Here is a 547,440-nt window from a genome sequence, read left to right on the forward strand (position 1 = left end):
ACAGCAGGATTCGGCCACACGTGACCTCGCTCTGTGGCTCGTCGTGGCTCCCACTGACCTAGACAGTCACACCAGTGCTACCAGGAGCTCTCCCGGCGCCGCCACGGCTGCTGACCGTGCCGGTGATCCCGACTCCGACTCTGCGCCCGCATCGTGCTGGGGGCTTCACAGACGGTGGCCCCTCCCCACCACGTGGACAGCTCTGCGTGCTGAAATACAAGCGCCTGGGAGAACGGCACAAGCCGTGCGTGCACGGGGCTGGGGGGCTCCCCTGGTGTACCCCGAGGTCCTTCCCGGGCCTGCCCTGGCCCTGTGCACACGGCAGCAGGTGCCGAGCGCGTGCAGGCTGAGTGAGGGTTCCCGGTGCACCAGGCCGTGCCCACGGCTCCACCCGCCTCTGTGGAGGAGCGCCGTGGGGGCCCCCACTTGCCAATCGCTTTGACGGCTGAGCCAGGTTTGGGGGGCTATGGCCCCTCCCTCTCACCTCCCTGACTTGGCTCCTGCCTGGAGCCGGCGTTCCAAGCAGCAGGGCCGCCTTGCCTCGGCTCCTGGAGGAAACTCTGGCTGCTGCAGCCTCAGGGCCCCGCCTGTACCCCCGGTGGGCGCCTCGGGTTTGCCGCGTGGGTCACCGCGCGCGTTCTCTGCAGCGCGCCCGTGCATGGGTGCTCGGTAGGGGCACCGTCACGGCTCTTTCTCGCCGTCTCGCCGTCGGGGCGCAGACGGGTCCCCGTGGACTCGGGCTGCAGCTCACAACAACGCGGGCCCTGCTGTGTGTGCCCACGTGGCCCCCGGCCTGCTCTGGCTCTCTCCCCGCCCCCAGCATCTGTCAGTGTCGTGAACACGCGAGGGGAGGGAGGGAGAGGCTTCGCCCAACCCGACGTCAGCACAGACGGCCCTGACTGGCGCTGGAGCCCGCCGTGCGGACCAAGGCAGCTGGGCGGCAGAGAGGGGGCGGTGTTTCTCCTGCAGGTTCTGGTCCTCCCCTGGAATTCGGCTCCAGCGCCCGGCCCGGGGCCCGTGCTCCGCGCTCCGCGCGCTGAAATCTCACTTCTCGCTCTCCGAGGGGATGAATGTTGAATTATTCCCGGGCTGGGGGGCTGGGGGCGAGAGGGATCAGGAGCTCTCGTTCTGCAGGCCCAGGCCGGGCCCAGCTCACACACACACATACACACACACCCTGGGCGCCTCTGCGGGGGGGCAGGCGCCCCTGGGGGGGCTGGGGAGCTGCCTGCCTGTCTTCCGGGCTCCCTGGCATATTGTGTTTTGCTGGCAACCAGCACAGGAGGAGGGAGGGGAGGGGGGAGAAGAGGAGGGGAGAAGAGGAGGGGAGGAGAGGGGAGGGGAGGGGAGGGGAGGGGAGGGGAGGCCAGGCCCAAGCGAGCCTCTGGCTGAGGAGTGGCCAGCCCAGAGGGCAGGGCCTGGGGCGAGGAGGCCAGAACATTCTGCAAAGACGTGGAAGCCAAGACCTTCCAAAACAAACCCTCTGCAGCTTCCAGCGCTAAGAGGGGACGAGGATTTCCTCTTCGGGGGCTCCAGGGAGGGCCCCCACCCCCTAGCGGCAGCCCCTCGGCGGGCAGGATGGGGGGGTGGGGGCAGGAAGCTGGGGCGAGACTCGGCAGCACCAAATTTGGAGATGCTCAGGGCCAAGGGCTGCGACTCCCGGGAGGACAGGGCCCTGCCTGGCGCTGGTCCTGGAATGGGGGTGGGGCGCTAGGACTGCCCTCCGGGGGGGATGGGGGCGCTAGGACTGCCCTCCAGGGGGGGTGGGGGCGCTAGGACTGCCCCCCGGGGGGTGGGGGGCACTAGGACTGCCCCTGGAGGGTGGGGGCACTTGGACTGCCCTCCAGAGGGGTAGGGGCACTAGGATTGCCCCCCAGGGGGTGGGGGCACTAGGACTGCCCTCGGGAGGGTGGGGGCGCTAGAACTTCCCTCCAGGGGGGTGGGGCACTAGGACTGCCCCCGGAGGGTGGGGGCACTTGGACTGCCCTCCAGAGGGGTGGGGGCACTAGGATTGCCCTCCGGGGGGTGGGGGCGCTAGGACTGCCCCCAGGAGAGCCATGCGCAGAGGGCACGCGGATCTCAGCTGCGTGTTTCTGCTGCCCAGGGCCTCACGGGCGGCCCCAGCCAGAGCCGGGCACCGTCAGAGGCCACCTGCTGCCTAACCTGTGCCATTCGTGTCCCCACGGCGGCACCGAGACACACGGTCACTGTCAGCTAAGCACAGAGTGACGGAACCCGAGGTTCCCAGCAGCCGTCGGGGATCGCTGAGACAGTCGCATCCCTTGGCTGCCGGCGGACGGAAACCCGACCTCCCCAACGGCCGACTTCCAAGTCAGCAAAGCTGTAAAAATACAAAACGTCTTCCAGAGAAAGCAGCTGTCCACGGTGTGGGCAGCGTCCCCTTGTGCAGTGTGCGACCTGCACCCTGCACACAGTAACCCTGAGGAGTAGCTGGGTGCCACCTGTGCCATCCGTGGCCGGGCCGGCCCCTGACAGGCCTCACCCAGCCTCTAACCGCTGCTGACCTGACGAAGAGCGTGGAGGGGGAGGGGCTGCGGCTCCCACTTGGTGAACTTGCCAGGAGCCCCAGATCGGGGTTTTCCACAACACACCGCGGGGTGGGGGAGAGACGGCAGAGGTCGCGTTTCTGTGCATGCCTGCAGATGGAGGGGTGGGGCCGGCTTTGGGTGGAGACCCCCAGCACGGGAGTTGGGGGCCCTCGTGGGGCTGCTGCTTGTCAGAGGGCACTGGGCACTGCCCGGAGCACCTGCGAGTGTTGGTTGTGTCCCTGCTGTGTGTTCTGGGCACCTGGTGCCTCGCCCACGGTCTCACCTGGTTCTCGACAGGAGGGGGCACAGGTCGGGCGCCCAGATTCCGGGCTGTATGCCCCTCCCTTTCCCACTCCCCCGAGCACAGACTCCCCGGGCTTGTCCTGGGTCCCCCGTGTGGAGCGGAGGCAGGAGGGGGCGTGGCCTGGAGACCCAGCCCGCTGTGGCCATGCTCACCCCTTCTCTTTGGACTCACAGGAGCCCACAGTTCACCCGCACAGCCCAGACTCGTGCCCTCCTGCGCCTTGTGCTGCCAGGCCCAGCAGTGACCCTCTTGTCCAGAACCTGTGGCTTCACCCAGGTCTCCCACGTGGGTGCTGGGTCCCAAACACCTGGTCCATTTCCGCTGCTTTCCCAGGCCGTCAGTAGAGAGCTGGCGGGGAAGTGGAGCAGCCTGGACTTGAACCCTGCCCCCTGCTGCACCACGGCGCCAGCCCATTGGACTTCTGACCCCACGGCTGTCCGCCGAGTGGCCCAGGTGGTTCCTCAGCCCCTGCCCCTGCCTTGCAGCTGAGCGGCCCCCGCCTGCCTCCTGCTCTCCTGCTCCCAGGCCTCCGGGTGCCCGAGCTCAGGGCCTCTGCTCGGCGGCTCCCGCGGCCAGGACTGCCATGGCTCTGCCACCGCAGCCTGGCGACGCCTGCTGCCTGGCTTCCCCTCTCACCCCCTCGGGGAGGCTTCCCGGCTCTGCCCTGCTCCCACGGGAGCCTGGGTTTATTTCGGGCCCCAGCCTGCTCACTCAGCCTGTGACTGCCCGCTGGCCCATCCCCACGGAGCTCCCGGGGTGGAGGTCGTGTGCGGTTGGGGTCAGCGTCTCCCTGGGGTGGGGGGGGGCTGGGCTCTCGGGGCACCCATGAGCGTGAGCGCAGTGTGCGCAGGGTGAGGCCGCCCCCTCCCCTCGCCAGCACTGAGCCTGCTGGTGTAGGGCCCCGGGGGAGCGGCCAGCGGTTCCCACAGGCCCCGCACACAATGAGCCCCGTGGGAGCCGCCGCCGGGCCTCCTGTGGTGGGGACAATGCTTGGCGCTCTGTCCGAAGGACATCCCAGGGTCTCCGAGCGCCCTGGCCCCCTGCCCGCCGGCCCCGCCTGGCAGGGCGGGCCCCACCTGGCGACTCCTTCCTCCCAGCTGCTGGCTCCGGGGTTCCGGCCACACCTTTCCTGTGGCCGCCCCCCTCTTTCCGGCCCCCACCCTGCTGGCCTGGCTGCTCCGTCTTCTGCCATTCTCCCTCTCCGCCTGCCAGGGCTGCTGCCCTGGGGACACTGGCAGCCAGCGGGCGGGGCCTCCGCCATTGCTCCCCACTCCCCCAGCCTCCGCTCAGCCGGCCTGCTGGCCACGGCCATTATCCCCACTTCACAGATGGGAAAACCGAGGATCCCAGACGTTCAGTGGGCTGGCAAGGTCACATGACTACGTGCCCCCCAGGGAGAGGCAAGGCTGCAGCAAGGGTGTGCCTGCCTCCAAACAGGGTCTCTAACCATTGCACCACACTGCCTTGCTGGAGAAGCTGCAAACTCCCAGGCCTCGGGGGGAGGGGGCTGCGGTCACTCTGCACTGCCACTTGGGAGCCCCTGGCGCACGTGGAGGTGTGGGCGCCGGGCTGGGCTCAGAGAGGACGGCCCTTCCCCACGACTCCCGGCTGCAGAACCATCCAGTGAGGCGCCCGATGGGCCAGACAGCCGGGGCAGACTTTGCCTGGGCAGCGGCTCTTGGTGGAGGCTGGAGTGGTTGGGTCCTTCCTGGGGCGTCCAGGGCAGACCCGGGCGCACCTCACCCCTGTGCCTTCAGGGCCGGGGTCTGCTCTGGGCTCGGCTGTCGGAGAAGGTGGGAGGAACCCGGGTGCAGCCTCAGGCCGCATGGCGTTTGTCAGCAAACTCAAGACAGTAGAGAGGGCAGCTCCTTGGGGTCCCTGGGGCCAGGGGGTGCCTGTCCCCCAGCAGTGGCGCGGTGAGGGAGCCATAGGGCCGTCACCAGGGCCCCTGAGCTCCCGGACGCAGTGGAAGTGCTTCTTGGTGCTCACAGGCACAAGGAGACAAGGGAGAGGATCCAGGCCACCCCAAGAGGTCAGGGGGAGGGGGAGGGAAGGAATCCTCCATTTCCTGCAGGGCCTGGCCTGGGCGTGGCCCCGCTTCCTGTCCCAGGCTGGCCAGCCGGGCGTGCCCTTGTGTAACCCCTGCCCATGGCCTCTTGGCCACGGCGTCCTCAGCTGCTTTGCCAGCCTGACCTGCCCTGGTTGGTCTCACTGGCCTCTCCCCACAGGCCCCACAGGGCAGCCCTCCCCACACTGCTGCTCCCCGCCCAGCTGCTCCGATTTCACGGTGCTCAAATGCTCAAGGTCATGAGGTCGCCCAGCGCGGCTCCTCTGCGCCCCTCTTGGCTCAGGAGGCGGGGTTGCTCGGAGCCCCTCGGCCCTGGCCACCGAGAGCTCGCCAGGTCAGCCCCGCGCTGCGCCCTGACTCCCGGTCTGTCCAGCAGTCTCAGGGAGCCTGCGCGACCTTTCAGGCTTGTCCTGCACAAGCTCAGAAACGCAGGTGGAAAAGAATCTCAGGGAAGGGCTTCGATTGGCCTGGGATGGTCACACGCCCACTTCTGCACCAATCGCAGCGGCTGGAGATGGGAGGCTGTGATTGGCTGGAAGTAGGTCACGTGTTTCCCTTCCTGCCAAGGGGCAAGAGCAGGGTAGTGATTGGCACCTGCCCCCAGAACCCCAGGGGCAGTCTGGGAGGCCCCAGGTCCGGGGTGCAGTTCCAGAGGCAGGGAGCGGGGTGGGGGCCTCGGCCATGGCACTTAGGGCAAATCCTCCGTGTGGGAGCCGCCTGGGCTGGGCTGGGGCCTCCTGTGGCACCGGGACCCCCACCCCTTCTGCCACGCCTGCAGGAGAAGCGGGTGCGGTGACCCCTGTGCTGTGGCTCCCGGCTGGCGGCGCACACGTTGCCGACATCTGCCTCGCAGGCCGCTGGGGTCCCCCCCGCCACGAGTTCCCGCGGCCGCCAGGAGCCTGGGCGCCATTCCTGACCCGGCGCGCACATCTGGGAACGCTCGGCTGAGCCCGCGGGCCCAGAGCTGACTCCGCGCCAGGCCGGTGGGGGCCGCCTGGGAAGCGCCAGCCCCCACGTGACAGCCGCTCTGGCCGGCGGCCACCGGGCCCTCCTGTGAGCAGCCTTGTCCGGGAGGGAGGCGGGGCCTGGGCGTGGGTGGGGCCCCCAGGGAGCCCGTGCCAGGTCCGCCGCCCTGGGGGTGGGGGCGTCCCTGAGGAGGGGCCCAGGAGCGCCTCATTCTCCCCTCCCTTCCTTCCTCACACCCTCCCTCCCCTCCCCCTCCCTCTGTGTCTCTCCCTCTCCTGTTCCCTTTCAGTCTCCCTGCTCTCTCCATCCCTCCTTCCTCTGACCCCCACGTCCCTCCCCCAGGACCTGCCTGGGCACTGGGTGGGGGAGGGGAAGTGCCCACTGCCCCCCACACCCCTCCCCCAGGACCTGCCTGGACCACTGGGTGGGGGAGTGCCCACTGTCCCCCACACCCCTCCCCCAGGACCTGCCTGGGCACTGGGTGGGGAATGCCACTGTCCCCCACACCCCTCCCCCAGGACCTGCTTGGACCACTGGGTGGGGGAGTGCCCACTGTCCCCCCCCACCCCTCCCCCAGGACCTGCCTGGACCACTGGGTGGGGGGGTGCCCACTGTCCCCCACACCCCTCCCCCAGGACCTGCCTGGACCACTGGGTGGGGAATGCCACTGTCCCCCACACCCCTCCCCCAGGACCTGCTTGGACCACTGGGTGGGGGAGTGCCCACTGTCCCCCCCCACCCCTCCCCCAGGACCTGCCTGGACCACTGGGTGGGGGGGTGCCCACTGTCCCCCACACCCCTCCCCCAGGACCTGCCTGGGCACTGGGTGGGGAATGCCACTGTCCCCCACACCCCTCCCCCAGGACCTGCTTGGACCACTGGGTGGGGGAGTGCCCACTGTCCCCCCCCACCCCTCCCCCAGGACCTGCCTGGACCACTGGGTGGGGGGGTGCCCACTGTCCCCCACACCCCTCCCTCAGGACCTGCCTGGACCACTGGGTGGGGGGGTGCCCACTGTCCCCCACACCCCTCCCTCAGGACCTGCCTGGACCACTGGGTGGGTGGGGGTGCCCACTGTCCCCCACACCCCTCCCCCAGGACCTGCCTGGACCACTGGGTGGGGGAGTGCCCACTGCCCCCCACACCCCTCCCCCAGGACCTGCCTGGGCACTGGGTGGGGGAGTGCCCACTGTCCCCCCCCACCCCTCCCTCAGGACCTGCCTGGACCACTGGGTGGGTGGGGGGTGCCCCTTTTGCACACAAGCCCCCTGTCTGCTTCAGAAGAGGAGCCGGTGGAGGGGGCCTGGGGCTGCTGTGCCCCGCCCCTCCCCTCCCCCACCAGCCCCACCCCACAGCCTCCGACTGCTGCTCGGGGTCCCAGCCGCTTGCTCCTGGCCCCGGGAGAGCAGGGAGCCAGGCTGGTGGTCTCAGCCGCGTTCCTGGCCCAGCCGGCTGGGGGGGCGGCCCCTTGCTTGCTGGGCCCTCCATCGGTCGGGCTCCCTCCAAGAGCCACCTGCTCCAGCCCCTCCCCTGCAGCGGGCTGGTCTCAGAGCCCCGGGCAGCCGCCCCGTGTCCCCGCTTCAAGGAGTCATTTTCCTCCTAAGTACCAGAGTCCTGCTGAGGCCCGCGGCCCGAGCCAGGTGTCTGGGCGCTTCACTTACTGGGGCGTTGGGAACATACGCTAGCCGGTTGGTAAAGACCAGCTGGTGCGGGGCTCGGGAGTCCAAGGTCGGCCTGCTTCTGGGAGGGGCCCCTTGACCGGGCAGGAAGAGGGGATTTGGTTCTGTGAGGAGCAGGAAGAATGTTCCGGGCAGCCGGAGAGGCACATGCAAATGTCCTGAGGCAGGGAGTGCTTGGTTGTTCTGGGACATGAAGAGAAGCCCTCAGAGCAGGACAGAGGGGGGGGGGCGGAGGGAGCGCTGGTGGGAGGGCCCGGGCCCCGTGGGCTGTGGCGAGGATCTCAGCTTTTTCTAACCGTGATGGGGAAGTGGCTCAGTGACCTGAGCGAGGGCGCGCTGTAGCCTGACGGGGTCCCGGCAGGGTCGCTGGGCCAGGCGGCAGAGCCTGTGGGAGGCAGAGGTAGAGGCGGTGGCTCCGGGGTGCAGAAGGAGGGCTCGGGGGCCGCGTTGTGGCGCAGTTGGTTAAGCCCCTGCCTGAGACGCTTGTGTCCCATACAAACACCGATTCGGCTGCTCCAGGGCTGGTCCAGGCAGGTCCTGGGGTAGGGGCGTGGGGGACAGTGGGCACTCCCCCACCCAGTGGTCCAGCTCCCTGCTGTGGCCTGGGAAAGCGGCAGAGGACAGCCCAGGCGCCTGGGCCCTGCCCCCACGTGGGAGACAGGGATGAAGCTCCTGGCTCCTGGCTTCAGCCTGGCCTAGCCAGATGTCGCAGCCCTCTGGGGAGTGAACCGGCGGAGGGAAGATTCTCTCTGTCTCTCCCTCTCTGTCACTCTGCCTTTCAGATAAATTAGATAAAGCTTTAAAAAGGATAAGGGCTGGAGACCCCTCCCCTACACGGAGCAGAACACGAGAAATACAGACCCAGCTCCAGCCCGATTCAGTCCTGAGCAGCCGGGAGGGCTTCCTGGATGAGGAGACCTGAAAGCTGGAAACACGGATGAGTAAGAGGCGGGGGGGGGGGGCAGCAGGGTTCCTGCAGCGGGAGTGTCCTGTGCAGAGGGGCAGAGGCCAGGGACAGACGCACCGGGTGCAGGTGAGGGGGCGAGGCCGGGCGCGGGGTTGAGCCTCAGGTCGGGAGACGGTGGCTGTGGGTGAGGTGGCACTGATGGCGGGGTTCTAGGTGGGCAGCTCCCTTCCAGGGCAACCCGCAGAGCCGCCCGAGCCCCGCCCTGGAGGGTGGTGCGGTGTGGCAGACGCTGGGGTGGCAGCGACGTGTGTCCCAGTCCCAGGTCTCTTCCTGCTGTCCGGCTGGAAACCTTGTGGCCGGCTGCCTGGCTTTGGGCCGGCCGAGGTGGCCTCTTGGTCACACAGGCCGGGGCTGGGCAGAGGACACGCCAGGAGGGGAGGCGCAGGTTCCGGGACGAGACGCTGGGCGGCCGTGGGAGGCTCACAGCATCCCGGAGCGCTGGGCTCCTCCCGGGAGAGCCTTGGCTACGGCTGCTGCCCATGGCTGCGGAGGTGTACCCCGAGGGCTGCCGGCCCCGGCGCCCCTCCTGCTGGGGTGTTCATGGGATCCAGGTCATCCCATGGCCTGAAGGCTCCGTGTCCTGCGCGTGTTTAACACGCAGACCCTCGCAGGCTTCCTCTGCGCCTCTCCCCCCGTCTCCCCCTCCTGCTCCTCTCCACCTCCCTCCTCGTCCCGTCTCCTTTCGCTGCTCCTCGCTTGTTGGTCTTGGAGAGCCCGCGGCCCTGGCAGTCTTCGCTTTCGCATGGTTCCCAGGTCATCCATGGGTGACCTGAAGCTTGCAAACCCAGCTAGGGGCCAGCGCTGTGGCACAGCGGGTAAAACCCCTGCCTGCCTGCAGTGCCAGCATCCCTTATGGGCGCCGGTTCGAGTTCCGGCTGTTTCACTTCCAATCCAGCTCCCTGCTGATGGCTGGGAAAGTGGTGGAAGATGGCCCAAGTGCTTGGGCCCCTGCACACTTGTGGGAGACCTGGAGGAAGCCCCTTCCTCCTGGCCCAGCCCTGGCCGCTGCAGCCATCTGGAGAATGAACCAGCAGGTGCAAGATCTCTCTCTCCCTCTCTGTTTCTCTCCCTGTATCTCTCTAACTCTGACTTTCAAAACAAATAATAAATCTTAAAAAAAAAAATCGTGGCTTCCGAAGTTCAGCAGTGGACATCTGGGGCTGGCGCCCTCCTGGTGGGCAGTGTCCCCGGCCCCACGTCTGACACCCACAGGGTCCTGAACGGAGGCCTCAGCACAGGACACACACTGGTGCTAAAGCCGCGAGGACGGCGGTGCTTCGACTTCGGGTCCGTGCCCCGCCCCCCCTGCACCGTGCAGGCGTCCAGGGTGGGCCGTGCAGTGCGGGGCAGACAAAGCAGGGGCAGTCCCGGCCCCCTCGCCTCCCACAGCCTCCGTGCTAATGCCACATTGCCCGCGGCTCTCCCTCCTGGACCGGGAGCCCCTGCAGGCCCTTGTCTGCTCCGGGGTCACAGGGGCCCAGCCCTGGGCATGAGCGGTGCTTGTTGATGGCGACAGTGGCACCTGGACGTTTCTCAGCCGTGTCTTACTGCGGGGAGGGTCAGGCCCAGGGACTCCGTGACCACCCGCTAGGAGCCGTGGAACTCGGGTGGCCCTCACGGCTGTGCCCAGTTGCGCCTTCAGGCCCCAGCCAGGGTGACGAGCCCTTAGCCTGGGCCGTTGCCGGGGGCGTGACTTGGGTCAGGCTGATCCTGGTGGGGCGACAGCTGTGCACGGCCTGCTACCAGCACGTCTCTGTGCAGGCTCGGGGGCCCTGTGGTGCCACCGATGAATGAAACGTGTGCTGGCGGGGGTGGGGGGGTGGGGTGGCAGCGGCGCGGGACCGCGGCCGGCGACAAAGCCTGCTGCTGCCGCGTGCCCGAGGCCTGGAGTCGCCCCGGACAGCGTGTGTGATGCCTTCCCGGCGGGGTGGAGCCCACTGCACCCCGAAACAAGCCCTGCTCGCCACGCCCCACGTCGCACTCCGCTCCCACCCCCACTCCCCATCTCTGTGGACCAGCCTGCCCGGGACATTTTGGGTTTTTTGTTTGTTGGTTTGTGTAGAGTTATTTATCTGAAAGGCAGAGTTACAGAGAGAGAGAAAGAACGAGACCTTCCATCTGCTGGTTCACTCCCCAGATGGCGGCAGTGCCGGTGCTGGGCCGGGCTGGAGCCAGGAGCCCGGAGCGTCTCCCAGCACCCAAGCCGCCTTCTGCTGCTTTCCCAGGACGTGGAGCAGCTGGGCACAAACGCGCATCGGCACTGGATGCCGGCAGTGTAGACGGCGGCTTAACCTGTTATGCTTCGGCACCGGCCCCTGCCAGGGACGATTTGTGTGAGTGTGGTCAGCTCCTGGCGCCTGCGGCAGGGTGGTCGCCGCTCCGTTCTGCCCATGCTGAGTGGCGTGCAGGGTGTGGGCACAGCTGGCGTTGCCTGCCCGTCCCCCGGCAGTGGCCGGCGCTGCTCTCTGAACGCCGTGTGGCCACTGGGGGCGCTGCTGCTCGAGTGAGCCTGGCTGCAGGTGCACGGCCTCGGGGCGCTGCTGGCTTGACACCCCGACCCCTCCCAGCAGTGCGGGAGGCTCCTCCTCCGCGCCCCCACCCCCTAGCAGGTGCGAAGCAGCGTTGCTGTGCGGGTTCGCTTTGCGTGTCCCTAACGGCTTATTCCCTAAAGCGTGGAGTGGCTTTTCACGCGTGAGCGGCCGTTTTTCTAGGTAGTTTTGTTTGTTCCGTTTTTATTTTTTTCCATTTATTTGGGCAGCAGAAACAGACAGACAGACAGACAGAGCTGCCAGCGGCTGGCTCACGTCCGAACGCCCAGAGTGGCCAGGGCTGGGCTGGGGCTGGAGCCAGGAGCTGGGAACTCAACCCAGGTCTCCCACGCATGTGGCAGGAACCCCACCATCCGAGCCGTCACCACTGCCCCCAGGGCCGGGGTCCGGAACCGGAGCCGGGGTCTGATCGCAGGTGCTTGGCGGTGGGATGCCGGCATCCTCGCCCGTGTCAGCCGCTAGGCCAGACCCCGGCCCTGGCGTTGGTCAGGCTGCGAAGGCCCTGTTGCCGCGTGAGGCCCCGTCCACGGGTTCCGGGCACTGCAGCGTGGGCGCCCTGGGGGCCATTACTCCGCCCAGGGCAACGTCATATCCTCAGCTTCTGGGGGCAGGGAGGGGGTCTCTGACTTTGCTGAGGGGGCCCCGAGGCCCGGGGCCAGGAACTGTGGAGCAGAGCCCAGGCCCAGGCGTGTGCCTTGAGCACAAGCCATGCAGGGCTGCCCTGGGCCGGCGCCTGCGAGTGCTGGCGACCCACGGGAGTCCCAGGAGCTGTCCACGTCTCCGCTGGAGAGGCCGGAACGAGCCCCAGACAGCGCCCGACAGAGAGACGGGGTCTTCCGGGCCCGCGGCCGGCGTCAGGGCTGGAGGGGAGAGCCCCCACGGTGGGGGGCTGGCGAGGCCGGGGCCTTGAATGCCACATCCAGACCCGATCCCTTAGACCTCGGGGGCCGCAGGCGGTGTGTGAGCAGGGTGGAGTTGGGGGAGCGTCATCCCGCCCCAGGGCGGCCGTTCTCTGCCCCGCTCCAGACTCACAGCACCCCTGGGGTCACCCCGCCAAGTCGCTCTGGGAGCGCCAGGGCCACCGGCACCTCTTTCCTGTGCTGGTACCGCCGGCGGCCGGAAGCCGTGCATTGTAGCTCTGGCCTCCAAGGTTTCCTGCAGCGGCCCTGGCCACGGCACTTCAGGAAGACTGTCCCCACGGAGCCCCTGCCGCCGACCACGCCAGGCCCGGGAGACCACAGCGGGGCCCTGGGGCGGGGTCCTGGCGGGGTCCTGGAGGGGCCGCGGGGCCGCAGAGCCCCGTCCCTGGCCTCTGGTGTGAGTTGTCCCCAGCGTCCTCTGCGGTGGCTGTTGCTAAGCTGGGCGCTTCCTGAGCCGTGGGCACCACCCCACCCCCACCCTGCACCCGCAGCCTCCCGCCCCTGCGCCCCCCTTGCTGTTCACAGCCAGCCTCCTCCTACCCGGGCTGCCTGTGTCCCCTCCCCATCAGGAGCCCCCTCTGGCCCCCAGGCTGGGGCATGACCCCTGGCCGCGAGAATCGGCCAGGGCTGGCGGCCAGCTGGGAGAGGGCCCCGCCACCCGCTGTCCCCACCCTCTCCCGAGCCGGCCAGATCTTGTCACTCCCGGCCACAACCCGGGGTTTGGCTGAGGCAGGGACGTGTGCAGGCCAGAACGGAATTTTATTTACACGAACAGTGTCCACCCAGTGCCTAGCACAGGGGCTCAGGCAAGGCTGTCGGGGCCAGGGAGCCACTGGGGAGAGGCGAGGAGCGGGGCCCCGGCCCCCACCCGGCCCCCACCCCGCACCTCCTGGAGAGAGGCCCTGGCCCCTTGTTCTGGGGCACGGCCTGCCCCGCCCAAGGCGGCGACCTCCAGACCCCGCCAAGGCCGCGTAGAACTTCCCATCCCCACACTTGTGACCAGGACCACGAGTGGACCCCGACGTTCCCCGTGGGCCTCGTCTGAGGGGCGGATTTCTCCCTGGGGTGGGGGGCAGGAGGAGGAATCCTCCAAGTCTTCTTGCTGCTCTGTGCGTCGAGCGGCCAGCCCGGGGCTCCATCGGGGCAGCAGCCACGGGGTCTCACGGCCACAGGTGCTCTGAGCCCTGCTGGCCTCTCCGCGCCCCCAGTGGCACCGCCCCCGGAGACCTCTGCGGTGAGGAGCCCCCAGCTATGGCGCCAGCTCACGGCTGTGGGCTCCTCTCGCCTGGAGGCAGGAGACGGACGCTGTGGGCTCTGCTTTCTGTCACCTGGGAAGCTGTTAACACAGCGCCCGCAGCCGTGGCCGTGGATCGAGGGGTGGCCAAGGGGAAGGGACGTGCTGTGGGCAGTGCGGGCCACACGCCGGCTTCTCCCTGCTCCCTGGGCAGCCTTGCCGTGGCACTGTTATGGTTTGGCCGTGTCACCACTGGCAGGTGGCAGGGCTGGGCTGGGAGCTGGGACACCGTCATGTGACAGCTGCCTTTGCCTGTCTGGGGTGACTCTCATCTGGGGCGGCTCTCATCTGGGTCTCCCCTCCCACCCTGGGGCGGCTCTCATCGGGGGGCTCCCCTCCCACCCTGGGAACGGTGCAGGCACAGGGCTGCTCTCCAGAAATTCTAGGGGAAAAAGGGGCAATAATGAAATGGTTTCCATTTGTGAGAGTGCTGCGGGAGACCTCCGGTGAGCAATCTGGGAGGGCCTCTCCGAGGAGGCGGCGGTACAGTCTACACCGCTCCAGGCCCAGCAGACAGGACACAGCCAGGCTTGCCGGAGCAGGGGGGTCCCAGGCAGCCCCAGCGCTGCAGGTTGTGGGAAAGCCTGGAACGGAGGGGTCAGTGGGGGTGGCCGGGAGCGTGGGGCTGAGTGTCCACAGCAGGAAGGCCGAGTGCTGCTCTGAGCCCCGCACGGGGCTGGGGGCCGGCTGCCTGCCCTGCGGCAGTGTCCAGCGGGTTCGAGGTGAGGCGTGCAGGGGTGCCGGGGGCTCCCGCAGCCCCAGGGAAGGGATGGGAGAGAGCACTGGGAGCCAGGTCTCCTTCAGGCCTCGGAGTCGGGGCTCGGGGGCGCAGGCCAGGCCGCCCGGGGGGTTTTGCGGCAGGGGGGCCTGGGCTGAGGGGGCGCGGGCAGGGCAGCCGGGGCGCTGTGCAGCAGGAGGGCCGGGGTTGGGGCGGCGCGGGCCGGGCAGCCCGGGCGCTGTGCGGCAGGAGGAGTCAGGGCGCTGTCTGCGTTCACAGCGAGCCCGGGGTCGGGGCACAAAGCCTCGGTTCTCTCACGGCTCTGCTGTCAGAAGCCGGGCTCGTGTCCTGCTAGCTGCATCAGGTGTGGGCAGGGCCGGCTCCTGCGGGGGCTCCAGGGCCAGTGTCCTTGCTTATTCTGCTCGCAGAGGCCACCTGTGTGCCTCGGCCCGGGCCCCTTCCCCTCCTCCAGGCCCAGCCTCCTAGCATCTCCCAAGCCCCCTCTCCCTGGCTCCGACCCCACCCCCACCTGCCCTTCCAAAGACCCGGCACGACCTCCCTTCTCCTGGCTTGTGGGGGGGCGTTGTGGCCCGGCCGGGCAGGCCATGGCTTGTGACTCTGGCACCGTATTGGAGCGCCGCTTCTGCTCCAGCTCCCTGCTAATGCGCCTGGGAAGGCAGTGGAGGACGATCCTAGCGCTGGGGCCCCTGCACCCACAGGGGAGACCTGGGCGATGCTCCTGCCTCCTGGCTCCAGCCTGGCCCAGCCGTCTGGGGCGTGGACCGGCGGGTGGAAGACCTCTCTCTCTGTCTGCCTCTCCTTCACAGAAATCAGTCGGTCTTTGGGGAGAAGACTCCCGCGGGGCCCCTGTGCTGAGCTGACTGCTCCTCCACGGACTCCGGGGTCAGCACCGGGCACCTTGGGGCTGACCGCAGGGCCGGTGTCAAGGTCAGCATTTCTGGGCTGGGAGGTCAGGGCTCTAAGGTCAGCGAGAGTGGAGGACCGAGCTGCTGCTGCCTATGGGGTCTGGAGGGAGCTGACAAGCGACATGTGGTCGTCCCCAGGGAGCGGACCCAGGGCAGCTGCTTGGCCTCAGGGCTGCTGGGTGCCTGGGGAGGGTCTCTCTGCCTCTCTGGGCTCCCTGCTGTGGGGAGCAATCCGGACTGCACTAAGTTACTGGAATTAAGACTTATTCTATGCATCTGCTCTCCCACAATATGGCGCTGGGAGAGAAGTAAACAGCTTCCGCGCAGCTGCCTCCAGTTCAGCTAATAAACTGTAGGACTTGCTCCTGATTGGAGGAGAGCAGCGTACTCGGCGTGTGGGCAGCCGAGTTAGGATTGGCGGAGGAGGACTATAAAGGAGGAGAGAGACGGCATGCACCAGGAACATCTATGGGGAACATCTAAGGGAACCCGTGCAGCCCCCGAGAAAGCCGGCCGGCGGTGTGCCGCTCCCCTGCGGAAGTGGGGAATGTGGCCAGGGGGAACTGCCCTTCCACGGAGGTGGAAGGGATAGTAGCCAACCCGGGAAGAACCAGCAGCAAACCCGGGGAGGGCCGAGCAGACAGAACAGCGCAGGGTCCTGTGTCGTTCCTCCACGAAGAGGGGGAGCGACATAATGGTGCCGTGACTCGGATATAAAGCCTAGGCAGGGCTTAGTGTCGTTCCTCCACGAAGAGGGGGAGCGACATAATGGTGCCGTGACTCGGATAGGAAACCTAGGACGGATAGCAAACTTAGGAGGGAAGAAACGGGAAGAATTGGGAAAATATCGGAGAGAGAGACTAGCAAACAGCCTAGGGAAAAGCCAGACGAAAGAGGTGCCGGAGGAAGCTGTTGAAAGCCTAGGCATAGACTCAGATACGGACTACGGGGGGAAGCTGGGAGAAATCTCTAAGGGCGAAAGTGAAAGCTAGAACAAACAGACTCGGACGCGGACTGTGGGGAGAGGCCAGGAGAAATGAGGGAGGAATATTGTTGGAAGAAAACTTAGGGAAACATACCGGGTAGAGAAAAGTGTTAGGGAAATTGAAGCCGCGGGGGGCAGGCCGAGGCGGATACGAAAGCCACTTTGGGATTCTCAAGTTAGCCCGGGAATGGGGGGCGAAAAGTTGAAACCAGAAGCTGAAACGTAAGCCAGATTGGGATCCGTCTGATTAGCCCGGGGAGCAAAGGACGGGAAGCCAAACCGTGGGGCGGAGACGTACGCTGGGTTGAATTCGCCAGGCTAGCCCGGGGAACTTAGATTGAATGCTAGTGGCGGACACGTAAGCTACGCTGTGTTACTCGCGGAAGCCGCCGCGTGCAGAGAGAGCACGGGGCGTGAATAGATAGGGAACGGGGCTGGCGCGAGGCTGTGGTTCAGACGCGAAAGGGTTAAGCGTGGAGACCGCGGAGCGCGCGAAGCCAAGCCGCGCAAAGCCGGGAAGCTGCGCAGATGAGAGAGGTGCGCGGGCTGAAGCGGCGCAGAGCCGGGAACCCGCCGGCGGGGCGAGGTGCCGGAAAGCTGCGGGGATAAGAGAAACAGAAGATAGAAGTAAAATGGGAGAAATAGGAATGCCCAGAGATAGAGAAATAGAGAAATAGAAAGGCCTCCCTACAACACTGCACTGTGAGAGCTTGGATTCGGTCTGCCTGATTAAGTGAGGCGATGAGCACCTGCGGCGGCTAGCAGCTTATGCGCCGCAGGTCACCAAAGACAGGCACGAATTAACATCAGTAAGGCCTCCCCACAAAAAGGCAATGAGAAGGCTTGGATTCGGTCTGCCTAATTAAGGCGGTAAGCGCCAGCAGGCGGCTCGACCAGAGTGTGAGCCGCAGGTCACCGAACACAGGCACGCATCAGCGCCTAAAAACCTCCTCACAACATGGCGAAGAGAGGACCCGGATTCGGTTTGCCTGATTGATAGGACTTGTAAGAGCCTGTGGCAACTCTAGCAAGTAGAGCAGAGTGTGTGCCGCGGGACACCGAAGACAGGCGCGTATCAACGCCAAAAAATAAAAAGAAAGGGGGATCTGTGGGGAGCAATCCGGACTGGACTAAGTTACTGGAATTAAGACTTATTCTATGCATCTGCTCTCCCACAATATGGCGCTGGGAGAGAAGTAAACAGCTTCCGCGCAGCTGCCTCCAGTTCAGCTAATAAACTGTAGGACTTGCTCCTGATTGGAGGAGAGCAGCGTACTCGGCGTGTGGGCAGCCGAGTTAGGATTGGCGGAGGAGGACTATAAAGGAGGAGAGAGACGGCATGCACCAGGAACATCTATGGGGAACATCTAAGGGAACCCGTGCAGCCCCCGAGAAAGCCGGCCGGCGGTGTGCCGCTCCCCTGCGGAAGTGGGGAATGTGGCCAGGGGGAACTGCCCTTCCACGGAGGTGGAAGGGATAGTAGCCAACCCGGGAAGAACCAGCAGCAAACCCGGGGAGGGCCGAGCAGACAGAACAGCGCAGGGTCCTGTGTCGTTCCTCCACGAAGAGGGGGAGCGACATAATGGTGCCGTGACTCGGATATAAAGCCTAGGCAGGGCTTAGTGTCGTTCCTCCACGAAGAGGGGGAGCGACACCTGCCCCACAGCTAAGAGGAGGGGGCACCAGAGGCCGTGACTTGGGAGGGCCTGGGGGCATCCGTGGGGTGACCTTCGGAGATGCACAGTGCCATGCCCGGGACAGAGCGTGCTAAGTCTGTGGGGACACTTGACCTCAGCGTCCCCAACTGGGCCAGGGGACATGGGTAAAATGACCCCTCCCAAGGCCACCTGGCCCAGAGAGAGCAGAGCCCTGCACCCAGCACACAGTAGGTGCTCAATGAACGAGCACCTGGGGCCGCCGCAGCGTCAGACGGGAGTGGGGGTGGAACCGCTGGCCAGAGCGGGCGGGCAGAGGAGTGCCGAGGCCCTGTTGTCTAGACAGAGGGCCCTTCCTCTGGGGCGTGGCCTCCGCGGGCCAGCACCCGCCTGCAGCCTGCTCCCGGGAGAGGCCCCTGCCTGGAGGGAGACTGGCGCCAGCCTGGGGGCACCGGCTGCTGCCGTGTGAGAGGGCCGGGCTGGGGGGCGCTGCTGGCGTGCGGAGCCTGCTCTACTGTACTTGGGGTGCTGTGGAGGAGCGGGCGGCTGGGTGGTGACGCCGTGGTGGTGGAAGACTGGGCCAGAGAGTGAACCCGGGATGCGGCGCCATGGGACACGAGACCTGGGCTACGCTGGCTCCTTAGTCGTTCTCATGCTCACCAAGACCAGCGGGCCCTGGGCTGGACACCTCTCACCTTCCATCCATCTTCTGTGCCAGAATCGGATGCGAAAGTGCCAGGGCTGCCCATTTCACAGACGGAGCAGTCGAGGCCCAGCCACTTGTAAGTGGCAGAGCCGGGCACCCTGGCTCCAGGTCCCTGGCTCTCTGGGTCTCTGGGAGCAGTGGGGAGCCACAGGAGGGCTGAGCGGGGAGTGACGTCAGTGACGCAGGGGTGCAGAAGGTGGCCGTGGCCGTGCTGTGCTGAGTTTTCTGGGAGAGCATTTTGGGGGTGGGTTGGGAGTTGGGAAAGGGGGACGTCCTGGATGCAGGCAGGAAGTGGCATGAGGTCTGGGGAGGGGTCGCGAGGCTGCATGGCCACCGAGGACAAGGGCTCGGGGCTTGGTCTGGGCGTCAGGAGAGGCACCGCGGCCAGCCCGGGAGTTTCCTTGCTGTGTGCTCCTTCCCTCCCGTTGCCCTGTGACTCAAAGCCCCTGGGAGTCCCTGCTGGCCTGGTCCCCGTGGGCCGGCTTCCGGCCTCCGTGAAGGACCCCGGGCAGGCCACATCCTGTCTCCGGTCTGGAGCCCAGGCTGTCGTCCAGGGCAGGCGCAGAGGGACACAGCTCACACTCTGCCCTCGGAGCCGCTCGAATCTGGCCTGGGAGGGGGGCGGAGGTCCTGGGCCAGGCACTGCACCAAGGAGGCAGGGACCCAGTGCCTGCTCACCTGGCCCTGCGGCTCAGGGGCCCTGGGGTCGCCAGCCTGGGCTGCTGGCTGGCCCTGGGCGGGTCCTCTTTCGGGAACAGGCAGAGGCCAACGGGAGTGCCTTCTGAGGGCTCCCATCTGGGGGGCGTTTGCAGATTCTGGGAGGTCATGGGCATGAAGATGGCTGTGCTCCAAGTGCACTCGCTGCCCCGAGGGAGGACGCGGTGGGCACCAAGCCGAGCGCTCAGGGTTAGCGGCCGTCCTGGAGCCACGCGCCGGGAATGAGCTGGGCTGGGGTGTGTGGCACCGCCATCAGCACTCCCGAGCGTCTCTCGTTCACCTGTCACAGCGCCTGTGCAGTGCTGTCCGGGCACCCTAAGACGCCATTGCATGGGACCACCCTCCTTTTCCACAAAACCGAGCACTGTAACCACGGAAAAGACACAGTTCAGGCCCATCTTGTTCATTCACAAGGTTGTAGGAGCACCGGCTCTGTGTGAGGCCAGTTATTCATCTGAAAGGCAGAGGGAGAGAGAGAGAGAGAGAGAGAGGAGAGGGGAGGGGGAGAGGGGAGAAAGAGAGAGAGAGAGGAGAGAGAGAGAGAAGAGAGGAGAGGGGGGGAGAGAGAGGGGAGAGAGAGAGGAGAGAGAGAGGGGGGAAGAGAGAGGGGAGAGAGAGAGGAGAGAGAGAGGGGGGAAGAGAGAGGGGAGAGAGAGAGGGGAGAGAAGAGAGAGAGGAGAGAGACGGTAGAGAGAGAGAGGAGAGAGACGGTAGAGAGAGAGAGGAGAGAGAAGGGAGAGAGAGAGGAGAGAGAGAGAAGAGAGAGGGGAGAGAGAGGGGAGAGAGAGAGAGAGGAGGAGAGAGAGGAGGGAGGGAGGAGGGGGGGAGAGAGGAGAGAGAGGGGAGAGAGAGGGGAGAGAGAGAGAGGAGGAGAGAGAGGAGGGAGGGAGGAGGGGGGAGAGAGGAGAGAGAGGGGAGAGAGAGAGGGGAGAGAGAGAGGAGAGAGAGAGGAGAGAGAGGGGAGAGAGAGAGGGGAGAGAGAGAGGGGAGAGAGAGAGGAGAGAGAGAGAGAGGAGAGAGAGAGAGGGGAGAGAGAGAGAGGAGAGAGAGGGAAGAGCCCATCTCCTGGCTCCCTCCCCCACATGGCTGCAACAGCTGGGGCTGAGGTCAGGAGCCTGGGACGGCGGGGAACCAGCCCTTCACCCTCACCTGCCGCCTCCCAGGGTGAGCCCTGCAGGAGCCTGGCGGCGGGAGCCAGAGGCCGAGTCGGCTACCCAAGCCAGCTTCTCCCAGGGCCGAAACCCCTGGGCTGCACCCCCTCTGCCCCTTGGATCTCGGGATGTCTTCGGGGGCCCTGCACCCCGGCAGTGGCACCCCGTCTCCCCTCTGCCAGCTATTAGCAAGCGCCGCCCTGCGTCCTGTCCTGGTCGGCCGCCTGTTCTGGGGTTCTGATGGAACCGGACGACGCGTGCCCTCTGTCTGGCTGCTGTCCCTTGCCAGACTGCGTCTGAGGGACAGCATCTTCGGCCCGGCCATCCGCCCCGCCGTTCCCCGAGCGCGTTTTGCTCTCCGGCCTCTGTGGACGGACGTCCGGGTTCTCTTGTCCTGTCTTCTCTGGACGTCCAGGCTGCTCGCGCTCCCTCGTCTCTGCCTTAGACAGGGGACCTGAGGCTCAGCCAGGCTGCAGGTCGCAGGGTCGGCACCTGCCCTGGGGCCCAGCCGTCGCCGCCTTCGGCGTGCACGCAGCACCAGGACTGCACGCACGCTCCTGGCAGCTCGGTCGCACTGACCCCTCCCCAGCAGCGAGGCGAATACACAGAGGGGTCCCCCGTGATGGGGGGAGCGGCCGCGGTGCTGTCTCCCGACATGGTGCTCAGGGGCCTTCCGGGCCCCAGGCACCGGCTCACCATCGGCCTGCAGGATGAACGCCATCTTCCGGGTCCCTGGGCTGAGAAGGGGAGAAGGCTCCAGCCTCCCACCCCCTCCCAGTGGTCCCGGCCCTGGCTAAGACCTGGCAGTCCCCCCATGGCTGTCATCAAGGCCACAGCACCCCCACCTCCCCTCCCTGGCTGCAGTCGGGCAAGTGGCCCGGGACCCCCACAGCGCTGGAGGTGGGGCCACTGCAGGACCCGGAGTCAGAGCCCAGGACGGCCGGTCCACCGGGAGCCCAGCGTCGGCCAGCTGGGGCTGCAGCCTGCTCCCCTGGTCTCCAAGTTCAAGGCCACCCTCTCCACATGGAAGCTAGGGCCCCATCCGTGCTGGGCAGCCCAGGAGGACGAGACCCAGGAAGCCTTGGTGGCCCAGATGCACTGGGCCACATGAGCAGGGAACGTGGCTGCCTGATGGGAGCGCCAGAGGGGCCCCAGGTTTCTCGGTAGTTCTCCATAGAACGTTCCAGTTCTTCCGCCGAGCCTTGGACAATTCTGCATGAGCTGCCGAGCTGCCGTGTGTCCCCGCTTGTGTGACGACTCCAGTGGCGGGAGGTTGCGGGCCCGGACCCTCCACGTGGGAACATGGTAGGTGTGGGGGAGGAGGCCCAGTTCTGTGGGCAGACAGCAGGCAGGGCTGGCTGCCTGGAGGAGAGGGCCTGCTAGGGTACGGGACAGAACGTGCTGGAACCAGGGCTCTGCCCAGCCCACGGCTGCCCTTGGCATGTGACCCCCCGATCTCGGCCAGGCCAGCACCAGGTGTCCCATACCAGGGTCCTGGCAGCTGGCAGGGTGACAGCTGGGCCCTGCCACAAGAGACAGGCCCCGACATGTTCCCCTCAGCAGGAAGGGGGCGATGGGTGTGGGGGCGGCCAGCTGGGGATCAGGCTGACCTGGGTCCGAGCCCAGGCTTGCCCTGGGCATACCGGTCGCCTAGATGGACAGCACAGGACAGCTGTGGGGCCAGAACAAAAGACAGCGCGGTGTCCAGCTGGGCGCCCAGGGAGGGGCACTGTTGTCATTACACTCACAAGCCACGAATCAGAGAGCTCCAGACAGCCCCGGGGGGCGGGCGGGGGGCCGGGCTGGGCATCCGGGGAGCCAGGGGAGAGCAGCGGGGGTCCGTGAGCACCACGCTGCCCGGGCTTGGGCCAGCCCCTTCTCCCCTCTGGTCAAGCGCAGGCGCATCCGGCTCCCAAGAGCTGCGCACACCACGCCCCAGGCCCCGGGTCAGGGCCTGAGCAGAGGGACTCTCCAAGGTCCCCTGTCACTCTAGCCTCCTTCCCCGGGGACAAGTGCCCTGCACTCTGTCCTCCGCCCACTCGCTCTCTGCAAGTTCTTTTTCTGGCTGCATGAACTCAGGCCGCGCAGAGGGTGGGCCACGTGGCTCGGGCGGGGAGCGGAGCAGATGGCCGGCCACCTGTTGCAGGCGGCTGAGAAGCCACAGCCCTCGCTCCTCGGCCTCCCTGCCTGCCTCCTCCCCAACTCCCCCTGCTCCCTGCGGGGACCCCCAAGTCATCCACAGGGAGCCCCCGCCCGACGCGGGGCAGAGCCAAGGCCTGCCGGGGGCAGCCTCTTCTGTGTGTGTGTGTGTGGGGGGAATGCAGAGAGGCAGAAGCCCCGGGCTGGCACTGGGGAGGGGGCTCTGAGAGGCCTCGCAGCCCAGTGCCGCCTCCGCCCCCCAGGAGGTGCTCACCTGGTCCCCGCGCCGCTAAAGGTTTTTAAACTTGCATTGTAAAAAATCAGATGAGCAGTATATCGAGGATGCGCCACGACGTTTGTGAAAAACGGGAACTGAAAGATAAGCTTGGAGCGGTGCGTGTGAGCGGCCGTCAGGAAGAGTCACAGGCAAATGGAGCCACGGGAAAGGGGCGTGGCTTCCACTGCTCCTGAGTGGACTGTTTCCTCCCTTGCCGTGAACTTCCCAAAGCGCCTCGCGCTCGTGGTTCGCGGTAGAAAGCCCCGGAAGGAAGGCACCGCCGTCAGCTGGACCCATGGTCGGTCCTCCAGCCGCGTCTCCGTGTGCGGAGTTTGTTTAACCCTCATTCCACTGAGCGGTGCAGGGCTAGCTTCCTTCTGCGATGGCCACCTGGCTGTCGCTTTTATTTTTAAAGGTGTATTTGTTAGAAAGGCACAGTGGCAGAGGGAGAGCCTCCGTCTGCCCGTCACTCCCCACTGCCTGCAGTTGGCAGAGCTGGGCCGGGCTGAAGTCGGGGGCCAGGAGCTCCCCCTGGGTCTCCCCGAGCGCAGGGCCGAGCCCTTCAGCTGCCATTTGCTGCCTCCCGGGCGCATGAGCAGGGAGCTGGGTGGGCAGCGTGGAGGAGCCGGGACGCACCTGGCACTCTGGTATGGGGTGCCGGGCCCCAGGTGTGGCTTACCCCGCTGTACCACATGCTGGCCCTGACTTTTTTTATAGCACCGTTTGGATGCTCGTACCGGTACGCAGGGCCCAGCCCCTTCCCAGCAATGCCCAGATCCCCAAAGCTCAGCAAACCCACATTGTTGTGTAGCTGGTCTGGCCGCAGAAGCCTGCCCTGCACGTGCAGAGCCACCACAGCCCCCTCTCCCGCTGGCCCGAGCGCTCCTGGGTTTGGCCTCGGAAATCCGTGCCTGCGCCCGTGCTCGCGGCCCCCGAGCTCAGGGGCCGGGGTGGGGGGAGTGGGTGTCGTGGCTGGGGCCGGGGGGGGGGAGCGGGAGTCATGGCTGGGGCCGGGGGGGGGGAGTGGGAATCGTGGCTGGGGCTGGGGTGGGGGGAGTGGGAGTCACGGCTGGGGCTGGGGGCAGTGGGTGTCGTGGCTGGGGCCGGGGTGGGAGTGGGAGTCGTGGCTGGGGCTGGGGTGGGGGCAGTGGGTGTTGTGGCTGGGGCCGGAGGGGGAGTGGGAGTCGTGGCTGGGGCTGGGGTGGGGGCAGTGGGTGTCGTGGCTGGGGCCGGGGGGGGAGTGGGAGTCGTGGCTGGGGCCGGGGGGGGAGTGGGTGTCGTGGCTGGGGCTGGGGTGGGAGTGGGTGTCGTGGCTGGGGCCGGAGGGGGAGTGGGAGTCGTGGCTGGGGCCGGAGGGGGGAGTGGGTGTTGTGGCTGGGGCCGGGGGGGGGAGTGGGAGTTGTGGCTGGGGCTGGGGTGGGGGGAGTGGGAGTCACTGCTGGGGCCGGGGGGGAGTGGGAGTCGTGGCTGGGGCTGGGGGGGGAGTGGGAGTCACGGCTGGGGCCGGGGGGGAGTGGGAGTCGTGGCTGGGGCTGGGGGGGGAGTGGGAGTCATGGCTGGGGCCGGGGGGTGGGGGGAGTGGGTGTCGTGGCTGGGGCCAGGGTGGTGGGAGTGGGTGTCGTGGCTGGGGTGGGGGGAGTGGGTGTTGTGGCTGGGGCCAGGGTGGTGGGAGTGGGTGTCATGGCTGGGGTGGGGGGGTGGGTGTCGTGGCTGGGCTGACACTTGTAGGCCCCTCCAGTGGTGTTTCCTGGCCCCCGCAGGGTTGGTCACCGCACAGGGTTCCCCCACCCCCACTCCCCGCGGAGGCCTCCGGGCTCAGGGAGTGACAGGTGAGCTCTCTGGCCCTTCCGGCTCTCGCCTGGGGGAGTCGCAGGTGTCCAGGGTCGACGCCTTTCAGAGCCCCTGGGTGCCATTCTGGGCCCCCCCCCGAGACCCCCGGGGGGCTGCAGGCGTGGGCTTCTGCGATTCTGGGGCCCCATGCGCCGGAGCTCCTCCGCCTCAGCCCCAGGCCCCCCTCCCGCTGGACACGGGCTTGGCGGCTCCAGGGCGGGCGGCTGCCGTGAGTGCGGGAAGCGCAGGCAGAAGCAGGGAGCACTCAGGTGCTGGCCAGGGGAAGGCGTGGACCAGTCGGGTCCAGCGTGGCTGCGGACAGGAGCGCCGGCTGCAGCCGTGGTGCTGACGCTGCGAGCGAGGCCGTGGCTGGTGGAGCAGACCGGGTGCACAGAGCTGCGGGAGGCTGCCCCAGCGCCCCGGGGACGCAGGGAGAAGACAGAGTTCCCGGAGCCGCCGCTGGACCATGGAGGGGCCACCTGCAGAGATACCTCCCGAGCAGAAAGCAGCACCCTGGCTTCTTCCTCCTCGTGCCCTCTGCCTCCACTGCCTCCCCTCCACCCACCCCTCCCCCTTGCCGCCCCCCGGCTGCCCCAAGGGCTGCTGGGAGAGGCGGCATACAGGGTCGTCCTGCAGAGCCGCAGGCTGAGGAATGCCTGACCCTGGCATGAGTGAACTAGACAGAGAGGGGAGGGAAGCAGTGTCCCGGCGATGCCAACGGCACGTGCAAAGGCCCTGTGGTGCCCTTGGGGAGGCACTGGGAGGGGCCAGTGGTCAGGCAGCCTGACCTCAAACCTGAGAGCACTGAGACCCATGGAGGGTTTTGAGTAAGAGGAGACCAAGGCCAGGTTTGTGCTTCCGGGAAGACCGTGCTGGCTCTGGGCAGGCAGCAGCTGGACAGGCCCCTGGGGCAGCAGCTGGGCGGCCAAGGCAGCCAAGTGCAGCCCAGCCCCAGCCTCCGCTGCCCCCACCCTTCGGCCTGGAGTGCTTCTTACGAGCAGACGCCGCTCCCGTGACCCTGTTCCCCTTGTGTGCTGGCTGCCTGGCGTGTCCACAGGCGAGGCCCCCCTCAGCCCACCTGGCACCCTGTGCCCACTGCCCGGGTGGGTGTGGCAGCCCCTGGGGCACCTGTCGCAGCTCAGCTTCAGGTCTGATGAACAGTGATGTCTCTGCAGGGGCCGGGGCCACCCAGTAGCAGTGTTTCTGGAAGACACGTCGGTCTAGCCAGCCGGGACGCCCCACCCCCCCGCCCCACCCCTGATTCTGTGCTAGGGTGAGCCGGGGACCCGCACGCCATGCTCGGTCCTCACGGGAGTTAACTCAGGGTCCCCAGGAAGATGAACGACAAATCGGCATTCCCCGGAGGGGGAAAGGCGCTTGGGGCTGGAATTCAGAAAAACCGAATTCTACTGGAGGCCCGGGGCACTGGGCACCCCTGGTCGGTTAGGGAGACTGAGCAGGTGCAGAGCCCCTCCCCCCACCAGCACCTCCCTGCACAGGGGGTCTTCGGGAGGTGAGCGCCCGACACACTGATGCAGGCAGGAGCTGGCTCGGCCACAGCCTCGTGCGGCCCCCTCCCTCGCCTGGTAGCTGCCTGTGGTCCACCTGCCCCACACCGGCCAGGATGCGGGAGCCCCCGCACAGCCACGGAGACCAGCGGCAGGCCTGACTTTCTGCCTGGGTTTCGCTGTCTGCAGGCAGAGTAGCCCAATCGTCAGTGCATGGGTTCTGGGGTCTCAGGGCCAGGCTGGACTCTGGAAAGCTGTGTGACCCTGGCTCAGGACCTCAGCCCCGTCCCCCGGAAAGCAGCCATGACCCCTGGGTACCGCCACCTCGCTGGGCGCTGCGGGATTAGACGACACGGCCAGTGTGTGCAGAACAGGAGCACTTTGGCCAGCCAGGGGGCTGGCATCGCTGTAGCCAGGAGGCCTTGCACCGGCTGCCCGCTTGGCCCCTGCCCGGCATGTAAGCCAGGCCCCCGAGGGGTGGAGCCGGGCCCTCAGCGGGGTGGGAGCAGGGACCGTAAGTCACGGTTTCTGAGGCCTGCTGTCTTCCGACAGCTGGAATGTTCTAAATCATTCTCAGGCCCGGGCAGATTGGAATTTAAAAATGTGTTTCCCCTTTTAGAGTGAGCCATGCCCAAGTATTTCTGGCCTGTGAAAGGAACACAGTTTCAGAACCAGGGCAGAGAGACCACATGTGCGTGCCCAGCCCGGCGACAGTGCCGGCCACCAAGGCCTTCGCCCCTGCAGGCCCTTGGCTGCCCCCTTAGGAGAGCGGCAGGGGCGTGGGGGGAGCAGGGGGGGTTCTGGGGCTTGGTGGTAGGCTGGAGCTCAGCGAGGCAGAGGAGGGCTGGGCCTGGGAACTCGGGAACCCTGGGAACCGTCCCAGGCGCCACGGGCGGACACGGGTGCTCAGTGTCACTGAGTCTGGGTCCCTGCCCGCGGCTGGCGGCGCTCCTCCTGGGGACACATCCCGCGGATACGCGCGGACCCCATGGGCACATGTCCCACACCCACCCGCGATGCAGGGGCTCAAACGCCAGGACACCTGTGTCCACGGACTACAGGAACCCCACAGACTCACAGCAAGAAGGAGGCCCGGGGCGGGGGTGCGGCTACGCTTCCGGCTCCAGAGAGCACAGAGCTGGCCCCCGGAGCACGGCTCAGCCTCGGAAAAGTGACGGCGGCGCGTGCGAGGGGCCAGACACGCGTGGGGCCACCTCATTCCTGTGGGCCGTTCGGGGTGGGCAAATGCAGACGCACACAAAGCGGATGAGTGGTCGCGGGCTGGGGAGGGGCGGCGGGAGAGGGCAAAGGGCACGGGCTCTCTTGGTGGGGCGATGGCCGCACCCTGACGGTTGCAATCCCGCGGCCATGGCCCTGCCTGGGTAAAGCGGCTGAGAAGTTCCCAGCGCAGGGGAATCAGAGTGCGGAGGGCACGGCTGTGGGGCGGAGGCGGGGGTGCAGGGGGCTTCTGGGTGCTCCGTGCGCGGCAGTGCCGCTGGCTGTAGCCCAGGCCGAGGCCCGGGCTTCTGCGTGGAAGTGACCCTGGATTACAAGGCTTCCCAGAACAGCACGCCCGGTTAGCATCAGACACGTGCTTCGGGGCCACCCAGCGTCCCCTCCCACGACCCGGCAGACATGTACATAAAAGGCCGGGGACTGACCTCAGCGGCCCAGCGGATCCGGCGCTGCTGATCTCCCCGCCAGCCTGTGAGCCACAGCCCGTGTCGCCACAGCTCCAGGGCCCGAGAGCCCGGGGAGGCTGGGCTGATGGCGGCAGGCACTGACAGAGCCCCAGGCCGGCCTCTAGGGTGTCCAGCTAGCCCTGGCCATCGGCCTCCCTGGAAGGCCCCAGCGAGAGACAAGGACAGCTTTATTGTGAAGGCCCCGGGAAGGTTGGCCCTGGAGCCCGGCCGGGCGCTCAGCACACAGCAAGGCGCGGCCCAGTTGCATTTCGGCTCTGATTTTCCCAGCCCTGTGGTCTCCGTGTCCCCATCGGTGAAACTGCGACCACGGTGCTTATCGTCCAGGTCCCACACGGTCGCCGTCACCGCTCGGGGGTGCCCACCAGCCGGTGTTGTCCCTGCTGGATGCCAGGCCCCCGGAGGCAGCAGGAGGCTGGTCTTGGTCCCCTCTCCCCCACACCGCACCCTCCCTGCCGGGGAGACACCCCTGGCCGGCAGCCGGGCAGCCTTCAGAGGGTCATGAGGCCCTGCAGTCCACGCGAGATTTGGACAGGGCGTGGGGAGGCCAGGCTTGCTCCTCCCTAGCGCCTTTTCCAGGCTGGGAGGAGCGAGGCGCTCCGAGAACCTGCAGCACGCGGACCCTGCGCCGTGCCTGCAAGCCGTGGATTCCTTCCTGAGCTGCGGCAGCCCACAAAATGTCTGCTGAGGAGACCCCCCCCACCCCGAGGTGGAAAGTGGTTGCCCCGCCCCCTCTCTGACGCCCCTGCACGTGCGGGATGCTTGTGTTTAGCAGGTCACCGCCATGCCATGCAGGCGTGCGCGACGCAGGGAGCTGCCAGCCTCCCCCAGTTCCTGCTTTTGGGGGTCTCCGTTTGCCCACCTTTAAAATGGAGCTGGAGCGTCCCACCCCGTGCCGCCCCACACCCTGTGTCACCAAGCTAAGGGGTGAAATGGTTCCGCCTTCTCACTGCCAACTTTTATTTTTTTCTTTTGTGAATGGCTACATTCCTTCCCTCTGAGCCAGGATACATTGTGGCCAGTGGCCTGCCATGTTTGAAGCTCTCCGGTTCATTCTTTGGCTGAAAGAGAGAGAAAGGAAAAATAGGGCAGTTGATGATGCATTTTGTTTTTCTGGGCCCCCGTGAGCCAGAGGCCAAACACTTAGCCCCGGCTGCCTGCCTCTGGGAGGCACCGGGGTCCTGGGAGGGGCGCCAAGGGCGCACGCGCGCTCAGGGGGCGGAGGCAGCCGCAGGAGGGGAAGTTTGTCACAGGGCGGGAAGAAGGGCTGGCTCCTGTCGGGCCTGGGGGGAATGAAGGCTGGAGCTGGGAAGGCACGGGGTGGAGCCGGCGTCCCTGGTTCCAGCACTGATGGCGCCCTGACCCCATCCTGGGCCTGGGGAAGCTGGGGCCGCGCGGGGCTCAGGCTCTGCCCACGGGGAGGGGCAGACACACAGGACTCGCGGTCAGATGACTGGACAGGCAGCTGCACATGCCAGATGTGCCCAGATGGGCCACGCTGCTGGCCTCCTGGGGCACGGGGCTGGCCTCTCGATCCCCAGGAATCTGTGGATGATTTTCAAGCCCTGGGACTCTGTGACAGAGGAGCCTGGAAGAAGGGCCAGTTGTAGCCAGAGTGTGGCTGGGCTGGGGACAGCGAGGCCGTGCGCCGGTCGCTCCTGGCACAGGTCTGCGCCTCCAGCCACCCTCATGTTCCCCATCAGAGACAGGTGCGTCCAGCCTGCTGGGCCTACGAAGCCGAGATGAACAGCTCTGGGTCTCCTCTCAGCTGGCGCAAACCTGCCTGTTTCGTGTCCAGACGGGGGCTCCCGATGTAGGGGGACGGTGAGGAGTCTCCAGGCTGCTCTTTGCCTGCAAGCTGGCGTCTCAGGACTCGGGGCGAAGTGAAGCTGAGCAAAGGCTGGGCGGCACACAGGCACTGCTGCTCTGTGCCTCAGTCTTCCCACCTGCACACTGGGCACAAAGCAGAGCCCACCCGACCGGTCTGCTGTAAAGTCGCCACCTGGCAGGCACAGGGCCCGGCGTGGGGCTGGCTTCCCAGGGCGTGCATGATGCCACCATGACCTCTGCGTCCACGCGGTGGCCTTGGCCTGGAGTGTCCATCCGTCCTCACCCAGCGCCGCAGGCCATGCTGTCTCGTTGCCCTTCTGCTACAGTGGGGAAACAGCCTCAGGTGAAGATGCAGGCCCGGGCCACACAGGCAATAAAGGGCCCATCGCCTCCACCCACGGATGACGGCCATCATCACCCACCTGCCTCCTCTCAGCCCTGCCCGGAACGTTCCTGAGCGTTAGTCTCTGAGAGAAAGCAAAACATCCAGCCGGACACTGCCCACTCCCTCTGCCTCTATGCACACACACATGCATGTGCACACACATGTGCACCCACGAAAACATGCACACACAGATGCATGCACACCTGTGCAAACATGCACGCACACACAGGCAACTGTGCACACACGCAGACATGCGTGCACACCCATGGAACACACGCATGCACGCACGCAGGAATGCATATATAACAAAGTTTGGACCCATGCAGTTTTTACAGAATACAAAGGAATTTTTAATGAAAAAAGATAAGCATGGATTTCAGTTTTTCCCACTGAACTAAACCTAGTTTTTTTTTAAATATTTTATTTGTTTATTTTGAGAGGTAGAGTCAGAGAGGTCTTCCGTCTGCTGGTTTATTCCCCATATGGCTGCAGCAGCCAGATCTGAACCAGAGCTGCGCCGATCTGAAGCCAGGAGCCAGGAGATTCTTCTGAGTCTCCCACGCGGGTGCAGGGGCCCACGCACTTGGGTCATCTTCCCCTGCTTTCCCAGGCCACAGCAGAGCTGGATTGGAACGGAAGCAGCCAGGACTAGAACCGGCGCCCACATGGAACGCCAGCACCGCGGGCGGAGGCTTCAGCCCATTGTGCCACAGTGCCAGCGCCACCAGAACTACTTTTTAACTGTGTTTCCTTCCACAGACATTTTTCAAAAAAGGCTTATTATTAGGCTTATTATCTATTCGGGAGATGAAGTGACAGAGAGGGAGAGACAAAGAGCAAGACATCTTCCTCCTGCTGTTTCACTCCCCAGATGCCCGAGTCGGCCAGGGCTGGGCTGCAACCAGGAGCCCAGAACTCGTGCTTGGCCTGCCACGTGGGTGGCAGGGACCCAAACGCTTGAGCCATCTTCTGCTGCCTGCTCAGGTGTGCGTTAGCAGGGAGCTGGACCAGAAGTAGGGGCAGGAGTCGCTGCCAGGTGCTCTGGTGCAGGACACAGGTGTCCCAAACAGTGGCTTGGCCCACTGCACCACAGCGCCTGCCCGGCACAAACTTTTTTTTTTGACAGGCAGAGTTAGACAGTGAGAGAGAGAGAGAGAGACAGAGAGAAAGGTCTTCCTTCCCCAGATGACCACCACGGCCAGTGCTGCGCTGATCCAAAGCCAGGAGCCAGGTGCTTCTTCCCGGTCTCCGATGCGGGTCAGGGACCCAAGCACCTGGGCCATCCTCCACTGCCCTCCTGGGCCACAGCAGAGAGCTGGACTGGAGGAGGAGCAACCGGGACAGAACCGGCGCCCCGACCGGGACTAGAACCCGGGGTGCCAGCGCCGCAGGTGGAGGATTAGCCTAGTGAGTCACGGCGCCAGCCCGCCACAAACTTTTCTAAGATTTATGTATTTGAAAGGCAGAGTTACAGAGAGGCAGAGGCAGAGAGAGAAAGGGAGGGAGAGAGGGAGAGAGGGAGAGGTCTTCCATCTGCTGGCTCACTTCCCAAATGGCAGCAATGGCCAGGGCTGGGCCAGGTCGAAGCCAGGAGCCAGGAGCTTCTTCCGGTTCTCCCATGCGGGTGCAGGCGCATTAGCAAGGAGAGGATAGGAAGTGGAGCAACCGGGACTTGAACTGGTGTCCACATGGGACGCTGGCACTGCAGACGGCAGCTTTACCTGCTACGCCACAGCGCTGGCCCCTAAGAAACCTCCAGGCGCCTCACATGCAGTGACCCACCACGCACCAGACCCCGGGCCCAGGCACTGCTCTCTCTGCCTCGCTCCATTCCCTCGCACAGAGCCCGTTGTCCAGAGCAGGAGAGCGAGGCTTGCTGGGTCCAGGGCTAGCCAGGGACAGATCTGCAGTGAGCAGGTGTGGGAGGGGCGGCCAGGGGACAGGAGACGCAGGAGCACCCATCGGTCGGGCTCTTGAGCTGAGACACTGGCCGGCAGGGAGGTGCTCCAGGGGGCCAGGCCAGAAGCGTGAGCCTAGTGGGCTTCGCCGAGAGCCGGGAGAGACGTCCCCCACGGAGCCCCCCCCCCCCCCCCCCCGGGCTTGCCAGCAGCCTCTCGGCCTGTGTGGGCAGGCCTCTGCCTGGGGAAGCTCCTCTAGGCAGACCCTTGCCCCTCACCGGGTGTGACGGAGCCCCACCCCCCCACCTCCTGGGCGGTTTTGCTGACACAGCGTTTCTGGGGCTGGGCGGGCCCCAAGTCCCCCACCTCCAGCCGGGATGCTTTTCCTGGCGGCCCCTGGACTGGGAGCCCTGGCCACGGGGCGGCCCTTCCTCCCCTCCCACTTATTTATAAGGCTCGGCCCTCCCGCGCGCCAAGAGGAAACCCAGTTTTATTTACACGTCAGCACCCAGCGCGTGGAGGGGCCCGCCCAGCACCTCTGTCCCCAGGCCGCCGCGGGCGGCAGCTGGCCGAGGGTCAGGGCAGCTGTGAGCTCTCGGAGCTGAGGTCCGGGGAGGCCCGACGTGGAGGCCGAGGGGTGCTGGCCGTGTCCCCGCGTGGACAGTCCCCGGCAGCCGTAGATGCTGCCCTAGGCCGGGGCCTGCAAGTGACGAAACCCACTGAGTACACAGAGCCTCTGCCTCCTCTTTGCCCTCTGCGAAATGGGACTGCGTTAGCGCCGCGCGCCCGAGGAGGTCACTGTATGTATAAAAGGTGCCCAGGACAGGGCTCTGCCCTGCCCCCCGAGTCTGCGAACAGGGAGTTTCACACGCAGGAGCCCTCAGCCAGTGCCTGGCCGCCCTCGGCGCCTCCGCGGCCAGCGCCGGGGGAGTGGCGGGCGGCCGAGGCCTCTGTCACCAGGGCGCTGCGGTCACTCCCGGGCGCGCGGAGGCGGCTCCCCTCTCTTCGCCGCGAATGGGGCAGCGCGGGCAGCTAGGCGGGGGCCGGACCACCCCGAGCGAAGGCGCGCGGCCTCCTTACCTCCTCCTGCCTGACCCTTAGAAAGCTCAGCCCCAGCCGCTCCTGGGCTTCGGGGTCCCCGAGGAGGGCGAGCGAGCGAGCGAAAGAGTGCGAGAGAGGAGGGGGCCCTCCTCGGGGCCGGACGCAGAGGAGAGCGGCCAGAGCCATTGTGCACAGCCCGGGCCGCGGCGGGGCGGGCGGGCGCGCGAGGGGGATCCCCGCCCCTGCGCCTCCGCCCCCGCCCCCGCCGCCGCCCCCGCCGCCGCCGCGCGCCGCCCGCGCCCCGCCCCCTCCTCCCCAATTAAATGACCCAGCGCTTGGCAGGCGCCGTAGCTCGCACATGCGGCCGCCGCTCCAGCCGCCCGGGGCCCGCGCCGCCGCCGCCGCCGCCGCCGCCGCCAACGCCGCGTCCCGGCCGCGCTCGCCGCGGCGCCGCCTCGGCCCGCGCCGCCGCCAACGCCGCCAAGGCCAAGGCCAAGGCCAGCGCCGAGGGCTCGGCAGGCCCGGGGGGCGCCCGCGCCCGCGCCGCCCGCCCGCCCGCCGCCAAACTTTGCGGCGCGCGCCCGGCGCCCACATGGTCCGGCTCGGGCGCGGCGGCGGCGGCGGCGGCGGCGCGGGCGGGCGCTGAGGGCGGCCCGGGGCGCGCGCGGCCATGAGCGGGCGGCCGGCGCCGGTCTCCCGCAAGCAGCGGCTCATGGCAGCCGTGGGCGAGCGGGCGGCGGGCGGCGGCGCGCCGCTGTCCTGCTTCATCTGCGGCGGCGGCATCGGACGCGGCAAGGAGCTGAAGCTGCAGGTGAAGCAGCCGGCGGCGGGCGCGGGGGCCCCGGCGCAGCCCTTTTTCCCGTTCCTGCAGCAGCAGGAGCCGGCGCCCGGCGCGCGCGAGCTGTGCCCGGCCGACGGCTGCGTGCTGGTGTGCGCCGTGTGCCGCTGCTTCTTGGGCGAGCAGTGGGCGGCCTTCGAGCGCGCCCGCACGCCCGTGGACAAGCGCATGTACTGGCTCAAGCGGCCCCACCAGTGCGACGCGGGCGCGGGCGGGCGCCGCGGGGGCGCCGGGGCCCCGCGCGAGTGGAATGTCGCCTACGCGCTGGGGAGCGCCGCGGGCGACGACGACGAGGACGGCGCGGGCCCCGGGCAGCGCGCGCCCGCCGAGGACGCCCGGGACTCGGAGCTGTCGGAGCTGTCGGACGCGGAGCCCCTGTCCGAGCCGGACCCGGCTGCGCGCGACGCCGCCAGCCCGCCCCCGGATGGGGCGCCGGGGCCTCGCGTGGGCCGCTGCCAGGAGTGGAGGCCGGCGCCGGGACACCCGCCGGGACAGGGCGCGGAGGCCCTGGCGCCGGGGGACACGGAGGAGGAGGAGGAGGAGGAGGACGAAGGGGTCCCCTCGAGGCTCCACGCGGACAGGGAGCCCAAGACCGGCGCGAGGCGCGGGCGGAAGGGGCTCGGGCGGCCCTGGGTCCCTGAGCCCCGGGCCAGCGTCCTGCGGGGCATTCACGAGCCCTGGAAGGCCCTTCCTGGCGGGGTGGCAGCCCCTGCAGAGGGCGTGAAAAGCGCACCCTTGGCCCGGGCCGCCAAGCCCCGGGGCTGCAGGCCGCTGGGAGACCCCCTCGGGGGCTACTGCACCTCCGAGGACAGCGAGGTCAACATCACCAGCGAGGAAGAGGACCACAAGGAGCCGGCTCTGCGGGGCCCCTGCAGCCCCGGAGAGAAGGAGATGGGAGGTGGCGCTGCGCCCCGGGCCCCGGCGGAGAGCCAGGCGGCGGCGCCGGAGGGCCCGTGCTGCTACATCTGCGGGGCGGCGCTGTCCCCGGCCTCCCAGCACCGGATCCACGTGCAGAAGCAGGAGAAGCTGGCGCAGGCCCCCTTCTTCCCCTCCCTGTGGCTGCACAGCCCGCCCCCCGGGGCCCAGCCCATCAGCCCCGGCGGCAGCACCCTCGTGTGCCTCTGCTGCTTCTCCTCGCTCATGCAGCAGTGGCACAGCTTCGAGCTGGCCAACGTGCCCGTCCTGCAGCGGCTCTACGTGGTGCCCCTCAACAGCCACGGCCCGGCCATGGCCTCCAAGGGCCGGAGGTTGCCCAGGGAAGAGGCCCTGCCTGCTGCCGCCGCTGCCGCCGCCACGGGGGCTCTGGGCGAGGCCTGCTACCTGTGTGGGGAGGACTGCACCCAGGACGCCCGGGCCGTGCCCTGCCGGACGGTCAACGGCAGCGCCAGGAGCACCATGCACTTCCCCTTCCTCAGCCTGCTGCCGTGCCCGCCCAACGCGCGGGCCCCCAACAAGCGCTGCGAGGTGCGGAGCTGCCCCAAGTGCTTCAGCGTCCTGGAGGACGTGTGGGCCCTGTACCGGGCCTCGCAGGACGAGGAGCTCATCACCTCGGTGCAGGGCTTCCTGGGCAGGTACCACCAGGCCTTCTCGGCCTCCGACGCCGCCCTCCCGGAGCTGCCCGCCGCCACCGCCGGCCCGGCGGCCGTCTGCTACATATGCGGGGCAGAGCTGGGCCCCGGCAAGGAGTTCCAGCTGAACGTGAACCCTGCCAGCCGCCTGGGCGAGAGGGAGCCCTTCTTCCCCTTCCTCACCGTCTACCCGCCCGCCCCGCGCGCCCGGCCCGCGGACTCCACCGGCCTGGTGACCACCTGCGTGCTGTGCCACCACGACCTGCTGGGCCAGTGGCTGCAGCATGAGGCCCGCGGCCCGCACCACGCCGCCAGTGCCTGGTCCCGGCAGTACCAGGTGAGGACGTTCGTCTGCTTCTTCTGCCAGCGAGAGAAGAAGCGGTGCCTGGGGCTCAAGTCCGTGCGCGTGGCCCGGCTGCCCCTGTTCCTCTACGCCCTGCGCGCCAGCCGCAGCCTCCTGGTGGACGACGGGCGGCAGCTGACCATCGGCGCCTGCGTGGAGTGCGGGACCCTGGTGTGTGCTGGCCAGGGCCTTGCCCGCCAGGCCTCCGTGGGCTGGAGCTCCCCGGCGGAACCCGTGAAGAAGGTAAGCGCTCGTGGCGTCCAGAAACCGGCGCGGGGCAAGCAGCGCCCTTGTTCTCTGTTCCCCAGAGGGCGAAGGCGAAGTCGCTAGTTCTGGGCGGCCCGCTCCAGGCGCCGGCTGCTTGGGGGCACGTGAGCCTGGCTGACCTTGAAGGCTTGGGGCAGGAGGTCAGAGCAGCGCTCTTAGGGCAGGACAGGGTGCCGTGGAAGGCCTGGGCCTGGGCGTGTTTGCAGGGGAACCCATCAAACGGAGGAAGCCCGGGGCCCGTCCGTCCTCCGCTTGGTGACGCCGGCAGGTCGCCGGAGGTGGAGGAGACTCCGGGCCGCGGCTCCCGCGGCCGAGCTGTTCCGAGTTCCAGCCGAGTTCGCGCTTTTCCTCTGAGACTCTCCCTTGCTGAACAGCAGATGGGAACAGACTGCAGATGCAGGGGTGTGGGGTGTGGGGCGGGGAGGGGAGCCCGCGGCCTGGGCTCCCCGTGGATAAGGCCTCTGGCCTTGCGGCTGCCCGCCCAGCAGAGCCAGCTGGGGCCCAGGTCATCTGGGGTCTGTCTGGCTTTGCAGACTCTGCCTTTGGGGGGCCTGGGGCAGTGGGGTGCCACTGGGGCCTGAGACCCCCGTTTTCTCCAGAGACAGTTAGGGGGGCTTTTAATCAAAGGCCCCGAGAGGAGCCGCTGGCTGAGGGGCGTGGGGGGGTGGGGACGTCGCTCTTCCGGCCGTAGCAAGCTTCCTTGCACGCGTGTGCGCCCTCCCGGTGGCTGTCATGTGTGTGCCCCGGCCACAAGGCTCCTGGCAGGCGGCGGTGGCCTTGGCTGTGAAGTGCAGATGTTTACCGCCTCCAGGCACGGCTCGGCGAGCTGGGACGTTTAAACGCTCCCAGGTGGGCCCCTCGTGGGCGTGCATGGAGGCAGATTCTTCCCTCTAGGAGGCTTCTGGTCTGCAGCCTGGGTGCCTCTGGGGTGGTCAGGCCCCGTGTTGGAGGCCAGCCTGGAGGCGGTGTGGCGTGCAGACCGGGGTGGCCCCTGTCCCGTTGGCTTGCCGCAGCTCCAGCAGTTGATGAGGTGCTGGCCGCCGGCCTCGACCGGTGGGAACTGGAGGAAGCGAGACAGGTGGCCGTGGAGCAGGCCCATGCCTGCCCTGAAGGGGCCGGCTCGGGATTGGGGAGGGTGGTGTCACCCCAGCTTCGCCGCTGTTTCTAAAGAGGTCACTGCGTCCGCCCTGTGGACCCGTGACCCTCCACAGCCCCGTCTGTTGGAGGAGGACGCTGAGACCAGCGCTGTGGGCGAGCTTGGTGAGCACCGCGTAGCTGCTCGGTGGCCCTGGCGGGATTTGAACTCGAAGCCCGAGCCCTGCTCCCTGGGATTTGCCTGGAGGAGGCGGGGCTGGAGCAAGGAAGGGGGCGGGGCGGCAAGGCGCTGGGACCAGGGTGCTCTGGGCACTCAGGGCAGCAGGTGCCTGTTGCGGGGGGGGGGGGGGCTGAGATCCTTGGATTGACAGCTGGCGGGACTTCAGAAACGTAGACCCTGCCCCTGCCCGTTCGTCCACCGCGCGGCTGTGGAGCCCCTGAGCGAGCCGTGGCAGAGCGCCGTCTGCAGTGGCCTGGGGGATGGGGGCAGGAGGACCCTTCCCAGCAGCACTGGGTCAGCTTGGGACCAGTGCGGGGGGCGTGGGGAGCTGGCCGTGAAGGGGAGGGGTCCACACGGGGAGCGTGCTCCGGACGCCACGGTCAGGGGCAGGGGTCTGTGCAGTTTCCTGTCACTTTTGCTGGTGGGGCACGGGCAGGGGTCGCCGGAAGCCGCGTGGCTGGGGACTCGGCACGGGCCTGTGCTCCCACCTGCAGCAGGCACACAGCCGCCCGGGAGCTGCCTCTCGCCCGTCCTGGCGGTGAGAAATGTCCAGAGAGGTTGAGGAACTTGCCCGGGGCCACTCAGCCTCTCTCCGTCCCCTCTGGGGCTCTAGCTGGGAAGGGGCAGTGCCTCGGGCGGGGGCGTGGCTCTTCATGTCCGTGTGTGCACCCCCCACAGAGAGAAGCAGAGCGCGGCGGGGGGGCAGAGGCCCAGAGCCCCCCACTGGTCTCCATGCCCCACTGCAGGTTCTCAGCCCTGCTGCTGGGTGGAGCCCCCTGCCCTGCTCCCCCAGCACTGCCCCGGGGCTGGGGCTTCAGCCGGGCCCTCTGCCTCCTTGCCTGCCAGTGGCCTGCCCCAGCCTCCTCTCTCGCAGGCTCTGTCCAGGGAGGGTTCTGGTTAACGGGGCAGGCAGCCGTTTACCTAAATGCACCCCGCCTCGCTGTGGGGGCGCCCTGGCCGACCCCCGGCCCGGCCCGGCCTCCCGGTGAGGAGCAGGTGTTGCAGCCTCTTGGGGCCGTGGAGTGCATCTGTCGTCGCTCCCTGTCGCGGCCCACGTGCGCGTCTGCTCCCCGGCTTTCTGTGCCCTGCCGGCTCCCTGCTCTTCAGGGAGGCCCCGGCTGCCCCTCCCCGGGCCCAGGCTCTCGGGTCACCTGGTCAGGACCAGTTGGATGAGGTGGGGGGGGAGAAGCTTCTGGAAGGTGCTGGAGGAGGCTGCCGGTCTGCTGTCCCTGGCGGCAGTTGGGCAGTGATGGGATGAGCGCCTCCCCCAGGGGTGGGGGAGGCCTGGACTTTCCCTGCTCGCGGGGGCGGGGGACTGCCCAGGAGGTCACCCTGGCCTCAACCTGGAGGCCCCGGAGATGGTGGAAGCCAGGAGGGGAGGGGGAGGCGGTCAGCAACGCTCCCCGGCCCCTCCTCTGCCTAGACCCGGGGCCCTCACCCTGGGAGGTTCGCTCTCCCTTGGTGCCTTTGAACGGTTTCCAGCTGCGTTTCCTCGGCTGGGGGTGGGGAGCCCGCGTCCCGAGCTCTGGTCCCCGTGCACCGCAGGTCGCATCTTCGTGGGAGCGGCAGAGGGGGAGACGCACCTGGCCTTTCGTTTTCTGTGTGGCTGGGGGTGGCTGTGGAGGCAGCCCCACGCACTGTGGGACCCTGGCTCCGTGTCCCCGTTTGGCAAAACGAGAGGCCTGGGGGTCCCAGGTGGCTCCAGGTGACGTCTGGCCGGCGGGGGGCGCTGTGTTGAGGAAGCTGCTGGGGTTGTGTCTGACCTGGGGGAAGGCACCGTGGTTTCCTTTTAAACGCAGTGTTTGGTGCTGGGGCCCCGTGAGATTCTGCCCGCAGAGGTGACCAGTCTCGGGGGACCCGACGGGGGCGGCGTGTGTGGACTTCGCTCCCCTCCTGCCGGGGCCTTTGCGGTGACCCGAGCTGATACACGCGTGTACGTTCTGAGACGAATCGGCCGGCTCTGCCCCCCGTCCCAGGCCGTGCTGTGGGAGCTCGCCGGCCTGGTGGGGGGCAGTCAGGAAGTGCGGGGGCCATGGGAGGGTTGAGGGGCTGGGATGGGAAGGGGGTACTGGGCGTGTTCAGGGAGGGCTCCCTGGGGGAGGTGGCCCTGCAGAGGAGGTAGCCACGTGCTCCTGGTGGGGCTGGCTTCCCAGGGGGTGTTGCAGCCCCAGGAGGCACATTTGGCTTTTTCTGAGACATTTTCGTTTATTTGAAAGGGAGAGAGAGAGAGCGAGACAGAGACAGAGACATCTTCCACCCCCTGGCTCACGCCTTGGGTGCCCTCCAACAAGCAGGGCTGGGTCAGGCGGAGCCAGGAGCCTTAAACGCCACCTGGGTCTCCCGTGTGGGCGGCAGGGACCCTGGCACTCAGGCCGTCACCTGCTGCCCACTCCAGCAGTGTGGACATGGCCGCTGCCTCCACTGTCAGATCGGAACCTCAGAGGCTTCTGGGGGCTGGGACTTTAAAGCTTCCGGAATATTCAGGCAGGGGTGGGAGGTGTGGACGGAGGACATGGTGGGCACAGCCTGGGAGTCTGGGGCTTGTCCTGGAGGCCGGTTTTTGGTGTCCTTACTGAGGGTCCTGTGTGCCGGCCACTGCTGTGGCCCCGGGACCAGCAGAGAACAGATCAGACAGGTGCGGGTGACGGGCTGAGGCAGACGTGGGGTGGGGAGGACTCCGGGCCTGTGGGCGGAGCGGCCACCCCGTGGTTTTGGTCCGCCTGTAGGCGTGTGCAACCATCGCCACTGTCTGGTTCTAGAACCTTCCCATCGCCCCCCAGAGCACGGTGGGTCCCATGAGCAGTCACTCCCCGTGCTGATCCCCGCGGCCCCAGATCTGCTCGCTGTGCTGGACACGCGTGTCTGTGGTCACACGTGAGTGTGCGGCGTCTCGTGTCTGCTTCTTGCACGCGGCCTTGAGTTCTGGAGGTTCTTGCCTGTGCTGGGGGGGTGGCCCCTGCTGCCGCCTTTCCTGTGGCTGTGCAGGGTCCCCCGGGAGCGCAGCCGCCCCCTGCACTGGTGGGGGGGGGTCCGAAGCTAGAGCCCCAGCAGGCGCGTGAAAGCCGCGACAGCTCCGCTCCGTACAGATGACATCTGCTCTGAACACGTGCCGCGGGTAAGGCGGAGCGAGGGATTCTCCAAGTACCCGGTGACAGAATCGCGGTTACAGCAGCCTGGCGGAACCTGCAGCCGACTCCGCAGGGAGCGAGGCCACGGCCCGCAGCTGTGTCCGCCCTTCCCCGCCCGCCGTGTGGCCTGAGGGTTCCTTTCGCTGGCGTAGACACCAGGAAATAGCACCGCTGTGCGGCGGCCCCTCCGCGTTCCCCGCCCTGCCCCAGCAGGTGCCCGGGCACAACCTGGCCGCGGTGTGCTGGCGGCAGCAGTGCCCGCACCCTGGGATGAGGGACGGATGCTCTGCAGGGGACCTGGGGGCTCAAAGACGCAGTTATTTTGTTGCCAAAAAAGAACTGAAATCCATCCGTGATTTTCCATGATGAGTATTTCCCGGGAGCTTTTTGCCCGTTGTTATTTGTTTCTTCACTTACGTGAGAGGCGCCGAGCTCTCCCGTCAGCTGGTTCTCTCCCCCCACGCCCGCACCGGCCGGGCCTGGTCAGGCTGTAGCCGGGTCTCCCTCCTGGCCCTCTGTGTGGGTGGCAGGGGCCAAGTGCCTGAGCAGTGACATGGCTGCTGCCCTCCCAGGGTCTACACTGGCAGGAAGTGGAGCCAGAGCCGCGGTGCAGGCCGGGTGCTCCCATGGGGGTTGCCGGCGTCTGGTCCGGTGTTTCAGCCTCCGGGCCGAACACCTGCCCTCCGTGGATTTTTTTAAAGACCCCTCGCGTGGAGAACTGCGCGGGGCGGCCGTGGTGCTGGGTTCTGACTCGCTCCAGCTGCAGCCCTGGGCTCCCCGAGCCCCGATCCTGGCCCCAGCACCCCCGGGGGCCTCGGGGAGACGCCGCACCTGTCTGGGCCGTCGTTTCCCGCGTTGTGAAGTGGGAGCAGGTGCGGGGCCTGGCTGAACCCTTGGCTCCTGCACAGCTGTCGGGCGCTCAGCGTCGCGCCGTCTTGCACCTGTTGGCGGGGGTGGGGGGGCTCGGTGCCCCGGGATTGCCCCCGCCCCCCGCTTGCCTTTGTTCTCTGTGCGGGGCGGGGCCCTGTTTGGAGCTCGTTGCCCGGCCGGCTGTCCTTCGGGGTTGGCACAGCCTCCTTCCTTATTGCCAGGTGCACCTGGGGGCCGCGTCCACCTGAGCAGCCACGGACCGTGAACAGGGGAGGCTGCGATGTGCTGCCCCTCACTGGGGTCGTTGGTCAGGCACAGCCGGTGACGGGGACGGGGTTCCGTCACCCCTCACCAGCCCCCTGGGTTCCGGTGACGACACAGCGAGGTGTCGGTGACAGCAGCAGATGGCGTGTGTGGTGCTCACTGGGCAGGTGCTGCCCCATCACCGCGTGGGCGCCTCCAGCAGTGCAGCGAGACAGCTTTCCTTATTTGACGGAAGAGATGACCAGGCTCAGAGAGGGGACGCCACCTGCCTGACGTCACACAGCTCAAGCCACTGTTTATGACGCTCCTTCCGGGGTTGCTGTGTGGGGAGGGCAGCCCAGTGGACGGTTAGAACGTGGTGCGTGTGGTTTGGTGGGGAGAGGGCTTCAGCCTGAAGGCAGGTGCGGAGGGCTCCCTGGAGGAGGAGCCCGATGGGTGTAAGAAGTGGTGACTGCGGGAAAGGTGTCCCTTCCAGAACGGACGTGTGGGGATGCGCGTGCGAAGCTGCCTGGTTTATTCTCGCGCGCACAGCGGGGATGTGGCGTCCAGTTTATTCCCCCTGACCGTGTTCTCCGGGTATCTTGGGAGTGTAGGAATCTCTCAGGTGCTCTGTGGTGTCGGCCTTGGAAAGCTTGGAGCATGTGTGGGGGATGGGCCACGTGTGGGGCGCGGGCCCCTGGCCCTTTCTGCGCCGTCTTCATGCTGCCACGCGTTGTCCTTGAGCCCCTGGGTCCCGTCTGGGCCCCACTCTGCCACCAGCCTCCCCCGGGCCGTCCCCTCCTCCTGCAGCCGGGGCGGGGCGGCGAGCATGGCCCTGTGGGCAGGTGGAATCCCGTCCACTTTCCGCACAGGCTCGCCCGGCCTCGAAGCCTGCGGGGGGCCCTCCTGGTAGAGGGCAGGGCCGGGAGTGGTGCCCGCCCGGGGTTAAGTGGCACTCACGGGAGCCGGGGTGCAGGTGGGCTCACAGCAGCTTCCAGGCCGGCGCTGGGCCGGCGAGGGCGGCCGGGCCCGGCGCCCCTGAGCCCGGTGTTTTACGAGCCTTGCCAGACCCATAAACCTCGGCTGCAGCTTCCAGTGCAGATCTCTGCAGACGGGGATTAAGAGGCTTGGGAGGGGTCCTGGCGGCAGCAGGTGGAGGCCGGCGGGGGCTCCCGGGGTCCACGCTGGCAGCCGTGGGAGGCCACAGGAGGCCGTGGGGCTCGGACCACCCGAGCACATCCCTGGCGCGCTGCTGTGGGCTCTGGCATCACCGCTCTGAACTCTGCGGTCCTTGGCAGCAGTCGGACCCTCACAGCAGCCTCTCCCGGCCCGCGCTCTTCCTTCTGTTGTGCGATTGTGCGTCCCAGGGTCGCCGTGAACGGGGGCGCGCACCGCGGCGGCACGGGCCCTGGGCACCCCATCAGTCTGACTGTGTGTCTGGGCTCCGGCTGCAGGGGGCGCCGCTCTGAGAAAGGAGCCAGCCTTGCCTGTTGCTCCCGGGAGCCGGGAATGTCTTCCCAGGTCTCCGACGTGTGTGCAGAGTGACCGCCCGACTTACCGCCTCCATCTGCCTCGCTGGGAGCTGCCCGGCCTCCCGGCAGAGGGCGCCGCTGCTGCCCTGCCCCCCCCCCCCCCGTGTCCCTCCCAGAACCCCATGCTCCTTCCGTTTCGTGGGTGTGTCCGGGGTGGACACAGGCTCTGGTGTTGCCGCCTCCCTCTGGGTGTCGTTTCTGGATTCCACTTGCTGGGGAGCTTCCTGCTAACCCGAGAAGCCAGGCCCGCGCTGGCTGCTTACCTGTCACTCGGGGGAACGGGGACCCCAGCACGCCTTTCTTCAGGGGTGCAGCCGGCTCAGTGCAGGTCTTGAGGAAGGCGGGCCAGGGTGGCCGGCGTGCAGGGGCTGCTGGGGGCGGCATCCTCCTTGGGTGGGGCTGGTTACTCCCACACCCCACGTCCCCTCACGCACCCCGGCACCCTCACACATAGGCATGTTTGCATGCACACAGCTGCTTTGGGGCCAAGGGTCTCAGAGAAGCCCCCTTCCTAGGCTTTGCAGTGCTGTGATTGCTGGACAGCCAGAGCTGTGTCCCCACCTGCTCTGGGCAAAGGACCCCGGCCCCCGGGGGCCCCAGACACCTGCAGGCGCTCGCTCGTTGGGCCTGTGTCAGCCCCTGACTCCAGCTCCGAGCTTTTCGGGCGAATCCTTCCTGGCCTCTCACATCAGGAGCCCCCGCCCCTCCCCCCGCGGCAGGAACGGAGTCTTCCCCTCGCTGGGTCCCCTGGTCTGGGAGTGCTTCTGGGAGCTCATGCTCACCGCCGGGGGTCCTCAGGGCTCCCGGAGCTCTGACGGGGGATGCGGCGTCACAGTACCGGGCCACACGTGCTCCTCCGCCCGTCCTGCCCCAGCTCGTGTCCATGCACCCCCCACACTGTCCCGAGCACTCGTCTGCGTGCAGCTGCTTCCCGTGGGACAGCCAGCAGCACTTGCTTTTCCGCTTCGTCCCCTGACGTCGTCGTGTTGAGTCTCTGCAGCGAGGGAGACGAAGGAGCTACGCTGGGGTTTTGTCCCCTGGCCTTTCTTCTGTGCACCGTGCGCACGGGAGTGGCTGTTTTCAAAGAGTGTCACCACGGGCAGATCCACAGTTGCAAGATCAGAGCCTCGGAGAAGACGGGGACTGGGGGAAAGCAGTGCAAAGGGCGAGCAGTCTGCGTGGTTCTGGGAGCCGTTGCTGCCAGAGCAAACCGGCTTTGTCCACAGTTGCCACCTGCCCTGCCCGGTGGCCCTTGCTGCATTGCTTCCTTGAGCGGAAGGGAAGCTTGGCCGCTGTCCTGGTGCACTGAGGGCGCATTCTCCTGGGAGGTCTGTTTCTTCTGTGGTCAGTTTCACGCTGTTTTGTCCGTGTCAGTCACTTTGTATGACTTGTTCAAGGTATCCCGTGTTACCCTTCCAGCGTCTGTAGGTTCTGTGCTGATGTCCCTGCTTCGTTGTGATAGTCTTTGCTTTTTTAAAAAAAGATTTATAGATTTATTTATTTAAAGGCAGAGTGACAGGGTGAGCCAGCTGCTGGTTCACTCCCCAGATGAGTACAACAGCTGGAGCTGGCCAGGTGGAAGCCAGGAGCTTCTTCCAGGTCTCCCATGTGGGTGTCAGGGACCCAAGCGCTTGGGCCATCCTCCACTGCCTTAGCAGGGAACTGATTCGGAAGCAGAGCAACCAGGACTTGAACCGGCGCTCCGATACGGGAGCACAGGCAGTGACAACCCACTGCACCACAATGCCAGCCTTCTGCCTTCTTGGTCAGTCTAACTGGAGGTTTACCAACTTTACTGATTCTTCAAAAGGCTTAAATGGTAGAGGTTACACCTCCTTAAAGTTCTCAGACCAGCCCTGCTGAAATTCATGTAATTCCCTGTGCACCTGTAACTTTCCTTGCTGTATCTTTGCAAGTCTAGAAGAATTGTGTGTAGGGGCTGGCGCTGTGGTGAGCGGGTAAAGCCGCTGGCTGCAGTGCCAGTATCCCATGTGGGTGCCGGTTTGAGTTTGAGCTGTAGCACTTCCAGTCCAGCTCTCTGCTGTGGCCTGGAAAAGCAGTGGAGGATGGCCCAAGTACTTGGCCCTGCAGCTGCGTGGGAGGCCTGGAAGAAGCCCCTGACTCCTGGCTTGGCTTTTGCAACCATGTGGGGAGTGAACCAGCAGATGGAAGACCTCTCTCTCTCTCTCTCTCTCTGTCTCTCCCTCTCTTTCTGTAATGTTGCCTTTCAAATAAATACAATACCTCTTTAAAGAAAAAAAGGAAATGTCTGTAGAACACCAGGCCTCATCTGAGTTTCCAGAGCTTAAGGACACTCTGTGAAGCTGAGAGTCTGAGTCGAGCTGCTGAGTGAGTGATTTCTCTCCTGCCCTTGTCTTGCGCCCTGGGGAGGGCAGGGTGGTGCATCCTTTGGCCTGAAGGGGCTTTTTTTTGCTAGGTGTGAAAGATGCTAATAGATATTCTAACGCAGAGAAGAAAGCTGTTGTTTTAGAACTGAAGACTGTCATGGGTTGTTGGCTGAGTTACTTGGAACCTGCATACTTAGTAATGCTACATTGTCTTTGTTTCTCAGTGTATCTGCTATTTAGAGTATTTGTGGCTTTCAGTGCGCCTGCTACAAGGTATACTTCTGTCCATAACCTTGGCTGACAGTCCCAGGACCCTCCTCAGTGCCTTCCTTTGGCCGAGGTGAGGGGATGCTGTGCCCCGTGCCCTGTGGGGCCATTGTGAGCGTGGCTTTGCCGTGTGGATGGTGGACATACAAGCCGGGCTGGGCGGGGGGCACAGAGCTGTTTCTGACAACAGCTGGTGTCTCCCAGGCTGTCCGTGCACGCCTCGTGGCTCTGATGTCATGGCAGCTGGCCTCGGGGGGCGGGGCCGGCGGGCAGCCTGGAGGGACCTCGGCTCTGAGTGAAGCTCCCGGTGTGGGGGACCTGGCAGGAGGTGGAGGGGGCACTGCTGTGTGGCTTCCTGAGGTCGGCTCCGTGACGCGGGGAAGGCTGGCACAGCAGGGATGCAGGCGGCCCTGAAAAGTCTCCGTCCTCGCACCCCCAGAGCCTGCAGTCCTTCTGGAGCCCCCGGCACTCCCGTGCACGCGCACACATGCTGCCTGTGCCGTGTGCTGCTGTCTTGTCGCCGAGAACATCAGGGGGCTGCGGCTGGGGGCTATGGGCAGGGTCCTTGGTGCGAATCCCACCCTTGCTGGCTGTGTGTTCTTGGGCTGTGGGTGCACCTCTGTGCTGTGACCCCCTCCCCCCATGCGGGCAGCACGTGCCGCGGGAGTCGTGCTAGAGCGAGTCCGAGCCGAGTGCCGGCTCCCCTGCCGCCCGCATCCTCTGTAGCAGCCGGTTACCTGGTAGCCCTGCGTGGTGACAGCCGGCGGCTTCCGGTTTGTAGATAGGGTGGCTCGGCAGTGCCGCCTTTGACTCTGACCCTCACCTGCGCCTCTGCTGTCTCCCCCTGGTGACTCAGCTCATCAGATGGGGGGCCCGGCTGCCTCGCTGGCCTGCAGCAAGGGGCCAGAGAGGTGACACAGCGTCACGGCCAGGGTCGCTGTGACCAGGTGTTGAGTTGACATCATCCAGTTGTAAGTGCTCACGTGTCTGTGTGTGTGTGTGTGCGCATGCGCACTTCTCTGCGTTGCCTACTGCATTCTACAAAGAGGAAGAGGCGGTCAGGGAGCCTGGGGCTCAGCCAGGACCACACAGCCAGCAGGCAGCAGAGCTGGGCTCCGGCCGCACGCCAGTGACCGCTGCAGGAGAAGCCCCGTTACTCTGAGTCCCTTCCCCGAGCCTCTGGCTGCATGCCCTGGTGGTCTCTACTGCAGCTGCGAGCCCAGACCCTGGACAGCTGGAGTCTGGCAGCGCTAGTCCCGGGGCTGGTGCCGTGCGTGGGAGGTCGAGCCTCTGCCTGCAGTGCCAGCATCCCATGTGAGTGCTCATTCCAGTCCCACCTGCTGCTCTTCCGATCCAGCGCCCTGCTAATGCACCTGGGAGAGCAGTGGACTTGGGCCCCTGCACCCACGTGGGAGACCCAGAGGAAGCTCCTGGCTTTGGATCGGCCTACGTCCAGCCATTGTGGCCATTGTGGGAGTGAACCAGCGGGTGGAGGCCCCCTCCCCCACCCCGTCTAATTCTGCCGCTCAAATAAATGAATCCTCACAAAAAGGCCAGTCCTGGGACGCTGGGTGCTCCATTCCACAGACGAGAAAACCAAGGCTCAGAGCAGTTACTTGTTTTGCCACGTGGCCCCCGGTAGTCAGAGCCGGTTTGGGCCTGTTTGCTGTGGCTCGGAATGTGGCAGGGGCCTCGGTGAGCCTCTTTATGGGGGTCACGTGGACAGAGGACGCTGTTGACTGCAAAGTCTCAGGAAGGAGAGCGGGGCGCAGGGAGATGGAACGTTCTGGAAGGGTCTGAGCCGGAGGTGACCTTGCATGCTTGGCCTGCCCCCGAGGGGGTGCCAGGAAGCACAGCGACTCAGGGCCAGGCTGATTTCTCTGCACGTGCCAGTGTGTTTGGGAAACTGCATTAAAGAGTGATCGCAGGATCTTCTGCACCGCGACTTATCAGTGCCTTAAGTGACCCGGTGCTGGGCAGTGCAGGAAACACACAGGCTCCTGGGAAGGGGAAGCCGCGCCCCTGCCGCCGCCGCCGCCTCACGGCCCACGTGTCTCTGCACGCGTGAGGATGGCGAGGGAGCAACACGCACGGGCGAGGCGAGCCTCAGGCTGCGGGATCTTGGGTGATTTATGACTTTTAATATAAGACTAAGAAATCAAGGAGCTGAACTCTGTGCACACAGAAGCCCTTGTGTGTTTGGAGCAGGGCTGGGGCCCGGGTGACAGCAGCGGACGAAGCAGGACTGGGAGAGGGTGGGCACTGCGTGGCCGTCCCGGGCAGGGTTGGCGGCCAGCTCGGGGGCCGGGGCAGCCTCTCAGCCTCCTGCTCCCCCGAGGCCCAGCCACCGCCCTGGGTGGCACAGCAGCCATGCTGTGCTGGCTTGGGGCGTTGCACTGTGTGCACCTCGCGTTGGTTGCTGTCCATGGCGTTGTCAGCAGCACCTGGGCGGCTGTGTTGGCCCTGCCTGCACAGGGGAAGGCCGACTCCAGTGTGTGTGTCTTTCCCTGTGAGGGGTAGAGCCGTGCCAGGTCCAGCGCGCCGTGGACCTGCTGCCCTTCCCGCGGCTCAGGGGGGTGCAGAGCTCCTCCCAGGCAGCCCTGCTTCCCCCGAGCCACGCCCTGCCTCGTGGCTCCCCCGTGGCACGTGCACGACCTCGTGTTCACACCCGGGATGCCTGCGGGATTCACAGTGCCTCGGTGGGCAGCTCCGTGGGTCCTGGATTGAGATCAGCGAAACTCATCTGCAGGTCATCCTGGCACTGGTTCCCCCGAGGTCACGGAGCGGGGGTGGCTGTGTCCAGCTGCCTGGGGGGCGGGCGCTATATGGGCGGCTGAGGCCCCAGGACAGGATGCGGCAGCCACTTGGTGACCTTGGGCCGGGCACTCGTGTGTTTCCTGCTGAGAACTGGGCACGGGTCACTCACCGATCGCCGGTTCTTGAGCACTTTCAATGCGCCAGGCACGGGGAGAACTGACCGCACCCCGTGGACCCAGGGCCTGGCGGGGAGGCTGGGCAGATGGACCGGTGGTGTGGGGCCTTAGGCACGAGAGCTGTGTGGGGGTCGACGTGGGATGGGGAGGGCTGTGACTCCCCAGCCCTTCCAGCGTCCAGATTCCAAACCTTCATCATGCTCTATGGAGTAAGACCCACAGCTGGCCAGCTCCTGAGTGCCCTTGTGAGCAGGCCACCGGGAGCTGTGGCCGTGGGCCGTCAGGGCCCCCCGGGAACCCTTGAGCCCGCGGCAGCTGGCCGCCTTCTCCCCAGGATCCAGGCACTGGTCCCAGTATCCCCATCAGGTCACCTTGGAGCCAGCCACGGATCCACTGGCCTGGGGAAGATTCTAAGGCTCTGGGGGTGGCCCCCACCCTCCCATGACAGCTGGACACCCGGGGCCCGGAAGGGAGGGGCGGCCCTGGGCCTCGCAGTTGGCGTGGTGGCAGGGCGGTGCGGCTGGGGGGCTGTGTGGTGTGCCTCCCCTTGGCCTTGGGAGTGGCTTGCCCCATGCCGCCCCCTCGTCTCCTCCCCACTTCCTGCCCTGGGCACCTCCGACGGGCGCATCCTTCCCTCAGGGCCCCTGAGCTGGTGGCTGCGGCCCAGCCCTCAGGGACACGTGCCTCTGGGTGTGCAGAGGGGGGAGGTGGGTGAGCGGGGGCCGCGTGCCCTCCACAAGCGTTTTCTCGCCAGCAGCGGCGCCCAGGCTGGGGCTGTGGAGCCGGGAACTGAGCCAGGAAGAAGTGAGCGGGCAGCTTGCAGGTGACGGGGGCCGGGCGGGAAGGAGGTGGCCTGGGTCTGTGCTGGCCGGAGGCTGCAGTGAGGCCTGCACGGGGCTGGGCGCTCCCGCAGGGGTGCCCCGATGCCTTCAGGGTGCTGTATCTTCCTGGGAGAGCCCCACCCGGCTCTGGGTGCCCCCGATTTTCCTGCAGAGGACCCTGCCCCGGCCCCTCCCTCGCCTCCCCTTCTTGGCAGACCTCCCCTGGCTCGGCAGAACGCGGGCTGGGAGTGGGGTCCCTCCTGTCCGCCAGCAGCGCTCCGAGGGCATGGGCACTCGGGGCCTTAGGCCAGCGGGCTCGAGGGAGGGACAGGATTTAGCTGGGGATGAAAACGCGGCTGCATCTGGCCCGAGTGGTGCAGAGTGACGTTCGCCCCTCCGCCCGGCTCCCTGCGTGTGTGCGTTCCCTCCTGTCCGCGGCCGCGCTCCTGCGGACTCCCAGCCTGCGCCTCTGCCCCTCACCCGCTCTAGCATCGGAGTTTGGGAGCTGAGGATCCGGGTCTCCCACGTCGGTGCAGGGGCCCAAGCACTTGGGGCGTCTTCTGCTGCTTCCCCAGGCGCATCAGCGGGGAGCTGGATTGGAGGTGGAGCAGCCAGGACTGGACCCGGCGCTGGGGAGGATGCCAGCGCCTGAAGTGGTGACTCCACCCCCGGGCCACAGCGCGAGCCGCCCCCTTCTCCTTCTGACCTGAATAAAAGCAGCCAAGGGCGGCCGCCTGCCTTTCACCTTGTCTGTGTTGTCAGGACGGCCCTGCCCCCGCCTCACCTGCTGCCTCGCTCCTTGTCTGTCTCCCCCCACCCCAGCTTCGGGTACACGTGGGTCTCACTTTTCTCCTGCGCAGCGCTTGTCCTTGTGGGCCGATTTGGTCTTTCTGGAGGGCCCTGAGTTCCGTGGGGCAGCCACCTCTGCAAATAGGAGCCCTCGGTGTCCCCACACCCCTGCGGCCAGTGCGTCTTCCTCCAGGGGGCACAGCCGGGATCAGCCCGGCCCCTCCGCCCCCTCTGCCCTGGGTGGCTATCTGCAGGTGCGCCTGGGTGATGTGCCGGGAGGGGCCTGCAGGCCAGGCGTTGAGTGACAGTGTCGCTCCCGAAGCCCGAGCCGCAGGGCTCCGATCCTCTCGGTCTTGCCCGGAGACACCTCGGGCTGGCGCGTCGCTCACAGCTTGCCTGCTTAATGGAGAGTCTGGTCCTCATGAAAGCTATTTTTTAAAAAGATTGATTTATTTATTTGAAAGGCAGAGCTACAGAGAGGCAGAGAGGCAGAGAGAGAGAGGGAGGTAGAGAGAGGTCTTCCATCTGCTAGTTCATTCCCCAGATGCTCAGCCGGAGCTGAGCCCATCCAAAGCCAGGAGCCAGGAGCTTCTTCCGGTCTCCCACATCGGTGCAGGGGCCCAAGGACCTGGGCCATCTTCTACTGCTTTCTCAGGCCATAGCAGAGAGATGGTCAGAAATGTAGCAGCTGGGACTCGAACTGGTGCCCATGTGGGATTCTGGCACTGCAGGAGGTGGCTTTATCCTCTATGCCACAGCGCCGGCCCCAAAGTTTGTATCTTTTTACTCAAGAGGTAGACCAAGGGCTCCCATCCCCAAATGCCTGCAACGGCTGGGACTAGATGGGGCCGAAGCCAGGAGCTGGGGACTCCATCCAGGTCTCCCACGGGGGTGGCAGGGACCCACATACCTGAGCAGGGAGCTGGAGGCAGGAGCTGAAAGCAGGAACAGCCGGGGAGCTCCAGCGTGGGACCGACACGGCCGCCTGCAGGCTAACACCCACTCCGCGGCCATTTGAAAGGGGTGCTGTTCTGTCTGTGAACCTGGCCTGTGGGTGCCGCTCAGGCCAAGCCCTGGGCAGGTGCGTGTCTCAGTGGAGCTGGGTGAGGCCAGTTTGGTTTTTGTTGTGTGGACCCACAGTCCCCTCTCTGGCATCAGGGAGTGAACCTGGGCCTGGGGCCCGTGGGCAGCACCCCGGGGTCTCACCTGCGGTTTTCCTGCATCTGAGATCAACGTTGGTCTTGGGGGCTGGCGCTGTGGGGTAGTGGGAGAAACTCCACTTCCACTAGCGCTCCCGCTATTGCACCTGGGAAAGCAGTGGAGGGCGGCCCAGGTGCCTGGGGCCCTGCACTCACGTGGGAGACCCGGATGGAGCTCCTGGCTCCTGGCTTCAGCCTGGCTTAGCATAGGCTGTTGGGACCATTTGGGGAGTGAACCAGGGGCTAGAAGACCTCTCTCTCTGGCCGTTCCTCTCTGTATAACTCTGACTTTCAAATATATAAATCTTAAAAAAAAAAAAAAAAAAAAAGGTGGTCTTGTGGCCGCGGGCAGTTGGGTGGCCGGATGATTTGTCGTGTCAGGTTGCTTTTCGGTTGTCTGAGCCTTTGAGGATTCCCAGCGGGACCGGAGGAAGGGAGAGCTGCGGGGGGGGGGGGGGGCCCGGCTGTGCCAGGGCTGCAGGAGTCGTGGACAGATGGAGTGACAGCTGTGCCCGTTCGCCGTGAGCTTTCCGAAGGACTTCGGTTCCCGTCGGCGGGCAGGATAGTGGGTTTTTAGTGTTCTGTGAGTGGGTCGATGAACAGGAAAACCCTGCTCACTGCAGCCCCGGTGGGCGGTGTGGGGTGCCACCGGCCGTGCGCTCAGGGGTCGTCCGAGCTCAGGAGGCCCCATCTGGGCCCCCGGCCGGGCCACAGGCTCTTGTCAGCTCCGAGATCTGGGTGTGCAGGAGCTGGAACTGGGCCGCCAGGGCCGTCCCTGCCCCAGGACCCCTCCTGCTCAGACCCCAGTGCCTTTTGGGAGGAAGGGCCCCAGTGTTCAGGGCTTGCCGGGGGCTTCCTGGCCAGCTCCTCTGAGCCCAGGCACGGGCACCTGTGGCCCTGTGCTGGCGCTTCTCTGTCTGCCTGTGGCATTGGCACCGGGGGCCCGGCTTCCAGAGCCCTGGACAGCTGCTGCCTGGCTGTCGGAGTGGGGTGGGGGCCATTGGCCAGCGCCTCCCAGCCGGCCCCGGGGAGCATGGGGGCTCCGGAGCAGGACCCTGTCATGGGCTTGGGGCCACCAGCAGTCACGGGTGCCCTTTGGCCCTCTCGACAGATCCACAGGTGGCCTCCTGTCCCTGGAGGGCTGGGAGAGCCCCACAGAGGAGGGAGGTCCTGAGGGTGAGAGGCCGGGGCCGGCGGGGTGGGGGGACGATTGACCTTGTCCGTGACAGCACCGGGCAGCTGCCATCGGGGCTGACGGAAGTCACATCAGTTGCCCTGTGTGCCTGCTGGGCACCCCCTGCGGAGTCCAGTCACTGTGTCCCTGGCCCGGGAGGTGGGCGCAGGGGTCAGGTCCCTCCACTGCGTGGCGACGGTTCCCAGGCCTCCTGGCCCTGGCCCAGCTCAGGGGAAGGCCAGCCAGCCCTGTCCTCCCGGCACAGTGTCTGTGCGTCCCTGGGCGGGCTGTGCCCGGCTGGTGCTGGCTGCAGCTTCTTCCCGAGATGCCCACTGCCCTGGCTCTGAGCTCTGGCCAGGCCCGGGCTGCACCCAGCCCCCACCCCTTGGTGTCTGCTTGGGACGCCCCGCCCCCGGCCCTGCTGGGCCCGGCCTTCTCCTGCCATGTCCTGCGTGCGGCGGCTGGGCCGGGGCGGGGTCGGCAGCCGCAGGTGTGTCCAGGAGCAAACACCGCCCGTGGTGAGGAGTATTCTTGGTAAATGGTGTGCATGGGGCAGGCGCTGGGGATGGGCGGAGGTGCCAGGAGCCCACGCGGGAGCCAGGGCCACCTGTGTGCTCCCGTGGCACAGGTCACGTGGCTCTGCCTCGAGGGACTCTGAGCAGGGAGGAGGGAGAGTGGCGGCTCTGAGGGCGCCACCACCATTTCACAGATGACACAAGTGAGGCCGCAGCGAGATTGCTGGACCACGTGCTTCATCCGTCCCACGTGCCCGACGTGTAGCTCCAGCGTACCCAGGGCGGCCACCCCCCTCACCCTGGTGGGGAGCCTGCCCGGGGACAGCTGCTCCTCCAGCCCTGCCTCCCCCACCCCGGACACCCCCCGAGTGCATTGAGGCAGCAGGCGGCCTCCGTGTCCCCTGGGCCTGTGTGTCGGCCACCTGGGCAGGGCGTCCCTGTGCCTCAGTCCTCACCATGGCGGGGGTGGCCACACAGCGTCGGATGGACCACGTGGTGTCTGCCCACGTGCCCATGTGCTGGGCACGGCTGTGAGCATCGTGTGTCCGATGTGTTTCCAGCTCTCACAGGGGTTTGGTTCCCAAGGGATGGAACTGCTGGGTGCTGGGCCAGTCCTATGTGAAGCTGTTTGAGAGAGAAAGAGAGAGAGAGAGAGAGAGACAGACAGACAAAGCTCCCATGCACTGGTTCGCTCCCCGAATGCCTGCAGCCGCTGGACCTGGACTAGACTGAAGCCGGCAGCCGGGCGCTCATTCCAGGTGTCCCAGGTGGGAGGCAGGGACCCGAGCACGTCACCCATCACCGGCCGCCTCCCGGGGTGTGCACAGAAGCTGGGATCGGGAGCTGGCGCCCCCACAGGGGATGGGGTCCTGGGACTTGGCTGTGCACCCCCAGGCCCAGTGCCCGCCCCGGGAGCCGGCGGTTGCAGGCGAGTTCGGTCCTCCGTGGCGTTGCCAGCTTTTCTCGTCTTCTGGCGCTGGCTGCGGCCGTCCTGGTGGCCTGAGCCAGCCTCTCATCGCTCTTCCGAGTTCGAACGGTGGCCTTTCATCCCCAGAGCTGAGGCTGAGCTGCAGGAGTGGACCCGAGTCGCCCCGCAGCACTGCCCTGCCGGCTGCTGCCTGCTCCCCACGCGCAGGCAGCCAGAGGCGCGGTGTGCCGGGGTCCTGGGACAGCTCCCGCTGGGGCCTGCAGCCCCGGTGTCGGGAGTGGAAGCCCTGGCCAGGGCACTTTGGTGGGCAGCCCTTAACCCCCCGAGAATGTTCTGGAAGGGCTCGCCTGAAACACGCCCACTCTCGTTCCTTTGGGCAGGTGCGTGTGTGTCAGCTCGTCCATCCTCAGGCAAGGGCCGTCACCACGTCTCTGTTTCACGGTCGGGGAAGCCAAAGCCCAGAGAGTGTAGCCCACCAGCCCGAGACTGCACAGCTGAGGCAGGTGTGGCCGTCACGGCCCCCCCAGTACTCGTCGCGGCTGTCCCTTCCCCAGCCAGGGGTCTCGGGTGTTCTGTGGTGGGCGGCAGAGGTGGCAGGGCCCCCTCATTGGTGGACACATGTCCATTTGGACCCTCAGTTGTGCGGCACGGGGCCGGCCGTGATGGCCTCGCCGACGCAGGGGGAGGCAGTTAGATGGACCACCGAGTGACCTTCCCCGGTCTTCCACATCATTCATTCATCCGTGGGTTCCTTCATTCATGGGTCCTCACTGAGGGCGATCGTGGGCCTGAGCACATGGACACATGAGCAACACCAGAGGTCGCCGTGCCTCGCGGGGCCGCCGGTCTGGCTGGGGGGACAACGATGTCGGTGACAAGCCTGCCTAGGGCTTCCTGCAGGAGGCGGCCGCAGACCGGCCAGGGGGAGTGAACCAGGAAGTAGAGGGAGCTTCTAGCATCCAGGTGCTGGGGATGGTGCGTGCAAAGGGCCTGGGGCAGGGCTGTGTGTGGAAGGAGCAGGCTGTGATTTCGCGGGGGCTTCCGCTGGGGCAGCTCTGGCTCCCGTTGCCTCTTCTGAGTTTCTGGAGGAGGCGGCAGGTGCAGCGGCACATCCCTAGCCTGACCTGAGCCGGCAGGGGCTGGCCAGAGGCGGGGGCAGCGTTGACTCCTGGCCGGGGTTGGCACGGGAAGCTTCTTGGGTGGCCTTGCACTTCCTGCTGGAGGCGCCAGGAGGGGCTGCGGTGCCATGAAAGGCCTGGGCGGGGCCACAGAAAATGGGTGCCTGCCCCTGCCCCGCCCCTGCCCCTGCCCCGCCCCTGCCCTCCCCCTGCCCCTGCCTGGGGCCTGCCCCGCCCCTGCCTTCTCCCTGCCTCTGCCTCTGCCCCTGCCCCTGCCCCACCCCGCCCTGCCCCTTCCTGGGGCCTGCCCTGCTCCTGCCCTGCCCCTGCCCTCCCCCTGCCCCTGCCCCACCCCGCCCTGCCCCTGCCTGGGGCCTGCCCTGCTCCTGCCCTGCCCCTGCCCTGCCGTCGCCCTGACCCAGCCCTGCCGTCGCCCTGACCCAGCCCCGCCCCTGCCCTCCCCCTGCCTCTGCCCCTGCCCCACCCCACCCTGCCCTGCCCCTGCCCCGCCCCTGCCCGCTTGGCATCCCAGCTCCTCCCCGGCCGCAGCCGCTCCATCTGCAGTGCCTCCTTGACAAAGAGGCAGCTTCCAGGCCCCCAGAATGGAGGCACTGGCCCCCGCCACCCCAGGTTCTTGCCCTCGCCCCTGTCCACAGGCCCCCGCCCAGCCCGCCCATTGTTATCCCAGGAAAAGTGCAAATCCCCAGCCAGAGTGGGCGAGAGGCTCGGCAGTGCAGGGAGATGCTGCGGGTCTCTGCTGCCCTCAGCATGGACCACAGGCTGAGCCGTGTGCCGTGTGCAGGCTGAGCCGTGTGCCCTGTGCAGGCTGAGCCGTGTGCCGTGTGCAGGCTGAGCCGTGTGCCGTGTGCAGGCTGACCTGTGTGCCGTGCACAGGCTGACCGGTGGTGACACGCAGGCTGTATGGGCTGAGCCCGTGTGCAGGCTGAGCCATGTGCCGTGTGCAGGCTGAGCCGTGTGCCATGTGCAGGCTGACCCGTGTGCCGAGTGCAGGCTGACCCCTGGTGACATGTTACGGGCTGTACGGGCTGACCTGTGTGACATGTTAGCTCTGAGGGCCCCACCTCCGGCTCCTGGCAGGCTGCACTGGGCTCCGCGCCGAGGGTGTGTGTCCGTGTCTGCCGCCTCCCCTTTCTCTGTGAGAGTGAGCTGCAGCCGGTGCCCCCTGCCCTCCCGAGGACACTGCCCCCTGCCCTGTAGGCCAGGCTTCCAGAGGCCAGGCGGGGACCCCGTCTGCTCGGCCACTCAGCCATGCTGCCGGCCCGGTGGCGGTGGCACAAACAGGACAGGTGCCGTTGGAGCCGGCAGTGCGGCGGGGAGGGAGGCGCCGGCAGTGGGGCGCGGAACCGATGCAGAGCCCCTCCCCACTCACGGAGGCCTTGGGGCCACCACGCGCCCTGCCCCGACCCCTGCTTTGGGGTCTGCCCGGTGGGGGGAGGCGCGGCCCCCACCTCTGACCGCGTGAGGCCAGCGCTGTGTTAGGGAGCCCGCCCGGAGCCGCCGCGGGCCAGGCTGCGTGGGGCTGCTCTCAGGGTGGGGCCGCCCGGTGTCTGTCCCTGCAGCGCCACGCAGGCTGGGTGGCCTCACAGGAGGGCTTCCCGCTGGGCCCCCTTGGGCCGAGGAAGTTGAGGGGCAGCAGGTGCCCAGGCCACAGTCCCTGTGCCACGTGGAGCGGCCTGGGCTGGGAGTCAGGGCGCCACCTCCACCTGGAGCAGCGCAGCCTGCCCAGAGGGGCCTCGGCGGCACCTGCTGCTCCGTGCCTGGCCCATCAGCCGCTTGGCCCGTGTCCTGCTGCCCTGTGTCTGAGGCCCTCGGGCTGGACCACACCACGGGATCGGTAGCGCTGCGCCGGCCCTGGTGGCCGAGGCAGCAGAGGCTGAGGGGACCTGCCCCTCCCCCTGAGCAGGTGCCAGGCCCAGAGGTGGCCCCGTGGCGTCTAAGCTGACGCTGTCTGGGGCTGGTGCTGTGTGGGTTTGGACAGGTGATCCCGGGAGAGGACACCGCAGTAGATGCGTGAAGAGAGATTGACATGAAAACTGCGAAAATCCCCCAAAATGACGGTGCTGGAGAAGTTGCAGGAATTGTGCCCCTCCGTGTCACGGGGGGCGGCCGAGATCTGTCTCCTCCGTGCACCCGTGCCGAGGGCTTGGGAGCGCCGCACCCTTGACCCCGTGACCCCACTTCTGGAAACGAACCCCAAGGAGGTGTTTGTGGGAGTGAAGGCACTGCCGTTAGTAAGAGCGGGGGGACTGCACGTGTCCCGCGGTCAGGGTGCTGGAGCCCAGCCGTGTGTCCCCGGGGCGGGTGTCGCATAGCCCATGTTGGCATGTGCTGAGCCCACGTCCCTGCGGGGGGAGGTGCAGGGGCCGGGGACTTGGGAAGTGGACGTGGCTGGGTTTTGGACGGAGTGGGTGCCCCCTGTTGAAACCCCCTTGAATGTTGGCGCCATGTTGTCTTAGCGTTCGTGGGAGGGAGACACTTGTCACTGGAGCTTGTCATCTGCCCCTGGTCTGGCTGTGCTGCCTCAGGGCAGGGGGCGGGAGTTGTCTCTGGGCCTCGCTGCCTTCACTGTGAAGGGGCTCCTCTGCCCGGGGAGGGGCTGTGCCCCCTGGCCCTGGTAGGGGCGGGACTGAGGCAGGGTTTGCTGGCTCAGGCTGCAGGGGGCATTGATTGAGCACTTCCTGTATGCAGATGGTGTGGCCGAATCTCCCGCCCGGTGTTGGGTGAGGGCTCCGCCTCCTCCCCGGGGCGGGGGGGGGGGGGGAGCCTGGCCCTGCCCTTCCCACCCCAGACAGCCCAGGAGGACCCTGGCGTCCCTGTGCCGCTGTCGCTCTCAGGGAGATCCCTGCCAAGCGAGGGTTACTGACAGGCGGGGGTCCCCGTCCCTCGCCGTGGCCTGGGGCCGTGAGGAGCTGCGCTGCCGCCCTGTCCCTGTCCCTGTGCGTCGCGGGGCCTCTGGGCTGTCAGGTCTGGGCAGCCCCTCCTGGGAGCCCTGGTCACTCGGGGAGCCGGCTCGCTCTGGCCTGGAGCAACCAGCGGTGGAGGGACGGTGTGAGGATGGAGGGGGTGGCCGGGGAGCCTGCTCGGCTCCGGGTACCTGCGAGGTGGGTGTCGGGCATTGAAGCCACCCGGCTCCTGAGACCCAGAGCAGGAGCTGCCCCGGGCTGCTGGGCGCCGCCCTGGACCAAGGAAGCAGGTGGCTGTCCGGTGCACGCCGTGGCCGTGGCAGTGTGCCCCAGTGTCCCACAGATGTCTCTGAGGATGTCCCCTGCTTGCCGGGTGACCAGAGGAGGCGCGGCTGCAGGCGGCGGCCTCTGGGCAGCCCTCCCATGGGGGGCTTCCTGCTATTCTGAGCCCTCTGAACCCCCTCCTCCCCTCCCCTGCAGGGGCACTTCCGGAAGTGGCGGGGCTGGGTTCCCGGGAGCCCGTGTGACCGTGAAGTCGCCTCCTGGGCTCCAGCCCGGCAGTGGGTGCAGGGCTGCGGCTCGGGGCGGCAGGCAGAGAAGCCAGGCCGTCGGCAGCTGGGCCGGCTCTGTCCTGTGGGAACCACGGCCCCGTCCACCGCACCCAGGTCCTCTCTGGCTGCTGGTGAGGGAGGGACGCTCGGAAGGGCCATCTTGGGCAGCTCTCGCCGGGCTGGGAGCTGGCACGGGCGCCGCCCTCTGGGTACGTGATATCCCATAATAGGCTCTGCTGTTTGAGCGCTTGGTGACAGGAGAGATTGACTTCATGCAGGGATTGGGTTGCGTCTCTGCGTGGCGGCTTCTGTTGGCCCGGGGAAAGTCCCCCCGAAGCCAGGTCGCGTGGGTGTCGTCAGGTTACCACGGGGTCACCCTGGGTTAGGGTGCGGGTCGTGTCCTGAGGAGACGGAGGGTTTGAGGACACAGATGCACTGCCAGGAGGACGTGTGGGGACCCGGCAGCGTGCAGCCAGCGACACGGGCACCCCCGGGGCCTAGAGAGGAGCAGGACCCCAAGCCCAGGACCTCCAAGCCCCAGGAACGTGGAATCCTTGCAACCCTCAGGCAGTGGGGGGGACTCTGACTGTCCCCAGCCGCCGGAGGTGGGGTCACCTTCCCCGGGCCCTGGGACGCTCAAGTGCACACGCCTTGGAGGCCCCCCGTGGCTCCACAGCCCACGGCCGCTCACACTCCCACACGCGTGTCTCGGCAGAGCTTCGTCCCTGCGGGCCCCGCATGTGTGGGGTCTCGGGGTGCAGGGGGCCTGCGGGAGGCCAGGTGGGCAGGGCGACTGGAAGCAGGGCTGGCTCCGTCCCTCCCACGCCCCCCCAGCCCCAGGTGTGAGCTCTGAGGGCTCACGGTGAGGGCCCCACGGTGAGGGAGCTGGGTGTTCAGAGCCTGGGTGGTCACTCGGGCCGGCAGTCACTCGGAGCCCTCAGGGCAGCACAGGTCGGGGGCGCTGTGGCCGCAGTCCCGTGGCTTCAGCTTGGACTTTGGGTCTGGACCAGACCCCTGCCCCCTGCCCTGCCTGGCCAGCCCCTGGACGCCGGCACTGGGAGATCTTGCCGGGCCCCTGGGCCGTGGGACAGTGTCCCTGCCTGTGCAGGTGTGGCCGGGAGCCGTGCTGGTGGGCAGCCAGCGTCAGCTGGTCCCGCAGGTGGTCGGGAAGCGTGGAGCGCGTCCGGCTGAGCACAGCCGGGGCCCCGGATTAACTCGTGTGACCCTCCCTGCGGCCGCGGAGGAGGCGCCGGGCCGAGCGGCTCGGCTGGGCTGTCTTCCCGCCGTGCGCAGCTGTGCAGACATGGCGTCTGAGCGCAGCTGTTGACCTGCTCGGCGCGGTGTGCTGGGCCCCCGCTGTCTCCGGTGGGCCCATCCCCAGGAGAGACCCCTTCCCAGCGCTCTGCCTCCATTCCCCCCACCTCCCTGGGGCGTGTCGGGGCGCCGGGCTGGGCGGCCCATGGCAGGTGTGGGCCTGGGGGCTGTCAGGGTCGGGAGAGGTGTGAGGATTGACAAGGTGGCCTGGAGGGGCGGGTCCCGGATGGCCACTGAACCCTGGGATAGCCTTGGTAGCTGCTGCAGCCCCCCCCCCGCCTCAGTTTCCCTGTATGGAGATGGCATGGCGAAGTGGCCCGGTGACCTGGCACCTCTCACAGGCTGCACCCGGGGTGACAGCTGGGAGGGTGGGTGGCAAGGCAGGACCTAGCAGAGCGCTCAGCCGCACTGCACCCTGGGAGCCAGCTGGGGTCCACTCCAGCGGCTGCTGCAGAAGCGTGGTCCAGCTGACCCAGACGCCTCGGGGCCTGAGAGCGCCGTCCAGGCTGGCAGTCCTGCGAGACGGCCCCAGCCCCGGGGCACCCGAAGGCCGAGGTGGGCGGCCTCGGCTGCTCCTCTGTCAGCTGCTCCGTTCTCCCAGTTTCATGGGGGGGGGGTCCCCAGGCAAACAGTGAATGTGACGTGTGCAGCCACACAGCCCACATGTGGGGGGAGGCGTCGGGGCTGGACCCGTGAGCTTGGCTGGGGCTGCCCGTGTGTGCATACGGTGTGTGGTGTGTGCGTGGTGTGTGTGTCGTGGGTTTGCGTGTTGTGCATGTTCGTGTGTGTCGTGGGTTTGCATGATGTGTGTCGTGTTTGCGTGTTGTGTGTGTTTGCATGTCGTGTGTGTTGCGTGTGGTGGTGTCCCTTTGGTGCCGTGGCAGCCTCTGGGTGCTGTTTGCTCACAGGGAAGGTGGGCGTGGTAAGGAGCCTTGTCTAAGGTGGGAGCTGCCGAGGGGCGTCCATGCACCCAGCCCCGAGAGGAGGCCGTGGGGACGAGCCGCTGTGTGAGTGGGTGGGCCCTGGAGCCAGCGGCGGTGCCCAGGTCCCAGTGCTGGGGCCGCTGTGTGGCATGGGCAGGTGGCTTAACCTCTGGGGTCCGATTCTCGCCTGTGAGATGAGGGCGGGTGCCCAGGGGAGCTGGCAGCAGGCGCACCTGTTCCTGCCTCGGGCTCCAGCCGGCCGCCCTCTGCCTGCCGCCCGCTGCCCGCTGCCCGCTGTCCTGGGCCCCCCGCCCTCTGCCTGCCGCCCGCTGCCTGCTGCCCTGGGCCCCCCGACCTCTGCCTGCTGCCCTGGGCCCCCTGACCTCTGCCTGCTGCCCTGGGCCCCCCGACCTCTGCCTGCTGCCCTGGGCCCCCCGACCTCTGCCTGCTGCCCTGCGCCCTCTGCCCTGCGCCTTCTGCCCACTGCCTGCCGCCCGCTGCCTGCTGCCCTGGGCCCCCCGACCTCTGCCTGCTGCCCTGCGCCCCCCGACCTCTGCCTGCTGCCCTGCGCCCTCTGCCCTGCGCCCTCTGCCCACTGCCTGCTGCCCTCTGCCTGCCGCCCTGTGCCCTGTGCCCTCTGCCCTCCACCCACTGCCCTCCGTCCGCCGTCCTGTGCCCTCCACCCTCTGCCTGCCGCCTTGCGCCCTCTGCCTTCTGCCCTGTGCCTGTGGCCCTCTGCCCTCTGCCCTCTACCCTCCCCCCTCTGCCCTCTGCCCTCCACCCGCCACGGGGCACGAGCAGCGTCTGCCCAAGGCATCCTCCCCTGTCTGTCTCACCTGCCACCTCCTCCCAGAAGCCCTCCGTGAGCACTGTGGTTCTCTGTGTTCTCATTGTGCGGGGGTCGTTTCCTGCGGGGTCTCTGCTGTCGGGATCCTGTACGTCTGGAACCCTGGCTCCATGTGGCGCCATGTGGCTCCGTGTGGCTCCCTGTGACGTCATCTGTAACTCACAGAGCACACCCGCACCTCCCGAGACTGAGCTGGAATCCAGTGTACGCTGAGCCGGGCGTGGTCCTGGGGTGCAGGTCAACGCGTGTGCCCAGCTTGCGGGTGAGACTCGGCCTGGGCGTGGGGGACCTCCCCTGGGTGTGCACTCAGCTCCGCCCTTGCTGCGGGGGCGGCCCCGTCAGTCACGGTCCACCTCTCGGCCTCCTTTTCTTCTTCTGTTTTGTTAAACACTTTATTATTTTATTTTTGGAAGAGAGAGGGAGAAACCATCTGTTGGTTCGCTCCCCGATGACTACAGTGGCCAGCACTGGGCCAGGCAGAAGCTTCCTCCCAGTCTCCCATGTGGTTGCAGGGCCCAAGCACCTGGGCCATCCTCCACTGCCTTCCCAGGCCACAGCAGGGAGCTGGACCGGAAGTAGAGCAACCGGTGCCCATGTGGGATGCCCGTGTCGCAGGTGGCAGCCGCCTCGGCCTCACTTTTCAAACTGAGTGGAGGACAAGGATAAGTGCAGGTGCACGGAGGTCGGGTGAGGGAGCTCAGCCCCGCTCTGGCCCCCCTGGGGTGGGGCGGGGCAGGTGGGGGTGGGGCAGGGCAGGGTGGCTCCACCCCCCGGGGCCGGCCCCTGCCCCGCATGACCCTCTGTGTCGTCTTTATTTCTCCTGCAACCTCAGTGCCTGGTGTCTGTGTCTTGCCCCAAACGAATGGCCGCGCGCAGGTCAGGGCCCGCCCTGTGTGTGCTGCGCGTCCGTGTGGGTACTGTGTCCTGTTGGGAGTCTTCGGTCTGTCCAGGGTGATCCTTGGGGGTGCTGGAAAGTAGATTTGGGGTCTGGGGTCAGAACCCCTGCGTGGGATGACCGGGCCCAGGAGCGCTGGCCCCTCGTGTGGCCGTCCTGGAGTCTGTGCCGCCGGCAGGGCTGCCCTGTGTCCCCCAGCAACCCCCGCTCGTAGCTCCGCGTGCCCGTCACACCCCCATCCATGCACCTGACCTGTCCCCCAGGGCCCTTTCTTTGCCTCCTGAATTTTCCCGATTGCATCTGGGGCGGCCCCTCCTGGGTCTCTGTCCTGCCTGCCTCTGCCCATTTCACAGACACGTTCACCAAAGGCCCAGAACCGTGCTACTCTGTTTGTGCGCTGGCGGCGGGGGGGGGGGGGGGGGGGCAGGCTGTGCCGGCCTCCTGGCCCTCGAGGGGATGGCGGTCTCTTTGGGACAGGTGGGCGGCACTTCCCAGGGTTCCCACAGCCCGGGGGGAGGGGGCCAGCTGCCACTTCCAGCTACTGCAGGGGGGCCCTGGTGGCCGCCCTGTGCCCGGGTCAGCCTCAGCTGCCCAGGCTGGGGGCCCGTGGGTACTTGCATCATGTCAGAGGCTCGTCCTGGCCGGGGCACCAAGTCCCCAGCCTCAGCCCCTCCCCCGGCCCCCTCTCTCAGGACGCAGGGGATGGGGAATCCCAGCCTGCACCCGCAGCCCTCCATGCCGGGGGCTGTCAGACCCCCCCCCCGCCTCCGCCCGCCGTGGGTGGCTGTAAAAATAGCGCTGGGTTTCAGCGAGCGCTGGGGGGCGGGCCCGGCCTCCCCGCTCCTGGAGGAATTACCAAGCCCACGTTGCCAGCAGCCTTGGCTGGGAGAGGCCAGCGTGGCTCCAGGCCGGCGAGCGGCGCGGCGCAGATGGAAACACCATCGCCCCCGGCTCGCAGACTGTTTGATTTATTTTAAACCCAAGCAGATGGCTGCGACAGGGGTTTGTTTAAGTTCAGCTCAGAGCCGGGCCCGCGGCCAGGAGCCCGGGGCTGCCGCGCCAGAAAATTTTCAATGACTTTGGTCATCAAACCACCTCTTCCCTCCCGTCTGGCTTCACCCCGCCACACACGGGGCCTCCCGCGGCCCTCGCCGGCTCCCTGCCCTCGGGCTCGGGGACTCGGTCACGCCGCCCTGGGCTCCGGCCTCACCTTCCAGCCCCCCACCCCACCCGCCTTTCTCACTGCTGCCCTGGCTCTGTCTGTCTCAGTCTCTGTCCGCCGTGTGCGTGGGGGTCTCTCCCTCTGCGGCTCTGTTTCTGTGTCTTTCTCACTCTGGCACTGCCCGGTTCTCTCTCTCCCCCTCTGTGTGTCTCTGTCTCTTTCTGGGTCTCTCTCTCATTCTGTCTTGCTGCCTCGTTCTCTCTCTCTCTCTCTCTGGCTCACTGCTGTCCTCTCCCACCACTTCCTCCCCGTCTTGCACCGTCTCAGGAGCCCTCCCCACACTGTGCCCCTGCCCCCTGCTTCCGCTACCTCCGCCCGCGCCCGCCCCAGCCCGGCAGGCACACGGGAGAACAGCCAAGGCTTTGTGGCCGTGCAGCGTCCCTGGCCGTCCCCTCTCAGAGACACCGTGGCTGGGAAAACCAGGCCCCAGCTGTAAAACCCTGGAGCTGGCCGGACCTCCAGGTCAGGGGCTTGGCCCCCGGAGGCAGGGAGACCGGGCCAGTGGCCTCTGGGTCACAAGGTCGCCGTCTGCAGCTGTCCCCGTGCTGGCCCGGGGGCCTGGGCTCTGCCGAGCAGCCCCACTGCACCCCACGCCCTGCTGGGGAGCCAGCTGAGGGCTGTGGGCACTGTCCACACGCTGACGTGCTCACGCTCACACATGGATGTGCACGCTTGTCCACGCACACACCACATGTATGCACACAGGCACACACTTGTCCACATACACGTCACACGCACGCAGATGCACATGCTTGTCCATGCACACATCACATGTCCACACACTTGTCCACATATGTGTCACACACACCAGCGCACATGCATGTCCACATACATCATCTGTGTAAACATAAGCACACATCCTTATCCACACACGTGTGCACACGCTTGTCCATGCACGCGCCATGTGTCTCACTCCCCCTTGCACACATGCTCACGTGCACTACTCTTACACACATACAGGGCTTGTGCACAGGCAAGCCCATCCCCACCCCACCCCCAGAGGGAAGAGTGGTCCCGTTAGTGGTGCAGGCACCCCCCACGCTGCCCGGGAGGACCAGCATGAAAACAGGAGGAGCGTGTGAGACAGCAGCTGCTGTGCAAGTCACGCCCGGTCTGGGGGCGGGGGAGCCCGGGGGGGCGTGGCCTGGCCACCCTGGCACCGTGGCGAGGGTGGGGGAGGCACACAGGCCCTGCCTGGGCTGCAGGCCAGACCCCGTGTCAGGCGCTTGGAGCCTGGCTGGACAGGCCGGCTCTGGCTGAGCTGGGAGCTGACTCAGCCGCCCCTGCCGGCTCCCGTCCCGTGGGGTCACCCACGACCAGCTGGCCGGCCTCAGGCGGGCAGCAGAGGTCTCCACAGCCTGGCTCTCGGCAGCCAGGACCCCGCGGGCCCAGCGCCTGGGGCGCCGGTCTCACCCTCTCCCTGCAGCCTTGTCTGAGCTGGCAGGGACAGGCCGTGGCCCCGAGTGGGGGCCGATCCGTGCAGGACACCAGTGCGCCAGCCACTCTGGGGGCCCAGCGCCGGCCCCGGCCCTCCGGGTGGGAGGTCTCAGGATGCTGCCGATAGTCCACGCAGGCCGCCCTGGAGCGCACTGTGGGCCCCGGAACAGGAATCGCGCCGGCCTGTGCCTGTCGTAACTCCGCGAGCAGAGGGGACAGCCAGCCAGGAGCCCAGGCGTGTCTGCGGCTTCCTCACCGCGCCCTCTGCCCGCGCTCTTACCGAGTGGCTTTTCTTGGTTTCTGGTTTCGTCTCGGGCGAGGTGTGTTCCCTGGGAAGCTGTTCCCACAGTAGTGGGTGCACAGCACATGAGCTCTGACCTCTGACCTCATGGAGAGGCAGAAGACCCCCACCCACCCACCCTCCGCACCCCTCCCGCCTCTGGGCCTGTGAATCCGATGCTGCCCTGTGGCGGGCGCCACGTCCCTCATGGCCAAGTGGCCAAGAACACGGGACACAAGTGACCGCTTGGGGGTGGACCCTTGAGTGGCGTCCCCATCACCCCTGTTCCAGAACGTTCTCCCTGCCCAGGCAGGAAGCTCTGTGCCCATTCCCAGCACCTGCCTTGGCCCCTTCCTCCCCGAGCGGTCCCGGCAGCGCTGCCCGCTCGCCCGCGGAGGGGCCGGGCCGGGCGCCTGTGGACGAGCAGAGGCCGAGGGCCGGGAGGGGGCGCAGGGCCGGGAGGTGAAGGACGCAGCGCGGACTCCTGGAGCCAAGCTCATTACAGCAAATCCCGGTCTGGTTGGCAGCTGAAGAAGCCTTTTTATTCTCGGTTTAGCTCGCGGCTCTACAAATTAATGTGGTCTGCTGCAGTCGGGCTCATGGCGGAGCCCCGGCGGGCGGAGCCCGGCTCCCCGGCTTCCTGGACGCTGGGCCCTGGCGCTGCCCAGGTCGCTCGGTTGTTCGTTCATTCCGCGCGGGTGTTTGATGGCGATGCGGCTGTGGAGGGGCCGCCCCTCCCAGGACGCTCTGCGTGGCTCGGGGGCCTCGCAGACGCCGTGGTCAGGCCCCTGCTCAGGGCTCCCGGGGGGCTTTCCCCAGAGAACAGAGGCCCTGAGGAGGGAGGGCGGGGGGGTGCCCGGGGCTGGAGACGGGGCGCACGGAGCAGACTGTGGGGGGCCGGAGGACCCCGTGGGGGCCCCCAGGGAGACGTGGCCTGGTTGACATAACCTCAGCCCCTGCTGCCGGCTGCCAGTGGGGCACAGGGCATGCGTGCCGTGCAGTCCCCCCATAGGTGCACACGTGTGTCCCCTGCACACGTGACCGGGACCCCTCTGATGGCCTGGCGGAGTCGCTGCCCCCGGTGCTTCTGGACACCCCCTTCGCCACCGCAAACAGCCGGTGTTTCTCATCCCTGAGGTTTGGTGGGGAGCGGCTCAGCCGGCCTGGGAGGCCCTGGCGTGGGGTCTGTGGCCAGGCTGCGGTCTGCCCTGCGGGCTGGGCGGGCGCTGGACATCCCTGCCCAGGCAGCTCCCTGCCGGCTGTGCACACAGCCTGTGTGGCCGCGCCTCCTCGCCTGCTGGTCGGGGAGGGCGCGGCGGGCTCCCTGCCTGCCCACCAGGCTGAGCTCCCCACCCCTCCTTCCTGCCTTGCACCTGTTCCCATGCCTTCCTCGGCTCTTTCTGTACGTCCGTCTGCCCACACCCCCACCCCTGGGTGCCATCCCCGTCCAGCGCCGCCAGCAGAGGACTTTGCACTGAGGGCCCCACAGTGACCCCCACAGGCCCTGCCCTGCGAACGCTCGGGTCTGGCTGGGGAGGGGTGCGCGTCACCGCCGGCCACAGCTTGGCGAGCGCCCGCCGTGTGCAGCCCTGTGCTCACGGAGGGCCAGTGCATAGCCCCTCCTGGTGGACCTCGCAGAGCGACCGTGGGGTGGAGGTGCCAGGAGGGGTGTGCTCAGCTCCGCTCACAGGGCACAGTGGGCATGGGGCCCAGGCTCTTGAGGGATGCACAGGAGTTGGCCGGGGGGGGAGGTGCGGTGGCAAACCTGATCCAGGCAGCGGGCAGTGCCCAGGCGGGGCTGAAGGGCGTGCGCAGCGCGGCTGGCTGGGGCAGTCGGGGCGTTGAGGTGGGGGCTGGGGTGGTGAGGGGAGGGCTCGGAGGTCGGGGCCGGCGTCGGGTGTAGCTGGGTCGGCCCACAGGGGCCTTGGGGGGTGACGCAGGTGGAGGAAGGGGCTGGCTTCTGGCTCGGCGCTGAGCCCTGGGAGGCAGAGGCTGACAGATTCACTGTTCACCCATTCACTTGGCACTTCCTGCACGCTGGCCTCTGCTGACCTGTGCTGGTCTCTGCTGGCCTGTGCCAGTCTGTGCTGGCGTGTGCTGGTCTCTGCTGTTCTGTGCCGGCCTGTGCTGGCCTGTGCTGGTCTGTGGTGGCCTGTGCTGGTCTGTGGTGGTCTGTGCTGGCCTGTGCTGGCCTGTGCTGGCCTATGCTGGTCTGTGCTGGCCTGTGCTGGCCTATGCTGGTCTGTGCTAGTCTGTGCCGGCCAGTGTCGGCCTGTGCTGGTCTGTGCTAGTCTGTGCTGGCCAGTGTTGGCCTGTGCCAGTCTGGGCTGTTCTGTGCCGGCCCGTGCCGGTCTGCGTCAGCCTGTGCCGGCCTGTGCCGGTCTGTGCTGGCACGGGGGTGCAGCAGTGAATCAGGCCATGGGCTCTCACCCTGAGGTCCGGGCATCGGGCGTCCCCAGCCCAGTCAGGCTGTGGGCGAGGAGCTTGAGAGGACGCAAGCAGCGCATTGGCCGGGCGGCCTCGTCAGGGCCTGTGCCCTGCGGACTGCAAGGAGCCGGGGCGGGTGGAGCGCCAGGGCTGACCCCAGGCCTCCAGGCCAGCCACGCCCCTGCACGGGCAGTGTGACCTGGCCGCGGTGGGCGTCCCAGCAGCGGTCTCCCAGGCATGTGAGGCCGTGTGCGCGGGGCTGGGGGCAGCGGGCGGGCAGAGGCGTCCTGCGCCCTGAGCTCTGGGGAGGATACAGCCTGCTGACTTGGGCCCGGGGGACCAGTTAGCCGGAAGAGTCCTCCCGGAGAAGAGCAGGGTGCATCAGGTTACCCCTTTGCAAGGACGCTCGGCTCCCTTGGCCCCCCTCCCCCGCGGAGGAGAGCCCCCACAGGAGTTAAGCGGCCCCCAGCCCGGCAGCCGTGCAGCCCAGCAACTGTTTTCCACTCAGTGCTGAGCTCCTGGGCTCCGGGGGCCGGGGTGGGGAGGCCCAGGGTGGAACCGACTTGGCCGGGAGTTGGGAGTGCGGCCTGTGGAGCCGGGGTCTCCCCCGCCCCCCTGGTGCGCGGCCAGGCTGGCTGCCGGCGGGGGGCGGGGCGGCTGCGTCATGGGACGGCTGTCACTGCAGTCCGCGGCAGGCTGGAGCCAGCGGCCCCGGGCTTGGCAGGGCGCGCGCAGAGCGAGTCAGCGCAGCCGCGCGGTGCCAAGGCTGGGAGCAGGCTCCCGGCTCCGGTGCAGCTCCTGCGGCCTTGCCCGGCCCCGCCTGCCCTGCCTCCTCCCTCACACCCCTGTGCTCTCCGTCTGTGAGCCAGGCCCTGTGCTCCGTGTTTTCCTGTGTGCCAGTGAGTTACCACTCCTAAGCCTTCCCCCAGGCTGTTGACACAGAGAGGTGAAGGAACTTGCCTGGCGCCACACAGCCAGCTAGTGGTGGAGCGGAGGTTAGAACCGCGCCGAGATGGCTCCCGCGCTCCCAGCTGCTCCGTGAGCCTGCGTCCTGGCTGCAGGGGTCTGAGAGTGAGAGGCGCGGTCTGCAGCCCAGGCGTGCAGAGAACCAACTTACCCTTAGGTCAGAGCAAGCCCCAGCGTGAGTGTGTTCTTGGTCCTTGTTCTTGCTCCCAGTTGCAAGGTAGCTGCCGCCAGTCCCGCCATCATCCTGCCACCGCGGCACCCAGAAGCAGGCTGGGAAGGGATGAGGGCTCTCTTGGCCGTCTCCCTGTGGTGCAGGAACTGTCTCCTGGACAGTTAGTTGTCACCAACAGAGGCCCAGCTGTCCATTGCTGGGGCACACGCCCACCTGTAACCTCAGGGACTCCGGGGACGTGAGGGTGTGGCCAGCTCAGACTGCCCGGGGCAGGCTAGGTAGGAACGGCTGCTGGGTGGGCAGTTCTGAGGGCCTGCTGGTCACTGACCCTCGTGGCAGCCCTGCACAGTGGCTGGTGCCACCTCCCTTGTAGACAGTAAAACAGCCTTAGCGACTGGGGCTCGCCTGGCCTAGCTCAGCCCCCGACGGCACCGAGAACCGGGCTGCCTGGCTTTTATCCTCTCTGTCAGTGTTTCAGAGGTGCCAGCCCCTGCAAGGCGAGCCCAAGCCTTGTTTATCTGTTGTGTGTCCCTGCCTAGCTCAGGTCTAGAAGGTTCCGGAACCTTCTAGAAGGTTCTGAAGCAGCTTGTCCCTTTCTGTTTATGAGTGGCACAAACCAGCTGAGACTTGCTCCAGCGGAAGGGGAGTTTGCATTTCCACAGCAGGAGGTCACGGGGCCGTTGCGGCCGTCGCAGATGCAGGCTGTGCCTCCCTCCTTCCTCAGCCCTGCCTTCTCCGGGGCGGGGGGGGGGGACACGCGTCCTCCGGCAGGTCCTCCTCGTCTGCTGGCCAAGGTGGCCACCAGCAGTTGTAGGCTGACACTCAGCGATCGCAAGGATTGGAGAGAGGGCCCCAGCAGATGTCTCAGGGCAGATTCTGATTGGCCTAGCCTGGGGCACCGCCCCCGCCTACAGTGGGGAAGAGACCCAGGTTGATTGACAGCCATCTCCACGGGGCCAGGGAGGGACAGGTAGCAGGTAGATTCCTTTCCAGAAGAATTCTTTACTACAGTAGAGTGTGGAGAGGAGTGGAGAGTTTGGGACGTGATGGACGGATGGATGGATGGACAGATGCACGGACGGATGGACGGACGGACGGATAGGTGGAGAGATGACAGATGAGTGATGGGTGGGCGGGAGGCTGTCTGGCTGGGAGAATCAGTGGGCAGGTATTGCGTGCGTGGGTGGATGGATGGTTGGGTGGATGGAGGGAGGGACAGGCGAGTAGATGGGTGATTGGTGGGTGATGAGGGTGAACAGGTAAGGAGAGAGTGCCGACGGGTGAAATGGTGGCTGGGTGGTTTGGTGGACGGTTGAGTGGGGGTGGAAGAGGTGGTCAGCTGAAGCAGACGGGTGGAAGTGTCAGCGGGTGCTCGATGTAGACTAGCAGTTGGGTGCTGGGCGGGACGAGGGGCGGCTGGTTGGATGCAGCCCCTCTCCACCTTCCTGAGGGGCTCTGCAGGCCAGCCTGCACACACGAGCGCCGGGTGCAGTGCCTCCTGCGTGAGCGGTGCAGTGCCTCCCGAAACGGGCCTGCGCCCGGAGCCTGGTGCCACCGCCACTGCTCCTGCTGCTTCCGCCGGCACAGACACTGATGCCTGCTCCCCTGGGAAGCCTGGGCGATGCGGACAACCTCCCGGAAGCAAGCGGACAGGCATCGCGGCTCGGCCCCGGGTGACTGGTGTTGGCAGCTGGCGGCCGTCTCTGACCGCGGTGAACGTCAGCGCTTGCCCTGCCCCCTCTCCGGAGTGAGGGCCTCCAGGCCTCAGGGAATCACTTCCCCGCAGCCGGGCAGACCACCACCGCAGCCTTGGCCTTCGGCCACCCTGTCGGGGCCTTGTCAGGCGACCAGGGACCAAGCGTTTTCATGCCGTCTTCCTTGGGTGCTGCGACCTGGACCTCAGGGGACACCGAGAAGTGTGGCGTGTTCTGGAAAGACCACTGGTTCCAGCAGAGTGACGGACGCCCGTGGGTCCCCAGAGTGATGGCTGTCCGTGGGTCCACAGAGTGACGGGCATCTGTGGGTCCACAGAGTGATGGGCGCCCGTGGGTCCCCAGAGTGATGGATGCTCGTGGGTCCCCAGAGTGATGGCCGTCTGTGGGTCCCCACAGTGATGGGCGCCCGTGGGTCACCTGCTGTCCCTGGAACGCCACCTTCCCATGCAAGACGAACACTCGGCTTAGGCCAGGTGTGCCCAGGCTCTCATGACCTCGGGTTAAGGTTGGTAGACAGCGGCTCCTGGCCGTGGGCCCTGGGTGTCCAGAGAGACAGAGGAGCAGCAGCAGTGGGGGCGGTGTCCTGTCTGGGAGCAGTGTGGGCAGACGCTGCTGGCCAGGTCGCCCAGCTCCTGTGTGAGCCGTGGTGGAGGAGGCAGCCCCTGCCCAGAGTTGTCCCTTCCCAGGCTCTGGCCTGCGGCTCTGTCCTCGGATGGTTGGGTGGATGGAGGCCCCGAGGCCCCGAGGCCGGGGCGGTCTCGGCTCAGGCGCCCCTCCCCCTAGGGCTGCGGACGACTCAGCGCAGAACAGCTTCCTTCCACCCGTCTGGGTTCTCTGAGACTGAGGGGGGGCCCAGGGAGTGTGCGCAGTGTACGCCGGGACCACCGGGGCCCCCGTGCGTGGCCAGGCTCACCGACGGCAGTGGCAGGGATCCCCAGCGGGCCTCGTTCCCATCGGTTGCACGCACGGCCCCCACGGTTCTGGCTCCTCTGCCCCCGGCACCCCCTGTGCCTGCAGAGACCAGGTGTATCTGTCAGTCATTGCTTTAGTCCCTCCTTCCTTATTAATCAAATCACTCCACGCATCGGCCAGAGCTTCCCATGGGCAGGCCCCGGATGCAGCAGGGGTGGGGAGCTGGGGGCCTCAGGCGGGGGCTGCACAGGTGGTCCCCCCCCGGGACGTGCGCGGGGACTGCTCTGACAGCTGCGTGTGCACACCTGCGTTTGCGTCGTGCTCCCGTGTGCGATGTGTGTGTGCATGCGTGTGCACGCGTGCTGTGAGTGTGCAGGATGCTGGGCAGACAAGCTTACATGTGTGCTCATGCGTGTGTGCACATGTGCAGGCATGTGGTGGGGTGCGCACCCTTTGTGCACACACGTGTGTGTGTGTGGGTGCGTGCACGTGATGTGTGAAGCAGTGGGAGCAGCCAGACGGGGCCTCTGGGAAGATTGATGGTGTCGGGCAGGCTCCTCTGGCAGGTTCTGAGCTTGGCTGCCTGCCCACCTCAGGTGAGGCTGCGTTCCCGGCCGTTCCCGGCCCGGGTGGCCCTGGGCTGGGGCGGGGCTTGGCTGGGCCCAGGGAGGGGAGGGCCTTTGGGTCCAGCCCGCCCTGCGTGTCCCCTGCCTCTCCTGCCCTTGCCTCCCACCCCCACCTGCCCCCATGGGCAGCAGTGTGCGAGGCGGCTCTCAGCCCAGAGTGGCCGGAGGCAGCTCCGGCGGCTGGTGATAAATGCGATTCCAGGGCTCTTCCTCAGCGCGCTGGTGCTGTGGGGCCAGCCCAGGGCTTGGGCTCTGCATTGTAACAAGCGTCGTGGGCCTGGGGTTCTGGTGGCCGTTGGCCACTCTTCAAGGACCCCTCCGGCGCCACGAGGGAGCCCTGGCAGAGGCCTGGGGGTGTGGCCTTTCCCCCCTGTGTCCCCCGCGGGCCTGCGCCCCTGCCTCGCTCACCTCGCGGGGCTGCCTGCCCGGGTTGGGCCGGTAAGCCTGTCTCTTCTCAGCCACAGCGTCTCCGCGTCTCCGTCCGCAGGGGATAACTCTATCCTCGGCCCCCTTGGGGTCTCGGGTTCTGAGGAGGGGTGAGGGAGCCAGCCTGTGATCATCCCCAGCAGGGGTGAGGGAGCCAGCCTGCGGTCGTCCCCAGCAGGGGTGAGGGAGCCAGCCTGCAGGTCATCCCCAGCAGGGGTGAGGGAGCCAGGCTGCGGGTCGTCCCCAGCAGGGGTGAGGGAGCCAGCCTGCGGTCGTCCCCAGCAGGGGTGAGGGAGCCAGCCTGTGATCATCCCCAGCAGGGGTGAGGGAGCCAGCCTGCAGGTCGTCCCCAGCAGGGGTGAGGGAGCCAGCCTGTGATCATCCCCAGCAGGGGTGAGGGAGCCAGCCTGTGGGTCGTCCCCAGCAGGGGTGAGGGAGCCAGCCTGGGGGTCGTCCCCAGCAGGGGTGAGGGAGCCAGCCTGTGATCATCCCCAGCAGGGGTGAGGGAGCCAGCCTGCGGGTCGTCCCCAGCAGGGGTGAGGGAGCCAGCCTGCGGGTCGTCCCCAGCGGGGGTGAGGGAGCCAGCCTGCGGTCGTCCCCAGCGGGGGTGAGGGAGCCAGCCTGCGGTCGTCCCCAGCGGGGGTGAGGGAGCCAGCCTGCGGTCGTCCCCAGCGGGGGTGAGGGAGCCAGCCTGCGGTCGTCCCCAGCGGGGGTGAGGGAGCCAGCCTGCGGTCGTCCCCAGCGGGGGTGAGGGAGCCAGCCTGCAGGTTGTCCCCAGCAGGGGTGAGGGAGCCAGCCTGCGGTCGTCCCCAGCAGGGGTGAGGGAGCCAGCCTGTGGTCGTCCCCAGCGGGCTGCCGAGTGTCCGTCACAGCTCTCCTGCGCCCTGCAGGGGGACTGCGTGGTCTCATGGGCCTTGTGGTTCTGTGTGCCACGTAGTTCCCGTGGGATGAGGTCCCTGAGTGCCACGTGGTCCCGTGGGCTGTGTGGTTCTGTGTGCTGTGAGGCTGTGTGGGCCGTGTGATTTCTGTGTGCCACGTGTTTCCGTGGCTGCGTGGTCCCGTGGGCTTTTTGTTTCCGTGTGCCCTGTGGTTCCCTGGGCCGCCTGTGGGCTGCGCGGTGAGCCCTGCTGCAGATCTGGTGCCGCGTCCTGGGAGCCGTGTCCGCACACTCCCACGCCACAGACGGGAACACCAAGGCTCTGCTGCCTGGCCCCCAGCCCCCTGGCCCTGGACTGCTGCCCGCACGTCGGGCCCGGCTGGGGCTGCACTGGGCCACACTGCATCTGGCTCCGCAAACGTGGCAGAAACAAAGGCACTGCCGCGGCCACCTTACCCCAGGGGAGGGGGGGCGGTGCACGGCCCCACGGGGGACCTGCATGAAGGGCGGGGAAGTGGAATCCGAGCCACGACCCCCCAGCGGGCTCCTCGCACCCCCACAGCCCCCACAGAGGTGGCCGCCCGTCTCTGCATGGCTCCGGGGGTTCCTGGGCAGGGGCAAGTGGGGGCCCCCTCCCCGCATCTTGGCCTGAGCCAGAGCCTGCCTGGCAGTCGCCGGAGGGAAACATCCAATAAAACGGCAGCTCGGCCCCAGCCCCACACCCGCCCCTCCCCGCCTGGCGGGGTTCTGGCCCCTCCCCCTCAGCAGAGGGGCCCCCCTCGCCCCAGGAAGCGCGTGGGTGCCAGGCAGGCGGAGGCGCCGGCCGGTGTGCGCGGCTGGCTGGAGCCAGGAGCTGACCTTATTAGAGCCGGGGCAGCTGCGGGGACGCACATCTGGCAGTGGGCTGGGCCCCGCCCGTGTGGCCTGGCGTTACCTTCCAGGAATGCTGGCAGTGCCGGCGCATCTGGAGCGCGTTTCTGGGGGCAGCCGGCGCCCCCTCCGGCGCCTGGCCTGAGGCTGGGGCGCCGCCCCCCCTCCGCTCACTTCCTGGCTCCTCCCTCCTCTGGCTGTGGGTGTCGCTGCTGGGCAGGCCCTGGGCTGGGCCACCTCCTGGAGGCTGGGACCAGCTGCTCAGGCCCTGCCATGCAGCGGGGCAGACAGAGGCCTGCAGGGGGCGCGCGCTGGCCCTGGGCCCTGGGCAGCTGTGCGGCAGTCGCTGGCTTCGAGCCCTGCGTCTGGGAGCCCGCGGGGCTCCAGCACCACGGCCGCTGTGCTCGGAGCCGCTGGCGGTGGGCCGTGGACGGCGAGCCCCGTGCTGTTGTCCCCACTGTGCTGGGCGCCCCTGAGCCCCACGATTCCTGGCCGTGTGGCCTTGGCGCGACCTCCCCCCCGCCTCCTGTGCTCCTCTGTAAAGGGGTCGGAGGAGGCGTCCGTACATCCTGTTCCCGTTATGAGTGAGGGCTGATGAGATGCGACAAGTGGCTGAGGGCTTGCAGCCAGGGAGGGGTCCTCGTCTGCCCAAGATGGAAGCAAAGACCCCCGGGGCAGACAGGAAGGGCTGCCCACGGGGAGGCCGCACCCAGGAAAAGGCAGCGGAGAGCCGTGTGCGCAGGCCTGGGGTGGGCGCGGGAGAGGGTGTGGGTGCAGGCCTGGGGTGGGCGCAGGCCTGGGGTGGGCGCGGGAGAGGGCGTGGGCGCAGGCCTGGGGTGGGCGCGGGAGAGGGCGTGGGCGCAGGCCTGGGGTGGGTGCGGGAGAGGGCGTGGGCTCAGGCCTGGGGTGGGTGCGGGAGAGGGCGTGGGCGCAGGCCTGGGGTGGGTGCGGGAGAGGGCGTGGGCGCAGGCCTGGGGTGGGTGCGGGAGAGGGCGTGTGCACAGGTCTGGGGTGGGCGCGGGAGAGGGCGTGTGCACAGGCCTGGGGTGGGTGCGGGAGAGGGCCGTGGGCAGCTCACAGAAGGCGACCGAGAGGCCTTAGGGAGGAGTGTGGGTCCTGGGCAGAGGCAGTCAGCTGTGTGGCTGGCAGGGAGGGGGTGGGGCAGCTGTGCAGCTTGGAGGGAGCGTGGTACCCGCTGGGGGGCTGCTATCGGGCCTGGAGGCCAGTTTGGGGGTGGGATCCTGGGGGGGTGCTTCGCTAGGGGTTAAGGCTTCAGAGGCTGGCTGGGGGCGGGGCCTTGCCCCCTGCTCCAGCCCCTGCCCTGCGTCCGGGACCCACCCACCCAGGGGCTCCGTAAACACTAGCCGAGTGACTGACTGAGTGATGAACGCAGGGTTCTGTGGGAACCGTGGCAGAGGTTGGTCCCGCGGCAGCAGAGCAGAGGGTGGACGGGAGGGGCTGAGGCCGGAGTCCTGGCCGGGCCACCTGGTCACCCAAGATGAGCGGGGTGGGTCTGTGCAGGAGGACCCCCGGGAGGTGGCGTCCTGCCCGGGACACTTTCTCTGGCCAGGCTTCCTGCCAGGCCTGGCCGGAAGAGCTCTGGCCCGACCTGGCCTGGTGCCGCGGGGCGCGGGGGGCGGGGGCGCCCGCCAGCCTGCTCTGACCTCCCCCAGACACCGTCTCCCGCCGGCATCTGCTCCCGCTTCCTCCCACCCTGGAGTGTTTGTTTTCCTCCCACCGAGGCAGCCATCCAAGGGGTGGTGTTCCGGAGACATCGCTGCGCCCTTGCACGGCTCACGGCCCGCGGGGGATGGCCGGGGATGGACGCGAGGAGGCCGCGTGTCGTCAGCCCCTGGCTCCCGCCCTGGGGGTGGAATCCAGAGCATGCGTGAGAGCCTCCCCCTTGCCTTGGCCCGCCCAGCCCCCCCCCCCAGGGGCTGCTGGCTCTGCTCCCTCTCCCTCCCCCTCACAGGAGCCAGGCAGGATTTGGGTCAGAGCCGGGGCAGGGGAAGGCTCCAGGCCGCCGGCTGCGGGCTCTCCCTGGTGGCCCAGGCCTGGGCGGGGTGGGGGGTAGGGGCTGAGCTCCCCCACCCCGTCCTCTGGGGCCACCCCCTTCTCGTGTTTTGCTTTCACTCTCATTCCTCCAGGAAGCTCAGTGGGCACCTACTGTGTGCAGTGCTCCGCCCTTCCAGGCAGTGGGTAGCTACTCTGCGCAGTACTACCCAGAGGAGGCTGTGAGCACCTACTATGTGCAGTACTCTGCTCCCCCCAAAGGCAGTAGGCACCTACTATGTGCAGTGCTACCCCCAGCTGCACGGAGCACCTACTATGTGCAGTGCTCCCCGCCCAGAGGATGCAGTGTGTACCTACTACGCGCAGTGCTCTGCCTCCCCCTCTCCTGGAGAAGGCAGTGGCCTTAGCGGGGAGGGTGCCAGGGCTGGGTTGGGCTCATGCAGGCACCGTGGCTTCGGGGCAGTGGGCACTGCGCCCCACTCTGGGAGGCGGGGTGGGCAGGGTGCCCAGCCCCTGCCTGGGAAGCTTTGGAGGTGAGGCTGGAGCGGCTGGCGAGGGGTGCTGCGTCCCCACACAGGCCGCCCCCGACTGCCCTTCCTCCGGCTGGGGTCTGCAGGGGCAGCCACGCCTCCAGGGCCGAGCACCTGCCTGGTCGCCCTGGCTGAGGTGTGGGAAGCGCAGGCCCCACCACCCCGCCTCGGGCGCCGCGGGCGTACAGACAGGACTCGGGCTGTTGGTTGTGGTTCAGCCTCCTGCACCCGTCCTGGATCCCAAAACCCCACCACGTGCTCCTGAACGTCACAGATCCTGGAGCCAGGGCTTTGGGCCGGCAGGGGCGTGGTCAGGGGTCCGAGCCCACCTTGCTCATCGCTGAAGCGGGGACGTGGGCATGGGCGCCGCCTTCTCTCGCGAGGCTGCCGGAAGCAGATCCAGGTGCAGGGCTGGCCGGGGCACCCTGGCTGGGGGGTGTTGTCCCAGCACGGGTCATGGAACTCAGGGAGGCACACACACGGCATTTGCATGTCTCACCAAGCTGCCCCAACCCCCAGCTCCCTTCACAAATGCCCCCCCCCCACGCGCGCGCAGGAGCTGCCCCTGCCGCGAGCTGCCCCCCGGACGCCAAGGTCCTGGTGCCCTTCAGTGTGCCCACCAGGGACGCCCGGCTCCTGCACTTCTACGTAGGATTTGTGTTATTCACTCAAGCGGTGGGGGTGGGGGTGAGGGTGGGGGCAGGGCTGATGAGAGCGCCCCCTGCTGTTCACTCCCCAAAGCCTGCAGCAGCTGGGGCTGGGCCAGGTGCAGCCGGGAGCTGAGAACTCCATCCGCGTCTCCCACGTGGGCGGCGGGGCGGACGCTCGAGCCGCCCCCAGCTGCCTCCCAGCGTGCGAGTCAGCAGGGAGCTGGAGTTCACTGGACCCCCAGCCGGGTGCAGGTCCCCTGCAGGAGCTTGACCTGCGGGGGGGGGGGGGGGCTGCACCTGTCACAGGCTTCGAGGCACGGCCCCTGCTGGAGGCTTAGCCGGGCTTGAACCTGCCCTGCTGCCCCGCAGCTGCGTGCCCTGGGCCCGTGGCCTCCCCTCTGAGCCTCTGCCTCTGTGAGACAGCACGGATGGCTTCCGCCCTCCAGGTGGGGTTGTGGGGGCACCCGGCATGGTGTCTGGCACTGGGCAGGCGCCCCTGACGCGACCCCACCTGTGCCTCCGGGCGGGAGCTTTGGACTCTGAGCAGTGTGCAGAGGTGGGAGCCTCCCGGGCCGTGGCCGTGCCGGCAGCCTGAACCCAGCTCTGTGAGCAGGGCTTTGTCCAGGCACACGGGTGGGTGCCGTGAGTCAGAGGCATCTGCGCCTCCCGTGGACGGCCCCCGCCTGGGCTGAGCCTGCTACGGTGCATCCCCGCCGCCTGGATTCAGGAGTACGCCCCACACCCCCCTGGGATGGCCGGGGGGCTTCCTGGAGGTGGCAGGCTCCCAGCTCTGTTGCCGTGCGTTACACTAGGACCAGGAGGGGCCGGAGCCCCGAGGCTCACAGAGGGCGGGGGGCTGCCGGGCGGGAGCAGTGGGACGTGCCCGCCCCTGGGACTGACGGGGGTCAGGCGGGCTGGGCCTGAGCGAGCTTGTCCAGTGTCCCGGGCGCCCGTGGTGCTCAGCCAACCGGGACCCCCACGGCGACCACAGACTTGGGCTGGGATGGCACGGGTCGATCCCCTTGCAGCCCCCGACCCCGAGCCCAGAACCAGGTTCCCCGGTGAAGCCCAGGTGTGGGCCGAGCCAGCTGCTTCTGCAGGGACCGTGGTCTCGTGCTGGGCCCGTGTGCCCCGCATCCTGAGTTGGGGACGGTGGGAGCACACGGGTGCTGACTGCAGCTGGGGCACACGGCAGGGGGAGGAGCCGTGTGTGCCCCCGCAGGAAGCAGCTCTGCAAGTGAACCACGGGCACCGGGCCCCGCCCTCCACGTGGCAGCCACAGCCGGCGTGGAACAGGCTCGCAGGGTGGTCACGCGGCAAAGCCGAGAACAGGCGTGTGTGTCCGGTTAAGATTTTACTTATTTGAAAGGTGGAGTGACAGAGAGGGAGAGATCGGGAGAGCGTCCACCTGCTGGGTCACTCCCCAGATGGCCGCAACAGCCGGGGCTGGGCCGAGGCGGAGCCAGGAGCTGCATCCGGGTCTCCCCCGTGGCTGCAGGGGCCCAGGAACCCGGGCCATCTTCTGCTGCCTTCCCAGACACATCAGCAGGGAGCTGGGCTGAAAGTGGAGCTGATGTGGGACCCCGGTGTCTCGGGCAGCCCCGTAACCCATGGTGCCATGACGCCGGCCCCTCTGCTTCGTGCTGAGACAGCGAGTGTGCGGCCACGTGCACGGGGGACGTGGAAGACGCAGGCCAGCACGGTGCGTGGAGAGGCCTCCGTGGGCGAGGGCCTGCGTTCTGTGTCGCGTTTTCTCTTGCTGGCTGTGTGAGAGGCAGGCGTGTGGCTGCTGATTCCAGCAGCTTCTGGTCTGGAGACGGACGCCGGGGGCATCCTGGCATGGAGGCCGGCGGCCAGGGCTCTCCCTGGTCAGGTTCTGCCTCGGGGTGGCACTGGGCCGTCACCAGCCCGCAGACCCTGGGCGGCTGCTGCGCCCTGAAGCAGTGCAGGCCTGAGGGGCCGTCCACCATGCTGGGCCCTGAGGCTGTGCGGCCTGGAGAGAGCAAACAGCAGCAGCGGGGACGAAAGGGTAAACTGAGTCACGAGGCCACCGGGTAGGCAGCCCTGGGAGAAGTGGTCTCACCTCCCCAGATCCTGCTGTCCCGCCGGGAAGCCAGCCTGGGGAAACGAGAGAGCGGGGACAGTGTCCCAGCGAGGAGCCCACATGGAGGCCGCCTCTGTGGGTTCAGTGTCCGGCAGTGCCGGTGAGCCGACTCCCAAAGGACAGGCACGGAAGGCAGCTGTGGCTGCGAGGTCTTTGCTGAGCCCACGCTCACCCGGCCCCCCGCCCCCCTCCTTCGTGAACACCCCCTTAAGTAAGTGCACTTTCCATGGACCATTGTCTCGCAGCCCGGGGGGTGTGGGTAAGGAGAGCAGAGGCCGCTGCTCCCGTGACAGGTGCCTGAGCTCCGTGTCCTCGGGCACGCGTGTGCATCACCGGTTGTGGCAGCCACAGGAAGCCAACGCGACCTGGGGAGCTGCCCCATCCTGGGTGCTCCGGCACTTCCAGGACGGGGCCTCTAGGTGGCGCCAGAACCCAAACTTGCACTTTGTCCCTGGGGGTCCTGCGTGCCTGGGTGCCACGGTGTCAGGGCTGTGTAGGGATTTGGGGGCGGTGTTTAGGGGTCTGCGGGGTGTGTCTGTGGGAGTGAGAGTCAGTGTGGGCCTGGGACCATGCACACCAGCACCCGTGCTGTCCCCAGGAACCTGGTGGATGGGGTGCCGTGCAGAGCCCCGCTGGGGATGCCCCGGCAGCAGGGCCCCGCACACATGCATGCACCCCACCCGTCCGCCGATGTGATTAGCAGACGCACAGGAGCACGCCATGATTTATGTCCCTGGTCACCTAATTATTCCCAGCCGCGGAGGAGGAGACACGGAACGCAGCGCAGAGCCGGGGGCCTGGAGTCCTGGAATCCTGGCAGGGGCTCCCGGCCAGCTCCATCCCACAGCCACCCTACGAGGTCCTGGGGAGGGGCTGGCGGCAGCCAGGGGCCTGCACCGGAAGTGCTGAGCTCGGGGCATCCTCTGGGGAGCAGAGCTGGGTGCCAGCTTCCCCTGGGGCTCCCGAGGGCGCAGGGCTTCATGGGAGTTCGCAGGTCGGCAGCGCTCTGAGTCACGGCTGGTTCCTCCCCGACCCCGCGGCCCAAGGGAGGGGCGGATTTGGCCGCCCCCGCTGATGTCTGCAAGGCAGCTTCCCCAAGCTCATAGAATAAAATTCCAAATCCGAGTCCCAGGGGTTGAGGGGGTGCCCCGGATGTGAACTGCCCCCTCCCTGCTTTCTGACCTCATCTGGAAGCCCCCTGCACCCACGTGTGCTGGCTGGCTTTCCTCTTCCCGGGTGGGCAGAGCTGGTTCCCGGCTCTGGGCTTTCGCACACTCTGTTCCCAGTCCTCGCAGGGCTGCGTGCTGCTGCTCCCCCACGCCGTCCCCAGGGCGCTGCGTGACCGCCCCATCAAGTGGCCCCAGCCCTGCACGCTGTCCGCCGCTCACTCCCCGCGGGCAGGGAGTAGACAGGCAGAGGGATGGAGGGTGAAGCCACCCCTGGGCACGGGGCCAGGGTCGCTGTAGCTGGGGAGCAGGGTGGTCCTGGAGAGCCCGGGAGGGGCTGGCTGGGGCGAGGGGCGGGGGGAGGGCCTTCTCTCCGCCCCTCTGTTCCCACCCCCTCCGCTCCTGCGCCCCGGCTGTGCCGCACCCCTGAGCCGCCAGCGCAGTCTCCTGGACGTGCCCTGGACTTGGGCATGACCTTGTAAGTCACGAGCCTTGAGCCCAGCTGGTGGCTCAGGCAGCAGGTCCTTGTCTGTACACAGGGCCGTCACCCTTGTCCCTGGCGCCCTTCCAGGAGTCAGGGGACACCAGGACCCCAGGGAGCCGGTGCCTAACCCATCCCCTCCCCGCCTCCCGAGCAGTGCTGCGGCCGCTGTGCACCCGGCGGCCTGCCAGGCTCGCCCCGGGTGCGGTGTGTGCCCGTAGGCCGCCTCCACAGTCCGCGGCCCTCGCTTTGCTGTGGGAAGCCCTGGTCCCCGGGGCCCCAGCACCCAGTGCTGCTGGGGGTGACCGGCTTCAGGAGGGCTGCCTGCCGTGGCTCCTCCCCGCCCACCCGTCTCTGTCACCCTGGCTGTCTCTGCTGCTCTCGTCTCCCTCTCCCCCTGGCTCCGTTCTGCTGTCATCCCCCGCCTCCCGCTCCGAGCAGCTGGTACCTAATAGGCTGTTAATGATGGTGCGGTAAGTGGAAGGCAGGTCCTGGGGGAGCCGCCATGATCTGTGTAATTGGTCTCGAAGGAGACGGAGCGTCTAATATTTACACACCAGCATTAGTCCTTGGGGAGCCTTCTCCTGGCTGGGACCAGGCAGGGAGCCCCGGCGCTGGCTGGCGCCGCCCCGCTCCAAAGGGCTTTAGTTACCGCAAGCCGCCGCCTCCATTTGGGGCTGGCAGCACCCCCCGGGCCGAGCGGGTACAGGGAGTGGCTTGCCGGGGCCCTGGGGAGGCCCCTTCCCATGAGTGCTCAACTCAGGCCGACGCCTGGGGCCCAGGGCGCACTGTGTGGCAGGAGCCCCCTGCTCTGCCCCAGGAGTGAGGTCAAGAAGTAGGCAGGGCAGGGGAGAGACGGGCGCAGACGGGAGGCAGCTCCCAGCTGACGCGGTGCAGCGTCTGGATCCAGCCGTGCCTGAATTCCTTCTGCCACAGACCCTTTACGAGCTGAGTGCAGAGGCCCCCTGTGGCTCAGCCGGCTGGGAACCTGCCAGAGCAGGCCCGCCCGTCCTGGCACGAGGGATCTTTAACCCAGAGCAGCAGCCGGCCCTGTGCCAGCGCCACCGTGCCCAGTGGCCGGGCAGCAGGACCTGCTGTGGTGACCCAGCGCCCAGCCCCTGGGGGGCACTGGGGAAGCCTCTCCAGAACGGGGGTCGCACGGGGATCACACCAGCCCCGTGCACCGAGCGCTGCCTGACCCGGGCTGGGGCCTTGTGCAGGCGGCCTCCCCACCGTGAGCGCGTGTCGTCTCAGACTGGGACACGGAGGCAGGGGGCTGCCTCTGCCCTCACTCGCGCCTCAGCGAGAGGGCGGCCGTCCCGAGTGGTGTTGGGGGCGCCAGGCTGGGGACCCTCTCCGGGGTGCCCTCGGCCCAGCTCTCCACCAGCGCGCATGGGGGAAGGGGCCTGCCCCTTGCAGCTCTCTGCCACCCGGGGCTGGGGGCCGAGCCGTGCCTCGGGGCCTGGTGGGTAGCCGGTGTCCCATGGCAGCAGCCGCGCACCCAGCAGCCTTGGCTCCCTCACGTGTGCAGCCGGAATGGGCCCTGAGGGCTCGCTGAGGCCCGCCCCCACCCCTTGCTCCGTCCCCCCCCTCCCGCCTGGAGCCAGTTCTCTTTTCTGGGTGCACCTGCAGGAGTCCCTTCAGCCCCCACCCATGGCAGGGACACCCAGTGGCCGGGCCCTGGATTTCACAAGGGGCTCTCCCCTCCCCTGGGGGTCCCTTTCTGGGGAGGCGGGGTGGCCACCCACGTGGCACCTGGTTCGTGTTGGCGCCCCCTGGTGGGTGCTCCCGGCTTCCCAAAGGCTGGGTCAGAGGGGAACAGCGGGGTGGGGCGTCCCTCCCTGGCCCCGCCTCTCCATCTGCAGGCAGAGCCCCTGTGAGCACTTTTACGATGCCTCTGACCATAAAACAGTGTGTGCTCACTCCTGTTGATTGTTACAATTCGAACAGAGCCCAGCCTTTGAGAAACGGGGTTTCGTAAGTGCTGTTTCCAGTGCAGGTCTGAGTCAGCGTGGTTGTGAAATAACACACGTCATGCAAAGCCACCCATTTGGAGTGTAGAGTTCAGTGGCTTCCAGAATGTTCCACGCTGTGCAGCCACCACTAATTCTAGAACATTCCTGACACCCCCGTCTCCCGACGCCCCCAGCCCCGGGCAGCCAGATCTGCTTCCTGTCTGCCTGCCTGGGCCGGCCTCTCCCATAGGCAGAGTCGTGCACCGTGTGGCTTTCACGGTGGCCCCGGCCCCTCAGAACCGGGAGCTCAGGCTCACCGCGCTGAGCCGTGTGTCGGCTCCGTGCCTCCTCCAGGGTGGCGCCGTCCGCGCTCGTCCGTTCCTCCGCTGCTGGGCGCTGGCCATGTCCTCCGGCTGTGAGCACGCGTGTGCAGGTTTTGTGTCTCCGCCCTTGGGCGCCCCCCGGTGGACTCGCGGGGCCGGCGGTGGCGCCGGGCTGCCGAGCGCGTGTGCGGCAATGTCTCGCGCTGCCCCAGGGCCGAGCGAGCTTCCCCGGGGACCTGGCCCCCGGCAGCTGCGTCAGCAGGAGGCAGACCTGCTTCTCAGCAGGCCACAAGACCCAAGGTCATCGCTGGGGGGATGGGTGCAGCCGGCACTGGAAGCCAGCTGGGGCCGGGGAAGAGCAGCAATGACCCTGGGAAGGTCACGGGCACCCGCCTGCCCACGGAGGTGCCCGTCAGGCCATGCGGGGCCCCCTTGGCTCCGGGGGATGTGAGCCCAGAGCCGTCAGCCCTGCTGTCAGAGCCCCCTGGGCTGGCCGCTCGTGCGCAGGCAGAGGCTGATCTTAGAGACGGGAACACAGGCACAGCGGGGTGGGGTGGGGTCTGGCCAGGCTGAGTGGCAGCAGCAGGGTTCGAAGCCGGGGCTCTGACTTCTCAGGCGTTACCCCTGCGCTGGGGTTCAGCGCCACACGTGCATGGCGCCGGGGCCTGGCGGACGCCGTGCCGGCCGTGGCCTGGAGTCTCCGTGCAGCTGCCCCGGCCCGGGTCTTTGGGAGAACCTGGTGGCACTGCGGGCGGGGCCTGTCCCCCACATGGGGTTCCCTGCTCCAGAATCTCACCCCGGGTGTCCACGTGCTCAGTGGACGTCGGCTCTGACACTCGCTGGCTCCCGGGGCTAACCCAGGCCCCCCTCGCCTGCCCTCGGCTCCCGGGGCCGCCGACCCCCAGCCAGTCCGCAGACACCGGGGCTCCGGGAGCCCACTTTGGGAAACGGGAGCACTTGCTGGTTTCAGGACCACACAGCCGGGATGCGCAGGCCTCGCACATGACAGCACGCGCGGGGCGCCACTCCTCCCTTCCCCCGTCACAGACGCCCGGGGGCTGCGGGGGGCACACGCCCCCCCCCCCGCCCCAGGCCTCCGTGTGGTCACTGCGGTGTGGCCTCCAGGGCCACCTGGCCGTCACTGCAGGAGGTGGGAGCCGTTGGGGCGGGCTCCAGGCGGCAGCCCCCGCCCCCACAGCTGGCTGCTTGCGGGCTGCCTTGGGTGCCTGTCGCCGCAGCATATGGCGGGCATATGCTGGGAACAAGCTGCCCACAGGAGCGGGAGGCGCCTGGAGGAGCTGCCTCACCCCTCAGCCCCGCCCTCCCCTGGGGGCCTCCTGGGGTGCCCGCGAGGTGTCCCTGTCCCCTGCTGAATCCCAGGAGCTATGGGGGGCCTGCGGCGTCAGGGCTGCCCGGGCTGTGTCTTCGGTGGTCTCTGCCTGGAGTCCCTTCACCCCCGCCCCCCTGCGTGGGGTCCCCAGGCTTGGGTGATGCCAGTCCCGCTGGTCCTCGGGCCGTGGGAGCCAAGTGGGACGTGCACTGCGGCCTCCACCCCACGAGATTGGAGGGGAGTGGAGCCAGGCCGGTGGGGAAGGTGGCTGGGCTTGGGGGCTCCCGGTGGAGGGGCCAGCGTGTGCAGAGGCCAGGAGGTGGGGCCAGGCTGGGTGCCGAGGCTGGGAGGCTGAGAGGCGGGATCCGGCCGGTGGGCACGGCACGGGAGGGGCCCACTGGCGGGGGTACAGAGCCTGCCACGCACAGGTTACACAGGAGGCGCCCAGGTCCTGCGCAGTGGCCGTGCCCTCTGCCCGCACTGCCCGCCACACCACACCGTGGACTCTGCCCTGTGTCCCCTGGTGACCCCAGGCCTGGGAGAAGGGGCGGGGGCACGGCCCCTCCCCGTGGCGGCGGCGGCCTCGGCAGGGCCTGCAGACTGCGGCAGATGGGCCGGCAGGGGAGGCGGTGGCGACGGCGGCTGCTGCCAGCTTCCGGCTCCCCCGTGGCGGGGCTGTGAGAGCAGGGAAGGGAGCGAGTGGCAGGAGCCCGGCCTGCTGTCAGCCCCTCCCCACTGCCTTCTCGGCCCGCCAAGGCTTCTCCCCGGCCCACACGGCCTGGGGGGCCAGGAGCCCAGAGGCCCAGCTCAGCCACGTGGCTACTGCCTCAGTTTCCCCATTGTGACACAGTGTCCACTTCTTAGTCCTCCCGGCGTGACCTTGGGCGAGTCCCGTGACCTCTGTGCCTCAGCTTCCGCATCTGTGAGATGGGAGCCTCACACGGCCCTCCTGCTCGTGTCCTGGGCCCGGAAGGACTTCCTTCTGGGGCAGGGACACGGGACAGAGGAGGTGTCCAGGGGGCAGAGTGGCGGGCTCTTCCCTTACCAGACACTCAGCACTGGGGGTGAAGGGTGGGGGCTTTAGAAGGAAAAGACCCCCCGAAACACGTGGCCGTCGCGGAATGGCCAGCATGGCGGGTGCCCTCTGTGAGCCAGGCACGCCCTGGTCCCTCGCCTGCCCTAGGTCATTCAGTGGGACAGCGGTCACTGCCTGTGTGCGGATCGGGAATGACGGGTGCTGCCACGTGTGCTTCTTCCTGATGCTCCCCCTGCCTGTCTGACCCGGCGCCCGCCCGGCCCCTGGGTCTCGCCCCGCTCTGCTCCCGCCTGGGGCCCTGCCCCCGCCCCCAGCTTGGATCCGCTGGCTGTCCCCAACACAGCGCTGGGGTCTCGCTTCCCGCTTGCCTGCCCTGCAGCCTCAGCACTGACCGCCGAGACCCAGGCCTCCGTCTGTGCCGCAGAGCCGGGCAGCGGCCCAGCCGCCCGCACGCACGGAGGCCTGGGTGGAGCCCGGGTGTTGTGGGCATCTGGGGAGTGAAGCAGCTGGAAGGTGCCGTTTTCTCTCCTTTCTTAAACAGGTTAAAAATGAGCATTTCAAAGCCTATGCGAAGTGGGATAAGTTCAGTTCCTCATTTGCCCCGCCACGTCTCGAGGGCTCGGCCCTCACGGGGGGCTGCTGCGTCGGATGCCCCGGTCTAGAATATCCCAGCACGCCTTGCGCTCCGGTGGGGGGCACGGAGCGGGGTGGGGGGGGCTGGAGGGACGCACGCGGGTTGTGTTGCCCGCGACCTCCCTGCCACCTCACACGGACCTTCCCCGGAGCTGGTGGCCCGGGGAAGGGTATTTGTGGATTGCTTTGTAGCAGTCTTAGGGCAGCACCCCACAGGCAGGCTGGGCGGCCCACAGCACCCCACAGGCAGGCTGGGACAGGGAGGAGCCCCGCAGGGGTGTGGCCGGGCCTGGGCGCCGCCTCTCTGGTCCCAGTGCTGGCCTGGGAGCCACACAGCCCTGAGTCCGCCCCGGGCAGCCCTCGTGGACCGCAGGAGCCAGAGCGCCTGCTGGGCCCTGCAGCCTGGCCAGAGCCCACACACGGGGGTCGGGGGGGGGGGAGGCACCCTGGCCTCGGGTCCAGGCTCCTAGAGGAGCCCCTGCCGCCTCCCGCCATGGCGTCTGTGCCAGCTTGGCCCTTGGCCGGCTTCCCAGTCGTCCGGCCTACCCGGCCCACCCCAGCAGGGTCACCACCCATCCTCTGAGAGGGACATGTCCGGTCTCCGAGGGGGGCGCTGCCGGGCCGTGCAGCCCACCCGGCCTCTCGGCCCTCCTTCCGCTGCCCGCCTTGCTTGGTTGCCATGGCAACCTTTCAGCCTCCAGGGGCTCCGTTCCCCTCCTCTGTGGGGCCAGAGCCACTTCCCGGAGGCCCCGGGGGCGGATGAGGTTCCCACGGGCCTCTTGGGGTCCCGGAGCCTAAACAGGCCTAGATTGTGCTCAAGGGAGGGCGGGGCTCGGAGCCAGGAGCATGCCCCACCCCCGCCGCCCGCCCCACCCCCACTGCCCGCCCCACCCCTGCCATGTGCCCCACCCCCGCTGCCCGCCCCACCCCCGCCTTGTACCCCACCCCCGCCCTGTGCCCCACCTCCGCCGTGTGCCCCACCCCCGCTGCCCGCCCCATATCCGCCGTGTGCCCCCTCCAGCTCTGCCCCACCCCCGCCGTGTGTCCCACCCCCACCGTGTGCCCCCTCCAGCTCTGCCCCACCCCTGCCGTGTGTCCCACCCCCACCGTGTGCCCCCTCCAGCTCTGCCCCGCCCTCGCCGTGTGCCCCCTCCACTCTTTCCTGCTGTGTGTTGGAGGAGGAGCACCTGGAGCAGCCACAGCCCGGCGGGGAGGGCTCCGCAGGGGCCCCTGGGCAGCCTGGGGGCCATGCGACCCCTCCCTCCCCAGGGTTGGAACTCATCCTGGTCAGCGCTGAGGGGGAAAGGACCTGGAGGGGGCGCTGGCGTCCGGCCGCGGGTGGGCGGGGCCCCTCAGAGGAGCACTTCCCTGGCTGGACGCGATGGGGGGCAGCCCTTGCGCTGCCTGTCCTGCTGTCCCCTGGTCTCGGCCGCGCTGTGACCTTGACGCCTGTGAGGTCCTCCCCGAGTGGTTACCACGGCAACGGCTGACCCGCGCGCCCTCCAGGGGGCGCCTGTGCCCCTGCTGGCCCCCTCCCCCCCCCAGGCGTGCACTGTGTGTGGTGCGGAGGCGGCGCGCGGCGTGCGGCCCCAGTGCCAGCTTCGAGCCTGCGCTTGGGTTCTGGAAACATCTGTGGCCCCCCCCGGCCCCGCGGCAGTGGGTGTGGGGGGACACGGTCGGGGGGTGAGGCCGGCTGTGCCCTGACGGGTCCCTGGGAGGTGCTCTGAGCTCCCCCGGGAGGGCGGGGCGGCCCTGGGGCCAGGCGCCCTTCCCTGGGAGACCCCTCTCAGCCCCTCCTGGAGGAGCTCGGCCGCCCCTGCGGCTGGGCCACCACTCGGGGCTCACGGGCTGGGGGGGGCGTTAATTCTCGAGCGGGAGCCAGTCCTGCAGCGCCTCTCCTGTGTGGGACCGGGGGCCTCAGTGTTCCTGTCTGTGCAGTGGGCAGTGGGCAGTGGGCGGAGCGCAGTCCAGGCCTGGTTCCAGCACGGGTGGCTTCTCCCTGCCCTTTGGAGTAGGGGTCGCAGAGGGCACGCCCCTCCGCGGAGCGGCCCCGCTGGTCTGACCCCTGGGCAGCTCCCATGGGAGTGCCAGGGGAGGGACCCGCTGTCTGGGGGAGGGGTCCCAGCGCCAGCAGGGCGGGGCTTTGCCTGGGCCACACACTCCCATCCGGGCTGTCGGGTTCCTGGACTGGGCTCCCAGGTCACCGGGAGGAGCCGCTGTCCCCTGTGGCCCCCGGGACCTTGGGACTCTGCCCAGTGCCCGAGCTCCGATGTGCAGACGTCTGCGCTGTTCTCCGTGAGCTGGGAGCTTGTCTGGATGGACGCCCCCGTGTCGTACCCACTCCACAGAGGGGCAGACTGAGGCCCGGCAGGCGGAGCCGCTTGTCCAGGGCCACGCAGGCCGCGAGGGGCCCGGCGCAGCCCCTTCCGCACTTGGCGGGCGTCTCCCCACCCGCTCTGGGGAAGCGCTCCCTTCTGAAACCTGACGCTGACAAATTATTTTTTTAATGGTTTTAATTTATCCCCCTTCCCTGGGCGAGTGTCAGGCAGCCTGCTTCTGCCTCTCCAAGCCTCCCTGTCTCTTGTTAGTGGCTCCGCTTTGAACATATTTCCTTTTATCATGTGGTGACACGCGGTGGCAGAGGGCGATCCGGCGCGATTGGCAGGGAGGGGGCCGGGCGCGCGGTGCCTGGCTCCTGACAGCTAATTAGCGGTGTGTCTGCACAGGGGGCTCGCGCAGCCGCGGCGGCAGGCCCTGGGGCCGCGTGCCGAGACTTCGGAGCCAGCCCGGCCCGGCTGCTGCCTCCCTCGTCCCAGGGCCATGCCTGGGGCTGCGTCCCCTGGGGCCGGCGCGCTGGCGGGCAGAGGGTCCAGACCGTAGCGTCTGATCCCTGGAGTCGGAATTAGCCAACAAGCGGTGGGCTCTGGGTTTTCCCTGGTGACCCTGGGCCAGGCTCATTCTCCCAGCCTCAGTTTGTTCATCTGCGCATTGGGTGTGAGAGTAGCGAGCTCCGTCGGGCGCGCCCTGCATTGCAAGGGGAGCTGAGAGGACCCAGGCAGGGGTCCGGGCGCCTGCACTCATCACTCCAGCACCAGCTGAGCAGGGCAGGCGCCTTAAGTGGGGCAGATTCCCGGGGCAGCTGGGAGAGCGGAGGCAACGGGCCTGGGAGGGAGGGGGTGCTGTTCCAAATAGCCCACCAGAAAAGGCGTCCCCGGGGCCGCCGTCACCGTCGTCCTGGCACTGGCAGGCTTGTGGCGAGACTGATACCGGGGCCGGCGTCGGTCACAGCCGGGTGAGCCCCGGCGGCGCCCGCCCCCACGTGAGCGCAGCACCCAGCGGCGCCCTGCTGTCGCGGCTGGGAGAGCAGCGGTGGCGGCCCGCGTGCACCCACATGGGGGACCTGCACAGAGTTCCTGGCTCCTGGCTGGGGCCTGACCCGGCTGCAGCCGTTGTGGCCACCTGGGGAGTGAACCAGCGGGAGGGGGATTCTCTCCCCGCCCCCCCCCCCCAGCCCCGGTCACTCTGCCTTTCCAGTAACCCTGCGTCCTCCTTCAGCCGGGAGAGTGAGCAGAGGCCGTCCCTTTCTCGGCCCGTCACAGGCACGGCACGCTGACTTCACACCTGCCGGCAGAGCCCAGGAGGCCCGGGGCCACGTCCCAGCGGGTCCTGTGCCCGGCCTGGCTTCACCGCGATCCCCCTGGCCAGGCCCGAGCGGGCTCAACGGGGTGCAGAGTTGGATTTCTTCTGCCCGCTGTGGGTGCTCCGTGAGAACCTCCCACTCACCAGGTGCCCAGGAGGCTGCTCGGCGGTCAGCGGCGCCAGGCGGCTGCGCGTCCGCCAGCCTCCCAGAGCTCCCCTCCCCCGACACGGGGCGCTGAGCTGGCTCCCCCCTCCGCCCCGGGAGCTCGCGAGGTCTCCGGGGTCCTCTTTGGTTCACTTGGCCTCCCCTCCCTCTTCTTTCTGACCGCGTGGAACTCAGAGCAATGCCTCCTCCCCCCCCCCCAGCTCCCCGAGGACCCGCAGGCGCAGGGAGCAGGCGCAGGGATGCCAGGGTCGGCGGGGGGGGGGGCTGCAGCTTTGAGGCCCACGTGCTGGTGGGGGGGGCAGGGGCGCGGGTCTCTGGTGCTTTCCCGGGGCTCCGGTCTCTCCTGCTGTTGGCGGGACAGCGCTGTGCACAGTGCAGTCAGAGTGGCCCCACGTCCCAGGTGCCCGTGTGTGTGTGTGCGTGTGTGTGCGTGTGCAGCACCCTGGAGGGGACGTGGGGGAGGCAGAGCCCCCGCTCACACACCCGGGGCCTTACTCAGGCTCCTGCATGGCTGTGTCGTGGGACGTGCAGCCGCTGGCTTGGCCTCCTGGTGCCTCAGCTCTCTCCTCCGAAAAATGGGTCAGCAGCACCTGGTGACCCGTGTGAGCGTGTGTGCACACGTGTGTGCACACGTGTGTGCATGTGTGCCCATGTGTGTGCCTGTATTGTGGTACATGTGTGTACATGTGTGTGGTACATGTGTGTACGGGTGTGTGGTGTGTGTGCGCACCTGTATGTGGGTGTGGTGCATGTGTGTACCTGTGTGTGGGTGTGTGTGGTCATGTGTGTGTGTACCTGTGTGTGGGTGTGTGGTGCACGTGTGTACCTGTATGTGGGTTGTGGTGCACGTGTGTACATGTGTGTGGTGCACGTGTGTGCCTGTATGTGGGTGTGTGGTGCATGTGTGTACCTGTGTGTGGGTGTGTGTGGTGGGTGTGTGTACCTGTATGTGGGTGTGTGGTGCACGTGTGTACCTGTATGTGGGTGTGTGGTGCACGTGTGTACATGTGTGTGTGGTGCACGTGTGTACCTGTATGTGGGTGTGTGGTGCACGTGTGTACATGTGTGTGTGGTGCACGTGTGTACCTGTGTGTGGGTGTGTGGTGCACGTGTGTACATGTGGGTGTGTGGTGCACGTGTGTACCTGTGTGTGGGTGTGTGGTGCACGTGTGTGTAGCTGTGTGTGGTGGGTGTGTGTACATGTATGTGGGTGTGTGGTGCACGTGTGTACCTGTGTGTGTGGTGCATGTGTGTACCTGTATGTGTGTGGTACATGTGTGTGGGTGTGTGTGGTACATGTGTGTACCTGTGTGTGTGTGTGTGTGTGGTGCTGATGGCTGTAGGACTGTCCTGGCCAGGCCGCTGTGCCAAATGCCCAGGAAGCCGAGTGTCCCGGCAGCACCCCGCTCCCTCGTGCCAAGCAGCCAGGTTCACGCAGGGAGCGCCCAGCGCCTGCTCCCCAGCCCCGGCGTGTCCTGGGGGCGGGCGACCGACTGGCAGGAGTGGCGATGCCAGCCCCCGGGAGGAGGGGCCTGAAGCACCCTGGGCCTTGCAGCAGCCTGGGTGACGCGTGCCTGGGTGGGTCCAGGCACCCGTCCGTCACCCGCTGTGGCCAGGAGCGAGGGGAAGGTGGGGCGGCCCTGCTCACGGCTCAGTGGAGAAACCGAGGCCCAGGGAGTGAGTCTGCTCTCGCCAGGGCCCCTGTGCGAGGCCTCGGCCCACTGCTCCCTGCTTGGCTCAGCAGCCATTCCGGAACCCTCCATGGCCTCCCACTGAGTGGAAGGGTGGCTGTGTCCAGCCCAGGGGCACCTGCGGGACGAGGGCGCCCTCGGCCGTTAGCACCAGCTGCGTCTCCGCCTCCCCGCCGTCCAGGCGCCTCCCTGGCCTCGCCCACCCCCCAGGTGGCCAGATGGAGGCTGGTGGGTCCAGTCGCCGACGGTCACATGGTGAGCGGTGCAGCTGGCGCGCAGCTGGGCGGGGCGGTGTGGGGCCTCCCGGAGGGGCCAGGAGGCAGGAGGCAGCTAGGCAGAGGCCGGGACGCTCGCGGGCGCTGGCCGCCTCTGATCCCAGCTGTGACCCTGTGTTCCGCAGGCCCAGGAGGCCGGTGGGGAGCCTGCCCCCCCCCCCGGCTGTGTCCCCCTCCCCCAGGCCCAGAAAGGAGCCGCGGGTGGGGGGGGCTCTGCCCTTGGGCTCCTGAGCAGCTGGCTGCAGCCGGCCCGTCTCCCGCTCGGCTAATTATGTGGAAAATTGGAAGAAATTGCGAGGCCTCCGTGGGAAATGAGGTCAGGGCTGAAGGTGACGGGCGCAGCAGCGGTGCTGCCCGGGCCTCCCCCGGGACGCCCGCGCGCCCCTCCCAGACAGCCAGGTTTCCCAGGAAGCAGGGGTGCGGGGAGGGGTGGCAGCCCGCAGGCCACCTTCCCTTCCCAGCGTAAAATTCAGAAGCAGAGCAGCCGGCGGCCCCACCCCCATCCGCTTCTCTTCCCAGCATCCCCTGGGCTGCCTCCGAGGGTACCTGGTGGTGAGGGGGCCTGCCCCTCCCCCGGAGTGGGAGCCGGGGGTGGTGGGAGGGGCTTTGTGCACACGCGTGTGTGTGCGTGTGAGGTCGACAAAAGCAGAGTCTACCTGCCCCTCCCCCTCGCATCTCCCTGTCCCCCCCCCCCCTTCACCCAGCACTTGCTGAGCGCCTGCTGTGTGCCAGGCATTCCCTGCCCTTCTTCCGGCCACGCCCGCCCTTCCCGCCCTCCAGCGCCTCCATGCCGGCTCTGACCCCTGAGTTGCGTCCTTCGCTGCACAAACTCCTGTCCATGCTCCAGAGCCCCTGCAGGCGGCCCCCGCTGTCCTCACCCGTGCACTCCGCGCCGCAGAGCGCGGCCGCTCACCCTGGGTCAGACGGCAGCGCTGCCGCGGGCTCTCTGGGCCTCGGCTTCTTGTCTGCGACGTGGGGCTCACAGAAGTGCCCTCGGAGCTTAGACCAGGAGCCCGTGCCAAGCTCGGGTCACGCCTCGGGCTCCCTGGCTCTCAGGCTGGTCGTGGCCGGTCAGCAGGGGGCTCGCTCAGCACCCCCGCCCCGCACTGCCGCCCCTGCGGCCTGGGGGCTTCCCAGGACGGGGCCGTGGGGCATCTTCGTGACCCTCTGGTGCCCAGCACAGAGCAGCCAGGCAGGAGCCCCCAAGGCCTTAGCTGTGGCCCTGGCCCTGGGCGCTGCTGCTGCCCCCTCCCAACAGTGACAGGGAGGAGGAACACTGGCCAAGGCTCCCGTGTGCCCCGAGCGTCCTGTGACCTCCTGCACTTGGCCCACAGGCCACCTCCTTGCCTCCCCTCCCCTCCCCTCACCCCCCCCGTCCCGCCCTGCCCCCTGCCCCCCGTGGTTCACTGTGGCTATTCCGGGGGAGGGCGTGGTAAGTCTGGGCGCCTATTCTGGGCTGTCCACTGCATAGGGCCCTCCACGTCTGCCCATGGAGGTGGGAGCACAGCCCCCAAGGCTGGCCAGGCCCTGCCGCTGTGCAGACTGGGGCGGCTTTCCCAGGAGCCCCCTGGGCCTAGGCGGCGGTCCCGTGGGCACAGACAGCCCGGCTCCGGGCAGTGGGTGAGTCCTCATCCCGAGGAGCGTGCCTCTTGGGTGAGCACCCCACAGCTACCCGGCTCCGGGCGGACACTGGGGTCCCCAGACCCCACAGCTACCCGGCTCCGGGCGGACACTGGGGTCCCCAGGCTCCCTTTGCGCTCAGCGCTGCCAGGGCACTGGGGTGGGGCTTTCTGCACTTGCTGATTTCGGTGCCCAGGAGGGCAGGAGGGGCGGGCGGTCAGCAGCTTGCCTGAGGCCGCACGGCTCCACACATCCTCATCCTTTTCTCACCGTGCTGTTTAATGTGGACGGATAAAAATAAACGAGCCCCCCCAACCGTGCGCCTCCAATTTACTCCTTTGATTGACGGCTGGCAGTCCCCGGGGGCTGCGGGCCCTTCCCTGGGGAGCCCCCGTGTCCCTCCTCCTCCTCCGAGCTGGCGAGATGACCTCCCCCGCAGCACCGAGGTGGGCTCGCAGGCGGCGTAATTGACTTGTAACATGCAGACCGTGGCAGGCTGTCAGCTGCTCCCGTTAGCGTGTGCGGGAGCGTGTGTGCGGGAGCGTGCATGAGGGGACACGTGTGCAGGGGCAGGGGTGAGGGAGCCTGTGTGCGAGCAGGCATGCGGGAGCGTGCGTGAGATTGTGCGTGTCAGAGCGTGTGGGTATGTGGGAGCACACGGGAGTGTGCATGTGTCTGCGTGTGTGGGGAGCATGAGCGCGTGCTTGTGGGAACCTGCGTGAGTGTGCACATGTGTGTAGGAGCGTGTGGGAGCATGTGAGGGGCGTGTGTGTGTTCACGTGGGATCGTGAGTGCGTGCCTGCGCGAGTGTGGGTGAGTGTGTGTGTGTGGAGTGTGAGCGCATGTGTGCAGGCATGTGAGTGTGTGCGCATGTCCTGTGGCTCCTGGAGGGAGCGCGGGCCCTGTTGGGAGTCTCCCACCCCCTCAGGTGGCGTCTTTGCCCGGGATGCTGGGCAGGACCGACACTCTGACTCCCTGGAGCCCCCCTGGGCCCCGTGCAGACTCCGCCGTGTGTGTGTGGGGGGGGGTCCCAGTGTCCTAGAAGGGAGGTGCACCGGCACGTCCTCGCACCCTGGTGCTGGACAGCAGGTCCGCGTGGTCTCGGGCCCGTGGGGAGCTGCACTGTGGAGGCAGAACCCCTGCCTTACCCGCGCACCCGGGTCGTCAGCCGGCCGGCGCTGCAGGCAGCTGCGTTCCCTGGGCCCTTGAATTCTTGTTTCACTTGAGAGTAGAGAGACAGACGGGCTCCCGTCCAGGTTCAGGTTCACTCCCCCAAATGCCCGCAGCAGCCGCTCTGCGTCAGGGCTGGAGCGGGGGGCCAGGGGCTGCACCGTCTCCCACATGGACGGCAGGGACCCAGCTGCTTGAGCCGTGCCCACTGCCTCCCAGGTCTGCTCGGTGGGGGCTCAGGAGCGGGCCTGGAATTCAAACCCAAGCACGCCAGGGGGGAGGCCGGCGTCTTCTTTTAGTTATAATTGTCTGAAAGGCAGAGATACAGAGAGGAGAGAGAGATCTTCCGTCTGCTGGTTCACTCCCACAACGGCTGGGGCTGTGCCAGGCCGGGAGCCTGGAGCCTCTTGGTCTCCCGCGTGGGCGCAGGGGCCCCAGCACTAGGACCATCTTCCGCTGCTTTCCCAGGCCACAGCTGGGAGCTGGATCGGAAGTGGAGCAGTGGGATACGAGCCGGTGCCCGTATGGGATGCCGGCCGGCACTGCAGGCTGTGGCGTCACCCACTACACCGCAGCGCCGGCCCCACGATGCCAGTGTCTTAGCCACGGAACCACACGCGTGTGGACCCCTCTGAGGGCATTTGGAATTTGCATTACCGACCCCTTCTGCAGGCTGGAAGACTGAGGCTTGGGGAAACTTGTCGGCAGCCACACAGCCGCTGGCGCTGGGACGCGAACCCAAGTCTCTGCCGACCGCCTGCACGGTCTTTCACTGCACCCAGGGCCTGGGCGGGGGGCCTGGGCGGGGGCCCTGAGCCGCCATCTCTGAGCAGGTCCTGGGCTGCTGCCTGCAGGCCTGCGTGGTTCCCGGGCGCGGGGCACCGCCGAGGTGGAGAGCATCCTCTCTCCGGCCGCCTGACGTCCAGCGGTTGCTCCCCGTGCCTAAGGGCGCGGCCGCCCTGGCCACTCGCCCCAGCCAGCTAGCGGGCCCCACGGTAGCCAGAGGTGAATTTCTCCATCTGCATCTTCTTTTGAGATCAGAATCTGGAAACAATTAAGACAGCCCAGTGGGGGCCGAGTTTATGAAATCAAAGCTCCCCGGCTGGCTGCTTTGTTCCGGCTCCATCCAGCGTGGTGGGGGAGGGGGAGGGGCCTGGCTCCCGCCGAGGGAGAGCGTGGCGCCCTGCGTGTTTCCGGGGTGGGAGCTGTCTCTCTGAGGTCTTGCCATCCGCTCTGCAAGGAGCAGTTTGTAAATGTGCTTGTCTGGCCGCCGTGACAGCCCATCCATCCCGGAGCAGGCAGAGGCGAGGAGAGCGGGGAGGGCAGGCCTGGCGGCACCGGGCGGCACGGAGCTGCCCGGGCCTGTGTTAGCGCCGCCGGCCGGCGTGGTACCGGCCCCTCTGCTGGAAGCCTCCAGACCCTGCCCCATGACGGAGCTCTGCTCCTAGGGGCCCCTGGGGCCTGGGAGTGCCCCCTGCTCTCTGGGTGGAGGAGCCGGCGTGAGCTCGCCCCTCGGGAGGGCCCTGGAGCTCCCCCAGACCGCCAGGGGGACTTCCTGTCCCTGTAGCCCCCTTCCCGTGCTCCCGCTGTTGCTGCCCGAGCCGCGGCGTGCACAGGGCCCCTGGTCCCCATCTGCCGCTGCAGCTGGGCGGGGTGTGCGGGGCGGTGAGGCCCTGGCAGCGGCTGTGGGAGGAGCAGCTGGGCTCCTGGGGCCTCGGGGGAGGCGATCCAGGCCCTGCGTGGCGAGGGTGTCTCCGCACCCGGCAGGCGGCTTCCCACCCGGGGGCTCCGGAGCGGGAGCTGATGCTGCGGAGGGAGCCTGGGCTCCAAGCGGTCACAGGGCCTGCCGGGGTGACCGGTCCCATGCATGTCCTGCCCACTGGCACGCTGTGCTGGGCGCACAGGGCGGAGTCCCGGGCCAGGACGACAGCGCTGCCCGCAGGGGCGAGGTGCTGGGGCTGTGCTGGGGCTGCGCTGGCTTCTCCGTCGCCAGGAACGGGGCGCAGGGGGCCGAGATGACCTGATTCTAGGGGAAGCTGTCAGAGGCCCCGGGCTGGAGGACAGGGGCAGTGGGGAGCTGGGCCCTGGGCCAGTCACCACCTGTGGGAGCCCTCCCAGCCCACGGCCCACCTCTTCCCTCTCGTGAGGCTGCGTCCCGTCCCTGCCCCTCAGGAGCGTGGCCCGCAGGGCGTCCTCCCTGCAGCCCAGGCACAGGTGCGCAGTGGTCAGGGCTTGTCCTGACCCCCCTCCACGTGCTCAGTCCCCCAACGTGGCCACCGCCAGCCCCAGGGAGCCGGGACTTCCCCTGTGCCCCCAGGCTGTGCGTGCACACCGGGCGCTTGGGCCCGGCCCCGGGTGGGAGCCGTCCCTCCAGCCCGCAGCCGTGTGGGCCCCGCCGCCCGCCGCCCGCCGCCCGCAGCCCTGGGAGTCGGTCCTCGGCTCTCTCCCTCTTCCCCGGCTCAGCTTCTCCGCCTGCCTCCTCCGTGGGTGAAGCTGCCAGTTGGTGTTTTCCTGGAAAGCTGTGCGGTTCTGGCGACATCTTCCTGTGTCACCACTCAGAGGCACGGGGCGCGCCCCCGCCCCTCCCGGTGTTGCCGGTGGGCACAGGCAGCGCAGCCCGTGTGGAGGTCTCGGGCGGGCCTCCCCGGGGGCTGGGCCAGGCACAGGTGGCACTGCTGGCAGCGCCAGTGCTCGGCTTAGGGCCAGGAGGAGGAGGGGAGGAGTGGCAGGCCCATCCTGGCCCAGGTGTCCCTGCGTTTGCTCAGGCGCAGGGTGGGGGTGGTGCTGGCCGCAGGGTCGCGGTGTCTCCGAGGTGTGGGTAGCTGTCACGTGTGACAGGAGGCGGGAAGGCCCCATCGGACGGGCGTCTACCGTGCTGACGGCAAGAACTTGCCCCGGGGACATGGGTGACATCATGGCTCCTGGCGGCCGAAAGGGTAGGAAGGGCTCAGGCGCCTGCCTGTGGCCGGCGACGGGCGCACAAAACGTGGCCGTCGTGCGGTGGGAGACTGCCGTCCCGCCACTCAGAGCAGCGAGCCCCGACCCACGCCACAGCGTGGGGGACCCGGAAGGCACCGTGTCGGGCAAAGACATGGATTCGGTTTACAGGAAGTGCCCTGGGTAGAGAAGTCACAGAGACAGGAAGCGGATAGTGGCCGCCCGGCCCCGGGGGCAGAGAGGAACAGGAAGCGACCGCCGGTGGTGTGGGCTGCTGGAAGGTTCTGGAACTACACGGGGAGATACGAAATGTTGCAAGTGCACCGGTCACTGCAGGACCGGGCAGTTAAAGTGGCCGAATGGTTCAGGTTCTCATGTGCGTTTTGGTTAGAGTTTTAAAGGAGTGGGTGGAAGGGAAAAGGAGTTTTTAGCTAGGACCAGTGAGGGTGGCCCTCCGGACGCCCTTCTCACGTGGCCGTGGGACCGCCTGCCTGTGTGCGCTGTCTCAGCAGCGCGACCAGGTCGTGCAGGTGCCCCGAGCCCTCTGCGGCGGGCCCCAGCAGCCGAGCTGGCGTCCAGCCTCTCCCACACAAGGTGGGCAGCTCGGTCTCGGTGCTCCCATCAGGCCTGTGTCTAGTTGCTGGGGTCTGGCCCTCCCCCACCCCGGCCTCCTGCTCCTTCCGCGGCTTCTCCTCGGGCAGCCGTGGGAGTGCCCCTGGCATTGCTTGCCGGTCTCCCAGGCTGTGGAGCCTGACATGGGTGGGTGGCCAGGCGGTGGAGGCTGACCTGGCCTGGGGGGCCCCCGCCTGCCCGGGGCAAGAGTCCAGTCCTGTCCTCAGTACACTCAGCCCCACGGTGCGGGGGAGGCCAGGCGGCTGCGTGCCAGGCCAGCCAGCCAGGGCCATCCATCAGTGAAGGAGAGGTGGCCAGGGGCAGCAGGCACCCAGCGCGTGTGCCCCCGCAGCCTCTCAGGGCTGTGGGGTCAAGATCCTGGAGGTCTGCCCTGGGAGTGGGGAGCCCGTCAAGCTGCAGGGACCCAGGGCCTGCACGGAGGCATGGAGGCTGCTCCCACCTTGGCCTCCCATCCAGGGAAGTGGAGCAGGCCAAGCCCCACACGCCCAGCAGGTGGCGCCCTCAGCCTGGGAAGGGAAGGGGCCTGGCTGGGAGGGGCAGGTGGCCCAGCAGCCCCGGCTGCAGCTCGCCAGGCGCTCTGCCCCGGTTATTGTGCAGGTGGGAGGCGTGGCCTCAGGCAGCGTGGCTGTGGGCCAAGGCATGGGGGGGCGCCTCCCAGGCCGTGGGTTCGGGATGCCCGGGCTGGCAGGAGGGGAGCAGGGAGCCGACAGGTGTGTGCCGGCCTCGTGCTGGTGCACAGCCAAGCCGAGAAGCGGGCCTCACCGTCCTGGGTCCTCTGTGGGCCCTCACCCCACTCTGCCGACGGGGAAGCTGACGCCTGGGAGGTCGTGGGCGTGTGAGGTCACACAGGCCGCTGGGGGCCCTCCTGGGGGCTGATGCACTGTGGAGCGTCTCCTGTGAACTTCCTCGCTTAATCCCTGGGGCAGGGACTGGCACCACTCAAGGGGGAAACTGAGGCAGAAGGCTCAGAACGGCATCCGGGGTTTCAGAGCCAGCGCACAGTGGGTCAGGATGGGGTCTGGGGCTCAGAGCCAGTGCGCAGTGGGTCAGGACGGGGTCTGGGGCTCAGAGCCGGCACGCAGTGGGTCAGGACGGGGCCCGGGGCTCAGAGCTGGCGCACAGTGAGTCAGGACGGGGTCCCAGGCTGAGAGCTGGTGCACAGTGAGTGAGGATGGCATCTGGGGGCTCAGAGCCGGCACGCAATAGGTCAGGATGGGGTCCAGGGCTCAGAGTCGGCGCGCAGTGGGTCAGGATGGGGTCCAGGGCTCAGAGCCGGCGCGCAGTGGGTCGGGATGGGGTCCTGGCTGGGCTCTGAGGACCTGCTGTGTGGCAGCTCCTGGGAGGCTGGTGAGAGCAGACCGCTCCCCAGCCTCGGCCTCGCCCCAGAGCTGTGTCCCCACGGGTGAGGGGTGGACGCCCCTTCCAAGTCTGTCCCTGCACTGCCCCCACCTGCTGCTCAGGTGTGCACTGGGGCCTGGGGCTCTGGGGTCACCCGGCCAGCCAGGGGCTCATTCCCAAGCCCCTCCTGCCCACGGCAGGCGCCTCCTCTGGCCGCACCTGGAGAATCCCCAGGATGCGGCCCCGCCCACCTGGGTGGGGGGTGGGTGGGCTCTGGCCTCTGACCCCGCTCTTCGCAGGGCCGGGCACGAGACCCTTGCTCCCTGCCGCTGAGCCCGGGGCCCTTGCTGGCAGGGACCTCGGCCGTCCCCCAGCCCTGCACCCACACCCAGGGCGGGGCGCTGCCAGCCGTGCGTACCAGGTGATGTGTGCGTGTGCGTGTGTCTGTGTGTGTATCTGTGTGCGTGTGTGTGTCTCTCTGTGTGTATCTGTGTCTGTGTCTGTGTGTGTGTTTGTGTCTATGTATGTGTGTCTGTGTATGTGTGTGTGTGTCTGTGTCTGTGTGTATCTGTATGTGTCTATGTATCTGTGTGTCTGTGTTTGTATGTATGTGTATCTCTGTGTGTATGTGTTTGTATGTCTGTATGTATGTGTGTGTGCGCTTGTTTTCCACGAGGATTTCTGAAAAAGAAGAGTTTGTGCTTAATACTGCAGACCTCTTAAGAAATTATCACTCGGGCCGGCGCTGTGGCGTAGCGGGTTAAGCTGCCGCCTGCAGTGCCGGCATCCCATATGGGCACTGGTTCAAGTCCCGGCTGCTCCACTTCCCATCCAGCTCCCTGCTGTGGCCTGGGAAAGCAGTGGAAGATGGCCCAAGTCCTTGGGCCCCTGCACCCATGTGGGAGACCCGGAAGAAGCTCCTGGCTTCGGCCTGACCCAGCCCCAGCCGTTGTGGCCATCTGGGGAGTGAACCAATGGGCGGAAGACCCCTCCTCTCTCTCTCTCTCTAACTCTCTGAGATAAATAAACGCTGGGGGGAGGGAGGGAGGGAGGGAAGGAGGACCCTGCCTTGCTTCTGAGCACGAATTCCTAGGGCTGCTTCTTTCTGTTTCTTTTTTTCATGATTTATTTATGTATTTGAAAGTCAGAATTACAGAGAGAGAGAAGTCTTACATCCGCCGGTTCACTCCCCAGATGGCTGCAATGGCTGGAGCTGGGCTGATCTGAAGCCAAGAGCTTCTTCCCGGTCTCCTACACGGGTGCAGGGACCCAAGCACTCGGGCCATAGCAGAGAGCTGGATCGGAAGAGGAGCAGCCGGGACTTGAACCAGCGCCCATATGGGATGGCGGCACTGCAGGCGGTGGCTTTACCTGCTACACCACAGCGCCGGCCCTGGTTCTGTTTTCTTGAGCCCAACTTTTCTGTGGTGTGGTTTTACCCTCTGTTTTTTAATAACTGCCAATGATAGAGAACGTGACGTCTCCTGGTTGTACCTGCGGCTGCCCGGCAGGCAGAGGGCAGAGGGTGGTAGATGGTGGGGGGCGGGGGTCTGTGTCCCCCAGGGTTCTCAGTCCTGAAGCACCCTCCGGGCCACTGCGATACTTTCAGGCGCTCCCCGTGTTATCTTCTGATGGGTTCACGGAGTGGGGACTCCGGGGGGCCCGGCGGGGGCTGTCCCTGGATGTCGCCGCAGACTGAGCGGGCTGTGGTCACATCCGCAGGCTGACTGGGGCAGAGCGCCCATCCCAGGTGTTTCCCTGAGTGACCTCTGCCGGCATTCAAGGGAGGGGGGTGGATGATGTGATACTGTGGCTGCCCGGCTTGGGCAATCCTGAACCACGCCTTCTGCCATATCGGATCGGCCACTCCCACCTGGCCCCCAGCGCCTGCCTCCGCTCCAACCAGTGAGCATGGCCAGGGCCCCGCGGGGTGCGGGTGCCAGCCCTGTTGTGCCCTGAACTCCGCGTGGCCCCCGCGGCCCCCACTTCGGGGCTGATAAAGGTGAGGTTGGCCTGCTGCAGTACACGAGGCACCTGATGGGTGGAGCGGGCGCCAGGGCGCGGCCCCTGCTGCCGCCATGAGCGGGACTGGGCCCGCGTGGGGCCTCAGCCGTCTCCCTGGCCTTGTGCAGCCTCCCCGGGCCTGAGTGTGGAGGGAGAGTGGGCTTAGCCCCCAGGTGTGGACATCCGGGTCCTGTTCTCAGTCTTCATGAACGCATTAGGTCATTGCGTCCTCGGACAGGCCCTAGGGGTTAGAGGTCATTGTTGTCCCCATTTCATAGATGCGGAAACTGAGACCAAGGGAGGTTAGGTCGCTTTGCTAAGCCCTCGCAGCCAGGACATGGTGGGTGTGGGATTCAAGCCCAGATGATCTGGCCTCAGAGCCCACGCTCTTTGTATTGATTTGAAAGGCAGAGAGAGAGAGAGAGAAAGAGAGAGGGAAGGAGGGAGGGATCATCCAGGCCAGGCCACAGCCGGGACCTGGGAACTCTACTCTGGTCTCCTACGACGGTGGCAGGGGCGCAGGCACTTGGGCCTCACCTGCTGCCTCCCCGTGCCTGAGCAGGGAGCTGGATTGGGAGCAAAGTAGCTGTGGGCGCGAACCGGTGCCCCGGTGTGGGATGCCCGTGTCACAAGTCACAGCTTAACCCCCCCCCCCAGCGCACCGGCCCACACTCTTGCCTGCCCTGCCATGGGGCCTGCTGCGGGTGCCTGTGGGCCCCTGTGGGTGCTGGGCTCCCCCCACCACTTGAGTGCCCGCCCAGGCCGGGGCTCCGGCTACCGCCAGCCGCGGGGCTGGCACTCAGCTCTCCGGATGCCCTAGCCCCGGGGAAGACCCCGCGGGTCGGGAGGCCGGGAACCCGGCGTCTGCCCTGTGGTCAGATCGCGCTTCAGTTGTCACTGCTGGCTGGCTCCCGGCGTGTAATCGCAGCGTGCGGCGCGGGGACAAAGGACACAGCAGCCGGGATCAGACAGCGCGGAGGCGGCAGAGGGCAGAGCAGGCCGAGGGCAGCGAGGGGTCTCCCGGCGGGGGCTGGCGCGGGAGCGGAGCTCGCATCTGCTGGGCGGGCCTCACGCAGGGCTGCTGAGCCGCACTGCCCGCCCCGGCCACCTGAGCTCTGGGCGGCGCCCCCTCCCCGGCCCCGGGACTCTGTTCTCACAGCACAAAGCCCTGGGTTTTCGTGTCTGCCAATTAAGGGATTTGCTGGGATGATGGTTCTCGGGCACGCCGTGCAGGTGCCGTGTCCGGCGGCGTGGGGGCGGCTGGGCCCTGCTCACTGCGTGCTGATCGCCTGCCGCCGGTGAGGGGTGGCCGGCTGTGCCGTGATCATTCCGGCTGGAGCGCTGGGCTGGGTGGCGCGGGGCGAGGGCCCGTGGTGTCCAAGCTCCGTTTTGGTCTCAGCTGGCCCCAGGTGGGAGGGGATTTGGCCCAGGCCCCTGCTCTGCAGGTGTGGTCCATGCACCGCCCAGCTTGGACGAAATGCAGAGTCTTAGGCCTCACCCCGGACCCAGCGGCAGAGGGTACACCTCGCCATGCCTCCCTGGGGCGTGCCTGGGACTCCCTGTGCCTGTGTCTTTGGCCCAGCAGCCTGAGTGTCCCGTGGCTCCACCCATTAGGAGGGGACTGGGCTCTAAGGCTGTGCAGGTTCTAGGCTGTCAGGGCGCGGCTGGGTGGGTCCTGGACCGTGACAGGCTGCTGTCCACATCATGGAAAGCCGGGGTGCTGTGCTCCCAGCCCCTGGCCTCCCGTGCTGGGAGGGCGTCAGCAGAGCTCGCCGTGAGCAGCAAGTGCCCGCGAGGGGCTGGCCAGCTCCAAGCCGGCTCGGAGCAAGACATGGCCGCTCTGGTCGGCCTCGTGTTGGCGTGGGTGCCTGGTAGCTGTGCCAAGTGACTCATTGGGGCCAGGGACATATACCGGAGGGCGTGTGCGGCAGCTGGGCTCCAGGAAGTCCTCGGGGGTGTCCTGGCTGTGCGCCCGGCAGGTGCACCCTGTCCCCTAAACTCCCTGCTGCCGTGCACCTGTCTGTCTGAAAGGTGGGGGCTGTGTGCGCCCCCATCAGGAGACCCCCGGCCCAGCAGTGCATTCTGGTCCTGCGCCCGGCCCCTAAGGTTGGGGCTGCTGTAATGTACGGAGGCCGGCACGTCGGAGCCATAGTCGTTGTCACAAGGTGTCTCGGGCTTGCCAGCAATTATTTGGCACCATGGTTTACATGTCTATTAGCCCGATTGCCCAGCAGCACCAACTGGGTTGGGATTTCTTTTATTTTTTGTGGGAAGATGCGAGGGGCGGAGGCCATTGGAACATCTGTTCTGCTGTCACTCGGGGAGTCAGGCCAGCCCGGGCTAGCGCCGGAGGGGCGGGGTTTTCTCCCTCTCTGTGGGTTAAGGGAAGAAAGTGAACACGCTCCATGGGTTTTTCCCGACCCTGTGGCCTGGGGCTTGCGGGGAGGGGGGTCGGGGAACAGCGGAGGCCGCTTCCGTGCGGGAGGAGCCCGCCCCCGGCCCACGCTCTCGCTCCCCGCCGCCTCTGGGCTCCGCGTGTGTCGGTGGCGCTGAGCGTTGCGTGGCGTCACTGAGAACCCTGGCTCGTGCGAGGGACCAGCTGGAGCCGGGCGCGGGCTCTGGTGGAGACAGATGGCTCTGTCAGATTTGGCTCCCGGAAATTGTGCAAGACGGGTGACACTTGGCGGGACCCAGAGGCCCGGCCTCCCACGGTGGCCTCACAGCTGCCTTGGGGGGCCCGAGCAAACGGGGGGGGGGGCTCGCTGCCTGCCCCTCCCGCACCTCCCACTCCTGGCTGGGGGGGCCCAGCAGCTGCAGGGCGCCGGGGCCTGCTGTCCCCACTCCTGACCCCCACTCTTCACTCGTTCCACCCCCGCTGGTCTGGCTGCCCGGTCACTGCCCCAGGGCCTTCACACCTGCTGTCCCCTGGACGGTGCCTGCTCCCTCCTTTCCCTACATCTTCCTCCCAGCCCCCAGGGGGCCGTCTGCTCTGCCGCCCGGAGGCCACTCCTGTGCTGTCCAGCACCCGGACAGCATCCACCCCACCCAGCCCCGCGGAACCCAGGCGAGCCTCGGGTTGGTCCGTGCCAGTGCCTACAAGGATGTCCGCATACAGTTGGTACTTAATAAGTGTCCACACAAGGAAGGAATGGAGATCATTGGAAAATGAGCACTTCTAAGCCCTCTCTTGTGACGTCTGAAAAGTAGCTCAGGGCCTGGGCCTCCAGCAGCCAGGCTGGGAGGAGCTCAGGGGAGGGCACAGCCGGCGGGGGCGCTGGGCAGAGACCCAGGGCCCGGGGCCCCTGCCGAGGGGCGCGGCACGACAGAGCTGATGACTGGTACAGAGCCTGTGCAGCTGCCGCCAGCCTCCCAGCCAGAGTTGCCTGGCAAGGAGGTGGGGGAGCCGGCAGCCCCTGTGCGTGGCCTGGCGTGCGGGCCGAGTGGTCTCCCAGGACCCAGGGCTGCTCTGAGATGGGGGAGCAAAGCTGATGTGCTGGCTTCCTGGGGGAGGTGGCGTTGGAGCTGGGTCCTGCTGCGTGCTTGGGGCAGTGGGCGCTGGGGGTGGGAGGACTCGGCTCTCAGCACCTGCAGGCCGCAATCCTGCCTCCCTCTGCAGCCCAGCCCCTCCCCCGCCCCGGCAGCTGCATTGGCTGTGAGTGCAGCCGGGGCCTCTGGGAGGAGGAAGTTGGGGAGAACGTGGTCCGCCCCCCCCCCAACCTCAAGGTTGATTAGTGCTTTCTGACCAAGCTGAGCCTACATGGCCAGCCGTCCCGCCCTCGCTGTGTGAGTGGCACAGCTCACGTGGGCGGAGCCAGCCCCTGCCCAGGGACCCAGCCCCTCCACGCGGCCCCAGAGGTTCTCAGGAGCCCCTCCCCGCCCCTGCAGTGCCCGCCCTGGTCAGCTCTGCATTTCCGACCTGCTCCAGGGAAGCCTTGCCCCGTTGGGCTCTGTGCGGAGCGCCCCGGAGCCGCTGGTCTGGACCGGGACTGCCGGTCCTGCTGCCCGCCTCCCCCGTGCGCTGGCGGCCGAGTTCCGTGGGCTCCCCATGTGTTTTCTGCACACAGAGGCACCACGTGGACCCCCTGTAACCATCGGGCAGGGAGCTGAACATGAAGTGAAGAGGCCGAACGGAGGCGGGAAGTGTTTAGGGGAGGGACGGGGGCAGGGACCCCACCCCGGCCGGTGAAGGGTCAGCCAAGGGCCTGGGGAGGTGGCCCTGGCCCCATCTTCCTGGCTGGTGGGGGTGGGGGCTTCCAGTCTGGTCCCCTGGCTCAGAAAGAAAGTTCTGGAAGGCTTTGAGCATGGCCCCTGCCCCCACCCACTTCCAGCCACACTCGGATTCCTGGAACCCAGGACCCTGCGTTTTTAAGGAGAAGCTGGGGCTGGGGGCTGTGCGTGCGTGAGCGGTGGTCCAGCCTTAGAAGGTTCTGGAAGGCAGCATTGCGTCCCAGCCAGCCCCCCAGGTGGGCTATGGCGGGCGACTGTCGGCTCTGACTTTCACTGGTGGCCTTCCCGGGGCTCCCAGAGTCTGGATGGCCAGGGCAGCTGTGTGGGAGCCAGCCCAAGAAGGCTTCTGGGAAGAGGTGGCCTTTGACAGAGCCCCTGACTGATGAAAGAGGACAGAAGGGACTCCCGGGCGATCGTATGGTGCCGTTACCCTGTGTTACAGATGGGGAAACTGAGGTACGGGTGGAGATGTCAATCTCCCAGGGTCCCCCAGCAGAGCAGGGTCCCCAGCAGGCCTCCTGGCCAAGCGAGCAGGCGACGGCCGAGGCCCCTGGGAGCCGTCCAGCCCGGCCCAACGCTCGGAGAGTGAGGTCAGGGGGCCCCTGCCCCTCCTCCTCGGCCGTCGGGCCGTGCTTTGCCGTCCGAGCTAATCCAGCAGTGCTCTGTCCGTTCCTCGCTGCCAGGAGACCGACTGCCCCCCTTGGAGAGGGCTCGGCCCCCGCCTGCGTCCGGCCGCCCCGGGCTGCCCTGGTGTCGGGGCTCGGGGTCAGGGGCCGAGCACCGTGTGTGGCCCCAGCCAGCCCTTCCCCCGCCCCACAGCCCCAGCTGCTGACCGAGCCCAGCTGGGCCCCTGACCCCTTCCCTGTGCTGCGTCCACCCTGCGGAGGGTGGGGGCAGAGGTCGGGCTGCAGGAGGCTCCCTCGCAGGCCTCTCTGTGGGGCCGGTTGGCTCCCGGTCAGCCCTGCCCGGCCGCTGACCACAAAAGGCCCTTTCTTTCCCTCCTGCCTCCCTCGGAGCCGGCTGGGGCTGCTGGCTTAGGCCATGGGATCAGCCGGAAAGAATCGGCCCTGCCCTTGACCCTCCGGGCCCAGAAACAGCGCCGTCGGCCACGGCCCGCTGCATCCTCGGGGCACCGTGCTGCTCTGGGCCGATCTCGCCCTCTCTGGGTTCCGCGTTCTCTGAAAACCTGGGGTCACTCGAGGTGGCCCTCCCCTCTGAAGGGCTGGGCTCTGTCGGTTGTGCTCGGGCGGGTGTTGCTGGCGGGTACGGCGCCGTCAGTCCTGCCCGTGTCGAGTGTCCTGCTCAGGGAGTTTCAGCGCGCGCAGCCGGGACTCAGAACTGCCAGTCACCCCAGGAGGCCCCCAGGCTCCCTCAAGCCCGCCCCCCAGCGAGCACCGGGCCACTTCCTGTGTCTGCAGCTTGGGTGCCGCGGAGGCGTGTGAGCCTGCCCCCGGCGTGTGGCTTCCTCCAGGCAGCCGCAGGCTCTGGGGGTTCGTGCTTGCGGCTTCATGCCTGGGCTTCCCCTCCCCCCTCTGACCGTGTCCTAGCAGGTGGACAGACGGCGCTCGGCTCCCCCACCAGCTTCCGTGATGGCCTGGCGGTCACTGCTGCCCTGTCCTGTGGTGGGGTGAGTCCCCGGGGTCCTCTCGGGCAGTGCGGAGGGCAGGCTCCCCACGTGCCGGCCCCGGCTGCCTTCTCAGCCCCCGGCCTCCTGTATGCATTTGTCCCGCAGCCTGGACCAGGCCACAGGGACAGCAGGGCGCTCTCTGTGCGTGGCTGGGGCCTCTCGGAGCCACAAGGCCGCCCCAAGCACGTGGGCCGTCTTCTGCTTTCCCAGGCGCATGAGCAGGGAGCTGGATCGGAAGTGGAGCAGCCGGGGCTGGAAGCAGCCATTTGTCATCACAAGGGGTGGCTTCTCCGGCTGCACCACAGCCGCGGCCCTGTTCTGCACGTTCTACGTCCGTGCAGTTATGAAATACTCGTCCTCTGGGTGATGACGTGTCCACGACGTGCCGTGTGAAGGCCCTTTTAGCCGAGTTGTACCCGTACGCCGCGCAGGCAGCCTGCACGCTGTTTATCCGGTCACCTGTAGTGGCCATGCATTGTCAGCCGTGCACCTCTCCCTCCCTCTCCCAGCAGCCCTGTGGTTGAGAGTCCAGCCCCACTCATGCCGTGGACGAGCCTGAGGGTTCCAGCACTGAGCCCCATGGCCCAGACCCGCCACATGGTATGCGCTCACACCTGTGCCTTGAACCCCCTGGCCCGGCTGCGTCCCAGTCTTTTGGGGTCCAGTGGGGCTGAGGAGGAGGCCACTCAGGTCCAGGTCCAGGTCCATCCAGGCAGCTCACTCCAAGTCAGGCGGCCGCGCGTGGCCTCTGGACGGTGGGCTGGGTCCTCGTGTTCTGCTTGCAGGGCCACGGCCCTCCCGTGAGGTCCCAGCAAAGCCTCGGTGCCGGCACAGCCTCACCGCAGGGACAGCCACGGCCAGCCCCCGGCTCTGTGCCCTGCTCCCTCCCCGAGCTGCTGGGCCCAGCAGAGCGCGGATGGATCGGAGCCAGTGCCTCTGAAAACCCTGGCGCTGCAGTCTCCAGGGTTATCCGTGCCCGAGGCGGCGGGGCCCTGGCTGCCCGGGCGCATGGCCGGGCCCTCGGCAGCAGGACACAGGGGCCTGCGTGGATTCCAGAGGGCCCTTCTCCTGAAGTGCACCGGGAACACAGCCCCTCCGCCCACGGCCGGGGCGCAGTGCTGTTCCTGCAGCCGTGCCCTTGACGCTGGGCCCTGGCAGGACAGGGCAGCCGCCCCGGTGTGGGATCTCCCTCCTGCCAGGCCTCCAAATCGCCCGCTTCCAATTTCCCGTCCGCGAATGTGACCTGGGGGAGGAGACACAGCCCAGGAAGGAAGAGAGGAAATAAAGGAGAGAGAGGGAGCTCGAGCGCACGCTCCAATCTGCTGGCGCTCGGCTTTCGGGAGCCCCAATTAATCATCATTAATTGAGTCGGGGATGACTCAGCCGTGCTGAGATCGGCCGCGGTCGCTCCACCTGCCGAGGGCCACCTTGGAATCTGGCACATTCGGCCTCCTGCTGAGCAGGGACCCTGGGGAGGCTCCGGTCCCCCCGCCCGCCCCCGGGTTACTGAGTGAGCGTCAGTGGGCGGGACCAGCAGGTGCACCCCTCCCCGTGTCCACTGAGGGTCGTGTTCTGCTCCACTGGGGGTCACAGCCCCGGGCCCAGGGCTCTGCATCCTCACGGGCAGCCCTGGTGACTGTGTGGATGGGGGCTCCTCCCCTCGGCCTAAGAACCAGGGGCTCCTCCCCTCGGCCTAAGAACCAGGGGCTCCTGGCCTCGGCCTTGGCAGGTTTGGGGTTGCAGGTGGGGTGGCCGTGCCGGCTGCTGTGGCAGTTCCCACGTGGTGCAGGGCCGACGGCCGAGTGACGGGAGGTTTGCCACGGGGCCCTTGCCCTGCCCCTGGCGGTCACTCTGGGGTCCATCTTTGGGTTTGGATGCAGCCTTCAGTCCCCCCCCCCACCCCACCCCGACGTCGCTGCCCACCTGGGTCACCAGATGGTGGCTGCTGTCATTCATCTTCTGCCTGTCCCTCAGGGGAATGAGGGGCCATGCGTGCCTCCTGCAGGAAGCCCTGCCTGCCACCAGGGGGCGCTGAGGGTCCCGTCCTCTGAACCAGCTGGCGCGGCCTCAGCTGGGAGCGGATGCTTGCCTGGTGCCAGGCCTTCCCCCTGGACTCAGTCCTTGGACCCCCACCCCGACCCTGGGTGGGTTGTCCCGCTGTCCTCCCATTCTACAGATGGGGAAACTGAGTCACAGCTTCTGCCCTAGGCCACAGGCTCGCAAGCCGAGGACCAAGTCACAGAATAGGCCTCGGAGCAGGCCTGGGAGGCTGGGGAAGACTGGTGCCGGCCTGGCCCCCCGTTTCCCCATGCTCAGAATGTGGGTGGCAGCGGGACTCGTGGGGTGGGGGAGGGGAGGGCAGAGAAGCGTGGTGTGGAGCGCGGGCGGCAGTGGGTGCCGCACCAGCACACTCGTGGTTGCTCTTCCCGCGTGGGGCCCTCGGGGCCACGGCTGCCTCCCGGATCCAGGCAGAGAAGGGACCCAGAGGAGGGCAGGGGCAGAGTGGTCCCGGGGCAGGAGAAGCTTCCGGGCGTGGAGACGGCGCCAGGGCTCCGGGGCTCCTGGGGTGGCCCTGCCTGGCCGAGGAGCTGGGGAGCTCGGGTGCTGTGGGCGTCGGGCAGAGGGGTCCCGGGAGGAGACGGGGTCATCACTCCGCCTCTTGGTGCCACCCAGCGCCCTCTAGACCGGGCTCTTGTCTTCCTGGCCCTGTGCTGTTGGACTGTGCACACGGGGTGGGCTGGGGACACTGCAGGTGACCGGGCACCTGTGGGCCAGGTGAGGCCGGGGAGCCCCGGGAGCAGAACCACCCGGCCCCCCTCTGTCCCGCAGGCACCGGGCCTAGTGTCCACCCGCTGGGCTGTGACGTCCCAGCGTGCTCCGGAGAAGGTGGGGTCACAGCGGCCGCCAGGCGCTGTACACCTGAGAGAGACGCCCGTGCCCTGGCTCCGTATGGGCCCCTGCTGCATGGCTGTCTCCAACCCGGGGTGGGGGGACCCACTTCTTCTGTTCCCCCTTGGGACCAGCCTGGCCTGTGGGGAGGCGCGTGCCAAGTCCGCCTTCTCCCATGGCCGGGGAACCTGGAGCGAGCTGAGGCCGCTGTGTGATCTGTGAGGACCTGCCACTGGAGAGACAGACACCCCCACCCCGACTCAGAGGCCTCCAGGTCCTGAAGAGGCCTCCCGCGCTCGCTCCCGGTCCCCCCAGCTCCGGGCCACAGGGAGCTGGCAGCCGCTCGCCATGGGAGGGCTGCAGGGGCTGTTGGTGCCCGGCCCTGGTAACCTCCCCGCTGTGCACGGGCTGTGCACGGGCTGTGCACGGGCTGTGCACGGGCTGTGCACGGGCTGGGTCCCAGCCAGTGCGTCTGTTCCCGTGGAAGCTGCGGGGGCATCCTCCCCGCCGGCCCTGGGAAGCCACGTGGAGGCCCAGCAGAAGGAGCCGTGGAGCTGGGGGCGACGGCTGGCTGGGCGCTGTCCCCTTTGGCGACCCAGGTGGCCGGGGCCAGTTCCTGCGGGGAGGGGCGGCCCAGGCCCTCGGGTTAGACGCTGGCACCCAGGCCCTGGCTTGGGGACATCCAGCTCCGTGTCCACGCTCAGCCCAAACTCCCAGTGTGGCGGGGAGCAGCCCTGGGCACGGGAACAGCAGGTGCAGGCAGGGAGGAGAGGGGGGCGGCACCAGCAGAGGGGGCTGGGTGGAGGCTCAGCTGTCACTCACCTCCTGGCCTGCGGCCTTCTGCGGTTTCCAGACAGAGGCAGGTGACTCCAGAGGGTCAAGAAGCCGCAGGCCGTGGCCGTGGCCGTGGCCGTGGGTCTCCCTGGGTTGTCAGCTGTGACCTCTCTGGTTTAAACATCTGGTGGTTCTGGGAGCAGCTCCCTAGCCCACCCCGAGTGCAGTAGCGTGTTGGAGGGAACCGCAGGTCTGGACTGGGCTGTCACTTCCAGTTTGTCACCGGCAGAATCAGCCCGGGAGGCAGACGGGTGCTCCGAGGCCCGGGCGGGGCGTGGGGTTCCTGCGGAAGGAAGGGAAGCCTGGCTTCGGGCTTGGAAGTTTCCAGAAGGGATAGCGAGCATTGGTGGTTTGATTTTTAAAGATTTATTTTATTTATTTGAAAGGCAGAGGTGCAACGGCCGGGACTGGGCCAGGCCGAAGCCAGGAGCTTCTTCCAGGTCTCCCACGCAGGCGCAGGGCACTTGGGCCGTCTTCTGCTGCCTTCCCAGGCGCATTAGCAGGGAGCCGGATTGGAAGTGGAGCGGCCGGGGCTTGAACTGGCGTCCGCGTGGGATGCCTGAGCTGCAGAAGCTGGCTTAACCCGCTGCTCGCAGTGCCTGCCCCTACGCGTGCTGTCACAAACACTTCTCCCGGCGTCTGAAGCAGAGCGGTAGGGGCAGAGGCCGTCGCGGTGGTCGTCTGCCGGCTGCCTGGGGGCCACCTGGGACTCCTCGGCTCAGGGCGTGTGGCCGTGCGGGCTGAGCCATGGCTGTTTAAGAAGGTGTCTCGTTGAAGTCGGGTCGGGGAAACGCCTGAGGTTAGCGGGCCGGGCAGACGCTGCGCCCCCCACCCCCGCGGCCCTCCTGGGGTCTGGCCGGGAGCGGTGAGCTCGGTGCCAGGCCCTGCCCCCTGCAGATGCTGTGGGGCTAATGGTCCGTGTTCAGCGGCTGTCACGCGCTGGCACCGGGAGCATCGCTGGGCCGTGGCGCGAGCCGTGGCTGCCGGCTGCCGGCCTGGGCCTGGGGACCCAGGGCGAGGGGCGTCCATTGTGCCCGCGGCAGCTGATGTGGTTACAGCTGGCGGCGAGACGGGCACCCCTCCCCCACCCGGCGCAGGCACCGGCATCTCTTCTTACAGGAAAATAAAGAAGGAGAAGTGACAGGGGTCGCGGCCGCGCTTTCCACACGACCTGCCCGGGAACAGAGCGCGTCTTTGCTAATGCAGCCGCCTGTCACTCGGCCTCCGCGCCGGCATAAGCCACTTAGCGCCGCCTCACCCCTGACCCGCCTGCTGGGCCGGGCACCGCGGGGCCTGGCCTCCTGCCAGCTGCCCCGGCAGCTGCTCCTGCCCCACCCCCGCGCCCCACCTGGCACCGCCTTGTCCCGCCCCCGAGCAGCAGCCTCGGCCGGGGCCTCGCTCCCCACATCTGGGGCGCGGTGGTCTTGAAGCTCGGTGCCGAGGTGCAGAAGCCGGGGGCACAGCCGAGGCAGCCACTTCTGGCCGTGTCACTCACGTCCTGCCTTCCTCCCGGCCCTGGTCCTGCTCCCCTGCCCGCTGTCCCTGTGCAGGGCCCTCTGCCCTGCCAGGCCCGGCCGGGCCCCCTGGAGGGGCAGGTGTGCTCAGGACCGCTGTTCCCTCCCCTCCTGCCCAGGCCACCTGGCCCGGCTGCCTCCCCTCCCCCGTCCCCGCACCTTGGCGCTGCTGCCCGCAGCCAGGCAGGAGCAATCTGAGGCTAAATATAGCCCGCCGCCTCCCTTGTGCGGGCGCAGCGGGCGCGGCTCTGTCAGGGCCGATTATTGCGGGCGGGCGGGCGGTGCACCTGACAGCCCTGGGGACCGCGCGGGCAGGGCCCAGGCTCTCCCACTGTGTTCCCTCTGTGGCTGCCCCACCCCCGGCTCGGAGCTGAGACCCGAATCCCTCCAGCTGAGCACAGACGGGGCAGGGGCAGGGGAGGGTGTGTCCTCCGGCGACCCGGCCCCACCCTGCGGCTCTGCGGTAGTGCTGCCTGCGGGATCCGTCCTCACCGACCCCTCGGCCTCTGGCAGCTCCTCGTGCCCCCGCCCATGCACTGGGGGGTCTTCTGCCCCAGTACTGGGTCTTGTGGCACGGGGGCCTCCTGCTCCCTGTTTCCCAGGGGTCCTGGCTCCGGGAGCCCTATCCCACCTGCCCAGCGTCCGCAGTGCCGCCACCTCCCACGCCAGGTGCCGAGGACCTGCCACCCACGCCTACACCGCCACACCAGACCCGTTCGCTGTGTGGAAAGTGAGCGTGGAGATCGCCCGCCTCCCCGGGTTCCTGCGGCAGAGTAGAGGCTGCGGCCAGGGCCCTGCACCACCCCCAGCTCCCGAGGACACCAGAGGCCCCAGTGCTTGCGGTGGGACAGGCTCACGTGGAGCGGCCGGGCTGGGATGGCCGGGCGAGCTCGGCGTGCCCGGGCTGGGCCCCAGGCCCCCGATCAGATCAGACTGTCCGCTGGCCCGGCCTCCTTGGACCTGTGTCTGCGTGGCTCAGGCTCTGTGTAGTCCGGGGCCCTGCTCCTGCCTGCCCCCCGTGAGTTGGTGACTGCAGACGAAGTGGCACAGCTTCCCAGAGGGTGCGCATGGGCGGGGAGCGCTGTGCCCCAGAACAGCAGGGAACAGGAGGGAGGGCCTGGCCCCCGGTGACAGCGGCCACGGACGAGGGGCGGCCGAGGCCCCCTCCCGCGCGTCCGCGTTAGCCCAGGCTGCGGGTTTGCCGTGAAGGTCTCTGGGGGACATTGGGGCCTGCAGAGGAGAGGAGCCCTGTAAGGCGCCCAGAGGCGCTGAGGGTGGCACCGGGTGTGTGGTCAGCCCCTCGTCCCCGGCTGCGCCAGGCTGAGCCGCTCCCTCCGTCTCCAGCCCGCAGGGGCCTCCCGGGGGGCTGTCTCAGGAGGGGACAGCAGCTCCTGGGACCTGGGGGTCAGCTGTTCCCAAGGCCACGCCGGGGCTTCACGAAGCCGTGTGCGGGCTCTGGGTTCCGGCCCCAGCTGTGCCCTTCCTGGCCGAGCCCGTCTTCCCGTGGGCCCTGGCCCGAGGGGCCTGCTCTGCCGACCGGGCTCCGGCACTCACGGCCTGGGGGCGCGTGGGGCACCCGTGCGCTCAGCTCAGAGCGTGGTCCCCGTGCGCTTGTCCCGCCCCACTGCAGGGGACGCCGTGTGTGTCTCCGCGTCAGGGCTACAAGACGCCGGCTTGCCCCTCACCCCGTGTGGTTCCGGGTTTGCCCCAGCCCAGGGACCACCCTGGTGGCAGCCCCAGGATGGCCTGGGCCCAGGCCAGGCCAGTGCGGCCTTCCTGCCTGGGGACAACGGGCCCCTTTCACGGCCGTGTGAGGAAGCCGGGCCGAGCAGGTCCCTCCTTGCCCTTTGCCAAGACGTTTTCCCGCCCTGCGGGCGCCCGGGGACAGCCAGAGAGCCCGCGGGCTGTGGGGGGGGGGGGGCGCGAGGATTCCAGGTCGGAGACTCAGGACGGCTGCAGGGAGGACGCTCAGGGCAGCTGAGGCCTGGCCGCTGCCCCCCTGCCCCTGGGCTGACCTGGCAGGGCCCACCCGGGCCTTGGACTCACTGCGCCCTTGTGGGGTCGGAGAGGTGTGTGAGCAGGAGGCCCGGGTGTGATGGGATACTGCACTGGTCCCAGCCGTGTGTGTGAGACACGTGTGTATGCGCGCATATACACAACACACACACGCTCACACGTCACACATACGCCAGGTGTGTGTCCTCATGTGTTCACATGCAGTATGCACGCATGTTCACGTACACATGTGTGGCTGTGAACATACACGGGCCCCTCAGTCCCCTTTCTGAAACACTGCCTTCCGGAGCGCTCCGTGTGCGCCCCCGCCTGGCGCCGGCCGCAGAACCACGTCCAAGCCCTTGGCCGCCGGCTTCCCTGCCGTGCGGGTCTCCCCGTGCGTCTCCTCCTGTCCGCCCAGACTGGGTCCCCTGAGGGCAGGACCACGGGCGGCCTCTGCTCCCCGCGTGTCTCCCAGGGCGTCTGTTGGGAGCCAGAGCCGTGCCTGGGGCCCGGCCGCCTCTGTGTGCCCGGCCGCCTCCGCGTGCCCAGCTCAGGTTGCAGAGCGGCGCGGTCCCTGTGTTTGCTGATGCAGCAGAGCCTCTGGGGCGGCCGCAGGGCCCGGGGACACCGGCGCTGGGCTTCGCGTCAGGGCCAGTGCAGGAATCTCGCGGCACCGGCCCCAGGACGCAGCAGAGCCACGCAGGGAAGGGGCGCGCGCGGGCAAGGCCTGTGGGGAGGGCGGCGGGCGGTGCCTGGTGGTCCCTGGGGGCTGCTGTCTGGCAGAAGCAGGTGCAGCGGCCCCGGCAGGCGCAGGCCAAAGAGGCAGCCTCCGCCGTGGCCTGGTGCCCGTGCCCGCCCCCACCCAGGGCTGCTGAGAGCCACCAAATGGCCCAGCCCACTGGACGGCAGAGGCCCCGCGGCCGGCCTCTGAGTTTTCGGGGGGCGAAGGGGCATTCCAGACCAGTTTGCATCCTGAGCTGCATGGCCAGGCAGAGTCCTGGGCCGGCCACCCAGGAAATGGACAACGTCCCGGTAGCCACAGTGGAAGCCACGTGGCGCTCACGCAGGTGCGCCTCGCTCAGCGTGGTCCTTCCCACGCGGGACACTTCTGGGGGCCGTCAGCCTGCGGGGCTGGGAGCCAGGGAGCCGCCCCGTGGTGGGCTTACATGGGCCGGGAGGCTGCTTGTGGCCCGATGGCCAGCAGGGGGCAGCGGGCGGGCGGTGCCCAGGCCAGCCTGGGCCAGGCCATCCTCAGGGACAAGAGCGTCCTCAGCAGACGTCTCGGCGCCCACCGTGTCACAGATGCAACAGTGAACTTGGCTGGGCACCGTCCGCCGCGGCGTGGCCAGCTCCTGGTGTCTCAGGCGCAGCCCCGCGGAGGGAGCTGTTGGAGCCGCACGCGGGCTCAGGTAACCCTGTCCGCCCTGGCTGCAGCCCAGCGGGCCGTGAGGCGGGGCTCGGGGTCTGAATATTGGATGAGCTGCCGCTTGGCTCAACGGTAATCAAGACGGCTCTCCTGCCGGGGCGCTCGGGGATGGAGCTGGGGGCCCCGGCCACGGGCAGCAGGTGTCTACTGCTGGCGGGAGGCCGAGCCCCCGCAGCCTGGCCCCTTGGCTCTGTGGGCCGTAGTGACTCACCCCCCACGCCCCCACTGAGACACAGGCCATTGTCCCGGTGAAGGATTCCGAGTGCCCTTCCCGGGCAGGGGCTCCTGGGCAATGCTGGGCCTGAGCCGGCCTGGGTGTGGGGGGAGGGGCTGGCGAGCCAGGTGGGGGAGCTCCTGCCGGGGTCTGATGCCCCTGCCCCGGATCGGCCTCTGGGCAGGCAGGGCTGACGGAGCCGAGGCCAGGAGGCCCGAGACGGGCGCCCACGCCAGGCCCCACGGCACGCCCTGCCCTGGCACGGGGACCATGGGGTTGGCAAAGGCCAGGGCCCCTCCTGGCAGGGCCTGTGCTCTGGGGTCTGGCGGCGGCTGCCTTGTGGGTCCCTCAGTTCTCTGTGTAAAATGGGGGTGACGGGGTCCCCACCCGTGGGAATTGGGCGAGCGCCGTGAAGAGTACAGCAGCGGCGGCGTGGGCGAGGGGCGTCCCTCGGGGCACGGCAGGGCCAAGCCCCCCACAGCCCTGCGCTGCTCACCCCCAGGCTCCCCGGAGGACCCCAAAGCCGTGCCAGGACACGGGGCGCGGGGGCCACTGCAATTCTTGGGCTGCCCAGCCGTTGGCTCTGCCCCTGCTGGTGGCCGACCCTGGCTGTTCCCTGCTGGGGGCCAGAGAACTCCCGACCTCACGCACCCACAGCACCCTGACGGGTGGGGCATCCTGGATGGGGCAGTGGGGCGGGGAGAGCTGGCTCCAGGCCTCGGCTGCTGTGGGCCCGCGGCTGAGCCCCCCGGCCGTCAGCCTGCTGTGCAGCTGTGGTCGCCAGGGACGCTCATGCCCATGGCGTCGGAGCCTCTCCGGCATGGTGTGGGCTCCTGGGCAGACGCTAGTGCGACCATTTCACAGATGCGCAAGCTGAGGCTCCACGCGGGGCCCAGAGTTCCCAGGGCCTCAGCGCACCTGCCGTCCCGGTCATCGTCTGGGGCCCTCGTGGCTCTCACCGCGAGCCTCACGCCCCCCGCAGGGCGGAATCAAGGGGCTGTGTGTGGCAAAGCCTGGCAAACAGAAGGTGCTGTATAAATGCTTTCTGAGCAGCAGGGGCCTCCCCCAGGCACCACGTGGCGAGTGAAGCTGACGCCGCCCCCGGCTCACTTCCGTGCGTTCCTTTAAGAGCCGCCGGCTCTTGGCCAGGTGATGGCTGAGTGTTGGGGGCATCCGGCTGGGGCTTCAAGGTGGGAACTTGGGGCCCGGCGCCTCCGGGGGCAGGGGCAGGGGCGGGGACAGGCGCTGAGGGGCAGGAAGGGCCCCGGGGGAGATACTGCCACCCAGAGTCCCAGATCCCGGGCGGCAGGGCCCTGCTGGCCGCCCTTGGCTGGCGGCCGTGTGGCTCCATCTCGGTGCCCGGCTCCGCCCGGCCTCTCCCCGTCTCTGGGCCTTGTCTCCTCCCGGAGGCCTCCGCCATCGGATTTGCGGCCCGCTCTCCTCAGAACGCCTCATCTCCGCCAGTTCCGCCCAGAAAGACGGAGGTTCTGGGAGCGCTCAGCCCGCCGACCTGTGACTTGGCCCCTGGCCGGCTTCGCCCTCGCCCTTCCCCCCACCCACGGGCTGCCCCGACGGAGCCGAGCACGCCTTGTTTCCTGGGACGTGTGCCACGAGACACTGAGCCGGGCTCGTGTTGGGAGCCCACACTCTGCTCCGGGAGGCTCCCAGGTCTACCCACCCAGCCCTGTGACCTGCAGGTCGCCGTGTGCAGAGCCCGGGGCTCCTTCCCCCATGCGCCCAACACCAGCCCGGGCAGCGGTCACTCGGCACGGCCCCCCAGGAGGGGCCTCACGGGCGGACACGGGCCTGGCGGCCAGAGCCGGCTTCTGGGTCTGCCTCCACCTTGGCAGTCTCTCTGTTCCTCCACAGCACCAAGCACGCTTCTGCCCCAGGACCTCTGCACACGCAGCTTTACCACCTGGGACATCCTCAGGCCTCCCTGTGCACTTCCTGTAGGAGTCTTCCTCCTGCCCCTCTTAGAACAGCCCCGTCACTCTTTTTTTGGTTTTTAAAGATTCATTTTACGTATTTGAAAGAGTTAAAGGGAGAGGCAGGGAGAGAGGTCTTCCGTCCACTGGTTCACTCCCCAGATGGCCCCAACAGCCCGGGCCGGGGCAAGCCAGAGCCAGGATCTTACTCCGGGTCTCCCACATGAGTGCAGGGGCCCAAACACTTGGGTCGTCCTCCGCTGCTGTCCCAGGCACATTAGTAGGGCGGTGGATCAGAAGTGGAGCAGCTGGGACTCGAACCGGCGCCCGTATGGGATGCCGGGGTAACAAGCAGTGCCTTTACCCGCCCCCCCATCACTCTTGGCGCCTTTACCTGTCCCGAGCTTCCTCTGCCGCTGACCCTCCATGGCTCAGCCCCGCCCCTGTGGCAGCTGGGAGGGTGGAGACCTGGACTCTAGCATGTCCCCAGCTTTCAGGTCAGCTCCTGGCCGCGGTCGTGCTCAGCTCCGTCCGTGGCCTGAGTCGGCGCCCGTGTGGCCCAAGCGTGCAGGCCGAAGTGCCCAGGGTCCCTGAGGTGATTCCTGTGTCCAGCAGAGGGGCCCCGGAGGGCGCGGGGAGGAAGGGGCTGGGAAGCCACGGAGTCAGCGCTGCGCTGTCCTCCGTCCTCTGCGTGCTCGTTTAGTTTCGGGGCGCAGCCAGCTGGGCCTCCTCTGGTCGCGACTGATGGCTCCATCTCCCAGACGGGGCAGGCACGCGCCCGAGGCCCCTGAGCCGGCCGAGGTGCAGCCAGACCCAGAAGCCGGCTCTGGCCGCCAGGCCCGTGTCCGCCCGTGAGGCCCCTCCTGGGGGGGCCGTGCAGAGTGACCGCTGCCCGGGCTGGCATTGGGCGCACGGGGGAAGGAGCCCCGGGCTCTGCACATGGCGACCTGCAGGTCACAGGGCTGGCTGGGGGGACCTGGGGGCCTCCCGGAGCAGAGTGTGGGCTCCCAAGTCCAACCTCACCCTGTGCCAGAGGCCAGCTCAGTGTCACGTGGCACACGCTCCAGGAAACAAGGCGTCCTCGGCAGTCCTGGCGGCCCCGTCTGGGTCTGGTCGCGCCTGGCGGGCTGGGGAGGGGGAGCGGCCCACCCAGAGTGGCCGGGGAGCACCTGAGACTTCTGGGAAGGCTGCAACCAGCCGCACTGTTTGCACTTCCAAACCGCGTTGCAAAGAAAAATAAATCGGAATCCTCACCGGCGGGGACCGGGCTCCGTGTGCTGCGGGGTGGGGGCTGCCGGCTTCGGTGCGGCTTGGGGCGCCCTGGGGTGCGTTCGCAGCACCCTCGGTCGCTGGCCGACCCCTCCATTCCGCTGGAGGAAACCGAGGCTGGGGGGCCTCGGGGTCACGGTGGAGGGATCCCGCGGGACACCGGTCAATGCTCGTTCCTCCTTGGTCGCCACCGAGAGGGCCGGCCGAGCCATGCCGGGCGGCACTGTTAGTTGCTTCTGAGCGTTTGTGGCTCGCGGCAGAGACAGGCCTGGGGAAGGCCGGGCCTGGGGCCCGACAAGGCGGCTTTTGTGCGAGGAGGATGCGGTCCGGGAGACGGTGCTCAGTGCGAGGCTCCGCGTTTCCAGAACCTTCTCGTGGCTGGTGCGGGGCCCTGGGATGGTGGCGTGGGAGCCCCTGTCCGCTTCGGAAAGGCCAAGGGTGAGAGGTCGTGAGTGAGCCCGTGGAGGCCTCCGAGGGGAGCCCAGTTCTGGAATAAGGAGCGGCATTTCTGGAGGGGCAGAGGATTCTGGGAGGCAGGTGATGACCCCGGGGAAGCCTGTGTCGCAAGGTGCACAGCAAGGTGGGGGCCCTGGGCTAGGGGAGCCCTGGCCCGGGACCGGCTCACACCCTGCGGCTGCCAGGCTGAGCTGGGGCTAGCGGGGTCCGGTGTGGCTGGCTCTGGGAGGCCGGCGTCTGGCGAGGGCCACACAGCTTCTGCGTCCAGGGAGGCTGTGACCCCACGTCTGTCCTGAGTCCAGGAGCGCTTGCCCTGGCCGCTTCTGTCCCCCGTCCAGGCCCATCACACGCGGGAGCCTGAGCATGCGAGGTGCGGCTGCGGCCCCCAGGCAGTGAGGCCCAAAGTCAGCGGTGTGTGTGGACACGGGTGAGCGTGGACGCGGGTGAGTGTGGACGTGGCGAGTGTGGATGCAGCCGAGTGTGGATACCGGCGTGTGGGAGCCGGAGCCCTGAGGCGCTGCTGCAGCTGCCGTGGGAAGGTCGTGGCCAGAGTGACCTCGTGCCCTGCGTGCCGTCCTGGCTGTGTGCCCGGGAGCACAGGTGTTCAGAGAGGCGTGATTCAGAACAGAGCCCGAGTGGAGACCGCCCGGGGTCCCTGGGCTGGGGGCGGGGAGCGACTCCCCAGGGGGCAGGGGCTCGTGGTCCCGGGGTGCTGGCGGCCTCGTGGGAAACCGCTCTGTCTTGTTCTTCACGACGGTGCGTTTGGCAACACCTAAGTTACGCCTCGGCTTCCGGCGGGGGGCGTGGCCTGGGCTGGACTGCTCCGGATTTCCGTTCCTGTCGCAGCGTCACGGTCATGGTTTCCCAGCCTAAAGCCAAGCCTTGTGATAGGAGAAAGGATTTTTTTTTTCTTTTTTGAGAAGCAGAGAGACAGAGCTCCCGAGCCCGGGTCCACTCTCCGGGTGCCTGCAGCAGTGGCGGCCGGGCCCGGCTGGAGCAGGTTTGAGTCCTGGCTGCTCCACTTCCAATCCAGCTCCCTGCTCACGCGCTTGGGAAGGCAGCAGAGGATGGCCCAAGAACCTGGGCCCTGCAGCCACGTGGGAGACCTGGCTTGTTCAGGACTCAGCCCTGTGGGCCCTGGGGATGGGCAGTGGGGCCGGGGTTGAGCCACCAGCCTGGTTTGCACCCCACTTCTTCCACCTCCACTCTGGTGCTGTGTGACGGAAGCAGGTCTTTCACGTCCCTGTGCCTCAGTGGTCTCATCTGCAGAATGGGCGTGATTGGCGTTAGGAAGCATTGGGTTTGCTGCTTCTAACAGCACTGGGCACGCAGGTCCTTGCTCCCTGTTTTGGCTCACTTCTGGGCTGGAGCCGCTGTCGGCAGTCCCTGTGGGGTCTGAGGTTTGCTGGGTGCTCGGGACCCGGCCCCTGCCTGTCACTTATCACCGTGTGACAAACCCAGACTTCGCGGCATAAAGCAACAGCCGCACACCCGCCGTTTGGGGAGGGGAGGGTGCCAGCAGCCCCCCTGCGGCTGGAGCACCCACAGCCCCGGTGCACGCTGCTCCCCCCACGCTGGGCCTGGGCCTGGGCTCTCTCTGTGGGCAAGGTGGAGCCAGGCTTCCCCCCACAGCGTGGCGCTGGGTCCCAGGGCCAGCGTCGCAGGAGGAGCCGAGCCGAAGCTGTATCCCATGCATGACCTGGCTCCAGAGTCGCACGGTGCCCGCCGCGCGCTTCCAGCAGACTGCGGTAGCCGAGGCAGACTTAGAGCCCTGCTGCTGGCCAGGTTCTGGAAGCTTCTAGAAGGATCTGGAAGACTGTGGACTGGGCTCTCCATGAACCGTGTGGACACTTTCAGAAAACATATGTGGCACGTGTTTTGTCCGTGTTGGTCCCGCGGCCTCGAGTCAGCCTGGACAGGTGCCTGTAGGGCGCAGACGCAGCTGGACGCACAGAGCTGTTTGGATACAGATTCCGGGGGGAGGGGCTGCGTTGTCTCAGCAGGGTGGCCCCACCCCCAGTTGCCTGGCACAGATCCCAGGCCACACGTGAATCCAGTGGGTGTGGTCACGCCCAGCCCAGGCCGGGCCCAAGACCTCCAGCCTCCTCGTCACTTGGACCACGTAGCACTGCATACAGTCGGCGCTCGACCACTGCTTCGCTGTGCGCGCCCCCTGAGCCAGTGACTGGGGTCCTGCCAGGCCAGGGCAGGACGTGGGGCAGCACAGTCCTGGGCGCTGTTTCCTGTCCTCCAGACGGGACTCCCAGCCCCGGAGGGAGGGCCCGGTGTGCCCGCCTGGAGGGGCGGGAGCCTGCGGGCTGCTGGAGGAGCCCGCGGCCCCGGAGAAAGGCCCAGCGGGGCGGAGAGAGGCCCTTTCTCTCCGCCCAAACCCTTCTGGGCCTCCGAGCGCCCGCCGATCCCGCCACTCAGCGGCTGCACAAATGGGGTGGGAGGGGCCTCTGCGAGCCGTTTATTTCAAAGCAGAAAAGCATGTTCTAGAATGTTCCTCCCCAGCATGCATGGCTTTGTGGGCTCTGCGGGGTCTGGCGGGGTAGGGTGGGGGAGGGGATTGCAGAGGCCGTGGCCCGGGCCCTCCTGCAGGCTCTGCCTCTGAGCCCCTTGAGGCTGATGTCCGTCCTGGGGGGCCAGCGCCGCCCCAGGCTTCCTGCAGTCAACGTGGGGGGGGGTAGGGATGGAGGAGGCCACCCCCTCCCGCCGGATCCTGCCTCCTCTGCCAGGCCGTGGAGGCCGATGCCTCCCCAGACGGGAGGCCCCACCCCTCTGGCCAGCTTGCGGGGGTGACAAGGGCGGGGCCTGCAGCCCCGAGGGCTCCTGGGCCCAGAGCCTCAGGCCACCCCACCCCTGCTGGGCTCCGGGTGGGTGCCGGTGCCCGTGTTCAGGATCCGGCCGCGTCCTGGGCTTCCCTGCCCCGCAGTTTCCCCACCTGCGACTCGGGGCTGCCCCCTCCCCCCGCCCCAAGGGCTGTGCCCGGAATCCTCCGGCCGCGGTGCCCTTGCACTTGTAGCCTGGGGCTGCGTGGGGGTGGCCCACACCCAGGGGCCCCCGGCCGGGCTGCCAGGGAGTGCTGGCAGGGCGGAGGCGGCTGGGTAACGAGTTCTGGGTGCCTGGAGAGGGCAGGGGCAGGTTGGCAGCGGCCCAGGCGCTCTCCGAGGCGGGGATTAGGCGGGAGCCAGCGCGCCGACTCCGTGGGTTCGGTTATTAAAGGCTGCGCGCAAGGTAAACACCAGGCGCTTCCTTTCAAAGCCGCACCTGCTAATTAGAGGGCAAGGAACTCATTAAAACAGCAACCCGGGGACTGCTGTGGAGGAGGGGGCTGGCCTGGGGGAGCCGGGGCTGGAGCAGCCTTCTCGCCGGCGCTGGCAGCGTGGGCACAGCCAGGGGCTCCCGGAGGCGGGAGAGACCCCTCCCCCAGCTGCTTCACCCAGAGCCCCGGGCGCTCTGCGGCATCCGTGCCCCTTCTGGCGACATAATGGGGCTTGCTCGGCCACGCCGCTGGAGGGCCTGCTGGGCCAGCCGAGCCAGAGGCTGGGCATGGCCCTCCCACGGCCATGGGCACTGTGCAGGGCTCGGGGTGGGGGGGAGGGCTCCCGGGAGGCCACCCCTGGAGACTGGCTCTGAAGTCAGATGTGGATCCGAGGCTGGAGTGGGCGGGGAAGGGGCCGGGGTCTCCTCGCCCAGTGAGACCACGCGTTGCCACTGTTTGCGGCGGTCCCGGGCGGTAGCAGGCGCTGGCACGGGTCACATGAGGGCGGCCTGCCAGTCCTGGCCTCTCTGCCACTGCAGGTGGGCTGGAGGCGGGCAGCTGGGTGCTTGCTGCAGTATTTTCTGTCTGTTTAAAATATTTCATCCGTCAGTTTTTAAATAGCATCTGCCTGGGCCCCGGGTTCCGCAGCTCCCCTCGGAGCGCTGCTGCTGTCCTTGGCAGGTGTCGGCGGCCATGTTCAAGCCTGGGGCCTGGGACCAGCCTCCCCCCCCCACCCCGCCAACCCAGGACTCTGTGTTTCCTGCAGCTGCAGCTGTGGGCGGCGGGACCTCGGGCGGGGCCCCGTGACCTCGGGCGGGGCCCCGTGACCTCTGTGAGCTGCGGCTGTCATCTGGAAGCCAGGGCGATGTTCCCCTTTGCAGCTCCCCTGGCCCTGGGACCCCTGCATGAAAGGGGTGTGGTCTCTGGTCCCGGGGCGCTTCCTGCCTCACAGCGGAGCCTGGAGGAGGCACAGGACCCCTGTGGCTGCTTCTGAGGTCTCAGCTGCCCTGCTGGGCCCCGGGCCTCACGGGGACGCCTTGTTGGGCTCCCACCCCGGGGAGCCGAGGACGGCGCAGGGCCCCACGCCTGGGCCACGTCGGCCAGGCACCGAACGGGACTCAGGCAGGCAGGTGGGAGGCACAGCAGCCCCGCTCTGCCTCTGCTGGGGCCCTGCCCGTGCTGCCCCCGGGGTGGGGGGCCGTGCACCCCGACGTGCGACGCCGCCCCCTCCCCGCCTGAGGGTCCCGCAGTGCTTGCTCACGCCTGAGCACCCGTGCAGAAGAAAGCCGAACGGCCTCGCTCTTAACCACGACGCAGCAGAGGCCCGGAGAGGGGACGCCGCTCACCCAGGGTCACACAGCAGGCCCCCGGCCGGCTCTCGGTCACCAGGGTGACTTAGCCTACGGCCTCCTCCCCTCTGGATGCCGGTAGCGCCCCCAGTGGTGACAGCCAGAGGCCCCCTCTGGCAGCGCCGTCTCTGCAGGCCCCCCCACTTGCTCTTGGGCCTCTGGGGACCCTGACCCAGCCGCGTCTCCATCACCAGGTGCCCCCGTATCCCTCAGCCCCTGCTCTGCTCCCCGTCTCTGCCTCTGAGTCCTGCCTGGCTTTGAAGGCACAGAGCTCATCCCGAGGGTGGACTGGGAGGTGCGGGCACAGCCCTTGGTGTGTGTGTGGGGGGGGGCAGTACCCTGTCCTGACAGCCTAAACCTCCACCAGACAGAGGAGGGGCGCGGCGAGAGGGCAGCCGTGTCTGTTTTAGGGTTGGGAATGCTGAGGTCCAACACAGCAGGCACCGCGCCCGAGGCCCCCTGCAGCCGGGCAGCCCTGGAGCCCAGCCTGGATGTCCTGAGACCTCGCGTCCAGGGGTCTCACGAGCCCCAGCGTGCTGGCTGGTAGGCTGGGGCCGCTCGCGGACAGATCCGGGTGAGACTCCCGTGTCCTGGTCGAGGGGCTGCCCGGGCCTCGCTGTGGGCCCAGGGGTCGAATGTGGCGTGGGGGCTGCCCCTGCCCTGGCCACAGGCCGGGGGCTCTCCTGCAAGCCCCTGGGCTGGGCGCGCAGGCCTTGGTGAGTTCTAGGGCACCGGGGTCCCCGGGGCGGGTCTGGCAGCGGCCGCCGGGTGGCCCCTGCGACCTGCGCCGCCCTCACGGTATCTGCGGCCGGGCCGTGGTGCCTTTGAGTCTTTGTCCCTCCCTTTGCTTGTTCATTCAGCAAACATTTGTGAAGCCTGGCTCCGGGCCAGGAGGTTGGCGAGGAGCCCGCGGCGTGAGCCTGAGACGTTGAAGACGGGGCTGGGAGACGCAGGCGGGCACCCAGAGCTCGGGGTGGGGGGTGGGTAGGGTGCAGGGTGCCCCAGGCCTCAGCAAAGGGCATGGCAGAGCCCCACACGCAAGCACACGGAGTGGGCAGGTGCACACGCACACAGGCGTAGGCACCCTCAGGACACACGCGTGCCGCAGGGCACACATGGACACACGTGCACGTGCTCATCCAGACACGCACATGTATGCAGGCGTGTGCGCACAGCACGTGTGCCTGCACGCACGGTCACGCCGCTTGTGTAGACACGCGGATGTGTGTGGGGTGTGTCCCCAGCATCGGGGGGACAGAGCGCAGAAGGGGCTCACGTCTGTGCTGCCCCTTGGGAGGCCGGACCTGCAGCAGGGCCAGGCTGAGGGGTCGCGGGTGGCCCCTCAGTCTCCGCGTACAGGGGTCCCTTAGCTCAGGGCTGGGGCGGGGCTTCCCCAGCGGGGCTCCTGCTGCACACGGGGCGGGCCGTGTTCCCGCTCTGTTCCCTCTGTTCATAGAGGACCAGCTGCATGCCGGACACGTCGTGGGCTGGGTGACACTCAGGTCCCCCCACCACTGAGATCTGGGGGTCCCCAGCGTCCCCGAGCCCCCGAGCGCTGCCTCGCCTGCGGACGCCAGAATGCGCAGACCCGCGGCTGCTGGCACAGGCCCAGCCCTGCCCGCACCTCCCCGGGCTTCCTTCTCCACAGCCATGGATGCTAATGAGGACTGGGGTCTGGACGCGGGGCGTGCAGGGGGACAGGCCCTGTCCCCGCCTGTGCCGCTGCCCCCAGCCCCATCTGTGCCCCTTCCTTCCCCCAGACCACGGGGACACCCTGAGCTCCCTCCTCGTTTAAGACTGATTTATTTGAAAGGCAGAGTTACAGAGCGAGAGAGAAAGAGACAGAGAGATCGTCTACCTGCCGGTTCACTCTCCAGAGTGCCGCGATGGCCGGAACCCAGCTGCAGAGCCTGGAGCTCCTTCCAGGTCTCCCATGTGGGTGCAGGGGCCCAAGGACCTGAGCCATCTTCTACTGCTTTCCCAGGCACATTAGCAGGGGCTGGACAGGAAGTGGAGCAGCCGGGACTTGAACCGGCACCCATATGGGACGCCGGGGTTAACAGGCAGCTGTTTAACCCGCTGCACCACAGCACGGCCCCGTGTCTGGGCTGTTCTGAGGGTTTTGCCTGGAGCTTAGCAGTGCAGGCCGAGCACGGCGGTTCTGGGTGCGGAGCAGGCGCTGGGTAACTTGGGGCAGCTGCCTCACCCTCTCTGAGCCCCAGCTGCCGCCTCTGTGAGTGGGTGAGTGACAGCACACACCTGGCAGTCCAGTTAAGGATGGTGAGTGGTCGTCTCCAGGGCTCCCTCTCAGGAGCGCCGCCAGCAGCCCGGTCGAGCAGGGGGCCCTGAGCGCCGGGCCCCTGTGAGGCCCTACTCTCACCGAGGCCGTTTGCAGGTGGGCAGGCTGGGCCCCGGCAGCTGTAGCCGTGTCACGGGGTGGAGGAGCTGGCGTGACGCCGGGTGAGCTTGGGCCGTGGGAGCCGCAGTCCTCCCTTCGGTGACGCCTGCCGTAGGAAGCGCAGCTCCGCGTAGCCCAGCCCATGGGAGCGGTCATGGTCACGGGGCCGCCCACCCCGGGGCTTGGCTCTCAGCTGGGGGAGAGGGGGCGTCCCTGAGACAGGAAGCAGCAGCCGCCCCAGCGACGGCCCGGCAGCGCCCCCAGGCTGCGAGCTGCAGCCTTCTGGAAGCTTCCGCCCTCTCGCTGCTCCCCGGCCCTCTCGCTGCTCCCCGGCCCTCTCCTCCCCCCTGGCCCTCTCCTCCCCACTGGCCCTCTCCTCCCAGCCCCGCCTCGCCCCAGCCAGAGACTCCCCACAGATCTCAGGAGGGAGGGAAAGTTGCTGTGGGTCCAGGGTTCCGTCCGTTATTAGATTCTGTCCCTGGGTGAGAGAGCGAGCGACTGATTCTGCAGGATCTTCCCTTTGTCTTCTTTGCCTTCAGCCCTTCGCTTCCTGAATGGCGCCTTTGTGCCGTGAGACACACAAGATGATTTATTTTACTTGAAATGTAGAGTCACAGAGAGAGAGAGAGAGAGAGAGAGAGAGAGAGAGAGAAATCTTTGATCTGCTGGGTCACTCCCCAGATGACCACAAAGGCTGGGGCCGGGCTGAAGCCAGGAGCCTGGAGCTCCAGCCGGGTGCCTCGAGCCATCCTCTGCTGCCTTCCCGGGCGCGGTGGCAGGGAGCCGGATCGGAAGTGGAGCCGCCGGGACCCGACCCCGTGCTCATGTGGGATGCCGGCATCTCGGGGCTTCACGGCTGCCCCACGACACCGGCCCCAAGGCCTCCGTCCTTTGCCCCTGGGCTGCTGTCCATCACACTGCAGCCCACGGCCTGGTCACCGCCGCGTCCTAGGGGCGAGCTGGCTCTCGGCCACAACTTGCCAGTTCATTCGCAGCTTTGCCTGTGCCCTGCCCAGCCCGGTGCAGCTTTGAGCTCTGACCGAGGCCCTGGGACGCGCCGGCCGGGCTCTCAGCGGCAGTGGTTAGAGCTGCACCAGGACGGGGGCGACCGCGGGCCTCGTGCAGGTGCCGAGGCCTCCCCTGACGCTGTCCCACGTGGCCCTGGTCCCAGGACACGGACGGACACGGGCAGCTTCTCTGGGTGCTGGCCGGCGAGGCAGTGGGCAGGGTGGCCCAGAGCGGCCCCGATCCCATTTGCCCCGCCCCTGGCTCTCCCGGGGCCACACCAGGGGTGGTGTCAGCCTCACGGGCCGCTGCCAGCAGGGAGTTAACTGCGCGGGCAGTACGTTTGTAGATAGCAGGACAGAGACGGAGAGGTGCCGTCCCGTGTCGGTGAGCGCCTCCTTGCCGTCATCTGGTTCTGCACGGACAAGCGGCTGCGAACGAGAACGAGCGGGCGATTCCTGGGGCTGCTGTCAATCGTGCTTTTAAAATATAATTTACATTGATTTAAATATAATTTACATTGATGTATTTGCAAGGCAGAGCGAGGGAGAGAGCGCACACCCCCACTTTACGGGTTCACTCCCCAAATGGCCCCAACGGGCCGAAGCCAGGAGCTCCATCCGGGTCTCCCACGTGGGTGGCAGAGACCCAGGCACTTGGGCCGTCGCTGGCTGCCTCCCCAGGCACGTCAGCAGTGTCATTCATGTTTTTAATGTGTGAATTTCAAGTGGTCATCACGCCGCAGGAAGCCGGCCCTCAGGGGGCAGCTGGCAGTTGGGTCCCCAACAAGGCCTGGAGCTCCCCGCCCGCCTTGGCCAGTGGGCCTGCTCAGTGCCCAGGACAGGTGGCCGCGTCCTGCAGGCGTGGGCAGGCGGGCAGGGGGCTGCGACGTGCAGGGCCCAGCCGGCCCCAGGCCCGTCAGCTGCCGCCTCCCCCGACCGGAGCCGCGGCTGCGCCAGGAGGCTGTGCGGAGGCCCTGCCCGGCGTTGCCCGCGCATCTCGGCTCGCGTGCGTCTCTAAGGCTGCGAGTGTTCTTTGGTCACCCTGAGGGATTCCCCTGCGGTGAGGCCCTGCTACGGACTGCGGGCGCCTTCCTTGGCCGGGACCACTGAGCAGTAAACTCAGCGCCCCCAGGAGCCGAGCTGCTGCCACGGCCCCCGCGCCGACCCCCGCACACCCCGCAGCAGGGCGGGCCCCATCCTCGGCCACGGCCCCTCTCCGCTCCCTCCCCCGGGGCGGTGCGCTCAGAGCTGTGTCTCCCCGAAATTCAGGGCGCATCTCCCCGTCTGCTGTGCGGCGCTCACCAGGTCGCTAAGCAGGGGACCAAAGGAGGAGGTGGTGGTAGAGGGGGTGCGGGCGTGAGGGGGTGCGGGCGTGAGGGGGCAGGGCTGGGGGCTCCTGTCAATCCTGTGAACCCCAGATCAGTGGTTCAGCCTCCAGACTGGCGAGTTCTACCCCAGTACCGCTCTGCAGGCAGGAAGTGAGCCGGTGGGGGGGGGATGCTTGACGCGAGAGATCCCAGCAAGGGGACAGCCGGGGGGGGGGGGGTCCTGCAGAGGGTCTGGGGGGGCTGCACACGCCTGCACAGCTGGGAGCCCCCAGGCAAGTCAGGACACACCCCCTTGCCCCCCGGAGCGCGAGGCCGGCCATCAGCGCTGTCCCCCGTGACGGGGCTGGGGTCTGAGAGCTGTCAGCTGTGGGGCCGCAGCGTGGATCCGTGTTGTGCCACACCACACGTGAGTGCACGAACAGGTGCAGGTGTGCGGCCTGGCGTGAGGCTGCTGGCTCCGCCCCCCACTGTCTCCCACGCCAGCTTCTCGGGAGGCAGCGGGGACGGCTGACACCTGGGTCCCTGCACCCACGAGGGAGGCCTGGATGGAGCTCCTGGCGCCTGGCTGTGGCCTGGCCCACGCTTGGTTTCTTGTGCGTCTGGGTAGTGAGTCAGTGCATGGCAGGTCTCTCTCCCCCTCCCTGGGAATAAACAAGCACAAGTTAAGTTTTTCACAAGGGCAAAAGCCAAGGTCAGGGCCTTCTTTGTCCCAGTGGCACCAGGGCCCTGTCTCTGACAGAGGGCAGCTTCCTTCTGGCCCCTCCCCCCAGGAGGGCTCCTTGCCCCTCCCAGATGGGGCCAGGCCCCCCCATCCGCCTGCCTCAGGGCCTCTGCACCGCCGCTCCGTGCCAAGACGCAGGTCCCGGGCCTGTACGCGCTGCTCCGTAAGTCAGGTGTGGCCCCTGCATCCGCGGCGTCGGGGACGTGAGTCGGGCTTGCAGGCGGGCGCGCACGTGTGGGAGGCAGGCCGGGACCCCTGAACCTGTGTCACACGACTGGGGCCGCGCTGGGACCGTGTGCAGCTCGCTTGGGCAGGGCAGCTGGGGCAGGGGCGGGGGAAGGAGGGTCCCTGGCTGGGGAGGGGCAGAGGGCATTTGAGGGTGGGCCTGGGGCTCGCAGGCAGCTCCCCTCGGGCCACTTGGCACCCAGAATCCAGGACTGAGCCCGAGTCCCTCCGGGGGCCGCTGCTGCCCGCCGGCTGAGCTCCCAGGGCGGCCAGGGGCCTTACTTCCGGGGCACAGAGCTGTCCCTTCAGAGCCGTGACCAGCACAGGTGTCCAGGAGGCAGGTGGTGCCGGAGCCTGGCACCTGGCGGGGAGGGCCGCAGGGCGCGTCCAGGGGACAGACGGGTGTCGAGGGCCGTGCCGCCTTGGAGGGGGCACCGGCCCCCCGCGGCCCCTCGGGGTGTGCCGGGCAGCTCTGGGTGAAGTGTTCTTGGAGGTGTGAGGCCCCCTGCAGCCGCGGCACCAGGCGAGGGAGCAGCTGTCGGGGCCCTGCCCCCGGACCGCCAGCACCCAGGCCTCCGGGCGCTCCTGGAACGGGGGTCAGCAGGCCACAGCCTGGCGCCCAGCCCGGCCCTGGTTTGCTCTGTGTCGTCCAGGAGCTAAGAATGGCTTCCCCAGTTCTGGGTGGTTGCAAAAGCAAACAGAGGAGGCAGCGGAGGTGGAAGTTCTGTGAGATCCGCGGTGGGAGGAGGGGACCCAGGCGGGAGCTTTGCAGGTGCGGGCCTGCCGCGGGCCCTGCTCGCCGCCCCCTCTGCGGGCAGCCGCCTGCCCCCGCTGGCCCTGTGCTGGCGCCCTCCGCGGGGGCCCGCCCCCGTCCTCGCGCTGTGGGTCTGGGTGGTGCCCCCCGGTCCCCTGAGCCCCTGCATGCGGGTCCATCCCCTCGGCCGCGTCTTTAGGGCAGGGATTGTTTGCTTGATTTTGGTGTTAAAGATATTCATTTGAGTATTCGAAAAGCAGGGTTACCGAGAGAGGGGCAGAGAGAGAGAGAGACCTCTGTCGGCTGGTTCATCCCCAGATGGCGGCCACGGCCGGGGCTGGGCCAGGCTGGGACCAGAAGTCTGCGGTCCACTCCCGGTCTCCCGCTTGAGTGGCACTTGGGCCACGTGCTGCTCTCCCAGGCCGTTAGCAGGGAGCTGGATTGGAAGTGGAGCAGCCGGGCCTGGAACCAGCACCCCTAAGGGAGGCCGGCATCGCAGCTCAGCCTGCTGGGCCACAGCGCCAGCCCCTGGGCAGGGAGTCTTAACCATTCTGTTTGCTGCGGTACCCCAGACACAGTGCCCGGCACATAGTAGGTACTCAATAAGCATTGGACGGGGCATGGACGGATGAAGGGGTGCATGGACAGGTGGCTGGGCGGGTGGGGGGCAGATGGATGGATGGAGGGGCGGGTGGGGGGCAGATGGATGGATGGAGGGGCGGGTGGGGGGCAGATGGATGGATGGAGGGGCGGGTGGGGGGCAGATGGATGGATGGAGGGGCGTATTGGGGGGTGATGGAAGGCTGCTGATGTTGGGTTCGTGGCGGGGGGGCCGCTGTTGGTGAATGGTGGGCCAGTGGTGTGGGAGCGGGAGGGCTGTGCAGAGACCCCAGGCTGGCGGCCCCCGCCCCCGGCCCGGTGTTCCGTGGCTGTCACGGAGGTCTGGCAGGAGGACCGTGGTGTTGCCGGGAGATTGCTGGGCCTGGGCGTGGCCTGAGGCTGCAGCTGGCGGGCTTTGTGCCTGGAGGTGGGCAGGAGACCTTTCCCAGGGCAGGGGGGGTGAGCGCAGGGCTGCAGCCCCATGCGGGATCCGTCCAGCACGCTCTGGGCTGCTGCCCCGGTCTGTGGCTCCGCGTCTCCAGGCCTCTGCCCCTCACCCTGGGCCTGGGCTGGAACCCCCAGTAACATGAGGAACTGGGCAAAGCCCCTACCCCACCCCAGCCTTGTAGGCCAGCGTGAGCTGCCTCAGAGGCTTCCCCCAGGGAAGGGGCCAAGGTCAAGCCTTCTAGAACATTCCCTCCAGCCGCAGGAGGGCAGAAGCGGCCCTGCCTGCCCCAGCCGGCTCCCGCGGCCCCCCCGCCCGCCTCCCTTTGACTGCGCCGCCCAGGTGCGTCTCCTGAGTCTCCTCACAAGACCTCCCTGCCCCACCTGCCCTCCGACGCCGTGCGGCCCGACGCGGCGAGCGAGTCCGGCGTTCTGTGCCTTTGTCACCGTCCTCGTGCTGCCTCCCGGGGCAGCTGAGGGCTCGCACAGGCTGATGCCCTCAAAGGTGAGCCCGGGGCACCTCTCCGAGGTGCTGCAGCCGCTGTAGGCCCAGGGCCAGCACCTGCTGGTTCTCGAAGGCTCCGTCTTCTCTGCCTCCCGGGGGGGGGGGGGGCTGCCTGTGGGCGCTGGAAGGGAAGTCAGGCTGGGTGACCTCTGCCCAGGTTCCCATCCGTGAAATGGGCTGGTCGTGCTGCACGCCAGGCCTGCCTGGCACAGCCCTCGCCCAGCTCCGGTGGGAGGCCTCACGCGGGGGCCGCGGCTCGCATCACCTGGCCGCCCTGGTAGCCGGCGACGAACCCGTCTTTGGAGACCTGGGCCCTGTGTCCCCCGGGGCCGCGGGAGCCTGCAGGAGCCTCCCAGGTGCAGCTCCCGGCCCGAGCCCGGGCCCCCGCCCCCACCAGGAGGGCAGCAGCCGGAGGGCCCCTAATTGCCGCGCAGATGTGGCAGCCGCAGCCTCTGTGCGGTGCCGTGAGCCGATGCCTAATTACTCCCTGATTACTCATTTGCTGGGTGCTGTGTGTGTTCCATATCTAATAACTTTCCAATTACGCGCGGTAGCCCCGTGCATTTAATAACCCTTTAGTTCTCTGCCGACGGGGGGGGGGGGCTCTGCCGCAGGCCGCCCCTCCCCCACCCCGCCTCCGCCTGGTCACCGCCCCCGCACTGCAGTGGTCCCGGGCCTGAGAGCCACTGGTCAGCGGGCACGGTGTCCTTGAGGGTGGGCTCTGGGGCAGCCTCCGTGGACCAGGTCCCAGGGCAGGGCTGGCCTCTGCGTGTCCCTCCGCTCTGCCCTCCTCCCCAGCAGTCGGCTCGGGCCCTGGGCCCTGTGTGTCCCCAGCCTGCCCGCCACCCTCGCTGGCTGGCCGGGGAGCTTTGCTGCGTCTGCTGGGCCTGGCTTGTCCGGGGGGCGGGTGGTGCTGTGGTCAGTGCCTGCTGGCCGCTGGCTCTCTCCCACCAGTGGGCTCCTGGTCTCTCTTCCCCGGCCCTGCAGCTGAGCTAACTCTGGAGCCCTCGCCAGCCCGGGCGCGAGGACACGGCCGGTCCCCGTGCGGCTGCGGCACCTGAGCGCGAGTCGGGCCCTGGCAGCGTTGAGTGAGTGCCTGCCGTGTGCCAGGCGCTGGCCTGGATTCTCAGCTCTGGGGGCGCTGGCTGGCCCTGGGCGGCCGACTTGGCTCTGCCGTGCCAGGTGGGGTGGTTGGGGCGATGAACCCGGCTGCGGATGTCAGGTGCCTGGCTCAGTAAACCTCGGGTGGGCGTCACTAGCCCATTTCCCAGGACCACAAACTGAGGGTCAGAGCGGCTGGACGGGCCTGGCCACTCGTGCTTCTGTCTGCCCGTGCGGGGCTCAAGCCCACGTGTGCTGTGCTCGGGGTGAGCCTGGCCCACAGCCGGGAGGCGCCTCGGGCTGACTGGGGGTCGGGAACACCGGACGCGGGAGCACGGCAGTTGTCGTGTCCAGCCACAGCTGGTCGGTGTGACTTCAGGGACCCTGGGTGGCCCTGGGCCGGCACTGGCAGGGGCCCAGGAGGAGGCCTTGCCCGGAGTCCCCCACCTGGTACCAGCCGTGGGCGAGGCCGGGATGCCTTCCGCGGCACACAGCCCTCCAGTTGGTGGCACCCAGGCCGCCAGCTGAGCCGCTGGTTTTGAGCACATGCTGAGCGGGTGGGATCCTCCCACCCTGCAGACGGGAGTGGGGGGGTGCCGGGGGTGGGGTAGGGGGTGCTGAGGGGCCAAGGCCACTCTGCTGAGACCGCCCAGCGACTCAGAGCGGCCAGGCCCCCGTGTCCCCGCCAGGGACCGTGCCCGCCGCAGGTGCTCCGGCTGCGGCGTCCTTGTGCTCAGAGACACCGAGGGCCTGGTGAAGATGATGCCCTGGGCGGAAGCCGCCAGAGACCGCGTGGTGCGGCCGTGCCACGCCCCGGGCAGGCAGATCCGCGGAGGGGCGGGAGTGACGCCGAGGGCACGGGTCGCCGGGATTTGGGGAGATGAGGATGTCGGTTACACAGCTGTGCAAGCGGCGTGCGTTACGTGGCGGAGCTGTGACACGGTAGTACTGGAGCGACCCCTGCCCCGGGGTCCCTGCACCCAGGGAGCGCAGGGAGTAACCGAATGAGCGGGAGGAGACTGCACACAGAGCATGCGCGGGAGACCGTGTGTCTGCGCCTGGGCGGGGACAGCGTCTGCCCCACCCCACCCCGCCTTGGTTTTCTGCAGGAATCTGGAGCTTGCTGGAGCCAGACCTCAAGGCCTCCTGGGGAGGAGCTGGGGCGCCCCCTTGGCCCCTAGGGGCTCTGGGAAGTGGGGCCGCCCTGGCCGCTCCCCCTCTCGGGGCCCGGTGTGCGCCCACCCCTTGCTGTCAGACGCGGTGGTTTCCAGAGGCCCGGGTGCGGCGTCTCTTGCGTACGGGCAGCCGTGGCTGGCAGAGGAAGGCGCCATGAACCCGCTGGCTCCCGGCCCTGCTGTCAGCCCCAGAGTCGCCGTGGATTCGAGGGGGCAGGGCTGGGCTACGCCCACGTGGCCACCAGCACAGGCAGCCGCGCCTGCCCTGGGCGTGGCCCAGGCTCCCCAGCAGCTGGACAGCCGCTGACGTGAGCAGGGTTGAGACCCGGGCCCTCCCGACAAAGAAGGGGAGAGGCTGGACTGCAGGGGCGCCTGCACCTGCCCCCGGCCGCTCCCGGTGCCATGCCCGGGAGTGCTTTCGGCCTGGGTTGGCTGCCGGCAGCACCCTCGCTGTCCCAGGGCTGTGCTGGGTGGCCCCCATCCCCCATCCCCCATCCCCCGGTCCTAGGATATCAAGGTGCCGGCTGTGCCACATCCTCACCCAGGAGCTCTCCCAGGCAAGAGCCTGCCGGGCCCCGAGGGCTGGAGGCTGCGGTGGCCAGCTGCAGGGGAGGTGTCCCGGACGTGGGCTTGCGGCTCTGGGGACTGCGCGCACGCGAGGGCACGCGAGGGCCTGGGCGAACTGTGCGTCCCACTGCAGGGATGGGCCGCCGCACGGCTCCTTGCTGTCCCCGTCCGTGGCACCCGGGCTGCTGTGGGCTGTCCCTAACGCTGTGGTCAGAGGCCGCTGGCGAGAGACCCCGCCCCATGGGCTCCAGTCCTCCAGCGCGACACCTGCTGGCCCTGGCAGGCTGCCGCCTCCCATGCTCTGCCCCGCGCCGTGTCCTTGTCACGGTTTCCCTCCTGGTCCCGTGGGCACACACGTGGCAGTGTCTCGTCCTGGCTTGAGGAGGGCGGCCTGCTGGGCAGGCCTGGTGCACCGTGGCGGCGCCCAGCCTGTGTGCGTCCTGCCTCTGCCGCGGCTCCCAGACTGCCTCCCTGCCCCCACCAGGAATGTTGTGCTTCCTGTCTCCGCCCCCTAAGTCCTTCTCCTCTTAGTAGCCCAGTTCAAATTCTGCCTCCTCCTGGAAGCCTGCCTGGATTTCTGCAGCCCTTGCACATTCTCCTGTCTGACCCCCTGTGGCACTCCCCCCGTGGCACTGTCCCCCCGTGGCACTGTCCCCCATGGCACTGTCCCCCATGGCGCTCTTGCTGGCACTGATCGGCACGTCGGAGCTCTGTCCCCGGTTGCCTGGCAGCAGAGCGCAGATCTCTGAGCGGCGGATTCCCGTGCACGCTCACGCCGTCCCTGGCCTGGTGCCCTGCGACCTTCTCAGCCGGCCGGCTGTCGGGGGTTAACCGTGCTGGTTCTTGTAAGGCGTGAGACCATGCCTGGATGCTGCCAAGTTGACGCTGGCATCCCATATCAGAGTGCATTTTCCGGCCCGGCTGCTCCGCTTCCGATCCAGCTCCCTGCTGTGGCCTGAGAAAGCAGCGGAAGGTGGCACCCGCCACCCACATGGGAGACCAGGGCGGAGCTCCGGCTCCTGGCCTCAGCCTGGCCCAGCCCAGGCTCTTGTGGCCACGTCTCTGCCTCTCCCTGTATCACTCTGCCTTTCAAATAGGTCTAAACAACAACAACAACACAGGCTCCTTCCTGCCCTGCTCCCTGCTGGGCCCGCCACGCCTGCGGGACCCCCGTGCCCTTCCCCCATGGCTGTGGGCCCCTCCCCTAGCAGGACCCTGAGCCTGGAGGAGCAGTGGGAGGGGTCGGGGTCAAGGCTGGGGCCGCCTTGCGCATGGACACTGCCGGTCTCACCCTGTCAGCCTCCATGGCAGCCTGACCCCACCCCCACCCCGGGCTGGCCGGACAAGCCCTGGCCCGGCAGCCTGCCCCGGCACTCCTTGGCATCCTGGCAGACGGAGCGTGAGGCTGCCAAGTTGCCGAGTCCCCGCAGGGCGGGAGCCACGTCTGTGTGGGGCTGGGGGCGGTTCCAGCCAGCGGAGCAGCCCACCCTGGGCCGCCGGCCGCAGCCTAAGCTGCCCGCAGGACCTACGGGGCTGTGGTCTGGGCCGTGGCACCACATGCATCGCATAAATTAAAGTGTTCCTGGGATACACGGGGAATTGTACACCCCCCCCCCCCGAGGCCGGCGAGCGTCCGAGGCCTCCTGCGCCGTCCGCGTCACCGGGGCTCGGGTTTCCCGGCGCCGAGCCCGCGGCACAAGGGCTCAGCCTGGCGCTGCTTTGCACCAGCCGATCGGCAAGAGCAGGGTGCCCGGCCCTGGGGACTGGGCCCTGCTCGCCCCTCAGATGTTCAGGCGCCCCTCCTGCTGCCGTGGCCAGCGGCGGGCCCTGGCCTCCTGTCCAGGTCTCTGCGGAAGCCCCCGCCCCCTGCTGGAGGCTGAGCCTGCGTTGTAACCCCCGGCTCCCGCCGCGCCGCTCTTGGCCTCAGTTCCCCAGGTTGAGCGAGCTGAGGGCACACACGTGCCCGGGGCCGCAGCGCCGAGGCCTCCAGGCTCCCCGTCTGCCCCAGGGCAGGGCTGGGGAACGGCCTGCCGGGGGCAGTATAAAGCCTGCGACGGTGTTCGGTGTGGCCCTGCCAAGGCCCTCACAGGCCCGGCTGCTCCGCTTCCCATCCAGCTCCCTGCTGTGGCCTGGGAAAGCAGCGGGGATGGCCCAGGTGCTTGGGCCCCTGCAGCCGCTCCTGGCTCCTGGCTCCTGGCTTCGGATCGGCCCAGCTCCGGCCATTGCAGCTGTTCGGGAGTGAACCAGCGGATGGAAGACCTCTCGCTCGCTCTCTCTCTCTCTCTCTCTCTCTCTCCAACTCTGCCTTTCAAGTAACTAAATCAATCTTTTACAAAAGACTCGGTGACTGTAGCTGGCTGATTTTTGAGCTGATGGTTTTGTGCGCCCAGGTGTGACGTGACGAGTCCCGCGTGACCCTTGGCAGAACGGAGCGCCCCAGCCCGGCTCCGGGGCCCCAGAGCTCGTGACGTGTAGCCGAGATGCCGGGGCGCCAGGCCCAGGGCTCTCTGGCGAGGAGCATGGGATCAGCTTTGCCACGGCGCCCCAGGGGACGGGGCTTGGCCAGACCTGCAGGCTCAGCCCCGCGCTCCCTCTTAAATCCCCTGGGTATCGTCCAGGGCTGGCCCGCCGCCAGGAGGGCCCGGGGAGCGCGGCCTGCAGTGGGGCCGGGGGCCGGCGCCAGCTTCCGGGGCCTGCTGTGCCGCGAGCCCACCGTGTCCCTGAGCGCGGAGGCCAGGCGTGGAGGGGGAGGGAGGCGCCGCGTGGCTGCGGGCCCGAGCTCACCGTGTCCACCTCCTGTCTTCGCAGGTCGCCTCTACATCTCTGGAAGCGTCCACGGCCGCCCACCCCCCTGCCCGGGAGCCCGAGCCTCGGCCGGGCGGGCCCGCCGAGAACCTGTCCAAAGGCCCCCGGACCGCACAGGAGCAGAGGCCAGCCCGGGGCCAGCAGAGCGGCCAGCACGGGGACGGAGGGGACCCCCCGGGCACAGGTACGGAGACGCCTGCTCTTTGTGTCTCTGGGTGCTGGGCAGGGGCCACGCGGCTCCACCCCGAGTTCTCGCTGCGCCGGCCGAGCCTGCGGCCGGGACGCCCGCCTGGGTGTGGGATGTGGCTCCCGTGGTTTCCCGCGGCTGGTTTTGCTGCCTGGGCGTCGTGGTGCGCGTGCCAGCCTCTGCCGGGTTTCTTTGATGTTCGCCACGCGTTTGTTGGTTTCTGGAGCCGACGTCTTGGCTGGCTGGGTCCAGGGTGGGTGGTTTCCGGCGTGCGTGGACGTGGGCGAGCTGCGGCCAGGGCTCACGTGCGGGTTTCTCTCAGGCTGGGCAGGGGGCGGTGCTGTCTGGTACCTTGTTGTCTCACACCCACTCCCACCACCCCAGGAGACATGGTGGACCCCCCTGGGGGCTCCCGAGGCCTTGCGGCTGGGCCTGTGGGACCCGGGCCAGGAGCTGTGAGCAGGGCCGGCTCGCACTCCTGGGCTGCATGTCTGTGTCACATGGCCGCCGGGGACCCCAGCCCCTTCCTGCCTCAGACAGGCCCTGGGGCTGTCAGCGGGACCTTGCAGACGGAGCTCTGGCCAGGGCGGCCCTTGGAGCCTCTGGGGGTGTCCTGCCTCCCCCTGCTGTCTCGTAAGAGGACCCGAGACCCCCAGCCCCGCCCCCACGCCCTGCTGGCCACCATGAAGGAAGCTCAGAAAACAAGCATTTGGGACAGGACGGCTGGTAGGGCACGAGGTGGCCTGGCCGGGTTCCCTGAGTCCCAGGTCGCTTTGGCCTGGACCTGAGGCCGAGGGCTGTGGTCAGGGCAGGGCTCCCGGGAGGTGGCGGCCCGCCTGGCTGCCTCGCCCGCTTCCTCAGAGCCTGGCTGAGCGGTCCAGCACCGAGCAAGGCGTGGTCTGGCCGGGACTCTGACCTGGGGGCCCTTGCTCCACCGAGCGGCCGCGTGGACGCCTTTGCCGGGGCTGCCAGGGCTGTAAGGGAACTGGCGCCGGGTCGGGACGGAGTTTGGTTCTGGTCGCAGCTGTGGTCTGAGAGCGTGGTGCCGGCGTCCTGGCAAGGCCGTCAGGGAGGGAGGCCGAGGCATGAGCTGACCCCGCTTGAGGGACCATCCCCCTCCCCAGGGTGGCGCCCCAGGCCCACTGCCCTCCACAGTGCACGCAGGAACGCACGGGCCTGATGTCGCCGGCTGTGGTGAGGGAGCAGGTGAGCTGATGCCGGCGGGCGCCTGGAGGGCCGCGGGCCCCAGTGTGTGCCGTGCACCAGCCGGCTCGGAGAGGCGCAGCACCCGCTTCCGGCCGCACGGCCCTGGGCTCTGGACGCCGTTGCAGCCACACTCACCGAGTTGCTGCTCTGACCTCTGACCTTGAAAGCAGAGTGACCTCCCGGGGAGGGGCCCTGTCTGGAGGCACTCCAAGCCCCTGCCCGTGCCCCCCATGGCTGTGGAGGACCCGTCTCCTCCGTGGTCCAGGCACCAGCCCCTCCTTCCGAAGGTCCCGGTGTCGGTGTGTATGGGGCGTCTCCCTGAGGCTCCGGGGCGCCACGGGGTGCAGCAGCTCCGGGGACGTGCCCTGTTGAGGCGGGGCGGAGCCGGGCTCGGGCTGGGCTGGCGGCGTGCAGGGGCCGGGTGGGGCAGGCAGGGGCACGAGGCCCACGCCTGCCAGCTGCTCCCCTCCGCCTGGGGGCAGCTTCCCAGCCGGAGACGCCAGGAGCGCGTCCCGCAGAGGGCCCCGCCCGGTGGCCGCTGCTGCTCGGAGTGTGGCAGTGACTAATGGCTTCTGATACACCTGCTGCCTCTCATCCGCCGGCCGCCGCGGGCCCAGCTGTGCCCTGCCAGCCGGGAGGCGGGGCGGGCGCCGGCGGACAGGTCGGCACGGAGACGGAGACGGGGTGCACACACAGCACACGCAGGTGCAGGTCTCCCGCACGGAGCACACACAGCACAGACCCCGTAGGCACACCCTCACGCGGGGTCACAGAGGGACGCACACGCAGTTCACACGGCTGTGCACATGGGCACACGTGGGCGCAGAAACAGGCACGAGTCCTATACACAGACACCCCCAGATGCACACGGGCACTGGGCCCTTCTCTCATGCCAGACACGTGCACACGCACACGCCGCCTGTCTCTCCCTCCTCCGGGCGCACCCCAGGGGGCTGAGCTGTTTGCCCCCGCAGTGCTGCTCCCCCTCCCCATGGCACCCTGCAGGGCTCTGCTCGTCCCCAGTGTCCTGCACGTGTGTGGCCCCCTGCACAGGGGGAGGAGGCAGCACGGTGGGCCGTGGGACGCGTGTGGCTGGGATCCGAGTTTCCGGCCCCAGGCTCTGCTACTTCCCAGCCTCAGAGGCTCTCAAGGCTCAGAACCTGCCCAGGGCTCAGCCGCTGCCCGCAGCCTGGTGACGGTGACACGGGACGACCGCTTGGAAGGTTGCACAGGTTGCATACTGCACAACTCCAGGCAATGTTACGCGCTTGTGGGCTCTGCCGGTGAGCTTCCTGCCGGCTGCCGGGGTCACACGGGTGTCCTTACTGAGCCAAGAAACAGCTTGCGCTGTGGTTACGGGTGTCATCTCCGTGGGGCGGCGGCCCCTCTGACGGGAGCGGGTGGCGTCAAACCAGGCCCAGGGGCCCGCGGCGTGAGGGAGCGGTTGTGCCGCTGCCCGGGACCCCGGCGTCCATGTGGGTGTGGGTTCGAGTCCTGGCTGCTCCGCCTCTCACCCAGCTCCATGTGAATGCACTTGGGAGAGCAGTGGAGGATGGCCCACGTCCTGGGGCCCCTGCACCCGCGTGGGAGGCCCGGAAGAAGCTCCCGGCTCCTGGCTTTGGCCTGGCCCAGCCCTCCCGTTGCAGCCAGTGGGTGGGAGCCAGTGGGTGGGAGCTTGCTCTCTCTCTGATGCTCTTCAAGTAAGCAACCTGTAGAAGACGGGGAAGCAGGCCCAGGGCAGCTGCCTGGCCCCGGGGGGTGGGCTGCCCGCCCCCTCCCCCACCCTTCCGGCCAGCGTCTGGCCCCAGCTGACCGTGTCAGAGGCTTTGGGAGGGCCGTGTCCGGTCTCTGCCCCCTGCTGGTCCTGCCCACGGGGTCTCTTGTCCGTGTGCCCTGGGCAGCGCCAGCACCAGTCTGAGTGCACACCAGGGAGCGCGGGTGGCTGTGTCCAGATGGGCATTTGGCCGCGCGCCCCGGGGTCCGAGCCTGCGCCCCGTCCCACCCCACCCCCACAGCCATGAGCTGTTTCCTGGCTCGGGGGCCTGGGGCTCCTCAGAGGCCCGTCCCGCGCCTGGAGCCGCCGCACGGGTTGGGCCAGGAGCCCTGGCAGCCGTGGGGTGGAGCCCTGGCGCTTACCCTCCAGAGCCCCCAGGGCGTGGCAGATGCTGCCCCAGCACGGGGCCGGGGGAGCCGCGAGGGCAGCTGGTGACCGGCGGTCCTGGCCCGGCGGCCTTCATGTCTCCTTTGTTGGGCCGGAGACTCCCAGCAGCCGGGACTCGGCCTCCGGCGCCGGGACGGTGGGGCCTGCCCCGGGGTCCCTGGCTCAGGAGCCTTGGCAAGCGTGGCCGTGCGGCTGGGGTGCTGGGCAGTGCCCAGCGGCAGCTGCTTCGGAGGCCGCGGGGCGGGGGTGGAGGGCACGGGGGGGCGGGGTGGAGGCGGCGTGGGCTGCAGCCGCTCTGGCCCCCGGCCCTGCCACTTCTGCTCCTGTGCGGGGCTCCTGCCGCAGCCTTGGTCCCCGCCGCACGTCCCCAGCTTCCCTGGGGCCCGGCTGTCCGGCTCTCTGCGCTCAGTGCTGTCCGTGGGGGAGCTTCTTATAGGCCGGGTGCGGGCTGGCGGGTGGGGCAGGGCAGGCGGCCGAGAGCGGTGCCCCAGCCGGGCGGGGCGCAGACACCCCCTGGACCGCTGCTCTGATCCCGCGCCGCTCAGCCGGGGTAGGAAAGGGCATTCCACGGGGCAGCTGGGACGACGCTCCAGGGCCTGGCTCAGCCGCAGCACACAAAGGGCCCGGGGCGGGGGTGGGCGTTGTCCGGGCGCAGTTGCTGGAAGGGGGCCTGGGGCTTTGCGTGGCAGCGGGGGTCGGTGGGGGACCCCAGGACTGCAGCCCCGGGACAGGGCGCAGACCCCTCTCTGCGGCCCACCTGCCCGTCCCCTGGGGTCCTCGTCGGGCCTCGGCAGTCACGGTCACTCACGCAGTCTGTGTCTGCAGGGCGGGGAGGGGGCCGCTCTGCCCTGGTAGCCCCAGGCCGTGGGAGGAGCCTGTGCCAAGGCCCTGGGGCGCACTTCTCTCCGTGAAGGCAGGCCCCGGCCTCCTGGCTGCCTCCTCCCCTGCACCTGGCACGCCCAGGTGGCAGGTGTCAGCAGACTTCTGTTGAACAAATGGAAGCGCTTATGTCGCGGCTGGGGTGGGCGGGTGAGACGGGCGGGGACGCGGTCTGGCAAGCGCGGGCCGTGTGCGTCTCCCCCGGTTTCCTGGGATGTTCCTCCCTTCCAGAACCTTCTCTCTCTCTGGGGCCCGGGATGGGGTTGATGTCTGGCTCAGCTGGGCAGCCCTCTCTGTGCCGGGAGAATTCCCAGGGATTCCACGAGGGGCGCAGACACCTGTTTCCAGCCGGGTCCGCTGAGCCCGGCCCCGGAGCCCGTGAGGCTGCCCTGCTTGTCCCCGGGGGCTCTTGGAGGTCACATCAGGGTCAAGGGCACTTCAAGGTCACCCTGAGTGATTGAGCTCTGTTCGTGTGCAGGTGCCCACGTGTGCGGGGGTGGGGGGGGTGTCTGGCCAAGCGCGCCCGTGGCTGCCGTGACCGATCACGGGCACTGAGTGGCTGAGGACGGAGGGTGCCCTGGGCTGGGAGCCCCACGTGGGTCTCAGCCCCACACGGCAGCAGGCTGGCTCCTTCTGGGGGTCCCTGGGGAGAATCGGTTTCCTGCTCTCCCAGTTTCGGGGGCGTCCACGGCTCGCGGCCTCTGCTCACCTCCCTCCCGCACCTGCCTCCCCTTCCAGCCGTCGCCCCAGCTGGTCCCAGGGGTGCTCTCCCGTCTCACACCTGCGGGGTGGGAATCAGGTGGCGTCTTCCCGGGTTGGGGCGGGGGGCACTTTTGGCATCTGGGCAGAGCTGCGGTGCCGTGAGCTGCAGGGCTGGGGGCAGGGCTCCTGACTGAGGAGCAGGCCAGCTGGGAGGGGCCCTGGGCGGGGCCCTGGGAGGAGTGGCTTAATGAGTCAGCCCTTTGCTGGCCACACCCCCGAGGGCCTGAGACGAGTGTGCAGGGTCAGCCCTAATGGTGGTGCCCTCTGGGCCATCACCGGGCGAGGATGGCGCCCACTGGAACCCCCGAAGAGCTGACCTGCAGCCCCTGCCCGGGGCGGCCCTGGGTGTGGAGCTTGTTGAGTGCAGTTTCCTGTTTGCTCAGAAGGTGGCGCAGTGGAGCACCAGGCACCTGGCACCTGGGCTGCCCCAGCCGCTGTCCCTGCTGCCCACCCTGGGCCTGGGAGAGGGGCTGCACTGCACAGCAGACACTGTGACCGGTGTGCTCCAAGAAGCAGGATGGGGGCCCACCCTGGGGTGCCTGTGCCGTCGTGCAGCTAAGCTGTGGTCCGCACCTCCAGCTGCAGCTCGGCTGCTCCCTGGTATGGCCGGAGGGGCTGTAGCAAGGGGCAGATCGGTGGAGAGCACAACTCAGGAGGGCTTCAGGGAGGAGGCAGCCCTTGGTCTCGGAGGCGAGGAGACGCAGGTGCTGGCAGGTCCTCCCCCTGGAGCGGCGTGCCCTGGGAGGGTTCCGTCGTCTGCCTACCTCGGCAGTGCCCCTGTGGGATAGCAGAGAGCCAAACCCCGTTCTGGGCACCCTCCAGCTGCCCGCTCCCCTCTGCCGCCCCCAGGACCCCACCCTGGCTCTGTGCCGTCCTCCGCCCTGCAGCTTTCCCTGTCCCCAGGGGCACCCGGCAGGGCCCTCTCTTTGCGCCCGAGCGCCTTGCCCTGCCTGTGTCACCCTGGGCCGACGTGGAACGGGCACTGAGCACAGGATCCCTTCTCCCTCCACCCAGAGGAAAACAGCTAGTAAGCGCCTACTGCATGCCAGGAAGCTGAGTCCTAGTGGAAAGTGTGGGCCCTTTGGGGGCCGGGACCAGCCTGGCAGTCCTGAGGATGGAACTCCCCCGGGAGTCTCCCCCAGCCCCTGGACCTCTCCTTGGGTCGGGGCACCTCCTCCTGGACGCCCAGGGTGCCCTCCCTCAGGAGCGGAGCGTGGGAGCGGTCCCCAGCACAGGCCAGCCCTGCGGCTCTGGTCTGCTGGGCAGGCCACCCTGTCGCTTAGAACCCTGCGCCCCCGCCCCCATCCTTGGGCCGCCCCCGCTGCCAGGGCTGGACGGCGGCCGAGGTTGGCGGTTGGGCTGGCAGGGCTGCCCGCCTCACGGCACCCTGATGGCAGCTGGGCACAGCCAGGGCCTGCGGCTGGCTGGGGGCTGTGCTGCTCCCTGCCCGCCGCCCACCGGGCGTGTGGTCCCGTCCAGGACCCAGGAACAGAGCCCTGGCTCTGATCTGGGAACCGTGGGAGGCGGGCTGTCACCACGGCGGCAGGAGCTGGAGGCCAGCCCAGACGGGAGAGGAGGGGGCCGTGTCTGCGCCTTCCCCGGCAGCGCCGGGCCCTGCCAAGCCGCAGGGCCACCCCCAGCCTGGGAGTGGGGGTCCTGCCAGGCAGAGGGCAGGAGGCCAGGGCCAGCTGGGGACGTGTGGGGGCTGCGAGGGGGGAGATGGGACAGCAAGGGGATAAGGTGTCTGCTGGGGGGGGGGGTCCCAGGGCTGCGGGGGTCTGGCTGCTCCTGTGTGCACAGCCTTGGGCTGTCCCACCCCCACCTCTCTCTCGTCTGTGCTGCCAGCCGCAGCTGGAATCCTGGTCCCCCAGGCCCACGGGCCTGGGATGTCGGTGTTGTCCTGGTGTGGGTGACAGGGCGTCCCCAGCCAGTGAGCTGGGCAGACGGCGCGCGTCTCTGGGTGACCTGTAGGGGGTGCTGGTGCCAGACCTGGGGCTGCCTCGTCCCTGCCCCTTCTCACCCCGAAATCCTGGCTTCCTTGGAGCCCCGGGACAGAGAGGCCGGCCCTGTGCCCTTGGGGGGCTGCCGCACCGCCGTGAGCCTCTCTGTCCTCTGAAAAGCAGAAGTAGCGTCCTGTGCGGCCTGGGGGGAGGAGGTGACGGACAGCGGCCGCTCCCGCCCACGCCCGCCAGGCTGCTGCCAGCTCCCCTCTCCACGGTAGCGGGGGCCCGGCAGGCAGGGGGCTGGGGTCACCTTTCTTGTCCTGGAGGGGCGGCCGGCGCCTGGCTTGGCCTGGGTGGGCCCTGGGTTCATGGATGGTGGCCGGGTGTGGGATCGCCTTGCAGCCGGCCCGAGTGCCCACACGTGGAGCGGCAGGCGGGGGCCAAGGGCCCCTTGCCCGTCCCGGCCTCCGCTTCCTTGGCACAGGGAAGCCACAGCCCCCGGCGGCTGTTCCATGGGCGGCGGCTGGCCTTATCTCAGCCCCCTGCACCAGCCCTGGCTCAGGAAGGGGCTTATCGGCCCGGCCATCTGCACCCCAGCGGGTGGGAGACGTGTGCAGTCGGTGGCTTGCCCTGGGGACGGCAGCTCACTCCTCGTGACCGACCCCGGGCCAGGGCCAGGGCCAGGGAGCTGGGAGGGCGGCCGAGGCCCGTGGGGCGAGCGTGTCCGCCCTGCTCGGACGAGGCTTGCTCAGGCACAGCGGTGGGCTAGGGAGGCCCCGGCTTCAGACCGCGTGTCCGGCCCTGCCCGGTGCAGAGCTGTGCCCTCCCCGCGGCCCCTGCCAGCCCAGGGCAGGGGCCGTGGCTTCTCCGCCAGCCAGGGATGGTGTTCCAGGGCCCGGCGTGCGGGCAGACTGGTGACCGCCCCTCAGAGCAGGCTCCCCGGCGGTCAGCAGCACAGCCGTGCCGCCCGCGTTCTGCACCGGCAGCCGGCCGCACGCGCTTCGTCCGGACTCCTCCCCGGCGCAGCTGCTGGCCCGTCTTAGCGACCCAGAGGCTGAGGCCCAGGTGAACCTGACGGCCTGCAGCCTCCGGCGCGCCCTGGGATCCCCGATTGTCCCAGGCAGGCAGTGGGGATGGCAGGCGGCCACACCCCCTGCAGCCCTCGCCCCTGCCCCCCCCCCCCTTAGTGCTGCTCCGGGACTCCCAGACCCCCACTGCCTGGGGAGAAGTTCCAGTCACCCACGGAGCAGGTGGTAGGCCCTGTCCCCTCTGGGGTCCGTGCTGGCGGCAGTCCAGCAGTTGGTGTCTCCACCTGTGCGGGCCGGTGCACGCTGGGTGCCCAGAGCTGTGGCAGGGCGCCGTGGCCTGAGGTCAGGGCCTGTTTGCTTCTCTCCTCGGACTGCCGTCACCCCTGCCCCCTCGCTCCCAAGATGTGAGCAGGCTCTACAGGCCCACGGCCGGAGAAACGCTGGTTCCCGCCCCATCACCGTGGGAGCCTGCTCGGGCCTCCAGGAGCGGCCCAAGGCCCGGGGGCGGACGTCCTGCTGCCCTGGCCCTCCAGGGCCCTCCCTGCCGGCTGGTGCCCTGAGCAGGACCAGGGGCCCGGAGTCCCATCCCCTGGCACGTGTTCCCTTGGCTGGCTGACCCCTAGACTGCCCGGGAGGTGCGGGATGGGTCGCCGTGGCCCCCCTGCTGCGGTGGCCCAGGGCCCCTAACAGGTCCTGTGCAGCATCTGGGGCCCGGCCGTGCTGGGCGTCCCCCGGGGCCCCGGTGCTGCCATGCATGGCGGAAAGGGGGCTTGTTCGCCAAATCGGAGGCCAAGGCAGGTGCAGGACCGGGGACTGGGCAGGAGGTTCCCTCTGCGGCGTCACCATGGGCCTGAGTGGCAGCTGGAGGCCACACAGGGGAGGGGTCCTGCTGGGCACACGGGCCCCTTCGCCCCCAGGGTTGGACGCACAGCAGGGGCCGGGGTCTCGCTGGCGCGATGCGGTGGGAACGCTGAAGCCCCCTCCTGCTCTAACCTTTGTTCAAGTGAGGGAGAGGTGGGGGGAGTGGCAGGACCCCCTCCGGGCCACCGCACTCCGGGACTGACCCCGTGGCCACGGCCTCCGCCATGGTCGACACTCGGGGCTCTGAGCTCCGTGTCAGGGGCGGCGGCGACACCCTGACCTCAGCAGGGGAGTGAGCTGTGTTTGGCGTGGCCCCCAGACCCCGTCAGCCCCAGTGGATCCACGCTGCGGGTGGGGCTGCCGCTCTCTGTGGCGCCGTCCAGCCTCGAGGGGCAGACAGACACCTCCCCCTGCTTCCTCCCGCTCCTGCCGGCTGGGGGCGGGGCTCCCGGTTGCCTGGGAACGTCCCGCAATGGAGGTGAGACAGGAGCTGGCGATTAACCGCAGGGAGCAGGCAGCTGCGTCTCCAGGCGTCTGTCCACGCGGGAGGACACCCGCACCTGCTGGCGGCCCCACCTGCTTCCTGTCCGTCCGTGGAGGCACGTGTGGGGGACAGCGCGTGGGGAGGGGCCGCGGGGGCCGTGCTCTTTGGCCTCTAGCACTCGAGACCTGGTGTTGGGGGCTCCTCCGCGGTGGCGCCGAATAACGTAGCCGTGGCTCCTGGGTTCCTCCCCCGGCCCTCGGTACCGCGGTGCGGCGGCGGCAGCGGGCGGCAGGCCGTCTGTGAACACCCGCTTTCGGGTCTGGCCGGGCGCCAGTGCAGTCTGCCGGCTCACAGGATGCCCCGGGAGGCAGATCCGGGTAGCCCCACGTCACAGATGAGGAAGCCAGGGCTGGCAGCTCAAGCCGGCCTTTGGGGAGGTGACCGCCTCTGTGAGTCTGGGGCCCAGAACGCCCACTGGGCCTGGGGGCCTCCCCGTGCCCGCTCCCGCTCACTCAGCAGGCTGTGGGTTAGCCCGAGGCGCGCCTGTCTGGTCAGAGTGAGCTGGAGGGGCTCCTGTCCGTGTCAGGGTCCCTCTGCCTGGCCCCGGCCTGGGACACCTCGCTGGGCTGGGCCAGGCCGTGGGCACGGCCGCCTGGCTTCGCCAAGGCCTGCTCCCGAGGCCCGAGGGAGGCCGGTCCAAAGCCGGGAGTGAACACAAGAGGCACGGGCACACAGCCAGCCCGGCGTCCCATCCGTCTGCTCGCTCACGGTTGGCCGGCCGGCGCACAGTGCGTCCATGCAGCCAGGGCCCGGCCGGGTGGCTGCCCCGGGAGATGTGGTTATCTGCCAGCCACATGCGGCCCAGGCTGCCTGCGGCGTCTTATCTGCCCTGCCTGCGAGGGTCCCGCCACCCCCGGGGACAGGATCTTGCTCGCTGGGCCCTGAACCTGCTGTGAGTCGTCCGTGCCGGCGGACGGGGGTGAGGCAGAGCCGGGGACGCTCCGTCCAGCCGCAGGGCCCAGGACTCAGGCTGCGGGGAGGCGGCCAGGCCTCTTCCTTTCTGTTGAGCAGGGAGAGAGGCCTGGAAAGCTGGGGGTGCCCTGCAGCCCGGGGACCCCCACGCCCGGACGCAGGGTGCGAGGGGACAGCAGAGCCGGGAGTGGCTGCAGATTGCAAGCAAGCCAGGCTTCTCACGGTGCTCGTATGTGCACACACATGAAGTATATGAGTACACACACGTGATCACACCCCGTGCTTCTGCACACACGTGCAGGGCTCCGCGGGTACACACCTGCTCACACACAGAACTCATGTACACACACATGCAGGGCTCCGCGGGTACACACCTGCTCACACATGGTGCTCATGTACACACCTGTGCGGGGCTCCGCGGGTACACACACCTGCTCACACACGCGCTCATGTACACACACGTGCGGGGCTCCGCGGGTACACACCTGCTCACACACGGCGCTCATGTACACACACGTGCGGGGCTCCGTGGGTACACACACCTGCTCACACACGCGCTCATGTACACACACGTGCGGGGCTCCGCGGGTACACACCTGCTCACACACGCGCTCATGTACACACACGTGCGGGGCTCCGCGGGTACACACACCTGCTCACACACGGCGCTCATGTACACACACGTGCGGGGCTCCGTGGGTACACACACCTGCTCACACACGGCGCTCATGTACACACACGTGCGGGGCTCCGCGGGTACACACACCTGCTCACACACGCGCTCATGTACACACACATGCGGGGCTCCGCGGGTACACACACCTGGTCACACATGCGCTCATGTACACACACGTGCAGGGCTCCGCGGGTACACACACCTGCTCACACACAGAACTCATGTACACACACGTGCAGGGCTCCGCGGGTACACACCTGCTCACACATGGCGCTCATGTACACACCTGTGCGGGGCTCCGCGGGTACACACACCTGCTCACACACGCGCTCATGTACACACACGTGCGGGGCTCCGTGGGTACACACACCTGCTCACACACGGCGCTCATGTACACACACGTGCGGGGCTCTGCGGGTACACACACCTGCTCACACACGCGCTCATGTACACACATGTGCGGGGCTCTGCGGGTACACACACCTGCTCACACACGGCGCTCATGTACACACACGTGCGGGGCTCTGCGGGTACACACACCTGCTCACACACGCGCTCATGTACACACACGTGCAAGGGTGAGAGGTGCGGCTGGGTGCCCCACGGAGCTCCTGAAGGGTCTGGGGATGCAGGTGGCCTTGTCCTGAGGGCTGGGCTGTGTCCTGCTTGGAGAGCAGCCCCCTCCTCACTCTGCGACACACTGGGCTCTGTGCTGTGTGACCTCACCCCGTTCTCTGTGTCTCTGAGCGTCCGTTTGCACCCAGAGAATAGAGCCAGCACTGCCGCTGTCACAGGGGGCCCCTGGCGGCTCCTGTGCGCCCAGTTCCTCTCCCTCCCTGTACTGTCCCCACCCCCTGGGCTGCACTTTCCCCTCTTGGTCAAGGCGAGCCCTGTGTGGCTGGCAGCCCAGGCCATCCTGAAGGAGGGCACAAGCAGGCTCTTGGGTGGGCCTTGCTCGGCCGAGTCCTGCAGGCCAGGGCGGGTGGAGACCTGGCCACCGGGGGTGCCGCGCGCACCTGCCCTGCGCTCCTCGGCCCCCGAGCCTCCGGGCGCTGCAGATCCATGCCCCACCCCAGGCCAGCAGCACGGCACAGACTGTTGCCTGGGCAGGCGCGATGCCCACAGTCGGAGGCGCTGTCCAGCGCGGGCAGATGCCTGGGCACACGCACGGCCGCGCAGCGTCAGGGCCGGCCCCGGCAGAGGGCTCCTTCCGGGGTCCCTGGGGAGCGCGGCACAGGCCAGGCTGCGAGCCCGCGCCGGAGGAGGGGCCGTCCCCCGGGGTCGCCGGGCCGCTGACGGATGGTAATGGGGGCCGGGGAGTCTGATGAAGTTCATTTTTCACCTGCACGTGTTTGCGCCTCCCGCGCTGGCGAGGCAGCCGGCAATCCATCCTGGAGCGGCGCGGCGGCCTCGCGGTAATGGGGTCATAGATCACTCGCCGTGGAGGGAGACAAGGCCGGCCGGGCAGCAGGGCCGTTACGAGTGACCGCTGGTGACCCAGGCCAGGATGGCTCCGGCTCACATGGGGCCTGCCGCGGCCCTGAACTTGGGTGAGGGGTGGAGCGGGCTGCGGGATGCTTTGGGGGCTGGCTCGGCCCCGTGGGGGAGAAACCCCACTTCCAGGGGTCCCTGTGGATCCTGGCTGGGGCGTGGTGGAGTGCTCAGGGCCTCTGTGTGACAGGTTAGGGTTGACCCCTCCCTGCTCGGCCTTGCTCTGTGCGGGCCCCGCCGTGTGGCCCGGCAGAGCTGAGCCAGGCCCCCAGCATCCCCCACGCAGCCCTCCTGCCCCCAGATCAGCAGCCGGCTCTGCAGAGGAAACAGCCAGGTCCCACCTGCGTCAGCTTCCAGCCCCGCCGTCCGGCTCGCTGTGCAGACGGGTGAGGCCCTGGCCCCCTCGTGCCTCAGTTTCCCCGTATGTGAACTGAGAGAGCAGCAGTACAAGGCCTTGATGCCCGGAGCCCCGTGATGACGAGTTGCACAGTGACGGGCTCGGGACGGGGCTCCCTGCGCCGTGCAGGTGGGGCCAGAGTCAGTGCCGTCCTCCTTGTCCCCAGGGCTCTGGGCATGGTTCTTGCCCCAGCGTGTCGGCTGCCCTCTCTCTCCGTGCCTCAGTTTCCTGACCTGCGAGGTGGTAACTGAGCACTCGGCATGGAATTTACGAAACCCTGGGTGGGGGGGGGGGGCGGCCAGAAAGGGCTCACCCTGCACCCCGGGTGCTGGACACAGCTCTTCCACCTCGTGCCGCCGTCCAGGGCCCTGCTTCTAGAATGTTCTCCCGGGGCTCTCGTGGACAGATTCCCCCTGGAATGGGGTGGGGAGGAGGGGCCAGAGCGAGGTTTCCTGGAGTCTCTTTGTGCAGCTCTGCCTCCCGGCCTGGGCAGGAGGCCTGGGGGTGGTGGTGGCTGTAGCATGGCTCCTTCCCCCAGGATCCAGGGCCCCCCGGGCTCCCAGCGTCCATGTGCACTGCCCGAGGCCTTGGCCATTGGAGCGTGACTCACGCCTGGGCTGTCCCTGGGCACCACGGCCCCTCTCGGCGGCCCTGCTGGTGTGCACAGGAGAACTGGGCCTGAGGTGGGTGCTCCCCACACCTGGATACAGCCCCAGGACCTGCTGAACTTCTCAGAATCCCCTTCGTTCGTCCGTCACGGCCTGCGGGGTGCCCCAAGGCGGGGTCTGAGCCCAGCCTGCCCTCACCCCTCACCCAGGTGGCTCCCTGTCTCCTGGAGCCCTGCTGGGGGGCCTGGCACCTGCTGTCACTCCCCATCAGAGCTTGGTCAGGGAAGATGGCTGAACTACAGTGTGGGGGTCCCCCGGGACAGGTCACGGGCGTGTTGTGGCCCCTGCGCCGTGGAGATGACCAAAACCGGTCACGGCCTCACCTGGTGTCCTGGGAGGCTTCCTGGCTGCTTAGGAGGTGCTGGGTCGGGGGCGGCCCTGGCTCTTGGGGCTGCTTCGCGTGTAGTCGTGGGGGTCCCGGGACCCCATAGCTCCCCGGGCGCAGCTCTGCTTGTCTCCCTCATCCACCAGCACCTCACGGCCCTGAGTGGGGAAAGCACATCCTTGCTGGGCCGACCCTGCAGCCCTCAGGGCCCCCAGGAGCTGCTGGTGCCACCCCTGGTGACTGAGGCCCGCGCGGCGCCCCGGTGCGGGCTCGGCGTGGCTGGGGCGTCTGGCCCTGTGCTGTGTCTTACGGGGGAGCTGCCGAGGCGCCCGGACGCTGGAGGAAGGACAGAGAGGAGGAGGCCGGGCCGCGTGCTCGGGGCCTGCGCTCAGGGCACTGTGCGGCCCCGCGCCGGGCTGCGTCCGTAGGACCCGGCCGACAGCGGGCGCTCCTGGGACCCAGGGGAGGCGCCTGGCAGGAGACAGGGCAGGGTCCCCTCTGAGCCCCGACTCCGAGAGCCAGGTGGGGTCACGCTGTGACCCCGAGGCCTGCGGGGGAGACACTTCCGGGTATGAAGGCGTCTGGCTTTATTTCTGCTCGTGTTTTACCCCTGGGTTTACTGTGCCGGCGCTGTCCAGGCTGGGTGAGTTTGACGGCAGCGGCCTCTGAGCCGCGCCTGCCCCGCCTCCGCCTGTACCGCATCTGCCCGGCCGCTCCTCTGACAGCCGGGCCATCTGCTGGAGCAAAGGTCGTGGGACCACGAGTGTCTGTGTCTGCGCTCGGGAGGGGCGGGCTGCTGGCAGGGTGACAAGCCCAGGGGCCGGCCAGGCGCGGGGCCGGGCACCGCGGGGATTGATGGCGGCTGCGCTGGCGCCCGGGCTTGATGGGACAAGGCGCCAGCCGCCTGGCTCGGCCGCCTCCGGGGCGGGATGCCGTGGGCCCGCAGCCCGCCGTGTCCCCTACATCCGCCGAGAAGGCTGAGGCACGGAGAGGCGAAGGGATGTGCCGTCCTGGTTCCTGGGGCGGCCGTCAGATGACCATCACAGAATCCCCGTCTCTCCGCTTGCAGGCCAGGAGTCGGGCATCCAGGGCTCAGCAGGGCTGTGCGTCCAGCAAGTGCACCCGGCGGTCCCCCCTCCCCGGCCTCTCGCAGCTTCTGGGGGCTCCAGGCACTCCCTGGCTGGCCCGCACGCTCCAGCCCCCGCCTCCGTCGTGTCCGTCATCCCTGTGGTCGGTGCATCCCGCTCCCCTGCCATGCTGTTCCAGGGTCAGCTCACCGTAACCCGGTCACGTCTATGAAACCGCTTTGCGGATAGGGTGGGGCCCCCAGCCTCCAGGTGGACAGCAGTGGGGGCAGGGGCGCTGGCCACACATCACACCTGTCCGCCGTCACTGTGGCCATTGCTGCTGGCCCCGCCAGCGTCGACTCCGTTGCCCGGCTGTGCCCCTCGGGCTGCCGCTGGGTACGGGAGGTCGGCATCGCCCAGAGCAGCTCCCACCCCTGAGAGAGGCCCCGGCAGTCGCACGCCCCAGTCCCCCTGGGGATGCTTCTGTTGCGTCCCCATCAAGTGGCTCCTGGGGGTTCCCTTCCTCGTCTCATTCCCGCCCCCCTCACGTCCCAGGGTCCCCTCACACCCGGTCCTCGTCTCCGGAGGGGCCCGACGGAAGGCAGCCCGTGGCCAGGCACCGCGCCCAGCCCAGAGCGGCACCGGTGAACCCGCGCGTGCTCAGGGTGCGTGTGCCCCGTGCGGTGCGGGGCGTCGCCTGCCGCATCTCACGAGCTGGGCTGGGGCAGCAGACGCTGCGGAGGGGACAGGCGTGGTTTTGGAAGGACGAGTGCGTCTTCATGTTGAGCGTGGTGAGCACGCGGGAGCCTCTGGACTGTGTCTTTTAAACGGTGAATCGTGCGGCCCTGAGTTACCGGCTTCTGTCCCGACGTGCGTCTCACATGGCCGCCTCGCTGGGCACCCTGTGTCCCTGTCACAGGCAGGATCTGAGGCCAGCAGATCATGGAAGGGGTTGGAATCCAGGCGGTCAGCTGGCTGGGCTGGGGACACTAGACGACCCTGCTCACCTATGCCTGCCTCTTTGGGCTCAGCCGCTTCCCTCTGACAAGCACCAGGGGCCAATCAGAGGGAGGAGGTCAGAGAGGGTCTGCCCCGGGCTGGTCAGTGTTCCTAGCCCAGCTGAACGCTGCAGCTCCCTCTGGACATTGTAAGGGGAACGCGTGGCTCCAAGCTGAGCCAGGAGGAGGGAAAGCCAGCGGCACCCACTTCTGGGCCCAGCCCTGAGCAGCTGACATCTCTGCTTCCCGGTTACCCCGCCTGACGCCATCACCGCGCTGCCCGGGCCGGTTCTGGCACACGGTACATGCGCGGCCAGTGCCGCCTCCGTCCATGCCGTCTCGGAGCCGGAGGGCCGCCGAGGCAGCCAGCAGGTGTTTCGTTAACCTCATCTCCAGGAGCGGCTCCTGAGGCCCCGAGAGCCACCTGTCCCCGAGTGCGGCAGGTCTAGGAGCTCCCAGAGCAGTCTGCGGGCCTCTGTGCCGTCTGCAAAGGGGGCGGGGAAGCTGCACCCGCGAGGCGGCAGCCCGTTCCCGGCTGTGATCTTTTGGGGGTTCTGGACCCCTCCTCCTACAGCCTGGAGCCTGGCGGCTGTGGCTCCCCCTGCCGTAGGTGCACCTGCTCGCCACCAGGGGGCAGCAGGGGCCTGGCTGCCACCAGGGCTTGGGACCCCACAGGGGCCACTCCTGGGCGGGCAGGGGTGAGTGCTATCCCCCCAGGGGCCTGGGGTCTGTTTGGAAAAGCAGGGTTGAGGTGGCGCCCGCACTGTCCTCGTGGGCTGCTGGCTCCAGGGCTGTCTGCCCCCAGAGGGTGGCTATTTAGGCTGCCAGGGGAGGGGTGGGAGGGTGGGCGGCAGCCAGGGCCGCAGGAGCGGGCTGGGGGAGGTCACGGCCCGAGAAATTAAATGTTCATAAATGCGGGCCGGGCGCTCGCAAAGTAGGGCAGAGCCATTAGCGCTCATTAAAGTTTAATACCTGCCTGCCTCGGCGGCCGCTCTGGTCTGCTGGGCGTGCAGGCAGAGTCCCGGTCCTGGGCCGGCGGCCTGCCCCTGCCGCCCCCACAGCTGGGCTGGGAGCTCCACTTCGGGAGCGGAGGCGTGGGTGGGCCCCGGCGGAGGCAGGGTCTGCTGGGGGATCTGCCCCTCCCCGCCTCTCCCCTCCCCGTGGCCATTGCAGAGTGATCGGCTGAGTCCTCGCTCTCCTCTGCCTGCCGAGTCACCTTGAGCCTCCAGGCCTCACTGGGAGCCAGGTGCAGTCCTGGACCCCCCTCCCCCAGGGCATCTGTTTCTAGGCTCGGAGATGCCCAGGCCAACGCCGGGTGGACGGTCCCCCACAAAGTGCCTTTGAGGCCGCATGGGGGCCGGCTGGAGGCATCCTGGGAAGGCTCCCAGGAGGAGGTGGTACCTGAGGTCATCCTGGAGGAAGCCAGGTGGGAATTAGCCCAGCAGAGGGAAGACTCTGGCGTTCTGAGCACAGCAGGGTCAAAGGTGAGGTGGCAGAGGCTCGGCACCCTGGAAGGGGGCAGGTGGGAGAGGAGGAGTGAGGATCTGTCGCCAGGCTGAGGGTTGGCACACGGCCCCGAGCCCGGTCTGCGCTGGGGTGGGATGGACGTTGAGGTCTGCACCAGGCCCTGAAAGTTCCCAGCCTCAGCCTCCAGGGTGCGGGGCCGTGGCGACGGCAGTGCCCGGTGGTCACAGCCCGCGTGGGCCAGCCCCAGGCCAGGCTCTTGCAGGGGGGAGGGACCCAGAGTTCGCCCACTTCTCGGACAGGCAGACTGAGGGTGGAGTGGGCCAGGCAGCCCTCGGTGGAGCAGGAATGCATGGGCCTGCTCGGAGCCTCCGGCCTGGCCTGGCCCGAGGCTCGGCCCCATGGCGCGCGCCCAGCTTCGCGGCTCTGGCTTTGGCCGGGCGCTGTGCCCAGCCCTCACCACGGCCGCCGGGTCTCCCCTCTCACCAGGACTCCCGAGAAAAAAGCCCTTTGCAGTGTTGACTCACCCTCGGTGCGCCCCGGCCCCCGCTCCCCGGGGCCTGCCCAGAGCAGCCCCCAGCTCGCCCTGGGCCTGCTTCCTCCTGGCCGCCCGCCCGCCCGCCCCAGGCCTCGGCCCCGTTCCCAGCCGGCCTGGAACAGAGCGTGCCCAGAATAGATCTGGAGTGAGAGCTGCAGAGGCCAGACCTGCACGAGGCGCATCAGGAGAGCCCTGCTGCGGGTCACACCCAGCCTGGACCTGAGACCTCGGCCCCGCCCGGAGGGCTTGCCCCAGGCCTCCACCCCTTCACCCTGGACCCTCTTGGGGCTGGCGAGGTTCCCCTGCCGGCTCACGGCTCACGTTGGAAACCCACTGGGCTGCAAGCGGGGTGGGGGTGGTGCAGGCCCCGCCCCCGGCTCTGCCCCCAGCCCAAGTCTGCGGTGTCGGGGAGAGCTCCAGGCCTCCCCGTGCCAGCCCCGCAGGGGGGAGCTCGGGCGTGGGCGGCCCGGCCTGTTTTAGGAGACAGGAAGTGTGCGGCCACAGGCCCGGCATAGGCAGGCCCCGGCCTGAGTGCCACAGCAGAGCGGACGTGCCCGGCCCGGGCACAAAACACCTCGCGCTGACTCTTCCCGGCCCCCAGCACCCGCTTCCGGCTGGATGCGGGATGGGGGGCCTCCCCACCCCGCCTTCCGTACCCGGCTGCTGGCAGCGGCCGGCGGAGGAAGACCTTGGCCCAGGCCCAGCGGCCCTCCTCCCTCCGACTGGGCAGGGGCTGGGCTCCATGTGGCCGTGCGGGCCTCCCCCAAGCCCTCCCAGCAGGGCGGGGTCAGGTGGTGGACGGGGGCCCCCCCAGGCGGAAGGGGCCCCAGCAGGAGCCTGAACCAGCATCAGGGAGGCCACATCTGGACCGCGGGCTCGGGCTGGGAGCGTCCCCAATTCCTGGCGGTGTGGGGGATGGGGGTGCCCTCTCCAGGGAGCCTGTCCCTCCACAAGGCCTGGGGAGGTGAGAGACAGAGCAGGGGAGGCAGACGCCGGGTGGCTGTTGCCCTGGGTGAGGGGACGAGGGTGGCCCCAGGCCACGCCCTCACCCTACTCCTTTTCCCCAGTGGTCTGCGGCGGGGGACGACAGGGCTCCCAGACGCCGGCCGAGGGTTCAGGTGCCTCCTCCGAGCTCCGTGCGCAGCTCCCCGTGCCCTTCGCCATTGGAACAGGGGCTCGGAGAGGCAGAGCACGGGCCCCGGGCCGCACAGCCGGGGCTGGCGCCGGCGTCCCCTTCCCTCGTCCCTGGCCCCTGGCGCATGAGTCTCCTGGGGCTGGGGGGGCTGGGACGCGTAGCTTCCAGAAGAGTCCTGTCTGGACTCACGAGGTTCCAAAGTCACCTTCCGGGCAGGGAGCCCCGGGCGTCTGAGTCAGCCTGGGCCTCCCGGAGCGCGTGGCAGCCACCTGGCGAGAGCGGCCATCTGCTCCGTCAAGGACACACCTGGCCCCCGCTCCGGCGTCCGGGGCCTGGGCTGAGCTGGCGAGGGTTGCCCTCTTCCCTCTGCCCTCCAGGGCTGCCTTGGGTCAGGCACCCCCCAGGCTCCTCCCCTGGCTCCGCCCCCTCGAGCCCCATGGGAGGAGCTAGTGCTTTCTGGAAGCAAAGGGCTGCCCCAGGCCCCTCCACGGGAACAAGTCAGAGTCTCGGAGGGGGCGGGGCTGCCCCAGGCCTCGGGTGGTCTCAGCTTGCACTGGGTCCCTGCCCTGCCCCGGTGAGTCCACGGGCAGGTGCACCTTGGCATTCCAGAGTGCGCTGGAGCCCGGTCTGCAAGGTTCGGCCCAGGAGGTGGCGTGGGCCCTCTGCACCCCACACAGCAGTGCCGATCCAGGCAGGGTCTCGGGGCAGAGGGGACGCATGCGACTCCCGGGAGCCCTGGGCAGCGCCAGCCTGCCTGTGTCTGTAGGGGGAGGAGCCGGGCTGGAGGAGAATGAGGGGGTCGCTGACACTCCACAGCAGTGAGAGGCCGGCGCCTTCCCAGGCGGGCAGAGGGGGTGGCCCTGCAGGCTCCGAGTCAGCCGGGCTGTGTCGGGTCCCCGGCTGTAGAAGAAGAGTCTGTGGGCTGCCCCACTGCCGCGGTGAGGGTCCGCCAGGGGACGCCGTGAGAGCCAACCGGAGGCTGCCGCAGCGGCCAGCGCCACGAGTGCAGGTTCGCGTGCACCCGGGCCGTCACCACCCAGCCCAGACCCATCTCCCCTATCCGGGCCGTCGCCACCCAGCCGGACCCGTCTGCCCCGCCCGGGACGTCACCACCCAGCCCAGACCGTCTCCCCCACTGTAAAGTGGGGGATGGGCTCGCCCCCCGGGGCCGATTCCAGCCCCTGCCCCTGGGCTGTGGGGGCAGACGCACCCTCACAGCCCGACTCCTGGTTCTGTCTGCTCGTGGGCCCGGCTCAGAGAATGTGTGTGCATGCCTGTGTGGACACGTGTGCCGTACAGTGTACAGACGTGTGGTGGATGTGGACACGTGTGTGGTATGTGTGTGCATGCCTGTGTGGACATGTGTTGATTGTACAGTGCGCACGCGTGTGGTATGCGCATGTGCATATAGACACGCGTGGTGTGGCAAGTAACTGCACCGTGTGAGGGTACATGTGTATGGTGCTGTACATCACGTACACGAGAGCTTGCGTGTAGGTGCGTGTGTGTGAATGTGTGTGTGCACCCACGTGTGATATGCGTAGCACCTGTGTTGTGTGCATGTGTGGGCGTGCACGTGGGACGCGTGTGGCGCTATTGGGAGCGCCCCCCAGGGTCTCACTGCTGTCAGCCCCTGCCGCTCGGGGAGCCGCCGCCCGTGACAACGCACGCGTGAGCTGGGACGAGTGAAGGAAAAGCCACGCCCACTGCCGGAGCAGCCTGCAGGGGTCAGTGCTGTGGGCGCCGCCCTCCTCCCGTCCCCGGTGGCCTGCACCCACTCACCCCACCCGGGCAGGTGCAGGTGGCGCCCGCAGGCGGTGTCGCGGCCACCCCGAGCCGCACGCCCACAGCTTAAGCTCCTTGAGCATTGAGAGCCCGTGGAGTTCCCCGCCCAGGCCCTGCAGTTTTGAGATCAAAGCTGGGGAGAGCAGGGTGTGTGTGGTTGCGCGTGGCTGTGTCTCCGTGTGCCTCTGTGTGTGTGTGTGGTTGCGTGTGGCTGTCTCTGTGTGCCTCTGTGTGTGTGTGTGGTTGTGTGGCTGCGTCTCCGTGTGCCTCTGTGTTGTGTATGTGGTTGTGCGTGGCTGTGACTCCGAGTGTCTGTGTTGTGTGTGTGGTTGTGCATGGCTGTGTCTCCGTGTGTCTGTGTGTGTGTGTGGTTGTGCATCTATGTGCGTCTATGTGCCTCTGTGTTGTGTGTGGTTGCGCATGGCTGTGTGCCTCTGTGTTGTGTGTGGTTGTGCGTCTCTGTGTCTCTGTGTGCATCTGCGTTGTGAGTGTGGTTGTGCATGGCTGTGTCTCCGTGTGTCTTTCTATGTGTGTGTGGTTGTGCATCTGTGTGTTTCCGTGTGCCTCTGTGTTTTGAGTGTGTGGTTGCACGTGGCTGTGTGTCTGCATTGTGTGTGTGGTTGTGCATCTGTGTGTGTGCGTGTGGTTGTGCGTGGCTGTGTCTCTGCATTGTGAGTGTGGTTGTGCATGGCTGTGTCTCCGTGTGTGTGTGTGTGTGTGGTTGTGCATCTGTGTCTCTGTGTGCATCTGTGTTGTGAGTGTGTGGTTGCACGTGGCTGTGTGTCTGCGTTGTGTGTGTGGTTGTGCGTCTGTGTGTGTACGTGTGGTTGTGCGTGGCTGTGTCTCTGCGTTGTGAGTGTGTGCTTGTGCGTCTGTGTGTGCATGGGTGGGCGCACGCCTGGGAGGGGCCCGGCAGAGACCTGGCTCTGACCAGGCGGCCACCTTCTGCAGGAGGGGCAGCTGGGCGGGGGCCCGGTTTGATCCAAGTGAGGGGGACAGAGCCAGGCCTGCACCCTTGTGGCGGTAGAGATCCCCAAGCTCCCCCAACAGCCCGTGTCCCAACCCGAATCCAGAGCCGGGGGTGCCGGGGGTGCCGGGGGTGTGGCTGCCAGCGAGATGGCCGCTGTGCCTTGGTGGGCACCCCGACCTCACGGTGTTCCGCCTGATACCCTCCCAACCCGCCGGTAAATAACAAGGCTCGCCGTTATTCAATGAAATGGAGCCGAGGTGGCCGGGAGGGCTCAGCACCACTGTTGCCTGGGGCTGCTCCGGATGGACCCGATGGGGGTGGGGCAGGGGGCGCAGGGAGCTGGAGACGTGGCTGCCCCCGCCGGGGCCGGGAGCTTGGGGGCCTTTGTCAGGTTTGCTCACCCTGGGGAGAGCCACAGGTGCTTCTCGGGGGCGCTCCCCCAAGGCCAGGCTCCGGGGATGGGGGCCATCCACCTGCTGACTGAACGGGGCTTCTGGTTCAGAGACCGTGGCCGTGCCGGCAGGGGCCGGGGGCAGGGAGCCAGAGGGCACGTGAGCATGTTGAACGCTGGTGAGCGCTCATTGAGCACCCACTGTTTACACGTGGCGCTGCTCCCCTGGGCTCTGCCCGTGTCCTGTGGAGTCTTTACTCTTGGAGTGTTTCCTGTCCTCGCCACGTGCTGTGGTTTGGGGGCCTCGGGGCCTGAATGGTGGCCCCACTGGGGGCTGCTTTGGACCAGCGGGGCGGGCGTCCTGCACCCGTCGGTAAGCCCAGCTCCGGGCGCGTCCTTGTGCTCTGCAGGGCTCAGCGTTGAGCAGATCGGAGCGGTCCTCGCCGCCGGGTAGAAGCTGCCTGCCTGGTGGCGGTGGACACAGTGCAGCCAGGGCAGCCAGGGCACGGGGCACGGCTTCCCCAGACGGAAGCCAGAGCTGCCGGAGGCTCAGGAGAGGAGCCAGGGCCAGGATGGGGCCGAGGGAGAGCCTGGGGGGGCTGCTGAGGCCCCAGGCCCCCTGACGCATGCGAGGGCAGGGAGGGCCGTGGTTGGAGCAAGCGAGGGCCGGCTGAGCCGCACAGGTGGAGGGTGGGGCGGGAGTGCAGGTGAGGCGGTGGCGCCGCAGCCTCGCCAAGCGTGGGCATCCGCGGGCGCCCGGTGCCGTGTGGCTCCACGCTCTTCTCGTCTCCCTCTCTGCTCGTGGACGGGCTGGGGCTTGCCCGGGAGGCCATCACCTGGGTGTAAGCAGGTCATCTGAAGGCTCGGGGGGCGGGAGCCGCTTCCACACACACGTGGCTGTTGGAAGGATTCTGTGGCTCGTGGGCTGTGAGCTGGGTTCCTCGCCGGATGTCAGCTGGAGGCCACGTGGCTCCCTTGCCACGTGGCCCCGTTCCGTGGCAACTCTCGGCATGGCAGCGTGGGTTGAAAAGCAGGCCCGGAAGCAGGAGGTGTCAGCGCCGGTTGACCAGCACAGCGGGACCCCGTCCCGTCTGTGGGAGTTACCCGCAGGGCAGGCCCCTGGTGGGGGAGGGGGGACCCAGGGCCCGAGCACCGTGGCCGAGCTGCGTGTCCCGGAGCAGAGGGGCAGAGAAGTTCGTGGTGTGGGTGACGGTGCTGTGAGTCCAGCCCGGTCGCCGCAGGAAGAGCCGGGGCTGTCCTCGCAGGGACCCATCTGTCCTCACAGCCGCGCCCCAGGGACTCGGGCTGGCTGCTGACCTGGGGCAGGGTGGCAGCAGGCGCCAGGAGCGAGGGGAGGGGGCACAACCTGGGGGCCCAGAAGCAGGGAGAACCCGTGGCAGGGGCGGAGGGACCCCCAGTGAGCTGGGCTGCAGATCCTGTGTGCACCGACCGTCCCATCACAGTCCCCTCAGGACACAGAAGTCAGTTGGCAAAGCGGCGACCACAGACACCCGGCTTCTGGGCGCGGAGCCCGTGGGAACTTCTGCTTTCTGGGGCTGCTATGCCAGGAACCACGGACCCGTGGCAGTCCTGGCACAGTAGACGTGGGCTGTCCCCGGCCACGGGGCAGTGGCTCCACGTTCCCTCTGTGCGCCGTGTCCCATTCGTGTGCCAAGGAGTAGCATGGGGCCATCACGCAGCCACCCCAGGCCCCGAGTGGCTGTGCCGACCGCATGTCTGCACAGCTGGCCCGGCGCAGGGTACAGAGCTGGGCCTTCGGGCCGTATTTAGGAAGTCAGGATTCTGTGCGTGGATGCCCTGGCTTCTGGAAGGTTCCGTGGTGCTGGGGATCCCCTGCGCTGGCTCTGGGCTCGTGCTTCCGCACCCTGAAGCCTGTGTGTCTGCACCTGCCCTGGGGTGAAGCCAGAGGCTGGGGGACCCCGTGCTCCCCAGGGGCACCCGGTGGGGGCTGGGGTCTGGGAAGGAGGCGTTTGTGGAGGGGAGGTGGGAGATGACTGACTTCAGGAGCTGATTCAGGAGCAGGGCGGGGCGTCCCTGGGCCTTGGAGGGAGGGGCTGCCTGGAGAGGGAGGCGGACGCGGCCAGTGCTCCCGGGGTGGTGGGCGTGGCCGTCGTTCCAGGGGTGGTGGGCGTGGCCGTCGTTCCGGGGGTGGTGGGCGTGGCCGTCGTTCCGGGGGTGGTGGGCGTGGCCGGCGTTCCCAGGGGTGGTGGGCGTGGCCGTCGTTCCCAGGGGTGGTGGGCGTGGCCGGCGTTCCCGGGGGTGGTGGGCGTGGCCGGCGTTCCCGGGGGTGGTGGGCGTGGCCGGCGTTCCTGGGGTGGTGGGCGTGGCCAGCGCTCCCGGGGTGGTGGCCGTGGCCAGCGCTCCCGGGGTGGTGGACGTGGCCGTCGTTCCCAGGGGTGGTGGGCGTGGCCGTCGTTCCCGGGGGTGGTGGGCGTGGCCGGCGCTCCCGGGGTGGTGGCCCTGCTCCGTGTCCAGGCGTGAACATTGCTCACGCCTTTCACACAGCTGATGGGCACCCAGAACACGCGTGTTCACTTTGATGCCTGTTACGCACGCAGCCCACTGCTCCACCGGGCTGCCATGGGCCTGGTTACACAGAGCCCACCGAGCACTCCAGGGAGGCTGTGACGGCCTGTGTGGGAGGCGGGGTCACGGGGGCACATCCGTGGCAGGTGACTGGGGCAGTTGGGTCCCCAACAGGGCCGCACACACCACCCACCCCCGGCCTGTCCTGCTGTATCCGGCTCGGGCCTGGGAGAACGACCTGGGCCCGGGCACAGAACCATTCACCGCCCCTCCCGGCTGCAGCGCCCAGGAGCGAGGGCTCCCAGAGGGGAACGGGGACCCGAGTGGCCGACGGCCACTAAGCCTCCGCGGGGCCTGGAGCGGAGGAGGCGCCTGGTGCAGCCCAGGCAATGAATGAACGAATGATTGACCCTATGGCCGCCCGGCCCCGGGGCTCTCTGGGTGCTGGGGGCGGGGGCGGCCTCTGCCGACCCCGTAATTGGCAGGTGCCCCGCCGGCCCGCAGGTCCACACGGAGCCGGGAGGGGGCGGGGGAGGCGCGGCCTGGGCGGCCGCCCGGACTCAGAGGCTTGTCCCCCTGTCCTGGAGGTGCGCCGCGAGGCTGGCCGCGACAGTTTTATTGGCAGGCGGGCCCGCTGGAGGGATTGCAGGCTATTTGCAGTGCTGAGGCCACGGCTTCGCGGGGAGACAGTTAACATAAATTCACATGATAGATCCGTTATCACTTCATTGAGCTTGCGGCGGCCCATCGAAGGCCGAGCAGTAGCACACTGTTTCCTGGGTTTGCACAGCCCTGGGATACATTAAATACGCTTTATTTATGGCTGCCATCGCGGCCCTGTGGGCAGGAGAATGCAGCTTTTGCAACTATCGTCTAATTTTATGATGAGCATTAAAGCCAGGCCCGTAATTTGCACCTTTTTATTCATCAGACGGCGGTGCAGCCATAAGTCAGGGGGGCCCAGGGACTTGGATGCAGATCCGGAAGATAAACTATTGACAAGCCAGATGTATTTTTACATTAGAGCGCCTTTACAATAGTTTATGTTGAGAGTGGAATATAAATTGCGTTATTAAATATGAACCGCTCGGAGCCGGGGCTGGGAGGGGCGCCCCGTCCCTCAAGGTTGAATCTGTAATTCTGCGCCGGCGGCAGCCGGGGTTCCAGGGGGGTCGCACCCCCCGCCCGCGGCTCGCGCGGAGGGTGCCGGCGGGGCGGCCGGCAGGGTGCGCCGGGCTCTTCCTGCAGCTCCGCCACTTCCGGGTTCCCGGGAATCCCGGAGACCTCGCACAGACGCCCGGGGAGGAGGCTGTGCGCCGGGCAGCCTTCCGGGGCCCCGCACGGGCGCTGGGTCACCCTCTCGCCATTTGCGACCCCTGTGACCCCGACGCCTTGGCCTCTGTGTCCTGGCTCCTGCGTGGATGGAGGAGCCTGGGGTTTCGCGTGGCGTGGAGGGGCCGCCACGTGGGTGTCTGCTCGCAGCCGCGGGGCCTGCTTTGCCGAGGCCTCCGGGCCCCGGTGATGCGCTGAGTGTCAGCCGGGCTCCCTCGTGGGCACCCCAGGCTGCTCCAGCGGCCGCACCTCTGGGGGACGCTCCCTGGTGTGGAGCGGACGGGGCTCTGGGTCCCAGCCACCCCCGGGGCCTCGGTTGTGGCCCTGAGGGCCAGGCTGTGCCGATTCTGCCGGACATTGTGCGTTCCTGGTGGGCTCCCTGCTGCGCCGCTGGTCCAGGGGCTGCCATGAGTCATGGGGCCAGCGGGGGCCCAGACGGGAAGCTGGACAAGAGCAGGTGATGTAGAGTCACAGGGCGGGGCTGTCCCAAGCCTGGCCCCAGGGCCCTCCTCCCCCTGCCCCCAGCCAACCACGCCGCCATTGCTCCAGCGCTCTGTTCTTTGCCATCTCCTTCCTGTTTGCGCATCCAGAAAGGCACTTAGCACAAAGTCCCACCTCCTCCAGGAAGACCTCTTTGACTGCTCCAGCCCAGGCTGCTCGGGAACAGGGTGACGAGGGCCGGCCTCAGCCTCCCAGCACAGAGACGAACGTCACTGCTGACCGGGGGATGCTGGGGACAGACACCACCCAGGACCACTAGGATAGGAGCCCCCCCTCTGCCGTCATCCCCTCCAGGCTCCTGGGCCCAGACCCCCACTGCTGTGTGTTGAGGGAGCACCGGGGAGGGGCACGCCGGGAGGAGGCCTGCGCCGCCATCAGGCAGAGTGTGATGGCTTCTTGGCCCGGGCGGCGGCCGGCAGGGAGGGTGGGACCGGGAGCCGGCACGGAGCTGTCAGGATCTGCTGGCGGGCGGAGTGGGAGCTGAGCGGCTCCAAGTTTTTGACTTGAGCAACTGGGAGGTTGGCGTTGCCAGGAGGAGCAGGTTTGGGGGCGGGAGGAGGGAGCGCGCGCCCCATCCTGGCCGCGCCGAGAGCCGCGGAGGCACCGAGCGCCGCTCCAGTTGGCAGGGGCGGGTTTGCGTCTGGGGCGCTGAGCGTGGGTGTCCTCCGGCACAGATGGCAGTGAGGCTGGGAGACTGGGGAGGCACCTGGGCGCGCGTGACGGCCCCAGGCCCGGGCCCCAGGCACCCTGACGGGCTGCGGGGACCCCTGAGAGTGAGGGTCTGGGTCTGAGAAGTGGGAGCCACCAGCCTGTGCGTTGCCTTTGGCCCCGGGGCGTGGCTGAGTCCGCTGGAGTCCGGGAGGGCTTCCTGGGGGTGGTGGGGTGCAGGTGCAGGTGCAGCCTCCTGGTGCAGAGCCCGGGGCCCGGGCCAGTGCTGGCGATGGAGGTGTGCCGGTGGACGCTTGTCCCAGAATGCATGTCCCTGCAGACCCCGGAGCACAGAGGGCCGGGAGCCGAGGACCGGGCTCCCTCTAGGACGAGGAGGCGCCGCAGGGGCGCGCGGAAGGCCTGGTGAATAGGAGCGGGGGCCAAGGCCGTCATGGGGCCCTGGCAATGCCAGGAGCTGGCAGAGGCAGGACGGACCCTCCCCGGCCCCCCCACCCCGAGCACAGCCCCGCCCCCCCCTCGATGTCGCAGCCCTGGCCCCCAGCTGTGGCTTGTGACGGCGGCAGGCGCAGGACGCAATCAGCCGTCAGGGAGGTCAAGATTTTGCACCTCATCTTTCCCAGAGGGCACGGGTGGGGATGTCACCCTGAGCGCACCCGCGGCCCACACGACCACTCCCAGCAGCTCCCACGGGAGTGCGTGCCTGCGCCCATGTGCACTGGGTGGGCGTGACAGCCAGCAGCTGCCCCCACGGGGAGCACAGGAACAGTGCAGGGCTCAGTCCCCGTACTGGGACCCCCAGAGGGGCCAGACGGGTGTGGCAGTGTCACAGGCCTCCACAAGAGGGCGCCACTGTGTGTGCGTGTGTGTGTGTGTGTGTGTGTGTGAGCTGTGCACCCACTGTGTGTTCTCCACTGTGCAGTCCTACTGTGGTGTGGCGCTGTGTGGCCCCCGGGCCTCTCCCAGCTGGGAGTGATGATGTCACCTCCCGTGACCATCGGGGGTCGCAGGACGCCGTGTGTTGCCACCGGCAGCTCAAGGGCTCCCCACACACAGCCCACCTGCGGACAGCTTGGTACACGCCAGGCGGCAGGGGCAGGGCGGGTATAGCACCAGCGAGGCCCAGTTCTGCCCGGGGCAGCCGCTCCTGCAGTCAGGCCCAGGCCGAGGGCCAGGCCGGGGGAGCCCCCGGCCCCAGGAGGTGCCCCCCAGCCCCACTGCCTTCAGCTGCACGGCCAGGTCCCACGCCGCAGCTCCAGGCCAGCTCATCGCTTAGTCATTCAACAAACAGCCGCCTGGCTGCTGCCTGAGCCGCCCGGGGGGGAGGGCGGGGTTCCTGGACTCAGGCTCTCCGAAGTGGCTTCCGTCTGGGGCTGGGGCCTGGCCCACTGGGGTGTGTCAGCACAATGTATGGTGCTAAACTTTTATACATGGCCTTCTGTCCTGGCTTGTTTGCCATCTCAGTCCCCAGACGCCCTCAGCGTCCAGGACTGGGACGGGGTGGGGGAGCCAGGAACTCCGGCCCGGATCCCGTTGGTACCCGAGCCATCACTGCGCCCCAGGGGCTGCGTCCGCAGGAGCTGGAGCGAGGAGCTGGCGTGGGCCGCAGGCGCCCGTCCCGGCTTCCTCCGGGCTCAGAGTGGCCCTGTTGTGTCACTGTCACCTCTGTGCGTCACCCAGGCACGGGGCGGGTCCTCAGGCTCAGCCTTTTGTCTGAGAATGGCCTCCGGGGGCCATCCCAAGGCCTAAAAGAGCCAAAGGTTCCCGTCTTGGAAGGCTTCCTGGGCCGGCCCTGTGCTGGGAGCGCCGCCCGCTCCCGTCCAGCGCCACAGCGCCCCCACGAGGCTTCCCGGGCACGGGCAGGGGCCTTCCCCGGGTGGTCCCTGAGTGCTGGGACCCGGGCAGCGTCCCCGCCCGCCCTGGCTGTGGCAGCAGCAGCCCCTTCTAATGGGTTAAGTGACTTTGCCGCAGACGCGATCCGCCAACATTGCAGACATGAATAAAAGATGACTCCCGCCCGGAGCGCTGTCAGGATGTGCGGCGGGCGAGGGCCCCACGAGACCGACAGTAAGAGGCTCTGCGGGGAGGGCCGGGCGGGCGCCCCCCTGGAGCCACTCCTGGGGGATGCTGGTTCCTCCCTGGGAGGCTGGTGGGTGGGAGAGGCTGGGGGCATTGCCGGAGGCGGGGCGGAGGTGCCCGGGGCTACAGGAGATGAGAGGTGGAGGGAGAGGGTTCCAGGCAGCTGGTGGCAGGTACAAAGGCCCTGGGGCCGGGTAGACTTGGGTGCTTTGGGGCCTGCATTCCGGGATCGGGAGGGGGATGAGGTTGCCTGGAGGGGTGGGTCGTGGGGTAGGGGGAGTTCGCACTCAGGACTCGGGGTGTGTGCAGTCGACGGGCAGGGGCCTGGTGGTTAGCACGCCGCCCCCAGGGTTGCGCTTGGTAGCTCCGGAAGGCCCGGCTGGGGGCGGGGCTGCAGGGCCCTCTGGCGGCCTGGGCTCCAGAGGGCGGGGCGGGCTCCCACTGGCTCACCTGCCTGGCTACTTTGTCTTGGCAGCAGATTGTACAAGCCCCAGAGCTAATATTGAACTTGCTGGCTTTTAGACAGCAGCCGTAAGCACCGCGGCTCCCAGCTCTGGCCCACAGAGGGGGCGTTCAGGTGCAGCTTGCCCCAGGTGCCACCTGGCAGATCCTGCGGAGGGGAGGAGCGGAGGGGTCCTCTCCGGGCAGCGAGTCCGCTTTGCCCCCCACCCTGGGCTAAAGTCTCCAGAAGCTCCTTCCTCGCATGGCGGGGGCTGAGCCGTCCCCGAACCTGCACGCGGAGGCTCCCGGAGTGGCAAGGCCAGGCCCCTTCGTCCCACAGGCCAGGCCCCAGCTGGGTGGCCCAGGGCCTTGACTGTCCTGCCCCAGGCACTGCCCCGGCTGCCCGCACAGCCCTGTGGGCTGGTTGTGCTGTGCCAGATCCCACGGCACTTCCGGAGGCGCCCGGCCAGGGCCCCGCCTGCGCCGTTGGCCTGCATCGGTCTGGGGCAGCTGCCCAGCGGGTGGTTCCAGGAGGCGGCCACGGGCTCAGCTCTGGGAGCGCTGCTGGACACTGACACTGCGCCCTGGCCCGGAGTGTGCAGGGGCTGGGGACAGGGAGCGGAGAGCAGGCTGTGGTGGGCAGGCGCAGGGCACCGTCCTCAGCCAAGCACACTGACCTGTGGCCGGTCCGGCCCTCCGCTGGGGGCTGTCCCCCGGGCACCTGTCTCCTGCCCAACCCTGGAGGCAGGGCCCACAGCCCAGGCCAGGAGTCAGCCTTGACCCCTGGGCACCACGGTGTGCGGCTGCGCCGGGGTCACTCCCTCCCTGTCTAGGCGGAGCCCCTGCCTGGGGCACTGGTGATGCGGGCCCAGCTCTGCGCCCAGCAGGTGCCCGTGGGGCTGCCGGGTCCTGCGGGTGCTCTGGGGCCCCTCCGAGGAGCCAGGACGGCAGCTCCTGTGCCCCAGATGAGGACAAGCGAGTTCTTTAATTCATTTGTTCTCTGGGGCCTCAGCCAGCCGCTGCGTCGTCAGCCCTGGCACAGGACACTGGGCGGACACAGGCCGCCTCCTCCACGCAGCACTGGCTTGCTGGGGCCTGGCCCACAGGACAGCGGTATGTTGGGGGGGTAGGGCAGGCAGTCCGGACTGGCCAGAGGGTCCGAGCAGCGCGTGAGCTTCCTCCCCAAGCCGTGCGGTGCAGCCCCCGGCGCCCCCGGCCTGCGCCGCTTCCCGACCTCAGCCTCCAGGCTGCTGTTCCGATACTTGAAAACGATCTGAAAGTAATTATTACAAACAGGCTGCGTGGGAACACCTGCTCCAGCCGGCCCCGGAATCGCTAATGTGTCTGCACCCAGCCCTGACAGGCGTGCGGGCTCCTCGCGCCCCGAGTCACCAGATGCTCGGCGCGCACGCCCCCCCGTCACCCCCGCCACGTGGCACGGCGAGGCCACGAGCCCGTGTTTGCAGCGCGGCCCGCGCAGCTGTCACTCAGCGGAGGCATCGGGCCCCCACGAAGCCATGCATATGGAGCACGCGTTTGCAGGCGCGGCGCGGTAACATGTGTCAGGCCTCCTCGGGTGCCGGCGTGCCAGGCAGCTGGAGCGGGCAGGCCCTGCAGAGGGGGCACCGGCCCGGAGGCTGCGCTGGCTGGGGACCCGCCCCCACCCCGGGCTGCTTGCCTGGGCTCCGGCGGCCCTGCCTCGGTGGGCTTCTGGGCCGGGGGGTGGGGGGGGCAGCCTCCCGCGTCCCTGGCTGCTCCCACGTTGTCACGGCTGTCGAACAGCTGCCTGCTGTGTCCTGCCAGCCAGAAGCAAGAGCGCACACAGGTATCAGCAGAGAAGGCCATGCAGGGCACTGGCTGAGCAGGGGCGGGAGGGGCCGGCACGGCCACGGGGGGCCCCAGCAGGCGGCAGCAGGCGGCTCCTCCCTGGCACCACCGCACCCGCCGGAACTTGGCAGAGGGGGACCCCGTGCCCCTGGGACCTGGGCCTGGAGGGCCGGTGTTGCTGGGCTGGGGCGCCAGCATGGGGTGACCAGGACTCAGCACACAGGGCTCATGGGACGAAGCGTAGGGAGCCGCGTCCCCCGTGCGGACAGGGATGGGGTGGGCTGGGCTGCCTGCTGCAGGCCCCCGCAGAGGCTGTGCAGGGGCCGCCGCCGGGCCCCAGAGCAGGCCGGACGCTCCCGCGCTGACCGCTTCGTTAGCACGGAGATGCGGCCGATTCGTTCCAGTTTACAGACGAGGAGACCGAGGCTGCCGCGAGCCGCCCTTAGGAGGTCATGGGAAATGCGCAGCCTGGGCAGACTGTCCCTGGATCCCAGGATTTCTCCTCCGAGTTGTCTTTGCATTTCTCTGTGATTTTCTCTGGCCGGGAACCCCCAGCAAGGGATGGGCGAGCAGGGGTGTGGGCGTCCTCGCGCCAGGGCGAGAAGCGGCAAGTAGAGGTGCGGGCTCCTGGCCACGGCAGGGCCGGGATTCAGAGTTCAGACGGTCCTGCCCCAGCGTCCACTCAACCACAGCTCCCGAGGAACAGGAAGTGGATAAAGGGGTGGGTGCATGATGGGTGGTGATGGATGGGTGGGGGGATGATGGATGATGGGTGATGGATGATCCATGGAGAGGTGAGTGGATGATGGGTGGATGATGGGTGGGTGATGGATGATGGATGGGTGGATGTTGGGTGATGGATGGATGGTGGATGAGTGAATGGATGGATGGTGGATGATGGGTGGATGGGTGAATGTGTGGATGATGGGTGGTTGCTGGACGATGGACAGGTGGATGATGGGTGGATGATGGGTGGATGATGGGTGGGTGGGTGGGTGGACGGGTGGATGATGGGGTGGATCCATGGGTGGGTGGATGATGGGTGATGGATGGGTGGATGATGGGTGGTTGCTGTACGATGGATGGGTGGATGATGGGTGATGGACGGGTGGGTGGATGGGTGGGTGGATGGATGGGTGGATGGACGGGTGGATGGGTGGATGATGGGTGGATGTGTGGATGATGGGTGGATGTGTGGATGATGGGTGGATGATGGGTGGGTGATGGGTGGGTGGGTGGATGATGGACGATGGACAGGTGGATGATGGGTGGATGATGGGTGGATGGGTGGATGATGGGTGGTTGCTGTACGATGGATGTGTGGATGATGGGTAGATGATGGGTGGGTGATGGGTGGATGGGTGGGTGATGGGTGGGTGGGTCCATGGGTGGGTGGATGATGGGTGGGTGATGGGTGGGTGATGGGTGGGTGGGTCCATGGGTCGGTGGATGGACTGAGGGATGAACGAATGCAGAGCAGAGCGGCCCCTGGCCCCGAGAGTCTGTGGTCACGGGCGTTTGCTGGAAGCGTCCCGGCTTTAGCCCGCGTCTGGCGGTCCAGGCCCCTCGTGCCTCCTTTTCCAGGACCACGAGCTAATGACAGCCTGGGGAGGGTAGAATGGAGCCCGCACCGCGCGGTGCCCCCTAGACCTCGGTTTGAGTCCCGGCTACTACTTTTACCGTCGAGTGCCCTGGAAACCTCAGTTTGCTTGTCTGGGAGGTGGAGCCAGGAGACCCCACCCCCCATCTCCTCCCTGCCTGTGTGCCAGCACCCCGCAGGGGGAGTCTCTCACACCTCGGCCACGCCAGCGAGCAGAGGCGAACCCTTGGGAAGCGGAGCTCGCCATCCCTCTTGGGGAACTGACAAGGGGTGGGGGTGGGTCCCACGCTGCGAGGGCCCCCAGGGGACTCAGGGCCTCTGTGCCCCTAGGCTGGAGCCTGGATTCTTTGCTCACTGCGCAGGTGAGTCCTGGGGCCCGGGAGAGGGCGTGCCGCGGTGCTGGTGGGCGCCTTCAGGCGTGGAGCGGAGTTCCTGGGCGCTGCAGGTGGCACTGGCGAAAGTCACCGCGGTTTCACTCTCCGCAGTCACACGACCGCCTGAGAAGGTGGGGGCGGATTGTAGCCGTGTGCTCTCGGACCCGGCGCACCCTCACTGCCGTCATTCATCGTGGACCTCTCCGTGAGACGTCCTCTCCCCACCCCAAGTCTGATGGGCGGTGTGAGCTTCCGCTCAGACAGGTGCAGCAGGTGTGGCCGGCTGCTGCCCGTCCCCCGGCAGGGGCTGGCCCCGGAACGAGTGTGTCGGGGGCTCGGCCGTGGGGCTCTTGCCCGGCCCAGCTCCGTGCCCCACCACCTTCCGGGCTGCAGGGAGGGCAAGGGACGGACCCCCGTTAGTGCACCAGGCGGGGGCTTTGCGGGCGAGCACACCTGCCCAGGGCGGCCGTGGAGGAAGGCAGAGCGTCGGGCGTCCTGTGGCACAGACCGGAGTTCAAGTCTCACCTCTGCCGTTTTCTGGCTCTGTGACTCGGGCTCACTGGTTGGACTTCGCCGTGCCTCTCTTTGCTCATCCATGAGATGGGGGTAAGAGCAGCCCCAGCCTCATCTTACCTCCCAGGGTGCCGAGGCGTCGGTGGGTGCCCCGTGCAGTGCTTGGAGCCAGCGCTGCGAGGGCCTTACGCTCCTGCAAGGCATCCTGGGCCCTCTGTGGTCTCTGCAGGGGACGGGGAGGCGGGCTGCGGGCCAGCCCGAGGGCCGATCCCCAGCGAGCGCCTGCCCCAGGAGGGCCACCCAGCCCCCACAGGTGCCTGCTGCTGTTGGCCCTGCTCAAATTCGCTCCCCGCTCCTGGTTCTGTAGCAGGAGTCCCGCGGGAGGGCCGAGCGCTCTCGGGCAAATGAACTCTGCTCCCGGTACACAAAGGCGTCGGCGCCCGGGGCTGACAGAGTGAGGAAGCTGACCTCGTCACCTCGCCACCTCCTCACGGCCGGGGAGCTGTGCCACCGTTCTGTCACTGGAGTGCGTAGTCATGTTTTAGGAGATTCCTTCTGCCCAGCAACCCGCGAACGGCTCAGCTTCCAACACTTGCACGTACACACGCAGGCACAGCAGGTGCACACGCGCGGTGCAGCCGCGGCTCTGAGCCCCCGCCCGCACGCCCCACATGCTGCGTAGACACCGAGTAGCAGGCACCCGTGGGCACCTGAGCAGGTGCCTGCTCGTCACAGGCACAGCAGGGTTCGTGCAGAACCACACTGGGGGAGACACACACCTGTCTGGGACATCCCACGGTGCCAGACGCTCGTGTGTGGCCTGCACATGGCACAGCACACGTGTGTCGGTGCATGACCAAGGCATGCCGCACACCCGGAGCACAGGGAGCCCTTCCAAGGCTCCGGGGGCAGCGTTTCCCTTGGAAGGCCTGAGTGCTGCCTGGCCGCCTCCCTCCTGTGCTGAGCACACGGGGACCAGGGGCCCCTTGGTTGCCCCCCTGGGATTCCGACAGCAGCAGAGCCCGGTGCGGATCTGCCCCTGAGGTGCCGCCACGCCCCTCCGTGCTCAGAGCCCGCCCGCGGCTCCTGCTTCTCTGGGTCCCGAGGCCGGGGCCCTCTTGTCTCCCGTCCTTGTGTCCTCCCGAGACCTGCCTGCTTGCTCCGCTCCAGCCACACGGGCCCCTCCCTGCTCCTCAGACCTGCCCCAGGACGCTTGCACCTGCTGCTGGCCGAGCCTGCAGTCCTTCCCACCCGCACCCACCCTCGCCTCCCGGCACGGCCTCTGTGAGGCCTCCCTCCCTCCCAGCCCTCTCCGCTTCCCGGGCTCTGTCTCCAGAGCGCTAGATGGCAGGTGGGAGCCCACGGGGGTGTGTGCTTGCTGTCTGCCTGCCTGCCAGACCGACAGCTCCGGGGGCCGGTTCTACCAGAGCCTGCTCCCGGGCTGCCGCAGGGCCCGGCACACAGCACTTCGGCAGCAACAACCAAGAGAGCACGACCGGGCCTCATCCGTTCATTCATTCCTGGGTGTCATTCATTCGCCTGCCACTTCCTGTCCCTGTCCCGGGGCCTGGCCGGGGGCTCAGCGTGCGCGGCTCTGCGCTGAGCAGGATCGTCACGGAATGCGGCGCCCCGGCGCCAGCTCTGCCGTCGCCTCCACCCCGTGGAGCACGGAGCCGGTCTGAGAGACGCAGGAACCGGCGTGGGGAGAAAGCACGGGCCCCGGCCCCAGCAGCGTGGAGCTGTCAGATGCCCGCAGGAGGGGGAGCCGGGGCGGCCGGCGTCGCTGCGCGGTGCCTCCGGCGTCACGGGCGAGGGAAGGAGCCGGGCGCGCTGCCCCAGGCCCCCCGCTCGGCGGCTGAGGCCCTGGAGCTCAGTGTGCGGTGGGACAGACGTTCCCGCAGGTGCACAGTGGGCGCCTGCACCCCACCCAGGGCCTGAGGCAGCGCCCCCGGGGCCCCCCTGGGGTCTGACTCAGCAGGGCTGGGGCTCAGCCTGAGAACCTGCATTCACAGCTACCTGTGGGGGGCACCGCTGCCGCCTGGAGCCCCCACCCCACCCCCAGTCCCTGCCGCAGACGGCCCTGGGCCTGGGGACTGTCAGAGGCTCCCAAGGGTTCCAGGCCCCCATGAACGACGCCCCTGACTGGGTGGCTCCATGAGGAGGGCGGGTGCCAGCGTCCTCCGAGGGTGGGCGTCCAGTGGCCAGGCCCTGCATGGGGGCTGTCCCCTCCCAGGGCGCTGCGTGACGCGTGGGGGACAGCTTTGCATTTGCAAGGGGAGCCAGAAGTCCGGGCCTTTCTGTCACATGTGATTTTTAACCGTCGGCGGCTAACGCGGAAATCTGATTGTGAGCCGACCGCGGGGCGGGGGCGCGCAGCCCCGAGCCTGCCAGCCGCCCTGGCCCTGATCCCGACGCGAGCCGACCCCGGAGTCCGACCCGGAGGCCTCTGCCCTCCCTGCCCTCGCGCACGTGACCCTGGGACCTCCCTCCTCCCGCCGTGGCCCACCTGGGCAGGAGCGGGACAGCCTGGCGCCCTCTGCCCCGCCCCCGGCCCCCCGCCGCCCGCGCCCCCTCCTCCTGACAGCTCGAGCAAGCCCCAGCCGGCCGGCCCCACTGTTGCTGACATCTGCTCCGGTGAGTGATTAATTGCAATTAGTGAGCAGCCGAGAGCCCCGGAGGAATGCCCATCAGGATGAGTGAGCGGCGGGGCTGTGGGAGGGGGCGGCGCGTGCGTGCGGCCGGGTGGGTGAGGCCTGGACAGGTGCTCCGCTCCACGCTCCCCTCGCCCCTCCCCCGTAAGCCACCAGCTGATTTCTCATCAGAATACGGGGGTCGCCACCCGGTAGGCTGTCAGCAAAGCCTGGCAGTGTCCGACATTTAGGGTCGAAGCGTGCAGAATGGACCGCAGCACTTCCGGAACACTCCGCCCTGGCCGGCACGGCGGGCCCGGCTGCAGGGCGCCGAGGGCCTGGACACAGCCGTGCCCGCCACTGGGTGACTCCGAGAGGCCCAAGGTCACACTTGACACCAGAAGTCAAGTCCTTTGAAGCGAACCCTGCGCTGGGCAGGGCGTCCGGCAGCGTGGCGGCAGGTGGAGGCTGTTCAGCCCCGGCTCCGGCACCTGCCCGCGTGCTGGGCTGCGTCACACACGCCCAGCCCAGAGCCGCACACAGCGCTCTCCAGCCCCGCGCACCCCTGCTACCGGGGTTGCCCGGGGCCCGTGTCGGGGCAGGTGCCACTCGCAGCCATTCCCCACACAATGTCGCCCGTGTCCCTCTGTGTCCACAGTCCCCAGCTGCTCTCCTCTTTCCCCATTCCTAACGCTAGCAGGCACTGCCGGGGGACATCTGGGTGTCACGTATGTCATAGGCATGCACTGTATTTGCTGGGGACAGCTGGGCGTCGTCACGTGTGTCATAGACGTGCCCTATACCTGCAAGGGGACAGCTGGGCGTCACGTGTGTCATAGGCGTGCACTGTATTTGCTGGAGGATAGCTGGGCATCATGTGTGTCATAGGCGTGTCTGGTACTTGCTGGGGGGCAGCTGGGCATCACATGTGTTATAGGTGTGTCTTGCACTTGCCAGGGGAAGCCAGGCATCACGTGTGTCATAGACATGCCCTGTGCTAGCTGGGGGACAGCTGGGTGTCACATGTGTTACAGGCATGCCCTGCAATTTGTCCAACAGCCCTGAAATGCCCCCAGGTCCTGGATGAGGACCCCCGGGTGGGGACCAGCCAGGCTGCAGGGAGCTGGGGGGGGGAGAAGTTGGCGAGGGAGCTGGGATTTGAACCTGGGCCTGTCCAGGCTTCAGCAAGGCGGCTGACCCAGTCTGAGCCTGGTGCCCAGGCACCTCCGGCTGTCACACTGGGGAGGGAGGTCCCCATTTTTGTGCTTTCTCAGACCTGCTCAGGGACCCAGGTGGTGATAAACCCCCCAGGGGTTGAAGAAATGAGAGAATGACGTGGGAGGGGTCGGTTGCATCGGTGGATAAACAAGTGACTGGGGGGGTGACGGAGGACGCACGGGTGGACGGGTGGCGGGGGGGGTGACGGAGGACGCACGGGTGGACGGGTGGCGGGGGGGTGACGGAGGACGCACGGGTGGACGGGTGGCGGGGGGGGGTGACGGAGGACGCACGGGTGGACGGGTGGTGGTGGGGTGACGGAGGACGCACGGGTGGACGGGTGGTGGTGGGGTGACGGAGGATGCACGGGTGGACAGGTGGCGGGGGGTGACGGAGGACGCACGGGTGGACGGGTGGCGGGGGGTGACGGAGGACGCACGGGTGGACGGGTGGTGGTGGGGTGACGGAGGATGCACGGGTGGACGGGTGGCGGGGGGTGACGGAGGACGCACGGGTGGACGGGTGGCGGGGGGGTGACGGAGGACGCACGGGTGGACGGGTGGCGGGGGGTGACGGAGGACGCACGGGTGGACGGGTGGCGGGGGGGTGACGGAGGATGCACGGGTGGACGGGTGGCGGGGCAGACTAAAGGAAGCGCTGGGGGTGATGGGTGTTGGGTGATGGTACCGGTTGAAGGGACACAGCAGCTGGCTGGGTGGAAGGACCGTGCTGGGGCCCGGCACCGGGAGAGACGGCCGCAGGGTGGATGCTGGTGAGGGGAGGACCCCCGGCTCTGTGTGGGGAGGACCGGTCGCTTCCACCTTCCCCCGTGAGCAGGGAGTGCGTCTCGGCGGGATCCCACCCCCCGGGGTCGAAGGCCCGTGGCCCCTCCCTCGCCGAGACTCCCAGCGGGGACCTGCTGCTGCCTGGAGCTCGGGCTCACCCCGTGAAGTGCCACAGCGCCCCAAGAGCACTCGGCGCTGGTCCCAGCGGCCGCAGCCCAGCACCTAGGGGGTGACCGTGTCGCCGCCCTGGTGGGGACGAGGGCCCGTGACCTCCGCCTGGTGCGCCGTGGGCAGGTGCTCGGCCTGGAGGGGAGCACCTCTCCTTCCCTCCACGGTGCGCTGACAAAGTGGCGGGCCTGCCCCGTGCACCAGGGCTCCGGTTAGCACGTGTCCTGGGCAGCACGAAAGGTCTGGCCCATCCCGGCCGGCTGCCTGCCCTGGGCGCGGCCTCCCTCCCCTGCCCCACAGCACCTGCCACGTGGCCGTCTCGTAGGGCGCGAGGGGCTGAGCTTGGCTCAGTGCCCTGCGGGGGCCACCTTGCTGCTCTCACAGCGCTGAGTAAGGGGCTATGTAGCCTCGCTTGCCCGGGGGTCCCACTGTGTGTGACCAGCTCCCCGCCCAGCCCCTGTCCAGCTCCAGCACGGCCCCCCAGCAGGCCCACAGACTCCCAGAGGAGCTGCCACAGGGGACCGCCCCTGCAGAACAGCCTCTGAGGGTCTCCCCTCCCCTCCCCTGCCCGGCTCAGATCCCCACAGGCCAGCCCCTCCCCCACCCCCGCTGTGTGGCACCGCCTGGAACCTGTGTACTGGGCACGACCGGGCGCAGGGCCCCTCACCCCTTCTTGGCTGGGATTCAGGGGGCTTAGGGGCAAATCTGGGCGAGCTGGCGGATCTGAGAGGGCAGGGGGGACGGAGGGGCCGCCCAGTACGGGGGCCACGCTGAGGGTTCTGCCCACACAGTCCCACCCAGCCCTGTGACGGGGAGGCCAGGCTGGGAGTGGACAGGGGCTCTGCACCCGTGGGCCCTCCTCGCCGTGGGGTGGCCACTCCGGGTCCTGTTCCCCCGAGCCACTGAGCTGGCCGTGTGTGCCCGGCCCCCAGCGGCTGCACCGGGGAGCCTGCATGGTCTGGGGCTCGGGGTCCTCACCGTGGCCGGCGGCCTGCGCTTCCAGGATCAGAACAGTGCTGGACAACTTCTGGAAGCTTCTTTAAGCTTTCGGCGCCCCTCCCCCCACCCCCAGCCCCAAGCTCTGCAGCCTTCTGGGATGGTTGGGAGTCAGGTTGCTGGGTGCCTTCCGCTGGCCCTGGGAGGAGGCTGAACCGGTCCCCACCTCGGGAGGCCGCACAGCCCACGCTGGCTGAGCCCTCGCCCAGTCCGGCTCCCGCCCGAGGCCTCTCTGCCTTTGCCCTCCCCTGGGAGCAGGTACGCCCCCCCCCCCCGCCTGGGGCAGCTGAGGTCACAGGGAGGAGGGTTAAGCTGGAGACCTGGGCCAGGAAGTGGCCTCCCTGGTGCCCCCGCCCCACCCCAAACCCTGGAGGGCCCATGGGTGCCAACTCCACCGAGGGGGCGGCACAGCTGCCTGGCCCGGGCCCTGCTGGGCCCCCCGGCTGCGGCCAGAGTGCGGACCCGGCCTGGTCCCCCGTCCCTCCGCGGCAGACCAGCCCCGAGCTCACAGGAGACATCTGCTTACACAGTGGAGACGGGGGGGGGGGGGGGGTTAACGGCCGGGCAGCCCCCGCCCCCACCCCCTCCCCTGGCGACTTTTGGCCTCGGAGCAGATGGCAGGGGCAGGCGGGGGCGGGGGGTGCAGAGGCTGCTCGCACGTGGTCATCTCACCCAGGAAATTTCCCACTGCGGGGCGGGGGGAGGCGGCGGCCGCCTGTCCTGGCCCCCCCCCCCCCCCGCTCTACGCCATCTGATTTTCCCTGGCTCCTGGAGCAGGCTGGGGCGGTGGGTGGTGGGAGGCAGGAGGCCCCTTCGCGGGGAGGAAATGGGGCACCGCCGACCACCGCCTCGCCTCCTGTGAGCCTTGCTCCCCTCTCGTTTTATTTCTGGGAAGCCTGTGTTGTCCAGTGCCGGGGCCTCCTGCCGGGCCGGGAGGCAGCCGCATGGTGCTTGGGAGGGGAGATCGGGGATGGGGAGCCCTGGGGAGCCACACCTGCAGCCGCGGAGGAGGGAGCGCACATTGGCACAGCCTGGGGTGGGCAGCCGAGGCCTGCTGGGTGCACCGCCTGTCACTCCAGCCCTGCCCTCGCCCGTCGGGCCTCGGCGTCCCTGCTTGTACTTCCAGGTCCTGTGGGCGGGAGCCAGGCTGGACACCCCTGCCCGGGGTCCTGCGGCTGTGTTCAGCCCCCCTCCTCCCTTCAGCTGTGTGGTCTCGGGCAAGCGGCTGAACCTCTCTGAGCTGTGCCCTGGTCATGGTGCTGCCTCACATCCCAGGGCCGTGCATGAATGAGCCAGTGAGACGTGTGCACAGAGCATGGCTACTTACACGTGTGTCCACAGAGCACGCCCAGTTACACGTGTGCACGGAGCGTGCCGGCACCCCGTACGTTACCACTGCTCTTACCGCCGGTCCCGCCTGCCCCACACGGGCCAGGGCAGGGTGTCAGGGCTCCTGTGGCTTTTCCTCTGCCTCCCCCGTCAGACTGGGAGGACCCATGGGGCTCCTAGCAGGGAGCAGTAAAGTCTGTGGAATGAGAGGATGAGGAGGGAGCGCACAGATTCCTGCACTTGACACTGGGGATCTCAGGCCAACGTGGGGGTCCGTGCTCCCCGTCATGGGTGCACAGTGGGCGTGGCCCCTGTGGTGGGAGGGCCGTGCCTCTGCTGTCTCCCCGTGGGGACCCCCGGCTGCTATTCCTCTGTTACGGGTGGGGAAACTGAGGCCAGAGTCACGTGCTCTGGGAAATGGGCCTCCCGCCCCCACCGTGGCCGCCGTGGCCTCTGCCGTGCGATGCCGGGAGCTCCCCGCGTTCCCAAGCAGCCGTGACGGCGTGGGTTTCCCCGGTGAGAGAACGCAGGGCCGGGGCTCCTCTGGCAGCGTCCACGCAGCTCCCGCACGGCGCACTGCGTCGGCGATGAGCCCCGGGGCTCAGCCCGCGCCCCAGCCTGCTGTGCCTGCGCCACCCGGGCGCCCTGGCCCCGGCCCCAGGCTCCGCCCAGGGGAGCGCGGGCGCCTCTCCACACCCCCTCTCGCCCCCAGAGGCCCCGGGCCAGGCTGTCAGGGGTCACTCAGCAGCCACTCTGTCTGCGGACCCCGGGGGACGCCCGGCTGGCCCCCTCCCCCGGAGCTGACCTGAGGTTGATTTATGCGGCTGAGGTGAAAGGCCGCCGGAGGTGGGGCCCCGGGGCAGGGGTCAGCGCAGCCGGGAATGGGGCGGGGGCTGCCCTGTGACCCAGGTAGCTGGGGAGGCTGGGGGCGGGGCGGGCAGCCCAGGGGCCTCCGTGCGGTAAGGTGTGGCCTGGGTTCCTGCCATCTGGCCCGCTCCCCCGAGGGGGAGGGGCGAGACAGATGGCGGGGGGCGCAGAGAGCGAGCCGTGGACTTTGTTCAGACACGCTCGCTGGCTGGGGCACACGGCCGCTCTCCCTGGCTCTCACCCCCCACCCCGAGACGCTTGTAATTCCCGGCCTCTGTCGGTGGGGGGCGGGCTTCTCCCAAGCCCTCCAGTCCAGGCTTGGCGGTGCACACACACACACATGCACACACGCACACGCATGAATGCACAGATTCACACGTATGCACAGAAACAGGGATAGCACACATGTGTGCAGAGAACTCTGCAACACATGCAAACACGTGTGTGCATTTGCACACGGTTGGACACAGGTGTGCGGACTCCCACAGTGCACACACACACACGCACTCACAGGGGCACCTCCGAGGGCCAGCCTCCCCTCCTCCCTGCCCAGCGCCCACTGCCCGCTGGCGGTGAGATCCACAGGGCGCCGGCCCTGCTCCGGCTCCTGCTCTCCCGCTCTCCGTCCCAGCTGGGCTGACGTGACCGGCACCTGTGTCTGTCTCGCTCTGCCCAGTGTCAGCCCTGAGCGAGGGCTTCCCTGATGGCCGCCCCGGGGCCACGCCCTAGACCACTGGGTCCGAGGTGGGGGCCAGGGCAGGTCCCTCTCCGCTCTGCTGGGGTCTGGGAGTCTCCTGTGAAATCAGCGCAGGCCCAGCTTCGCTCACGCTGACCGCAGCCGGGGCGTGAGACCTCAGGGCTCCTGTACAGCGCTCTTTCCGCCCGCCCCGCGAGATGCGCTGTTCCCGGCACTCGCGGCCTGGGAGAAGCCCTCGTGGGCCCCACGTGCTGCACGTGTGTCGGATGTGCGTGCTGGGGCCGGAGGCGGGCAGCAGCCCAGACCCCGACGTCCCTCTCACGCCACAGCCAGCAGGAGGCCAAGGTCAGCGGCAGTGTGGCCAGGGGCCAGCCTGCTCTCCCTGCCTGGGGTCGCAGGTCCCTGCTGTGGCCTCCCAGTGTGGGCAGCCCGGGGACCGGCCACGGGGCGCAGCGAGGGCCTGCAGTGGACACACTCAGGGCGAGATGTCCCCAGCTTTCAAGGAGGTCCCGAAACCGCGGGCCACAGGGAAGCCGGGCAGGCCGGTTCCGCGCCAGGGGAGCAGGTGAGTCAGCCCGCCCCACCTCACCCGCCTGCTCGGGAGCTGGCCCGGCCCGCGTGGGCTCTTAGCCAGAACGCAGGTGAGCCACGCTGAGGAGCCAGGCAGCGATGCGGGGGCCTGGCTGACGCCGGGGCCGGGGGCAGCCGGCCGCTCCTTGTGGTGGGGCTGCCCTGTGCGCCCGGCGTGCCGCTGTCACCCCTCCTGCCCTCGTTATGACAACTGAAGCCGTCTGCTGACGTGGCCCGTGGGTCCCGGGCAGGGTCACCCCCGGGTGGGAGTTGCCGGGGAAGGGCTGTTGTCACACACGGTGTCTGGGCTGGGCCCTGAGGCACGTGGAGGAGTTTTCTAGTTGTGACAGAAGAGGGCCCGCCCCCATTCCCACTGCCGCGGCCCTGCCCCCATTCCCACTGCCGCGCGCTCTCCTCGCGGCAGCCAGAGGAGCCCTGGAAAGCCCATTCCACTCCCCTACTGAGCTCACAGCACCCGGATCACAGCAGCTCCCCGGTGCTGGGAGTAACTTCCCCGCTCTTCCCGCGGACAGAAGGGCCGTGTGCTCGGCCCCAGGCGCCCCCTCGGGGTTCAGCTCCCTGCTTCCCTCGTGGGTCAGGGGATACAGCCACGCTGCCTGCCTGGCGGATTCCCAAACACACAGGCTTTGTTCCTGCCTCAGGGCCTTTGCACGGGCTGTTGGGGGCAGCCAGGTTCTCGCCCACCGGTGTCTGCAGCATTCACTCTGTCCCTGTTGGGGCCTTGGCTCAGCTCCCACAGACAGCGCCACAGGCCACCCCGAGGGCAGCTGCTCCGCGGCCTCCTCCCATGCCGCCGCCGCCGCCGCCGCCGCCGGCTCTGGGGCTGCCCCGTGCCGCCGCACTCCTGTCTCGGCCTCCGCACCTGCAGGAGCTTTGGCGCCTGCCTGCGGCCTTCCAGCACCTCTGAGGGTGCTGGGTGCTTGGTTGGCGGTTGACACACCCTTCCGAGTGAACGAAGGGGGTGTGATGGGGGCTCAGGCGGCTTGGGGTGCTCCTATGTTGGGAAACAGGAGATCGGGCCCAGCCGCACAGGTGAACTGAGGCTGGGGTGCCAGGCCCCGGCTCGGTCACAGGGCCCTCTGGGATTCTCTGGCCAGGACAGGCGTGATGTGACGCTCTGAGAGTCCAGTGTGCCAGGGGCCCCGAGGGACCCTCACAGCTCTGGGTCCCCTGCGGCGGCAGTGGCTGCCCTGCAGGCTCCCTCCCACGTGGACATCCCACGGCTGCCGTGGCACAGTGCCACGCACGGGCGGCCTCCCACGGGCTCGTGACCTGACACAGAAGGCCAAAGTCAGTGACGCCTTCGGGGGATCCCTGGGTCTCGTGATTGTGGGTGGTGCTGCGTCCCCGTGGCCGTCTCCCTGCATCTCGGTGGCTTCTCTTCTTGCCGGGATGTCAGCTGGTGATCCGACTTGCTCTCCTCTGGGGATCCTTCCCTAACCGTGTCTGCCAGAGGCACAGGTGGACACGCAGGGGGCAGGGCTGCCAGCCAGCCGGCCGTGGCCCCTCCCTGTCCTGCGCCACTGCCCGCTGGGTGGGACTCCACACCCCGTGTCGCTGCCCCCGGTCCCACCTGCACCCCTCTCTGCTCCCGCACGCCAGCCGACGGGCCACCCTCGTCCTGCCTCCCACAGCTGATGCGCAGGTGTGCTGGAAGCTCCGGGCCCCTTCCTGGCGTGCAGGCCCCTCCTCGTCATCCCGCAGGCCACTCTCTCCTCCTCCGCATCTCTCGATGCACCCACCCCTCTCCCCCGGGAAGGACCCAGCCCCGAATGGCAGCAGCGCCCAGACCGAGCGGGCCAGCTCCGGACTGGACTCCACAGGGGCAGGGCCTTGTCACTTTCAGGGCGGTATCCGATACACTGCCCATGTCCATCGTGCCACTGAGGGGCACATGAACTGAGGAGGGCCAGGAGCAGCCCTGTGCCGACTCCCGGGCCTGTCGGGGCGTCCCAGGGGCCACCGTGCCCACTCGGAATCCTGACGGCACCTCACCTGCCTCCCCGTTGAGGTCCTTCTGTGTCCAGGGCCAGCCGCAGGTATCCCGGTGCGAGCGTGGTCCCCAGCAGGTTGGCCACCGAGCACTCCCAGGTGACGAATGGCCTGACGGGCCCCTGCCACGCCGCCAGCACAGAGCAGAAGCTGCCTAGCGGCCCAGACTCCGGTCCGGCAGGGCGTGCGCCAGGGAGGCGGGTGGAGTCCTGGCTGCAGCTGTGTGACCTCAGGCAGGTTCTTGGCCTCTCTGTGCTGGTAACCACCTTCCTCCTGGTCACTGAGGGCACGCAGGGAGGCACGGGGGGAGTGCGTAGGTCCAGCGCTGCCCCCACGACATTTGTAAAGCGTTAGCTGATGCTGTTATGAGCGAGAACACGAGTATTGTTACAAGAAGTAAGACCTGCAGGGAAACGCGGGCCACAGCTGCTGGCTGCGTTCTGCAGACGTGGCACCGTGGCACCTCCGGGGAGCCTGGTGAGTCACGGGCGCCCTGAGAGGAACCGGCTTGGGCACACGGAGCGCGGTGGGCTTGGCCGGGACGGGGGCAGGAGGGACGCTCGCCTGGTCCCCAGCTCCCCCTCGGGGCAAAGCGCAGTCAGCGGCTGTCCAGGTGGCGCCAGTGGTGAAGGGGCTCTCGGTGGCAGGGGTGGGGCCGTGAGGGGCTCCGCCCAGGGTGACCCGCAGCGCCCGCCGAGCGCCCGCCGGCTGGGGCAGAACAGAGGCTGCGGGTCTCCCAGCTGCTGAGCCTGAGCCGGGGCCCAGAGCCGCCGGGGCACAGGGGAGGGGGCACTTTCTGCAGTTCCGTTTCCTGGGCTGCAGGCCAGAGGGCAGAGGTCACGGCCTGCCACTTGGCAGTGCCTGGTCTCTGGTGTCCCAGATGTCTGCAGGCGGGGTGGGGGGCGAATCCTCGGCTCCTCCGCACATGCGCACACGCGGGTACACACATACACACACATGTGCGCACGCACACGCTACAGCTGGGGCTCTGGGCGGGCAGGAAAGCCACCTCCAGTGGCCGGTGGGGAGGGCCTGGAGCCAGCACCTGGCCAGCTGCCTCTAACCCCCCAGCCTGGCCGTGGGTGTTCCAGGTGTGGGAGCCGAGGCTGGGGCTCGGGGATCCCCTGGGGCCCGTCTGTGCCCGCCTCCCTGCTGGCGAGGTTGCCACGGCGCTTGCACCTGCTCGCGCACGCAGCTTTAATTCCCCGGGATCCCCCCGCCGCACGCACTCACAGGCGGGGAGCCGCGGCTGCGTGAGGAGCACGCCTCCCACTCCATCTCCCCAGCCTCACTTCCAGCGGCGCCACAGAGGCCCCCTTGTTCCCAGCCGCGTGGCCCAGGGCCTTCCCAGGGGCAGCAGCCACGTGAGGCCCTTGAAGGCTGGACGCTGCCACCAGCGCGGGCGAGGGGAGGGGCAGGCACGGAGCTGCCCGCCCCGCTGTTCCCCCAAGACTCCCGAGCCCTGGGCGGAGGGGGCGCGTGCGGGAGGCTGATGGCCGCCTCTCCCGGCGAGGGGCAGCCGGTCCCCAGGCTCCGCGCAGGTGCAGGCCCAGATTCTGTTGAGCTCAGCTCGGCGTGGCGGGCGGCTGGCAGCGGGCTGCCGGGCCTGCGGAAGGGAGCAGCCATCTGCACTGTGATGAAAAGCCCCGAGGATGATAAATAGACAAGTCGCACTTTTATTGGATTGCAATTCGGGGAGCAGCCACTTTGGGTTTGGCTCCGTGTTAACGACAGATTTCTGCTTCCCTTGCAAGGCCTGGCCTCGCGGGGCGCGCGCCAGCAGCTCGGCCTCTGCCGGGGGAGGGGCGGCCCCATCCCCCGCCGGAGCAGCCCGCTCCTGCCAGCCCCTCACCCCGCTGCCTCCGGGGGCGTCTGCTGCGGGCTCCCTCGGGTCAGGACCCTGGGTTCGAATCCCAGTGTTGACACGTGCTCTGCTGACCTCCTGGCCCGTTGCTGACATGGGCAAACAGCGGCGTTTCCCTAAGAGGCTCGGAGGGCCCGTGGGCAGCGACCGTGTGTGGCACTTGGAAAGGGGCCCGGCGCGCACGGCGTGAGCACCCCATCCCCACCTGCTGGGTGCTGCCAGTGCTTCCGGCCCTGGCATCCCGGGTGGGGGGGCTGGTTGGGGTCCAGGCTGGGAGGGGCTGGACTTGATTCCTCTGCTCGCTGGGTAGGACTGGCAGTTCTGGGCGCTGGCTGGGAGGCCTTGGGCCGTGTCTGAGATGCACCGTGCCTCAGTCTCCCCATCTGTGGGGCACCGCAGCTCTGTTGAGAAGGTCGTGAGTTCTGGGCGCAGCCCTGGCATCGCCGCCCCTCCCCCCTTGGCAGGAGTCACCGAGGGCTGGGGTTACAGGGGGTGACAGGGCGGCGACCGGATACAGCGAAGGGAAGGAGGCGGAAGGTGGCTCCTTGGGTGGCCCCGTGGACAGCCCTGTGCAGAGGTCAGGCCTCCCGTGCGCCCAGCCTGAGGGCCTGGAGCTCAGCCCAGAAACTGGACGGGGCCGCGTGGCCGTCGGGGTTCCGCGTGGCATGGCTGACCCTCCTGGAGTCTGTGCTCTCCAGGCCCCGCCCCGTGCCAGCCCCTCCTGCTTCCAGCTGTGCCCGTCGGAGCGTCTCTCCCCCTGCCCAGGCAGGAGCTTCCACCCCGCCCCGCCTCCCTGTGCCCCCTCCCGCAGCCTTCTTCTGGGTGCTCTTCCCACACTGGCAGGTGGCCGTGTGCCCAGAACTGGCCTCTCATGGCTGGGCCCGAGCCACAGCCCCTCTCAGAGCCCAGGAACCACACGGGGAGTGGCTTGGCACGGCACGTGGCTGTGCTGTGGGGCGGAGGACTCGGCCGTGCCCGTCTGCCCGTGGCTCCTCCCGTGGCCCCTCCCGTGGTCCTGCCGCCCATTTCCCAGGTGAGGTAGCCGGGGATTCACAAGGCTCAGAGTTGGTTGTTTTTTTTAGATGTGTTTGTTAATTTGGACGTCAGAGTTACAGAGGAGAGACAGATCTTCTATCTGCTGGTTCACTCCCCAAATGGCCACACTGGCCAGGGCTGAGCCAGGCCAAAGCCAGGGGCTTCATCCAGGTCTCAGACTGCATGGCTGCAGGGGCCCAAGCACTTGGGCCACGTTCTGCTGCTCTCCCAGGCCATCAGCAGGGAGCGGGATCCGAAGTGGAGCAGCCGGGACTCGAACCAGCGTCCGTGTGGGATGCGGCCTCGCAGGCGGCGGCTTTACCTGCTCCGCCACAGCGCAGAATGCAGGGCGGGGCCTGAGCGGCAGCAGGTTTCTCCAGAACCAGACGGAGAACTGAGGCGGCCTCGGGGCTGGGTCCTGGGTGCCTCCCCAGGTCCAGCTTTGGGGCCGTGTGGTCCGCTGCCCAGCCCATGCCCAGAGGGCGCCAGGGACCTGCTTGGGGTCGCACAGCTTCCTGACGCCCACGCAACGTGCACTCCCATGCCCACCGTGTCCTCCGGCAGCGGCTGGGCAGACACCAGGGACCGGCCGGCCTCGCCGCGCCTTCCGACCGCCTGGTGAGCCTTGGAAGGTGCTGGGGTGCAGCCTGGCTCCAGACGCTCGGGTGGTTGTGCTCCGAGGCTGTGGCAGGGGCCCCGTGAGTGGGACTGGGAGCTCTCCAGAAGCCGTCGACACTGCACGGCCGAGTCTCAGAAGCAGGGCTGGGGGCGAGCCCTTGTGAGCACTTGCCGTGCGCCCCGAGCCGCCCCGGGCCGCCCTGAGCCGCCCCGAGCACCTGACCCATGCCCGCGTTAGCCCCGGGCAGCACACGGGAGACCCAGAGAGACGGGGGAGGGGGACGATGTGCCCCTCGCTTCCGGTCCCTTCTGAAGAGAGCGAGACCTGTGGCTGCCCGCCCTCCCTCCGCTGAGTTACGGAGGGGGGCTCGGGAGCGAGGCTGGCAGCCCGCCCTGTGCCCCCCCGTCCCCTGCCCCCTGCCCGCAGCCCCGGGCAGGAAACCACCAACGTGCTCGGGCGAGCGGCAGCTGCCGCTAACAGGTGAGCCCTCCCCGCGCACAGCCTCTCCCAGGGCCGCCCGGAGAAGTCTGTAATGAAGTGCAGCTGTGAACTCCGGTTTTGGGTCAGAAAGGCAATTTCTCATCTCTCCACGCAGCAATTGAGTCGAAAATCCGGGAGCTGTTTGCCTCGTTCGGTGCCCGTCGCCCCCCCCCCGCCCCTCCCCCAGCCCTCACGCTCCGAAGCGGGAGGCTCGGGCAGGCGTCAATATTGACTCTGTGGAAGGCAGGTGGCCGGTGCGGGCGGGGCGGCCCCGGGCCGGCGCGGTGGGAGCCGGGAGCAGCTGGCCAGGGTGCCCCGGGAGAGCGGCAGCCTGTTTTTCCTCTCGTTTTAATTGCTCTCCGTGACTCTCGGCGCGGCCTCATTCACCTCGCCCGGCGTGTTGGCTCGGGGCTCCCACCGCGCACCACATCTGAGGCATTCAGGAGGCGCCAGGCAGCTGTTCCCAGCCTAACCGACTTTCCCGGTGGCTCCCGGCCTGGAAGGGTCGAGAAAAACAAAGCCAGAGGCTGGCTGGGAAAACCTCTGGGCGTCCCCAGGCCGGTGGCCTGCAGCTGGCCCGAGCAGGCGCAGGGGCGGGCGAGGAGGAGCCGCCTGGCCCCCCAAGGGGTTGTGGTCATGGCCCTGCTGTGCCGCCTCTGCCACAGGTCACCCCAGGAGCCCAGATGGACCTGGGGGGGCGGGGCGGGGGCTGCTTGCCAAGTGAGGTTGACGGCAGGCGGGCAGGCGGTGGCTCCGCCCCCTCTGGGAGCAGTCCTCACCTTTGAGCTAAGAGCATTCTGTGAGCGTGGACGGCGCTGGAGGCGGGGCTGGGTGGCTTCTGTGCTCCCGCGCCCTGGAGGACGCGAGGGCTGGACGTGAGGACCCACCAGGAGGCGCCCGCCGTGCTGATGGCAGTGGTACCGTGTCCTCTGGGGGAGGGGGAGTGAAATACAGAAAGGAGCAGCCCCAGCCCCTTCTTGGCCACCAAGGGAGGGCCTGGGTCGCAGCCCCAGTGACCTCTGGCCTCCAGCTCGTTGCTGGAACCTGCCAGCTCCGTCGTGGGCCCTGGCGCCGTCGCTGGCAGAGCTGGCTGGCCTGGATGCACCTGCAGGGCCGCCTCGCTGAGCTCCCACCTCCACCACCTGACCCCCGAAAACGGCGGCCTCTGCCATTATGGATGTCTTCTGTCCCCACGGCTTGCAACCTTTATTTAAGAGGCAGAGTGACAGAAATGGAAGATACAGGGGGAGGGAGAGACAGAGATCCTCCGTCTGCTGGTTCACTCCCCAAATGGCTGCAACAGCCAAGGCTGAGCCGGGTTGAAGCCTGGATCCTGGTCTCGTGGGCAGTGCAGGGACCCAGGCACGGGCCGTCTCCCGCGGCTTGCCCAGGTGCGTTAGCAGGGAGCTGGATTGGAAGTGGGGCAGCCAGGACCGGAAGCCACGCTCCAACATGGGGTGCAGCATCCCAAGCCCCATGTACCTGGCTGTGCCACGACGCCTCCCCCCTCCCATAGCTTTGCCTTCGCTGGGATGGTGGACAGGTGCACACGCCCACTGTGAAGCCCCTGGCCCCTCCGGCAGCAGCGGCCGGACAGCCCCGCCCTGCCTGTCCTGTCCCTTCTTATCCCTGGAGAGCCCCCGCCCGTGTGTGGTAAGCAAGGAGCGGCCCCGCTGAGACCCCGCGTGGTGTCAGTTTAGACGGAGGCTGGAGACGCATCCTTGTCCCTGCCAGAGAGACCCGTGGCCAGTGCGAGTAATTGGATTTTAATAAAACGAATGGCAGTGCGGGAGCCGTGTGCTGCCCTGGCCCGCGCCGCGGCCCTGCAATTAAGCCGATTATGTGTTGAGAGTCGCGCTGCCCCGGCTCTGCGCGTCTCTGATTTGATGGCGCTGCCAGCAGGGTTGGTTATTTATTTGCCCGACTTTCCCGAGCGGGGACATGGAGGGGGATAATTAACACCAGGTGCCGAGCCCGGATCCAGCCTGTGTGTCCCCCAGGAACCACCTGGGGCAGACTCTGAAGCGTGCTGCCTCCGGGCCTCTGCACCCCGGGGTCCTGACTGCGGACTGGGCCCCTGGTGTACAGCGTGCGGATTCTTCTGGAAGTCCGGGCTGACCGGGCAGAGCCCCCTTCCTCCACCTCCGGGCCGGGCCGGGGGAGATCCAGGACGTGTGGAATCTCGGAGGGAGGGGCCCAGCCAGAGAGGGACATCTGGTGGGCGGGGCTGCGGGCTGGCGTCTGCGCTCCCCGTGGGTTCTGTGAACAAACACTTGTCTTCCTGCCAGGCACTCCGTTAGGTTCGTGCTGGGTGGGTCGGGACCCCTGCCTCGGGGCCTCCCTCTCCCCCCTGCAGTGTCCCAGGTCTTGTCCAGAAACCTTCTCTGCATGTGTGTTTTGGTGAGCCATACCACTCCCTCACCTCTGGGTTTTGTTTTGTTTTTTAATTTATTGGAGAGAGAGGTGTCTTCCATCCGCTGGTTCCCAGTTGGCCACAGTGGCCGGAGCTGTGCCAGTCCAAAGCCAGGAGCCAGGAGCTTCTCCCAGGTCTCCCACGCGGGTGCAGGGGCCCAAGCACTTGGGCCATCTTCTGCTGCCTTCCCAGGCCACAGCAGGGAGCTGGATCAGAAGTGGAGCAGCCGGGACATGAACTGGCGCCCATATGGGATGGCGACGCTGCAGGCAGTGGCTTTACCCACTATGCCACAGCGCCAGCCCCTTGCCTCTGTGTTTTGACTTCATGACCCCTAGGGGTGCCCAGCGCTGGGCACGGTCCCCGACTTGGCATGTGGATTCTGGGTGACCTTGGACGGAGGAGTCACAGGACACTCGGGGCCCCCATCTGCACGGGGGCAGGGGTGAGCACTGTGAAGCAGTGCCTCCCAGCAGGAAGCAAACAAGGAAGGTTCTGGGGTTTGGCAGGGGCAGAGCTGATGGGTGCAGAGGAGGGGAAACCATCCTGGGGGCTCTCGGTGGTCGTCGGGGGCTGGGGGCTCCAGGCAGCTGTCAGTGCCTCCCCGCTGTGTCACCTTCCTGGGACAGGCACGCGGGGGCCTGGTGCTGAGTGCTCAGCTTGTGTGGGGCGCCTGGGAATCCTGCCAGTGGGGCAGGGCAGGAGGCAGGAAGGGAGGTGGCCACCGGCGGTCGGGGGTGCCGGGCTCCCCACTCTCTCCAGGATGCAGCCCCTGGGAAGAGCTGCAAGACTGTCGGGGCCGGGGAGGGGGTGCTGGACAGGCCCAGGGACCCCTGAGCCTTGGAGGAGGGAGTTGGCAGGTACCTCCCACTCCTGTCCCCCCCCCCCCGCTTCTTACTGATCCCAACAGAAAAGCCCAGGCTTGCCCCAGAGGCTGCTGGGACCGTGGGACACGGCCAGAGGAAGGTGGGCGAAGAGGGCGTGCAGAGCCCCTGCCGGGCTTGTCTGGGAAAGGTCAGGACCACAGGGTCAGGAAGACGGGGGAGGGGCAGGGAGGCAGGGCCCCGGAGGCCTCGCCCGGGGCCTGGGCCGCAGCCGGGGCCTGGCCATGAATCCCAGGAAGTTGGCAGCCACAGGCTGGAGCTGGGGGATCGGAGGGGGGCTGCCTGACCTGGGAGTGGACATGGACCTGCTGTCCTTGGGTGGCTGAGGACGAGGGCCCGCAGTGCCCCCACCCCCTGGGCTGCAGGCCGGCCCCGCCCCGGCACTCCCAGCGTGAGACCCAGGGGTGATGCTGCCCCACCACTCAGGAGGGCGTCTGGCCTCGGCCTGGCTGGGCGGGGGCAGCTCGGGGCCCCCCTGAGCCCGCAGCCGGCTTCCCCACCACAGCAGTGACGGGCACAGCGGGGCGGCCGTTTGCTCGGAGCAGACCCTGCCGGCTCACTGCCCGCCTCAGCCTCGGCCTTGGGGACAACTCAAGGAAGCCGGGCCCCGGGCGGCGGCCCAGCCCGCCACCCTCTGGCCGCGACTCAGGAGCGAGGCAGTGTCCACACTCTGCCGCGCAGCACCAGCCCACGCTGGACCAGCTGTAGAGACCCCTGCTGAGCGCGCAGGGGGCCGGTGTAGAGCTGGACCCGGCGGAGCCCTGCCCAGTGGGAGCAGTGGCTCGGGCCGGGAGGGGGCCGGGGGGGGCCGGGAGGCTGGCGCTGTGTGGCAGGCCCCAGGGAAGCCCGCGCTGATGCAGCCCTGGCAAGGAGGTGGCCAAGCTGCACACTGCCCAGGGGACAGGCCCCGGGGCAGGGCCCCTCACCTGCAAACAGCCCTCTCCCAAGTGGGGTCCCCAACAGGCCCCTGGGGACGCGCTGGTCATCCCTGCCCGACCCAAGTGCCAGCGGCTTGGCACGAAGGCACTTCCTGGTCTGTAGGCGTGCGAGGGCCCAGGCTCGGGGGTTCTGCTCACGGCCCTCAGCCTGGGCGTGCTCAGCCTGCCCCCCCCCCCGCACACCCGCCCTCGGGTGTTGGAGGGAGGAGCAGGGGCCTCTCCCACCCTCAGGAGAGCCTCTGTGCCAGTGGAAAGGAGGCGTCCCCCTCCGGGCCGATGCGCCTGCACCCAGGGGCTGACTGGGGGTAGAACGAGGCTCGCGATGCCGTTGCCTAAAGGTGCTTGTGCAGTGAACGCTTTGAACAACTGTGCTTGGCGGCCCTGCTCCCGGGGCTCCTGTTGGCTCCCGTCACCACCACCTGGTGGGCTCGCCGGGGCCTTAGAGCACAGACCACCCAGCTGCCCTCTGAGCCCAGGGTCCTCCTGTCACCGCCCTGCCCCTGCTGCCCACGTGCTCAGTGGGACGTGTGTCAGGGTGCCTTAACCATTGTGCAGCTGAGAATACCGACGCACGTTGACGGCGCTTGGGGCAAGTCCTTGTTAAGACCTAATCCCCCTCCCCGGCGGGCTTCTCTCTGTGGTCCTGGGCACCTCTGTGTGCAGAGCCGCGCAGCCTCCACGCCCGCTCTTGCAGACGGAGCTGCGGCCGCCCGCCCGGGGTGCAGAGCGAGGTGGTGGCCTGGCTGGATCTGCGGCCGCGCTCCGGGCTGCTCGTAGGCTCAGCGTTCTGTGAGGTCCGGGCAGGCAGCCGACCCCACGCCCCCGCGAGATCCTGCCCTGCGTGGTGCCTTTACCCAAGGTCACTCTGTGACCTTGGACACACCGACCTGGGGGACAGGCCAGCTGCACTCGGCGGCCCTCCTGGCCCGTGCCCCTCGGCCTGAGAGGATCCTCTGTAGCCACTGAGGCTGCCCTGGGCGACACCTTGTGTCCCCCCAACACACCCCACCCTCCGCGTTCTCAGCCCTGGGTGCCCAGGGGAGCCACTCAGAGCCTGTTAGATTCTGATGCCACCGGTGGGGGTGGGGTCCGCCTGATACTGCCGGGTCCAGCACAGGCGGCAGCCACGCCTTGCCCCTGTGGGAGGGACGCTGGCGCGTTAGGAGTTGGACACCCGGGCGCTTCACGGACGTGCAGCGTGCAGGTCCAGCTCCGGGCCTCAGAGGCAGAGAGGAGCAGGAGCTTGGATGACCGAGGCCTGGGGGCTGCCCCAGAGAGACGCCTGGTGAGAAGCCAAGGCCGGGCAGCCACGGGCGGTCTCGGTCCGCACTTACAAAGGCTGCGGCTGGGCACAGGTGTTAGGAGCCGAGCAGAGTCGGGGGACGTGTAGGGGGCTGCCTGGCGGCACGTGGCTCTGACGACCTGCAGCCAGGGGCTTGGCCCGGTGGGGTGCGCGTCCTGTATCTCCAGCCTCGGGGAGAAGACCCCGGGCCCCTGCCACCCCACACCCTTAGTGGCCGCCTGCTTGGGACGGAGCTGAGCGCAGCGGGAGGATGTCTCTGAACGGCCTTGCCCCGGGCGCGCCCCCAGCTGTCCTCGGGGAGGTCGGCAGTGCCCGTGCACCGTGCACCGCTGCCCAGAGGTCACAGCCAGCAGCTGCCAGATACGCCCCAGGGGACAGAACCACCCCCTTCCGATCAAGCAGCCTGGTTTGAATCATGGCCCCCACCCTGGCTGCACGTTGGGGCCAGCCCCACCCCTGGTTGGGGCTGCCAGCCACGCCCAGGGCCTCCGGATGTCCCTGGTCTGGGTGCAGCCCAGCAGGGCGTGCAGGTTTCTCCGCCCCAGCTGGTTCCAGTGCGCTGTGAGGTCTGAGACCCCCGTCCGGCTGTTTCTCCAGTGACTCCCCCTAGGGATCGCAGGCTAAAGCCCCCCGCCCAGTAACCAGAATCACCTGGGGGTCTCTGGCCTGGGCACACGAAGTCCCCTTGCAGCCTGAAGCTCCACTGTTCTGAGCTGGGGCTCCCGGCGCCTCCCCCTTCCATCCAAAGATGGGCCCCTTGCTCTCCCCACCCCCGCCACCCCCTTGGACCCCTTGCTCCCCCCTCCTGCCCCTGCAGCCCCCTTGGACCCCTTGCTCTCCCCCCACCGCCGCCCCTTTTGCTCCCCCAGCCCCGCAGCCCCCTTAGGCCCCTTGCTCTCCCCCCACCCCCTTGGGCCCCTTGCTTCCCCCTCCCACCCCTGCAGCCCCCTTGGGCCCCTTGCTCTCCCCCCCTGCCCCCTTGGACCCCTTTCTCTCATCCCCCCACCGCCCCTTTTGCTCCCCCAACCCCGCAGCCTCCTTGGGCCCCTTGCTCTTCCCCCACCGCCCCCTTTGCTCCCCTCCCCCCTGCAGCCCCCTTGCCCCCCCCCCGCAGCCCCCTTGGGCCCCTTGCTCCCTCTGCCCCTGCAGCCCCCTTGCTCTCCCCCCCACCGCCCCCTTTGCTCCCCTCCCCCCCGCAGCCCCCTTGGGCCCCTTGCTGCCCCCCCCCGGCCCCCTTGCTGCCCCCCCGCCGCCCCTGGGCCTGTATCCCAGCCGTCATCCTGCGGCAGCGCCAGCAGCCCTGCCCCTCCCTCCGTCTTCCCAGCCGGTGGCTCTCAGCGCAGCGTGATTTAGTAGGCGGCGAGAGGCTGGCCGGCACTTATCTGGAAAGGAGAGGCCCGCAGCCCCCCTCCTGGGAGCTGGGGCGGAAGGCTGAGCACACCTCTCCCGCGCTGGAGCGGGCGGAGAGCCCGCTGCGCCCCCGCCCCCAGGGCCCGGCCCAGCTCCAGGAGAGGGGGCGCGGGGACCCCCGCCGTCGCCCGCCGCAGGCTGCTCAGCTCCTTCCCGGCCCTAAAGCGGGGCGCCCAGACACCCCAGAGAGATGTCAGGTGGGCTGGCTCCGCCAGGGCAGGGGAAGCCCCCGGCCCAAGCCTTTCCCTCCCCCCCTTCCTGGGGAGGAATAACAAAAGCCAAGCGCGGAGCCGGCGCGGGGAGCCGCAGCCCGCGGGACGGAGAAATGAAAGGCGGCCCAATTAGAGGCTTTGGTTCTGCAAACTTGATGCTCCGCACTTGAACTGTCACGGCGCAGCCTTAATTAGCAGCGGTGGGGGAGAGGTCACGAACAGCGCCGCAGTCCTGACAGGCCTGCCATCCAGTGCGGGGGCGGGGCGTGCGGGGGCGGGGAGCCCGCGGGAGGCGCCCTGGCTGCTGCTGCGTGACCCAGAGGGCCCCCCCCCCGCCGGCTCCGGGGACGTCGACTCCCGGGAGCCCCCGCTGGCGCCCCCGGGAGCCCCCGCGCCGCGCTGTATGCTCAGCGCCAAGACCGGGTCGTCCCTGCTGCAGACCCTCAGTAAGTGCCCGCCCCGCCGCCGCGGGGAGCAGGGGGCGGCCCAGACCTGCAGTCCCGGCGGGCCGTGCTCAGTGGAAAAGTCCCTTGTGAGGGGAGGTGGCCTCGCCCCGGCCCCGCAGCTCCTGTGCAACCTGGGGAGGGGGCGTGAGCCCCGGCAGGACCCCCTGGCACTGGGCAGACCAGGGGACTCAGCTGTGGGGCAGGAGGCAAAGAACGGGGGAGGGGCATGTCTGTGCCCCTTACTTGCGGGGGGCGGGGGAGGCTGGCAGGACCTGGCGGGGACGTGCCCTCCCCCACTCCACAACTTACCCCTCCCAGCTTCCTCAGCACCTGCCTGGGCCTCCTGGCAGCCGTGGCTGGTGTCCTGGCCCCCGGGGTGCTCTGTGCCTCTGCGGGGGTGGGTGCAGGGCGGGGGTGGGGGGGATGAGGGTGAGGGTGTGGACGTGGCCTGAGCAGAGCAGGGCGAGAGGCCAGCTCAGATACCAGGTCCCAGGGGGCAGTTGCAGCGGCAGAGGGTGGTGGAGCCGATGGCCCCAAGACAGAGCCCTGCCCCGGCCCCACGGGAGGCTGGACCCCTGGGCTGTAGGTGATTCACCTGCTGACCTCCAGGTGGGCGGGGAGAGGGGCGTGCGTGGCCCCGCCCCCTCCCTGGTGGCCTCCGGTGTGGCTCTCTGCCTGTGATCAGCCTCCCAAGCTTTTTGCCTTTTGAAAACGCTGGGGGTGGGGGAGGAGGGCCGTTGTTCCTGGAGGGAGGTGAACAGTTGATGGTTACAGTTCAACCGCAGAAAGAGCTTAAGACAAATCCCCATCCGGCGGCTGCTGGCTTGGGCGGTTACGGCGCCCCCGGGGCCGGCTGGGGCAGCAGCTCGGAGCTGGGGAGGCCTGGGCGCCCCCGGGGCCGCCTGGGGCAGCGGCTCGGAGCTGGGGAGGCCTGGGCGCCCCCGGGGCCGGCTGGGGCAGCGGCTCGGAGCTGGGGAGGCCTGGGCGCCCCCGGGGCCGGCTGGGGCAGTGGCTCGGAGCTGGGGAGGCCTGGGCGCCCCCGGGGCCGGCTGGGGCAGCTTGGAGCTGGGGAGGCCTGGGGCGCCCCCGGTGGAGCTGAGCGCGCCGGCAGGAGTCTGACCGTGGCCGCCCTCCTCCAGCGGGGGGCCGAGCCTCCGTTTCCCCAGGGTGGACGGGGATGGAGGGGCTCCTGTAGGTTGCCCGGGGTGTTGGCAGAGCCCCCGCTTTGTGCCGCCGTCCGTCGGGCACCCCAGCTATGCTGTCGGGATGCGGGCTGACCCTGTGGAGCAGGAGGGCCCCACTTTGTCTCCAGCACTCAGCTGGGGGCCGGGGGAGGGGGCCGGCTCAGGCTGGGGACTGCGTGGGACCCCTCTGGGTATGGCTGGGGTGGGGGTTCCCTCCATGCCAGCGCCACCCTGACCCGTGCTTGGGCCCCATCGGGGGAGGCGGGGGCTCCGTGCCCCTGAGGACCCCCCTACTCCCCCCCACTCAGGGTCACACAGCTGGAGGTAAGAAGGGAGGGGAAAGGCCCACCCTGGAGACGATTCCCCACGCAGCCAGCTGTCACCCCGCACACCCCCTCTCCAGAACGACGGTCACCCTGCCACCGTCTGTAGCAGCCCCTCGTGTGGGGGACAAGTCCATTCTCCGTGGCCTGCTCCGCCCTGCCCCTCCCCCAGCTGTGCGGCTGGCCTCAGTGGGGGTGGGGTTGGAGACGCCGAGCTGCTGGCCTGGTTCTGCCGCCTCGGTGCTGTGTGACGTGGGGCGAGTGTGTGCCGCCTCTGTGGAGTGAGCGCTGGATGATAAGGGCTGGACGCGGTCAGATCAGTAAGCGCCGGCTGCTGCTGGTTTTCTTCGACCGCGATGCCCTTCCTGCTTCTCTCTCTGATCTCCCCATAACTCAGGCATGCCGCCTCCTCCGAGAAGCCTTCCAGGTTCCGCCTAGCCATGAGTCATCTCCCCTGCCTCTGCCTGTCCTTGTGGCCGTGTCCTCCTTGCCCTCCGTGCCTTTGCACCTGTTTTCTCTGCCGTCCGACTGCAGTTTCTAGAGGGAGGAAGCCTGTGGGTCTCCTCAGAGCCCCCCGGGAGCCCGGAGACGTTGCTGGGTGAGCAGCGCCCAGGCATCGTTCTGGGCAGACCAAGGAGCGTTTTGTTCCGTTCGCTACCCAGTCAGTGAGCGCTGGAGCAGCTGCCAAGGGAGGCCCGGGATGCCTGCCGTGGCCCGCACGTGCCCCCCGGGGGGGGGGGGGACCAGCACCAGGAGGCCGCAGCAGCCCCTGTGGGGATGTGCGCAGGGGCTCTGTGGGCGAGGCCGCGGTAACCCGGCTGCGCGCGGCCAGGCTGGGGGAGGGGCCCCTTGGCTGTGTGCCCATTCCCAGAGCAGGGTGCTCCCAGGCACCCCTGCAGCCTGCCGGCCATGCCGTGGCTGCCAGGGCAGGGGGCCTGCCGGGCTGCGTCCCCTGGGGTCCCATGGCTGCCACGGGGCCTCAGGGCTCACGCTGCTGTCCCAGGGGTGGGTGGGCCTGGGCTGGGGCTTGGCGAGGGTGGGCGTGGGCCACACCTCCCGCTGCTGGTTGGCGCTGACCGTGGCATCGTTTGAGCTTCTGTCTGCCGATAAATAAAGCAGGTCGCTTCAGGTTTGCCAGTAGAACCGAGAGTCGTGGGCAAGCCGTCCCACAGGAAGGACCGGCCTGCAGACGTGGGCCTGCGGGGTGGTGGAGTGGCCAGGCTCCTGGGCTGCGGGCCGCGGCTGCGGGAGAGCGCGGGGCCCGTGCCGGTGCCGAGTGTCTGCGCTCACCCCGCCCGGCCACGCGGAGCCCTGGCCTGGAGTCGGGCAGCCTGGCTGTGCCCGCCGCGGCACCTGACCGCTCTGTCCCTCCACTTCCGCCCCTGTGAGGGGAAGGCCCGGGCGGCACCTGTCTCGTTGCCCGGGACGGGAGCCTGGGCGGGGGCGTATTCCTCTCTGTCTCTGCCTTCCAGGTAGAAGGGAAGTGAGTTCATAAACAAAGCGCTGGCGTTTCGCTTGCCTCGGCATCTGGGGGGCAGCCGGCAGCTCCCGCCTGGGGTCTCGTGCGGTTGGGGCTGGGTTGTCCAGAGGACTCCCCGCTCCCACGGCCAGGGCGGCCCTGCTGGACAGCCAGGGACGCACAGCCGGTGTCTCCCCCAGCGAGAGGGTCTGGCCTTCGCTGACCTAGCTTCGGTGGTCACTTGCTGTCACTTCTGCTCTGGGCCCCAGGGGAGGGGGAGGTATCGGCGCCCCCGCCGGCCTCCTCCAGGTGAGGTCGCGTGGTTAATTCTCCCGAGCGGTGCTGGGCACGCGCAGCGGCTGGGAGCCCAGAGTCGCTTTCCCGCTGATGCTCACGGGGCAGAGGGGATGCGGGGACCCGGCATGGGGGAGGCTCTGGGGCTGGGGTCCTGCCGTCGGCTGTGCCGCGACTCCGTCTCTGCCCATCACCTGCCTCTGCGCTCACCCGTGGGGTCACCGATGTGTCGGTGTTCCGGGATCCTTGGGCCACGGGGTGGGGGAGGGGCAGGAGGCAGAATCTGGAACCCTGGGCCAGCTTGTCCGTCCTGGGGCCTGCACGTCCCCGGCCACACGTGGGGCTGGTCCCCCCCTTGGAGAGCCTGGAGAGCGGCAGCCGGCCAAGGGACTGGCCTCCCGCGCACAGGTGCCCCGCAGCGCCCTCTCTGGACAGAAAACGGCGTAGCACGGCCCACGTGGGCCATCTGTGCTGCCCCACACGCGTGCCCCCCGGGAGCCGCAGAGGGTGACCTCGCTGGAAATGGGATCTGTGTGGCTCCAGTCCGTTAAGGGTCTCGAGATAAAATCATCCTGGATTAACTGGGTCGGCCCCCATCCAGCGACAGATTGCCTTGTAGGAGACAGAAGGGCTGATGCCCCGGGAGTCCCACGTGGAGGGCCTGGGTTCACCTCCCAGCTCCGGCTCCTGGGTCCGACTTCCTGCGGGTGTGGAGGGACCCAGGTCCCTGCTACCCTTCCGGGAGACCCGGGCGGAACTCCTGGCTCTGGGCTCTGGCCTGGCCCAGCCCTGGCTGTTGCGGGCATCTGGGAGGTGAGCCAGCAGACGGGAGGGCTCGGTCTCTACTGTTCAAAGGAATGAAGTGAACTTCTAGAGTGTTCCTCGTGGACCCCAGAGCCCCCACTTTGAGCACACCCAAGCTGCCGTCGGGGGAACCCTGCGGACCGCTGGCCGGGCGGGACCTGAGTGGGGGTCCAGGGCTCTCTCCCCGGCCGCTGTGGCCCACGTGGCCCACGGTCGCCCGGTGCTGCCGTCCCCTGCTTGCCTCTGGACTTCCTTGGAGCCCCTGGTGGGTGCCCGGCTCGCCCCACAGCTGGCACAGCCCATGCCGTGTCTTAGGGGAGCTGGGAGGGTCGTGTGCACACCCGGGGTGGGGGCTGGCAGAGCCCAGGGAGCAGAGTGAGGACGCCTGGTGACCCCTGGGGGCTGCTCTCTGGGGACGGTGCAGGCAGTGTCCCCGTGGCCGTTGGTGGCTTCTCTAGGAGGAAGCCGAGCGCCCAAAGGGAACTAAAAAAATAAGACGATAAAATCAGAGCGAGGGAATTTTTAATGGTGATTATCTCCTGACACGCAGCGCGCTGCCATCTGGCAGACACGGCCCGCGGCAGCTCGGTGCCGGCAGGGAGGCGGCGGCTGCGGGAGCCCAGCTAGGCATTCCCTCGTGGGTGATCCTGGGGCCCTCCGGGGTGGGGGGCTGGCCACAGTGGCCCACGGCTCAGCCCTCCCCTGCCCGCCCCGGCTCTCCCGCCAGGCCCCCTGGGCTCATAGACCCCTGCTGGGCAGCGCCCCGGCCCCAGCCGTCCTGAGCGGAGAGACTGGGCTCTCGGCGTTTCTGGGGGAGCGGTGTCCGGCCTGCTGCTGCTGGCTGCAGGGTTCTGCTGGTGCCCAGGGCCACGTTTGGGCAGTGGCCGTGGGAAGCTATGCAAGCACCAGGCTCGGGCAGCCTCCGTGTGCACAGCTGTGACTTCCTGGGTGCCAGACCCTAAGTCACCCACGGCACATGCGCTCCGGGGGGTGTGCCGGGGCGAGGCACAGGCTGGGGGTGAGGGGAGACGTCTTCCAGTGGGCGACAACGCAGCAGGGCCCTGCCACTCTGCTGGGGTCACAGCTGGAGTCTGCCTCCCCTGGGCTGGGCAGCTCCCCTGGCCTCCGCCCACCCAGTGCCAGTGCCTCGGCTCATCCTGGGGCTGCGGAGTCCCTGGCTGCGGTCTCGGCGCTGGAGCGCAGGGCTGCTCTCGGTGCCCTGTCTTTGCAGGCATGCAATTCTCTCTCTCAAATTCCCTTAAAAAAAAAAAACATTAATTTTATTTATTTAAAAGAGCAACAGAGAGACAGAGAGATCTTCCAGCCACGCAAGCTGGGGCGGGGCCAAGCTGTGGCCAGGAGCCTGGAACCCTGTCCAGGTCTCCCACGTGGCTGCAGGAGCCCGAGCACTTGGACCGTCGTCCACTGCCTCCCTGGGTGCATTCGCAGGGAGCCGGACCGGAAGTGGAGCAGCCAGAACCTCAGCTGGTGCTCCAAGTGGATGCCGGTGTCACACGCGGCGGCTCAACCCGCTGCACCACAGCCCCGGCCCCCAGCCCCCCTTCCTAGGACCACGGCGGCCCAGGGTTGGGAGCCGCCCTGTACCAGTCCCCTGACACCTGTGCTGAGACTCTGTCTCCACTCAGGGTCCCCCGAGGTTCTGGGAAAACTCAGGGCAGCACCGAGAGTGACCGCATGGGGCCGGGGGGGCAGGTGGCTGTGGGCTAAGTGGGTGCCGGCAGAGCCCCTCTGTCGCCCACTCCCCAAACCCATTTCACAGCCCTGAGCCCTGAGCCCTGAGCCCTGAGCCCTGAGCCCTGAGCCCATACTTTGCGCTTCTGCGAGTGAGGGGGACACTTGTGTGGGTGCTCCCTCCACCTAGCGTGGGCCCGGCTGCACCTTTGGCACCGGGACTGGGGTTCCCCGAGAGCTGAGGTGCTCAGGGGACCAACTCTGCATGCCAGCCTCCGGCGCCTGTGAGTGGGCAGAGGTCTGCAGACACCATCGGTCAGCATGAGGTCGTGCCGGGTGAGCATGGCCAGGCATGGGAGTGATGCAGCCGTCAGTAGAAGGGGGCGCGCTGGGTGATGCAGCCGTCGGTAGAAGGGGCCGTGCTGGGTGATGCAGCCATCAGTAGAAGGGGTCACATTGGGTGATGCAGCCATCAGTAGAAGGGGTCATGTTGGGTGATGCAGCCATCAGTAGAAGGGGCTGCGCTGGGCGATGCAGCCATCAGTAGAAGGGTCTCTGGAGAGGCAGGAGGGCTGGTCCAGAGGGAGCATGGCCCTGCCACACTGTGGTTTCGGTCTGTAGGCCTCCAGGTCTGCTGTCTGAAGCCCACTGTTGGTGGCCATTGGTTTTGTCAGCTGTAGGACACACAGGCACCACCCTCTGCACGGCCCCGAAAGAGTCTTAATTGTGCTCAGGACAAGGCAGGGGGCCCTGGGAGGGGGTGCCCTGAGGTCGCCAGGACTGGGCCTTCTGGGGAGGGAGGTGGGGGTGCCTGGGGGCGCTGAGCAGTGGGGACGGGGCCCTCGGCCGCCCTGTGGAGGACGGAGCAGGGAGACTGGGCTCGGGGGAGACTAGCGCCGGCGCCTGCCCGCCCGGGTGGGGTGGGTGCGGGTTCAGACTCTGGGCTGGGGGATCGTCCTGCCTGCTCCCCCGGCTTCTTCCCCTGCCTGGCAGCTGCTGTCCTGGGAGCAGGCAGCGTCATGTGTCTCCTCTCTCTGTCTCTCTCTCTCTGCAGCACTTCCCACAGTTGAACCCGAGCGCAGTGCCAGGGGGAGCGTCCCGGGCTGTGCCGGCTGCCATAGCGCGTGCTGCCCGTCACGCCCATCCCGGGGCGCTGAGCTGCCCGTCACGCCCATCCCGGGCGCTGAGCTGCCCAGTGTGCCGGCAGCGTGGCGCTGCCGGGTGTATGGCCGGGGCTCTGTTCTCCGGAGGCTCCCACCTGTCCCTCAGGGTGCCCCCGTGTGCCCCACGCTGCCCCTGATGTGGCCGGGGGATAAATCGTGGCTTGCAGCCACGTCCCGAGGAGTGGTCGGCCCCACTCCAGCCGCTGACCCCTCTGCTTCACGGCCCCTGACAGAGTCCCGACGTCTCTGTCTCCTCCTCCTTGTCTCTGCTCCCACTTCCCCCTCCCCAGGGTCCCCATCACGCCTCCCCAACACCCAGATCTCCCGGCAGCTGCGGCGGGCAGGCAAGCCTGGTGCTCGAGCGTGGGCTCTCCAGGGAGCGGGAGCAGGAGCGGGGGGCCCAGGGCTTGCTGACAGAGCTGCTCATCGCCCGGCCATGGCGACCTGCAGGCTGGGGTGGGCCGAGGCCGGGAACCGTGGCCACGTCCAGTCTCCTTTGCAGGCCAGCAGGTGCCCTGGACCAGCCGGCGGGGGTGGGGCAGAGCGGTTCTGTCCGTCCAGGTTGGCCAGTCCCAGTGGGGTCAGCCCTCTGCCTGGGAGCACACTGTTGCCCAGGAGTGACTGCGCTTAGCAAGACCGGCCCAGGCCGAGTGCGTCCGTAGCCTGCTCTGTTCTGTCCGCGGGGCCCCTGTAGGGCCTGTGTAGGTGCGGGGAGGGGAAGGAGCCGGCGGGCGCCCGGGCAGCATTTGTCCCTGAGACCTGGGCTGGGCTGGGTGCGGCTGGGCGGAGAGGAGTTTGGGGTTAGCTTGGGGGTGGGGGTGGCTGACACTGCGTGCTCTTCGAGGCCTTGTTGGACCGTTGAAGGGTGGGGATGGCAAGATCTCTGTGTGCCCCACCCCTGCCGTGCGCCTGGTGGGCCTGGGACAGCCTGGGACGGCATGGGACAGCCTGGGACGGCCTGGGACGGCCAGACCAAGCTGGCTCTCTGTGCTCCAAACCCTGTGTGACGTGGGCTGGTGCCACCCTTGCCTCGTGTCCCCTGGGGCCAGCCACCCCTGACCGCCCCACAGCCCTTGCACACGCTGCTCCCACGGCCTGGCCTGCTGTTGCTGGCTGGCCCAGCTGTAGTGTGGTTCTTGCTGTCCGTGCGGCTCCCCTGTGGGTCGAGGCCTGGGTGGGCTCTGCTGGCTCTGCTGCCGGCCCCCAGCACCCAGAAACGGGGACAGGAAGTGGCCAGGAAGGACCCCTGAGAGCTTCCTGGTTCCCCAGCCCAGACTGAGACCCGGAGGGACCCTCGCCGGGCGCTGCCTGCCTGGGACCTGCCCCCGCCCCACGCCTTCCTATGGCCACGGCAGGTGCAGGAGAGGGGCCGAGGGCTCTGGCCAAGACTCGCGTCCCTGGCGTTTAGCCAGCACTAGGCGCTCCCCTGCCCTCGCTGCCGTGGCTCCTGCAGTCACGTGGCGCCGACTGCTGCGTCTCTGGGTCTCCTGGTGCCCGCAGCCTCCCACGGTGAGGTCCTCGCGTCGGCTTCCTCCAGCCTGGCACGCCGAGGCGCGGGTCGGGCCTCGCTGCTTCTCGGGCACGCGTGTTCGCGTGTATGCGTGTCTTCAGTTCTCTGAGTGTGAGCTTTCGCACTCGCTCGGTCGGCTCCGTGTCGGCACTGGGGGCTGCTGCGCGTGGTGGACGTCGCCCCCTTGTCTCCGCGTGTCAGGTGCCGGCCTGGGCCTTTTCACGGAAGCCTCAGCTGCCCCGGGCTGGGTGGGCTGCCCTGGCTCCCCGTGTAGCCCACCCTCAACCCTGGGTAGCATGCCCTTGCTCCCTGTGTAGCATGCCCTCACTCCCCGTGTATCATGCCCTGGCTCCCCGTGTAGCCCGCCCTGGCTCCCGTGTAGCATGCCCTGGCTCCCCGTGTAGCCCGCCCTCACTCCCCGTGTAGCCCGCCCTCACTCCCCATGCAGCCCGCCCTCACTCCCTGTGTATCATGCCCTGGCTCCCCGTGTAGCCTGCCCTCGCTCCCCATGCAGCCCTCCCTCGCTCCCCGTGTAGCCCGCCCTAGCTCTGTGTAGCCCACCCTCGCTCTGTGTAGCCTACCCTCACTCTGTGTAGCCCACCCTCGCTCTGTGTAGCCCGTCCTCGCTCCGTGCAGGCTGGGAGGCTGAGGCCCAGGGCCGAGCCTGTGCTTTCGCGGCACGGGAATCGCCTTCCTCCCCGGCTCCGCAGGTCTGGTTTGCAGGGCAGAGGCCCTGCCGCCCAGGGAGGCCATGGGCTCCCAGGTTGCAGCGAGGGGCTGCCTGCGCTGCCATCTGGGCATTTGGTTCAGACTAGGGAACTCTCACCTCCTCCTGTTCGGGTGCGGGCTGGTGCTGGTCCCATTTTACAGGTGAGCAAGCTGAGGCTCGGGCAGGCCAAGCCTGCCGGGGTCGAGCCGAGGTGGTCGTACCGGCACTTGCCTAAGCCACAGGTGTTTGTGTGGGGCAGGAGGGGCATCCGTTCTCCTCCCCAGGGCGAGGCCAGACTCCCTCTCACCGGGAGACCCTTAGTCCCTCGGGGGCCTGTGTCTGAGCAAGAGCCCGGCACAGGTCACCGCCACCCGTGCCCGACCCCTCGTCGTGTTCCACGGCTCCCTGTGGTGGCAGCTGCTGCCGGGGCAGCTGTCCTCCGTCCTGGGAGGCCCGCGGGGCCCCGCTCGCCGTCCCTGGGCCCCGGCGCAGGCCAGGCGGCCCGGCGCACCCGTGCCTCTGCCTGGTGTCTGGTTGCCTCCCGGGGGACAGCAGGGACGGTCCACCGAGGGTGTCGTTTTCCCACAGGGGCGGTGGGGGCAGGCAAGGATGAGGGCCAGGGAGTGGCTGGCAGTGTCGGGGGGCCCGAGCCCCCCACTCTGGAAGCAGCGGGGTGCCGTGCTCAGCGGCTGGCGGGACCCCAGGGAGCGCTGTGTGCCGGCGCCCCGAGACGGCGTGTGCTGCCTGCGCGCGGGTCTCCGCTTGCGTTTGAACCCGCCCTGCCCCGCTTCTGGGCCCTGTGGCCTCCTGCCTCTGCTCGGCGTTGCCGCTCGCCGCCCACCAGTGTAGTGGCTGCTGCCGGCTCTGCCTGTGGCAGCCAAAGCCTCCCGTCTGCCCCGTGTGTCCCATCGCGGAGCCAGGCTTCCCCAGGTTCTGACCCAGCAGGCTCCGTCACCCGCCGGTCCTGCGGCCTTGTGTGCTGCCCCGCGACGCTGGGCCTTGGTTTTTTGGGGGATTTTTCCCCAGTCTGTAAGGAGATAAATGACACCTCCCTTTCTGAAGGTGAACTTGGCCCGCCGGGGGCTTTGTGATGGGAAAGGCTCAGGAACTCTGGCTGGGGGTGTGCGAGATGCTTGTGAAGGGTTCTGAGGGATGTGTAGGAGTTTTCCAGAAGTGTCAGGAGGGGAGTCCTTTGTGGATGGGTTACTGGCGCCTTCTCTCCCAGGCACATGCCGGGGTTTGCTCCAGAGACCCCTGGGTGCCGGCAGTGCTCCGTGTGCGAGTTCTCAGAGCTGGGGTCGGGGACTCCTGCCCCGGATGCCACTCACGCTGCAAGCCGCACACCGTGGGGGGCACTTGGAGAGACGCGGCGCAGCGAGATGGCCCTGGGGAGTGCGTTTCAGGACAAAACCCAGGCCCAGGGAGCTTCCTGGTGGGCCGGCGTCACGCCGCCAGGAGCTGGGCTGCGGCCACACCCTCAGCCAGCCCGCCTTCTCCCGAGGCTGCTGCTGGAGTTGGGGGACCAGGCCCCCGCTGTGCCCCTTGCAGCCCTGGGGCGCCCGATCCGTTCAGCCATCTTCCCATCCCCCGCCCCCTTGTCAGGCGCGGGCAGCAGAGGTGAAGCCACGGTGTGTCCGCGGGTGGGACGCGTGCTCACGCCAGGCTCTGTGGGGGTGTTTGGGGCGGGTCCCTCACCCCGCCTCGGTCTCCGGCTCCTCACCTGTACATGGGCTGGTAAGGAGCTGGACGTGAGAGTCCCAGGCGCCCGTCCAGCCTCCCGGGGCCCCTCTGGGCACTGGACAGGGGCCCGCTCTCCCCCAGGCCCCCGCGCCGCCCCCACCCCGCCGGGCAGGCCCTGGGAGATCAGGTGTCGGCGAGGAGCCGGTGGGCTGAGACCGGCCGGCCGCACACCTGAGAGCCTGCTGGCAGAAGTGTTTGCTTAATTAATTGGCTTTGCAGAGGGAGCCGTCCCCGCGTAACTGGACCAGCAGGCTCCGTGCTGCCGGGCGGCCGCGAGTGCACGGCTAGACTTTAAATAAGGGTGTGATTATTGGCTGAATAATTGAAGAGGCCTGGAGAGACAGCAGCCGTCGGCGACACGGCGTCACGTCCGCAGCCTCCCGGCCCCTCTGCGCCCGTGGGCGCGGCTCCGTGCGGTCGACTCCCCCGTCACAGCTCGTGGGGGGCATGCGGCCCCCTCGGCAGACCCCGGGGGCAGGACCGTGGTTCTCCGCTTTCTAGATGGGGAAACTGAGGCAGGGAGTTGGAGGGCGGAGCTGCGGGGGCCTCTGTGGCCGGGTGTCTCTCACTCGGATTTTTTTTTTCTAAGATTTATTTATCTAAAAGAGCTATAAACAGAGGCAGGTCTTCCATCCGCTTGTTCATTCCCAAGATGGCCACAACAGCCAGGGCTGGGCCAGGCAAAAACCAGGAGCCAGGAGCTCCGTCGGGATCTCCCACGCGGGTGCAGGGGCCCAAGCGCTTGGTCGGTCTTCCGCTGCTTTTCTGGGCGCATTAGCAGGGAGCGGGATCGGAAGTGGAGCAGCCGGGACTTGAACCGGCGACGCTAGGAGAAGCTGGCATTGCAGGCAGCGGCCCAACCCGCCACGCCACAGCGCCGGTCCCATGGCTGATTTGACGTTCCCTGCGGCAGAGCCCAGGTCCTGCCCCCCCCCCCACTGTCTCCCTGCCCACTGACTGGAGAGGCCCTGCCCTGGGGCCAGGACCCTGGAGGACCCGACAGCTGCTCCAGACCGAAGCCCCGCCCCTGCAGGAAAGCAGGCAGGCGACTCTGCCAGGCCCTGGGAGGCCATGTTCCCTGGGGAGGGGCTGCTGCCTCCCTCGTGCTCACAGACGGGGATCAGGCGTGGGGAGTCCAGACAGCGTCCCCGCATCACACCGCGAGCTGGCTCCCCTGCTGGGGAGGGTGGAGCCAGCTCGCCCCTCCCTGTTGTCTCTGGCCACTGCTCCCTCCCTGCGGGGGGGGGGGGGGGGAGGCACCTCGCCTGTGCCCCAGGTCCAGGCGCCCGCCGCTGCCCGCGCCTCGCGTCTCCTGCCCCGGCCACATCTTTGACCTCCCCTCGCTGAGCCCCCTGGCCAGATGGCGTGGCAAGGCCACTTCTGCCACCGCAGACAAAGCGAGGCAGGATTTATGGTTCTCAGGAACCATCTGGAAGGTTCCGGGCAGCATTCACGGCCGTCACAGCCCCCCAGACAAGCGGAGCAGCGGCCAGAGCCCAGAGACGGCCCTCAGGGCCTCGGCCGTGCCCCCGGGGGCATCTGTGCGCCGTCCAGAGAGGGGCTGCAGCCGGCCCACAGCCACACAGCGGGCCCAGCGGCCAGCCCCGCTGCAGGGGGCGGGAGAGTCTGTCCCCGCCCCGCCCCGCCCCCTGCCCCCAGCCTTCACTCACCCCGTCTCTCCCCCAGCGTGGAGGGAGAGGAGGCGGCTGCGTGTCCCCGGGAGGGCCTCCCTCAGCCTGCAGGCCGCATTAAGGACAGATGGATCCCGGCTAATGAGCCTGCTCGCGCCATTAACGCCCCAGCCTCCCGGCATCACGGCCGCGCACAGCCCGCCGGGCCGGCTCGGCACTCGCGGGGAGGGCACCCAGGCGGCTGCCGTGCGTGGGTGCCCCTAACCGTTCCTGTAAGTGGGCCACCCCCGCCCCACCCCCCTCGGCCTGCGACCCTCCCCACTACACCCCCCTCCCCAGGAGCCCAGCAGGGCCTGGGCGGGCACAGCCTCACCCCAGCACAGCGCCTGCTCCCAGGCCCGTCCCATTTCACAGATGGGTACGTGAGGGCAGCTCAGAGCAGTCGGGCCAGCCCCCCAGCTGCACCCCACATGCTGGGGTCACCCCATACCCGGTGCCCCCACATCACAGCCCTGGTGCTCCCGCCCTCCCTGTCCTCCGTCTCTCACACGCATGCACCATACTCGGCTGGTCCTGCTTTCTCTCGTCCGCACACATCCACCTGCACACGCGTTCCTCGCGCGCTCTGGCGAGGGCCTGGGGGGCCCCGTTCGCCTCTGCGTGGTGCACCGTCAGGCTCGCCTTGGAGCGCGGCCCACCCGCTGTGGGCTTTGAAAGCAGGTTGCACCTGCTGCCCCGGCAGGAAGCCGCGCCAGCGGCTCAGTTCGGAAGGATGGCATGTCTCCCGTCTGGAATTTCAGTTCCAAGCGGGTGTGGCCTTGCCCCTGAGAGCGCCTCCTGTGGCTCCCCGTGGCTGCCCCTCCTGTCCCTGCGTGGACCCCTCTGTGGGGCCCTGGCGGCGCCCTGCCTGCCTGTCTGTACCCTGCTCTGCACCCCCCCGCCCCAGCAGCCTGGCTCCCCCAGCCACTCCCTGCAGCAGGTCGGGTGGGCACCTGTCCTGGTCCAGGAGCCGTCCTTGGCTGTGTGGCCTCGCTCCCTGGCCCACCAAAGGCCCCCTGCTCCCTACGCCCTGGGGTCCTGGCCGAGCCAGGCACTCAGTGCGTGATCAGGCTAAGTCCGAATTGTCCAGCGCGTTCTCGCGTGTTGGCTTTGGGCCTGGCCTGGGCCCACCTGGACATGGCGACAGCAGACTCGGGTTTGTCTCCACGGCGAGTGGCCTGAGGACCTGGGGTCCACCCAGCGGCCACTGAGCTGCCGGTGGATTCTGCCGTGCCTGCGGCCGCTCTGGAAACACTCGTTCCGGGGCTGCCCCAGCCCTGTGGGGGTCCCTGTGCACCTAGAAGGGGAGAAAAGGCAGGCAGAGCAGCACATCCCCCCCCCCCAGGTGCTCCTGCACTGGACGCCCGTGGCTGCAGCAGGGCCTTGGCGGCCGCCTCCTGCTCACCCGGGGGAGGGACGCTGCACCCCCGGGGCTTTCCTGTCTGTCTCCGTGGGCAGCTCGGTCACGCGGACATGGAGAGGGACGTGTTCTCGGCACCCAGCGTCCCCGCGCGGCAGAGGGTTGGCCAGCACGGAGTGGCCCTGAGGCGTCAGAGTGCCCACGTGCAGTGTTTGTGCCCAGGTGGGCTGACTGGGTGACCGCTGGCCCGGGCCACAGTATCAGGCAGGAGATGGGAACCCGCGCACGTCTCCCGGCGACCCCAATGTTCCTGGCAGTCTCACTTCTGTGTTGCGGATGGGAAACGAGGCAGAGAGAGCCTTGCCAGCTCGCCCAGGCCACGCACTGGCCGCGGCAGAGCTGGCTATCCAGCCCAGGCCCCCAGGGAGCCTGGCGCATGGGGCCATGGTTGTGCCCCTGCCAGGGAGAGGGAGTGGAAGGCGGGCCTTCAGGGCCATGGTGACCTCAGCAGAAACTGCTCAGGCGCGGGCAGGGCGGGCGGGAGCACAGGCAGGGGCCGTGTGGCCGCGGGGCCGTGTGACCATGGGCAGGGTGGGCAGGTGCGCAGGCAGGGGCCGTATGACCACGGACAGAGCGAGCAGGAGCCCAGGCAGGGGCCGTGTGACCACGGGCAGAGCGAGCAGGAGCCCAGGCAGGGGCTGTGTGACCACGGGCAGAGTGAGCAGGAGCCCAGGCAGGGGCCGTGTGACCATGGGCAGGACAGGCAGGGCGGGCAGGAGCCCAGGCAGGGGTCATGTGACCACGGGCAGAGTGAGCAGGTGCGCAGGCGGGGGCCGTGTGGCCGCGGGCAGCTGAGTCGCCCTCTGAACCTCTGTTGGCTCCGTCCCCCAAGGCCTCAGGAAGGGCTTTAAGGCGGGGTGACCCGGCACCGCCACCACTTGGCAGCTTCAGGGCCTGTCCCCGTCACCTGTCACTCCGTGGCTCTCTGCACATCAGTGGCGCAGCAGTGGGGGGCGGGTGGCAGCTGCACTGCCAGCCGTGCCCTGGAGACCCCTCCCCGGCCCCCGCAGCCAGAGGAGGTGCAGGCTGCCGAGCCTGGGCCCCGCCTCCTCCCCACCTGCCTCGTGTCTGAGAGTGAGACAGACGAACAGACAGCGTGTTCCGGTCCATCGCTTCACTCCCCTGAGCCCGGGGCAGGGACTGGGCTGGGGCAGCGGGGAGCTCAACCCAGGCCTCGCACGCGGGTGGCAGGAACCCGAGGTCTGGAGCCGTCACTGCTGCCCGCTGGGGCCTGCGTTGGCGGGGAGCTCTCAGCTTCCAGTTCAAGCCTCCGCCTGCCGCGAGCGGCCAGTGCACCTGCGCACAGCTCTGGCGTGAAAGCCGAGCTGCGTGTCCTGCCCCCGCCGGCCCCTGCTTGGAGGTCCTGGCGCTGCCCCCACTCCTCGGGGGGCCTCGCAGGCCTGCGGGAACCAGGTGACCCATGGCTCTGGCACTGTCCAGCTCCGCAGCCCTGGGACGGGCTGCAGAAGCGGGAGGTGACACGAGCCGTGGCCCAGGGTGCAGGGAGGCCAGGCGCGTTGCTGCACTGCGGAGCGACCTCGGGCCCCCCTGGGAGAGGACAGATCCTTCCCCGCCCCGGGGGTGTGGCTCTGAGCCCGCACGTGCACGCGGCATTGCTTGTCAGTGGGGTCTGTGTTAGGGCGCGCTGGCTCGGGCAGGCCCTCGGTTCCATGCAGCTGTCTCCGCACAGGGAGAGCCGTGGGGGCGGGGCAGAGAGGGGCGCAAGGCCACGGCAAGCCAGGACCCCCTGCCGCCACCAGGAGCCGGAAGCGTCGGGCAGGCCGCTCCCCCGGGGTCCTCACCTCCGAGTCTGGCCCCCAGGACTGGGCGGGAAGAAGCTTCCGTTGTAGCAGAGAGAAGGGTGCGTGGCTGAGGCCTGTCCCCGCTGTGCTGGCTGCCCCGCGGGCCCCCGTCATGGCGCCCCAGCCCTGTCCCGAGCCCTCCCGGGGTCGAGGGTTCCAGGAGCACCTGTGTTTTCCCAGAAGACGGCGCTGCGCAGCCGCCGGGCATCCGCATGGGGCAGGTCAGGCTGCAGCCGAAGCAGAGATGCCACCCGGCTCTGCCCCGGCCTCAGTTTCCACATCTGTGAAAGGGGCAGAACCGCTGCTCCCTGGAGGCCTGGGTCAGGAATGTGGCCTGGGCAGCTGGGCCTCCAGGGCAGGAGGTCATCGCCAAGGCGACAGCAGCCTGGCTGCCGCCCCGCCCCTCACCCAGCAGCCCCCCCCCCAGTCTTCCCGACAGCGCCCTGAGGGAGGCGGGCGCCCAGGACCCCGGTGGGGGCAGGCGAGCGCTGCGCCTGGGAGGGAGTGGCGAATCCATCAATCGGAGAGGAGGTTGGGCGCAGTAATAGCGCGGGGCCTGGCGGGCATTGATTTAAATCATTTTATAGAGAACCTATGTAAAATAAAAAGCCTTTAATCACATTTGTATCCATTTCCAGGCTCAGTAAATCAATTTGGATTGAGCTGGGTGCCACGGTCACAGCTGATTAGTGTGTATGTATGGTCAAATTAATGCCGGCCAAGTCGGTGGGGAGGGGGCACAGCCAGGGGCTGCCGCGGGCGCCTCCCTCCCCCTGTGGCCGCCGGGGCACCCCAAGGCCCTCTGCCCCGGGGCAGCCTGTGCACCGCCGTCTCTGCCACAGCCCGTGCTGCCCACACCAGCCTGGGCTCCCCCTGCTGCAGCCCGGGAGTTGCCAGGGGACACATTCACACCAGCGGTGGCCATCACCAGAGGCCGCCCGGCACACGCCTGGGGCCACACGGGGCGGTGTGGGATCCGTCTGTCCTTGTCCCTCATGTTGGCCGAGCACCCGCCAGCCCGGGAGCAGAGCCAGGGCCGTGGCCGCCCTCAGAGGCGGGAGTGACCCCTGTGTGTAACAGGAGCACGGGGGTGGGGGTGGCGCGGGTGCTGCTCGGTGCGGGGCCGGGAGAGGGCTCAGCGATGCGGCAGCCACCGAGGAGCCCGGAGCAGGCCGGAGCGAGCCCAGAGCCGGCGGGCAGGGCAGGTGCCTGGGCAGAGGCCCTGCAGGAGACGTCCCCTGTGGGTGGCCACGGCAAGGAGGCCCAGCGAGCAAGGGCACGGGCCAGGTCAGGGCCCGCAGAGGGCAGGACCTGAAGCGGCCGACGGCCGAGTCCTGGCTCCTCCCTCCAGGAGGGGCGGCGCCCTGCGCGGGGCCACAGCGGCGGCCTGACACGGTCCTGTCCTTGGACAATGACCGCCAGCCTGGTAGATGGCGCGTGGTTGGCTCGCGGGGACAGAGCCTGCTGCTCCCACCCTGCCCTCGTCCCTCCCAGGGGGCCTGGGGCTGCTCTGGGCACCCTGGCACCGCCGGCGAATGTGGGCGTGGGCAGCCGGGCCTGCAGAGCTAGCTCTGCTGCCCCCGGGGTGGCCACACCCGCCGGGGGAGGCGGTGGTGCCAGACAGGCTGGCCCGCAGCCTCGGCTGGACTGGCTTTTCTTGCTGTCGGAACCGGCTTTCTGGCTGGGTGTGGGGACTCCAGGGCAGGTGTGTTTGATCTATAAATAAACCTCAGCCTGACGCCAAGGCCTGCTGCTGGCCGGGAGCCACCAGGTCAGCCCGGGCGGCTCTCGGGATCCCGCGCTCAGGGGCTACGGCTGACCCCCACCAGTCTCCCCTCCCGCCAGGGTTGCAAGCCCCTTGTGTTCATGGGAAATTCCTCAGCGGTGACATCAGCAAGCGCCTCCCGGGCCAGCTCACGGCGTAGGCACACAGCGCTGCGAAGCAGGGACGTGTGGGGTTGTTTGTTTAGATTTAGTGTATTTCTTTGAAAGGCAGAGTTAGAGGGAGGGAGAGACAGACACCTTCCATCTGCTGGGTCACTCCCCAAATGGCCATGACCGCTGGGGCTGGGGCTGGGCCAGGCCGAAGCCAGGAGCCGGGAGCTTCATTCCAGTCTCTCCCGTGGGTGTGGGGGCCTGAGTGCTTGGGCCGTCCTCCTCTGCTTTCCCAGGCACGTAAGCAGGGAGCTGGGTCAGAAGTGGAGTGGCCGGGACTTGAACCAGCGCCCATAGGGGATGCCAGGGCCCCAGGCAATGCTTAACCCGTGATGCCACAGCGCCGGCCCCAAGGCAGGATTTTTTTTTAAAGTTTTATTTTATTTATTTGAAAGACAGAGTTACAGAGAGAGGTAGAGACAGAGAGAGAGGTCGTCCATCTGCTGGTTCACTCCCCAGTTGGCCGCAACAGCCAGAGCTGCGCCAGTGAGGAGCCAGGAGCTTCTTCCGGGTCTCCCATGCAGGTGCAGGGGCCCAAGGACTTGGGCCATCTCCTACTGCTTTCCCAGGCTATAGCAGAGAGCTGGATTGGAAGAGGAGCAGCTGGGACTCGAACCAGCGCCCACATGGGATGCCGGCGCTGCAGGCCAGGGCGTTAACCCACTGCGCCACAGCGCTGGCCCCAAGGCAGGGATTTTTGTACCCATTTGATAGATGAGGAGCTGAGGTCTGGAGACAGACGTGGCCGCCTGGCTGAGACTGTCCAGGTAGTTCCTTGCACCGAACTTCCGGAAGTTGCACACTCGGGTCCTCGCTCCCGGAGAAGCCGGCTGCCTGGGGTCACGACGCTCGGACTCCCAGGGGTTGCCTGCCCGGTGCTGGCTCACATTGCGTGTGCGTCCTGTGGGCATTCGCTGGGTGCCTGCGAACTGTGGCGCCAACATCCCATATAGAGCACTGGTTCGAGTCCCGGCTGCTCCACTTCCCATCCAGCTCCCTGCTCATGCACCTGAGAGGGCAACAGAAGATGGCCAAGTGCTTGGGCCCTGCCACCCACCTGGGAGACCCGGATGGAGCTCCTGGCTCCTGGTTTCGGTCTGGCCCAGCCCCGGCTGTTGGAACCGTTTGGGGAGTGAACCAGCGGGTGGAAGATCTCTTTCTCCCTGTGTCTCTCTGTCACTCTGCCTTGCAAACAAATGAAATAAATCTTTTTTCTTAAGTGAGCCTTATTTCCTTGGAAGGCGGAGAGACTGAGAGACAGAGGGGGGTCCTCCTGCCGACCGCCGCTTCATTCCCTCAGTGTCCACAACAGCCAGAGCTCGGCCAGGCTGAAGCCAGGAGCCACAATTCAAGCTGAGTCTCCCCTCTGGTGGAAGGGACCACATGCTTGGGCGCTGCTCCCAGGGTGCCCGTCGGCCGGAGGCTGGACTTGGACTTGGAGGGGAGATAGGACTTGAACCAGGCACTGCCATGCAGAATGCGGGTCCCCAGTGCAGTGTTCCCGTGCCCTCGTGGGGGGCCAGCCCACTTGGCCTCAGGGCCCACCTCACTCCCGTGTCCTGAGCTCATCCCACCTGCAAAGAGCCCGCTTCCAGGCAAGGCCACACGGTGAGGTGGACGTGGCCGTGAGCTCCGGGAGCACCATTCCGCTCACCCAGGCACAGCTGCCGACTGTGGCTGCAGGCTCAGCGGCGCCCCCCCGCCCCCCCACAATGCAGTGATGGGGGAACCGAGCCCGGGAGTGTGCATTTCCTCCCACCCAGCCAGGGGAGGGCCCGGGCCTGCCCCACCCTGTGCTGAGCGAGGGGCCAGAGCCCTGCTCGGGCTGACCAGGAAGTGTCCGGGCCAGGCTGGCCCCTTCCAGCTGCTGTGACCTGCTGGGCTCTCCCTGGCCCTTGGTGGTGTGGACTTTGGGGGAGATTGAGGGAGGGAGAAGCCTCCTGCCCGGAGGCTGGGGGGGTCGCTGCACCTGCTGAGCCACTGGGGGACCCTGCACACCGTGATTCCTAAGTTGGGGTGCTGCGGGGAGAAGAGCACTGGGGAGGGGGTCCAGGCCCCGTGGGTCCGTCCCGGCCGCGGGAGCCTCAGCGTGCGGCTCAGACTCGGGGCTTCTGGGTGCTTCTCTCTGAAGCAGCTGATAAGCGGCTGGCGCTGGCTCACGGAGGCTGACGAGGGGAAGCCGTGGGCGGGGCGGGGGGCTGGAATCCCTGTGCTCCAGGTTCGGCCAAGTCCAGGCGGCTTGGAGGCCGGAGGAGGGGAGGGCCGGCCGTCTGGCAGAAAGGCCCCGGAGCCGGAGTCCCCGGTGACTCATGGGCCGGCGCGGGGCTCAGGCTTCTCATTTGTCAAAAGCCACGGTCGGCCGGCACCTGCTGGCGGGCTCACCGGGGCCCAGAGCTGGGTCCCTGCCAAGGATGCGGCCAGAGGCCTGTGGCGGGAGATGGGGGCGCGGCCTGGAATAGGGGTCTCCCGCTTCATTTCCCTGGGGCCAGCCGCCAGCGCCAGCGACTTGACCCCGCCCCCCGGGGTGGAAGGTCCGCACTTGCAGCCAGCGGTGATTCCCCGAACCATCCATCTCCTGCCACCCGGGGCCTCCGCCAGCCCGCGGATGAGTGATGGGCCACCGGCGCGGGCTGGCTGCGGACGGTTACAACAGGTTTATGCCGCCTGAGTGATGGTGTCTGCGCCAGCGTGAGGACAAGGATAGGCTGCGCACAGAGCAGAGCGCTGAGGGCGGCGTGGAAGCTTCCACAGAACTGGCAGTGGGAGGAGGGCATGGCGGGGCGGGGGAGGTGGCAGGTGCAGCAGGTGGCCGGGCAGCGCTGGTTCCGTGATAGTGGGGGCGGGGAGCCCGCTGCCGGGGCAGAGAGCAGCTCCGCGTGCGGGGAGGGCGGCAGCGGGTGTGTGGCTGTGAGCGGAGGGGGAGGCGCAGCCCCGGCTGTCACCGGTCAGCCCTCGGCTGTCACTCTGCTGGCACAAGCCTGTCCCTTTTGTGTGGACCCTTCCAGCTGCAGCAAAGCTGACACCACGCGCGGGGGCTGTGGCCAGCGGGAGATAAAGGCTCCCCTCGCCCCCTGGCGTGTTCCCCCCAGAGAGGCGGAACCCCCCGGAGCGTGACCCCAAGTGAGAGGCCTGGGCCTGGCCTCGCCGCCGTCACCCGCGCGGCGGCTGCCCCTGTCCAGCAGGATGCTTGGAATAAACGAGTCGCAGGCGTGAGTTCTGCGGCCCCAGCCCTGGCGCGGGCCCTGGTTCCCTGAGTCCTGGTGCGGGTCCTGGTTCCCTGAGTCCTGGCGCGGGCCCTGGTTCCCTGAGTCCTGGTGCGGGTCCTGGTTCCCTGAGTCCTGGCGCGGGTCCTGGTTCCCTGAGCCCCTGCGCGGGTCCTGGTTCCCTGAGTCCTGGCGCGGGTCCTGGTTCCCTGAGCCCCTGGCGCGGGTCCTGGTTCCCTGAGTCCTGGCGCGGGTCCTGGTTCCCTGAGCCCCTGGAGCGGGGTCCTGGTTCCCTGAGTGGTGCCGCGGTTTCCTCCCGACCGCACCCTCGTGGGCACCTGCACTCCCTGGCCGCGCCTCCCAGCGCGGTCCCATTCAGTCCCGGGGACAGCTGCTGGGGGCACAGCCACTGGGCAGCACAAGGCTCAGCCTTGGGGAGCAGGGACCCCTGGGGGAGCACCCGCCCCCGCTTTCCAGCCCTGGCCTGGAGCCGGCTTCCTCGGCCCGTGGTGTGTGTGAGTGCGTGACAGCAGTGCCGGTCTCGGGACCCCCCTGTGAGGGTGGTACTCTCGCCATCCCCCTTTAACAGACGGGCAAACTGAGGCCTAGGGAGCCAGGTCACTCTTGCCCGAAGTCTCGCAGCTGGGGACGCGCAGCCAGGTGACCAGGCTCTGGAACTCCGTGCCTTGGTGCTGTGGCTGTGCGTGGCTGAGGAGTGAACGCGCTGCGGTGTGGGGGCCAGAGGAAGTGGCTGCATTGGCTGGTGAAGGTCGGAAGAGCTGCCGGGCGGGTACAGTGCCCCCAGCCTGCACCCCGTTAGCTCCACAGGCAGCAGGCGCTCCCCACCCCCAACACGCGCACAGATGTGCACACTTGCACACACACGCAGGCATGCAGTGCACAGGTGCCTACATGCACAGGTGTACACCCACCTACACGCTCAGATGCACGAGTGCAGGTGCCTGTGCGCACACGAATGGGCGCCCATAGCACAGGTGCACACACACAGGTGCACACATGGATGCCCACACACGCAGGTGCTCACATGGACACCCATGCACAGGTGCACACACAGGTGCACACGTGGACATCCATGCACAGGTGCACATGTGGACGCCCGTGCATAGATGCACACACACAGGTGCTCATGTGGACGCCCGTGCATAGATGCACACACACAGGTGCACACATGGACATCCATGTACAGATGCACACACAGGTGCACACGTGGACACCCGAGCACAGGCTCCCAGTTGTGCACACACACACCCATAGATACATACACACATGCACTCACCTGGATACGTGTGCTCCCACCCATGTAGATGCATGTGTGCACATGGGCGCACACAGGTGCCTGGATCCATGTGGACACGTGGCTTGCAGCCCTCACGGGACACACAGTTGCACACGTGTGCGTGTGCACACACCGAGCCATGTGTGCACACTGCTGTGCCTCCGTGCGTGCCTGGGTGGGAGGAGGCGAGCCGAGGAGCGGCGGCGCCTCTGTGGGGAAGGTGTTTCCTAGCAGGATTGAGGCCAGCGTCAGAGCCTGGAGGACGCCGAGCAGGGCAGGACGCTGCTGTGTGTGGGCAGGATGGGCGCGTGCCGTGTGTGACCCCGGCAGCGAGGCCCGGGCAGGCAGGGTGGGCACGCGAGGGCGGGACGCGTGAACTCACAGCCAACCGGGGCTGTCGGTGCGGTGGACAGCCATCACAGCCAAGCGGGGCTGTCGGTGTGGTGGACAGCCATCACAGCCAACCAGAGCTGTCGGCGGTGCGGTGGACAGCCATCACAACCAAGCGGGGCTGTCGGCGGTGCGGTGGACAGCCATCACAGCCAAGCGGGGCTGTCGGTGTGGTGGACAGCCATCACAGCCAAGCGGGGCTGTCGGCGGTGCGGTGGACAGCCGTCACAGCCAACCGGGGCTGTCGGTGCGGTGGACAGCCGTCACAGCCAAGCGGGGCTGTCGGCGGTGCGGTGGACAGCCGTCACAGCCAAGCGGGGCTGTCGGCGGTGCGGTGGACAGCCGTCACAGCCAAGCGGGGCTGTCGGCGGTGCGGTGGACAGCCATCACAGCCAACCGGGGCTGTCGGTGCAGTGGACAGCCCTCTTTGAAGATGAATCCAGTACCAGTGCTGTGGTGCCGCAGGATAAGCCGCCTCCTGCAACGCTGGCGTCCTGTACGCGTGCCCATTCGAGACCCGGCTGCTCCACTTCCCATCGCGTCCCTGCTCCAGGCCTGGGAAGGCGGTGGAGGATGGCCCAGGTGCTTGGGCCCTGCACACCGGGAGTACTGGGAAGAAGCTCCTGGCTCCTGGCCCAGCCCTGGCTGTTGTGGCCATCTGGGGAGTGAACCAGCAGATGGAAGTCAGTCTGTCTCTCTCTGTCTCTCATCTCTACATAACGCTGCTTTTCAAATAAATAAATCTTGAAAAAATAAATAAAAATGCAATTCAACACGATGGCCTCGGTACCGTGGAACCGGACAGAGTTACTACATGGTAGATTTTGTTTGTATTTTACTGTAATGGAAAATATTTTTTTAAGTACAATTTAGAGGCGCCCTGTGGTGCCGTTTTACACCCGCTCGGCCAGCCCCGAGTGTCGGTGACAGCGTCTATGCGGGCACAGCTCTGGTTAGACAGACAGACTCCTGCGCCCTGGAAGACGCTTTGGGAAAAGCAACCGGGCAGGAAGCCGCGGGAGCTGTGGGGCCGTTCCCACGCCCGCGCCCCAGAATGCCCACGCCGGGGAATGTGTCCCACGGAAGTCGTGACGGACGGACAGTAGGAAGGTTCTTGCTTCTGAAGCGAAGCACGGGCGCCGGCGCTGGCACGGGGTGCACGGGGGTGGCTCAGGATGGAAACGCCAGACGCCGCAGGAGCCCGAGGCTCGGGGCGCCAGGTGCACGGGGGACCTGCTCCGTCTGGCGACGCTTTGTGCTTTTTTCTCCTCCTGTTCTGGGAAGGAAACGCAAGCGGGAATGTGTTCCGAGTTCACGTGGATTCCCTGCAAACCTCCAGAGAAGTGATAAACAGATCTTTGCATCCTGGTGCTGGTTAATTTGTTTTCAATAGGTTTCAATCAATTATGTGTGGTCCCGGGGAAGGGGAAGTGCACCAGTAATTGGCTGAAATAAATCACTCCACGCTTCCAAAGCAGCCCTCCGCTGGGATGCACACAGCCCAGCCTTCCACACCTAATAAACAGGCGCTCTCGTCCCCCACCCCAGTCCCCAAGCGCCATGGGAACCGCACACCGAGGGTCCTGGCGTGGCGGCGCTGCATTGGGCCGCACTGGGCAGTGCACCCCGGTCGGCGGGCCCACCCCCACCGGGGCTCCGCCGGCCCCGCCTCTCCTCCTCCACAGCCCCTGTGCGTGTCCTGTGGCCGAGAACCAGGTGCCCAACTGGAGGACTTGGCACAAATCTGTTGACTCCGGGTTCTGGGAGCTGAAGTCCTGGTCACCCCCGGAAGCTCCAGGGTGGCTCCTTCCTGCCTCTGCCGGCTCCTGATGTGGCCGCCAGCCCTCGTGTCCGGTGACGTGCCGGTGCCGCCCCGGTCTCGGCCACCTCCTTCTGTGCGCCCGAGTCGCGTCTGTTCTTGTTGCAAAGGACTCGCTCCTCGTGTGGGCTCCAGGGTGCCGTCCACACAGCCCCCGTGTGCAAATTAGGGCTCCGCCCGAGGACCACGAGGAGCCGGCTGCCCTGCACCCCCCTCCCCTGCCCCTCCACAAAGCCTTGGAGGTTGCATGCCCTTCAGACAGGGATTTTACTGTTGCTGAATTTCCGTCAGGTCCTGGAAGCGCCTCACCCGAGGCCGCTGGACCTGGGGAGGCAGTGGGGGTGGGGATGGGGGGCGGAGTCCAGCCTGCAGGGTGACCCGAGCGGACCTTCACAGCCGGCATCCAATCATCCTTGAGCCAGGAGGGACGTGCTGGCCGCTCAGCGGGAGGTGGCGCCCACGGGGCTCCTCTGGCAGGAAAGTCCGGAGGGGAAGCCCCACGGGGACTGTGGGCGGGGGCGTGCTGGCTTGGCAGGAGCCCGGGGAAAGGCAGCCTGTGCCAGTGGGCCAAGCTCAGGGCACTGAGGGCAGGTGCGGGCGAGCGCCGAGGCCCAGCCTCTGGTTCTGAGGCCCTGCTGGCAGCTGCCCAGGGAGGTCAGCCCGTCCCCTCCCGACTCCCCCTCCCCTGTTCACCCCGCACCCGGTGCCCGTGGAGGGGCGTCTGGTGAAAGCTGACCTCTCCGGGCCATGAGCAGAGGTGGGGAGGGTGATGCCAGGGGGTCAGCAGTGAGGCCAACCTCGCCCCGCGGAGCGGGCCTAGTGCACGGAACCGGGCTGTCCTTAGCTCTCAGCCTTCACAGAGCCGGGTGGGGGTAGGGGTGTGTCCAGCCCGACTTGTGCACGAGGCCTGAGGCAGGTCAGCCTGGGACGGAGACAGGCAGTGGCCCCGGTGCCCAGGAGCAGGCTTGGGGCAGTGGAGGGCACCTGCTCTGAGACAGCAGACCTGCGCCCTCACGGGAGACGGGGAGGCTGTCCCAGCCACCAGCCTGTGCAGCCGGCACTGGCACACAGGGCCAGGACAGGACTGGCACTGGGGCAGGGGATGGCCAGCACGGGGGCCTGGCAGAGCTCGCCGGAGAGAGGAGGAGGCCCTGACCCAGCAGCCCTGAGGTGTCGGGAGCCAGGGTTCCCCGTGGGTCCCCATGTTTGCGTCGGTCCCTGCGAGGAGGACCCCAGGAGGAGGCAGCGCCCGGCTCGCGAGAGCACGGCCAGCCGAGGCCCCTCCTGCACCTGCCGCCATGCAGGGGCCGGCTCATCCCCCTCCTCACACGCCACAGCCGCCTAATGAAGCGCCTTGTAGCCGGGAGGACCCGGGCCCCTTGCTCTGCGCCAGGTCAGAGCCTCCGCGGAATTACAGCTGTAAAACACGGCGCGGGGGCGCGGGGCCTCTCGCCCTGCCTGTAATTACGGCCCGCCGAGTGCTGATTGCCGCGGCCCAATTAATTAAACACGGCAGCGACCCAAATTATGATCCCTCGCCTCGCACCGAGCGGTATTTTTAACCTTAACTGTCGGGGCTGAGCTGAAATTTCCTATCTGGACAGAAGTGTCACCCGCGGGAGAAGGAGGTGGCGTGGAGCCGAGCCCCGCCGATGACAGACCCTGTAATTAGAAACCCTGGTGTCCCCGAGACCGGTCTTTAAAACTGTCAGAAGCCAGACGGCCGTCACTTGATACAAGACTATCATTACCTGGGAACCTGTTAGCTACAGGTAAACAGCACGTTCTGCCAGAGCGAGAAAGCAGCCAGGTGGGGACTCACTGGGCTTAATTAGGGCCGGCGGCGGCGTGGAAGATGGACGGTGCACGGCCGACTGCCCGCCTGCCGCGGGGTGGGGGGCGGGGGCGGGGGCCCTGGGCGGGGGTCGCCGGCACACGCCCCCCAGGCTGGCCTCTCACACTGGCCGGGAGCCAGAGGACCTGGGTGCGCCCTGCGTGAGCACCCAGGGGTTGAAGGTCGGTGGGCGTGCGTCGTGGGCCTGTCCTGGGGGGCCGCGGGAGCGAGCACGTGAGGACGGGCAGGCGGCGGTGTGCACAGCTGCTCCCAGCACGTGGACGGCAGCAGCCCCTTAACCCGCGGCTTCCATTTCTGGTAGTGAACGATAGAAGATTCCGGAAGCAATGGATTCGTGTGCTTCAGATAACTTCTATAGCAGTGTACTCGGCTTCTTCCAAGAATTTATCTGGGAGCCGAAGAGACAGGGACCAAGTGGGCACCCACCTGCTTGTTCACCCCCGATGCCTGGGCGGGGCTGACGCTGGAGCTGGGAATGCCGTCCAGGTCTCCCGGGAGGGTGGCAGGGACCCAACCTCTGGAGCCGCCGCGCCGCCGCCTCCCAGGGTCTGCACGGGTGGGAAGCTGGGGTCGGCAGCCGGAGTGAGGCCTCGCACCCGGGCAGTCCTGCGGGCGACTCAGACATCCTAAGCCGGAGGCCAGAGGCCCCCTCCCCGCTCCGTGTGTGTGTGTGTGTGTGTGTGTGCACTGTTGTACTTTGTGACAGGTGTGTGAGTGGGGGGAGGATGCAGCGGATCCAGGGTGTTAGCACGGGGGGAACGGCCCCGCCCTCACCCATTAGGGGGGGGTGTCCCTCCTGCCCCCCCCCAGAATCGCGCAGCCCGGATCTGGAAAGGGCTGGTGACTCCCGGGGCCACCGCTCAGCACGGGCGGTGCGGGTGCTGCCCTGGGTCACCCGCCGGCTGCAGGCATTTCCGGAGAAGGTGCGGTTAGCGTGTGAAGCTGGCGGGGCCGGGCTTCCTCGGGCGCCTGGGCTTGCGTTGGCCGGGAGGCAGCGAGAGTCGTTTAGACGAGCGTTGGGTGAATTTGTCCGTTGGGGTACCCGGGGCTGGGCGGTCACAGGAAGCTTTGCCTCGGATTGGCCCAAACAGCCAGGGGATCGCTCGTGTCCTGGACCAGGAGGCGTGGAGGGAGCGTGGCCCACACCTCTGTGAGGGCCGGGTCCGTGGACCTGTGGCCAGGTCGAGGAAGAGCCCACGGAAGACACAGGTTAGAGGGAGACACGGCCCCCGTGTGGCTGCGCAGAAAATTCCTCGGTCGCCAGCTGCCGGGCTCGCTAGCAGCGTGTGTGTGTGCACAGACACATACGTGTGCACACGTGTCTGCACACACACACATGCACACGCGTGGGCCTGGCACCGCCGACTCTCACGCGGGCCAGGGCGCTCCCTCGTTGCCCGAGCCGTGTCCTGGCTCGTCAGGTGTCTGCTTGGGCTCCACTCTCTGGGCCGCCCAGGTCCACCTGGACAGACGCCCAGGGGCAGCGGTGCTGCGGGCCTGGGCGCCCAGAGCAGGCGTGGTGGACGGGGGTGGACATTTGTGCCGCTCGGAGTCTTTCTGTCGCCCCCTGGGGTTGCCGGGGCTACTTTCAGCCCTGACCACGCGGGAAGCTGGGAATCCCACCCACATCTGGCCTTCCCCGGAGCCCCCGCCCTCCGCCAAGACACCTGCGTCCCGTGACAGCTCTCCGTGGCCCAGGTGTGCCTGGGGTGCTGGGTGGGTCCTTGCCGCGGCTCCTCCAGCCAGGGTCCAGGGGCCATGACCCCAGGGGACCCAAGGGACCCCAGGCACAGCTGTCATGAGTGGGTCCGCCGCATGTTGTAGGCCAGCGCTGTCCACAGGCCTAACTGCCAGGCAGGGACGTGTCCAGTGTCCGTGCCATCCTGCGGCTGCCCCCTGCCCCCTGCATTTGCCAGGAGGCCAGCATGAGCCAGGAGCTGAATTTTTTGTTTTATTTCTATAGTGTTTTCAATTTAACTTGAAAGGTGGAGTTAAAGAGGTCTTCCATCACTGGTTCACTCCCCGGAGGGCTGCAACAGCCGGGACTGGGCCGGGCTGAAGCCTGGAGCCAGGAGCTTCATCCAGGTCTCCCACGTGGGTGCAGGGGCCCCAGCACTTCCTCTGCTTTCCCAGGTGCGTCAGCAAGGAGCCAGACTGGAAGTGGAGCAGCCGGGACTCCATCTGGTGCCCATATGGGATGCCGGCATTTCAAGCAGCGGCTTAACCCGCGGCACCACACAAGCCCATGTGGCTAAGTCCTGGAAGAAAGCTAACGTGTCTTAGCTGGGTGCCAGCGCCGTCCTGGATCCGTTTAGTCATTCAGTCCTCACCGCCTGGGGAGGTGACCCCCCAGGGAGGAAGCCCCTGCTCCCCAGAACCTCAGAGCCTGGTGAGGGAGAGGGTGACGCCACGCCCGGCCCCACCCCGCTCGTCCACAGGCGCTGCCGCCGTCATGGGGGTCTGGCTTCTCACAGGGCCGGGGTCCCTGGGCCTTCTCTGCACTGTCCCCCTGTGGGTGTCTGTCCTGCTCCCTCCCCCCAGGGACCCCTGTCTGATTGGACGGAGGCCCACCCAGTCTCCAGGTAAATGCGTTCATGCGCTCCGGTCGGGGGGGCTGGGACGTCAGATGGGAGCCGGCTGAACAGGTGCCCTCTCTCCCGTCTTCAGCCGTCATTGAGGTGTGGGCGTCACCAGGAGCAGCCTGCGGCCACCACCTCCTGTGTTCATAGCTGGACTCGCCGCCTAACCGGTCCCTGTGTGCCAAGCCCACTGGAGCCCTGGTCCCTGGCGGTCGCCCCCCCCCCCCCAGGAGGAGCAGCCGGGGCTCATCCGTGATTCTCCAGGGGAGCCGAGGCCCCAGGCGAGCTGCCCAGGAGGACCTCGTGCCCCACGGCCGCGCCGCGTGCAGGAGGCGAGCGGGGCCGGGCTGGGGAGAGGCCACCGGCCCCTGCAGGGGTCAGGCGGGGTTGGGCCCCGGCCTGGGTGTCCAGCTGTCCCCTTGACCTGCCGCGGGCAGGCATGAGGATAGGGCCAGCGACTGCTGCAGGGACGCCCAGTAACACTTACCCGGAAACACGGCCCCACGGAGCAGGTCCCGGGGGCGGGAGGTGTTGGTGTCCGGCTGCTCCCGGTCGTCGGTGGAGTGGACTTGGCAGAGCCCAGCGGTGCTCTCTATCACTGCCCTTGCACCCGAAGTTCAGGTCCACGGTCCGTTGGTCTCTGTGCCCTGCCCGTGTCAGCTGCTCTGGGACGTGCCGCCGTGCATGGCAGGGTCTTGGTCCGCAAGGCCCACGTGTGGGCCCGGCAGGCTCCTGGGCGGCTGGGCTGGCAGCACCGTGGCTGACTGCGGGCTGGTTCCGTGGGAGCTGACCGCCGACTCCTGTGTGAGCACTGCCCCTGGCTGCCGTGGGGACGGCTGGGACACTCCGTTGTGGCCAGGAAGGACTGGAGTCGCTGGACACGAGCACAGCGGGAGTGGCAGGACCTGCCGGGGTGGAGGGCGTGAGCTGGGCTCACTAGGGAAGAGCTGGAGACGGCTTGCCTGGGGAGGGCCTGGTACAAAGGCTGCGGTGTGCACCGTGCAGGCCGTCCGCGTGCTGGGCCCCGTGGCCCGCCCACGGGACGGAGCCACGGTTTGGGTGGCACACGTGGCAGCTAGGGTGGCTGGAGTCGTTTCACCCGTGCCGTGCACAACGCCGAGAGCCAGACGTGGGGAGAGAGGACCAGGTGAGAGCCCTGGTCGTGGGGAGGCCTTGCCGGGGAGGCAGCCCTGAGGCTTTGCCCGGGGCCCCCAGAGCGGCAGGGAGGGGCTGGCACCCACACCACGGCTGGAGCTGTGCGGCGGGCGTGCCTCACGCACTGCAGGCCAGCCCCTGAGCTGGAAGGGGCCGCGCGGCCACGCAGCCCGGGACCCCTCCCCGCCCGGCTGCTCCTCGCAGGGCTGAGTCCTGCAGCCCGGCCCGCCCTGCCTGCCCGCCCTCAGCTTCCCTGGTATGCAGTGGGTGTCTAATGGTTGTACAACCACACTGAACTTTAGTGAGGGAAGGCTGCATCCCAGGGAGAGAGTCCTGGCCGTGCGAGTCAGTGTGGGGCCTGCTGGCCCGTGTGGGAGGCGGCACTCAGCTGACACTGGGCGGGGAGGGGGCACTCAGCTGACACTGGACGGGGAGGGGGCACTCAGCTCCAGCCTGTCCCCTACCAGCAGCGTGCTTTCGAGGATAAATGTGCGTGTGCATGTATGTATGTATGTGTGTGTACAGGCATGTGTGTTCATGTGTGTGCTCGTGTGTCCGTGTGTGCACATGCGTGTGTGTGCATGTGTGTGCCTGCATGTGTGTGCTCATGTGTCTGCACGTGTGTGCTCGTGTGTCTGTGTATGCACGTGTGTGCATGTGTGTGCACGTGTGTGTGCCTATGTGTCCGTGTGTGCACATGCATGTGTGTGCATGTGTGTGAGCGTGCATGTGTGTGTCTGAGACCGCTCCACACTCCCACTGCAGGCTGCCCGCGGCCTTGGAGGTGTTGGAAGGAGAGCCCCGCCCCCTCCCCCAGCAGCCCCCCTGCGCGACTGCCCCCCTGATCCCGGTCCCCTGCAGGCGGCTCCTCTGACAGAAGCTGACAAGAACCATTTCCAAGATGGATTGATTCAATTTAGCACAAATTTTTGCTGGATTTGGTGACGTATGGCTCCCTGTTGGGACCGCATCGAATGTGACTCTGAAGAGAGAGGGTTTATTAGGCCGGGCAGCGCGGAGCAGGTGGGGCCCAGGGGGCGGGCGAGCCCCCGGCCGCCGCCATCTTCAGCGCCTCCCCAGCGGCCCCGCCCTCCCCTCATGAGGGGGCGCGCGGCGCTCTGCCCCACACGCCGAATTTCCATTTTATTCCCAGAAGCAAAGTTTTGCTGCTGCGAGGACCCCACTGTGGGAGGCCCAGAGCTAAAGACGCCCCCCCCCCCCCGGCTGATAAATTCTTAATGGAGCTGTGGCTCCAGCAGCCGCCACAGCTCCCGCAGGCCAGACCAGAGCCCCGCGCGGGCGGGCGTGGGCGTGTGCACACGCCTGTTGTGTGCGGCCAGCGCTGGGACACACACGCCACGGCTGCTTTGTGCCCTCAGCTGGCACCCGAGCTGGACCCTCGGTCTCTGCAGGGCCCCGGGGGCTGCTTCCGGGCCCCTGCTGGGAGAGAGGAGGGCAGCCAGGCGTGGCTGGGGGGCGGAACCCAGGCGTGGGCACGCGTGGCTGTGGCCTCGGTTCCCACCCTGTGGACGGGAGAGTCACTGCTGGAAGTGCAAAGCCCCACACCCCTGCAGGCCTCCCGTGCCCCCTTGCTCTGTTCCAGCTGCCTGGGCCTCCTTGCTGTCCCCGCCTGCACCGGACACAGCCCAGCCTCGGGGCCTTTGCACCGGCCCTCCGGGCTCCCGGGACGCTCCGCCCCAGTCTGTGCACACGCACGCACGCTCTTGGCTCCTACAGGCCTGCGTTCGGGAGTTAGGTGCCCCGGGAAGCTCGGGACGAACCTCAGCTTCCCCCCCGGCCTGGTGCTGTCCCTTAGCTTGCTTTCTGCGCGTGAGGGCTGGCCCTGCTGCTTTGCTCTGCTGAGCCCCTGGTGCCCAGAACAGTGGCCCGCAGCCCGTGAATACTGGACGCAGAACTGAAGAGGCGGGTCTGGCTCTCTGAGGCCCCGTGTGCTCGGCCGCACATGCCCCCCCGCACACACACACACCCTGAGTGATGCCCACCGCCCAGTTCTTGGAACCTGTGCTGTGATCCTGTTTGGAAAAGGGGTTTTAGTGGACGCAATGAGAGATTTCGAGGTGAGATTATCCAGCTGGGCCAGCGGTCTAGTCAGATGCCCTGAGAAGGGAGACGCCGAGAGGGGAGTGAGACCACCGAAGGCAGAGGCTGGAGGATGTCGGGGCCCCCCGGGGGCCGGGAGAGGCAGGAAGGACCCCCCGCCCGGAACTGTGCGGGGATGTCAGCCCGTGATGCCGTGTCGCTGCGGCCTGCAGAGCCGTGGACGCTGTCGTGTCCGTCGTTTGAGCTTCTGGGACTGGAGGCTGAGAGGTGGGACGGGGTCCTCCCAGGCCGCGGGGTGCACGGCCCTGTGCTGGGTGGAGAGGGAGAGGGCTGCACCAGAGCGTGGGGGTCGAGCCCCATCCGGGGAACCGCGGCCTGGCCCTGGAGACCCCGCAGGTGCTGGGCTGCAGGCGTGCTCAGCACCGAGGCCTGGACTCTCCAGCCGGGACCCCGATTCAGCACCGCTGGCTTCCGCGGCCGAGGCCGGCCCGGCGGACGCCAGCCTCCGTCTGCGGGGTGGACCCCAGGACGGTGTGCGGGCAGGCCCCCCACCCCGTTTGATGTGTGTGGTGTTCTCTTCCCTCTCTTTTGAGGCGAACGGGTGATTGATTGCTTTTCATCTCTGCCTTTGAGTAGCTGTAAGAGCTACTTTATATAAACATCAATTACAGGCACGTAATAAATTAAGGGGCCCTCGCACCGCACGCATTAGCGTCCACTCCGATATCAAAGCGCTGCCGTCACCGGGGCGGGAGGGGCGGCTGGCGAGCACCCCATTGGCCGAGGCGGACGCCAATCAAGCTGCGGAGCTGCGTGGGGGTCGAGGCTGGGGACCCCAGCGCCCCGCTCGCTGGTCCCCAGCCGGCAGGTGTGGGGCAGGCCACGCCACGTTCTCCACCCGGCGCTGGCCTCCACGGGCCCCAGCGCCCCCAGCACTCCTTCCCACGGCCCGGGCCTGGCCCAGTGTGGACTCCGCACCTCGCCCTGACTCCCGGGCCCTGTGTGTCCCGCCTCTTCCGTTCTGTGTCGCGGGGGTGGCCGCCCAGAGCGTGCACGCTGCCGCCCGCCTCCCTCGCCCCCTGCCCTCCCAGCTCAGCCGCTTGGCCACTGAGGCCCCTGGGCCACTGCCTTACCCCCCTGTGCCCCGACCGCCCTGTGCGTGTGAGCAGAGCCTGGTCCCGAAGTTGCCGAGCCAGCCTCTGGCACCTGGGCCACCCGCAGCTGCTGCGGTCCCAGCACCGTCCTCGTCACGGGCCCCGCCCAGAGCGGCCGCTCAGTTCCCCCTGCGGCTCCTCTCCGCCGCCCTCCCAGGCTTCCTGGGTGTCTGCTCCCCGGCTGCCAGGACGGGGCGCACCTACTCCCCGAGGCCACCCCTCCCCCGTGACTCACTCCTCCTGCCCTGGACAGCTGCTGGGGGAGCCTGGGGGCCACACCCGCCTGCCGCTGCTGCAGCACGGAAACCTGGCCGAGCCGGGTCGGCTGGATCCGGCCAGCAAATCTGCATTTCTGCTCCCGGCTGCTGCTACTGCTGCACGGGACCCCCGTGTTGAGGACCCCTGTGTGTGGACACCCCTGGGCGTGTCCCCCAAGTTCCCCAGGTGCTTCCAGAGTGTGGCCAGCGCTGCCCAGAGCCCTGGATGGCCGTGGTTGGAGAAGGGGGGATTGCCGCTAGGTGCACGGGTCAGGGGTCATCAGTTCCCCACAGCCCCTCCTGGGAGACCCCACTGCCCTCTAGGTCCCCCTTCTCTGTCCCCCCCCCGCCCTCCTGGAGCATGCTGGGAGCTGTGGCGGGGAAGCCGGCCAGGCCTGGGGGTGGCAGGCTCGAGTTGGCAGCCCCTGGCCGGGCCCTGCCGGGAGCAGCAGTCGCCAAAGGCTTGGCAGGGCCCTGGGAGGCGGCTGGGCCGTTTCTCGCACACCACCCACGCTCCGTGCACAGCACCCGCCCTGGTTCCCGGGAAGGGCCCTGCTGCCAGCAGTAGTCTGTTAGCACCCCGGGAGGGAGCCCGCCCAGAGCACCCCGGGCTGCCCGGGGCTCAGTGCAAGGCCCAGAGCCCCCCCGCCCCCACCCTCCGCGGCTCCTCTCCCTGCCTCCCGCCCCTTGGCCTGGGAAGGTGGACGCCTCCTGCCTGGGTCTGCTGGGCCCTGCGGGGATCCTGGCAGTGGGAGGCCGGGGCTCTTGCGTCAGAGGCTTAGCAGGGGCCGGGGGTGGGAGGGCGGGCGTGGCTCTGCCTGCGTGTGCGCGTGCGTGCGTGTGTGTGCGCGCACACGTTTCTGCCTGGGTTGATGTGTGTGGAGGAGTGTGAGTGTACTTGTGTACATGTGTATCTGTGTGTGAGCGTGGAGAGGCGTACATGGGAGCGGTGCTGGTGCGGGCACATGTGTGCGTCTGTGTGGGCTCAGAGGAGCTGCAGGGACAGCCTCCCGCTCAGGGCAGGCAGGGGACAGGTGCAGGGACGAGAGGGGGAGGCAGAGGTGGCAGAGGAGGCCTGGGGCCAGGGGCCAGGGGCACAGCCCTGTGGGCATCGCCCCTCCTCCCACCCGGATGTCTGCTGGCCGTCCACAGGGCTAGGTTTGTGTCCCTGCCTGGGGACAGGTCATCCCGTTCCACACGGGCCTCGGCGCTGACCCCTGAGGAAGGGGCCTGCGGCTGGGCTCTGTTCTGGCTCCAGCGCCTGCGACCGTGGGCAGGGCCGGCCGCTGTCCCGCCTGAGGCTGGATGACAATGCCCGTGGTCCCAGGAGCTCGGCGGGGCGATGGCGGAACGGGGGAGCATGGTGCCTGGGTGACAGATGCTTTGGCGGCTTTTCCATGTTCTCTGGGACCCGGTTCGCCCCGCTCTGTAATGAGGGGCGCGAACAGCTGCTCTCCAGGCCCCGCCCCCAGTTTCCCCACCTGGGTGTGAGGAGCCGGCGTGGGATCCACGGCCCTGCCCCTAGCAGTGCGGGGCGGGGGTGTCTGTCCTGCCTTCCGGGTGGGCAGTGGGTCCCTCCCTGGCTGGGGAGATGAGGGCTGTGACCTGGGATCCGTCGGCACAGGGGACCCCGGCTCTGTCTGCCCTCGGGGAGCCTCGGGGACACTTCCCGGGGCTGGCCGCCCCCACGTGCCGTTGCTGGGCTGGCGTCTACCTCTGAGAAATGGGACCAGGTGAACGCAGGCTCTGGCAAGGCTGTTGGAGATGGCCCGGTGCAGCCACACCCGCTGCTCGCCTGCACACTTAGTTTTTGTCTGGGGACCCCCGGGGAAGACAGCCTGGAACCTTGCACCTGCCCGGACCTCGCGCCAGGGCCGCTCGCCTGCTCGCGGACCCCCCTCCACCTCGCGCCCTCTCCCGCACCGCCCCGCGGCTCCAGCCTGCAGCCCTTTCTTGTCCCGGCTTTATCGCGGCACCACGCGCTCGGTCGTCCCATTTCATTTCTGGCCTTCGGAGAGTGACATTTACATATTAATGTCTTGTGCGGGCGGAGCGAGTGTCTGCTCCTGGCCTCACATAATGGGAGCAGATAAGGCCGGGCTCCCGGGTGAACGGGGACAGCCCTGAAAGGCCCCCCGCTGCCCTCAGCTCTGATCCTGCCCCCCGGGTTTATCTGTGCTCACAGGGGCCGCGCTGTCCGCTCCTGAGCCGCGCTCTGCCATCCCGAGCGGGCGGCGGGGTGGGCTCCTGGCCTGACAGGCGCCGGCTGGCGCCGGGTTATCTCAGCTCCGCAGAGCTGGCTGTCCCCGGCCACCTGGGCACCTGTGTCTCCGGCCGCCCCCTCCCCCACGGTGCCCCACAGCTGGGGGCCCCTGGGTGTGGCCGATGGGCGGTTTTCTCGGGGTGCGAGGGTCCCGGAGTCTGTGTGATGGGGATGCTCGCCGGGGACAAGTCGGGGGGCGGGGGAGCCGCAGGCGGTGACGACACAGCCACGTGGCTGGGACTGTGCCCGTGGCCGTGGTACTGCCACCGCCCCCAGTCTAGTCCAGGTCACGGAGAGGGGAAGTGACTGGGCCGAGGTCACACGGCGGGGTCATGGTCAGCTCCCTGCCCTGCTCTGCCCCGTCCAGCCTGCCGGAAGCAGGCGTGGTGCAGCTGGCCTTGCTGTGACTCGCGGGGACGCGGCTGCTCTGGGGCAGGGCTGGGGCCGGGTGGCTTCCGGGCGCCCTGGGGACCGCGTCCGCATCGTAGTCACTGTGGCTGTGAAGGGGCAGGCAGGGGCCTCTGTCCGCTCGGGGCGGGGTCCCTGGGTTCCCCTCGTGATGTGCAGTTATCGGGGGCCCACGGACCCCTGTGGACCCAGGTAGCTTCCGACAAACCCCGCAGCTTCATCCCCGAGGCGTCCATCGCGAATCCGCACACCAGGGCTCCCAGCATGCAGTGGGTGTTGCGGAACGTGTCGGGCAGCTGATGGTGGGAGCTGGCCCAGGGTGGGGGGCGAGGCCGCTTCCTGGCCCTTCCCTGTGGGTGGGGCGGGTGCCCCATGTGCTCTGAGGGGCCCCAGGAGCCCCCAGGCCCCAGGCTCACAGCGGCCAGCGGAGGTGGCTAGGTGAAGGGGGCGTTGCCTGGGTCTGTGCCCCACCCCGCAGCCCGGAGGCCTCAGGCCTGGCCTCCCTCGGCTCCGCTCGTGCCTGGCAGGTGCGGCTCCGGGAGCAGCACCCGCCCCTGCTGCAGAGGTGAGAGGAGACCCCCTGCCCTCCGCAGAGGGCCAGAGCCGCCATGTGGAGCCAGAGGCAGGCGCGGACCCCCGGAGGCTGCCCTGCATCCTGAGAGGGGGCGGGGCCCACGTGGTGTGTGCGTGTCCGTGTGTGTGACTGTGTTGTGATTGTGTGTGTGGCTGTGTATGAGTGTGTTGTGTGGCTGTGAGTGTTGTAACTGCGTTCCATGTCTGTGTGTGAGTACATTGTGTGGCTGTTGCAATCGCGTGTGAGACTTTGTTGTGTCCCTGTTGTGTGGCTGTGTGGCTGTGTTGTGTGGCTGTGAGTGTTGTAACTGTGCGTCCCGTGTCTGTGTGTGAGTGCGTTGTGTGACTGGTGCTTGTGTGTGAGGCTGCGTGTTGTGACTGTGGCTCCTGCTGTTGTGTGACTGTGGTGATCACGTGGCTGTTGTGACTGCGTGTTGGGGTTGTATATCAGACTGTGGCTGCGTGCGGCTGTTGTGTATGGCTGTGAGTTGCTTAGGTATGTGGCTGTGACTGTGTTGTATGTGACTGTGTGTGTTGTTGTGTCTGGACTGTGTGACTGCTGTGTGTGGCTTGTCTGTGTGGCTGTGACTGTGTGTTATGTGCTGTGTGTTGCGTGTACGTGTCCCAGCCCTCCGGCCGAGCTTGCCCCACTGTGCTGTTGTTAAACCCCGTCCCCGCCCTCCACACGCCTGGGCAGTGCTGGGCCAGTAGCTGTGGACGGATGAAACAGCTCAGGTGGGAGGGGTCGGCGCCGGCGCAGCGGGAGTCTGGGGACTGGCTGAGAAGCCAGGGCGGGGCCTGGGAGGAGGCAGGGTTGGGGGACCCTGGAGCGCCCAGGGGCCGTAGCTGATGCATCTCCGGGGGAGTCCTGGGCCCCTCATCCAGGCCGCCTGAGCTGTGTCCAGTGTCACCCCAGGCGGGCTCCCCAGGGGGTGGGGGAGGCGCCTGCCCCAGTGTGCCCAGCTGTGGCTCCACAGCCTCAGGGGTAGCTGCTGGGGCCCGGGGCTGTGGAGGGGGCGGAAGCGCCACCAGCCTGGGGTCAGGGAGCGTGGCAGACTCCCAGGCTGAGGGCCCAGGCCCACTGCTTCCAGCCAGAACCCCCACCGTCCCCCAGTGCGCCCTGGTTCAGTTCTTAGGGGGTGAGGGTTCCAAACCCGGCCCCCAGCTCTCTGACCCCATGCTGGCCACAGCCTACAAGGAGGTGGGTGGGTGGGCAGGGTCCTGCCCTCTGGTCATCAGCAGAGGAGATGGGGGAGGGGCATGGCTCGAGTCCCCCCTGGGGACCAGACACAGCCAGGTTCCTGTCGCGGCTTAGCCTCGTGCTGGCTGTGTGGCTTCAGGAGAGAAATTCGCCCTTTCTGGGCCTCTGTTGGCTCGTCCAGAAATGGGGCTCCTTGCAAAGCACGGCCAGGAAGATGCGTGGTGCTCCCGTGGCCGCGGTGGTGTGGTGGCTGCCACGGCGCCCTGCTGCCCGCCTGCAGCCTCGTGTGCCCCGGGAGGGAGGAGAGGCGGGGCTGAGGCGGGCCGAGGGCTGCAGAGGCTGCCGGGCACCTGCTCTTGAGACCCGGCTGTTCCCTGGCCAGCAGGCCTGGAGGCCTCGGCCGGGAGCCCAAGCTGCTCGCACGCCCAGGCCGGGGGGCCGGGGCCAGGCCTGCACTCGGACCTGGTGGGCTTCCAGCATCCTGTGTGTGCCGGGTGCACACCCTGGGCTGCTCCGCATGGCTCCTGCTGCATCCCTGTGTTTCTGGGCTCCCCTGGGTGAACCCCGCAGCAGGATTCAGAGCCCCCAGGCCCACACCTGCGGCCCCTTTGCTGAGCAAACAGCTGCCTCCCGGGGGGACCTGGCGCAACCAGCCTCGGGGTTTCATCACCAGCCCCACGGCCGCCAGCGCCTGCCTGAGCCGGGCTGGGCTCTGGGCAGCTGGGTGGCTCCAGTGAGCCATGGAGGACCCGTGACCGCAGCAGCTCCTGTGTCCCCGCCTCCCCCGCCCGGCCAGGACAGTGGGCGGCTGCCCAGGGAGCACAGATGGCTCTTGGCTGGGATCAGCTTCCTCTCCAGCCCTGGCCCTCACTGGCAGAGGCCGCGGAGGCTGGGCAGGGACAGTGGGGACCGGCTTGGCTGCGGGGCAGGGTGGCCTTGCAGGAGAGCAGCCCACAGATCCCAGGGCCTGGGGAGGGGGAGGGTGTGGGCCACCAGGCTTCCCTGTGGTGAAGGGGGCCGGGGGCACTGCTCGTGTGCCTGGCATCGGCCGGTGACCCCGACGAGCCCAGACTGCAGAGCCACACACCTGGGGTGTCTTCCTGGGGGCGGGCCTCGCACTCTGCCCTATGTCTGGGTCCAGAGCTTTTTGCACGGTTGTGGGCTGTGTGGCGCCCATGAGCCGCCTAATTCTGCTCCAGGCCTCTGTCCGGTGTGGGCAGCAGGACACAGGTGTGCTGCCAGCGGTCAGTGCTCGAGTCCCTGCTTGTAAGTGGGTGCCTGGTGGAGCTCTGGCTACCGCCGGTGTCTCATGCCGGGCAGAGACCCAGGTGGAGCGGGAGGTGTAGGCCCCCAGCGTCGTATCCGCCCTCCGGGACACTGCGTGGTCAGCGCTGCTGGGGGCAGGAGGTCTCCAGCCAGGCTCCCAGGACATATGACTCCCCTCTGTCCCCCAGGTGCCACCGTGCACAGCTTGCAGATGAGCCCAGATGGCGGCCCCCTCCCAGCCACAGGCACCCCGTGTCCTGGCGTCCAGGTCCCCAGCAGGACCCTCTGTGCCGGCGGCCAGTGCAGAGTGCATGGATGCAAATAGGGCTGCATCTACCGAGCACCTGCTGTGTGCCAGGGCTTGGAGACTCCCCAGTGGTCAGCTCAGCCACCCCCCCACAGCGGCATGAGACAGGGCCTTGCTATTCCCCTTGGCCTGGCTCGTCCCACTGCGCCCCTGCCCTCGGCCCTGGGGGCTGCAGCAGCACAGCGCTTGCGCCCCCACCCCCGCCCGACCGCTCAGCACCGCTCAGCTGATCCTGGTGGGGCCCGAGGAGGGCCGGCTGGGGCTGGGTGGCCTACGGGATCCCCCGGGAGAGAATCTGCTGGGCCAGGGTTCGAGGTGGGCGGGAGGAAGGGGCAGTGAGCGAGGGCCGGCTGCTGTGCCTGCAGGACTCGGGTGCGCGCCGGGCTGCCCCGTGCTGGCTCCTGATGATGGATAAAGACGTCTGAGCTCTCGCGGGCGACCAGAGCCGATAATTAGCTTTTAACCTGTCCCTGCCGTGAGCTCGCAAAGGCCACCATTTGTTCCAGGGAGCTGCTGGTGTATAAAGGACCAAACATGGCCAGCTTTGTTCAGGATGAATTAAGACTTGTAAATGTAGAGTTCATCTATTTAATTAAGTAGTGGCAGCATGGACGTTAAATTAAGTTCGCAGCCAACGTGCCAAAACAGAGAATGCCATCTGCGGGGCCGAGCCGGGCCGGGGGCCCTCCCACCTCCCCTCTGCCGTCCCTGGGCGGGTCGGGCCCCTCCAGATGCGGCCCTGACCTGCGCCTGGCCTCCCTGTCTCCCGGAAGTGGCGCTGTGACCGCAGCCCGCACGGGAGGAGCCGCCGGCTGCCTCGGCCCCTGTCACCTTGCACACTCTGTGCCCGGCAGCCCCGAGGGGTCGCCTGCCCCGCCACGTGTGATGGACGAGGAGTTGGCTGCCGCCCCGTGGGGCAGGAGCAGAGAGGCCTCAATGGAAGGAGGCCTCGCTGGCAGCTCCGCTGGCTCCGGGGACGCGGCCGGCCTGGGCAGCAGATAGCGGCCAGGGCTGAGGGCCAGCGGGGCTGGGGGTGGGGCTGAGGCCAGGCCTCGGACCCGCAGGGACTGGCGTTCACTGCGGGGGGTTGTGCAAACCGTCCAGGAGGCAAACCCCGGCTGCCCTGGGGCAGTGGGGGTCTTCCAGGACCAGTGGCCTGCTCTGGGATGGGGTGGGGGTGGGGAGTTCCATCTGCCCGCGCTCCTGACACGTGGACGAGACCAGGATGGACCAGGGAGGGGGAGGGGTTGGCTGAGGTTGGAAGTGGGGGCCGAGGCAGGGAATGTTCCCTAGAGAACTGGGTGGGGTTTTTGTTTTCAAGATGTATTTATTTTATCTGAAAGAGATAGAGAGAGAGAGGTCTTCCGTCCGATGGTTCACTCCCCAAATGGCTGCAACAGCCAGAGCTGGGCTGATCTGAAGCCAGGAGCCAGGAGCTTCTTCCAGTTCTCCCACATGGGTGCAGGGGCCCAGGGACTTGGGCATCTTCCGCTGCCTTCCCAGGACACAGCAGAGAGCTGGATCGGAAGTGGAGCAGCCGGGACTCGAACCAGCGCCCATATGGGTTGCTGGCTCTTGCAGGTGGTGGCTTCACCCGCTACGCCACAGCGGCAGTGTCCTTGCTGGGTTTTAAAGGCTGAATAGGAGTTCACACAGCAGTGGGGACAGGGAGAGAGAGAAGGGCGTTGTCAGTGGCTGAGCGCTCTGCGGGCAGCTCATTCCGAGGGACAACCAGGGATGCAGCGGGGTGGCGGGGGCTGTGGCCTCGGGGCGGCCTCCAGCTGTCAGGGCCTGGCTGCACTGGCTGAGCCCAATGGACAGCCCCCCTGCCCCCCGAGCAGTGGTCTAGGAGGAGCCGGACAACTGGCAGGCAGAGTCCGGTTGATGGGGAGAGGCGCCGTGCAGCACAGGTGATGGTGCAGACCTGGGCGGGGGCGGGGCCGCTGTGCCTGCGGGGGGGCCCCGGGCCGGCGTCCAGCAGAGCCCAGAGAAGAGTGCGGGGGCAGCGGTCCCTTTCCCAGGGCGGAGTCCCAGCATGCGCTGTGTGCCAGCGTGGCTGTTGACCGAGCTCTTGGTGGCTGTGCAGGCATCCGGCGTAGGAGGCGGCGCAGACAGCGGGGAGAGGAGTGAAGCCCGAGGCGTGATGGAGGCCCGCCGGGGACGGAGGGTGGCGTGGGCGACGCCCGGACCCCGAGACCACTGTGGTGACCTGGCTTCTGCTCAGTGAGGTGGGAGCCGTGGAGGGTCCTGGGCAGAGGCACCAGCGTCTCCTTCTCAGAGCTGCACGAGAGTGGGCTGTAGGGCACTGGGGGCAGTGGAGCTGTTGGGGGCATGGGGCGGGGCTCTGGTGTGGGACAGGGCGGGGCTCCGGTGTGAGACAGGGTGGGGCTCCTGTGTGACAGAGGGAGGTGAGGTGGGCGGGGTTCTGGTGTGGGACAGGGCGGGGCTCCTGTGTGACAGAGGGAGGTGAGGTGGGCGGGGTTCTGGTGTGGGACAGGGTGGGGCTCTGGTGTGGGGCAGGGCGGGACTCCTGTGTGATGGGGTGGGGTGGTGAGATGGGGCAGGGTTCTGGTGTGGGACAGGGTGGGGCTCTGGTGTGGGGCAGGGCGGGGCTCCTGTGTGATGGGGTGGGGAGGTGAGGTGGGGCGGGGTTCTGGTGTGGGACAGGGTGGGGCTCTGGTGTGGGGCAGGGCGGGACCTGTGTGATAGGGTGGGGTGGTGAGATGGGGCGGGGTTCTGGTGTGGGACAGGGTGGGGCTCTGGTGTGGGGTGGGGCGGGGCTCCTGGGTGATGGGGTGGGGAGGTGAGGTGGGCGGGGCTCTGGGGTGGAGTGGGGCGGGGCTCCTGTGTGGAGCCAGCAAGGGAAGCTGCTGTGATGTGGTGGAGTCAGACCGGGTGAGGCTCTGGTATGGAGGGGGGACTGAGAAGGGGCGGGGCTCCAGTGTGATGAGGGGAGGGGAGGTGGGCGGGGCTCTGGAGTGGGACAGGGTGGGGCTCTGGTGTGGGGTGGGGCGGGGCTCCTGTGTGATGGGGTGGGGAGGGGAGGTGGGTGGGGCTCTGGAGTGGTTCAGGGCGGGGCTCCAGCGTGATGAGGGGAGGGGAGGTGGGCGGGGCTCTGGAGTGGGACAGGGTGGGGCTCTGGTGTGGGGTGGGGCGGGGCTCCTGTGTGATGGGGTGGGGAGGGGAGGTGGGCGGGGCTCTGGAGTGGTTCAGGGCGGGGCTCCAGCGTGATGAGGGGAGGGGAGGTGGGCGGGGCTCTGGGGTGGGACAGGGCGGGGCTTGCGTGCGCTCAGGAGCACTAGCAGACCAGGATGGAGGGCCCAGAGAGAAAGCTGGCTGTGGGGGCCTCGGCAGAGCTGGGACCAAGTGGCCAGTGGGGCTTGGAGGCCGGGGGGGGGAGCAGAGCCCTTCCTGGTGCTGGTGGGCCCCCGGGAAGCTGGGATTTGGCCTGCAGCTGCCCTCGCCTGGCCCCTGCATGGTCCCTTGATTGATTGATTGATTGATTGATTTTTTTGCTATGTTTGAAAACCAGGAGATTCTCTTTCTGGGGGGTGGGGGGGGGCAGTGATTTCTCCAGCTTGGGCTCGCAGCTGCAGCCTGCGTGGGAGCCTCCAGGCCCCTTTGCTGCGCCAGCCTGTCCCTGCCAGCTCCTGGTCTGCAGCTCTAGCTGGGGGCGTCCCTGCCTGGGGGCAGCCGGGGGCAGTGGGTGAGCAGAGTGGGCTTGCAGAACCCCGCCCAGCAGGCCCTGGAGCAGAGGGTCTACCACAGAGGCTCTCTTCCTGGTCCCTGGGAACCCAGAGCCGACGGCACGAGCTGTCCCGGGCACCCCCATCTGGGTGGCAGGCCCTGGTGAGCCGAGGGACATCTCAGCCGGACCTGAGCCTGCTAGTCCACCTCGTCAGGCCTCTCGTGCAGTGACCCGCCTGCCCGCACGTGCCCCGCCCCCCTGCCCTGTTGGAACCGTCCCTTGAACCCTGGTCGGAAGTGGGAGGACTGTCTGGAAATCCCTGGGGCAGTGCCTGCCCTCCTGTCACCCCGGCCCCCCCCCCCCCCCCGCCCCGTTTCCAGCTCAACCATCTGCCCTGGCTCCTCGAAGCCCGCGGAACCATTTAAAAGGCTCCTAACGATATTGATCAGTCTCTCTAAAATGGATTATCCCGTTTGCCTCCTAGCCTGCCTGGACGCCCTGGGTAAGATCAGAAGGGAATTATGTTAGCCGGAGGCAGAGGGAGCGAGGGCGGCCAGCGGCCTTATCAGGGCTGAACTCCGCTCCCCGCCTTGGGTCGGGACACTTTGGGGGTGTCGGAAGGAATCATCTCTCCGCAGCCTGGGCGACAGGGAGCCAGCGCGCGGGGGCGGGGGGCCGGGGGGCGCCGCGAGCACCGCCGTCGCTGGACCTCTTCCCCGGAGAAATCAAGCCCTCCGAGAAATCCCAGTGGAGCCCCGGCTCAGGTGATGCGCCCGCGACCGGCTCTGAAAGGATTACAGCCCACGCCGCGGGCCCAGGGGACAGGCGTCTTCGTTACAATCTCAGGCACAAATGGAAAATTGCTACCTGAAGCCTCGCGCGCAGCCAGCCAGGGATCCGTGCTTCCGTTAATGGATCGAATACGAGGAAACAATTACAGCCCAGTGAGAGGCAGGCACCAGCAGGGCCCCTCGGATCCCCCCTGGCGGAGCCGTGCGGGCGGTCCCGGTCCCCACCTCGCCCGGTGGTGCCCCACCCCCCACCCGGGTGTGCTCAGTCCCGGTCCCTGCTGGGGGCATCACCCTGGGTTCCCTGCTGGGGACGCAGTGGCCATCTCTGCCTCTGGCCTGACCACCACCGCTGGCCAACCGTTTGTCCCTGGCCGTGGGGATCCAGGCCCGAGGCAGGACCACAGTGCAGGAACTCCAGGAGGGGTCCCGGGGGAGAGCAGCTCCAGGGGGTGGCCTTGAGCTTCTGTCGAGCCCAGGGAACCCCCAGGGATGGGGGCCAGCACACCTCCAGGCCCCCAGGCCCCTCCTCCGGTGGGGGCTGCTCTGGCAAAAGTGACCCCAGACAGCCTCTGGGGCACAGAGGGGCGGGGGTGACAGCCACTGCCCGCTGTTCATCTGGGGGCGGTGCCAACTGTGACCTTGGCACAGGCCCCTGCGGTGTGGGCGGTGAGCACAGATGGACCCACAGGCCCTGTGGGGAGGGAGCAGCCAGTGTGCAAGGCTGGGACTTCCGGGGAGGAGCCTGCTCCAGGGCCGCAGCCGTCCACGCGGGCAGCCCCGGGCAGCCCCAGCCAGCCTGGGCTGCAAGACCCATTTGGGGCCCAGGGCAGGGGGCTGGAACCCCGCACCCTGGTGGCATCGTAAGCAGAATCATCTGGGAACCATGGCCCCCGCCCGCCCCCCCCCCCCCAGCCCTGGACTCCTGCGTGCTGCCGTGTTTACTCCGCCGAGGGAGCGGAGTGCGGAGGCTCCCTCGTTCTCCCCCGGGGTGGACCCGACGGCCCTGGGTCCTGAGGCAGTGGGCCAGGGAGGGAAAAGGACGACTCGCAGATAGGCACAGAGCCGACCAGCCGCCATGCTCCAGGACTCGGGCTGCCGAGACGCTCGTCGGTCCCCCACCAGAGCCCAGTGGGGGTGGTGGGCGGAGGCTGAGGCCCGGGAGCAGGGGCACTGAGGGGCTCAGTGTCAGCCTTCTGGCTGGTGTGTGTGTGTTTTTAAAAAGGTTTCTTTGTTTATGAGGGGGAGGGGGGAGGGGAGGGGAAGGGAGGTTCCACCTGCTGGCTCACTCCCCAGATGGCCGCGGTCAGGAGCTTCTTCCAGGTCTCCCACGTAACTGGCAGGGGCCCGAGGGCCATCTTCTGCTGCTTTCCCAGGCGTGTGAGCAGGGAGCTGGATCGGAAGCAGAGAGCCCTGGGGTGCCTGCCCATGTGTGTGACTGGAGGTGATGTCTGTTCTTGTGCACGTGCGGCGGGCGAGGGGCCGGTGGCCACGGGACCAGTCTCACCTGCCTACGGGGCCTGTGCCTGTGGCTTTGGGTTCGTGACGCTGTGCACTTGGGACACCCACGTCCTGTATTGAGGGCCTGGGTTCAAGTCCCAGCTTCCTGCTCATGCGTGCTCTGGGAAGCAGCAGGGACAGCCCAAGTACCTGGGTCCCTGCCACCCACATGGCCACCAGGATTGCAGTCTCGGCTCCTGGCTTTGGCCTGGCCCAGCCCTGGCCCAGCCCTGGCCATTGCGGGTTTTGGGGAGTGGCCCAGGGGATGAGAGATTGTTCTCTCTCTGTGTCTCCTGCATTTCAAGTAAATAAACAATTTTTAAAAGATGTATTGATTTATTTATTTGAAAGGCAGAGTTAGAGAGAGAGAGAGACCCTCCCTCTGCTGGTTCACTCTCCAAGTGGCCCCAATGGCTGCAGCTGGGCTGATCTGAAGCCAGGAACCAGGAGCTTCTTCCGGGCCTCCCATGCGGGTGCAGGGGCCCAAGCACTCGAGCCATCCTCCACTGCTTTCCAGGTGCATTCGCAGGGAGCTGGATCAGAAGTGGATCAGCCAAACCCCAAACGGGATGCCGGCGCCATGGGTGGTGGCTGCACCTGCTACTCCACAGTGCCAGCCCCATAAATAATTTTGTAAAGATTCTGTTTATTTGAGAGGCAGAGTTACAGACAATGAGAGGAAGAGACAGAGAGAAACGTCTTCCATCCGCTGGTTCACTCCCCAAATGGCCTCAGCGGCCAGAGCTGGGCTGACCAGGAGCCAGGAGCTTCTTCCAGGTCTCCCACGTGGGTGCAGGGGACCCCCAAGGACTTGGGCCTTTGTCTTCTGCTTTCCAGGCTGTAGCAGAGACCTGCCCTGGAAGTGAGGCAGCTGGCACTCGAACCAGCACCCGCACGGGATGCCAACGTGGCGCGGGGAGGCTTAGCCCACCGTGCCACAGTGCCGGCCCTCCCAGAAGGTCACGTCTTAGGCACTTTAAGTGTGCATTTCAGGAGTGTTCCGCCCATGCACCTCAGTCTGCTCTGTGCTTCACCCTTTAAACCCTCGCCTGCAGCCCGGGCGTCCCGCTCTGTGCTCTGTCCCCCTGCATTTGGCTTCCATGGGCGTCGGGTCCTCGAGGCTCCCGGTGTCCGTCGCCGCAGCCTGTGGTCGGGACGCCCATCAGCACGACCCTGCCTTGTCTGTCCATGCTGCGTGGGCTCAGCCCTGTAGCCTTGGCGGCGGCTGCGCAGTGCAGCCATGAGCACAGCGTGCCGGTGTCGGCGGGGCCTGCCGTGAGCCTGCCCCAGGGAGGCGCAGGTGCTGGCCCCGTCTGGCTCTTGGCTCAGTGTCACGTGTGTGAGCCTCACGCACCTGTTTGGGCAGCCGTTCCCCTGCGTGGATCCAGCCCACGTGTCCCTCTCTGGCTGCGGCACAGACACTCGGGCTGTCTCCGGTGGCGCTGCGTCAGGAGAGCGGAGTTAGGGGCCCGTGGCCTTAGGGCACGTGTACGTGTCTCGTGTCTCCGTGCCGGACGCTCAGGCCCGCAGCCACGGCCCTCCCAGCAGCCCCCGCCCAGGCCTCCCCCGGGATCCGCACGCCAGTGAGAGCCGGTGCCGGCGTGAGGGTGCGGGCAGTGAGCGAGGCTTGCCCTGCGTGCCTCTGGCCGACTCGCGTGGACAGGGTTGCCCCCGGTGAGTTCAGAGCCGCAGGAGGCCCCAGGAGGCCCCCACTGCCAGGCCGGCCCCAGCGCCTCTGCCTCTGGCCACTGGGCCACGACAGGGTCCACGGGGGCGTGAGTCCCGAACACGCTGGGAGCAGGGCCTCTCCACTTCCGTCTCTGCTGGGCCCGGCGCTGGGCCTGGGGAGCTTCTCGGGCCGTGGAGGACAAAGGTCGGCCTGCTTGTCAGGGCTCCCGGGGCAGAAGGGGAAGCCAGCCAGGCCGCGTGGGCCTCGCTCGGCCGCTTGCTGATAAGAGGAAGGCTGTGGGCGCTGAGAGCGGCGGGTTCAGCCCCCGTGTGGGCGCTGGCTCCAGTCTCGGCTCCTCGGCTCCCCGCGCAGCCCCCCGCTCGTGTGCCTGGGGGGACCCTGCCGCCCTCATGGGGGACCTGCATGGATTCCAGGCTTCTGGCCTTGGCCTGGCCCCGCCCTGGCAGGTGTGGGCAGTGGAGTGGACCTGTGGACGACCGCTCTCTCTCTTTTCTCTCTGCCTTTCAAGTAGATGAAAAGGAACGCACGTCTTTTAAAAAGAAGAGGAAGGAGAAGTGGGTGGGCCCCGTCTGTGCCGATGGCAGCTGCCTGTGGCAGGACAACACCTGGGCCGGGCGGGCGCAGAGACCAAAGAATCAGCCCCCACCCACCCCCGCCCCAGTCCCCGGAGCCTGTAGATAAAGTTGCCGTCACCAGGCCGACAAGGGCCTGCAGGGCCTGCACAGCCCCACCTCTGCCCCCCAGCATTCTTGGGGCACCTGCTGTATCCCAGGCCAGCAATTATTGAGCACCTGCTGTATGCCAGGCTCCCAGCCTGGGCTTTGGCTTCAAAGGCTGAGCCACTGGGACGGCGGCTCCAAGAGGGGACAACAGTGACGCAGACTGGACCAGGCACCCCAGAAGGAGACCCCACAGGACTTGAGCTCTGAGGGGCAGTGCCCAAGGAGGAGCAGGGTTTGGCCAGGTCAGCAGCAAAGCTCCCGGCGGGCGGGCTATAGGCCAGGAAGTTTCGGGCTGTCGGTGGGGGCTCCCTGGCTGTGTCCCATGGGGAAGTGGCCGGCGCTCAGGGGCGTTCGGCCCCCACTTGCCGCCCTTGCCACCTGCACAGGGCGAGAAGGGATCATGCAGCCGCGAGGCCCTGTTCTGGGGAGGAGGGGGAGGGGTGCGCGGGGTCTGCCTGTCACTTGGCCTCGCGGGGGACATGGGTCACAGGTGCCGGAGCCTCAGGGGCCCACGCAGTCCTGACCGCAGCGCCTTCCTCTGCACTCCGGGCTGCAAGGAAGCAGAGGCCATGAGCGCCGGGTGGTTTGGGACACAGGGCACGTGGCTTCCGGCTTCTGCCCGCCCCGGGGGCGCCGGCCTGTGCCCCTGTTGGCTGGCTCTGAGGAGCCCCTCCCCTTACAGACACACAACTCCTCAGGGGTCTGGGGATGCCTTGGGGCCCCCAAGGAAGGGACCGGCTTGGCACAGGGCCAGGGCCGCGGTCCGCACTGACCAGCGGGCACTCTGGGTCTGAGCCGGGTCTGACCGAGCGCCCACGCAGCCAGCAGGCCCAGCCCCTCGGAGGGCAGGGACAAGCAGAGGGCAGCTGTGCCCTGGCCCGGCAGCCTGCTCAGGAAGGGGAGGCGGGATTCAGGCTGCCTGTGTGGGGCTCGTTAGCAGCCGGGGCGGTGCTGGGGGCGGGGAGGCTGAATCGGGGGCTGCTGGCTGTCTGGGCAGCGCGGTGCCCCCCCCCCGTCCCCATGACAACAGATGATGGAGGACAGCCGCGGTGAAGAGGAGCCCGTGTTGATTTTGATGTTCACAGGCATCTGCTGGGGGCGGGGGGAGAGCCGAGAGGCTGCGCTCCCGGGAGCTCAGGGGCTCCGAGCGCGAGGGCAAGGCGAAGTGAGCGCTCGGGCTGCCCAGCCAGAGTGGCGTGGGGTCCTGCCGGCTGCCCAGGCCTGCCCGGGGCCCGCGTGGGGGCGAGGGCTCAGCCTGGCGGCCCTCCGAGCTCCTGCCCCACAGTGCGGGTACCCTGCCGTGGGAGGACCTGTCCAGTCCCTGGAAGCTTCCAGAACCACAGGGGTCACAGGGGCCACATTCCCAGTGTGGGCTGTGCCCAGCTCTCCTTCCCAGGCCATGCCCTGGGCAGCTCTCTGTCCCTCCTGCCAGTCGCTGGGCCAGCTGCCACCTGTGGTGCCACTGACCCTGGGAGCAAACAAGATGACAGATTCGTCAGGGATCTGTTCCTGAGCGTGCTGGGCATGTGGTCAGGGCAGCCCTTGGCAAGGCAGGTGGGAGAAGGGAGCTGAATGGAGGGCGGGGAGGAGCGTGTGGGTAGCCAGGAAAGTGGGTTCCGGGCAGCACGCACAGCCCGGGCAAAGGCCCTGGGGCAGGAAGAAGCTGGAGACCCGTGGGCGTGGTGGCCAGCCGGGGCCACCTCACAGGAGCCAGGGAGCTGGAGTCGCGGCCTTGACGCCTGTTCCCCCTGGGGCAGGACTTGCCAGCGGCCACCCAGCTGGCCTCCTGCCCCTCGTCTCTGCAACCCTGGCTGGGACCGGGAGAGCCAGGCCAGGGCGGAGGGGGCAGGACGGCAGGCTGGCTGGCCGTCCTGACCTGCGGCCGGTCCACCCTGGAGCCACCTGTGGCCGCGCGGCTGGCACGGCTAGCGATGGGTTTTTAATGATCTGAATATTGCCTTTGCCCTTTGCATTCAGCCAGGACTGCTGAGCTCTGCAAAAGGCAAATGGCTTTCGGTGGCTCGACTTGGGGGAGAGGGAAGCTTTCTGCTTGCCTGATTGCAGCCACGGTAATCGGCTCGCTTTATTGTTCAGAAACAATGCGTCGGCGAGCAGGGAGTGGGGGGGGGGGCACAGAAATTACCCACGGTCCCCAGCGGCAGCCGGTCACCTCCGGGCGCACACCGGCCCGGTCCCCGGCCTCGCCGCCGGCCTTTTGCAAAGCTGGGGCGCCGACAAGGGCCCGGGTCTCCTCCGGAGGTGTCTCAAGGGAGCCGGCCTCGGCCGCGGGCAGGTGGTTTGATTTTGGCCCTCACCACCTGCCGAGGCCCAGGGGTGGGGGTGGGGGTGGGGGAGCAGGTGCGGCCGCTTCCAGGGAGGAATTCGTCCGTCAGGCTGACGGGCCAGCTCCTGGGAAGGACAAAGGAAGCCGGCTCCGTCCCATCCCGCCACTCTGCACAGGGCACTGGCGCCTCCGGCCTCACAGACTGACCCTCCCTCTGGCCCTGGGGGTCTCGGGGCTCTCCCCGGCCGTGAGTCCCTCTCTAGCTCCCCGTCTCCCCCATCCCTGCCAGCAGCCTCGGCTGGCGTGGCCGGCGGCTGGCACGGTGCTCGCCCCCCGGGGCCGCCTGTCTCCTTCTCGCAGCCTCGCCCACTTCCGTTAGTGGCCGTTTGTTCGTGTGTGGACCTGGCCGAGGTGGCGTGTTTGTCTTCCCTCATTATTCCCAGCTGGACAGAGCGGGTGACAGCAGTGAGCTGGCTGGGTCTCTCGGCCACAGCACCCGCTCCTTGTCGCCGCCGCGTGCGCGTGCGCCTGCACTTGCTTGCCACTGCGCCGCTTCATTGTGGGTGCACTCAGGGTGGGCGTCCCACCGCCCATTTCAGGAGTGAGGGGACCCAATTACACCTGCCATTGAGGGCCGTGGCAGGGACAAAAGATGCCTGTTCGGCTAATTGCAGACACCGAAACTGCCCCTGCAGGAGGAATCCCGGGACAGGCTCTGCGCGCCAAGGCCGCGTTGTAATGAGAACGGATAACTGGGAATTAGCGCGGCGGGCGGCGCTTGCTTTGGCCTGAAGGACTCAGCTCTTGGCAGCAGCCGGCTGCCTCCGGGTCGCCGTCCTCCACGCGGAGGCCGCTGTGTGCCGGGTTTTGATTGTTCGTTCGTGGGCAGCCGGGGGTGATCAGCTCTGCTCGCTGCCTGGAGGGATTTGCTGGGCCTGCCGGGACCAGACGCTGCCCCATGCGTGGCCTCGGTGAGGGGCCCGGTCCAGAGCATCCGTTAAATGACACCTACCTGTGGGCACTGCTGTGGGGGACGTGATGGGGAGAGGCACGCTTGCCCGCTGGGGGCCCCGCCTGGCGAGGCGTGAGGCCACTTCTCCGCAGACCCCGTCACGCTGTTGTCAGCAGGGCTGCTGTGTCAGCTCCAAGAGCCCCAGCCTCGGGGTCCCTGCAGCCCGGCCTCCGCTGGCTGACACTGCGGATTCTGGGCCCAGAAGTGTGGCTCCCTCCCATGCCTGGTGATTTTCGACTGTGTGCTGGTCATTGCTTCCGAGAGACTGAGCGTGCCTCTTACTGGCTGCTGCCCGGCCTCACGACTGCTTTAAAACCACGGGCACCCAGTTGAGGGCATGACGCTCCCTGGGTGGCCCTGGAGACCCAACCCCAGGCGTGCTTGCACCCGAGGGCTGTCGCCCACCCCCAGCCCCCTGAGCCGCTCCATGGGATCAGCTTATCTAGGAGGGGAGTGCCCAAGGCTCTGCTCCTGGCCCCCTGGACCTCAAGGTCGCATAAACAGAAGGTCAGGACCCCCCCCCCCAGGTGTGGCCTCTGTGCTGAGTCAGCTCCAGGGCTTCCTGGGCCCCTGATCCCTCTGCTCTAGTGAGGCCTATAGTCTTGGTGGCTCTTACAAATGTTAGTTTTTAAAAATATATTTATTTATTTGAAATGCAGGGTTACAGAGAGAAGCAGGGAGAGAGGTCTTCCATCCACTCGTTCAGTCCCCAAAATGGCTGCAATGGCCAGGGCTGGGCCAGGCCGAAGCCTGGAGCTTCTTCCTGGTCTCCCACGTGGGAGCAGGGCCCAAGCGCTTGGGCCATCCTCTGCTGCTTTCCCAGGCCATTAGCAGGGAGCTGGTTTGGAAGTGGAGCAGCCGGGACTGGAACCAGCGCCCATGTGGAATGTGGTGGCTTTACTCACTACGCCACACCGCCGGCCCCTGGAATATGTTTATTTCAACAATTTGAAAGGCAGACAGAGATCGCCCCTCTGCTGGTTCTCTCCCCAGATGCCCTCGATGGCTGGGCTGGGCCAGGCCGAAGGCAGAGTCAGGAACTCGAGCCAGGTCTCCCGTGTCGGGGGCATCCCTGCTGCCTCCCAGGGTCTTCGTTAGCAGGAGGCTGGCATGGAGGGCAAGGCTGGGACTTGAACCTACGCCCCCTGTGTGGGGTGGGGGGTCCCAAGCAGGGGCTTCGTGCTCCGCCAAACGCTCACCCCGGCTCCCTGGTACTTCTCGGACCTGGGGTGTGTGGTACCCGGCCTTGGGGGCTGATTGGCCACTGTGAGAACCCTCCACACCAGGTCTCCCAGCAGGGTGGGGCAGAAGCCAGAGCGCACGAGGGGAGTGCAAGGTCGTGCTTGACAGGGGAGGGGCAGGTGCGGACGTGGCGTGCGACGTTCGGGCGGGAACAGGCACACACGTGCAGCACCGGCGGAGAGCAGCGTAGAGAAAGGGCCCCGAGAGGCCGAGGCTGGGACAGTGCGAGCTGACCGCCGGGGTGCCCGTGGGGGTCTCCTGCGGCAAGGAGGGGGCTGTGTGGGGGTCTGCTGAGTGTGACCCAGCCTGGGGTGCCAGTCCCCGAGCCAGGCCTCGCCAGGCCTCGCCGTGCCAGGAGGTGCGGAGGCAGACCTGGGCGTTAGAGGAAGCTGTGGAGGAGGCTCACCCAGACCCGTGGCTGGCACGCAGCTGCCACCGGGGCCACGCCGGCTCAGCTCTCACGCACGGTCAGAGCCGAGTGCGGGGTTAAGCCGGTGGGGAGCTCTGTCCTGGCCCAGCTTGTATCTCCCACCACGCTGCAGGCCATGCCGTGGACACGAGAGGGCCAGCCACGGCCGGGGGCCTGGGTCCGAGTCCCCTTCCCTCAGTGGCTGTGTCAGAAGCCAGGCCAGCTTGGGCTGTGCGGGGCCCCGTGCAGGCACAGCTGCGGGGCCGGGGGCCCTGCCCGGCTGGCCCGAGTCGGTCCGCACGCCGCCTCTGCCACGCGTGTTCCCCGCTGCGCTGCTCTCACTGCTGTGGCCTGGGCCTGGCTCCTACCTGCCGGCTCCCTTTCCCAGCGACACGAGGGGACGCCGATGCCGGGCAAGTGAGGGCCCACGGGGCCCCCTGCGGCAGAGCTCCAGGGGCGGGCCTCTGCCCTCTGCCGGTGACCTCCGTGGGGGCAGGGGGAGCCGCCGGGGGTTTTTCCTGGAGGAGGGAGGGTGTGGAGCTGCGGGCGAGGGAGAGGCAGGCTGCTCAGGGCAGCTTTCTCTTTGGAAACCCGTTCTGTTTCTTAAATGTCAGAGCGAGCAGATGGTGCGTCTGAGTTTGATTAATCACGGGCTTGCCGAGAGGGAAGGCCTCTGGGATCCGCTAGGCCAGGCCAGGCCAGCGCCACGCGGCCCCCGGGATGGGGCAGCTCTGGGTGCCGCCCGCTGCCCACAGACAAACGGGTGGCCGGCCTCCTGCCCAGTGCTGGCCACCCCCGGTGAAGGGCGAGGCACAGGGGTCCTGGGGCTCTGCACCCCTGTGGGCAGCAGGAGAGGCGGTCTCGGGACACATGGTCAGCGCTGAGACTGCCCCCGGGGAACGCCGGGCCCGGTGCCGGCTCAGCCCAGCACAGGCTGGCTTTGGCCACGCGCTCTGCAGCCCAGAGGACCTGGCCGCCGGGCACCGGGCTTGTGGGTGACCTGCCGTCCACACCTCTTTATCACGGTCTCTCTGAGCCCCATGATGCTCCCGACAGCCCTGGCCGGGGCTTCCCCTCCCTGGAGCAGCTGTGAGCGTACAGGGCGCCCGGAAGTTGATTGGTGGAACTGAAACCACCACTCTCAGCCCAAGCAGGCAGCAGGCTGCCCTGCGCTCTTTCCCAAACACAAGGCTGCTTCCAAAAGTTCTTGGAAAAACGAGTTCCAGGTGCGTTTTCTGTGGCAGGAGCTGTGACACGGCGGGCGAATCTTGCTGGGGCCTGATGTCCCATACTGGAGGCCTGGGGCAGGCCCTCCACTTCCGATCCAGCTTCCCGCTGCTGTGCCTGGGAAGCAGCAGATGGCGGCTTGGACCCCTGCCACCCGCGTGGGAGACCTGGAGGGAGCTCCTGGCTCCGCGCTCCGGCCTGGCCCAGTCCCAGCTGTGTGGGCGTTTGGAGATATGAGCCAGCACATGGAAGATCTCTCTGCCTTTCAAATACTGATGAATAAAACAAGATTTATTTATTTATTTATTTATTTGAAAGAGAAGAAGAGACAGAGGTCTTCCATCTGCTGGTTCACGCCCCAGATGGCCACAACAACTGGGGCTGGGCCAGGCCAAAGCCAGGAGCCAGGAGCTTCTTCTGGGTCTCCCATGCGGGTGCAGGGGCCCAGGGACTTGGGCCATTTCTGCTGCTTCCCAGGCCATTAGCAGGGAGCTGCATGGGGAGTGGAGCAGCTGGGATTCAAACTGACATCTGTATGGGATGCCAGTGCTGTAGGCATGGTTTTAACCCACTGTAGCACAGCACCAGCCCCACAAACATTTTATTTATTTATTTATTTATTGATGTATGTATGTATGTATGTATGTATGTATTTTTTGACAGGCAGAGTGGACAGAGAGAAAGAGACAAAGGTCTTCCTTTTACCGTTGGTTCACCCTCCATTGGCCGCCACGGCTGGCGCGCTGCAGCCGGTGTACTGCGCTGATCTGAAGCCAGGAGCCAGGTGCTTCTCCTGGTCTCCCATGGGGTGCAAGGCCCAAGCACTTGGGCCATCCTCCACTGCACTCCCTGGCCACAGCAGAGAGCTGGACTAGAAGAGGGGCAACCGTGACAGATTCTGGCGCCCCAACCAGGACTAGAACCTGGTGTGCCGGCGCCGCAAGGCAGAGGATTAGCCTAGCGAGCCGCGGTGACGGCCCCCACAAACATTTTTAAAAATGTTATTTTACTGTTAAAAAAAGTTTAAATCCATGCATATAAAGGATCTTCAAAATACTCATAGAAAATGTGAATTAAGAAAAAACTGCATGAATTTCAATTTTTTATACCAAAACGAACTTAGCTTTCAATTCCGTTTTGCCACAGACTCTGTGCCACAGCCCTTGAGTGGCCTATGCTGTATGTCCTACGTTCCAGTGGCTGGAGCCTTCGCCAGGCCCACGGCTTGAGCCTCAGATCACAGGGGTGGGGCTGAATTGTGCTGGATAAATGCCTGGTGGCAGATACTTCTCCTCCAGGCTTGGGAAGAGAAGGGAGAGGCCCCAGGACCAGGGTCACCCCTACCCCCACGCCGTCTTCTCGCTGGGGCAGGGGCAGTGGGGGCAGAGGCACCTGGTCCCTCCGATCCTGTTTTCCTGTGGCCCAAGCTACTCCTCCCCTTGGGGCCGTGGGTTCTCAGCGGCAGCGGGGTGATCCCGCGCTGTGCCACCCTGGGGAGGATGTGGTCACTGTGACTGGGGTGTCCCGTCAGCACTTCCGAGGCCCCGCAGCGAAGGCTGACACAGCCCCGAGGCCCACGCTGTCGGGCTGGAGCGACCCTGTGCCCAGCTGTGTTTCAGGACAGCAGGACAAGGAGCTGTCTTACAGAAAACACCGTCCCAGGCCCCAACAGGGACTCACTATCCATACCGGACTGAAACCCTGGAGGGCCAAGGGCAGCCAGAGAGAGCAGGCCAGGAGGCCCCGGGGGGCAGAGGTGGCCTGGGAGGGGGACACGGGCCCAGCGCCCAGCAGCAGGAAGCCACATCCTGCCAGCCAGGGTCTACAGAGGCCTCAGAGGCCTGCAGCAGGTGGGCCGGGGAGGCCATGCGTGTGTCCCCAGCGGGGACGGTGGGGAGGGCTGTTCAGCACTGCCTCTCCCCTCGAACAAACCCCCCGCCCCGGTCCCTAGTGGGGAAAAACAAGCCCGGCATTTGGCCCAGGGCTGCAGGAGCTGGTGCTCCGTCCCACGCGTCCCCTCTCCCTGGAGACCTCGCCGCCAGGCCTGTGTTGGCTGTGTGGGGACAGAGCTGTGACAGCAGCCTGAGACCGGGGTCTTCCTGAGTGGCGCTTTCGTCCAGAGCGTTTGAGGGAGGACGGGCAGGGGTGAGCCGTGCGGCTGGGCTGTCCCCAGTGTGGCCGCTGTGGCCTGCGGGAAGGAAGCGCTTTGCTCTCCCTGCCTGTCTGGCGGCACCACCAGGATCCACGGCCCGCAGTGCTGACCTGGCACAGACTGCTCCCGGGTGTAGACAGCGCGCAGAGTTCTTGTCCTTCCTGGTTTCTGTTTGTTTTGCTTTTGATTTAAAAAGGTTTCTGCGGGGAGGCCTCTCGGCCAGAGAGGCCCCGTGGGGAGCAGTTTTAAAAGCCACCGCCTGCCATGCCAGCATCCCATATGGGAGCCGGCTGGAGTCCCGGCTGCTCCGCTGCCGATCCAGGTCCCTGCTGATGGCCTGGGAGAGCAGCGGAGGGTGCCCAAGTGCTTGGGCCCTGCACCCCGTGGGAGACCCAGAGGAAGCTCCTGGCTTCAGATCAGCGCAGCTCCGGCCTTTGTGGTCATCTGGGGAGTGAACCAGCGGATGGAAGCTCTCTCTGTCTCTCTCTCTCTCTGTAACTCTGATTTTCAAAGTAAAGTAGTAAATCAGACTGGGCCGGGTTCCGACGGGAGCTTTTCCTCAGCCTGGCTGTGCGGCCTGGCCCTCGCCTGCCTGGCTCAGCGAGCTCCCCGAGAAGCAGGGATGATGAGGCTTGGGTTGTGGATGGCACCGGATGAGTCGTGAAGGCCTCCCGAGCAGTGCCGGGGACTGCTGGTGCGCGTCAGAGTGACAGCAAGGCGACAAGCCGATGGCAAGAGTGACACGGGGGACGCTGTGTCTCCTCTGTGCCGTGTGACCTGGGGGCGGGGTGGGGGTCTGGGGTGATGGAGGCGTTGCTGTCTTTAGCAGGGTCGTCTCGGGAGCAGATGTTGTCACGCACAGGTGCGCCAGGCTTCCTGGGCCAGCCTGCAGGCGGTCGCTCGGCTGCGCACAGCTGCTCGGGCGCCGTGTCCTCATGGCCTCGTGTGGCCTGTGGGACGGTGAGGCCGCAGACCTCGACCCGCCGGGGTGAGCCCTAGGAAGGCTGGCTGGCGTCACCCGGGGACCTGCTGGGCTTAGATTTCTCCCCCAGCTGCAGCAGGCAACTGTGTGTCCCAGGGAGCCGGGTGGGGTGGCAGGTGGCCGGACAGTCCCCATGCCGGGGCGTCCCGACTTGAGCTTCCTGGGGGACGGCAGCCACCCCCAGCCCCCACCGGGGAGCCCAGGCCCCTGTTCCGGACCTGCAGCCTGGCCTGACCCGCTGGCCCAGGGGTGCAGGCCTGGCCGGACAGCAGGAGGGAGGCCAGCTCCCGGCGACAGCAGCCACGGGGCTGAGTTTCCGGTGGCCGTTGGAACGAATGACGGCAAAGCCTCCGGGATGTCTTCTGTCGCGGTGCTGGAAGCCCGGAGCCTGGCATCCATGCAGGGGGACCACCCCGCAGCCCTGGGGCGCTGACCCGCCCGTGGGCTCTCCCTGCGAGTGTGGCCGGGCTCAGGGGCACACCGCCACGCAGCCGCTTCCCTGGGCGCCCGGTAAGACCCCCTGACTGGGGCGGCACACACACACACACACACACACACACACACTGTGGGGTGCGCCCTGGAGCTCCAAGGGTACAGGAAAGCAAGAGTGAAGCCAGCACCGGGGGTCGCGGCCTGGGCCCGCAGGCTCCAGTGGGCTGTGGCGGCAGAGGGCCCCTTTCTCTTCCGACCCCGGCGGACTCACGGGCAGGCTTGGGACGCCCTTGGGAAGGCCTGGTCACCGGTGGAGCCCGAGGGAGGCAGGAACTGGGTGTGTCTGCTCCCTGTGTGCCCTCGGGCAAGTGACCTCACCTCTCTGGGCTCAACATCCTCCCGTGGTCCCAAGGGGCGATGGTCATCGTGGTGTCTGGCCCTGGGGGGTGGGGGCCAGCTGCAGATAAGGCACGTAGGCTGGATCCGGGCCGCCCGTGGGGCTGCCATTAGCGTCATTATCGCCATTACAGGGAGCCCTGCCGGCACCTGCACAGCGCACAGGCTCATGCCCTTGGAATGCAGGCCGATCTGCTCCACGGCCCACTGCTGACACAGGCTGCTCCAGGGCTGGCGGTGGGCGGCGACTCCCCCCGGGGTGCCCGAGCCACTGCCACGGCTGCCTCACAGTCCCGAGTGTGGGTTCCGACCTCAGCTCTGCTGTGTGTCCTGGGGCAAGGTGCTCACCCTCTCTGTGCCCCATCTGAAAAACCGGAAGTCCACACGGTGACCTTCAGCATTCGGGTGAAGAGTGCTTAGCACAGCAGCTGGCGCAGGCCGGGTGTTCGGGGAGTCTCGGCGCTGTTACCCAAGCAGGGACCAGACGCGGCCTGGGCAGCGCGGGTCTCAGGGCCACTCGGCCACCCTGTAGCTCCCTTTCCTGGGACCCTCCCAGAGGGCGAGGCTGTGGCCTGGCCCCGGTGGGTGCAGCCGGCCACCCAGGAACCCACCCAGTGCACCTAGACCCGGGCTGCGGCCTCCGTGGCTCAGCCTGTGCCGGGAGTCCATCCGTATCTCTTCTGGCCAGACTGGGGGCCCCTCCCTTCTGAAGTGGGGGTGGGAGGGGCCTGAGCCACCTCTGGGAAGCAGCCGGGCCCATAGCTTTCCTCTCCTGGGAGACGGGCGCTGTTGGTTGCTTTTCTTGCTTTGCACTTGACCCAGACCCTGGCCTCTGGCCGTCCACCCTTCCCTGACCTGGGTTGGGTTGGCTCCAAGCTGGGCTGGGACTCTGGGAGGTGAGGGCCAGTGTGCCGGGTGGGGGGGTGTCCCCAAACCTTTTGGAAGCCTTCTGGGTGGTCCAGCCTGGCCATCGGCCTCTCCCAGAGGTGAGCAGAGCGCGAGGGTGAGGCTGCCACCGCTGGCCCCCTGGGAGAGAGAGTGTGGAGGGGACGGGATCCCTCTGGGTGACTTCCCCGGTGAGCACCTGGCTGGGGGCTGGTCCAGGTGTGGCCTGCGCTCTAGGCTCGCTGAGCCCCCCTCCGGCGTCCAGGCCCTAGGCAGCCCAAAAGGAGGGGTGGCTGCTCCAGGAATGAATGGCCGTAGTGATGGCTTCCAAGCCGCAGCCGAGCCGGCAGGGCGGCGGGAAAGGTCCACCCTGCTGCCCGCTCAGCCACATTATGGCAGACAACCGGGCCATTCAGTCACAGGCCAGCTGGGGAGCTGGCAGGGTGGGGGCTGCTTCGGCATCGGGTGAGCAGCTGTGGTGTAGGGGCCTTCCTGTCCCCCGTCACCAGGAAGTGGCATCGCCCACTGGAGGCTGGAGACCCAGGGCGGGTGTGGCTATGCCTCCTTCCCCAGGGTGTGGCTAAAAGCAATTAGGGCTTGGCCTGTGCATTCTGAGATAATTCGTTGCAGGCATCAGATCCTGGCTGGGGAGAGTTGTTTGTCTCGATAGGGAAACGCTGATAAGCAGCAGCTGTCCCCCCTCACAGCGTGGGGGCCGGGCCGGGCCCTGTCGGGGTCTCAGCCTGGCCTCTGCACCCTCCACTTCAGTTTCACTGGGGACCCCAGGGGGGTGACCAGGTGGTCTTGCTGGCTGGAGGCCCGTCTCCCGCGCGCCCCCAGCTTGGAGCCAGGTGGCTCCCAGAAGGGGCAGGCTCCCTCCGGCCAGGGCTTCCCCACTTTAGCAGGGGGAGGGGCCCCCCTGGCAGATTGGGGGAGGCCCTGCCTGCGTACCCTGCCTGTGATTGGCCCATAATTACAGGTTTATTGCCTGTACAGCTATTGTGTAATGACATGTTTGCAAATTAATTTTTATGGCTCCTGCCATTAGCATATACAGTAGAGGAAGGTTTAGTATTAATTACTACTGTTGTTCGTGTAATCCCGGAGAATTAAAAACCAATAAAAGGATGACAACAGAAACTGATAGTTTAGGGTCTTTTAAAAATAGTTTTCAACCCCCCCTCCTCAAGTACGGTCAGAGACTTTCCACGGGGGTGAGGGGCGAGGGGGGGCGGGCGGCAGCTCCCTCGGCCGTCTGCTGCCGCGCGGGGCCCCCCACTCCTACGGGGGCGCAGCCCGTGCCGCGCGCCGGCCGCAGCCCGGCGGGGGCGGGGGCCGGGCGACCGCCTCCCTCGCAGCGCGGCGAGCAGCGGGCGCAGGGGGAGGCGCGAGGAGCGCCGCCCCCGCAGCCCCGGAAACAAAGGGCCGCCGCCGCCGAGGGCCGGGCGCGACCTCCGGGGTCAGAGCGGGGCGGAGCGGCCAGCTGCGGGCGCGCGCGCGGGCGGCGGGCGTCCTCCGGGTGGGCAGCCCCGGCGCCGTCCCGGGCGCCCGCGCGCGCCCTCGGCCGCCCGCGGGGAGGGGCGCCGCAGGGGCGGGGAGGGATTAAAGGCTGCCTCTCGCACCCCCGGCGGCCGGGCCCCAGAAGGCAGCCGCCTGCGCGCAGCACCCAGCAGGCGGTAGGCGGCGGCGGGGCGGAGTGCCACCTCCCTCGCCCCGCCCCGCGCATTTCAGATGCTCCTGGCGGGGTGGGCTGGGGCGGGCGGGGGGCACCCCCCCACACACAGCCCGGCGCGCGCGCACCTCCACCAGCTCGCCCTCCACGGCTTTCCTGGAGGGTGTGACACCACCCCTCCCCCGAGTTCAGCCGCCTCTTGAAGTCGCCGCTTGCAGCAGGGACCCCGGGGCAGCCGCTGGGGTCCCCCGGTTGACGCGGGGGCCGGCGAGCGTGGCCAGGAACCCGAGCCTGGCGGGACCGCGGCGCCCCGCCGTGCGTCCCTGCGGGCGCAGGCCTCTTCCCGCATCCCACGATTGTGTCCGGGGCCAGAGGTGACCCCTTTAGCGTCACCGCGTTGTGCCACCCAGGGGGCACCTGTGGAGGCGGAAGGGCTGGAAAACACCGGGGCTGCACCAAGAGGCAGCTCTGTAGCGCGCTTTTAGGAGCGCGCGTGGGGAAATGGGTCCTGTCTCTTTAAAATCGCTGGGCTGGACAATGCGCGCACAGGATGTGGTTTGGCGGCAGGGTTTTTTCCCCTTCGATTTGGGGAATTATCACGTGGGGCCTGCCAGAGAGGGTGCGAAGGAGAGGCGGCGTGGGGAGCCGGGCGCTCGTGCGCCCCGCGCGGGGGCCTGTCTCGCAGAGCCGCAGCAGCCGCGCGCACTGGGGCCGTGTGCCTGCGAGCACGCCTCCCCGGAGCTGCTAACGCCGCCGCGGCGCGGGCAGTGTGCGAGACGGTAGCAAGCACTCGGTTACACTTGCAACAGGGATTTTCAGCGGGTGGGGTGAGCGGGGAGAGGCCAAGGCGGAAGCGAACCGCTGGCCCGGGGCGGCCGGCGCGTGCGTCTCCGCGGCCCCGCGCGGGAGCCACCGGAGGCGGCCCCCGGGGCGGGGGGGGACGGCCTGGGGAGCCTCCCCGCCCCCCACACCCCCGGCCGGGCGGAGGGCGAGCCCCCGGCTCCCGCAGCTGTCAGACGTGGGTGGGGAGGGCGGCCGGGCCGGCAGCCAGAGCGCGGAGTTGGGCAGCCGGAGGGGGAGCCGGCGGCGCCCGCGGCCGCCCACTGTTTGCCCGCGGCCCCCGGGCTCCGGGGGCGAGGGGAGCGCCCCGCGGCCGGCGCAGCGCCCTCCCGGGCCCCGAGCGGCCGCGCGCAGGGGGAGCTCGCAAGTGAAACTGTCACCGCCGCCCTGCGGAGCGCGGAGCCCCGGGAAGCCGCCGCGTGGAGACGGAAGGAGCCGCCGCCGCCGCGCCGCTGCCCTTTCGCTTTCATTAGGGGAGACAAATCCGCTGTCAGGCAGCCAGCTTTCCAATTTACCGATAATGATTCTTGCATGAAAATTGATCGAGGGGCCCGCCGCCGCGCGCGCACGCCTGGCCCGCGAGCGCTGCGCCCTCCGCCCGCGCCCGCTCCCTCCGAGTCGGCGGTCGGACGAGAACCGGGGGGCCTGGGGCGGCGAGGGGGAGGGGAGCCGGCGCCCCGCGCCCCGCCGCCTCCGGCCGCGGGCTCCGGCGCTGCCGAGGGGGCCGCGCCCCCTCCTACTTGGCGGCTGTTTGGGTATTAATTTTCCCCGCGCCCCCTCCCGCTCGCCCCCTCCTCCTCCCCCACCCCGCCCCTCCGCTCCCAGTAGCTAAGGGGAAACGAAAACAAAGCCGGTTTCTCCTTGGCAACCGGAGATACCCCTCGCCCCCTCCCTCCTCCCCCGGGCTCGGCACGGGAAGCCCCGTGGGGAACAGGTCTCTTGACCCTCGCCCTTGACGTTCGGATGGCCGCGCGGAGCACGGGCCGCCGCTCGCGCGCCCCGGGGGCCGCCGCGCCCCCTCCCCGCCCGCGCCCGCGAGCTTCCCCGGCGAGGCGCCCCTGAGCCCGCCGCCCGCGGTCTCGCCGCCCTCGCCGCCCCCGGCTCCCGCTCGCCCCGCCGCGCTCTCCCGCCCGCTCCCCCGCCCGCTTTATTTGCATCTCAAGTCCAAAAGGGAGAAAAGACGCACGCGGCGGAGACACCGGCGGCCGCGGCGGCTCCGGCCCGTCGTGGTCGTCCGTGCCCTCACTGCGGACCTGCCGGGCCGAGGCGGCCGCAGCTGCCCGCGCGCGCTGGCCGGAGGCTGAGCCCTCGGGTCGCCGCGGGGCGGGGGGGCAGGAAGACTTGATTTTATTTTTTCCGGCGCGCGAGGGATCGCTCTTCTGCCTCGATTTTATTGTTTTGGACATTTGGAGCGCCGTGGCTCGGACGGCGATTTCTGTTTCACGCCTCGGCTTGCCTATATTTATTTTTATTTTTCCTCCTTCGTCCCTCTCTGGTCACTATGGAATTCTAGCCTGAACCATGTTTGGGTTGAAGCCGCCTCTGTATTACTTACCAGGTAAGCGAGCTGCGCGCCTCCCCGGGTCCCGCGCGGCGCCTGTGTGCCGGCCCCCCCCCCCCCACTTACCCCCAGCCCGGGGGGTCGGGGCGGCGTTGGGGGGGGGTCCGCGCGGCCCCGGCTGCTCCCGCCGCGCTCGGGCCCGCGGCGAGCGGCGGGGAGCGCCCACCCGGCCCGCCGCCCCCGCCGCGCCGCCGCCGCCGCCGGGGTCTGCGCGTCTCGCTCCTTTTGTCTGCCCGGAGCCGGCTCCTCGCGGCGGCGCTTACGCCCGGCGGGGTGGATTACGCGCCGGGTGCGAAGTTACTTTCCCGCAGGCCGCCGCAGCGCCCGGCGGCCCGCACCCCCCCCCCCCCCGGCTCTGGTCCCTGCGGCCGGCCCCCGCGCCCCTCCCTGCCCGGGATTCCCTGGAAGGTTTTGTTCTGCCGAGGTCGGCGGAGGGGGCCGGGGACGCTCGGGGGGCGGGCGGCGTGGTTTCCTGTTGCCCTAACCTCCGTGCGCGCTGACGGCGGGCTGCCTTCAACTTTCTGTTTCGGGGCGAGGCGCGCCGGCGGCCCGGGGCGCGGGGCAGGGGGCGGCCGCAGGCTGGGCGAGCCCCTCCGGAGGTCACCCTGTGCGCAGGTCGCGGCCCCGCGGGCGGCCCCGGGGAGGCTGGCGAGCCGGGGAGCCGCGGGGAGGGGCCCGCGAGCTGGCGGCGAGCCCCGGGCCGCCCCCGCGCGCCCTGCCCCCTCCCCCGCCGTGCCCCCCGGGGTCGGGCCGTGACTGCGGGCCCGCCCCAGGTGGGCCACGTGAGCGCCGCTCGGGCAGGCTGCTCTGCGTGTGGCCGCTTGTTCTGGGAATGCGGTGTGTTTTTATCTTGGCTGCCTTGCTCTGAGTTTGCCTGCCTTGGGCTGTGACGCGCGGTTGCTGCTGAAGTTGGGGTCCTCGGGCTGGGGCGACACCGGGGTGCCGTGGGGGGGGGAAAGGCGACGGCCCTGGGTCTGCCCTGGGCGGTGTCGTCGGCCTGGGAAAGGTGCGGCCGGCCAGGTGTGGGGGTTGGGCTTGTCTGGTCCCTGGGAGGGGGCTTCCTGATGGCGGGCAGATGTGCCCCCGAGTTCTCAGAGCCGAACGGAGGGGCCAGAGGGACCTCCCGACACTGGGCGTTTCTGAAATCCGCACTGAACCGCAACTGGCTGATCCGTGCCCAGCCATCCCCCAGAAGCCACCAGGTCAGTCAGTGGTCAGTGGTGGGGGTCTCCACCGTTTTGCTAGAAATCAGCGTATTTGCGAGAGTTCCTTTTCATTCTTGCTCTCTGTGTCTCTGTCCACCCAAAACACGGGTCGGCAACGTGAAACTTGGCTGTCTGTCCCTTGGTCTGGGCGTCCCCTCGCAGGTCCGATCCAGATCAGAACCGGGACTCCCCAGCGTACACGAGGGCTGGGTTCCACCAGGGCCGAGTCCTGGGGCTCCCGGAACTGTGGGGTCCCCCCTCCGCCGGGTGGGGGGAGAGCGGTACCTGAGCCTGTCACTCAGGACCTCCACTCGCTGGGTCTCCTCTGGGTCCCCACGGCCCCTGCCCCAGCCCTGCGCCCGCCTGGGAGAGCGAGGGCTAGGAGCGTCTTGGGGCACAGGTGCTGGTAGGGCGCACCGCACCTCACCTGCCGTTGGGCGGCTGCTGGCACAGCTGTGTTCGTCAGGTGACCCAGTTCTGTTGACGCGGGAGCCTCAGAGGGAGGCGGCGGCTCAGGCTAGGACAGCGGGGGGGGGGGGGGGGGAGCAGACTGCCTGTGCTGACCCTGGCCCAGCAGTGGCGGTTTGCCCCCACCCCGCCGTCGCTGTGGCGTGTCCTTGCAGGGTGTTAAACTGGTGTCAGCCGGGTCCTCGGGCGCAGGTGCCACTGCTCCCTGGGCGGGGGCCAGGGAGACAGTTGCTGGCTCCTTCCCGTGTCACCCGGGAGCTCGGTGAGGCCCAGAGGGGCCTGTGGCTTGCTCAGTTTGGAAGTGGGGGGACGGAGACGCGGATGTGTGGTTGGCTGCTGTCTGCCACGCGGGACCCACACCAGGGGCCGCAGGTGCCGGGTGAAAGGCACCCTGTGGAGGGAGGCGGACAGCACGGCCAGCTCCCCCCAGCCTCCAGGTCTGGGCCTGTTGGCGAAGCCGGATCCCGTCTCGTGGGCCAGGGTCCAGGGCCATCCGCCTGGGGGCCTGGGGGCAGCTCAGAGGGAGGCTGGCACCAGGCACCAGCTCTTCCTGTTTGGCCGGTGCAAGGCGCGGGCTCAGGAGCTCTGCCTTGGACAGGAGGCTGGAGCGCTTGGTAAAGCCTCAGTTTCCCCGTATGTGAAAGGCTTCTGTGCTCCCGTCTCCCTGGCGAGGCTAGGGCAGGCCTTGGCCCTTTGTGAATAAAGTTTTATTGGTACGCAGCCACGCACACCCATTGTCCTGTGTTGTCTCTGGCAGCTGTCATGGAGGCCGGGTGGGCTGGCCAAGCCTAAGATGCCCGCTCACTGCCTGGCCTCTTCCAGGGACTGGGGGCCCACCTCTGGTCCCAGGGATTAAATGTGTAAGTCCCCTGGGCAGCGGGACGGTGTTCATGCGTAACAGGTGGGAGCTATAGTGGTTTCGTTACACTCGCTGTTGGTGCTGAAGTGGACTGATGTGGCCTCGTGGTGAAAGCCGTGCGCGTGCCCCGTGTCACAGCGCCTGGGTTCATGCCTGACCCTGGCCCCGATGCCAGCTTCCTGCAGGAACAGGCTGTGCGGCGCAGAGGTGATGGCCCAGGGACTTGGGTTCCTGCCACCCGTGTGGGAGACCAGGGTTGAGTGCCTGGCTCTCCACTCTGGCCCAGCCCTGGTCGCTGCAGAGACCTGAGGAGTGAATCAGCTCTGTGTGTCTCCTCCCTGTCTCCCTCTCAGATAAATAAATAACAATTGTAACAATGAGCGGGGCTTCGTGGTGGGCGAGTGGTGGCCTTCCCCTTGGTGCTCCTTCACTGCCCGGGGGAGGGGTGCAGACTGGGCGCTGCGGAGAGAGGGGGGGACTGGGGTGGGAGGACTGGGGGCACCGCCCTGCTCCTGGGGCGATGGGGAGCTGGGGGTCCCCTTCCCAGACTCTGTGGGTGCACCTGCTCCCGTTACTCCCCTGCTGCGCTTCCCCAGGCTTGGAGCTGCACGTGGGCGGGCACCATTCAGAAGGTAGCCCTTTGAGAAAGAAGAGGTACGGCCGCTCTCCGGCCTCGACCTGAGTTCTGCAGCTCACCTGACAGCTCTTGGACGGACGGTCCCCGGAGGCTGAGGTCACAGGCGCAGGGAGAGGGCGGCCGGGCACTGACCCTGGGCGGTCTGGCTCTGGCGTCCTTGCTTAATAAATATTTGCTGAGCGCTGGGGTGGGGGGAGGGCCTCGGTGCTGGCCGTGGCGCCCTCCTGGCCCCTTATCTTGTTTCTGGCATTTGCGGAGGGAAGGACTCGGCCGTCAGTGGACCCCACCCTGGGCCACACTGAACTCCTGCTGACCCCAGCCTCCCCTTAGGACTCCCTGTCCACTTCCAGGAAGGACCACCAGGCCCTCCAGCGAGGAGACTGGAGTGTAGAGGTGGCCGTGGCGGCTGCCAGTGGCTGCCCCTGGAGCTTGTCCCTGCACAGCTGCCCCCACAGGCCCTGGGAGCTGTCAACAGCTTGTCAGACCCGGCCTGGCCCCTCTCTGAACAGCCTCAGATGGACGAGCAGGAGATGGGGCACCGTGGAGGGAGATCTGGGCCCAGGTGGCCTGTGCAGAGCCCCCCCCCAGTCCCAGTGGGAGGTGGGGGCGGGGCTCTGCCTGGCCCACCTGGCCTGGGGGAGGCCTGGCGAGGTGAGGCCGGGACAGGGCCCTGACCTGCAGCCGCCTGCTCCCAGCTGGCAGGGGGGCCGCAGGCGCCAGCTGTGACGGAGCCCGTGCCCAGCCCTGGCTGCGGGGGAGGCTCTCGGGTCACATGCCTGCCACCCAGGTTCTGCTCCCGGCGGGAGCTGTGTGAGATGAGAGGGAGCGCTGCTGTCTGAGCCGTGGCTGAGAACGCTGCTTATTTACAGCTCAGAAGCTCAGTGGGGACGGCGCTCGGGCTCCCATCTCGCGCTAATTAATCCCCGGGACCCCTGAGAGCTGCCGAGGGCTGCCTCACCTCCATCTGGCCTGGGAAAGCCGGGGGCCCCTTTGTCCCGGCGGCCCAGCCCTTCTTGGAGGGGCCCTGCCGTGGGTCCCACCCCCTGCTCAGTTTGGTTCGCATTAAGGCTTTTTTCCTGGCTTACACAGCGAGTTCTCGCGCCCTGGGTGGGAATCTGACACAGCCCCGCTGGCCAGCCCCTGGCTGCGTATCTGCTGGACTCTGGCAGCCTCTTCGGGCTCTGCGGGCAAATGGTCGTGTGACACCTGGGGTCCGGCCTTGCCGATGGGGAGGGTTGGAACTGGGCTGGCCAGCCAGAGCCGGCCCGCGGGGTAAGGGTCTAGATGTGTGCTCCGTGCTGTGTGCCACCGGCCCTCTGCCGCGGGGCGAGCACCTGTGTAAAGGGAGCAGCCTGTGCGTCCCCCTTGCCACTGGCACATGCGGGCCGGTCATCTGGTCTACCCTGGCGTCGTGCAGCCGGCCCCTTGGGCTGGGAGCTGCGTGGAGGCTGCCTCTCCCTTCCTCGGGCTCCCCACCCCCGGCCCCTCGGTGGTCTCTGCAGGGGCAGAGGGGTCCCCTCTCAGGGCTGCTGAGCCCAGCAGTCTCTCCTTGGTGGTCCCCACACCGCAGTCAGCAGAAATTCTGGAGCCCTGGGGGTGTGCCTGAGCAGGGAAGGGGAATCGGGGCTGTGGGAATAACCATAGATGTGGTGGTCTTTCCTTTTTAAGAGCTCCATATAGATTTAAAGTCCTTTTGTTAATTTAGGAACATAAAACTGTGTGATGTATAGCCTGGTTTGCTCGTAAAATTACTAAGTGTGGCGTATTTGAACCTGTGAAGGCTGGGGGTAAAAGGGAAAAAAATCAGTGGGAATGTTTTTTTACAAGTCTTTAGGGGAAAGTGTGTTTTTCCTGCGCTCCCCGCCAGTGCCGCCCCTCCCCCGCCGGGGTGGGTAGCTGCCCTGGGCCCCGTGTGGTGCCCGCTGTGCTGGGTGCTGGCAGGGGCTGACAGGGGCTGGCTGGCTTTGAGTTAGCCACGCCCAGGCCTCATCCCACCCAGTCCTGGAGGCCGGCCCCTGCCGGAAACCTCGCAGGGTCAGGGCCGGCCGGCTTCCTCCTGCCCCCGCGTGCAGTGAGGCAGGAAGTGCCCTGTGACCAGGCCTGGACCGCCGCCCAGTGGGCGTTCGGCCACTCGCTTGATGGCCTCCAGGGTCAAGAAGTCACGGAACACTGGACCTGGAAGGGCCCTTGGAGGTCGGGCAGCCAAGCCTTCCCGTGCCCCGGGTTTGGTGGGGCGCCGGCCGGGCGCATGCAGGCCCTGTGCCCGGGCTTGGAGTGGCCCTGATCCTGTGTCTTGTTTGCATTTGCCTTTCACATAGAGCACGTGCCCTTGACCTAGTTCTGTGCTCTGGGGACACGGGTCTGTGCCTCCCCCAGCGTCCCTCCAGGCGGCCGCAGGGGCACTGGGCTTCACACCCTCCTGGTGAGAGCCCTGGGGGGTCTGCATCGTCTCCTGAGGTCACCCCAGGACTGAGACGAGCCGAGGTGGCGCCGTGGGAGCCTCCCGGCAGGCTGTGCAGGCCCTGGGTGTGTGCAGCGCAGGGGCAAGGCTGGGTGGAGGGAGGAGCAGAGGGGAGGCCCGGGTCCTTGCTGAGAGCTGCCGCCCTCGTGGTGGGGGCTGGGGTCCCAGGTGCTGGTGCCCAGACACCCTTCCGAGGGGGCACTGGCCGGACCCTCTGGTGGCAGGGCTCTGAGCCTGTGCACCCTTGCGGGGGCTGCGAGGCCACTCCCCGGGGGGGTCCGGGCAGCAGGACCCCTCTAGCGGCTGAGAGTCTGGACCCAGGGACCAGGAAGGGGCCTGTGGAGCAGATTCCGTCACCGCCGAGTCGCACCCAGTGTGGACAGGCTGACCTGCGGGTGCCGGACCCTGGGAGCCAGAGTGGGGCTTCAGAGCAGGGTGGGGCCGGGCCGGGGCCGGGCAGGGGCGGCACGGTTCCCGCTGGGCGCTCTGCCGGCTCCCAGGAACCTCCCAGGCAGGGTGGCAGGAGAGAGGTGGTGGAGGGGCGAGGATGGAGTTGGGGGCAGAGCCGTGTTTCGGAGGGACACCAGGGGCTCATGACCTTGATTCTGGGAGGGGGGCGGAACTTAGATTTTCTTTCGAAAAATTACTTTGGCAGAGTGACAGGGAGAGGGGGAGGGGGGGAAGAGAGAGAGAGAGAGCTCTCCTGTCCTCTGGTTTGGCCGGAGCTGGGCCTAACTGGAGCCAGGAGCCAGGAGCTTCTCCCGGGTGTCCCACGCGGGTGCAGGGGCCGCCTTCTGCTGCTTTCCCAAGCGCATTAAGCAGGGAGCTGGATCGGAAGTGGAGCAGCTGGGACTGGAACTGGCGCCCATATGGGATGCCGGCGCTGCAGGTGGCGGCTTAACTCGCTGTGCCAACAGCACTGGCCTCTCTTTTTCTGTTTTTGAAGAATTATTTTATTTTATTTGACAGGCAGGGTGACAGGGAGGGATCGTCGATCGGCTGGTTCAGTCCCCTAGTGGCTGCAATGGCCGGGGCCGGGCCGGGCTGAGGCCCAGAACCAGAACCCCGTCTGGGTCTCCCGCGTGGGTGGCAGACGCCCAGACACTTAGGCCGTCATCCGCTGCTTTCCCCAGCGTGTTAGCGGGGAGCCGGATCGGGTAGGGGGTGCTGGCGGTTCGGGGGTATCTAAACCCGCGCCTCAGCGCCGTCCCAACCCGAGACTTTTAAGCAGCCGGGTTACGCCTCCTGCTCACCCCGAGCTGACGACGAGGAGGCCATGGGGTGCAGCCGAGCAGCCCCCAAGGCTGAGCCCTCTGCAGTCCAGGAGGGGAGTCTGGAGAAGAAGGGGCGCGCGCCGGGGGTGCAGGGCGGGGCTCCTGGGCTGGGGGTCGCCAGCCAGCGCCTCGGTAGGTCATGGACGCGCAGGCAGTGGGGGACCGTGGTGCAGGCGCCTGCGTGGCCCCAGGTGAGAGGGCCCCAGGGTGGAGGCCGGGAGGGGCAGGTGTCACCACAGGGTGGTTCTGCGTGGAGCCAGCGTGGTTAGCGGTGGGGAGAACCTGTGTCCACCAAGCCTCCAGGGCATCGTGGTGCCTGCCCGAGCGGGAGGCGCCAGGCCGAGACACCCCCACCCCTCACCCCGGGCGTGGACAGTGGGCGGGGGTGGTGAATCGCACTTAGCTTGAAGCCCAGGAGAGGGTGTGAGGAGCAGCAGGAGGGGACGCCAGGACAGCCCGGAAGGAGGGGCCTGGGTTCTTGGCGCCCCCTTGCGGGGCCTGCTGGCGGCCCCATTGGCTCCAGGCAGTGCCACCTGAGCGCCGGGTCCCGCCTGCCTCTGTTCCTGGCGGCTGTGTGGCTCTGGGCCTCGGTGTGCTCATCTGTTAAGTGGGTCCACACAGCACCTGCACTCGGCTGCACGTGGGCTCTCCAGGAGTCTCAGGGAAGAGGGCCCAAGCTGTAGGACCGTTAGCCGCAGTGCGCTGTGCGTTCATAGCCCCCAGCTGCGGGGTGGGGACAGGGGAGTGGGTGTTTAGCCTAGTGGTTAGGACACCCGGGCCCCACGCCAGAGGACTTGGTTCAGTACCTGCCTCTGACCTCTGACCCCAGGTTCCCGCCAACGCGGAGCCTGGGAGGCGCAGGGACGGCCCGGTGATGGGGCTTCTGCCACCACAGGGAGACCCGGACTGTCTTCTGGCTGTGGCCCAGCCCAGCTCCAGCTGTTGGCGACGTTTGGGGAGTGAACTGGTAGGTGGGAGCTCTGGCTCTCAAATAAATCAATAAAAATGAGTAATAGTTCCCAGCTGTGGGCTCCTGCTGTCCGAGAGGAGGGTCCTTCCCGGCCCTGGCCGCGCTGTTCCCGGGGAGGCACGCGTGTGGCCGCCGGGGCTGTCACTCACTGTCGCGGGAGGCAGGTTTCAAACAGGGAAAGAACTGGCTTCCACCCAGGAAGGCGTCCTGGGCCTCCCCACGGCCCTCGTGTCAGGAGACCCCAGACACTAAGTGCCCTTGTGCAGGTGTCGTTGGCCACGCCGTGCTCAGTGGAGCAGTTCCTGGAAACTGATTTATTGGGGCTCCCCCCCCCCGCAGAGCCCCCCCCTGGGCCCCCGAGCCCCCTGGCCCCGGCTCCTCATCCCCGGCTCGGGCGCCCTGAGCTGGCCCTGCTGCTCCGCAGCGCTGTCCCTTGTGGCCTGTAATTCGTTTAGGATTAGCCCCGAGACCTCCTGGCCGGGCCCAGCTTCTGTTGTCTTGGTAACCGTGTCAACCTTCGCTGGTGCTCGTGGTGGTTCTCGGAGGAGGGAGGTGATGACGCCGGGGGCTGCACGGAACTCCCCTGGCTGGGCCACCCCGCCTGTGAGTCCTCGGCCGTGACCTGCAGGGCGGGGCCCCTGCCTTGTGCTTTGGGGGGGGCCGCGGTCACCGGCAGACTTGAACCCATCTTTCTTGGAGCACAAGCGTGCGGCGCTGGAGACCCCGGGCTGGGGGCTGGTGGGCGGGTCTGCCGCAGCAGGACCCTTCCCCCTGGAGTGGGGGCAGAAGTGGACGCTTCCTTGTGGCCCCTGTGTGGGCGGCTCCTTCCCCACCTGGCTGCCTCCGCTCCAGAGGCAGGAGTCTGCTTGCCAGGGAGGCCGTGTGAGGTCCTGCCGGTGCCATGCTCTGTGGGCTCCAAGGGAGAGGCCCATCCCTGATGCAGCGCTGGGGCCCCGCTGGACGGCGTGTGGGGTAGGAGAGGGCGGGTGGGGGTGCGTGCGGCTCCCCCATCCTGGACTCCGTGAATTCTGTTTCTGGGCGGGGGGCTGCCTGCCCTGGAGGAGGGGGAAGAGTCCTTGCTCCGAGCTTCCCCGGGCCCCTGCAGGTGGGCCTCCTGGGGGTGGGGCCCCGAGTGCCCCGTTCTGGGCTGTAAGCAGCAGTGCGCAGGCAGTCCTGGCCGGGCGGTGGGCAGGTGGGCGTGCCCTTTGTAGAGCCGCTAATGAGCTGTGTCTGGTTTTTATGAGACTCCGGGGTCAATTATTGATGTGGACCAGAAATGAAGGTGTGGAACCGCATCGGCTCGAACGTATTCACCGGCAGCCCCAGCCCCGGCTCTGCTGCAGCGGCCGGCAGGGCTTGTGACCCAGTTACGGGCCAGCTCCCGGCGGGCGGAGCCTCTGGGAACCCCTCCCCCATCCCACGCCTGGTTTCTTGGGCCCTGGGTGGGGCGTCTAATGCCCATTGCAGTTGCGTGGTTGCTGCCAGGCCGGGGCCGGGCTCTCCAGGCAGTCGGCGGAGCCGGTGACGACGCTGCCCTGCCCCCAGCACCGGGTCAGTGCGGTGGGGGGACCTCCGACAGGCACTCCTTGGCTCTGGGGTGTGGTTGTGGTGCCTCCCAGGCGCCGTGTCCTAGGGCCCTCACCCCCCCCCCCCCCCCGGCAGGGCCGCCTCTGGCCTCCACTTCCTCTCCAGGGCTTCGGCCAGGCCCTCGCCGCTGCCTGGAGAGCTCGCCGGGCTCGCGCCGGGCTCCCCGGTGCACAAGCAGCAGGCGCAGCCTGCCTGTACTTACAAGGGAGCCGGACGTGGCGGCCAGGGCCCAGATCCTGGCTCTGCCATTGCCCCGGTGCCACCCTGTCCTTAAACCTGATGACTCAGATGACTCCAGGAGAACACACGGGAGGGGCCGGCGCTCTGGCACAAGCAGGTTAAAGCCCCAGCCTGCAGCGGGGCGCCGGTTTGAGTCCCAGCTGCTCCACTTCCGATCCAGCTCTCTGCTGTGGCCTGGGAAAGCAGTGGAAGATGGCCCACGTCCTTGGGCCCCTGCACCCACGTGGGAGACCTGGAAGAAGCTCCTGGCTCCTGGCTTCGGATCAACTTAGCTCCTGCCATTGCAGTCATCTGGGGAGTGAACCAGAGGATGGAGGACCTCTCTCTCTCTCTCTCTCTCTCTCTCTGGCTCTACCTCTTCCTGTAACTATCTTTCAAATAAATAAAATCTTTTTAAAAAAAGTACAGAATATTGGTTTTTGTTTAAAGATTCACTCATTTATTTACAGAGAGAAGGGGAGAGAGGGAGCTAGAGAGAGAGAGAGGGAGAGAGAGGGATCTTTTATCTGCTGGCTCACTCCCTAACTGGCTGCAGTAGCTGGAGCTGGGCCAGGCAGAAGCCTGGAGTCTGGAGCTTCATCCGGGTCTCCCACGTGGGTGCAGGGCCCAAGCACTTGGGCCGTCCTCTGCTGCTTTCCCAGGCACATTAGCAGGGAGCTGGATCGGAAGTGGAGCAGCTGGGATTTGAACCAGCGCCCACGTGGGATGTTGGCTTTGCAGGCGGCGGCTTTACCCCTTGCACCATGGTGCCGGCCCCAGGATGGGGCTTCTTGAGGTTGCTTTGAGAACAAGGGGTTTGCGGGTTGCCAGTGCGCGCATGGTGCCCAGGCTCCTGGCTCGGTGCCTGTGCACAGGGGCCTTGCTGACGGCTGCAGTCTGGTCTCGGCGTGTGTCTTCCGTGCCTCGGGACCTGGGGCTGCCTCAGCACTTGGCACCTCGTGCCGAGCTGCGTCGGGCTGTCGGCTCTCAGCTGGTCCCTGCGGAGGCGCTGCACCTGCCCGCAGCCTGGACGGCCGCTTGTACTGCAGCCCCCGGGGGCCTCCGTGTGACGCGGAGACCACTTCCTGCCCGAGCCCGGGGAGAGCAGGCAGGGGTTTCGATCCCCCCCACCCCCAGCCTTGCGGGGGAGGACGAGAGGCAAGGCTTCTGGCGCCTTCCGGGGTGGGAGCCAAGATCTCAACTGCGGCCCTGGCTTCCCAGGCCCGACCGGGCTCTCCTGGCGGCAGCTCTTGGGAGAAGCAGCCCCGGGGGCTGGTGGTGAGGCCAGGAGGGGGTCGAGGTCGCTTGCCTGACTCCTGGGCACAGGGGCCGGTTCTGGGGAGGGGAATTTCCTGTGGCCTTGTGACTGGTCAGCCCCGGCTTTCCAGGGTCTTGGTGTCAGGGAGATGCCTCGGGGCCCAGAGCCGGTGGGTCAGTGCTAGAGAGAGGAACCAGCTGCATTGGGTCAACCTTGCTCTTGGCGGCCTGCCCCAGCCCACTGCACCCCCGCCCGGCTCTCAGGGCCTCCGGGATCCCGCAGGGGGCCTGCTGGCTAGCTTGGGAGCCCGAGCCTGCCCTGTGGCCCCTGCAGAGGGCCGTGCGGAGCGTGTGAGGTTTGCTGTGGCTCCTTGAGGCCGCGCTCCCCCGCCAGGCTTTCATCCTCATCCTGATGCCTTTGACTCAGGGCCCTGTCACCTCCCGGCGCTCGCGGCAGCGGGTCAGACCGGTGGGGCGAGCCTGCCGCGGGGTCGGAGGGCAAGCAGCCCGCCACCAGCGCCGCTCCCCTGCTTTGGGCAGAGGCTGCACCTGCTGGGTGCCAGGCCTGGGAGGGGCTGGGGGGAGGGCCCAAAGGAAGTCCCAGGTCCTGCCTTCCCCAGAGGAGGGGACGGGCCCGGCCAGGCTCTGGAGGCTAGAGGAATGCAGGTGACTCCAGACACTCGGAGATTGGAAGATCCCGTTTGGCTAGAGTGATCCAGGAGGACTTCCTGCAGGAGGTGGTGTTCAGAGAGGATTCTGGGGAGTCTGGAGGGTTTCGTCTCCTTGTGTCAGGCTCCCGAGCACATCTGTTGACAGCGGGGAGGGGCCTCGAGGGGGCCTGGGGCTGTGCCTGCCTCTCAGGCCCGCGGGCCACACGGGCGGAACCAGGGGCTGGACCTGCTCAGCCTGGCCAGGTGGGACCGCCGGGACTCGAAGTTAAAAAGCAGCTGTCAGAGCTCCAGCTGCCGGGTCCCGGTGGCCCCCTGGGGCTGGTGGTGACCTCGTCGCCCGGTACGGGGGGGGCATTGCCCCCGCCATAGGACATTCCATCGCATGGACCCCAGGGCTGCCAAGGCCCGGGGAGCACTCGGGCGCTGGGGGAGGGGCCCACAGGGGCTGGAGCAGAGGGCTCAGAGCCCTGCCCCAGCCAGCAGGAGCCCCAGGGTGAGGCAGCGTCGAGTGGGTGGCCCTGGGCGGAGCTGACTGCCAGGGGCCTCTTTGAAGTCTGGACGGTGGCGGTGCCCGCCCATGAAATGGGGAAGTGGGCAGGAGCCGGCGAGCGGCAGTTTCGTGAAGGAAGGGTGGTTCCGGCTTGGATTCGGGCCTGGGCAGCGGCCGCGTCTCTCGCCCTGCTGGGGTGGGGGGGTAGTACGTGGGGCCGTCCCCTGCTCAGAGCGTGGCCCTGGGGCAGATCCAAGCGAGCGGGGGGCCCCCGGGGGTCCTCGGGGCTTTGTGGCGGGCCGAGGCCCTGTCTGTGCTGTGCCCGGTGCCCGGGAGTCGCTCGTGACCTTGTTGGTTCCGTGCCGCCGCAGCCGTGCACCTGCTGTCTCCCTGGTGGCCCGTGTGTCGTGGCCTCTGTGTCACCAGCAGCCCCGTGCACCGAGGAGGAGACAGGGGCAGGGAGGGCGAGTGACTTGGTCTGGTGCCCCGGCTCAGCGGAGCCTGTGCCCTGCCGCCTCTGCCCTGCGCTGAACCGCGTGGGACGCTGGCGGGAGGCCGCAGCCGGAGCGGCAGGGACCCTGTGCTGGCCAAGACCTGAGTGTTCCCAGTGCGCCCACTGTCACCCCTGTCCGGGCCTCTCCCTGGCTGTGAGTGACGCCGGGCCTGTGGTTCTGTGGGGTCTGGCCCTGGGGGGAGCTGCCGGACTCTTCGAGGGCCTCCGTTTGCCCAGCTGTGAGATGGGTCTCCCGTGTCAAGTGCTGTGTTGTATTTGGAAACCCTGCGGTGCCTACGATGGCCTTCCTGGCTGCTGTCAGTGGCTACCCGGGGTCAGCTCCGGGGGAGGCCAGTGGGCCCCTGGCCCGGGCTGCTGGGATCGGAGTCCTCGTGAGTGAGTGCCCGCCTTCCAGGTGTTTCTGGGGAACCTGAGCGAAGTTTCGGCAGAGCTGAACTCCACAGAAACAGACCTGGGCTGGGGAGGGTGGGGGCGGCTGCCACCTCCCGTGGGGTGGGCCTGGGTGGGCGCCATCTGCTCAGTGGGGCCGGCGGCGGACATCGGTTCTGGCTCCGGGGGACCGGCCTAGGAGAGCCCGGGCTGGTGGGCGCGGGCCTCCATCTGCCGCCGACAGGCAGCCCCCGAGCCTGAGTGTCTTGGAGGGCGTCCAGTGGGTGCGGAGCGGGCTTGGCCCTGTGCTCTCGTGGGGGAGAAAGGAAGCTGCTGAGGGCGGCCTGGACGCGGTGAGCTGGGTGAGTGACCCGCGGAGCGGTCCCCAGAAGGCCCTTACCCGGCGCCACAGGCAAGCCCGCCTGGGAAACCCGCGGTCGCACGGCAAGTTGGAGGCCCGAGGGGGCGCTGCCGACTCCAGCCGCCTGCAGGCCACTGCTGCCCGGGACCGAGCCTCTGCTGGCCCCTGAAAACCCGAGGCGTGATGCGCTCGCTCCGGACAAGGCCGCGGGTCAGGAGGCCGCAGTCTTCCCCGAGGGGCTCCCGGGGTCACCCACCTGGCCTTGCTCGGCCTTGCTGGCTTTCTCCCGGGTCTCCTCTTCTGGTCCAGCTACGGGCAGTGTGGCGGCGGCTGTCAGGGCCTGCTGTCCCTCCCTCAGCCGGGCGGAGGGACGGTAGGGGCCTTGACCCCAGCACCCCTCTCTGGATTTAGCAGGCTGGGCCCGCCCCCCCACCCGCCCTGCCCGCGGCTCTCTGGAAAGGTTAATCCCGGCTCCGTGGCTCCGTGGCTCCGTGGCTGGCGCCCGGAGCCCCTCTCCCCGGCGCTCTCCGCTCCAGTTAATTAAATGTGGCTGCCTATTGTCAGAAGACAGAGTTGGGTATTTATTACACCTTGGCGCTCGGGAATGTCAGAGGCGCACACGGTTTGAAGAAATCCTGGCAGGGAGTCAGCCGAGCACATGTCTGCGGGGCCCGGGGCGGGCGGGCCGCGGCCACCTCGGGCGGCCTGCGGGCTCCTGCCTCCCGACCGGGCGCTTGACGATCTGTGCGTGCCGGGGGAGCCGTGGGCCGGGCGCGGGAGATCCATTCTCCGGCATAAGCATCCCGGTTCCGGGGATTACTGCGTTGGAAGGAATTACCGACGTCGCTGGAGCGCATGCGGCCGGCCCCGCGCGGCTCCGGCCGGGAGGGGCCGCCGCCCCCACTCCTCCGTGGGTTTTTAGGTTTTATTATTTTCTTTTTGCAGAAGCTCACGGCTGATGACGACTTCTGGGTCCCGTGGAGGGGGGGTGTGGGTGTGCTGGCTTGATAGAGTTTTTGTCTCCCCCTTAATAATAATGCTTTAAAGATGTGTGACATCTGCAGCTAACAGCTGGCGCCCTGTTCCGGAAGAATGTCCTTTTATTTCCAAGCAGGTTGAACTGTCATTAATAGTATAATTAGGTGATTATCAGTATAAGGCAGAAAACTGCTTAATTGTAGAGATCGCTTTTCCAGGAGCCCGGCTTTTTATGGTTATATTTGTTTGAGCTGTTGGGATTTTCGTTCTATTTTGGCGTTCGGTGCGTTGCCTCGGTTGTGCTGGTTTTGTTTTTTCTTCCCCCCTTCCTGTTTTTAGTGTGTCTGACAGCTGCCTCCGGGAGCCTGAAGATGCCGGCGTGCGGCCGTGGCGGCGGTGGGGGACGTGACCTGGAAGAGGCGTGTCCTCCCGGGGCCCAGCCACCGTCCCGAGGGAGCAGGCCCGCTCGAGGCGTCTGATCTCTCCGTGGGTAACAGTATGAAATCAGACATTTAACCCCGGAGCGCGGGCTGCCTGTTAAGAGGCCACTTTTACAATGCAATTTATTTTTATGGTGCGTCCTTAATACACAATGTTACCAAATGCTCTGAGTCCCCGCATTCCCGAGGCAGAGGCACATGGAACCGGAATTTGAAAATAAATGGGTTTTACGGGATCGCGGGAGAAGCCGTGGATGCTTTTGTAAGGGCCTTGGAATGACGCTGAGTGGGAGGGGCTTGCCCTGTGAAAGCCAGCGGGAGCCCCGCCCGCCCCTTCCCTCTCCTCGGGACCCCACTCACCCTCGCTCCCCTCTGGTTCACCCAGCGCTGGGGGTGGGGGAGCGGCAGGAGCTGAGTTCTGGGTGGTCTGGTGGCCAGGGCAGCCCCGCTGTCTGTCCCTCCCCTGCCCCAGCCCTGGTGGTCAGTAACCCCAGACACTAAGGCCTTCTGGGGCCGGTGCTGTGGCGCAGCGGGTAAAGCCACCGCCTGCAGTGCCGGCATCCCACGTGGGCGCCGGTTGGAGTCCGGGCTGCTCTGCTTCCGATCCAGCTCTCTGCTGTGGCCTGGGAAAGCAGTGGAAGATGGCCCAAGTCCTTGGGCCCTGCCCCCTCGGGGGAGACCTGGACGAAGCTCCTGGCTCCTGGCTTCGGATGGCTGCAGCCCGGCCGTCGCGGCCAACTGGGGAGTGAACCAGTGGATAGAAGACCTCTCTCTCTCTCTCTCTCTCTCTCTCTAACCTTTCAAGTAAATAAATAAATTTTAAAAAAAAGGAAGAAAGAAACTACGGCCTGCTGAGAGCAGGGCTAGGCTGTAGGTGGTGGTGGTAGTGTTTTCTTTAGGAGTTAGCTGTTTGTTCAAAAGGCAGAGTTACAGAGAGAGAGAGAGAGAGAGAGAGAGAGAAACAGAGCGTCCTCCGTCTGCTCGCTCACTCCTCAAATGGCCGCAACAGCCAGGGCTGATCGGGCCGAAGCCTGGAGCCAGGCGCTCCCTCCAGGTCTCCCACGTGAGCGGCAGGGGCCGAGGCTCGTGGGCCGCGCTCCACGGCCGTCGCAGTCGCGTTGGCGAGGGACAGATGGGAAGCTGAGCCGCCGGGACTGGAGCCGTCGCCGCCGTCGGCGATGCCGGTGTCAGAAGCCGGGGCTGAGCCCGCCCGCTGCAGGTCGCTGGCCCCTGCAGTGTGTGTCACTGGCACTTTTTGAAGGGTCACTAAGCCCCTGATGTGTTGAGTTTTTCCAACGCCTTGACAGCAGGTGTGTGGCCGGAGCAGAACCCAAGGGGCAGCGGGGCCCGGGAGAAGCCCCCTCCCGAGGTGTCACCGCCACCTGATTTCCGGATCACCCAGGTCCCTCCTGATGGCTCGGCCTGCGGGGGGCCTTTATCGGCCCTCCTCCCCTTTGAAGATATATTTACTTGTTGGAAAGGTGGAGAGAGAGATCTCCCATCCCCTGGTTCACTCCCCAAATGGCCACAACAGCAGGACTGGGCCAGGCCAAAGCCAGGAGCTAGGAACTCCTTCTGGGTCTCCCACGTGGGTGCAGGGGCCCATGCGCTTGGACCACCCTCCACTGCTGTCCCAGGTGCATCGGCAGGGAGCGCGATGGGAAGTGGAGCAGCTGGGACTCGAACCCGCGTCCGTGCAGGATGCCAGCGCTGCAGGCGTGGCTTGACCCGCTGCACCACAGCGCCGGCCCCGTCCAGGTCCTCGACTGTCAGACAGGAAGCTGGCGCCCTGGAGGGGGTGCAGAGGCCTCCCCCCTGAGGTTTGCAGGGTGGGGGGGACGTTGGGGTCCCAGGAAGCGGGGCGCTGAGCGCTTGGGGAAGGAGCCGCGGGGAGGCGGGCACCGGGCGCGCACCCGAGGTGCTGCTGTGTGCAGCTGTGCACCTGGCAGGGCAGCCGCGGGGGCCTCTGTCCAACCTGAGGGCGGATTTGAAACAGCCGCACAGTGTCCTCTGCCTTGGGCTGGCGAGAGCCAAGGATTATTGAGCGCCTGCTGTATGCTCCCACCGCGGCAGGGAGCCGCCAGTCTCTGCCTGTGACTTGGGGACCAAGTGTCTTCTGGATTCCAGGTCACTGTCCCTTCCCCACCCCGCCTCCAGGCTGGCCAGCAGCCCCGTGGGGCGGCCCCTGGTTTGCCCTCTGCCCCTGGCTGCCTGTGCCGGCCGAGCCGGGCCCTCCCCTCCCCGAGCCTGTCTTTCTTTGCCGTCAGCCACCTGGTGCTGAGGCCTGGCCTTTGGCCTTTGTTCTCGGGAGCCGGGGCAGGGCGGAAGCCGCTGGGATGCCTGAGATAAGACCGCCCCTCCCGCCTGGCCTCCGCTCTGGCTGGCGCCCAGCGCAGTCGGCCAGCAGGAGTGACTGTCCCTGGGCTTTGTGGCCGCAGGGATAAATAAGCCCCAGAGGTGTCCACCCCGGGGCTGTCGCCAGCGCTGCGGGGATGATGCCAAAGGCCGACCTCCGTGCTAGCGCTGTGCCCATCCCACAGGGGAGCCCACTGAGGCCTAGCGCTCCCCCCGCCTGCCCGCCGGCGCGGCTGCTTTTGCGTTGCTGAGGCTTCCAGGCAGGGAAGCAGTGGGAGTCGGACCCCAGTCTGCCCGTCCCCTCCACTCAGAAGCCTGTGCAGCCCCCAGCTCTCCTTAGAATAAAGACCGCCCTTAGTTTCTGTCCGCACTCTGGCCCCTTGCTGGGCCGGCCTGGTGCTACCCCAGGGCCTTTGCTCCTGCAGCTCCAGCTTCACCAGGTCTGTCCAGTGCCCTTTCTGGGAGGCCAGGTGACCTCCGTGGGCCTTGGTCACTCTGGCCTGTCCTGCTGGGCTCCATGTTTCCCCCTTCTCAGCTTTAGTTTGTCCCCTGCCTGAACTGGGAGCTTCCCTAGGGCTTCACGGTGCCAGGCACACACAGGTGTCGGTTGCCAAACTTCCGCCGGTCCCTGGCCTGGGATTTCGGGTTCTGCCTGCCTGAGGCCAGCTGGGTGGGAGAGGAGGAGCCCAGTAGGCGGGGCTTGGGGCGGAGAGGGCCCTCCCCTGGGGCGGGGCCTCTGCCTGGGGTCTGGACCTGGGTCTGTGGAGAGGCGGCCCCACCTGCCTCTTGAGACGTTCTGGCTGGGGCCTGCTCTGGGGTAGGCAGAGACACAGCAGTGCATTGTATCCCTGGAGCCAATTTGGGGAGGGAGGGCGCTTTGTATTGTAAATTTCCGCAGAGTAATTACGTCTTAATGTATGGTAATCCGCCTGCCCTGTTGCTGGGCAGCTTGTGTCTGCCCGAGCCTGGCCCGAGGGCTGGGACGACAGGGCAGACAGACCGGGCTGCCCCTCAGGGGCAGCAGGCTGGGGGCTTTAACCCAGACCTAAGCCTGGCCGACTCCGGCCCAGCCTGTGGCCCAGGGTCCCTCTTGCAAGTTCCTCCTTGGTGTGGGCGGCAGGTCTTGGGCCCCAGCTGGCCCCGGGGAGCCTCTGGGCCCGGCTTGGAAAGTCTCCGTGGACGGGGCGCCCTTCCCGTCGAATGCTGGGCACGGGGGAGCCTGGCATGGAGGAAGCCGACAGAAGTCCCAGGCCCAGGGTGGGCTGTGGAGTGGGGGTGCTCCTGGGGAAACAGAGGCCAGTGAGGGGAGCAGCAGGTGCAGAGGAGCTGGCCCAGTGGGTGCTCACCCCGTGGGTGCTGCTGGGCTGTCAGGTGCCGAGGACGGGCGGCTGTGAGCTGTAGAGACGCTCCCGGCGGTGGGGGGACCCCAGGAGGAAGCAGAGGAGGCCCTAGCGAGGGGCTGCGGGAGCCCCCCAGGGTGGTCTGCCGGCAGCGTCTGAACCTGGAAGGACAGCGGCCTGGCCCTCGGCCCCTCTGCACTCCTAGCCGTGGGGGCCCCAGGCCTGGCTGCGGCGGGGGTGCCTGTCCGGGGCATCCCTGGTACCCCCGAGTGGCTGTGTGCCCTCCATTCCCCCCGGGCAGGCCTGAGGGTGGCTGAGCTGGGATGGGTCTGAGCGCTCGGCTCTGCCAAGTTCCGTGCCCAGAAACCGGGCCTGGCACCGCCTGGGTTCTGCACCTCCTGTGCCAGCTGGAGGAAGGCGGGGCCAGGGCCGGGCCGGGCTGGGCCCTGGGCGCTCTCTCTTCTCCGCCGGGCGGCGACGGGGCAGCGGGGCCTGCCTGAGTGCCCCGGCCTGGGCAACCCTTCCCGAGCCGGGTGGCGGCATTGGGACAGGGACAGGGGAGACACGTTGATGGCTGGCTGCTGGGGTCCCAGAGTGCTCCGCGTGCCTGGTGGTGAGGAGTGGGCACGCCTGGGGCGCCCGGGGCTGGGGAGGCCTCCCCGGGGACAGAGCCCCCCCCCGAATCTTGACGGACAGGGACCGTGGAGCCCCACGGAACCTCCCTGGGGCTGTGCCTGTCAGGATTTGGGGGAGTTCTTGGACCCCCTCCTGCTGTGCCGTGGGGCAGCAGCATGGACAGCCCGGCCTTACGGGCTCGTCTCCACAGGGAAGGTCAGTGTGCACATGAGAGAGGCGTGGTCACGCACCGTGGTCCCCACACGGCACGGCAGGCTGGCCTGGCCTTGGCGCCCTCACTCTGGTATGCATCGGGCTGGGATCCGGCTCCCTGGAGCTGTAGGGAAGGGTTGGGGGTCGCATCCCTGTCTACTCCCCTCCCTGTGGGTGGTCATCCTCAGGCTTAGGAAGCAGAAGTGGGGGTGCCTGCGGTGGGTGAGACGCGCCCCACCCGTGCAGGGCTGGAGTCCTCGTGCTCGAAGCTCCGAGCCAGGATCCGGGGTGACCGTGGGGCCCTCGCCCTGGGGCGCCTCTGCCGCACCAGCTGGCCGGGTTCCAGGGCCTCCTGTGGGTGCCGCGTGGGGCAGGGCTGCCCTGGCCTCTGTAGGGACTGGCCCGAGCCCCGTCACCGGGGGGGCCGAGGCTGGCTTGGCGCCAGGCCTCGCCTGGAGGATCCTTGGCCTCCTGGTGCCTCTTCCCTCTGCAGCCTGAGCCGCGGCCCCCCAGCGCGGGTGGGTGACCCTCTGCTCGCCGGGGTTCGGGGCGTGGGGGTGGGCGCGGCCGCCCTGCGCAGCCCCCCTCGCCCCTCCACGCCTTCCCACCCCGGGCGCCGTCTGCACAGCCGCGGTCGGGCAGCCACCTTGTCATTTAGCTGTTCCGAGCCAGCGATCGGGAGGCAGCGCAAACTGTGGCATTTGCTGAGCGTAAAAATTCAATTAATTCCAGAAGGCAGATTAAATATAAGTGAGTTTTAATAATTTGCTGTAAAGTTGGAGGATTACCGTGGGCACGAGGAGCGAGGAGCCGCACAAGGGGCGTGCGTGAGCAGGCTGGCACAGCCCCGAGGATGCCAGCCGAGGAGGCTTCCTGGAGCCGATAGGTCCTCCCCATGGGGTGCACCCGGGCCCTGAGACGGGGTTCTTGCGGTGGGGGGGGGGGTCTCCCGCCGGCATTGTAGGTGACGGGCAGCTCGGGACGCACGGCCACCCTCGGCCTGGGCCCCCTCCCGAGGGCCCACGCTGTGTGGCCCAGACGCCCTGCCCGCAGCCCAGCCTCCCCTTGTTCTGTGCTCCCGGCTGACAGCTTCCAGGTCTGTGCTCCGGGCCCTGGTCTTGTCCTGAACTTTCTAGCGAGTCCAGTTGAGAGCCAACCGGGCGCTCTGCTCCCAGGACCCGGCAGCACACATCAGCCGCGGTCGCACGTGCACACGCGCCCCCAGCAAGCCGGCGAGGCAGCCGCCGCCCGAGTGCCCCCAGTTGGGATGCTCGTGCCCGCCTTTTGTCTCCCCCGCACCCCGAAACGCAGCGGGGAAGGAGAGCGCAGTGCCGGCCCCGCCCCCTCCTCGTGCCACCAGAGCCGGGCTGCCTCGGGCGGCCTCTGCTCCAGGGGAGGGGAGCTGCAGAGAGGAGGCGGGGGCTTTCATGTGCAGGCAGCGCTGGTCCAGTGAGTACAAAACGCTGTTCCAAAGCCAGCGTTCGTCGCTAACACTTCCCACTGTGATCTCCCTGGATTTCTTTGTCTCCTTCAATTGGCCCTAATTACGGAGCTGGAGGCAGCCTGATCGCTCTCCTGCTCGGCAGGCAACCCTGAGGGGCCGGGCCGGCGCGCCAGCTGCACACCCGCACCCGGCCCTGCCCCTGGCCCTCCGTGTGCAGGCCGGGGGTGAGCGGCCGGCCCTGCGCGCGGGCCCTGGGTGCCTGCGTGGGCACAGCCTCTGCGCGTTCCCGGGACGCCGGCTTTCTGGGGGGAGGGAGTCCCCAGCGGGCCTCCCAGCTGAGGACTGGCTAGCCGGGATGTGCATATGGTTAGCAGGCTGGGACACTGGCTGCCTCCGCACCAGCACCTGCAAAGATGAGAGCCGTCGCCAAGCCCGGCTCCCGCCTTCCCCACACGCTGCCTCTGATGCCCTAATTATGCCGTGTTTGTTTCGGTAATTCACTCTCCGGGTACTGATCCATCAATAATGAATGTATTACCTGTCTCGGGGAAGGCTGGGAGATCGCGGGGCTGCGGGGGGGCGGGGGGGGCGCCTGCAGAGCCGCGGCCTCCCTCTCTCCCTGGCCCCCCCCATTCTCCCCGGGCAGCGGGTTTGGCACTGCCGTCTGAGGCCGGGACTCGGCACCGCTTCTCCGTCCCCCTCCGTTTTATGCCTTTTTAATATTTAAAGCCATCTCTGGGCCCGGCTGTAAAATTCTTCCGATTCCAGCTGTGTCCTCCAGAGCCAAATGCTCTCTGGGGGCCCGACTGGAAGGTGCCAGGAGCCCCCCGCCCCCACTGGTCCCATCCTCACCCTCCATGGAGATAAACGGCGGGGCCCACATGGTCCGGGTATCCGTGCGTGGACGGCCGGGGGGGCTGAGGCCTGGGGTCCCCGCAGGAAGGGATGGCAGGAAGAGTTGCGGGGGCCTTTTCTTTTTTTTAAAGATTTATTTTATTTGAAAGACAGAGTTACAGAGAGAGGTAGAGATAGAGAGGTCTTCTAACCGCTGGCTACCTCCCCAGATGGCCGCAATGGCCGGAGCTGCACCTACCCAAAGCCAGGAGCCGGGAGCTTCTTCCAGGTCTCCCACACAAGTGCAGGGGCCCAGGGACTTGGGCCGCCTTCTGCTCTGTCCCAGGCCACAGCAGAGAGCTGGATTGGAAGTGGAGCGGCGACCAGCCCCGGCCTTGGGGAGCCACCGCGGCTCTGCTGGTCGTGGGCAGCCTGCGGGTGCCTGGGTTCTCCCTGCTGGTCCCCAGGGACCGCGGCGACCAGAGGCCTGTTCTGACCGCTCTGCCCTTTCTTGGGTACCCCTGTGTGGCAGCTGAGGGGGCGTTACCAGGGTGCCCGGGGTGGAGTCCAGGGCGCGGGGCTGGCGCTGCGAGGCGGTGGCAGAGAGCGCCAGGGCCTGCCTGGCCCCGCCCCCAGCCCCGGAGCTTCTGTGCACCTGAGCGCGTGTGTCCTGGCGCTGCCTCTGCCCAGCTGGGCCTCGCCGTTGCTGTCCGGTGTCCGGGCTCCTGGAAGCACTCTCCCCGTGTGCCTGAGCCCCGTCCCGGATCTGGGGGTGCCTCGCGAAGCCTAGGGTGGCACCCCAGGCCACCGTGAGGAGCATGGCTCCGGAGCCCAGTGCACCGGGTCTGCTTCCCCATGCCATGCACCATCGGGGTCACCCCGGGTGAATCGTGTCATCTCTCTGAGCCTCAGTTCTCTCGCTTGTAAACTGGGAGCCCCAGGAGAGCGGGCACCCTGGCGGCGGCGGGGGGGCGGGCAGTGTGCCGTCGCCGTCACTGACGGGCATCGTCTTGGAGGCCGGCAGGAGAAACCAGGGCTCGGGCGCCGTCTGAGACCCGTCCCACACCTCGCTGGAGGTGAGAGGAAGGTGCGGGCGGGGCCGGCTCCCTGTCTCACTGCCCCCGTGCGGGGCAGCCTGGGTGCGGTCCCCTCGCAGGACTCCGGCCTGCGGGCCACAGGCCCTGTCCCCGGCGTCTGGAGGAATCTGCCCGCAGAGGCCGCGTGCCGGAGCTGGGGTTGGGACTTGGCGGGGACGCAGTCCGTCTGGCACCGAGGGGTCCTTCCTGTTATGCCACAAGAAGCTGCCGTGGGCCTGGACTCCGGGTTCCACAGGTGGAGACCCCCAGGCCCTCTCCTGTCCCCACGGCCTCAGCTCTGAGCGTCACCCCACGCTCCTGGGGTTTGCCCTCCCGGGCCCCCGGAGCCGGGCCACTCCGGGCTGCTCCTCACCTAGTGCGCCGGCTGTCGCGGGCCCGGCTCCCCACGCCCTGCTCCCTGGTGTCACATGTGGGCCACGTCGCCTCTCTCTCGACCTTTGGGGCCAGCCGGGCGCCGAGGGCCCCCCTCCCCGTTCGCAGGGAGCCCAGGCCTGTGCTGCCCTCCTCCGTGCCAGGCGAGTTCAGTGCTGAGTGCGGAGTAGCCGACTGTTTATTTGAAAGGCAGAGTGACAGAGAGAGGGTGTGCGTCCGTTCACTGGTTCACTCCCCAGATTCTGCTAGCGGGCAGGACTGGGCCAGGCCGAAGCCAGCAGCCAGGAACTCCATCCAGGGATCCCCCGTCCCGGCAGGGGCCCAGGCACTTGAGCCGTCTCCCGCTGCCTTCCCGGGGGCCTAGCAGGGAGCTGGGTCAGACGCGGAGCAGCGAGGACTTGAACCAGGCGCTGCGATGCGGCACACGGCGTCGCCAGCGGCAGCTTAGCCTGCCGGCCTATGCACGTTCGCTGACTTCAGCCGGCAGCGAGCAGGACCCGGGTCGGCAGCTGGTTTTCTTTGCCACTCAGTTCCGAGGGTCGCTGGTTCAGGCCCCCTGCCTCCCTCGGCTCCCCACGCGCCTCAGGCACGGGCTCGTGTGCGTGTGCCCGTGTGTTCCGGGCACGTCCATCTCCCACGGCCTTGCAGAAGGCAAACCAGGGAGGCCCCCGCCTCAGGGATGCCGGCCACAGCCCGGACCCCTGCTCATAGGGCTCGGCCGCCACCGCCGCGGCGTCGGCAGGGGCCTGGCAGCGGAAGATGCGGGAGAGAGGAGGAGAAACGGCGTGCAGCCGCGTTCGCTAGCAGATGGCGCTGGTATTAGGAAAATGAAAATACAGGCAGTCAATTTGCTATTTGCTGGTGTTAATTTCTTATCCCAAGTAAGACCTTCCCCCGGCCCCGGCCGTGCCATCTGCACGTTCATAAAACACGTTGCGGCAGGATCGGCCCGGTGGCAGCCGTGGGCACGCGGGGCTCCCGGTGGTCGGCTCTGGAGAGAGTGTGCAGGAGGCGGCGTGCCTGCTGGGGCCCCGGCCCGGGTGCAGCCCCCTTGGGTGTCACCCGTCCCTGAGCAGAGGCGCAGGAGGGCCTGTTCAGAGCCCAGTCGGCTGCCGCGGGTCCTGGCAGGGCTGCGACTGGGAGTGCGCTGGCTGAAATGCTGCAGTACAGGACAGTGCACGGCTGGCCCCCCTGCCAGGCCTCCCTGGCCCTCCTCTGGGCCCACAGCCCTGCTGCAGCCTCGGCCGGCCGTGGTTGGAGCGCTCCTGTGGCCGGGTCGCCTGGCCGGTGCTGGAGCAGGTGCACCTCTGTCCATCGCTGGGCAGGAGGCAGCGCTGTCGCCGGCTTCAGGTCCTGCGTCGTGCTGGTCCCCGCCAGCAGGACAGACAGGCCTGGCCCAGGAAGGCGCCCCCTGCAGGTTGTCCCTGGCCTCTCCAGGGCAGCAGCCTATCTCTGATGTCCGGCCCCAGCCCCGCAAGCCGGGTGCCTTTGGCCTTAGGCAGCCCCCGCAGGTGCTCCCTGGATGGCCAGGACTGTGTGCCCGGCAGGGGTGGAGGCGGGCGGTGCCCCATGGGCACCTGTGACCCCACGTCTGGTCAGTTAAAGCTTTCATTGGCGACGGACGGCACGGCTGCCCGCCGTTGTTGAGGGTGAGCAGGACCGGGACCCCGTCCGTCTCTCGGGGTTGCCAGGCCCCGACCGTGACCTTTGCAGGGACAGGAAGTGTCGCGGGGATGCTCCTGTGTGTCCTACTCTGCGCGGGGCCTCTGCCTGCCCCTCACCTGCCGCTTGGTGCCTCGGGAGGTGGGGGTGGGGAGCACGCTGCCCTGTGTGCCCGGAGGCTCCCCTGTGTCGTGCCCTGATGGATGCCTGCTGGGGCAGGGCTGGGGGCGTCTCCTGGCAGCGAGCGTGTGCGGCTTCTGGGAGGGGCAGCGGCGTGCGGTGGCCGGGGCCGTGGTCTGTGGGCCGTGAGCCGGGCCGCGGGGGGCAGGGCCCGGCCTCTGTGGATGCGCAGGCCAGGAGTGGAGGCCCAAGGCTGGTGTGTGGGCTCCCAGGCTCTGGGGGACGAGCACTTGTGAATGGTGTGGCAGTGCGTGTGCGTGTGAGTGCGCATGGGTGAGACTGAACGTGGGACTGCGTGGGCCTCTGCGTGTGCGCGTGTGTGAATGCATGTGTGGCTGTGACTAGGTGTGTGGTTGTGACTGTGACAGGGTATGTGGTGTGTGTGTGTGTGACTGTCAGTGTGTGTCTATGCGTGTGACTGTGTGTGCCAGTGTATGTGAGACTGCGTGGCTGTGTGTGTCCATGACAGTGTGTGTGTGTGTATGTGTGTGTGAGTCTGTGAGAGGGTGACGAGCCTGTGAGAGGGTGACAACGTGCGTGAGTGACTGTAGGTTTGAATCTGTACGTGTGTGAGGATGTGAGTGCGTGTCTGAGTGTGACTGGGTGTACGTGAGGACATGTGTGGGGCTGTGTGAGCGTGGGTGTGTGTGAGTGTGTGTTAGACTGTGAGTCAGAGTATGGGTGTGACGGTGTGGGTGTGTGTGAGTGTGTGTTAGACTGAGTGTGGGTGTGACGTGTGGGTGTGCGTGGGTAATCTGAGACAGTGTGAGATTGTGAGTGACACTGGGCGTGTGATGATGTGTGTGTGAGTGTGAGGGAGGCCGAGTGTCCTGAGGGGGCCAGTGTGTTGGGGGCCTCTGGAGTGGGTGGGATTTAACTGTCTCCCTGCGCCCCCTCCCCGCTGGAGGGCAGGGCCCAGACGCGGCTGCCTGTGGTGGCGAGGAGTGATCTGTTGTCCCTGGCTCCCAGAGGGCTGGGGGCAGGGTGGGAAGGGGCTCCTTGTAGCTGTGCTGTGTCAGGGGCGCTGAGGGGGCCACCTTGCGGAGGGCAGGGGCTGCGCAGGGACAGGCCTTCTGGCTGGGCTGCGCCCCCTATGGGCGTGGAGCTGGCCTGGGTAGGCAGGGTGGCTCCCCCCAAGTCAGCCGGGAGGCCCCCAAGTCAGCTGAGCAGCCTCCCCCAAGTCAGCCGGGCAGCCCCCCAAGTCAGCTGGGAAGCCTCCCCCAAGTCAGCCGGGCGGCCCCCACAAGTCAACCGGGCGGTTCCCCCAAGTCAGCTGGGCGGCCCCCACAAGTCAGCTGGGCGGCCCCCCCAAGTCAGCCGGGCGGCTCCCCCAGGTCAGCTGGGTGGCCCCCACAAGTCAACCGGGCGGCTCCCCCAAGTCAGCCGGACAGCCCCCCCCAAGTCAGCCGGGCGGCTCCCCCAAGTCAACCGGGCGGCCCCCAAGTCAGCCGGGCGGCTCCCCCTGCCCCCCACCCCCCGTGGCACAGGAGCAGCCAGGCTCTGCCGTCGTGCCAGCAAAGCAGGCACAAGCCCTGTCCTGGTGCTTGCCTGGCCAGCCAGCGCCGTCCCCTTGAACGTTGCCCGGCAGTGGAGTAGTCCGGATCTGTGATGCCCGCATCAGCAGCCGCTGGCCCACGTGGGGCTGAGTCTGCGCTGTGGCTGGCGCGGCTGAGCCCTGGGAGCTATGGTTCGCGGCACTGTGAGGTCCAGGAGCACCTGTGGCCGTGGCCTCCAGGACGGCCCATGTCGGGCGGCGCTGCTGCCTGGATTCCCCGGTCCGACCCCCTTCCAGCTCTCAGGGACCTGGGCGCGAGTCTGGGCGAGTTTCGCCTGGCACTTCTGAGGGTGGCACGGGGGGACCCTCCTGGCCGCAGCCCCCTCCCCGACCTAGACACAGCAAATCCCGAAATAGACGCACAGCAGAAGGCAGTGGGGGGGTCGAGACCCGCTCTCGCGCTGGTTTCTATGTTTGACTTCCCGCCCGGCGCCTGGCATCTCGGCCTCCCCAGACAGCTGGGGAATGAATGAAGGGATGGGCGGCCGGTCCAGCTGTGTGACCTCGCCGAGCACCTGAGCCTGGCTGTGCCCAGTCGGCGGGCACAGCCGGGGCACCTGGGGCCACGGCCGGGACCACTGCTCCGAGTGGGCGCCTGGACGACCAGCGAGCTGCCTCCCTCTGTCCAGCAGGGTGTGTGCCGGGCTGGGGGACTCTGCACAAACCCCGGAGGCAGACCCGGCCACCCTGGCGAGTTCCGCCGCAGTGGGTGCTGGGGCCTGTGTCTCAGCGGTGTGGCGGGAGCGGATGCAAGAATTCACTGCAGTGAGACCCTGGGGAAGCGGCCACTGGCTCCCGCCCCCGCCTCCCCTCCCCCCCCAGCCAGGCCAGCTCCTGCGGTTGTGGTGCTGGCCGCCCCGGCCGCAGGGAGGACAGAGCTCCGTGTCCAGCCCCTGAGCCGCCCCGGGGCTGCCTCTTCTCCCAGGTGGGTGACACCTGCTTTCCCAGCAGCCTCCACCAGGCAGCCGCCTGGATTGCCCCTCTCTCCCAGGGGCCAGCTGTCCTGCTCAGGGCATCCTGGAGGCCCAGGGTGGGGGGTGCGATTCCCACCACCCCATCCCCTCTCCTTCCACTCCCTCCCCCCCTTCTCACTCTGCTTCCTGCTTCCACATCCCTCCTGACCCCCTGGCCCTCCCCAGCGCGGCCCCTCAGCCTCCCCTCCCCCAGGCCCGGCTCCCCCCGCACCCCCCTCCCCCCCCACCGCACTGCCATGTGCCTGCGCCCGCCTCTGTGAATGTCTAATCTCCAATTTTATTCGCTGGGCTCCAGCCCATTTGCATAATCCACACAGTCACCCTGGTTTTAATTGCCCACAACTCTGCAGAAAGATCATGTGGTTAAGTGGTAAATCATAATTAGATAAATAATTGGTTTGGCCACAGCAAGCTGCTTCTGCTACACCTGCCATCTGCTGGCCCGGGTTTCTCTTCTGGCCGGAACAATGCGGTTCCGATGACGGAGCTGCTGCTTCCCTCTTAGGGGGCGCAGGGGGCCGGGCAGAGGGGCTCGGAAGCAGAGCCTGGAACACTGCCCAGTGGCTGGGGTCTCTCCGAGCAGGCGCGCCCCACGCCCGCCATTCATCGCTCCGCTCGGCCCAGGCATCGCACTGGCAAATTCGACTTCGCTGCAGAAGGGGCGGGGGGCGCGGGCGCGGACGGCAGGGGCTGCCCGGGCCGGTCTGCCTGGGGCTTGTCGGGGGCCTGCACAGGCTGGGGCGGGAGGCCGGCTGTGGAGGGCCTGGGTCCGTCCCCGGGGGCCGGCGGGGGCAGGTGGGCCGGGGGGGACGCGGCCAGCTCCTCCATCTGCTCTTCGCTGGAGGCGCCTTTATCTTGCACGCCACAGGCCCCATCTGTGAGCCCCGGGCTCTCCAGGGGGAGCCTTGGGTCCTGGGCCGGCCGGGTCGCGGGGCTGGGGCCTTCCTGGGGCCACCAGCGCCTCTCACGCTGCTGTCCTCCCCAGTGCCTGTCGCCTGGCCCCCGGAGCACTTCAGATTAGTCTTTGTTCGCAGACACCTCGGTCCCACTGGGTCGGCCCCTCGCAGAGGGGTCTGGGCAAGGTTCGGGGCCTCTGGGAGCCTGCTGCTGCCTCTGTGCAGTGGGAGGCGTCATTGTCCCCGCCCGGTGGACCCGCCGTGGGAGCAGCGTGATGGGTGCGTGAAGGCCAGCGAAGGCCAGGGAGGGCCCCTGAGGTCCCGCGCTCTGAGAAGGACCCAGGAAGGCGCCAGCAGGGCAGCGAGACCCCGCGATGGCTCCCCGGCCCCTCCCGGGATGACGTCCCCGTGGCCTGGCGTCACACCCGGGCACGCCGTGAAGGGTCCTGTCTCTGGGACCCGGCAGCCTGAAGGCCCTCGACTGAGACTTAGAGCCGGGGCCGGGGGCTGCGACCCCGGGGCAGGCCCAGCTGCCCAGGTGTCTCCCTCTCTGAGAACCCGCGGTGCCCGTGGGGAGGGCTCTGGACACGTCCTCCGTGGCTGGGCCTGGGTGTCAGTTTCTGTGTTTGGCCGCGCACCCGTCCGTCGTCTCCGTTCTCCGTACCCGCTCACCCGTTCCGCCCTCCGTCCCGCTTCTTCCACGCACCCAGCCGCCTCCTCCACCCACCCACCCACCCATCTGTTCCTTCACCCGCGCACCCGTCTGCTTACCTGCCTGTCCGTCTACTCACAAGTCTGTGCATCCTCCTGTCTGTCTGCCCAGCCGTCCACCCGGGCGTCCATCCTCTCTCCTCCCTCGCCCTCCCCCCTCCACCCGCCCCGGTGTCCATTCACCCCTGCCTGGGACTGCCCAGTGTCCAGACCGGCCCTGGCTGCGCCCTCTTCCCAGGGAGGGCCGGGTTTGCTCTTCTGCCACCACGACGACAGGCCCCCCCAAAGGGACAAGAGGGGACCCGGCCGGCTTCAGCTGCAGGCCCCATCCCGGACAAGGCTCCCTGGGGGCCCGGGTCTGGACTCACGGCTGCCCCGCGTTCCGCATTGTCCCCCAGAGCCGATTTCCCCAAAGTCCACGTACGCCACTCAGGAGTTTGCAAGCCTTGTCCTAGGAATTTGATTTTTTTTTTTAAGATTTTATTTATTTATTTGAGAGGTGGAGTTACAGAGAGAGGCACAGAGAGAGAGGTCTTCCCTCCACTGGTTCACTCCCCAAATGGCCACAATGGCCAGAACCGTGCTGATTCGAAGCCAGGAGCTTCCCCTGGGTCTCCCACGTGAGTGCAGGGGCCCAAGCACTTGGCCATCTTCCACTGCCTTCCCAGGCCACAGCAGACAGCTGGATTGGAAGAGAAGCAGCCGGGACTTGAACCGGCGCCCACATGGGACGCCGGCACTGCAGGCGGAGGATTAACCTGCTAGGCCACAGCGCTGGCCCCTGATTATTTTTCGATTCCAACGTCCTGTCCAACACGATAGCCACTAGGTGTGGGTGGCTATTTAAATGCAATCCTGAATGTAAAATTGTATATTCACTAAAGCTCAGTGAAAATCGAGTTCCTTGGTCACACTGGCCACATTTCAAGTGCTTCGCGGCCACGTGTGGCTGTGACGCATGTAGTGGACAGCTCAGAGGAAGAGCGGCCTTCTCAGGGCCTGGGTTGGCCCGGGGGGTGAAGCCCACTTGCAGTGCAGGCACCGCCCGGTGGAGTCCCGGCTGCTCTGCTTCCGGTCCAGCTCCCCGCTAACGCACCTGGGAAAGCAGTGGAGGGCGGCCCAAGTGCTTGGGCCCCTGCACCCACGGGGAGACCCAGATGCAGCTCCTGGCTCCTGGCTTGGGCCTGGCCCAGCTGCAGCTGTTACGGCCATTTGGGGAGTGAAGCAGCGGATGGAAGATTGGTCTCTGCTGCCCTGACAGACTCCGCAGGTCCCGAGTGACACAGGCCGAGGCTGGACCCGTCTGGATTCTCCCAGCTCGCAGGGCAGCGGCCAGGAGCTAGGTTGGCGTTCTCTTCTGCCTGGGCTGCCGTGTGGCCGGGTCCAGACGCCAACCCACTCTGGCCCTGGAGACCCAAGGAGGGCCGGGGAGGGTGCCCTGCTGTGTCTCGGGAGGCTGGAGAGGAGGTGGCCACGGTGGCAGCCTCCTGGCTGGGACACCTCCCCCCAAAGTGTGGAATACATCCCTCGGGGAATGCGAGTGGGCGGCCCCTCTGCTGCACACCCTGTGCACGGAGCCCTCCCCTCCTCCCCTCCATCTCCTACACTCCCTCCTCCCTCTCCTCCTCCCCCTCCCTCTCCTCCTCCCCCTCCATCTCCTCCTCCCTCTCCTACTACACTCCTTCCCCTCCCCCTCCATTTCCTCCTACACTCCCTCCTCCCTCTCCTCCCCCTCCCTCTCCTCCCCCTCCATCTCCTCCTCCCTCTCCTCCTCCCCCCTCTCCTCCTACACTCCCTCCCCTCCCCCTCCATCTCCTCCCTCTCCTCCTCCCCTCCATCTCCTACTACACTCCTTCCCCTCCCCCTCCATCTCCTCCTACACTCCCCCTTCCCCCTTCCCCCTCCATCTTCTCCTCCCTCTCCTCCTCCCCCTCCATCTCCTCCTATACTCCCTCCCCTCCCCCTCCATCTCCTCCCCTCCTCCCTCTCCTCCTCCCCTCCATCTCCTACTACACTTCCTCCCCTCCTCCTCCCCCTCCTTCCCCTCCCCCTCCTTCCCCTCCCCCTCCTCCTCATCTCCCTCCCTCTCCTCCTCCCTCTTCTTGCTCCCTCTACTCCCCCTCCTCCTCTTTTTCCTCCCCCCTCCTCCCTTCCTTCTCCTCCCTCCCCCTCCTCCCTCTCTTCTCCTCCTCCTCTCCCTCCTCCTTGTCTTCCTCCCTCTCCTCCCCCTCCTCTTCTTCCCTCTCCTCCCCCTCCTCCTCCTCTTCTTCCTCCCCCTTCCTCTCCCTCTTCTCCCCTCCCCTCCCTCCTCTTCCTCCTCCTCCTCCTCCCCCCCCTCCCCTCCCCCACACCAAGGGTCTCCTCATCTCTGAAGGGGAGGCCCGGTGTGTCGGCCCAGCAGTTTCTCTCTGCCAGCCCTGTGCTGTGCTCCAGGCCTTCTGTGCCTCCAGACCACAGACCACAGACGCTGCTCAAGGCCCCCTTTGCTCTCAGGAGTTTCGAGCGTTTACGAGAAGGTGCCTGGGCTCCACGGGAGGGTGAGCCAGGCTGCTGATCCCTGTGGGACCCCCGCTCCTCGGGCGGCTGGCCCCCGAGCACGCACTTGCTCCTGGTTTGCCACGGCAGGGACCCTGGCCCAGGACCCCGTGACAAAGCCCGTGGATGCCGACCGGGGCCCAGCTGCAGGTCACGGGGCGTCCTCTGGGCCCCTCCCCTAGCCGTCCCCCTGAGTTATGTTTCGTGGACGTCATGACTTAGGGCGTCGTGGGCCGGCCCCGCTCACTTCTCCCAGTGTCCTCAGCGGTTGTTCAGTGAATCCCGTCTGCGTCCAGTGGGGACCCCTTCGTGCCGCCGACCACTGCCTGGAGGAACGGCGAATCCAAAGCCGGCTCTGCACGCCAGGCTGGGGGCGGGGCCCTGGGGACCCGGGATTCCTGGGCTCTCCTGGACCTGTCATTCCAGCGCTGGCTGTGGGCTGGGCAGTGACCTGTGACCCTGTGCGTTTCGTCCAGGCTGTCCTGGTCACCCTGAGGTTTGGGGACCCGCAGCCGTGGGAAGATGAGCAGAAAGCGCCCAGGTCTCTGACCTAGAGAATTTCCGAGAGAAGGCCGAGGGGGTGGGAACCGCAGCTCAGCCCCCACCCCCCAGCTCCACGCTGTCCCTGTCACCTGGGAGACAGCTGGGCCAGGCTCTGAGACCCCGTTTTCCTGTGCAGCCTCTCTGAAGACAGCATCCCTCCCGCCAGCGCCAGGCCGGCCCAGGGGCCCGTCTGGCTGCTGGGGCGTCCAGGGTTCCACAGGTGCCACGCTGGGTGGCGGTGGGAACGGGAGCCCTCGGCTGAGGTCCCCCAGGGTCACAGAGCGGAAGGGCCAGGGAGAGGGCCGTCTTGGGGGTGTGCGCATCTGGTTTTCGAGGTCATCTGGAAGTGTTTTTAAAGCACCAAAGCCCAGCCTTTGCGGCTGCGGGGGAGGCCGGCGAGGCCCTGCACACGGGGGACCCTGGCCCGCCTTCCAGGAGGACCGGCATCATCCCGCCGGCTGGGTTTGTTTTGGTGGCGGGAGGGTGGAGGGGCGGCTGTCCTCCCTGGGGTGTCTAATTCCACGTGGATCAGCCCAGCAGACGTGTACCTGAGGGCTGCACCCCTGGGGCCATCGGGGAAGGCTGCCTGGAGGAGGTGGGGTTTGACATCAGGGCAGGAGGAAGGGGTAGGAGTGAGCATAGCAGGCGTGGGAGGGGCTTGAGCCAAGGGAAGGAGGTGCTTTTATTGTCAAGGAACCTGAGGTGGACGGAGCAGGGGCCGCCCCCCCCCCCCCCCCCGCCTGTGCCTTACTTGTGATTGAGTGGGGGTGAGGGCAGAGCGATGGGCCCAGGGTCTGCAGAGCTGGGTGAGGGCAGAGGCGAGGGCTTTGGGGGTGACGTCAGACAGGTGCCAGCTGGGGGGAGGGTGCTGGGGGCGGGAAGGGGGCACAGCGTCCACGCTGGCCTCCAGCCGGGGCAGCCACCGACACCCTGACCCAGGAACTCAGAAGTGACTCAAATCAAACTTTCCTTTCGGATGACTTCAGTTCGTGTGAAGGCGGCAGCCAGGGCAGACGGCTCCCCACGCTGGACTAGCCTGTGGAGACGGGAGACGGGTGCGGGCCTGGAGCCTGGTCCCAGCGTCGGCTGGCGGGGGGGGGGGGGGGCCGAGGCAGGGTCCCCCAGGCTCGTGTGTGTGTGTGTGGGGGGGTGTCCCGGTGACAGGCGGCACTCGTCAGAACGAGTGAGGGGAGCACCTGCCCCAGCCACAGTGGCCCGGCCACGGCGGGACGCCAGGCACACAGTAGGCCTGCGTGAGTGCTGGTCCTTTGAGACGTGGGCCAGGTGGGGGTGCGCAGCCAGGCAGGCAGGGAGGAGGGGCTGTGCCCAGAAGTAAGTGTGAGACTCCCCCCACCGAATCCCTTAGCGTTTGTGGGGTGCTCGGTCCCAGAGCAGCACCCCCTCTCCTGGGCCTGTGGCCAGCTGGGCAGGGGTCCCGTGGGGGGGAGCCCCTGGGGCCATCCGGGTGCCCACTGCACCTTCACAGAGGAAGCCCCCAGATTCCTGGGTCCCCTGTGAGCCGAGGAGCGGGATTCCGGGGCCCCCCTGCGTCGGTGGTCTGGTCTGGCGGCCTCGTCCGGCCCCCGAGCCTGCCTCGGGTCACGGCTGGGCGCTTTCCAGCTGGGTGAGCAGGTGCCAGGAACTGCCTGGGAGCCCGGTGGAGACAGGTGTGTGCATCCCGGGGTCACGACTTCCAGCTGCTCAGTGCCCGCTTCCCCTGGAGCGAACGCGCGTGGAGGTGGGAACGGCCTGCGGCAGCGTCGGAGGGACAGGAGCTGGGAGGGGGCGCCGAGACCTCCGGCCCGGGGCGGGCACCGAGCATCCATGTGGGGGCTGAGCAGGGGAAGGAATGCTCTGGAAACAAAATCCGCTTGAGCAGAAGGGTTGCGGTCTGCCCCAGACACGGCAGGAGAGCGGGTCTCCGGGAGGCAGCCCCCGCCCGTGCAGGGTGTCTGCGGGGGTCTGGGGACTGGGGGTCAGACTGCAGCTGCATGTGGGTGCGGAACGTTTTAGCTCCTTGCACGGCGGGGCCCACGCCGCGAGCGGCAGTCAGTGCACTCTGATGCTGCGAGACCGCGGGCACGGCCCTGGTCCCACACCCCCAGCCCCCGGAGGAGCCCCGGCCCCAGGGACGCGGGCGGGTTGTGGCAGGTGTCTGTGTCTGCTTCCTGCTCGCGGCTGAATGGCGGTCGGCCGTGCGGACGGACTGCGTCCCGGGACGCCTTTCCACGTAGGTGCTTCTGTCCATGCCAGAACACACGGGCCGTTGGGCCACGCCTCCCTCTCTGCCCGCGGTGGCCGTGTCAGCAGCCACGGGGTAGCATCTGGCGGGGCAGCACCGCACCCCGGGGTCTGGCTTTTGCTTTGCTTGATGGACGTGTGAGCCGGTTGGGTTCTTTTTATCTGAAAGGCAAAGTTACGGGGTGGGGGGGCCTTGCATCCACTGGTTCACCCCCCAAATGGCTGCAACAGCCGGGGCTGGGCCAGGCCAAAGCCAGGAGCTTCTTTCCAGTCTCCCACATGGGTCTAGAGGCCCAAGCACTTGGGCCGTCTTCCGCTGCTCGCCCTGGCGCGTTGGCAGGGAGCTGGAGTGCAAGTGGAGCAGGCGGGACTGGAACCAGCGCCCGCGGGGGAGGCCACGGCCCTGGCTGCGAGAAGGAGGTTCTGACGGCAGAGCCTTGGCCGCCGCCGCCGCCGCTCTGGAGGTGACCAGTCCTGGGGGGCGGAGTCGGGGGGCTGGGCTCTGAGGGCTGGGGTGCTTCTGGCAGCCTGGGTGACCCTGCCCTGCCCAGGGGCTCTGGCGTGAGAGGCGCTTCCTGCTTGCACCCAATTCCTGGAATCCGACGGAGCGTCGGTGGTGGTGTCTGGTGGTGTCGTTAGAGGCCCCTGCCCCCCCCACTCTGTCATCTTGTCCGGTCCGGGACAACGGGGACGGGGACGGGCGCTGTGTTGCTTGCAGGTCAGTGGTCAGCGGTGAGAGCCTGGGGCCTGGGCCGCGCTGGGCCGGCAGGTGCCGCGGGTGCTCTCCAAAGCCGTTTTAAATTTGCTTTTGAGCCCGGGCTGCAGGAGGTCCAGGCGGGAGGGGGGACCCGCTGTGGGCTTGGTGACGGGTCTGGAGGGGGTATGTCCACAGGGAGGGCAAGACTGGCCGAGGACGGGTTTTAGGCGGTCGCTGGCCACCCTGCGCTGCAGGGCCTAGCGCGTCTTCCTGCTGGGAACAGAAGCTGCGAGGTGGACGGGCAGGCCCTGTCCTGGGCTGTCCAGGGCTCCTGACCTCTCGCAGGTGCTCTGGCTGCCGGCCCCGGCCCCTCCCCCTCCGCTCCTGCTCTGGCAGACGGCGCCCGGCTGGCTGTGGCGATCCTGGCAGGTCGCCGGGCCCGGAGTGCGGAGCTGAAGTGGGCCTCGCCCTCCCAGGAGCCTTCTCCCGGCTCTGCCTCACCAGTGTAGACAGGGAACTCTGGCCAGCTTTCCCTCAAATACGAAAAACGAGAGCCAGGCCCTGCGGAAATGGAGTCCTGGCACCGCCACCGCAGGCGGCACAGGGCGGCTGCTTGGGGCCCCTGGAGAGCGGGCCAGACCCCCCGAGCCTCCGCTGCGGGCCGGGCCACGCGCCACGGGGCTCTGGATGTGGGACGCGCGGGGGCGCACCCCGCCTGCACCCGAGAAGTCCTCTTGCTCAGGGTGGCCCTCGGCCAAGGGCCTTCTCCCCCAGGGAAGCACCAGGCCGTGATGGGAAGCTTGCGACCTCCGCTGGGGGGCGGGGGCGGGCTCAGCCGCCCCCACCCCACCCCCGCCCTCGCCCTGAGGGTGCTGGGTGACCTGGCAGGGCCGCAGAGCCCCGGGGGGTCTGACGTGACTAACTCAAGGCCACTCAGGCTGTCACCCGTCCTGGGGCCTCGTGGGTCTGCCAGGAGTCACTGCTGCCCTCCAGGGTCCCGGCGCCCTCCCCCCCTCCCCTGCCTCGGCCTGGCCCAGCCATATAAAGTTTAAAGGTTTTAAATGCAAATATTTCTCTTTTATAGATGCCAGCTGTCTCCAGAGAGCGCCTTCCTCCGCGCGGCTTTATTGTCCAATTAGCTTCCCATATCTGGGTACCGGAGAGCTGGTGGGGGTGGGGAGCGGGCACCCACCCCTCCCAAAGGGGGCCCGCTCCGTTCTCCCGGCTCCCGGGAGGGGAGGCAGGAGCTGGGGCGCTCGGCGGCAGGGGTGTTCTTTTCTTATTTAGAGAAATAAAAGCCGGCAGCCGCCGCTCCCGCCTCCCCTGCAGCCCCTCCCGCCCGCCTCCCAGCCGCACGGCGGCGGCGGCCCCTTTCACCGGGGCTCCTCGGCGCTCACAAAGCGAGGCAATTAGAATTGAAAATCTATGCAAAACAGCTGTTAACTGATTGTTAGGAGTGCAGCTGTGCGCGGGGCGCGAGTGGTGCCGAGGGCAGGAAGTGCCGGGGCGGCCCGGGGCCAGCGGGGGCCCTGGAGCTGACCTTGGCCGCGGTCGGCTGCCGAGCCCTGAGCCCCTGCCCGGGAGGGGCAGGCGGGCAGACCGGGCTGCTTGCCTGGGGGTCGAGGCCTAACACGCAGCTTGCCTGGGCGCCCGTCCCTGGGCCCCCGCGGGGGGCCCTGGGAGGTGGCACCCCGCCCCTCCCCCCTCCGTGTGCTGCTCTCTGCGGGTGGGACGTGGCGCCTGGAGACACGAATTCCACCGCGGAGGGGAAGGGAGAAGCCTTCTTGGGAGAGATAAGATGTATTTGGGCTTTGAAGAGTGGGCTGGATTTTCTGTGCCAGTGATGGCGAGGCAGGAGAGCAGGGGTGGAGGAGGGCGCGCTGTGACCTCCGTGGAAGGCGTGGCGGGAGGGGCTGGGCAGCCCCGGTCTGCCCCCCCAGCCCTTATCTCCCTGGATTTAGTGCCCTGTGGGTGGCGGCTGTGGGGTGGGTGGACACCGGGTGCCCAGCTCTGGGGAATGGGTGCTGTCAGATGAGAGCCAGTGTGCCCCCGCCCACAGCTGTGACCCCCAGAAGAGGCCCCACGGAGGCCCCCAGGACGGGGACAGGTGTGCGGTCGGAACCGGGGTGACGGTGGCAGGGACCGGAAGACAAGCGCAGGCTGGTGTGTCCTGCGCAGGGGGAGGTCCCTGGCTCCCTGCCGGGGTGGGGCACAGGGGGCACAGGGGTCTGGGATGCAGGGGAGCGTCCCTAGGGCTCAGGGCCGGCGCAGGGGAGCGTCCCCCTGCCCACCCTCAAGCCCAGGGCTGCAGGCGAAGGTGACACAGCCCGTCGTGCCCGAGGGCCCTGGGAGGCACCTTCCTGTGCTGGTGACGTGGTGCCGCCGCGGCCGCCGCCGCCCTGGGTGACTGTCCCCTGCCCTTGCTCGGCGCGCAGGGAGGGAGGGTGTGGGATTTTCAGTTTTGTTTCTGGGAAGGCGCTTCGCTTGTGAAACAGAGCCCGAGGCATGCTGTGTTTGTTGAGTGACTAAACGCCCACCTGTCTCAGTCAGAAGCAGCTGGTTCCGGCAGATCCTCTCAGGGCCCTTCTGTGCCGAGCTCAGCGCAGGCCAGAGGGGGCTTTTCCATCCCTGGGTGGTGCAGGTCCCCAGGGCACGTGGAGGGGGGGCTGCAGGCTGCTGGGCTGGGGAAGGGCAGGGGCGGTGCGGGAGGTGCGGGAGCAGTGCAGAGCGTCCCCTCCGGGGCCCAGAGGCCGCCCAGGGCCGCCTCCTGGCCTGGGGGAGCCCCTGCAGCCCTGGCCCCGCCCGGCACCTTGCAGCGGTGACCCCCTCCCCTGTCACTGCCTGGGGTGGGGGAGGGCCTGCCTCCGGGCCCCGGACTCGAGCGACAGCCCTCGTTAGCTCGGGGCAGGCCGGCTGCAGGAGAGCAGTGCCCACCCGTGACCCTCCGAGATGACAGATGTCCTGGGGCGGGCGCAGGGACAGCCCGTGTCATCCATCTCCCCGCCTGCCCGCCTGGTGGCCCTGGCACACGTAGCCGGCTCGCCGCTGCCCCCTGGTGGTGGCCGGCGTGTCCTGCACCTCCCCGCCGACTGGCCAGGAAGACTCCAGGTGTGGGCATTTGGGGCTGGCGGTTCACCTGTGCGCAGGTGACCCTGAACGCCCAGGGGGCTGGGACACGCGTCTTGCGATCCAGCGGGGCCAGATGTGTCTGCGGGAGGGATCGGCCAGGCCGGCTCTCCCTGTCAGCCAGGTGCTGCGCCCAGTGGCCAGCCCATCTGTGGCCCCAACCTGCTCAGGCAGGTGCAGCAGTGGACCGCTCCGGGCCCCCCTCGCCCGGGGGCCTCCCCCAGAAGCGAAGGCAGACTGTGACATCTCGGCTGGGCAGCTAACCGCAGGCGGGGCCGAGTGGCCTTACCTGGGAAACCTGGCTGGGAGACAGGTCCCGGCCAGGTGCGAGGAGCTCATTTGCATGTTACTCCCCTCCCCCTGCAGCCTGTAATCCAGGTGGGAAAGGGGTTGGGCTTGCCCCGAAGGTTTTTCATTTTCTTTTTACAGCTCCAGGCCAGTTTCTTTCTCTCCCGACACCTTCCTGGCTCCTCTCCCCCCTCCCCCAGCTCGTGACTCCCGGCGGGGGTGGAGGCGGCGCTGCCCGCCCTCCCGCGTGGCCGGTGCGGGGTGCGGGGTTCCGAGGCCGCCGAGCGCTGCGCCGGCTGAGCGTCCGGCCTGGCCCGGGCCCGCGGAGGCGGCGCGGCGGGTCAGGAGACGAGGCCGCCCCGTGCCCGCAGGTAGGAGCCGCTAACGGCCCGGCCCGGCCCGGCCCGGCCCGGCCCGGCCCGGCCGGCGCGTTTCCCTTTCCGTTTGCGGGCGGCCGGGAGCCTCGTGCGCCCACCGCCGGGGCCCCCAGCGAGCGCCGGGCGGGCGCGCGCGCGCGCACGCGCGGCCCGGGGGCGTCCGCGGGCTCAGGCCCGCCCGCGTCACCGGGAACAGATGGACGGGGGGTGGCCGGCGCCCAGCGCGCGCTCCCGCCGCAGCCCGGGCTGGCGCGGGGCGGGGGAGGCGGGGACGGCCGCGTGCGCGCCCGCAGGTCCCGGGCAGGCTCGGGGCTGGCCGCGGGGGCCGAAAGTTGAAACCCGCAGCCCGGCGCGGGAGGAGGGGTGCGCTCTTTGCCACCGGCTCTCCGAAGTAGTAAGGCGCGGGGTTAGAGAGGGGGTCGCCGGCACGGGGCGGGGGAGGGGGCCGGGGGCGCGCCCTTTGACCTCGCGCTTCCTGGAGCGGCGCGGGTGGGGGCGGGGCGAGCCGGGGCGGGCGCCTGGGGCCCGCAGTCCCCGTCGGTGCCGCCTGTGGGTGCCCAGGAATTTCGGACGCCGCCTGAGTCATCCCCGCCGAGTGCCTGGGTGAGGCGGGGTGCGGAGGGGGCGCTGGCGGTGGGAGGCGCCGCGCCGGGGCCGGTGGCCCAGTGGGTCGTGCCCGCTTCTGGAGGCGGGCGGCCTCGCCGCTGACCGCAGCCCCAGCTACTTAATGACCCCCCTGGCGGAGTGGCGCCGCGGCGGACTCGCCAGCTCCCGACACCACGCCTGCGCGCGCCGTGGCCTCCCCAAAAGTTACTTAGGAGGGAGGCGGGAGGGGGCTTTCTAGAACTCGGGGGCCGAGGCGGCCTTGGGGGTGACGCGGGTCGGGAGCCCTGTTTTGTGCCCCCGCCCCCGGGGCTGCCGGGTGCCAGGCGCTGGGGCAGCGGCGACGGGACCTGGAGGGGCCCTGCTCGCGCGGCGCGCGCCTTGTGAGTCCGGGGGCCGCCGCCGCCGCCCGCCAGGGTCTCCGCGACCCCCCACCCGCCGCCGCCGCCCCGGCCTGTCCTCGGCTCACCTGGCCGGCCGGCCGGCCGCGGCGGGGGAGGGGCGGCCGTGCGCCCGCGGTGTCCCCGGCGCCGTCGGTGCGCGCGCGTGCGTGCGTGTTTGCGGCTGAAACCCGACACCTCCCGCCGGCCGAGGTCAGGGCGCCGCGGGCGAGCCGGGGCCGGGAGTGGGCGGCGCTGCGCCTGGGTGTGTCCGCGGCGACAGCAGCAGGTGTTTCTTGGCCGGGGCCCCGGAAGCTCCACCTCCCCGCGGGCCCGGGCGGCCGCCGCCGAGCAGCCCCGGGTGAGATAAGCAGTTTAGACAAACACTGGGCGACGGCGGCTCCAGCATGCGTCGGGCGAGGCGGCGCTGCGGGGCCCGGGCATGAAAGGTGAGCGCGCCGCGGGGGCGGGGGGCCTCGGCCCGGGGCGCGGGGCCCGCGGGGGGGGCCGCCAACGGCTCGCGGGCAACTTCCCCCGAGTGCGAGCCGCGATAAGGGCCGGGAGGGCGGGCTGGCGGCGGGCGGCCGCCCCTCCCCCTGCGCGCCGCTCGCCGCCCGGGCGGGCCGAGAGCGCGCCGGCTGGAGGGGCAGAGCGGGGGCGCCTCCGGGGGCGCCGGGGAGCTGGGACGAAAACTTTGCGGCGGGGCGGGCGGGGCGGGGGGAGCGCGGGGGCGGCTGTGCGTCCCCGCGGCAGGTGCTGGCGGCGGCGGGGCCCCGCGGTCCGGGTGTTTTTTTTTTTTTTTTGTCTGGCTCCCCTCCCCCTCCGCCTCCCGGGTCTCTGACCCCCGCGCCCTGCCTCCCAGAGGAGGGCGCCCCGAGGCTCCCCCCCCCCCACCGAAGATGGCTGCCCCGGCCCGGGAGGTGGCAGGGCGCCTGCACATCCGCCGCCCCCCGGCCGCGCGGCCCTTCCTGCTCCGCCTGGATGCGCCTCCCCGCCCCCAGCCCTCGGGGCCGGCCGCGCTGACGGGCGCTGAGTGGCCCGACCGAGTGGAGCCGATTCAATTATATTGCAGCTCCAGAGACACCTCGCCGCCCGCCCGCCTCTCCAGCGGGCTAATTAAATTCCCTCGGCGGGGGCGGGGCCGGAGCCGGGTTCGCCCTGCCCCGCCCGCACCCCCAGCGCCGGGGGTGGGGGCGGTGGGGGCCGGCCCCGCAGAGTGCCGCGGAGCGAGGAGGGGGGCGCGGCAGGCGCTGGCCGTGCGCCCCCGGCCCGTGGCGGCGGTGGGGAGGCTCGGCTGGCTGGCGCTGGGGTTCCGAGTTTGGGGGAGGGGTCCAGTCCTCCCACCTGGGCTGGGCCTGCGAGGGCCGTCTGCGGGGTCCTGGGCCCTGCCTGACCCGCGGAGGGGCCCACACAGGCCGGGGTCAGGGAACAAAAAGCCACCGAATGCGAGCAGGGGTCCTTTTGTGGAAGGCGCTGGAACAAAGGCGCAGCCCCCGAGCGGGGAGCATCTCCCAGGCTGACTTCCCGCGGGCGGGGGGCTCGGTGGGGGGCGGCATGCGCCCCCCCGCGCTGTCCTTGCGCCCCCTGCCTGCGCCCCGACCCGAGGCCCAGGCTGCCCCTGACTCAGCCCCAGCCACAGGTGAGCGGCCCGGGGCGCAGGCCCCGGCTGGCAGCCGTGCGTCATCCCGCGGCCAAGTGCAGCCGCCGGAGGCCTGCTCCGCGCCAGGCCGCCTGACCCCGGGGCCCTGTGGCCGCTGCGTGGGGCTCGGTTCTGCCCTGCTGTCTGGCGGCTGGTCGGATGCGGAACCCAGGAGCGGAAGGGGGGAAGCTGGAGCCGGCCGCACTTGCACCGCTGCAGCCCAGCCCCGGGAGGCCTGGCCGGCCGCTCTGAGGCTGGGGCTGTCGGCGGGGAGGGGTTTGTAGCTCCCCTAACTTGGTGTTTTAGAATGGCTGGTGCTGGGGCCTTCCCAGGCCACAGCCGCGAAGCCACAAGCTCTGGGCTCCAGGCCCAGGGCGCGTTCCCAGCTCTCCAAAGGATGGCAGCCCTGAGATGGCACCGGCTGCGGTGCGTGGGGACACGGCGCGGCCTCCAGTGGCCGCGTCCCCGCTGCTGTGAGGAACTTCCCCGGCGCTGGGGAAGTTGGAGGCCACAGCTCCCAGAGCTGTGTGGACAGGAAGCTGAGCTGCCCAGCATCTGGTCAGCCCGCAGAGCGGGCCTGCACAGCGCCACTCTGTGGCGGCCCTGGCTCCTGCACCTCAGGACTGCGGGGTCCCTGGCTCCCTCCCGCCAGGCAGGTGCAGTCCGGCGTCCCCTGGCCTGAGATGAGAGGGAGGCCCGGCCCCTCACAGGCAGGTGTCCTGGAGGAAGCCAGGTGAGCAGGAGCTGGCAGTGACCCCCTCCTTGCCCCCAGGAACCCCAGGGGCTCGTGCACACAGCTAGCGAGGCCGGTTTTTCCTGGCACCGTCTGGAGCCGTGGAATTCCCAGTCTGGGTTACTCGAAGTCCGGGGCCTGGTGGGGTCGGGTGGGACTCCTCCCCGGGAAGCGTGTTAATTACTTGTGTGTGGCAGCGGCGGCGGGCTCCAAACCGCAGGGGTGCGCGAGGCCTGTCCTGTGTGCCAGTGCCGCTCTAACCTGCACTCAGCCACGCGCCAGCCGGCTTCCTGTCATTCTCCCCCCGTGGGGTCTCAGATCACGGTGGCCTCGCTGCGTGTGGCAGAGGCCTCCCAGCCGCCAGCTCCACTTCCCGGCGCTGGCCGAGGCCACGGCCCGGAGGGGGCGACGGTTGCGAGTGTTCCTGTCAATGAGAATTTATCGAACGCCCGCTCTGAATCCAGCCGCGCGCTCACTGCCGGGAGGTGTAGAGACAGATCAAACAGGAGCGCGGCCAGAAGCGGCCTTTTACGTGCCTGCCAAGTGCGCACTCGGGGGCCGCTTAATCCTGCTCCCGCGGCTCCCCAAGCTGCGGCTGGACCCGGAACCACGCAGCAGTGCCCCCGCCCGCGGCCTGGGCCCACAGATAAGGCGGGCTGGCGGGTGGCGAGCTGGGGTGGCTGCGGTGAGAAAGGAGGACCAGAGATGCACTCCAGGCCTTGTGGGCCCCAGGCAGGCTTGGGCGTTTCTGGGCAGAGGGGCGGGCGATGCAGGGACCGCTTTGGGGGTCTCTGCACTCAGAAATCTGGGGAGCCTTAGGCCCACCCCTCCCCTGGGGCCTGGGCACCTCCCCCCCCCCCCCCAGCCTCCAGCCTTCAGGTGCACTGCTGGGTCTGGAACCGGTTCCTCCAGGTTCCTCCAGCTGTGGTGGCTTTGGGACTGGCGGGGCGGGCTCCAGGTGCTCCCCGTCTGCAGATGGGGGTGCGGTCAGGACGCGGGCCTCACGCTCCTGAGTGGGCCAGTGACCGATGTGGTGGGAGGGCAGAGAAGCCCTGGAGCGGGGACGCGCCCAGTGCCCCCAGGTGGCTCCCCTGGGGGCGCTGCACTCCTGGGCCCCCGCCGTGCTGGCCCGCAGCCCTGGTGCACCTGGCACAGGATTCCCTGGGATTCCCCATCCTGATTTACAAGGCTCTGCCCCCCCACTCTCCCCCCCTGCGGAGTGGGGGAGGGGCTGCAGCCCCACCCCCCAGCTGCTCAGACCCCTGCTGTTGCCCTCTGGGAGGTGGAGGGGCTTTGGGGAGCAGCCGCCCCTCCCCCAGCCCTGGCCTCCCTGCACTGGCAGGTACCGACCGGAGCTTCCGGTGGTCAGGGCCGCGTCGACGCTGGCCGGGTTAAGCCGTCGCGGAGGAAAATCTGTGTCAGGCTGGGGCTGCAGGGTGGGGGGGGGCGCCTGCCTGGGGCCCACCCGGCCTCATCTCCGAGGGGCCTCCTGTGCCACGCGGGTTAGCGGCCAGCCGGGGAGAGGGTCCTGATCTGGGGGCGGGGAGGGGTCCTTGGGGCTCCCTGGGCCGGGGAAGGCCTGGGCTCTGTGGAGTCCCGGTGCAGGCTGCGCCCCTTCCCCCAAGGCCGCCCTCCTTGCGTGTGGTGGTCTTGCATGCAGACCCCCTGCGTGGCTGACACCGGTCCAGGCACTGGGGACAGAGCCGAGCTCTCGTGTGGTGTCGGGGAGGTGGCGACCCAGGGCCTGGCACGCGTGTGACAGCCTGGCGGCGTGGGGCGAGTCGGTGCCTGTGGGCAGCCCTGGGGCTCTCGGGAAAGCTCTGGGAGACCCCGGCTCCTCACACGGGATGTGGGGCCCTGGGGTGTCCAGAAGCTCCCGGGCGGCACGTCCTGGGTTGCGCTGTCTCCAGGCAGCTAGCGGCCTCCTGGCCGGCCCGCGCTCGGCTGGGTGCCAGGGCGTGGTGGCTGGCGCCCGAGCCCGCGATGCACTGGTACAGGGCCGAGTGTGGGTGCCCAGGTCCCACCAGGCTGCCCCTCGGCCGTGTCGGGCTCACTGGAGTTTGTGCCGCCCTGGGTCGGGGACCGGGCGCTCAGCCTCGGGGCAGGAAGTGGGTGAGAGAGGCGCTCCTCTGCTGGGCTGTCCTTGGGCTTCGCAGTGTGTGTGTCCCGGGCTCAGGGGACGAGGACTTGGCTCACGGAATGATGGGGCGGGGGAGCTGGGCACGTGCCGGGAGGTGGCCGATTCGCCCTGGTCTGAGTGGGGGCAGCTCTCCCCCTCCCGTCGCGTGGGGTGTTTGTGTCTGGGCATGGCACGTGGGGCTCTGAGGATAGTGAGTGTGCCCTGGTGCTGGAGCCCCCCTAGATCGGGGCGTGTTCTGGGGACACTCCGACGGCCAGTTTCCTGGGCCCAGGCGGGTCCTGCAGGGGAGCTGTCAGCGCTCAGGGTTCCCCAGGCCGGTGGACGCCTCCCCTCTGACACCGCCCCCCGTGCTGCCCCAGGGTTTAACCGTGGGCTGTGGGAGCCTGGGAAGCCGCCTGCCACTTTGAACCCTGTGAGAATGGGTCTCTGCAGAAGCCGATACGGCTTGGTAATTGAGGGCAAGTTGTGGCTGGAATGAACGCGATGAAAGTGAGGCTCGGCGGACACCTGCCACGGCGCTGGCCCTCCTTGGGAGAGGGACCCGCCCCCTCCCCGTGGAGTCCCGGGTGGAGTGGACGTGTTGCGGGTCCTGGGTTGCACAGAGTCCAGGCTCTGAGGAGCTGGGAGACCTGGTGCTGAGGTCGCTGGCCGGCCCGAGACACTAGGGAGGGGTGGGGACTGTGGCACTGCATAGGCGTGAGCAGAAAGTCTCCCGGGTGACTGCAGGGTCTCCCACGAGGGTGGCGGGGTCCCAGCACCGCGGCCAGCTTCGGCTGCTTTCCCAGGCCACAGCAGGGAGCTGGATCAGAAGTGGAGCAGCCGGAATTCACGCAGAGGTCTCCCTGGTACGCCAGGACGGTGGGGCCTGTTGTCCACTCACTGCCCGGAGGCCCTCAGTGGCCCCTGTAGGGGACTCGATCCGGGTCTCCCATGGGGGTGGCAGGGACTCGGCCACCGGAGCCGGCCTGCAGAGGCAGGGGCGCTGCGAGTGGGGCGCTGGCGTCCCCGTCCCGAGTGCTGGGCCAGGCGCGCGCCTGAAACGACCCCTTTGACCACCCCTGTGTCGCTTCCCGCCGGAGCGGTGCGTGTGGACCTTGGGCCGACGTGTGAAAGGCGCGCGTGGACTGCCTTGCCTGCCGTCTGGGGCGCTGAGCGGTAGTGGCCGCGTGGGCGGCCTGGAGGCAGCCGACCCCCCAGCTCCCGCGCGTAGCCCCCTGCTGCTCAGCCGCGAGCTTCCACGGGCCACGTGCTAGGCTGTCTCCCTCCCCCCGGGGACGGGGCCAGGCTCCACACACCCTGCCAGCTCCTCCGGCCGGCCCTGGCTGCGTCAGGTGTCTCCTCGGGACAGGGGACCCCAGTCCGTGGTCGTGTCCCCCCAGGCCCCCACGGCTGCCTTTTCCCACGCGAAAGAAATTGCTAGAACACTGGTCAGGAAAGCCGGGTTCCCGTTCCAGCTCTGTAGCCGGTGACCAGCCCCCCTCCCAGCCTCTGGTTACCCACAGTACACTGGGAGTGAGGGTCTGGCCATGAGGAGTGAGGGCTGGGAAGGACCCTGGCCTGTCTGAGGGCCGCCTGGCTGGCCGCTGGGCCCAGACCTTAAGTGGCCTCAGCCCTTTGCCATCTTCCGGGCCCGGTCCCCCTCCAGGGCGGCACTTGCAGCCTCCTGTGGCCTGGCCGAGCCCCTGGCTCCCACCAGCACCAGGTGTCACTACCTTCTGTGCCGACTTCCAGGACTCGGGCTGTGGGCCTGGGAGACCCCTGCCGGCTGGCCCCAGACGCCGGCCCCAGCATCCGCTCTGTGCAGCAGGTGCACTGTGTGGGAACCTCTGGTGCCCCGCCCCTCCGCTCTGCCTCTTGGGACCTCCAGCCTGTGCCTCAGTCTGCTGGCCAGGCTTGGTTTCCCCCGGACCCCGTGCTGCCCCACGTCAGGGCTGCGTCCCGGCTGTCCAGGGCCTGGGTGCTGCCTGCAGTGTGCAGTTGCCAGCTGGGGGGAGACCGGTGTCCCCAGCCCTCTGTCACTCCCTTGCAGTGTGGAACTGTGGCTGCCAGGGTCCCGTGCTGCCTGGTCTGAATGTGGGGTTCACCGTGGCTTGCTGGGGGAGCCCCGACACATGCCGGGGAGACGCCTGGCCGTGCGTGCCCAGCAGGGTCCTGGTGCGCAGCCTCCAGCTTCCCTGGGGCTGTGTGGGCCCCCCCCCCCCAGCCTCACTGCCCTCCAGCACGGGCGGCTGTGGGGCCTGGGCCACCCCTGCCCGCCTGCCTCATGTTTTCCTCTGGCCCTCTGGTTCCGGGTCAGCAGCTGAGCCATCTGCTAAGGCCTCCCCCGCCCGGCGGCGAGCGCTGGCCTGGCCCAGCCCTGCTCATCAGCCGTGCCGGCCCTGGAGTGTGCGCGCTTGGCAGCCTAGGGGGTGGGGGTGTTCTTAGCTGAACAAGCAGGCCACCCCGCGGTGGACAAAGACCCCTCCCTGTGGTCTCCTGGCCCCCTGCCCGCCCCGCCCCCAGGGCCGATTGCTTCACGCGAGTGAGCTCGGAACACGCCAAAGGCAAATATAATAATGAATTTATTATGAAGCCGCTCAGGCTCCGGGGATCACGTGGTGCCGCGCCGCTGCCGCAGAGCTGCGGGCGGGGTGACCCGGCCTTGTGGGGGCGCAGGGGCTCGCCCTCGGGGGCCCGAGCCAGGGGGCGTCCTGTATTTGTTCACAAACATCTCTTTCTGCGGTAATGAAAAATTACCAGGAGCGGTGATTAGAGAACCCAGGTCCAGGTTGTGCCGTGGGCCTGAGCGGGGAGCCCTGCTGGGCCCCGGCGCTCGGGGTGTAATTACCCCAGGGTGGGGGGGGCGGGGGGAGCGGATTGGTGCTTGAACCGGGACCCAGCAGAAAATTCATCTCAGCTATTAGCTTGTAATTACAGAGCGAGGAGGGAGGGGCCTGAGGGCCGGACGGGAAGAGCTGGGATGAAAGGAAGCAGTAATTATGGGACCAGCAGGAGGCTGGGAGGCGGCGGCTGCCGGCTAGTGCGGGAGGGGTGGGAGCGGATGCCGTATTTAATGGAGTACTGGGGCCTGCCCCTGCGTGAAAATCCTGCTGCTGGGGGCAGCGGGTGTCCCTGTGAGCGGGCCCTTCCCTGCCTCCCGGCGGTTTCCCTGGTTTTCCAAAGCGTCGTGCGCCCGCGGGAAGTCCAGGCAGAGTCGGGGGAACCGGTGCGTGGTGGGCGGGGCCTCGCTGCCCTCTGCCCTGTGGCCCTGTGCCAGCCTCTCCTCTGCCCTCTGCCTCCCGGCTCTGCCAGCCCTGGGAGGGTCTGGGGGCTGCGCACTGCCAGGGGCTGGGAGGGATGTAAATGAGGCGGGGAAGCCCTGGGCAGATCTGGGCCAGCGAGACCCCCTGCTCGGTCTCCTGCTGAGCTGCACATGTCAGGGGAGCCCCCCCCATCCATCATAGGCCTTCATGCCGGGAGCTCTTCCCAGCTGTTGGGATAATGAATTTACATGAGCTGATAATGTAGACAAGAATTCCGTCAATGGCCAGGAGCGCAGAAGTTAATAAATACCTCTCTAATGAGGGCGGGGGGAGGCGCCCCCCTGCACTCCGCCACCCCGGGGCCTCCGCGGACACGGGCACCTGCCCCAGCAGCAGCCGGAGAGCCCCTGCGTGGGCGGGTGCTGCAGGGGACCAAGCCGACCCAGCTGGCCGGCCTGCGCCTGGGCCCTCTCCCCTGCCCTCGGATGCGGGCTTGGGAGGAGAGTGCTAATTTTAGCCTGCCTTAATGAAGCCGCACGCTGGGCTTCTATTTCCAGCGGCCTGACATCAGCAGTGCAGTCCTGGAGCCACGGCTGACACCGCGGCGGGGACGCCGGGCGGGGGTCCCCGGGGACCCCGAGGGCCGGACCTGGGGTGGGGGTGCCGGCAGGAGGGGTGATGACCTTGAGGCCTCCGGGCTGCTGGGGGGAGGGGCCGGGTTTGGGCTCCGGCGGGGGGCACCCCAGTCCTCAGGGGCCTGCTCACCCGCAGGTGCCGGTGTGGTGCAGCCAGGCCCACCGTGGGCAGTCGGACGGCCCGGGTCACAGAAGGGTGACACCGGCTGCCGAGTGCGCCGGGGGCTTTGTGCCGAGCCTGCCCTTCCCCACGGTAGCACCCAGGGGTGACTGCAGCGTAACGGTTAGGAGTGGCGGTGTTTCGTTCCAGCCCCCTGCTAACGCGCCTGGGCCGTGGCTCAGGTAGGCTGGGTGTCGGCTCCCAGCCTCAGCCCTGCCCACCCTGGCGAGGGAGGACGTCGGGGGTGCACGGCAGTGGGAGCGCTCTGCTCTCTGTCTTTGGAACCGTTGGAAAGTCCATAAGGCCAGTGGGCGGGCCCAGGGCCGTGGAGAAGGGGAGCTGGCAGAGGTGCGGCGTGGCTGGTGTGGGCCCGTCACGCCGAGGGCCCCCGTCACAACAGGGTTGAAGCCGTGGCCTTGACGAACGCACACGTGGCATGACGAGCCGGCCCCTACCCAGGCTGCTGCCTCGGGACGGGGGTCCTGCATCCCGCGTCCTGCGTGAGCCGCCTTCTGGCGCGTGTTCCAGCCAGGGGTCTCGGGATGAGTGACGGGCTTCGTGTGCAGATGTGTGTTTGAGAGCGTATACGCGTGTGGACCGGCGCCTTTCCATGCGGTCCCACAGGCGGCCACTGGGGTGGGGGTGGGGGGTCCTGAGCAGCTGTAGGCCCGGGGAGCAGGGCTTGGGTGACCTTGGGGCCGCCTTCTCACCTCCTGGCCTCGGTTTCCAAACCCATGCTCCACGGGCCTCCCAGGGGTGTGGGCATGGGAGGTGGGGGGTCCATCTTGTGTCCACCTGTCCACCTGCCTGATCTCTGGGGCCTGCGGAGACGGCCGGGAGGGGGTTCTTGCTGCGTCAGGCCCCTCCTTGCCCTCCTGCTTGTCCGGGCTGCCCGGCTGAGCCCCAGGACCCCGTTCACTGTGGTCGGGGTCGGTCCGTGAGGCCCAGGCTCCGACCTGGGCGGCTCCGTGTTTCCATGCAGGCCCCCCAGAAGCCCCCCGCGGCCCGGTGTGGCTGGGGGTCTTGGGGTCACCTGTGTGCGGTCGCACTTTCTGTGTCCCCACGGCCTGTGGGTGAGCCCTCACGGACCACGGCCAGCTGGGGCGCCCACCCAGCCTGGGCCCTGGGGCCACCGTGAGCCCTGCCCTGCAGGCGTGGTCCGCTGGAGCCCTGGTGGACTGTGCTTCGTGCCCAGCTTCCTGACGAGGCCGCAGAGCCGGCGCCCTGGCGGGGTCGTGCGCGCTGCACTGGGCTGCCCCTGCCCGGAGCCACCCTCCACATCTTGCACAGCCTCACGGCAGCGGGTGCCGCGGCCCGCAGGCAGTGTGAGCTGTGTGGGTCCTGGCCCTGCCACACCTCTGTGCTTTAGAGACAGCCAAGGTGGACACGCGAGGCCAGCCCCCTGCCCAGCGCCGTGTGACCCTCAGCAGCTGCAGGCCAGCTTGCCCGCCGGGAGGGCGGCTCTTGTGGGGTCTTGTGCCTCGGTACAGCCCCTCCCCCCAGAACCCGCGTGTTCCCGCCTTCCCCCCTTGACTCTGCCAGCTCCCAGCCCAACCTGACTGCGTGTGCGGTGCACGCCCGGGGCTCGCGGCCTCTGCTGGTCCCCTGTGGGTTCCCTGTCTTCTCCTGGCCCCAGCCCCAGCTCTGTTCACCCCCCCCCCCAGCCCTGCAGCCCCTTGGCCCTGATGGGTGCCCCTTGGACGCAGCTGTGCGTGGCCGTGGTCACGTGGGAGCCTTGGTTTTCTTTTTTGTGATGTGTGGACGGCAGCGGTGCGGCCGTGCCAGCTGCTGCAGGGGTGCGGATCCCCATTCTGGTGTTGCCTCGCCCGGGCCTGCGGTCCCCCAGACTCTGACCCTCGCGTCGCTGGCTTCCCCGGATCGTGCTGGGGTTGGGCCGACGCCGCGCCGTGCGCCAGGGTCCCTGGGCCGGCCTGGTGTTGCCTCGCCCGGGCCTGCAGTCCCCCAGACTCTGACCCTCGTGTCTCTGGCTTCCCCGGATCGTGCTGGGGTCGGGCTGACGCCGCGCCGTGCGCCGGGGCCCCCGGGCCGGCCGCTCTGTCTGCAGCGCTGCCTCTGCTCTGTCGCCCCCCCCCCCCCGCATGCGGCCCCCGCTCTGGTGCTGGGCGCTCCTGCTCTCGGTGACTTGGTTCTTCTTTTCCTGTTGCAGGCATGAGCCATGAGCCCAAGTCTCCTTCGCTAGGGATGCTTTCCACCGCGACCAGGACCACCGCCACCGTCAGCCCCCTCACGCCCTCGCCGCTCAATGGCGCCCTGGTGCCCAGTGGCAGCCCCGCCGCCAGCAGTGCGCTGCCGGCCCAGGCCGCGCCATCCTCCAGCTTTGCCGCCGCGCTGCGCAAGCTCGCCAAGCAGGCCGAGGAGCCCAGAGGTAAGAGGCGCGCGCGGCCCTGCGCGGCCCCGCGGGGCGGAGCCACGGCGACCATGGAAGCCGCAGGCCTCCCCGTGTCTGGGCTCCACCCCCCCACACACACCCCCCTGCTTCGCTTCTCTGCTTGGCTTTCTACCGCTCTGCCCTCCCTCGGCTACGGGAGCTGTGGCGAGGGCCGTCCGGTCGTGGGGAGCCCGGGGCTGCTGGCAGGCAGAGTGGACAGTGAGAGAGAGAGAGGCCCGGAGCGGCCTGAGGCTGAGTGTGTGCGCCTGTCCCCAGCAGCCAGGCAGACAACCCCGTGTCTGCACACGTGCTCGGCCGCAGGACAGGTGGCCCGGGGTCTGTGCGGGGTGGCTGCAGACGGGTGCGGCCCTCTCCGACCGCCCTTTTGCGCCCGAGCTTCAGGGCGCCTGCCGGGACCCCCGCGCGTGGGTGGCTGGGTCGGACCTGCTGGGCTGCAGCTCGGGCCCACGTGGGTCGTGGCCAGGCCTCTCCCCTGTGGGTGAGCTGCTCCAGGGCCCGGCCCTGCGGGAACTGTACGGGGCTCACGGCCGAGGACGGCGTTCGTACCCTCGGGCCTGCGGCTCAGCCGATGGCTGCTGGCCCTGACCCCGTGGGCTGGGGGTCTCTGGGTCTCTCGGTCTCTCCTCTTGCCAGGTCCTTTGTTCCGCCTGGTGGCTGGGGTGGGTGACAGGTGGAGAGGAGCGGGCCTGGTGTTGATGTGTGCTGGGATTTGCTGGCCTGGGAGGAGAGATGCTGGGCCCTTGTGGCCACGGGCACAGACAGGGCCGCCCACACGCCCTGCAGGTCTCTGCTTGCCCTTCCCGCCACAGCCAGAGCCCCAGGTCACATCTGAGCACACACAGCCGCGCCAGCACCCTGGGCTCCGGGGCCGGGAGCAGGTGCCTGTGTGGGAGCTGAGCTGGGAGCCCCGCCTGTGAGAGGCAAAGGCATGGGGGCCGGTGGGGGCGGCGCTCTGTGTCTCCTCTGCTGTTCCGGAAGCGGGGAGAGACGGCGCTGGCACCGGCTCTCAGATCAGTCGGCACAGGGGAGCGCGTGTCCTGGCCACCCAGGGAGGCGGCGGCGCGGGGTCTCGGGATGGGCCGGGTCCCACCCGCCGAGGTCTGCGGTGCTGGGGCCTGGAGGGCAGCGGGGCTGGGGCCTGCCTGGCCTCTGTCTTCCTGCGCTGACCCAGGCAGCCCGGCGTCCGGCTTGGGCACCAGGCCTCGCGGGCCAGGGACAGAGTGCGCTGCTGGACTCCAGTGGCGGTGGCCACGGGGCCCGGAGCCTGCCCGTGACTCCTGCCCAGTGTGCGGACTCAGTGGCCAAGGGTCGGGGAGGCCCACCCCGGGGTTGTCCCCTTACTCGCGGAGGCTGAGGTCTGCAGGGCTGGAGATCCGGGACACAGCAGCGCCTAGGCCCCGAGCAGCCTCACGCTGCCACGCGTGTCCAAGCAGGCCTGGGTCCTCGCCTCGGGGAAGAGAACCGTGGGCGCCCGAGGCCCCCGCCCCCATGCGAGTGTCCAGCAGGGCCGCTGCAGTGGGGCCCCGCCCCCCCCCCACTCCACCTCCACCGTTGACTGACAGCACCCAGTGGGTCCATTGTACAGATGGAGAAGCTGAGGCGCGGGTCCCGGCTGCACTGCTCAGGCCTCTCCTAGCAGGCAGGACCGTCTGAGCCCCCTCCCCAGCAGCCGCCGCCGGCTCTGCTTCTAGAATGTTCTCACCCCTAAGACAGGCCGTGACCCCCGCGCCTATCTCTGTGGATTTGCTGTCTGGGTGTTTCCTGCGTGGACGTGTGTGGCTTCCTTCCCTGTGGGGGCAGCCCGCCCACCGGCTCTAGGAGGCTGTGCCACGGCGGCCGGCGAAGGTTGCGTCCTGCTTGTGGCCTGCCAAGGACGCTGTTGCGGTCCCTGTGGCCGTGGGCGGGAGGAGGGAGTCCACACTGCTGCTGGGCGACCTCTCCGGCCTGTCCGTCCGCCTCCTGCAGCGGCTCACGGGGAGGTGTGCGGGGCGGGGCCCAGGTCGCGGCCTGGCTCCGGGTCTCAGGGCACCACGCCCCGCCCCTCCGTCTCCACACTGAACCAGGCCTCAGGCCTGCCCCTCCTGGCCCCCCTCCCCCACGCCCGCGGGTCCCTGGGAGCCTGGTGTTTTTAGCCATCTGACCTGTGTCCACTGTGTCCCCGGGGTGCACAGGGCTGCCCCTGGGCCCTGTGTGGCTTCCCGCCCGCCGGCTCATCTGGGGCGCGGGGCCGCCGTCTGTTCTGAAAGCCAGAGTCCCCATTAACTTAACTCTCAAGGCCTCGGCCGCCCGGGGCGGCTCAGCTGTGTTCCTCGCTGTGTGGCCTGGGCAGGGCCCACCCAGGGGCGTGGTGATTCAGGGGGAACAGGCACCAGGCACAAGGGTGCACGGGGATTGTGGGGTCCCCAGCACTATCGCCGCTGCCACCCTGTCCCTCCCCGTCCTGCGGGTGCGGAAGCTCCACCCCAGCAGCCCCGCCCCCTCCCGCAGGGCATTGCTGGGGGGCTGGCCCCGCTGTCCGCCCCACTCAGGGCTGTCGGGGAGTGCGGGCGGGCCCAGTGGGTGCTCGTTCACCTTGGGGGAATGTTCTGGAAGCCGCCTCTGGCTGCAGGTTGGGTCTGACCCTCAGCTGGTTCTGGGTTCAGCCCTGACCCCTTCCTTGGTGACCAGCCAGGGCTCTGCTTTGAGCTGAGGCATCGCCGTATCGTCTGGCCTCCGCCACTGCCATGGGCGGCCGGAGCCCCGGCTGTTGCCGGCCCAGGAGAGGCGCGGGAGCTGCCCTCGTCCCCCGCGGTGGGAGCGGCCAGGCCGCCGCAGCCTCCTGTGGATGGCCAGAGGTCCCGGCATCCTGGCTGCCTGCCCCGTCTTGTCGCTGGCTTTGCACAGGTGGGGGGGCTCGGGGACGGGCGGGTCCCTGGTGTCGGCGCTGCCGCGAGCTGCCGCCCACCGCCCGCCCGCCTGTCTGTCGCGGCGCGGGCTCTGCGCTGCCTCGGAAATCTGCCGCCTTCAAAGAAAACAGCAACGCAAACACGGGCGGGGAGCTCCGGCCTGGCACGCGCCCCGCGCACGTCAGGCTGCGGCTGGCAGGGCGGGGGGCGGCTCCGCGGGTGTCTGGGGCCCCATCTGTCTCGCGGCACAGGTGCAGGCTCGCGGGGCTTCTCCCATCCCCATCTTCCTGGGGTGCGGGAGGGCAGGGGAGGCTGGGGCTGGGCCCCTGCGGAGCGCTGTGGGCGAGCCCCCTCCCCGGGCTGATGGCGCAAGGTGTGGCTGTTGCTGCGAGGGTCCTCTGTGTCCCCGCGGCCTGGGACAGATGGAGCACGGGACAGCCCCTGGCCCAGAGCCCCCTTCCCTTTGGAGCCAGGAGTAGGGGCCGCCTGGGGGCGTCGGCGCAGCCGCGAGTGGCATATGGCTGCCTGCACGGCTCTTCCGAGCGGGTTCTCCCGGGCCCTGCAGGTGGGGGCAGACGCCAGCTTTGCCCGCCGTCCCCACTGTCCCTGCCATGTTCCCACCCACCCTGTGCCCGTGCAGTGGGGGCTTCACACTGCTGTCCCCTGCAGGCTCCCTGCCCCGTCCTCATCGCCCAAGTCTGCAGGGGTCGCAGGTGCGTGGGGAGGGGGTGCCCCCAGCACAGTGTCCCCCCCCAGTCCAGTTGTGGGGGCCCTCAGCTTTGGCGCTTGCCTGCAGCTCATGGTGGAGGCGCTGCTGTCGTACTGAGCAGGGGATAACACGGACCCAGCAGGAAGCGGCCCCAGGTGGGCAGGCGCCTGCAGGTGGCCCGGGGATGGGCACCTGTTGGTGGCTCGAAGCCTGCTCCCACCGCCCCAGCTGTGTCTGGGCCTGGGGCTCTGGGCGGCCCTGGTGATAGGAATGGGCATCTCTCAAAGGCTTGGCCAGGGTCTGGGGCGCGGTGTCCTGTCGCCGCCGCTCCCCCGTGCAGGGCCCTGGCGGCGGTGAAACCCCCGTCCTGCCTTCCTCTGTGCTGTCAGCTGGCCAAGGCCTGTGGCTCTGGGGCCTGACCGTGGCGAGGCTCTGCCGGGGGTGGGGGTGGGGGGGTTCGCAGCCTGGCCCCGGGCGCTGGGTCAGGGCCCGCGCTGGTGGTGTTCTGCCCTCGGCTGCCAGGGCTGACAGGTGCCGCGCCTCTGCCGCCCGCGGCCGTCCTTGCGCTCCCAGCTGGCTGTTAATTACACGTGTGCGCCTCCAGCTCCGGCGCCGAGCCGCAGGGTCGGGCAGCAGAGGTGACGCGAACGTGCGTGCCTCTTGTCGCCTCCAATCTGGCCCCGTCTCGCTGACGAGCTCCTGGCTGAATACCGCCGGTTAATTACGGTGATCACGGCCCTTCCCGCTCCAGCCGTGTGGCGAGAAGGGAGGGCTGGGGCGGGCGCCCGCCCCGCTAATTGGCAGTGTGTTGTCGGGTATTGATCCCTGCCGCTCCGGCTGCGGGGGAAGCGGCCTCCTGCCTCGGGGGGGATTAGGCCGCTAATTGTCGGATGGCCTCTGCCCCGCCTGGCCCCAGCTGAGACCTCCCGCAGCCCCTCCGCCGCGCCCCCGGCGCCCATGTGTGCGTGTGTGTGCGTGAGGCTGCTTCCGAGAGGGGCACGGTGGGGAGGGGGCACCACAGCCATGCAGCCCGGCTCTGCACCACCCTTGGGCTGTGGGGACCGCTTGTTTGCAGGCTTGGGGTGCAGGGGCGTCCACCCCAGGACCGCTGGCGGCGTACTGGCCCTCGGCGTGTGCGTTTAATTCCGTTCCCCAGCTGCAGAGTGTGGCTGCCCAGGCCGTGCGTCTAGGCGGGGCTGCCCCGGGCACGCCTAGGGTCCGTGGCAGGTGCGGGCCTGAGGCCGAGCTACAGTGGCTTTGAGGAGGGGGGAGGCCTGGCACCGCGCACAGCAGCCGTGAGCTGGACACGGCCCGATGCGTGGTTCACTGTCCTGGGCCGTTGGAACATCGCGGCCCAGCTGGTGGGGGGGCGGGGATGGCTGCAAGTGGGTGTGGGGCCCGATGAAGACCCAGACAGTGGCCGGGTCTCCATGTTCAAGTGGACAGGGCCCTGGGCGCCACGCGGGCTGCCCACGGTCACGCTGGTCGTGTGTGGCCCTGGGCTCCAGGGAGGCCGGAGCTGCTGACAGCCCCCCCGCTTTGCCTGGATCTTCTGGGGTGAGGGGTCCCGCCTCAGGCTCCAGGGCTGGCAGCGGTGTCAGGCGCCAGCCGGCTCGCCCCCAGGGCCGCTGCAGAAGCCCGGGGTCTGTCCCTGAAGCTGCCCCCCCCCGCCCGCCCGCCCCTCCAAACCCCCAGGGCTTTTCCCCGGGATGCACTCAGCTGCCCTCGGGCTCCCCAGGGCCTGAAGGCCGCCCGGGCTCTGGGGCAGAGCCAGGCTGTGCCAGCATCGGGGGACAGGGTTAGCAGGGCTGTGTCGGGGGCTTTGTCGGCGCAGGGTGCAGTGCGGACAGGACAGGTGCCCGCGGGAGTACCGTCCTGGACAGTCGCACGGTCTGTGCACTGTCCCGGGGACCGCAGCCCCGAGGCCGGGCAGCAAGTGCAGGAAGCGGCAAGCCTGAGCCGAGGGGCGAGGCTCATGTAGCCCCACAGAGCTGCTCCCTTTGGAGCCCCGTCCCACCGTCGGGGTGCCCTGGGGGCTTCTGCCGAGGGTCTGGTTTCCCGGGAGCCCCGCCCCAGCGCTGGGCGCGCCCTAGCTCCCTGCGGGCCCTCCACGTGGCGGCCGCCTTTGTGATTGAGGGTCAGGCGGGCACCTGCTGGGCGCAGGACTCTGCTGTGTGCCTGCGAGGGGGGCCAGGCCGGCCGCCGCTCAGCTCCCCTCCCGCCTCCTGCAGGGTCTTCACTGAGCAGCGAGCCGTCCCCCGTGTCCTCGCCGGCCACCAACCACAGCTCCCCGGCCAGCACCCCCAAGCGCGTGCCCATGGGCCCCATCATCGTGCCCCCCGTGGGCCACAGCGTCCCCAGCACGCCCCCCGTTGTGACCATCGCCCCCACCAAGACGGTCAACGGCGTGTGGAGGAGCGAGAGCCGCCCGGTGAGCAGGGTTGGGGCAGGGCCTGATGAGGGGGGCGGGGCCCGGGAAGCGGGGGTGGGGGTGGGGGCGGGGGCCCGCTCCATGTTCCGCTCCCGCCTCCCTCTGCCTCAGCTGTGTCTGCGCCATGCAGTGAGGCTGACCGTACCCCCAGGGTGGGCGGGCGGCCCAGGGGGTCACATGTCCATCTGCCGGGCAGTGTGGACAGCAGTACTGGCCCCTCCTGGGGCCATCAGCCCTGGTCCCTTGTGGGAATGCCCCTGTGGCCCCGGCGGTGGGGGCCCCCAGCTTGCAGGGGGAATTGGAAGTAGGAAGGGTGCCAGGTAAGAGCTGGGTGGGTTTGTGCGTCTGAGGTCCCCAGAGGAGCCCCCGGGCCGGCCACAGGGTCCTGCCTTGCACCTGCTGGGGGCAGCCGTGCCCTGGAGCCAGGATCTCCACCCCCGACCCCCCACCCTGGCACTGGAGGCCTGCAGCCGGGACCTCCCCCAACCCAGGCCCTGCCTCTTTAAGGGCTCTGCTCAGTACCCGGAGGGCGGCCCACGCGGGACTGCCGATTACAGCGCGGAGCCAGGGAGGGACGATGTATGACCCCCTCCCCAGCTGTCTGCCCCTGGAGGGGAGGGGGGTCCCGGCTGTCCAGGGACACAGATCTGCCTGGAGCTGTCACCTCCCCAACACCCTGCACCCCCCACCCACCAGGTGCACTTGGGAGGTGGCGCCCTGGTCTGGGGCAGGACAGAGGAATTGTTGCAGGGCTGGGGGTCGGCCCTGGCCATGGGGGCCCCCCGCAGTTCTGGGGTTCAGCTGCCCCCCCCCCGCCCTGGCCCTGTGCCTGCTCTGGAGCGGCTCCCAGGAGGTCACTTCCTGTTCTGTGCAGCTGCTCCCGCCACGCCCCCCCCCCCCCCCCCCCCCCCGCAGAGGCCGTGCAGCTGCTGCCCCGGAGGACAGGGTCCCCGGGTCCCCGGCCTCTCGTGAGGGTTGAGGCACTGGTGCCCCCGGGTGGGGGGGACAGGAGCGAGACCCGCCTGCCGTGCTCCCGTGGCTGCAGCCCCAGCTGCTTAGGGGCCCTCCCCGGGCGTCCCAGGAGAGCAGAGAGGGGGCGGAGACTGGAGCCGGCTCGCTCCTCCCCAGAGAACCGCGGGTCCCCTCCCCCTCCTCATCATCATCGCTCAGCTGCAGGCCCTGGCCTTCCTCGCCTGAGGCTGCCACCCGGCCCCCATCCCCGCCCCCTTGCCCTACTCCCAGGTGCCTGTCACTGGCCGGCTGCGCCCCTGCCCGGGCCCCTGGCCTCCCGCCCTCTTGCTCAGCAGCCTGCCGGGACGGTGCCATCTGGTGCAGCCGCCCTGGAGCAGGGCTTTGTCCCCGGCTGGGGAGGAAAGGGGCAGCACAGATGGGCCTGGCGTGCCGGAAGTCCCCCCGCCCCTCTGAGGGTGGGTGGCGGTCGAGCTGCTGGGCCAGCGGCCCGGCTCCTGCCTGCTGGCCCAGGCTGGGTGGGGGCGTCCACCAGCCCTGCCTGGGGGCTGCTGGGCAGACGGGCGTGAGCCTGGTGGGCAGTGCGGCCCCCCGCTAAAGTGTCACTGCTGCTCCCGCCTGTCCCCTGCACCCCGGTGTAGTGGGGCTGCTGCTGCGCTTGGCGCAGGCCCGGGGCAGGCAGCTGGGGGACCCCGGGCCGAGCGCTGGGGTCAGCAGAGGGAGGGGAGCGTCTGGCCTCCAGGCTAGCACAGGGGTGTGCGCCTGCGGGGTCCCCTGGGGAAGAGCAGGCCTGGGAGGACCCTGCTGGGAGCCGGCAGGGAGGGAGCAGATGGCGTTCGCCGTCTCCCTCCGGTCCCAGCCAGCGGCCAGCCGGGAGCGCCGTGTGTCTGGTGGGTCTCCTCAGTGGGGCGCCCTGGCCCCTGGTGCCCACGGGGGGTGTAGGTGACCCCAGGGGCCGGCAGGTGGCTGCCTCTGGCATCCCAGCACCCTTTGCGTGTCCGGTGGCCGTTCCTGCCGGCTCCATGCGCACACAGACAGGGCCGTGGGCGCATGCTCCTGGCATCTTGTGTCTTCCGGGAAGTGTCATGGGTTCTGGGCCCGGCAGCTGCAGGCAGGGCACTCACGGGCTCGGAGGGGCAGGCGTGGCCACAGCCCGTGGGCTCCTGTGGCTCAGGGTCAGCCCAAGGGTGTCCCCTGCCCGGGAGGAGGGGAGCCATGTGCTGCCCCCCGGGGCGGATGGGCTCTGAGCCTCACCGTGAATACCGGGGCCGGGCAGGACTTGGTGCCATCCATCCCCGCACATCGGGGAGGGCCGTGTCCCTGCTGGGGTCAGCCCCTTGGGCCCCAGGGTGGTCCGCAGAACGGGCCTGGCCGTCAGCGACGCCCATGCTGCGTGAGCTGGGCGCTGGGGTCGGGGAGGAGGCCGCGTTCTCGGGTGGACCAAGCCGGGGCCTTCCCCGGAGTGCAGAGGGAGCCCTGGCCCTGCTGGTCCTGACCCCCGACCCCCCACCGTGCCCCTGGCAGGAGTCCGGCTCGAGGGGCAGCAGCAGCGGTCGGGAGCGCCTCGTCGTGGAGCCGCCACTGCCCCAGGAGAAGGCGGGGGGCCCGGCCATCCCCTCGCACCTGCTCAGCGCCCCCTACCCCTTCGGCCTCTCGCCCAGCTCCGTGGTGCAGGACTCCCGGTTCCCACCGCTGAAGTAAGCGCTCGGGTGGGCTGGGGGTGGGGGTGGGGGTGGGGGGGCCACGGGCTCAGGGCCTGGGTCGCAGGCGCGGGCTCCGGCAGCTGCAGCAGGGCCGTGTGCACCAGATGGTCGCTGGCCCTGCAGAGGCTCCAAACGGCCCTGGCCGCGCCTGCCTCCCGGCTCTCACTGGCCAGCTCTGCTTAAGCCCTGGCCCTGGTTCTGGGAGCCACTGGTGAGGCCGGCGAGGGGCGGGCAGTGGGACTCGGGAGGGGGCGTGGCCTGGCTGCCAGGGCGGCACCGGCTCTGCTCACCTGCCCCCTCCCCACAGCCTGCAGCGGCCCGTGCACCACGTGGTGCCCCCCAGCACCGTGACCGAGGACTACCTCCGAAGCTTCCGGCCCTACCACACGGCCGAGGACCTGCGGGTATCCTCCCTGCCGCCCCTCAGTCTGGACCCAGCTGCGGCCGCCGCCTACTACCACCCCGGCTACCTGGCCCCGCACCCCTTCCCGCACCCGGCATTCAGGTGAGGCGGGGCCGCCACCAGCGGCACCAGTCTGCACCTGGGGAGAGCGGGAGGAGCCCCAGGACCTTCCTCAGCTGCAGGGGGCGGTTCGCCACGCACCAGAGGCCCCCGGGAAGCCACAGGCCACGCCCTCGCTCTAGAGAGGCTCTGGGGGGCCCGGCCTGGCCGAGCCGAGGGTCTCAGACCGGGTTGTCCCACGCTGACCTGGCCGAGCCGAGGGTCTGGGGTCCTGAGCGACCGGCGCCCGCGGCCTCTGGCGGTGGCCGTGGCTGGGCAGCCGGCTCTCCCGTTGTCTGCGGCTGTGGTGCTGACGGGTGCTCGTCTCCCGGCGCAGGATGGATGACTCCTACTGCCTGTCGGCCCTGCGGTCGCCCTTCTACCCCATCCCCGCGCCCGGCTCCCTGCCCCCGCTGCATCCGTCGGCCATGCACCTGCACCTGTCGGGGGTGCGGTACCCGCCGGAGCTGTCGCACTCGTCCCTGGCAGCGCTGCACGCCGAGAGGCTGTCGGGCCTCAGCGCAGAGAGGTGAGCCGGGCCCTGGGCCCCCGCCCCGCCCCGCCCCGCCCCAGACCCTCCCGGGCTCGCTGGGCCCACTGGGTGCAGGGGGGCCTCGCTCGTCCCCGGGCCGGGCCCGGCTCGCGCGTTTCTGTTCCGGGAGCTGGGTTTGCACACCGCCCGCTCTGTGCCCAGGCTGCAGCTGGACGAGGAGCTGAGGCGCGAGCGGGAGCGCGAGGCCGAGCGGGAGCGTGAGAAGGAGCTGGAGCGGCAGCGCGAGGCCGAGCGCGAGCGGGAGCTGGAGCGCGAGAAGGAGCGCGAGCGGCAGCGGGAGCAGCGGAACCGCGAGAAGGAGCCGCTGGCCGCCAAGGCGCCCGAGCCCGCCTTCCCGCCGGGGCCGGGGCCCGAGCTGCACGCGCTGCGCGGCCACGCCGCCGAGGAGCGGCCCCGGCCCCCGGAGCAGCTGACCCCGACGCGAGCAGGTACGCAGACCGGGCCCCTTCTGACCCTGGGGGCTGGGTCGTGTGGCCCCGCTGTCCCCGCGGCCCAGGGCAGGGGGCCGACGCCTGGCGTGACTCGGGGTGGGTTTAGCTGTTTTCTCCGTGATCAGCGGTAGCGGGGGGCGTGATGAGATCCGGCCGCGCTTAGCAGACGGCGTTGGGGAATCCGCTCTGCCCGCGGGTGCGCGGGAGCCGGGCGGCCCGGGCTGGCCCCGTGCGCTGACGCCCTGTGACGGCCTCTCCCTGCAGACAAGCTGAAGGAGTCGGGCCTGCAGGCGCCCAAGCCCGTGCAGCACCCCCTGCACCCGGTGCCCGCCCCGCCCCACGCTGTGCCCAGCCTGATCTCCACGCACGGCATCTTCCCGCTGCCGGGCAGCAGCGCCGCCACGGCCCTGCTCATCCAGCGCACCAACGAGGAGGAGAAGTGGCTGGCCCGGCAGCGGCGGCTGCGGCAGGAGAAGGAGGACCGGCAGTCCCAGGTGTCCGAGTTCCGGCAGCAGGTGCTGGAGCAGCACCTGGACCTGGGCCGGCCCGCGGCGCCGATGGAGGCGGAGCATCGGCCCGAGAGCGCCAGGTGGGCCCAAGCAGCTGTGGGGGGGTGCGGCCGCTGCGCTGGGGACCCCCGCCCCAAGCAGAGCGACCTCGCGGCCCTGGGTGGCCTCCCTGTCGGGTTTTCTTGGTCTGGTAGGATTTGTCCACGTGCAGCCCTATTAGGATTCCCCGGAGCCCTGAGCCTACGGCGGGGGCTGAGCCACTGGGCCCTGGTGCCCCTGGGGGCCGTGCCGGCTGTCCTCAGCCTCGGGCCATCCAGGGTCGGTGCCGGGAAGCCGGCCGGGCTCCCGGAGCTGTCCTGCACCCAGGGACGCAGGCAGGCCAGACTGATGCTTGGCGGCGGCCAGCCGCGGGGCCGTGGCTTAGGGCCCCCCACCCCCTGTTGAGTGGGGCAGCTGGGCGATTAGCCCAGCCCCCCAAGGCCTCTCGGGGGCTCTGCCTCATCGGGTAGGGAGCTCTCCCGCCCGCACGGGGCAGCGGGGAGACAGCTGGCTCCCGTCCGTGTTGCCTGATAAGATCTGGGCACGCAGCTCCCGGGACGCCCGCGGGGGTGTCGGGGGGGCCTCTGCGTGTGCGCGGCCGCTTCCAGCCCTTGGCTGGCCGGGAGGGGTCGTTCCAGGCCGGTGGGCTCTGTGTACCGGGCCGACGGGGTCCTGGTGCTCCGAGCTACGCAGCCACTCGGGGCCTGGCTCTGGTGGGGGAGATGTTTGTCCTGCTGATGGGCTTTATGCCTTTGCGGTTTACCGGAGGCCCCAGTTCCTGCTGCTCCGAGGGCGGCGGCCGGTTCGTCTCCCGGCCTAGGCCTAGTGCGTGATGAGGAGCCTTGGCAGCTGCGCTCAGCACCCGGGCCTCCCCGGCCTTGCGCGAGGGCTCCGCCCTGCCTGGTCGCTGGGCAGCGCAGCCCAAGCCCTTCCTCCACGTTTGCCGCTTTTTTAAAATTTTCTGAAAGGCGGGGTGACAGCTTCTGTCCACTAGTTGACTCCCCAAACACCGGCGATGGCCACAGCCGCAGTTGGCCCTGAGTGCCGCGGGCGGGAGCAAGTGCGACCCGCTGCCCTCGGTGCGTTAGCGAGTTAGGGAATCGAGTAGGCGGGACTCGAACCCAGCGCTGCAAGCCGATGCCAGATTCTCAGGCCGCAGCTTTACCCTCTGTGCTCTGGTGGCCACCCCGTTTGTCACTGACTCGTAAGCTTTGGGGAAAACCACCCCGGCAGCCCTCTGCGAGGCCATCCTGTCTCCCGTGCCCTGGAGAAGGTGGCCGCTGCGAGGGGCAGCTCCCGAGCCGAAGTCCTTGTGTGCCCCCCCCACCTCTGCAGGCCCTCAGCGCCCCCTGCGATTCTGGCAGAGGCCACTGGGGGGCAGCAGCGCCACAGCCCCCTCCCATCTGGGTCTCCCCACAGCAGGTTTGGCTCTGGGCTGGGCAGACCCTGGGGGGACAGCAGAGAGACTGGCCTCGCTGAAGGCAGGTGACCGGGCCCCGTGCTCACCACCTCTGGAGTAGGGGGCAGGCGTCAGGGCCCTCCAGCGCGGACTGGGCTTCCCCACGGGAACACAGGTGGGAGACAGGGCTGCCGGGCCAGGCCCAGGCTCTGCACCCTCCTGGCAGCTTTCAGCCGAGCCTCCCCGTCCCGGCAGAGCGGAGCCGCCGTCCCCAGCCGTGTGCCCTGCGGGAGAAGTGGGGGTCTGCGCGCGCACCCGCCTGCCTGCCGTGACTCAGGGTCCGGTTGCTCTCTCCCCAGGCCGGGACCAAACCGCCATGAGCCGGGCAGCCGGGACCCCCCGCAGCACTTTGGTGGGCCGCCGCCTCTGATCTCGCCCAAGCCCCAGCACCACGCCGTGCCCACAGCCCTCTGGAACCCGGTGGCCCTCATCGACAACCCCCTGGAGACGCGGCGGGCCGAAGGCCACCCGCTGCACGGGCACTCGGCCGCGTTCGAGCCCAGCCGCCCGGCCGCCGTGCCGCTGGTGAAGGTGGAGCGGGTCTTCTGCCCGGAAAAGGCCGAGGAGCCCCGGAAGCGCGAGGCGGCGCCCCTGGACAAGTACCAGCCCGCGCCGCGGGAGGCGGGCAGCTTGGAGCCGCAGGCCTTCGCCCACGGGCCCGGGCCCTTCCTGGCCGAGCTGGAGAAGTCCACACAGACCCTCTTGGGCCAGCAGCGGGCCTCCCTGCCGCCGGCAGCCACCTTCGGGGAGCTCAGCGGGCCCTTGAAGCCGGGCTCGCCCTTCCGCCACGCGGCACCCCGGGGCCCTGACCCCGCCTACATCTTCGACGAGTTCCTGCAGCAGCGCCGGCGGCTGGTCAGCAAGCTGGACCTGGAGGAGCGCCGGCGGCGAGAGGCGCAGGAGAAAGGTCTGGACCCCGGCGGCCCGGGACTGCCCGGGGCGGGCACAGGGCGGGGGGGCAAGGTTTCAGGCTGCTGGGCCGCCCTGCCCCGGCCCCGGCCATTTCTGCAGACGCACAAGGTCACCAGGTGACAGCAGCCGCTCGAGTGCCAATGCTGCGGCCATGATGGGGGCGGGCTTGGCCCCACCCTGGGCTGGGCAGGGGTAAAGCGTTCTCTTCCTCTGCCTGCGGGGGGGGGGACCTCGGCCAGGGCGAGCAGGCCCAGGCGTGAGGCCGTCCGTGCGCACGCCGCCCAGTCCCTGCGAGGGGCCCCTCCGGGTTCCTGACCAGCGAGTGCTGCCTCGTGGCAGGCGCCTCTTGATTCGAAAGGCAGCGTTAGAGAGGTGCTCCATCTGCTGGTCCACTCTCCAGCGGGGCACCGGGGCCAGGACACTGGAACCCCAGCCCAGTCTCCACACGGCCATCTCCCTCGGCTTCCCCTGTCAGTAGCGGGGCGAGAACCAGAAGTGGAACAGCCGGGACTCGAACCGGCGCTCCTGGGGGACGCCAGCATCACAGACAGCCCCGGTCCCCGGCAGCTACAGAGCAGGGGCTGGTGGTCCTCCATCCACTGGCTCGTGCCCCAAACAGCCACGCAGCGGGAGCTGGGCCCCACGGACTTGGGCCCTCTTCCGCTGCCTTCCCAAGCCACAGCAGGGAGCAGGATGGGAAGTGGAGCAGCCGGGACTCGAACTGGCGCCCACCTGGTTTAGCCCGCAGCGCCGCCCCCAACACATTTTAAAGCATTGTTTTGAGGAAGAGAGCGCTCCTCCGCATGGGTCGTCCTCAGATGCCCACGATAACTGGGAGCCAGGGACTGAGTTCAGTCTCCCACGAGGGCTGCAGGGACCCCATCTTGGGCGCCATCGCTGTCTCTCAGGGTCCGTGTTAGGAGCGTAGGCGCTGGCGTCGGTGCTGAGCCTAGACCAGCAGCCCTGCCCTGTGGGAGGCGGGAGCGAGCGCCTGGTGCCGCGAGCCGTGTGGTGCCGTGGACGCGGCCCCCGGCCTGTGCTGTGAACGCACCTCCACTGGGTTGAAGGGAGAGGGGAAGGAGGTCATTGTCACCCCCAGGACCACCCAGAGCCTCACGCCTGGCCCGGCCCGACGGCAGGGTGCGCGCGGCGGGGCCCGTAGCCCTGGCCTGCACGCGGGCGCCCTGCCCGGCTGAATGTCGCCGTCTCTGCCGTCAGGGTACTACTACGACCTGGACGACTCCTACGACGAGAGCGACGAGGAGGAGGTGCGGGCCCACCTCCGCTGCGTGGCCGAGCAGCCGCCCCTGAAGCTGGACACGTCCTCCGAGGTAGCGCGGCGCATCGCGTGCCCTGCCGCCCGCCCCCCGCCCCCGCGGCCCCCGGCGCCGCTCAGCCGCCCGCTCTCTGCCCGCAGAAGTTGGAGTTCCTGCAGCTGTTCGGCCTGACCACGCAGCAGCAGAAGGAGCAGCTGGTGGCGCAGAAGCGGCGGAAGCGCCGGCGGATGCTGCGGGAGAGGAGCCCGTCACCGCCGGCGGCGCGGAGCAGGCGGCGGTCGCCGTCGCCGAGGCCGGTGCTGTCCACCCGCTACAGCCCCGACGACATGAACAGCAGCCCGAACCTGGAGGAGAAGAAGCGGTTCCTGACCGCCTTCAACCTCACACACGTCAGCGCCGAGAAGAGGAAAGGTAGCCACGTGCCCGGCGCCGCGAGGGGGGCGGGGCCGCGCGCCGACGGGGGGGGGGGGGGCTTGAGGAGCCCCGCGGGGGCTGCTGCCCAGCCATTGGGCTCGGCTCTGCCGCTGCCTGCTGCGACGCCCCCTTGGCTCATGGCCGGGTGCCAGCCATCTCTGCGGGGCGTCTGTCCCGGGCTGGTGCCCCCGTCACCTCCGGTCTCAGGCCTGCCCTCCCGGTCCTGGGTGCCCCGGTCTCTGGGCTGCTCGCTGGGCTCCGTGTGCTGACGGCAGGGTGGCTGAGGGTGGGCTACTCACGGAGCAGATGGCCACCCCAAAGATGCTTCTAGAGCAGCCGGGGCCCCCGGGCTGCACCGGGGCGACCCCCGAGGTTGGAATCCTCATGAGGAAGCGGCGTGGGTGCGGCCCTTCCCCCGGCTCTGGGTCCTGGACACGCCGGCTCGGTGCACGTGCCGGGCACGGGGCTCCGTCTGCCCCCAGTCCCCTGGCCGGCGCCTCTGTGGAAGGAAGTCCGAGGAGTGCCCCGGGACCCTCGGGGTCTCTGGCGTGTTTATGGGGGGCATAGCGAGCGCCCCGTCCTCGGGGCGGGAGCGGAGGTCAGAGTCCGCGGCTTCCCTTTGAGCGTGAGTGGCGGGCCGATGGGCGGCACGGATCCTTGGCCGCCTGCGTAGTCTGGTTTGGAAATGCGTCCTGCGCCTGGCTCGGGTGTCCAGGCGGTCGGCAGGGGGCGCCGTCCGCACGCGGGCTCACCTGCTCTGGCCGCCGTGAGCGCACCCGCGAGTCACCACGAAGAGCACGGGCATCGGCCACCTCCAGAGTCGTCCCCGCGTGTGGTGCCGGAGCCGCTGTAGCTGCGCGGCCTCTTCCGTCGGCGAGGCCTGTCCTCCATGGTGCGCAGGCCTCGCTCGCACCCGCCAGTCGCAGCCGGGCCGGAAGCCCACCTGTCCTCCCCCGGCGTGGCGCCGCCACCTGGCTAACCTCGGCTGCTTTCCTCGCAGACAGAGAGAGACTTATGGAACTGCTGCGCGCCGTGAGGCAGAAGGCCCTGGCGGCGGCCGACTTGCTGAGCAGCTCGCCGAGGGACAGTCCCGCCGTCTCCCTGAGCGGTAAGGGAAGGAGGAGCCCCGCTCGGCACCGCCGGCGACTGTGCCCCCGGCTGCTGGGGGCCAGAGGTGACCGCCGGGCTCATCGTCGTGAACCTGACCCACCGGAGCTGTGCCCCTCGCCCAGCGTGTGGCTCTGCACTCGCGGCGGTCCTTGGGACGGGCCAGGCTCCTGCAGAGCCGGCAGCGGTGGTCGGCGTGGGTGTGGCGCCGATGGTTCAGGGACGGCCCAGCTGCCACCGCGCTCCCCACGAAAGGACAGTGTGCCCGCCGCTTGGCCGTCTCCTCCGCCCGCGCAGCCTCGGCGGCCTCGCCCACACCTGCTTTCACTCTCTTCTCCCGCGTCCGACGCTCCTCGGCTCTGCTGCCGGCCCGGCCCCCGGCTGGGCTCTCCACGCTGTCTCGTCCGCTTGAACTTGCTGACTCTGTGCCTCTGTGGCGACCTGCAGTGACTTCTGCTCTCTTGGTTCCCAGGTGCCCCACTCGGGGCACCGCGTTAGGATGGACGTGGCGCTGCGCTCCGCCGTCGTGGGGCCGAGGCTGTGTCGCGGGTCTTTGCCGAGCGTGCCCTGCCGCCCAGGGTCTGCGAGGTGCCGGGCGCCCGTTCCCTGCTCCTAACGTCTTCCCTCACTTTCTGTCTCCAAGAACCAGCCGCACAGCCAGCCTCCCTGGAGACCGAGAAGCCTGTGGGTGTCGCTGCCTCCCTGCCCGACGTCCCGAGGGCCACGGAGCCTGGGAGACTGGAACAGCTCCGCCCCCCAGAGTCGGCTCCTGCCAGCGGTGAGAAGGCCAGGCTGAGCGAGGCCCCCGGGGGCAAGAAGAGCCTGAGCATGCTCCATTCCATCCGGGGTGCCGCGCCCAAGGACATTCCTGTGCCGTTGTCCCACAGCATCAACGGGAAGAGCAAGCCCTGGGAGCCCTTCGTGGCAGAAGAGTTTGCACACCAGTTCCACGAGTCCGTGCTGCAGTCCACCCAGAAGGCCTTGCAGAAGCATAAAGGTAACCAGGCGCCCGGCCCGGCTGTCCCCCTCCGCCGCGTGCACGGCGCCGGGGCCCCAGGGCACCTCGGGGCCGGGTCGGAGCGGCCCCGTGCGCCCGGTGTCCGGTGCACCAGCACGGGGAGGCCAGGTGCTCCGCCCTGCGTGCGTCTGGTCTCGCAGGCTGGGTTTCCCAGGGTCCTTCAGGGCCCGCGTGGATGGCCCCGCGCCGCCTTGCTCGGTCCCTCAGCAGCCCTGGCTTTCTGTAAGGATTCGGAACGAATCCTCCAAGTCAGGAGTGTGTGACTGCGATTGTCGGGGACGCGCTGCACAGAGCGCACTTTGAGGACGAGGGCTCGCTGGGTAGGGGCGCTCCTCGCCCCCGGGTGGGGCCCGAGGTCGTCGGCAGCTGTGGGAAATCCGGGTCCTTTGCTGTGGCTCTGGGACAGTCTTCCTGTCTCCTTCTGTGTCCACCTTTCGCTGGCCTTACCCCTCGCTGCTTGAGCGATGTCCCCTGGGGACTGAGCCTAGACTTGCTACTGGACCAGTCTGAGCCGTAGCGTCCACTGAGCTAGCCTCCGGCTGTTGACACCAGCAAAGCCGCTCCCCTGCGCAGTGGCCAGCCTGTTCAGACAGGCCCCAGCCACGCTTTGCCAGAAGGCCGGAGCCCCCGTTCCATGCCCTGACCGCAAGGCCTGTGCGCCTCACCATGGAGTGGTCCCTTAGGGCCGTAGGCCAAGCTTCCAAGCCCCAGGGTACTGGGAGCTCAGAGCTGAGCGTGGCCCGGCCCCTGCTGCTGCGTTGCTAGTGGGCCAGGCCGTCGGGGTCGAGCCCTGCTCTCCACACCTGCCCCTGCCCCGGGCACTGACGTGAGCTGTCTCCCCTTGCCCCGAGCGTAGCTGCGCTGTGCACGGAGCAGAACCACAAGGTCGACACTTCCGTCCACTACAACATTCCTGAGCTGCAGCCCCCCGCCCGGGCTGCTCTGCCCCAGCACAACGGGCAGCAGGAGCCGCCCACCGCGAGGAAGGGCCCCCCCGCGCAGGAGACGGACGGGGACTCGGAAGAGGACGACGATGGAGACGAGGACGACGACGAGGACGACGCGGCCCCCAGGCGCAAGTGGCAGGGGATCGAGGCCATCTTTGAAGCTTACCAGGAACACGTAGAAGGTGGAGCCCTGGGGAGGGCTGGTGTGGGGGGAGGACGGAATCTCGCAGGGTCGCTGCCGGCCGGGGGCCAGAGGGGGTCATGGGGCCGGGGCAGACAGACAGGCCTGGAGCGCCCTCGGGCCCTGCTCCCGGCCGTGACCGGTCTCGCTTGATCAACCGGAAGCCTTTGTCACTGAGCGCAGTCCTCGGGTGGCGCCTGCGGCCTAAACACGGCCCAGCCCGTTTGCCGATGTGGCGAGCCCCGAGGGCCAGGCGCGGTCTCCCCTGAGCCTGCCCAGGGTTTAGTGCCCGTCTCCCTTGCAGTAAAAACCCGCCCCTGGCAGGGAGTGCCCATCGCACAGCGCGTCTGCTCAGGGGCAGGTCTGGACGAGAGTTCCGACGGAGGCAGGCGGCCCTTGGCGAGCTGTTAGCCCCGGGCGTTCTTGCTCTGGCACGATCCCGTGTTTCGGCTCAACCTGGAGCCTGGCTCACCTGGAAAAGCTACGGCCCCACGTGACCTTGGTCACGGAACAGCTCCTGCCCGCTTCCTCCGGGGCTGCCCAGCCCGTCCCCTGTGGGCAGTGTGTAGCATCGTCTGCACTTGCTGGTGTCTTGCTTAGAACTCCTCTCCCATCAAGCTGTAAGATTTCCTTCCTGTGCCCGGAATTCGTTTGCACAGAGAAGGGAGAACTTAACCACGCGCGTCCCAACCAGCGAGCCAGCGGTCCTGGCGGCTTGGGGCTGCCCTCCGGCCCCGGCCCCACTGTCGGGCTGCCTGTCCACTCTGGCCTGCGCCTCCTCCCCCGGTCTGCAGCGAGTTGGGGCTCAGCTGTTCTGGCTTCTGCCCTTGAACCTTCGGCTCTGCATCCCAGGCCGCAGCAGTCCCGTGAGATAGCTCCTCGCTTACATACGCTTGTGCCTTAGAAAGGAATCGGGAGAGGCGAGGCCAAAGGGCAGGCTTGGTTCTTAGAATTTCTCCTACGGTGCTGGCATCCAGGCAGCGTCGCGGGGCAGGGGTCAGCCGCGGAATTTCGGCAGCATTCCGTTAGCGCAAAGTCCTCGCCTAATGTGTCAGGTCTGCCTGCCCTAAGTTAATACATGACTAAATTTATTGTGCGTTGTTTCGCTGTCAGGTTTTTTTTTTTTTTAATGCATATCTTCACCTACTTGAGGGAGTGGTCGTCCCCCCAGCTGTTCAGTTCCCAAATGCCCCTCGCGGCCAGGCCACAAGCGGGAGCCTAGACGGCCCTCTGGGTCCCGGTGCGTGGCTGCAAGCGCCCTCCCTCCCGGAGTGTGGGCTCCAACCGGCGCACCCATCTTCCACCCCGAATTCGCCTGAGCCAGCGGGCCTGGCTCCGTTCTCGGGAGTGGGTGCGGAGCCGTCCACCCCACGTTGGGGGACTGACCCAGCAGATGAGAGTGTGCCGATCCGTCCGTGAAGGGCTGAAGTTGCTCTCCTCCGGAGGCAGCCGCTGCGAGGAGAAGCCCTCCGTCTGCTCCCAGCTCCTCCCTGACCTGTCTGCAGTAGCCTTTCCCCTAGGTTGGGTCTAAGCGGCGAGAGGTGGCCATCGGCCAGGCGGGGGTGGAGCCGCCTGCGCCTGGCCCCTGGCCCCTGGCCCCTGGCCCCTGACGCTCACGTCTCTCCGCAGAGCAAGACCTGGAGCGGCAGGTGCTGCAGACACAGTGCCGGCGGCTGGAGGCCCAGCACTACAGCCTCAGCCTCACCGCGGAGCAGCTCTCGCACAGCATGGCGGTGAGTGCCGGGCCGGCGTGCGGGGAACCCTGCGCCCGCCAGCGCAACTCCCGGGTCCCGGCTCCGGCCAGAGCCTGGGTGCCACGAGGGAGGGGCTGGGGCTGGCGTGTTCTCCATCTCCTTGGCACCTGCGAGGGAGGGGGCAGACGCGCCCCTCCTGCACTTCCGCTCTGGGGCGGGCCTGCTCTGACCCGCGGCTCCCCCCCCCCCCCCCCCAGGAGCTGAGGACCCAGAAGCAGAAGATGGCGTCGGAGAGGGAGCGGCTCCAGGCGGAACTGGACCACTTACGGAAGTGCCTTGCCTTGCCCGCGCTGCACTGGCCCAGGGGCTACTTTAAGGGATTCCCTAGGTGACGGTTTCCCTTACGCCAGGCTGAACCTATAGTATAGAAATATTATCTATTTTATTACCTTGAATATTTAATATTTTTCACTGGGAGGTTTGAAGCTTAAAAATAAACAAAGAATGTGCCATGCATGAAGCAGGACTCCAGAGACAGCGCGAACCCCCCTCGGCCGCACCGCAGCTCTGTCACCTCCTGGTCAGCGAGCCCTGGCGCCGCCCCGTCCTACCAACACTACACGGCCCCCTGTGGCCCCCGCGTGTGGTTGGGATCACAGCTCTGGGTCTTGGTTGCTGTGCCGGGGTGGAGGGCTGGGGGCGTGGTAAGTCGAGGGCTTCCGCGTTTGAGTTGCTTTCCTGCAAAAATGGTCTTCAGAACCACCACAAGGCTTTGCTGGGAAAAGCGCTTGCCTAGAGCTAACCCGCACTCAGACTGGAGGTGCCCTTCCTCGGGGTGCACAGGGCTGGGCCGGCCCGCACGTGCCCACCACGCGGGGACTGCGTGGGGGGTGTTCACACAAACGTCAATTTTGAGAGAAAAGTCAAAAGGTGCTTCAGCCTTGTACTGTGTATATATTAAAGTTTTGTATGTTTTTATTACTTTAATTATTGTTATAAAAAGCCTGCCATTTTTAATATGTGGTTTGGGGAAGTTTTGTTTGTTTTTCCTGTTTGGGGGTTTTGTTTGTTGTTTGTTTTTCTGGGCAAAAAATGCTTTTTAGTGTTTGTACTGCTGCTGGTCAGGACATTAAAAGCCTCAAGTGTTTTTAACAAAGAAGGAAAGCGCGAGCTTCCCCCGCGCCTAGGCCGTCCCCGCTCCTGGCGCTCTCGCTGGGAACCACGGGCTCCTCGTCCCCTCCCCCCAGCACCTGGACAAGCTCATAGCAAATACAACCCATCGCTAGCCAGTGAGGGGGGACGCAGGTCCTGCACGTGACATCCACCTGTGCAGCCTGGGTGGTCTCAGGAAGCAGTCTCCGCCGTGCCTAGGGCTCTGAGGTGCCGGAGAGCAGGTGCAGAGTAGAAACTGTAGATGCAAAGCTTTGTGAAACCTGAAGTAGGGTAAGCGACATCTGAGCTGGCCCCTCCCCACATCTGTGACGGGACAGTGACTGTCACCACGTGGCAGGGTTTGGTGCCCGGCTGCTGCTCACGCAGGCAGTGTTAAACGCACGTCAGGAAGGCCCCTCGGGTCTCCGGGACCTACCCTGAGGTCCAGACAGCGAAGGCACGGGGCTGGGGGCGGGCTGGGCGGCGGTCGAGTGGCTGACCCTTGTCCCCGCTGCAGTCGGTGGCTGAGCCTTGTTGTGCGGAGCGGCTGGCTGGCAGCTGGCACGGAGCTGCTTATCTGCCCCCACGCAGCCTGCTCTGTACGTCTGCCAAGAAGCTTCCCGTTACGAGCAAACTCAAAGTGCCGCCAGTATTATCAGCAGTAACAAGGCCTTCCTCTCTGAGGACGGAGGGCTGTGTGGGGCCTGCTCCCCTGCAGACGGTGAGGCGGCTCCCTCTCCCTGCATTTCTCCACTTCAGTCTGCAGGCGTTTCCGGCCTGAAGGCGTAGGAGCCCCATCTGAGCGTCCCGGCCACCTCCTGCGTGCTTTGGCTACCGGCTTTGATGAGGGCCGTGGTTAAACCTAAGGGGACAAAGTAGACCTCAGGACGCAGAGGCAGGCAAGGCCCCTTTCTTACCAAGGAGTGCCCACCCCTTGGTTGGATTTGTTTTGCTGGAGTTGTGGCACCTGGGAGAGGTGTGCCTGGGGAGGAGGCCCCTCGCCTGTCCTGACACTCCTCTGTCCTCACCGTCTTCCCTGGTCTGCCGAGACCGTTAGCTCTCGTGCTCAAGTAGCCGACAGGCAGGACATTCCCGAGGTCAGGCGGCACTATCCCGAGGAAGGCTGGGTGGCCCCAGTCACAGCAGCCGCCGTCCCACTCCTCTCCAGGCCACTCTAAGAGGACACAGCAGCATCTGCTTGCAGTCGGGCTTCAGTGAGCTCCTTGTCCAGAAACGCAGGGTGCAGCCCCTGTCCGTATCCACCCAAGACCCTGGTCCCTCACGTCCAGGAAGAGACGGCTGCCATCCGTCCTTTGACGGGGGCTCGTTAGGCCTAGGAGGGGCCCCTCCCAGGGATGGGTCAGGTTCCACACTTAATCAGGTCTTTAAATCAAGTTGCTTTTGTTTCCCATCGACAGCCAAACCGACACAATCAAGGCGCATGCTCCCAACCCGTAGCTTCAGCTAAGTGCCCAAGATGGGATTCGCCACACTTTAGTCTGCGGCCTCACAGGAGTCACACTCCACTGGCATTCGCCTCCTCACAGGGGAGTGTAGAAGGCAGCCGGTGCCCTCAGCTCAGTCACCCCAAGATTGAATGCTCTCTTCCTCACATACAGCCAAGTCTCAGTGAAGCAGAATTTCAGACCCCGCTCCCTCGGCCCTGAGTGTAGAACGCGCCCAGGCCTGCCACCAGGTGGAGACGGTTAGCGCACGCCAGCTCCGCCCCAGTAGCCTCCCAGCAGCGGCTGCTCACAGTTGCCTGTCCCCACCCCGAGACCAGTGCTCCGCTCCTTGTCTGCCTTGACCTGAGCGCGACCACGCTCACTCGCCGTTTGACTGCGTGCCCCGTGCCAACGACCACCGCGGTGAGCCCACACAGGGCGGGAGGGCGGGCCGCAGTGCCTCGGTCACTGGGGGCAGTTCAGATGCTGTGAATTAAACCTGTTCTAAGTGTACTTGTTTGGATTAATTGTATTGTAATATTATTTGTTGAATGTAGTAATTAGGTATTTATGAATATATTGCTGTAATTTCTGACGACATCCAAAAAAATAAAATCTTCCTGAATCATGCTTAAGAGGGACATCTTTTTTCCTCCCCTACTCCCAAAGCAAACCAGAACACAGCTGCCCAGGGTCAGGCAGTGAGGCGTCCCGAGAAGGGCACTAGAGGTGGGACCCGAGACACAGAGCCTGTGACCCCCCAGTCACGCACAGTCAGGGTCTCCGAGGATGGGCAAGTCCTGTCACCCAAGTCAACCTCAATGTCACCTGCAGCCAAGGAGACCGCCTGCCCCTCCTGGGTGTGCACCTGCATCCGGGCAGCCATGTGGGCTGCAGCAGCGCACCCAAGCTACCTGAGCCCCGGGGGCGGACACCAGTCTCCTCTCCTCAGGCCACCTCAGCCACACGTGCACTCTTGAAGGCGCCGACGCACTGGGTGCAGTCCCAGAACCCTCGCGTGCTAAGGATCTCTCCTTTCCCGTGAGCAAACCACGCCGCAACGCTAGGGTGAAGCGCTTTCTCAGCCGCTGCTGACCACAAGGGCCCTGCCCAGGACTTCCGCCAAGCGTCACTCCACCTGCCTGCCGGCACCGCAGCAGTCCCCGACGGACGGACAGGACACGCGAGTGCTCGCCTTCGTCCAGTCCACTGCTGCACGCCGGCCAGCCTGTCACGTCCTCGGCACAGGCCTCATTCCGTTAGCTCGGTCGTCACGCGGGACAAAGACCCAACAAAGATCTGGCTTAGTTTCACTTTTATTGTGCGTCAGGGCTTAAATGACAAACAGTGGCCAGCATCGCCCGCCACTGCACCTGCAGCCTCTTTGGAAATCAGAGTCAGCCCAAGAAACGAGGATCGAGCAGAGAGCCCTCGGCCGCGCTTCCATTCCTGCCGTGTCCACGTCTAGCAGTGGCCACCTACTTCAGGGACAGTGCCCTGCAGGCCCTCGCGCTCTGCTGGAGTAGACTCACTCACGCGAAGCCTTGTTCCCTCCTCCGTAAGAGAAGAGCCACCTTCCAGAAACAGTTTGGGAATAGTTGTGGGGAGCCGGGTGCTGAGGACCAATGACTAATTTGCTGCTGCAGCACCCGTGTCGGGAAGCTGTTCCTCGCGTCCCTGCGTGTTGTCCACGCGCGGGGAGGACGACAGGCGAGTACCTCTGTCCTGTGCTGAGCACGCAGGCGCCGAAGCCCCCAGCACCGCGCGCGAGACCCTTCCTCTAGAAGTCCTGCGACTGCGCACTCTCCGAAGGCTGCAGGTTGGTGCGGAGCTTGTACATGTGGTTGAGCGCCTGAGTGAGGAACGCCCCGCTGGTGTTGATCTCCATCAAGGTCAAGTTATCCAGCTAAAACAAGGAAACACAGCCGGTGGGCCACGGAAAGCAGGTGCCGCCGTCTAGGCGGGCAGGACGCCGAGGGAAGCCGAGCAGCAGAGCCCGCCAGGCGGCTAGCCGCGTCCCTACCTTGGCATGCGCCTCCTGCTGTCTCACAAAGCTGTCGGCAGACACCCGGAGCTTGGCTATCCGCGTGTCCCACATGTCCTTGACCAGGGTCCGGATCTCATCTGCTTTCGGGATGTTGTCCGAGGCGCTGGAGGAAGCAAGGAACAGAGTTAACAAGGAAGCACTCAGGAGACCTGAGCAGAACTGCACAGAACGGCTTTTTAAAGCAGGCGCTTGGATTCAGACAAAACCGCAGACGCTGCAGACTCCCGAGTGTCCCGCCGTCTCCAGCAGGGGCGGCTGTGCTCGCTGCCAAGGAACGAGCGGGGATCCACAGCAAGCTCGCGTCCGGTGGCTGCTGGCTGCACAGGACGCGTGTTCGGTAAACGATACTGGACAAGAGCTCGGGTCGCGTCCTGGCACAGGGCAGCTGCTTTCCGTGCTGTGTGTCCACGGAGTGTGTGTGTCAGGGCTGCCTCAGAGGTCGCGGCTTCTTTCCGTACTGAACAGCTCCCTCCTCTACCGGAAACCATGGGCTCGCAGCCCTGCGGGGAGCAAGCGCCAGCTCTGCCAGGCACTGCGCTCACCACTTGTTTTTAAAAGACACCAGTTCGAGTCCTGGCTGCTCCACCTCCAATCCAGCTCTCTGCTGTGGCCTGGGAAAGCAGTGGAAGATGGCCCAAGTGCTTGGGCCCCTGCACCCACACAGGAGACCCAGAAGGAGCTCCTGGCTTCGTATTTATTTGAAAGGCAAACTTTGGAGGGAGACACAGAGAGGAGGAAAAACAGATGGCTGCAACAGCCCAGGCTGGAACAGGTGGAAGCCAGGAGCCTAGCACTCCACCCCGGCAGGGACCCAAGGACTTTGCCATCTTCTGTACATCGGCAGGGAGCTGGATCCAAACAGGAGCCCTGTGGGATGCCAGCGTCACAGGCAGTGTGAACCCGCTGTGCCGCAGCGCCAGCCCCCAGCATGCACTTGTCTCAGGAAAGCCCTCACAGACAGGGACGGCCCCGCTCGGCAGATGACACAGAGCAAGAGTCACAAGTCACTGCCAAGCAAGGGAAATTCTGGGCAGCACTTCCAAGCCCGCGAGGCGCCGCAGCGTTCCTTCTCGAGATGCGTTTTCAACTTGGAGGGACGGACAGACTGGGAGACGAGGGCAAAGCCAGCACGGCGCACCACCAGGCCGCCTGCGTCAACTAGAGCCCTCCACACGCTGCAGCTCGCCCCTGCTTGGTCAGCGGCCTAGCATTTACACAGTGAATTTTAGGAACCCAAACATTTAACTCTTGTGCTCTGAACAGCAGGCTACACAAAAAAGGGCCCTGCTCCTCGTCAGCTGAGCTGCAGACCAAAGGTAAGACTAGGCCCCTTAGCTGAACGGAGTGTAAAATCAAGTTTTGGCAGAAACTGGACACATCACACACTGAGCGTTAGAAACAAACGTTAGGTCCACACTCGCGTGCTTCAAGCGTTCAGCCTGGTCTCCCTTACTAACTACTCCCTTCCCAGCCCCCGCCCCTCTGCCCCAGCAGCCGCACAGCCACGGACAGCTCTGACGCCCCCCCCCCCCGACTCCTCACCTCCACTGAGCACCGTCTCCCCAGGCACACCAGGCCCCTCCCACTGGTGCCGGAGCACAAGCCGCCCCTGCTGTGCTGCCCTCTGCCCTCCAACCCACCCAGGCAATCCCACCTCTTCCAGCCTGAGCCCGAGGCACCTCCTCTGAGCCCTTCCCCGCCACCCCACGCCTCGCTGGCCACCCCACGCCTCACTGCGGCGCTGTACTGGCCCACCTCTCACACCTGCCGTCCAGCCCCACAGGACACTGCCGACTCGCATGTTAATGGAACGGGTGGGTCGGCTGCAGCCTCACGCCAGTGTCAGACAGCAGCACGTCACGTGTCACAGGTCTGCAGTTTGGCAGTGCCTGGGGCGGACCACTAGCACAGCAGTCACAACTGTCACCCACATGGGAGGCCAGGCTTCAACCTGGCCAGCCCTGCCGTTCCAAGCACTGAGGAGTAAACCAGCCGACAGATTTCTCTCAAATTAACAAAAAAAAATTATTTACTTGGAAGGAGACATCTTCCAACTTCCATTTCACTCCTCCAAATGTCTGCAAGAGGCAGGGCTGGGCCAGGCGGGAGCTCAGTGCCCAGAACTCCATCCAGGCCTCCCGGGGTGGGGTGGGGTGGGGCAGGGTGGGGGTGGCGAGGACCCAAGCACTTGGTGGATCCCCTGCGGTCTCCCAGGATGCGCAGTAAGTGGAAGCAGAGCGAGATGCACACCCTCGCGTTCTTCAGATGGGACAGGTGACCCAGCAGCTTCGTGACCACTGCGCCCAGTGCCTGCCACACAGTCTTTTAAAATTAAGGGGAAAAAAGTTTAAAGCAAAACAGTGTTTAAAAGTGTGAGGGCCGGTGCGCAGCTCACTAGGCTAATCCTCCGCCTGCGGCGCCGGCACACCAGGTTCTAGTCCTGGTCGGGGCGCTGGATTCTGTCCCGGTTGCCCCTCTTCCAGGCCAGCTCTCTGCTGTGGCCCGGGAGTGCAGTGGAGGATGGCCCAAGTGCTTGGGCCCTGCACCCCATGGGAGACCAGGAGAAGCACCTGGCTCCTGCCTTCGGATTAGCGCAGCATGCTGGCCATAGCAGCCATTTGGGGAGTGAACCAACGGAAGGAAGACCTTTCTCTGTTTCTCGCTCTCACTGTCTAACTCTGCCTGCAAAAAAAAAAAAAAAAAAAAAAAAAAAAAAAGGAAGTGTGGCAGGGGCCAATGTCCTGGCATAGCAGGACAGATTAAGCCACTGCCTGCAACGCTGGCATCCCGTGTATGTGCTGGTTTGAGTCCCAGCTGCTCCACTTCCAATCTAGCTTCTGCACCTGGGAAGCAGCACAAGACACTTGGGCCCTGCACTCACTTGAGACCCAGATGAAGCTCCTGGCTCCGACCTGGCCCAGCCCGGTCAGGTGCCACCTTGACAGTGGGGCCAGTGCTGACCAGCGCCTTCAGCTGCCGCCCGCAACGCCAGCATCCCCTGTTGACTGCAGGCTCTGCTTCCAGTCCAGCTCTGATGCCCAAGTACCAGGCCCCGCCGCCCGCAGGGAGACAGGGATGAAGCTCCAGGTCCCTAGCCGGGGCTTGGCCAACCCTGGCCGTTGCAGGAGTGAGCCAGCAGACAGGACACCTCTGCACCATACCACCCCCTTCCACCATCACTGCCTTTCAAAAGTAACTTCTTCATCAAGACTATATGAGAGGCAGGAGAGGCAGAGAGGAGAGACAATCCTCCAACCACTGGTTCACTCCCCAAATGGTCCCAATGGCCAGAGCCGGGCTGATCCGAAGCCAGGAGCCAGGAGCTTCTCCAGTCTCCCCCGTGGGTGCGGGGGCCCAAGCACTTGGACCATCTTCCGCTGCTTTCCCAGGCCACAGCAGAGAGCTGGCTATCAAGTAGAGCTCCCTGGACTGGAAGCAGAGCCCCTGTGGGATGCTGGCCCTGCAGGCAGAGCTTCACCCACTACAGCACTGCCCCGGCCCGCAAAATCTTTCAAAGATTTAAACAAATTAAAAAAAAAAAAACTTGATAATTTTGCAAATCATTTTTTATAAATCACTTCTAAGCATCTCTCCTAAGCAGGGCTGTGCACACTCGCCTGCCCCATCACCAACACGTGCACCAGGCACCACACTGGGGACACAGTGCAGGCAAGGCCGTCTCTTCTTGACCACGAACAAAAGGATCAAATATCATGGGTGGGAGGGGAGCATCTGGCACAGTGGCCAAGATGCCACTTGGGGGCCGGCACAGGCTCAGTGGGTTAAAGCCGCGGCCAGCAGCACTGGCATCCCACACAAGTCCCAGCTGCTCCTCTTCTGATCCAGCTCCCTACTATGCGCCTGAGGAAGCAACAGAAGATGGCCCCCATTTGGGCCCCTGCACACACGGGGGAGACCCTGAAGCAGCTCCTGGCTTCGGCCTAGCCCAGTCCTGGCAGTCACAGCCATTCGGGGATTGAACCAGCAGAGGGAAGTTCCACTCCCAGCTTTGGCCTGGCCCAGCCCCAGCTGTTGCAGGCATTTGGTGAGGGAAGCAGCGGAGACAGTCACTTTCTGTTTCACTGCCTTTCTGATAAAAACACAGTATCTGAAAAGGGGAATGAAGATCACAGTCTGGCGAAAGCCACGGGGGTGCGCACGGAACTGGCAAGGCAACGCAGACACTTAACCCGGGGGAGACCGGGCACGCTCAACAACGGAGGCGCGTGCGGCCGGCGCGGTGCAGCCCTGGGCAGCAGAAACAGTGCGTGCAAAGCCGGGAGGCCCCAGACGTCTGGGAGGGGGAGCCAGTGGGAATGAGAGAGGAGCACAGACCAGCTGACGCGGCTTTGAAGAGCAGGTCAGGACTTGAGATGAAACCCTGGAAGAGCTCGAGGGCTGCCAGTGGGAGCCACAGGGCAGCGCCGTCTTTAAAGCCCGCTCTGAGTGAGTGCCAGCCAGCGGGGAGGCGGCACCGACGCCGGCAGACGGCACAGGAGGTTACGGAACGTTCTCGGCCACGTGGGCCTTCCCTGCAGCTCCGGGCAGAGGCCAGCACGAGCCCACTGGCCTCCCTGTGAGACAGACGACGCGCAGATCCACACATCCCAGAGGAAAAGCGGAGGGCCGCACGAGATCACACACAAGGTCAGGGACGCGACCGCCAGAGCCGGGTGGCGCTCAGAGGGACCCAGTCAAGGGGCAGGAGACGGGGGGGGGGGGTGGGGGGGGGGGCCCAGAGCTGATCCTGGGGCACGAAGAAGAGGACAGACAGACGCTCACGGGGCAGAGTCGTGCACACAGATGCCCCCCATCGCCATCCGGACACCGCACAGCCCTGGCTCAGCGCGGCGGGCAGGGAAGGAGGAGGGGGCCCGAGTCCGGCGGGAGGCCGCGCCCGCTCGCCAGGGCTACTCACTGGTTGAGCAGGAGCGTGGTGAGCTCCATGTAGCACGGGCTGGGCATGCGTGTAAACGTTTCTTCCTTCCGTTCATGATCCCTCAGCTTCTCCAACTTCTCTGAAATTCACAAGTTAACACATTTTACCGTCACTTCAGCCAAAATACGCCTAAACCGCCCAAACTTACCACGTACCTACAGTACCTGTAGATCAAGCAGCAAACACACACACACAACCCTGGGGTAACATCATCACTGACTGGATGACGTGAGGCCTTTCTTGAGCACGAGTCTCGGGCCCGTGTTGTGGCGTACAGGGCCAAGCTGACTGACTCGGCCGTTCCCGAAGGCGTACAGGGCCAAGCTGACTGGACTCGGCCGTTCCCGAAGGCGTCTGGGAAGCAGGAGATGGCCCAAGCACATGGGCCCCTGCCACCCACGGGGGAGCCCAACATGGCGTTCCAGGCTCTTGGTTTCGGCCTGGCCAGGCCGTGGTTATTGTGGGCATTTAGGGAGTGAACCAGCGAATGGAAGATCAATATACATCTCTCTCCCCCTGCCTTTCAAATCAATAAATGAATAAATCTTTTTAAAAAATAGAGACCAAGAAGACCACTTATGAACTCGTCACCCAGCCAAACGGGAGCCTGGGCAGCCTCAAGCTGCGTGTCCACTTCCTCCCGGCAGCACTGCTGTCACGCATGCTTGGGCGTGGACTACAGGCTGGGACTCGAACACACGAGTATGGAGAGCACCCCCGGTCAGGGCCCTGGTGCTGTCCTGCAGGCCGGCCAGCTCCCTGGCCCAGGCACCCTCTTCCCCTGCTGCTCCTGGCCCCGCTCCCACCTGCTGGGGGGACAGCCTGCCCCTCCAGCCGCTCTCCCCCGTGATCCGCAAGGATCCCTGTCTCCCTCACTAATGAACACCACCACCCCCCATCTCAGAGAGACAGCCTCCGCACGCCCGATCCAGCTCTCCTGCCTTTGACTTCAACACGGGCAGTTGTCTGACCCTCCCACGGACCTCCCCACCCCCACTCAGCCTTCGGGTGATTATCCCACTCCTCCACCCAGGCCGCACCCCGCCTCGGCCAGACCCAGAGCCAGTCTCCGTCTGCAGTAGCCAAGTGCCTCGTCCTCCTGGGAGTCACTCAGCCGCTCAAACACCACTCAGCTTTCGTCCGAGCTCACCGCCTCCGCCCGACCTCAACACCTGGGCCCAGCACCTGCTCCGAGCACCAGCTCACTCGCAGAAGCCACCCTGCCTTGTTCAACACCGCGCAGCGCTCGCGACTGCCTCCTGGGGCTCTGACAAGTACCCGCAGCCACACGCCGCTCCCGCAGTCTCCCGCCGAGGTGGTCGGCCCTCTCAAAGCCGCAGCCAGTCTTCCAGCAAACCCGTCTCCCCTCCACCGTCAGCCCAAAGCCAACTCCGCTCCGGGCTGGGCAACTCCCTGCGCCCCTCCCCCCAGACCCGCCTGCTCCGCCCCGCAGATCCTCTCCTCCTCTAACATCAGAACCGGCTTAACGCACACCTTCGCTCAAACTCTCCAGTGAAGCAAAGACGAGTAACAGCACATTCTGGCCGGCACATGACACAGTGGGAGTTCTCGGACACTGCTGGGAGGATCAGGCTGGCTCAACTGCTTTGGAGGCTGCTTGGCAGTCTGACAGCTCCCCAGCAGGTCCGCCGCGGCAGGTACCAGGTAGGGCCGCAGTAGGTACCGGGTAGGGCCGCGGCATCCGTCAGGAACAGCAGGTTAAGCAGCTGCCCGCAATGGCGGCATCCCCCAGGAGTGCCGGCTCAAGTGCTGTGCCGGCTGCCCCGTGTCTGATCCAGCTCCCTGCTGATGTGCCCAGGAAAGCAGCCGAGGACGGCCCACGAGCCTGGGCCCCTGCCAGCAGCAGACTCGGATGAAGGTCCTGGCTCCTGGCTTGTTTGGCCTGGCGTAGCCCCAGCCGCTGGGCCACCTGAGGATTGAGTCAGTGGACAGAGGCTCCCCTGCTCCCTGTAACTGCCTTTCAAATAAATAATAAATGTTTTAAAAAATTAAAAGGGCCGGCGCTGTGGCTCACTTGGTTAATCCTCCGCCTGCAGCGCCGGCATCCCATATGGGCGCTGGGTTCTAGTCCCGGTTGCCCCTCTTCCAGGCCAGCTCTCTGCTGTGGCCCGGGAGTGCAGTGGAGGATGGCCCAAGTGCTTGGGCCCTGCACCCCATGGGAGACCAGGAGAAGTACCTGGATCCTGGCTTTGGGTCAGCGTGGTGCGCCAGCCACAGCAGCCATTAGGGGATAAACCAACGGAAAAAAAAAAAAAAAAAGGAAGACCTTTCTGTCTCACTGTGCACTCTGCCTTTCAAAACAAAAACAAAAAAACAAAACAAAAAAAACACATATCCACAAAGACTTGGATCAAGTCAAAAATAAACACCCACCAACAGCAGAGCCCACCTGTGGGACAGCCGCACAGCGCGACGGTGCGCAGTGAGGAGCTGATGCCCCGTGCGGCAGGGGTGAGTGATAACAGCCGAGACGAGCCACTCAAGTCCAGGGAGGCAGAACCGCCACGCGGGGCCTGCCACGTGAAAAGCTCAGGCGGACGCCCCACGTGCCTCTGCTGTGGCCTCCGGGAGCCAGGCTCCCGCCCCTCATCACCTAGCATCTGCCGGAGCCCAGACTGCCAGGGGTGACCTTAAACAGGAGCCCGGGCAGGACGCAGCCGCAGCTGGGGGGTTAATAAAGTCCAATTAATCAAGCCCAGGAAGGGGGGGGGGGGGAACACATCCAAGCCGCCCTCATAACCTGAGCTCAGACTGGCCCCCTAAGAGCCCTTGCCCGTAGGAGGGGACCCGCAGGAGTCTCCCAGTGAAGAGGGGCCATCAAATCCTTAGTGGGCACGGGCGCGTGGCTCAGCAGTTAGGCTGCTGCCCGGGACACCTGCAGCTCCTATCAGAGCGCGGGTTCGAGCCCCGGCTACACGCCCTGATCCCGCTGACGTGAGGCGGCAGCAGCTCGTGAAGCCGCGGGGTCCCTGCCCCAGGGCTGGAGAGCTGGACTGGGTTCCGGGCTTCTGCTCTGGCCTGAGCCAGCCCCGTCCGCTGCAGCCACCCGGGGTATGGACCACAGAAGGAAAATCACCGCCTTTCAAATGAAACGAAACACAGTTCCCAACCCACGCGGGGTCCCCGAGTTCTACAGGCCTGCTCGCACCCCTCCAACAACAAATAAAATCTTCTTTTGTAATGAGCCACTCACATCCGCTAGAGGCGCAGAACTGCCAGGGCTCCAGACGCAACCTGTGACTGATGCATTTTATTTAAAGATTTGAAAGCTAGAAGAGGGGGAGAGACAGAGATTGTCCATCTGCTGGTTCACCCCCCAGATGGCCACAATGGCCAGGGCTGGGCCAGGCCACAGCCAGGAGCTTCCTCTGGGTCTCCCGCATGGGTGGCAGGGGCCCCAACACTTGGGCCATCTCTGCCGCTCCTCTCAGGCCATCGGCAGGGAGGTGAATCTGAAGCGGAGCAGCCGGGACTCACACGAGCATTCCGGGGCGGCCGGCCAGCAGGCAGCTGCTCCACTCGCTACACAATGCCAGCACCGATGCATTTTCTGTTACCAGCAGCTATCCTGAGGCACCATTAACGCGACGCACGGGGCCGGAGCTGTGGCACAGCGAGTTAAGCCAAGTGCCGCGCCAGCATCCCATGTCCCAAAGCTGGTCCGAGTCTCGCCCGCTCTGCTTCTGATCCAGCTCCCCGCTAATGCGCCTGGGAAGGCGGGAGAAGACGGTCCAAGTACTTGGGTCCCTGCCACCCATGTGAGACCCGGATGTACTTCTTGGCTTCAGGTTCGGCCTGGCCCAGCCTGACTGTTGCAGCCATTTGGGGAGTGAGCCAGCAGACAGAAGATGTGTCATTGTGCCTTTCAAACAAGTAAGTCATGGGGCCGGCGCCGCGGCTCACTAGGCTAACCCTCCGCCTGCGGCGCTGGCACACCGGGTTCTAGTCCCGGTCGGGGCGCCGGATTCGGTCCCGGTTGCCCCTCTTCCAGGCCAGCTCTCTGCTGTGGCCAGGGAGGGCAGTGGAGGATGCCCAAGTGCTTGGGCCCTGCACCCCATGGGAGACCAGGAGAAGCACCTGGCTCCTGCCATCAGATCAGCGCGGTGCACTGGCCGCGGCAGCCATTGGAGGGTGAACCAACGGAAGGGAGACCTTTCTCTCTCTCTCTCTCTGGCTCTAACTCTACCTGTCAAAAAAAGTCTCAAGCGGGAAAAAGTGGACAAAACAATGTTTTTAGTATCTGAGCGCCGTGCACTCGTCACCTCCATTTTAGAACACTCCCATCGCGCCACGAACAAAGCCCGAAGTCCTCTGGGCGAGCGCTAGCCCGCTGTGTCCCCACAGAGCCGGGGGTCCCGCTCTCACACGGGGTCGCGCAAAGCTCCCAGGGCCTCGGGGCCTCCCAGCGGGGCCTCCCTCCCCGCCCACGCCGGGCCCCGCCAGCGGCCTCGTCTCGGAGACCAACAAGTGCACCTGCGGGGCCCCGCGGGCTGTGGGCGTCGGACACGCCGGCGGCGAGGGGCTCACCCGCCCGCACGAGCCCCCGGCGCGGGGCGCCGCTTACCCGCGTCCATCCAGGCGGGGGCCAGCAGGCGGCACTTCTGTCTCTGCTTCAGGTTCAGCGCCAGCCACAGCGGCACGTCCACGGGCAGGCCGGGGTGGAACGGCCCCAGGTCCCCCTGCCGAGGCGACGCGCCGTCAGGGCGGAGAGCCGCCCCCTCCCACGGTCAGGCCCTCCTCTCCCGCCCGGGACCCGCGAAGCAGCCCGAGCCGCTCCCCGGCCCCCGGACGCCCCCACCCCGAGCTCGGGCGGCCGGCCCCGCAACCCCCGCCCCGCCGCGGACGCCCCCTCCCACGGTCGGGGAACCGGGAGGCAGCCCGAGCCGCTCCCTGGCCCCCGGACGCCCCCACCCCGAGCTCGGGCGGCCGGCCCCGCCCCGCGCCCCGCCGCGGACAGCCCGGCGGGCCCGAGGGCCCCTACCCCGATGAGGTAGATCTTGTCCAGGCTGAAGTTCGGGATGATGGTCACCAGCTCCTTCTCGGCCAGAAACTCCACCTCGGCCGCGTCCATGGCCTCGCGAGCGGCCGGCCCAGGTCCCCCGGGCTCCTCCCGCCCTCAGCGTCCGGCAGCAGACACGGCCGCCCTCGCCGCTTTCCCGCCACGGCTCAGGGCCCGCCCCCGGCGGAAGACAGCCGCGGCGGCCAATCGGAGCGCGGCGCTCTCCGCAGCGAGGCGGGACCGTGCTTGCTGCGAGCCTGCGGATTGGCGAGCCCGGCGACGCCGCGCCGGCCCCGCCCCCGCACGCCGGCCCCGCCCCGCCCCGCCCCGCCCCGGGGCTCGCGGCGCTCCTCGCCCTTCCCCGGGCGGCGCACTTGGCGCACTTGGCGCACTTGGCGCACTTGGCGCACCTGGCACACCTGGCGTGGAGCGCTGCGGGGCGGGGTTGGGCCGCGTCTACACAGACGTTCCTCACGGGCCCCCAAGTAGACACGCGTACTGGGCCGAGCCCCGGGGCGCGGCGTGCCCCAGCCCAGCAGACGGCGGCTTAACTGGTCCTCACTGGTTCCAAGTCTGTAAAAATACAGATTCCTCAGCCCGCGAGAGGGCTCAGCCTTTGGGCGCTGGCGAGGACCCCCGGTGAGACCCCTGAATGGGGCGAGTTTGCACCCCCGGGCAAGTAAGGCTGTTGCCAGAAGCCCGCGGAAGTGACGTGAAAAACCCAGTTTTTTTGGGTGCCGTGTTGAAAGCCACGCCTCACTTAGTGGTCGGGCCCATGTTCCGGGAACTCTGCGAAGGACCCTTGTCCAGCGTCTTTTCCACCAAAATACACAGCACTGCGCGTGCCACGACCCCTCTGAGCTCCCTTCGTGGGACAAGGTGCCCCTATACCGGGCGTGGGGCAACGGGCAGTGTTTGCAAGTCCACCTGTGTCCGAATCGCTGGACCATTCTCAGCTCCTGGGGAACCCAGGCTCGGGCATGCGCAATGAGGACGGAAAGCTGCACTGTGGCCAGGGCCAGAGCGAGGCCGACGCGGCCAGTTCCTGCGAGGTGGAGCAGCAGGCACGGGCGTGGACCCCAGCCGCCCAGGCTGACCCCAGGCCCCGAGCAGCATTCCAGGGCTGTGCGTCTGGGTTACCTGCTCCACCCCAGCGAGGCCAGGGCTCTCCTCTCTGACCCCAGAAACCTGCCCTTGCAGGAAAACTGGAACAAGGCCATCGGTAGGCTCCGGCCGCGCCCACGGCCTGGACAACCCCTGCTCGCCAGGTGAATTGGCAGAGCTGGGGTTTCACCCGGAGTTACGTGGCCTGGGTCGTGCATGGACAGACGCCCCACGGATGGTGCGGCGACGGCCGGTGAGCGGCTCAGCCTCGGTGGCTCCTCCGTGTCCAGGTGCTGTGGGGGCAGGGGAAGCCTCAGTCCCTGCCCGTGTTGTCTGAGTTCTCATTGGCGGGGGAGTGTTGTCGGTTCCCAAGCCGGGGGGCTCCACTTCCTGGTCCGTGCACCCATAAGAGAAATCCTCCTCTGGGGGTGTGCGTGCACCTTACAGGGTCTCCTCGCCCCGCCCACCCAGGAGGCCGGGAAGCGCCTCGCCCCGCAGCACCGGGCACGGAGTCCGCGCAAGGCACACAGGTGGTGCATCAGGGAGTGAGGAGGTGCTCAAGGCAGGCGGACGGAAGCCGGGGCCCAGCGTCGGGCCAGTGTCTGAGGGCGGACAGCTCCCAGGAGCCACAGCTGGACTCTGGGCCCAGCAGTGTTGGGTGATGACCCGAGCCCATGACGCCCATGACTGAACACGTGAAGGAATGGGGCGGAGACGGATGCCCAACAGGGTTCTAGGTGGTGCATGGGGAGGGGAGGGCTCTCCCAGACGAGGGTTATATTCATTCCATTTCCATGAGCCGTGAAGAACCAGGGATTTCCTTCCCGAAGAGGTGGGCCGGCGCTGGCGCTGTGGTGTAGCAGGCTAAGCCTCCGCCTGCGATGCCAGCACCCATTTGGGCGCCGGTTTGAGTCCCGGCTGCTCCTCTTCCGATCCAGCTCTCTGCTGTGGCCTGGGAAAGCAGTAGAAGATGGCCCAAGTGCTGGGGCCCCTGCACCCACATGGGAGACCTGGAAGAAGCTCCTGGCTTCGGATCAGCCCACCTCTGCCTGTTATGGCCATTTGGGGACTGAACCAGTAGATGAAGACCTGTCTCTCTCTCTCTCTCCACCTGTAACTCTGCCTCTCAAATAAGTAAATAAAATCTTTTAAAAAAAAATTAGAGGCCGGCGCTGTGGCGTGTCGAGTAAAGCCACTGCCTGCAATGCCGGCATCCCGTATGGGCGCCGGTTTGAGTACTGGCTGCCCCTCTTCCAGTCCAGCTCTCTGCTATGGCCTGGGAAAGCAGTAGAAGATGGCCCAAGTCCTTGGGCCCCTCCCTATACCCACATGGGAGACCCAGGAGAAGCTCCTGGCTCCTGGCTTCAGATCGGCGCAGCTCAGACCATTGCAGCCAATTGGGGAGTGAACCAGTGGATGGAAGACTGACCTCTCTCTCTCTCTCTCTCTCTGCCTCTCCTTCTATGTGCAACTCTGACTTTCAGATAAATAAATCTTTAAAATTTTTTTGAAGAGGTGGTGCCTAAGTGGCCATCCCTCCTCATGGGCGGGGCCTAGTGGCCATCCCTCCTCATGGGCGGGGCCTAGTGGCCATCCCTCCTCGTGGGCGGGGCCTAGTGGCCATCCCTCCTCGTGGGCGGGGCCTAGTGGCCATCCCTCCTTGTGGGCGGGGCCTAGTGGCCATCCCTCCTCGTGGGCGGGGCCTAGTGGCCATCCCTCCTTGTGGGCGGGGCCTAGTGGCCATCCTTCCTCATGGGCGGGGCCTAGTGGCCTCCTCCCAGAAGGAAGGGAAAAGAGCTACGGCTGAGTCCAGAAACTCAGAGGTAACTTGGGCAGGAGCCCAGGTCAGCGTCCCAGGGCCCGCGGATGGGGGGACCCTTGATGACGCCGGAGGATTCTTCTTCGGTCCTCTCCAGCAGCTCGTCACCAGGCCCACTCACGAGAAGGAGCCGCCGACCCTGACCGAGGGACATCCGCAGAGCACCCGAGCTGCCCCCCCAGACAGTGACCGTGGGCGGCGTTGTGGCGCAGCGGCTAAACCGGTTCCCTGGCTGCTCCACTTCCCACCCAGCTCCTCGCTCTCGCACCCTGGGAAAGCGGCAGAGGGTGGCCCAAGTGCTCGGGCCTCTGCCACCCACATGAAGACCAGAGTGGAGTTCCAGGCTCCTGGCTGCAGCCTGACCCAGACCTGGCTATGGGGCCTTTGGGGAGTGAACCAGTGCATGGAGGAGTCTCCCTCCCTCCCTCCCCTCTCCACCTCTCTCTTCTTCTCCCTGTTGCTTTGCCTTTCAACAAATAATCTTTTTTAAAAAAGATTTATGTATTTGAAAGACAGAGTTACAGAGAGAGGTAGACAGAGAGAGGTTCTCCATTCGCTGGCTACCTCCCCAGATGGCCGCAACGGCCGAAGCCAGGAGCCAGGAGCCTCCTCCAGGTCTCCCACGCGGGTGCAGGGGCCCAAGGACTTGGGCCATCTTCTACTGCTTCCCCAGGCCATAGCAGAGAGCTGGATTGGAAGAGGAGCAGCTGGGGCTTGAACTGGTGCCCATATGAGATGCTGGCGCTGCAGACCAGGGCGTTAACCCGCTGTCCACAGCACCGGCCCCACAATAAATAATCTTTTAAAAATAAATTTAAAAAAATAAAAATGTTCAAGAGCCGTCAGAAACTCCCTGTGTGCTCCTGAAAGACAGCAATACCGAGCGGCTCCGGGAGCTGTGAGCCTGTCTCCCCCTCGGGGTACTCGTGCTGCAGCGTCTGTCTGTCACATTAGAATTTACATGGCCAATGAGCCCCACAATGAGTCGTCAAGCCCAACGACTCGTTTGTACGCACCGGGCACTTTGGCAGCGAGGGCCGCATTCCCGGTGCCGCCCATTGTGGCAGGCATGGGCACAGAGGGGTGGACGCCTACGATGGAGTGAGAAGGGCCTGGGCCCTCGCATGTGGGGAGGGGACGCCTCCGGTGCACCTGCACCTGTCACCTGGGAAGCACCTGTGGCCCCGTAGGATGCGTCCACTCAGCCTCCAGCTCCGACTCCTCCCGCTGTAGCTGCCCAGCAAGGGAGCGAGCAGGCAGCTCAGGCTGCCCCAGGCACCCCCGGCCTCACCCTGGGCCAAAGGAATCCAAACAGCTGGGGGCGGGGCCTGGGCATCTAGTTTGTCAAGCCCCCAGCCAAGGTTGAGAGCCACAGCCCTCCCCTGTGCTCTCGGGAGAGGCAGTGTCCTCTCGGAGCCCAGAAGGGAGCTAGAAACACCGCCCTGTGGCAGTGAAGAGGTGCAGGACGGGAAACACCCTTGGAGGGTGAGCCTTCCTGGCCTTCCTGGGACGAGCAGGTGGCACGGTGCAGGGGCCAGGCCCTGGTCGTGGGAGAGGAGGCCTTCCCGCACGGCCACGCTCCATAGAGCCAGCAGCTCTCACCGCTGCCTGCCGTGTGACGGGGCGTGCTCCTGCACCTCTGCGGTGACAATGCGACCTCCTGCAGGGCCGTCAGCTGGCGCCATGGCCGCTCTGATCCACCTGTTGCCCCCACTTGAACATCCAGTCTCCTAGAGCCGTCGCAAGGCTCGCAAGCACCGACACAGGCCAAGTTCCCAGCAGTGGCTGAGACAGCCAGGCTCCCTGACACGTGGCTCCTGTGCCTGCAAACACCAGTGTCCTTGTCACTCCAGGTCCGGCTGTCCGTTGCCTACCGCACGAGGGCGGCAGTGAGAAGCAAAGCAACCAAGACCAGCAGGGCCGGATGTCGAGGGGCTCCGTCTTCAAGAACTTACGCTTGGGGGCCAGCGCTGAGGCTCAGGGGTTTAAAGCTGCCACCTGCAGTGCCGGCATCCCACGTGGGCACCAGTTCAAGCCCCAGCTGCTCCACTTCCGATCCAGCTCTCTGCTGTGGCCTGGAAAGCAGTAGAAGATGACCCAAGTCCTTGGGCCCCTGCACCAACATGGGACACCCGGAGGAAGCTCCCGGCTCCTGGCTTCGGATCAGCACAGCTCTGGCCATTGTGGCCATTTGGGGAGTGAACCAGAGGATGGAAAACCTACCTCTCTCTCTGTGTAACTCTTTCAAATAAATAAAATAAATCTAAAAAAAAAAAAAACAAAAAACAAAAAACAAAAAACACCTTACACTTGACCCTGAAGGCACGGAAGCATTGAAGCCCTGAGGTGGAGGAGCAGAACAGTCGGGAGGGTGGAGTACAGGGCAGGCCGCAGCGCAGGTGAGCGTGGTGCTGGTCCGACTCAGGGGGCCGCCGCAGGCACCAGCGGCGGCATCTGCCCACCCCCACAGCCCGTCCTCATCCTCTGTGTGCGCCGGGCCCAGAAGCGCCGGGCCAGGGCAGCTTCCAGACGCGCTCGGGCGGCCACAGGCACTCCCCCGTCTACCTGTGGCTCGGCTGCGCCTGGCAGCGCCTCCTGCCCCGCCCTGGCAGGCCTGCGTGTTCCTGCCTGCAGCCCGCCGGCTCCGGGTTTGGCAGGGGAGCCATCGCGACAGCCCCAGCGCGCTCTCAGATGGCTCCGGCACGGTGTGAATACACTCTTGTGTCTTTTTGCCATCTGCTGCTGTCATTAAAAAATTACATTTCCATCTGTTTTCACACTCCCCTCCCAGCCTCCCTTCCTGGAGGGATGCAGCACGAGTCCCAGGTTGCGAGGCCGGAACGTCGCCTCGGCTCTCGGAGCCGGCCCGGCTGCTCCACTTCCCACCCAGCTCTCTGCGGTGGCCTGGGAAAGCAGTGGAAGATGGCCCAGGTCCTTGGGCCCCTGCACCGCGTGGGAGACCTGGAAAAGGCTCCTGGCTCCTGGCTTCAGATCAGCTCAGCTCTGGCCATTGTGGCCATCTGGGGAGTGAACCAGAGGATGGAAGACCTCTCTCTCTCTCTCTGCCTCTGCCTCTCTGTAACTCTACCTTTCAAATAAATAAATAAATAGTTAAAAAAAAAAAAAAAAGTGGTCCTTGAAGGAGGAATTAGTACCCCCCTTACCCCTGCAGAAAAGGCTCAGCGGGGTCGAGTGACTTCCCAAGGACACACAGCACGCCAGGCGTCTGGCCCAGCCCCGGCTGCTACCCACTCCCCCCATTCTATCTGAAAATTCCCAAGAGGCTGCACTAGCAGCCTCCACCAGCCCCTCCTCACAGGGAGGCGGAGCTTATCTGAGCAGGTGGGGAGCGCCCCCGCCCCCAAGGGTGCAGTGGTCGGGGTGGGGCTGTCTGCCTCTCCTCGGCACCCTCCCCCCTGCTGACTTCACAGTACCCAGGCAGGGCCGAGGCCTCCAACCGCAAGCAGCCCACAGCCCGGAATCCCTGTGACCCCTTGGCCACCAAGTCGTTCTCCCGTGCCTGGAAGCAAGCCCAGCCCAGCTTCCCAGGGCAGAGCAGCCGCAGCCGGGCCCTCCTGCCGGCATCCCCAGCGCACGGCCACCGCCGTTGCCATGGGCACTAAAAGCTTGGGATAAAGAGGGTGATTAGCTGCCGAGAGAGCAGGCCTCTGAGCCCCGGGGGTTGGGGGTGGGGTGGGGGGGTGGGGTGGGGACCAGGGCGCCCCCCAGCCTGGGGACTGAGGCGGGCCTGGGGTAAAGGTTGGATCTGGCTTGGGGGTGGAGAAGCCAGAGGCAGAGGAGCTGGCCTGGTCCCTAGTGCGGAGGAGGGCAGGGTCACATGGCTGGTGAGCGCCTGGGCTCTGGGCTTGAATCCCACCTCTGCCCCGCCCCTTGGGCAAGTGAGGGCAAAGGTCACCTCCTCCCACACAGCTGCTGCCCATCCCCTCGCGCCATGGGTCAGGGCCCCCAGCTCACAGGGAACAAGGGCCGGGTCGCGGGCAGAAGCCCTTGAGTAGCTGGCCCTGTGCTCTGAGCTTCCGGGGAGGACACCGGGACCGGCATGACAACGCCCATGGCCAGGGAGTGAGCACTGGGCCCTCACGGGTCCGAGCCACTGAGTGCGGAGCCGTTGGCCACACAGCAGAAAGCACACGGCCCGCTGCCCGTCTCCCAGGGCTGCCACGGCCATGCTTCCGGTTAAAACACGTCCAAGAAGCACAGGGCAGCGCCCGGCGCACGCGCGCGATGGCGTGACGTTCCCTTCGCCCACCGCCTGGGCTCGGGCAGCCTCACGGCGCAGGTTTAGGAAGAACGCGGCGCTGCTCAGCTCACGCTTCTGGGTGCCGAGGAGCACAGGCCACGGCACCGCGGCAGGCGGGGCCCCGGGCTGCACCTGCGTGCTGCATGGCGGGGGCCCTCACGTGGGGACACGGCCAGCGTGTCCCCAGAGCCACGAAAGCCACCGTGCCCCACACAGTACCCCCGCTCTAATCACCTCCCAAAGGCCCCGGCCCCAAACTCTTCAAGGCCCTGAGTTTGTGGGGGGGGGGGGCACACTCAAATCACCACGGTGAGTGCCTGCAGAGAAGCTGGTACGCGAGACCAAGTCACTGCCTGGGGGGGTCCAGGGACACGGGGTCGGGGTGCCGGGGCGGGCAGGCGACGAGGCGCCGCTTCCCCAGACAGGCACGGGAGTGAGTGTGATCCGCGAGGGGCAGCAGCAAGCCGGGCCGCAGGAGCTGGGGACAGCAAGGATCCCGCCCGCAGGGCCCCCGTGAGGGGCATCAGAGCACCGTGGGACCACAGCCCACAGAGCAGGGGCCACGGGCAGAAAGGCATCCCGGGACGAGGGCGGGCAGGAGGCGGGGAGGGGCCACACCCCGACCCCGCTTGCTGTCCCTGTACCGGGCCTCGGCGTCCTTCTCTCCCGCTGTGGAATCGAGGAAGGCCTCGGCCCAGCAGAGGGGATGCCCTGGGATTCAGGGCCTGGTCAGCAGGGCGACGCAGCTCCCGCCCGGCCTTGCTGAGACGCACGCGCTTGGACCTCGGCAGCCCCGCCGGCCAGGGAGAGGCAGCTGCGTGGTGGGTGGGGGTGTCCTGGGGCCGCGTCATCCTGCAGGTGGGTCTCCTGGCCCCCGACAATGCGTCTCAGCTGGGGTCGTGTCTCCTGGCCCCCGACAATGCGTCTCAGCTGGGGTCACGTGAAACAGACAGGCGCCCCGCCCTCCCCTTCCATCCCCCACCCCCCGCCTCCCGCCATCAGCAGCACAGACGACGGCTGATGTCTTGCATCCCCAACGCTCAGGGCTGTGTGCCATGCAGCAGCGGGGACCAAAGCCAGGGGCACACGTACGAGGACAAGCAGGAGGCGCAGCCGGGACCGAGCAAAGGGGAGGACGGCCAGGGCCGGCTTCTGCTGGGGTGGGGGCCGCACTTGCAGGCTACTCAGCGGGACCAGAGATGAAGCTGGCAGCAGAGGCGAAGGCAGGGCCCTCCAGCCCTCCCAGGGGCCCTGGACGCGGTCCCAGGGCCTGGCGCGGACGCCAGACTGCAGCAGACGGGAGGCGAGGCCGGACGCAGGCAGGCGACTGAATGTGGGACCTGGGGGACCTGCAGGAGCGGGGCAGACAGACGGGGGCGGTGAGCAGAGCTCGCGGAAGGGGAGGAGAATCACAATCTCTTAAAAAAATGGTATTTATTTTATTTATTCGAAAGACAGAGTTACAAAGAGAGAGGAAGAGGCAGAGACAGAGGGGTCTGCTATCCCCTGGTTCACTCCCTAGATGGCTGGAACGGCCAGGCCAAAGCCAGGAGCCAGAAGCTTCTCCCGGTCTTGCAGGGGCCCAAGCGCTTGGGCCGTCTCCCGCTGCTTTCCCAGGTGCACTAGCAGGGAGCTGCATCGGAAGTGGAGCAGCCGGGACTAGAACCGGCGCCCAAGGGGAAGCCAGCACCACAGGCGGTGGCTTAGCCCGCTGTGCCACAGTGCCAGTCCCCGTGCTGCCCTGTGAGGAGAGCACCAGGCGACGTAAGACTTCTCTCTGTGTCTCTACTTCCCAAATAAGATGAAAACAAATCAACAAAAACTTCTTTAAAATTAGAGATGGGGGCCTCTGGGGTAGTGATCCAGTCAGCGCAAGGCGCCATCTCACTCGAGCTGCGACCTGTGAGCGGCTGTTACAGACACACCGCCGGGGTCGGGCCAGGACAGCTGCTCGGGAAGGCCAGCGCCGGAGAGTGAGCCGCGGACGGCAGACCCAGGCACGGGAAAAGCAAGGCCACAGTGACGCAGGCAGCAGAGCAGTGGTCCCGCGGAGGTGCTCCACGCGGCTGGCGGCTCCTCTGCCCCCAGCGGCCCCTCTGGGAGCGGCGCACAGGCGTTCCTGTGGCCAGCGGCACAGGGATCCCTCATCCCTGGCCGGGGCCTGGCTCAGCAGGGATGAGAATTCCAAGGAGCGAGGGCAGAGCAGGCAGGCGGGGCCGTGCAGGGAGCTGCCCTGACCACGGGCCACCGCCACCCAGCGACTCAGCACGTGCACCACTCACCGTGGGGGAGCAGGCTGGGAGGTGGCTCCGGAAGCCGCCCTCGCCAGCAGTGGAAGGGAGGTGGAGGCAGAGCCCACGGCCTCAGCCCCGGGGGTGGCCTCTGGCACCTGCAGAAAGGGCAGGTCTGGCCTCTGTCCCGTTCCCGGGAGGTCACCTCTGGGCATTGGGATGGACGGCCTGACCAAGTGTCTGCTTTATGCTGGGGGCTCGGCCTCTGCAGCGCTGGAGGCCAAGGTCAGCCAGGCAGGCAGTCTCCCATCATGTGACCAGGGCCCAGGCCCGCCGGGGCTGGGGGTGCTTACCTGGCCGGCAGTGCTCCGAGCGTGTTGTCACCCGGCGTAGTCGGAAGTTAGCGTGGAGAGGGTTCGGCTGGAGGCTTGCCCCGGGTCTTGCGGGTGCCTCCTGCCCCTGCTGATCCAGCCTGCACTGGCTGCACCTGCTGGAACCGACCCTACCCACAGCCCCGGCGGCTCCTCTGGGGCCTGTGAGTCCTTCCAGGGCACGATGAAGCCACCCCCTGGACCATCCCCCAGTCAACTCCTGGGCTCGGGCTGTTCTTCTGGGGGAACCCGGCTACAGCGGTGGGAGGGAAACGCACAGGGTGCGCACGCCAGGACCGGGCAGGGGCCACTGTGGGCGGGCGATCTCTGCAGTGCGCTATGGCGCCTCAACACCCGCACCGTGCATCCGCACACCGCTCAAGTCCCCGCAGCTCTGCTTCCCACCCAGCTTCTTGCCAATGTGCCCGGGAGGCAGCAAACGATGGCCCCAGGGTCTGGACCCCGGCTTCAGCCTGGCCTAGCGCTACCTATGCAGGTGAGCCGCAGACCCAAGTACTCCCTCCCTCTCTGTTGCTCGGCCTTTCCAGTAGATGAAATAAACATTTTTTAAAAGGCAAGCACAACCTTGCTTCACGTCCAAGAACTGTGTATTTCTGGATCCCAAGCTGGCAGCGGCTCAAATGAGCTCCAAGTGACCTCGGGCCCCAGACCACGCCGAGGCCTACGGGGAGGGGGGTCTAAAAACGGAGGGGCACGAGACGGCCAGGGCCCCCGCGGCCCAGGACTCTGAGAGCCACCTCTGTACCTGGATCCCCGTCTCCCCCACCCCTCCCCGCCCCCCGCCCCCCGGGAAGCAGGACTCCCACTTCGTAACGGAGTCTTTATTCAGAGTGCAAAAGAGGATTTGGAGGTCACTTTGCTGGAGGTCACGTCTCGGTGTCGGTGAGACAGCGCGGCAAAACCCGCGCCGCTCCTCACGGAGAAGTCCGCGTCGCTGCTGGCCTCGGGGCGGGTCCCACGCCCGCCTGCTCGTCCAGGGCAGCCCTCACCCGCCGGGCAGTGCCCTCTCCTCTTCTTCTTCAGCTGGGGTCAGCCGGAACGTGGAACGGAGGTCTACGGACGGGGCCAGGCCTCCCGCCGTGCCTCGCGGTGCCCAGCGCAGGGTCCCAGGCAGCCGGGACCCCGGATGCCTGGAGCAGGAGCCAAACTGGTGGCCGGCAGCTGGCTCCCCTCAAGCTTCGGGGTCGATGTCTCCGTCATCCGGGCCTGAACCTGTCTCGTCCAGCCAGACTAAGGGCGGAAGGGGATCAGCGTTGGGACGGGGCCCCCACCCCGCCGGGCCCTTTGCTGCAGACTGCCCAGGCCTGTGCCCACCCCCACCCCGGGGGCTGCGGCATCACAGGAGCCTGGGCAGGCACCCAGGAGCGCTGGCCTCTCGGGGAGCCCCAGGCCAGCTCCCTCCACGCTCTGCACCTGCTCTCCAACCTTGTGCTTGGAAGTCTGGGCCCTGGGCCCCTCCCGCAGCTGCCCCTGCTGGGGGAGGGCTGGGGCGATGCCACCTCCAGCCTTGGTCTTGTGGATGAGCCGAAGGCGCAGGGCGGGGCCCTGTCGGCAGGGCTGCCGGGGACACCTGGGTCCTCGCTCGGCACCCCCGGGGCCGGCCATCTTTCCTGCTGCAGAATGCCAGCCACGCTGCCAGTGTCCTCTCGTCATCCCCACCTTACAGATGGGTAAACTGAGGCCTGGGGGCGGTGCCTCTCGTTCGTGGTCGCACAGCAGGTAAGAGCCAAGGCCGGGCCTCAAACCGAGGCCAGTGCTCTGTCCTGCACCTGCGTTGTTGGGAAGCACAGTGGGCGGGGCTGGAGTTCCGCCACCTGACTGAGCAGGAGGGGAGAGCACAGGAGGGTAGGGACACAGGTGCCCTGATCCTGGACTAACCCAGGGACGCCTGAGCCCAAAGGAACCCCGAGGGGGCTTTGGCACAGCAGGGAAGCCGCCACGTGGGAGGTGCCTGGGTTCAAGTCCTGCTCTGCCCCCGATTCCGATTTCCTGCTACTGTCACTCCCTCTGGGTGACAGTGGTGACGGCTGATGTCCATGGGAGGCCTGGATGGAGCTCCCTGGCTGACCCTGGCCCTCCCTGGCTGACCCCGGCCCCAGCCGCCGTGGGCACTTGACGGCAAACCAAAGGACAGGGGCTCGCTCTCGTCGCTCTGCCTCTCAGAAATAAAATCGATTAAAAATAAGCAAATCAATGAAGCCCCCCCGCACAGACCCCGCAGAGCAGCTGTCATGGCCCTGGGCTCTCGCTGCCCGGGGAGCAGGCAGCACCGGTGAGCTCATCTCACAGGGCGGAACCGGAGGCCTGGGGGGAGGGGCTGGAAGGCAGAGCAGGCCCCACCCCCAGCTCAGACACCAGCTGGGGGATGGGGGGGGCGCTGCGGGGGGGGGATAGCCCTGCCCCCCCCCCGTCCCCTCCCCGGCTGTGTGCCCTTAGGGGGTCCCTGTCTGTCTCTGGACCTGGCCCTTCCCCGTGCCCAGCCAGAGGTGGACGCCACTCAGCCTACTTGGCTGGAACAATCAGCCCAGCTCCCGGGGAGGCTCGGTGCCAGGTATGGGGGAAGCCATGGAGAACACGACCCACGGCTCCCGGACCACGGAGCGTACCACTGGCTCTGGAGGGCAGGCTGGGATGTAGATTCGGCTCATCCAGGACATTCTACCCAAGCACCGCCCCCCGCGGTGCCCGCCACACACTTTGTATCAGCAGGTGCCCAGCAAGGCCTGTGTGTCGGGGGCTGGGAGTGGCTCCCGCCAGGGCTCCGGGTCCCCAGCTCAAGCCCCAGACCACAGAGGCCAGCCCTGAATCGCAGCTCCACCACCTACCAGCTGTGTGGCAGGGATCTCCCTGAGCCTCAGTTTATCCACCTAGGAAATGGGGATGAAGACCCCACCTGCCTCAGAGTCCCCGGGAGCGCTCGGTGGGAGGAGCAGCCCACCGCCCTTAGCCCGGTGAATCTGTCGGGGATGAGCCCCAACACGCGCCCGCCCGGGCCTCCCTCTCTCCCTCCCGCTGCGGGGAGCCGTCTCCCTCCCTCTAGCAGGCCCAGGGCCCAGCCCCAGCCTGGGCGCAGGCTGATTCCAAGTCGCGCTGTGCGGCCAGCAGTGGCTGCCGCCAACGGCAGGCAGCGCCGTCCTGTTGGCAGGAGACAGCGCATCCATCAGGGAGCCTGGCCGGCCCTGTCCATCCATCATCCCGGCTGCCAGCAGGCCTCGTCCAGCCCATCGCTCTGCAGGCTGCGTCCTGCTGGGGCTGGGGCCATGGCCAGGGGTGGCCGGGTCCCAGCACACATTCATCGGCCCTGCCGCGGCCCCAGCCCAGCCTCACCTGTCGGCCTCGAGTCCCGGGGCAGCAGCACGCCCGTGGGGGTGGGGGGCGTGATGATGATGTCGGGCACGTCCAGGTGCTTGTCGCTCAGGACGGGGGCCTGGTCGTGGCTGCTGCCGGCGCTGCTGACACACATTTTAAACCCTGAGAGGCCGGGCCGTGGACACACACGGACACACACGACAGAGAGACAGGCATGAGTGGCGCCAGGGAGCTGCCGCCGCGGCCGCCTCCCTCCTCTTGCCATCGCTCTGGGTCTGAGGGTGGGCGGCAGGTGGCCACTGCCGTCCCCGCTCAGAGACGAGGAAACCGAGGCCCAGGGAAGGCCCCCCCCCAGGCCCCATCACTCAGCGAGTCTCACTCCCTACTGGACCCTCAGTGCCCAGGAGCCCGACGGGCACGGCAGCGACGGTGCCTGGAACACGGCTCTGACCGCAGGGAGACCCCCGAGCTCGGCTCCGACCCAGCCCGGCGGACTCTGACCCACGGGGGGCGGAGCCGCCCGGGCCTGGGCCGTCTCTGCCCAGAGGCTCCTCAGGGCAGACTTGGTTTCTGGATAGACACGGGCTTCGTCTCACCCGTGTCACTCCTGGCCATTTCTTCTAAGTGGCTGAATTCACCCACCTCCCTCGCCCATGTGTTATGTCCTGGTAACCCGGCCAAGCCCAGGCACAGGTCCCCGCTGATATGAGTGGCTCTGGTGGGGGCCGGCGTCGTGGTGCAGTGCTATGTGGGCATATCCCATGTCGGGGCGCCCGCTGGACTCCCGGCTGCGCCACTTCCCATCCAGCTCCCTGCTAGTGCACCTGGGAGGGCCACAGAAGCCGGCCCAAGTGCTTGGCTCCTGCCCCCCACGTGGGAGACCTGGATGGAGTTCCTGGGCTCTGGCTTCAGTCTGGCCAGACATGGCTGTGGCAGCCGTCTGGGGAGTGAACCGTGAACGGAAGATCTCCCTCTCCACCCCCCCAACACACCCACAAATCTTAAGGGAAAAATAAAGCAGTACTTGTAGTCTACTTGCAGACTCTCCCTGGGCCACCTGCAGCCAGTGCCCGCCCCCAGCCTGGTGATGAACCAATCAGCAGGCCTCCTCCCTCCTCAGGCTGCTCACCAGTCTTCTTACCCACCTCCCCCGCCCCGGGCTTATCCCTCTTGGTCCAGATGACAGCAGAACCTGCCAATCAGGTCACAGCCTGTGTGTGCGGGTCCTGACAGCTTCCCCAGCTGTCCCTCACACTGGCCCCTCCCTTCCCTCGGGACGGCACCAGGATCAAAGGAACCCGAGCCTCATAGCGCACGTTTCCACGCTGACCAAATTCCGCCTGCTCGGGCCTCCTGAGACACACACGCGTCAGAGAATTCAAGGCTGGGGGGGGTGGGGCACTGTGGCATAGGAGGTTAAGCTTCCGCCTGCAGTCCCTGCATCCCATATGGGTGCTGGTTTGAGTCCCAGCTGCTCCACTTCCCATCCAGCTCTCTGCTGTAGCCCGGGAAAGCAGTGGAGGATGGCCCAAGTGCTTGGGCCCCTGCACCCACGTGGGAGACCTGGAGGAAGCTCCAGCTGTTGAGGCCATCTGGGGAGTGAACCAGCAGATGGAAGACTTCTCAGGCTCTGGGTCTCCCTCTCTCTGTAACTCTGCCTTTAGAATACAGTGAATAAATCTTAAAAAAAAAAAAAAAAAAAAAAAAAAAAAGCTCTGGGGGCCAGATAATGCAGCCAGCTCCCTGCTAATGAACCCGGGAGAGCAGTGAAAGATGGCCCACCTCCTGGGACCCTGGCACCCACAGGGGAGACCCAGATGAAGTTCCCGGCTCCTGGCTTTGGTCTGGGCCAAGCCTGGCTATTCTGACCACGTGGGGAGTGAACCAGCAGATGGAAGGCCCCTCTCTCTCTCTCTCTCTCTCTCTGCTTCTCATTCTCTCTCTGTGTAACTTTAACTTTCAAATAAATAAATAAATTAAAAAAAAACACTCAATGGCCTTCGGCAGGGGCCAAGGGTGCCAGCCCGGGAGCCCAGTGCAGCGCCCGGGACAGAGCCGGGAGCGCGCTCAGCATTCTCAAGGGCAGCGTCAGGAATCTGCAGCGCCTGCGTCCCCAGGGAGCCCGGAGCGGGATCACGGCAGCCCCCCGGGTGGGGGGGGGGGGCAGAGGCCGCGGCCAGGCACCCCGAGCCAGGGATGCTGTTCCTAGCGCCCCCAAGAGGCCCGCGTGCGTCCCAGACGACTTGGAGACGGCGGCCCACACGCAGCTCAGGACACGCAGCCTCCTGCGTGCTCCCTCTCGGGGCCGGGCCACGCGAGGAGAGGCCCGCGTGGGGCGGAGGGAGCCACGCCGGCGCTCGGCTCCTGGCTTGCAGGGGAGACGGAGCCCCCGCAGCTGGGTCGCTCCCTGCCTCAGTCGAGTCAGTCAGAGCCAGAGCCGCTTGCCAATATCCCGCCCCCCTGAAGCTGAGGCCGGAGACGCCTGCTGTCTGAGCTGCGAGTCTGCGGCAGGTGCTTCGCACTGGGTGACGGTCGGCGCTAAGGACGCCTGCCCGGCCCCGGGAGGCAGCGCTGGTGGAGGCCGGCACCGCCCGCCGGGAGATGGCGGGAAGCCCACACCTGCACCGCCGGCTTCCCCCTCGGTGAGCGGAGCCCGTGTCTCCAGTGAACCAGAACCCAGTGTCCGGCTCCCGGGGGCTTCTGGGGGTCCTTTCAGCAACGGCCACACCTGAGGGGGTGTGGGAGCCCGACTCACGCCTGGGCTCAGAAGTGGGGCGGGCCGTGCGGCCGGCACGTCCCTCACCTCGGCGGCGCCCCGTTTTTGACAAACGTGGGGTGGGGTCACCCAGCTGTCTGAACCCCGCGGTGCCTGGCGCCAGCCCGGCCCAGGGAGCTTGTGTCACTGTCGCCCCCTGCTGGGCCCTCCACTGCAGTCTCCGCGGTGGGACTTGGAGCCCCTGGGGACCGGGGCTTGGACGTGGCTCGCTGGGGACCGGGCTTGGACGGTGGCTCGCTGGGGACCGGGGCTTGGACGGTGGCTCCGGAACTTTCTCTGCAGCGGCAGAACACCCCTCCCGCCTCACCGGAGCCCAGGGCGGCACAGCGCAGAGAAAGCTCCCGAAGAGGCCCCGGCCCCGTGAGCGCCTTCCCGTTTGGCCCTTGCCGCCCGGCTGGGGCAGCGCTACCAGCCCAGCTCACAGCAGCGGAGACAGAGACTGGGCCGAGAGCCACCTGCACACGCAGGGACCGGCTCGGGGCAGAGCCGCGGTCTGCACCCACACGCCGGCCGCCGCCGGCGCTTCCCGTAACCACGGTCCTGCCCGTGGGAGCCAGCAAAGTGTCTGAGAGGGGCAGGCAGGAAAGAGCTCCTTTAAGGATTTATTTGAAAGGCAGAGTGAGCGAGAGGAGAGCCTTCCATCTGTTCACCCCAGATGGCCCCGACTGCCAGGCCTGGGCCAGGCCAAAGCCAGGGGCCCTAGCCTGGTTTCCCACATGGGTGGCAGGGGCCCAAGCACCTGTGTCATTTCCCACGGCTTTCCAGGTGCACCCACGGGGAGTTGGATCGTCAGCAGAGCAGCTGGGACGAGAACCAGCGCCCACACGGGCTGCCGGAGGCCAAGCTGCAGGTTAACCCACGGTGCCACAGCGCCGGCCCCAGGCCCCGATTCCGTGTGGCCTGCACCAGCTACACAGCTTCGGTCCCTGCGGAGATGAGTGGGCGTGGCCGCCCCAACACCAGCTCACGGGAACAGCCGGCAGCCCGCGTTCAGCCCTGGCAGCACTGTGGTGGCCAAGCCTCCTCCGTCCTCTCTGGACGGGCACAGGCAGCCTGACCTGGGACAAGTCCGAGCCTCTGAGAGCTAAGGGCTCCTTAACGCCGGAAGCAAAACCCAAGCCCCAGGCCCAGGCTGCAGGTGGGCAGTGGCCTGGCAGGACGAGGGGTGCACGGGGTCCCCTCCCCACCGTAAACGCTCCTGGGGAGGCCCCGCCGAGCTGGGAGGCTCCGGTGCACTTCCTCCCGAGGTTCCAACCCCGGAGTGGAGGGTGCTGGCAACGCCCACGCCCACCGCGGTCGGGACGCCAGGAGGGGTGCGGGAGGGCGGGGCCCCAGCTCAGGCCGGGGAGGGAAAAGCTCTGAGCTGGATAAAGCCGACTTTGGGGATTAGAAAGCAAACGCCAGCTCTGGCCGGGAGGGGGCCTCCCGTGTGCTGAGGCCGGATTGTGACTCGTTAATTGCGTGCCTGCCTCGGGCTATTAAAAGCCTATTTCCTGAGGGGAAGGGCCTGGCTGGGATTCCGGGGGCCAGGCCTGGGGGCAGGATGGGGGCTGGTGCGGGAAGCCCTGAGGGCCGGCGGCTCAGCCGAGGGCTGGGGGCTGCAGCGGCCATGGGGGCAGAGCCCTGTGCAAACCAGACTCAAAGCCCTGCCCCCAGCGCCCCGTGTGAGCCTTGCACAGGGTCGTGGTCCCGGTGTGACCGCTGCCCACTGGGATCCCCTGGGACGCGCCACGCCCACGCAGGCCCCTCCCACCCGCACCATCAGGCCAGGGCTGGTGGCTTTACTCTCCCAGCCTCAGCTTCCCTGTCTGTAAAAACGGAGCCGTGAGACCACCTTGCAGGAAGAAGCCTGGCATGGGACCCACGGCCGCCCAGTGTGGGACACACAGCAGCCAGGGCCTGGGAAATGCTGGCCTGGGGTGACCAGCTCCCTCCACCGCCCCCTCAGTGTCCCTGGCCAGGCTTGTCCTCAGCACCCCCCACCACGCCCCGCCCCATGAGAACAGCAGGGTCACCGCCCTTCTGTGTACACGGAAGCCAAAGCTCACAAAGGCGGGGGTGAGGGGTCCCAGCACGTTTCCACACCAGCGGCTGCTTCTCCTGAGGCCCGAGACCCCGCATCCAGCGCCACACCCCACCCGGCACTGCTCCCTGCTTCTGCCTCCAACCCAGGACCAACGCCAAGCCCTCTGCAAGCATCGCGGCTGAAGGGTGCCCTCTACTGGTTCTTTGGAGGACAGCACCAGTGCCTGCCCGGAACCCAGCTCTCCCCACCGGGCCCTGCCACGCACCTGGTGGGACCACAGTGCAGGGAGGCCAGGCACACCTGGCTGAGACCCACCTGCTTCTCGTGTCTCTGCTCCCTCTCCTGCTAGCTGTGGATACAGGGCAGTGCCCACCCCCACCCCCGGGTGCCGAGCAGTGAAACTGGCCCTCGTTCTGTGCAGGTGCGGGCTGCCGTGTGACCGCTGTGTGGGCTGTGCAGGCAGGAGTGGCCAGGCCTGGCCTTGTACACGGGTAAGCCTAAGCTGCGGGTGTGAGCCGGGGCCCTTACTCGTCGGCTCAGCCACCGTAGGGGCCACTGGCTGACACTCAGCCTCCTGCGTGTGGCCGGGGCCCAGCCCAGAAGCAATCTTGGCAGATACACCTGGGCCTCCCCAGCAGCAAACAAGGGGCCCATCCTCGGGTCGGGTGGGACACAGCAGGGCAGCCCCCGGGGTGGCCAGGCCATCGGTGCGGCTGGGTGAGCATCTCGCCCAGCGCCTCGTCAGGTCCCGCGTGGGGCAGACGGGATTACAACGTGGCCTTCCTGGTGGACACAGAAGTGAGGGACCGTGCCTGGGTCACACAGGACTTGGCCCTGAGCCTGCCTGCCTTGCAGCCAGGGGCCGGGGTCAGGCCCAGGGAGGCAGGAGTTAGGGGAGACGGTGGTGGCGGGGAAAGTGTTCCTGGGGGGACAACAGGGGAGCAGCAGGACCCTAGCGTAGCCCCAGCACATGCCAAGGCCCTGGGGCAGGCACCCAGGGGCCCCTGGGCTGAGCAGTGGTCTCTCAGGGGCGGGCACTGTGGCACAGAGGGTAACGCCGCTGCCTATGCCGCTGCCATCCCATACAGGCACCAGTTCAAGTCCCGGCTGCTCCACTCCAGATCCAGCGCCCTGCTCATGCTCCTGGGAAGGAAGTGGGCGATGGCTCAGGGTTGAGCTCATGCCACAGAAGACCTGGACAGAGCCCTGGCCATTGTGGCCACGTCGGGAGTGAGCCAGCAGATGGAAGATCTCTCTCTGTAACTCAGCCTTAAGGCTTTAATAAATACGTAAATAAATAATGGGCCGGCGCTGTGGCGTACCAGGTAAAGCTGCCACCTGCAGTGCCGGCATCCCACATGGGCGCTGGTTCGAGTCCCAGCTGCTCCACTTCCCATCCAGCTCTCTGCTGTGGCCTGGGAAGGCAGTGGAAGATGGCCCAAGTGCTTGGGCCCCTGCACCCATGCGGGAGACCTGGAGGAAGCTCCTGGCTCCCGGCTTCGGATCGGCACAGCTCTGGTCGTTGCGACCAATTGGGGAGTGAACCATCGGATGGAAGACCTCTCTCTCTCTCTCTCTCTCTGCCTCTCTTCTCTCTGTGTAACTCTTTCAAATAAATAAATAAATCTTTAAAAAACAAACAAACAAAACCAAAAATGCCTCCAGGGTTCCAGAGACATTTAGTCTTTGTTTTTTAATTCCACAGCAGCCTGTGCTGTCACGAGTGTGGCCGGGGCAGCGCTGCCGGTTTACCTTTGGGAGACAGCGGGGCCCCACGGGGACGCAGTGAGGTTTTAAATCTCTTTTTAATTAAGGAGAAAGCCTCAGTCTGCGTCAGGGATGAGCAGCTGGCGTGAGCCCGGGAGGAGCCGCAGACGAAGGTGCCCACCCCGCAGGCCCGACCAGACAGCCCGAGCCCCGCGCCTGCGGTCAGCTCTCCGCTAGTGCGCGCCCTGGGGGTGGCAGGCGGTGGCTCAAGTACTTGGGCCCCTGCCACGCACCAGGGAGACCCTGATGGAGTCCCGTGCTCCTGGCTTCAGCCTGCCCAGCCTTGGCTGCTGCAGCCACTTGGGGAGTGAGCCAGTGGATGGAGATCTCTCTCTCTCTCTCTCTCCCTCTCCCTCTCTCTCTCTCAGCTACTCTGCCTTTCAAACAAATAGAAACAAAATAAATCAGCAAAGAATGAGCAGAACGCTTGGCCCTCTGCCTGGGCCGGGCCCCATGTCTGCTGAGCTCCGGGACGCGGCCCCTGGCGGGGACCGGCAGTTCTGCAGGCCCAGGGGCACCAGGTGGCAAGTGGTCAGCACTTCAGTCGCAAGTGGCACAGAGCCGGGGGCCGCATCAGGCCCCAGGAGCCAGCGGTGAGCGCCAGCTTCCTCCCTCCCCGTCGTCCGCCTCACAGACGCTTCCGGAGCACCTGTCTGGGCCAGCCCTGGGGAAACCCCGGGGAAGGAGGAAGCAATGGGCTCCCAGGAGTTAGAACCGGGCGGCTGTGCGGCCGGCCAGAGACAGAGAGGTCTCTCTGTGCACGCACTGGGTCCCCACTGCGTGCCAGGCCTTGACCAGGGACCAGGACTTCAGGAACGAACAAGGCAGTGTGGCTGCTGCCCCCAGGGCCCCAGGACACCAGGAGGAGGTAAGCGGTGGTCAGCGCTGTCGCCTGGACTCCAGCTGCCGGGGCCTGCATGCAGACCACCCAGGTCCGGTCTCCCCGCTGCGGTGCCACGGGCCAGCCCTCCCTCCTCCCCGAGGTCAGCAGTTGCCAGAGGCTTAGCTTAAGCAACGTTGACAAGAGAGACGGGCTAAGTCCCTGCTGGGAGCCAGGAGGGCCACGCGCTCTGCCCTGGACCTGGGGCGGGGCCAGCCCAGGCGCCATCTGCTCCAGTGCTGCTCCTCGGGGCTGAACCTGGGCTGGGGGTCTCTCTGCCCCCGCAGCCTCCAGGCAGGCTCCCCCCAGGCTCCCAGACTAGAGGTGCACACTGGGGTCCGAGCAAGCTCACTCGCCCCTTGTTGCCGCGGGCAGCCCCCATCTGCAAGGCCAGCGTGTCAGCTATCACCAGCGCTGCCCGGGGCCCACGCTCGCCCCCTCACGGCCCAGCCTTTGGGGCGTGGGCCAGGGTTACCCCCACGGGAAAACCTCCTGTATGCGGCACAGGTGTGCTTTGTACTACCCCAACCTCTCCCTAAAAATAACGTGATTAATTACTTGTATTTGAGAGGCAGACACTGGCCAAATGCCCACAACGGCCAGGGCTGGGTCAAGTGAAAGCCGGCAGCCAAGAGCTCCATCCGGGTCTCCCATGCGGGTGGCGGGGACCATCTGCTGCCTCCCAGACGTGCACCAGCAGGATGCTGGAAGGGAAGTGGAGGTGGGACTCCACCCCAGGCACAGGTGCCCCGGCCAGCGTGCTAACCACTGCGGTCAATGCGCAGCCCGTTGGCCAACTCCTGGTGCAGCTGGGTTGGATGCCACGGTGGGAGCTCCTGTCGAACAGGAAACTCCCCACCGAAAACCGCTGGCGGCGGTGAGCACGGAGCTGCACCCCGAGCCGGGTTCCAACAGCCCCGCCCCCACCGCCCCTCAGTTCCTCCTCGCCTGCCCGGCTCTGCCGACGCCCGGGCCTCTGCGCCCACGCAGCTCCACTGGCTGCAGCTCTTCCCCACCCCGGCTCTCTCAAGCTTGGCCGCTTCCTGGGGACGCCCACTTGCCCACTAGCAGGTTTCTGTCCTAGCGGCCAGCAGTCAGCCCCAGGGGACAGCTGCCATCAGCGTTCACCAGCTGCCTCGCACAGCCGGCTAACGGCCGTCCCGTGCGTCCCTGCAGCCCGCGGACCTGGGCCAGGGCCCGGCACACAACAGGGGTGACTGCGGCCTGATCAATCTCTCTGCTGGCTGTGGACTGCGCTGCTGCAACGGCGCGGCTCTGGCCTTTGCTGTGACCTTGACCCGGCCTCGGAAGGCCAGTCAGAAACACGGGTGTCGCCACCGCCAGCCTCCAGCACCCCTCCCCGCCCCAAGGGCCAGGCTGAGGGGAGAGGAGGCTCAGAGCCCCTGAGACGGGCTTGGGGCACTCGGCAGGCGGTCAGGGCTCCCAGCTCTCAGGCTGGCTGGCCAGGGCTGTGCCCGTGTCTCCCTCTGTCCCAAGGTCACGAGAATGGGGCAGGTCCCAGGAGTGAAGGCGCCATCCCACGTGAGCGTCGCGTGGGGTCCACACGGGGCCTCGCACGGGGAAGACGCCGAGGAAGCTGAGTGGACAGGGACCCCAGCTAGCAGCAGTGACTGTGTGTGCCCTGGCTCGGGGTGACGCAGGTGCCCCAGGTGCCCCGCCCCCAGGCTGGGGCTGCTATCGGGCGGGGGCGGGGGCTGGCGGGAGCACCGCGTCATTCTCTTGGGTCCGCTGCAAACGAACGCTTCCCCAGACGACGGGTCTCTTGAGACAATGCTGACGAAGCACTCCCCACGCGCCCAGGCTGTCCCGTGGGGCCCTCCCCACAGGGAGCCGGCCCCAGTCTCTGGCTCCACGGTGATGCGGGAGTGAGCTGGGCTGGCGTCCTGCACGGAACCCCACACCTCGCCTGGCGCTCCCAGTGCGGCCCGGCATCCTGGGGGCTGGGTGCCAAAGCCGCCCCTCAGGTCACCCTGAGCCTGCCCAGGTCCCCACCACCTGCAGAGGCCTCTGTGGCAGGAAGGTGCAAAGGTTCACTGGGTGCCGATGTCAGGGCTTATCTCAGAACCCAACCCACTTCACAGACAGGGAAACTGAGGCTAGGCACGTGCAGGAGGCTGCCGTCAGTCGCTCAGCTCCCTGACACCACAGCGACCTCCCTAGGGGCTCCCCACGGAGCTCGCTGAAGCCCCCCATTCCTGACTCAGCAGGTCGGGTGGGTCTGGCCGGTTCTGGGACACGGGCCTGGGGAACCTCAGGGCCATCACAGGGCTGGGAGGAGCTGTGGGGGTGAGGGCATCCGCCTTCCATCCGACGAGCCGAGCCCTGCTGCCCGGCCATGCGGCCTTGAGCCAGTAAGAGCGCCCTGGGCCTCAGACTCCCCACCTCGCACGGCCTCCAGTCGTCCAGGTGCCCAGGGAGGGTGACGGCACGAGGGAGGCGTCCTTGGACTGACCCCCCCACCACGAGGACACAGCTGCCCCGGCCTAGGCCCTCTGAGGCGGCCCCCAGCTGAGGTGGACACGGAGGCGAGGGGGGTCTGGGCACCTCCCACCCAGGGCTGGGCCTTTACTGCCGCACACAGAGGGGCGGTGCCTCGTGGAGGGCCGGCCCAGGAGCTCAGAGCGCGACCTTATTTGGAAGCGAGGCTTTTGCCGCTGTAATTAGTTAAAGACCTCGCGATGAGCTCATCGTGGACAGGAGCTCGCAATCCCAGGACCCGCCTTCTCGCGAGGAGGGGGAGATGTGCACGCAGAGAGACACTGATGAGGCCTCGTGGGGCCGAGGGGCGCCCGGAGCCCTGGGGGTGGCTGGAAGAGGCAGGGAGGCCCCCCTGGGGGGGAACTCCACAGGAGCAGGGCCCTGCCGGTCCCAGGGTCTCGGCCCCTTGGCCCCTGCCCCATCTGTCATCCATTACGGCAGCACCCGGGCACTCACACACGGTGGAGACAGCAGCCCCCCGCCCCGTCCCCAAGGGAGCTGCCCCAGACAGCTGCACCCCGCCCCCATGGAGGGGGCGGGGGAAGGAGCAGGCTGGGGAGGGCCTTGCACAGAGCAGAGGGGCACACGGAAGCCCGGAGACACGGACGTCGCCCCCAGGTACGCAAGGATAGGTGACGGTGCCTCTGACCGCGCCCAGGACGAGGCCCAGGGGAGGTCACACACAGGGGCTGCTCCTCCACAGTAGGAACCAGGGCGGGAGGTGGGACCGCGATGCCCCGGCTACAAATGTACCCAGAGCGGCCGGCGCCACGGTTCAGCAGGTAAAGCCTCCATCTGCAGTGCCGGCAGCCCATGTGGGCGCCGGTTCAAGTCCTGCTGCTCCACTTCTGATCCGGCTTCCTGCTGATACGCCTGGGAAAGCAGCGGAAGATGGCCCAAGTGCTTGGGCCACTGCACCCACGCGGGAGACCCTGGATGAAGCTCCTGGCTTTTGGCTTTGGCCTGTTTCAGCCCTGGCCATTGTGGCCAACTGGGGAGTCCACCAGTGGATGGAAGCTCTCTCTAAGGGCGCCTTTCGCATAAATTAAAAAAATCTTAAAAAGAAGAAGGAGAGGAGAAATTGGAGCCATGCAGACACTTCAAGAAGAAAAAAAGAGCATTAAAGTGAGCGAGGGCTCTGATGTTAGGGCCCGGTGCAGCTGCGAGCCCCCCCCCCACCCCGGCCGGCCCTGCTCGGAGGCCAAGGCAGAGCGGGGACTGAACCCAGCTCAGTGGTGCAGGGAGGACTCCTTGGAACACCCTCACGGAGGCAGAGGAGAGGGGGAGGGGCCTGGGCCTGGCTGGGCCCCAGCTCCTGGTGCCCTGAGCAGCAGTGGACGTCCAGGCCCTGGGCGCGAGGACAAGCGTCCGTCACTCCTGAGCTCACTCCAGGGAGCCTGACCTCACTGCAAGTGGGGTTTTCGCAGACGTCACTAAGTTAAGGACCTCAAACTGACCTCACCCTGGGCCAGGTGGGTCCTGAACCCAGTGAACTCGGAAGGGAAGGGAGCGGGGGGGGGTGGTGACGGTGACTGCAGCGAGGCCTCTGGAAGCCGCCACCGGGTCCAGCGCCCACATGGGTCAAAGCTGCGTGGCTCCAAGCAAACGGCACCGTCTCTCGGGGCCTCTGCAAAGCAGGCCCGCTCAGGGCTCGCACAGGAGGCGGGTGTGTGAACCGTGGAGAGCGGGCGGGGCTCCGAGTCCCCGGTCAGTTAGCCACGTCGGCCTAGCTTGTGACCCTGTCTCTCTGATGCACAGAACGTACCCTAGGGAGTAACAATTTAAGAAACCAGAATGCCGAGGTGTTTGATATGGTATTACCCACAAGGCAGCGCGCGGGACAGAGCCCTATGGCCAGGGAGGAGAAGAGTCAGCATGAGGCCGCCCCGGGGAGCCCCGCGCGCTCCAGGCCAAGGACAGTGAGCAGCGGCGCGGACCTGCAGGGGCCTGGGCACGGCGCTGCGGGCAGCCGCGTGAAGCCGTACAGGCAGCACGGGCAAAGCAGGTGGTGTCACCCAGGGAGGCGCGGCCCCCGCTCGCTTCCAGTGCAGAGTGCAGGGGTCTGCGCCTGTGCCTGTGCGGGCCTCATCTCTCTGGAGACCAGGGCTGGGCGGGTGTGGTGGGCTGGAGGCTGGCGGCACACAGCCAGCACTGAGGGACGCACGAGCCGGCCTCCCCCAGCATCGCAGGTTCCCCCTGCCCGCCCTGAGCAGCCCAGGCCCTTGTGAGCCCTCGGTCCCGGCGGTGGGGGGGCCAGAGTGTCTTTCCCAGGTCCACCCCTGGCTGAGCCCCCAGCTGGGCCAGAAGGGACGTGTCCCGGCCAAGACGGCAGAGCACAAAACGGCCCGAGCGCCCAGCCACAGGTGAAGGACCGGCGCCCGGGGTCTCTCCACCAGAGAGAACGTGGCTCAGCCACAGAAAGGGAGGGGCAGTGACCCGAGCTCCTCCGTGGATGGACCGGAGGACACGCAGGAGAGACACGGGGGCTGCGAGGGTGGAGTCAGCATCCGTGGGCACCGTCTCCATGTGTGGGCACAGTCTCCACGCGCGGCCACGGCAGGTTCTTTCTGGAGGTGCACATGGTGGCGGCGGCTTGGCAGTGTGAGGGGACATACAGCCATGGAACCGCGTACCGAATGGCTCAGGGGGCACGCTCTGCCGTTGTCACAGGAAAACCCCCACGCACGAAGCTGGCACCCAGAGGAGGGAGGCCTGAGGCTTCCAGGGCTCGCACCCACCTCAGCCCGCCAACCGCTGGCCACGCCCGAGATCAACCTCCACCACTCACAGCCTCAGTCAACAAACGCCTCCCCACTGTCCCACGGGCTCAGCCTGCAGTGGCCGAGGGGCCAGGCCCTGGATGGACCTGGGCTGCTTTCTCCTCTCCTGCCACTTTCCCAACAACCATGCTCCGCCCACAGGAGGAGCTGTCTCTCAAACGCCCCGCCTCCTTGGCCAAGGGGGCGGACCCAAGACCTAAACTGGGCCAATCGGATGCTGTCCTGGAGCTGGTTCTGGGGGTGGTGGGAACTGGGGTCACCCAGCCTGCTGGGCCCCTTCTGCCCCTCCTCCCTTCACTTCTGCAGCTTCCCCGTGGCCTCCGGCTCGCGGTCGCCGGGGCCGGTTACTACGGCTCGCAACCAGAACCACCCTCGCCTGCCTGCCGCTCCCCGGACGGCTACAGAGTGCGCGGCCACCTGATGCAAGAACGGTGAGGCTGAGGGCGGTGCTACAGCCACTGGGCTGAGCACCGGGCACCACACGTGGTGCTCGCGTGGCAACGGAGGCACAGATTCCAGGGGCCGCGGTAGCGGTGGTAACGCCAGAACTCAAACGCAGCCCATCTGATTCCCGGCTCCACGCCTGGACAGCTCTCTGCGGTGAGTACCCCGGGCGGAGGGCACGCCTGGACCAGCATAGAGGGCACGGTGTGAAAGGGCAGCGGGCGGCTGGGCGCCGGGGAGGAGGCTGAGGTCAGCAGCAAGGCTCGGAGCCCGGCTGCCACGCCCCAGCCCGGCCTCGGCCACGGCCACACAGAGCAGGCAGGGAGCTCGGAGGATGATGCACTGGCAGGCGTGAGAGCGAGGCCAGGGCCGCTGGACGGAGGCAGCCCGCAGGTGGGGTAGGGGTTGGTGGGCCTGCGGCCCCTGGCCCAAGAGCTCTCGGGGCTCCTCCCAGGTTTCAGGGTAGAGCAGGGGTGGGGCGGGGGCTGCAGCATGTGTCCCTGAGGACCAAGAGGCCCTGTGTGGGTCACGCTGGGCTGAGGGGCCTCAGGGTCATCCGGGCGCTGGACGGGAAGGTCCGGCGCTGAGGCTGGAGGCTGGACTGTCTCCCCAGCACCTGCAGCACCCGCGGGGGTCTGTGTTCTCCCTCCTGCCCTGTCCTCGCCCCAGCAGGGGTGACGGGAGGCCCCAGTGAGCCTGGCTGCTCCCCCAGGCCTCCTGCTGCTCCTCTGCGCAGCCGGGGTTATCTTCGTGGGGGGAGCACACTGGGGCACCCTCCCTGTCACTCAAAGGCAGGCCTGGGGGAGCACTCCAAGCAAGCACCTACAGAGCACTTGCTGTGCACCGACGGGGCAGCGAGGCAGGCCTGCGCCCACCCTCCCCCACCCACCCCCTCGGCCCCCAGTCGGGGGCGGGGCCGGAGCGGAGCTGGCCTTACCTGTCAGGCAGGACAGCTTCAGCCCCATGTCGGCAGCTCTGCAGGCCTGCGGAGAGAGGAGAGGCTCAGGCGGCGGGCGAGCGGGCGGGACTTGTTTTGCACTGGCCACGCGTGGCCAAGCCCCCACCCCGGCCCTGGTGGGTGCACAACAGGAAACAGTGGCGGAGAGAAACTGCCGGCCGAGAGGTCGCGGCGTCTGCCGACTGCATCTGGGCCGCATTTGCTCAGAGTCAGAGGCTGTGACGCTCAGGCACCTCAAAGCCAAGTGCACGGCCCGGGCGTTCCCTCCAGGGGCTGCAGGGGGCTGGCCGGTGCTGGGGACGGCAGGGCCCTCGTGCTGGGCTGTGGGGGTGGTGCAGAGCCCAGCGTGGCTGCCCCTGGTTTAGAACACAATCCCCGCTATGAGGGGTGCACAGGCCCCGGTCCATGGGACGCTAGAACTCTTCCAGCCAGCGTTCCCGCCACGTCCCTGCCACGGACAGGATGTGTCCTTGAATTCGGAGTGACCAATGAGGAAGCCACCATGAGGGTGCTGTCACCGTCTCCACTTTACAGACGGGGGCATCGAGGCTGAGGGAGGCAGCGTCACCTGCCGAGGCCTCGCGCTCACCAGAGTCATGGGGCTGGGCATGAGCCCGGGACCGTCCCGGCCCCAGGCTGGAGCCCCACTGGGGTAAGGCTGCACAGGCCTGCTTCTCCCAGAGCCTCATGGACAGTGAGCTTCCGCCGCCTCCGGGCTGGACCTGGAGTCAGGTCGGGGGAGGGGAGGGGTGCAGGGGACCAGGAGCCCCTCCCTTGCCAAACAGCAGCCCAGGACGCTCCTGCCGCCCCCTCCAGCTCCAGGGAGGTCCTGCTGCCCTAATATTCCTCACCCCGGCACATGGTCTCGGAGGACCCAAAGTAGCAGGTGGGTAAGAACCAAATGGGCCATCGCCTCACAACAGACTTATTCACAGCGGCAGGACAGACAGACAAGCAGGGGCCTGGGGGCCGGGCCAGGGAGAGCCCCCCAGGAACAGGAAGGGACTGCAGAGGTCCGGGGATGAGGCCGCGGTCCCCAGGGTGGGCTGGATGGTGGGCAGTCCTGCAGACTGCCGCTCCGGGGGTGCCACGCCAAGGGGCAAGCTCTCGTCCCAGAGGGCTGCAGGCTGGCTGGCGATGGCAGGGGACCCCAGCCCCTCCCGGGCCCGCCCAGGCCCTGGAGAGGAACTGGCATTTTAATGAGGCGTCCAGGGGTTCTTTGCTGAGGACCGTAGTCCTGGAACTGAACGCGGGAACGGTGGCCGGGGTGGGGGCGGTGCAAGTGCGGGAGGGCCCGGGACGTCCACTGGGAGAGGGTCCGAGCTGGGAGGGAGTCGGAGCTGACAGGGAGGGGGTGCAGGGGACCATGGTCGCCGTCCTGGCGGAGCAGCACAGCGGTGTTTGCCCGCAGGCAGCTTCCTGCCCCCAAGACTCCACTTTCCTCATCTGTAAGGTGGGGATGCAGGACTCACGGCCAGGAGCCAGAGTGTGTGTGTCTCAGGGGAGGGCTCGGTGCAGGCGCACGGCAGAGATCCGAGAAACGCCCTGGCTGCGATCATTTGCAGCAGGGATGGAGGAGGGAGGGAGAGAGGCAGAGGCTTCTGGCCAGGACCTACTGACGTGCGCGTGGTCGGCAGATGGGAGCTGGAGACGTGCAGGGGCCCAGGCGCTGCCTTGGCCTCACGCAGAACCTGGGTCCTCACTACAGCCGAGCAGAACGGGGCCCAGCTGGCTGCACGGCAGAATCGCCCAAGAGCTTTATAAAAAATTCTGTGGCTTGGGGCCGGCGCTGTGGTATGGCAGGTAAAGCCGCTGCCTGGAGTGCCAGCATCCCTCATGGGCACCGGTTCAAGTCCTGGCTGCTCCACTCCCAATCCAGCTTCCCTGCTAATGGCCTGGGAAAGCAGTGGAAGATGCCTGGGCCTGGCACCCACGTGGGAGACCGGGAAGAAGCTCCTGGCTCCTGGCTCTGGATCGGCGCAGCTCCTGGCATTGCGGCCATGTGGCGAGTGAACCAGTGGATGGAAGACATTTCTCTCTGTCTCTCCCTCTCTCTTCCTGTAACTCTGCCTCGCAAATATATAAAATCTTCAAAAAAAATTATTTACTTGGGAGGCAGAGAGCGAGCGAACGAGTGCTCCCATCCTCTGGCTCACCCCCCGAACGCCTCTGCTGGCCGGGGCTGTGTTGGCAGGGAGCTGGAGTCGGCATGGAACTCAGGCACTGACAGGGGACACGGGCACCTCAGCGGGCATTTTAACTGCCAGGCCTTGCGCCCGGGAGACCCTACTGTGCAGAGCAGACCCACCGGGGGCAGCTGCTTCCTCAAGGCGAAGGGGCGGGGCCAGAGGCCGAGGTCCTCGCCAAGGCCGCCGGGTCGGGAACCGGCTGTGAAGACCCAGCAGGCTGGCAAGGTGTGGGGCACAAGGAGCACCCGGCGCCGGCCGGCCCGTGGCGCTGGCTGGCCCGTTCCTCAGCGTGTGCTGCCCCCAGCTCCCTCAGAGCCCCCGCCACACCCGCACGGGGCGCGACTCATCCCCGGCCTTTCTCAGATGCGGAACCAGGACCCAGAGCGGTCGCTAACCTCAGTCTGGAGCCTGCAGCTCTGCGCCAGCGGCCCCACACCAGGTCTCCCATCCCCATCACCTGCCCTGCAGGGGCTCCACAGCCCTGGGATCAGGCCCACCAACAAATCCACCCAGCCACGAGCTGCGGTCCCCACCCCCTGCCCTCTGGGCCTGCGACCCCGGGAGGGACTGACGACGGCAGAGCACACACAGGCTGCACGGGGCACCCTGATCCGAGCGCGTGCCCTCGTCCGTCTCGTCTCGGCACTGCCGGTCACAGCCCAGCCAGGGCTCGGGCAGGAGACGGCAGCAGCGGCACCCGGTTCCCGGCGGGGCTGCCGGGAGCTCACGGCACCTCGTCCGTGGGTGTGAAAGCCAAGCGGTGGGAAGACCATTGTGAGTTCACTCGCTGTACTCCTGTCTGGTATGAGACAGCGCTCCTAGCTGGTAGGAAATACGTGCTGATGTGTCAGGGTCAAGGGCCATCACTTTCGTAACTCACGCAGCGCGGCAAGGGTGGGGACCCGGCACAGAGGTGAGGGGCAGCTTGGAGCTGCGTCCCATACCAGAGGGCCTGGGTTCGAGTCCCAGCTCCGCTGCCAATTCCAGCTCCCTGCTGATGCAGGCCCTGGGAGGCAGCAGGGATGGCTCAAGTGTTTGGGTCCCTGTCACCCCTGTGGGCGACCCGGACCGAGTTCTGGGCTCCTGGCCTTGTCCTGGCCCAGCCCGGCTGCTGCGTGCATCTGGGTGCGAACCAGCAGACGGAAGATTTGTCTGTGTGCCTTTCAAATAAATAAACAACTCGGCAAGAAAATCGAGGTGCGCATGGCACACAGGGGAGCGTCGAGGCCGGGGACGCAGCCTACCCCACCGGGTACGTGCCGAGCGCTTTCTCTCCCTGCACCTTCCCCGGCGTCGGCAAGCGCTCCGAGAAACAGCTCACGGAGAGGACAGCAATGGGCGGCCCCGCAGACGCACGGCCCCCGGCACGGCGCAGGGTGCGGTCCTGCTCTCCCGGCAGCATCTGCGACCTGGCCGGGGACGCTGTCTAGGGACCAGGGCACTGGCTCCCGGAAGGCTCGTCTGGGTTGATGGGCTTTGTCCCAAACTCGCTCGCTTGTAACCTGAACACCCCAGGGAGGGAGGGAGGGAGGACAGACGGACAAACAGGACGGAAGGAGGACGGGGACCAAGAGTGACCCCGGCCTGGGTCCCGGTGACCCCGGGGGACCAGAGCTGAGCCGGGGCCAGGCAGACACAGCACCAGGGCGGTCCCGTCCATGACGGCAACTCTGGTTTCTAAAACTCCCAGGGGGGTCTGAGCTTCCTGCGCCCTGCAGGCTGCCCCCCCCCCGGGGGGGGACAAAGGCGGCGGGTGTCGGGACAGCCCAGGAGGAGGAGGAGGGTGCTGTGTCGGCTCGGGCAGTGTGAGGTGCTACGCTCCGTCCCCAGGACCGGCGTGATCCCACCAGCCTCCAGAGCAGGGCCCCTGCGTCACCAGCCTGATTCTGCCGCTGGGGGCTCCCACAGGGCAGTGGCACCGGGGACCACCAGGGCTCCCACAGTGTGGTCCCATGCCATGGCGTGGCCTGCTGCACCAGGGAGCCCAGGCCCCTCCCAGTGGGGCCTGGGCTGGCCCCCGCAGAGAAGGCCCTCGGACTGGGGGGCGTGCACCCCCACTCTGTCCGTGAGCCCTCACGGTGGGCGGGGGCTTTGACCTTAAGTGTCGTCAGCCAGGAGACACCTGGCTCTGGTCTCAGCGGCCCGAGGGCAGCAAGGACCGCTGCCCTGGACCCTGACCATGTCCACAGGGGAAGTTCTCCCCGCCCCTCCTACGGCGAGCGGCTTCCGAGGGCCCGGGCGGGCGGCCGAGCCGGCGCCTGTGCAGCGGCTCCGTGTTCGCGCGTGTTACCGGCAGACACCTCATCTTCGTAAGCAGGAAGAGGGCGCGGGACAGGGTGTCCCTGGCTGGGCTGGGCGCAGGAGAGCATCCCGGGGCGGGGTGCTGGTTAGCTGTCCACACCTGCAGGGCTGTGAAAGTCCCCTCCCACACTGTGCCCCCCCACCCCCCCGAAATGGCAGATCATCGATGACTCGCACGACAGCTCCCAGGACAACGCGTGCTTCCTGGCACCCGGTGAGAATCTCCCCAGCACCAAATGGGGACCCTCTGGGCAGAGGGACGGGCAGCTTTAAAGACGCTTCCTCCTGCGGTGGTTCGTCCTGCTCTGAGCTGCGCTGAGGCCGGGCCACAGGCCTCTGCTGGACCAGGCTCAGCTCAGCTCCCAGAAGGGAGAGGCAGCTCAAGGGGCGGGGTCGGTTCCACAGGCAGCAGCCTTGGGTGTGTGTGTGTGTGTGTGTGCGCACGCCAGCCCGCTCCCTACAGGTTTCCATGCCAACAGGACACAGAGCCTACCTGGGGGCTGGAGGGACCCCGTGTCTGCAGAGTCCCCCCAGGTACCCCGTGTGTGGCCCACGGCGGCTCACCGAGAGCCCCAGGGTTGAGGGACCCCCCTGCGAATGGATCCTACAAACCAGAGCTGGTGGTAGACAGAGTGGAGCTGCAGGGTTAAACACAGGTGCAGGGCCGGCCCTGTGGTGCCGGCGGTTAAGCCACCAGCGTCATGCCAGCGTCTCGTGTGGGCACCAGTTCAAATCCTGGCTGCTCCACTCCCAATCCAGCTCCCTGCTAATGCGCCCGGGAAAGCAGCAGAGGACGGCCCTGGTGCTTGAGCCCTGCACTCACACAGCAGACCCGGGAGAGGCTTTGGAGCAGCCTGGGTCCAGTCTTTGCGGCCATCTAGGGAGTGAACCAGCAGGTGGAAGATCTCTCCCTCTAACTCTGCCTTTCAAATAAATCTTTTTTTTTTTTTTTTAAAGATAGAGTTAGTGAGAGAGGGAGAGAAACAGAGAGAAAGGTCTTCTTTCTGTTGGTTCACCCCCAAAATGGCCACTATGGCCGGTGCGCTGCACCGATCTGAAGCCAGGAGCCAGGTGCTTTTCCTGGTCTCCCATGGGGTGCAGGGCCCAAGCACCTGGGCCATCCTCCACTGCCCTCCCGGGCCACAGCAGAGAGCTGGCCTGGAAGAGGAGCAGCCGGGACTAGAACCCAGCGCCCAGACGGGATGCTGGCTCCACAGGCGGAGGATTAGCCAAGTGAGCCACAGCGCCAGCCCCTCAAATAAATCTTAAAACGCCAACCCGCCCGGGGTGCCCAGTCCCGCCGTGGCACGTGCTCCTCATCTGCAGTTAAATTCAGCTGCGTGGCTTCCCCTGCACTTGCTGACCCTGAGGTCCAGCGAGGGGACAGAGCGAAGGGCAGGCCGGCCAGAAGCCAGGTCTCCTCCGGGTCCCTGCAGAGGCACCTCCCAGCCCTGCCCTCTGCCTCCCGCACAAAGACCTCCTTCAAGGCGGAGGTGAGGCCAGGGCGAACCCAGCTCAGGAATGTGCCTGCCTGCCCGGGTGGGCGGAGCCAGTGCCAGGTTCTGCCCAGGGGCAGGCGCCGCCCGGCACCTCGGAGCACTCTCGCCAACAGCATTAGATTCCTGCCACTCCAGCCACGGGGACCGCGTGGGAACAGAGGCTGCGGGCTCCGCCTGCTTCCTGGGCGCCAACTTCAGGCTTCGCCACAGGAGCGCCCGGGCTGCAGCCACAGCCTCGCACGGACAGAGGCGGGGGCACCACCTCCGCCTCCCCTGAGCCTGGGCCCACCGCCCCTTTCTGAATGCTACCTGTCAGTAACAATGTTAAGAATGAGAGAAGAAAAGGGCACAGTGGTCTACCCTGGGTCCTGGGGGCCGGCGACAGGGTGGCCACCTCCCCACTCATGCCACCCCTTACCCCTCCTAACCATGTGGGCCGGGGGGGGGGCACGCAGCGGCCCCAGCGCCAGGGCTGCGTCCACCCTGCGCCTCTCGCTGGGGGTGGGCACTGCTTCCTCACCCTTCACTGGGGACCCCGAGCAGCACCTGCCCCTGCTGGGGGGTGAAAACACCGCGTGGGCACCTCCCGCCCCTCCCACTCCTCTCCGGAGCTGCCCTGAGCCTGGGGGACTCCCCCTCCCCCGGTGTGCCCCCCCCCGGCTGGAAGGTGTTTCCAGAGGGATTAGGAGCCGGCCAGCCTCCTCGGGCCGGCTGGGATTAAGTCTTTCCATAAATACTGGCCCCCTCCCAGCCCGGGTGGGTGTGGCCCGGCCAGGGGAGGGGGCGCTTTCTGGAAGCAGCTCAGCCCAGGGCAGGGCAGGGGCTTCCGCTGCGACTCGGGCCTCCCAGCCTCAGCTTCCGCATCTGTTCAATGGGGGTGCGTGCTCCACCAGGCCCCCTGAGGTTCAGAGGGCGCCTCTCCCGTCCGCCTGGGTCTCACAGCCCAAGTGGCACGCGCCGGCCCCGCCCCGCCCGCCCCTGGGGAGCAGTGGGTCCCGCACCTGCGCCGGCCGCCCCGCGGTTCCGCCGAGCTCAGCAGCCGGGGCGGCGCGGGGAACCGCGCTGGTTGCCCTTTGCAAAGCGGCTTTGATGCCCTGGGAGCCCCGGGGCCCCCTAAGTGCGGCGGCTCATAAATAATACATTCTGAAATCCTCGATGAGGGGAAATGGCTCCCGCCGAGGCCTCCCGCCCCGCCCTCCGAGGAGGCTGAGCGGGCGCCGGAGCCAGGTGCGGGCTGGGGGGGGGCAGGCTCGCGCGCGCGCGCGGACACACCCCCGCCGCCCAGGGGCCAACTCTCCCCAGGCCCGCGTGTCCGCGGCAAAGTCCACGAGGAGCGGGGCGACGCCCGGCCCCGGGACCCCGCACCGCCCCCCGGGTCCCCGGCCCTGGCGGGGCCGCGCCCTCCCGCCGCGGAAGCCCACGGGGCGTGGACAGCGCTCTGCTGCGGCTCGGGGCAGGGCGGCGCGCGTCTTCCAGAAGGGGGTGGGGTGGGCGGCGCGGGGCCGGGCACTCACCGCTTCCTGTGGGCTCACAGCCGAGCCGCGCACGGGGCGCACGGGGCCTGGCCGGGCGCTGGTGGCGGGGCCGGCGGCCGGGCGCTGGGGGCCGCGGCGACGAGCCTGCGAGAGAGAGCAGCGGGGGTCATGGCCCGGCCGGCACTCCCGGGCCGCCGCCGCCGCCGCGCGCCCGCCTCCGGCCCCCGCCCCGCACCTGGAGGGCGGCGCCGCGCCTGCCCGCCCCGCCCCGCCTGCCCGGCCGCCCGCCCCGAGCCGCGCGCACGCCCCTACCCGCCCTGGGGGAGCCGGGAAAAGTTTGGGCCGTGGCTTGGCCGGCTCTCCGCCGCGAGCCCCTCGGCCCGGGGTGGCGACACGGGGCGCCCGGACTCCCCCCATGCAGGGCCCTGCTGTGGGGAGGGGCGGCTCCACCATCTCCGGCCCTCCCCCCCTGGCGTGGTCCCTGGGGACAGAGCAAGGGGCAGATGGCCCTGTGGTCAGCCAGCCGCTTCCCTGGGGTGGGGGTCCAGCCCTTTAGCTACGCCCTCCCCCCTGCACCCCAATTCTGGGAACGAACTGGGGGTGTGGCCACAGGGAACCACCTGGGTGGGCCTTGTTCACCCCCCAGCCCTGCGGTGGGGCAGGCGCCGATTTCCTTGGGGGCCACTGGTCTTTGACACTTGTGTGGGTGTTTGATTAAAACCCCCTGAGGTCTCCCCGGTGCCCCACCCCCTCAGGAGTCTGCGGGACTCATCAGCTCCCACAGGAGCCAAGAGGGTCCTGCACACCCGTCCGTCCCCAAGGGAGCTGTGGGGTCAAACCGTCCCCTCTAAGGGCAGCAACGGAGTCGCGAGGAAGCCCCGGGGAAGAGCATCCCCGGGTGGCCCCCTCCTCGGGGTTGGTGGGGGTCAGCCTGGCTCTAGGCCTCCTTTGTTCACAGGAGTAAGGGTCTCCCCAGCGCCTGCCCGTGACAACCCTGGGAGGGACAGCGGTTATGTCCTCCTCCCCCAGGGCGCCGGTCACCTCCGCCTGGGCCCTGTCTGCACTCTTGGGCTCTCCTGCCCCTAACAGAGCAGGGGAGGGGACAGGGTGCCCCAGAGCAGGTGGGGAAGGTGTGGCACGGGGTGAGACGGGCACGGAAGGAGCCCGTCTGTCCTCCGCCACGGGGCTGGCCCCGGACATGGGGAGTTTGTGCGTCTCTGCGTGGGGGACCCTTGTGGGCCGTGGGGTGTGGAGCAGCGCCCTGGTCTCCAGGTGCCAAAGGCACCACCCCCCAAAATCGTGACAACCAAAATCCATCTCAGGATGCGGCCAGCTGTCCCAGGGGCTCCCGGTCCCGAGAGCTGCTGGGGGAATCGGTAGGTTAACAAAACCTGTGACGCAAACACTCGGCCCAGCCGTGCCCGGTTCTCCCAGGCGGGGCCCAGGCGCGGCTGTTTAGGGGATAGGAAATCTGCAGTGACGGAGGTGGGAGCCCAGCAGACAGAGCCCACCTGGCTGGCTGTGGGGTGGGGGGACAGCAGGGAGCGCTGAGCCCCAGACCCTGGACACTAGGCAGCCCCTGGCCCCGCAGCTGCCTCTGGTCAGGGTCCCACGGTGCCTCAGGGGAGCAGGCTGGAGAGTGAGGCTCCTTAGGTGTAGGGCCCCGGGGGGGACTGTCAGGCCACTGCCGCCTGAGCCCCACATGCCCCCTCTCGGTCCCAGGGCCCCTGTGCCTGCTGAGGAAGGAGGAGGAGAAGGCCGGGAGCGCCCCGCCCCTGCCCCGTTCCTGCCCCACCCCTGCTCGCCCCTGGGGTCCGACATTCTCGAGCTGCCTGTGTGTGCCCAGCACGGCCAGGCCCTGAGGACCTGGCCCTCCTGGACGCTCCTCTGTGAGGGTCAAGGACACAGACATGGAGCAGAGCTGGGGGCCACGCAGGGCTGGGGTGGGGGAGACCCGGAGGCGGCAGCAGCGAGGAAGCATCGGCAGGGAGAGCTGCCGGGGGGGGGGGGTCTGGGCTCAGGGAACAGCACAGGATGGGCTCTGTCCCTGCCCCTGCCCTCCCCGGTCAGCCCCTCCTGTCAGCTCTGAGCAAGCCTGGCGGCCTGTGGGGGGCCCTAGGCAGGTGTCTCTGGCCACCTGCAGAATGAACGGAGGTTTGCATGTGCGAGTGGAGAATCCGAGTCCTCGGGTTCCCCAGGGGGCGAGGGGGTGACCATGAAGCAGATGCCAGGCCCTGCCCGGGGAGGCCGTGAGCCAGGATGCCAAGCCAGCAGGGCTGCTAGGGAGCCGTGGGAGGGCAGCTGAGCGGCCGCTGTGACCAGCAGCTGGGGCAGGCTGGCCCTGCCACCGACGCAGGGCGGCAGCGTGGATGCCAGCAGCCCCGGCACTTGCTGGCACGAGGGCAAGACCTCCCACTGCCGAAGCAGCACCCGGCCACGGCCCTTTGGAGGGGCTTGGCCCGGGGTGTCACGCCTGTGCCGTTAGCTCCCTGCTTGTGGCATGACTGTATCCCACATCCTGTTCCGAGCAAGGTGTAGGTTAAGGACCACTAATGCCTGACCTCCCCATAGGGAGGAAGGTGTGTCCCCCCCCACTGGAGTCGGGCTGGCCCTGAGCCTGGGCAGCCGGTGGGATGGGACAGGTTCCAGGCTGCCTGATGGCTCCTGGGAGGAGCTGTGGAGGCCCCGCCCCGCCCCCACCAGGGAGAAATTGACTCAACAATGGAGTAGGCTGGGTCCGGGGAGGACCCGCCTCCCGCCTCCCCTCCCTGCAGGCACTGGCCGAGTGGCATCTCCGTCTCCGACTCCCCAGCCTCCGCAGGTGGGAGCAGCCAATCTCCACTGCTCACCAGTGGCCGGTAGAAGGCAGGTTACCGTGGTGGCCTGCAGGGGCCGAGCTGCCCTGGCCACAGGGAGGGCCTGGCTCTGAGGACAGCGCAGCCGAGCCCCCGGCCCCCCACCCAGCGTGTGCAGAGCCGGCTTGCACGCCCAGCCCGCGTGAGCCCCAGCCAGGGTCAGGAGTTGTCCTAGTACCACCAGGCCACACCACAGAACTGGGCCGGAAAGGAAATGGTGGTTGTTGGGAGCCCCAGAGTTTGGGATCTTTTGTTACGCAGCAGTGGGTGGCTGAGGCTGGGCCCCAGGACGGAGCGTTGGCGCTAACGGCTTCCTCTCGCCTGCTAAATGACAGCAAAGCAGACTGCTGAGCCAGCCTTAGCAGCTGTTTCGGTATCTCCTGAGACCAGGACAGGCACGCCACCCGCCTCTCTGGGTGCCCCGGACTCCCTGAAGAGTCCCGTGGCCGCAGACACTCTGTGCCCGCGCTGGCGCCTCCCAGCCCGCCTCTCCCCTCCTCCCCTCCTGACTTTGGGTTTGAACGGCACCAGGGCCCACTCTACAGAGGAGGAGACCAGGCGCAGAGGGGTGACGCAGCTTAGGACCCGGCGCTACGGAGCTGGTGGCGCCTGTCTTCCTGGGGCAGCCCTGGTGTGGGCGTGTGTGCCTGTACCCATCCTGAGGGCATTCAGATGCGTGTGCCCAGCGGCTGGGAGGATGGGCCAGGCTGGCCGCAACACAGGCACTGCCGGGGGTTCTCGCGATGTCTCCACGTTTGGGTTTGAAAATTCCCTGGCCGGCGCCGCGGCTCACTAGGCTAATCCTCCACCTTGCGGCGCCAGCACACCGGGTTCTAGTCCCTGTCGGGGCACCAGATTCTGTCCCGGATTCTGTCCCAGATTCTGTCCTCTTCCAGGCCAGCTCTCTGCTGTGGCCAGGGAGTGCAGTGGAGGATGGCCCAGGTGCTTGGGCCCTGCACCCCATGGGAGACCAGGAGAAGCACCGGGTTCCTGCCATTGGATCAGCACGGTGTGCCGGCCACAGCACGCTGGCCGCGGCGGCCATTGGAGGGTGAACCAACAGCAAAGGAAGACCTTTCTGTCTCTCTCTCTCTCACTGTCCACTCTGCCTGTCAAAAAATAAAAAAATTAAAAAAAAGGAAATGCAGGCCCTGGGGAGCCAGCCCCGCCCTGGAGAGGCTGAGGCGCCCCCTCCTCAGGGCTCCCCAAAGGCCTGGCATCCCCGCCCCGGGAGCGGCGGTGACTGTCTCCCTTGGCTCCGAGCCCCCGGGCGCGGCAGCTGCAGCGTCACTGAGCGGCGTCACGCAGGGCTGCCTGGCTGTCGGCGCGGACTGGGCCCCCCTTCCCCTTCCGGGGGGTCCTGATCCCTCGCCCCCCACCCGGCCGGAAACCTCAGGGGAGTCCTCAGCCTAGTGTCAGGTTGTCAGCCCTGGGCTGGGTGTGCAGCGACCACTCCGAGGACGTGTGTGTGTGGGCGGGGACACCCGTGGGAGAAATGCGTGTCACGGTGAGTCTGCGAGGTCCGGACGAGGGCCGGCGACCTGTGTGGGCGCCAGGCACCGCGACAAGGGCCGGCTGCACGGACCTCGCGGCCGCTGCTATTTTTATCTCCCTCTTGCAGAGCAGGCAGCCGTTGCCCGGAGCGCTGTCGTCACTTGTGCAAGCCTAGGGCGGTGGGTGACACAGCCGGGGTCCTCGCCCAGCCAGGCCTAGCCAGGAGCACTCGCCCTGGTGCCCGTGCCCCTTAGGGCACGTGATGGAGGAGGGTGACCCACGGTGGGCATCAGGGGCCACCCGGGTGTGGCAGGCACAGCAGAGGGAGCCCCAGGAGTGCCCAGGCTGTGCCAGCCAGCGTCCTCCACCACGGAGGGACCCTGCGAGCATCGCTGGCCTCTTCGCTGAAAAAAAAAAAAAAAAAAAACGCAACAGGCACCACTAAGAAAATGACACGGCGAGCCACAGCCTGGGCGGAGACGCTCGCACCTCAACGTCCCCTCGAAGACGCGGGACCAGAGCACAGGAAGAACTCTTAGAACGCAGCAACCAAGAGGCAAAAAACCCATCTCAGCCCGGGACAGGGGTCTGCGGAGTTCCGGAAAGAAGACGTGCACGCGGCCACCTCGGCACCCTTCCTGCCCCGGGAGGTGGGTGCGAGCCGAAGCCGGGGGCCGGTGCTTAGAAAGTGGGGCGTTTCCTTTCCTTACAACCATCACCTCCAGGGCCGGCGCAGCAGATGGAAGGCTCGCTCTGCGGCCGTGCCAGGGCGTGGGACACGCCTCGGAGACGTGACGCTGGAGGCCGCGCGTCCGACGACTGTTCATGCCAAGTGTCCAGAAGAGACGGACGCACAGCGACACAAAGCACGCTTGGGGCCGGCGGAGCGAAAGGAAATCTACGGCAGTTACGGAACCGGTGCAGGCCGGCTGTCCGCTGAGCTGCTGCCCCTCAGTCGCCATGGCAACACCTCCAAGGAGTGGCCGCGAGCGCCCTGGGGAGGCGGCGGGCTCCGTAGCGTAGCGTAGAGGTAGTGGTCTGCCCTTCTGCAGGGGTGGGGTGGAAAAGAGGAAGGAAGCTGAAGGGCGGAAGCGGCAGGCGAGCAGAGGGAGGGTGACGGAGAGGCGCGGCTGTGCAGAGGGGAAGCTGGGCTCTGGGGGGTACCGTGAGCTGCCAGAGGCCCCCGTAGGCTGGGCTGCATGGGGATCAGAAGCCACGTTGGGGGCCGGTGCTGTGGGGTGGCTGGTAAAGTTGTTGCATGCAGTGCCGGCATCACATGTGGGCACTGGTTCAAGTTCCGGCTGCTGCACTTCTGATCCAGCTCCCTGCTAATGCGCCTGGGAGAGCAGTGGAGGACGGCCCAGGTGCTTGGGCCCCTGCACCCACGTGGGAGACCCAGAAGAAGCTCCTGGCTCAGCCCTGGCTGTTACAGCTATCCAGGAAGTGAACCAGTGGATAGCTTCTGTCTCTCTTCGTCTCTGTAACTCTGGCTTAGGTCAGCCGGGCAGGCTGCACCCGAGCAGGGGGACCAGACGGGCCTGGAGCCACGCTGGGGTCAGCTTGGTAACAAGGGCAGCCGGGAGGCACTGGCAACAAGAGGGACAGCCTGGAACCCCGACTGCCTGCTGCCAGCAGAGCGGACTGGGTGTGGGGTGCAGAGAAACCTGGGTGCCGCTGGGGGCAGATGAGGCCTGGACTGGGCGTGGGGTACAGAGAAACCTGGGTGCCGCCGGGGGCAGATGAGGCCTGGACTGGGCGTGGGGTGCAGAGAAACCTGGGTGCCGCCGGGGGCAGATGAGGCCTGGACTGGGCGTGGGGTGCAGAGAAACCTGGGTGCCGCCGGGGGCAGATGAGGCCTGGACTGGGCGTGGGGTGCAGAGAAACCTGGGTGCCGCCGGGGGCAGATGAGGCCTGGACTGGGCGTGGGGTGCAGAGAAACCTGGGTGCCGCCGGGGGCAGATGAGGCCTGGACTGGGCGTGGGGTGCAGAGAAACCTGGGTGCCACAGGGGGCAGATGAGGCCTGGACTGGGCGCGGGGTGCAGAGAAACCTGGGTGCCGCCGGGGGCAGATGAGGCCTGGACTGGGCGCGGGGTGCAGAGAAACCGGGGTGCCGCCGGGGGCAGATGAGGCCTGGACTGGGCGTGGGGTGCAGAGAAACCTGGGTGCCGCCGGGGGCAGATGAGGCCTGGACTGGGCGTGGGGTGCAGAGAAACCTGGGTGCCGCCGGGGGCAGATGAGGCCTGGACTGGGCGTGGGGTGCAGAGAAACCGGGGTGCCGCCGGGGGCAGATGAGGCCTGGGCCGGTGGGCTCTCTGGGAGCTTGAAACACGTCCAGTTTGGAAAAGGAAACCCCTCCCCAACCCACGGCAAGCCCAAGGACTGCCTGCGGGCACGGCAGCGTGGCCAAGCTCCCCCCGGCCGGTGCGGAAGGACCTCCAGGTGAGGAGGGGCGTGGTGCGGCACCACGTGCAAGAGTGCCGTGGGGACACGGGGACCTAACCCCTGCTGGCACAGAGCCCTTCCGGAACGTTCCAGCAGGAGCAGGGTGGGCCGGGGCCTCCTCTCTGCTCTGTGTGTCCAAAAACTAAGACAAAGCAAAGCAAAACAACAACGAGAAAACCCAGAAAAACAAAGGGAGGCTACCGGAGGTTTATTTAAGACTCGGGAGGAAACCGTCCTCGCGGCTGTGCTACACAGAGCTTCACCGTGTTGGCGGGATGACAGCACCCACGGCGTCCCCTGCCCCACCCCAGGACACGGTCCCAGCCGGCTCCACTTCTGTGATGGCCGAGACACGGGAGCTGCCGCAGGCCACCCTGCCAACAGCGCGGTGGGTTCGCGAGGCTCGGGGGAAGGGGCCGTCTCAGTGACAGACGCGCGAGGGGCAGCCGCAGTGCTGACGTGGGAGCCCCAGCGACGCTCACACCACGGACAGCAGGTTCCGGCGAGACGGGACAGCCGGGTACAGGGAGGAGAGGCCGCGCGAACGTCCCTAATCTGCCTGCCCGTGCTCTGTGACGACGAAGCCCAGCGACGGAGCGCCTGCCTGCAGCCCGGCTCGCTGAGTACTGCAGCCCCCTGCGGAGCCCACCGCTCAGAACTGCAGGTTCCTTTCAAAATATGCCGGCTCGCCGCCCAGGCACCGGGTCCCCCAGGAGCTCGGCACGGGGTGCGGGGTGAGGGCCACGTCCCCAGGCCTGCTACCCCAGCGTCCACACTGCAGCCCGAGGGTCGGGGGTAAGGCTGGCCCGAGGGTCTTATTATTTAGGACACACACCTACGGACGAGGAGGGAAGACCAGGGCTCCCCGAGGTGGAACCTGTGGCCACGACGGCAAGGACCTGGCTAGGACGCACCGGGGAGAGCGGTGGCAGGGCGCGCCGGCAGCAGCAGAGCGCTCACCGCAGCCGGCCTCCTGTCTCGGCCCGACCCGGGCGGCCGGAGCCATCCACACCGCGGACTCACTGAGGCTCGCAGGATCATTACATTTCTGAACAATAAAGTACTTTGACATGAAGGTCTCTGTGTGTTGCTTTTAAAGACAACACCACAGCCAGCGCTGGACACAGAGGGTTAAGCCTCCACCTGCAGCACCGGCTTCCCGTAAGGGCGCCGGTTTGAGTCCCGGCTACTCCACTTCCGATCCAGCTCCCTGCTACTGTATCTGGGAAAGCAGTAGAAGACGGCCCAAGTCCTTGGACCCCTGCACCCACGTGGGAGACCTGCAGGCAGCTCCCGGCTCCTGGCTTCAGCCTGCCCAGCCCTGGTCGCTGTAGCCACCAGGGGCGTGAACCAGCAGATGGAAGACCTCCGTGTGTGTGTGTCTCCCTCTAACTCTGACTTTCAAATAAATAAGTACATCTTAAAAAAAATGAAGATGTAACACTATCGCACACTTAACATACCAGGGCAGAGTGTGCACAAAACACTGTGTGCTGGAAACAGACGGTGTGATTTGCCTTGTAGTGGCAGAGGTCTGGAAAGGAGCCCGCGGGACCTCGGAGGTGTGCCAGTGTGCCGTGGAAAGCTGAGAAAGTTCCAGAACAAATGGTATTTCATGCTGCGTGCGTGGGGCTTTGACGAACCTGCTGGGCTCTGGACTGGGATCTGAAAAGCAAGACGGTGGCCTGGGCTGAAGGCCGCAGGCATGGAGACAGCGAGGGGACAGGCCAGGGGCACGAGTGGGCCCAGGGCACGGGCGTTGTGGGGCGGGGGAGGGGCTCCCAGCTGTCAGTCCCACAGGACTCGCCTGTCTGCCCAGGGAGTCATCTCGGAGGCTAAGCCAGGGGAACTCTGGGACGCCCGGGGAATCTGCTGCAGGACGTGTCCTGGGAGGGCTGGGCCCCCGTCCGCCGGGACACAGCTCGCCTGTCCGTGCCTGGACAGCACCGGGAGGCAGCAGGCGGGTGGAGAGGGGCCCGGAGCCCAGCACCTAGGCCCCCCCGGGGTGCAGAAGAAGGCGTCGGCCCCCACCCTTGCCCTGTGTCCCGCGTCCCGGGTCGGGCTGGGCTGTCCCGGCTCTGTGTGGTCCGGGTGGGCTGTGGGAGGGTAGGGCCTGACGCGGGAGAAGCCAGAGCTGCTGGGGCCTGCGGCAGAGAAAGAGGGTGGGGAACTGTGACAAGGAGACCGAGGCCCAAAGGCCAGGTCGCGGGGACAGCGGTGGAGGGGCCACAGTGCAGCCTCACGGCTGTGTGCACCGCGGAGCGCGTCCCTCCAAAACCACTACCAAGTGCTTGGCGCAGTGCTTAACGGGGTTCAGCCACCGGAGCCGGGACTCAAGTGACAGAGTTCCCCGGAGATTCCAGTGGGCGAAGCCGGGAAGGGGAGCGTGGCTGCGCCCAGGGCGGCCCCCAGCTCAGGCCGGCGGGCGTCCCAGTGGCTCAGGGCCCAGAGCTTGCTCAGGAAGCCGCCACCCAGCAGCCTCACAGTGAACTTTCTCGACGCCGGGGAGCGCAGGCCCTGCCCGAGCCGGCCTGGGCACGGTGCATTCCCCTTCCCTGAGGCCCCTCGTGCAGGCCGGGAACCCTCAGCAGTGTGGTCCTGGCCCCCACGGGCCTTGGCGAACACACAGCGGGCAGCACCAGCGGGGCCTGGGCTGTACCCTAGGATGCTGTCTCCCTGGGGAGCCTGAGTGTCTCCACGGGCCCTGCCCAGAGGGAGGACGGCCCCTGCAGCCCACTCGGACTTCCTGAGCGGTGAGGGGAGGGGGAGGGGGAGGGGGGAGGGGGGAGGACGCCCTCTGGGCTCTCCTCAAGAAAACAGGCTCCTTACGCAGGCAAAACACCAGGGCAGGGCTAGCCACGCCCCCGAGTCACTGTGTTTACCGTTCTCAAACGTCTGGTCACTTGTGCATTTATTCCTCTGTCCTCCCACCCACCCATCTATCCATCCCTCCATCTGTCCACCCACCCATCCATCCCATCTGTCCACCCACCCATCCATCCCATCTGTCCACCCACCCATCCATCCCATCTGTCCATCCATCCATCCATCCATCCCTCTGCCCACCCGTCCGTCTGTCCATCCGCCCACCTGTCTGTCCATCCGCCTACCCATCCATCTGTCCATCCGCCCACCTGTCTGTCCATCCGCCCACCTGTCCATCATCCATCCATCTGCCTGTGCATCCACCAAACTCCTCTGGGGCACCTGCTGTGAGGCACGAGACCTGCGAGGTCCGGGCCCCGACAGGAAGGAGCCACACTGTTTGCGATGTCGCAGACGTGTGAAAGAGGCGGAAGAAAGAAGTTCACAGCCAGAACGCCTGTCCTCAACCCGGTCACCCAGACCCCGTCGGAACGCGTCGGCGATAGAACGTAAGGCTGTAAGGCACTTCACGTTCGCTCTCTGCCCCAAGTCGTCGGAAGCCGCGGTGCATTTCCCGCGGAAAGCGCATCTCCACGCAGGCCAGCCGGGCTGCAGGGGCCCAGAGCCGCCCCTGGCTGGTGGCTGCCCTACCGGCCAGCGCAGATCTAGGGACACAGACGCACGGGCGCCCAGCCCTGGACCGAGGGGGTCTGCGTGTCACGGGTGGGGGAGCACACCTGCACACAGCTAGGGTGGAAGACGGGGCCCGGCAGTGCTCGGGTGCGCCTCCTTCCTGCGCCACTGCTCGGGGCACAGCGCCCGGCGGGCCGCAGGTGCAGGGAGCATTTGCCAGATGAGCCACGGGCGGCTCCACTCCAAGCCCATCAGAGGGCAAAACGGAGAGAGCCGGTGCTGGCTGGCGAGCCGAGGCCGCGGCTGCTCCCCTCCCCCCCCCGCCCGGTACCCGCTCTGGGGGACAGCGTGGCGACGGCCCGGAAGCTCATCCCCGGGGCCCAGCAGCCCCACCTACAGGTGGGAGCTCCCACACAGGAGCACGAGGAGGTGGGCGCACCAGTGTTCCCCGCACCACGGCGCCACGGTGCATGAAGCCGGGAACTCGGAACTAAACGGCACCAGAGGACCACGGCACATGTTGTTACCACCAACTCCTACCAAGTCAGACCACACAGCAGCCACGCGGCAGAGCTGGACACGCACGTGCCCGGCACCAGGGAGGACAGCAGAGCATGCTGGGTGGGAGAGGATTACACGTGACACGGGCACGAGCGTCACGGCAGAGCCCGCACACCACGACGGGAGGGAGGCCCGTGGCATCGGCAGACGCGGCCTCAGGGAAGGGGGAGAGACGGGGGGACCAGAGAGGGGGACAGAGCGGGGCTCACCGCCACGTCCTCTCTGGAAAGCCGAAGCACACACAGCCAAAGGCTCAGACTGGCAGGCGCACGGGTGCAGGTGCGTGCTAACCTATGCCCCGCACCTTCCTGTCTGAAACGCTTCCTAGAAGAAGCCGACGCTTCCCAGGAACAAGACAGGGACTCGATGCACCACCTGGGGAAAGTCGCCTGACGGCCCGGACCTCGGCTCCCGCGTCTGAGAGGCAGGAGGGCAGGCAGGGTCTGGGAACGGCGGCCTTGAGCCAGCCCCATCGCGGGCACCGACCGAGCGCCGACTGCGCCAGGCATGGGGAAGCCGCCTGATCCGGCAGGCGCTGGTTCTTACCCCACCCCACGGGGCGCAGGGCCACGAGGCTGCCCAGGGCAGCAGTGAGTTGAGCGGCGGCCCAGGATCTGAGCTTGGCCAGCCCCCGCCCCATCCCGGCTCCAGTTCTTTTCTTTCCAGAGGCTCCGAGTTAATTTTAAAGGCCGCAGGTGCCAAGGCCCTGCCGGCGCTCAGGGCCCGGCTAATCCTCCCGAGAGGGAGGCTGAGGCCCGGCTGTGGGTGCGCACGGCTGAGCCTGTCCGGGAGACGGAGGTGCCCCACGCACCCCGCGGTCAGTGGGCTCCTGAGAGGTTGCCCCCCAGCGGGATCTCCCAGCTCCAGGGCTAGTCCACTGGGAGGGTGGCTTCGGGGTCGGGGGGCCCCGAGCCAGGGAGCTCAGCTGCCGGGGCAGAGGTGGGGAGGGGGCACAGCCCCCGGCAGCCCCTCAGAAGAAAGCCCTGTGCGGAGAGTCCCGGTGCACCCTGCCAGCCAGCCGCGGGAGAGATGACCTGCCCGCTCAGTGTGCCCGCTCGCTGCACAACCCATCTCCTAGCCGGCGGCACGACGGGCGTGCCGTGTTGCTCCTGTGCGCTACGTGTTAAAGCCAGGACATCTACAGCACTCACCGAGGCCCGGGAAGTGCCAGCACGCCCAGGGCACGGCAGGGTGGGGAGTGGGCAGAGGAGGGGGCGCCACCCCAGACACCCAGGACCAGGGCCTCCGCACCCGGACCCGGAGCCCCCGCCAGGCCCCCACCGCCTCCTCCTACCTCCAGGGACAGCAGGTCAGCGGCTGTCTGGAGTCTCCGGGACCTGGCGCAGGCTGGGGACAGGCGCTGGCTCTCCTGGGGTGGCCATCTGGGCTGTGGCCGCTCCCTGCTCCTCCGGACTCTGCCCGTCGGGACTAAATGCCCGGCCTCTGCAGAGAAGGGAAATTAGCCTTAAGCTCAGGACTCGCCATTGCCCCGTGGCTTTCGGAGCTTTAATCCCTGTTTCAGATGCCGGGTGTCTGCCGCGGGTTAGTGGGCTGGGCCAGCCGGGGCCTCCACAGGAGAGGGGGTCACGGGGAGGGAGAGGGAGCACACTTCCCAGGGGAGGGGGGCGCTCTGGGGTCTGTGCTTGGGGTGGCGTCGGGGGGGGGGTTGGGGGGCGAGGTGCCACTGGGACCCACGGTGGGAAATTCGGGAAATGACGGGGACACTTCTGGCAATCAGATGCCTCGAACCCGCTCGTCGAGCTGAGGGTGCCAGCCCACGCCCGTGGCGGCACTGCATTCCCAGGGTGGTCGGGTGCGCTGACGGTGGAGCTCCAGTGACGCCCGTGAGCCCCCCACATGCCCCTCTGCTCGCGGCCTTAGCTGAGGCCAGACCTCAGCGGGGAAAGGCAGAGTGTGGCTCCGTGGGCCAGGCCAAGGCCTGCCACAGCAGAGGGGGGAAAACGGGGGCCCCTTTTCCCCTCCCCAGATTACCTTCCTGATGCTCCACTACTTATTTTCATATAAAACACACAGACCCTAAACCCCCAACTTTGAGCATACAACTCAGTGACTTGGAGAATATTCTAGAAAATTGATCACTACCACTCATTCCAGACATTCTTGTCACGCCCACAGGAAACCTGTACGCCGTCACCCTTGAATCTGCTCATCCACTTCCTGTCTCTGTGGACCTGCCCTCCCTGGACAAGTCACAGACGTGGACTCACACGGCCCAGTGTGTGTGCACGGCACAGACGTGGACTCCACGTGGCCTCGGTTTGGCTTCTTTTGCCCAGCATCATGGCTTTCAGGTTCGCCATGGTGTAGCGTGAGTCACTCTTTTGTGGCTGAGCACCAGTCCACGTGTGGACAGGCCGTCCGCTGCTGGGCACTGGGCTGTGTCCCCACTTTGGCTGCCCTGGGCACTGGTGCCCTCTGTGAGGACAGACGCTGCCACTGGGAACCACGACACTTAATGGCCAGCTGGAGCCTGCGACCACCCTGTTGATTTTGGCTTCTCTGGTTCCTGCAGGGTGGGCTCCGCCTCCCGGGTCCTGCAGCTCTCAGACGGGATCTAAGTGGACTGGAGCTCCACGTGGCCTCTGCCCGCTCACAGCCACCCCACCGCCCCGGACATCCAAACCGAGTGCTAAGACAAGACCTAGGAATGCAACCGCAGGGCCGGGACACGGGAAAGGAGCCCGACAGAGCCGCCCCGTGAGGGGACCCAGCGCACCTGCACGCGGCGGGGGCGGCCCTCTCCCCAGATGCGTCCTGACTGCCGGCATTCTGCGGTGCTCACCGACACGTGTGCACCCCCAGTTCTGCGGCCCCTCCCGTCCGCAGGGTGGGGTGGGGACGGGTGCAGGGGGGCTGCCACCTGCCCTAGGCAGGGCCGAGCGGACAGGCTGAGGACTGCCGTTAGCTCACTCTGGAAGGCTGACGGCAGCGAGGAGCTGAGTGCGGGGCATCAGGCCGTGGGCTGCCCCAGCGCTGGAGGAAGTGGGGCCCTGCACGCCCTGCAGAGCCCGGGCTGTGGGGAGAGGAAAGGGTGTGGGGGCCACGGCGCGGGGCAGGGAAGGGAGGGTGGGGCTCCCAGGTCCAGGGGCCGGCGGGGTGGGGTGGGGGTGGCTCCTGGCGGAAGGCGTCCAGAGGACCCGGCAGGTAGTGCCTGGGCAGCTCCTTGTCCTGGCCCAGCAAGCCACAGGGAGCCTCAGCTGCACGGTCTGCGGAGCCCACAGCTCCGTGCAGCGGGGCCGATAAAGACACGAGTTATCCCGAGCGCCCTGGGTCTCCCACCCCGGTCACTCCCTGGAGAAGAGACAGGGCGCCAGACAGCTGCCCCGGCGTGGCCTCGGCGGCCGGTCCGACGTACATCTCCAGGTCTGAGCATGGCCGGGGCTATTCCAGACCAGCGCTCCAGGTCACTCCAGCACCGTTAGGGCGGAGGCCTCATGGCAGGTGCTGGGCGCAGACGTGGTCAGTGGGAGGGACGGGGGCGCTCACAAGGCCCACCACGGCCGTCGGTGCCGAGACGGACATGCTTGTGACCAGGGAGGCTGCTTTGCCAGGACTCCCTGGAACCTGCCCGTAGGTGGAGTCTGTGCCGCGGCACCCACTGCCCCGTGTGCCCATGAGGGGCCGTGTGTTCTGGACGTCCAGGAAGGTGAGACACCGGGGTGCCAACAGAACAGTGGGACGAGTCAGCCGTGACCTTGACCCCGACCCGCCCACTGCACCACTCCCAGGCCTGTGGGCCTCCAACCCTGGCTCAGGGGGAGGGGCAGCGGCCACAGAACGCAGCAGCAAGAGGGTTGCGAGGAGCAGCGGACCCCTCCCTGCCTGCCTCCCCTCTCCTGCCTGACCTTTCCACCCAAACTGCCTAGAGGCCACGCCCACGCGGCAGGTGGGGCCCTGGGTGGGACCACCGAGCCCCCTGCTGTCTGCACCTCAGCCTACCTGCACCACAGCTGCAAGTCCTGGCACCGTTACCTGCTGGCTCACGCCCAGACGGCCCCACCGGCCGGGACGGGGCCAGGCTGCGGGCGGGAGCCTGGGACTCCGCCTGGCTCTCCCACGTGGGATTTGTCCCACCACCCTCTGCTCTCCCGCGCAGCCGCAGGGAGGCGGATCGGAAGCGGAGCGGCCAGCAGGGGTACCAGTGTCACAAGCTGAGCCCAGAATTCTTGACTATAAGGCAGCACGATTACTCACCACTTACGCGTCCTGTTTAAAACAAGGTGGTGACCGCAGCCTCCTGAGGCCATCTGGGAGCTCCCTTGTTTGACGGCTACCCGCCCCCCAAAGTCTCAGCTCAGAGAGCCTGACAGGAGTGCGGGTGAGCCAGGGGTCTGCAGCCCCGCACTGTGTGTGTGTGCGGGGGCATTCGGCGGGCCCAGCTGCAGAGACCCTAACAGGGGGGCACGCACAGCCCGCAGGTCCGCTCCCGCGCGTAGCCCTGGGAGGACCGTGTGCGTGGGCGTGCAAAGAACGGGCAAAAGCGCTCACCGCAGGGGAACCCGCACCAGCCGCACCGCGGAAGCAACCCAACAGGCCATCGGCACAGAGGTGGATAAACCAGGAGACACGGCTGCGGCCAAGCCACCCACGGAGCCCACGCGGCTGCGGCCCGGGGGCGCGCACCTCCCACACGGCACGCGCGCGCGGAGGGCCCGGGCGCCGGCAGACCCCATCCGGCGCTTGTCTGCCCATCAGCGGTGCTGTCTGCTGTGGTTCACGGAACCCCGTCTGTGCGCGTGCGATGCTGGCGGACGCTTTACTGAAGCGGCACAACCCTGCCAGCCACGTGGAGACGGGGCTGAACGCAGGACGCTGGGTGTTGGAACGCACGACTCTGATCTTGGGACGGGGCCTCCCCGGGCGGCGCTGGCCCAGGGTTGAAGCCGCTGCTTCCGCAGGCCCACGCCCCGCGGCGCAGTGCGGTCTGAAGCCCGGCCACGCCTCTGCCCGTCCAGCCTCCTGCCAGTGTGCACCGTGGGAGATGGCAGCCGACGGCGCGGGTCCCTGGTCCCTGCCACCCATGGGGCAGCCTGAACTGAGTGCCAGGTCCCCAGCTTCAGCCTGGCCTGGCCTTGGCTGTCGTGGGCATCTGGGGAGTGGACTCCACGGTGGTCACAGCTCTCAGTGTCTGTGTGCGTCCTTCTCTCTGAAAGAAGCTAAACTGAAACTCCTCCATCCCCGGGAAGCAGAGGCCACGCCACACACGGGGAGGGCAGAGGGCCGCAGGATGCCCTGGCCGCAAAGCCGCCTCCGGAAGCGGAGACCTGGCGTCTTACAGGTGGACAGACAGCGACGAAGCCTGCTCACGCACAGGACACCTCGGGGCACTGTCTTCCCACCCGCCCGTCCTGCCTCAATTGTTACTGAATTCTGTTTGCAACAGATTTACAAGGGAGAAAGAAGTCCAAGGTCTCCCACAGGAAGAATCCGGAGCTCACTCTGGAGACCTGAGCTCCACTGGCCTGAACCCCATCAAACTGCTGCTGTGCGAGGTTATTTTTTTAAAAGATTTATGTTTATTTGAAGGACAGAGTTACAGAGAGAGGTAGAGAGAGGTCTTCCATCTGCTGGTTCACTCCCCAGATGACTGCAATGGCCAGAGCTGAGCTGATCCAAAGCCAGGAGCCAGGAGCTTCCCCCGGTCTCCCACGTGGGTGCAGGGGCCCAAGGACCTGGGCCACCTTCCACTGCTTTCCCAGGCCACAGCAGAGAGCTGGATCAGAGGTGGAGCAGCCGGGACTCGAGCTGGCACCCATGTGTGATGCCGGCGCTGTAGGCTGGGGCTTTAACCTGCTGCGCCGCAGCATTAGCCCTGATCTTTGTTTTTTTTTTTTTTTTTGTTTTGTTTTGTTTTTTGTTTTTTTAAAAAAAACACTATTTTTTGAGAAACAGTGAGATGGAGAGCGCTCTGGTTGGCTGATTCACTCCCCAAATGTTTGCAAGAGCCAGGGCTGGGCCGGGCCAAAGCCAGGAGCTGGGAACGCAGCCCAGTCCCCACGCCCAGGTCTGCCCCGTGGGTGGCTGGGACCTGGTCACTGAGCCAGCAGGCACTGCCCCAGTGTGGGGCACACGGCGGCCGGAACTGGAGGCGGAGCGGGTGCTGGGCCCAAGCACTGACTCAGGAGGCAGAAGGTGTTTGAAACGGTTTTCGTCGCCAGGCCGAAACCTGAGCCTGATATGCCTCCCGTTTTTTAAGATTATTTTTTGAAAGGCTGAGTAGCAGGGGCAGAGAGAGAGACAGTCTCATCCACTGGTTCACTCCCCAAATGGCCAAAACAGTCAGGGCTGGGCCAGGCGGAAGCCAAAGCCAGAAACTCCAACGGGGTCTCCCACCCGGGTGCAGGGGCCCAAGCACTCAGGCCGTCTCCCGCTGCTTTCCCGGGCGCACTAGCGGGGCGCTGGCTCAGAGGTGGAGCGGCCTGGACTCACACCGGTGCTCGCGGGCCGCCAGCGTCACGGGTGGAGGCACACCTCTGCGCCACGCCGCCAGTGCTGTTTTCAGCTTTGGACGAATGAGACTACAACTTCACGGGCCCCGCCTCACGGTCCAAGATCCTGGTTTATCATGTGCCACCGGACCCACTGCCAGCAGGGGTCGTCACCTTCGTTTCCAGCGGCCGCGAGAGGTGACGTGTCCTCGGCCACAGAACTCACGGCAGACAAGGGTGCGCACTCCCCCCGCCCCCGAGTTGTCCCGCGCGCAGGGACGAGGTGCTGCGGAAGCAGCCGGATCCTTTCTAAACGCGTCCAGCTCGGAGAAGCCCCCAGTGCTCTGCCAGTGGCGAGTGGGTGCAGAGGACAGGGTCTGGAGGGGCCCGGGGCCCGGGGGCGCGCGCTGCACCCGCAGGGCCCGTCTTCCAGGCTCCCCCGCCCGACAGAACTTCGCGGGTAGTCCTGCTTCCCTAACAGGTAAGTGCTCACTGAAAATCAAAGTGCCGACGGCCTGGGTGTCGGCGGTTGCGTTTGGGGAGGAGGGGGAGATGGAGTCCTCCTGTTCCCAGACGCGGCGCTGCCCCAAAACAGCGGTGCTATTTGACAGGGGTTTAGAGCGCCTGCGAGCCCTCGGGACGGTAGCAAGAACACGGGGGGCAAGGAAGCAGCGAGACGCAGTTCAGGTGAGCAGAGAGCCGTGGGCACTGGTGCGCCTGGTCCCTCACGCCGAGCTCCGAGGTTGGAGTCCTGGTTCCGTCCAATTCCAGCTCCCTGCTAACGCACAGCTGGGGAGGCAGCAGGTGACGGCACACGTGTCTGGCCCTTGCCAGCTCAATCCGAGACCCAGCTCGCGGCGCCGGCTCCTGGCTGGCTTCGGCAAGACCCAGCTCCTGCAGGCCATCTGGGGAGTGACATCAGCGGACAGCGCGTCCCCGTCTCTGCCTCTCCGCCCGTTTCTTGGCTCTGGCGGAATTCCAGGCTCCTGGGGTCAAGGAAGCGCACGGAGCGGCTCCTGGGCCCTCCCCGGGTGCTGAGTACCGCGTCCCGAGCGTCCCGAGATGCAGCTCTCACAGGTGACTGGCGGGGTCCGCAGTCTGGTCAGCCGGTGCTGAGTACGCACACTGTTTCACGTGGACTCAGGAACGGGCGCTGTGGACTGCGGGTCAGGCTGCTGCCCGGGCTGCCTGCGTCCTGCATCCGAGCGCCAGCTGAATCCCGGCGCCTCTGCTTCCAGTCCAGCTCCCTGCTAACGCGCCTGGGAGACAGCAGGTGACGGCCCAAGTGTCCGGGTCCCCGCCACCCTCGGGGGAGACCAGACGCGGCGCCAGCCCTGGCCACTGCCAGTGCTGGGGGCAGGAACAAGCACGTGGGCGGCCTGTCTCTTCCCTCCCTGTGTCACTCTGCCTTTCAAACGGATCAATCTTAAAAAAACAAACCGGAGGCAGAGGTTTCCTGTAGCGAAGTGCAAGCAGACGCCTCCTTGGCACAGCAGAGCCGAGACGCCCGGCCACTGCAAAGCTGGGCTAGACCTCGGGCTGTGGTCACTTCTCCAACGGCGGCTGTGCAGAAGCCTGCGAGGGCCGGTCCCCCCCAGAGGCCGCAGCACGGCAGGGCCGGCTCCTGCTCCAGGACGTTGCGTGCGTTTCCAGAGCGACAGGGCCCTCCAGGCGCCTCACAGCTCTCAGGTGCTCCCTGGCCACGCCTGGGGCTGGCAGCGCAGCCCTGGCCTCTCCCACCGGCTTCCACCGAGCTCCTGCGTCCGACGCTAAGACGCGCTGAGGTCGGCCGGGAGCGGAAGTCGACTTTGACACTGAGCTCCTGGCTCTGCAATGGTGAAGGCAGGGTGTGGAGTCGGCCGCCCGTGGCCACCCACGGCGAGTTTTCTTGCTTCCCTCTGCCCGGAGGCCGGCGAGCTGGTGAAACACATGTGCCGTGAGGAGGAGAGGTTTTGGAGACAATCAAACGTCTTCCAGGCGCAAAACACAGGTCGGTGTGGAAAACTGAGAACTGCACTGTGCAGAAACGAGAATTCCCCACGACAGCAGATGAAAAATAGCCATTAAAATAAAGCGAGCAGCTGGCGCCGTGGCATAACGGGTAACGCTGCACCTGCAGTGCCGGCACCCATGTGGGTTCAAGACCCGGCTGCTCCTCTTCCGACCCAGCTCCCTGCTGTGACCTGGGAAAGCAATGGAAGGTGGCCCGAGTGCCTGGGCCCTGCACCCCGGGGGAGACCCCGAGGAAGCTCCTGGCTCCTCCTGGCTTTGGATCAGCGCAGCTCCAGCCGTTGCGGCCAACTAGGGAGTGAACCAAGGATGGAAGACCTCTCTCCCTCTCTCTGTGTAACTCCTTCAAGTAAATAAACAAATCTTAAGAAAAAAATCAAAGCTAATGACACAAGGACTTTCTACACCAAGGCAACTCAAACACACACGAGAGTCACTTTGCCCAGGGTTTCCCGTGTTCCCTCCTCTAAAGCAATCTAGCGTCATCCGAACTGCCCGAGGCGCGCTTCCCGGTCAGCGCGCTGCCTGTCGCTGCGTACGGAGTGACTGCCGTCGGCCCACCTCAGGCCTTACGGGAAGCCAGGATGAGATGGAAGGACGTTTCACACGCGTGGGCAGCCGCTCGCCCTGCTCACCTGTCAGCGGCCAGCGCTGCTCCGGGACGCCCCCTGGCTCCCACACCTGACGGAGATGTCTCCAGGCTTCATGTTGCTCCTTTAGGTCTTCCCCGAGGGGCAGCACAAGGAGGCTGTCCCAGGCTTGCTCCGGGATCCTAGACGGGGGAAAGCAAGCCTGCTCTCAGGGGCATGGAGAGGCGCCCCCGAGGCCACAGGGCAAAGCTCCCGGGCAGCAAGTGGGCTGGGCGTGCGGCTCTTCAGAGCACCGGCCGTGCCACAGAGGGCACCATGCCACGGCACAGTGCTTCAAGCTGAGGCCTGAACCCCGGCTGGAGCAGTCGCTCTGGCTGGCTGCAGCAGAGCCACACTGGAGGAGGCCGGCTCTGTGCGACCCCCACCCGCAGGCACTCGGCACAGCGCGGGGGTCCCGGGGGTCCCAGAGGGCTCCGCCACTCCCCAGGCCCTGCCCTGAGGGGCACCCGTGCCCCCCTCCGCCCCGGACGCTGGAGGTGATTCTTCTGAGACACCTGAGCCACGGGCACAGGGCCGCCCGCCACGCTCTGTGAACGTGGTGGCGCTTACGGGTGGGCGGGCGCAGGACTGGGGACACTGGCACAGCACCCACCCTGTGTCCCCCACGGGGAACAGGCCAGCGCAGGGAGTTGAGAGGCGCTTGAAGAAGGGGAGAGAACCGGGTGGGTAAAAGCAGCTCCACGGTGAGCCACACCTGAACTCGCCCTGCTTCCCAAGGGAAGCGTGTTCTCACCCAAACCCCGGCAGTGCACGGCACCTCCTGCGGGAGCCGGGCGGAGGGCGCGGTTCTCGGAACTCCGCACAGATGAGAGAATGCAGTGCACCGAGTTCCCCGCCAGCTGAGACGGGCAGAGAACTCGCCCAGGGCTCCGCACAGACAGACTGCTCTGGCCGGGCGGCGAGTCCGAGCTCTGGCTCTGCTCTGGGGACGCAGTCGCCTGGCCGACACACCAAGCCCTGTGGGAGACCGCGCAGGTCAGGGAAGGGGGACCCACCTGCCTCCAAGCCCACGCGCAGCATGGCTCCGGGGCTCCTTTCTGGGCTCCGCAGCTCCGCCAGGTTCCGGCTGCCAGGGAAGCCTGCACCGTGCTCCGGTCGAAGCTGCCACCACCAGCGACCCACATCTGTCGTCACCTTAACGACAAAGGCTCTTCCCACCGCGGTCCGGGGCTGCGACCCCGGCACACAGCTCCTGGGACCCGGGCCTGGCTCCACCCAGATGCCCACCCGCCCCCTGGACGTCGTGTGACGACTTCACCAGGATAAAAACTCACAGACACACTTAGTGGAGTATAAGATGCGGCCTTTTTTTTTTTTTTTAAAAGATAGTTCATAAGCTTTAAAAAGTATTCTCTCCAGATTATAAAACGTTAGTTAAAACTGTTTAATAGGAACAACGCGGGCAGGCAGGAAGAGCTTTGATGTGGAGGATTAGAGCAACACACAGCTGGGGAAGGTCCACGCGGACGTCAGACTGGACGCGTGCCAATCTTCCAGCCGCGGCGGGACGCGTGCCCTCTTCCCAGGCACGTGGCACCTCCCAGAGCCGCCAGCGCTGCTCCTGGCACCCAGAGCTCTATTTACACGGACAAGTGGGCCTTCTTCTCGCTCGGCGCACGGCCCTGCCTAGCACAGGTGCAGGACGGCTTTGTTGATCTCGGGGTTTGTCCAGTCGTTGCGGATGTCGTCCAGGTGGTTGTCGAAGTCCACGAGCGTCTCGTAGGAGCGGCTGTCCAGCAGCGACGCCGAAATCCTCTGCGCCTCCGGCCAGTCTTCGCAGTAATCGCTACGGGCAAACACGGACAAGTCAGCCTCGTGCAGCAACCATGGAGGCCCACGGGGTGGAGGAGACCACGGGCGCTGGGGACAGGGAGCTATGAGCCAAAGGTGGACACGGGCGCCGACCCACAGCTGGCCCTCTGCAGACACTGTGAGAAGGCCAAGGGCAGCTGACCGGAGGATTCTGGGAAGTGCCCTCGGCCGGGGGCGGCAGCCCGGCAGGCCCTGGTCCCCCAGCAGTCCGGCAAGGGCATGATACGGTGCCTGGAGAACACGCCAACTTAAAACCCAGGTGGACGGGCGCCTCCTCGGTGCGGGCCCAGCCCGGCAGGCTCGGCACTCACTGGTGTGGGTCCCGGCAGCGCCATCTGCTCTCGTGGTGCTCGTACACGTGGATCGTGGGTGCTCCGCAGTCCATCGTAAACTTGGTGTTGTCCACCTGAGCCGAGGGCAGACACGAGAGGGAAGTGCGGGGAGGGCCGAGGCGGCCCCCGGGGTCTAGGGGCCCCTTCTGGGGAAAGCCCACCAGGAAGGCGTGGCCTAGCGTTTCTGCAGGGTCAACACCGGGCACTTGGCTGCTTCTCCACACCCCTCCCTCCCCTCCCCTGTCCAATCCAGACTGAAGCACAGGCCCCGATGCGACCCACCCAGGCCCCCTTCTGTGCCCATCCTCCCCAGGGGCACATGTCCCAGAATCACCTGGAAGCAGTGTTAAAACAGACTGCTGAGTTCTAAGGGGGTCTGCGGCTGGGCCTGAAGACCTGCATTTCTAACAAGGTCCTAGGACACCACTGCTGGGCAGGGACCATCCCTGTGCTGGGACCACAGCCCAGGGGCCAACAGACGCCACAGGGGTCTCCTGAGGACAGAGGGCGAGACGGCCACCCCATAAGTAGCGCCAACAAGTGACTCACCATGATGAGAGCCGTGTCGCTGAAGCCTTCGGCAATCCTGGAGGCCACCTTCTCTGCGACCTGGTTTGGACTAAAGAGAGGAGCCGGTCAGTTCTCCAGGTTCCCACCAGAGAGGAGCCGGTCAGTTCTCCCAGGTCCCACCAGAGAGGAGCCAGTCAGTTCTCCCAGGTCAAACCAGAGAGGAGCCGGTCAGTTCTCCAGGTCCCCAGAGAGGAGCCGGTCAGTTCTCCCAGGTCCCCACCAGAGAGGAGCCGGTCAGTTCTCCAGGTCCCCAGAGAGGAGCCGGTCAGTTCTCCAGGTCCCCAGAGGGGAGCTGGTCAGTTCTCCAGGTCCCCACCAGAGAGGAGCCGGTCAGTTCTCCAGGTCCCCACCAGAGAGGAGCCGGTCAGTTCTCCAGGTCCCCACCAGAGAGGAGCCGGTCAGTTCTCCAGGTCCCCACCAGAGAGGAGCCGGTCAGTTCTCCAGGTCCCCACCAGAGAGGAGCTGGTCAGTTCTCCCAGGTCCTGGTTAAGGCCGCTCAGCGCTGCCCACGGCAGCAAGTGGGCACCAAGAAAGACTGCCAGGCCCAACAGGCCCTGTGTGCCAGTCTGCGGGGACACCGTGCTGTCAGGGCCCTGCGCCCCGGAGAGGGTCCCCGCAGGCCCAGGCATCACAGCCTCCTGGCCGCCTTCCCCACCTGCATGCTGGCCAAGGACTCGGCTGCGACAAGCCACAGAAACCTCGGGCCACCCCCCCCCGCCCCAACTCCATGCTGTGCCTTCAGCTGTGGGCCCGGCCCTGCCACCACCCAGCCTTGATAAATGACATCTTCCTGCTGGAAGTCACAGAGCTAATTATGGAGGGGCTCCCGCGCCACTCGGCCGTCTCCAGTCATTCTCCAGCTCAGCAGGGGCGGCCCACCCGCCGTGGCCTTCTCCCTGGGGCCCTGACACCCCCACCCCCGGCCGCAGCTGTCTTCACAGGGGAACGGCATCGGCTGATTCTCCGTGGCCAGGCCCTGCCCTCCCGTCGCTCCCACCCGCACCTCGTCCGCTTCTTCACTTGGCCGCGGTTCTTGCTCAGCGCTCTGTGCGGTCTACTGTCCACGTGACCCCGAGGACTGCCTCCAGGAGTCTGCCAACCACCGCCTTAGGGTCCAGCGGCCCCTCCCCCTAAAAGCCACCGTGTGGGGCCCTCTGCCAGCTTCTGACTTCAGCATGCCTGTCCTCTGCTCCCGGCCACTGGTCTCACCCAGGCTATCACCTACGGCACGGGCTGCTTAGCTGGCCTCACGGTTCTAGACTCTCCTACCTGACGTGCCCCGAACGCTCTCCTCAGGTCCTGGAAGAGCCAGCTGCCGTGCTCAGCCTCTCCCACCGCGGGCGGGCCCGGCGGCTTCCCCACTTAGGAAGCCAGGCTCTCTCCTGCTCCCCACGCGGGGCCCTGCTCTCCTTGATGCCATGGGGTACCTGGATTAGTCAATCCAGGCACCCCAGGTGGGCGGCAGGGACCCAAGTACCTGCATCATCACCTGGTGTGCTTCCCAGGGTGCACACGACCAGGAAGCTGGAGGGGGCGAAGCCAGGACTGCAACCCAGGTGCTCTGCCTGGGACACAGGTGTCCCAAGTGGCATCGAGGCTGCTGCACCGCCCGCCTGCCCAAATTTCTGCCTCCTATAGTAAGGTCTGAGAAAGAGACAGAGAGGGGAGCACTCCCGTCCGACGGTTCCCCTGCCGGGTGCCTGCAACAGCCCTTGGCTGCAGCCAGCACGGGAGCTGAGCCCTCAATCCAGGTGTCCCCCCCGGGTGCAGGACCCACCGCCCCGACCTCCCGGGTCTGCATCAGTAGGTGGCTGGCACTGAAGCCTGAGGGCTGAGGGTGCTACCCACGTCAGCTTTCTGGGCGCACGATCCTAGCAGCCGCGGCGAGACAATGTCTGCTCTGGGCTCATCTAAAGAAGCATGCCATACGACTACAACCCTCCCTTGTGAATGGCCGAAAAGAGTAACCAGGAAATATTTATTATGAAAATGAATGATTTTATCTGACTACTCGATCTTCATTTACAAAACTGAGAACTGAAGGTGAAATGCTGACTGTGAGTCTACAGTACTGGGTTAAGAAAAATGAAACTTAAACGAGAAGGGAGTATGCCCGGGACTGGCGCTCTGGTGCAGGCGAAGCCTCCACCTGCAGCGCCGGCCTCCCGCCGGGCGCTGCCGGAGTCCCGGCTGCTCCACTTCTGACCCAGCCCTGCTCATGTGCCCGGGGAAGCACTGGAAGAGGCCCAAGTCCCCGGGCCCCTGCATCCCTGTGTGAGTCCCGGAAGAAGCTCCTGGCTCCTCACTTCGGCCTGGCCCAGCCCCGGCTGTTGCAGATGGAAGACTTCTGTTTTCTTTCTTTCAAGTAAGTCAATCGACCTTTAAAATGACGGCCGGTGGGAGGAGACCCGCGGGCCGCGTGCTAAGGGCAAGCGGCTGGCGTCCGCTACGTGTACCATCTTCTGGGGACTCCTAACAACACAGGCAGAGCTGCCCGGCCTCCAGACACGTCCAAGGCCACGATCCCTAACACGGCCCTCCTGCCAGTCGGCGACTTTCCCAGGCGAGGGGGTCAAGAAACACTCCTGAGAGACGAGAGCCGCGGACGGTCGACGTGTCCAAGTCCTTGCAGTTCGGGAACGGTTCCTACCGCAGGGGAACGAGGGCCTGCTCTGAGCAAGGAAGTCACACGCTCTCAACCTGCTCTGAGCAAGGAAGTCACACACGCTCTCAACGAGCAAGAGGACGGACCACGGGGCGCGCAGGCCGTGCCAGACCAGGACACCGGGAGGACGGCGGGCGCGGCCAGGCCTTCAGGGGCAGCACAGGGAGCCGGACACCGGGAGGACGGCGGGCGCGGCCAGGCCTTCAGGGGCAGCACAGGGAGCCGGACACCGGGAGGACGGCGGGCGCGGCCAGGCCTTCAGGGGCAGCACAGGGAGCCGGACACCTGGGAGGACGGCGGGCTCGGCCAGGCCTTCAGGGGCAGCACAGGGAGCCGGACACCGGGAGGACGGCGGCTCGGCCAGGCCTTCAGGGGCACGCCGTCACACATCTGGGTAAGAACCCGCTAAGAGCAGATGAGCGGGAGGGGCTCGGGGAGGCCGCGAGGAGGCCCTGGAAGCAGAGACGCGCACGGTTCTCCCGTCCTGCCGCTTCAGGCCTCCAAGTCCTGGCCGTCCGACACCGACATCTGGGCCTGCATTGGTCCTCTTGGCATTTTCTGATGCGTCGCTGACCTTCACTGTACTTTTAATCAGCTGGTGGCATTTTTTTTTTTTTGACAGTTTCCTTGTTACCAGCATCTCTTTGGATTTTTATTTTTTAAAGATTTATTTATTTGAAAGACGAGTTACAGAGAGAGGTCTTCCATCTGCTGATTCACTCCCCAGATGGCCACAATAGCTGGAGCTGCACCGATCTGAAGCCAGGAGCCAGGAGCTTCTTCTGCGTCTCCCACGTGGGGGCAGGGGCCCAAGGGCTTGGGCCATCTTCTGCTTTCCCAGGCCACAGCAGAGAGCTGGATTGGAAGAGGAGCAGCTGGGTCTTGAACTGGCATCCATATGGGATGCCAGTGCTTCAGCCAGGGCTTCAACCCGCTGCGCCACAGCGCCGGCCCCGGGATTTCTATCCATATTCCAGGCTTACCTTTCAACTGAGAAGCTCCACACATATGCATTCCATGTTGTAAAGAACACAACAGGCTACAAAGGAGCATATGAAGTACCAGCTCACACGTGTGTGTGTGTGTGTGTTCACACAAACATATATCAAAACTTAACTGTGCAGCAGGCAAAGCTGCCGCCCGCAGTGCTGGCATCCCATATGGGCGCCGGTTCTGTTCCTGGCTGCTCCTCTTCCAATCCAGCTCTCTGCTGTGGCCTGGGAAAGCAGTAGAAGATGGCCCACGTCCTTCGGCCCCTGCACCCACGTGGGAGACCTGGAAGAAGTTCCAGGTTCCTGGCTTTGGATCGGCCGTTGCAGCCATTTGGGGAGTGAACCAGCGGATAGAAGACCTTCTCTCTGCCTCTGTCCCTCTGTAATTGTTTTTATTTTTTTTTAAAGATTTATTTATTTATTTGAAAGTCAGAGTTACAGAGAGGAGAGGCAGAAAGAGAGAGAGAGGTCTTCCATCGATGGTTCACTCCCCAAGTGGTCACAACAGCCAGAACTTCGCCCATCCAGAGGCAGGAGCCAGGAGCTTCTTCCAGGTCTCCCACGAAGGTGCAGGGACTCAAGGACTTGGGCCATCCTCCACTGCTTTCCCAGGCCACAGCAGAGAGCTGGATGGGAAGTGGAGCAGCCAGGTCTCAGATCAGCATCCATCTGGGATGCTGGCGCTTCAGGCCAGGGTGTTAACCTGCCGTGCCACAGCGCCGTCCCCTCTGTAACTCTGTTTTTCAAATAAACAAACAAATCTTAAAACAAAATAAAACAAAACAACCTCAACTGCTTGTTTCTTGTGTCGTGAAGTTTTGTTTCTTCTGTTTTTGCTTCTGTGTATTTTTAATGAACACCTATGTCTCTCTCACACAAAGTACAAGGTGTTTTTTTTTTTTTTTAAATAAGCAAGCATGAAACAGGCCAGTGCTGTGGTGCGCTGGGTTAATCCTCTGCCTGTGGCGCCGGCATCCCATATGGGCACCGGTTCTAGTCCCGGTTGCTCCTCTTCCAGTCCAGCTCTCTGCTGTGGCCTGGGAAAGCAGCAGAGGATGGCCCAGGTCCTTGAGCTCCTGCACCCGTGTGGGAGACCTGGAGGAAGCTCCTGGCTTTGGATTGGCGCAGCTCCGGCCTTTGCGGCCACTTGGGGAGTGAACCAATGAAAGGAAGATCTTTCTCTCTGTCTCTCTCTCTCACTGTAACTCTGTCAAATAAATAAATAAAATCTTAAAAAAAAAAAAAGTAAGCGTGAAATAATTTTGCAACCAGCTTAACTGGGCAATGGTGGCAGACTAAACAAAGAACTATAAAAGAAAAGTAAATTTCTAATCACCTTTGGAAACTGTAGCCAGAAGAATAAAACTGGCAGTTAAAATAAACCAACCAACCAAAAAAACCAAAAACAAACAAAAAAAGAAACCTACCATTTCAGATACCCAAGAACTCAAAATTTATTTTTTTGAACAAGTTAAAGAATCTGCAGCCAATGAATTGTCACAGCATTTGAAGAGCTGCTGTCTCATTTCTGGACGCAAGACTGCCACGTTAGGACCGTCGAGGAGGGCGTCCCCTTTGCTGCCGAGCCAGCTGCCCGATACGCGGTGGAGCACGGGTGCGACAGGTGGACAGCACCGTGCGAGCCCCCTCCCTGACGGCCGGGGCCGGGCTCTGCAGGTGCGCGAAGCCGCACACCTGGTACCTAGTGTTCTGCTGACGTGCTGCAGGCCAGGGCACGTCCTGGCGTGGACTCACAGCCACAAGATGTTAAGCTACTGAGTGGCGCTCAGAAGGGCTGGTGCCACGCCCGTCCTCAGGCTGCTCTCCCAGGCACACGCTGTGGCCTACCCCACAGGCTGGGGCCCCGGAGGCTAACCAGCAAGTCACCCGGGACCTGAATCCACAGCCCTTACTCAGTGAGACACGGTTAATGGGAGGTATTTCCAGAGCGGGGACACATTTTCAGTAGACCAGGCAGGGACAGGAGACGACGCTCCGACACTGGACAGAAGAGTCCGCACCACTGCTGCTCCTCCATTTCCAGACTGGGGGCCTCTGGGACACTCCCTTCTCGGGATGAGATGACCCCAGAGCCCGAGGCCAGCGTCACCTCTGCAGGGGGACTCGAGCTTCGCTGGGCAGGCCCGGGGGCCACCTCTCACCGCCCTCCAGCCTGCACGTCATCCCCTCTACAGACTGGCCCCGGGATGCAGCTTGGCGAGGGCAAGGCCTCCTAAAGGATGGTGGGGGCACGAAGGTGGCGTCTGAGCCGGCTGCAGGCTGAGCGGGAATGAGCGGAGGCGGCAGAGGACCAAGCTGAGTCCCGCGGGCATGGATTCAGGAGTGGGGTTCCCGTGTGGACCTGGCAGTCTGGTGCACTTCTTCTCGCCCAGAACCCCGCCCCGCCTGCAACAGCAGCTCAGGGGCACAGCTCTGTCCGGGAAAGCCCTCCTGCCAAGTCAGCACTGTGCCACTCCCTGGGCAGTGGGGAGCCCTCAGGGCAGCCCTGCCTTGCCTGCAGCTCCACTGCCCCCTCTCCCACCACAGCCCCACCCGTCTACCCACCAGGATCACGCTGGCCTCCGGGTCTCCACCAGGCCTACTCCCGAGACCCCGGTTCAAAGGACTCCCTTCCCTGGGGGTCTCAGGTCACGGCTCTGGGCGAGTTCTCCCTGGTGCAGCTCCTGGTGCAGGCTCTTCCACCCAGTCAAGTGAGGGCGGGGCCGAGCATGTTTGCTTGGCTCAGCTCACGCTGGCCAGCCTCTCATGTAACAAAGACCAAGGTGCACACGGTCCCTGGGCACTCTCCTGCTCAGAGATGGACAGCTGAGTCACCAGCACAGGGTGCAGGATGGCCAGCAGAGGAGCTACCCGGAGGAACGAGGTCATTAGGACACGCACTGGGGCCGGCGCTGTGGCGCAGCGGGTAAGGCCGCCGTCTGCAGTGCCGCATCCCATATGGGCGCCGGTTTGAGTCCCGGCTGCTCCACTTCCAGTCCTGGGAAAGCAGTGGATGACCCAAGTCCTTGGACCCCTGCACCCGCGTGGGAGACCTGGAAAGAGTTCCTGGCTTTGACTGGCGCAGCTCCAGCCGTTGCGGCTATTTAGGGAGTGAACCATCAGATGGAAGCCCTCTCTCTCTCTCTGCTTCTCCTCTCTGTGTAACTCTTTCAAATAAATAAATCTTAAAAACAAAAACAAAGAGATGCAGGGAAGAAGTCCCACCTGCAGGCTCAGAGTAAGAACGGCAAGGTGGCGGGAAAAGCCGAAGAGCCAGGCTCACGGGGCCCTGCTGGCCCTCCACCGCGCCCTAGACACGAGCCAGGCTCACGGGGCCCTGCTGGCCCTCCACCGCGCCCTAGACACGGCCGCGACGGGGACCACCTGGACAAGAGCAACAAAAGCAGCAGCAGAGACCACATTTTCTCCACCGTGTCACACCCGAGAGCCCCAGACCCAAGGCCGGGTCAGTTCTCCCGAGAGACGGTGGGCTCCCTGCGGCCGCTCTGCCCACATCACAGCCAGCCTGGGGAGGGGGAGCAGGCAGAGCCGAGCGGACAGAACCTGAGGCCTCAACTGTACGAATCCCCTTCAAGCGATATAAAGAAGATACAAAACAGAATCCCCAAGTTAACATAAATGTTCAGAGTCTCTGTTTGGAACTCGCCACACCAGGATTCCCTTCCAATTCCATAAAGGAGCACAGAGGGCGGGGAGGGGCGTGCGCCCCACACGCTGCATCTGGAGCCTGCAGGGGGTCGACGAGCGACCCCCAGGCAGGCGTGCGTGCGTGACCACCCCCGCGCCCAGGGGCTCACCCGCTAGCATACCTGGCATCCTTGACGCGCTCATTGGCTTGATAGTAGCCGGCGATCACATAGCTATTGTCTTTGCACCAGGAATCGATCTGAAACAAGAACAGAAATTGGGAAGAAAAGGTGAATGATGGCTACTCCCTCCCGGACAAGTCAGGGCAAGCGTGCCCTCACCCTGCGTCCCTCCCAGAAGAAAGGCCCAGAGAGCCAGCCGGGGGCTCAGAGGAAAACGCAAATCCCACATCCCTCCCCCAGCCCCAGGCCAGGCCAAACAGACGGCCGTGCTCTCAGGCAGCACCCCAGGGCCCTGTGGGTGCTGCCATGCTGGACACAGGGAACCACTGCTTGCCCGGCCCAGCGAGAGGCCCCTCCGGACGAGGTTTTGAATCGGGTACAGGCACGTGCAAGCACACTTCACCGCCACTGGACGGTGCGACCTCCAGGGTCTTCTGAGCCGCTTTCCAAACCCGCTGTCTCACCAGGTCCACCCTGCAGCTCTGACGCCATTATTAAAAACAGCAAAAGGTCATCCTGTTTCCCCATAACAGAATTTAATATGCCGCAACAAATTCCAGTCTCAGTCTGCTGAAGAGGAAGCAAACGGATGCGTTTTTATTTTTTTTTTTTTGTTTTGCTGTGAATCAACTGGCTGAAAGCGCGAGTGTCCGTGTGCGCGTCACAGAGTAGGGCCTCTAGAGCTCTGTCCCGTTCAGGGTCGGACTCCGCCGTCTCCTTTCTGACTAAAAGCAGACATCACCAGACAGTTCCAGTCAGGGTCGCCGGCTCGCACAGGGGTTACAACACTTCTGGCCTCCTGAGAGCTCACAAATGACCACACTGGGTCAACACCGGGACCCCTGAAGCACCGGACCTTCTGCCTGTCTACCCAGATGAGCACGGCTACGCCCCCAAATGAGGACAACGGCGCCTCCCCCGCGGCTTTGCAGCAAACCACTGCGCACGGCCGAGACGCTCTGGGAACCCCGCGCTGCTTCCATTGGCTTCTTGACTCCCTCCAGGCAGCGCCACAGGGCCGGGCTCTAGGTCTGGGGCTCGGTCCAGGCCCTGATCCTCGGGGCAGGGAAGCCGGGAGAGGCCGAGGTGTCTGCCGACCTGGACATCTCCACCTGGCTTCGGGGCAGTGGTGTTTACAGCCACCTCATTTTCTCACAGCCCTCGGGACAGCTACAGACAAGGCACCTTCTGAACTGACAGGCCAGGCGTCTGGGATGGCTCACAGGCTGTGCCCCTTCCGGAGGTGCCGGCAAGAATCCGTGTACCTGCAGAGCTGCCCACGTCCTGGGCCTGTGGCTGCAACGCTCTGACCTTGCTTCCGGCCCCATCTGCTGACCCCTACCCTAAGTGCCTCTTAAAAGGGCCCGGGGATTCCACGGGGCAAACACGGAGAATCCAAGGTCATCTCTCCACCTACGACCCATAACTTACACTTATCTGCAAATTACCCCTTCAAAAAATGTTTTATTTTCAACTACTTGGAAGTCAGAAAGACGGAGAGAGAGGCAGAGAGAGAGAGAGAGAGACATCTTCCTTCTGCTGGTCCTCACATGCTCGCAAGAGCCAGGGCTGGGCCAGACTGAAGCCAGGAGCCCCACGTGGGCTTCCCATCTGGGTGACAGGTGCCTCCTAGGGTGCGCCAGCAGGGAGCCGCGAGGCAGGGACTGCATGGGGATTCTCTCCACGACGTGGGGGTCCCCAGTGGTGGTTTAACCCGCCACGCCACAACGTCTGCGCCTGAAAACGCCTTCTGCTAGGCGAGGCTGAGGGTCAGGGTGTAGAGACTGGTGGTCATTACTGGCTGACCACAGGCGCGCCACGACCACGCAAGGATGCAGCTGTCTTGTACGGCCATCCCGGACCAGCCCCGGCAGCACCTCTACTGAGTACTCTCAGCTGCGCCCACGCCCCTTCTCTGACCGGGGACACAGGTTTGGGGCGGTGTCTTCCATCTGCCCTCAGGACACAGAAAGGAGCGTGACTGGCACAACACAGACCTCAACCTGGGCCTCGCTTGCAGAGGGCAAACTCCTGCATGGAAAAACCCTAATTCGTCACAAAAATAACGCCATGACCCCTGAAGAGGCTGCTTTTAAAGTAAGCCAGGTCAAAGTGCTGGCTTGCTTCACAAACTCCCGAGTGACTCAAACAACGATCAGTCAACCGTACGAGGACGGATGCACGGTCTGTCCAACCAAGGAAGGCAGAACGCGAAAGGGAGGAACAGACAGCCTCAGAGGAAGGGGGCAAGTTCTATTTTATGTTACTTGAAAGGTGGAGAGAGACAGACATCTCTTAACTGTTGCATTTGCTCCCCAAATGTCCGCAACAGCTGGGGTTGGGCCAGGTGGAAGCCAGGAGCCTGGAACTCAGTGCAAGCCTCCCAGCAAGTGCAGGGACCCACACACTGCCTCCCAAGGCACATCAGCAGGAAGCAGGAACCGGAGGTGGGTGCGCGAGTGGGGCCCTCCCAGCTGAGCAGGCTTTAACGGGGGGAGGAGTTTCCTCTGCTGGAGAGAACACAGAGGCTGACAGGAGGTGACGTGGAGTGCGCCGAGCGAGCAGCGCTGCACAGGCAGGTCTGGCGCGTGGCGGAAGCCCACGGGCAGCTGCCTGTGTGGACGAGCAAAGGAAAACAGATCTGCGAGCCAAGCGTCGCTCACGCGGGAGAGCTCGTGGCCACTGCGGCGTCAGCCTGGCGCCTTCTCTCCAGTGCCCTCTGGCTTGTTCGGTCCCTCACATACACAGAGCTGCCGACGGCACGGAGGCCTCACGCGTCCCGCTGGGCGGCACCACGAGGCTCTCGGCACACTTACTGTTTACGTGTGAAGCACTGTCATCTTCCAGGCACCACTGCCATCTGTGGTGACCGCAAGTCCAACCATAAAGAGGGCAAGGGCAGGGGCCTGGCCAGAGGGGCTCCGCTCCTGAACCCGCCATGCACCCAGACCCCCAGGCGGTAAGCTGCAGGCCTTCCTGCCTTCGGCGACACGCAGGGTGGAGGGACCGGGAGCCGGGCGGGGGCCTTTCTCCTGCCAGGGGCATCCGGACATTGGTAACATCACGTGAGGCCACACTGCTGGGGTTTACTGAAGTGTGGCCTTCCGTCGCCACGGCAGAGCCTGACCAAATGACTTCACAGGCCTCGCGTGGCCGGCGGGCTGGACGGGCCTCACGAGCTACAGCTGTGCAGGAGCTTTGCGGAGAAAACGGAAGGGGAACCCGAGCCGGTGCCCCTCTCCCAGGCGGGCACGCGGATGCCCTGGAGAGGGCACGGGCACGGGGGGCGTGGGAGATGCCGGGCGGGGGCACAGAGGGGACGTCCTGGCCTGAAATTGCAGGCAGGAAGGCGGCCATCTGAGGGCTCCCAGCAGAGCCGCCCCGGAGCACAGAAGAGGCTTAGAGAAACAGCAGGTCCACGCTAATTTTCCTCCTAACGTTTTATGGGTTTTTGCTATTAGAGATAATTCCTTTGCTACTTACGTCATAGGGTTATAAGGATAAATAAGGTAATAGGCATAAGTACTTAAAAAAAAACCCCAAAAAGCCTCCAGAGACGCATGGATTTTTTAAAATGGAAAATTATAATGAAAAGCCTCCTCAGGAATCCCATGTTGCCTCTGACAGACTGCAGATCAAGCCAGTCTTCCCCATTTAGCAAAACCATTCCAGCACAGGGCTCCCTGAAGAGCAGGCAGCCAGGAGAACAAGGCCCGGGTCCAGCTGCCAGGAGAACAAGGCCGGGTCCAGCAGCCAGGAGAACAAGGCCGGGTCCAGCTGCCTGGTCCAGACGCCCGGCCGAGGTGCCGTCTCCTGCAGCCGAGAGCCCGGTGGACTTCGGTTCTGCACACTGAGGTCTCGCGGCCTCCAGGGTCTCACCACTAAGTCCAAAGGTCAACACCTGACCGGCTTAATGAGGATGCGACCTGCTCAGACAGGCTCGAGTTGCGAAGCCCCCTAGAGGTCGTCCACTGGCACTGCACTGGCATCTCTCCCGTCTCAGCTGCTTTGGCGATTTTTTTAAAAAGAAAGTTTTACTTATTTTTTAAAGATTTATTTGAAAGAGTTACAGAGAGAGGGAGAGACAGATCCTTCATCCATTGGTTCACTCCCCAAACGGCCACAACGGCTGGAGTCGGGCCAGGCCACAGCCAGGAGCCACAGCCGAGCAGGACAACACTGGGGCAGTGGAGTTCACGGCCGAGGAGACCCACGGAGCCCGGCTTGGCCCGACACGGACACTGCTGGACGCGAGATGCACCAGCCAGAGGCCTGTGTGGGGCGGTGCTGGGAGCCTGCCGTCTGGAAGCGGCAGGGGCACACCCAGAGCAGCCCCCCCCCCGCCCCCGGGCTCCGGCTGGTGGCAGCACGCGGCCTGCGTTCTGAGCCGAGGTCCCCTCCGGGCCCCGTCCTCCCCAGTGAGGGTTTGGAGGCAGCTCTGCTCCGCGGGGAACACCCGTGTACGGTGATGCAAACGCACTGTGTACTGCTCACGTTGGCATGGTTAATTCTCTCAAGCACGGCTCACACCGCGTACGGGAGGAGACCAGCTCTGAGCAGGGACTTGGGACGAGAAGGCTGAGTGATGCCGGGCGCAGGCCTGGATGGAGGTGCTACCGCGGCCCCGGCCCCCGCAGTCACTCTCCGTCCACACACCTGCCACGGGCGGGGCGGCTTCCCCTCGTGCAGGGCCCCAGCGAGGCTCACGGGCTTTCACGGCTTCCAGTCATGGGGAAGCCACGGGCTCCCACCTCTGTCTGGGCCCGTATGTCCGTCCATCCCCACGTCCACTTTCAACCTTCACTGCCAGGACTTCCTCACGTGACCACCTCAGGCGAAGGCACCCCCCGCCAGTTTCCCTGTTTCCCCAAGGAACCGCACCACCATGAGCCAGAGACAGCTGTCACGGTCACGTCCCCTCCCCCAGGCCAACGGAACACAGCGTGGTCAGCCACCTCCCTGCCTCTGGTCTTGGGTGTACCCCCTCTCCAAAGCTGTATTTTTTTTTAAAGATTTTTTTTTTTAATTTTTTTGACAGGCAGAGTGGACAGTGAGAGAGACAGAGAGAAAGGTCTTCCTTTGCCGTTGGTTCACCCTCCAATGGCTGCCGCAGCCGGCGCACCGCGCTGATCCGATGGCAGGAGCCAGGTGCTTTTCCTGGTCTCCCATGGGGTGCAGGGCCCAAGCACTTGGGCCATCCTCCACTGCACTCCCTGGCCACAGCAGAGAGCTGGCCTGGAAGAGGGGCAACCGGGACAGAATCTGGCGCCCCAACCGGGACTAGAACCCGGTGTGCCAGCGCCGCAAGGCGGAGGATTAGCCTACTGAGCCACGGCGCCGGCAACATTATTTTATTCACTTGAAAGAGTTACAGAGGGAGGGAGAGAGAGAGAGGAAGGGAAGGAGAAGGGGAGAGGGAGGGAGGGTGGGAGATCTTCCACCTGTTGGTTCACTCCCCAGATGGCCGCAACGGCCAGGACCGGGCCAGACCCCAGCCAGGAGCTTCTTCCGGGTCTCCCATGGGCGCCAGTCTCTGCTGCTGTCCCAGGTGCATCAGCAGGGAACAGTCTGGAAGTGGAGCAGCTGGGACTCGAACCAGTGCCAATACGGGATGCTGGAGACGCAGGCAGCAGCTTTACCCCCGCCCCACAGTGCCGGCCCCTGCCCAACACTCTTGACTGAAGGCTGGAGCCATCGCTCAGACACAAATCTGAGTGGCTCCCGCTGCCCTGAGGAGCTGCCCAGCACCCCGGCCTCGCCACACGGGCCCTGTGGGACACTGCCCACGCCCTCTCCTGGCCCTGCCCTCCGCATGCCCCGTGCTCCCCAGTTCCCTACTCTTCCAGCCCACTGCCCTCTCCGGCCTCGCTGCCGCCTTCCGCCCCGCCCTTCCAGCTCCGGCCCCCCCAAGGCTGCCCACCCCTGCCCATCCCCCCCCCGGGCGTCCCCCCGCTGCCCGTCCCCCCCCCGGGCGTCCCCCCGCTGCCCGTCCCCCCTCCCCGGGCGTCCCCCCGCTGCCCGTCCCCCCCCCGGGCGTCCCCCCGCTGCTCGTCCCCCCCCCCGGGCGTCCCCCCGCTGCCCGTCCCCCCCCGGGCGTCCCCCCGCTGCCCGTCCCCCCCCCAGGGCGTCCCCCCGCTGCCCGTCCCCCCCCCAGGACGTCCACCGCTGCCCGCCCCCCCCAGGGCTGCCCACCGCTGCCCGTCCCCCCAGGGCTGCCCCCCGCTGCCCGCCCCCTCTCTGGGCCCCGGCAGCCCCCTGCCCGCCTCTCCCGAGCTCCCCAGGCTGCACAGCAGCGAGGGCCGGCTGCAGGCCCGGCGGAGCAGGTGCGCACGCGGCGCCGCGGCTGTGTGGCAGCTCCATCTACGTCCCCGGCCCCGGCCCAGCGACAGCAAGAACTCCGCGCGACGACTCAGTCCAGCCCCAGGCTGTGCCCGGCGCCCTCGGGCCGGGACCCCCGCCGGGCCTCGCCGCACCGCCCGCCCCTCGGCGCGGGGGGGGGGGTCTCCAGCGACCGCCGCCCCTCCGGGGTGAGCACCCGGGGCGTCGCAGCCCGCCTGTCCCGCACGGACCCTCTCAGCCGGAGCCGTGGGGCGCACGGGACAGCGTCTGCTCCTGCCCGCCTTCCCGCGGCGGACCGGCCTCGCCGCCGCCCCCGCCCCCCGCCCGGTGTCTCCCCGGGCCGCGCTTACCAGGGTGAGGGCCACCTCCAGCATGGGGGCGAGGGCCAGCGTGCCGTGGAACAGGGGGATGCAGTCCACGAAGAGGGTGTGGTGGGCGCCCGCGCCGCCCAGGGGCAGGTGCTCCTTGCGCGGCTTCTGCTTCTCGGCCACCAGCAGGCCGTTGACGGCGCAGTGCGGGTACTTGGCGCCGTGCAGGACCATCTTGCAGTAGGCCTGGGTGGTCAGCTTCACCCCGGGCATGCTGAGCCCGGGCCGGCCCCGAAGGCCGCGGCCGCGCGGCTGAGGCCTGGGCCCGCTGCCCGGCCGCGCGGTGCCTCACCGGGACGCGGACGAGCGGGAAGCGACCGCCTGGCACGGCCACGGGCCGGCGAGGCCCCGCAGGCGGCCCGGCTCGGGCCTGGGCTCACGCCTCCGGGAAGCCGCCGCTGCCGCTGCCGCCGCCGGCGCCGCCTCGGACTCCACTCGCGCTCCCTGCCCGGCGCCTGCCGGAAAGCAGCCCGGCCGGCGTTTTTACGACGTTCGCGGCGCATGCCCCCTTCCGCTCCCCGGCGACCTCTGCGCAGCGCGGGGAGGCGGGGCCTCGCTGCATCCCGTGGTGCTTCGCGGCGCGGCCTCGCTCTCTTCCGGTCGCGGGCAGCCGGGGCGTAGAGGGCGGTCGCGGCAGCAGGGTCGGCGGTACCGGCAGGTGAGGCTCGCGGGGAGCGGGCGCCGGGCCGCGAGCGGGCCGTGCCGGCCTAGGAGCGGCGGCCGTTGGTCCTGCGCGCCGGCGGCCGGGCGCCCGCTGGACACGGCGGTGGGCCTGCGTCTCCGGTGACATTGAGGCCGCCCCGCGGGGGCTCGGGGCTCGAGGGGCTGCAGGGCCGCAGCCCCCGTGCTGGCGCGAGCGCCCGGGCCTGCTCCGCTGGCCTGCGGCGGCCGCGCCGCGGGCTGGGACGGTGTGACCTTGGGCGCCCGCGGCCCGCTCGGCGGCTGCGCGCCGGCCGCGGTGAGCGAGGCTCCCGGCGCCCGCGCGCGAGGCCCGGCCGAGGGCGGCCCCGACGTCACGCGCAGGTTTGGCTGCCCCGGGGCGGGACCCCTTGCTGCGCCGCCGTCCTCCGAGGAGTGCGTCCTGCAGCCGGGGCGCAGAGGCCAGGGAGGGCCGGGTCATCCCGGTCACTCCGCTGCCGCCGGGCAGGCCCCCGAGAAGGCAGGCCCACGGCGGCGTGGTGCTTCGGTGGCTTCCTTTTCGGTCACCTGGATCGGTCTTCGCTGGTGTTTGAGCCGGGCGGGGCTTGTGTCGCTGGGGGGAGGCGGCGAGTCTCGGGGAGACGCGAGCCGGAGCTGCGCGCGCCTGCACGGCACCGGGGCGGAGCGGGGCGGAAGCGGCCGCGGCCGGCCCGGGTGCCCGTGTCCGCCGTCGCCGCAGGGGAAGTGCTGTCCTTTGTGTTGCAGGATGTTGGCCACCAGGGTGCTGAGCCTCGTCGGCAGGCGGGCGATTTCCACCTCCGTGTGCGTGCGGGCGCACGGTAAGTGATGCTGCCTGCGGCCGGGTCTGGGCGCGGCGTCCAGGCAGGACGGCCGCTCCGGCCTCCGCCGGCTGGCCTCGGCCCCGCCCCTGTCTCCCGCCTGCTTTCCCGCCTCCCAGCAAGGAGGGCTGCTCCGCGGGACCTGGGCTGGGCCTCTTCCCCGAGGGACCTCGCTTCCGTCCTGGCCACGTCACTTGGCAAGTGCCCCCTCCGCGCGGACGGCGCAGGTCTGGCTGTGCCCTCCTCCGTGTGTGTCTGCAGCAGGCGCCGTCAGGCACGGAGGAGAAGGCAGAGGCCCGGACCCTGCGCGGAGGCCCAGCTGGAGGGGGGCGGGGGCGGGCAGCCTGGCCTGGGGTTGCCGCCGGCGGCTGGGGAGGGTCAGGTGCGGCAGGGGCGTGGGTGACCCCGGACAGCGGGGCTGGGTGGGGTGGCGGCTGAGCTGGGAGGGGGCGCGGGGCTGTGGGTGAGCTCTAAGGCAGTTACCTTGGTCACCCGGACAGCAGAGCCGCTTCCTGCACTTGCAGCCTGGGCGCCGGCTGCGGCAGGATTCGCTGCCTCCGTGGGTTTGCCAGTCCATTTCCAGTGCTTTTTGGTTGGTTTGGCTTCGCTTCGGGTAGGCACGTGAGAAGGTGCCGCGTTCTCTGACGCGCTCGCCCCGTGCGGCTCCTCCACGGTCAGCACACGGGAGTTCTCACGGGTCCCTGACCCTGGCTGCCAACCTCCCTATTTTTTTTTTTTTTTTGACAGGCAGAGTGGACAGTGAGAGAGAGAGACAGAGAGAAAGGTCTTCCTTTGCCGTTGGTTCACCCTCCAATTGCCGCTGCGGCTGGCGCACCGCGCTGATCCGATGGCAGGAGCCAGGTGCTTCTCCTGGTCTCCCACGCGGGTGCAGGGCCCAAGCACTTGGGCCATCCTCCACTGCACTCCCGGGCCACAGCAGAGAGCTGGCCTGGAAGAGGGGCAACCGGGACAGAATCCGGTGCCTCGACCGGGACTAGAACTCGGTGTGCCGGCGCCGCAGGTGGAGGATTAGCCCAGTGAGCCGCGGCGCCAGCCCAACCTCCCTATTCTTAGAAGGGCTTATGCTTTAGGCTTTTTTTTTCTTGAACAAGAAACAGTCTTTAAAGGAAGAAACATAGAAGGAGGGACAACAGAAATGGTCAAGAAAGGAAAGAGCACAATACCGGCCCGCGCGGTCCTTCCTTCCAAGGGCAGCTGTGACGTTGACCGCGTCAGCTGGCACTCAGCATCGGGTGCCATCAGACAAGCAGATCCAGGTTCTCTACCTGAAATAGGAGGCTTTCAAAGACAGTGTTTTTATTTGTAAATCAGACTGTAAGAAACGACAGGCAGAAGTCAGAGTTGGTGTCGAGACACAGTCGGTCTGAGACTCCACCCCTCCGCCTCGCGGTGGACCGTGCCGCACGTTGGTCTCGTGTGCCGGGCACGAGCCAGACACGATTTACGTGTTTTAAGAGAGACTGCAGCAGTCTGTGGTCTGCTCTCTGGCACCCGACGTCCGAACCACGCTCAGCATTTCCTAGGGGCCGAATCCGCGCCCGGTGACCCGCGGCCCCTGGTGCTCGTCCCTGGGAGGAGCACAGCTCAGGACTGTTCCCGGGTGATTCCCGGAGGACGCAGCAGCTCCGCCCCCGCTCACTCTGCACATGCGTGCGCGGCCCTGGCCGGGCCTGAAGGAAGCCCGGAGCCTGACCTCCGCCTGGCCTCCCTCGCGGTGGCGGGAGCCGGTCCACGGGCCATCGCTGCTGCAGGGGCTGAGCCCAGGCGCTGGGACAGGGAAGGGGGGGCGGGGGTCTTCCCGGCCGGGCTGACCTCCGTCCCGCGTCTTCATGCTGCTTGGTTTCGGAACCTTAGAGAGTTTCGCGCAGTTTTGTTCTTCAGTTTGAATCCCTTCTAGAAAGGCCCCGCTGTGTGCATCTCCTGCCCGGGGCACCCTGCAGCCCTGGCCGACCGGCGCGGTGACGGGCGGCGCTGGCGGCGCTGGCCCGGGGCCGCCGAGTCTCGGTCCTTGTTTGTGGCTCCCCCGTGGAGCGGTCACAGCAGCCCTTGGTTTCAGGGAGCGTTGTGAAGAGCGAGGACTACGCTCTCCCGAGCTACGTGGACCGGCGTGACTACCCCCTGCCCGACGTGGCCCATGTGAAGCAGCTGTCTGCCAGCCAGAAGGCCCTGAAGGAGAAGGAGAAGGCCCCCTGGGGCAGCCTCACCAGGGACGAGAAGGTCGAGTGTGAGTACTGCACACGGGGCGGCCAGTGCTCGGGCGTGTCTGCGTGAGTGTGTGTGTGTGTGTGTGTGAGAGAGAGAGAGAGAGACGTGACTGTGGGACGTGTGTGTGTGTGTGTGTGTGTGAGAGAGAGAGAGACGTGACTGTGGGACATGTGTGTATGAGCGAGAGATGGTGACTGTGTGTGTGATGGTGACTGTGGGCACGTGTCTGAGGGGAGTGACAGTGGGACGTGTGTGTGTGAGACGGTGACTGTGGGACATGTCTCTGTGTGTGAGAGAGAGACGTGACTGTGGGACGTGTGTGTGTGTGTGTGTATGAGCGAGAGATGGTGACTGTGTGTATGACGGTGACTGTGGGCGCGTGTCTGAGTGTCTGAGGGGAGTGACAGCGGGGTGTGTGTGTGTGTGTGTGTGTGTGTGTGTGTGTGATGGTGACTGGCTACCCAGAGGGCCACTGCTGGGTTCCGGGTGACTGACTGGGACCCAGTTTCTGTGCTCCGGAGCCATCTTCGGTGCGTTCCCGAGTGCTCTGGGAAGAAGCTGGGTGGGAAGGGGAGCAGCCGGGCTCCGACGGCGCCGCTGTGGGGTGCTGGTGAACAGGCAGAGGCTTCCCCTGCCGCCGCGCAGCCCTGGCCCGTGTTTTCTCCCGTGGGGGTGTTCTCAGCGTGAGGAGGTGTGGACGCATCCACTCCGCCCCAAACAGCTGCCCCCCTGTGTCACAGTGTATCGCATTCAGTTCAACGAGAGCTTCGCCGAGATGAACCGGGGCACCAATGAGTGGAAGACGGTCGTGGGCACGGCCCTGTTCTTCATCGGCTTCACCGCCCTCATCCTGATCTGGGAGAAGCACTACGGTGAGTAGGGAGGGGGCCGGAGCCTGGAAGCGGGGGGCCGGGCAGGGCACCGCGGGGGCCTTCACGCCGCCCTCGAGCCAGAGAGTCGGGTTATTTTGTGTCTGAGGCCGCTGGGCCAGCTGAGGTGGGAGATGAACGTGCGGAGAGGCTGAGCGAGCGGCCGTCGTGGCTGTGCCGTGAGTACTGCACACAGCACGCACAGCACGCGGTCTAGTAGGTCTTCACCTGCCCGCCCGTCACCAGGATGCCTTCGTTCAGCAGGGAGAGGGACTCACTCCTGAACCGTGGCGCAGCGTGGGCCTGGGCGGGCCTGGCCCTGCATCTCACGCAGCGTCTCGCGGGTTCCCCGGGCGCAGGCAGAGGCGCGTCGCTGTGCCTCTGACTCCTAAGTGGGTGAGCGTCCTCCCTGTGTCGCAGGCGGCCCTCCCCCTGCCCGCACACGAGCCTGTGGAAGACACGCTGCCTGCAGCTCACGTATTTTTAGCTTTTTACCAACAAAGGAATAATTAAAAGTCAGAGCTGGGAGTGCCTAGAACAGAAGCCCGCATGGGTGGGCTCGGGGCCCCGGGCGTGGGCTCAGGACCACTGTGCAGGGCGGCTTCACGATTCCCTTTGAACCGCAGTGTACGGCCCCATCCCGCACACCTTCGACAAGGAGTGGGTGGCCATGCAGACCAAGAGGATGCTGGACATGAAGGTGAGCCCCATCCAGGGCTTCTCCGCCAAGTGGGACTACGACAAGAACGAGTGGAAGAAGTAGAGCTCCTGCCGCGGAGCCCTCGCAGCGCTGCGCACGCACAGGGAACCCACGTCAGACGGCGCCAGTCCTAATAAACGACCCGTGTCCCCGAGGTCCTCTTGGAGGAGAACTAAATGCAAGCGTCTGTTATTTAAAACAATAGCTGTCTCCCAGGCGTCCGAAGTAAACATACACTGGCTGTACCCGAGTGAATCTCGTGCCTTAGGTGTGTGCTAAGCCGCTGGCTGGGCCGCTCCTCTCCCCCAGTGGCAGGCCAGGGCTGGCTGCCCGACTGGCTCCTGGTTCCAGCTTCCTGCCTGTGGGGGCCCCGGGAGGCCGCTGCTAACGGCTCAAGTGGCTGGGGTCTTGCCACCCACGTGGGAGGCCTGCGTTGAGTCTGGTTCCTGATGGGCTGTTGTGGGCATCGGGCAGTGAACCAGCAGCAGGAACCTCTTGATATGGGAAATTTCTGGGTTTTGGTCAGAGGTTTTTAAAAGTCAAATCCCATTACAGTAGGCAGTCTGATGGGGATCCCCGGGAGCCACTTGGAAGTGGTCAGGCTCCAGAGTGGGCAGCCAGGCGCTGAGTGCCCGACTTGGGTCTGGCGGATGGGTTGTCCCTGGCAACCCTGAAGAGCCACAGCAGGGCAGATGAGGAGGCAGGAAGTGGGCTGCGCCCTGGCCAGGACAAGGGCTCTGAGGCACTTGGTCCCGGTCCACCACGCACCAGTCCCCTGCCTGGAGAACAGGACGAGCCTGGAGCCTGCTTGGAGTGGCAGGATGGCCGGACCACAGGGCTGCCTGTCTGCCTGAGTGGGAGGAGAGTGACCCTGGGGAAGCCCACCTAGAACTGGGCTCGGAGCTGAGCGGGGGAATGAAATGGGAAAGGACTTGAGGTAGCTGAAGGTCTGCACTAAACTCAGGCACATCTACACTGCCCAGGTACGGTGTGCCCGCGACTGCACCCTCGACCCCGGGTACCGTGTGCCGCGGCTGCACCCTCGACCCCGGGTACGGTATGCGGTGTGCCCGCGGCTGCACCCTCGACCCAGGTACGGTGTGCGGTGTGCCCGCGGCTGCACCCTCGACCCCGGGTACGGTATGCGGTGTGCCCGCGGCTGCACCCTCGTCCCCGGGTACGGCGTGCCCACGGCTGCACCCTCGACCCCGGGTACGGTATGCGGTGTGCCCGCGGCTGCACCCTCGTCCCCGGGTACGGCGTGCCCACGGCTGCACCCTCGACCCCGGGTACGGTATGCGGTGTGCCCGCGGCTGCACCCTCGTCCCCGGGTACGGCGTGCCCACGGCTGCACCCTCGACCCCGGGTACGGTATGCGGTGTGCCCGCGGCTGCACCCTCGTCCCCGGGTACGGCGTGCCCACGGCTGCACCCTCGACCCCGGGTACGGTATGCGGTGTGCCCGCGGCTGCACCCTCGTCCCCGGGTACGGTGTGCCCGCGGCTGCACCCTCGTCCCCAGGTACGGTGTGCCCGTGGCTGCACCTTTGACTCCGGGTACGGTGTGCCCGCGGCTGCACCCTCGAACCCGGGTACGGTGTGCCCGCGGCTGCACCCTCGACCCCGTCCTCCGAGGCAGCCTGGGGGAACGCCTGGTGTTCTGCCGTGAGGCTGCATGTGGGCCTCTGGGAGACGCGGGAGGGTGGAGGGTGGGCTCCCGACCCTGCCAGGGACCCCTCCTCCCGGCCAGCTGAGACGTGGCACCCAGAACAGCCCAGAGGAAGGTACTGAGTGGCTGTGACCCCTGCTACCCAGGCCCCTCTGACTCCTGGGCTGCCCACTCGAGCAGCGCTGCGTGCAGTCACCCCGGCGTGTCCCCGTCCCGTCCCTCTTAACACTGGACAAGATGCTGAAGATAGATCTGAACCGGCCTCTCCTCCGATGGGAGTCAGGCAACACTCCACAGGGCCCCGCAGAGGAGCCCCCTTTAACCGAGGGGGCTTGAGGCTGGGCTGGTTATGTCCGGGCAACGCCTCGAAGGTGGGGTCGCCCGCCGGGAAGCGTGGCCGAGGCCCTCGTCCTGGTTTGCGGGTCAGACCAGCGGCTGTTTGGGCTTGGTGAGGCGGCGCTTCAGCGTGGCTGACTGCATGCGGGTCTTTACCGTGGTCTGCGGGAGCCCGGGCCAGCCCCCCGCGTCCAGAGCCTGCTCTCTCCTTGCTGGACCGCCAGGTGTCTTCTGGGTCAGAGTCCAAGATGCGGCTGCCGCCTCTGTTCCTGCCTTTGTGCCTTAACGTCTCCACTGCCAGTCCAGCTGGAACGAGGAGGGAGGCTTCGACACGAGGCCCTCGAGTGGGGTCCGCCCCGGTGCCCTTCGTGGCTCACCCCTGGGCCGTGAGGTCTAACGCTGCTGGGCTCACAGGAGACACAAATGAAACGTAAATGAATAAAATAACCAGAAACTCTAAGACTGAAGGGGAGGAGAGGGTGATGGGGGAGGGTTGGTGGGCGGAGCTGGCAGCGGTAGGAGGTGGTTACACCGGAAGGAGGGTGGTTACTCCACAGAGGCTGCTCCCTGTGTCCCTGCCTCGTGGGTCTCCATGAGGTATTTGGTTAAAGCCCCGAAATGCTGACCAATACAAGAGGCCAGCAGAGCCGGGTCCCTCGGTCAGGGGCCCGAGGCGCGGGCGTGGGGCTGGCTCCTGCTGCCACACACAGCGACTCACTGGCAGGGATTCGGGTTCCCATCGCCATACCCGCTCTGCTGGTGGGCAGGCTTTGACTGGGGGAATTGATTCTACAGGAGACACAGTGGCTCTGGTGACCGGCGGTGAGCTCGCCAGGACGCTGGGCTCCTTTCTCTGCGGTGGGTGGTCTAAGTGACCCTGATTCCCAGGGGGACCGACTCCACACATCCAGACTACCTCGAGCCCAGGGGTTCTCTGGGTGCCTCTTGCGGGCTCAGTAGTAAAATGTAGGACTGCGCCCACGGCAGCCTTAGGAAAAGGAGCGGCAGGGCCACCAGGGACTCGGGTGGTCCACGGATCAAGACTTGGCTGAACTGGGAGCTGGGGCGCCGCCTAGCGGAGACCTGGAGAGGGCGGGGCAAGCACGGAGTGAGGGCTGCGGTGCCGTGCGCACTGGCTTGCTCGTGCGTGCGTGCGTGCGTGCGTGTGTGTTTGGCGCGTGTATGTATCCAGTCTTTCCCGTGTCTTCCCTTTACACATGCTCGCTGGAGGCTCACTGTAGTGTCAGGAGAGACAGTCTGAGGAGTACTTAGCATGGCCCAGGGGTCTACACAGCGCTGTTAGCATCCAGCGGATCCTCGTTTTGGGACAAGCGTAAGCACGTCTTCCCCGACAGGTAGGGCACCTGCACCCTGTTTTGATGTGTGGACGTTCACACAGCCGGAAGCCCCAGCTCTGAGCTGCCCTGCGCACCTGGCTGATCTGGGCGGGGAGGCGCACACCGCACTTCTGCGCGGCCGGCGCGGCCTCGGCCAGTGCAGCGCCAGCTCTGGGAGGTCTGGCAGGCTGCAGAAGGAGGGTTTCTCTCCCTGTTTTCCTCTGAGCGTCTCACCTTGTCCCGCCTGCTTTTCCTACTTCCTGGGCGTCCCCTCCAGCGTGCATAAGCGTCCTCTAGCACACGGTCCTCGTGGCCGGCTTGGGGTCACGGTCCGGGTGAGGTTCATCCACGCTGCAGGACGTAGCAGTACTTCCCTCCTTTCTACTGCCAAGCCATCGCCCGCTCTGTGGGCGGTCCCCGCCAGCCGCCCTCCGAGGGGCGCGTGTGGTCTCAGCTCCGTCCACTGACTGAGGCGGCTGTGAGCCTGTCTTCGTGGGTGTGTGATCCCACTTCCCTTGGCTACACACCCAGGACAAGTGCTGGGTCTTGGAGCGGTTTTCCGTTTTTTGGGAAATGACTGAGCTTTTCCAGTGTCCACACTACGGTGCCTTCTCCCAGGAACCTGGCGTGGCTCCCACTGCTGAGAGGCACTGGCACAGGGACGGAGCCGCGTGGGGCAAGACCTAGGGTGCTGAGGTCCTTTTTGACCTCCGTGCAGTTCAGAGGCATCAGGTGTGGGGGAGAAGCCAGGGGTCTGTGGGCCCCCTGCAGTGTCACACGACGCTCTGTGTAAGAGGGGCTCCCCGGGAGGCGACTGTGGGCCTGTGTCTCTTATCACCCCTGAACTGTTGGGACCTGCATCTGAGGACACTCGGGCTGCATTCTCAGCCCTGAGCAGCAGAGGGCGTGCTGACCTAACCCATCCTGGCTGGAGAGCAAAGGGGCTAAGCATGGTCACCCGTCCCCCTCACTCATGTCCTCTTCCGGTAGCACCTCACCCCGGGGTCTGACCACGCCCACTACTCGCCAGGCAGCTGCCGGGGTCTCCTGACCTCCAGCAGAACCCTCTTGCCTGGAGGGACGTCTTGGTGCAGGTGCTGCTCTGTGGACTGGAAGCTTCATCCCACCGAGGACTTTTTGCCTGGACTCTGGCTTGGCACAGACCTGAAGGCCAAGCGGCCCACTTACAAAGGGGTGAGGCTTGCCATGCCGGAAAAATGAGCCTTAGAGGGCCAGATGTGCGTGCCCTGTGGCGCTGCTCACCCCACCCCAAAGCACAGGACTTGGCCTTTGGCGCGGTCTGGCACAGGGTTGGGTGTCCGGTCACTAGCCCTGTGTCCGGTCCTGGCTTACTGCCTTGCATACGTTACCTCCTCACTCAGACCACAAGGCCATTATCCCCACTGAATGGATGAAGGGACAGAGGCAGAGAGGTTCGGTGACAGCGCCAGGGCCCAGTGTGTGCCGCGTGGCTGCTTTGGCTTGCACACCTCGTGCTGTGCCGGGCACACAGCAGGAGCTCACTGCTTCCTGAATAACCCAGACGCCAGCCCCAGGATGGGTCCATCGCTAATGATCTCTCCAGCACCGCACCTTTTGTCCTTGCTACCACCCCTAAGCCACATCAGAAGTCAACAAGGAAACAGCTGCACTCGGACGCCCACCTGGCTCTGGGTGATCACTTCCCTCCTGAGCCAGCCTGGCCCTGCACGGCAGGCAGCCCTTCCCTGGGACAGACGTGACGAAACCCATTCCCTCGGGGCCGGCACCGTGGCTCTCTTGGTTAATCCTCCGCCTGCAGTGCCGGCATCCCACGTGGGTGCCAGGTTCCAGCTTCTAGTCCCGGTTGCCCCTCTTCCAGGCCAGCTCTCTGCTGTGGCCCGGGAGTGCAGTGGAGGATGCCCAAGTGCTTGGGCCCTGCACCCCATGGGAGACCAGGAGAAGCACCTGGCTCCTGCCTTTGGATCAGTGTGGCACCAGCTGTGGCGGCCATTTGGGGGTGAACCAACGGCAGGAAGACCTTTCTCTCTGTCTCACTGTACACTCTGTCAAATAAAAAATAAATTTAAAAAAAGCAGCAACCCATTCCCTCAGAAAGGCACCTGTGCAGTGCAGGCGCCTGGTGAACTCCGGCGCCCGGTGAACTCCGGCGCCCTGAGCTGCGGGCCTGGCTCACCCCGGGAGAGGGGGGACCCCTTTAAGAACCTGGTGGGCACTCCGACGGCTACTCTGAAAACTGGACATATTGCAGCTGAGTCCCAAGTCTGGGCAGGCCTGAGGCGGAGCATGCCCAGGTAGCTCCGTGTTGCCATTTACCTGGTCTGCTCACCACGGTGGCAGGAAGTAACCTCATTTTGTAACTTGCCGTCATGTAGGGAAAACTGACAAAGTGGTAAACACAGGGCTTCTACAGCACACCGGCAACTTACCTACCGTGGAAACCCCACGGTCCCAGCCCGAGCGGCCTGGCTGCTCACGTGACTCGGGGGCTAGTCATGGCTTCCCTCCCAAGGACACGGAGCCTGTCAGGAACTCCTCTAGGACAGAGGCCTCAACTCCCGTTTCTCAGCGCAGCCTGCACGGCGGGGCCGCCTGGGCAGCTCCTGGAAGCTGCTGGTATCAGATGCATCTATTCATGATCCGAGACGCACCTGGAGGTTCCCAGTGTCCCCCGGCGATTCTAACGCAGGCTCAAACCACTGCGCTGGGTCCCAAGCCGGCCGAGCACAAGCTCAGCTGGGAAGTGAACACTCCAGCGCGGAGCTTCTGGCCCAGGCTGCAGGGCAGTGAGCGCGAGGCCACAAGCCCGCAGGCGCTCGCAGAGGCACCAGGGTGGGCGGTCACCCCCCCGCCCCGGGCCTGCCAACGGGCACCCCGCTCCTGACACACTCACTGCCCCTTCACCTGGCGGCTGGCGTGCAGCCACCTGCCATAGCCCAAGGGAACAGCAGGTGGCACCACGGCTCCACGCTTGTCCTGGAGCCCCCAGAAAAGCCATACTCTCCCTTCGCAATTTACTGAAGAATGAAAGGGGGCTGTGGTCTCTGGATTACGGGACGGCGGCCTGAACCGCCCTGCCCTGCACATGCACGACCCCAGATCCCTGAGAATTCTGTACTTTGTTCCATGCACTGTGTGTTTTTTTAAGATTTGTTTGTTTGCGAGACAGAAAAGAGAAAAGAGAGAGAGGTCTTTCATCTGCTGGTTCACTCCCCAGATGGCTACAGCGGCCAGGGCTGGGCCTGGGCCTCCATCTGTGTCTCCCCTGTGGGTGGCGGGGCCCACATACGGAGCCCACCTTCTGCTGCTTTCCCAGGCACACTTGCACGGCGCTGGATAGGACGCACGGCAGCCGGGACTCAGCCAGCAGCGGCCGAACACGCGACGCCGGTCCTTGTGTCTTAATAAAGAAACCACTCTTCCCACAAACGCCGAGCACCGCTGACCTCCAAGGAAGACGCGCTGGACGCTGCGGACTTCGCACCCCCAACTGGTCAGTGTCCTTTGCTGGCTTGAGCAGCTCAGATACCCACGATGGGGCCACACACGGACCTCCAGCAGATGCCCAACTTCTGTTTGGGGAAGCACGGACGTGCGTGGCTCATGGTCAGAGGTCAAGCGAGAGGCATTTGCATTTTCCCAACACTGATTTCCACACGTGCTGGTCCCAGGGCATCCACGGCTGCCTGCCACTGCCACGCTTTGGGCCGAGCTGAAGACGGGGCGGGCAGTGGGAACTCGGGGAGTCCTGTGGACAGCAGGGGCTGAGTGGGTGGAACGCCGGCCCTGGGTCTGGGTCAGGGCCGGCCTTCTGCCCGCCTCGGTTTCACTGTCTGAGACAAGGGCGACCACAGAGCTTCTGACGCTGGGAGTTGTAGGGACGCAAGCGCAGACCCTACAACTCTGGCTGCCGAGTGCCTGCTGCGGGCTCCTCTCTGCCTGCCTGGGTGGGGTGAGACAGGAACCAGCCCTCGGGGGCCGTCAGGTTCCACGGTGCAGGCCCTGCTCCGCAACCCCCAGATTTTAAAGGGGAACAGGGTCCTCAGAGACCTTCCCAGGGCCTACTTACTTTGACATCCGGACAAAGCAGTCCACGTTTGGCTCCTTCGCTGGGGAATGCAGAGCCAGCGTCAGACCCCGCCTTCCAAGGCTCCGCCTCGGCCCTTCCCCCTCCTGGCGCGGGCACCCCAGGGAGAGAGGGGTCTTGCCACCGTGTTTTAACAAGTGGGTTGTGATCCTGGCTGTGGCCCTCTGGACCTATGTGTCAGTGTTTGAGGGTCACGGGATGGGGCTGTTGGTGTGTGTGTGGGTGGGGGGGTGTGAGGGGCTCAAAAGCCACAGACATAAACAGGGCATGTTTCCTTAGCATAACATTTTCACTCACAGTTTTGGAAAAAAGTTCTTGTTGTTTATAAGTAAAACAAACACGGATATACCATGGAATGAAATAAAAGCCAAAGTCATTTTCAAAGATAAAACATACAACTTCAAAGACATCTGGGCCGATGACGGCTTGAGCCACTCTTGGGAGGCGGCTTCTTTTCCATTCCTTAACTATGGAATCTTGGAGGGCGAGGTCAGCACCACACACCTGAGTACCTACTAAGTGCTCAAATACGAGACCTGCTCCTGCTCAGGAAGGCTGTGTTGTCAAAGCAGCCTGCGCGTGGTCCTCCAGCCCAGGGCGGCAGCACGGCCATCGCCCCGGCCATCGCCCCGCACGTGGTCCTCCAGCCCACGGCAGCAGCACGGCCACCGCCCTGCGCGTGGTCCTCCAGCCCACGGCAGCAGCACGGCTGCCTCACCTCCAGCCTCATCACCACCACCGCCACCGCCACCGGACTTTCATGAGCTCCAAAACAAGGGTGTTCAGTCCCCCATCGCGGCCTAGCTGCCGGCACCCTAGCGGCTGCACACTGGGCGCCCAGTGCTCACGGAACAGGTCCCACGTCGTCGGACAACCACAGGATCTATGCTGTGCACTGTCTCACCTGCGTCTCACCGCCATCCTTGTACAGCTGCCGTTCCGCAGGGGCGCACCCAGAGAGGCTGCAGGAGCGCCAGACGGGGCACGCCGAGGCGACGGTAGAGTTGATTCAAGCCCTGGTCTGCCACCGCTACCACCTGATGTCAGCTTGAGTAGCGGCAGCCTGCGGTCACTCGCACAGGCATCAGGTAGGACCCCTGAGCCGGCTTGGGCGGGGCTGGCTGTGGTCTGAATGCTGAGGCCAGCCAGCGTCCAGACGCCAGCACTGGTTAGGGCTGGCCACATGTGACTCAGAGGTGTGGCTGCCAGGGGTTTTGGCAGTGCCTTCGTGCCGGGGCCTCATGGCTGGCAGCCACGCTGCCTCCCGGTGCTGCTCAGGCTCGCCGTGCACGCTGTGGCCGTGGCGGGCTGGAGGGGAACACCTGGGGCTTTCCCTTTGATCAGGAGCTACTGGGGAGTCTGGGGGAAGACGCCTCTTCAGACTCTCTGGGGTCACCTGGGAAGCAGAGTCATGAGCCCGCCCAGAGGACTTTCCCAGCCATGAGGACCGCTACTTCCTCAAACTTCCCTGGGGCCTTTCTGGAAAACCCCAGGTTGGGATCCTGCTGAGGGTGGAGGCGGCAGAAATGCGGGCCGCATGGGAGACGAGCTAGAGACCACACATCGACTTTAGGATGCCCGGGTGCACTGTGTGCTCAGAGCCAGCGTCGGGGGTGGGGGTGGGGTGGTGGCTGAGTCTCTGGGGGCTCTCATCACAGGAAGCGGCCTTGGACCAGAGGCAAGCTCTCTGGAGCCCGGACGCTCTCTGAAGGCTTAGGGGAGGGTCCTTCCTCGCCTCTCCCGGCCCCGGGTGGTTCTTGGCGCTCCTTGGCGTCTGCCTCCGCCTGCACACCCAGTCTGCCTGCCATCTACAGGTCTCCCCTGCGTTCTCTTTAAAGACAGCTGTCCTGGGAGCCAGGGCTCACTCTAATCCAGCGTGGGCTCAGCTTGATACCCCGACTTCAAGTACGGTCACCTCCCAAGTATTAGGACTTCAGCAATTTCACGGTGTCTTTTGGGGACACAATCCGGCCACAACAGATGGCGCTGCCTGCAGCTTCACCAGCCTCAAGCAGGACTGGCCACACAGAGCTGCAGGGGCCGAGTTTGCCTTTTTCTGAATACGCGGGACGTTTACAGTGCCCTCCCTGGCCCATACCCGTCTTGGGAGGGCCACCCTCACCCTGGCAGGGAGCTGGACTTCTCGTGTTAGCACGTGGGTGCAGGCGACCCGTCACCCGCCAGGAGGGCCAGGTGTGCAGCTCAGCCCTCGGTCAGAGGATCTGTTCCCAGTGGTTATGCCATCCGCACTGGTCCGCTGGATTCCGTGACCTCTGCTGGTGACTGGGGAAACTGTTTCCACTGCACGTCAAACAGCGAGCAGTGAGAGTCAGTCCACTGGGGGGCGTCACGTGGAAGGCCACTATTGATGACGAAGCCACTGCGGACCGTGCGGCCTAGACGTGGACAGACTTGGGCTTTCTCTCGGCTGGAGTTCCTGGGTCCAGACTCACCTGAATGGGAACCCTCTGGGCCTTTTGCTTACGTGAGCCAATAATTCTTTCCTGTTCCCTTTTTCACTCAAGACGGTTTGAGTTGGATTTTTTTTGTTGCTGTCATTTGTAATAGGAAGTTTTGACTTAACACACATGTTCTAAGACACTTGGAGCCACCACCCCTTCGGTAATCCAACCAAAGTTAAGACTCCTCTCCCCAGAAACACGCAAAAACATGAGTCCTAGGCACCATGGATCTCTTTCATGGACCCTGAGGTATCAGGACTCTCAGGGTGAAATCCATTTTAAAAGATGATTTAAAGAATTATTGGAGGTGCTGGCGCTGTGGCACAGGTTAATTCTCTGCCTGCGGCACCAGCATCCCATATGGGTGCCGGTTCTAGTCCTGGCTGCTCCTCTTCCAGCCCAGTTCTCTGTTGTGACCTGGGAAAGCAGTAGAGGATGGCTCAAGTCCTTGGATCCCTGCGCCCGCGTGGGAGATGGCAAGAAGCTCCTGGCTTCAGATGGGCGCAGTTCCGGCTGTTGCAGCCATTTGGAGAGTGAACCAGTGGACAGCAGACCTTTCTCTCTACCTCTCAAACACATAAAATTAAAAAAAAAAATTCTTGGAGGCCTGCGTTGGAGGCGCAACTCTTTTCCTGCTGAGATCAGAGGGACACAGCTGCCCACCAGTGTCTGTCTTCCCCCCAGACTTCTCAGAGCCTGCGGGAGGATGGAGTATCTGTGCCTGTGTCGCAAGTCCAGGTCCCCCACACGCAAACCACGCAGAGCCTGTCACTGCTAAGACATTTGCTGCTGCAGATGTGTGTGCTCGTCACAGGCTGTGAAACTACAGTTTTTTTTAAATTTTTTTTTGAAGATTTATTTATTTATTTAGGCAGACTTAGAGAGAGGCAGAGGCAGAGAGAGACAGAGAGGTCTTCCATCTGCTGGTTCGCTCCCTACACGGATGCAACAGCTGGAGCTGAGTTGATCCGGAACCACAAGCCAGGAGCTTCCTCCAAGTCACCCACGCGGGTGCAGGGACCCAAGGACTTGGGCCATCCTCTGCTGCTTTCCCAGGCCACAGCAGAGAGCTGGATCAGAAGTGGAGCAGCTGGGACTCGAACCAGCATCCATGTGGGAAGCCGGCACTGCAGGCAGTGGCTTTACCCGCTATGTCACAGTGCTGCCCCCACTACGAGTTTTTGGAAATAATAATATACAGCCGGGAATGGGAGAGGCTGGCTGCTATTTGTGTTGTGAGTGAACTATGTATTCCTGTCCATTTCCGGAGAATAGGTCTGGCAGGACTCAGGGCCAGAAACACCCACGTTTGTCTCAGCTGCCTGAACAAACCCAATTTTTCTTTCCTTGAGCTTATAAAACATAGCAGGTTCCTCGGAGGCAGGATTGCAGCATTAATATGGTGAGCTGTCCTCTTTGGGGTTCTCACTGAGGAGGAGGAGGCACGGGCACCTTTGTGGCTGTCCCCTGCACAGGCTGTCTGCAGGGGCTAGTCTGTCTGGGACGACTGTCAGGAAGTCCATGATTCAACAACGACTCATTTTTGCTCCTGCATTCTCTGCTGGGTACTGGAACCCCAAGGGTTTTTCAGAACATAGTGGAGCCCAGTGTCTTTGATGCAAAGGCACCAGCCACTTGGCTAATATTCTTAGCATCTAGGGAGAGGACTACACGGTTGCTTTGAACTATTTCAGACACACAGAATTATAAAGAACAATGCAGTGAACCCCACGAGCCCCTCAGCTGGCCTAAGCACACATCGCCTGGGACCTCCTCTCCGTCTCACCCCTCCTCCCTCACAAGGAACACTCCCCCAAACAGGGGTTTCCTACACCCCTTGACATTGTCTTCCAAAACAATGACCTTGGGAGTAAGCTTCCACGTCCCCAAAGGACCCCTAAAGCTTCGCCTGCCTGCGGCCTGCCACGTGGCCTTGCAGGTGCCTGGGTCCCCGGCGCAGTCAGGGTGGGCTCGCACAGACAAGAGGTTCTGGCTTCCCTCGTGCCCAGCAATCTCCCCATCTTGGGGCCAGTGCTGTGCTGTAGCAGTAAAGCTGCTGCCGGCAACGCTGCCGTCCTGCACGGGAGGCGGTTCGAGTCCCAGCTGCCCACTTACGATTCAGCTCCGTTCTAATGGGCTGGAAAAGGCAGAGGAAGACGGCCCAGGTGCTTGGCCCTTCCTTCCCACATGGGACTGCAGCCATCTGGGGAGAGAGACAGCACATGGATGATCTCTGTCTGGAACTCTTACAAATAAACAAACAAATCTGCACGCCCACCTTGCGGCAGCACCACTCGAAGGGCACCTGGCAGCGACGGGAAACGCTCCCTCCTCTGTCGACAGGAAGTGTCTAGTGACACCAGTGCTCACCGCTGCGTAAGCCCGGGGAGGCGGAGAAGAGGCGCTCCCAGCCCGTTCCTGGGGCCCAGCCCCGGGCCCACTCTGCAGACGGAACAGCCCCGGCTCCTTCCTCAGCAGAAAGGCAAGAGAAAGGGGTTTCTTCATGAGCTGTTTAGCAACTCAATAAGGCAAAAAGCAATCAGAGACGTGGAAAGGGCCCTGGCGGGCCAAGTGCAGGGGCCGTGCTTCCGTGCGGTGAGCCCACAGGGCCGGGACCACAGGGCTGCAGGAGCTGCGCCCGCCTGGGAAAAGGGGAACAGGAAAAGCATGGTGGGTTGAGCAACTCAGAGCCCAGATTGGGGCCAAGGCAACCACAAGCCATGGGCACCGCAGCTGCCTGGCATTTGCCCAGTGACCGGTCCGGCTGCAGGAGGCAAGAGGGCAGGAAGCGCACCCCCATGCTGGGCCCTGCTGCGGCACGGTGGGCGCCGCCGCCCGCTCAAGTGCTGGCTCCCAAGGACAAGGGCTGAGGCCCTGTGTCCCGTCAACGAGCCAGCAGTGATCACAGTCAACACGCTGCAGGACAGCCCTGAGGCTAGGCCGGGGCAGGGGCATTGGAGGAGGAGGTGAAGGCTGGGCCTGTGGCCGGGGCAGAACGGTCTAGAAGCAGGCAGAGGTACAGGCTAGTGCTGGGGAAGCTGACCAGGCCCCTCACAGACTGACCTGTCCTAACTCCGCTTCCGCCACAGGTGCACTGTGCCCCTGTCGATGAGAGTCCAGTCTTTAATCTGAAGGTCTCAGAGGGGGTGGCCAGCACCTGGCGCTGTGCTCTGAGCTGCGCTGCCCCAGGAATCCTCAGCCGGCCTCGCCCAGGAAGTCTGACCCAGCTGGCATCTTTTCATGCCTTGGTTGTGATTTTTTTTTTTAAAGATTTTATTTATTTATTCGAGAGGTGGAGTTATAGATAGAGAGAGGGAGAGACAGAGAGAAAAGTCTTCTATCTGCTGGTTTACTCCCCAGATGGCTTCAAAGGCCAGAGCTGGGCTGATCCAAAGCCAGGAGCCAGGAACTCTTGGGTCATCCTCCACTGCCTTCCCAGGCCATCAGCAGGGAGCTGGATCGGAAGAGGAGCAGCCGGGACTTGAACCAGCACCCGTAGGGGATGCCAGTGCCACAGGCACAGGCTTAGCCCACTGCACCACAGCACTGGCCCCAGCTGTAATTCATTTCTAAAGCCTATACAAGTAACTGTTGAAGAAAGTGTACGGGAAGAAAAAAATTATCCATTATCTCACTGTTTGGATATTGGTTATTATAATTTTAGCATATTTCCTTCCAGACTTATTTTCCTAATGCACTTTTTTTTTGTATGTAATGTATACAGTATAGACACAGATGAGTAGCCAGATTTTATCCAATATAATCTCCTGAGCATATTCCCATAATACTCTGGTTTTCTTTTTTCTTTTTTTCTTTGGGGTGGGGCATTCATCTTACCCACGGGTTCATTCCCTAAATATTCACAACAGCCAAGCTGAGCCAGGCTGGAGTCAGGAGCCAGGAGCCAGGAACTCAGTCCATGTTTCCCACATGGACGGCAGGAACCCGCTACTTGCTGCCTCCCAGGGTGCACACTAGCAGGAAGCTGGAACTGGGAGCGGAGGCCAGGCGCCAACCCTGCACGATGCCCTGAGATCCGGGCGCCCCAGTGGTGCCTTAGTCATCAGGCAAAACGCCTGCCCTGCTGCTGGGGCTACTTTCGTATGTAACTGGGTTACTGCTGTACCCCAAGTTGAGGCTGTGGAAAAGTTCAAACAGAAAGAAACGCCCTGGGTACCGAAGCAGCAACACATGCGCTGTCGCCCAGTGCCACAATTATCAGCACATGGCTCTCCCACCACGGTGGGTCAGCTTCCCCAGCACTAGCCTGTACCTCTGCCTGCTTCTAGACCGTTCTGCCCCGGCCACAGGCCCAGCCTTCAACCTCCTCCTCCAATGCCCCTGCCCATGGCCTAGCCTCAGGGCTGTCCTGCAGCGTGTTGACTGTGATCACTGCTGGCTCGTTGACGGGACACAGGGCCTCAGCCCTTGTCCTTGGGAGCCAGCACTTGAGCGGGCGGCGGCGCGCACCGTGCCGCAGCAGGGCCCAGCATGGGGGTGCGCTTCCTGCCCTCTTGCCTCCTGCAGCTGGACCGGTCACTGGGCAAATTAACCACGGTGTGTTAATATTTTTGTATTTATTTGGGAGACAGAGAGAACCATTTGCTGATGCACTCCCTAATGCCTGCAACAGTGAGGGCTGGGCCAGGCTGACGCCAGGAGCCAGGAGCTCCGTCTGGGCCATTACCGGCTGCCTCCCAGGGGATGCACGAGCAGGAGACTGGAGCTGGATGCGGAGCTGGGACCTGAGGCAGACACTGCGACCCAGGGCCTGGACACCCCAGGCAGCACTTCAGTGCTGTGCCAAGCCCTCAGCTCTGCCCTGAGGCTCTCACTGCTAAATCACACCTGGCTCAGTTTTACACACGTGGCCGCTTCTCACCCGCAGCTCAGCAGCTTCGGGCGCACTCACGTCGCTGAGGAGCCATCACCACCGTCGACCTGCAGAGTCTTCGTTTTCCCAGCCTGAAGCTCTGTCCCCACTGAACACCAACTCCCCACAGCCCTCTCGCCGGCCCTAACCTCTCCTCTCCTCTCCTCTCCGCCTCGATGAATCTCTATGCTGGGGACCTCACAACGGGGGAATCGTAATATACTTTTACGTACGACTTATTTCACTGAACTGTCTCATGGCATGTATCAGCGCTTCCCTTTCAAGGCTGGGCGATATTTACAGTACGGCTATACCACAGCTTGTCTGTGTACCCGTCTGCTGATGGCCGTTCGGGCTGTCTGACCCCAGTGCTTGTAAGCAAACTGTAGCCTTCATCCTGCTTTGTCCAGGGATCTCCACAAACTCCGAGAGATGCCCCCAGAAAAACCCTCACTGCAGCACCATTACTCCATCTCTACCCAGTTTAACAACACTTCCTCCAGAGGCGAGGTTTTGGCTTAGTGGTTAGACACCCCTTTTGGCACCCGCATCCCATACTGGAGTCCCTGGTTTCATCCTGGCTGTTTTGGATCCAGATTCCTGGTCCGGCACGTCCTGGGAAGCAGCAGCTGATGGCTCAAGTACTTGGGTCCCTGCCACCCCTGTGTAGACCGGGAATGGGTTCTGGGTGCCCGGCTTCAGCCTGGCCAAGCCCAGCCTGCTGCATCTGGGGACTGAACCAGTGGATGGAAGCTTTCTCTGCTTTTCAAGTGAAGACAGAAAGTTGCGTAAAAATGCTTCCTTCACGTCATCTTACACCCACCAACATGCTGGTTTCGCCTCACGGACGCCTTCCGAAGGGCGGTTGGCCTGAGTCAGGGTTCAGAGGAGCGTCACCTGTCTTGAGCCTCCTTTTCCCCAAGCCGTGTGTGCTGAAGCAGCTGCGGCACGCTGCTGCGGGCTGTCTCACGTGCTGGGCACGGGTGGGGTCTCCTGTCCTTGGGTTTTGTCAAGGACACTTCAGAGAGATTTAGGTGTCCAGTGTTTCTTCATTACGGACTCAGGCGACACATTCTGTCCCGAAAACCACAGAAATGATGCTTCCTGGGGTGTCCACGATGGGGATCTGTCAGCTGCAGCAGGGGCTTGGTTCACTTGTTCCGATGCTGTCTTCTAGAGGACTTCGGCCTAAAGTTACGTCCCACTTTGTGTCGAGTGGGTTTGGCGTGAGACACTGTGAGAGGCCGTAAAGCCCTGTTCCTCGCTCCTGAAAGAGCCAGCTATGGCACAGGGGTGTGAACTGCCCAGGGTCCGGACGGAAAGTTGGGTGGCAGCTGCTCAGTACATGGTACCGGCGAGATCTCGGCTCGCTCCCTTTTCTCCGCCCAACAGCTCGTGCTCTTGACTGCGCAGCTCAAGTGCACGTCTCGGTAGCCCCTCTCATCCCGGCCCCTTGCTGCCCTGAGGGAAGGAGCCGCTCTGCTCTCCAGCCAGGTCAGCCACGTGGGTGGCAGGGTCCCAAGCACCTGGGCCCTCTTCTGTTGTCTTCCCAGGCTCATTAGCAGGGAGCTGGATGGGGAATGGAGCACCAGGACTCGAACCAATGCTTATTTGGGATGCCGGTGTCACAGGCAATTGCTTAACCTGCTGTGCCCCAATGCCGGCCCCAGCCCCTCGGCACTTAGTCAGGCTAGGCTGGGTGCAAAGCTCACCGGGCCTCCTGGAGAGGAACAGTCTTCCTGGGGACCATCTCTGCAGTTCCTCAGCGGCGCATCGTCCGGAACATGCCTGCCTCTGCTGATGGATGTGTTTTCCTACGGAGCAGGTGGTGGGACGGCTCCACTCACGTTCTCCTGCTTGGTCGGTTTGCCAGCAAAATGGAAACGCTGAGTATCAGTTATAACTCAGCTACACAGAGGGAAGGAAGCGGGAAGGCAGGGCGGGAGGGAGGGGAGAAGAAAGGAGAGAAGAGAGAGAGGATGCTGGGGACTGGTTAGAGCAGGGACGGCGATGGTTTCTGTGGTCTGACAGCACCCCTTGCAGGACCCTAGCAGAGCCCCAGAGGCCCTGGTCAGCAGCCCCTCCAGGCAGCGCCCCGGCGGGGGTGGCAAGCCCTGTGCCGGCTGCCCTCCTGGCTCTCTGGAGTAAGCGCTCCCAGCAGGGTGCACGGCCCCGACCTCTCTGCTGTGGCTGTTGAACATCTGCTTCTTGCAGCTCCGGCTGTCTGGCCCAGAGCTCTCCACGAAATGGCCTGTTTACAACTCGGCTTCCTGCGCCTATCGATCTCCATGGAGGGACTCAGGTCAGGCTGACAGGCCCAGGCTGGACCCCGAGACAGGCCGCATTTCCAGTGTCCATCAGCACTCCGGGACCTGCTCCTCCAGCGAGCTGGGGTCTGCTGGACCCTGGGGCGGGATTAGTGGGACGTGGGACAGGTGCTACCCTGCAAGGCCCTGGGCAGGGTGCCACCGCCCTTGCCAGCTACTCTGAGGGCCGCTCTCCAGAGCTGCTTCTGTAGACAGGTGCTGCTTGCTGGTCCCAGAGAGGATACGGGGTTCTGGATGCAGAGGCGCCGTGTCTTTCTGGGAGGTGGCTCTTGCGAGTCACGGACAGAAAGTAGGTATGCATTCAGGCAGTGCTCGGCAGGCTCAGCCCGCTTGGTTCCAGCAGGGTGAGGGGCCGCGTCCTGCAGCTGTGTGACCAGCCCCAGGTGGCACTGAGCAGCCTCTGGTCCCCAGACTCCTGGGGCTGGGGAGCAGCTTGGGGAGACCGAGGGCTGTTCTGAGGGCAGTCTGGGCAGCAGCGCTGGGCTTCTAGCCCCTGTTCCTGCACCGTGAAGGACACTGGCTCAGAGACAGAGAGGACCTTGGAATTCAGCCTCACTGGTCAAACAGAACGCAGCCCAGCGCCTGCTTGGCCACCAGGGGTGTGCTGGTACACGTCAACACCCGGCTGGCCGGCGAAGCCCCGACTGCTTCGTGTCTGCCTACTGCTGTGGTGTGAACAGTCTGCTTTGAGGCTACAGAGACGTGCAGACTGGGCTCTGGGGCGCTGGTGCTGGACGGGCCCAGTTCTCTGTCCTCGCTGTTCCTGGAGGGCTGGAAACGTGCCTGCCTGTGTGCCAGCGTTTCACCCTCTTATGCCACGTGCACACGTGTGTGCCGGACCAACGGCTCCGAGCCCCAATCCAAGGCCCCGTGGGGACATGTCGAGGGTGTGCCTCGAAGCCTGTGTCCAGAATTCTGCCACACAGGGGACACGGGGCGGTGCTGCAGCATGCACTCCTGGGTGTGTGAACTCTGTGTCACAATCACACAGAGCCCACAGGCACGGAACAGACGGTCTCCCTGAGGCTGCGTGGCTGAACCAGGAAGTGAGTCGACAGCCGGGATCATTTCGTTCCTCCAGAGGCCTGCTCAGCTGTAGGAGGGTCTGGCCTGTCCCGGCAACCTGTGGGCTAGCTCTGAACCTTTCACACTTTCCAAGTAAGTTGCAAACTTGAACTTACAAAAGGGGCTCCCAAAGAGAGGAGAGCACTGGCGACCTATGGAGCGAGAGGTCTGGGCTCTACAAGGTGGCCCTCTGTGGGCAGGAAGCTGGGTTCAGAGCAACACCAGCAGGCTGTGTGGCGGGCTACCAGGGTCCAGTCCCCCAGGCAGGCGATGCAGGTCTACCTGGGAGGCCCTGTGAGGCATAGGTGCCTGCAACTCAGTCTTACTCAGTCGCACGGAATCGACCTTCCGGTGGGGGAGGAGGGAGTAGAGGACATGTGAACCAGGCTTCTGGACTTGTCACTATGTCCTTGAGCCTCAGCTGGCTCATCTGTCAAATGGGGACTATGACCTTCATCTTGGAATTTTTGCAGGAAAAAATGAAAGCAAATGTCCACGAAACATGTGGCTTTACAGATCAGGTAAAAGGCCACGACAGACAGCGGGTTTAACTGCTTTGAACTGTAGGAAGCAAGCACTGAAAGTTATTTTCAAAACAGGCTACTGGCTTCTGAGATCCTTCAAGTTTCTCTCCAAACTCCAGAGTGAAACGGTGACTAGGTCAATGCCTCTGTATTTGATTTTGGAACTATTTCTTGGAGAAAAATGGGAGTGGACGTTCTGAGAATTCAGAATAAAACAACACTGCGTAAAAGGGCATCAGAAAGGCTCCACCTTCAGGAGAAAGGGGCAAATCCCAAGACAGCACAGACAGTAGGCGTCCCCAGCGCCTGGCAGGACGTGGGCTGTCACGGGTGCCCTCGGGCCGCAGTGGACTCGCCACATCCCGACACCCTCTCCCGGGACGGTTCTGACTCCAGCAGTGGAAGGGCCTCTGGGCCCTTAGGAGTCGCTCCTTTCTGGATGAGGAAGTGGGCCCTAGCGGTTATGTAAGTCACAATCATGAACGCTACAGCTCGGTGACCCCAGGAGACCTCTTGTTCACGCCTTGCCTGCCCCCCCCCCCACCGCTTCACATTCAGGCCCCAGAGCCCCACAGCAGTGACTCAGCCAGGTGACAGGGTGCCGTGACGGACAGAGCACAGCCTGCACCCAGGGGTTTATTCCCAGCGTGACCCGGGGTCCTCACTCGCGGTGCTGGCAGACAGGCTCTCCCGCCCTCAGCACAGAGCAGCCCGTGAGCCCGTGAGCCCGCGAGCACGTGGCTTCCCACAGAGCAGGGGCCCGAGCCCGTCCAGGCTGCAGGTGGGCAGTGGATCTCTAGAGAACAGAGGTCACATGAAGCCCAGCCCACACAGGGACGCTGGCTGTGCGGGCTCTCAGGCACTCAGAGACGCCTTGACTGGGAGGACCAGCCCCACCTGAGCTGAGACAAGGAGCAAATGTACATGGAGCAGACGGAGATGCCGCAAGAACAAGGAAGCAACCGGCAGAGCTCTCAGTTACTAAGTTCAAGGGCGGGTGTGATGACAGTCCCAGAATACAGGAGCAGAATGACATCCACGAAACGTCCCAAGTGTTAGGGGCCTGAGGGAGGGGGCACAGGCAGGACCAGAGGTGGCCACCAAAGCCCGTGCCCAGCACTCGGCACAGCTGACAGAGCTCAGAGCTGGGGGGGGGGGGGGAGTCCAGGCAACTCCTCCAGTTCCCAGCACTTCCCGGACAAGGCCCTGTCTCTCTTCTCAGTCTCCGCCTCAGTGCCCACAGCCCCGAACCCTGCTCCAGTCAGCCACTGACCAGGATGAAGCCAATGCTTACTGCTGGCCGAGCTCTGTGAGAGGCCCAGGGACAGACAGGTGAAGAAGGGAGATGACGGTGGGCTCGCAAGGGGTGCACGGAGACCAGGGAAGGCAAGCTTTGGAAATGTGGTCCGAGAACAAAACACAAATGTGAACACGGTTTGACCCTGTCCCCATGAACCAGGCTCCCCCACTCCAGCTGGGTCAGGTGGCTCTTTCAGTTCCCCATGGAGCCCTCTGTTCCCAGGGCTGTGGAGGAGGAGAGCTGGTGGCAGGCCAAGCTAGCTGAAGGCCGGGCCATGGGTCTGCGGTGTCTCCCCTGCCTGTGGCTAGCCTGGAAAGTGGGACCGGAGCTCTGCGTGCCAGCACCTGCCCCAGTGCACAGGGCCATGTCCCAGCTGGGAGAGGTCACAGGTGTGGGGCGGGCCGTGTGGTTCTGCAGAGGTGGGAGTGTCCGAGTGCTGTGTGTCCCTGGGCAGGTCCCCAGGCTCTGACCTCTCTGTGAAGCAAGGCTGTAAGACCTGTCCCAGCGGTCACTGGGAGGATCACGGGACAAAACGCCCTGACTCCCTGGCACGAGCCGGTGCTGGCACATTTTCCCTGCTCCCGTCTTCTCTCCGGACTCCCTCCCAGGCCACCTCCCCACCCCGCTCTGTCTCCCCGCGGGACACTGCCTCCTCTTCAGGGGCTGCACTGACTTCCAGTCCTCCATGCGGAGAAACTGGACTCTACGCTCCCTTCTGGAAGGTCCTGGCAGCTGTCAGGTGGAAAGTCCTGGACACAGTAAAGCACTTCTCACACAGCCATCGCTGTGGTCTGCCTGCTGGGTTGGGAATGATCCATCCACTTGTCCACCTCTCAGTCCTGCTCCAAGCCAGGGGCCTCTCCTATGCTTTTTTTCATACTCCTGGGCGTGCAGGTCTGCTCTGCAGAGCTAAGCTTTCAGTCTTGTCTCTGAAATTCCAATTATCCCGAACAAACAGAATTTAAAAACATTTCTCCCCGCCTGAACGGCCTGGGTGTCCACGGGCTCCCTCGATGGCTGTGAGCACATCGGCCCGCCACCGAAAGTGTCCCCTCACCCTCAACCCTGGCTTCACAGCTGCACGTGGACGGCCAGGCTGGCTGTCCAAAGCTCTACTTCCCGGAAGGGGAACTGCTGACTGACGGGCGTGCCGCACCCTCTGCGACAGCAGGAGACTGCTCCTACCTGCCGGCTCACTTCCCAGATGTCCACAATGGCTAGGGCTGGGCCTGGCCACAGCCAGGAGCTCCATCCAGGCCTCCCAGGCAGGTGGCGGAGACCCAACTGCTTGAGCTCTCGCCTGCTGCCGTGCAGGGCCTGCATCGGGAGTCAGAGCCCGGCCTCAACCAGGACTCTGCAGGGACACGGGCAGCACAGCTGCCGCGCCCACGCGTGCCCGGGCCTGTCTTCCAAGCGCGAAGCGCGCTGTTCGGTGTCTGAGGCTGGTTCGCTTCTGACGAGTGGGGAAGTCTTAGGTGAGTTTCCCTGAACTGCTGAGTGAGGAGAAAACTGGGTCTCCCGCTGGGTGGCAGAGGCATTTCACTCAGCCTACTCAGCAAGGCAGCCGCGGCAGCTTCTCGGGGCTGCCCTGATAGAACACTGCAAACTGGGGGCTTCACAGAGAAACCGCTCTGACGGCTCCCCCGGCCCACGTCCGCCCCGAGGTGTCGGCAGGGCCTTCCTCCCTCCGGAGACGCGAGGAGCGGCCGAGGGAGCACGGCCATCCTGGAGCTCCGAGGCCGAGGATGCGGCACTCCAATGCTCGGCTCTGCGGTCAGTGTTATTCCCCTCGCGTCTCGTTCCAGATCGCCCTCTCCTTATAAGGACACCCATCCCTGGATCAGGGCCCAGACTCTAACCCAGCGTGACCCCACCTTAACCCAGTGACACTGCAAAGTTCCCATTTCCAAATAAGTGCACATTCACAAGTACTGGGGATTAAGGCCTCAACGTATCTTTTTGGGAGAAACAATTCAACCCAAAATTGAGAAGGAAGCTGCCCCGTTTTCCCCATGATCACTTCGCTGACATCTGGGATGCATCCGCTCTGGAACGCTCATCAAGCAGTGTGAAGTGGCTTCCTGCGTTCACACACTGATTTGGTTTTACCCATTACTGTGTACCTCACCCTCCCTTCATCGGTTTTGTGAGCAGAGGAAACCCTCCCAACAACCAAGTGCCAGGTGCCAGGGAAGGGCCACCCTCTCTAGGGTCAGGGGTCCACTCTACTTTGTGTGGGTCACCGCCCTGAGCCCCTCCACTGCTCTCGCTGGCCTCCTGGTGAGCAACGTTCTTCAGGGTTTGACACTTTAGAACTTGCACGCACCTCCCCAGAATCCAGTACCCACAACCCTCTCCACTGAGCAGACATGTAACGACAAGTCAAAACCCTGATAAGGCGGGATGTCATACATTCTGTTTGTGTTCCAAAGAGCCCTTACCGTACCACACTCTGAAATATTTTCAGGAGAAATAACCTCATCTCTGAGGTCAACTTCAAAATAACACAGGGGAGGTCATGCGTAGTTGCCAGTCAGGGCCTTGCTGGGCACATGGGTTCACTGCACTGCAGCGGTGTAGCAGGTTACAGCCACGGCCTGCAGTGCCAACATCCCCTGTGGGCACTGGCTCAAGTCCCGGCTGCTCCACTTCTGATTGAGCTCCCTGCTAATGCACGTGGGAAAGCAGCAGAGGACGGACCAAGTGCCTGGGCCCCTGTCCCCATGTGGGAGACCTGGAAGAAGCTCCTGGCTCCCGGCTCTGGCTTGGCCCAGCTCTGGGCATTGTGGTTATTTGAGGAGTGAACCAGTGGAAGGAAGACCTCTCTCCTCTCCCTTATTGTAATCTGACTTTCAAGTAAATGAATAAATTTTCAAAAAAGAAAAGAAAGAAATTCCTAATTCAAAACTGTCCCACCCGGAGCCCCCTCAACTTCTCTCCCGAGGCCAGCTGCCTAATTTGAGGGTGCGCTTGGGTTGCGTTGTCCCTGTTTACTAGCTCCCCTCGCAGCAGCCCCAGGCGAGGTTTGAGGGCAGTGCCTCTTCAGCACGTGGTGAAGGCGACCTGGACGCAGGCCAGCACGCGCGGACACTGGGCCCCACCGTGCTGTGCCAGCATTCGATGCTGCTTGGTTAATGTCCTTCCCACGCCTGGCCACGGGCTCGCTGTGTGGCACGGAGCTCCCAGGACTCCTGGTGCCCAACTAGGCCTACTGGGGGGCCCAAAGGGATCCAACCCAGAAAGCCAGGGCCACTGGTCATGCTGTCCCTGCTGCATGGATTCAGTTTTCATTTATACATTTTACTTGTTAAAACATATACCAGAACAGTGAAACTAAAGTTTAGAGACAATGGATGTCATCAGTTTTGACAGGAGTTATTTTATATATATATATATATATATATATATATATATATATATATATTATAAACAAACATATAACTTTACATGTATATATATAAATATGTATGCATATGTGTATGTATGTATATATAAAGTTATATGTATATAAAGATTTATTTATTTTGAAAGGCAGAGTTAGAGAGAGAGGTCTTCCATCCACTGGTTCACTCCCCAAATGGCCTCAATGGATGGGGCTGGGCCAGACCCAAGCCAGGAGCTGGGAGCTTCTTTTAGGCCTCCCACTTGTGTGCAGGGGCCCAAGTACCTGGGCCACCCTCCCAGCTTTTCTAGGCACATTAGCAAGAAGCTGGACCAGAAGTGGAGCAGCTGGGACTCGAACTGGTGGGCATACAGGATGCCAGCACTGCGGGTGGTGGCTTGACCTGCTAAGCCACGGCACCGGCTCCTGGTTTTATATTATAAAACAAGCAGGGAAATTATTTGCATGATGAAAGGTTTCGGAACTTCGGCAGAATGGGCAGCTCCATACGGCATTTCAACAGCTTTCGGTCTACGTATTTTCCAAGCATGCCACCAGCTCCTAAGAAAATGCCCCTTGTTTCTAGAACTGCTTTGGTGCCTCCACATTCTGCAAGAACTCCACCTCCAGCATTCACAGCTGAACCCCTCTAGCGTCTCCTCTACAGCCCGGTCCAACGGCTACGGCTGCTGCTGCTGCGACACTCCTCCTCGAGATCTCCTGGGAGCAGAACGCCTCCCTTGGTTTCCACAGCACTCCTGCAAACCAACACGGGGTCAAATACAGGGAGAGAGCCCCCGGACACTCACCCTGCCGTGGCCCTCGGGCCCCAGCTCCTGGGCTTCCACAGCCCCGCAAGGAGAGCGGACACTTGAGTCGTAAGCCGCATCTTAACCACCAGGCCGCCCACCCCCTCTATACTCAGTGTGCATTTGTATTACTCTTTACTCTCACATGTCCAACATTCACTTCCATGTCTCTCTGCTCAGATCTCCAGCACAGGGACTCATCTATGGTGTTTCAACTGTGGCCTTGCCAACAGAAATACGTTAATTCCAGATCTTTCAGGAAGCAGCCGAGCTCCATGTTGCATTTCACTCTGTTTAGTGCTACAGGTCACGGCCGAGTCTGAAATGCACCAGTGCCGCTCTGCAGCACGCTCCTCAGACGCCAGCCCGCCCAGGTCCCTGCCTCTGCTCCGCAGTGTCGTTACTCTGACCCCTGAGCTGCACTCTGACCCCTGAGCTGCGCTCTGACCCCTGAGCTGCACTCTGACCCCTGAGCTGCGCTCCTTCTCCTGCAGTCTCTGGGGCCAAGAGCACTTTGCTCTGATAGTGCAGCAAGAGGCAGCTGTTGGGAGGAACGTGGGCTGGAGTCCCGTGACTAATGCGCTCCATTTACACAGGGCAGCCACTCCCCTCCGGGGCTCTCAGCTCTCCTGCCTCCAGAGTGGACATCCCAGGGCTGTGTCTCATCTGGCACTGTTTATGTGTCTGTGGGTTTGCAGAGGTCAAATGCAGTTTAACTCACACGTGGTGTGGGGGAGACGGACGGGACCCTGGCGCTCTGGGCTGTGCAGTGAGCGGACGTCTAGCTACTGACCTCATCTGACAGGCTTGACATCGACCGTTTGGTGAGGCTTCCCAAAAGTCCCTGCTCTTGAACCGGGGGGACCTCGTCTCATTGAAAATGTTTACCCTTGAAATCAATCCTCCATGTCCTTCAGTGCTCAGTGACCACAGAGGCCTGTGGCCAGTGGCCAGGGTCTGAGGAGTCAAGGTGCAGCTGCCTGTGTAATGTGGACACGGCTTACTGCGTGGGGCCCGAGGAAGCACGGGTGTCCTCTCCTCCTCCAGCCAAGCACTCCGTGTGCTCTCAGACACGTCCGACACAGGACACCAGCTCTCCGTCCTGAAGGAAGCCTTATGTTCTCATGTCACGATGTTGAACTTGATCCTTTAGCAAATTTTCTGAATCCCAGTGTTCACTCTAGCCCACAGCTCATTTCTGTTCTCTCCTAAGCCTTTGCTCTCAGACTTGCTATCAAGAAAAACAAAGTGTATCATCCTGGAACTCCCATATTTATATGAGGCAAGAGAAGCAGTGCACAGTGGGAACTTGGTTCCCGTGGGGTCCCTTCATGGCGCTCCCGGGCTCCCTCTCCTCGTCTCTGTCGCTCCCCCATTCGCGGAGGAATGACACCGGACCCTGCACTGTTCTCTTTGCCCGGCCCTTCCTGGGTTGGCTGCCGTTCCCTCACTCGCGGAGGAACGACGCCGTCCCGGGTTAGCTGCCGGCCCCCCTTGCTTTCCCCACTTCCGCGGAGCAGCGGCACACAGCCAGCCGGCTCTCTCAGGGGTCGCTCAGATGTTCCTGGTGCATAGTGTCTCTCTCCTCCTTTATAGTCCTCTTCCACCAATCCCAACTCTGCTACCCACACGCTGAGTACGCTGCTCTCCTCCAATCAGGAGCAGGATCAGCTCCTGCAGCTTATCAGTCAAACTGGTGAGGCGGCTGCGTAGAGGTTGTTTGCTCCTCTCCCAGCGCCATATTGTGGGAGATCAGATGCATAGAATTAGTCCTAGTTCCAGTAATTTAGACTAGTCTCAGTTGCTCCCCACAGTCTCTCTGACTTCCAGACATTTATCAAAACTCTTCTGTCATTAAGATACATTGAGTCATACACAAACAGGTGTGAATGATGCCCTCATGCACTTCAGGTATCAGACACAAGACGTTAAACATTGGTTGGGGGGCTGGTGCTGTGGTATAGTGGGCAAAGCCGCTGCCTGCAATGCCCATATCCCATACGGGCGCTGGTTGGAGTCCCGGCTGCTTCTCTTCCAATCCAGCTCTCTGCTATGGCCTGAGAAAGCAGCAGCAGATGGCCCAAATGCTTAAGCCCCTGCACCCGCATGGAGACCCAGAAGCTGCTCTTGGCTCCTGGCAGCTCTGGTTGTTGCGGCCATCTGGGGAGTGAACCAGTGGATGGAGGACCTCTCTGTCTCTCTCTGCCTCTGCCTCTCTGTAACTCTTTCAAATAAATAAATTTTTCCTCTCAAAGAAACCTTTTATTTAAGGAATATAAACTTCATGCATTTCATAAGTACAACTTTAGGAGTATGTGATTCTTTAGGAATATTAGTGATTCTTCCCACCCTCTTCCTCCTCACTCTCTTATTTTTACTGCAATCTATTTTCAATTGACTTTATACACATGTTTAACTCTGTTAAGTAAAGAGTTCAACAAATAGCATATATATATATAAACTGTTCCTCAATAGTCAAGACAAGGGCTGTATGAGTGACCGCTTCTGAAAGTGTCCATTTCACTTCTACAGGTTGCCTTTTAGGTGCTCTCTTAGTTATCACAGGTCAGGAAGAACATGCGTAATCTGTCCCTTGGGGACTGGCTTATTTCACTAAGTATGATGATTTCCAGATTCATCCATTTTGTTGCAAATGACCAGATTTCATTTTTTTACCACTGTAAAGTATTCCATAGTGTACATATCCCATAATTTCTTTATCCAGCCTTCAGCTGATGGGCATTTAGGTTGACTCTATGTCTTAGCTATTGTGAATTGAGCTACAATAGACATGGAGGTACAGATAACTCTTTCATGTGCTGATTTCATTTCCCTTGGGTAAATTCCCAGGGGTGGGATGGCTGGGTCATATGATAGGTCTATATTCAGATTTCTGAGGTATCTCCATACTGTCTTCCACAGTGGCTGTACCAGTTTAAAATCCCAACAACAGTGGATTAGGATATCTTTTCCCCCACATTCTCACCAGCATTTGTTGTTTGTTGATTTCTGTATGAAAGCCATTCTAACTGGGGTGAGGTAAGACTTCACTGTGGTTTTGATTTGCATTTCCCTGATGGCTAGTGATCCTGACCATTTTTTCATGTGTCTGTTGTTGGCCATTTCTATTTCCTCTTTTGAAAAATGTCTGTTTAAGTCCTTTGCCCATTTCTTCTTCTGGGTTGTTTTGTTGTTGTTGAGTTTCTAAATCTCTTTGTTTATTCTGGTTATTGATCCTTTATCAATTGAATAGTTTGCAAGTAATTTCTCCAATTCTGTCGGTTGCCTCTTCACTTTCCCGAATGTTTCTTTTGTAGTATGGAAGCTTCTCAGTTTGACGTAATCCCATTTGTGAATTCTGGCTTTGACTGTTTGTGCCTCTGGGGTCTTTTCCAAGAAGTCTTCGCCTATGCCAATGTCTTACAGGCTTCCCAATGTTCTCTAATAATTTGATGGTATTGGGTCACAGATTTTGGTATATAAGGTGTGAGGTAGGGGTCCTGCTCCATACTTCCGCATCCAGAATCCAGTGTTCCCAGCGCCACTTGTTGAAGAGACTGTCCTTGCTCCAGAGGTTCAGTTTAGCTCCTCTGTCAAAGATACGTTGGCTGTGCATGCTTGGGTTGATTTCTGGAATTTCTATTCTGTTCCATTTGTCTATCCATCTGTTTTTGTACCAGTACCAGGCTGCTTTGATTATAACAGCCCAGTAATAAGTCTTGAAACCTGGTATTGTGAAGCCTCCAGCATTGTTTTTGTTGTATAAGATTGCTTTAGCTATTTGGGGGTCTTCTGTGTTTCCATATGAATTTCAGCATCATTTTTTCTAGATCTGAGATGAATGTCCTTGATGTTTTGATTGGTATTGCATTGATTCTGCAAATTGCTTTTAAACTATGGACATTTTGGTGATATTGATTCTTCCAATACATGAACATGGAAGATTTTTCCATTTTTTGGTATCTTCTTCTATTTCTTTCTTTAATGTTTTGTAATTCTCATCACAGAGATCTTTGATATCTTTGGTTAAATTTACCCCAGGTTTTTGATTTTTTTAGCTATTGTGGGATTGATTGATCATAGAAGTTCTTTCTCAGGCATGGCATTGTCTGTGTATACAAAGGCTGTTTTTTTTTAATAAAGGAATTTTTAAAAAGATTTTATTTATTTATTTGAGAGGTAAAGAACAGACAGTAGGAGGGAGAGACAGAGAGAGAGGTCTTCCATCTGCTGGTTCACTCCCCAGATGACTGCAATGGCCAAAGCTGTGCCAGGAGCCAGGTGTTTCTGGGTCTCCCACAATGCAGGGACCCAAATGCTTGGGTCATCTTCTACTGCTTTCCCAGGCCATGATAGAGAGCTAGATTGGAAGAGGAGCAACTGGGACTAGAATCAGCGCCCATATGAGATGCTGGCACCACAGGCGGAGGATTAATCTACTGTGCCACTGTGCCAGCCTCAGCCTGTGCTTTTAACTGGAGAACTAAGGCCATTTACATTCAAAGCGACTACTTGGTAAGTAATGACTTTGCTCTGCCATTTTCCCAGAAATATTCCTATTTTTTACTTTGGATTTCCTTTGTGCTTTTACTGGGAAATTTTCTTTCATAGTGATTACTGTGCTTCTGTGTTTCTGTGTGCAGCACATCCTCAAGCATTCTTTACAATGCTGGAGAGGTGGTGACAAATTCTTTCAATTTTGTTTGGTACGGAAGGAAGGTCTTTATTTCACTGTCATTCACAAATGAGAGCTTTGCAGGGTTCAGTATTCTGGGTTGACAGTTTTTTTCTCTTAACACTTGGAATATATCTCACCATTTTTTCCTAGCCTGTAGGGTTCCTGATGAGAAGTCTGCTGTGAGTCTAATTGGAGATCCTCCTAAAGTAATCTGGTGTCTCTTGCACATTTTAGAATCTTTTATTTTACAGTGGAGAGTTTGATTATAATGTGTCGTGGTGAATATCTTTTCTGGTCATGCCTATTAGGAATTCTATGTGCTTCCTGTACTTGGATGTCCCTTTCTTTCTCCAAATTAGGCAAGTTTTCTGTTATTATTTCACTAAAAAGACCTTCTATTCCTTTCTCTTTCCACACCTTCAGGAACTCCTAGAACCCCTATGTTGGGTCATTTGATAGTATGCTGTAGATTCCCAACAGCATTTTTTAGTTTTCTAATTTCCTCTTCTTGTTTTTTATCTGACTGTGTAATTTCCTGCGATTTGTCTTCTAAGTCAGATATTCTTTCTTCTGCTTCACTGACTCTGTTTTTAAGGCTTTCCATTGTATCTTTTATTTGTTCTACTGAATTCTTCGTTTCCAAGATTTCATTTTACTTTAAGATCTCAATTTCGTGGGAGAAATTTTCTTTCATGTCATGTACAGATTTCATTAGTTGGTGCATTTGCTTCTGGTCACTTCTAAATAATCCTATAATCAACTGTTTAAATTCCTTTTCTGGCTTTTCTTCAAACTCTTCATCTTCACAACCTAGTATTGAAGTGTTGTATTCTTTTGGGGGCATCATGCTGTGTTCCTTAGTCTTGTTTCTTGAATTGGTGCATTTATTACTCAGCATTTGTGGAGATACTCATTGGTTTCTTCTTTTTCTTTTTTCTTTTTTTTTTTTTTTTTTTTAGCGGTGGCATTTATCTTTGGACTATGTGTGGATTAGTGGACAGCCTGCTTTCAGGGAATACCTAGAGGTGTGTGGTGGGTGGGGACAGCAGGCTTTGTTCAGTGCTCTAGCATGAAGGAAGTGTTAAGGTGACACCCAGGTTGAGCATGGCAAGTCTCTTTTTTTCTTCTAATCAGAGGTGAGGTTTTTCTGTACTGCTGGCATAGACTCAGCTCAATTCCTCTCCTCAAAGGAGACCAGTGCCTGGGTTTAATATTCATCCACACTTCCACCAGGACCACACAAAGGATCTGTGTAGTCCTTGGTGTAAGCAGATGCCCTGGCAATGTCCCTCACCAGGGAACCAGGGAGCCCTGAGTGTGTGGAGCCTTCAATAGTGACTGCCCAAAGTCCCAGCCACACCCTGAGCCTCTCCACAGAGCCTCAGTGCTTCTGTTAGGTAGGAAGTCAGTTATGAGCTTATGTGTGTGTGACATAAAGGCCTAAAGAGAAGACATCTATGTCCAGCATATGCATCTGCTGACAGTTTCAGGGGCAGCCCGGTATTCACATTCTGCCCTGCCCCCTTCTACCTGATAACCTGCCAGGTGGGGATCCCCGCCCCTTCTGCCTGACAAATCTTCCACAATCTCCCAGGTGCAGCCCAGTATCTGAACTTCAAACACCCTGCTCCGAATCCCCATTCTCCATGGGTCTTGCTCACCCTTCCTCTAAACTCAGGATGGCACCAGCTAGCCTTCTTCTTGTCTGATACCTTCAGAGGAAAACTCAGAAGTTTTTCTATTTACATCCAAAAAGCCCTTTGTTCCAAGAGGAGCAGAGGTGGCAGAAGCAAGACCCATCTCCTTAAAACCCCCCGGCCTCAACCGGACTGCGCGCTCAGCCCTCTGCCTCTCTGCTGAGCCACCCACCTGGTCCGGCCAGGTGTAATCTCCACTCAACCATGTAACTTTGCTCCTTCCCCCCACCCCCAGTCCAAGCAACTGCACTCTCTCCCAGGTCCTGTCTGGAGAGGTGCCCATCCATTCTTACGGATGTCCCTGCCCTAATAAACCTTGCTATTCTACCTCCCACTACTCTCTGTCTCACACCTGAATTCTTTCTTGCATGAAGACAAGAACCATGCATTTCTCTGGTAACACTTCCAAACCCCACAGTCTCAGTGTTCATAGCCCTGGCACTTGAGCCTCCCACAGTCTCGAGCACCCAGCCCCCTGGCAGTTCTCCCCACCAGACTCAGGAGTCTCTGCTTGGCTGGTTGCTGGGTGCAGACGTGAGCTGGCACAGCTGTTACACTCACTCTCAATCAGCTTGTTACAGGACATCATTGCAGGGTGATCAGGGAGAGAGAAATGTGCCCCCTTTTTTTCCCTCCAGCTTGGCAGGTACACTGTCCCCCATGGAGCTCCAAGCTGGATTCCTCCAGGCTCTTCCTGCAGCTTTACTGCCAGTGGCTTGGGCTGCTGCAGTCTCATCTCACCTCACTCTCCAACGCTGGTGCAGAGGCGCTCGCCTGCTGGGGTCCTGATGTGTGCGTGTCCACACCCTCCACGTAAGTCCGCTGTGTCCCCCTTATTTACGTGAAGTTTTCTCTGCCGTTTTCTCCCTAACTCTTCCCTGGGACTGCACTCTCTTCACTTTTTATAAACTGTCTTCTAGCCTAGAGCAGTAAGCCCCCTCCACACTCCACCATCTTAACCCAATTAATAAATGTTTTTATTTCTTAAAAATTAGTTGGAACCCAGGCCGGCGCCGCAGCTCACTGGGCTAATCCTCCGCCTTGCGGCGCCGGCACACCGGGTTCTAGTCCCGGTCGGGGCGCCGGATTCTGTCCCGGTTGCCCCTCTTCCAGGCCAGCTCTCTGCTGTGGCCCGGGAGTGCAGTGAAGGATGGCCCAAGTCCTTGGGCCCTGCACCCCATGGGAGACCAGAAGCACCTGGCTCCTGCCTTCGGGTCAGCGCGGTGCGCCGGCCGCGGCGGCCATTGGAGGGTGAACCAACGCCAAAGGAAGACCTTTCTCTCTCTCTCACTGTCCACTCTGCCTGTCAAAACAACAACAACAACAACAACAACAACAACAAAACACACAAAAATTAGTTGGAACCCAAGTCCTTGGGCCCCTGCACCTATGTGGGAGACCTGCAAGAAGCTCCTCGCTCCTGGCTTCAGATCGGCACAGCTCTGGCAATTGCGGCCAACTGTGGAGTGAACCAGTGGATGGAAGACCTGTCTCTCTTTTTCTCTCTCTCTGCCTCCCCTTCTCTGTGTAACTCTGACTTTATATATATATATAAAAGAAGATGACCAAGTGCTCGGGCTCCTGCACCTATGCTGGAGACCTGGAAGAAGCTCCTGTCTTCCAATCATCCCAGCTCCAGCCATTACAGCCATGTGGGGAGTGAACCAGTGATGGAAGACCTTTCTCTCTCTCTCCCTCTTTCTGTAACTCTACCTCTCAAATAAATAATTGAACTCCTAAAAATTAGTTGGAACCCAAGACCTCTGGAAGTCAGATGACATGTCTTGGTGCATTCTATCTAGAATGACAGAATCATCAACTTCTTTGAGCTGTTCAGGCTTCCTGGGACTGTCTCCATCTATGAGGTTGCAGGGTACAGCCTCATCCACAAACACTGAGTTGATGATTCATTCCATCAGAGCTGACTGGAGACCTCCTCCACATCTGGCCCAGGTGCGCTGGATGTGCCAGGGGAACCTTGTTCACTGTGATGGTTACAGGCAGATGGGGGTAGGGAACACACAAGGACACAACTTTAGATCCAGTCGTTACAGATGGACTGAGTCCTGGAGCTGGGCAGCTAAGAGAGGGGGCAGGGAGAATATTCTGGATCCCAGGAGAAGGCCTGAGCTAGCATTGGTGATGTTGAGGGTGCATCTGTGCGGGGCATGCGCAGCCAGGCCAGGCCCGGGGGCTCTGCACACACAGCTGCTCCCCGGGCTCCCCCGCCTGAACCGTGCAGAACGGAGCCGTGCGGAGCCGAGCCCAGGAACTAACTGGAGCCAGGCCCGGAGCCAGCCGGCGGGTGTCCCGCGGATGGCAGCGCAGGGAGGGGCCGGTGCACAAGCATGTGTCCCCAGCCGTTGCCATGGCAGACAGCGGCCCCATGGGGGGTACAGCGGTAGTGACCCCGGCCCCTGGACCAGGCGGTGCAGACAATGGGTGCCCGGGGTGGCGCCAAGGAGAGGACAACGTGAAGCGTGCCTGGCTCCAGGAGGCGCAGGGCCAGCTGCAGCACCTGCAGGAGGACTTCATCTCCAGCCTGCAGGCGCTGGAGGAGTGGGACTGTGGGCTGGAGTGTGTGCACAGCTCCCGCCATGAGCAAACTGCTGTCGCGCAAGGAGGGGGAGTGGATCCTGGAGCAGCTCACGTGGCCGCCACAGCCCCCCAGCAAGAGGACCATTGGGAACCAGACGGAGAGGGACCAGGCTGCCAACGATGATGCCGGGCCTCCTCTCCAGCAGGCCCTGCGAGAGGGGCAAAGAAGGTGGTGCCCAGAGGAAGTAAGGTGGGCAGAGCTCAAAGTTGTTTACCGCCAAAGCTGATTGGCTGCGCATCAGGGGAAGTGACGACAACTGATGACGAGTGTACAGACATAAGGCTAGTCCTATAAAAATCCCATAAAATGATCTTTTAAGTGATTGGTTGGTCCTGATGCCCTGCCCCAATGACGCTGCAGTTTTGTGCTTTGAAAGGCTCTGTTACACGTGCAATAAACGAGTCCCTGCTTGACGTGGCTCCCCACTGCGTCTGATCGTCTCTGGGTTCACCAGGCTGGGAAACGGCGAGCGCATGCTTACCCTTCCTCGGACCCAGTCCATCCTCTTACGGGTGGACTAGGACCCTGCACATCTGCTTTCAGAAACGTGACTCTATCATAAATGCAAGAGCTGGCAATCAAACTCCAGAGTGAACCTGGAAACCGACAGTCCACAAAACCAGTGTGAAGGGAAAAAGCAGGCCCGTCAGCAGGTATCTTCAGGGCAGACAGCACGCCGAGGGAGCAGCACCGGCCTGACTCCCGGCTTGCAGGGCACCCAGGCGGCAGAATGACTGCAGGTTCCCCCTGAATGCAGCGCGCGTGGCAGCAGTGTCACGGGGAGGGAGTTGGGGCTCACAGGTTCCCACCGCGAGCTGTGGGACGGGATCTGTGGTAGCGCTGGGCGGGCTCAGCTTACCCACGGCAGTGACTGGGCTTTCAGTTGCGTTCCATTTCCTCACCAAAGGTGTGCCAGATGGCAGAGCAGCTTCACTCATTACAGTCCAACTGGGGAGCATCAAGGGAGAATGGAGACGCACACTGCAGTGCTGTACGGCACGGAGGGGAACAGACTCCATCACGGGCGAATCCCAATGTTACGTGAAGCTGAGGATGCTGTACCCGTGAGCTCGCTCCCTGAACAGTACTTAAAAACTTCATGCAAAATGGAATTAAAGTATAAATTTTACATTGGTGCAATAATGTTGAAATCCATGCATGTGCGGGGTTTTCAAAAGCTTCATGCATGGAAAACGCACACTGCGAAAAAACCTGGCGTGATTCACAGAGTGCAGAGTGCGATCTGGCCATGGGGACACTGCGTCCACTGGCTCTGCCCTTAGACAGGTCACTCCACCCCTCAGGATCACAGTCCTCCATCTGCAGAGCAGGGACAGCAACAGCTCCCACCCCACAGAACTGCAGGGAGGTCACGAGGAGATGTCGTCGGTAAGCTGCCCGTCCCTCACCGAGTGGTGTACTCTGGCCAGCACTCTTCCTAACTGGCCTTCTGGGCAAAACCAGAGATGTGCTGTTAATCTGCCAACTTCCCCAGGGTCATCTTCCACACCCTGGAGCATTTGAGGCGACCTTGACTTACACAGACCTTCTCTTTGGTTTCCAAGACTTGGCACCAACTCCCCGGCCACTCCTGGTCCCACCCACTCACCGGAACTCACCATGTTCTTAAAGCATGCAGCAGCTCACTTGATCCTTCTCCTTCCTACATAACCCTCCAACTCTCCCATTCTCCATACCCCATCTTTCTTCAGGAGTATTTCAGTGTCTCTTGGCTAAGCTCTTTTTAAAAAAAGATTTATTTATTTATCTGAAAGTCAGAGTTATAGCCAGAGAGTGAGATATAGAGATCTTCAATCCACCAGTTCACTCCCCAAATGGCTACAACAGCTGGAGCTGGGGCTGGGCCAGGGCAAAGTCAGGAGCTTCACCTGGGTCTGCCACATGGGTGCAGGGGCCCAAGCACTTGGGTCATCCTCCTGCGCTTTCCCAGGTGTGTTAGCAGGGAGCTGGACTGGTAGTGGAGCACCTGGGACTTGAATCAGCACTCAGGGGATGCCAGCATCACAGGCAGTGGCTTTATGTAGTCTTTTATTTTTATTTTTTGACAGGCAGAGTTAGACTGAGAGAGAGAGAGACAAAGAAAGGTTTTCCTTTTCTGTTGGTTCACCCCCCAGATGGCCGCTATGGCCGGCGTGCTGCGCCAATCCGAAGCCAGGAGCCAGGTGCTTCTTCCTGGTCTCCCATGCGGGTGCAGGGCCCAAGCACTTGGGCCATCCTCCACTGCCTTCCCGGGCCACGGCAGAGAGTTGGACTGGAAGAGAGAGCTGGACAGAATCTGGCGCCCCAACCAGGACTAGAACCCGGGGTGCCGGTGCTGCAGGTGGAGGATTAGCCAAGTGAGCCGCGGCGCCGGCCTTATGTAGTCTTGACCCCACCACACCCCAGTGCTGCTGCCACTGGAGAGCAAGTACTCCTCAAACTCTGCTTTGGCTCCATCACACCCCCATTCGAGGTAGTACTCCCCCCCCACCGATGGTTCACTCAGCCCTGCCCCGAGTTTCTCCACACCACAGTCTCATCTTACCTACCCACTTCCTTTTACTTAAGCAGATCAGTAACACAACTGCAGAAAAATCAGAAATGTCAGTCAAAACAAAGACTACCTACAACTGTACCATCCGGAGATGGTTTTGACATTCTGATAAATCTCTCGGGACTTTTCCAGTACACGCGCAGAGCCATATTCACATGTTTTTATTTAGAGGCAGTAACACACGTGGGCAGGGGATATTCCCTCATGCACTGCGCTGGCCTCCTGTCACGGACACTTGCACTGTGCTGTCTGTTTACTACCCTTTCCCCCCATATTTGCTCTCAGCTTTGTTATGTAATTTTTATATCCTCGAGCCCTACCTCCAGGTTATTGTCAATCAGTTCGTTTGGAAGACAGAGACTGTATTTCCATTTCAGTGATCCTTAATTTCCCTTTTACTGTGTCACTTTTACAGAGCAATGCATGGGACACAAATGCATTACTCATCCCTGGAAGTACTGCAGACGGAGAGCCACCAAGCGCCCTCTGCAACCCGGGAGCCGCCCTGGCCTTCATGGGTCGGCTGCTGCTCATCCTGCCCTTGCTCCGAGCACCTCTCTGAGCCCTGTTTCCATGCAGTAACCTTTTGTTTGTTCCCACGTGGGTATCAGTAGAATCCCACGATGAGTACTTTTCTCTGGGGAGGCTAGGTGAGTCCGGCTTTTGTGCAGCATTTTAATGAAAAGTCACTCATCTTGTATATAGATAACAGTTATTCATCTAAACTACTACATACCATTTCTTTGCACCAATATGTAAAATTTACCCATCCATTCTACCTTTGGTGGATTTTTTCCTCTCACTTTAGGGTATTACAAAGGATACTGCCATAAACATTTCTGCTCACATGTGTACTGACTGGTGTTTACATTTCTATCAGTGTAGCCTGATCCAGAAGTGTGGGTCACAGGGTACACTGCCTGTAGCTCACTGAAGGTTGAATTTCTATTCCTCTGTGAAAAGTGTGTTCCAATTTTCGTGCCATTTACCAGTTAGGGTGTTGGCCATTTTCATATTGATTTCTAGAACATGTTTACATATTCTGGGTAAGACCCAGTTGTTCAGTAACATGTTACAAACAGCTCTCATTCTGTGGACTGCCCTGTCACCTTTATAATGGATTTTTTTTTTTTTGACAGGCAGAGTGGACAGTGAGAGAGATGGACAGAAAGGTCTTCCTTTGCCGTTGGTTCACCCTCCAATGGCCGCTGCGGCCGGTGCACCGCGCTGATCCGATGGCAGGAGCCAGGTGCTTCTCCTGGTCTCCCATGGGGTGCAGGGCCCAAGCACTTGGGCCATCCTCCACTGCACTCCCGGGCCACAGCAGAGAGCTGGCCTGGAAGAGGGGCAACCAGGACAGAATCCGGCGCCCCGATTGGGACTAGAACCCGGTGTGCTGGCGCCGCAAGGTGGAGGATTAGCCTAGTGAGCCGCGGCACCGGCCCTATAATGGCATCTTTTGATAAGCAGACATTCTAAATTCAGTAGAGTCGAATTTTATCTTTTGGTTGATGACTTGTTTTTGTCTGAAGGAAATTTCCCTTCCATATTTTTACAAACTCAACTACATTAATTCTGAAGATCTAGCGCTATCTTCACACAGGACTGATCATTGTACATGCTGAGACGTCAGGGTCCAGTTTCATTTTTTCCCTAAATGGGTACCCACGTCTTCCTGCCCAGTTAGCTGTCCCCTCTCCTTTGCTGTACAATCCTTGTCTTAAGTGTCCACTCATCCATGGAGCGGGCTCTCTGGACTGTGCGCTGGGTCATTTCTCACTCTGGCCACCAACGTCACATCAGCTGAGCTGCTGCGGCTTTTGAGCCTGGAGAGCTGCTGGAAGAACTTCCCTTCTCTTCTTCACGCACACCCCAGCTCCATGTGCGGCGCTCACCCTTCATCCACCTGGACTGCGTGTGCGGCGCTCACCCTTCATCCTCCTGCACTGCGTGTGCGGCGCTCACCCTTCATCCTCCTGCACTGCGTGTGCGGCGCTCACCCTTCATCCTCCTGCACTGCGTGTGCGGCGCTCACCCTTCATCCTCCTTGCTCTGAGGATAGCGTCTTAGCGTCCTCCTGAGCCGGGAGACGACTTCCTGTACCCCCTTGGCAGGACCTAGGCTCTGACCTCTGCCCCACCTAGCTTCTTTCAGGCGTTCTTGAGAAGTAAGGCAGAGTGGTAGCATTGTTTTATTTATCACTTATTACAAAGCTACCCTAATTAACATGTATGAATCTGTGCAAGGACTCCACGTACGATCTCAGTTCACAGCTTCCACAAGTCGGCTGGCAGTGCACGGCCCACAGCCCCCACCCTGAACTACACTGTTGGTGTGGCACAAAGCCCCCACTCTGAATCGCCATTACTATTTGGCTGTCCAGGGCCACCAGGCAGACACTGTTATCAGGCCTGGCATTCCCAGGCCTTCTGTCACACACCAGGGAAAAGGCTTTATCTGTCTGGGGGCAAGGTTCAATTCTTCACCTTGCACCAAGACACTTGCTCTGGCCAATGGGGAGTGGGCAGCAGCGACCAGAGCTGCAAACACGCTTGTATGATCGGGCTGCCACCTGCCACGAGAGCAGCACGCCTGAGGCAGACACCAGGCCCCGTGGAAGCCTGGGCCCAGACTGGCACCTGTGGACCATGAACAGAGAACGGCCTCTGCTACTGCAAGCCGCCTGTGCCTCACATGACAGGGCTGCATTGAATGTGCCACTCAGAAGATTCCCTGACACGATACAGTCCACGTGGCAAAGACGGATTCGCCTGACCAAAGATCTTCTGTTTCTCAAAAGAACCTTAAAGCAAAGGAAAAAAAAAGCTACATAATAAGATATTTTTTAACACAAGGCTTAGCATCAAATCTATATAAAGAGCTCTTGTGATAAGAATATCCCAATAAAAAGGAAGGCAAAAGGCAAAAACGGACATTTCGTAGAAAATGGAGCCCTCCTGCCCCTGGGTTCCATCAGCGGTTATCGTGGGAGTGGGAGACACCATCAGGCAGCACCGGGCTCACAGCTCAGCTGCTCTGCCAGGTGGCCGCTGGGGCTCCAGGAGGATGAGGAGAGGTGGGGTTTCCCACACGGGCAGGCTGTGGGCTGCTGAGCCGGGAACATTCTGTCTCTGTGTCCACACAGGCTAATTTGCATCCAGTCAGAGATGAAAACTGGGGGCTGAGGCTGAACTGGGAACTTTTCAAACAGTGTTTTCGGTGCTCTCAGATGTCAGACGTGAGTGACGGACGGTCAGGTGATGCTTCTTCAATCCCACCACAGATGAGTAACAGAAACCGGAGGCCAGGGCTTGTCTCTTCCCCATTGTTTTCTAGTCTCCAGCACAGCCCTGCCCACCTTACGTGGGTCCTCACCACTGTCACTGCTGTTGCCAACAAGTCCGTAAGCTGTGGTGAGGTGCCGCTACAGCTGCCGTGAGCCAGGCACGTGACGGTGGGCGTGGCACTGGCCTCACTAAGCCTGTTCTCATTTGTGAACCACAGGGCCCAGCTGCTCTCCTGTTATCTGTGAACCACAGGCCCAGCTGCTCTCCTAGGGACCTGCAGGGACGAGGGCTCTGATTCTTCAGGGAAATGCCCCTAGCTCGCCATCCTCTCTCCTGGGTGAGACTGTGTGCTCTTAGTAAGTCAAGTTGGAACAAGCATCATCTTAGACTAAAGATGCTGGTGCCTCCTGTTACTAACCTTCCTACCTGCCTACCTCCTTTATGAAGGGTGGCTCCCGCCACTCTAAGTGATCAGAGGTTCTCAGTGATTTTTTGCAACGCGGTCCTGTTCTGAGTAAGACACAGGCTCGATCAGGTTTGGAAGGCTCTGGGCCACGGTTCAATCCCGCCTGCCACGGTCCTGAAAGCACAGCTCGCTCAGTGATGGCTGTTCCGCAGAGCTGGGTCGCTGCGACAGCCACTGCATGGCCCAGTCTCAGATGCTCACTACCCAGTCTCTACAGCATTAAAGAACTAGACGCCTGTTCAAATGGGCTCCAACACTTGGATCTGGGGTCTGCCATGCTGGTTAGGAATCTCCCTTTGCCTTCTTTACCTGTGACATGACTATCTTGGATTACACTGGAGCACATTATTTTCCCCCTAAACTTACTTGCTGTTATTAGCTACCATTAACTTACTCTGTTCACAATATGACAATAGTCAAAGTGTTTAGATAAAACCAGGGCTGCGCTAATTCTATTGGTAGACTTCAATACAAGAGACATCCCCAACAATCATAAATCAATTAATTACAGATACATTGAAGAATTAATTCCTCAGACTTTTATATGATTAGGAAATCCAATGGTCATTAACAATATAAGAAAGTAATGAGACAGATGGAAATTGAATAAAAAAATTTGGTAAAAAATACAATTAAAAAGAGTCTAAAAGAGTCTTGGGAGTCCAGCTTACATCTTGTAGGAGCTCCAGGGGGAGAGGGGACAGGAAAAGGAGGAGCCATGATGAGGGAGGGATGCCCTGACAGTGTCCAGAATGGGCCAAAGACATACACTTTCAACCCAGGAGGTCAAGAGCAGGATGAGTAAAGAGAAAGCCACAGTTAGACTCGCGGTCTGGAAGTGAAGCACACTGAAGACACAACAAATACCCGAGAGGCAGCCAGAGAGACCCGCGGAGCGCTGCAGGGGTCACAGGGGCCCTCCCGCTCTGCGAGCAGACGACAGACAGCGTCTTCAGAGGTGAGTGACCAGCACTGCCAGCTGGAATCTGAACCTTGCTGGATGACGGCTCAGGAGTGACTGTGAAACTAAGCCATTTCAGACACAGTGCGCGTGCACCACTGGGGACTGGCCCTGAGAAACTGGAATGACAGCACTGAGCACAAATGAGGATCTACCCAAATCTGTTTGGCCCAGCAGGGACCTCACTTCAAGTGTTTTAAGAGAACTGGTGAAAGGGCCGAGCAGTCAGAGGTGAGTGCCTGGGTTTGCTCGGATGGCCCCTGGGCTGGGCAGAGGGCTTCTGGCTTGTTTCAAACTCTTGTCGAAGTGAGCTCTTTTCCCCTTCACAAACTGAGTAGGCTGATGAGAATATATTGTTTCCTAAGGGGAATGGAGACATTTCTGCAAGACCTAACGTCCTCAGCAAATCCAGTGCATGTTCCTGACCTCTCTTTTCCCTTGCAGTGGTGACACGGCTGCGTGAAATGGCTACAGGAAGGAAGCTGCTGGGGAAGCTCTTTTCTGAACACTCTTTATGCTGATTTCACAACACGCAGACACTGGGAGACCGGACTCCACGCTCTGAGCGGCAGCCAAGCCTGGAAGCCAAATGCTATCAGGAAGCATTCTGGCTCACGCATGGTCACCTTGAACAAACAGCAAAGGTAAAAATGAGAGGTAACTAAATATTAACTTTAAGGGGAGACTTTCAGAATTTGGGGGTCTAAATCTCTCTGGAAATGAGGCTGACGTGAGAGGGCAACTCCATGACGATTTTACAATGGGGAAGCAAAAAGCTGAGGAGGCTGGAAAAAACAGAATGACCGCAGCTACCGGGAGGCACCAGCGACCTGGGGCTGCTGCTCTGAAAATGCCCTTCTGCTTACGGCGGGGAGCCCAGGGTCAGCTGGCTGGCGCCCCGAGGAACGTACAGCCACACTGCAGTCTCACGCGGGGCGCGTGCAAGGCGTGGGCCGGTCTGTGAGGGTGTGGGGTCCTTCAACGTGCAGGAAGGCCAGAAGCCACCTTCGCGCCTCGTCTGCCACCTCCCACCCCGTGCCGCCTCGTGACCGGGGAGTAATAATCTCCACCCTCCTGGTACTGCAGGAGCAGAAGGCGACTGTCACTCTGTGCCTGCACGCGTCTCACTTGGTCTTCCCAACAGCTGTGAGTTGCATGCTTCTCACTGCAGTTTGCAAAGCAGGTTAGAGGCTCAGGAAGGTCAGAGACTGTGGGTTGTGAACCAGGGCCTGGTATGGCGGAGGCAGGCTGAGTGCCAATGTCCGAGCTCACTAAGCCCTGGTGCTGCACACATTCCACAGGGATGATGGGTCCATGTGTGCAGCCACGCGGGCACCTGCCCTCCTGTGCAGGGTCTCCGGAATGAGACCCACAGGAGCCACGAGGAGGAGATACTGGGAGCTCCTTTTTTTGATCTGGCATCTTTACTGCCTTTTAATTTATTAATGCAGCAACCATCTGTCTCATTCCCACACAGCCGAGTTTTAGGAACCTAGGGAACATCTGGTACGGATTGGGTAACAGTTTGGGCATCCCCCAAAGGCCCACGTGTTGAGGGCTTGCTCCCCAGTCTTACGTTAATGGACTAAGGATGGAACTTAATCCAATGGTGGTGTTGCAGGGAGTCCTCTGGGAAGTGATTACATTGGATCAAGCCCCCATGGCTGAACGGTAGTTTTGCAAGGAGACCACACAGGCATGAGCGAGTTCCCCCCTCCCTGCTTCCTGGTTGAATGCAGTGTGCTCGGTATTGGTTCTGCCCTTAGCAGATGCCAGACCAATGGGGCCACCCAGTCTTAGACTACAAACCTCCAATACAGTGGCTGAAGTAAACCTCTGCCTTCAGAAACAGCTTCTCTCAGGTCCCTGTCACGGTGAGGACAGCTAACGCCCTTCTCATTCAAAGTCACGTTTCTGTGGAGTGGCCGAGTCATCGCCAACTGGTCTCCCCTGGGATCCCTGAGGTGCCAGCAGGCGGCTGACATCAGCCCAGCACCTTCAAGGGGCGACGGAGTGTGCACGAGGACGGAGGCAGGGCCTAGCCTTGGAGGCTGCGTGGTCAAAGCATGACCTGGGCCACCCAGAGGCAGGGGCGGGGCAGCAACGCCAGGGTGAGGGATACAGAGGAGCAGGAGTCGGGATCGGGGGAGGCGTCTCTGAGCAAGCTACCTCTGTGACACGGCCAGCTCCCCGCAGTCAGACACGAATCCAGGACTCCTGGTTCTGTTCCTTCCTACGGCAGCATGCCCCTCTAACATCCTGTGCGTTTTTCTCAACGCTCGGGAATCGTCCAGTCCTCCTCCTCATTCACAGCCGGATTTCAGCTCGGAAGAGCACCAAAGTCCACATCGAGCACCTCCCACTGCTGACGTGTGGACCTGTTCCTTCCCTGGCGTCCTGCATTTTAGGAGACAACATTCCCACACTACAGCCGCCAACCTGTAATTCCTCTGAAGGGTCAGCGCAGGCGGGGAGGGGAGGACTTGAAGCTGTTCATTGCAGAATGGGCAAAAGATGACATGCTAGGAGTCAGGGGAGAAAACATCTGTGCTTTTATTTGCCTATGAAGAAAATTAAATTTCCCAATGTTTGTTAAGTGGAGAGACACGAGCATCCCTGTCTGGTCACACACAAGACAAAGATTCTCAGAGGGGACGCTCGGAACTCAGCCACGGCGACAGCAGCCGAGATGTGTGCAGCGTGCAAGTCCGATTCGCCCTGAGGGCTATCTAAACGTCATACTCCACAGTGATTCACAATGAGACCGAGCAGACAGCGGGAGTGTTTTGCACGGCTTGGATGTTCACTGGCAGCCTTCCTTGGAGAGCTGCTAAATCAAGGCTGAATCAGTAATGTCCGACAAGGCACAAGGTCCAAGCTGGGAATGTTTTTTGGTCATGGCAAGCAGTCACATGTAGTAAGGTATATTTTTCCTTTATAACATCTATGTATTGTTTATCTCATAAATACATGATCTACTAAACACGCGTAACCTGTTCTGAGACATTTACTAAAGAGGCAGAGATGAGAAGTGGGAGGCAGAGAGAGCCTGTCTGCTGGCTTACTCCCCAGACGATCCCCATAGCAAGGACGCAGCCAGGAGACAGAAACTCAACACAGGTCCCTCGAAGGCCGGCAGGGACCAGGCTACTTGAACCATCCCCTGTGGCCTCTCGGGATCTGCGCTGGCAGGGAACAAGACACTGGAATCGGGAGCCAGAGCTGGTAACTGAATCCAGGCGCTCCAACACGGACTGCAGGTATCTTGACCACTGGGCCGAAGCCGGCCACTAAGCTGTGTCTCTGAGGCAGAAAATTCAGACTATGCAGAGAGGATTTTGAAAATGCTTGGATTTTTTTCTGTTGTAATTTGATTTCTGAGACTAAAGATGAAATGTACAAACCATAAATATTTCTTATCTGTGCATCTAAAAATTTGGACATAACATCAAGTTCCTGCTTAAAACTTCCAAATGGGCCATTTCTGTGTCTACACACACACACACGCACGCAGGAACTGTTTGTAAGAACAGTGACGAACACAGGAGGGACAGAAATGCATCAGTCAATGCATACTCTCATCTTGATACAGAGGCACAATGCTGCCTGCGTTTGCGCAGCCTCACTTTTAGCTACAAGTGCCATAAAAACCAAGCACTGAAATAAACTGGACTCAGAACTGAACTTTCAAATTGCTCTGCTGCAAGGCCAGCGCTGTGGCGCAGCAAGTAAAGCCACTGCCTACAGTGCCAGCATCCCATATGGATGCTGGTTCGAGACCCAGCTGCTCCACTTCCGACCCAGCTCTCTGCTGTGGCCTGGGAAAGCACAGAAGATGGCCCAAGTGCTTGGGCCCCTGCATCCATGTGGGAGACCCAGAAGAAGCTCCCTGCTCCTGGCTTTGGATCGGCCCAGCTCCAGCCGTTGTGACCATTTTGGGAGTGAATCAGTGGATGGAAGACCTCTCTCTGCCTTTCAAATAAATAAATAATTTTTTAAAAAATTTACTCTATTGCAAAGTGATCATTCAATAGTTCAAAGTCCAATGAGTATATTTAGTCATGCTGTTAGCAGCACAGATGTATAAAGACATATAAAATGTGTTTGAAATAAGGGTGAAAATACTTTTTGCACAAACAATACAAGGAGTTTAAAAAAAAGGTCTGTAAATGCATACTGTTTAAAAATTATGCATGGATTTAAAATCTTTTGCTCCAAAACAAACAACTTCTAATTTTGTTTTCACAAAGTTTTGAAGTACTCTCATGAAGCAGCATGCAAACACACTGTCTATTTCCCTTCACTTCCTCCTGCTCTAACTTACAGGTTACCCACACGCTACAGGACAAGGTATGGCTGTTGGGCCACACACACACAGGCTGGGGGTACGCACACATCATGAGTCTTGTCAGCTGGACACGGACAGCCCCATGTCCCCGCCCACTTCTCCAGAAGGGAGGGGTAGCAGGAGTGCGGAAGGGATGTGCAGACGCAGACTCCAGCCTGTCGTATCTCAGAGCGGGCCAAGCTAGGGTGTGGCCCCAGCCTCCTTCCCACCGGCCCTGCTGTTCCGTCAAGACCCCTTCCCCAGCGGCAAGCCCTCCTGCGCACAGGCCAGGACTGCGCTCGGGCCGCGGGTGTGGAACTGCTCACTCAGCACCGTCTGCAGCCTTGGGAGTGCTGCACAGAAGTAACAGTGAGGCGTGTTTCTCCAGGGCTTAGGGACCCACGCAATGCCTGTATCGCCACGTGGTGAGCCACAGGGAAGCGAAGGAAAGGAAACAGATCAGGTGCCTGCCATGGGCAAGTGCTGGGCTCTCTGATCTGGCGGGGCTGAGGGCAAATGCCCCGTTTTCCAGATGAGGAGTCGGCTCCTACGGGCCCACGGCTGCGGGACCGGGGCCGAACGTGCCCAGCAGGGCTGCGATGCTGGTGCTCAGGCCCGTCCACAGGCGTCACTGGGCACTCCGTCCCACACAGCAACTGCAGCAGGCACTCACGCTACCCTGTGCTGAGGACCAAGTGAAATGGTCATGCCTGACCAGCTGAGCCTGCCTCACCACGACCTCGGTGTCCCCGCCAACGGGCCATCCCAGCGCACAGAACCCAGACGGCTGGGGAGAGCAGGGCACGAGGCTGAGCACCTGCCCTAGTGCTGTGGGGCACTTCCTCATCTGGAAAGCTGGCTCTGAGGGACGATGTGGGGCTTCTCACCCGTCCCCAGGCACAAGGTCACCGGGCCTGGGCAGAAGGGCCACCTCCACAGATGCATGCACCCTCCCACTCCACCGCACGTGAAAGTGGCCTCTCCTAGAAAAGGACCTTATGGCGTGACCACACTAAGGGTCTTGGAGGGAGATTAGCCTGGAGTATACGGCTGGGTCCTAAACGCACCGCCGGGGCACTGTGAGGAGACACGGGGCTAGGGAGAGGCCACGCGCAGCAGCAGGCGGGGCGTGCGACGATCTGACCCAGAGACAGCTGGTGCTTCTGCGGCTCTGGGAGCTCTGGCTCCACAGCAGTGAGATAGCTCTTCTCCTCCTCTGCCAGGACGCCGCCTGCTCCCTTGGTCTGGCAGCACAGCAACAGGTAACAGCTGTGACAGTGCCACTGTCCTCCCCAGTCCTTTCTGTCTTTAAAGGGATGGACTGGAGCAGAAGACACATGTGTCACCACACACGTGAAGGCCTGAGACAGCACGCACGCACTCTGAGCTCTGCAAGTCTGGTAGGGTCTGGCTGACCTAAACAAGGCGTCGGCAGGGCTGGCTGCTCTCAGGCGCCCCGGGGTTGCATCCACCTGCTTGCCTTTCCAGCGTAGAGCCCACGCGCAGCCCTTGGCTGTGGCCCCTTCCTCATCCTCAAAGCCTGCCGTGCAGCAACTTCGCCAACTCTGTCACTGTTGTCCTGACGCCTTCCTTCACTCTGACCTTCCTGGCTCCCCGCCCCCTTTTAAAGACATCTGTGATCACGCCAAGACCACCTGGACGTTCCAGGATCATCTCCACTTCAGCGCTGGCATGCATCTGTTCAGCAGAGGAAGAACATACCACACGCAACCCAAGGGCTCTCCAACCCTTCCTGGGGTAGCCTCCGGTGTCAGATCCTATGGCCTCTTAGTGTCACACGGCGCTATAGACCGCTTTAGGCCTGGTGAGCCGCCCAGGCACTGGAGAGCTGGGGAAGAACCTCGTTTCCCGGCACACACTGGTGTTGTGGCTGAGCCCTGCCCTTGGACCCTGGTGCCAGAGAGGATACGTCCCCTCCCTCTGCCTGAAACAGCAGCACATCAAGGGGGTGCTTCGGGCCTTGTCCAGAGAACCCACACATCAGCTGTAAGAAAGGAGAGCACAGAGACACTGTCCGGTCGTCAGCCGTGAGAAGGGTCTCTGAGGGCCAAGGTCACGATGCACAGCGAGGTTCCTTGGCTGTGTCTGACTGCCGAGCATGGGCGCAGAGAAAGCAGACGGCAGCATCTCTCCGTGGGTCGTGTTCCGCAGCAAGAGCCGCCTCTTTTCGTAGAGCGGAATGAGGGTGGCTGCTCCACTGCAGGGGTGGAGGCGCCGACGCTCACAGACACTCGGGTTGCTCTGGGTGGGGCCCAAGCACACGATCGACTCCCCCCGGCCGCCCTCAGCCTCAGGATGACGCAGGCCTGAGTGTCAGCTGCCCGAGCTGTCAGTCAGAGGCCAGATCCTCCTACTCGGATCACTGAGCAGAGCTCCCCGCGGAGGCATGGTCCTGTTTCACACTGGACGAGTTTCTGCACGTGCCCACAGGTGCCCCCGAGACAGACGCACGCAGACGGCAGCACGGCAGGTGTCTGCTCCTGCCTGACAAGCTCACGAGTCACTTCCTTCCAGACCTAGGAGTATGCCCACCTCCGCTGTGTGCTTCTCCCCAAGACAACAGGAAAAACCAGGGGAAGAGGGCTGTAAGCCGCGTTTCCATGCTGTGGCTGCCGACAGCTGTGTCCCCTGCGACTGCTCTGGGTGGCGTGGTTCACTCGAGCAGCCCGAGGGGCTCCCCAGCTTCCTGCTGCGGCAGGTCCCGCTGGTGGGAAGTGATGTCTGGGGTGAGGTTTCTTCTGCAGCTGTCTACGCTGATGCGTTGGGAAAGGCCCTTCCTAGGAATTTCTGGTGCTTGCTTTGGGCTTTTGCCACTCAGATCACCTGGGGAGTGGCGACCTTGAGCTGGAAGGTCCCTTAGCGTGTGCCTAGGAACCTCAGTCATGCAGAGCAGGCGGGTGGCAGGCGACTGCTACTTCCTGCTGGACTTGCACTCCCCAGGGAAATCAGCACTCGGGCTCTGCGTGGGGACCCCGCACTGGACAGTCTCAGGATGCACAGCTGTCCACCACCAAGAGGTACTGTCTCCTCCGGGCCCCTGAAGGAGGGTCTGTGGGCTCCAGACCAGGCCCAAGACAGGGAACAGAGCGGGGCACTGCAGAGACTGAAGGAAGAAACAGACTCACCGGCTCCGAGCCACTGTGGGTACAATGACCCAGTGTCTGGGGGCTTTCAGTCCTCACAACTGGGGACTGCCACTGTCTCGCGGGCTGAGGCCAGGGGTGCTGCTCACCGTCCCACGACGTGTAGGGCACCCTGCACAAAGGATGATCCCTTCCCAACATCGGTGGTGTCGAGAGGGTCAAGTCCTGACGCGGCCCAGGACCGGCTGAGGCGGGCACAAGCGACCCACTTACCTCCAGCCAAACTCCACAGCAAAGGGCTCACTTCACTTGGAACTCTTTTCAGTGGAAAAGTTCCATTTTTAAAATTTTAAAATCATTTATTTATTTTATTTGAAAGGCAGAGACGGAGCGAGATCTTCCACCAATGGTTTACTCCCCAAATGCCTGTAGCAGCTGAGGCTGGGCCAGGCTGAAGCCCGGAGCCTGCAACTCCATCGCAGGGACCCAAGTAACTGAGCCATCTCAGGGTGTGCGTCAGCAGGGAGCGCGGCTGGAGCACTCACACAGGGATGCAAGCGACCCGAGCAGCATCCTAACCACCGCGCCAATGCCTGCCTCGCTTATTTTCTTGACGGCAACTCGTGGTGCCTGATGTGACCAGTCAGCCTTTGGGAAGTCTGAGTGGAAAAGCTGGTGTTCAGGCCTCGGGCACTGATTTTTCTTTTCTGTATGAACCATTCTTTTCAATCTCCCCTCATCCAAAGGGCAGAAGTTACTGCTCTTAGTACAAATTCTCCCACATCCCGTACCCCTTCTCTGATGGCTTCCGTCAAGCCTTCTTAATGGCGTTTCTTTAGGTGGTTCTAGGTGCTGGGTGCAGCAGGTGGCTCCACTAAAAAGGGCTCCTTGGGGCACAGCCGGCTGTTCATGTCAGCCTCACCCCTGCTGGCAGCAGTCCCCGCAAACCTGGCTCTCACCACAGCAGGGGGCATCTTGCCGGCTTAGGTCTTCGTTCTGAGAGCTCAGTCCCACCAAGGCTGCCTCCTAGCTTCCTATGGGGTCAGGCGGTAGACGGAGAAGAAGAGAACTGGGTGGGCTTTGCTTTGCTTAACTTATGACTCTGCGTGAGCCAGAGGGCCTGGCCGCTACGGTGGAAAGGAAGAGACGCTGCGGAGCAGGGATCAGGAAGGGGCAGTCTGGTCTGGACGTCCAGGGAAGCCCAGGGATCAGGTACGGGCATCTTTTGGGGAAGAGCAAAGAAATCCTAAAAACCTTTACTGAGACGACACCAGTGACGTGATAGCAACAATGGTTCCTGAAGGCTGGATCTCGGGTGGCTCTGTTCCCGGGCGTGAGTGACCAGAGGGAAGGTGGCCGATCCCACCTTCAGGCCACCAAGCTATTTCCGAGGGTAAGTGGTGATGGCCTGGAAGCTGTGACCAGCCGTGCCCTGCTGTGATGACAATGTCTTTCCCCCATAATGGGCAGCGCCCTCTCTTTAGGGCTGCCTGACACCAACTGCAGCCGATGTCCCTTGACAGCAAAGGATGAAGGCCAGCACTCACTGGTGTGTGCTGACGACAGTATGACCCAAGACGTCCACTGGAGAACCCAGCTTGCAAAGTACGGGCCGCCGTGGCAACGGAGAGCCGACACTCCCCGAGCCCGGGTTACCATCTGAAGTGAGGTGGGACTGAGGCTCGCTGAGTGCTGGGGGAGCGGACGTGGGGTGGCAAGGGCGTCGGACGCCTGAGAAAATGCGGCAGGACCCTCTGGGAGATGCCGCTCTCCGGGCGACCACAGCGTACAGACCTGTCCTTGACTACAGACCCACACGATGCTTCCCAAGGGTCAGCACCGCCGAGCTACACATTATCCACGACAAACTTCGGTGTTGAGCACAAATCTCGATGAGCTGACACAGGCGGAGCCGCATCACCACAGAGATCGCTGGCGACAGAAGGTCTCCATCACTCCAGAAGTGCCACGGATGCTTTGATCAAACCCCTCCCGCTACCCCACTTCTCAGCAACCTTTGATCAGCTTTCCATCGCTGGGGTTCCGCACATGGAATCTTACAATACGCAATTTCCTAGGTCTGACTTAAAACTCAGTATCATGTTTTCAAGAGTCACCCATTGGTAAACTCAGTAATCATGTCCTGGGGGTACAAAGAGAAGATTCTGATACTGAATACAGGGTCCCGTCCCATGTTCAACCAAATGTAGGTCATGGCACTAGAAGGTAAGTGACAGCATTTTCGGTTTCAGTTACTGTTACATGTTTCAGGATCCCAACTAAAACAGACGAAGGAGTTCAATAGAGGACGGTTAAAATTATGACTAGGGTGTGTGTGTGTGTATAAAGACATTTTTTAAGTAAGTGATGGAACTCACACACCTCTGTAGCACTGAAAAAAATAAAAGAATTTACTAGGTGGTTAAAACAAGGCCTCTCTCCTGCTGTTTGTGAAAGTGTTGGTTCCTTCATAGCTGAACAGATCCGTGGTAACTGACAGGGAGCGGTTTACGTAGTCACCAGCTGAGTGACGCTGGGCTGTTTCCGTTTTCAGGGGCTATTATGAATAAAGTTGCTATCACATTAGTTTGTAAGAATTACTGTGGACATGTTTTCTGGTTTCTTTTTTACTTGGCGGGGGTGGGGAGGGTAGGTTAAAGACCTGTAAGTATAATTGCTGGGTTACATGGTAAGAAACTGCCAAACCATTTTCCAAAGTGGCCGCATCACGCTGTATTCCATCAACAAGAGTTTCAGTTGCTCCACATTCTCATCAACCCTTGGGGACAGTCTTTTCATTTATTTATTTTAAAAGATTTACTTATTTATTTGGAAGTCAGAGCTAGAGAGAGGGAGAAACACTGAGAGTGATCTTCATCCACTGGTTCATTCCTCAGGTGGCCACACGGCCAGGACTGAGCAAAGCTGAAGCCAGGAGCAGGGAGCTTCTTGCAGGTCTCCTGTGTGGGCAGCAGGGCCATCTCCACTGCTTCCTCAGGCTATTAGTAAGAAGCGGGACCGGAAGTGGAGCAGCCGGGGGACATGAAGTAGCACCCACGTGGGATGCTGGCACTGCAGGCGGTGGCTTGACCTGCTCTGCCTCAATACCAGCTCCAGTCTTAAATTTTAATTTAAATTCTATTGATCTTATGGGGGCATCACTTGTGGTTTCAATTTGTATCTGCCTGACAACCAATGATATGTTCATGTGCTTATTTGCCAGTGGTATATCTTCCTTGACGAAATGTCTGCTCAGAAGCGTTCACTGTGAAAACTGGGTTATTTTCTTCCGAGTGGCAAGTTTTTTATGTGTCCTAGAGACAAGTCCTTGCCACATATATGTTTTGCAAATTTTTTTATGGCTTGCCTTCTCATTTTCTAAACAGTGACATTTGAAGAGCAAAATTATGTCAAATTTATAAATATTTCTTTAACAGTTTGTACTACTTGAGAAATGTTTGCTTAATACAGGGTCATTTAGACTCTTTTTTCTAGAAAAGTTTTATAGTTTTAACCCTTAAATTCAAGCCTTAGAGCTACTGATTCAATTTTCATAATTGACAGAAGAGAGTTTATTTTTCCCTACAAGGATGCTCAACAGAGTGTCAAGAGTATCATTAGTTGAAAGATGCTTCCCTCACTGAACTACCTCAGCACCTTTGCAGAAAATATATACACACTGGGCCTACTTCTGGATTCTACTCTAATTCTAGAAGATAACCTTGTTTTCTGAAAAACACCACCTCGAAATGTTGCCGAAAGTCCACGTAACAAGGCAAGCACCGAAAGGCACAGCAGCTCTGATCATCTTCCATTGTCCCGGCGAGTCCATCGGATATCCCGGCACACACACGTGTCCCCCGCAGGTCCGTCTCATCCCAGTCACACACACGTGTCCCCCGCAGGTCCGCCTCGTCCCGGCACACACACGTGTCCCCCGCAGGTCCGTCTCATCACAGTCATACACACGTGTCCCCTGCAGGTCCACCTCGTCCCGGCACACCCAGGTGTCCCCGGCAGGAGTCCCTCACCCCCGGCACACACACGTGTCCCCGGCAGGAGTACCTCATCCCTGGCACACACAGGTGTCCCTGTCAGGAGTCCCTCATCCCTGGCACACACACGTGTCCCCCGCAGGTCCGTCTCGTCCTGGCACAAACAGAGGTGTCCCTGGCAGGTCCGCCTCGTCCTGGCACACACATGTGTCCCTGGCTGGAGTCCACCATCCCCAGCCCACACACGTGTCCCCCACAGGTCCCCCTCGTCCCGGCTCACACACGTGTCCCCCGCAGGTCCGTCTCATCCCAGTCACACACACGTGTCCCCCGCAGGTCCGCCTCGTCCCGGCTCACACATGTGTCCCCCGTAGGTCCACGTTGTCCCGGCACACACACGTGTGCCGCAGGTCTGCCTCATCTCAGCACACACATGTGTCCCCCGCAGGTCCGCTTCGTCCCTGACACACATGTGTCCCCCGCAGGTCCGCCTCGTCCCTGACACACACGTGTTCCCCGCAGGTCCGCCTTGTCCTGGGAATAGGCAGCTGTCCCTGTGAGTCTATCGTCCCAGTCACACACACGTGTCCCCCGCAGGTCCGCCTCCTCCCGGCTCGCACACGTGTCCCCCGCAGGTCCGCCTCGTCCCGGCTCACACACACGTGTCCCCCGCAGGTCCGCCTCGTCCCGGCACACACGTGTCCCCCGCAGGTCGCCGCACACAGGACGAGTGCGGGTGCTGTGCCCCGGCGCAGGGTTCCATAGCCCAGCAGGAGCAACTGCACGTGTGTGGGGAGCCATCGCTAGTCTGGTTCCACGCGGCAGGCCCGCATTCGCACCGCGTGCATCCTGGAGAACCCCGCAAACACGGCCTTTCGGGGCCGCCGCCCCAGCGGAGCCGGGACTCCGCCGGTGTATCGCAAAGCCGCGCCCGGGAAGCCGGCGCCCTGGGCTTGGCCCGTCAGGGCCCGCGGGCAGCTGGGGGCAGCCCCGGCCGCTCCCCTGACCCGTGTCCACTCTGCTCAGCGAGCGGCAGCCGCACTCCGGCCCTCCCGCGGCCCGGAGCCCCTCACTCCGCAGCCCCAGGGCGCGGCACACACCAACGCGAAGCCTTCGAGACCAGCTCGGGTGGCCACGACCACGGGCGGACGTTCCAGAAACTTCCCCGCTGTGCCCCCGACACCCTGCCCGCCGCGGCGGCGAAGGACCCCCAAGGATGCCCACACCTTGGTCCCCGAGGCTGCGGTCGCACCCCGCTCGCCACAACGGAGCGGCCCGCAGGGACCCCCGGGGACCCCGGGTCGCCCAGGGCAGCCCACCGGCCCCGCGAGGTCCTCCGCAGCGGGGCGAGGCGGCCAGGGGTCAGGGCCGGCCCGCGGGGAGAGGGGTGCGCTCTGCTCACGATTCTGGGGGCCGGAGGGTGCGCGCCGCGCCGCGCTGGTGTCCAGACCACGACGGTGACCACGACGACCACGACGAGGGCCCGCTCACGGCGCGGTTCGAGCGCTCGCAGGCGACCCGGAACCGGAAGTGCCGAGGGCCCGGAACCGGAAGTGACGAGGTTCCCCGCGGGCGCTCGCACTTCCGGCAGGGCAGCCAGATGCCCTCCCCAGTGCTGCCGGCCGCCCCTCGCAGGGTCCAGCCCGCCTGCCCACCTGCCGGCAGGTGACCCTGGGGGCCGCCCTGGGACCTCCGCCCAAGCCATCGCCCTCCGGAAGCTGGAAAGGGCCCGGGGACAGAGCCCCCGGGGGTCTACCCTGGTTTTAGCTCAGCGCCATCTCCAGAATGCGTGGGTCCCGGTTCGAGTCCCGGCTGCTCCACTTCCGATCCAGCTCCCGGCTGTGACCTGGGCAAGCAGTGGAAGATGGCCCCCGTCCTTGGGCCCCTGCACCCGCGTGGGGGTGCCTGATGCTGTGGCCCGGCAGGAGAGGCCACCACCTAGGACGCCGCCAGCCCCTGCTGTGAGTGCCAGCTCAGGTCCCAGCTGCTCCGCTTCAGATCCAGCGCCCTGCTAATGTGCATGCTTGGGCCCCTGCACCCACACGGGAGACCTGGAGGAAGCTCCTGGCTCCTCTCGGCTCCCGGCTTCTGCCTGGCCCCGGCCGGGCCCCCGCAGCCACTTGGGGCGTGAACCAGCAGATGGAGGGTCTCTCTCTGTGTCTCCTTCTCTGTCTGTAACTCTGCCTTTCCAACAAAACTAAATCAGTCTTCAAATAAAAGGGGGAAAGAGAGCGAGGAAGATTCTTTTCCCCTTCCAACACGCGAGGACACAGACGGCACCGCTCATGGGGTGCCGGTGAACCTGCACCTGCTGGCTCCTTGAGCGACACATTTCCGTCCTCTATAAACTTGGCCCGGGCTGCAGGGCTTCTACAGTCGCCGACCGTGCCTGCAGGCCCCCTCACTCCTCACTCTTACCGACACTGAGTGTTGCCCCGCCATTTCCATACTTCCCAATCCAATAAGCAAGACTCTCGCCATTTTACTGGAATTCTGAGCGAGTAGGAGCCAGCTGACGCAGGGCACGCCCACCCCGGCCTCTGCTGCCGACCACATCCAGGCCCCCGGCACAGGAAGCACTTCGGGAGTCAGTTGCAGCAGGTGGACTGGGGAGGGAAACGCAGGTTCCAAGAGTGACCGTTAGGACAGCGGGCCTGCGAGAGCACGCAGTGGGCATGGACCCAACAAGCTACAAACGAAACTGGGGCCGAGGACCAGGAAGCGGGGGGCGGGGTTCTGAGAGCAGGGGAAATCCCCTCGCTTCCTGTTTCCTTGCACTCTCCTGGCCCTGCCCCAAAGGCAGCACAGGGGCAGCGGGAGAAGAGAGTGGACAACACAAGCTCTGAGTGACATCTGTCCCACCACGGGAACCAGGAAAGGGAGCCCCGGAGTGCAGAGGCGGGGGGGGGGTCCTCTGTTTTCCTCTGTCTCCTTTTCTCTTGCTTGGCCCCAAAGCGACCCCGGTGGTAGGGAATGCAAAACAGTGCAGCGAGCTGAAACCCCGCCTCTCCCAGCACCCCCAAAAGGGGGCCCTGGGGGACGGGGAGTGGGACCTCCTGGGCCCACTCCAAGTCACAGGTGTGTCAGGTGGACTAAAGGCACACAGCGAAAGCGACGGCCCAGGGATACGTGCAAAGGTGCTCAACACCACTCATCTGCAGGGAGGAGCAAACCAGAGCCGCACCGCGCGCTCCCCTTCGACCTGTGGGGGGGCCTGGTGAGAAAAGCAAAGCTGACAAATGCTGGCGAAGACGGGGAGGACGCGGGGACCCCCGCCCACTGCTGCAGGAATGAAAGCGGTGCAGCCCCTGAAAAAAAACAAAAACAGACCCACCATATGACCCAGCCCGGCTGCCTCTGGGTGTTTCCCCAAAGGACTGGAACTCAGGTTCCAGAAGAGCTATTCACAGTCCCGTGGTCACAGCAGAACTGTCCACACAGCCAAGACGCGGGAGCAGCCTGCATGCCCATCAGCAGAGGAACGCACACAGGACAGTGGGGACAGTGGGGACAGTGGGGACAGTGGCATAGCTGTCCATTCCATTTTCCACGCCCCCGTGGACCATGGAGCCTGACTCGGGTTCTGTAGAGAAATCCGTGTCGTTTGTGGCGACATGGACGCGCCGGGAGGACGCCGTGCTAAAGGAAATGGCGGCCATGATCCCGTTCACAGGACAGATCTGAAGCAGTCAGACTGGGGGCTGACGTCGAGGGAGATGGGGACAGGTAGCCCGAGCACAAAGGCTCAGCGTGTGGCCCAGCAGGTTCTGATGGTATAGGGCACACCGCGGCGATACCAGTTAACCACGCTGGGTTCTAGACTTGCAATTTGCCGAGAGCTCTAGAAAGTGGTCTTACCACACCCCAAGAACAAACAACTCAGGCCGGCACTGTGGCGTGGTGGGTAAAGCCTCCGCCTGCAGTGCCGGCATCTCATGCGGGCGCTGGTTTGAGTCCCGGCTGCTCTACTTCTGATCCAGCTCTCTGCTGTGGCCTGGGAAAGCAGTGGAGGATGGCCTGAGTGCTTGGGCCCCTGCACCCGCGTGGGAGACCTGGAAGAAACTTCTCACTCCTGGCTTCGGATTGGCACAGTTCCGGCTTTTGTGTTCAATTGGGGAGTGAACCAGCGGATGGAAGACCTCTCTCTCTCTCTCTGCCTCTCCTTCTCTCTCCCTGTAACTCTGACTTTCAAATAAATAAATACATCTTTAAAAAGAAAAGAAGCAGAGGAAGACAAAGCAGAAGTCAGCCGTCAGTGACTACACTCGGTGCACACAGTCAAGCACACTGATTAAAAGGAAGGCTGCCTGACTGGTTAGCGTTTTTCTGACTCCAAACGTAATGATCGAACAGGTCAAATGCTGAAGGATGGGGAAGGATGCCTGATGAAACGTGTTGATTACAAGCTCCTCATCGAGTCGCACAGAGCTGTCGTGGGACCCGGCACGGCCGCCCCGGGCGCGCACCCAGGAGAGGTGAAAACGTGCACACAGGGCTCGCCCTGGCCTTACAACAGCCACACTGCGGTCGGCAGCTCCGACGTCCACCAGCCGGGGACCGACACATAACAGACGGAAAACTGACGCCACTGCTAGACTGTTAGGCAGCCAGGGGAGGCGCACGCTACAGCGGGAGTGACTCATGAAGACATTATACTGGCCGCAGGAATTCGGCCCCAAGGACCACAGCTTTATTATTTCACATATGTGGAGGATGAAGGACAGGCACACTCACAGGTGGCGGAGAAGGGAGAACGGGACTGAGTGCTGCTGAGCACAGAGGAGATGCGCAGAGCTTCCTGTGGGGTGCAAGTGGTGACGGGATGGGCTTCTGTTCCCACAGCCTGCGGATAATCACTGAGTTACTTTAAATAGTGAACTCTATGGTACGCTGAATTACCCCTCAATAAAGCTGTCTTGTTAAAAAAAAGGAGGCTAGAGTGGCTGTATTCATATCTGATAAAATGGACTTAGAACACAAACATTTATTAAAGATGGAGAAGAACTACATACATGGGGGGTAAAAGGGCCCGTTCACCACCAAGATTTATAGGCTGTCCCTGTGCCACTGGCATCCCACGTGGGTGCCGGCTCGAGTCCCGGCTGCTCCACTTCCGATCCAGCTCCCTGCAGATGTGCCTGGGAAAGCTGCAGAGGACGGCCCAGTTCCTTGGGCCCCTGCATCCCTGAGGGAGACCTGGAGGAGGCTTCTGGCTCCTGGCTGTGGACGGGCCCACGTCCCACCATTGCAGACATCTGGGGAGTGAACCAGCAGATGGAAGATCCTCTCTCTCTGTCTTTCCCTCTCTCTGTGTGACTCTGCCTTTCAATTAACTAAATAAACCTCAAAGCAAAAACAGAGAGAGAGAGAAGGTACACATCATAAACGTACACGTCCCCAATAACAGCTTCAAAATGCACAAAGACACGAAAGAAATGGAGAAGTCTGAAACTGGCCTTGCAGACTTCGACCCTCCTCGCTCGGGAAATCACCACGGACACAGAGGCCCTGCCCAACGTCAGCAACCTCCCCGACACAACCCACATCTCCAGGATCCGTCAGCCGCGAGGGCAGAACGCAGGCTCTTTTCAGACACACGCGGGCTTTCATCAAGACGGACGTATCCTGAGCCACATAACACACTGAACAACAGAGTAGCTGACATCACGCAAAGTAAGTTCACGGAGTTAGACTAGAAATCAGCAACAGAAAGCTCTTTTTAAAAATCCCCACAAATATTTGGTAACTAATCAACACACTTCCAAATAATCCCTGGAAATTAGAAAAAAATCTAATGGAGTGAAAATGAAAACATGACTTTTTAAAACTTGTGGGAAGCAAGTAAAACAGTGCTCGGAGGGTAGCACATGGCATTAAATACTTATGTATCAGAGAAAGAGTTAGTTTTCAAACGCCTGAGCTTCCCCCTTCAGAAACAGAAAAAAGAGGAGCAAATTAAACCCAGAGTCAGCAAAAGAAAGGAGACAATAAAGACAGAAACAAGTCTGAATGAAATTAAAAACAGAAAACCAAGAGACAAAATCATTAATATCAAAAGATGTTACTCTGAAAAGATAAAAAAATTCATTACTCTCTAGTCAGAGTGACAAAGAAAAAAAAGATAAAAAATGACCCAAAGTAAGGGATCCCAGAAAGGTTACAAAAGATAACAAAACAGGAGCCAGCGCTGGGCACAGTGTGTAAAGCTGCCGCCTGCGACACTGGCATCCCATGTGGACTCCCATCCTTGTCCCGGCTGCTCCTCTTCTGATCCAGCTCCCTGCTGTGGCCTGGGAAAGCAGTGGGAGATGGCCCCAGTGCCTGGGTCCCTGCACCCTCGTGGGAGACGCGGAAGACGCTCCTGGCTCCTGACTTCTGATCAGCTCAGCTCCGGCCATTGGGACCGCTTGGGGAATGAACCAGCGGAAGGAAGACCTCTCTCTCTGTCTCTGTAACTCTGTCTCTAAATAAATAAATATTTTAAAAATGTTTTTTAAAAAACGTACAGCAGCTTGATTCATAATCGCTACAAGTCAGAAATTGTCCAAATGTCATCCAGCAGAATAAACAGCCTGGGGTATGTGCACACAAAAACCAACAAACCAAGGACACACACGACAAAATGGATAAATCCAAATCACATTAAGCTAAGTGACAGGAGCCAGACACAAAAATGACATTCTGTGTGGTTCCACTTAGGCGATAATTTTGAAACAGAAAACCCTCAGGGAAAGAGAAGCGCTGCCCTGGATTCGGGGTGACCGGGCCTGATTTCCGGGGCGGCTCTGAGAAGGGGGGGCTGGAACAGCTCTGTATGCTGCGGGCCAGCACCAATCCCACAGCTCCGTGTGTGTCAGACTGCACCAAAACACAAGCGAGTTTTACTGCATGTGAATTTAAGAATGCATTTTGTAAAAGCGGCAAAACGCACACACAGATTTCCTAGCCATCCTCCTATGTTTGGCCTTGAGACAAACTTCACACCAAGCGTGTGAGGAAAAGAGAGAGAGCAGCTCTGGGCAGTTTGATGAAAAGGCATTGGATTTGCAAAGATTCAGGGAGAATTTACATGTTTTTTGATACCAAATCTACCCAAGAATGAGTCATCTTTTACTCAATGGGGGTGTCTTCAACTTCTCCCACTCTGGGTCTTGTCCTCTTCTCGTGAAATTTTTCCCAATTTTTTTTTTTTTTGCTTTAGTTATTTTGGGAATGACGGCCGTCTCCCCGATGTCGCTGTGCCGCTGTCGCTCGGGTCTAGAGCGGACGCGGAGATTTCTGGGTGCTTGTTTTACGCGCGGCGCCCCCGGGCCTCCCTCTTGTCTGGACACCAGCTGGCTAGCGTGGTGAAGCAGGGGCTCACGTCACCACCAGCAGCGAAGCCCGCCCCGTTTCCATGTCAGACTTCCCCTTTCTGGGCCGATCGCCCTTGAAAAACGAGAGTAAGTAGTCTCACTTTTGTTCTCGAAGTTTCACCCACACGTAGGAGACGACCCGGCCGCTCAGCGGTCGGCTCTGAGGCCTCATCTCTTCTAACCTCAGAGATAAAGATCGAGCCTTATCTGTAGTTCTGGCTACGTTTCTCACAATGATTTTCCGTTCGTGAACACCAGTGACTCAGCAACCTTGGTCAGCAGCCGCCACTCCCCCGCCCGCCCACGGCACCTTCGCTGGGCCCTGCGACTCCCTGGGGCCGTGCCCCTAACCCAGGAAACGTCCTTTCACAGGGTGACAGCACCTCTGGACCGTCCGTATCTTACACACGAACTCGAAGCCCTCGGCGGTCACAGGCACCTTCCCGCCTCCCCGTGGGCATGGTGTGAGAAGGGCGACAGCAGGAGGGAACTGTGGGAGAAGCTCCCCCAGGGGCCAGCAGGGACCCCAGGGACAAGGCTGGCACGGGGGAGCACAGCTCGGCTAGGCTGCCCAGTCCCAGCTGGAAAGAGCAGCGCGGGGCCTCGGGCACGTGGCCTCCGAGTCCAGCTCCCCGCCAGCTCCGATGCTTGGGGCGTCTGGGGCGGGGTTGGTCCATCAGAGCAAGAACACGGAGGGCGTTCCAGGTTGCTCCAGATCACGCCAGCACCCAGCCTTGGCCCAGCGACACCCTGAGGTCGCTCCCGACCCTTGCAGACCCCTCCCCAGCCCCTTCAATTATCCTAGGAGCAACAAATTGGCAGTTTAACAGCTAAATGTTTCACGAACTGTGTTTTTCAAGATTTATTTTTATTTATTTGAAAAGGCAGAGGGAGGGGAGAAGCTTCCATCCGCTGGTTCACTCCCCGAATGGCCGCAGTGGTCGGGGCTGGGGCAGGCGGGGGCCAGGAGCTCTCTCTCTCTCTGTCTCTAACTCCACCTGTCAAAAAAAAAAAAAAAAAAAAAAAAAGGAGAAACAAAGGAATGATGACATGAAAGCAAGGAATTTACAAAATTATGGAGAAATTGAACTTTATATTCTCTCGCAACTCCTCAAAATATTGTTTTGCAGAGAGTTTTTCCTTTAATTCCATCACAGAGGCAAATGTGCTCAAGGAACTGGGAATTCTATTTGTTTTCCAGCTTCTTTCTTTCTTTCTTTTTAATTAATTTATTTATTTGAAAGTCAGAGTTACACAGAGAGGAGAGGCAGAGAGAGAGAGGTTTTCCATCCACTGGTTCACTCCCCAATTGGCCTCAACAGCCCAAGCTGCGCCGACCTGAAGCCAGGAGCCAGGAGCTTCCGGGTCTCCCACGCGGGTGCAGGGCCCAAGCACTTGGACCATCTTCTACTGCTTTCCCGGGCCACAGCAGAGAGCTGGCTGGGAAGTGGAGCAGCCGGGTCACAAACCGGTGCCCATATGGGATGCCGGCGCTTCAGGCCAGGGCGTTAACCCTCTGCGCCACAGTGCCAGCCCCCCAGCGTATTTCTTGATTAGCAGCCAACTTAACATTTCAGAGCTGGAAAGTTTCCGTTTTCACAAGGTTAATATTTATCATACAAAGAGCCCAGATGGTCCCCGTTGTTCTTATTGATGAAAATGGTTTTTAACCTTCTTTACCCGAGGTGAGGTTTCTGCTTTAACCGTGTTTAGGCACGAAGTCCAGTGGTGGTAAAGGCCATGGACCTGTCGCCGTCACTTCATCTGGAACGCTGTCGTGACCCCGAACTGAAACCCCGTCCCTGTTAAATGACTTCCCGTTCCCCGCTCTGAAGCCCCAGCCACCGCCGCCCTGCTCTGTCTCCGTGGAAATCGCCCATTGTTTGTGCTTCACAGAAGTGAAATCAAATCGCATTTCTTCTACGTCGTCTGCCACCTGGCCCGCCGCATCGCGCCCTCCCGGCAGAGCTGGGCTTCCCGAGGCCGGTGGACTCCCGCTGCGTGGCTGCGCCAGCGCCTGCTCCCCTCCCACCCCTGCACAGGTGCGCTGGCCCTGTGCACCTCTCAGCGGTGTGAATACTGCCACTTTTGAAAGATGCCGCGTGTGGGGGTGTGGAGCAGGGGAGAGTGGGCCTAGGGGACTCAAGCATCCCTCTCCCCACCCTAGGAGGAGGCTGGAACCATCGGAGGTACCGGCCTGGGGAAATGTTTAATAGCCTAAAATCACGGCAGACCTAGTAGTTCATACACGAGAATTTCAGTTATTTCCAGTGCAAGAAAAGCGATAACCTGTCGTCAGGTCCTTGGGACGTGCGCATCCGCCCCGCAGGCAGCCTGGGCCGAGACTCAAAGGAAGCAGTTCTCCTGGGCAGCGCCCAGCCCGGGCTGAGCAGGAAGGAGCCCAGTTCCTCCCTGGAGTCCCCCCGCCCTGGCCGTGCCAGCGAGAACAGCACCTTAAGAGCAGGACTTTTTGATAAGTAATGAGGAATCTCACGTGTTATTGCCAACATCAAATAAAGAATGAGTTCCAAACGCGACGCTGGAGACCCACCCACCAGGAGTCCTCGGCAGCCCCCAACCTCCACCCCCAGGAACCAAGCCAGGAGGTCTTCTGGGAGGCGGCGTGTACGGCAGGTTGTGAATCCTCGATGACCGGCTTGGCCAGTACAGTGACAGTTTCCCTAAAGAAGGGACGGGGACCCAGCCCCTGGACACAGTAAACCCCTCCGTGGCTGCGTTATCGCTCACTGAGAAGGTCTGGTTGTGCCGACTCCCAGACCTGGGCGGCCCCTGCTGCACCCAGACACTCTGCTTGTCGACGGGCGTCCGGCGTCCTCCTGTCCACAGCAATTTCTCTGCTGCAAACGCACGCTCCTGGCGCTGCTGGGAGAGTCCCCTTGTAGGCAGTGAGGGCACAGTGGCCAGGTGCTGCCATGGGGCCCCGCTCCGGGTAGCGAGAGCAGGCTGCTGGGCCCCACAGCTCCTGTCTGCCGCTCGGGACCGAACGGTGTTCAACAGGCCCCTTAGCTCTGAAACAGGAGGCCGTACCAACCCCACGGGTTTGCCATGGCGGCCATGAGCTAACACACCGATCTCCCTGGTCAGCGGAAACGCAAGGTGAGCCGTGCATGTCATTGCGCGCTTCTTAGAAGCCACATCACAACCGGAAAAAGAGACGCGGGAAATGATTGTGGATTTGATTTAACCTGATAGGTCCGTAACACCGTCCTTCACCATGCAGTCCAGGCAGTGAGGGATCAGTGAGACATCTTACGTTGATTCTCTGGGACTGGCTCCGTGTAGCTGGCGGCAGTGCCTGGCAGGAAGGAAATGCTGGATTCCCTGCCCAGGGGCTACACGGCCAGACCCAGGGTGGCAGCGGGCTGGGCTCTTACCTGGAGGCCCCTCCAGGCAGATGGCAGGGTGCAGCTCCTTGTAGCCGGGGCCTCGGGCCTCCTGCTTCCCTGTTGGACGCCGTGGGGACCCGGCCACTCACTTCCCTATTGGAGGTCGTCCGGGGACCCGGCCTCCCACATTCCTGTTGGACGCCGTGGGGACCCGGCCTCCCACGTTCCTTCCCGTGCTCGCCGTGTGGCCTCACGCTCTGAGTCTCCGCCCCTCACTCTGCCAGTGGAGAGACCTCTCTGCTTCTCATGATTCGTGTGGTCACGCTGGACTTCCGGCTACCACGGTCAGCGAGTGTAGATCAGACTCCCGGCCACACTGCCTGATGAGATTAGTGTCTTAGGCCCACTCATGGCCAGCTGATTAGAAACCTCAGAGACAGCTTGCAACTCCCCCTTCCACGGTTGGGCAGAAAATCTGGGGGCCGTGTAGGGCTCCGTCTCATCACTGCAGGTGGGGTGGTGGCGGCACGGGGCTCCGGCGGGCTCTCCGGCTGACACTGGAGGTGCAGAGGTGGGGGAGCCCGTAGGCGGGGCCCCACCTTAGCCGGCTCAGCTGTCCATCCTGGTGATCCCGCTGGACTTCCCCTTTGCTCCGGACTTGCTATGGCCCCGGGGTGACCAGGGCGACGGCTGGTGAGTCCTTCCACAAAGTGTGTTGGCCGGGGAGCGCTGTGTCGGTGCCGGCGCTGGGGGTCCTTTTCCCGTTCCTAATGCTGGAGGCAGAGTCGGTTTTAGGAAAACATTGTCAATAACCGTGTTTGCCAGCTGGCAGCCTGTCATCGCCGCGTTTTTGGTTTTTCCCTCCTCCGGTAATGAGGCTGGGAGCCGGCGGACACGGGAGCACGGGCCTGCAGCAGGTGGAGCAGGCTCACTCTGGGCCTGGCTGGAACTGGAGCAGGCTCTGTGCCCAAGGACCCTGGCCTCGCCAACAGCCCCCACCCGTATCGTTCTTCCCTGAAACACGCGTGGGTCGACGCTGTCTCTCCTGCTGCAGCAACTCAGAAGACAACGCGTGGAACTGTTCCGGGCTCCTTTGTCCCTATTCAAAGTCATCGCTTGGGTCTTTAATTTTTTTTTAAGATTTATTTATTTATTTGAAAGGCAGAGTTACAGAGAGGCAGAGGCAAAGAGAGAGAGAGAGAGGAGAGAGGTCTTCTATCTGCCGGTTCACTCCCAAGATGGCGAGAATGGTCAGAGCTGCGGCAATCCAAAGCCAGGAGCCAGGAGCTTCTTCTGGGTCTCCCACATGGGTGCAGGGGCCCAAGCACTTGGGCCATCCTCCACTGCTTTCCCAGGCCAGAGCAGAGAGCTGTGTCTGGAGAGGAGCAGCTGGGACTTGAGCCGGCGCCCATATGGGATGCCAGCACTGCAGGCAGAGGCTTAGTTCACTAGGCCACAGCGCTGGTCCCTGTGCGCATCTTGAAAGCATCGTTCTTCACAGTGGCCCGCTGGGCCTCACCAGATCGCCAACAAACCTGCACGTTTCCTGGGGCTGCGGTGGAAATCGCCTCCCCCTGGGGCTGTAAAACAGAAGGAAGTTCTTCTCTCCAGTTCCGGAGGCCAGAAGTCTGCAGTCCTGGGGTTAGCAGGGCTGCTTCCCCGTGGGGGCCCTGGAGAAGGCAGCCCAGGCCCCTCCCCGGCCTCTGGAAGCTGGGGCAACGCTGGCTCCCGCGGCTCGGCCTCCTTCTGTGCCGTGCCTTTGCCTGGACTCAGCACCCATCCTCCATCCAGGACGCTCGGCGCTTGACCCTCCACTTAGCCACCAGAGACTTTCTCCACACGAGGTCACGTCCCCGGCTTCGGGCTCAGCACGCAGACATGCCTTCTTCTGGGGGAACCATCCAACCCAGCACAGAGTCCACAAGACAGAACCCGCCGAGACCCCTCGACCTCGCTGGGGGACGACCGAACCTCCCGTCCACACCGACGTTCTCAGACGCTCACCGCCGTCACTTGCTTACGGTCCCGACTCTATCGCGGGGAGCGGTGCGCCGTGCGCCATCCGAGTGAACAGTGGACGGTGAGGCTCACCAGTGCGCCTTTTCGTCTCGGACATCGGTCAGGAACCGCTGGGCCAGTGCCTCCCAGGGCCTGGCGCTAGCACCCCGCGGTGCTTGGCACTGTGCGTCTGGTCTTGGCTCGTGGGGGTTTTGCGGCTCAGCGTCAGGCCTGACACCCACACCCCAGCCCCGGCTGCTTCTCCCAGGCTCGGAAGCCACCGCTGGTCCACGCCGACTGGGCAGCCTGGAAACCACTTTCGCCAGTGGCACTCCCGGGCCGGAGGCAGGTTCCCCTCCGGCTCTCGGCTTCTCCTGCTCTCCGGGTCTCCCCGGAGCTGCCTGCCCCCTTTCCACGGCCCCAGGGGTCTCCCTTCTCTTTCCTCTTGTTTGTCCCTTGCTGGTGGCCTGGACGTCCCGAGGAGACAGCCTCTTCGATGTCCCCGGATGACATAACTTCTACATTTCCTCAAGACAAAAAACCAGAATACAGAAGTGGGAAACCCTGGTGAAAACCGTGTTGTCCGTGGCGCTGGAGACACGAAGAATAACATTTGGGTGACTTTAGTTTTTACCAAGTGACAGTTTCCTGAAATAGCACGGTGGCTATCCCCAGAGCCCGGCTGCTCTCTGTGCCGTCTCTCTTGGTTTCCCGTGGCGGAGGGAAGTTTCATCCTGACATCTGTCACCCGAGAGAGGTGTGGAGGCCTCGGCTGCTCTTTTCCTGGGGGAGATCTGTGCCGTGTTCATTAAGGCATCCAGTGTCGAAACCACAATTCTAGAAATTGTGGATATGAGAACACTTGTCTCCGGCGTAGGGTCTGTTCCGTCTCGGCAAGGTTTGGAGAGAGCCACGGCGCTGGGGGAGCCGCTGCCCGCCGGGCGCCGGGCGCAGCTGCAGCACAACGCTGCCTTTTGGAAAGCCCCGGGCCACGGTCGGGCAAGCAGCACCCACGGGAACTTTTCTGAATTACACAAGCCTTCTCGCGCTGCACCGACAGCCGGAGACTGCCGGCTCCTGACGCTCCCGGGACGTCTCCTCCTGTGTCCTCCGATGATGTCATCAGAGACACCCTGACCTGTGACTGCCTGTCAAATAAATGAATGGATAAATAAATTTTTTTTTTAAGTGGAGCTCCTGGTGAAGAGCAGGGGGGCCCTCCTTTCCCCGTCCCGGCCCTGGCCAGGGTCTGTCCCTGCGTCTCAGCAGGAGCTGTGCGGGAGGCGCTTCCCCTACTGTGAGAGTGGATTCCCACCTGCTTCCCCTCCATCTGACTCCCTGCTTTTGGCGTAGCCTGTTCTAGCTCTGGCTCTCGTCCCAGACACCTCCTAATGGCGAGTTATGGGCCCTGGAGTCCACTGCTGGGTGTCCTGGCCCTACGGCTTCTGCCTGCCCCGGGTCTGAATTCTGGATTCCAGCAGCCTCCCCTTCCCCCACACGCCTGGACCTGGGCCTTGACTGCGAGCTGCAGCTGGGAGGAGCTGACCTGCCGCTCTCCTGCAGGGTGTGTGTGCAGCCACAGTGACATTCTGAGGAGCACTGTGTCCTGAGCCTTGTTGGCCAAGCTCATTCCATTTTGAAGCCCACAAAGCAGAGAATAAGCCAGGCATGGGTCCCTGCAGCTCTGGGGGTGCTCACAGCCCCAGGGATGTGCGCTCTGGGTCGTCCCCCGGCATGCAATGCAGCATGGCCGAGGCAGCGCTGGCCGTGGCTCCCGGATCTCATCTGGCTGCCCCCTCCGAGGCAGCAGCCAGCACACACGTGGTCCACATCACGCCTGTACACGAACACGTGTGTGTGTCCCCTTCCAGCCTTTGTATCGTTTTGCCTCTTTTCTTTTCTTTCTTTTTCTTTTTTCTTTCTTTCTTTCTTTCTTTCTTTTTTTTTTTTTTTTTTTTTGACAGGCAGAGTGGACAGTGAGAGAGAGAGACAGAGAGAAAGGTCTTCCTTTGCCGTTGGTTCACCCTCCAATGGCCGCCGCGGCCGGTGCACCGTGCTGATCCGATGGCAGGAGCCAGGTGCTTCTCCTGGTCTCCCATGCGGGTGCAGGGCCCAAGCACTTGGGCCATCCTCCACTGCCCTCCCTGGCCACAGCAGAGAGCTGGCCTGGAAGAGGGGCAACCGGGACAGAATCCGGCGCCCCGACCAGGACTAGAACCCGCTGCAGGTGGAGGATTAGCCTAGTGAGCAGCAGCGCCGGCCTTGCCTGTTTTCAAACTTCAGCTGAAGGCCATGACACTCCACGGTGAGGGATTCTGGTGCGGCTTGGGTTTTGACGGACGCTTCTGTTCCACGCTGCTCGTCTGACGTGCCGCGAGTTCCCCGTCACACTCCTGTGTCACAGTTTCCCCAGGCATCTCTCCATGCGCGTCTCGGCTGCCTCCAAGCTTTTGCCACGAGACGTTGCCCATGTAAGCGTATTCCTGGGTTGTATTCAGATCGCGCGTGATTTTCTGGGGGCCCTGGACTCGCAGGGTCGGGCGGTTTCTCGGGAGGTCAACGCCCCGCTCCCCGGGGCCCCCTTCCCTCTGGGCTCTGTTCCGTGACTTCACGATTTTGCTGACCCGAGGAATACGAGCTGCACCCTCAGGGCTTCGCTCGCGATTTCGCCGTCACTGTGGGGTGAGCCCCTTTCTGCATGCAGGCGGCTTCTGGGAATTACCCAGTTCAATAAAACCCGTTTCAAGCGACTGCCGAGGTGGGATTCACGGGCTACACCAGGCCCCCGTTTAACTCGCACATCACCGTGGTTTTTGGTGCAGCCGCAGACCTGTGTGGCCGTACTCAGTCATTCCAGAATTTTCATCACTCCCAAAAGAACCCCCCCACACACACCAGCCTCACCCCCTGCTTTGCTCCGAGCCCCCCAGGCCTGGTTAATCAGTCGCTAATCATCTTCCCGTCTGTCTGAGGATTTGCCCCTTCCAGACGGTTCTCAGAGGTGGAATTACGCACCGTGCGGTCTTGGGTGCCCGGCTGTGCTCAGACACCCCCCCAGGTGCTTCCAGGCTCGGGGGGGCCCGCAGTGGGTGGGTCACACTTTGCTGGTCCACCCTCAGCTGATTCCTTCTGCTTGCTTTTATGGATAATGCTACCACAAAGGTTGGTTTGTTTGCTATCGGGTGTACACCAGGATGGAATTTCTGGGTCATGTGGCAACTGCTACATTTACAGCATTTGCCTGTGTTTTGCCGCTTTGTAGGTGTTCTGTATGCAAATAGCTTCTGGGCTGTGGTCTTGTTTGCCTTTTCTTGTTTTCGTGGTGCGGGGTTTTAGATGCGCCCTCATTTCCTTACGGTTTCTGCTGCTTTGCGTCTTGCAGAGACCGTTTCCTTCTCTGAGGACAGTTATTTCCCTTTGTTTCCTGCTAAGGACTCAGCATGCTGCTTTTTACATAAAATCACACTTTTATCTGAATTTTGTGTGTGTTTGTTGTGAGACACAGAACTGATTTTAAAAAAAAGCTGATTCATTTATTTACTTGGAAGGCAGAGTTTCAGAGAAAGAGAGGGAGAGACAGAAAGAGAGGGAGAGCCGGCGCCGCGGCTCACTAGGCTAATCCTCTGCCTGGCACCTGGCTCCTGGCTTCGGATCAGCACGGAGTGCTGGCCGCAGCGGCCATTGGGGGGTGAACCAACGGAAAAAGGAAGGCGTTTCTCTCTCTCTCTCACTGGCCACTCTGCCTGTCCAAAAAGAAAAAGAAAAGAAAAGAAAGGGAGGGAGGGAGGGAGGGAGGGACACAGAGGGAGGGAGAGACATAGAGGGAGACACAGTGAGAGGGAGGGAGACAGAGAGAGGGAGAGACCTTCCCCGGCTGTTCGCTGCCCAGGTGGCCACAACACTCAGGGCTGGGCCAGGCAGAAGCCAGGAGCCAGGAACTCATGCAGGAGCGCGGCTCCTGGACATCGGCTGCTGCGTTCTGGTCGCCTTAGCTGAGAGCTGGGTTGGAAGTGGAGCAGCGGGGACTGGAACCAGCGCTTACGCGAGACACTGGCATCACAAGCAGTGTCCTAACCCACTGTGCCACAACGCTGGCCCCACAGAACTGATTTTTTTTTAAAGAATTATTTTATTTATTTGAAAGACAGAGAGAGGTAGACCCAGAGAGAGAGGTCTTCCATTCCGCTGGTTCACTCCCCAAATGACTGCAATGGCCAGAGCTGCGCTGATCCGAAGCCAGGAGCCAGGAGCTTCCTCCAGGTCTCCCATGTGGGTGCAGGGACCCAAGCACTTGGGCCATCTTCTACTGCTTTCCCAGGCCACAGCAGAGAGCTGGATGGGAAGTGGAGCAGCCGGGACTAGAACTGGTGCCCGTATGGGATGCAGGCTGCAGGCTGGGGCTTTAACCCACTGCGCCACAGCGCCAGCCCCAGAACTGGTTTTTAAAAAGTTTCCCGCGTGGATCATCAATGTGTGGTCGTCATCAACCCGCCTGCCTCCCCCAGTTTCTGAGACTTCCTGGGCTGTGTGTTGAGCAGAGCAGTTTCTCGGCTGACTGTATCTTTCCGTTGTCTTTAGCTGTGCCGCTGTCACTCGGGGTTGCGGCAGGTTCACGAGAAGGCTGACCCCACAGCAGGGTGAGTCTCCCTGGCAGGCCTCAGTGCGGCCTGGCTCCTCTCCGTGGTCTTGCAGCTCTGAACCCATGGACGTGGCGTGGATTCTCTGTGGTCATGTAGGCTTTTGCGACATCCCATGACGTTCTGCACGTTTTTCCATGAAGACTGACACGCCTGTTAGTGGGCTGGTGTCCAGCCACACAACAAAATATCGTTGCTTTGGTTTTTGTTAGATGCCTTTCATCGCGTTAAGGATTGAGCTAATCACGGAGTCTCTCCTTTAACCTGTCAAGATGATTTATCACATTCTTAGGTTTTCTAATGATAAAATATTCTTGTACTAACCTGCTCATGACTCTAAAGCTGGAAGGCCAGAGTTGGTTCACTAATAACTTATGTAAGATTTTGTAAAAATCTGCGTTTCCTTTTCTCCCCCAAAGATTTATTTATTTGAAAGTCAGAGTCACAGAAAGAGAGTGAGAAAGAAAGAGAGAGAGAGAGAGAGACAGGGAGAGAGAGGGGAAGGGAGGGAGGGAGAGGGAGAGAGAGTTAGAGAGAGCCTTTCATTTGCTGGTTCACTCCCCAGAGGGCTACAATGGCCAGCGCCGAGCCAGGCCGAAGCCAGGAGCTTCTTTCAGGTCTCCCGCTTGGGTGGCAGGGGCCCGAACACTGGGGCCATCCTCAGGCCGTTAGCAGGGAGTTGGATGGGAAGTGGAGTGGCCCCTGAACCGCATTCCTAAGTGAGGTTGGTACATAATGGGTCTTGCTTTCTCTGACGCACACTTATTCTCGGTGTGACGTCAAGTTTCTAGAGGCCTCAGAAACCGAGTGAGGCGCGCGCTCCCCCTCCTGGACTGCAGATCTGTTGTGGTGGAAGACACCGCTCACTGTGTGCGCGCAGCAGCAGGCAGGGCTTCGCCGTGGTGAGCCCTCCAGGGTGAGGTGACCTGCGGTGCTAGTCGGTGAGGCAGTTCACAGGTTGGAGCAGCAAATAACCTAATCCGGGCATCAGTGAGCCGACGGAGGCGTCAGAATGGGCTTCAGGAAACAGAGCTCTGCCGTGCCCAGCGCCGGAGGCTCTGGCTGCGGCCGTCGGGGCAGCGAGTTCCGGCAGAGGCGGCGGCACGCACCGCGTGCGCAGAGTCCCTGCACGGTGGGGGAGCACAGACTTTGTGCCTTTTTAAACCTGAAGAGAAACGCTTGGGATTTTTTTCTGCAAAGCGATAAACCCAAGCTCTTGAGGCTTCCAATAGCAACCCAAAAACCACGGAGCTGAGGGAGGACAGAGGATTTCTGAGAGCCGGTGTGGACTGTGTTGACCCCGGCCCGACCCTGACCTTGGTGACCGTCGGGTGCGCGGGGCGTGAAGCAGGCCGTGTCCCTTGGCTTGCAAGTGAGGACGCGCTTATTTGCATGAGCTGGGGACAGGGCTCAACACAGTAGCCCAGAACAGGAGGGAGGCCGTCCCGGGTGGACAGAAGTGACTTCAGCCCTGTGTGTCCCCTCCCCAGCAGTCCCCGGGGGCTGGTTTTCAGCCTGTCACACAGCTCTGCCTGGAGACTGTGCACGGCTGGGGGCACTCAGGTCTGGAAGATACAGGGGTGCGTGCCTGGCGCAGCCCTTGCATGGCGTGGAGGAAGGAGCCTGGGCATGTGTTTGCTCTGCTCCTGGGCGCAGCCCCGTGGGGGAGGGCACACGGCCCTGGATTTGAAGGTGAGAGGCTGTGGCCACCGGGCTCGCAGGCTCCCTGTCTTTCAAGTGCCCTGCCCACGGCGCTGTTTGGGAACCAAACGCGACGACTTAGGGGCCGGTGTTCCGGAAATGGGTGCAGACTGTATGTTTTCCCTTTTCCTAGCGAAGGCGGCTCCTCCTCTTTGTTTTCTGTGCTCGGTTCTGGAATGTGGCTCTGAGGGTCACGGGACCGCTCTTCACCTCTGAGCCCCGGGGACTTACCTGGGGCAGCCCAGCCGCCCACGGGCCGCAGAGAAGGACGCAGAAGGCAAGGAGACCGGAGCTGAATCTGACTGCTCCCGTCCGGAAGTCTTTGTCGAGGATCCATTAAGTGACAGTGAAGTCGATCTGGGATCACAGAATCTTGGGACGTGGCCATGATGACAAATGACAGGAAACAGTGCTGTCATCTTTAACAGTGGCCAAGCCTGCTTCCGGGAAGGGGCAGTGCGCTGTCTCTCCAGGCACCACGCCCCATTTCCAGGAAGATCATTAAGGCCCAGGTCATATTATGTGGACTGAGGTCAGGACGGGGCCGGATTCTGCCCGCCGACGGCAACTACCACAGCCACAGAAGCGTGAAGTGAAGCGGCAGACCTGCCTGTCAGGACCATGGCAGAGACGCAGCTCCAGGGGCCCCTTGTAGGACCTTCTTCCCATGCCGGGAACTCGCGATTAGGGGCGGGGGTCTGGCTCGGTGCCAAAGACCCCTGCATCCTTCATCGGAAGCCTGGGTTCCACTCCTGGGTCCTGACTCAGGCTTCCGCCGGTGTGCACCTTGGAGGCAGCAGGTGCTGGCTTAAGTGATGGGGTTCCTGCCACCCACCTGGGAGACCCCGGTTGCGTTCCAGGCTCCTGGCTTTGGCTCCAGCACAGCCCTGGCTGTTGATGCATTCAGGGAGTGAACTGGTGGATAGGATCTCTCTCTATGTCTCCCAAATAAATACACTTATAATAAAAATAACTTAAATCGGTTGCTCTGGGTTTCCTGCGTGGTTTGGCCGTGCGTTTTGAGAGCTGGGTTTGCTGTCTCGAAGCCTGCTACAGCAGGAACTGGATCAGCCTGTCGGGGACGCCTGCTGGTGCTTGCTAAGTGTGCAACTCCCGGAGCCCCCACCCCGAACGCACTGAGTCTGATCCCGGAGGCTCCCCCTGGGACTCCGCCTCTTTGCTAAGTGCCCTGGATATTTAGATCTAAATATAAAGACGCCCATGTCTGTGATCCTATTGTCAGGATCTCGATTTTCGGTAGACCAGTACCCCCGGCAGCAGCCCTGAAGTCCCAGAATCTTCTGACCTGCGCGTAGAATCCTCTCGCTGTGCAGAGCCGTCTGCGTCGGGGCAAGGCCGTCAGTGAAGGCCACCTTGGGAGGAGAAGAGAACGGGTGCTCAGGGACACTATTTCTGCGCGTGGGTGAGGGCCACGGATCCTACACCCCAGGCACGAACAGCGTATTTAAAAGGATGAAATTTAGGTGATGAGCAGATGTGGCCACGGCTCAGATTTCTGCTGGTTTTCCTCCTAGAATCAAGAAATAGACTGGGGCAACATTAGGACCTGGCGGATTATCATCCAAGTCCACTTTGAACAAGGAGAGCAAAGTGTCAACGAAAGAGAAACTACTGCTAGTCCCTCCGAGTGTTTAACTGCCTGATAAGCTGCGCTTGTTTGTTCTGTGAGTAAACTACGAATGGGCCTTTACCCTCTCCCTGAGGACAAGATCCTCGGCTCTCCCAGGGGAGTCGCCAGCTGGGCTGTGCCTGGAGCCCTGGGGCCGCGCGTGCCCGCGGCTGACTGTGCCTGGAGCCCTGGGGCCGCGCGTGCCCGCGGCTGACTGTGCCTGGAGCCCTGGGGCCGCGCGTGCCCATGGCTGACTGTGCCTGGAGCCCTGGGGCCGCGCGTGCCCGTGGCTGACTGTGCCTGGAGCCCTGGGGCTGCGCGTGCCCGTGGCTGGGTGTTCATTGGCCACCTTGAGAAGGTCTGGGGAGGGGCCTCCCCTGCAGTTGCCCAATCCTTAGGCAGGATGGTGGTTGTACATGTGCACACAGCTGTGGAAACGCCACTCTCGTCGAGGTGCAGCACGCCCCAGCTCCAGGAGGGCCCTCTGTGGCTGTCCGGTCAGCCCCCACTCAGCCCCCCCCCCCAGGGGTCACTGCTCTCAGAGCTGTCATTCCTGCCCGATCCTGATCTTTGTGGGGCTGAGATCAGACTCCCAGGTGTGCTCTCGCCTGGGCACCTGCCAGGCGACGCTGTGCCCGCGAGATTCGCGTCGGGATGGACTGTGCAGCTGCTGCTCCATTTTATTGCTCTGTGGTGTTTCCCCCGAGGGCGGGTGTAGCACAGTTGATTGGCACTTGGGGGCTAAGGGTCCTCTCTGTGTCTCTGGTGAACTTCACACAACTTCTCTGGGTTTCCAGGGCAGGAGGCGGAGCCCCACTGTCAGGAGACTGCTCCCTCGGCCAGCACAGTTCTCGCTGGAAACCCTGCCCCAGGCTCAGGCTTGGAGAGGTGGGGGCTCCCCCGGGAAAAGCGCTCGGTCAGGGACCCTCTCCAGCAACGCCCTTGTCCTTCCTCTTCCCGAGCCCACTCTGCCCCTCAGCTCTGGACTTCCAGGGCTTCGAGTCCCCAGGGAGCACCCCTGGGCGCATCTACACCTGCGAATCTCAGGCACCTCGGCTCCTGCCAGAGCCGGGGCTGAGGAGGGGGCGGGACACCTCCTCCTGGCCGCAATCTGCAGAGCTCTGATTCGCTGCCGGGCGGGGTTGAAACCGGAGGAGTGCCCGTCACCCTCATTCCTGTCTTGAGGGGGAGGGGCACCTGTTCAAGTGCAGGCGACAGGGCCAAGGGGATAGACTTGATCCGACAGGGCCAAGGGGATAGACTTGATCCCATGCGGGGAGCACAGGTAGGAGACCCCGTCGGACGCTTACGCCAGCTGCACCGCCCACGCTGGGCCCCGTCTGAGCTCGGACTGTGGACCCTGACCTGGGGCTGAACCGATCAACCCCGGCAGCCACGGAGGCTGGAAGCCACAGCTCTGGGAGCCGGGACAGTGGGCTCTGGGGAGTGTCCTCCTGGCTTGCCGATCACTTCCTCGGGGGTCTCTGACCCTGCCTGCCACCCCCCGGTAATCATGCTGGGGCTGGAGCTCTGGGGGACACGGTGTCGTCTAGGCGGACCCTGGCAGAGCGGGAGGCCCTCAGGGATCTGCCCCCAGGCCGGTTCTCGGTCACTGCCCACTGAGAAAGATTGACACTTGGGAGGGGAGGGCCGTGGGAGAAGTGGGCAGAGAGATGAGGAGGAGGAGGTGGTTTGTGGGGCTCAGGAAGATAGGAGTCAGGGGGGTGGGGAGAAAGCACAGGGGCTCCCTGAGGGAGGGAGGGGCTGCCAGGGCTTCGGACCACTGGTGGGTTGGTGGGAACCGGTCTGAGGCAGCCTCCAAGGGGCTGTGTGGTGGGGCGGGGAGGGGACCCAGAGGGGTGTCCCTGGGTCCCTGCTTCCAGACGTCCCTCACCTGTGACCACGGGGCCACAGTGTGGGTTCTTCCTCTTGCCCCAGGGACAAGGACGGCAGGAGGAGACCCCTGTGACAACCACGGGGAAGCTGCCAGACAGAAAGGCCCTCGCTGGGGGCGTGGCGAGGAGGGAGGGGGCTGCCGTGGAAGTGAGCGTGGATTCCTTGGGACTGCGAGTTGCTGGGGGTGCAGGACCATCCGAGACAGCCCACCCATCGTGTGCCCGTGCTGTCCTGGGCACGCGGTGGGGGCTCGAGGGATGCCCAGAGCAGCTGGGAGCCCTCCCCAGGCAGGGAGGCGGCTGGTGAGGACGCCTGCTGGACCTGCAGTGACATCTACCGCCAGCAGTGCCTCCCACTTCTGCTCGCTCCCCGCTCCCGCTCGCTCCTTGGGGCAGGTGCAGGGCGGAGTCCGCGAGCAGGGACAGCGCTGGGGGAAGTCGGTGTCAGGGACTCCAGAGGCGGATCTGTGGAAAAAAAAAAAAAAAAAACCGCTTCAAAGGCTTCCGATGTGCTCTGAGCTCTGGGAGCTGCACCGCGCAACACAGCAAACATTCAAACAGCCCCACCTCCATCTGGGGAAGCGTAAAGAACTCGCCCGTTTAAAAAATAAGTTCATTTGAAATTGTTTGGTGCCGGGGACTTTGTAATTGTATGAAGAAATTCATACCAGGTATTTTCTAACTTGCAAATGGTTTTCAGATCGGAGACATTTACTGAGCGATAATTACATTCACGGAGTTGCCACGTTTTGAGGATTTTATCTGAACGTTTTTAAAGTTTGCAGCGGTTTTTGTATTCTGGGGCAGATGCCTTTTTTCAGACATTCTCTTGGAAAAGCCCAGCGCGTGAGGCAGCCGGGTAAGCTGGGGCTGTCAATCAGCTGCGACCCCGGGCTTCCTCCTTTCGGAGGGGACAGGGAAAAGCTTCCTTGTTCGGCTCTCCCGGTTTCTCTTTCCGTCCGCAATGTGGCCCCCACGGCCACCGCCACGCTTCCGCTAACTCCCAGCTCACACCAGGACGGGCGCAGGTGCACGGGGCGCAGGTGCACCGGCCGCGGGCGCTGCAGGGGCTCCGGGCGCAGGGCGCGGGGGCCCCCTTCCCTCGGCCGCGAGTGTGCGACGGCGGCTTTCCCGAGGGGCCCCCTGGCTCTCGCACGTCAGGAGTGGACACCGCGCGGGGCCACTGGCCGGCGGCTGGTCTCCGAAGGCCGCGCAGCGAGGACACGTGCCTGGAGCCTTCCGCGGGTCGGGGGTGGGGCGCGCGCGTCTGGTGCTACTCCAGGAAGTGGGCCCGAGCCGGGGGCCTTGGGTGGGGGCAGAGGAAGCACGGACCCCTGCCCTGGCCGGGCCCCATCACCCTCTTTACCCTAACGCGACGCCCCTGCGCCCCCTCGGGAATTTCTCCGGGAACCCCCCTCCCGCGCCGCCCACGGACCCCGAGCCCGACGCGAGGGGCTAGGTGGCGGCTCCGGAAGAGGCCCTGGACCCTCGGCCACGCCGCACGCGGGCGCTCGGCCAGCAAAGTGGTTTCTCGGAAAGGCCGGCGTTTAGGAGAAGGCGGGTCAACCGGGCCGAGCCGATTGGGCGGCGCGCGCACGCTTCTCGCGCGCCATTGGCCCGCGAGGCCTTCGCTCGGCGCGCCGGGCCCGCCCTGCCCCTTAAAACCGCGCCGCCGCCGGGAGCCCGGGGCTGCGTCGCCGGGAGCGCGGCGGCGAGCGTGGGAACGCGGGCGGCGGGCGCGAACGCGGGCGGCGGCAGGTAGGCTCGCTGGGCGGGATGGGCTGCGCGCGGGGCGAAGCCGCGAGGCTTTCCAGGGTGGAGCCGGAGGCCGCCCCCTGTGCCTCGGTTTCGCCCTGCCTTGCTCCCTGGCCTCGTGGGGCCGCGGTGAGCGCCCGGGGCGAGGGTTGCCCTTGGTCTGTCCCCAAAGATGGGTGGCCAACAACAAGTCTTATTTTTCGTCCAATGCCGAGACCTGCCCTATGGCCCCTGGAGTCCTGGGGGAGGGGGCTGGAGGGTCCTGGCCGCCGGTGCGCCGGGGTTGGCCTGGGCAGTTCTGGTGAATGACTGATCTCAGTTCCGAGTCTGGGCTGGGGTCCTTGGCTTCCATCACAGCCCAGGTAGGAAAGGGAGTGTGGAAGGCACAGCTCGGAGAGTCGTTAGGCTGTGAAATGAGCCGGGCAGCCGCCCCGGGCTGGGCGGTGCTGAGGAGTGGACGCTGGACACGCACGTTTCCAAAATTGTTAAGTCTCCTCCCAACCTATGGTGCCTACTTTTTTTTTTTTTTTTTAAACCAACGGAGAAGGACGCCCTGAACCTGTGCCTCTGGGGTGTGGCAGCTTCCTCCCCTGGGGGCTGGCAGTGTGTCTGTCCCCTGACTGGGGCCAGGGAGGGAAATGGCTTTGATGCCTGTCGGTCCAGGGGTGGTGAGGGCTTGCGGGGACCAGAGTGGGCACCCCGCAGCCCCGTGGCGGGAGCAGGTGCCTGCTGTGTCCTCCGTGTGGACGAGGAGGCGGGGGCAGAGGCTGCCCTGGGAAGCCTGACCCCTGGACGCATTTATGGGGACTCAGATTAACTGCAGATAGGAGCTGGCGGATAGAACCATCGCTTCAACACGGAGGAAGAGGAAGTCGGGAGCATGTGACTGGGCACCGATTTTTCCTGGCGGCGGCGGCGTTCGGTGGAATCGCTTTGTTGGTCTTCTGTAAATCATTATGGATCATGTTTGTAACGCCCGTGGAATCCTAGGCTTTTCATAGTGCCTAGAATCGGCAGGGATCGCAAAGGTCCTTGGGCCAGGGCTGTGGGTGGGACGGGACCCGGGAAGGCACTCACGGCTCTCAGTGGCAGAGCCCGGGGCCGCGGCAGGGGTCCTGCACCTCACTTTTCCCTCGGAGCCGAGAGGGGCTGGTGGGGACGACTCCCGGTGTCTCCCTGCCGGGCTGCCCCGTGACTCACTCTCCTTTCACTGCCGTTTCTCTTTCTCTTTCTCTTTGCCCCGTTTTCTCCAGAAATCACCAGACTGTCCGGGTTTGGGAGTTACGAACCTGCTAGGGATGCTGTGAGCAAGTGAGGGCGCCCTAGCACGGGGCTTCCAGGGCGGCGGGGTGGGGGTGGGCAGGAGCACCCGCCCCGCTGCTGTGCTCCTACAGCACTGCCCCCCGCCCCCAGCAGGGTCTTTTGCATCCCCCCGGGAAAGCTGTAGGACTCTGCACCCGGCTGTGCTGTGCTCTGGGAGGCACAGGGTCAGGCGCCTCTCTCTACCTGTCTGTGTTTCATTCCTCTCTCTCCCGAGGCTCCCGCTCTGCCTGCGTCCCTTCTTATAGACACGGTGGCTGCTTTAGAATTCGCCATCTCCGCGAGGGGTCCCTTGGCTATGCCGGGGTCCTGGAGAGGCTCAGGTCCAGTTTCTGTCGCACGCCCATCGCCTCCTTTGAAATCAGCTGGGCGGCTGGGGTTGGTGGCTGGAGAAGTGAGCGCTGGCCCTGGGGGACCTGGCCTCCCTCTCGCTGGCCCCTGGCCCCGCACAGCCGCCTGCAGGGAGCCTCAGGTTGCCAAGAGGCACACTTCTCACAGCCGGCGCTGACCACTGCTTGGCCACATTCTTGGGGACGTTGTCTCTTGTTTCCGCCAGTTGGTTAAAGCTTGTTTGCCTAAAGCGGTCACATTTTAATCAGAAGAGTAAAATAGTGCTTTTTTGCTACAATTTTTTTTTGGGGTGGGCGTCTGTCCAGCTGCCTAGGGGATTTCCAGCACTGTTCTTGTAACTGCTGGCTGATGGTCGGTACGGCTTCATCGCCCTCTCCTCCCCTCCCCGTCCCCTCTGCCCCCTACCGCCCCCTCCCTCCCCAGTGTAAAGCTGTCTGTTCCAGGAGGAGAGCCCTTCCCGCGGGGATCTGGGCTCCCTTGCACGGCTGGGCCCCTCCATCAGGGTGTGGCCTGCCTTGCTCCATCTGGAGCCACAGTCCTCTCACACTGACGTGGGAGGGGCTCCCGGGGGACACGGCCCGTTGCCCTCTTACCGAGGGAGGGTTGCTGAGGTCCCGGCACCGCCCCAGGTGCATCAAATGCTGCAAACACAAGTGCCCGTGGTCATCGTGAGTTCCAGCCAGGACGGGGTCACTGATGCTCCCGGCTCCCCCTGCTGAGAGGTGGCGAGGCTAGAAGGGGACCCCATTTCTCTCTTTTCCCGACTCAGCCCGTATCACGAAGCCACTGTCCAGGAGCAGCCTGGGAGCGGTGGCCTCGCGGGCTGCACAGGGGCCGGATTCTACCGGACGCAGGTTCTGCTGGGTGTCCTTGGTCAGCTTGGTTCCGAGGGGAATGGCCGCCTACGGGAGATCCGTGCACTTCAGTGAGTCCGCTCCGTCTCATGCTCAGGGCGGAGCTCGGCGGTGTGGCTGCGTTTGCCTGCGAGGATTCAGCCAGAACCGGGTGGCACCGGCTGGGAGGCTGGCCGCCGCGCCCCCGGGGAGCTTTCAGTTTTGGTTCAGGACTTGGAGTCGGGAAGCCCTCGGGGGCTTCTCCTGGCGGGGGGCCGGGGTCCCGGAGCCCCTGGGTTTCCCCCAGCCAGCACCTTTGCTGCGAACCTCTGGTTTGCCTGGGTTGCCGTGACTGTGGGACAGCACGCGTCACACACGTCACAGAGTAGGTTTTCTGTCTTCCCAAGGATGTGTGACCGGAACGGCGGCCGGCGGCTTCGGCAGTGGCTGATCGAGCAGATTGACAGCAACATGTACCCGGGGCTGATCTGGGAAAACGACGAGAAGAGCATGTTCCGGATCCCCTGGAAGCATGCCGGCAAGCAGGACTACAACCAGGAGGTGGACGCGTCCATCTTCAAGGTGCGGATGGGCGGGCGCCGGCCACGCCCTGCGGGTGGGCTCCCGCGTCCATCCCAGTCCGAAACGCAGAGCGGGCTCAGGAGGACACCGGGGGGCTTGGCCATGTTAAACCATCTGCGTGGTTTTGGGGTCCCCTGTGTGGGGAGCATTTTTCCAGTGAGGAGGTCTGGGGCTCGTCCTTCTCTGCTCTGTGTTTCTGTCCCCTGAGGACCTGTCCAGGGAGGGGAAGGGCTCCCACAGGACCCTCACGCTAAGACCTTTGCTCCCTGCGGTGACGATATCATGGGGTGACGTCACCTGTGTGTGGCGTTCTAGGGCCAGTGGGGGAGACTGAGGCCCCGACTGCCATTCCCTCTGGGGCCGGTCACGCCGGAGAGGGGGTCCGGTCACGCGGGGAGAGGTGGTCCTGAGCTAGCAGCAGTGACTAAACAGTGCTGTCTCCCCTGAGGGCAGCACCTGCCCACGCACAGAGGAGCCATCCGGAGTTCCTGGTGGCGGAGGGCGTGTTCTGGGCCAGGCCCGGCTTGCTGGGTTGTTTTCCTCTCGCACAGTCGTCTGTGGTCCATGCCATTCTCACCCTCACTCTGCGGGGGCACCAAGAGGGGGTCGCTCATCTGGGGTCTCCAGCTTTTCCTGGACTGTGAGCTGGTGTTCGGATGCAGGCGGCCCCCCCGCGTGCCCCTGGTCCTAACCGCTGGCCCCACCAGTGAGCAGAGGCTTCTTGCTAGATTCCTACAGGAGACCTGGCCCAGGGCAGGCCAGCTCTGCAACCCGGCTGGGTTGTTGAGAATCCTCTGTGGGTTCTTAGTCCCCCTGGGCGTCTCTAAAGCCCCAGACGCCCAGGTTCCAGCCCTGGGCGATTCAAAGCCCTAGGTCAAAGTCAGCCCAGACTTCCACGTTTGCAGACAGGTGCACCACAGGTGGTCTGCAGACCGCTGCCAGCCTGCTCGTTACGTGGGCATCTGGGGACTGGGGACAGGCAGGGGACATGGAGTGTGGGGAGGGGCCAGAATCAGACCAGGTTGGGGAGCACAGCCCAGCAGGACCCACGACAGCCCTGGCTCTCAGGCCTGGGGGGCTGTCTCAGACCCGAGTGTAAGAGGGAGGAGAGGTTACACTGTGACCCCAGAGGGAACGTGAGTAAGTCAAGGTCGGCTTAAGATGCCCCTCAGCCGTCCTTGTTCTGTGGAGCCGAGGCGGCCGAGGGGCTGAGCCTCTGCGTGGTTCTGTGGCGTGTGCACGTCCGATTCTTCTCCGTGAGAGTCTGGTGCCAGCTCCTGACGGCCCTGTGAGGGTGTGCGCTCTCGCCGGCAAGGGGGCTCCTGGTGCCTGCGTGTCCTCCAGGTTCCTTCTGGTCAGGGACGCCAGGTGAGGAAGCCTGGACGGCGCCAGGCTTTGGGACACCAGCACCTGCTGTGGCCGTCAACGTCGCCGGGCCCTTCTCGGCTGACTGCGTGTGGTCTTTGCCTTTGGCGCTGTGGCGATCTTCTTGGGGAAGACTTTGCTACATTTAATCAGCGCCCGGGTCCCCTCCCGTCAGCTGGGCTGGGCATTCTTGGTTTGCGGGACCTCAGTGCTGTCAGCATCTCGGGCTGGGACATTGCTGAAGACTAGGGAGAGAGTTCCGGGCTGGGAGGCCATGGGCGTGGGGGCTGTCCTGTGCTTTGCAGGATGTGTGGCGGCCCCAGCCCCCGCCCACCAGGTGCCAGCAACACTGCCCCGCCCAGCGTGCAGCCACGCATGTGTTGGATGTGGACAGGTGTCCCCGGGGGGCACAGTCGTCCCCTGTCCATTGCAAGCCCCCCAGGAGCTGAGGTTGGCCAGGGTCAGTGGGTGGACTGGGGCGCTGATGCTGGGGGCAGAGTTGTGGGCTGGACGTGAGCGGAACGGCCTGCATGGACGTGGGGGTGCGGGAGCAGAGGGCCGTGGAGCCCTGGCGAGTGTCTCATCGACGGAGACGCAGGTGTCTGCCTCCGCCCGATTCCCGGCTCCCCCGTGTGCCACAGCCCCAGATTTATGTCTTGTGCAACGCTTTCCACGGCCGTTTCAACAGCGCCCAGCAGCATGCGCAAGATTCCCGATGTTTCCGTTGGTTACGCAGTCGCTGCGTGTGGCAATCCGAGACGAGGGCACAATCTCGGCTGGGCTGGGGGCAGCAGGGGCACGGGGCTGCCTCCTGGGCACAGGGAGGCCGAGTGGCCCTGCCTGGCTCCCCTGGGCTCTGCGCCTCCATCTGCTGGGAGGTTCTTATCTTGGGCGGCCGCCAGGCGGGAGTTTGCCGTGGGAGACGTCGCCGGTGAGGCCTTGGTCAGGGAGGGCCTTCTTTCAGAATTTCACGCTAAGCCAGAACCTGTTTCTTTCATTTTTTAAGAAGATTTATTTATTTATTTGACTGTCAGAGTTAGAGAGAGGGAGAGACGGAGAGAGAGAGGTCTTCACTCCACAGATGGCTGCACCAGCCAGGCTGAAGCCAGGAGCTTCCTCCAGGTCTCCAATGCAGGTGCAGGGGCCCAAGCACCTGGGCCATCCTCCACTGCTTTCCCGGGCCACTGCAGGGAGCTGGGTCCATAGTGGAGCAGCCGGGTCTTGAACCCGTGCCCGTATCGGATGCTGGCTTTGCAGGCAGAGGCTTTATCTGCTTTGCCGGGCCCCTAGAACCTTCCTTCCTTCCTTCCTTCCTTCTTTCTTTCTTTCTTTCCTTTCTTTCCTTTCTTTCCTTTCTTTCCTTTCTTTCCTTTCTTTCTTTCTTTCCATAGTGAGAGAGACAGAGAGAAAGGTCTTCCTTCCATTGGTTCACCCCCAAAATGGCCACTGCGGCCGGCACGCTGCACTGATCCGAAGCCAGGAGCCAGGTGCTTCTCCTGGTCTCCAATACAGGTGCAGGGCCCAAGCACTTGGGCCATCCTCCACTGCACTCCCGGGCCACAGCAGAGAGCTGGACTGGAAGAGGAGCAACCGGGGCAGAACCAGCGCCCCGACCGGGACTAGAACCCGGGGTGCTGGTGCCACAGGCGGAGGCTTTATCTGCTTTGCTGGGACCCTAGAACCTGTTTCTTTCAAACATTCAAAGAAAATCTTTCAAAAATGAGGAGCTAGGAAGAAGTCTGAGTGTTTTCCTGCCTTGGCGAGTGGGTTGTAGAGGTTGTGGTACCAGGGGCTCCTTCGCGCCTGCAGGTGGGCTGCCTCAGCGCACACCCCTGCTGGGGGACCGGCTCCTTTCAGCCAGCGGCAGAGACCTGAAGCCCCCTGGCGTCAGCTCAGACTTGTTGGGAAAGCATTTTGCCCCCTGTTCATAAAGATGTTGGTGGGGGTAGGGGAGTTGAGTTACTTAGTGGCACAGCTGTTTCAAGTTCTGAAAGAGAACACCCAGCCCCCAGACTGTGCCAGGTGCAGCGAGTGCAAACCGGTGAGCGGCCGGAGCAGGCTGGAGTGGCCGCTGGTGGGCTTCAGGCAGCTGCCTTGTCTAGTGGTAGCTTGGAAGACCTCGCGAGACCACCCAGCCAAGTTGGGCTTGTAGAGCCACCCAGGAGGTCTCTGGAGGGCCGGGTACCTGCCGGTTACGTGGCTCAGGCTAAGCTGGCACCTGTTGGCAGGCCAGCACGCGTCCTGACCACAAGCCCTGGTGTTTTTTTTTTTTTTTTAAAGATTTATTTATTTTGAAAGGCACAATGACAGAGCAGAGAGGGAAAGAGAGGAGAGACAGAGAACTTCTATCTGCTGATTTACTCCCCCAAAACCTGCGACACTGGAGCTGGTCTGGGCTGAAGGCAGGAGCCAGGAACTGTATCCTGGTCTCCCCCGTGGGTGGCAGGGACCCAATTGGCCTGTTCCCTGCCGCCTCCCAAGCCCATCAGCAGGAAGCTGGATCAGAAGAGGCAGCAGTACTCGATCCAGGAACCCTGACGGGGGAAGTGGGTGCCCCAAGCTGTGGCTTAACCCCTGTGTCACACAGCCAGCCCCGTTTCTGGTGGGTGGAATGAGCAGGCTTTCCACACGGGTTGAGTGTGCACTTGAATGGAGGACAAAGTCTAGCACCGTCCTGCGTGTGCACCCGCTCGCGTGGGCTCCAGCCGGCTGTAGCACGGCCTCGACACCAAGTTTCCAAGGAACCTGGCTTAGCCCAGTGCTTCCCAGATGAGGGAGGGGTCACCAGTTTAACGCCCCGCCCCCTTGCCTGGGGACAGCTTGTCGTAACTAGGGGAGGGGGAGCCACTGGCGTCTGATGGGCCCCGTGCTGGGGGAGGGGCCTTGGGAACAGTGGGACGTGCGAGTTCAGTCGGCCCCTGTTCCCTCTTGTGTTTCTTTGAAAACAGCAGCAGCATCAGTGCGTGGCGGGCGACGCGGGTAGCGGGGGATCAGGTGGCGCATCGCAAAGGACACTGGCAGGAACGTTCACCCCGACCCTACGTGCAAAATGCTGCGTCAACGGAGGAGAGACTGCTGGCTGGGGACGATGAGTGTTCTTGAGTTTTGGGAGGGAGAAGAAGCCGGGACTGTCTGGAAGGGGCTGTGGCTCCCCTGGCACTGTTTCTGCAGCTGAGGCGCTGGCTGCCTCTCTCTGCGTCTTTGGGCAGCAGCTAAAGCCTCGGATTCCAGCCCTGACCGGTCCCCCCGAAGGAGGGCCTGGGGCGGGGGCGGGGCCGGGCTGTGTCTCAGGCTTCCCAGGGGACCGGGGTGTGCACTGGGCTCGAGCGGCTGTGCTGGGTGTGCGTCAGGTGCAGCACCTGCCCATGTGCACTGAGCGAGGCGCCTGGAGACGGCTCAACTACTTGGGTCCCTGCCACCCATGGATTGAGTTCCAGGGTCCTGGCTTCGGCCTGCCGGCGCTGGCTGTCGTGGGCATTTGAGGAGTGAACCAGCAGGTAGAAAACTTTCTGTCTCTAAATAAACAAAATAAGCCAATAAAAACAGTTTTAAAAAAGACCCCTAACTGCAGCTGGAAGCTCGTTGGCTTGGAAGTTAGTGCAGCTGGCGTTTAATCCCGGGCCAGGTCACCTTGGAAAGTGGCTGTCCTCTTGGTGTGGCCTGGTGCTGAGTGGGGTGGGCGGCTCCGGATCACCCGTCCTTTCAGCCTGGGGACACTGCCTGACGTCACCTAGGGCTGCAGGTAAATTTTAGCCGATGGTGGCTTCCTCCTGGAGCTGGTGTTTATTCCAATCCTGGAATCTTACAATATATCCATTTACATGTTTATTTACTTATTTTTAAAATGTTTCTTCATTTGAAAGGCAGGGTCAGAGGTGGAGACAGAGTGGTCACCCTTCTGCTGGTTCCCCCAAGCGCCCCAACAGCGGGGGCTGGGCCAGGCTGAAGCCAGGAGTCAGGAGCTCCATCTGGGGCTCCCACCTGGGCGCAGGGGCCCACGCGCTCTAGCCATCCTCGCTGCCTCCCAGGTGCGTCAGCAGGGAGCGGAGAAGCCGGGACTTGACCCAGGCACTGCGACTCAGGACGTGGCCGTCCCACGTGGCAACTTCACTGCTGTGCCACGATGCCAGCCCCACGTGGGTGTCTGAACCCCTCCTCCCGTCCCACCTTCTGACCAGGTGTCCAGTCGGCTGGTCCTCGGTCAGATCCCAAGGTTCTCAGGGATCGGAGAGCAGAGCTGTCCGGAACAGAACAGGACAGGGCAGCACCCAGGGAGGAGGGTTTTGTCGCCTTTCGACAGTGCCTTGGTGGGGGAGGGGAGAGCTGAGAAAAAATGCAAAACTGCGGAGCGAAATTTCTATTAAAAGTAGCAGGGCAAGGGGTGACCACACTTTTAGCTTTTTTGCAAATGTTCCCTTTTCACGCTAAATTTTAGCTCGGGGTTGATTTGACAGCAACAGCTTGCTCTTTGTTTTGAACATGCTGGCGGCGACTTCCTCTTTGTGTGGCTTAACCCGGGCAGCTCCAGGCCCCTCAGTCCAGGGAAGGACTCGGGGCAGGGCCAGGGGCCGGGAGCGGGCAGGGCCTCGGGCTGCGCTGGATTCTGACCCTGCGGGTGAGCTTGCGGGACCTCCCCACCCTGGGCCTTTGCACCCGAGGTGAGGAAAGTGGCCTGATTGAAGACCCGAGTCGTGGCCAGTGGAGCCTCCCGGGGCCGGGCTGGCCGCTGACCCGCTTCTCTGTCTCTCCTCAGGCCTGGGCAGTCTTCAAGGGGAAGTTTAAGGAAGGGGACAAGGCCGAGCCGGCCACTTGGAAGACGAGGCTGCGCTGTGCTCTGAACAAGAGCCCGGATTTTGAAGAAGTGACCGACCGATCCCAGCTGGACATTTCTGAGCCGTACAAAGTTTACCGAATCGTCCCCGAGGAGGAGCAAAAATGTAACTATGCGAAGGCTGCCCTGCCCGCGGTCTGGGCCTGCAGTCCCAGCTCAGCGGGACCCTGCTGCCCTCTGCAGGAGCAGGCGCTGACCTCACGCCGTCTGCCGGCCACTGAGTGGCGGGGAGGCCGGGGAGGGCGGGGGGGCTGGGGCCCAGGCTCCCCAGGCTCCGTCGCGCGGCTGCACGGGCACGGGGCCCTGACGAGGAACCCTGTTTCCTAGCAGTTCCCGGGGGGGGGGGACCGGATGGAGGAGGAAGCTCTGGATCCCAGGCTGCCCCTCTTCCGTCACCGCGTTGTTTGGAAGCTCTGGGATGGGATAGCTCGAGTGCCTTCCACACTGAAATCCCAGGGGAGCAAGGACAGCAGACATCTGCCATGCTGTGGCCCGCGTGGCCGTGCTCTGCCAGACATCACTAATCAGTCAGACGAATCAGATCAGACCTGGCCCCAGAATCCTTTTCTGAGTGGTGCGCTGTGCACCTGGAGCCGGCGCGTGAGATGGAACCTGAGCGCCGTGCGGGTCTCAGGCAGGGATTGTCTTAGCCGCTGCAAAGCCACACAGTGGTCTTCTCCTTGGTGGCCGTCGGTGGCCCAGTCGTGCCCTGGACAGACTTCCCGGGGCTCTGCACAGACTCGAGGTTGGCATCACTGCCCACGATGCCCAGGCCAGGAGCGGTTCCAGCCGTGACTCACGTACGAGCGAGCCTGTGGGAGAGTTGCTAGCCAGGCAGCCGGCACGGTGACAGCTTCTTAGAGAAGATGAGACGCCGGGGTTGTTGGTTAGAGAGGCAGGAAGCGGAGCCCAGCTGATGGACGACTGACCGCGGTCTGGGCGTCCTCGCCTCTGCTGGTCACCGGGGGCTTAGCTAACTCCCATCCTTACCGAGTGTGAACCCGCCTCCACATGGCAGTAGGAAGTCCAGGGGCTGGCGTGCGCGGCAGGCCGGGCTCCTGCTTGCAATGCGGCGTCCCGGCTGCTCGGGTCCCTGTCCAGCTTGCTCTGGGACAGTGGAGGGCGGCGCGAGTGCTGGAGCCCCTGCCGCCCGTGCCGAGCAGGTGGAGCTCCTGGCTGCTGGCTTCCGCCCGGCCTGCCCTGGCTGTGTCAGGCATCCGGGGAGTGAACGGGGATGGAAGATTCTTTCTGTTTCTGCTTTTCTTTCTTTGCCACTCTGCGCTTCAAATAAGTTAGATAAGTCACATCGCAGGAACGGAGTGAGTCCAGCACGCTGACCGCTCCTTGGAGAGTCAGGTGGCCTGCTGGGGTAGGACATCTTGGGGTGGCTGGCAGGGGCCGCCGTCTTTTCCAGTCTGGATCAGTTTTCATCACCGCAAGCTCAATCGCGATTCGCAGCAATAAGGAAGTCCCTCTTGGGGCCCCTCCCCGCCCCCGCGGAGTCAGCCGAGCTTGACTGGCAGGTGACCCGGCTGTTTATAGCCTGGGGTGCGGCCCGCATCCCTGCCACTGTGGATGCCCAGGAGGCATCGTGGCCCCCACGGCCCCTCTCCTCTGCCCCTCACATGGGGGGCGCCCCGTCTGCCCCGCTCCCCCTTTCTGCAGCTTAAAATGACCTCTTGAACCCAAGAATCAAAACTCAGGAAGGAGCACACGCTGGGTGCTTGTGAGGCCCTGCAACTGACAACCCTGTCTCGCGCTGACTGCAGGGCGAGGGTCTGGGTGAGACCGAGGGTGGCCCAGAAGGCCCAGGCGGCTGCTGACTCAGGCTGGTGCCAGCCGGGCAGCAGTGGGCTCCCCGGCGCGGCGCATGGGTGCACAGTGCACGCGTGTGTACGTGGAAAGGCTAAAAAGATACTTCCTGCCACCTGGCTTAAAAAAAAAAAGACCCAGCCCGCCATCATGTTTTACCAGAGAATCTTAGGGTGTCTTCAGGCACCCCAGCTTGTGCGTGTGGTGCCCGTGGGCAGTCAGAGCCGGTACATCCGGGCCCTGGCCGACACAGGAAGGGGCCAGCGTGTTGTGTTTGTCTCTCAGAAGTGTTAGCAGAACAGCTGCCACCCCCACTTCTCTCTTCTGACTGCGGATCAGATGACCCAGGCATGGGAACAAGGCGTCTTCGCCTTTCCCCAGCCGGCGAAGACGCGCACAGCTCTTGTTTCCTGAAACTCAGCAATAAAAATAAAACTTGGATGGGGCTCCCGTGGTGGCTGGGATGGCGCCGCGCCACGTGTCATGGTGTCTGTCTGGTTTCCCGCAGGCAAACTCGGCGTGGTGCCTCCCGGCGGCGTGAACGAGGTCCCGGAGATGGAGTGCGGGCGCTCGGACATCCAGGAGCTCATCAAGGAGGTAGGGGAGGCAGCCGAGGCCTCGTGTCTCCCGGCCAGCAGCTGTGTGACGGCATCGGGCCCTGGGCTGCCCTGGGAGTGCCGCGTCCGCCCGCGGGGGAGGACCCACGGGGCACCCGCCCCCGGCACCCCATCCCACCGGCTGTGTGTGTGTGTGTGTGTGCGTGTGCGTGTGACGATTGCTCCAGCTCTGAACTTTCCAGAATGTGAACGCTGAGCGACGATCTCTAAAGCGCGTTGCGTGGCCCCTCGCCTGCCCCGGCAGCTGCTGGGAGCAGCGTGTGAACCCTCCCTGCTGCCCGGGTTGGTGGCCTGCATGGCTGTGGGGTTGCTGGTTTCTGAAGACGTAGGTTTTATTCCTTCAGTGCTTGGGAAACCAGATAGCCACGCCTGTGGGAGCTGAGCGTGCACTCCCAGGCAGTAGGCTGGGAGAGAAGGCTCACCAGGGTCTGCTTAGAGCACATGGCTTGTTGTACCCCAGTTTTGGACGCCCCTCTCTCTGGGAATTGCGAGGAGGACATGGCAGCCCTGGCCGGTGGGGCGGGTCCCGTGTGGGCGCTTGGCCGGAGTCACGGAGCCGTGATGGACTCTGCCCGAGCAGCGGGGCTGTCAGAGCCTGCAGGACACAGGTGTCGCCCCCCCACCCCGGCCGCCTGGCCCTCTGCAGACGGCCGCTCCGTGTCGGCCGTGGAGCGAGCGCGGTGCTGGCTCCGTGTCCATCCAGCAGCGTCCTGCCCTCTGCCAGCTCAGCTGAGCGGGGCAGTCATCCAGTGTCACACCGAGGTCACAAGAAAGCAGATTTCCAAGTTTCCTCATCGGATTAATCAATGTCCTCTGAGGAGCGGGTCGGGGCAGAACCCAGGGTGCTTCACGGGGTGAGGTTCTCCCAGCACGGCAGCGGCGTCGCTGAACTGGGCCGAACCCGCAGGGCATCAGGGCGGTGGGCAGCCCGGAATGTGCCGCCTGCCACGGGCAGGGCCGCGTGAAGGGACCGTGGATTTCGCAGGGAACTTTAAAAAGGTCCTGGAGAGTGGATCAGGAAGGTTGGTTTGGGTGCGAGCTGGAGTCTGTGCGTGTAAGTTTCGTGGCACAGACTTTGGCGCACCGTGTGACGTGGCCCCAGGAGGCTGGTGGTTCCGCCCGTGGGTTGCTTGCTCAGCCTGCTGGACTTCACTCTCGTGAGTCAGCGGTGCCTGCGTGGGCTTCGCTGCACTGGCGTTGTTCATGCTTGCGGACGCGGGAGTCTCAGGCCGGAGGCCCCGTGACCAGCAGCCTCTCTCTCACCTGCGATGCACAGCCGTCCGTGGACGACTACATGGGCATGATCAAGAGGAGCCCCTCCCCGCCGGAGGCCTGCAGGAGCCAGCTGCTCCCAGACTGGTGGGCGCAGCAGCCCAGCGCAGGTGAGGACGCAGAGCCCGGCTGCTGCCAGGCAGAGCTGGGGACGGAGAGGGCGGGCGGCGGGAGCTGGGTCTTAGTGGGGGTTAACTGAGCCCAGAGACACAGCCCTCGGCCCCGTGTGCCACTGCCTCCCAGGAGGGCAGGTGCAGTGCCCGGTCTGCTCCGCACACACTCCTGGGGGAGCTAAGGGGGGGTCTGGAGAGCTGCGCCTGGTGCCCTCCCCCCCCCCCCCCCGGCTCTGCGCCTGTTTCCACGCACTGGGCGCCCTGCAGGGTTGAAGGCAGCTGGGCTCCTGGAGGGGAGGGGGTTCGGGCTGGGAACGGGAAGTGGCTCACACCGGGATTTGAGTCTCGAGCCTCAGCTGACCGTCTGTAAAACGGAGGCTCCAGGCCTGCACCCTGGGGTCCCCAGGGCTTGATGCACATTTGCCCTGTGTGGTCAGTGCTCCCAGAGCCCCCAGGCTGCTCCTGCGTTCTGCACGGCTGCCTCCCGAGCTGCCCGGCAGACCGTACAGGTCACCAGCCTGGGGCGGCTGCTGCCGACCCTGGGCTCCGCTGGGGGGCCACGCAGTCAGTGATATTTTGGGGCCAGGCCCTCGGGGTGGAAGGAAATGCGGCCCCTCGGGGTCACACTCGCACAGGGGCAGAAACCCCGCGGCAGAGAAGAGAGGAAGTCCCCCTCCCACCTCTCGGTCAGGGTCTGGTTTCTGCATTTATGAAACAATGGGTCAACCGCTCTGGGAGGGAAAAACACTGAATTCAGCGGAAGCCTGCGGTGGGGCCTTCGAGGAGCCTGGGCCGGGGGGCGCTGGGCCGGCGCCTGCACTGTTGTCTGTGTCTCCCGCAGGCTTGCCGCTGGTGACGGGCTACGCCGCCTATGACGCGCACCACTCAGGTACTGGCGCTGGCGGGTGGGGGTGGGGTGATGCCTGATGCGGGGGGGGGGGTATTGAGATTCCCTGGAGGCTGGGCGCCCCCTTCCCTCTCCCTGTCTGGTTGGGGGGCAGGCACGGGGCTGGCCTTTCTGAGCCTCTTCTTGGACCGGGCCGGCAGGTCGGGCAAAGAGCGCCCTAGAGCGGTGCTGCAGGGAACGGATGTAGCCGTGGCCGCCGGGCTCTGCCGCCCTGCATGGCCCCCGGTGGAGAGCGTGAACTTGAGGCCCTCCAGTGTAGACCAGCGCCCGCCCCAAAGGAGCCATGCGAGGATTCCATGGCGTGCTCTTGACGCGATCGGTCCCTGAGTGTGCTCCCCCCTCTCCCAGTCTCCTCTGCTTCCTCCCCACGCCCGGGTTCCTGACGTGGCACTGTGGCGGCTGACAGCTGTCCAGTGCCACAGGGTGGGACCTGGGCTGGCACTGAGACACCTGCTCAGCTCTGCCCCTCCCTCCCAGCCCCCGCCCTCACAGGTGTGGCCACTGCCATGTCACAGGCCCAGGGCCCCAGCACGCAGCTCGTGGGCAGAGGGGCCGCAGTGCTGTCCCAGCAGCCCCCTGATTCCACACAGGACTCTGGCAGGGGGGCTTCCGCGGGCGGCGCTGGAGTTGGCGTCCAGGCTGGAGGGTAGCAGCTGCTGCTGGCGGGGAGGCCAGGCTGTGTGCCGCCATCGGCTGGGTTCTGTGAGAAGGGGACCTCAGGCTGGCCTGGGGGAGCAGAGGAGGGAACGGGCTGCCCAGGGCCGGTGCTGGACGCAGGTTCTTGGGGGCAAGGACTTTGTGAAGGCAGGAACTCGCCTGGGGCCTGGGGACCGTTCTGCCTCTGACTTCACCGAGGGGCTGTGGGCTGAAGGGTTCATCTGTCACCCAAGGGCACACAGACGTCTGTGCACCTGCTTTCCGTGCGCCGGCAGCCACTGTGGTCACGAGAGGCCCAGGGTTAGAGACTGACCTGTGACCTGGGTAGCGTGGAGCCACGGCCCAGGACTTGTGATGGTGCATTTGGGGCCGTCTAGGGAGGGGGTTAGCTTCCTCGGCCGTGCCGGAGCTGTCTAGACTGTCCTTTTAGAAGCTCAGCTCGCTCACTGTGGACAGCTGGTGTCAGGGCCCCTTGTGCTTAGCTCTGCGGGGTCGGGGCTGAGGTCAGGCAGTGAGAGAGCTGGTGACAGGCAGCAGGAAGCCCCGCCCACGTGGCTGCTTGGTGTAGGTGGCACCTGTGGGCTGATGGGCCTGCCGACCCAGCCAGGCCCGACTTGCCTGGCTTTCCGGGGAGAGCAGGGGGTTCTGTGTGAGCTCTGCACGGTTGGGTGTTGGTCCCGTGTGCCCTGGACCCTGCAGTGGTCCGGGTGCCTGGTGACGCCGTGAGCTGCCTGCTGCATGCCCGGTGAGCCCGTTGGTGGTGGGCGCGACGCTGTCAGCTGAGGGCTGGTACAGGCGGGGTCTTGGAGTCTCCTGCGTTAGCTGGGACCTTACCCCTGCCCTGGCGTCTCGTTCCCTGTGCTCCTCTCGCTTAAACACGCGAGCGTCTTTTGCACGGGGATTCAACTCTCCTGGCCTGGGAGAGGCCAACCAGCGCCTGCTGCTCAGTGGAAGTGAGGGGTCAAACGGGTCAAAGGTCAAAGGGTCCCCTGAAGCCAGGAGCCACCCAGCCTGAGCGTCCCCTGTCCAGGAGGCGTGCGGCCAGCGGGGCTCGGGTTCCCGGTCAGATGTGCGGGGTCTGCGTGTGCGTGAGGAGGACCGCGGGCCGAGACCCGGGCTGAGCGCGAGATGGAGTCGTGTGCCGGGCCTGTGGGTGCCTTCAGGCCCTGCCTGCCGTGACCGGACACGCAGCACAGGTTCTCTGCTTGTGGCGTTGCGTTGGCGCCCCCAGGGGTCCAGGGTTTGGGGCATTTTGGATTTCAGGGTTTCGGAGTAGGGCTGCTCAGCCGCCTCGGTAAATGCCCGCCCGTCTGAGGCCTCGGCCCTGCTCAGAGGGGAGGTTCCAGGTACCGGGCGTAGAGCTCCCGAGCCCCGAGCTGAGGCCGGCTTCCTCAGGTCACTGCAGGCAGAGCGAACGGGTGGGGCGAGGAGGGACTCAGGCCTCACTGTGCACCCTTCCCCCGCCTTCCAGGCCGGGCGCTCTCGGGGGAGGGTGCGGCTTTGGGTGGAGGGTCTTCTCCGGTTTCAGGTTTAGCACCCGAGGAGCCACGGCAGACGCCAGCCGCCAGCCGCCAGCAGTGCCCTAGTAACCGCGCCCCTCTCGTCCACAGCCTTTTCCCAGATGGTGATCAGCTTCTACTACGGGGGCAAGCTCATGGGCCAGACCACCACCACGTGCCCCGAGGGCTGCCGCCTGTCCCTGAGCCAGCCGGGGCTGCCCGGCGGCAAGATGTACGGGCCCGAGGGCCTGGAGCTGGTGCGCTTCCCGCCGGCCGACGCCATCCCCAGCGAGCGGCAGCGGCAGGTGACGCGGAAGCTGTTCGGGCACCTGGAGCGCGGGGTGCTGCTGCACGGCAGCCGGCAGGGCGTGTTCGTCAGGCGCCAGTGCCAGGGCCGCGTCTTCTGCAGCGGCAACGCCGTGCCCTGCAAGGGCAGGCCCAACAAGCTGGAGCGCGACGAGGTGGTGCAGGTCTTCGACACGAGCCAGTTCCTGCGAGGTCTGTGCGGCTCCGCCCCGGCCGGGTCACCCGGGAATCCTGCTTTGCCCCTTCCTGCTTGGAGATCCCGGGGAGCCCCTCTCTGCCCCGACTTTCCCACGCATGACGCGGAGTGCAGTCAGCCTCTTGCTCGTGCTGCCTGGGAGAGTAGAGAAATCCCCCAGCTGCAGCTCTCGTTTGCCCCCGGACTCTGACCCGTGACCTGGGAGTGGGGCTGAGCTGCAGGGCGCCAGGCCGTCCCCAGGCCCGGGTCAGAACCTGCATGGTGCCGGGGACTTGTATGGGAGCTCCGAGCTGTGCTCACCCAGCACCAGCAGGGCCTGAGCTGGCGGCAGGTGTCGGGGGCGCTGGCCCGAGAGCTTTCGGGGGGGGGGTGTGGGGCCCACCTGGAGGGGAGGAGGTGGTCCCTGAGGGTCGGCGCCTCTGTTTCTGGGGTTGCGAGGGGGCCCGGGAGCCTGCCCTTCTAACAAGCTCCCCGGCGAGGCTGCGGAGTTTGGACACGGCGGAGGTTCGGGTGGGACTTCAGGCCCCTCTGGCGCCAGGCCTCACGGGGCTGTAGCCCGTGTGCCTTTGGCGCTGGGGATGGGAGTAGACGTGGTGTATGGGGAGCAGGAGGGCGTGGGTCCCAGGAAAGGTGTTCAGCCGCGGCCACTAAAGAGCCCACCTCCCCCGGTGGAGGCCACGCCCGCAGCTGCTCGGCAGGGCAGCCAGCGTGCCCCTGTGGTGCCCTGGCCTCCGTCCCCGGGCTCGGGGCAGCCCCTGCCCGGCCCCGCCCCCAGCCCCGCCCCCAGCCCCGCCCCCAGCGCGGTCCCTGTCCTTGCAGAGCTGCAGCAGTTCTACAGCAGCCAGAGCCGGCTCCCCGACGGCCGCGTGGTGCTGTGCTTCGGGGAGGAGTTCCCGGACACGGCGCCGCTGCGCTCCAAGCTCATCCTCGTGCAGGTGAGAGCAGCCGCCGGGCCTGTGTCCGGGCTCCCAGACCCCTGCTGGGGTCAGGCTATCCTGGGGCTGGAGGATGGGGGATTCCTGCCACCTCCAGCCGTCCTCTGGTGGCCAGGACTCATTTATGCTTGGTTTACTCTTCAAAATCAAAGTCTCTTCTCCGGAAGGATTCCACCTGTTGCCTTGCCATCGTGTCTGAGGACAGGCAAGGCCGTGGCAAGCCCTTCCTTAACGGTAGCCGAAGGCAAGAGACTCTGGGACTGACTAGGCGAGGCGGGGCCCTGCCCACGGAGGGGACCGTGCCGCGATGGTGGGAGCGTCGGCAGCCCTTTCTGGCATCTGCCTGTCGTGGCCGAGACCCGAGTGAAATGTCTGGGGCGCCGGCTCAGGGCGGGGGTCCAGGCAGGCCCCGGCTCGCGTCCGTCCTCCGTGTCTGACCTGCGCACCGTCCCTCCAGGTTGAGCAGCTGTATGTCCGGCAGCTGCTGGAGGAGGCGGGGAAGAGCTGCGGCACCGGCTCCATGATGCACACCCCCGAGGAGCCCCAGCCGGACCAGGCCTTCCGGATGTTCCCGGAGATCTGCGCCTCACACCAGAGACCCTTTTTCAGAGAAAACCAGCAGATCACCGTCTAGGCGATCCCCGGAGCCCTGCTCCCGGGCCTGGCTTCCCCCTCGCGTTACTCTTGTGAGGACACAGGATGCGGGTCCCTCTGGCCGGGCTGGGACACCCCCTCCCCGGACGCCAGGGCCAGAGCTCCTGTCTTGTGCGCCTCCCACTGGCTGCCCTGTTGCTGCATTTGGGGGTCACTGCTGTTCCCAGAGCCCGGCGTGCGCACCCCTGCCGGCCGCCGCTTCCAGCAAAGGGATTTGGAGATTCAAACCAGCTGCGCAGACGAGGGATCTCTCTCATCTGTGAGGCTCGCGGGTTTATGATTTCCTGTGCCTGATTCTCCATGAAGTGTCTTTTAAGCGTTTTAGTAAGATTTAAGAACCCTGAGCTACAAACCTCCCCTTAATGTGCGACGGCGAAGCCGTTGTTGTCTTGGAGCGGGAGCCCGCGGGGTACGCTGCGGCTCGGGGTGGCGGCGCCAGTTCCAGCGTCCGCCGCTGCTCGCCACGTGTCCGCCCCGCCTCGCAATGCTGGCCAGAAGCCCGAAGGAGGACTTGGAATGACGGCCTGGCTGTTGGCAGAGGCCTCCCGCGGCGCGATCCCGGGCCCTCCCGAAGCCGCCCGACTCCACGGCCAGCGCACGTGCGAGTATGGGAGACTCGGACACTTTCACACCTCGTGTGCCCCTGGGTGTTCCATGGCCGGCACGGGGACGGCAGAGACTGGCCCCTGCCGTGTGCCTCACGCCCCTGCAGGCCCTCATTCTGCCAGGGTCTGAGCCCAGGGCACAGTGCTGATTTGGCTGAGTCAGTGCCACCACGGGTGTAGACCCCAGGCGGTTTTGGGGGCACTGGCAGGGTCCGAGTGCTTCCCTCGAGTCCAGCCCCGCTGAGGGAAGATCCCGTCTCTGTGCTCACTCCTGTGTCACCCAGCCTGGGCCACCCCAGCTCCGAGTGTGTCCCCTACCCGTGGAAGGGCAGGAGGAGGGGTTCTGGGAGGTGTGGGGGGTGGGAGGCCAGCGCCGGCAGCCATGGTTCCCAGAGGGGATCAGTTCACCCCGCACCTGTGCTGTGTGGGAATTGGGGGCCCTGCCGATGCGTGGGGCGCACGGGGACGGAGGGGAAGGCGGGTGGAGGGGCCCCTCTGTGCCGGGAGGGCCCCGCCCACACGTTCACCCAGGTGCTCAGAGGGGCGTCAGGCAGCATCTCCACCGTGCCGAGCGGTATTTATTTTTGTAGCAGTTTTAAAAGTATCTCGATTTCTTTCGTTCTTTGTTAAAATAAAAGGCTCTTTTATAAAGCTTGTGTGTGCTCTTTTTGGGTCACTGTCGAGTACTTGCTGGTTCTCCTTAGATCTCGGGTCTCCGAGAGGGGGTTAAGTAACAACCCACAGCGTGGCGGCTGCTGCAGCCGTTTGAGGAGCGAACCAGGGATGGGCGATGGCTCCCTGTACGCCCCCTTTAATGCATAAGAATTAATAAACACCCGGAACCGTCCCGGGCCGGAGGCAGCTCTCTGCTGCCCGCCCCGCTTCTCTCGCTGTTTTCAGTTTTGCCTCTTGTTTCCTCTCCTTGGGCTTCCTGGCCCCTGTCCCTGGGGACCCGGGAGGCAGCCCCCTCCCTGCCCATCTTGGGGGCGTGGCTGCGGCCATGGCCTCGTGAATGCTGATCCCCCTGGAGTGCGGCTGTGACAGTCGCGTGTTACAGGTGCCCTTCTCCCCAAGGCGAGGATGCGGCGGTGGGGTTCACCTGGGCGCCCTCGCTTCTTGGTTTCACCTGGCGGTTACAGTGAGAGCCTTTCACAGAGTTCCCAGGGCGTGGTAGAGGCCCCTCTCCTCCCTCTGCCCAATGCTGTGGCTCTGCCTGCTGTCGGAGTGGGAGAGTGAAGGGGACAGCACACCACGGAGTCTGGCTTTTGTGGGGCCAGAAACGCCCAGGCTGGAGTCCCAGCCGCACCACCTGCCGCTGAGTGCCAGGGGCCAGGTCGTTAGCCCCCCATGCCTCAGTTTCCCTCAGTGGGCTTCTCTTGGAGACGAGCCACTGGGCACAGTGTCGGTGGTCTGTGACCTCGAGATGGAGGAGCCGGCAGGGTCCTGGTGGGATGCTTCTAGAAGCCGGTGGTCACGCAGGAGGTCATCCCGGGCAGCGAGGCCCCGAGCGGCAGTCTCAAGGGCAGACCCGTGCTGGCTGTGGCTGGGCTGCTTCCCGGGGATTCTGGGAGCGCCCACGCCCTCCTGCGGGGGTGAGGAGCGCGGTGGGGGGCGCGCCTCTGCCCCCTCAGTTGGTGCCGAGGCCTCCCGGGGGGTCGTAACCGCCCCTTGTTGCCTTGCCTCAGAAGGTGCGGGTCTGCAGCCCCTGAGCCCTCAGCCCCTGTCCGCGAAATGAACTGGAAGGGGCAGGGCAGGGAACGTGAGCGGCGTCTGACCCAAGGAGGCTCGCTGGACGGAGAGGTGGAGAACGCGGGCGGCAGTGGGGCCTGGAGCCTCCCGGGCGAGCCCCAGCAGGTGCGAGGGAGGCAGCTCAGGGGCCTCGTGCTCTGTCCAGCGGGAACGCTCCATCTCGGGGCCCGCCCCGTGCTCCCGCCCGTCTCAGCAGGCCCACAGGCGCAGGTGGGAGGAGGAGTGTGGTGGCGCAGGAGGCTTGGCTGCTGCCCGGGGCGCCTGGCTCAAGTCCCACCTCTGCTTCCGGTCCAGCTCTCCGCTAATGCACCCTGGGAGGCAGCAGGGGGTGGCTCAAGTCCTTGGGTCCCTGCCCCCAGTGTGGGAGACCTGGATGGAGTCCCGGGCTCCTGGCTGCCTGGCCCAGCCCCACCCAGCTGTGAGGAGCGTTAGGGGAGTGGACCGGCAGTTGGAAGATCTCTCTCTGTCTTTCTGCTTTTCAAACAAATCAAACAAATAAATGCACTTTTACAAAACCCTTCAGGAAAACACGAGAGGGAGGGGCCTCACGGTTTCACGGCGCAGCTTTGGGGAGACAAATCACAGTGGCTGCCAGCGCCGTCGGCCCCCCCCCCCCCATGTCTGACTCGAGGCGTTGAGCAATCCCCACCAGTTGGAGATACTGAGCCCAGAAATAGTGACTGTTGCCCTGGGGTCCTCGCACGTTGGCCCGGGCTCCCGGCAGGCAGAAGGCGAGCTCTGGAGGAAGCAGATGGCCGGCTACTGTACATGTCAGAGCAGTTCAACTGCTGGGCTGCTGCCTGTTGCAACACCGGCCACCAGGGCTGCTGGCCAGAGGTGCGCGCCCCTGGGGCCGACGGCCGGGGCCTGCGGGAGAGGTGGAGAGGGTCTGGGAAAGGTGCCCGAATTCTTACGCAGGCCCCAAGAGGGCTGATGTGGAGGGCGTGCACAGGCCAAGAAGGGAGTGAGACTTCGGTTCAGATCCCGACCGCTTGCTGATCAGCTGTGTGTCGCTGGGGAATCAGCAGCCCCTCTCTGAATTTCAGCTTCCTTGGCTACAAATCATCCGTCATTCCCCTCCCACTCGGGTGCTGCGGGGACTGGGTATCCTGACCCCACGGGCCGGTTGTGAACTTAAATGAGGTTACCCTCGTAAAGTGCTCAGACAAGTGTGGGGCTCCGTGAGCGCCCGGGGGGTGGGGCACCTGCCTTTCTCCTAGAGACGGTGGTGCAGGGGCACTGGCCCAGCCCCGGAGGGCATCGGTCCACACTCAGGGCAGCTTCTCCAGGCTGTGGCTCCGTCTGCTGTTCTTAGAGACCCCTGGCTGCAGCCCAGGGGCGTCGTGGCTCAGAGGCGTGGGCAGCCAGTGACCTCTGGGCTTGGCCTTGCTTCTCGGCTGCGAGGGTTGACCGTGCAGAAGGCCCCTCCCTGCGGGCTGGAGGTGTGGACAGCCATCTGGGAGACGACTCCGGGGGTGTGGTGTTGACTGGAGGCGGCTGGGAGAGTCCAAGGGCTTCTCCCCGAGGCAGCATGGTGGCGATCTGGGCCACCTGCCGAACAGACAGGCCATAGGCTGTTGTCCAGTGCCCCCGTCCAGAGGAAGCCAGAGGCAGGTCGGGGGTCAGGGGTCGGAGGCCCACTCTCCAGTTTCCTGCCCGAGTCTCCCCGTGACTGCGAGGGCCGTGGGCTGTGCATGCCTCCCCCTGGCCCTGCCCCCTTGGCACCCCGTGACGGCGGTGGGGGCAGCCCTTTGGCTCTCGCCGGTTTCTGCCTCTCTCTGGGCTCCCTCAGACCAGGCGTCAGCAGATCTGCCTGCAGACAGGTCCGGCCACTGGTCCTGTGGCGCCAGAGTTGAGCAATTGCAACACTGACCGCGGCCCCCAAGCCTGCAATCTTTACCCTCTGACTCTGGAAGGCTCTGCCCGGCCCCTGGAATGACCGTCCCTCGAGCCGGCCTGCGCTGCCCGCGGGAGCCTGGGCAGGGCTCATGCGGTCGTCCAGACACCCCGTGAGGTCCACACTCCGTTTTCCAGATGGGAAGCCAAGGCACAGAGAGGCTGATCAGCCTGCACAGCCCCCTCGCTGGCTCAGCCAGTGCCTGCTGTTATGGGAGACTGTCTGGGGGCCGCCAGAGCGCGCGGTTGACGGGATGGAGAGGAGAGGGCAGGTCCAGGAGCCCGCACAAGGAGCCTGAGTCTGGTGACCGTGACAACCGGGGAGAGCTCTTGTCCTCTTAGGGCCACAGGGAAGACTTGAGTGGCAGGAAGGGGCTGACCAGAGGCTTAAAGGGCAGAGAGGGGCTAAGATGGGGGTGCACGGCACTGCGTGGGGACCGGGGTCAGAGGGCACGTGTCGAGCGGGGAGTGATGAGAGCTTGCCGTGCTGGGCTTGCCTTGGCCGTTCCTTCCTGCCCTGTCCTCACCCAGCAGCCCTGGGTGTGTGGCAAAGCTCCCCAGGGGCATCTCAGTGGGCTTGGTGCCATGTGGGGGCGTCTCAGTGGGTAGTGCGCACGTGTGTAGTTCTGTAAGAAACCGCAGAGCTGCCTCCCAAAGCGACCCCTGCAGTGTGCATCCCACCAGCAACGGACAGGTCCCTTTCACTGAGAATTTATTATTCATTTCATTTCTTTTATTTGTAGGGTAAAGACACACACACACACACACACACACACACACACACACACATCTTCCACTTCCTGGCCCATTCTCCAAATCCCTGTAAGAGCTGGGGCTGGGCCAGGTCAAAGTCAGGAGCCTGGATCTTACTCCAGGTCTCCCATCTGAGTGGCAGGGACCAAGCACTCGAGCCATCGCCTGCTGCCTCCCAGAGTGGGTGCACAGGACGCTGGATTGGGCGTGGAGGAGCTGGGATTGGAGCAGGCCCTCTGATTCGGGAGGTACCACGGCACCGTTTGAAGCCTTCGGTCAGTCGTGGTTCAACCAGGTGATGACAGCTCCCGCCTCCGGCACCAGGGCGGCAGGAGCCTCTGCGCTCAGTGGCGTGCGCTTTGCCGTTTGCGTCTTATTTATGAGAGAGGAAGACAGAGGCAGAGAGATCATGTCTGCTGATCCCCCTCCAAATGCTTGCCACTTCCCTGGACAAAACTGGCAGCCAGGGACTCCGTCCAGGTCTCCCACGTGGGTGGCGGGGGCCCAGTCGATTGAGTTATCACGGCTGCCTCCCGGGCTGTGTTAGCAGGAAGCTGGAGTCGGGAGCCAGGGCTGGGGACTTCCAGGAGTCTTAACCCGCGGCCAAATGTCCACCATGCGGCTCACTTCCGAGTGAAGGTGGACAGGTCATTTACCACCGCCTCACTCCACCCCTGCCAGCCCTACTCTCTCCTCTGAGAGCAGGAGATGAGACTCGACGCCTGGGGCTGCTGGCGAGGGGCACCGTGAGGTGGGGGGCCCTTGGTAGCACGCGCCTCCGTTGTCACTGATGCCGAGTTTGCAGAAGGCTCTGGGACGTTCGAGGCAGTAGGAGCCTGTGGTGGCCAGGACCCTGCCTCATCCTGGCCCCCCCGGCACTGGCACTGTGCTCCCTGTCCCCAGCGGTCCCCCCGCAGCCCTGCCTCTGCCCCCACCAGCTTCTCTGTGTCTGCTTTGCTCAGTGCGGGGGCCCTGTCCTGGGCGGGGCACGGCTCAGAGCACTTGGGGGACGCTCAGGTGAAAACCCCAAGGTTGAAAATAGCTCTGCACCTTACTCGGTAGGTTTCTGCTTCCGCACCTGCTGTGCAGCCACTTCCTCCTGGCTCGCTCCGGCCAGCCTGGACCCCGCCTTCCCTCCCTGTCCACCGTCCGGGGGCTCTGTCCTCCCCAGCGTCCGCGTGCTGGGGTCTGCCTGCAGCTAAAGGTCTCGGGCAGAGAGCTGCTTCCTCCTCTCATCTCTCTCTCTCTCTCTCTCTCTCTCTCTCTCTCTCTCTCTCTCTATCTCGGCTTGATGGCCCTTTGTTCTGAGGTTGCAGTTGGCGTTTCCTTTCTCTGGGGTGAGATGCGACCACGCGGCTGCCACTCCAACCGCTGGCAGCGCCTTCTCGAGACGTTTCCCTCGGCTTCCGCCAGGCTGCACCGCGCGGCCCCAAGGTGATCAGAGCTGGAAAATCTTAGCCACGGCGTCCGGCACGCTGTCTCCCTCCGTGTGGGAGGAAGGAGCTGTTTTTAAATGAGGTTTACAATTTCTGCTTCCTTTCAAAGAGGATTTCTTTAACAACATCAAGGATGTTAGCAAAAGCCGGTGCGCGGAGGTGGACGCGGACACGGAATGGTGGCTGAGTCGGAGCCGGGCCGCTCCCCGCAGTAGGCAGCAGTCCCGTCCTGTGGTTGAGCCCCTTCCCTGGTCTCCTGGCTGAGAGGGAAGAACCAGCACCCAGATCTCGCTCTGAGCACGCACCCGCCCAGGCCCGCAGCCGGTTCTGTCGGGAAGTGATGCTGTGTTCACACCAGGGCTTCTTCATTCACTGGCTTGCTCACTCGCTCAGATATATTCATACCCTCACCCATCCGTGCCCCTGCCTGCGTCCATCCCATAATGGTTCAGCCATCCCTGATCCTTCTTCCTTCCTTATGCCTACCCAGCCACCCATCCCCCACCCATCCCCCACCCGTCCATCCTCCACGCCTCCATCCCCATTCATCCCCTTTCCTCCACCCATTCCTCACCCACCCCTCCCCCATACATCCCCCATCCCCCACCCATCCCCCACCCGTCCATCCCCCATCCATCCCCCATCCATCCCCATCCATCCCTATCCCCCGTCCATCCCCATCCCCCACCCAGCCCCCACCCCTCCATCCCCATCCACCCCCCATCCCCCACCCATCCCCCATCCCCCACCCCCCACCCACCTCCCCACCCTCCCCCCATGGTGCTGGCTGGGACACAGGGTCTGCGTGGAGCTTCCTGGCTGTCGGGACGTGGAGTCCTCTCTGGGCCTCTCTTGAGGACTTGTCTGTGCTGCCCTGCCCTGGGCATAGACAGAGGCTCAGGCTCGGACCATCACATTTGCATTTTTCTACCCTTTTGGTAAACAAGTTTTGCAGAGGAAACTTTTCTGGAAGTCTTAAAAATACCGAAGAAGCCAAGTACAGGAAATCGCCGCGTGCTCTCTGTAGCGCATCGCGCTAATCTTGAACCAAGCTTAATTTTCTTTATTTTTAGCCCTGAATCTTGGGTGTGAAGAGAGGAGCTTCCTCCGTCCTGGGCCTGTGTGGGAGGCTGGGGCTGAGAACCCCTCCCCGGCCCCGGCATGGGGTGACAGCCTCAGATGGCCAGACGTCAAGGTGGCCGGTGACAGAGCCTCAGACACGAGGGCCGCTGGGAGCCAGGTGGCCTGGCTGTGGGCAGGGGTCCCTGCCCCTCCGAGCGCCAGCTTCCTCATGCGTAAAGTGGAGGTGATGCCAGGGGTACCCGTCCCTTGGGGTTAGAGAGGCCGAGGAGTGCATCCTGGGGGGACACCTTGTGGCCGGGCCGGGGCAGCGGCCCAGAGAGCTGCGGGTGGGGACGCTCAGGTCACCCCTCCATGCCGGAGGCTGCGGGTGAGCACACGGCTGCTTGTATCGGGGACACTGCCCCCCAGGGCACGAGAGATCTCTCAGAGCAGGGCGCCTGCACCCCCAGCTGTGTCAGGTCCGTTGGGGGCAGCTTCCGGCTCCTGTCTGCCGGCCAGGCCTGGACCTCCTCGGTCAGCAGGCGTCTCTCAGGAAGTGTCCACCCCCTGGCTGATCGCCTCCAAGCCCCAGCGCGGTGGACTCTGGGGCTGCGTGAGGGTCCCCCCTCACCCCTACTGGGCTTCCCCGCCCAGGCACACCTCGAGTTCGGCTGTTTCCACCCAGATCCCTCATCTGCGCTCGGGCGCCCCCAAGCTCACAGCCTGCTCCCCGTCGGGGGCATCTGGGGCTCGGCTCTGCACAGCAGCTGATGCCCGGGGGCCCCTTGTCCCTGCGCCCTCCAGCCCCGCCGGGCCTCGCGCTGGTGTGAGGGTCACCAACCTCCCTCCCACTGCAGCAGCCAGGGCCGCCCTTTAGCCCCTCACGGCCCACGGTGTCACCCTCGCGGTGACCCGACCGCACCCTGCCGTAGCTGGCTCCCACATCTAAAAGGATTCACATAGAGTCATGGCAGCCTCCCAGCTGCCTCAGGCCTCCAGGCTCCCTCGTCCACACAAGACAGAACATTCTGGATCCTAGCTCTTACTAGGCCAGTGCCCAACTTCCATCCCCTGCGGAACCCTCCGTGGCTCACAGGTGCATGGCCCCCCAGCAGCCTCCGTCTCCCCGCCCCGCCCCACTCAGCCTCTGGCTTCCCTCTGCGTGGCCTGGACGCTGCGAGCTCCGGGCCTGTCCTTGGGCCTCCCCTCCCCTCTGTCCTCCCCCAGGGCCCTGGGAGGACAGGGCCACCCTCTGCCCGGGACTAGCCCCTCCTCGCCGTGGTGCCCCCTGGTTTGCCTTCCACGCAACCCTGTGCGGCCTGCTGTCTGCACGGGGGACCCTCCTTCAGCCACGGACTTAGCTGGCCTCTGGGAGGCCACGTGGCCCTCAGGATACTGTTAGGAAAAGAGGTGCAGACTGGAGCCGCCTCACACGGGCACCCAAAATGTTAGGCAAAGAGGCACAGGCCAGAGGAGGCAGTGTATGGATCCACAGCCAGGCTGCGTTTATCCAGAGAAAATAAAGCCGCAGAGCTGGGTGACCACCGGCCCGCGTGCACAGGGATGGAACCGTGGCAGAGGCCCCGACCCCCGGGGGCTGGGCCTTTTTGTATTTTAGGAGGGCTGGGGCTGGGGGTGGGGGTGGGGGTGGGGTAGGGGCAGGAGGCGGAGGGGAATTCCTGGAACTGGTCTTGCAGGTGGCCGAGGGGGTGGGGTATGAAGACAACAGGGTGTGAGGCCCAGCTGAGGTCAGGGGCCAGGGATGCCTTCCAGTGTTGACCTCTCTTTTGGGCAGTGAGCGAATGGCCCAGGCTCACGTCACAGCTCCGTCACTCACAGCACAACTAACCAGACCGCCGGCCTCTGGGGCTCGCCGTGGGCGGCGTGGTGCCTGGAGCAGGGTCCGGGAGGGCGCCTGGAAGTGCGTGGTGACAGACGGACCCTGCAGTGACTGGGGTCGGGGCCAGCTGCCCTCCCTCCCAGCCTGTGGTGGCCATGCTACAGAGGATGGGCTCAGGTGGAGGTGACGTCACGTGAGGCATAGCTCAGCACCCTGGGTCCCTCCTGGGCTGGCGCTGTTTCCCAGTGAGGCCTTGGGAGTCGGCTCTGCTTCTAGAACATTCTCGCTGTAGCAGAGACCCTGCCGGGGGGGGGGGGGGTTCTGCCCTGGAGCCGTGTCACCTGCTCGCCCATCCCTGCCTCTTCTGCTTTCTATTTCGGCTCTTCTCACTCTGAATTTCGCTTCGTCTCAGCTCCCTACCTTGGCGCTCGCACAGGCTGGGAGTGGGGTTTCGAGGAGCCTGCACCCCAGGGCAGTTCCACTGTGAGGGGCCCCGCTCCCGAGATTACTCACGCACCTGTCTGATAAGAAAAGCGAAAACGCGAAGTTGCCCACCCAAGACTCCCGACAACTTCCTGAATCCAGGGGCCGGGCGCCGCCCTCCCGGAAAGGGCTCGCGGCGGGAAGCCGCCTCTCCCGGGCGCGGGAAGGGGAACTGCAGGGGGCTTGCTTTCAGGATCTCACCTCTCCCACGGGGGCGGGCCAGGGAGGGGGGCCAGGGAGGGTCCCCAGCCGGACTCGGGCCGCGCCTGGCCACCTGTGCTGGGCGCCAGGGACGCCGCCAGCCTGCTGCGCTGTCGCAACCCCAGCTCCTGAGGTTTCTGCGGTGCCTCGGGCAGAGGCCGGGCCAGGTGTTGTGGGCACGGCGCGTGTGGGACCGGATTAGACCCCCTGGAGAAGGCCCCGCCCTGCCTGCTTCTTGAAGCCTCGTCTGGCCCTGGGCCCGCGCCCCAAGCCGACATGGGAGGCTGGATCTGGCCTCGGGGCCGGACAGATGTCCTGGCTTTGGGTGCTGCCTCTCCCACTCCCATGCTGGGTGATCCAGCAGCCAGCGCCCCGCAGTGGGCCTCAGTTTCCTCACTGGTACAAGGGGGAACCCCTGCGACCTACCCGCCCCCACCCCGGTGAGAAGCAGGGCAGGGAGCAGGTGCCGTGCCGGTGCCCGTGAGCGAGGGCAGGCCGCTTCCACACCCTGCGTGCGGGCGGCAGGGACGCTGACACAGAAGCCACTGTGAATTGTACAGGAAAGTTTTGGGAGTAGAGCAAAGAACTCGCACACCTTCTGCCCGATGCCCTGTTTTCGGTAGCAGCGTCCCTGGGCTAGAATCCAGTGCCTACAATCCTGCCCACCAGGGGCCGGCCCGTGGCCCACAGCGCCTCCCGAGGGGCTGTCAGTGTGCGAGCGTCTTCCTGGCTCTCTGCCCACCCGAGCTGTCACCTGGGGCCATGGTTCGGAGGCGTTCTTCAAGTGTGACCACTTCTGAATCTCGGGGACCCTTTAAACGTGAAGATGCCCTGCAAGGCCTCCTGCCACGGTTCACTCAGTTGGTTGAGCAGCTGCCGTGAGCCTGGCCCAGTGCAAGGAGCTGTGGCGGCCACAGATGAGGCCTTGGTGGTCACCTGTGGCGGGGAGAAAACACTGGGGGGGGGGGCAACGCATCAGAGAAACCCCCCAGGGGAGACGCTAGGGAAGGTGTCCCTGGGGGAGCGCAGGCAGCCTCCAGGGCAGACTTGGGGCACAGAACGCCCGGGCAGAGGGGCTGGGCAGAGGGCAGCTGCTGAGCCGGGAAGGAGCCAGGAGCGGCAGTTTTTGGCAGGCGGGTGGGGCTGCAGGACCAAAGACAAGGAAGCTGAGGCCATGAGGGGCAGGAAGACCAGGCCCTGGGCTGTGGAGGGCTTCGCATCGCCATCCCCAGGGCCTGGGGACTCCGCCCACCGTGTGTCCTCAGTTAACCCCCGTGGCTTCTTGTCCAGCTGCACAGTGGCTCAGGGCCCAGTGCCCCGTGAGCTGCAGGAGGACCCCGGCACCCTCCAGACTCGGGCCCTGCCTAGTTCAATGTCCCCCAGGACCCTGGCCCCATTGCAAGCCACAGGACGTGAAGACGCTGTGGGCCAGAGCCCTGTGCCTCCCAAACTCAGCCGGGCTCAGAACCCTCTCACCCCATCACTCCCACGAAACTTGCAAAGCTGGGGCCACGTGGTTGGAGCTTGGAGAAACAGGGCCTAATGCTGAAATGCGCAGGTGCAGTGTGGCCAGGGATGGGTGTCCTGGGCCCAGCGGCTGTGGCTCCCCTGCTGGACGTGAGCCGTCTCACAGAAGCCCGGCTGCAGAGGGGCAGAGACAGGCCAGGCCACCATTCCCCTCCCAGCTGAAATGGGCTTGGCTGCTCCACCCGTTTCTCTTCATCTCTCCGCTGTGTGGACATGGATCCCGGCACCCGGGCAGGGCGAGCCCCGCTTCCCTCAGCCTCCCCACCCCGCCCAGCTCCTACAGGGGCTCCTCCCGCCCACCACCCTTGGCTCCCGTGGGGCCTGCTGGCCTTCACTGCAATGAGGAGTGAACCCCGCACTGGCTCTGCACCCACAGGCGGCCCCGGGGGCTGGGGCGTCCACACTCAAAAACACGTGGGGCCTGGAAGCCTCCTTTGCAAGCCCATTGGCTGTGCCTGCAGGCGGCTGTCTCCGGAGTGAGCCACACAAGGGCTAAGAATGAAAGGACGCAATTCCGCTACCGAGTCGGAACTTGAACCCAGGTCTCTCCGAGCCCAGTGGAGCTTCCCAGAGCTGCCCACAGCCTGGGGCAGCAGAGGCCCGGAAGGGCGGTCAGCCCTGCGCAGCGTAGGGCCGGTGAGGTGGGGCACCTTCGCCTGGTGGGAGTCTTGCCTGCCCTCGGCAACTGCGAGCCCTGGGAGAATCTCCCTGCGTTCCCCAAGCTCACGCCAGTCCTTAGGCCTTGGGGCTGGCTGGTGGGTTAGCAGACGGCACAGGCAGAGGGCTGGCCAGCCCCTGCCACTGTTGCGATCTAAGCAGCAAGGGCCAGCCGCCGAGGACGTGGGCCCCGTCCTTTCTAGAGCAGACGGGCTCCTCGGGACTGGACGCCCACTGCAACCCCGGGGAGCTTTACAAACAACTGCCGCCCGGGCCGCACTCCAGAGCGGGAATAAACGGGCTCCGAAACGGGACGTGGCCTCCCTCCCGCTCACTTCCGCACAGCTGTGTGGGGGCAGCAAGAAGAGCCGGCTCTGAGGTCCTGCCGCGGCCCCCAGGCTCTCTGTACAGGTGCACCACGCCCAGGCTGGGCGGGCATCAGGAGGTGGTTGGCACCAAATCCCAGACCGCTCTGGCAGGTGACGGGCTGGTTTTCTGGGGGGCTTCCAGGGTCCCCAACATGGCAGAGCCTTCGTGAGCTGTGTTTGTCTGATACCCATGACCCCGCGGGGCCTGTGACATAGCTCCTGGCCGCTCCACGACCCCGGGAGCAGGCGTCCGTCCTCGAGGATCCTGGAGGTCAAGGTCAGACCTGGGGCATGTGGGGCTGCACTGAGGGCATCAGCAGGACCACTGAGCCCGCCTCCTGGCCTTTCCAGCAAGCCCCGCCCTGTGACTGCCAGGGCTCCCCCCACATGCCATGGTCCGGCACGCTCGGGTCGTCTGGCTGAGCTGCAGCCTCTGGGAGCACGGGGGGCCGCTGCCCACCACGAAGCCCCATTCACTGTTTCCGTTTCACAGATGAAGACCCTGAGGTTTGGGATGATCACATGGCTTGCCCCAGACCCCACAGCGAGTGGGGGCTCCAGTGAGACCTGGGGACCCCTCCTGCACCCGTCCCCCGCGGCCTCCCGGGCCGCCGACCTCCACGTTTCCTCCTGCTGGACTCCTGAGCAGGTGCAGCAGCCGCGCGCGAGGCCCGGAGGGGGCCGCTCGAGCCCCACCCTGTCCCCTGCCTGGTCTCGCAGATGGCTTCACCGGGCCTCACCGCGCCCTCTCCACAGCGGTTTCTGTTCATTTAATTGGACCTGTTGCGTGTGGAGCCGAGAGCAGCTGGGAGCGCAGAGGGAGGTGGAGCCAGGAGACCCAGAAGGCTCCGGAAGCCGAGCGTGTTCTCGGGACTCCGGCTTCCCGTCCTGGAGACTCGCTCGTCCCTTCGGAGCCCCGGCCTCCTGGCCGGCTGGTTTTCCGCTGCGGTGGGCTTGGCGACGGAGGCTGTGGAGGCGCCAGCCCCCAGCCCCCAGCCTCTGGGCTGAGAGGTGAGAGTGCAGGGAGCAGGCGGGCTGCAGAGCCGGGCCTTCAGTGGGGCGCTGCTTCCACGGGAGGCCACGCGCTCTCGAGCTCCACATCGAAGGGCAGGAAAGGAGCCCCAACGGCAGAACCTCAGGGCTGGGAGGCAGACCCCCGAGCCCACCCTGCACTGTCTCAGGTCCCAGAGGCCCCGAGGGGCCCGGCCTGGCCCAGGCCAGGCCACAGAGGACCTCACGGCGGCTGAGACAGGCTTGTGACAAGTCCCGGAGGACCCCGCTCCCGCTTGCCTCTCTTCTGTCTCATGACACCTCTCCTGAAGCCATGCTTCCCCTCAGAAGATTCTAGAAGCTTCTAGAAAACAAACACGTGGAGGTGGAAGTGAGAGGCTTGCTGGGAATGCCGGGTGCTGTGTTCTCAGGAGGCTCTGGGGCCTTCCTGGGACGGCTCGGAGCCCAGACCCGTGCTGGGTCCCCGGAGAGCCCGCCAGAAACAACCACCCACGATTCCTCCTCAGACCCCGCCCCTGGGCTGTGCCCGACCCCGCGTCCCGCAGGTGGTTCCAGGCGCAGCGGCGCGGCCGGGGTGGGTGAAGGAGCGCTCGCAGCTTGGGTTGCCCTGGGGTCTTTCCCCTGCGTGTCTGAGTTTATTTTTCCTGATGCACAAATATGCTGAAGTCACGCGGAGACACAATTGTTACAGCATTCCGGGTCGAGCAAGGAGAGCCAAGCTCCGGATACGTGGAGGCCTGAGCATGGAGGCAGGGGCAGGCGGCCATGATGGGCCCGGTGCTCCCGGGGGAATTCGGCGTCACGTTGGCATGGGCAGCCGGTCCTGGCTCTCAAGTTACCATGGCTGGGCTCCCTTGGCGAGGGCCACGCCTCTTCCTGGCCGGTGGATGTCGCGCCCACCATGTGGAGGGCACAGGGACTCGGGTGGACTGGCTTCCTGTGCTGCTGGCCGCAGGGGTCAGGGGTCCTCCTGGCCACGTCCTGGCAGGTGACCGCCCTCCAGCCGGGGACTCCCCAGCTTTCTCCGCACCTGCGCAGCGTGCCCCGCCCCCTTGGTGTGTCCTCTCTCCAGGAGTGGGGGTACAACTTTCCAGGGTGCCATGTGGGGTGGAAGGACCCAGGTGCTCCTGATCCACACTGGAGCTGTGGGGTCAGGGAAGGCGGCTTGGAGGGGGTGACAGCACTGTGCGAAGCCCACCAGGTGGCCCAGGCCAGACGCTTTGAGCCTGAGCGGCAGCGTGGGTGCAGGACAGAGGCAGGGGCCCCCGGTGCCGTTTGAGAGGTCTCTCCCAGCCTGCTTAGGAAGGGAGAAGCCTGGGGCGGCCAGGGGGTAGCAGGGCCGGGCACGAGGCTGCCGGGGTCCCCATGGGGCCAGTGGTCCGTGCTACAGGCAGCCTGGGCAGAGCCTGGCTGCTCTGGTTTGCTGGCTGAGCTCGCATCCTGGGGACCCTCAAGGGCTGCTGGGAGGCTGAGGGCAGGGCTGTGGCTGGAGCGGGGATCCAGGCGCCTCTCACTGATCCGGCGTGGGTGCGAGAGAGCGGGGCTTATCTCCATTGGGGGTGACCCAAACGGGCCTAAAAAGGCAAGATCCCAGGCAGAGGCCGGGGCTGAGTTTTGGGGCGAGGCGCTTCCTGGGTGTCCCACAATGACTGGCGCCCTGCACCCTGCCCCGCCCGGCCCAGCGCCCTGGCTGGCTTTGGGCAAGAGGCTAGCAAGGGGTCGAGATTCTCCCACTCCTGGGCATCCACGTGGCCCCGGCGGGGCTGGACGGGGGTGGGGGGCGCCGGGAAGCTCCGTGCCCAGGGCCCGCCGGTCTCAGGCTGGCTGGGTTCCAGGAAGCCGTGTGCAGCCCAGAAACCCCAGGCCCTGTTGGGGGCTTGGTATCTGAGGAAGGGAAACCGGGCTTTCTGTCGCCTCCCCTCTCTGAGCCTTGGGTTTGGTTTGAACACATTTTCCTCAACTTTTTTAAAAATCATAAAAATAATACAGCAGCAACCGCATTATATAAAATGTGAAGAAGGGGAAGAGAATCGTTGCCGCCCTCCCCCCACCCGGACCCGGCAGCCGTGGGCCGGAGCGCGTGCGGATCCCGGGTTGTTCTGCGGATCCGAGGTCGTTCTTAACGCATTGTCTCAGGCTCGCTTCCCTCGCTGCTGCAAGCGCCCCCCTCCTGCATCGGCCTCGGGGGCGCGGCAGGCCCGGCACCGCCGGCAGCCCTTCCCGGGCGTCGGGCTCTTTGTAGGTCTCAGCCCTGGGACAGAGCTGCGGGTGCCGGCTGTGTGGGCTCCTGCTCTGTTCAGGGACCCCTGGGGTCGCGCCCAGGAGCGCCGTTACCGGGCAGCCCGCACGACCTGGCCCTGGGAGCTGCTCCAGCTCCACTGCTTGTCCCATGCGTCAGGCAGGGTCCTGCCTCCGGGCCTTGGCACGGCCGCTCCTTGCTCCAGGCATCTTCTCCCAGCCGCCCCCGTGGCTGTGCCTTTCCACTCACCCCGGGTCTCCTCAGCCGCCCGCTCCCCGGGGAGGCTGCCCTGTTTTCTCTGCGGTCGCTGGCTTTGTTCTCCTCGGGGTGCTGCCGTCACCCCGAGAGGCCAGAGGTGCCTGGGGCGCAGGGGCCGCGTCTCCCGTCGCTCCTGCGCTCTGGTGCGTGCCTGGCACACAGCGGGCGCTCCCTGTGTCTTTGCTGGCGTGGAGGATTAGGGATGCTCTGGGGTCTTGATGGGGTCATCAGATGACGTGGCCAGGTCCCAGCGCTTGTCCATGCCCGGCTCCCACAGAGGGGCCAGGGACCCAGGGTAATGGGAGGTGGGGGTCCCCCCGAGTCCAGGAACGCAGTCCGGAGCAGCCCTGGGTGAGGGGCTGGCGGGGGTCCTGCAGGGAGCGACAGGACCCGGCCTGCAGAGTCTGCTCGCCCACCTTCCCCCCGGGGAGTGCAGCCCAGAAGCAAGCATGAGGCAGGGCACGCCCGTGGGTTCCCAGGGCAAGGCTGACCGGAGCAGGGGGTGGCAGGGTCGACCGCCCCTGGGGTGGCCTGAATCGAAGGCATCCCAAGCTCCCGACGACCAGCTGGACATGAACTTGGGCCTCAGGGGTTTTGTTTTGGTTTGTTTTTTGTCCTTTGCCCTGGATTAAGGCTGCACAAATTTGACGCTGATTTGCATGCTGGGCCGACCCAGACACCGACTTGCGTGTGGCCTTGGGGACATCGCTTTCCCTCCCTGAGCCTCGCCGTCCTGCGCAGAGCTGGCTGAGGTGGGACGTCTTCCTCGTGGCTTGCAGCTCAGCGGGGCCTGTGGTTGAGGCCAGCGTCCGTGGAGTGGGCAGCCGCACAGGCCGTCTGCTCACGGTGCTCTGCGCCTCGGCCGCGAGCGCCTCTCGGGAATTTGTCGCCTCAGACCCTGGTGCCCGGGAGGCAAAGCCCCTGTCGGCTAACGGTCCCGGTGGACTCGGCCTCCAGGCCTGCTCAGCCCCGTGCAGTCGGCCTTGGCCACGCAGCTGAGTGCTCGTCTCTACAAGGCAGGGAGGGGCTGATAACGGCTCCTGTGTCCCAGGGCTGCGGCTGATGAGGACAGATGGAAAGGCCTTAGCTGGGTGCCTGGAGTACCGCAAGCCGCTCGGTGCGGGCAGCCAGGGTGGTAGGGGGCTGCTGTTCCCGAGGGGCGGGCGCCAAGTAGGGGGCTGTGCCCGAGCCTCTCCGTGCACTGCAGGTCGCGAGGTTGGGGCGCAGGAGTCTCTGGTTTGGGTGCCGTCAGCCTGCCCGGTGCGCTCAGCTCCCTGGCACGGACGCTGGGGGAGTCTCTCTCCTCCCCCAGGGCTGGGGTCGCCTCCCTGTGCCCTGAGAGGTGGGGGCGGGTCCCCTGATGCTGGTGGCCAAGCGAAGGCACTGGGCTCTATCCCTGCGGGCAGGCAGCAGGCCCAGTGTGCTCGAGACCAGGCCTCTGTCTCCCCCAGGGGCACCAAGGCCTGCCCTGGCCAGCGGAGGGCGAGGTGGGGGTGTCCCCGGGAGCGGCTCCATGTTCCCACCACGGGACCCCCAGCCAGCAGCTGCCTCGCTGAATTCCCGGGGCACGCTGTGAGCTTGGCACCCTCAGCCTCCGTTCTACGAGGCTCAGAGAGGAGGGGGCTCGCCCACCGTTACACTGCCAGGGGCAGAGAGGGGCTGGATCCCAGGCACAGCCAGCTCAGGAGCGGGCACTTCATCCGGGCAGTCGGGATGGACAGCAGGACGCGTCCCGCCCGACCGTGACGTGCCGTGGCCAGCCCTGCCGGCCTCGTCCCTCCTGTCCCCTCGTTCCACTCTGTGGGTCTCAGACTGGGCGTGGGGGCTGCTTCTTCCCTGCACAGGCGACCCTGGTGCACGTGGCTGGGAGACACCTGGAGAAACCACGGCACAGGGGGAGCCAGACCTCGGCCGGCCTCATCTTCCCCAAACGCTAACCACACGGTGAAGACATCTGGCGGCGAGCGTGCCGGCACCTGCGCAGGCCGCGGCTGCTTCCCCGCCGGAGAGGGAACCGGTAGCAGGAAATCCTACTTTCACTGCTGCTAATGAGAGACAAACCCTGTGGAATCCTGTCTGAAAGGACGCCTGGAAATCACCCAACGTCCTTATTAAATTTAAAATAGACGTTAAGAGCGGTGTTAGGTTCACAGCAAGACCGGGCTGCAAGGACAGAGAGGTCTCAGGTACCCCGATCCCCAGCCCGCCCCGGGGCGGCTGTCACGGTCCAGGGATGCTGCCACCCCCCGGGTGCATGGCCCACGAGGGGCTTCACTCCTGGGCTGCGCGTTCTGTGGGTCTGATGAGCGCCCAGCCCGAGAGCACAGCGCTGAGCGGGCCCCCTGCACACCTGGCCTCTGCTCTGCTCCGTCACCCCTCCCCAGAGCTTGGCCGTGTCCACTCAGAGCAGCTGCTGGAGGACAAGTGTGGCACTTGTCCTTACAGCTAAGACACGGCTGGGACGTGGCTGCCTACATGGGAGTGCCGGGGTCCCGCTGGTGGGTGCCCTGGGAGGCAGCAGGTGACCCACATGGAGGAAAGACCTGGACAGAGTTTTTTTTTTTTTTTTTTTTTTTTTTTTTTTTTTTTTTTTTTTTTTTTTTTGACAGGCAGAGTTAGACAGTGAGAGAGAGACAGAGAGAAAGGCCTTTCTTCCATTGGTTCACTCCCCAAATTGCCGCCACGGCCAGTGCTGCGCTGATCCGAAGCCAGGAGCCAGGTGCTTCTCCCTGGTCTCCCATGTGGGTGCAGGGGCTCAAGGACCTGGGCATCTTCCACTGCCTTCCAGGGCCACAGCAGAGAGCTGGACTGGAAGAGGAGCAACCGGGACAGACCCCGGCACCCCAGTCGGGACTAGAACCTGGCGCCCACGTGGGATGCCGGCACTGCAGGTGGAGGAATAACCAAGTGAGCCATGGCGCCAGCCCCTGGACGTAGTCTTTGCCTCTCAGCTTCGACCTTGACCTGACTCTGGTTGTGGGCATTCAGGGAGCGAAGCAGCAGGCGGGAGATGCTGTCTTCTCCCTCTCATTCATTTTTGCCTCTCAGTAAATAATGTTTGCTGAAAAATATGCACAACACTCCGGAATTTTAAAGATAAGAGCAGACGAGGGCAGCTTGTCGAGTGCAGGGAGGCGGGAGAGTGGGGAGGGGGCACCGTTAACAAAGCCGGTGTTGGAACCCGGCCGCCGAGCTGCAGACAAGCGAACTCCCCGTGCCCCGCTCAGTCCTCCGAGGCTTGCCCGCCTGCCTTCAGGTTACAGGTGGTTACAGACAGCAGAGCATGGCGAGCTGCGCGTTCAGGGTTGCACCTGCTCGTTCACGTTTGCACGAGGGAATCAAGAACACGTCAGCCAAGCAGCAGGTTTGTGAGATCAGATGTCACTTGCTGGCACGGGGGTGCTGAGGCGAGGGGTCACCGTCTGTCGGCGGGGCTCTGTCGTGGTGGCAGAGCCCAGGGAGAGCAGAATGGCGGTCTCTGGAGACTTCCGCGGTTCTGAGGCTCTCGGCTCTCTCCGCACCTGTCTTCCCCAACGCCAGCCTGGGCGGTGGGCTTCTCACAGCGAGGCTTGGGCTCACTTCCTCTCCCGTCTGCACATCCAGTGCTGGAAGCCACGCCACACGGGCGCTGGCAGACGGGGCTGTGCTGGTCTCCTCGGCCCGGGGGATTTCGATCCTTGCGTTCTTGGCAGTGACCACGGATTCACACGGGCTCATGGCCCTTTGGGGAGGGGGCTTCCTTAGGCAGCAACATCACACAATTCCAAGTCGACCCACCAATGGTAAAGTCAGTTGGCCCCAGAGGGACTGAACAGAGGGCCACGTCGGGGTAACACCAGACCCGAGCTCAGCAAAGATTCTGATCTCATCGGTACCTGTCACTCACTGGGCAGCCTCCTGGAGACCCGCCTCCTGGCCTCAGTTTCCCCAATAGTACAGAAACGGCTGTAAACTGCTCCCCTCCTTGGGTTGCTGTGAGGACTAGAGCGAAAGCCCCGTGGACCGCGTGGCCGCAGGCACAAGGCGAGTATTAAGAGTAGGGCCCCGGAATCCATCCCACCAGGAATCCCAGCAGGTGCGAGGAGCGGGGGCCTCCGACTTCTCAGAGGAGGACAGGGAACAGAAAGGGGAAGTTGCTTGCCCCAAGTCATCCCGCGAGTGAGCGCCAACACTGAAACCCTGGCTGTGGCCGACGCCCACCTTTCCAGGGAGCCGGGTGGGGCTGGTGTCCTGGGTGGGGTGGCCCGAGGGGCCGGAGCTGGAGGGAGTGGGTGCCCTGCCTCTCCCACCACAGTAGAGAGGGAGAGGACGAGGGAGAGAGAACTCCCCCGTCCACTGCTTCCCTGCCCTAATGGCTGTGACAGCTAAGGCTGCGTCAGGTTGGAACCAGGAGCCAGGAACTCCACCCTGGTCTCCCACGCGGGTGGCAGGGACCCAGGGACGGGAGGCAGCACGCGATGCCGGTGGCACCGAATGTGCACGCTGAGCGACACTGACCCCATGGCAGGGAAGGCCACGTGCTTTGTGCGCACGGTCTTGCCCAGTTCTGCCAAACGCCCAGGGAGGCACCTGCTGTTATCCACCCCAGGACCTCAAGGACCAGAGAGGTGAAGTCGCTTCCCGAAGGTGTCATAGCTGGGAGCAGCCATGGCGGATACCCGAGTCTGGACCAAACTGCCTGGGGCTCCAGTCTCTGGCCACCACGCTGAGCTGTGTCTGTGGGGAGGGCCAGCAGCAGATGTTTGGCCCCATGAGACAGCAGCAAGGGTGCCCATCAAGGCAGCGGGCAGTTCCTGGCTGGCCCCGCTGACCGCTCTGCATCTGCCTCTCCCTGGCCTCGCAGCTTCCAGCCACGGAATGCAGGCCAGGCTGGAAAAGGAGGCTGACACTGATGGGGAACGGAGCTCGAGGGCTGCCACCTCTTGTAGGGAGCCTCGGGGGGGTCAAGACCAAAGTGTTCTCCCGGCCCTTGAACTCCATCCTGCTCCATGTCCCCTGGGCCCCGTCAGGGCCCCTCACTTCCCAGGACACAGGACCCCCGCTGTCCTGGGGAGGCCAAGGCAGAGGCTCGGATCCACTTGGAAACATCCGGATCCTTAGGACGTTCTGAGGGAAACGCGAATCCATCCACCTCTGGGCGGGCGGGGTCTCCGGGAGCCGTGACTTCCCTCTCAGCCCCGGGTGGTGGAGGAGCATGGTCGGGGGCCCCAGGAGTCCACCAGGGAGGCCCACTGGTCCCTGGGGCTGGCAGGGGAGGGAGTGAGGCTTGGAGCCGCATCCCAACAGCACCTGGACCAAGAACAGGAGATGTGAGGGTCCGCCAGGAAGCACTCAGGCAGGGCTGAGCGAGGCGGCGGGCGGGGGCTGCCCCCACCCGACTCTGAAGTGGAGGGAGCGAGTCCCCGGTGCAGGTGTGCCAGCCAGCAGCGGGGCCTGGGGGTTGCCAGGTGCCCTGTGACACCGCAGCATGCCACGCTCCGTGGAGGGGGCTTCCTGGCGCGGGGGCAAGCCGGGTAACGTCAGCTGCATCCTGCTCCCGAGCGGGCATCCTCCTGGAAGATGTCTGTTTTCCTAAGTCAGGCAGCGCGAAGCTGTCACGGGGTTCCGCTCCCTGGGAGGAGAAATCCAATGAAGCTGACCATGCTGATTTCGCACAACGCGGAGCACAGGCAGGCTCCCGGGTGGGCTGGCTCCACGGCTCGGAGGTGTCCCCCGGACATGGCAGCCACAGTTGCAGGTGTCACCTTCAGGAGAGAGCTTACAAAGAAATGAGACACCTCACCTCTCCCATTGCCTCCTCCTGGGAAGGACACTTCCCAGAAGCCCCTGGGCTGACCTGGGCTCACATTTCAGTGGCCAGAGCTGAGTCACACGCCAGCCGTCAGTGTCCGGGGAGGGACCGCAGGGACAGGCCTGGAAGCTGAGGGTCAAGCTCAGTGTCCACTACAGCCCGAAAGTCCGTGATTCTCTGGGCCCCGTGGGGCTCCTTCCCCTGGAAGTCAGGGCTGCTAGTTCTTGTATGTTACAAAGGACGGAGAGCAGCTGTCCGGGCTCCCTGGCGTCCGCACCTGCTGCCCTCGGGGGCCTCGGCTATGGTTCTGACGGTGTCCTGAGCCAAGAAAGCGCTTCAGCCGTGGTCTTCTCTCCCTGCCGGAAGGCCGGGCTTTGCATCCTCACTCCCTAAAGCCTCAGAGCCCCGGCACCTCCCCTCCACCGCGAAGCGGAGCCTTGGGGAAAAGGGGAGCTCTTCGGTTCAAGAACGGCCTTCCTCCCACCCTGCCCCTCCCCCCACTTTTCATTCTGGAAACTTTCCAACATACAGAGAAGTTAACCGTGACGGTCAGCGGTATTTACCCACGCATTTGCCAATTTGCCTTCTTTGTTTTATATATGAGCATACTTCCAAAAGTTCTTGGAAAAGTGGAGTTGAACGATGAGGTTGTTTTCAGGGTGGGTGTTAACAGTGACACCAGCTGGGGTCCCGCATCTGCTATCAGAGTGCTGGGCTGCTCCCGAATCCGGCTTCCCACCCGTGCGCACCCTGGGCGGCCGCAGTGAGGGCTCAGGTCCTCGGGCCCTGCCACCCGCGTGGGGGACAGGACCGAGTTCCTGGCTCCGGTTTTGCCGGAGTGAACCGGTGGGTGGGAGGCCCTCCTGGTGCCTTTCAAGGAGTAAGATACACACATGATAGTTGTAGGAAGTTGGAAAGGCACCCGCAGCCTTTTCATTGACACACATTTAACATGGACGCTTTGAAGACCGGCTTGTCCGTCTGCGTGTGTTTGCTGGGCCACCTGAAGATGAGTCGCAGGCGTGAAACGCACGCCAAGGGGCTGGCATCCCAACCAGGCTCCGGTTCGAGTCCTGGCTGCTCCTCTTCCCACCCAGCTCTCTGCTGTGGCCTGGGAAAGCAGCGGATGACGACCCAAGTGCTTGGGCCCCTGCACCCACGTGGGAGACCCAGAAGAAGCTCCCGGCTCCTGGCTTCGGATCAGCCCAGCTCCGGCCGTTGTGGCCATTCGGGGACTGAACCAGCAGGCGGAAGATTTTTGTCTCCTTCTCACTGTCTGTAACACTACCTCGCAAATAAATAAATAAAACTTAAAAAAAAAAAAAAACGCATGCCACGACGCTGGCAGGGTGAAGAGGGTTTCTCCTTCACCACCCGGTGCCGCCAGCCCGCCAAGCAGCTCTGGCCTCGGTTCCACCGCCCACACCTAACACAGGTCCCCAGGAATGTGCGTCCGCGGGGCTCACTTGTTCTGAAAGGAAAGCCATTCCCCTCCAGGTGCCGAGGGGTCGGCAGCATTGCTCTAAGTGGCCGAGGACGCGCCGGCGATTTTCCCGCCCAGGCCTCCTGGGCTGCCTTCATCCCCACTTAGAGGGAGGTCTAGGTCACACCCAGGGCGGGCTCCGGATGGCATGCCCCCTGCCACTCGAGTGCCTGGCCCCGGGACGGCTCCGGCTCTTGGTCCAGGACGCCGACTCCTGGGCGCCAGCTTGCCTGGGGGAGGGGTCCCTCCTCCTCATCCGTGGTGAGTCCGGAGTCTCTTGACTTCTCATCCCACCCCACGCCCGTGGCCAGCACCGACGCCGCCGTGGCCCTGGCTGAGTCTCAGTGAGCTGTGTCCATGGACTCCTCTAGGGCGGCCGTGAGGCTCCCGTCTCACAAAGAGCAGGTGCGTGTGACAAGGGGAGGCCCCTGCCCCCACAAGGCCGCAGGCTGTGCTGCCTGATGGTCAGTAAGGCCGCCCGTGCTGAGGCCCAGGTGGGCTCTGACTCTCCCGGACGGGGTAGTTTATAGCCTGGAGGCCTGATGCCCGGAACCTGTGAGGCCAAACAGTTGGCGGTGGTGTGGTGAGGGCTTTGCCGAGCGGGGATTTTCCCAGATTACCTGGATGAGCCCTAACGGCAGTCTTCTGTCGGTCAATGGGAGGGAGGCTTTGCTCAGAGACGATTGGTGCGGCCGCAGAGGCAGAGGCTGGAGCCGAGTCGGGCTGGCAGCCCTCAGGAGCCAGAAGGCGTCCGTGTCCCTGCTCCGTCCTGCGGACACTGCATTCAGAGAGTTCGGACTTCCGGCCTCAGAACTGTGAGAACGCCCATGTGCTGCTGCCGCCGAGCTTGGGGTCGTCTGCAGCAGTAGCCACAGGGAACGGGCACAGGTAGGCACCACGGACATCGCCCCATTTTACAGTGGACAGACCGAGGCCAGTGGGGTCAGCTGCAGCCCAGGCTTTTAACCCTCGCGTCTCGTCTTCTGTCTCAGCCGCCAGGACCACCGTGGGCAGCGCTCTGGGCTGGCGTTTTGTGGGGGGCGGGGAGGCGGGACTGGGGGTGAGGGGGTGTGGGGTGGGATGGGGCTGGTTTTTAAATAAGCCCCCCTGTGAAGCCGACACTCCCAGGCACTGTTCCCTAGCCAGCTCCTGCACGCCCTACAGTAGGCCACTTGGGATCGGAGAGTTTAGGGACCCTGTGTGGGGGTGAGGTCCCCGCTGGGGACGGGGAGGTCTTAGACGCCACACGGCCGATCCCTTACACACAGCAGTTGGCCCGCGTGGGGGATGGGGGCGAGGGAGAAGCAGATCGACAGCTGAGTCCACGCGAGTTAAACCCTACAGCACAGCAAGGGTTAACCCCACCGCACAGCAAGGGGCCGAGAAGCGGGCAGTGGGGCAGTGCGGGGGCTTCCCTCCGACCCCCGGGCCGGCCTCGGCAGCGCCCGGAGCAGCGAGAACCCCGGCAGGCTGAGCTGGCTGAAGCTGTCCCTCCCTGTTGGGGCCCAGGTGTGGCTTCGTCCTCTCAGGGCACCTGGGACAGGTAGAGGAGCAGAGAGCGAGCAGACGCTTCCCCGTCGGCCGCCTCTCCGCCCCAGACGGGCGCCTGTGCACCGCGGTCTTGGTCTTGGCTGATTGCTGTTTGCCACAGGGGCCAAACGCCTTCCTGCCGTAGGAGGCTCTTGGCTGCGAGAGGAGACGTTGGCGGAGACGTCAGAACTCCTGCGAGGGTGAAGCCTGGTCCGCCCCTCAGCACGGAGCCGACAGCTCCCAGGCGGAGCGATGCGCCCTCCTAGCCACAAGCCGCACCTGCGAGGGCAGCACGGCTGTGACCGAGCGTTCGGTCAGTTCGGCTGTGCCTGTTCACTCAGTTCTCACAGCCGATGGGGCCCGGGCGGGGCCGCCTCTCCTGCTTCTCTGTAGGCCGTGGTCCCAGGCTGGCAGCCTGCGGCAAGTCACCGAGTCACCGTGGGTTGACCCAGCGATCTCAGCTGCAGGAGTGTCGGACCCTCAAGGTTGGGGTGGTTCCACTGCCTGCCTGCCTGCCTCTCTCTCTCTCTCTCTCTGTCTTTCTCTGTCTCTCTCTGTCTCTATCTCTCTGCCTCTCTCTGTTTCTGTCTCTGTCTCTCTGTCTGTCTCTGTCTCTCTCTCATCTCTCCAATCATCTGTCCAGCTTTATCCTCCATCCACCCACAGATATCTGTTGAGCTCAGGTCCAGCATGCAGGGCTGTGGCTCAGGGGAGGGCAGCACAGCCGTGGCTGCTGTGGCAGGGACGGGGGTTCCAGGCTGGGAGGCCAGAGTGCCTGCAGGGAAGGTCATCGCAGGCCAGAGCCCAGGCAGTGGACCGGAAGTTGAGACAGAGCAAAGGCGGAGGAACTCTGGGACCAGGGCAGCTGAGGTGTCCATGCTGGCAGCTGGCCAGTGCAGGAAGCCCTGTGAGCAGGAGGGAGATCCTGGGGGGGCAGCTGTACTTAGGGGTGAGTGCAGACCCTTGGTGCTGAAGGAGGAAGAAGGGCCCAGACCCCCAGACCAGAGGGCGAGCACACAAGAGAACGAGACTTCCATCGTCACAGACCGGAGCGGACGGTGGGGAAAGGAGTCCCGGCCGTGCCCCTGCTGACCCGCCGAGCAGCCCAGACACTTGTGCTGAGACCCTGGAGGCCACGGCAGGAACACCTGTTCTCGGGGAGTACCGGGCTGGCCCTGCTAACAGGGGTTACGTGAGGTCCCATGGCACCAGCTGTGTGCACATGAGGGCAAGGGGAGGCTGAGGCTGGGCGCGACCGGGCTGGGCAGGGTGTGGCGAGGCAAAGGTCGCCACCGGCTGCTGAGTCAGTCACACCCGTGTGTGCTGAGGCCCTGCGGTGTGCTGGGCACCGGGCCCCAAGCAAGCCCGACTCAGCTCTGACCTTCGGGGCTCACGAGGCTGATGATTAGAAAGTGTCCCGAAGCAGCTGCAGGCGTCTGACCCAGGCAGGGGAGTGGCCGGGAAGGGCTGCAGAGGAGCAGGCTGGGCAGGGGCGCGGGGTGGCAGGATGAAACTTACCTGCGGAGGACATAGCAGGTGCAAGCAGGTGAGGGCCGAGCCACGCGTTTGCGCTTGCTGCTGCCTTCCCCTACCTGGGGGTGTGAATGTGCAGGTGCCGCCCCAGGGGTCCTGATTCTGCCGATTAGGGGAGCTTAGGGGAGGGGCCTGGGCATGGGGGGGCCTGACCGAGCCTCGGGGGAGCTAGGGTCTCAGAGGCTTCCTGCACGGTGGAGAAAGGGCCAGAGAGCACCAGGAACACAGCGCCCGGGACGCCAGGGGCTGGAGATGCGTCCTGTGTGTGCTGCACGGCACAGTCCCCTGCCTGCCACCTTTGCATCCCACTGGGTGCTGGGCCACAGCAGGTGGGGCTGGGCGTGGGCCCCTGAGGGCAGGTGCAGCCTCGCCCCCTTTTGATTGAACCCCTTCCCCTCACAGGCAGGTGGAAAGCAATCATGGTGATGGGCAGGTGGCCCTGCCCGCTGACGAAGCAGCGGATCCACAGCAGCTCTGCCCTGGCCGCCCCCCACCGGCTCGCTGGAGCCCTGGCCGCCCCCCACCGGCTCGCTGGAGCCCTGGCCGCCCCCCACCGGCTCGCTGGAGCCCTGGCCGCCCCCCACCGGCTCGCTGGAGCCCTGGCGCCCCCCCCCCCACTGGAGCCCTGGCCCCCCCGCTCGCTGGAGCCCTGGCCAACCCCTGCTCGCTGGAGCCCTGGCCGCCCCCCACCGGCTCGCTGGAGCCCTGGCCCCCCACCCCCCTGGCTCGCTGGAGCCCTGGCCGCCCCCCACTGGAGCCCTGCCCTCCCCACTCGCTGGAGCCCTGGACCAGTGAGGAGTAAGATTCAGCCACGCCGGGCTTTGCAGAGGGGGTCTGAGGTCTTCCATGTCTGGGGGGGGGGGTGCTCTGTACTCCAGTCACTGCACCACGGCCTCAGTGGTCTCTGTGCTGGGGCGGGGGGGGGGGCGGTGCCTGTGTTCCAGTTGCCCCCCGGCTCCAGCCCTCTCAGGGTGGCCCCTCCCGTCTGTAGGTGAAGAGCCCTCCCCCACGGCCCTCCCTGTCTCTTGCCTGTTCTCTGCTTCCCAGCACCCGGCTCCCTCTGGAGGGCTGAGCCGTGTCACCTGACCACAGAGCTGCCTGGATCGGGGCTGATGTGCCGCCCAGCAGCCGGCGCGTGCACGTGGCTCTCCCGGCTCACCTTCCCTGACCAGCTCAGAGAGCATGGTCTCCCTGTTCTCTTTTTTTTTTTTTTTTTAAGATTTATTTTTACGTTTGTTTATGTTAAAGGCAGACTTACATACACGGGGAGAGAGAGAGAGAGAGAGAGATTGATTCTGTCTGCTGGTTCACTCCCTAAATGGCCACAACAATAGGGGCTGGGCTGGGCCAAAATCAGGAGCCGGGAGCTTCGTCTGGGTCGCCCATGTGGGTGCAGGGCCCAGGGACTCGGCGTCCTCTGCTGCTTTCCCAGGTGCGTGAGCAGAGCTGGATGGGGCTGGAGTAGCTGGGACTGGCACAGGTGCCCCTATGGGATGCCAGCATCACAGGCCACGGCTGTACCCACTGTGCCACAGCGCCAGCCCCATGCTGCCATGTTTTGAATCCAACTCCCCCGAGTTTTCTGTCCTGCTGTCAGTGTAGAGTTCCTTCCTGTCCACTCCTGGCCGTGCTGTCCACAGTGCTCCGTGCCACAGGCCTCAGCACACACTGCTTTCCTCGGGCTCCGGCGTTCTGTAGGGACGGGCTGGAGTGGAAACGGACGGCAGCAATGGCGTAAAAAACCCCGAGGCTCTAAACTGCAGCTGCAAGGGGTCAGGAGAGCACTGAGTAGGAGACCCCAAGAGGAGGAGGCACCCAGTGTGGCCGCTCTTCCCCCACTCGGGACTCCTGGGCTGCAGGCTCCCCCTCCCTCAGGGAGAGTCCCTGCGGCTCTGGCCCCCGCCGTCCACCCCCGCGGGCCCACACGCACGGCCTCAGCCCGAGGCCCTCCTGGTCCATGCTGCCTGCCTCCCGTCTGTCCGGAGCCATCGCACGCTGCAGCATAGGTGGGCTGTGGCATTTCAGGCAGCCACTCAGGGTGAGAGCCACCGTGTCCAGTGTTGGCGCCCGAGCTTGGGTTCCGCCGCAGCCACTGTTGCCGGCGCTGACGCCGCGGGGCCAGGGATCCCCCCTTCACTGACAACAGGAAGAGAACGAGCAGCCGCTTCCAGAAGCTGTCACCGTGCAAGCGGCCGTGACGGTGCCTGGCACAGGGCAGAGGTCCAGCGAGGCGGCGACACCGCTGTTCTGCTCGGCGCCCTCGGCCCTGTGGGACATTCAGCAGCCGCTGGAGCGACATGCGTGGAGCGCTGTCAGCGCTGCCCTTGTGTGTTTGCTCAAGAAAAAGTACAGGTATGAGAAGCATGGACAAGAGGTATACGCCTGTTGCAGAAGAGGTGATAGTAGATAATACAGAAAGCAAAAGCGGCAGGGCAGGAGCCGTGGCGCGGTGGGTTTAGCCCCGGGACACCTGCGGCCCCCTCGGGGGGCCTGGCATTCAGTCGTGGCTCTGCGTGTGACCCAGCTTCCAGGCGCCGCTCCTGGGGGGCAGTGATGAGGGCCTGAGTGCGTGGGTCCTTGCCACCCCTGTGGGAGGTCCAGGTGGAGCTCCTGACTCCTGGCTTCACCCTGGCCCAGCCCCGCTGTTGCAGCCATTTGGGGAGTGAGCCAGCAGATGGAAGACCTCTCTCTGTGTTTCAAATAAGTAAATCTTAGGAAAGAAGTCAGAGAAAGCAAGCCCTGTGCAAGCCTCCCCACCCGAGGTTGCTGATGCCAGCGGTGACTAAGATCCTCCCCAGGTGTGTGGGCTTCCTCGACACAAACGGGCTCGGCGTGCTTTGCCCTGCACCTGCCACGTCTGAGTTGTGCGCATGGGGCCCACGCCGTGCAAGTGGCTTTGTCTGGGCTTCCTGGGGCGGGATGTCCCAGGGACGCCTGATTTTCAAGGCTGCTTCCCAGTCCTGAGTCTGCTGTCCCGGCAGAGAGTGGGGTTCAGCGTGTGTTGCGCGCCCCGGCTCTCAGGCTAAGCTGCAGCTCCAGGTCAGCATCGGGTCAGAGGCGGGCGCAGGACTCCTGTCCTGGGTCCTCGCAGCGCCGTGTGCGAGTGCGGTTCTGAGGAGGCTAATTCTGTGCCCAAGAGCCGCCGGCGGCACATCCAGCAGTCATTTTGCAAAAGAGCAAAACTGAAGAAAGTGGTTCTAAGAAGCACCGCAGTTACAGAAATCTGTTCCCTAAAATACCGCGTAACGGTTTCTGGGCCGCGTGGTGAAAGGAGCCCGGCAAGAGTCTTCAAGGGCGACGTAAAAACCAAGCCGAGCCTGTGGCTGTGCCCGGCGCACCCTGGCGATGTCACAACAGAGCTCTGAGGGCGTCCCCGGGGACCTAGCCTGGTGCCCAGCTTCCCATTGGGAGGGGCCCGCCACGGGCTCTGTGTGCCCCCCAGCCCCAGCCCCCGCTCGTGCTTCAAGTGCTGTGCTGTAGAAGGTGAAGCCTCTGCCTGCGGTGCCGGTTCGAGTCCCGGCTGCTCCTCTTCCAATCCAGCTCTCTGCTGTGGCCTGGGAAAGCAGCAGAGGACGGCCCAAGTGCTTGGGCCCCTGCATGGGAGACCCGGAAGAAGCTCCTGGCTCCTGGCTCGGATCAGCCCAGCTCCGGCTGTTGCGGTCATCTGGGGAGTGAGCCAGCAGATGAAGACCTCTCTCTCTCTAACTCTGCCATTCAAATAAATAAATAAATCTTTAAAAAATGGGAGGAAAATCCTGGTTCTGCTTTCCTTCACAGCCTCTGAGGGCTCTGAGGGCGTCCCCGGGGACCTAGCCTGGTGCCCAGCTTCCCATTGGGAGGGGCCCGCCACAGGCTCTGTGTGCCCCCCAGCCCCAGCCCCCGCTGAGTCCGTGGTGAGACAACAGGCACCGTGGCTGCCGCCTGTGCTGCCCTGCGGGAGCCCCGTGCGGATGCAGGTGCCAGGTGGGCACAGACACATTCATGGTCTACAGTGGAGGGAGATGGACCCCGGTGACCACACACACACACAGAGAGCTGCAGCCCGAGAGGAACCCGCGGGGGCAGCAACCCGCCAGCTTCAGACCGATGCCAGTGGTGGGGGGTGGGGTTCTCTCGGGAGCTGTGACCTCCAGGGAGAGGGGGATCCGGCTGGGACACAGCAGGCTTGGAGCCGGGGGCAGAGAGAGCTGCCCAGGGGTGGAAGGCTTGGGGTGTGCTAGAAGTGCACCCGGGGCAGTGCTGTCAGGGGGCGCGTGCCTGCCCTGCCCAGCTCCACGAGGGCCTGTTCCACAGCAGTGTTGAGCCCCCACTGCGCGCACCCCCTGCACACAGGCTGTCCGGCCCCTCAGGGAGGGCTGAGTGGCGGGAGCGCTAGTTCCCACCGAAGGCTCCTGGGGGTCGTCGTGTCGTGGAGCAGTGAGTGACCCACAGGCTGAAGCCCTGGGCACAAGTCTCTCGAGCAGGAGACCTTTTATGTGGACCAACGGCTCACATACGTAGCGTCTACTGTGCCGGGAATGGAGCCCTTTAATCCTGCCAGGAACTCTACAGGGATGGATGCCCTCGCCCTCGCCCTCGCCCTCGCCCTCGCCCTCGCCCTCGCCCTCGCCCTCGCCCTCGCCACCACCCTTCCAGCTTAGTCTCCATCCACCACCCCCACGTCACAGCTGAGCCCAGCACCGCTCAGAGAAGCTAAGTAGTTACATTGCCCCGTCGGCGTGGGTGGCGGAACACGGCTCCTCCCCCGGGAACGGGGTCCCCACTCCAACCCAGAACCTGTGAACGCGCTGTCCGGTGTCCTCCGTGACGAGGTGGAGGACGTTTAGACGGGACACTGCCTGGGCTGTCTGCCCGGGCCCAGTGCAGTCACAGGAGGGCTTATGAGAAGGCGGCAGAGGGCCAGAGGCGGAGGGGGAGACGGGACGGCGGGGGCGCGAGCGGGGCCGGAAGCTGCTGAGCTCTGGAGGTGGAGGTCGGGCTCGGGGGTCAGGGACTCCGCCTCAGAGGCTGGAAGACGCGAGGACCGGGGTCTCCCCTGGCGCCTCCAGGAAGCCCCGGCGCTGCCGAGTCCTCGGTTTCAGGGCCGGACTCCGGCACGCGAGCAGTGCCCGTGGTGTAGAGCCGCGTCTGTGGCTGCAGAGCCAAGCGCAGGGTAAGGACTGGGCAGAGGCACCTCCGCCGGCGGCCCCGCTCGGGACAGGGATGAGCTTGTGGCAAACTCCCTGGAGGTCATGCTGTGTCCACTGCACCACGAGGCCGATCCCCAACTCTCGGCACCCACCCTCCGCCGTCTCCACCCTGTCCCCGGCCCCTCTCCTGGGCTCAGCCGCCTGCAGGCTGACTTCAGTGCGGTGCCTCGTGGGGGTGGACGGTGACTTTCCCTCATAGCCGAGCAAGACGAAGACACAGGGAAAGCAGCCCGGTGGGCGCGGAAGGGGCGAGGGGACTGGCGGTGTCCCGCCCCCCTGGGGGAGATGGGGGCAGCCTGGTTGGCTGGCTGGTCAGGCCTGAGCCTTCATGTCAGATGATGAGAAAGACACCCCGGGAGTGGACGGAGGAAGCGGGGCCCAGAGCGCTGGTCTGAGCATGAGGGACCCGGGGCGTGGGCATGGGTGTGGGCGTGGGCATGGGTGGCAGGTGGCGGGGGCCCCGGGAAGCTGCGGCCTCCGAGATTCTGCAAGCCCCCTCCCCTGCCCCCCAGGAGAGCTGAACCGGGCCTGTGGATGCCGGGGCTAAGGCCCTGGGGGTTGAGGGGCACCGGCAACAGGAAGAATCTGATGGAGAGGAACTTGGCCAAAGCCCAACTTCTCTAAAATATTAAAAGCCGCGGCCGCAGAGGCTGGATCCGAGGCCCCCACTCTGACAGCCCGGCCCTGACCG

General features: G+C 65.7%; 6 protein-coding genes and 3 long non-coding RNA genes across 22 annotated transcripts; 4 read left to right on the plus strand and 5 right to left on the minus strand.

Annotated features, from left to right (window-relative positions):
- The first annotated feature begins 33,385 nt into the window (after positions 1-33,385).
- GSE1 (Gse1 coiled-coil protein) lies at positions 33,386-332,506 on the plus strand. 11 transcript variants are annotated; one of them, XR_011384131.2, is made up of 18 exons: positions 33,386-35,754; positions 138,666-138,846; positions 309,297-309,515; positions 315,365-315,564; positions 318,058-318,230; positions 318,544-318,741; positions 319,076-319,267; positions 319,433-319,719; positions 319,987-320,311; positions 322,029-322,636; positions 323,860-323,972; positions 324,059-324,329; positions 325,333-325,440; positions 326,083-326,217; positions 326,327-326,436; positions 327,314-327,586; positions 329,215-329,318; positions 329,537-332,506. XR_011384131.2 is itself a non-coding variant. In XM_070062814.2 (17 exons), the coding sequence occupies exons 1-17, from the start codon at positions 33,433-33,435 to the stop codon at positions 329,669-329,671; spliced, it is 6,063 nt and encodes a 2,020-aa protein (XP_069918915.2). In that variant the 5' UTR covers positions 33,390-33,432; the 3' UTR covers positions 329,672-332,506. The 11 variants fall into 11 exon arrangements, 10 of the variants coding, with proteins under 10 accessions (XP_069918916.2, XP_069918915.2, XP_069918917.2 ...); XM_070062814.2 differs by having other exon boundaries at positions 33,390-35,754; positions 326,083-326,436; XM_070062815.2 differs by lacking the exon at positions 325,333-325,440 and having other exon boundaries at positions 33,388-35,754; positions 326,083-326,436.
- On the minus strand, positions 69,899-74,532 carry LOC103346687 (uncharacterized). Its single transcript, XR_007916907.3, has 3 exons — positions 74,331-74,532; positions 72,578-72,695; positions 69,899-71,642 (listed from the first exon to the last, which is right to left on the minus strand). It is a non-coding gene; the product is annotated as an uncharacterized LOC103346687 (long non-coding RNA).
- LOC149121040 (uncharacterized) lies at positions 111,964-113,517 on the minus strand. The gene is made up of 2 exons (XR_016224949.1): positions 113,287-113,517; positions 111,964-112,364 (listed from the first exon to the last, which is right to left on the minus strand). It is a non-coding gene; the product is annotated as an uncharacterized LOC149121040 (long non-coding RNA).
- On the plus strand, positions 265,133-269,240 carry LOC149121041 (uncharacterized). The gene is made up of 2 exons (XR_016224950.1): positions 265,133-268,207; positions 268,644-269,240. It is a non-coding gene; the product is annotated as an uncharacterized LOC149121041 (long non-coding RNA).
- A 670-nt stretch (positions 332,507-333,176) lies between the features above and the next one.
- Positions 333,177-344,078, minus strand: GINS2 (GINS complex subunit 2). Its single transcript, XM_070062820.2, has 5 exons — positions 343,865-344,078; positions 343,448-343,562; positions 338,842-338,941; positions 333,900-334,026; positions 333,177-333,782 (listed from the first exon to the last, which is right to left on the minus strand). Exons 1-5 carry the CDS (start codon positions 343,952-343,954, stop codon positions 333,657-333,659), a joined length of 558 nt encoding a protein of 185 aa, XP_069918921.1. The 5' UTR covers positions 343,955-344,078; the 3' UTR covers positions 333,177-333,656.
- Positions 344,079-354,495: 10,417 nt separating this feature from the next.
- On the minus strand, positions 354,496-399,681 carry CLMB (calcimembrin). Of its 2 annotated transcripts, XM_051829275.3 has the most exons (7): positions 399,548-399,681; positions 398,538-398,674; positions 390,738-390,886; positions 378,632-378,736; positions 371,108-371,153; positions 357,017-357,160; positions 354,496-354,919 (listed from the first exon to the last, which is right to left on the minus strand). In XM_051829275.3, exons 5-7 carry the CDS (start codon positions 371,133-371,135, stop codon positions 354,861-354,863), a joined length of 231 nt encoding a protein of 76 aa, XP_051685235.3. In that variant the 5' UTR covers positions 371,136-371,153; positions 378,632-378,736; positions 390,738-390,886; positions 398,538-398,674; positions 399,548-399,681; the 3' UTR covers positions 354,496-354,860. The 2 variants fall into 2 exon arrangements, with proteins under 2 accessions (XP_051685235.3, XP_089175716.1); XM_089319590.1 differs by lacking the exons at positions 378,632-378,736; positions 398,538-398,674; positions 399,548-399,681 and having other exon boundaries at positions 390,738-390,849.
- A 157-nt stretch (positions 399,682-399,838) lies between these two features.
- EMC8 (ER membrane protein complex subunit 8) lies at positions 399,839-415,936 on the minus strand. The gene is made up of 5 exons (XM_051829273.3): positions 415,443-415,936; positions 408,754-408,830; positions 401,246-401,315; positions 400,676-400,770; positions 399,839-400,338 (listed from the first exon to the last, which is right to left on the minus strand). Exons 1-5 carry the CDS (start codon positions 415,671-415,673, stop codon positions 400,179-400,181), a joined length of 633 nt encoding a protein of 210 aa, XP_051685233.1. The 5' UTR covers positions 415,674-415,936; the 3' UTR covers positions 399,839-400,178.
- Positions 415,937-416,050: 114 nt separating this feature from the next.
- Positions 416,051-420,983, plus strand: COX4I1 (cytochrome c oxidase subunit 4I1). 2 transcript variants are annotated; one of them, NM_001361489.1, is given in 5 exon segments: positions 416,051-416,118; positions 416,865-416,938; positions 419,016-419,183; positions 419,905-420,036; positions 420,660-420,983. In NM_001361489.1, coding segments are annotated over 4 exon segments (510 nt in total). In that variant the 5' UTR covers positions 416,051-416,118; position 416,865; the 3' UTR covers positions 420,797-420,983.
- A 75,761-nt stretch (positions 420,984-496,744) lies between these two features.
- On the plus strand, positions 496,745-516,394 carry IRF8 (interferon regulatory factor 8). 2 transcript variants are annotated; one of them, XM_051829272.3, is made up of 9 exons: positions 496,745-496,891; positions 499,800-499,974; positions 506,093-506,276; positions 508,491-508,579; positions 509,876-509,981; positions 510,826-510,873; positions 513,159-513,545; positions 514,369-514,484; positions 514,942-516,394. In XM_051829272.3, the coding sequence occupies exons 2-9, from the start codon at positions 499,801-499,803 to the stop codon at positions 515,116-515,118; spliced, it is 1,281 nt and encodes a 426-aa protein (XP_051685232.1). In that variant the 5' UTR covers positions 496,745-496,891; position 499,800; the 3' UTR covers positions 515,119-516,394. The 2 variants fall into 2 exon arrangements, with proteins under 2 accessions (XP_051685232.1, XP_069917961.1); XM_070061860.2 differs by lacking the exon at positions 496,745-496,891 and adding an exon at positions 497,614-497,916.
- The last annotated feature ends 31,046 nt before the right edge of the window (positions 516,395-547,440 follow it).

The sequence above is a fragment of the Oryctolagus cuniculus genome, chromosome 18, assembly GCF_051225735.1.
Source record: "Oryctolagus cuniculus isolate XC-2025 breed Fujian yellow rabbit chromosome 18, ASM5122573v1, whole genome shotgun sequence".
In the NCBI taxonomy this organism is placed as follows: domain Eukaryota; kingdom Metazoa; phylum Chordata; class Mammalia; order Lagomorpha; family Leporidae; genus Oryctolagus; species Oryctolagus cuniculus.

Coding starts and splice junctions, on each gene's coding strand:
- CLMB (XM_051829275.3), bottom strand. CDS start 371,135: ATGGGGCTGAAGCTGTCCTGCCTGACAG. Junction 357,161..371,107: donor GAAGCTGTCCTGCCTGACAG/GTAAGGCCAGCT, acceptor CCGGCCTCTCAG/GGTTTAAAATGTGTGTCAGC. Junction 354,920..357,016: donor CCGGGACTCGAGGCCGACAG/GTGAGGCTGGGC, acceptor TTCCGCCCTTAG/TCTGGCTGGACGAGACAGGT.
- EMC8 (XM_051829273.3), bottom strand. CDS start 415,673: ATGCCCGGGGTGAAGCTGACCACCCAGGCCTACTGCAAGATGGTCCTG. Junction 401,316..408,753: donor GAGCGCGTCAAGGATGCCAG/GTATGCTAGCGG, acceptor TCCTCTCTTTAG/TCCAAACCAGGTCGCAGAGA. Junction 400,339..400,675: donor CGCTGCCGGGACCCACACCA/GTGAGTGCCGAG, acceptor GTTTGCCCGTAG/CGATTACTGCGAAGACTGGC.
- IRF8 (XM_051829272.3), top strand. CDS start 499,801: ATGTGTGACCGGAACGGCGGCCGGCGGCTTCGGCAGTGGCTGATCGAG. Junction 499,975..506,092: donor TGGACGCGTCCATCTTCAAG/GTGCGGATGGGC, acceptor GTCTCTCCTCAG/GCCTGGGCAGTCTTCAAGGG. Junction 514,485..514,941: donor CCAAGCTCATCCTCGTGCAG/GTGAGAGCAGCC, acceptor CCGTCCCTCCAG/GTTGAGCAGCTGTATGTCCG.
- GINS2 (XM_070062820.2), bottom strand. CDS start 343,954: ATGGACGCGGCCGAGGTGGAGTTTCTGGCCGAGAAGGAGCTGGTGACC. Junction 343,563..343,864: donor ACAAGATCTACCTCATCGGG/GTAGGGGCCCTC, acceptor TCGCCTCGGCAG/GGGGACCTGGGGCCGTTCCA. Junction 334,027..338,841: donor ACCACGCTCCTGCTCAACCA/GTGAGTAGCCCT, acceptor TGCTTCCTCCAG/CGCCTCGGACAACATCCCGA.
- GSE1 (XM_070062814.2), top strand. CDS start 33,433: ATGAGCGGGCGGCCGGCGCCGGTCTCCCGCAAGCAGCGGCTCATGGCA. Junction 35,755..138,665: donor CGGCGGAACCCGTGAAGAAG/GTAAGCGCTCGT, acceptor CTGTCTTCGCAG/GTCGCCTCTACATCTCTGGA. Junction 318,231..318,543: donor TCCCGGTTCCCACCGCTGAA/GTAAGCGCTCGG, acceptor CCCTCCCCACAG/CCTGCAGCGGCCCGTGCACC.